Genomic DNA, 535,046 nt, shown 5'->3' with positions numbered 1-535,046 from the left:
CTTTGTTAAATCTTGTCTGAATTCTTTATACCTTATTCAATTCCAAGAGTTATTTGAAGCATTTTAAAGTTTTTATAAGGCGGCACTGTTCTTTTAAATATTGTCTATAGAGCTCCCATTCCCTTTTAAACTTTTGGGTCGATCGATTTCTTATCTTTTCCGTCATGTGTGCTACTTCTATATATTGAAGGATTTTTTCTTGCCACTCTTCTTCTGATGGAATTTTATCTCCTTTCTATCCCTTGGCAATCAGCATCCCCACTGCAGTTGTTGCATACAAAAAGACCCCTTCCCAAGAGCCCCCACCCATTTTCAAACACCTTTGGCAATTCCTTTCACCTGCCTGTCCCACCTCCCTTCCTAAGGCTGGCATGGTATGACATTAGTGGCCTGAGAGTAGATCCCTTTGAACTTAAGAGTTCATCTGCAAAGGACTGCTCTGAATACATGGGTGGCCCTTGCATGGAGAAGAAGGAAGCCCCTTGCTTGCATCAGGACCCCCTGGGAGAGGCGGGGGATCCGCCCACTGCTCCCTCTGCCCTCACTGCCTCCTCCTCTGTCCTCCTTCCCTGCAAACACCCTTTGCTCTTGTTGCTCAGGGGAGAGAGGCAGAAAGAGCCTTCAAACCCATCCCTTTCCTCCTCTGCAGCCCAGTGAGAGGGGAAGGAGCTGCAGTGCCTGGTTCACTTCAGATACACACATGGTTTACTGGGATTGTGAATGAACACATCCTCTGCCTTCCATGCGGTGGGAGTGGGGTGGCTTAAAAGTGGTGAGGAGACCAGTCCTTTTGGGAAACAGGAGCTTTGGTCAGGAGTAATCAATTTACAGTGGTACCTCGCAAGACGAACGCCTCGCGAGACGAAAAACTCGCAAAACGAAAGGTTTTTTCTCGTTTTCGAGTTGCCTCGCAAGACGAATTTCCCTATGGGCTTGCTTCGCAAGACGAAGCTTGCCCCGGGGACAGCGGGTCTTCTCTTTTGAAGCAAGGGGCGGCGGGGAGATCGCTATCTCCCCGCAGCCCCTTGCTTCAAAAGAGGTCCGGGGGCAGCGGGAAGCTAAGCGCTTCTTTCCCGCTGCCCCCCCCGACGTCTTTTGCAGCAAGGGGCTGCAGGGAGATCGCTATCTCCCCGCAGCCCCTTGCTTCAAAAGAGGTCCGGGGGCAGCGCGAAGCTAAGCGCTTCTTCCCTGCTGCCCCCCGACGTCTTTTGCAGCAAGGGGCTGCAGGGAGATCGCTATCTCCCCGCAGCCCCTTGCTTCAAAAGAGGTCCGGGGGCAGCGCGAAGCTAAGCGCTTCTTCCCCGCTGCCCCCGACGTCTTTTGCAGCAAGGGGCTGCAGGGAGATCGCTATCTCCCTGCAGCCCCTTGCTGCAAAAGACGTCCGGGGGAAGCGGGGAAGAAGCGCTTCTTCCCCGCTTCCCCCGGATGTCTTTTGCAGGGTTGCCGGCATGCCGAAGCCTGCGCGCGCTGACATCAGCGCCGCGAAGCCTGGGAGCGCTGATGTCAGCGCCCGCAGGCTTCGGCATGCCGGCAACCCTCCGCCAGCAGCGGCAGCGCTGCCGCTGCTGGCGGAGAGGTCCGCGAAGCCTGGGAGCGCTGATGTCAGCGCCCGCAGGCTTCGGCATGCCGGCAACCCTCCGCCAGCAGCGGCAGCGCTGCCGCTGCTGGCGGAGAGGTCCGCGAAGCCTTGGCCGGACAGCTTTTGAAGGCAGGCGGGGGGGGGAGCAAAGACTTTCGCCCCCGCCAGCCTTCAGAAGAGGAAGGCTGGCGGGGGGCAAAAGTCTTTGTCCCCCCTGCCTGCCTTCCCAGGGGCTTTTAAATCGCCCCGGACAGCGGAGAAGTCCTCCGCTGTCCGGGGCGATTTTAAAATGCCGCCCGCCAGCATTTTAAGATCGCCCCGACAGCGGAGAAGTCCTCCGCTGTCCCGGGGTTTTTTTAAAATGCTGGGGGTGGGAAGAAAAGCCCTTGTCCCCCCCCCCAGCCTTCAGAAGAGGTCCGGGGACAGACTGTCCCCGGACCTGGTCTGAAGGCGGTTTCCCTAGGAACGCATTAATTGATTTTCAATGCATTCCTATGGGAAACCGTGCATCGCAAGACGAAAAAACCGCAAGACGAAGAGAATTGCGGAACGAATTAATTTCGTCTTGCGAGGCACCACTGTAGATGGCAAGTTCACAAGAGAAGCACTTTGGAGCACTGCTTGCTCTTACTATGTGTTTGGACCTAGAGGACAACATACACGTTTACACCACGGGATTCCTTAAAGAGGGCATTTCTTTATATTTGAGGGCCATTTCTACAAAACGGAAGTCTTATGATGGCAGCCCTGTACAGGGATGTTTTCGATGTTTTAAATATTTTGGTGTTTTTGATGGAAATCGCCCAGTGGCTGAGGCAACACAGTCAGATGGGCAGGGGGCAAGCAATGAATTATTTATTTTTATTTTACTCTTATTCTTATTAGTATTATTCCCTCCTAAGCCCATCCTGTTATGCATGCTGATCAATGACTTTGTCCCACCCCCACCCCCCTTGGACGCAAGAGGGCTTTCTATTTTTACAGCTATTCTTCACATTTCTATACTGCCCTTCCTCCAAAGATCACAGGGCAGCTTACAAGAGAAAAACACAGAGATGCATAGCAGAGTAAGTTGTGAAGTCCATAGATTTTTAATGAGCCAAACGCCTGGGAGAAGAGCAAGACTTTCGCCTGTTGCCTAAAGATAAGGTCCTCCTCCAAGGGGTCTTCTGCTGGAGTATAGATATTAAGTTTAAATTAATACTATTAAGGCGATCCTGGCCAGCAATGCCCACCCCTCTCCCCTTGCCCGCCTCCTTCCCTGCAACTCCCTTTGCACCAGATCCCTGCAGGAGGAAACATCTCTCCCCCCCCTTCAAGGAAACAGCCCCCTTCCCTCCCTACTCTTCTCCCCGTCCCGGGGCTTCTCATCCTGGACCCCCTCGCAAAGCCCCTTCCCTCCTTCCCCGCCATTGTCTTTGCACTCACCCGAAATCCTGGGCAGCGGGGGCGCGAATGGGAGCCCCCGCGTGGGAGGCAGGGAGTGAGGGCGCTTAATTAGGAGGCTTGATTAGGAAGAAGCCCCCTCCTCCGCCTCCGCAGGATGCAGCCCCGCTTCCCGCCTCCTTCCCTCCCTCCTTTGCAAACTCCGATTTTGTCTCTGCTGGTGAAGCCGGAAGTGGAGGCAACTCTGAGGAGGAAGGAGAAATTTCTCCCCACGTTCAGCCTCATGTCTGTTATTTGATAACTGGGGGAAGGAAAACCTTGCAGCACCCAACCAATGGGGAGACGAGGGAGGGAACGTGTGCATAGGGAATATAAGCTCATTCTTTGCCCCAGCTGGACTGTGCCTGCTTTGGACCCCCGCTTTTGCAAGAACGTATTGTCCTCAATGAGGGACGCAGGTGGCGCTGTGGGTTAAACCACAGAGCCTAGGGCTTGCCGATCTGAAGGTTGGCAGTTCGAATTCCCGCGACGGGGTGAGCTCCCGTTGCTCTGTCTCTGCTCCTGTCAACCTAGCAATTCGAAAGCACAAAGTGCAAGAAGATAAAGAGGTACCTGTTGTAAACAAAATCTGTCCTTATTCCCTTATGGGGGAGACAAGAGCCTTTATAGAGTCCTTTGCAGGTTCTCCATCAGTGGGAGAAAATAACAGAGGCCAACCAGAGAATATTGAGAAGCAAAGCAGCTAGTAAGACTGATCTTTATTGAACTGTTGCAACAGGGTGCTCCCCTCACACCCCGAACAAAGGTGTGCCTGCCCTTATACAGATCATTTAAATTTCCCTGGAGCTCAAGACCACCCCTCCATACATCATACATACATCACGAAAGAGGTGTAACCCAAGACCACCCCCCACAAACATCATACGTACATCACAGAAAAGGCGATCTACAACAGAAATTTGAATGTTGTTTTTCCTGTGTGCCAGGTTATCAGATAATGCCTTATCTGATTGCCTTTCCTGGTAGTCTGGCCATTCCTTTGAGACGGTGATTACTCAATTCCTGAGACAATGGGAAGGTTCCCTCACCCCTCCCTCCTTGCAGGGAAAACATTGGGTCAGTTTGGGAGTCAAAATGGTTTCAGGACGGTCTTCCTGTGCTGCTCCAGACATGTGGTCCACATATGTATGCACGTGCATGGTTGGTGCATTTATGAACATTCATTATATATATATATATATATATATATATATATATATATATATATATATATGCAGGTTTTGGTGTCTTCGGGTGTCTTCCCGTGTAAGAGTTGGGGTGTCTAGGCAACGTTTCGACGAGGTCTCACTCGTCATCTTCAGGCTGGTGCTTTCGGCTTCTTGTTACTAGAACAGAGCAGGATCTCAGTGTTTGAGTTCCTAGGAAGTGTTTGAGTTCCTAGGTTTGAGATAGGAACTCAAACACTGAGATCCTGCTCTGTTCTAGTAACAAGAAGCCGAAAGCACCAGCCTGAAGATGACGAGTGAGACCTCGTCGAAACGTCGCCTAGACACCCCAACTCTTACACAGGAAGACACCCGAAGACACCAAAACCTGCATTCCTGTACCCGTGAAAATCTACGAAAGCATATATATATATATATATATATATATATATATATATATATATATATATATATAAACTTTAAAAAAATTTTAATACTTACTGCTACAGCAGGAAAGTAAACGGCGTTTCTGTGCACTGCTCTGGTTTGCCAGAAGCGGCTTAGTCATGCTGGCCACATGACCTGGAAGCTGTACGCCGGCTCCCTCGGCCGGTAAAGCGAGATGAGTGCCTCAACTCCAGAGTTGTCCGCGACTGGACCTAATGGTCAGGGGTCCCTTTACCTTTACATGTTGTCCTCAATAAACTCTTTACTGCTTCACCAATTTTGTTCAGATGGTATTTTAAGGAAGGGGATCAAGGGTCTCAGGACCCACTTCTTATAATGTATGAATTAGCTTACAACAAAAAAGCCTAATAACACTTCTATGTATCTGAATAAATTATTTTAATAAACATTTAAATGGAGAACATATTTTGCCTTCTCATGTTCATGTAAACATGGTTCTACTCCAACCTCACTTAGTATTAAATTGTGTGTGGACATAGCAGACAACACAGAGATTTCTCCAAGTGGTTCTTTATAGTAAGCTGGAACTGAACTGAACAGCAAACAGCTCAGCCGCCCTCCTTTTATTGTAGTAACAACAACAACAACAACAACAACAACAACAACAACCCAGGGTTTCCCACCTAAATTAACTGACGTGGACCTGAGTGAAAACTATAGACACAATACCTCTGGTGGCCAGGGTGAGAACTTCAATACATAACACTTAGTCCCCACTTCCACCTCAGCAAAGAATTTTTTATACAGAAATCTCCTGGACAGAAGTCTCCCTGTTTGCATTACAGGGTCTTTTGCAGTGTCCTGTATTCTCTTCAAAGAAACACTCCAGAGACACAGGAACAGTGACAGGCAGCAGCAGGAGCTAGACAGATTAGCTGGGGATTTTGATCCAGAAAAGGAGCAGACGGGGAAAGGTTAAGCAGAATCCCCCCCCCCCCGTGTCGCCCTTAGGTGTGGTCAGTCTCCACCTGCTTCATGACTCCACCTTGCATGAGAAAGAAGGAAGGAGCTCTAAGAAACAGGAAGTGGTCCTTCAACCGGCCAGGACATCTCACCATCACAGACAGATCCAGTCTCCTGCTGGGGAGTCAAGATTGGCCCTGGGATGGCAGAGAGAGGAGGGGAAGGGCCCATGACAGAAGGAATGGCAGGGCTCCAGATGCTCCCTTGGACCCCCCCCCCATCCCTTGACACCAAGGGGAGCTCCTCTTCTGGGGCTGAAAGCATTGGCGTGGAGGTTTGGTTTTTGTCAGGATTGCAAGGAAGGGGGGAAAGGAAACATAAAACACACCCACCCATGGACACACTAAGAACTGAATGAAAACAGGCCTGGCTGAAGGAATAGCTACTGGAGAGCATAATGTGGGGTGTAGCTATAATGCTCACCTGCCTCCCTGGACTGGTCTTTTCTTGGGGTCAGGGAGCTGGGGTGGTCGATCAACATGAAGTTCCCAGGTTACATTTCCTTCTGGTCAGCTATTCCAGCTCTTGTCTCCCCCCCATTTCTTTCTTTATGGAGGGGCAAAGGCTATGCACTTTGTATAGATGAAACTACAACCCACAACTGGAATCTTCTGGGTGCCCTGGGCTCCCCCCCCCCCAAGATAGAATAGATTCCTTCAGCATCTTGCCCCACCTCCCAGAAGACAAGTTTATCTGGTTAAAGTGTTTGTTTGGGACAGCATTATATTGTATGGAATATCACCTTATTTCTCTGAAGGATAGATTCTTTATATCAGCAGTAATAAATATATTAACTGGGTTATGAATAGCAGTTTTGATACTGTCAACATGAACTTTGTCTGAGGTTTCAGACATACCCATTTCGTTCAAGAGAGATGCAGAAAATACTCTTCCTTTTTGATTCTGGGCACTTGACTTCTCCCATCCTGCTACCATCCAGGCAAACGTTTGGGGCAGATATCCAGGGCCCCACTCATCAGAAGCAACAGGGGGAGGAGGAGGCCCCACAAACATTTCCCACATTTTGAAGTTAAATGATACAAAGCCCTTTCAAGAATCGACAGAAGCTTACCAGGGTACATTTCCTACTAGTCAGCTATTCAGGCTCCTTATTCCTCCCCATTTCTTTATGGAGGGTCAAAGGCTATGCACTTTGTATAGATGTAACTACAACCAACATCTGGTATCTTCTGGGTGCACCAAGGGGGCCTCCTTCTGCATTGTCAGCAAGTGACAACTGTCATGGAACAATCCCCAGTGTCTCTGCAGAAAATGTTACTGATGGGCTTGTAGGGCCAGGGGAGAGAGGCAGTCTGCTAGGTGGATAGGGTTGTGGGATAGAAATGTCAATAACCAAAGACTGAACTGGAATAAATTTGTAACCTGCCTCAAGATTCTTTGTGGTTCTTTTGTGCTTTCACATTAACTAAATCTGCTGCAAAACAACAACAGAAATGGAAGTGAGCTGGAAGAACTTGACGAAAAAATAGGATTTTTAAAAAATAAACAATAGACTGGCAAAAATAAGAGAAAGAATAGAAATACTTAAATGCCCCTATTAACATAAATGAAATAAAAGAAGGAATTGTGACTTCTAAGAATGGTAAAGTCCCTGGTCCAGATGGTATTTCTATAATGAATTACAACAAATTGGAAGAGACCATATTACCGGTGTTAGAAAAAAATAATGAACAAAATTTTAGAAGGAGGACAAGTGCCAGAATCATGGCAAGAGGCCCTAATTACATTGATACTGAAATATGGATCCAATTTAGAGTAAATTAAAAATTATAGACCAATCTCATTTCTAAATTCAGATTATAAATTATTTGCAAAAAAATTAGTCAATAAATTGAAAAAGATCCTGGCAAGATTAATAAAGAAAGATCAGTCAGGCTTCCTACGCAGAGGACAAATTTACAGCAATGTAAGATTGGTAGTAGATACAATAGAATACCTAGAAATGAGAGCAGATAAAAAGGCAGCCCTGATCTTGGTGGATGCGGAGAAAGCATTGGATCATGTTTCGGGGGCATTCATGCAAAAAACTTTGGAAATGATGAGTTTGGGTGAGAAAATATGTAGTGGTATAAAAGCAATTTATAATTCCCAAAAGGTCAGACTAATTATAAATGGTGAAACATCAGAAGCTTTTAATATCTCTAAGGTAACAAGACAGGGCTGCCCTCTTTCTCCTCTCCTCTTTATCACACTTTTGGAAGTATATTTGAAAGCAGTAAGAGAAGACCCTAGAATAGAAGGAATTAAAGTTGGACAAAGGGCCTATAAGGTCAGAGCCTTTTCAGACAATCTAATATTTACAACAAAAAACCCTTTAGAGCAGCGGTTCTCAACCTGTGGGTCCCCAGATGTTGTTGGACTACAACTCCCATCATCCCTGAGCTCTTGGAGTTGTAGTTCAGCAACATCTGGGGGCCCACAGGTTGAAAAAGGCTGCTCTGGAGTATTGTAGTAATATTGAAAAAAACAAGGCCAAGAATAAAATACAAAACTCAGACTTAGAAGAAAGGGGAGGCTTTTCCCTTCCAGATCTCAAAATTTACTATGAAGCAGCTTGTCTTACTCGGATTTGGGATTGGATTAAATTGGAGAAAGAAGAGGCAATAGAACTGGAAGGACATGACAGAATATTTGGTTGGCATGCATATTTGTGGTATGGGAAAACAAAAGTACACAAAGGACTCCACAATACTATAATAAGTTTTTAATAAAGGTATGGGGAAAATACAAAGAATTATTGGAACCCCAAACTCCGTGATGGCTATCACCCATTGAAGCACTATCACTTAACATGTCAACAATGAAAGGAATATGGCCAACATACAGAGAATTACTAATAGAACAAGAAGGAAAGTTAAAATTGAAAGACTATGATGAGATATAGGAAGATTTAGTGATGGTGATGGATATTTGTTGTAAGAAAGAAAATCAATAAAAATTATTATAATAAATGGGAAGGAAAGGAAAAAGAAAGGCGTATGGACAATTATCACGATTCAAAATTAATAAAGAAAAAACAAAACTCTGTAAAAAAATAGATACACAAGAAAAAGTAAAGTTAGAAATAGAAACAGGACTTAAAATTACTAACAGAGCAAAGTATTTAGGAATTTGTATAACCATGAAAAACATTCATTTATAGAAAGACATTTATATTAAGGTATGGAACAAAATTAGGAAACACTTAGAAATCTGGAGTATATTAAAACTCACGTGGGTAAAATTTCTACAATCAAGATGGTAGTTTTACCAAAAATGCTGTTCCCTTTTCAATCAATTCTGGTTCTTAATGGCTTAAATTGTTTTAAGGAATGGCACAGGTATTTGGCAAAATACATTTGGTAGGGCAAAAAAACCAGAATTAAATTTAAATTATTAACAGAAACCAAAAACAAAGAAGGGTTTTGAATGCCAGATTTTAGGATCTACTACGAAGCTGCCTGCTTGGTCTGGCTTAAGGAATGGATGATATTGAAGAATACTAAATCATTGGATATTGAGCGCTGGGATAATATAGTGGGGTGGCACAGCTACCTGGATTATAAGAAAACAAAAATCCACAATGGATTGTTAAATCACATTGTTAGGAAAGCCTTATATAAAGTTTGGGAAAGGAACAAAAAATTATTAGAACCAAAAACCACATGGTGGTTGTCACCAATGGAGGCAGAGGCAGTAAAAAGAAAAATATGGATTCAAATTGGTTGATGTATAAAGATCTTTTAGAGGAAGTAAATAATAGATTACAAATGAAAAAAAAATGAAACAATAAGACATACAGGAGTAGGCTGGTTTCAAAACCATCAATTAAATGCAATTTTTGAGGAAGACAAGAAAGTAAATGGATTTGATACAAAATTATTTGAAAAAGACAAGGAATTGATTATAAATGATGATAAAAATTTATCCAAATTTTATTTATCCAAAATGTATAAACTATTATTAAATTGGCACTTAAAAGACAAAGGGATTAAAGATGTCATGGTCAAATGGGCACAAAATTTCGGTCATACAATTGATTTAGAAAAATGGAAAAACTTACGGAAAAGAGACATAAGATTTACAGCATGCTATACAATAAAATATTTTTTTTTTAAAAAAAAAATGATGTACAGATGGTATCTTAAACCCTTGAAATTGGCTAAAATGTACCAAAACACCCGTGGAAAGTGTTGGAGGTGCAAACTTAAAGAAGGGAATTTCTCCCATATGTGGTGGAGGTGCCCTAAAATTAAATAAATTTGGGATACCGTTAATGAAGAATTAAATAAATTGTTACGACATACTTTCCCCAAAAAACCAGAAATGTTTTTTTGGGCCTATTAACAACAGACATCCCAAAAGAAAATTTTTGTATGCAGCAATGGACCTGTCCTTGCCACTGCTTGTCCACCAGGTTTCTCTTACGCACAGCAACCCAAGTCATGTGGGCAGGGAGGGGGTGGTGGTTTGCAGTGATTTGTAGGAAGTCATTAATTTGCAGCAGGTGTCCTATTGGGAAGACCCAGTTCTCCGAGTGCATATTCTTGAAGTTGAACAATAGGGGCAGTAACAGGATTCCTTTGTACTGATCTCCCCGCTGCACCAAGGATTCCCTGCCCGAACTGCTTCAGGTTGTGGCAGATGTTCTCCTGGAGACACCTAGTTTGGTTGTCCTGTGGAATCATAACATTCACACCGACACAACCTTACAAGGGGCCGATTGGGACTTTGTGGAAAGCATGGCCTCCTTGGGGCTGTCCCTGAGTAACTTTGGCCCAACTCATAGCCGCCGACATGACTTAGACCTGGTGTTCACCTGTTGGTGATCTGACACTAAGTAAAAGCAAATCTAAAGAAGTGCCATGGTCAGATCACTTCCTGGTGCAACTGGACTTCTCCACAACCCTTCCCCTCTGCAGGGACGTGGGTTCGATTTGGATGGTCCGCCCCTGCCACTTAATGGATCCAAATGGTTTCCAGAGAGTGGTAGGTGATGTTTTATCCCATGTTGATGGCCTTTCAGCTGATTCCCTGGTGGCCCGTTGGAATGTGGAGTTAACCAGGGCTATTGCCTGTCTGGTTCTGAAGCGCCCTCTCCGACTGCATGGAGCCCGGACAACCCCGTGGTTTTCCATGGATCTGAGGGCAACGAGACAGCCAGAGCACCAGTGGCAGAAACCTCATTCTGAATCTGACCAGACACTGGTTAGAGCTCAACGTTGAGCCTACCAAATGGCGATAGCGAAGGTGAAGAAAACCTTCTTCACCCCCTCTATTGCATCTGCAGAAAACAGCAGCAGGAGACTCATTCAGGTGGTTAGCAATTTAATGGAACCATCTCTCCAATGGAGTCCGGTACGGGCCACATGATCTCCTGCAATGATTTTGCAAAGCTTTTTTGCAGATAAAGTCACTCAGATTCAGAGAGGTAGACTCCCCCGTGGGAGCAGGGCGGGGGCTGGTGAGTGCTAGAGTCCTGTCTAGTAAAGTTGTGTGGGATCAATTCCAATCTGTCCAAGGATGTGGACAGGCTGCTTGGATGAGTGAAACCAACCACCTGTCTCCTTGATCCTTGCCCATCTTGGCTCATAAAAGCTAGCTGGGAAGGGCTGGGTGATGGGCTCCGTGGGGTGGTGAATGCTTCTCTCTGTGAGGGAGCCTTCCCAGACACACTGAAAGAGGCAGTTACAGTGGTACCTCTGGTTAAGAACTTAGTTCGTTCTGGAGGTCTGTTCTTAATGTGAAACTGTTCTTAACCTGAAGCACAACTTTAGTTAATCGGGCATCCTGCTGCCGCTGCACGATTTCTGTTCTCATCCTGAAGCAAAGTTCTTAACCCGAGATAATATTTCTGGGCACCGAGGCACCACTGTATTAAACTGCTTCTTAAAAAAATAATAATCTTTAGACCCAGCCAATACGGCCAACTATCGCCCAGTCTCAAATCTTCCATTCTTTGGCAAGGTGATTGAGTGGGTGGTTACTGAAGCCTGGAAGATGTGGACCATTTGGATCCCTTCCAGTTGGGATTCAGGCCTCATCATGCGACTGAAACAGACCTGGGCACGCTGGTCAATGATCTCCGCCGGGCTAGGGACAAAGGTGAGAGCTGTTTCCTAGTTCTGCTGGATCTTTCAGAGGCTTTTGACACCATCAGCCATAACATCCTTCTGGACCCACTAGAGGGGCTGGGAGCTAGATGCACTGTTATACACTGGGGCGTGTTCAGAAAGTCGTGTTGGGGGTTGAGTGTTCAGACCCCTGAGCTCTCACTTGTGGGGTGCCTCAGGGTTCTGTCCTCTCCCCATGCTTTTCAACATCTATATGAAGCCGCTGGGAGAGATCAGGGGGTTTGGGCTGGGTGTTCACCAGTATGCGGATACCCAGCTCAACCTCTCTTTCAAATCAGGACCAGTGAAGATGGTGGAAGTCCCGTGTGAGTGTCTGGAGGCGGTTGGAGGATGGATGGCGGCTAACATATTAAAGTTGAATGCTGACAAGGTAGATGTCCTGTTTTGGGGGGACAGGAGGCAGGCAGGTGTGGAAGACTCCCTGGTCCTGAATGGGGTAACTGTGCCCCTGAAGGACCAGGTGCGCAGACTGGGAGTCATTTTGGACTCATAGCTGTCCATGGAGGCACAGGTCAATTCTGTGTCCAGGGCAGCTGTTTACCAGCTCCATCTGGTAGGCAGGCTGAGACCCTATCTGCCCACAGTCTGTCTTCCCAGAGTAGTGCATGCTCCAGTTATCTCCCGCTTGGACTACTGCAATGTGCTCTACGTGGGGCTACCTTTGAAGGTGATCCAGAAACAACAACTAATCCAGAATGCGGCAGCTAGATTGGTGACGGGAGGAGAGAGCAAAGTTCTCACTGTGAGAAGCAAAGTTACAGGGAACCAGGCAGAGGGCCTTTTCGGTAGTGGTGCCCTCCCTGTGGAATACCTTCCCACCAGATGTCAAAGGAAAAAACAGCCACCAGACTTTAAAAGACATCTGAAGGCTGTCCTGTTTAGGGAAGCTTTTAATATCTGAAGGACTATTGTATTTCAATATTTTGTTGAAAGCCACCAAGATTGGCGGGGGAAATACAGCCAGATGGACGTGGTACAAATAAAAAATATTATTATTATTATTGAAATTCTTTTCTGTACATCCAGGGACTTGACAATCATCTTCACTTCCCAGGAAATCTGGGAAACCTCAGTGGAAAACTCCATACATTTATATGGTTTCCCGCCTGTGTGAATTATCTTATGAATATTAAGGTCTCCACTCCCTCTGAAGCTTCTTCCATGTTTCATAAATCTAGTTTTCCCTATGTGAGTTAGCGGATGTTTCCTAAGGTTCCATATTGACTTAAGCTTCTCCCCTGTGGGAGTTCGCCAGTGTAATGCAAGTTTATCCTCCCTGTTGAAGCTCTTCCCATATTCAATACGTTCCAATGGTTTCTCCCCTGTATGAGTTAGTTGGTGTATTCTAAGTGCTCTACTTTTGCTGCAGCTCCTTCCACATGCCATACATTAAAATGGTTTCTTCCCCATGTGTTAGTTGGTGTCTTATAAGGTGTCGATATGGACTGAAGCTCTTTCCACATTCTTTCCACATTCAGTACATTTAAATGGCTTCTCCCGTGTGAGTTCGTTGATGTTTCCTAAGGTGTCCATTTTGACTGAAGCTCCTTCCACATTCTATACATTTAAATGGTTTCTCTCCTGTGTGAGTTCGTTGGTGCATTCACAGAGGAGTCCAAGATGGCAACGGAGGTAGCAGCCTAAGTAGAGCATCCGACTTCAACTAAGTGTTTTTATTAGTTTTAGCCTCTTCAAGACCCCAAAACTGCACCTTAAGGACTTTAAAGACTATTGGTTGTCAGGCTTGTCGCCTTGTTTTAATTAGTCTATTGTTTTACCGTCGCACTGTTTACTGATACTGCCACACGGATTTACAGCCTTGGAGCTCCCGGACGACGGATTGATTTGAAATACACCCAAAGAAGAAGAGGAAACCGCTGAACTCCATTCAGCCTAACTTCGATAAGTCCAAGAACTCCCCCAGGAATACCCTCCCGCCCCAAGTTAAGGCTTAAAGAGGGAAAGGTTGGGAGGCTCCCTGAACCAACAGCCTGGATACCGGTTTTCCAAACTTTACTCTACCTTTATTTCTACAACAAAGAGCCCAATAAGGGAAGCTTTCAACCTAGAGAATGGTGCTCACAAGACAGAGCTATAAAGAGCTGGGAATCCCCCTCACCAAAGCCGCTGAACCCTCTACAAGAGGAAGGCAGGTGAAAATCTCACAATATTTTAAACCGAAAACAGACAAAATAAATAATGCTGACAAACGACACCCCCACGAATGGTCCATAGAGCGCACCAGGTACGGGGAGCTTATGGAAACAGACGAAGGGGTGGGAGTCAATCTGGCAACGGAAATAAAACAAGTTGCCATAGAAGATGAAACCTTAGTGAATCAACCGGGGCTGGAGCAGGAACAAGAGCCACAAGAGGAAAACCCAGTAATTAAGACAGATGAGCCCTCCCAAAGACCCAGGCCCGGGGACAAGATGGGGTTTCTCACTGTGACGAATGAGGACCTGGAGGACACAAGAGCCCACTATCTGGACTTGGAATGCCTCCCCTACATACTAACAGGACTATATAATGATCTGTTAAATGAACAGAAGTTGCAGATAGGCAGAGAACTGGGACACATCAAAGACTTCCTCTCAGAATGCTTGGGCCTACTTACCACCCTGACTGAAATAACTAGGAGAATAGACAACTTGCATTCATACAAAGTTCTCTCTAGCACACCAAACAATAACAACATCAAGGACAATAAAACCCGACATGATGTGGAAAAAAGGAAAACATCTAGGATTAAAGCAAACCAGAAGGGAAATTTAACTGACCCTAAGAAACCCCTCTTAAAGAGGAAGTGTCCCAGGAATAAAGAGAAGCCCAAGAACGTAAAAATGGGAAGGAAGACAAAGCCCCCATCTCGAACAAAGAAAGTGAACTTCACAAGACTATTTAAGCTATTAGAGAATTCAAATCCAACGAGCCCAGCTAACCCAGTTCTGCCACCCCTTGATAAAAGCCCAAGCCCAAGCCCAAATAAAAACCTCCATAAGGCTGGGCTATTCAATCCAACAGAGGAACTCCATAAGGCTAGGCTTCATAATTCAACAGAGTAACTAGTGCTCCAGAATGGAACCGCGGGAAAATCAAGGGAAAACCCGATCCCTAAGCAAGCAACTATTCCTAAAACAACACACTCTAGCAGAAATCTAATTCTAAATAAACAAAAACTTATCATCCTACCTGTACACATGCACAAAGATCTCCTTTCCCCAGCACAACAGAGAATCTATATTCTCAAGAAAACTGAATTAGCCGTTAGAGGGCTCGTCCCAGCAGAAAACATCATTAATGTTAAATTTCTGCCATCAGATAAGGACCTAAACAGAGTTGTGATAACATTCAGAGACTGGCACACAACCAAACTAGTCTCAGACAATAAGGACAAGATACAAAGGGTTGGATTGCAGGTGACTCGGCTATTCGAAGTGTCCGGTACTCCCACCCCTCTCATCGAAACAACCAAGACTGATAAGATAAAAATAAAGCCGACAATGTCTATGATGGACGAGAACTTCAAGATGCTTCAATTAGAGGCAGATAAAGCCTCGAACCAGCTGGCTAAAAGACCTAAAACCCTATCCCCAAATCACATACCAGACGAAAGCTCCAGCATAGAGAAGGAAAACCGCTTCATAGCAACTATTGAACAAATACATGAAGCTCAGGACGTACTAATTGAAAGACTAGCATCCATAAGGAAATCTATTACCCTCCTAGCCACACCTGTCACCAGGGAATTTAACTATGCAACTTATACCACAAAACCTTTATCCAACAGTGAGTGGATACTAAGGCTATTGCTATCGCCTGAGGAACTGGGACCTACGGAACCACCTATAACAAAGAAAACAATATTCCCCAGTTCTGCTCCCAGTTTTATACAGTCTGTATATGATGCTTGTTTGACAATGTGTGGTGTGTTATGCCTAATAAAGGATTTGAATTGAATTGAATGGTTTCTCCCCCATGTGAGTTTGTTGATGTTTTCTTAGTGATCCAATTTCACTGAAGCTCTGTCCACATTCAATACATTTAAATGGTTTCTCCCCTGTGTGAGTTCGTTGGTGTCTTCTAAGCTGTCCACTTTCACTGAAGCTCTTTCCACATTCAATACATTTAAATGGTTTCTCCCCCGTGTGAGTTCGTTGGTGTTTTCTTAGTGCTCCACTTTCACTGAAGCTCTTTCCACATTCAATACATTTAAATGGTTTCTCCCCCGTGTGAGTTCGTTGGTGTATTCTAAGGTGTTCACTTCTACTGAAGCTCTTTCCACATTCAATACATTTAAATGGTTTCTCCCCCGTGTGAGTTTGTTGATGTTGTCTAAGGTTTCCACTATTATTGAAGCTCTTTCCACATTCAATACATTTAAATGGTGTCTCCCCTGTGTGAGTTTGTTGGTGTATTCTAAGTGTTCGATATCGACTGAAGCACTTTCCACATTGAATACATTCAAATGGTTTCTCCCCCGTGTGAGTTTGTTGATGTCGTCTAAGGTTTCCACTATTATTGAAGCTCTTTCCACATTCAATACATTTAAATGGTGTCTCCCCTGTGTGAGTTTGTTGGTGTATTCTAAGTGTTCCATTTCGACTGAAGCTCTTTCCACATTCAATACATTCAAATGGTTTCTGCCCCGTGTGAGTTCGTTGGTGTCTTCTAAGGTCTCCACTTTCCCTGAAGCTCTTTCCACATTCAGTACATTTAAATGGTTTCTCCCCCGTGTGAGTTAGTTGATGGCTTCTAAGGTGTCCATTGTGACTGAAGCTCTTTCCACATTCAATACATTTAAATGGTTTCTCCCCCGTGTGAGTTCGTTGGTGTTTTCTTAGTGCTCCACTTTCACTGAAGCTCTTTCCACATTCAATACATTTAAATGGTTTCTCCCCCGTGTGAGTTCGTTGGTGTATTCTAAGGTGTTCACTTCTACTGAAGCTCTTTCCACATTCAATACATTTAAATGGTTTCTCCCCCGTGTGAGTTTGTTGATGTTGTCTAAGGTTTCCACTATTATTGAAGCTCTTTCCACATTCAATACATTTAAATGGTTTCTCCCCTGTGTGAGTTCGTTGGTGCATTCTAAGTGTTCCATATCGACTGAAGCACTTTCCACATTCAATACATTTAAATGGTTTCTCCCCCGTGTGAGTTAGTTGGTGTATTCTAAGTGTTCCATATCGACTGAAGCACTTTCCACATTGAATACATTCAAATGGTTTCTCCCCCGTGTGAGTTTGTTGATGTCGTCTAAGGTTTCCACTATTATTGAAGCTCTTTCCACATTCAATACATTTAAATGGTTTCTCCCCCGTGTGAGTTAGTTGGTGTATTCTAAGTATTCCATATCGACTGAAGCACTTTCCACATTGAATACATTCAAATGGTTTCTGCCCCGTGTGAGTTCGTTGGTGTCTTCTAAGGTCTCCACTTTCCCTGAAGCTCTTTCCACATTCAGTACATTTAAATGGTTTCTCCCCCGTGTGAGTTAGTTGATGGCTTCTAAGGTGTCCATTGTGACTGAAGCTCTTTCCACATTCAATACATTTAAATGGTTTCTCCCCCGTGTGAGTTCGTTGGTGTTTTCTTAGTGCTCCACTTTCACTGAAGCTCTTTCCACATTCAATACATTTAAATGGTTTCTCCCCCGTGTGAGTTCGTTGGTGTATTCTAAGGTGTTCACTTCTACTGAAGCTCTTTCCACATTCAATACATTTAAATGGTTTCTCCCCCGTGTGAGTTTGTTGATGTTGTCTAAGGTTTCCACTATTATTGAAGCTCTTTCCACATTCAATACATTTAAATGGTTTCTCCCCTGTGTGAGTTCGTTGGTGCATTCTAAGTGTTCCATATCGACTGAAGCACTTTCCACATTCAATACATTTAAATGGTTTCTCCCCCGTGTGAGTTCGTTGGTGTATTCTAAGTGTTCCATATCGACTGAAGCACTTTCCACATTGAATACATTCAAATGGTTTCTCCCCCGTGTGAGTTTGTTGATGTTGTCTAAGTTTTCCACTATTATTGAAGCTCTTTCCACATTCAATACATTTAAATGGTTTCTTCCCCGTGTGAGTTTGTTGATGTTTTCTTAGTGCTCCACTTTCACTGAAGCTCTTTCCACATTCAATACATTCAAATGGTTTCTCCCCTGTGTGAGTTTGTTGGTGTTGTCTAAGGTTTCCACTATTATTGAAGTTCTTTCCACATTCAATACATTCAAATGGTTTCTCCCCTGTGTGAATTCGTTGATGTGTCCTCAGTCTTCCACTGTGACTAAAGAACATCCCACATTCCATGCATTTAAACTGTTTCTTTGTTCTTCCCAATGAATTCACAGATGGTTCCATAGAATTCTGGCCATCATCTTCCTCACCTGTTTAGGAGGGGGGAGGGGGAAGAGAATCCTGTTAAGACTTACAATAAAGCCAAGAAAGGAACTGAACACATGTCAGTCCCAGTATGCCCCTTCTCTTATTTTAACACTGTCTCCTTTCTCCACTGTCCTTTCTTATGTTCCATACTTTAGGAATGCATGTGAGATAATGGCAAGAAAAACACATGATCACTCCATTCACACTTAATAAGCTGCATTATTTTATAATTTATGGTGGAACTGGCTTCTTAGACACATCTCTGTACAGTGGTACCTCGGGTTAAGTACTTAATTCATTCCGGAGGTCCGTTCTTAACCTGAAACTGTTTTTAACCTGAAGCAGCACTTTAGCTAATGGGGCCTCCTGCTGCTGCTGCGCCACCAGAGCACTATTTCTGTTCTCATCCTGAAGCAAAGTTCTTAACCTGAAGCACTATTTCTGGGTGAGCAGAGTCTGTAACCTGAAGTGTATGTAACCTGAAGCGTATGTAACCTGAGGTACCACAGTATTTCTCTTTTTCCAGGGAGGAAATGATCACAGGCTCAAATAGCAGTCTCTCCTATGACTAAGAAGTCAAACTTTTGTGTTACTTTGCCACATTTAACTGTAAGAATATTGCAATCTTAGAACAGGCACCCCCAAACTTGGCCCTCCAGATGTTTTGGGCCTACAAATCCCATCAGCCCTGACCACTGTTCCTATTAGCTAGGGATGATGAACGTTGTAGCCCCAAAACATCTGGAGGGCCAAGATTGGGGATGCCTGTATCAGAACATAAGAAGAGCCTGCTCGATTGGGCAAAAGCCCACCTAGTCCAGCATCCTGTTCTCACAGTGGCCAGATGCCTGTGGGAATCCAGCAAGCAGGATTTGAGTACAAGCACCCTCTGCCTTCCTGTGCTTTCCAGGAACTAGTATCAAGAAGCATAATTGCCTAGGACCGTGAGGGCAGAGCACAGACATCAGTCTAATCCTCTTTTTGAAGCTATCCAAGGGACAAAATCAAGAATTAAAAATAAATTATTAACAGATGTAAGAGAGAGAGGAGGTTTTGCCCTGCCGGGTTTGAAACTTTAATATGAAACATCCTGTATCTGCTAGAACCGGGAATGGATTACATTGGAAAACACAGATACTGTATTTCAGATCTGGAAGGACACAAATAATGGATAGCATGCATATTTATGGTAGGAAAAGGCCAAGGTGCATAGAGCTTTTCAGAATCATATAGTAAGAAAATCAATTTTTAGGGTATGGGAGAAGTATAAAAATTTGCTTGAGTAAAAAACACCATGGTGGCTTTCTCCCTTGGAAGCAATATCTCTGAAAAAAACTGAATATGAGAAGTAATCGGCTGACTTATACAGAGCTGTTAACTGAAGTTGAAAACCAACTGAAATTAAAAGATTTTGAAGAGATAAGGAAAGCTGTAACTGACTGGTTACAGTACCATCAACTAAATGATATCTTAAAGATAGACAAAAAGAAAGGTTTAATTATGAGACATCACAATTTCAAAAAGAACTCTTAGGAAGTAACATAAAGAGATCTCTCTAAAATGTGTAACTTGCTCCTAGAACGGTATACAAAGGATGAACAGGTCAAATCAGTTATGACTAAATGGGAAAGGGACATACAAATGGCAGATTGGGAGAGGCTTTGGAAAACAAATCTGAAATTCACAGCTTGCTGTTCATTGAAAGAAAACTACATGAAAATGATGTACTGATGGTATTTGACTCCTAGTAAGTTCAAATATCTAATAATAATAATAATAATAATAATAATAATAATAATAATAATAATAATAATGTATTATTTGTAACCCCGCCCATCTGGCTGGGTTTCCCCAGCCACTCTGGGCGGCTTCCAACAAAGATGAAAAATACACTAAAATGTCACATATTAAAAACTTCCCTGAACAGGGATGCCTTCAGATGTCTTCTGAATGTCAGGTAGTTGTTTATCGCTTTGACATCTGATGGGAGGGTGTTCCACAGGGCGGGCGCCACTACCGAGAAGGCCCTCTGCCTGGTTCCCTGTAACTTGGCCTCTCGCAGCGAGGGAACCGCTAGAAGGCCCTCGGAGCTGGACCTCAGTGTCCAGGCAGAAAGATGGGGGCGGAGACGCTCCTTCAGATATACTGGACTGAGGCCGTTTAGGGCTTTAAAGGTCAGCACCAACACTTTGAATTGTGCTCAGAAATGTACTGGGAGCCAATGTAGGTCTTTCAAGACCGGTGTTATATGGTCTCGGCGGCCGCTCCCAGTCACCAGTCTAGCTGCCGCGTTCTGGATTAGTTGTAGTTTCCGGGTCAACTTCAAAGGTAGCCCCACGTAGAGCGCATTGCAGTAGTCCAAGTGGGAAATAACCAGAGCATGCAGCACTCTGGCGAGGCAGTCTGCAGGCAGATAGGGTCTCAGCCTACGTACCAGATGGAGCTGGTAAACAGCTGCCCTGGATACAGATTTGACCTGTGCCTCCATGGACAGCTGTGAGTCCAAAATGACTCCCAGGCTGCGCACCTGGTCCTTCAGGGGCACAGTTACCCCATTTAGGACCAGGGAATCCTCCACACCTCCTCGCCTACTGTCCCCCCAAAACAGTACTTCTGTCTTGTCAGGATTCAACCTCGATCTGTTAGCCGCCATCCATCCTCTAACCGCCTCCAGACACTCACACAGGACCTTCACCGCCTTCCCTGGTTCTGATTTAAAAGAAAGGTAGAGCTGGGTATCATCCGCATACTGATGAACACCCAGCCCAAACCTCCTGATAATCTCTCCCAGTGGCTGCATGTAAATGTTGAAAAGCATGGGGGAGAGGACAGAACCCTGAGGCACCCCACAAGTGAGTGCCCAGGGGTCTGAACACTCATCCCCCACCGCCACTTTCTGAACACGGCCCAGGAGGAAGGAGCGGAACCACTGTATGACAATGCCCCCAGTTCCCTGCCCCTCAAGACGGTCGAGAAAGATGTTATGGTCGATGGTATCAAACGCCGCTGAGAGATCCAGCAGAACTAGGCAACAGCTCTCACTTTTGTCGCTAGCCCGCCGGAGATCATCAACCAGTGCGACCAAGGCAGTTTCAGTCCCATGATGAGGCCTGAATCCCGACTGGAAGGGATCCAAATGGTCCGCTTCTTCCAGGCATGCCTGGAGTTGTTCAGCAACCACTAGCTCAATCACCTTGCCCAAGAATGGAAGATTTGAGACTGGGCGATAATTGGCCATCGTGGCCGCATCTAAAGATGGTTTTTTAAGAAGCGGTTTAATAACCGCCTCTTTCAGCGGGTCTGGGAAGGCTCCCTCACGGAGGGAAGCATTCACCACCCCACAAAGCCCATCGCCCAGTCCTTCCCGGCTAGCTTTTATAAGCCAGGATTGGCAAGGATCCAGGAGACAGGTGGTTGGCTTCACTCGTCCAAGCAGCCTATCCACATCCTCAGAGGTAACAGACTGGAATTGATCCCACACAACTTGACTAGACAGGACTCTAGCACTCTCCCGCCCTGGCCCTGCTCCCACAGTGGAGTCTACTTCTTCCCGAATCTGAGTGATTTTATCTGCAAAAAACTTTGCAAAATCATTGCAGGAGATCATGTGGCCCGTACTGGGCCCCGATGTTGCAGGTGGTTCCGCTAAATTGTGAACCACCTGAAAAAGTCTCCTGCTGCTGTTTTCTGCAGATGCAATAGAGGCGGCGAAGAAAGTCTAAGGATGATTAGAAATGACTCTGTTAACAACTCACCAACTCAAACTATGGATGAAATGAGGTCCTGTCAAGTCTTGCAAACGAACCAGATAATGCTTGAGATTCACCGATATACTCATAGGTGGATGAACCGCAGACAAATTACTATGTCCTTGTCTCAGCTCCTGAATTACCATTACCGAAATGTAGATCTAGAAAATTTCCACTTCCTGCCTACCTTGAGAAACACCATGAGCCTTTAGGTCATCAACCCTCCCATCTCGACTCATGGACCCTATGGTGGTTCCATTCTCTCCGCCCAGTGAGGGTATTTAAGGACAAAAATAGGAGGCAATTGGTCCCTTGCATAGAGTCAAAGCTAATGCGGATAAAGGAAACCAAGCTCAACACTAGAAATACTAATTGCCCGAAGGAAGAAAAGAACTCTGTAAGCCTAGAATTACAAGACCTCAAGAAGAGGCTAATGAGTATAAAGACTGAGATTTCTACCCAAAATATAAGGACAGTAGAGCCTAGAGCACGATATTTAAAGACGTCCAACAGCTCTTTATTCCATAGAAAGACATCAGTGCAACTCCCTGTTCCCTTTTCAAACGACACCAAATTAGATGAGGAATTTGGCGCCTCCGACATTTCTATGGCAACAACACCAAAGAACTCTATGTTGCTGACAATCTGGAGATATCCAGCACCAACTCTACATCTGGACCTTTGCTTAATGTTCCAAAAACTTATCAGAATGATCAGCCTACTCTACTGTACTCCTGGCGAGACAGGATGGACAGATCTTCCGAATTCGAATCTGGCTCTTTGTTGGCCAGTGATCCACATTTTATAACACATACCTCATTAATACTTCCACAGCCACAGATAGAACCAACAAACCAACATCAGAGCTAGCACGAAAGCAGTTGAAGAAGGAGCAAAAAAGGGTTTTCTCTTGTGTGTTTGTGTTTCTTTGTGGCTGATTAGCAGTTTGATCCATCTTTTAGATTTAGGGGAGCTAGTTTCAAACGTTTGTTGGGGGAGACCTAGGTTTTTTGTGGGGGAAATTATTTGTCCTGTCTTCACGCTTTTTATGAAGGAGGACCGCTGCAGCCACCCCCAATGGCACATTCTCAAGATGGAGGGGGAGGGAACAGCTGCTGTCGCCTGCGGTTCCTGCGCAATGTTTGCCATCTTGCCAAAGGTTGCAGGCAGCTTTACCTGCAGCAATTGCATGTTGATTGCCCTCTTAAAAGACAAAGTCCAGCAACTGGAGGAACGTGTAGCTACGCTCCAAAGAATTAGAGAGCTGGAGCTCTTCTTGGAAGCATCAGACCACACCGTCTCCATAGAGGAGGAGACAGGGGACTCCCCTGAGAAGGAGGCTAGTTCACCAACACAGGAGCCAGATATATGGAGAAACGTGACTCAGAGAAGTAGGAGGCCCCGAGTTCGTTCTGATTGTTTAGAAATACACAATCGCTTCGAGGTCCTCTCCCCTAGCCTGGAAGACGAAGAGCAGACTCCATTTGAGGATGTCTCCCTCATTTCGGTCGATCAGGTAAATGAAGACGAGCAGCAAAGTCAGTCCTCAGGGAATGTGCAGGCAACCTTGGAACGGACAGCTCATGGAAGAACCCTGACCAAACCTAAGAGGAGGCGTGTAGTGGTGATAGGGGATTCCCTACTGAGGGGAACAGAAGCAGTGATCTGTGGGCCTGACAAGATGTCTCGGGAAGTGTGCTGTCTCCCCGGGGCTAAGATCCAAGATGTAACTGAACGTCTGCAAGGAATCATAAAACCCACTGACAAATACCCCTTCCTCTTGGTTCATGTGGGAACCAATGACACTGCAAGCAATAGCCTCCAGAAGATCAAAAGAGACTACGAGGCTCTGGGCAGGAAATTGAAGCAATTAAATGCACAAATTGTCATCTCATCTGTCCTCCCAGTTGAACGACGTGGCCCAGGGAGAGAAGGAAAAATAGTGGAAGTGAACAGCTGGCTTCGCAAATGGTGTAAACAGGAACGGTTTGGATTCTTAGATCACGGACTGCAGTTTCTTGAAGATGGACTTCTGGCAAGCGATGGGCTGCACCTCACAACGGTTGGGAGGAACGTTTTTGCCAAAAATCTCAGAAACCTCATCAGGAGGGCTTTAAACTGACTAATGTGGGGGAGGGAGACAGTGCTCCTGAAGGTAGGAGTCTATCAACTGATGAAGATGATCATCCAAATGTCATAGACCAAATGGAGCAAACAGCACACAGACCTAGTGTTGGGAGGAAAAAATCCTTAAATAAGAGACATGGGGGAATGATTAATGGACTTCAATGTCTGTACACTAATGCGCAAAGCATGGGAAATAAACAAGATGAGCTTGAGCTCTTGGTACAGCAAACTAAATATGACATAATAGGCATCACTGAAACCTGGTGGGATAAGTCCCACGATTGGAATGTAATAATGGGGGGATACAATCTATTTCAGAGAAACAGACCAGACAAGAAAGGAGGAGGAGTGGCGTTATATGTCAGGGATGTGTATACCTGTGAAGAGATCCAAGATTTAGAACCTCAAAGCCAAAGTGAGAGCATTTGGGTCAAAATTAAGGGAGAGAAGAATAACAGAGACCTCATTGTGGGAGTTTGCTATAGATCCCCAAGCCAAACGGAGGACATAGATGATGCCTTCCTGGAACAGATGGCCAAGTATGCAAAAGGAAGGGAGATAGTAGTAATGGGGGACTTCAATTACCCGGACATTTGTTGGATGTCAAACTCAGCCAAGAGCATAAGGTCAAACAGATTCCTCACTGGCCTTGCAGACAACTTCATTGTTCAGAAAGTGGGAGAAGCAACAAGAGGAACAGCCATTTTAGATCTGGTCCTAACCAATGTTGATGACCTGATTAGTGGGGTAGAAGTGGAAGGATCATTAGGCGCGAGTGATCATGCTCTTCTGAAGTTTACTATACAGCGGAAAGGAGCAGCCAAGCATACTAGGACTCAATTTCTTGACTTTAAGAAAGCCGACTTCATAAAACTTAGGGAAGTGCTGGGTGAGATCCCATGGACAGTAATACTAAAAGGAAAGGGAGTTCATGATGGCTGGGAGTTTGTTAAGAGGGAGATAGTAAAAGCACAACTTCAGGCAATACCAATGAGACGGAAACATGGAAGGTGCCTAAAGAAGCCAGGGTGGCTATCTAAAGAACTTTTAACTGAGTTAAGATTAAAAAAGGATGTGTACAAAAAATGGAAAAGGGGGGAAACCACCAAAGAGGAATTCAAACAAATAGCCAGCACATGTAGACACAAAGTCAGAAGAGCTAAAGCACAGAATGAACTCAGGCTTGCTAGAGAGGTTAAAAGCAACAAAAAAGGCTTCTATGGGTATGTTCGTAGCAAAAGGAAGAACAAAGAAACAGTGGGGTCACTCAGAGGAGAAGATGGCGAAATGCAAACAGGGGACACAGAAAGGGCTGAACTCCTCAATGCCTTCTTTGCCTCAGTCTTCTCCGATAAGGAAAACAATGCCCGACCTGAAGAATTTGGAGCAAATGATTCAGCAAAGGAAACACAGCCCAGAATAACTAAGGAGATAGTACAAGAATACTTGGCCAGTTTAGATGTATTCAAGTCTCCAGGGCCAGATGAACTGCATCCAAGAGTATTAAAAGAACTGGCAGATGTGATCTCAGAACCACTGGCAGTCATCTTTGAGAATTCCTGGAGAACAGGCGAAGTCCCAGCAGACTGGAGGAGGGCAAATGTTGTCCCTATTTTCAAAAAGGGGGAAAGAGAGGACCTAAATAATTACCGCCCAGTCAGTCTGACATCAATACCAGGGAAGATTCTGGAGCAGATCATTAAGCAAACAGTCTGTGCGCACCTAGAAAGGAATGCTGTGATCACCAATAGTCAGCATGGATTTCTGAAAAATAAGTCATGTCAGACTAACCTGATCTCGTTTTTTGACAGAATTACAAGCCTGGTAGATGAAGGGAACGCAGTGGATGTAGCCTACCTTGATTTCAGCAAGGCATTTGACAAGGTGCCCCATGATATTCTTGTAAAGAAGCTGGTAAAATGCGGTCTTGACTATGCTACCACTCAGTGGATTTGTAACTGGCTGACTGACCGAACCCAAAGGGTGCTCATCAATGGTTCCTCTTCATCCTGGAGAAGAGTGACTAGTGGGGTGCCACAGGGTTCTGTCTTGGGCCCGGTCTTATTCAACATCTTTATCAACGACTTGGATGATGGACTCAAGGGCATCCTGATCAAATTTGCAGATGACACCAAACTGGGAGGGGTGGCTAACACCCCAGAGGACAGGATCACACTTCAAAACGACCTTGACAGATTAGAGAACTGGGCCAAAACAAACAAGATGAATTTTAACAGGGAGAAATGTAAAGTATTGCACTTGGGCAAAAAAAATGAGAGGCACAAATACAAGATGGGTGACACCTGGCTTGAGAGCAGTACATGTGAAAAGGATCTAGGAGTCTTGGTTGACCACAAACTTGACATGAGCCAACAGTGTGACGCGGCAGCTAAAAAAGCCAATGCAATTCTGGTCTGCATCAATAGGAGCATAGCATCTAGATCAAGGGAAGTAATAGTGCCACTGTATTCTGCTCTGGTCAGACCTCACCTGGAGTACTGTGTCCAGTTCTGGGCACCACAATTCAAGAAGGACACTGACAAACTGGAACGTGTCCAGAGGAGGGCAACCAAAATGGTCAAAGGCCTGGAAACGATGCCTTATGAGGAACTGCTAAGGGAGCTGGGCATGTTTAGCCTGGAGAAGAGGAGGTTAAGGGGTGATATGATAGCCATGTTCAAATATATAAAAGGATGTCACATAGAGGAGGGAGGAAGGTTGTTTTCTGCTGCTCCAGAGAAGCGGACACGGAGCAATGGATCCAAACTACAAGAAAGAAGATTCCACCTAAACATTAGGAAGAACTTCCTGACAGTAAGAGCTGTTCGGCAGTGGAATTTGCTGCCAAGGAGTGTGGTGGAGTCTCCTTCTTTGGAGGTCTTTAAGCAGAGGCTTGACAACCATATGTCAGGAGTGCTCTGATGGTGTTTCCTGCTTGGCAGGGGGTTGGACTCAATGGCCCTTGTGGTCTCTTCCAACTCTATGATTCTATGATTCTATGATTCTATGATCCTCCAATTAACCCAGGAGGGAGAGGGGGATTGACAGTTAATGAAACACCATGGGACTGTCCCCCCCCCCCCGCTTGGGGTGCGGTTGGTTGGGTTTTATCTTCTAGGGATACTTACCCTATCAGACCTCCACCTCTTTCCCATACCATTTTGACCCAGGAGTCCTAGCCCAAGGATGACTTGTTATTGAGGGGATGTTACCCATCTATTGGGGAGGCTAGTATGGGATCTGGGATTTCCACAATTGAAGGGCTAGGGAGGAATGGCGGTGGGGCTAGATATCTCTATCGGCGAAGGGTTTCGAGATGCAGTGATCCTCGAACCCCTTCCAATCTACGCCCCATCCCAAGGGATAAGGGTAGGGAGAGCAAGGATTACACACCTCCGTCATTGGTGCTGTGAAATGCCAGGTCCATAGGCAACAAAACCTCCACCATGTGTGACTTTTTTGTCTCGCAGGGGATTGACCTGGCTTGCGTGACGGAGACCTGGGTACGGGAAGGCGAAGTAGTCTCCCTACATGAGATAACACCCCCAGGTTTCTCTGTCCTCCATCAATCGCGGACTGTGGGTCGGGTGGGAAGAGTAGCGTTGTTATTCCGGGAGGATTGCTCTTTCAGAGCTCTGCCATCACCAGCGATCTCCGGCATTGAATGTATTGGTCTCGTGTGGGGCACCAAGGAGAGCTTGGCTGTCTGGCTGGTGTACCGACCACCCAGCACATCTGCAGCCACCCTGTCAGATCTGCTGGAGGTGGTGGCGGGCTGGGCCTTGGAGTTCCCAAACCTACTGGTTTTGGGAGACTTCAACGTCCATGCCGATGCCGCTCCCTCCTCAAAGGCTCTGGACCTAGTGACTTCCATGGCAACACTAGGGCTCTCCCAGTTTGTTTTGGGCCCCACTCATCAAGCAGGCCACACGCTGGATCTGATCTTTGGGGCTGGCATAGATGTGATCATGCTCCCCGCTGTGGAAGTGCCATGGTCTGATCACTATGCTTTGAAAGCCAAGATTGACTTCCCGCTCCTCCCCAGCTCGGGTGGCGAACCTATTTGGGCTTGTCCGCGAAAACTGATGGATCCTGATAGATTCCAACAAGCCTTGCGGAATCCTGCTCCTCCTGGCGACTCATTAGATGACCTTGTTGAGGACTGGAATAACCGGCTCTTGGCAGCCATTGATGAGATCGCGCCTAAGCGCCCTCTGCGACCCCGTCGAAACCGGGCCCCTTGGTTTACTGAGGAGCTCCGGAAAATGAAGCGGGATCTCAGACGGCTAGAGCGAGTATGGCGACGGACTCGTGACAGAGCCTCAAGAACATCTTATAGGACGCCTATGAAAGCCTATGAGATGGCTATAAAAGCTGCTAAGAAATCTTACTTTGCAGTTCCATTGCATCCGCTAGCTCTCGCCCGGCACAACTTTTTAGAATAATTAGGTCAATAACGTCCTTAGGAGGACAACCAAATTTAAGCACAAATTCGACCCACAGCTGTGAGGCATTCGCGAGCTTTTTTGTGGAGAAAGTCCTGTTGCTCCGCCGTGACCTCCCTGCCAATTTAGATACAGTGACTGAACTGGAGGCCCCTCGACTGACTTCAGGTCCAGTGTTGGACCATTTCGATCGGATACTACCTACTGATGTGGATAGATTCCTTCAAGTTGGTAGGCCCACCACCTGCCTCCTTGATCCGTGCCCGTCTTGGCTGATTAGGGAGTGTCCAGATGTTGCGCGGACCCCCCTGATTGAAATTATCAATTTGTCCCTTGACACGGGGACATTCCCAGGGGAACTGATTCCTTAGACCTATGTAATTACCGCCCAGTTTCAAATCTTCCATACCTGGGTAAGGTAATTGAGAGAGCGGTTGCTGAACAGCTTGGTAGGTTTCTGGAGGAAACATCGGCATTAGATCCATTTCAGTCCGGTTTCCGTCCTGGTTTTGGGACGGAGACGGCTCTGGTTGCCCTAACAGATGATATCTGTAGACAACTGGATCGAGGCGGGTCAGGACAGCTGAGCCTTTTATATTTGTCAGCAGCCTTTGACATGGTCGATCATGATCTTCTGGACCATCACCTCGCAGACGTGGGGATACAGGGCATAGCCCATAACTGGCTGTGCTCTTTTATCTCTGGTCGGGGACAGAGGGAGGCAATAGGAAGGGAAATGTCATCGCGCCACTCCATGGTGTGTGGAGTGCCGCAGGGCGCAATTCTCTCCCCAATGCTTTTTAACATCTTTATGCGCCCCCTTGCCCAGATTATCCAGAGCTTTGGGCTGGGCTGTCATCAATATGCTGATGACACTCAGCTCTATCTGCTGATGGATGGCCACACCGACTCGGCCCCAAACACACTGACCAGATGCTTGGAAGCTGTGGCTGGATGGTTTCGTGGGAGCCGATTGAAACTAAATCCTTCGAAGACAGAGGTCCTATGGCTGGGTCGGGATGGCATGGGGATGAGGGACCAACTCCCTTCTCTTGTGGGGGCCCAATTAGTGCCATTGCCTTCCGTTAAGAGTTTGGGTATAATCCTTGACGCCTCCATGGAGGCGCAGGTTACAGCAACAGCCAAGGCGACATTTTTCCACCTTCGCCGCATCAAGCAGTTGGTCCCTGACCTTTCCCACCCTGACCTGGCCACAGTGATCCATGCGACGGTCATCTCCAGGCTTGACTACTGTAATTCGCTCTACGCGGGGCTGCCCTTGAAACTGTCCCAGAAACTCCAGCGGGTACAGAATGCTGCAGCGAGGCTCCTCACGGGGTCTTTGCCATGGGAGCATATTCACCCAGTGCTTTTCAAGCTGCACTGGCTCCCGGTGGAGTACAGGGTCAGATTTAAGGTGCTGCTTTTGACCTTTAAAGCCCTTCACGCCTAGGACCCTCGTACCTACGGGACCGCCTCTCCTGGTATACCCCACGGAGAGCGTCAAGGTCCATAAATAACAACACCCTAGTGGTCCCAGGCCCTAAGGAAGTTAGATTGGGCCTTTTCAACTCTGGCTCTGGCCTGGCTCTGCCTCACGAAACCAGGGCCCTGCAGGATCTGATTTCTTTTCACAGGGCCTGTAAGACAGAGTTGTTCCACCTGGCCTTTGGCTTGGAGACAATTTGATTCCCTCCCTCCCTCTCTTTCTTTTTTCTTTTCCTTCTCCTCCTGCAATGAGGCTACATTTTAATATTTTAATGTTCCATTATTTTAATGTTGTATTTTATTTTTGTTTTTAAGTTGTAATCATTCATCGTTTTTATTATTGCTTGTAAGCCGCTCTGAGCCCAGCCTTGGCTGGGGAGGGCGGGGTATAAATAAATAAATAAATAAATAAATTATTATTATTATTATTATTATTATTATTATTATTACACTTGGTAGGCTTGACGTTGAGCTCTAACCTGTGTCCAGTCAGATTCGGAATGAGTTATTCGCCACCGGCGCTCTAGCCGTCTCAATGATTATTTCATTGCCCTCAGATCCGTGGAAAACCATGCAATCGGAGAGGGCGCTTCGGAGCCAAACAGTCAATAGCCCTGGTTAACTCCACATTCCAGCGGGCCACCAGGGAATTGGCTGAAAGGCCATCAACATGGGATAAAGCATCCCCTACCACTCTCTGGAAACCATTTGGATCCATTAAGTGGCAGGGGCGGACCATCCGAATTGGTCCCACCTCCCTGCAGGAAATGTAAAGAATGCTGGTGGTATTTGACTCCTAGTAAGTTATCTAAAACGTATAGAGTAAGTTCAAATATCTGCTGGAAATGTACAGAACAAGTGGGTATCTTTTGCTATATTTTGCAGCATATTTAAGTGCCCCCCACCCTAATTAATGCTTTTTTTCATTCCGTTTTACCCTTGAGCAGCTAATTTAAGTCGTCTCCATCGTAATCAAGGCTTTTTTCATCCCATTTGTGCCCTTGCACAACTAATTTATGCTCCCCCCCCCCATCAATATTCAAGCCGTTTCTGGTTGCAGTGTTCTGAGGTGACATTTGGTGCTATAGTTTTTTCCTATTTTTGTGTTTTTGTTTTTGTGGCTTTTTCATTTTTGACTGAAGCTTGTTTTTTGTTTTATGATTGATTTATTGATTGATTGCTTGACTGTGGAAAGGGATAAAAGCTCCCCATTCAAACAACGACTATCATCAATGTAGGTACGAAAAGAAAATAATTTTAATTTTTATCATCTACAATACTGTCTTAGTTATTTTATGGTACAGAACATTGATTATTGCTTTCATTTTATGGATCAATGGTCTTGTTAGATAGTAAAATTCATGTTAAATTGCTGTTTTAGGGGTTGTTTTTAAAAGTCTGGAATGGATTAATCCATTTTGCATTACTTTCTACGGGACAGCATGCCTTGGTTTTGGAACGCTTTGGTTTTGGAAGACTTCTGGAACCGATTGAGACCCGAGGTACCACTGTAACTCCTAAGATTTAAAATCATGGAGGGAGAAAATCTGCCCCCACTACTTTATGAAAGGGATTCAAGAAACAAAGAGCTTCTTTGGAGAAGGCCTCACAACTTCCTTCTTCCTGTCAGGAACTTCCTTCCATTTGTCTCCTCTCCATCTTTTCCTCTTTCTCCCTCCACCATCCATCTATCCCTGTCCCCATCTCCTCTCCCCTGGAACTCACCAGATTTCTCCAAGGGTCCTGGGAGGGAATGCTCAGAGGTTGTGGGGAGGGATGTGGGAGACATCCTGACCAGGTCAACCGTCCATCTTCCTCCTTCCATCCTGGCCAGGGTTGCAGGTTCAGTCTCAGCTAGGTTTGCAGCTTCAGCTTCCTGAAGAGCGCAGAAGCCAGAGCCAGTTGCAGCTTCCTGGGAGGGAGGGAAGAAAAAGCCAAGGGAGTCTGAGAGCCCCTGCAGGGATTCTCCTGCCCAAGACATTCTGCTGCCCCTGAAGAAGCCCCAATTGGGCACCCCCTTCCCAAGAGCCCCCACGCTTTTTCAAACACCTTTGGCAATTCCTTTCATCACCTCCTTTCCTTTTTTATTTTATTTTATTTTGTTTATTCAATCTTTATTGGTTTCAAATCAACACACACACACACACCAAAAGAAACAAAACAAAAAAGCACAATACATTTCTTACAAAAAGAAATAGAACAATACATCACGAATGCACAAAATTATTCCAGCCATCAACTTCTGACTTCCTTGATATAGGTTATTTATTTTCTTAATTAGGTAAAGGTACCCTTGACCATTAGGTCCAGTCACACATGATTTTTGGGGTTGCAATGCTCATCTCGCTTTACTGGCTGAGGGAGCTGGCGTTTGTCCGCACTCAGCTTCCGGGTCATGTGACCAGCATGACTAAGCCACTTCTGGCGAACTAGAGCAGCGCACGGAAACACCGTTTACCTTCCCGCCGGAGCAGTACCTATTTACCTACTTGCACTTTTGACGTGCTTTCGAACTGCTAGGTTGGCAATTTTCTTAATTACTTGCCTCTGTTTTTCAATAAACTTTATCTTTGTTAAATCTTGTCTGAATTCTTTGTACCTTATTCAATTCCGAGTTATTCAAAGCATTTTAAAGTTTTTATAAGGGGACACTTTTTATAAGGGGACACTGTTCTTTTAAATATTGTCTATAGAGCTCCCAGTTCCTTTTAAACTTTTGGGTCGATCGATTTCTTATCTTTTCCGTCATCTGTGCTACTTTTATAAATTGAAGGATTTTTACTTGCCACTCCTCTTCTGATGGAATTTTATCTCCTTTCTATCCCATGGCAATCAGCATCCCCATTTTCAAACACCTTTGGCAAGTCCTTTCACCTGCCTGTCCCACCTCCCTTCCCAAGGCTGGCACGGTATGCACATTAGTGGCCTGAGAGTAGATCCCATGGAACTTAAGAGTTCATCTGCAAAGGACTGCTCTGAATACATGGGTGGCCCTTGCATGGAGAAGAAGGAAGCCGCTTGCTTGCATCTGGACCCCCTGGGAGAGGCGGGGGATCCGCCCACTGCTCCCTCTGCCCACGCTGCCTCCTCCTCTGCCCTCCTGCCCTGCAAACACCCTTTGCTCTTGTTCCTCAGGGGAGAGAGGCGGCTGGTGGAAAGAGCCTTCAAACCCACCCCTTTCCTCCTCTGCTGCCCAGTGAGAGGGGAAGGAGCTGCAGCGCCTGGTTCACTTCATGGTTTACTGGGATTGTGAATGAACACGTCCTCTGCCTTCCATGCGGTGGGAGTGGGGGGGTTAAAAGTGGTGAGGAGACCCCCCCCTCCAGTTCTTTTGGGAAACAGGAGTTTTGTTCAGGAGTAAACAACTTAGATGGCAAGTTCACAAGAGAAGCACTTTGGAGCACTGCTTGCTCTTACTATGTGTTTGGACCTAGAGGACAACATACACGTTTACACCACAGGATTCCTTAAAGAGGGCTTTTTTTAAAATTCAAAGGCCATTTCTACAAAATGGAAGTATTCTGCTGGCAGTCCTGTACAGGAAAGTTTTCAATGCTTTAAATTTTTTGGTGTTTTTTGTTGGAAGCCGCCCAGAGTGGCTGAGGCAACACAGTCAGATGGGCAGGGTGCAAGTAATGAATTCTTTATTCTTATTCTTATTCTTCCCTTCTAAGCCCATCCTACTATGCATGCTGGTCAGAGACTCTGTCCCAACCTCCCCCTTGAACACAACAGGGTTTTCCTAGTTCTACTGCTATTCTTTACATTCCTATACTGCCCTTCCTCCAAAGATCACAGGGCAGCTTACAAGAGAAAAACACAGAGATGCATAGCAGAGTAAGAAATAAAAACAACCCCCCCCCCAATTAAGTTGTGAAGTCCATAGATTTTTAATGAGCCAAACGCCTGGGAGAAGAGCAAGACTTTCGCCTGTTGCCTAAAGATAAGGTCCTCCTCCAAGGGGTCTTCTGCTGGAGTATAGATATTAAATTTAAATTAATACTATTAAGACGATCCTGGCCAGCAATGCCCACCCCTCTCCCCTTGCCCGCCTCCTTCCCTGCAACTCCCTTTGCACCAGATCCCTGCAGGAGGAAGCTTCTCCCCCACCCTCCCCTTCAAGGCTCCCTTTAAGAAAACAGCTCCCTTTCCTCCCTTCTCTTCTCCCCGCCCGGATCTTGTGCAGGGCCCGCCTCTCCCCGTCCCGGGGCTTCTCATCCTGGACCCCCTCGCAAAGCCCCTTCCCTCCTTCCCCGCCACTGGCTTTGCACTCACCCGACATCCTGGGCAGCGGGGGCGCGAATGGGAGCCCCCGCGTGGGAGGCAGGGAGTGAGGGCGCTTAATTAGGAGGCTTAATTAGGAAGAAGCCCCCTCCTCCGCCTCCGCAGGATGCAGCCCCGCTTCCCGCCTCCTTCCCTCCCTCCTTTGCAAACTCCGATTTTGTCTCTGCTGGTGAAGCCGGAAGTGGAGGCAACTCTGAGGAGGAAGGAGAAATTTCTCCCCACGTTCAGCCTCATGTCTGTTATTTGATAACTGGGGGAAGGAAAACCTTGCAGCACCCAACCAATGGGGAGAGGAGGGAGGGAATGTATGCATAGGGAAAATAAGTTCATACATTGCCCCAGCTGAACTGTGCTTGCTTTGGACCCCCGCTTTTGCAAGAACGTATTGTCTTCAATAAGGGAGGCGGGTGGCGCTGTGGGTTAAACCTCAGAGCCTAGGGCTTGCCGATCAGAAGGTTGGCAGTTCAAATCCCCATAAAGTGGTGTGCTCCTGTTGCTCTGTTTCTGCTCCTGCCAACATAGCAGTTTGAAAGCACATCAAACTGCAAGTAAATAAATAGGTACCTGTTGTAGACAAAATCTGCCCTTATTCCCTTATGGGGGACACAAGAGCCCTTATAGAGTCCTTTGCAGGTTCTCCATCAGTAGGAGAAAATAACAAGAGACCAACCAGAGAATATTGAGAAGCAAAGCAGCTAGTAAGACTGATCTTTATTGAACTGTTGCAACAGGGTGCTCCCCACACATGCAGGAGGATGGAGGATGGAGGAGGACCCCGAACAAAGGTGTGCCTGCCCTTTCATTGACCTTTTAAATTCCCTAACTTGGAGCTCAAGACCACCCCTCCATACATCATACCTACATCACAGAAGGTGTGTAACCCAAGACCACCCACAAACATCATACCTACATCACAGAAAAGGCGATCTACAACAGAAATTTGAATGTTGTTGTTTTTCCTGTCTGCCTGGTTATCTGATAGCCTTTCCTCATAGTCTGGCCATCCCTTTGAGATGGGAATTACCCAATTCCTGAGACAATGAGAAGGTTCCCTCACCCCCTCCCTCCTTGCAGGGAAAACATTTCTTCAGTTTGGGAGTCAAAATGGTTTCAGGACAGTCTTCCTGTGCTGCTTCAGACTTGTGGTCCACATATCTATGTACGTGCTTGGTTGGTACATTTATGAACATTTATTATATATATAAGACCTTAAATTTTTTTTACTACATACCGCACCAGCGGGAAGATAAATGGCGTTTCCGTGCACTGCTCTGGTTCGCCAGAGGCGGCTTAGTCACGCTGGCCACATGAACCAGAAGCTGTATGCTGGCTCCCTCGGCCAGTAAAGCGAGATGAGCACCGCAACCCCAGAGTCAGTCATGACTGGACCTCACGGTCAGGGGTCCCTTTACCTTTACCTATTGTCCTCAAAAAACTCTTTACTGCTTCTCCAATTTTGTTCAGATGGTATTTTAAGGAAGGGGATCAAGGGTCTCAGGACCCACTTCTTACAATGTATGAAGTAGCTGATGGCAAAAGAGCCTAATAACTCTTCTGGGTAACTGAATAAATTATTTTAATAAATATTTAAATGGAGAACATATTTTGCCTTCTCATGTTCATGCAAACATGCTTCCACTCCAACCTCACTTAGCATCAAATTGTGGGTGGACATAGCAGATGCCACAGAGATTTCTCCAAGTGGTTCTTTATAGTAAGCTGGAACTGAACTGAACAGCAAACAGCTCAGCCGCCCTCCTTTTATAGGCAGCCGGCTGTCAACAACAACCCAGGGTTTCCCGCCTAAATTGTCTGATGTGGACCCGAGTGAAAACTATATACACAATACCCCTGGTGGCCAGGGTGAGAACTTCAATACATAACACTTAGTCCCCACTTCCACCTCAGCAAATATTTTTTTATACAGAAATCTCCTGACAGAAGTCTCCCTGTTTGCATTACAGGGAGGGCTCAGCCTCTGTCTACCTTATTGCACACTCAATACACACAATGTCTTTTGCCATGTCCTGTATTCTCCTCAAAGAAACACTCCAGAGACATAGGAACAGTGACAGGCAGCAGCAGCAGCAGTTTGACAGATTAGCTGGGGATTTTGATCCAGAAACGGAGCAGACGGGGAAAGGTTAAGCAGAATTATCCCCCCCCCCGGGTCACCCTTAGGTGTGCTCAGTCTCCACCTGCTTCATGACTCCACCTTGCATGAGAAAGAAGGAAGGAGCTCCAGGAAACAGGAAGTGTTCCTTAAACCAGCCAGGACATCTCACCATCACAGACAGATCCAGTCTCATGCTGGGGAGTCAGAAGTGGCCCTGAGATGGCAGAGAGAGGAGGGGAAGGGGCCAGGGACAGAAGGAATGGCAGGGCTCCAGATGCTCCCTTGAACCCCCCTCCCTTGACACCAAGGGGAGCTCCTCTTCTGGGGCTGAAAGCATTGGCGTGGAGGTTAGTTTTTGTTAGGACTGCAAGGAAGGGGGGATAGGAAACGTAAAACGCACACACCCATGGACACACTAAGAACTGAATGAAAATAGGCCTGTCTGAAGGAATAGCTACTGGAGAGCATAATGTGGGGTGTAGATGTAATGCTCACCTGCCTCCCTGGACTGGTCTTTTCTTGGGGTCAGGGAGCTGGGGTGGTTGATCAACATGAACTTCCCAGGTTACCTTTCCTTCGGATCAGCTATTCCAGTTCTTGTCTCCTCCCCATTTCTTTCTTTATGGAGGGGCAAATGTAGATGCAACTACAACCCACAACTGGAATCTTCTGGGTGCACTGTGCTCCCCCCCCCCCGATAGAATAGATTCCCTCAGCATCTTGCCCCACCTCCCAGAAGGCAAGTTTATCTGGTTAAAGTGTTTGTTTTGGACAGCATTATATGGTATTTCTCTGAAGGATAGACTCTTTATATCAGCAGTAATAAATATATTAATTGGGTTATGAATAACGGTTTAGATACTGTCAACATGAACTTTGTCTGAGGTTTCAGACATACCCATTTTGTTCAAGAAAAGATGCAGAAAATACTTTTCCTTTTTTATTCTGGGCATTTGACTTCTCCCATCCTGCTATCATCCAGGCAAACGTTTGGGGCAGATATCCAGGGCCCCACTCAGCAGCAGCAACAGGGGGAGGCCCCACAAACATTTCCCACATTTTGAAGTTAAATGATACAAAGCCCCTTCAAGAATTGACAGAAGCTTACCAGGGTACATTTCCTACTAGTCAGCTATTCAGGCTCCTTATTCCTCCCCATTTCTTTATGGAGGGTCAAAGGCTATGCACTTTGTATAGACGTAACTACAACCAACATCTGGTATCGTCTGGGTGTACCAAGGTGGCCTCCTTCTGCATTGTCAGCAAGTGACAAGTGAGATCTGGATGGAGCCCGGACAGCCCCATGGTTTTCCATAGATCTGAGGGCAACGAGATGGCTAGAGCACCAGTGGCAGAAACCTCATTCTGAATCTGACCAGACACGGGTTAGAGCTCAACGTTGAGCCTACCAAATGGCGATAGCGAAGGTGAAGAAAACCTTCTTCACCCCCTCTATTGCATCTGCAGAAAACAGCAGCAGGAGACTCTTTCAGGTGGTTAGCAATTTAATGGAACCATCTCTCCAATGGAGTCCGGTACGGGCCACATGATCTCCTGCAATGATTTTGCAAAGTTTTTTTGCAGATAAAGTCACTCAGATTCAGAGAGGTAGACTCCTCCGTGGGAGCAGGGCGGGGGCTGGTGAGTGCTAGAGTCCTGTCTAGTCAAGTTGTATGGGATCAATTCCAATCTGTCCAAGGATGTGGACAGGCTGCTTGGACGAGTGAAACCAACCACCTGTCTCCTTGATCCTTGCCCATCTTGGCTCATAAAAGCTAGCTGGGAAGGGCTGGGTGATGGGCTCCGTGGGGTGGTGAATGCTTCTCTCTGTGAGGGAGCCTTCCCAGACATACTGAAAGAGGCAGTTACAGTGGTACCTCTGGTTAAGAACTTAATTCGTTCTGGAGGTCTGTTCTTAATGTGAAACTGTTCTTAACCTGAAGCACAACTTTAGCTAATCGGGCATCCTGTTGCCGCTGCACGATTTTTTTCCCCCATGCATAATTTTTATTAATTTGCGTAGTACAAAATACAAAATACAAAAAAAAAAAAAAATCAATTCTCATTTTCACAGGCTTTTGGTATGACTTCCTTCAACCTTTCCACAAATCATCCGTTATAATCTTTATGAGGGTTCGCATTTCCTGTTTTATATTGCCATTATTCATCACAAGCTGCTGCACGATTTCTGTTCTCATTCTGAAGCAAAGTTCTTAACTCGAGATAATATTTCTGGGTTAGCGGAGTATGTAACCTGAAGCGTATGGCACCGAGGCACCACTGTATTAAACTGCTTCTTAAAAAAATAATAATCTTTAGACCCAGCCAATACGGCCAACTATCGCCCAGTCTCAAATCTTCCATTCTTTGGCAAAGTGAATGAGTGGGTGGTTGCTGAACAACTCCAGGGAAGACTGGAAGATGTGGACCATTTGGATCCCTTCCAGTTGGGATTCAGGCCTCATCATGCGACTGAAACAGACCTGGGCACGCTGGTCGATGATCTCCGGCGGGCTAGGGACAAAGGTGAGAGCTGTTTCCTTGTTCTGCTGGATCTTTCAGAGGCTTTTGACATCATCAGGCATTAACATTCTTCTGGACCGTCTAGAGGGGCTGGGGGCTAGAGGCACTATTATACACTGGGGCGTGTTCAGAAAGTGGTGTTGGGGGATGAGTGTTCAGACCCCTGGGCTCTCACTTGTGGGGTGCCTCAGGGTTCCGTCCTCTCCCCATGCTTTTCAACATCTATATGAAGCTGCTGGGAGAGATGAGGGGGTTTGGGCTGGGTGTTCATCAGTATGCGGATACCCAGCTCAACCTCTCTTTCAAATCAGAACCAGTCAAGATGGTGGAAGTTCTGTGTGAGTGTTTGGAGGCGGTTGGAAGATGGATGGCGGCTAACATATTAAAGTTGAATGCTGATAAGGCAAATGTCCTGTTTTGGGGGGACAGGAGGCAGGCAGGTGCGGAGGACTCCCTGGTCCTGAATGGGGTAACTGTGCCCCTGAAGGACCAGGTGCGCAGACTGGGAGTCATTTTGGACTTATAGCTGTCCATGGAGGCACAGGTCAATTCTGTGTCTAAGGCAGCTGTATACCAGCTCCATCTGGTACGCAGGCTGAGACCTTATCTGCCCGCACACTGTCTTGCCAGAGTAGTGCATGCTCCAGTTATTTCCCGCTTGGACTACTTCAATGTGCTCTACGTGGGGCTACCTTTGAAGGTGATCCGGAAACAACTAATCCAGAATGCGGCAGCTAGACTGGTGACGGGAGGAGAGAGCAAAGTTTTCACTCTGAGAAGCAAACTTACAGGGAACCAGGCAGAGGGCCTTCTCGGTAGTGGTGCCCTCCCTGTGGAATACCTTCCCACCAGATGTCAAAGGAAAAAACAGCCACCAGACTTTAAAAGACATGTGAAGGCTGTCCTGTTTAGGGAAGCTTTTAATATCTGAAGGGCTATTGTATTTCAATATTTTGTTGGAAGCCACCAAGATTGGCGGGGGAAATCCAGCCAGATGTACGTGGTACAAATAAAAATTATTATTATTATTATTGAAATTCTTTTCTGTACATCCAGAGACTTGACAATCATCTTCACTTCCCAGGAAATCTGGGAAACCTGAGCGGAAAACTCCATACATTTATATGGTTTCCCGCCTGTGTGAATTATCTTATGAATATTAAGGTCTCCACTCCCTCTGAAGCTTTTTCCAAGTTTCATAAATCTAGTTTTCCCTATGTGAGTTAGCGGATGTTTCCTAAGGTTCCATATTGACTTAAGCTACTCCCGTTTGGGAGTTCACCAGTGTAATGCAAGTTTATCCTCCCTGTTGAAGCTCTTCCCACATTCAATACGTTCCAATGGTTTCTCCCCTGTATGAGTTAGTTGGTGTATTCTAAGTGCTCTACTTTTGCTGCAGCTCCTTCCACATGCCATACATTAAAATGGTTTCTTCCCCATGAGTTAGTTGGTGTCTTATAAGGTGTCGATATGGACTGAAGCTCTTTCCACATTCAGTACATTTAAATGGCTTCTCCCCCCGTGTGAGTTCGTTGGTGTATTCTAAGGTGTTCACTTCTACTGAAGCTCTTTCCACATTCCATACATTTAAGTGGTTTCTCCCCTGTGTGAGTTCGGTGGTGTACTCTAAGTGTTCCATTTTGACTGAAGCACTTTCCACATTCAGTACATTTAAATGGTTTCTCGCCTGTGTGAGTTCGTTGGTGTATTCTAAGTGTTCCATTGTGACGGAAGCACTTTCCACATTCAGTACATTTAAATGGTTTCTCCCCCGTGTGAGTTAGTTGATGGCTTCTAAGGTGTCCATTTTGACTGAAGTACTTTCCACATTCAATGCATTTAAATGGTTTCTCTCCTGTGTGAGTTCGTTGATGGCTTCTAAGGTGTCCATATTGACTGAAGCTCTTTCCACATTCAATACATTTAAATGGTGTCTCCCCTGTATGAGTTTGTTGGTGTATTCTAAGTGTTCTATTTCGACTGAAGCTCTTTCCACATTCAGTACATTCAAATGGCTTCTGCCCCGTGTGATTTCGTTGGTGTACTCTAAGTGTTCCACTTTCACTGAAGCTCTTTCCACATTCAGTACATTCAAATGGTTTCTCCCCCGTGTGAGTTCGGTGGTGTATTTTAAGTGTTCCATATCGACTGAAGCACTTTCCACATTCAATACATTTAAATGGTTTCTCCCCCGTGTGAGTTTGTTGATGTTGTCTAAGGTTTCCACTATTATTGAAGCTCTTTCCACATTCAATACATTTAAATGGTTTCTCCCCCGTGTGAGTTTGTTGATGTTTTCTTAGTGCTCCACTTTCACTGAAGCTCTTTCCACATTCAATACATTTAAATGGTTTCTCCCCTGTGTGAGTTCGTTGGTGTATTCTAAGTGTTCCATATTGACTGAAGCACTTTCCACATTCAATACATTTAAATGGTTTCTCCCCCGTGTGAGTTAGTTGGTGTCTTCTAAGGTGTCCATATTGGCTGAAGCACTTTCCACATTCAATACATTCAAATGGTTTCTCCCCCGTGTGAGTTCGTTGATGTTTTCTTAGTGCTCCACTTTCACTGAAGCTCTTTCCACATTCAATACATTTAAATAGTTTCTCCCCCGTGTGAGTTCGTTGGTGTATTCTAAGCTTTCCATTTCGACTGAAGCACTTTGCACATTCAATACATTCAAATAGTTTATCCACTGTGTGAGTTCCTTGATGTTTCTTTTGATAGTCAGTACATTTAAATGGTTTCTCCTCTATGTGAATTTGTTGATGTGTCCTCAGTCTTCCACTGTGACTAAAACACACCCCACATTCCAGGCATTTAAACTGTTTCTTTGCTTTTCCCAATGAATTCACAGATGGCTCTATAGAATTCTGGCCATCATCTTCCTCACCTGTTTGAGAGTGGGGGAGGGGGAAGAGAATCTTGTTAAGACTTTCAAGAAAGACAAGAAAGGAACTGAACACATGTCAGTCCCAGTATGTACCTTCTCTTATTTTAACACTGTCTCCTTTCTCCACTGTCCTCTCTATGTTCCAAACTTTTAGGAATGCAGGTGAGATAATGGCAAGAACAACACATGATCACTCCATTCACACTTAATAAACTGCATTATTTTATAATTTATGGTGGAACTGGCTGCTTAGACACATCTCTGTACAGTGGTACCTCAGGTTAAGTCCTTAATTTGTTCCGGAGGTCCGTTCTTAACCTGAAACTGTTCTTAACCTGAAGCAGCACTTTAGCTAATGGGGCCTCCTGCTGCTGCTGCACCACCGGAGCACTATTTCTGTTCTCATCCTGAAGCAAAGTTCTTAACCTGAAGCTCTATTTCTGGGTGAGCAGAGTCTGTAACCTGAAGTGTACGTAACCTGAAGTGAATGTAACCTGAGGTACCATAGTATTTCTCTTTTTCCAGGGAGGAAATGATCACAGGCTCGAATAGCAGTCTCTCCTATGACTAAGAAGTAAAACTTTCGTGTTACTATGGCTTGAACAATACTTGAGACGTATCCAACCTGCTTGGACACTCTGACATACATTCTGGAAACGTATGTCCAAATGCTTGGTTCTGGACTTTAACTGTCCAGATTCTGCCAACCTAAGACAAGGTTGATTTTCTCCCCAAACAGTTATGGGCAAGTAACAATCCCCACAGGTTCAAATAGCAGTCTCTCCTGTGACTAAGAAGTCAAACTTTTGTGTTACTCTGCCACAAGAAACTGTAAAAATATTGCAATATCTTAGAACAGGCATCCCCAAACTTGGCCCTCCAGATGTTTTGGGACTACAATTCCCCTCAGCCCTGACCACTGTTCCTGTTAGCTAGGGATGATGGACGTTGTAGTCCCAAAACATCTGGAGGGCCAAGTTTGGGGATGCCTGTATCAGAAAATAAGAAGAGCCTGCTCGATTGGGCAGTTAATTGTTTATCGCTTTGACATCTGATGGGAGGGTGTTCCATAGGGTGGGCGCCATTACCGAGAAGGCCCTCTGCCTGGTTCCCTGTAACTTGGCCTCTCGCAGTGAGGGAACCGCCAGAAGGCCCTCGGAACTGGACCTCAATGTCTGGGCAGAAAGATGGGGGAGGAGGCGCTCCTTCAGATATACTGGACCGAGGCTGTTTAGGGCTTTAAAGGTCAGCACCAACACTTTGAATTGTGCTCGGAAATGTACTGGCAGCCAATGTAGGTCTTTCAAGACCGGGGTTATGTGGTCTCAGTGGCCGCTCCCAGTCACCAGTCTAGCTACCACGTTCTGGGTTAGTTGTAGTTTCCGGGTCACCTTCAAAGGTAGCCCCACGTAGAGCGCATTGCAGTAGTCCAAGCGGGAGATAACCAGAGCATGCATGAGACAGTCAGCAGGCAGATAGGGTCTCAGCCTACCTACCAGATGGAGCTGGTAAACAGCTGCCCTGGATACAGATTTGACCTGTGCCTCCATGGACAGCTGTGAGTCCAAAATGACTCCCAGGCTGCGCACCTGGTCCTTCAGGGGCACAGTTACCCCATTTAGGACCAGGGAATCCTCCACACCTGCCCGCCTCCTGTCCCCCCAAAACAGTACTTCTGTCTTGTCAGGATTCAACCTCAATCTGTTAGCCGCCATCCATCCTCCAACCGCCTCCAGACACAGGACTCACACAGGACCTTCACTGCCTTCACTGGTTCTGATTTAAAAGAGAGGTAGAGCTGGGTATCATCCGCATACTGATGAACACCCAGCCCAAACCTCCTGATGATCTCTCCCAGTGGCTGCATGTAAATGTTGAAAAGCATGGGGGAGAGGACAGAACCCTGAGGCACCCCACAAGTGAGAGCCCAGGGGTCTGAACACTCATCCCCCACCGCCACTTTCTGAACACGGCCCAGGAGGAAGGAGCGGAAACACTGTATGACAGTGCCCCCAGCTCCCAGCCCCTCAAGAGGGTCCAGAAGGATGTTATGGTCGATGGTATCAAATGCCGCTGAGAGATCCAGCAGAACTAGGAAACAGCTCTCACTTTTGTCCCTAGCCCGCCGGAGATCATCAACCAGTGCGACCAAGGCAGTTTCAGTCCCATGATGAGGCCTGAATCCTGACTGTAAGGGATCCAAATGGTCCACTTCTTCCAGGCGTGCCTGGAGTTGTTCAGCAACCACTCGCTCAATCACCTTGCCCAAGAATGGAAGATTTGAGACTGGGCGATAATTGGCCATTGTGGCCGCATCTAAAGATGGTTTTTTTAAGAAGCGGTTTAATAACCGCCTCTTTCAGCGGGTCTGGGAAGGCTCCCTCACAGAGGGAGCATTCACCACCCCACGAAGCCCATCGCCCAGTCCTTCCCGGCTAGCTTTTATAAGCCAGGATTGGCAAGGATCAAGGAGACAGGTGGTTGGTTTCACTCGTCCAAGCAGCCTGTCCACATCCTCAGAGGTAACAGATTGGAATTGATCCCACACAACTTGACTAGACAGGACTCTAGCACTCTCCCGCCCTGGCCCTGCTCCCACGGTGGAGTCTACTTCTTCCCGAATCTGAGCGATTTTATCTGCAAAAAACTTTGCGAAATCATTGCAGGAGATCATGTGGCCCGTACTGGGCCCTGATGTCGCAGGTGGTTCTGCTAAATTGTGAACCACCTGCTCTTTTCTGCAGATGCAATAGAGGCGGCGAAGAAAGTCTTCTTCGCTGTCGCTATCGCCACTTGGTAGGCTCGACGCTGAGCTCTAACCTGTGTCCGGTCAGATTCGGAATGAGTTATCCGCCACCGGCGCTTTAGCCGTCTCAATGATTGTTTCATTGCCCTCAGATCCATGGAAAACCACGGGGCTGCCCGGGCTCCATGCAATCGGAGAGGGCGCTTCGGAGCCAAACAGTCAATAGCCCTGGTTAACTCCACATTCCACATTCCAGTATCATTTGGGTAAATGGTATATAATGAATTTAAAAAAAATGTTTAAAATAAAATTTGTTAAGAACCTAGAAGCTTATTTATTTGGAATTACAGGTACTGAGATCCCAAAAGACCAGGAAAGACTATGTATGCGACAACAGCTGCACAGATGTTATTATCCCAACGATGGAAAGGTGCAATAATCCCAACTAGGGAAGACTGGCAAGCCAAACTGCTGGACTCTGCCGAAATGGCAAAATTCACCGCGAGACTCAGGAATCAAGAAAAAAAAAAGATTTGGAAATTTTTTAAATTTACCTATGAGATTATTGCACGCAAATCAAAACGTTAGCTGGACTTTAGGAATCACTTGTAAATAAGTTTATGGGCAATTTAGATAAATGAAAATTGTGGAGAATGTATGTATACAGTGGTGACTCGTGTTACGTAACCCTCTGGAACTTCCATTTTTACTGTTGCGCAGCAAATTTAAGTGCCCCCCACCCTCATTAAGGCTTTTTTTCATTCCGTTTTACCCTTGAACAGCTAATTTAAGTTGTTTCCATCGTAATCAAGGTTTTTTTCATCCCATTCGTTCCCTTGCACAGCTAATTTAAGCTCCCCCGCCCCCCATCAATATTCAAGCTGTTTCTGGTTGCAGTGTTCTGAGGTGACATTTGCAGCTTTAGTTTTTTCCTATTTTTTGCATTTTTGTTTGTGTGGCTTTTTCATTTTTGACTGAGGCTTAGCTTTTTGTTTTATGATTGATTGATTGATTGATTGACTGTGGAAAGGGATAAAAGCTCCCCATTCAATCAATGACTATCATCAATGCAGGTACAAAAAAAATAAATTAATTTTTATCATCTACAATACTGTCTTATTTATTCTATGGTACAGAACATTGATTATTGCTTTCATTTTATGGATCAATGGTCTTGTTAGATAGTAAAATTCATGTTAAATTGCTGTTTTAGGGGTTGTTTTTAAAAGTCTGGAATGGATTAATTCATTTTGCATTACTTTCTACGGGACAGCACGCCTTGGTTTTGGAACGCTTAGGTTTTGGAAGACTTCTGGAACCAATTAAGTTTGAGACCCGAGGTACCACTGTAACTCCTAAGATTTAAAATCCTGGAGGGAGAAAATCTGCCCCCACTACTTTATGAAAGGGATTCAAAAAACAAAGAGCTGCTTTGGAGAAGGCCTCACCCCTTCCTTCTTCCTGTCAGGAACTTCCTTCCACTTGTCTCCTCTCCATCTTTTCCTCTTTCTCCCTCCACCATCCATCTATCCCTGTCCCCATCTCCTCTCCCCTGGAACTCACCAGATTTCTCCAAGGGTCCTGGGAGGGAATGCTCAGAGGTTGTGGGGAGGGATGCGGGAGAGAGCCTGACCAGGTCACCCGTCCATCTTCCTCCTTCCATCCTGGCCAGGGTTGCAGGTTCAGTCTCAGCTAGGTTTGCAGGTTCAGCTTCCTGAGGAGCGCAGAATCCAGAGCAAGTTGCAGCTTCCTGGGAGGGAGGGAAGAAGAAGCCAAGGGAGTCTGAGAGCCCCTGCAGGGATTCTCCTGCCCAAGACATTCCGCTGCCCCTGGAGAAGCCCCAATTGGGCACCCCCTTCCCAAGAGCCCCCACCCATTTTCAAACACCTTTGGCAATTCCTTTCATCACCTCCTTTCCTTTTTTATTTATTTTATTTTGTTTATTCACTCTTTATTGGTTTAAAATCAACACACACACACCAAAAGCTTATAAATAGGAAAAGAAACAAAACAAAAAAGCACAACACATTTCTTACAAAAAGAAATAGAACAATACATCACAAATGCACAAAATTATTCCAGCCATCAACTTCCGACTTTCTTGATATAGGTTATTTATTTTCTTAATTAGGTAAAGGTACCCTTGACCATTAGGTCCAGTCACACATGATTCTCATCTCGCTTTACTGGCCGAGGGAGCCGGCATTTGTCTGCACTAAGCTTCCGGGTCATGTGACAGCATGACTAAGCCGCTTCTGGCGAACTAGAGCAGCGCACGGAAACGCCATTTACCCTCCTGCCAGAGCGGTACCTATTTATCTACTTTTGATGTGCTTTCGAACTGCTAGGTTGGCAATTTTCTTAATTACTTGCCTCTATTTTTCCATAAACTTTATCTTTGTTAAATCTTGTCTGAATTCTTTGTACCTTATTCAATTCTGAGAGTTATTCAAAGCATTTTAAAGTTCATATAAGGGGACACTGTTCTTTTAAATATTGTCTATAGAGCTCCCATTCCCTTTTAAACTTTTGGGTCGATCGATTTCTTATCTTTTCCGTCATGTGTGCTACTTCTATATATTGAAGGATTTTTACTTGCCACTCCTCTTCTGATGGAATTTTATCTCCTTTCTATCCCTTGGCAATCAGCATCCCCACTGCAGTTGTTGCATACAAAAAGACCTCTTCCCAAGAGCCCCCACCCATTTTCAAACACCTCTGGCAATTCCTTTCACCTGCCTGTCCCACCTCCCTTCCTAAGGCTGGCATGGTATGACATTAGTGGCCTGAGAGTAGATCCCATGGAACTTAAGAGTTAATCTGCAAAGGACTGCTCTGAATACATGGGTGGCCCTTGCATGGAGAAGAAGGAAGCCCCTTGCTTGCATCTGGACCCCCTGGGAGAGGCGGGGGATCGGCCCACTGCTCCCTCTGCCCTCGCTGCCTCCTCCTCTGCCCTCCTGCCCTGCAAACACCCTTTGCTCTTGTTGCTCAGGGGAGAATGGCAGGAAGAGCCTTCAAACCCACCCCTTTCCTCCTCTGCTGTCTTTTCTTGCAGCAGCCCAGTGAGAGGGGAAGGAGCTGCAGCACGTGGTTCACTTCAGATACACACATGGTTTACTGGGATTGTAAATGAACACATCCTCCGCCTTCCATGCGGTGGGAGTGGGGGGGTTAAAAGTGGTGAGGAGCCCCCCTCCAGTCCTTTTGGGAAACAGGAGCTTTGGTCAGGAGTAAACAACTTAGATGGCAAGTTCACAAGAGAAGCACTTTGGAGCACTGCTTGCTTTTACTATGTGTTTGGACCTAGAGGACAACATACACGTTTACACCACGGGACTCCTTAAAGAGGGCGTTTCTTTAAATTCAAAGGCCATTTCTACAAAACGGAAGTCTTCTGCTGGCAGCCCTATGTAGGAAAGTTTTTCATGTTTTAATTTTTTTGGTGTTTTTGTTGGAAGCCGCCCAGAGTGGCTGAGGCAACGGAATCAGATGGGCAGGCTGCAAGTATTTATTTATTTATTTATTTATTTAATCATTATCATTATCATTATCATTATCATTCCCTCCTAAGCCCATCCTGTTATGCATGCTGATCAATGACTTTGTCCCAACCCCCCCCCCCCAACGCAAGAAGGCTTCCTATTTTTACAGCTATTCTTCACATTTCTATACTGCCCTTCCTCCAAAGATCACAGGGCAGCTTACAAGAGAAAAACACAGAGATGCATAACAGAGTAAGAAATAAAAACGAAAACCCTCGCCCCCCCCCCATGCAGGTGTGCAGTCCATAGATTGTTTAATGAGCCAAACCCCTGGGAGAAGAGAAAGGCTTTCGCCTGTTGCCTAAAGATAAGGTCCTCCTCCGAGGGGTCTTCTGCTGGGGTATAAATATTAAATTTAATTAATACTATTAAGGCGGTCCTGGCCAGCAATGCCCACCCCTCTCCCCTTGCCCGCCTCCTTCCCTGCAACTCCCTTTGTACTAGATCCATGCAGGAGGAAGCTTCTCTCCCCCCCTCCCCTTCAAGGCTCCCTTTAAGAAAACAGCTCCCTTTCCTCCCTTCTCTTCTCCCCGCCCGGATCTTGTGCAGGGCCCGCCTCTCCCCGTCCCGGGGCTTCTCATCCTGGACCCCCTCGCAAAGCCCCTTCCCTCCTTCCCCGCCACTGGCTTTGCACTCACCCGAAATCCTGGGCAGCGGGGGCGCGAATGGGAGCCCCCGCGTGGGAGGCAGGGAGTGAGGGCGCTTAATTAGGAGGCTTAATTAGGAAGAAGCCCCCTCCTCAGCCTCCGCACGACGCAGCCCCGCTTCCCGCCTCCTCCCCTCTTTCCTTTGCAAGCCCGGAGATGATCTCTGCTGGTGAAGCCGGAAGTGGAGGCAACTCAGAGGAGGAAGGAGACGTTTCTCTCCACGCTCAGCCTCTTGTCTGTTATTTGATCATTGGGGGAAGGAAAACCTTGTAGCACCCAACCAATGGGAAGAGGAGGGAGGGAACGTGTGCATAGGGAATATACCGTAAGCTCATTCTTTGCTGGACTGTGCCTGCTTTGGACCCCCACTTTTGCAAGAACGTATTGTCCTCAATAAGGGACGCGGCTGGAGCTGTGGGTTAAACCCCAGAGCCTAGGGCTTGCCAATCAGAAGGTTGGCAGTTTGAATCCCCGTGAAGGAGTGAGCTCCCGTTGCTCTGTTTCTTCTCCTGCCATCCTAGCAATTCGAAAGCACGAAGTGCAAGAAGATAAATAGGTACCTGTTGTAAACAAAAACTGCCCTTATGCTTTTAAGGGGGCCACAAGAGCCTTTATAGAGTCCTTTGCCGGTTCTCCATCTGTAGGAGAAAATAGCAGAGAATACTGAGAAGCAAAGCAGCTAGTAAGCCTGATCTTTATTGAAATGTTGCAACAGGTTGCTCCCCTCACATGGAGGAGAACGGAGGAGGACCCAGAACAAAGGTGTGCCTGCCCTTATATAGCCCTTTTAAATTCCCTGCCCTGGAGCTCAAGACCACCCCTCCATACATCATACATACATCACAGAAAAGGCGGTCTACAACAGAAATTTGAATGTTGTTGCTTTTCCTGTGCTGCTCCAGACATGTGGTCCACATATCTATGTATGTGTTTGGTTGGTACATTTATGAACATTTATTATATATATAAGACCTTAATTTTTTTTATTACATACCGCTCCAGCAGGAAGGTAAATGGCGTTCCCGTGCACTGCTCTGGTTTGCCAGAAGCGGCTTAGTCATGCTGGCTCCCTCGGTGTTACGGAAAAATCTGGGTGCGGGGTTACTCTGCCACCCAGCTCGTCCGACTAAGTCCGCGGGTCCCTGCGGAGGAAAATGAGCTCAGCCGGACGCAGGAGCAAACTACAGAAGATCCAAGTTTATTGCTCAACAGGTTCAAGGCGAGATTGAACCCCGAGAAAGGGGTGACAGGAGTTTTTGAAACTTCCCTCCATGTCCCAGAATACAGTGCAAAATACATCATTATTGCGTCATGAATACATTAGAAATAGGTTGGGTTACACAGGTGACATCATGAATACATTAGAGAGGGGTTGAGTTACACAGATTAACATATACAGTGGGGGGGGGAATATGCAGAGTCAGAGATATGTGCAGATAAGCGCTTCCTGACTACCGGTGATGAGAAGACAATAGTCCAAGTATGCAGAGTCAATAGTCCAAGTATGCAAGGTCTAGCACCTGGCATTGCCCGGAGGAAAGGTTGGGCAAAGCGACTTGGCCGGATTAGGGTCTTCCTGAGTACGTGACTCCTCGCTCAAGGGATTATGGAGGCCGAGGAGGTGTCATGGAGTCCTGAATAAACTGAGTCGATTGGCACCAAAACCAAGGAAATCAGAGCTGTGGTTGAATTAATATGAATTTTAGAAGTTTTAGTCCGTTCTGTTCCAGTCTTATGTCAGTGATTGAAGTCAGAAACGAAATGGATACATTGTAACAGGATTTGACACTTTTATGAGTCCACGAGTTTCGATTCCATTGTTCCCCCAGCAGGGAGCCGCCAGTAGCTTGTCAAGAGGTTAAATGAGGCGTGTAGGGGCTCGCTGAGCTGAATCTGCAGAGCGGATGCATGGTTCTGATTGGCTGGGACGCGGCCATTGAAACGAATGGGAACACGGTTTCCATTGAAACAAATGGGAGCGCAGTTTGATACGGTCAACCCATGATAGAGATAGAGCGGGAGGGAGGCTTAGGGAAAGATGGTGGGCTTATTTCGCCCATATAGAGAGGGATAGGCATTTTATTTAAGAGGCCAGGGGTATAGTGTGGTGCTTGTGTAACGGTGTGGGGGCTGAGGGGTCAGGGCAAAGCTGGGCGCCGTTGAGGTCATCGCCTCGGACCCTTTGGTGGCCGGCGGAGGGGTGCGGGAAGGTACCCCCCCTCCGTATCACTCGGCCAGTAAAGTGAGATGAGCACCGCAGCCCCATTGTCATCCTCAACAGGACCTCACGGTCAGGGGTCCCTTTACCTTTACCTATTGTCCTCAATAAACTCTTTATTTGCTTCTCCAATATTCTTCAGATGGTATTTTAAGGAAGGGGATCAAGGGTCTCAGGACCCACTTCTTACAATGTATGAAGTAGCTTACAGCAAAAAAGCCTAATAACTCTTCTGGGTAACTGAATAAATTATTTTAATAAATATTTAACTGGAGAACATATTTTGCCTTCTCATGTTCATGCAAACATGGTTCTACTCCAATCTCACTTAGTATTAAATTGTGGGTGGACATAGCAGACGCCACAGAGATTTCACCAAGTGGTTCTTTATAGTAAGCTGGAACTGAACTAAACAGCAAACAGCTCAGCCGGCCTGCTTTTATAGGCAGCCAGCTGTCAACAATGTAACAACCACCCAGGGTTTCCCGCCTAAATTGACTGATATGGACCCGAGTGAAAACTATATACACAATACCCCTGGTGGCCAGGATGAGAACTTCAATACATAACACTTAGTCCCCACTTCCACCTTAGGAAAGAATTTTTTATACAAAAATCTCCTGGACAGAAGTCTCCCTGTTTGCATTATAGGGAGGGCTCAGCCTCTGTCTACCTTATTGCACACTCAATACACACAATGTCTTTTACCGTGTCCTGTATTCTCCTCAAAGAAACACTCCAGAGACACAGGAACAGTGACAGGCAGCAGCAGCAGCAGTTTGACAGATTAGCTGGGGATTTTGATCCAGAAACGGAGCAGATGGGGAAAGGTTAAGCAGAATCCCCCCCCCGGGGTCACCCTTAGGTGTGCTCAGTCTCTACCTGCTTCATGACTCCACCTTGCATGAGAAAGAAGGATGGAGCTCCAGGAAACAGGAAGTGGTCCTTCAACCAGCCAGGACATCTCACCATCACAGACAGATCCAGTCTCATGCTGGGGAGTCAAGAGTGGCCCTGGGATGGCAGAGAGAGGAGGGGAAGGGGCCAGGGACAGAAGGAATTGTTAGGATATTTCCGTTCCACCTTAAAAGGGAGCAGGATGTTTGTGTCACAGCCTGTGTATTTCCTGTTCACAGGATGTTTTTGTTCTGCTGATATTCCTTTCGTTTTTGCCAGTCGGACAGAGATGCTGACACAGAACGGTCACGTTTTCTTTTGTTCTGTTAAACGCTAAATAAAGTCTGTAAATTATGCTCTTCTGTGATGCAAGCTTTTGGCTGCGTTTCTGCTGAAAGAGGGTGCACCAAGCCCTGGAATGTGGCTAGGAATTTCTAAGGCTTTGTGCCCCTAACTGTTGGATCTGCGTGACTACGGGAGGCCGATGGATGTCCAGAACTCCGGCTTGGGGGCTCAGACGGATGTTATCTCCCTGGCAGTTTCCCGACAACAAGGTTTCGGGCCCAGATTCACAGCACCTACAGGAGAGTAAAGCTGCAACAGACTGCGTTTGAGGTATGTGGGGAAAGCGAAAAGAAAAGAGGGACGTTTTCCTGTTTTACCTCGGCAAAGAGTCTTTGATCTCCGGCAGATTAATTGGCCTGGGAGCCGAGCCAGAAAGGCTTCGGAATTAATGGCTGCCAAGATAACGAGTCTTTGAAGGCATAAATAGACTCACAGCTAATGCCAAAAGCTGGAATGGAGTTTTTCCAAGCTGATGGGGATACTCAGTGTCCTAAGTTGGATGGGCAGAATTATGAAACCTGGGCAAAATGGTGTGAATCTTTGCTGCGTCAGTTTGGGGTGTGGCATGTTGTTTCTGAAGCCCCCCCAGTTCCTCTGACAGAGAGATGGAAATCGCATGATTCGAGAGCGATGGACGTAATAGTCCTATCTGTATCTCTTGAGGAAATAAAGACGCTGGCTGGCAACACCACTGCACGTGCAATGTGGACTGCTTTGAAAAAAGCTCACAAGCCAATAATCCCAGCCCAGAGTTTGACTGCATCGGAGGTCCTAGCTGTTTCCCAGAATGCGGGTGATTGCAGGGATGCTGAGGGCACCGGTTGCAAGCTGCAGGGGGAGCTGACCGTCACGTCATCCCAGGCAGCATTCCAGCCTCCAGGGGGAGCCAAGGAGTCGGCAGCTGAGAGCTCTGTTTCTCGTGAGAACCAAGGCCATCGCCTTTGCAGAGGCCGGAAAGGCAAAGGTAAACAGAGCCAGACGCAGACGTCTGCAGATGGCCAGGAGCAGAGGGAGGGTGAAGAGCCCGCGCAATGGAAAAACAAAGCGTTGTTTGCTGGCACAGCTTCACCAAAGGCTAAAGGCACGTCTGCTGACCAGAAGCAGGGGGGCAAGTTGCAAAAGCCCACGCCAGTGGAAAGCAAGGTTTTGCTTGCTGGCACAGCTTCACCAAAGGCTAAAGGCACGTCTGCTGGCCAGGAGCAGCAGGGGGGCAAGCTGCAAAAGCCCACACCGCTGGAAAACAAGGGTTTGCTTGCTGTAAAGACTGCTCCAACAGCCAAAGGCAGGTTTATTGTGGATTCAGGTGCCACCCGCCACGTTTCCAAGGACAGGCATCTCTTTATCTCCTTCAAGCCTCAGGAAGGTGAGATCCACCTGGCTGATGGAAGGACGTTGCAAATTGCAGGAGAAGGGACTGTGAAACTTGCAAGTCTGCACACTACCATCAGTAATGTACTTTATGTTCCAGGAGCGGCGAGCAACTTGTTGAGCGTCCCACAGCTCACTGGACGTGGTTTTCAGATTTCCTTCAGGAGGAGCGTCTGTGTCATCAATAAAGGCAAAGAGGACTATTTGCATGCAAAGTTTATGGATGGTTTGTTCCATATAACTTATGATGACACTGCTGTTGTGAATAATGCTGATTCTTGTTGTGTTGCACAAACTAACAAAGTTCTTCATGCAGGTTGCATTCATGATGCGCACCGAAGATTTGGTCACCTCTCTTGGAAGGCACTGGCCAAGATGCCAGAGGTGGTTGAGGGTTTGAACATCAAACCCTGTAAATTTCACATGAAATGTGTATCTTGTGCAGAGAACAAGGTGAAGGTTGCTCCAAAAGGCAAGGAGTCTAGCAGGCAGGCTTCCAAACCCTACCAGCTAGTGCATGCGGACCTGGTTGGTCCACTTGCGCCCTCTATAGGAGGAGCAAGGTACTTCATGATTCTGATTGATTCTTTTTCGAGGTTCATTCATGTGTTTTTGCTCGAACAGAAATCGCAAGCGTTTCCAAAGTTTAGGGAATTCTGTGCTTGGTTGGAGAATGTGCACGGTAAACGCATTTCTTCTTTATTTACTGATCGGGGCGGGGAGTTCACTTCTCAGCAGTTTGAAGCTTTCCTGAGAAAGGAATCCAGCATGACATGTCAACGCCCAGATCGCCATGGATGAATGGTCTTGCGGAGAGAGCAAATCAAACATTGCTGCAAGGAATCAAAACCTTGTTGCATGATGCCAATCTCCCTGATAAGTTTTGGGGGGAGGCTTTGGGGAATTTGGTTTACAGTTATAATCGCAGATTGTCATCACCCATTGGTTGTACCCCCTATGAGAAGATGTTTGGCAAGAAACCCAACACCAAACACATGAGAATTTTTGGTTCGGACATGTGGGTACGCACACAACAAACCAACAAGCTTGGGAAGCGTGGGGCACATGGTTTGTTCATGGGGTACGAAAAAGGTGCATACAGGGTATGGATGACTGACTCTAAGTCCATTAAGTTCACAAGGAGTGTTGAGTACAATCCTAAGTGGGGGGAAAATGTGGGAATTTTCCAGAGTTACCCAGAGGAGGATGAAGGTGATGTCAAGCAAGCAGCTAAAGATGAGAAAGCTGCTGCTGCTGATGATGATGATGATGAGGATGATGATGATGATGATCAGAGTTCGGATTCCAGTTCAGTGGGCGGTGCTGCTGCTGCTGCTGCTGCTGGTGTCAGTGACAGTGATGACACAGCAGACTACCAGAGCGCAAAAGCCTCAGTCAGACCATCTGATGCGTCTGACAATGAACTGGAAGAACCACTGTTCACCATTGGTCATTTTTCTCCTAAGAAAGAGGAGATGAGTCCAGAAGACTTGCGTCTAGTACGCAGATCTGAAAGGGCGACCAAGGGCAGACCTCCAAAGAGGTATGCTGATGAGTTTGCTAAGACAGCAACTGCTGTTCTTAGTAGCTCAGAGAAGGTGTGGGAACCTTCAAGCTTCAAAGAGGTTCAGGAGTTAACCTCTAAAGATGCTGAGCCTTGGCTTAATGCCATGAAGGCTGAAGTTGATTCCTTGAACAGGAACCAAACTTGGGAATTGGTACCGGTAGTCCCAGGAATGAGACTGGTTGGCAGCAAATGGGTCTTCAAGGCCAAGACAGACCAGAATGGCAAGGTAGTCAGACACAAAGCCAGATTGGTTGCCAGAGGTTTTTCACAGGTACCAGGACAGGATTACCACGAGACCTACTCACCCACAGTCAAATATGAGAGCATTTGGCTGATGCTCAAGATCGCTGTGGAGGAGAAACTGCATGTTTCCCACCATGACATTAATACAGCTTTTTTGTACGGGGTTTTGGGGGAGGAGCTGTACATGCTTCCACCTGATGGGATGCAGATACAGAAAGGAATGGTCTGTAAACTGCGGAAATCCTTATATGGTCTCAAGCAGAGTGCCAGGTGTTGGAACACAAAACTCACTGAGACATTGCTTTCTCTAGGTTTTCACCAGGGCAAAGCTGATCCATGTGTGTTTGTCAAGGAGGAGGGGCAAAACAAACTGTATTGTTTATGTTTTGTTGATGATCTTCTGATGTTTTGGAAGAATCAGGCTTTTTATCAAAGCACCCTAGCTCAGCTGAAGGAGCACTTTGACATGAAGGATCTTGGTGAGGTATCCAACTATCTTTCTCTGCAGGTGGAGAAAGACCAAGCAGGTAATTTTCTGGTACACCAAACACAGAAAATTGCTGATGTATTAACCAGGTTGAATTTGGTTGATGCAAACCCAGCAGACACACCAATGGTGACAGGTTACCAGGTAGACAGTACTGCTGAAGCGTTTTCTGACACAACGCTGTACAGATGCATTCTAGGCAAACTGAATTTCATTGCCAGATGTTCAAGACCTGACATAGCTGTAAGCTGTAATCTGCTTAGCAGACATGCCAACAATCCTACGGTTCAGGATTGGAAAGCTCTGAAGCGCATAGCCCGCTATTTGAAAGGGACTATGCACTACAGGCTAAGGTTCACCAGTCAGAAGACTGGAGGTCTTGAAATCTTTGCAGATGCTAGTTTTGGAAGTGACACCACGGATGGTACAAGCACTTCTGGAGTATGCTACATGTACAACCACTGCCTGTTTGACTGGTTGTGCAAGAAGCAGACAACAGTGAGCCTAAGTTCCTGTGAAGCAGAACTCAATGCTCTGTCATTTTCACTCATGGATTGTGAATGGTTGATGCAACTGTTTAAGGACATCGGGGTTTCTGTGAAATGTCCTATACAAGTGTATCAAGACAATAGATCGTGTTTGGCTTTGCTGAACTCCGAGAGTTGCAAGCAGAGAACCAAGTACTTGCAGATTAAGCTACATCGTGCAAGAGAGTGTATTCAGAAAGGACTGATTCGGGTGTCCTACATGCCAGGAAATGAAATTCCTGCTGATCTGTTGTCTAAGGTTGTTAACAGAGAACAACATAAGGTTTATGTACAAAGGTTGCAATTGGGTGAACCACAGGTACAACAGGTTACATGGAAAGGGGGAGGATGTTAGGATATTTCCGTTCCACCTTAAAAGGGAGCAGGATGTTTGTGTCACAGCCTGCGTATTTCCTGTTCACAGGATGTTTTTGTTCTGCTGATATTCCTTTCGTTTTTGCCAGTCGGACAGAGATGCTGACACAGAACGGTCACGTTTTCTTTTGTTCTGTTAAACGCTAAATAAAGTCTGTAAATTATGCTCTTCTGTGATGCAAGCTTTTGGCTGCGTTTCTGCTGAAAGAGGGTGCACCAAGCCCTGGAATGTGGCTAGGAATTTCTAAGGCTTTGTGCCCCTAACTGTTGGATCTGCGTGACTACGGGAGGCCGATGGATGTCCAGAACTCCGGCTTGGGGGCTCAGACGGATGTTATCTCCCTGGCAGTTTCCCAACAGGAATGGCAGGGCTCCAGATGCTCCCTTGGACCCCCCCTCCCTTGACACCAAGGGGAGCTCCTCTTCTGGGGCTGAAAGCATTGGCGTGGAGGTTAGTTTTTGTTAGGACTGCAAGGAAGGGGGGAAAGGAAACGTAAAACACACCCACCCATGGACACACTAAGAACTGAATGAAAATAGGCCTGGCTGAAGGAATAGCTACTGGAGAGCATAATGTGGGGTGTAGCTGTAATGCTCACCTGCCTCCCTGGAATGGTCTTTTCTTGGGGTCAGGGAGCTGAGGTGGTCGATCAACATGAAGTTCCCAGGTCACCTTTCCTTCTGGTCAGCTATTCCAGCTCTTGTCTCCTCCCCATTTCTTTCTTTATGGAGGGGCAAAGGCTATGCACTTTGTATAGATGCAACTACAACCCACAACTGAAATCTTCTGGGTGCACTGAGCTCCCCCCCCCCACAGATAGAATAGATTCCCTCAGCATCTTGCCCCACCTCCCAGAAGGCAAGATCATCTGGTTAAAGTGCTTGTTTCGGAGAACATTATATTGCATTTATCTTTGTATCAGCAGTAATAAATATATTAATTGGGTTATGAATAACAGTTTAGATACTGTCAACATGAACTATGTCTGAGGTTTCAGACATACCCATTTTGTTCAAGAAAAGATGCAGAAAATACTTTTCCTTTTTTATTCTGGGCATTTGACTTCTCCCATCCTGCTACCATCCAGGCAAACGTTTGGGGCAGATATCCAGGGCCCCACTCAGCAGCAGCAACAGGGGGAGGCCCCACAAACATTTCCCACATTTTGAAGTTAAATGATACAAAGCCCCTTCAAGAATTGACAGAAGCTTACCAGGGTACATTTCCTACTAGTCAGCTATTCAGGCTCCTCATTCCTCCCCATTTCTCTATGGAGGGGCAAAGGCTATGCACTTTGTATAGACGTAACTACAACCAACATCTGGTATCTTCTGGGTGTACCAAGGGGGCCTCCTTCTGCATTGTCAGCAAGTGACAAGTGTCCTGGAACAATCCCCGGTGTCTCTACAGAAAATGTTACTGATGGGCTTGTAGGGCCAGGGGACATAGGCAGTCTGCTAGGTGGATAGGGTTGTGGGATAGAAATGTCAATAACCAAAGACTGAACTGGAATAAATGTGTAACCTGCCTCAAGATTCTTTGTGGTTGACTGCCACAAAAATAAGAGAAGGAATAGAAATACTTAAATGCCCCTATTAATATTAATGAAATAAAAGAAGGAATTGTGACTTCTAAGAATGGTAAAGTCCCCGGTGCGGATGGCATTTCTTTAATGAATTACAAAAAATTGGAAGAGATCATATTACCAATGTTAGAAAAAATAATGAACAAAATTTTAGAAGGAGGACAAGTGCCAGAATAATGACAAGAGGCCCTAATTACATTGATACTAAAATATGGACCCAATTTAGAGTAAATTAAGATTTATAGACCAAGACAAATTTACAGCAACGTAAGATTGGTAGTAGATACAATAGTATACCTAGAAATGAGAGCAGATAAAAAGGCAGCCCTGATCTTGGTGGATGCGGAGAAAGCATTGGATCATGTTTAGGGGGCATTCATGCAAAACACTTTGGAAATGATGAGTATGGGTGAGAAAATATGTAGTGGTATAAAAGCGATTTATAATTCCCAACAGGTCAGACTAATTATAAATGGTGAAACATCAGAAGCTTTTAATATCTCTAAGGGAACAAGACAGGGCTGCCCTCTTTCTCCTCTCCTCTTTATCACACTTCTGGAAGTGTATTTGAAAGCAATAAGAGAAGACCCTAGAATAGAGGGAATTAAAGTTTGACAAAGGGCCTATAAGGTCGGAGCCTTCGCAGACAATCTACTAATTACAACAGAAAACCTTCTAGAGCAGCGGTTCTCAACTTGTGGGTCCCCAGATGTTGTTGGACTACAACGCCCATCATCCCTGAGCTCTGGCCTTGCTAGCTAGGGGTGTTGAGAGTTGCAGTTCAGCAACATCTGGGGTCGCACAGGTTGAGAAACTGCTCTAGAAAGTACTATACACTGGTACCTCAGGTTACATATGCTTCAGGTTACATAAGCTTCAGGTTACAGACAGTGCTAACCCAGAAATAGTACCTCGGGTTAAGAACTTTGTTTCAGGATAAGAATGAAAATCGTGTGGTGGTGGCGTGGCGGCAGCAGGAGGCCCGAATAGCTAAAGTGGTGCTTCAGGTTAAGAATAGTTTCAGGTTAAGAATACACCTCTGGAACAAATTAAGTACGTAACCCGAGGTACCACTGTATTAAGACCTCCCCATGTAAATTAGTGGATATCTCCTAAGGTTCCATATTGACTAAAGTTTCTCCGCTGTGTGAGTTTGCCAATGTAATGTAAGTTTATCCTTCCTGTTGAAGCTTTTTCCACATTCAGTACATTTAAATGGTTTCTCCCCCATGTGAGTTCGCTGGTGTATTCTAAGGTGTCCACTTTTACTGAAGCTCTTTTCACATTCAATACATTTAAATGGTTTCTCCTCTATGTGAGTTTGTAGATGTCTTCTAAGTATTACATTTTGACTGAAGCTCTTTCCACATTCAATACATTCAAATGGTTTCTCCCCCGTGTGAGTTCGTTGATGTATTCTAAGGTGTCCACTTCTACTGAAGCTCTTTCCACATTCAATACATTTAAATGGTTTCTCCCCCGTGTGAGTTCGTTGATGTATTCTAAGGTATTCATTTTGACTGAAGCTGTTTCCACATTCAATACATGCAAATGGTTTCTCCCCCGTGTGAGTTTGTTGGTGTCTTCTAAGGTTTCCACTGTGACTGAAGCTCTTTCCACATTCAACACATTTAAATGGTTTCTCCCCCGTGTGAGTTCGTTGATGTAGTCTAAGGTATCTATTTTGACTGAAGCTGTTTCCACATTCAATACATGCAAATGGTTTCTCCCCCGTGTGAGTTCGTTGGTGTACTCTAAGGTGTCCACTTCTACTGAAGCTCTTTCCACATTCAAAACATTTAAATGGTTTCTCCTCCGTGTGAGTTCGTTGGTGTATTCTAAGTGCTCCACATTGACTGAAGCTGTTTCCACATTCAATACATTTAAAAGGTTTCTCCCCCGTGTGAGTTAGTTGATGTCTTCTAAGGTGTTCACTTCTACTGAAGCTCTTTCCACATTCAATACATTTAAATTGTTTCTCCTCTGTGTGAGTTCGTTGATGTCTTCTAAGCGTCCCACTTCTACAGAAGCTCTTTCCACATTCAATACATTTAAATGGTTTCTCCCCCATGTGAGTTCCTTGGTGTATTCTAAGGTCTCCACTCTTACTGAAGCCCTTTCCACATGCAATACATTTAAAAGGTTTCTCTTCTATGTGAGTTTGTAGATGTCTTCTAAGTGCTCCACTTTCACTGAAGCCCTTTCCACATTCAATACATTTCAATGGTTTCTCCCCCGTGTGAGTTCGTTGGTGTATTTTAAGTGTTCCATATTGACTGAAGCTCTTTCCACATTCAATACATGCAAATGGTTTCTCCCCCATGTGAGTTCGTTGGTGTATTATAAGTGTTCCATATCGACTGAAGCACTTTCCACATTCAGTACATTCAAATGGTTTTTCCCCTGTGTGAGTTCGTTGATGTATTCTAAGGTTTCCATTTTGACTGAAGCTGTTTCCACATTCAATACATTTAAATGGTTTCTCCTCTGTGTGAGTTCGTTCGTGTATTCTAAGTGTTCCATATCGACTGAAGCACTTTCCACATTCAGTACATTCAAATGGTTTTTCCCCTGTGTGAGTTCGTTGATGTATTCTAAGGTTTCCATTTTTACCGAAGCTCTTTCCACATTCAATACATTCAAATGGTTTCTCCCCTGTGTGAGTTCCTTGATGTTTTCTAAGAGTTCCATTGTCCCTGAAGCTCTTTCGATAGTCAGTACATTTAAATGGTTTCTCCTCTATGTGGATTCGTTGATGTGTCCTCAGTCTTCCACTGTGACTAAAGCACATCCCACATTCCAGGCATTTAAACAGTTTCTTTGTTCTTCCCAATGAATTCACAGATGGCTCCATAGAATTCTGGCCATCATGTTCCTCACCTGTTTGGGAGTGGGGAGGAAGGGGAAGAGAATCCTGTTAAGACTTACAAGAAAGGAACTGAACACACGTCAATCGCAATATGCACCTTCTCCTATTTGAACACTGTCTCCTTTCTCCACTGTCCTATCTATGTTCCAAACTTTTAGGAATGCAGATAAGATAATGGCAAAAACAACACATGGTCATTCCATTCACACTTAATAAACTGCATTATTTTATAATCTATGGTGGAATTGGCTTCTTAGACACATCTCTGTATTTCTCTTTTTCCAGGGAGGAAATGATCACAGGTTCGAGTAGCAGTCTCTCCTATGACTAAGAAAACTGAAGTGTTACTTTGCCACATGTAACTGTAAAAATATTTCAATATATTAGTATCCCCAAACATCCTCCAGATGTTTTGGGACTACAATTCCCATCAGCCCTGACCACTGGTCCTGTTAGCTAGGGATGATGGGAGTTGTAGTCCTTAACATCTGGAGGGCCAAGTTTGGGGATGCCTGTATTAGAACATAAGAAGAGCTTGCTTGATTGGGAAAAGGCCCACCCAGTCCAGCATCCTGTTCTCACAGTGGCCAGCTAGATACCTGTGGGGAACCAGCAAGCCGGATTTGAGTACAAGAGCCCTCTGCCTTCCTGTGCTTTCCAGGAACTAGTATTAAGAAGCATTATTGCCTAGGACCACGAGGGCAGAGCAGAGACATCAGTCCAATCCTCTTTTTCAAGCTATCCAAGTTGCTGGCCATCACTGTCTCCTGTAGGATGGAAGTCCATAGATTAAAAAAGCAAAAATACAACCAAGAACGCTTTCGGACCACAAATCAATAATTCTTGAACTAAAAGGCGAGAAAAATACTCCATTTAGAGTATTGCTCATATTTTGGGCAATAGAATGAAAGGTGTTTTAGCAGAAAAAATTCAGCACAATCAGGCCTGCTTTCTACCAGGACGTCAGATGAAGGAAAATATTGTTACGATATAGAAGCAATGCAGCTGTGAGCTGCTAGCTTGAAAACATCACATGATGTTGGGACTGTCCGTGGGAAACAGAGGGACAGTCAATTCAGTGTGAAGCACCGGAATTAGCTCAGAGTGTAATATGAGCTGTACAGGAAGTACAGTGTTTGTCAGTCGACTGCTGGAGCTTGAAGAGAGCAGTCATGTTTTTTGTAATGCTGCAAAGAAAGAAATAAAGGCATGTAAATACGTTTCTGTCTATCTCTTTCCCCTGCTGGGGGGGCAAGAAAGAGGGGGGGGGTTCTTCTCACGCTGAGAAGGATCGCCTATCGCGACCTCTGCCTGGATCTCGCTGAGGAATGCAGACAGGGAGGTTAACAGGAGATCAAGCCGGGTGCCTGGAGAGTTGCCAGTTACTACTCATATAGGCTTGAATCCCGACAAATATAAGGAATATAATTGATATTATTCAATACTTGGAAGTAAAAATTGAGAAAAAAGCGGGCTTAATGTTTATAGATGCTGAAAAGGCTTTTGATAATGTTTCATGGGCTTTTATGAAAAAGATAAAAGAAAAAATGAATTTTGAGGAAGCATTTGGGAGAGGAATTGATGCAATTTATTTCAACCAACAGTCTATGCTGATTGTTAATATGGTGATAACAGAAAAGTGTAAAATAAGGAAGGGGACAAGACAAGGATATCCCCTATCACCATTATTATTTATTTTGGTATTAGAGGCCCTGGCGAGGGAGACAAAGTGGAGAAATTAATTACAGGAATAACAGTAGAAAATAAAGCATATAAATTAAAAGCTTTCACAGTTCACCTTGTAATTACAGTGAAGGATTCCATAAATACTCCACCGAAGGTGGTAGAAAAGATACAGGACTTCGGGCAGGCCGGGGGCTTTAAACTAAACAAGAATAAGACTCCTCAATGCCTTGTTTGCCTCAGTCTTCTCCGATAAAGAAAACAATGCCCGACCTGAAGAATTTGGAGCAAATGATTCAGCAGAGGAAACACAGCCCAGAATAACTAAGGAGATAGTACAAGAATACTTGGCTAGTTTAGATGTATTCAAGTCTCCAGGGCCAGATGAACTGCATCCAAGAGTATTAAAAGAACTGGCAGATGTGATCTCAGAACTACTGGCAGTCATCTTTGAGAATTCCTGGAGAACAGGCGAAGTCCCGGCAGACTGGAGGAGGGCAAATGTTGTCCCTATTTTCAAAAAGGGGAAAAGAGAGGACCCAAATAATTATCGCCCAGTCAGTCTGACATCAATACCAGGGAAGATTCTGGAGCAGATCATTAAGCAAACAGTCTGTGAGCACCTAGAAAGGAATGCTGTGATCACCAATAGTCAGCATGGATTTCTGAAAAATAAGGCATGTCAGACTAACCTGATCTCGTTTTTTGACAGAATTACAAGCCTGGTAAATGAAGGGAACACAGCGGATGTAGCCTACCTTGATTTCAGCAAGGCATTCGACAAGGTGCCCCATAATATTCTTGTAAAGAAGCTGGTAAAATGCGGTCTTGACTATGCTACCACTCAGTGGATTTGTAACTGGCTGACTGACCAAACCCAAAGGGTGCTCATCAATGGTTCCTCTTCATCCTGGAGAAGAGTGACTAGTGGGGTGCCACAGGGTTCTGTCTTGGACCTGGTCTTATTCAACATCTTTATCAACGACTTGGATGATGGACTCAAGGGCATCCTGATCAAATTTGCAGATGACACCAAACTGGGAGGGGTGGCTAACACCCCAGAGGACAGGATCACACTTCAAAACGACCTTGACAGATTAGAGAACTGGGCCAAAACAAACAAGATGAGCTTTAACAGGGAGAAATGTAAAGTATTGCACTTGGGCAAAAAAATTGAGAGGCACAAATACAAGATACACCTGGCTTGAGAGCAGTACATGTGAAAAGGATCTAGGAGTCTTGGTTGACCACAAACTTGACATGAGCCAACAGTGTGACGTGGCAGCTAAAAAAGCCAATGCAATTCTGGGCTGCATCAATAGTATAGCATCTAGATCAAGGGAAGTAATAGTGCCACTGTATTCTGCTCTGGTCAGACCTCACCTGGAGTACGGTGTCCAGTTCTGGGCACCACAGTTCAAGAAGGACACTGACAAACTGGAACGTGTCCAGAGGAGGGCAACCAAAATGGTCAAAGGCCTGGAAATGGTGCCTTATGAGGAAGGGCTAAGGGAGCTGGGCATGTTTAGCCTGGAGAAAAGGAGGTTAAGGGGTGATATGATAGCCATGTTCAAATATATAAAAGAATGTCATATAGAGGAGGGAGAAAGGTTGTTTTCTGCTGCTCCAGAGAAGCAGACACGGAGCAATGGATCCAAACTACAAGAAAGAAGATTCCACCTAAACATTAGGAAGAACTTCCTGACAGTAAGAGCTGTTCGACAGTGAAATTTGCTGCCAAGGAGTGTGGTGGAGTCTCCTACTTTGGAGGTCTTTAAGCAGAGGCTTGACAACCATATGTCAGGAGTGCTTTGATGGTGTTTCCTGCTTGGCAGGGGGTTGGACTCGATGGCCCTTGTGGTCTATTCCACCTCTATGATTCTAAGTTTTTGGTAAAAAACACAATGGAGCGAGACCAAAAGAAATTACAACAGAAAACAGAGTTAGTTATACATAACAAAGTCAAATACTGGGATATCTGTTTGACAGCTAAGAATATTAATATTTTTAAGGACAATTACAAGAATGAGTGGAAAGAAATAAAAAGAGCTTTAGAGATATGGGGAAGAATGAATTTATCATTTTGGGGAGGAATATCAGTAATAAAAATGAATGTATTGCCAAAAATGTTATTTTTATTCTAAGCAGTCCAGGCAATAGGCAACACAGGATGCTTTGAAAAATGGCAAGAAGATATATCTAGGTTTATCAGACAAGGGACGAAACCAAGTATAAAAAATAAATTATTAACAGATGTAAGAGAGAGAGGAGGTTTCACCCTGCCGGATTTGAAACTTTATTATGAGGCACTCTGTATCTGCTAGAACCGGGAATGGATTACATTAGAAAACACAGGTACTGTATTTTAGATCTGGAAGGACACAAATAATGTATAGCATGCATATTTATGGTAGGAAAAGGCCAAGGTGCATAGAGCTTTTCAGAATCATATAGTAAGAAAACCAATGTTTAGGGTATGGGAGAAGTATAAAAAAATGCTTGAGTAAAAAACACCCTGGTGGCTTTCCCCCTTGGAAGCAATATCTCTGAAAAAAATTGAATATGAGAAGTAATTGGCCGACTTACAGAGAGGTGTTAACTGAAGTTGAAAACCAACTGGAATTAAACAATTTTGAAGAGATAAGGGAAGCTGTACCTGACTGGTTACAGTACCATCAACTAAACGATATCTTTAAGATAGACAAAAAGAAAGGTTTTAGTTATGAGACATCACAATTTCAAAAAGAACTCTTAGTTCTTGGGAAAGGGACTTAGGACATAACATACAAATGGTAGATTGGGAGAGGATTTGGAAAACAGATCTGAAATTCACAGCTTGCTGTACATTGAAAGAAAACTACATAAAAATGATGTGCTGGTGGTATTTGACTCCTAGTAAGTTATCTAAAACGTATAGAGTAAGTTCAAATATCTGCTGGAAAAGTACAGAACAAGTGGGTATCTTTTGCTATATGTGGTGGTCATGTAAGATAACAGTATCATTTTGGGAAATGGTATATAATGAAAAAGTAGAGACATCACCTTGCCAACAAAGGTCCGTACAGTAAAAGCTATGGTTTTCCCAGTAGTGATGTATGGAAGTGAAAGCTGGACCATAAAGAAAGCTGATCGCCGAATAATTGATGCTTTTGAATTATGGTGCTGGAGGAGACTCTTGAGAGTCCCATGGACTGCAAGGAGATCAAACCTCTCCATTTTTAAGGAAATCAGCCCTGAGTGCTCACTGGAAGGACAGATCCTGAAGCTGAGGCTCCAATAGTTTGGCTACCTCATGAGAAGAGAAGACTCCCTGGAAAAGACCCTAATGTTGAGAAAGATGGAGGGCACAAGGAGAAGGGGACGACAGAGGACGAGATGGTTGGATATTGTTCGCGAAACTACCAGCATGAGTTTGACGAGTCCAAACTGCTGGACTCTGCCAAAATGGCAAAATTAGCCATGAGACTCAGGAATCAAGAAAACAAGTACTTTAAAAAAGAATGGGGAAAATTTATTATTTACCTATGAGATTACTGCACGCAAATCAAAACGTTAGCTGGACTTTAGGAATCACTTGTAAATAAGTTTATGGACAATTTAGATAAATGAGAACTGTGGAGAATGTATCCATACAGTGGTACCTCGTGTTACATAACCCTCTGGTATTTTTCCGGGTTTTGCCGCTCGCACGCGTAGAAGCACTCTATTGCGCCGTGTGCGTGTGCAGAAGCGGTCCTCTGGTTTGCAAAAACCTCGGGATCTGTCGAGCTCCAGAAGGGATCCCGTTTGCAACTGGAGGTACCACTGTATGTAGTTTGGACAAATTACCGTATTTTTCGCTCCATAGGACGCACTTTTTTCCTTCTAAAAAGAAAGGGAAAATGCCTGTGCGTCTTACGGAGCGAATGCACTGGACCGGAGCCATGGCTCCCGTCAGTCAAGCAAAGCGGGATCCGCTTACAGGGCTTCTGTCCCGCTTTGCGCTGCTCTAGCTTCACTTGCTTTACAGCGAGCCTCAGCTAGCAAAGGTCCGCGTGCTCCCTAAATGGAGCGATGAGGCTGCACAGGGACTGCTGGGCACAGGAGGGGTTGGATCGGGAAGGATAAAATTTAAGCAAAAAAACCCCAACCTCGAGCTCTGAGCCACGAGCGCAGTGAAAACCAGGAAGTAAAAAAAAGGCTGGGGAGGGCACGGGATGAGGGGCAGGGGAGCGGGAGCGGGCTTTTTACTTTTGCAGCTTGTTTTGAGGCAGGGTAGATTTGAGCATTGTCTGGGTCCCAGTGCCCCTACTCCTTTTTATACTCCATTCTGTTGCTGCCAGGGGCTGCTTATTACTCAAACTGAACCTGATACCAGTAGCTCCTTGAGCCTGCACACTAAACAAACAAACAGTTCCTGTCCCTCTTAGTCTCACTCTGATATACCAGTAGTTTATTAAATACCGTATTTTTCGCACCATTGGACGCACCGGACCATAGGACGCACGGGACCATAGGAGGGGGAGAACAGGGAAAAAAAATATTTTCTTGTTCTCCCCCTCTAAAACAAGGTGCGTTCAAGGTACATTTACCAGAGCTTGTGGGGCTGGCGGTGGGGGGAAGCGCTGCTTTCCCCCACTGCCAGCCTCAAAGATCCCTGAAGCCTTTGGAGCACAGCGCCCCGCTGCCCTGCAGAGGTTTGCGCACAGCCGTCCCCAAGCTAGAACAGCGAGACGGAGCCCGCTGCCCTGCAGAGGTTTGCGTGCAGCGGTCCCCAAGCTAGAGCAGCGAGACAGAGCCCTCCGTCTCGCTGTTCTGGCTTGGGAACAGCCTTGCTAGCTTCTGCAGGACAGTGGGGTGAAGGCACCCCGCTGCCCTACAGAGGTTTGCGCGCAGCCGTCCCCAAGCTAGAGCAGCGAGACGGAGCCCTCCGTCTCGCTGTTCTGGCTTGGGAACAGCCTTGCTAGCTTCTGCAGGACAGCGGAGTGAAGGCACCCCGCTGCCCTGCAGAGGTTTGCGCGCAGCCGTCCCCAAGCTAGAGCAGCGAGACGGAGCCCTCCGTCTCACTGTTCTGGCTTGGGAACAGCCTTGCTAGCTTCTGCAGGACAGTGGGGTGAAGGCACCCCGCTGCCCTACAGAGGTTTGCGTGCAGCAATCCCCAAGCTAGATCCCCAAGCTAGAGCAGCGAGACGGAGCCCTCCGTCTCGCTGTTCTGGCTTGGGAACAGCCTTGCTAGCTTCTGCAGGACAGCGGAGTGAAGGCACCCCGCTGCCCTACAGAGGTTTGCGCGCAGCAATCCCCAAGCTAGAGCAGTGAGACGGAGCGCTCTGCAGTGCTCCGTCTTCCTGTTCTGGCTTTGGGCTTAGCGGCGCAGCCTGCATTCGCTCTATAGGACGCACACACATTCCCCCTTAATTTTTGGAGGCGGAAATGTGCGTCCTATAGAACGAAAAATACGGTAGTTTAGTACAACATTTGATTCAGAATATTTCCCCCCTGTTTTCCTCCTCTGAAAACTAGGTGCGTCTTACGGTCCGGTGCGCCTTATGGAGCGAAGAATACGGTAATATAAGGACCCATGAAAGGGATGGAGCGAAGTCATGTGATTCAGAGAATCCCATGAAATGATTATATAAATGTCTTTGATAGAAACTTGCATTTGTAAAAAACAATAAAAATATTTCAAAAAAAGGGAAGTCCATAGATTGTTCTATGCTTCTGTTGATTCATCATTTGCAAACCCAGAAATACGTGTTCCTGTTTTTGACCTTTGCCTCGGAAACCGAACGTGCTCCTGAGCTTCCATTTTGACTGTTGCACAGCAAATTTAATTCCCCCCCCCATCCTAATTAAGGCTTTTTTTCATTCTGTTTTACCCTTGAGCAGCTAATTTAAGTCCTCTCCATCGTAATCAAGGCTTTTTTCATCCCATTTGTTCCATTACACAGTTAATTTAAGCCCCCCCCCCATCAATATTAAAGCTGTTTCTGGTTGCAGTGTTCTGAGGTGACATTTGGTGCTTTAGTTGTTTCCTATTTTTTTGTTTTTTTGTTTGTGTGGCTTTTTCATTTTTGACTGTGGCTTGTTTTTTTGTTTTAATTTTAGTTTTTATCATCTACAATACTGTCTTATTTATTTTATGGTACAGAACATTGATTATTGCTTTCATTTTATGGATCAATGGTCTTGTTAGATAGTAAAATTCATGTTAAATTGCTGTTTTAGGGGTTGTTTTTAAAAGTCTGGAATGGATTAATCAATTTTGCATTACTTTCTATAGGAAAGTATGCCTTGGTTTTGGAAGACTTATATTTGAGAACCAAGGTACCACTGTAACTCCTAAGATTTAAAATTCTTGAGGAAGAATATCTGCCCCCACTACCTTATGAAAGGGATTCAAGAAACAAAGAGCTGCTTTGGAGAAGGCCTCACCCCTTCCTTCTTACGTTAAGGAACCTCCTTCCATTTGTCTCCTCTCCATCTTTTCCTCTTTCTCCCTCCACCATCCATCTATCCCTGTCCCCATCCTCCTCTCCCCTGGAACTCACCGGATTTCTCCAAGGGTGCTGGGAGGGAATGCTCAGAGGTTGTGGGGAGGGATGCGGGAGACAGCCTGACCAGGTCAACCGTCCATCTTCCTCCTTCCATCCTGGCCAGGGTTGCAGGTTCAGTCTCAGCGAGGTTTGCAGGTTCAGCTTCCTGAGGAGCGCAGAAGCCAGAGCAAGTTGCAGCTTCCTGGGAGGGATGGAAGAAGAAGAAGCCAAGGGAGTCTGAGAGCCCCTGCAGGGATTCTCCTGCCCAAGACATTCTGCTGCCCCTGGAGAAGCCCCAATTGGGCACCCCCTTCCCAAGAGCCCCCACCCATTTTCAAACACCTTTGGCAATTCCTTTCACCTGCCTGTCCCACCTCCCTTCCTAAGGCTGGCACAGTATGCACATTAGTGGCCTGAGAGTAGATCCCATGGAACTTAAGAGTTAATCTGCAAAGGACTGCTCTGAATACATGGGTGGCCCTTGCATGGAGAAGAAGGAAGCCCCTTGCTTGCATCTGGACCCCCTGGGAGAGGTGGGGGATCCGCCCATTGCTCCCTCTGTCCTCCCTGACTCCTCCTCTGTCGTTCTGCCCTACAAACACCCTTTGCTCTTGTTGCTCAGGGGAGAGAGATGGCTTGTGGAAGGAGCCTTCAAACCCATCCCTTTCCTCCTCTGCTGTCTTTTCTTGCAGCAGCCCAGTGAGAGGGGAAGGAGCTGCAGCACGTGGTTCACTTCAGATACACACATGGTTTACTAGGATTGTGAATGAACACGTCCTCTGCCTTCCATGCGGTGGGAGTGGGGTGGTTAAAAGTGGTTGAGAGACCTCCCCCTCCAGTCCTTTTGGGAAGCAGGAGCTTTGGTCAGGAGTAAACAACTTAGATGGCAAGTTCACAAGAGAAGCACTATGTGTTTGGACCTAGAGGACAACATACACGTTTACACCACGGGATTCCTTAAAGAGAGCATTTCTTTAAATTCAAAGGCCATTTCTACAAAACGGAAGTCTTCTGAAGGCAGCCCAGCACAGGGAGGTTTTCAATGTCTTCAATTTTGGGGTTGTTGTTTTTTTTGGAAGCCACCCTGAGTTGCTGAGGCAACGGAGTCGGATGGGCAGGCTACAAGTAATGAATTATTGTTATTGTTATTCCCTCCTAAGCCCATCCTGTTATGCTGGTCAGAGACTTTGTCCGAATCCCCCCCCCCCTTGAACGCAAGAGGCCTTCCTATTTTTACAGCTATTCTTCACATTTCTATACTGCCCTTCCTCCAAAGATCACAGGGCAGCTTACAAGAGAAAAAACACAGAGATGCATAGCAGAGTAAAAAATAAAAACACCCCCCCCCCAATTCAGTTGTGAAGTCCATAGATTGTTTTTAATGTGCGAAACGCCTGGGAGAAGAGCAATGCTTTCGACTGTTGCCTAAAGAGAAGGTCCTCCTCCGAGGGGTCTTCTGCTGGAGTATAGATACTAAATTTAAATTACAGTGGTACCTTGGGTTAAATACTTAATTCGTTCTGGAGGTCCGTTCTTAACGTGAAACTGTTCTTAACCTGCAGCACCACTTTAGCTAATGGGACCACCCGCCGCCGCGCCACTGCTGCGTGATTTCTGTTCTCATCCTGAAGCAAAGTTCTTAACCCAAGGTACTATTTCTGAGTTAGCAGAGTCTGTAACCTGAAGCGTATGTAACCCGAGGTAGCACTGTAATACTATTAAACGATCCTGGCCAGCAATGCCCATCCCTCTCCCCTTGCCCGCCTCCTTCCCTGCAACTCCCTTTGCACCAGATCCCTGCAGGAGGAAACATCTCTCCCCCCCCCCCTTCAAGGAAACAGCCCCCTTTCCTCCCTTCTCTTTTCCCGTCCGGGGGCTTCTCATCCTGGACCCCCTCGCAAAGCCCCTTCCCCCCTTCCCCGCCATTGGATTTGCACTCACCCCACATCCCAGGCAGCGGGGGCGGGAATGGGAGCCCCCGCGTGGGAGGCAGGGAGTGAGGGCGCTTAATTAGGAGGCTTGATTAGGAAGAAGCCCCCTCCTCCGCACGACGCAGCCCCGCTTCCCGCCTCTTCCACTCCCTCCTTTGCAAACACCGATTTTATCTCTGCTGGTGAAGCCGGAACTGGAAGCAACTCTGAGGAGGAAGGAGAAGTTTCTCTCCACGCTCAGCCTCTTGTCTGTTATTTGATAATTGGGGGAAGGAAAACCTTGTAGCACCCAAGCAATGGGGAGACGAGGGCGGGAACGTGTGCATGGGGAATATAAGCTCATTCCTTGCCCCAGCTGGACTGTGCCTGCTTTGGACCCCCACTTTTGCAAGAACGTATTGTCCTCAATAAAGGACGCGGGTGGCGCTGTGGGTTAAACCACAGAGCCTAGGGCTTGCCAATCAGAAGAATCGGCGGTTCGAATCCCTGCGACGGGGTGGGAAGGCGAGGGAGGGAACGTGTGCATAGGGAATATAAACTTGTACTTTGCCCCAGCTGGACTGTGCCTGCTTTGGCTCCCAGCTCTTGCAAGAATATATTGTCCTCACTAAGGGCTTGCCGATCAGAAGATTGGCAGTTCGAATCCCCGCGAAGGGGTGAGCTCCCATTGCTCTGCCTCTGCTCCTGCCAACCTAGCAGTTCGAAAGCACATCAAATTGCAAGAAGATAAAGAGGTACCTGTTGTAGACAAAATCTGCCCTTATTTCCTTATGGGGGACACAAGAGCCTTTATAGAGTCCTTTGCCAGTTCTCCATCAGTTGAAGAAAATCAAAGAAGCCAACCAGAGAATATTGAGAAGCAAAGCAGCTAGTAAGACTGATCTTTATTGAACTGTTGCAACAGGTTGCTCCCCTCACACGCAGAAGGAGGACCACCCCGAACCAAGGTGTGCCTGCCCTTATATAGACCTTTTAAATTCCCTTCCCTTCAAGACCACTACATCATACATCAATCACAGAAGGAGTGGTAACCTAAGACAAACAAACATCATCACAAACATCATACCTACATCACAGAAAAGGCAGTCTACAACAGAAATTTGACTGTTGTTGTTCCCAGGTTATTTGATAATGCCTTATCTGATTGCCTTTCCTGGTAGTCTGGCCATTCCTTTGAGATGGTGATTACCCAATTCCTGAGACAATGGGAAGGTTCCCTCACCCCTCCCTCCTTTCAGGGAAAACATTTGGTCGGTTTGGGAGTCAAAATGGTTTCAGGACGGTCTTCCTGTGCTGCTCCAGACATGTGGTCCACATATCTATGTATGTGTTTGGTTGGTACATTTATGAACATTTATTATATATAAAAGACCTTAATTTTTTTTATTACATAACGCTCCAGCGGGAAGGTAAACAGCCTTTCTGTGCGCTGCTCTGGTTCGCCAGAAGCGGCTTAGTCATGCTGGCCACATGACCTGGAAACTGTACGCCGGCTCCCTCGGCCAATAAAGCGAGATGAGCACCTCAACCCGAGTCGGCCACGACTTGACCTAATAGTCAGGGGTCCCTTTACCTTTATGCTTGGTAGTAGATATAATAAAATATCTAGAAATGAGACCAGATAAAAAGGCATCAATGATCTTGGTGGATGCGGAGAAAGCATTTGATGTTTCAGGGGCATTCATGCAAAAAACTTTGGAAATGATGAGTTTGGGTGAGAAAATATGTAGTGGTATAAAAGTGATTTATAATTCCCAACAGGTCAGACTAATTATAAATGGTGAAACATCAGAAGCTTTTAACATCTCTAAGGGAACAAGACAGGGCTGCCCTCTTTCTCCTCTCCTCTTTATCACACTTCTGGAAGTGTATTTGAAAGTAATAAAAGAAGACCCTAGACTAGAAGGAATTAAAGTTGGACAAAGGGCCTAGAAGGTCAGAGCCTAAGCAGACAATCTAATAATTACAACGGAAAACCCTCTACAGCAGCAGTTCTCAACCTGTGGGTCCCCAGATGTTGTTGGACTACAACTCCCATCATCCCTGAGCTCTGGCCTTGCTAATAACATCTGGGGGCCCACAGGTTGAAAAAGGCTGCTTTAGAGTAATATTGGAAAAAACAAGGTGAAGAATAAAATACAAAATACAGACTTAAAAGAAAGGGGAGGCTTTTCCCTTAAAGATCTCAAAATTTACTATGAAGCAGCTTGTCTTACTCGGATTCGGGATTGGATTAAATTGGAGAAAGAAGAGGCAATAGAACTGGAAGGACATGACAACAGATTTGGTTGGCATGCATATTTGTGGTATGGGAAAACAAAAGTACACAAAGGACTCCACAATACTATAATACGTTTTTAATAAAGGTATGGGGAAAATACAAAGAATTATTGGAACCCCAAACTCCATGGTGGCTATCACCCATTGAAGCACTATCACTTAATACATCAGCAATGAAAGGAATATGGCCAACATACAGAGAATTACTAATAGAACAAGAAGGAAAGTTAAAATTGAAAGACTATGATGAGATAAAGGAATTTTGAGTGATGGTGATGGATATTTGTTGTAAGAAATCAATAAAAATTATTATAATAAAAGGAAAGGAAAGGAAAGAAGAAAGGTGTTTGGACAATTATCACGATTCAAAATTAATAAAGAAAAAACAAAACTGGTAAAAAAATTAGATATACAAGAAAAAGTAAAGTTAGAAATAGAAACAGGACTTAAAATTACTAACAGAGCAAAGTATTTAGGAATTTGGATAACCATGAAAAACATTAATTTATAGAAATACATTTATATTAAGGTATGGAACGATATTAGGAAAGACATAGAAATCTGGAGTAAATTAAAACTCACGTTGTGGGGAAAATTTCTACAATCAAGATGGTAGTTTTACCAAAAATGCTGTTCCTTTTTCAATCAATTCTGGTTCTTAATGGCTTAAATTGTTTTAAAGAATGGCACAGGTATTTGGCAAAATACATTTGTCAGGGCAAAAAAACCAGAATTAAATTTAAATTATTAACAGAAACCAAAAACAAAGGAGGGTTTGGAATGCCAGATCTTAGGATCTACTACGAAGCTGCCTGCCTGGTCTGGCTCAAGGAATGATCTTGAAGAATACTAAATTACTGGATATTGAGGGCTGGGATAATATGGTGGGGTGGCACAGCTACCTGGGTTATAATAAAACAAAAATCCACAATGGATTTCTAAATCACATTATTAGGAAAGCCTTATATGAAATTTGGGAAAGGAACAAAAAAATATTAGAACCAAAAACCCCATGGTGGTTGTCACCAATGGAGGCAGAGGCAGTAAAAAGAAAAAATATGGATTCAAATTGGTTGACGTATAAAGATCTTTTAGAGGAAGTAAATAATAGATTACAAATGGGGGAAAAAATGAAACAATAAGACATACAGGAATAGGCTGGTTTCAATACCATCAATTAAATGCAATTTTTGAGGAAGACAAGAAAGTAAATGGATTTGATATAAAATTATCTGAAATAGACAAAGAATTGATTATAAATGATGATAAAAATTTATCCAAAATGTATAAACCATTATTAAATTGGCATTTAAGAGACAAAGAGGTTAAAGATGTCATGGTCAAATGGGCACAATATTTCAGTCATACAATTGATTTAGAAAAATAGGAAAACTTATGGAAAAGAGACATAAGATTTACAGCATGTTATACAATAAAATAATTATTTTTTAAAAATGATGTACAGATGGTATCTTAAACCCTCAAAATTGGCTAAAATGTACCAAAACACCAGTGGAAAGTGTTGGAGGTGCAAACTTAAAGAAGGGAATTTCTCCCATATGTGGTGGACGTGCCCTAAAATTAAATAATTTTGGGATACCATTAATGAAGAATTAAATAAAATGTTACGACATACTTTCCCCAAAAAACCAGAAATGTTTTTTTGGGCCTATTAACAACAGACATCCCAAAAGAAACAAAAGAAAATTTTTGTATGCAGTAATGGACCTGTCCTTGCCGCTGTTTGTCCACCAGGTTTCTCTTACGCACAGCAACCCAAGTCATGTGGGCAGGGAGGGGGTGTGGTTTGCAGTGATTTGTAGGAAGTCATTAATTTGCACCAGGTGTCCTATTGGGAAGACCCAGTTCTCTGAGTGCATGTTCTTGAAGTTGAACAATAGGGGCAGTACAGGATTCCTTTGTACCGATCTCCCCCTGCACCAAGGATTCCCTGCCTGAACAGCTTCAGGTTGTGGCAGATTTCACCTGGAGACACCTAGTTTGGTTGTCCTGGGGGATTTTAACATTCACACCGACACAACCTTACAAGGGGCCGATTGGGACTTTGTGGAAAGCATGGCCTCCATGGGGCTGTCCCTGAATAAGTTTGGCCCAACTCAAAGCCGCGAACATGCCTTAGACCTGGTGTTCACCTCTATGGATGTTGGTGATCTGACATTAAGTAAAAGTGAATCTAAAGAAGCGCCATGGTCAGATCACTTCCTGATGCAATTGGACTTCTCCACAACCCTGTGGAGTTTGGAACTGACAGGGTTAAAACTCCGTGGTGTCCTGTATCTGGGAGGAGCTTGACGCAGAGAAGTGCGTCACAGTCTGTATCACTGTTCAGACTTGCTTTCGATTCTGCCTAAGACGCAGCTCAGCTGCAGAGAGGCAGTGTGTGCTTTAGGAGCACGGGAAAGATGCCGGAAAGCTCCAATGGAATGTGACTGATTTCCTGCTTTGTAAATAAACGCTTCTAGAGATAAGAACCGAACTGTCTTTGGACTTGATTTATCCCTCATCTCACACGGACGCAGGACCGCTGCTACTCTGCATTTTCTGCCAGGTCAGACTCAAGCCCCAAAGCACAGCTGCACAGGGGAAGCGCTGACTGGACGCAGGAATTAATGTCCTCAAAGGTTCTGGAAGGTCCATGTTTCCTGCCATGTGTGAGGAGGGAAGAAGGCTGCCAGCTTTGAGCTGCTTTGAACTCCTGCCAGGAAGGGCAGTGGGAGACGCTGGTGGAGAGCGGAGCCAAGAGGAGGCTGCTGCTTCGGAGGACCAGCTAGCTGGCAAACGTGTGAGTACGCTTAAAGCCCTGGGGGGAGGAAGATGGCTGCTGCTCAGCCACAGCATGGCCATGAGAGCTACCCCGGTGAAAGACTGCATGGGGCCAATTGGGAAGCCTGGAGTAAGCGCATGTACTACTGGCTAGAAGGAAGATTTGGGATTGCACGCAAGCCGATCCAGTTTTTGCCCAGCCCAGTGAGAGGTCTGCAGGAGCAGTGGAAGCTTGTGAGGCAGACGTGGTTGTTGCTCTGGAAAGAGAGCAAAGGGTGCTAGCCATTTTAAGGGCCAGCGTTGAAGCTTGGCTGTTGCCAAACCTCCAAGGGAAGAAGCCCTGGGTCGCGTGGCAGGCACTGAAGACGGCATGTCAAGCCTCAGTGGGAGCCAGACCAGAGGGGGCTGGAGGATGCCCAGAGAAAGCACCAAGTCCAGAGGGGGCTGGGACTGTTTTGGGAAGCTGTTTCTATGCTTCAACACATCTGTGTGATGGACTGTGTGCTGGAGAGAGGCTGAGAGCTGGGAAGAGGAAGGCAGTTGCAGTCCGTTCCTCAGGCAGCTGGGCACCCAACAGTGGGGGTGCAGGCCGTTCCAAGAGCTCTGGGAAAGCCAAAGTCTCCAAGAGTCATTTGTGCTCTGAGGCGATGTCCAACAGGGAAGGGCATTGTTCTGCAGAGGCCCAGGAAGGCAAGGACACCGGCCGGAGAGGAATGTCAACAAAGTAGATAAGTGGCGGTTCCAGGGCTGGTTCCTAGCAGAGACGTGGGAAAGCAGCAGGCCAGGAGAAAAACAAAGACAAGGCGTCTTATCACCTCACAGCTGCGATGGTGTCTCTGGGAAGATGGATGGCAGCTAACATATTAAAGTTGAATGCTGATAAGGCAGATGTCCTGTTTTTGGGGGCCAGGAGGCAGGCAGGTGTGGAGGACTCCTTGGTCCTGGTTGGGGTAACTGTGCCCCTAAAGGACCAGGTGCGCAGACTGGGAGTCATTTTGGACTCACAGCTGTCCATGGAAGCACAGGTCAATTCTGTGTCCAGGGCAGCTGTTTACCAGCTCCATCTGGTATGCAGGCTGAGACCCTATCTGCCCGCAGACTGTCTTGCCAGAGTAGTGCATGCTCCAGTTATTTCCCGCTTGGACTACTGCAATGCGCTCTACGTGGGGCTACCTTTGAAGGTGATCCAGAAACAACAACTAATCCAGAATGCGGCAGCTAGACTGGTGACGGGAGGAGAGTCTCCACCTCCACTGATCTGCCTGGACATGGAGGTCCAGTACCAAGAGCCTTCTGGTGGTTCCCTCACTGTGAGAAGCGAAGTTACAGGGAACCAGGCAGAGGGCCTTAGCGGTAGTGGTGCCCTCCCTGTGGAATACCTTCCCAAAAGATGTCAACGGAAAAAACAGCCACCAGACTTTAAAAGACATCTGAAGGCTGTCCTGTTTAGGGAAGCTTTTAATATCTGAAGGACTATTGTATTTCAATATTTTGTTGGAAGCCACCAAGATTGGTGGGGGAAATCCAGCCAGATGGGCGTGGTGCAGAGACTTGAAAATCATCTTCACTTCCCAGGAAATCTGGGAAAACTGAGTGGAAAACTCCATACATTTATATGGTTTCCCGCCTGTGTGAATTATCTTATGAATATTAAGGTCTCCACTCCCTCTGAAGCTTTTTCCACGTTTCATAAATCTAGTTTTCCCCTTGTGAGTTAGCGGGTGTTTCCTAAGGTTCCATATTGACTTAAGCTACTCCCCTTTGGGAGTTCGCCAGTGTAATGTAAGTTTATCCTCCCTGTTGAAGCTCTTCCCACATTCAATAGGATCCAATGGTTTCTCCCCTGTATGAGTTAGTTGGTGTATTCTAAGTGCTCTACTTTTGCTGAAGCTCCTTCCACATGCCATACATTAAAATGGTTTCTTCCCCATGTGTTAGTTGGTGTCTTATAAGGTGTCGATATGGACTGAAGCTCTTTCCACATTCAGTACATTTACCATATTTTTCGCCTTATAGGACGCACCGTCCCATAGGACGCACCTAGTTATTTTGGGGGGAAATAAAGAAAAAAAATTATTCCCCCCCAGCCGCGGGGGAAGCCCAAGCTTTTAAAAACGCACCTACCATAGTTTTTAGAGGAGAAAAGGATATTTGCCTGAAGCGCAGAGGATATCTGCCCGAAGTTTTTAGAGAAGAAAAGGATATCCACCTGAACAGCAACCTCAGGACAGCAGTAGAGAAAATACAGATAGGGGTCTTGGCGGCAGCTTACCTTCGCACCCCCTCAAGAACCCCCAATTTGTCCTGTGCCACCTAAATGGCTGCCCTGAGCTGATCCCTAAAAAACCCACCCCACTCGCACTCACCCCAAAGCCAAGGCTTTGTATTACCCCTCCCCCCCAAAACCCAATTCAAAACACCCTACATGTAACCCCCCCAAAACCTTGCCTCTGATCTCTCATTTCCCCCCAAACCCCCTTGCCCAAAAAAAGAGGGTTCAGACCCCCCTCCTCATCTGGAGGCAGTACCTTCCTTCCTCCACACCCCCTCTATTTAGATCCCTAAACTTACCTACCTCCCCCCTCCCGCCAGAAGATAAAAAAATGCCCCTTTCCAGGAGGAGGAGGAGCAAGAGGTGCTCCCCACCCTGAAAGAGCCCCCTCCCCTAATCAAGCCCCCTCCCGCCCTGTCCTCCCCCTCCCCCCGGGGATTATCTCACCCCTCCTTCGCCTCCTTCCCCGATGCAGCTCTGAGGGGGGGGAGTCCGAGGGAGGGGGGAGGAGGAAAAGGGGGGAAGAAGAGGAAAACGGGGGAGGGAGAAGGGGAGGCAGCGCCTGTGGAGGAGGCCGGTCTCCGCGCTGCGCCACAGCAGCAGCAGCAACTGTAGTAGCCGCCTTCCCGCTCGCCTTCCCTCCTCACCTGTCAGCGCCGCCTCCTCCTTCCCGTCCTCTTCTCCGCCCTCCTTCCACTCAGTGCCCCAGTGCTTCGCCCGCCCCTGGTGCCTCAGCCACCTCCTTCTCCCGTCCTCCTTGTGGCGGCGGTGGCGTCTTCCCCTCAGGCAGCAACATGGAGGTGGGAAGCAGAGCGGGCGCCTTGCGCTGGGTGGGGGGGGTTGAACTGTGCTCGCCCGCCCGACCCGTTTCTCCCTCCCTGCCTGCCTGAGCGATAAACAAAGGGGCGTGGCATGCAGGCAACTCTCCGCAAGTTGCGGGAGCCCAGCGCCGGGCTCCCGCGCCTTGCGGAGAGCTGCCCGAAGCCTGGAGAGCCAGAGGGGTCGGTGCGCACCGACCCCTCTAGCTCTCCAGGCTTCAGCAAAAGCCTGCATTCGCCCCATAGGACGCACACACATTTCTCCTTCATTTTTGGAGGGGGAAAAGTGCGTCCTATGGGGCAAAAAATGGCTTCTCCCATGTGAGTTCGTTGATGTTTCCTAAGGTGTTCATTTTGACTGAAGCTCTTTCCACATTCAATACATTTAAATGGTTTCTCCCCTGTGTGAGTTCGTTGATGGCTTCTAAGTGTTCCATTTTGACTGAAGCACTTTCCACATTCAATACATTCAAATGGTTTCTCCCCTGTGTGAGTTCATTGATGGCTTCTAAGTGTTCCATTTTGACTGAAGCACTTTCCACATTAAATACATTCAAATGATGTCTCCCCGGTGTGAGTTCGTTGGTGTCTTCTAAGTGTTCCATTTTGACTAAAGCACTTTCCACATTCAATACATTTAAATGGTTTCTCCCCGTGTGAATTTTTTGGTGTTTTCTATGGTGTCCACTTTCACTGAAGCTCTTTCCACATTCAATACATTTAAATTGTTTCTCCCCCATGTGAGTTCGTTGGTGCATTCTAAGTGTTCCATATAGACTGAAGCTCTTTCCACATTCAATACATTTAAATGATTTCTCCTGAGTGTGAGCTCGTTGGTGCATTCTAAATGTTCTATTTTGACTGAAGCACTTTCCACATTCAATACATTCAAATGGTTTCTCCCCCGTGTGAGTTCGTTGATGGCTTCTAAGGTGTCCATTTTGACTGAAGCTCTTTCCACATTCAATACATTTAAATGGTTTCTCTCCTGTGTGAGTTCGTTGGTGTATTCTAAGATGTCCATATTGACTGAAGCTCTTTCCACATTCAATACATTTAAATGGTGTCTCCCCTGTATGAGTTTGTTGGTGTATTCTAAGTGTTCCATTTTGACTGAAGCTCTTTCCACATTCAATACATTCAAATGGTTTCTCCCCCGTGTGAGTTCGTTGGTGTCTTCTAAGGTTTCCACTTTCACTGAAGCTCTTTCCACATTCAATACATTCAAATGGTTTCTCTCCCGTGTGAGTTCGGTGGTGTACTCTAAGGTCTCCACTTTCACTGAAGCTCTTTCCACATTCAGTACATTTAATTGGTTTCTCCCCCGTGTGAGTTAGTTGATGGCTTCTAAGGTGTCCCTTGTGATTGAAGCTCTTTCCACATTCAGTACATTTAAATGGTTTCTCCCCTGTGTGAGTTCGTTGGTGTATTCTTAGTGCTCCATTTTCCCTGAAGCTCTTTCCACATTCAAGACATTTAAATGGTTTCTCCCCCGTGTGAGTTTGTTGATGCTTTCTTAGTGCTCCACTTTCACTGAAGCTCTTTCCACATTCAATACATTTAAATGGTTTCTCCCCTGTGTGAGTTCGTTGGTGCATCCTAAGTGTTCCATATCGACTGAAGCACTTTCCACATTCAATACATTTAAAAGGTTTCTCCCCCGTGTGAGTTAGTTGGTGTATTCTAAGTGTTCCATATCGACTGAAGCACTTTCCACATTCAATACATTCAAATGGTTTCTCCCCCGTGTGAGTTCGTTGATGATTTCTAAGGTTTCCAATTACACTGAAGCTCTTTCCACATTCGATACATTCAAATGGTTTCTCCCCCGTGTGAGTTCGTTGGTGTATTCTAAGGTGTTCACTTCTACTGAAGCTCTTTCCACATTCTATACATTTAAATGGTTTCTCCCCCGTGTGAGTTCGTTGATGTTTTCTTAGTGCTCTACTTTCACTGAAGCTCTTTCCACATTCAATACATTTAAATGGTTTCTCCCCCGTGTGAGTTCGTTGGTGTATTCTAAGCTTTCCATTTTGACTGAAGCACTTTCCACATTCAATACATTGAAATTGTTTATCCACTGTGTTAGTTCCTTGATGTTTCTTTCGATAGTCAGTACATTTAAATGGTTTCTCCTCTATGTGGATTCGTTGATGTGTCCTCAGTCTTCCACTGTGACTAAAGCACATCCCACATTCCAGGCATTTAAACTGTTTCTTTGTTCTTCCCAATGAATTCACAGATGGCTCCATAGAATTCTGGCCATCATGTTCCTCACCTGTTTGGGAGTGGGGAGGAAGGGGAAGAGAATCCTGTTAAGACTTACAAGAAAGGAACTGAACACACGTCAATCGCAATATGCACCTTCTTCTATTTTAACACTGTCTCCTTTCTCCACTGTCCTATCTATGTTCCAAACTTTTAGGAATGCAGATAAGATAATGGCAAAAACAACACATGGTCATTCCATTCACACTTAATAAACTGCATTATTTTATAATCTATGGTGGAATTGGCTTCTTAGACACATCTCTGTATTTCTTTTTCCAGGGAGGAAATGATCACAGGTTCGAGTAGCAGTCTCTCCTATGACTAAGAAAACTGAAGTGTTACTTTGCCACAAGTAACTGTAAAAATATTGCAATATCTTAGAACAGGCATCCCCAAACTTGGCCCTCCAGATGTTTTGGGACTACAATTCCCATCAGCCCTGACCATTGGTCCTGTTAGCCAGGGATGATGGGAGTTGTAGTCCTTAACATCTGGAGAGCCAAGTTAGGGGATGCCTGTATCAGAACATAAGAAGAGCCTGCTCGATTGGGCAAAGGACGACCTAGTCCAGCATCCTCTTCTCACAGTGGCCAACTAAATGCCTGTGGGAAATCAGCAAGCAGGATTGGAGTACAAGAGCCCTCTGCCTTCCTGTGCTTTCCAGGAACTAGTATCAAGAAGCATTATTGCCTAGGACCACAAGGGAAGAGCACAGACATCAGTCTAATCCTCTTTTTCAAGCTATCCAAGTGACAAAATCAAGGATTAAAAATAAATTATTAACAGATGTAAGAGAGAGAGGAGGTTTTGCCCTGCCGGGCTTGAAACTTTATTATGAAACATCCTGTATCTACTAGAACTGGGAATGGATTACATTGGAAAACACAGATACTGTATTTTAGATCTGGAAGGACACAAATAATGAATAGAATGCATATTTATGGTAGGAAAAGGCCAAGGTGCATAGAGCTTTTCAGACTCATATAGTAAGAAAATCAATTTGTAGGGTATGGGAGAAGTATAAAAATTTGCTTGAGTAAAAAACATCCTGGTGGCTTTCCCCCTTGGAAGCAATATCTCTGAAAAAAATTGAATATAAGAAGTAATTGGCCGACTTACAGAGAGGTGTTAACTGAAGTTGAAAACCAACTGGAATTAAAAGATTTTGAAGAGATAAGGGAAGCTGTAACTGACTGGTTACAGTACCATCAACTAAACGATATCTTTAAGATAGACAAATAGAAAGGTTTTAGTTATGAGACATCACAATTTTAAAAAGAACTCTTAGGAAGTAACATAAAAAGATCTCTCTAAAATGTATAACTTGTTCCTAGAACGGTATACAAAGGATGAACAGGTCAAATCAGTTATGACGAAATGGGAAAGGGACTTAGGACATAACATACAAATGGCAGATTGGGAGAGGCTTTGGAAAACTGATCTGAAATTCACAGCTTGTGGTACATTGAAAGAAAACTACATTAAAATGATGTGCTGGTGGTATTTGACTCCTAGTAAGTTATCTAAAACATATAGAGTAAGTTCAAATATCTGCTGGAAATGTAAAGAAGCGGGTACCTTTTGCTATATGTGGTGGTCATGTAAGATAACAGTATCATTTTGGGAAATGGTATATAATGAAAAAGTAGAGACATCACTTTGCTAACGAGTGCAGTGAAAACCAGGAAGGAAAAAAAAAAGGCTGGGGAAGGCACGGGATGAGGGGCAGGGGAGCGGGAGCGGGCTTTTTACTTCTGCAGCTTCTTTTGAGGCAGGATAGATTTGAGCATTGTCTGGGTCCCAGTGCCCCTACTCCTTTTTTAGGCTCCATTCTATTGCTGCCAGTGGCTGCTTATTACTCAAACTGAACCTGATACCAGTAGCCACGTGTACAAACAACGTAGAAGGCTTCAAGTAGGAGCACTTTTACACAGCTAATGGCGAATCCCCTGCAATCCAATTCCTGATCACTTGCTCAAATCTATCCTGCCTCAAAACAAGCAACGGAAGGAAAAGGCTGCAAACTGTTAAATGGAAAAAAAAACCCAGGCACAGGGCAAATACCTTGAGTAAAATAGTAAAGGGAGGCAGGTGATTCAAAGCCAGCAGGCACTTTTAAAAGTGGTGCGCAGCCAGCAACAGCTGCAGAAGGTTCACCCACTCCCTAAACGGAGCAATGAGGCTGCAAAGGGACGGCAGGACACAGGAGGGGTTGGATCGGGAAGGATAAAATTTAAGCAACCAGCAGCAAAACAAAAAACAAAAACCAACCTCGAGCTCTGAGCCACAAGCGCAGTGAAAATCAGGAGGTAAAAAAGGAAGGCTGCTGGGGACTGGAGGGCAGAGGATGAGGGAGAGGGGGAAATTACACAAATCCGCCGCGTCTCAGCTGATCCGCTGGCTCCTTGAGCCTGCACACTAAAGAAACATACAGCTCCTGTCCCTCTTAGTCTCACTCTGATATACCAGTAGTTTATTAAATAGTTTAGTACAACATTTGATTCAGAATATTTCCCCCGTTTTCCTCCTCTGAAAACTAGGTGCGTCTTATGGTCCGGTGCGCCTTATGGCGCAAAAAATACGGTACTATCAGGACCCATGAAAGGGATGGAGCGAAGTCATGTGATTCAGAGAATCTCAGGAATTGATTATATAAATGTATTTGATATAAACTTGCAGTTGTAAAAAGCAATAAAAATATTTCAAAAAAAGGGAAGTCCACAGATTGACTATGCTTCTGTTGATTCATCATTTGCAAACCCAGAAATAGGGGCTCCTGTTTTTGAACTTTTCCTCGGAAGCCGAACGTGCTCCTGAGCTTCCATTTTTATTGTTGCACAGCAAATTTAATTCCCCCCCATCGTAATTAAGGTTTTTTTTATCCCACTTGTATCCTTGAGCAGCTAATTTAAGTCTCCCCTCCCATTGTAATTCAAGCTTTTTTCATCCCATTTGTTCCCTTGCACAGCTGATTTAAGCCCCCAGCCCATCAATATTAAAGCCATTTCTGGTTGCAGTGTTCTGAGGTGACATTTGGTGCTTTAGTTTTTTCCTATTTTTTGCATTTTTGATTGTGGCTTCTTTTTTTAATTTTACCGTATTTTTTGCACCATAACACTCACTTTTTTCCTCCTAGAAAGTAAGGGGAAATGTCTGTGTGTGTTAAGGAGCGAATGCCTACGGATGGCGGGGTATCTGCTGCAGTCGTGAGCAGAGGATCCATGGTTCCCCTTCCTTCCCTCCTCCGTGGCTTGCTTTGAAACAACAAAGCGGGAGAAGAGCCCCTGCAGAGGTGCAAAAACATGCTTACAAAGCATGGATCCACATGGATCCTCAGGATTTTTGCATTGAGCTACCCCAAACTCACCGTCAGATCACATGTCTGTGCCCACAGCATGAACCACAAAAATCATACATCCATTGTTTCGTTTAGAATATTTTTAGAATATTTTTTTTCTTGTTTTCCTCCTCTAAAAACTATGTGCGTGTTATGGTCGGGTGCGTGTTATAGAGCGAAAAATACAGTAATTTTTATCATCAACAATACTGTCTTCTTTATTTTAATGCTACAGAACATTGATTACTGCTTTCATTTTATGGATCAATGGTCTTGTTAGATAGTAAAATTCATGTTAAATTGCTGTTTTAGGGGTTGTTTTTAAAAGTCTGGAACGGATTACCGTATCTTTCGCCCTATAGGACTCACTTTCCCCCCTCCAAAAATGAAGGGGAAATCTGGGTGCGTCCTATGGGGCGAATGCATGCTTTCGCTGAAGCTTGGAGAGCGAGAGGGGTTGGTGCGCACCGACCCCTCTCGCTCTCCAGGCTTCAGGAAGACATCCACAGCCTAGGCAGCCCTGTCTAGGCTGCGGATAGCAGCCTGCTTCCCGGAGCGTCGGGCCCCCTAAAGCAGAGCGCCCCGCGCACCAGACAGACATCCGCAGCGTGGGGAGCCCTGCAGGAGTTCCCCGCAGGGCTCCCCACGCTGCGCATAGCAGCCTGCCGCCCAGCGCGAGGGGCCCCCTAAAGCAGAGTGCCCCTCTCACCGGACAGACATCGGCCAGCCCCACAAGCTCGGGGGACAGCAGGGAGGCACAGCGCCGCCATCCCGCTGTTCCTGGACCTGGTTCGGTTTCCCCGACCTGCTTTTGGGGGGGAAATAAAGGGGGGGGGAATTTCCTTTATTTCCCCGCCAAAAAACTAGGTGCGTCCTGTGGGACGGAAAACACGGTACTCCATTTTGCCTTACTTTCTTTAAAAATATATATATATATATTTATTGAGATTTTACAAACATTAAAAAGTTTCAAAGTTTAGACTTAACAAATAAGAACAAAGAATAACCTTAAAAAAGAAAAAAACTACAAAAATACAAAAACAGAACACATGAAAAATACAAAATAGAAAACAGTTAACAAAAAGAAAAAAAAGAAAAGGAAAAAAATCAATAATTTCATATCTTATACTTCATTTACTAGCTTCCTGACCTACTCACGCCTCCCTTTTTGTATTCCAGTTCATATATTTAATTCAGCAAATCCTTACCCTCTGTCATTTATCTTTACTCAATATCTTAACCTATTATAACCATATGTTTATAACCATTATCAAACCATATTTACATATTCTTGATAATCTTTTTACCAATACCACTTATTTTCCATCCAACATCATTTTAACATTCCTTAATTTAACAGTATTTCTGCAAGTAGTCTCTAAATTTACTCCAGTCTTCTTCCACCAACTCTTCTCCCTGGTCACGGATTCTGCCAGTCATTTCTGCCAATTCCATGTAGTCCATCACTTTCATCTGCCATTCTTCCAGTGTGGGCAAATCCTGTGTCTTCCACTACTTTGCAATCAGAATTCTTGCTGCTGTTGTTGCATACATAAAAAAGGTTCTATCCTTCTTTGGTACCAATTGGCCGACTATGCCCAGGAGAAAGGCCTCTGGTTTCTTCAGAAAGGTATATTTAAATACCTTTTTCATTTCATTATAGATCATCTCCCAGAAAGCCTTAATCTTTGGGCACGTCCACCAAAGGTGAAAGAATGTACCTTCAGTTTCTTTACATTTCCAGCATTTATTATCGGGCAATTGATAGATTTTTGCAAGCTTGACTGGTGTTATGTACCACCTGTATATCATTTTCATAATATTCTCTCTTAAGGCATTACATGCCGTAAATTTCATACCTGTGGTCCACAACTGTTCCCAGTCAGCAAACATAATGTTATGTCCAACATCCTGTGCCCATTTAATCATGGCAGATTTAACCGTTTCATCCTGAGTGTTCCATTTTAACAGCAAGTTATACATTCTTGAAAGTATCTTTGTATTGGGATCTAGCAATTCTGTTTCCAACTTTGATTTTTCCACCTGGAAGCCATTTTTTTGGTCCAAATTATATACCTCTCTTATTTGATAATAATGAAGCCAATCTCGCACTCTATCTTTTAATTTCTCAAAACTCTGCAATTTCAATTTATCTCCTTCTTGCTCCAAGATCTTCCAATATTTTGGCCACTTGGCATTTTGCATTACTTTCTATGGGAAAGCATGCCTTGGTTTTGAAACACTTTGGTTTTGGAAGACTTCCGGAACCTATTATGTTTGAGAACCAAGGTACCACTGTAACTCCTAAGATTTAAAACCCTGGAGGAAGAAAATCTGCCCCCCACTACAGTGGTACCTCAGGTTAAGTACTTAATTCGTTCCAGAGGTCTGTTCTTAACATGAAACTGTTCTTAACCTGAAGCACCACTTTAGCTAATGCGGCCTCCTGCTACTACTGCACGTTTTTTGTTCTCACCCTGAAGCAAAGTTCTTAACCAGAGGTACTATTTCTGGGTTAGCGGAGTCTGTAACCTGAAGCGTATGTAACCCGAGGTACCACTGTACTTTATGAAAGGGATTCAAGAAACAAAGAGCTGCTTTGGAGAAGGCCTCACCCCTTCCTTCTTACGTTCAGGAACCTCCTTCCATTTGTCTCCTCTCCATCTTTTCCTCTTTCTCCCTCCACCATCCATCTGTCCCTGTCCTCATCTCCTCTCCCCTGGAACTCACCAGATTTCTCCAAGGGTCCTGGGAGGGAATGCTCAGAGGTTGTGGGGAGGGATGCGGGAGAGAGCCTGACCAGGTCAACCGTCCATCTTCCTCCTTCCATCCTGGCCAGGGTTGCAGGTTCAGTCTCAGCGAGGTTTTCAGGTTCAGCTTCCTGAGGAGCGCAGAAGCCAGAGCAAGTTGCAGCTTCCTGGGAGGGAGGGAAGAAGAAGAAGCCAAGGGAGTCTGAGAGCCCCTGCAGGGATTCTCCTGCCCAAGACATTCTGCTGCCCCTGGAGAAGCACCAACTGGGCACCCCCCCAAGAGCCCCCTCCTATTTTCAAACACCTTTGGCAATTCCTTTCACCTGCCTGTCCCACCTCCCTTCCTAAGGCTGGCATGGTATGCACATTAGTGGCCTGAGAGTAGATCCCATGGAACTTAAGAGTTAAGGACTGCTCTGAATACATGGGTGGCCCTTGCATGGAGAAGAAGGAAGCCCCTTGCTTGCATCAGCACCCCCTGGGAGAGGCGGGGGATCCGCCCACTGCTCCCTCTGCCCTCACTGCCTCCTCCTCTGCCCTCCTGCCCTGCAAACACCCTTTGCTCTTGTTCCTCAGGGGAGAGAGGCAGGAAGAGCCTTCAAACCCATCCCTTTCCTCCTCTGCTGCCTTTTCTTGCAGCAGCCCAGTGAGAGGGGAAGGAGCTGCAGCACGTGGTTCACTTCAGATACACACATGGTTTACTAGGATTGTGAATGAACACGTCCTCTGCCTTCCATGCGGTGGGAGTGGGGGGGTTAAAAGTGGTGAGGAGCCCCCCTCCAGTCCTTTTGGGAAGCAGGAGCTTTGGTCAGGAGTAAACAACTTAGATGGCAAGTTCACAAGAGAAGCACTTTGGAGCACTGCTTGCTCTTACTATGTGTTTGGACCTAGAGGACAACATACTCGTTTACACCACCTGGTTCCTTAAAGAGGACACTTCTTTAAATTCAAAGGCCATTTCTACAAAATGGAAGTCTTCTGATGGCAGCCCTATATAGGGAAGTTTTCGATGTTTTAAAATTTTTGGTGTTTTTGTTGGAAGCCGCCCAGAGTGGCTGAGGCAACACAGTTTTTATTATTATTATTATTATTATTATTATTATTATTATTATTATTATTATTATTATTATTATTATTCCCTCCTAAGCCCATCCTGCTATGCATGCTGGTCAGAGACTTTGTCCCAACCCCCCCCTTGAACGCAGGAGGGCTTCCTATTTTTACTGCTGTTCTTTAAATTTCTATACTGCCCTTCCTCCAAAGATCACAGGGCAGCTTCCAATAATAATAATAATAATAATAATAATAATAATAATAATAATAATAATAATAATTATTATTATTATTATTATTATTATTATTATTATTATTATTATTATTATTTTATACCCCGCCCTCCCCAGCCAAGGCCGGGCTCAGAGCGGCTTACAAGCAATAATAAAAACAAGTTGAATGATTACAACTTAAAAACAAAATTAAAATACAACATTAAAATATTGAAACATTAAAATATTAAAATGTAGCCTCCTCGCATGAGAAGGAAAAAAAAGAGAGGGAGGGAATCAAATTGGCACCAAGCCAAAGGCCAGGCGGAACAACTCTGTCTTACAGGCCCTGCGGAAATATATCAGATCCTGCAGGGCCCTGGTCCAATGAGGCAGAGCATTCCACCAGGCCGGAGCCAGAGGTGAAAAGACCCTGGCTCTGGTTGAAGCCAATCTAACTTCCTTAGGGCCCGGGACCACTAGGGTGTTGCTATTTATGGACCTTGAGGCTCTCCATGGGGCATACCGGGAGAGGCGGTCCCATAGGTACGAGGGTCCTAGGCCGTGAAGGGGTTTAAAGGTAAATACCAGAACCTTAAATCTGACCCTGTACTCCACTGGGAGCTAGTGCAGCTTGAAAAGCACTGGGTGAATATGCTCCCATGGCAGAGACCCCATGAGGAACCTCGCTGCAGCATTCTGCACCCGCTGGAGTTTCTGGGACAGTTTCAAGGGCAGCCCCGCGTAGAGCGAATTACAGTAGTCAAGCCTGGAGATGACCGTCGCATGGATCACTGTGGCCAGGTCGGGGCGGGAAAGGTAAGGGACCAACTGCTTGATGTGGCGAAGGTGGAAAAATGTCACCTTGGCTGTTGCTGTAACCTGCGCCTCCTTGGAAAGGGAGGCGTCAAGGATTACACCCAAACTCTTAACGGAAGGCAATGGCACTTATTGGGCCCCCACAAGAGAAGGGAGTTGGTCCCTCATCCCCATGCCATCCCGACCCAGCCAGAGGACCTCTGTCTTCGAAGAATTTAGTTTCAATCGGCTCCCACGAAACCATGCAGCCACAGCTTCCAAGCATCTGGTCAGTGTGTTCGGGGCGGAGTTGGTGTGGCCATCCATCAGCAGATAGAGCTGAGTGTCATCAGCATATTGGTGACAGCCCAGCCCAAAGCTCCGGATAATCTGGGCAAGGGGGCGCATAAAGATGTTTAAAAGCATCGGGGAGAGAATTGTGCCCTGTGGCACTCCACACACCAAGGAGTGGTGCGACGACATTTCCCTCCCTAGTGCCACCCTCTGTCCCCGACCAGAGATAAAAGAGCACAGCCAGTTACGGGCTATGCCCTGTATCCCCACGTCTGCGAGGCAGTGGTCCAGAAGATCATGATCGACCATGTCAAAGGCAAAGATAATGATCGACCATGACAAATCTAGAAGGATCACCAGTCCTGACCCGCCTCGATCCAGTTGTCTACGGAGATCATCTGTTAGGGCAACCAGAGCCGTCTCGGTCCCAAAACCAGGATGGAAACCGGACTGAAATGGATCTAAAGCCGATGTTTCCTCCAGAAACCAACCAAGCTGTTCGGCAACAGCTCTCTCAATTACCTTACCAAAGAGAAAAACACAGAGATGCATAGCAGAGTAAGAAATAAAAACAACACCCCCCAACTCAGTTGTGAAGTCCATAGATTGTTTAATAAGCCAGACCCCTGGGAGAAGAGCAAGGCTTTTGCCTGTTGCCTAAAGATAAGGTCCTCCTCCGAGGGGTCTTCTGCTGGGGTATAGATACTAAATTTAAATTACAGTGGTACCTTGGGTTAAATACTTAATTCGTTCTGGAGGTCCGTTCTTAACGTGAAACTGTTCTTAACCTGAAACACCACTTTAGCTAATGGTGCCTCCTGCTGCTGGAGCACGATTTCTGTTCTCATCCTGAAGGAAAGTTCTTAACCCGAGGTACTATTTCTGAGTTAGCAGAGTCTGTAACCTGAAGCGTATGTAACCCGAGGTAGCACTGTAATACTATTAAGGCGATCCTGGCCAGCAATGCCCACCCCTCTCCCCCCTCCTTCCCTGCAACTCCCTTTGTACCAGATCCATGCAGGAGGAAACATCTCTCTCCCCACCCCCTTCAAGGCCCCCTTTAAGAAAACAGCTGCCTTCCCTCCTTCCCCGCCCTTTGCTTTGCACTCACCCGAAATCCCAGGCAGCGGGGGCGGGAATGGGAGCCCCCGCGTGGGAGGCAGGGCGTGAGGGCGCTTAATTAGGAGGCTTAATTAGGAAGAAGCCCCCTCCTCCGCACAATGCAGCCCCCCTTCCCGCCTCCTCCCCTCCCTCCTTTGCCAGCTCCAATTTTATCTCTGCTGGTGAAGCCGGAAGTGGAGGCAACTCAGAGGAGGAAGGAGAAGCTTCTCCCCACGATTAGCCTCTTGTCTGCTTTTTGATAACTGGGGGAAGGAAAACCTTGTAGCACCCAACCAATGGGAAGGCGAGGGAGGGAACGTGTGCATAGGGAATAAAAGCTCATTCTCTGCTCCCGCTGGACTGTGCCTGCTTTGGCTCCCAGCTCCTTCAAGAATATATTGCCCTCACTAAGGGCTTGCCAATCAGAAGGTTGGCTGTTCGAATCCCCGCGAAGGGGTGAGCTCCCATTGCTCTGTCTCTGCTCCTGCCAACCTAGCAGTTTGAAAGCACATCAAACTGCAAGTAGATAAATAAGTACCTGTTGTAAACAAAATCTGCCCTTATTCCCTTATGGGGGACACAAGAGCCCTTATAGAGTCCTCTGCCGGTTCTCCATCAGTTGGAGAAAATCAAAGAAGCCAACCAGAGAATATTGAGAAGCAAAGCAGCTAGTAAGCCTGATCTTTATTGAACTGTTGCAACAGGTTGCTCCCCTCACACGCAGGAGAAAGGAGGAGGACCCCGGACAAAGGTGTGCCTGCCATTATATAGAACTTTTAAATTCCCTGCCCTGGAGCTCAAGACCACCCCTTCATACATCATACATACATCACAGAAGGGGTGTAACCCAAGACCACCCCCCACAAACATCATAGTTACACCACAGAAAAGGTGGTCTACAACAGAACTTTGAATGTTGTTGTTTTTCCTGTCTGCCAGGTTATGTGATAATGTCTTATCTGATTGCCTTTCCTGGTAGTCTGGCCATTCCTTTGAGACGGTGATTACCCAATTCCTGAGACAATGGGAAGGCCCCTCCCCCCTCCCTCCTTGCACGGAATACATTTCGTCAGTTTGGGAGTCAAAATGCTTTCAGGACGGTCTTCCTGTGCTGCTCCAGAGACGTGCTCCACGTATCTATGTACGTGTTTCATTGGTACATTTATGAACATCTATTATATATAAAAGGGACGCGGGTGGCGCTGTGGGTAAAACCTCAGCGCCTAGGACTTGCCGATCACAGGGTCGGCAGTTCGAATCCCCGCGGCGGGCTGAGCTCCCGTCGTTCGGTCCCAGCTCCTGCCCACCTAGCAGTTTGAAAGCACCCTTAAGTGCAAGTAGATAAATAGGTACCACTTTCTAGTGGGAAGGTAAACGGTGTACTGTTTGCTGCTCTGGTGCCGGTTCGCCACAGCAGCTTCGTCACGCTGGCCACGTGACCCGGAAGTGTCTGCAGACAGCATAGGCTCCCGGCCTCTAGAGAGAGATGAGCGCACAACCCTAGAGTCTGTCAAGACTGGCCTGTATGGGCAAGGGTACCTTTACCTTTACCTATTATATATAAAAGGCCTTAAATTTTTTTGTTACATAACGCTCCAGCGGGAAGGTGAACGGCGTTTCCGTGCACTGCTCCGGATCGCCAGAAGCGGCTTAGTCATGCTGGCCACATGACCTGGAAACTGTAAGCCGGCTCCCTCGGCCAGTAAAGTGAGATGAGCACCGCAACCCTAGAGTTGTCCGCGACTGGACCTAATGGTCAGGGGTCCCTTTACCTTTGATTCTTAGTAGATACAATAAAATACCTAGAAATGAGACCAGATAAAAAGGCAGCCCTGCTCTTGGTGGATGCGGAGAAAGCATTTGATGTTTCAGGGGCATTCATGCAAAAAACTTTGGAAATGATGAGTTTGAGTGAGAAAATATGCAGTGGTATAAAAGCGATTTATAATTCCCAAAAGGTCAGACTAATTATAAATGGTGAAATATCAGAAGCTTTTAATATCTCTAAGGGAACAAGACAGGGCTGCCCTCTTTCTCCTCTCCTCTTTATCACACTTCTGGAAGTATATTTGAAAGCAGTAACAGAAGACCCTAGACTAGAAGGAATTAAAGTTGGACAAAGGGCCTATAAGGTCGGAGCCTAAGCAGACAATCTAATAATTACAACAGAAAACCCTCTAGAGCAGCAGTTCTCAACCTGTGGGTCCCCAGATGTTGTTGGACTACAACTCCCATCATCCCTGAGCTCTGGCCTTGCTAGCTAGGGGTGATGGGAGTTGTAGTTCAGCAACATCTGGGGACCCACAGGTTGAAAAAGGCTGCTCTAGAGTATTGTAGTAATGTTGGAAAAAACAAGGCCAAGAATAAAATACAAAACTCAGACTTAAAAGAAAGGGGAGGCTTTTCCCTTCCAGATCTCAAAATTTACTATGAAGCAGCTTGTCTTACTCGGATTCGAGATTGGTTAAATTGGAGAAAGAAGAGGCAATAGAACTGGAAGGACATGACAACAGATTTGGTTGGCATGCATATTTGTGGTATGGGAAAACAAAAGTACACAAAGGACTCCACAATACTATAATAAGTTTTTAATAAAGGTATGCGGAAAATACAAAAAATTATTGGAACCCCAAACTCCATGGTGGCTATCACCCATTGAAGCGCTATCACTTAACATGTCAACAATGAAAGGAATATGGCCAACATACAGAGAATTACTAATAGAACAAGAAGGAAAGTTAAAATTGAAAGACTATGATGAGATATAGGAATATTTAGTGATGGTGATGGATATTTGTTGTAAGAAAGAAAATCAATAAAAATTATTATAATAAAAGGAAAGGAAAAGAAAGGCGTTTGGACAGTTATCACGATTCAAAATTAATAAAGAAAAAAAAACTCCTGGTAAAAAAATTAGATATACAAGAAAAAGTAAAGTTAGAAATAGACTTAAAATTACAGAGCAAAGTATTTAGGAATTTGGATAACCATGAAAAACATTAATTTATAGAAAGACAATTATATTAAGGTATGGAGCAAAATTAGGAAAGACTTAGAAATCTGGTGTAAATTAAAACTCACGTTGTGGGGAAGAATTTCTACAATCAAGATGGTAGTTTTACCAAAAATGCAGTTCCTTTTTCAATCAATTCCGGTTCTTAATGGCTTAAATTGTTTTTAAAAATGGCACAGGTATTTGGCAAAATACATTTGGCCGGGCAAAAAAACCAGAATTAAATTTAAACTATTAACAAAAACCAAAAGCAAAGGAGGGTTTGGAATGCCAGATTTTAGGATCTACTATGAAGTTGCCTGCCTGGTCTAGCTCAAGGAATGGATGATCTTGAAGAATACTAAATTATTGGATATTGAGGGCTGGGATAATATAGTGGGGTGGCACGGCTACCTGGGTTATAATAAAGCAAAAATCCACAAGGGATTCCTAAATCACATTATTAGGAAAGCCTTATATGAAGTTTGGGAAAGGAACAAAAAATTATTAGAACCAAAAACCCCATGGTGGTTGTCACCAATGGAGGCAGAGGCAGTAAAAAGAAAAAATGTGGATTCAAATTGGTTGACATATAAAGATCTTTTAGAGGAAGTAAATAATAGATTACAAATGAAAAAAATATGAAAAAATAAGGCATACAGAAATAGGCTGGTTTCAATACCATCAATTAAATGCAATTTTTGAGGAAGACAAGAATGTAAATGGATTTGATACAAAATTATCTGAAATAGACAAAAAATTGATTATAAATGATGATAAAAATTTATCCAAATGTATAAACTATTATTAAACTGGCACTTAAGAGACAAAGAGTTTAAAGATGTCATGGTCAAATGGGCACAAGATATCGGTCATTCAATTGATTTAGAAAACTGGGGAAACTTATGGAAAAGAGACATAAGATTTACAGCATGTTATACAATTAAAGGGAAGTCTTCTTTCTACACATAACTGTTAGTCTCTTTCTGCATAAAACTGCTCCATTTTGGGGAAGTTTTGCTCCTCTTTTTTCTTGCTTTTTAAGAAGTCTTGCTCATAGGTTTTTCCCTGCTTTTGCACACACTGTTACGAACCTGCTCTTCACGCCTAGCTGACCACATCCACAGAACTTGATTGTTACATTGTCTCATGCTATGATCAATCATTGAGTAACAGACATCCCAAGCTCACGGAAAACAAACTGTACTTGCTCTCCATGCCTAGCTGACGATATCTACAGAACCTGATTGTTATATTGTTTGTGCCAATTAATCCCTAGTTACAATTCAATTAGGAGGCTTCATGCCTGTCTAGTTCTGGCTCCGATTCTCAGCCTTCTCTCCATCAATGATAAATGATCACATGTAATCCCCACCTTTCAGATGTAATTCCCGCCTTAGTACTTATGTTAACCAATTACAAGTTTCTGTGTGTATGTATCAACCAATCAACCACAGGCCCACCTGGGGCAATGCTTGCAATATTCAATAAAATAGGCTCTCAGGGCCCGCCCTGAGAGACGCCTAGCTACACCTGCCTCTCTCATCTCCCATGATTTTTCATTTCTACATCTGGTGACCCACGACGTGCCAGATCCCTTGCGCAGCCGAAGCAGTCAGCCAGCCTCATACTTCACTCGACTGGAGAAGTCTTAGCCGGCTACACCGTGAGTATGGGGGGGGGGGAGCTTACAAAGTCCCAGAAAGTGCATGCTACTGAACTGTTTCATTTAGTCAGACAGAGAGGTGCAGGTGCTCATGTTTCTTTAAAGGAAATTGAACGTCTGCTATGTGAGATTGCATTCCAATGCCCCTGGTACCCTGAGGCAGGTTCCTTGGGGGTAGAGGCCTGGCAAAAGATTGGAAAAACCTTTTTTGAAGAACCCAGGGCTCCTATCCAATGTCTGCTGACTTGGCAGAGGTGTGCAGATGCCGTGGCAAAATTTGGACCCCTGGCCTCTCAGGCGTCTCCCACGGCTCCTGCAGTTCTAACTATTGGAGACAACCCCCCTCCTTATCCTAAGCTTTTGCCTCCTGCACAATCCTGCCAATCCCTCCCTCCTTTGCCTGCTTCCACCCAATCCACCCCCCTTCCCCCCCTCCTGCATCCGCTCATACAGGACCTATGCCTCAGCCCACACCCATTCCCCATTCCCTCCCTCCTATGTCTCCTTTGCCTGTGTCTCAGCCAACATCCACTTCCCCCCCTCTTTCTTCCCCCCCACTTTCTTCCCTCCCTCCTTCCACCCCTCCCTTGCCTGCCTCAGCTCCTGCCTGTTTCACAGGAGCTGTTCATGTTACACTTTCTCAAGCCAGGCAAAAAGGTCTCCTTTCCTTAGAGGAAGAATCTGAGTGGGCTGGTGAAATGCCATCAGCTTTCCCTGTCTCCAGCTCAACCCCATCAGCTTTCCCTATTTCTTATGCAAACCCAGGCACAGCACAACAACAGGTGCTATATGAAACCCTTCCTTATTCTGTAATGCGAGAATTAAGAAGGGCCATTGTTGATTCTGGTCTCAAATCCTCCTATGTAACAGAAATGCTGGAGGGAATAGCAACTGCTTCAACTGCAATCGCCCAGGTCATTTTGCTAAACAATGCAGAGCCCCTGGCGGGGGTCCAAACAGGAATGGTGATGCCAATAAGGCTAAACCTTCCAAGAAATGCCCAAAGTGCAGTAAAGGCTATCATTGGGCAAATCAGTGCAGGAGTTCGGGAAACTCCTTAGGGGCCCCACTCCCGGGCCAGGACAAATAGGGAGCCCCCCCCCCCCCCCCGCCGTTAGTCTCCACTATTAAAACCATCTCAAAGGATACACGCTCTGATTTTACCATCGACTTAATTAATCAAAAAACCAAAGACACTGTTTTACCTGGTGAAATTGTGCTTATGACCACCCAATTACCTCCTAAAGTCGCATGCTTAATTTTACCCAAATTTTCTGCGGCCAAAGAAGGAATCCAGGTTTTTCCTGGTGTTCTGGATCCTTTATCCCACTCTTGATATTGCCGCTCTGTGAAATTGACTAACGATTGTGATGCTTTTGTCTCCTTTTTCAGTAGGTCTGAATATATCTCTTTAGCTGTTTTTCTCTTAGGAGCCCCTGGATTGGCTGTATGGAATCGTATGAACATTAATTCTTTAGCTTGTTCTGCAGAAGAAGCCCTGAATTTTACTTCAGAAGCTCTTCACCTTTTGAATAAAGAACAGAGTGGACTACATAATGGACTTTTACAAAATTGTGCTATTGATTATCTATTGATGATTCATCATTATGGATGTGAACAAGTTGACAACATGTGTCGTTTTAATATTACTGATAATTCCAAAGCCATCCAAAAGCAGATCTCTCATTTGCAAAATCTTACAACCACATTAATATGCCCTTGTCATTATATGCATCTTAATTTTGTTATGTTGCTTCCTTCAATGCGTTCCTGGCCTCATAAGCCTTTTCTCTCGGCTTCTCTCTCCCCCTCAACCACCTAATAAACTTCTCGCCGCCTACTTTGCGAAATGGCAACACCAACAGTAAACCTAAGGTGAGATGTGGACGGGCTTATTTTGGGCATGCGTTGGCAAACCACGTATCCCGAAGTATTCTTGTCCCATCGACCCTGGCGAACTTATTTTGGGCATTTGTTGGCACACCACTAATCCTGAAATATTTTTGCCTTATCTACCCAGAATGCCTCGCAAACAAGAAAAGAAAGGGGGAGATAAAGGGAAGTCTTCTTTCTACACATAACTGTTAGTCTCTTTCTGCATAAAACTGCTCCATTTTGGGGAAGTTTTGCTCCTCTTTTTTCTTGCTTTTTAAGAAGTCTTGCTCATAGGTTTTTCCCTGCTTTTGCACACACTGTTACGAACCTGCTCTTCACGCCTAGCTGACCACATCCACAGAACTTGATTGTTACATTGTCTCATGCTATGATCAATCATTAAGTAACAGACATCCCAAGCTCACGGAAAACAAACTGTACTTGCTCTCCATGCCTAGCTGACCATATCTACAGAACCTGATTGTTATATTGTTTGTGCCAATTAATCCCTAGTTACAATTCAATTAGGAGGCTTCATGCCTGTCTAGTTCTGGCTCCGATTCTCAGCCTTCTCTCCATCAATGATAAATGATCACATGTAATCCCCACCTTTCAGATGTAATTCCCGCCTTAGTACTTATGTTAACCAATTACAAGTTTCTGTGTGTATGTATCAACCAATCAACCACAGGCCCACCTGGGGCAATGCTTGCAATATTCAATAAAATAGGCTCTCAGGGCCCGCCCTGAGAGACGCCTAGCTACACCTGCCTCTCTCGTCTCCCATGATTTTTCATTTCTACATACAATAAAATATTTTTTTAAAAAAATGATGTACAGATGGTATCTTAAACCCTCGAAATTGGCTAAAATGTACCAAAACACCAGTGGAAAGTGTTGGAGGTGCAAACTTAAAGAAATGTTTTTTGGGGCCTATTAACAGTTTGATGACACCAAACTGGGAGGGGTGGCTAACACCCCAGAGGACAGGATCACACTTCAAAACGACCTTGACAGACTAGAGAACTGGGCCAAAACAAACAAGATGAATTTTAACAGGGAGAAATGTAAAGTATTGCACTTGGGCAAAAAAAATGAGAGGCACAAATACAAGATGGGTGACACCTGGCTTGAGAGCAGTACATGTGAAAAGGATCTAGGAGTCTTGGTTGACCACAAACTTGACATGAGCCAACAGTGTGACGCGGCAGCTAAAAAAGCCAATGCAATTCTGGGCTGCATCAATAGGAGTATAGCATCTAGATCAAGGGAAGTAATAGTGCCACTGTCTTCTGCTCTGGTCAGACCACACCTGGAGTACTGTGTCCAGTTCTGGGCACCACAATTCAAGAAGGACACTGACAAACTGGAACGTGTCCAGAGGAGGGCAACCAAAATGGTCAAAGGCCTGGAAACGATGCCTTATGAGGAACGGCTAAGGGAGCTGGGCATGTTTAGCCTGGAGAAGAGGAGGTTAAGGGGTGATATGATAGCCATGTTCAAATATATAAAAGGATGTCACATAGAGGAGGGAGAAAGGTTGTTTTCTGCTGCTCCAGAGAAGCGGACACGGAGCAATGGATCCAAACTACAAGAAAGAAGATTCCACCTAAACATTAGGAAGAACTTCCTGACAGTAAGAGCTGTTCGACAGTGGAATTTGCTGCCAAGGAGTGTGGTGGAGTCTCCTTCTTTGGAGGTCTTTAAGCAGAGGCTTGACAACCATATGTCAGGAGTGCTCTGATGGTGTTTCCTGCTTGGCAGGGGGTTGGACTCGATGGCCCTTGTGGTCTCTTCCAACTCTATGATTCTATGATTCTATGAACAACAGACATCCCAAAAGAAGCCAAAAGAATATTATTGTATGCCGTAATGGCGGCCAGGATAGTAATGGCTAAAAATTGGAGAAGTAACATAACACCAACAAAAGAAGGAAGAGTTCTTAAATTGTAAGGATATCGTGAATTAGCCAGACTTACAGGTTTAATAAGAAGTTATTCTAATGAGAAAATAAGGAGAGAGTGGGAAGTCTTTATAAATTATACGAAGAGAACCGATTTCCAGATTCATACTTGGCTTAGTTTAGAATAAAAATCTCACAGGTAATTAGAATAATTCTCCAAAAAATTAATCATTACAGTCAACTAGTGATATGAAGAATAAAGAGCCACATGGAGTTAGTAAGAAGTCATTCCCCCCCTTTCTTCTTTTTTGGTGTTTTTTCCCCATTCTTTTTCCTTTTTTGGAGAGAATATAATGTTTTGCATTTTTGATTGCATATTATGTTTAGATCCTTGTAATTTAGTTTTTGCATTTTCTTCTGTTTTCTATTGTTTGTTCGTTTTATTCAATGCTTGTTTGTGTGATGTCGAAGTATAAATTAAGAAAAAAAGAGGGTCATCAAATAGTATTGCCCCCCATCTTAGTTTGAGGACTATCCCTGCCTCCGGGTCTGGTGTCATTTGGATGGATACTGGAATCAGCAAGGGAGACCCACATGACCCGAAGGTGCTGCTATGGAATGCCAGGTCAATGATTCATAAGACCACTGCCATCCATGACTTGATCGTGGATGGAGAACTTGACCTGGCATGTGTAACAGAGACTTGGTGGGATGAAGCAGGTGGACCTGTCCTTGCCACTGCTTGTCCACCAGGTTTCTCTTACGCACAGCAACCCAAGTCATGTGGGCAAAGGGGTGGGTGGTTTGCAGTGATTTGTAGGAAGTCAGTAATTTGCACCAGGCGTCCTATTGGGAAGACACAGTTCTCTGAGTGCATATTCTTGAAGTTGGACAATAGGGGCAGTACAGGATTCCTTTTGGTGTACCGACCACCCCGCTGCACCAAGGATTCCCTGCCCAAGCTGCTTCATGTTGTGGCAGATGTTCTCCTGGAGACTCCTAATTTGGTTGTCCTGGGGGATTTTAACATTCACGCCGACACAACCTTACAAGGGGCCGATTGGGACTTTGTGGAAAGCATGGCCTCCATGGGCTGTCCCTAAATAAGTTTGGCCCAACTTATAGTCGCAGAAATGCCTTAGACCTGGTTTTTCTCCTCTATGGATGTTGATGATCTGACACTAAGTAAAAGCGAAACTAAATAAGTGCCATGTTCAGATCACTTCCTGGTGCAACTGGACTTCTCCACAACCCTTCCCCTCTGCAGGGAGGTGGGTTCGATTTGGATGGTCCGCCAACGCCACTTAATGGATCCAAATGGTTTCCAGAGAGTGGCAGGGGATGTTTTATCCCATGTTGATGGCCTTTCAGCTGATTCCCTAGTGGCCTGTTGTAATGTGGAGTTAACCAGGGCTATTGAGTATCTGGCTCCAAAAAGCCCACTCCGATTGCATGGAGACCAGACAGCCCCATGGTTTTCCAAGGATCTGAGGGCAACGAGATGGCTAGAGCGCCAGTGGCAGAAACCTCATTCTGAATCTGACCGGACACGGGTTAGAGCTCAACGTTGAGCCTACCAAATGGCGATAGTGAAGGTGAAGAGAACCTTCTTCACCCCCTCTACTGCATCTGCAGAAAACAGCAGCAGGAGACTCTTTCAGGTGGTTTGCAATTTAATGGAACCATCTCTCCAATGGTGCCCGGTACAGGCCACATGATCTCCTGCAATGATTTTGCAAAGTTTTTTTGCAAATAAAGTCACTCAGATTAAGAGAGGTAGACTCCCCCGTGGGAGCAGGGCGGGGGCTGGTGAGTGCTAGAGTCCTGTCTAGTAAAGTTGCGTGGGATCGATTCCAATCTGTTATGTCCGAGGATGTGGACAGGCTGCTTAGATGAGTCAAACCAACCACCTGTCTCCGTGATCCTTGCCCATCCTGGCTCATAAAAGCTAGCCGGGAAGGGCTGGGCGATGGGCTCCGTGGGGTGGTGAATGCTTCTCTCTGTGAGGGAGCCTTCCCAGACACACTGAAAGAGGCAGTTACAGTGGTACCTCAGGTTAAGAACTTAATTCGTTCTGGAGATCTGTTCTTAACGTGAAACTGTTCTTAACCTGAAGCACCACTTTAGCTAATCGGGCCTCCTGCTGCTGCTGTACAATTTCTGTTCTCATCCTGAAGCAAAGTTCTTAACCCAAGGTAATATTTCTGGGTTAGCGAAGTCTGTAACCTGAAGCGTATGTAATCCGAGGCACCACTGTATTAAAGTGCTTCTTTAAAAAAAAATCTTTAGACCCAGCCAATATGGCCAACTATCGCCCAGTCTCAAATCTTCCATTCTTTGGCAAGGTGATTGACTGGGTGGTTGCTGAACAACTCCAGGGACGCCTGGAAGATGTGGACCATTTGGATCCCTTCCAGTTGGGATTCAGGCCTCACCATGGGACTGAAACTGACCTGGACACGATGATTTCCGGCGGGCTAGGGACAAAAGTGAGAGCTGTTTCCTAGTTCTGCTGGATCATTCAGAGGCTTTTGACACCATCGGCCATAACAACCTTTCGGACCGTCTAGAGGGGCTGGGAGCTGGAGGAACTGTTATACAGTGGTTCCACTCCTTCCTCCTGGGCCGTGTTCAGAAAGTGGTGTTGGGAGATGAGTGTTCAGACCCCTGAGCTCTCACTTGTGGGGTGCCTCAGGGTTCCGTCCTCTCCCCATGCTTTTCAGATTTCTACATGAAGCCGCTGGGAGAGATCAGGGGGTTTGGGCTGGATGTTCATCAGTATGCGGATACCCAGCTCTACTTCTCTTTCAAATCAGAACCAGTGAAGATGATGAAGGTCCTGTGTGAGTGTCTGGAGGTGGTTGGAGGATGGATGGCAGCTAACATATTAAAGTTGAATGCTGACAAGGTAGAGGTCCTTTTTTCGGAGACAGGAGGCAGGCAGGTGTGGAGAACTCCCTGGTCCTGAATGGGGTAACTGTGCCCCTAAAGGACCAGGTGCACAGTCATTTTGGATTTGCAGCTGTCAATAGAAGCGCAGGTCAATTCTGTGTCCAGGGCAGCTGTTTACCAGCTCAATCTGGTACGCAGGCTAAGACCCTATCTGCCCTCAGACTGTCTTGCCAGAGTAGTGTATGCTCCAGTTATCTCCTGTTTGGACTACTGCAATGCGCTCTACGTGGGGCTACCTTTGTAAGTGGTCCGGAAACTGCAACTAATCCAGAATGCAGCAGCTAGACTGGTGACGGGGTGCAGCCGCCAAGACCACATAACACTGGTATTGAAAAACCAACATAGGCTCCCATTGCATTTCTGAGCACAAATCAAAGCGTTGGTGCTGACCTTTAAAGCGCTAAACGGCCTCAATCCAGTATACCTGAAGTAGAGTCTCCACCCCCATCGTTCTGCCTGGACATGGAGGTCCAGCACCAAGAGCCTTCTGGCGGTTGCCTCACTGCGAGAAGTGAACTTACAGGGAACCAGTCAGAAGGCCTTCTCGGTAGTGGTGCCCTCCCTGTGGAATACCCTCCCACCAGATGTCAAAGGAAAAAACAGCCACCAGACTTTAAAAGACATCTGAAGGCTGCCCTGTTTAGGGAAGCTTTTAATATCTGAAGGACTATTGTATTTCAATATTTTGTTGGAAGCCACCAAGTGGCTGTGCCGCAGGGGAAAGCCAGCCAGATGGGTGTGGCATAAATTATATTATTGTTATTATTGTTGCTGTTGCTATTATTATTATTGAAAACAAACACTGCCAAATTCTTTTCTGTACATCCAGAGACTTGACAATAATCTTCACTTCCCAGGAAATCAGGTTTTTTGTTGGAAGCCACCAAGATTGGCGGGGGAAATCCAGCCAGGTGGGCGTGGTACAAATAAAAATATTATTATTATTATTGAAGTTCTTTTCTGTACATCCAGAGACTTGACAATCATCTTCACTTCCCAGGAAATCTGGGAAACCTGAGTGGAAAACTCCATACATTTATATGGTTTCCTGCCTGTGTGAATTTTCTTATGGATAGTAAGGTCTTCACTCCCTCTGAAGCTCTTTCCACGTTTCATAAATCTGGTTTTCCCCATGTGAGTCAGCGGATGTTTCCTAAGCTTCCATATTGACTTAAGCTTCTCCCCTGTGGGAGTTCGCCAATGTAATGTAAGTTTATCCTTCCTGTTGAAGCTCTTTCCACATTCAATACATTCCAATGGTTTCTCCCCTGTATGGGTTAGTTGGTGTATTCTAAGTGCTCTACTTTTGCTGCAGCTCCTTCCACATGCCATACATTAAAATGGTTTCTTCCCCATGTGTTAGTTGGTGTCTTATAAGGTGTCTATATGGATGGAAGCTCTTTCCCATATTCAGTACATTTAAATGGTTTCTCCCGTGTGAGTTCGTTGGTGCGTTCTAAGGTCTCCACTTCCACTGAAGCTCTTTCCACATTCAATACATTTAAATGGTTTCTCCCCTGTGTGAGTTCGCTGATGTATTCTAAGGTATCCATTTCGACTGAAGCTCTTTCCACATTCTATACATTCAAATGGTTTCTCCCCCGTGTGAGTTCGTTGGTGTCTTCTAAGGTCTCCACTTCCACTGAAGCTCTTTCCACATTCAATACATTTAAATGGTTTCTCCCCCGTGTGAGTTCGTTGGTGTACTCTAAGGTTTCCACTTCCACTGAAGCTCTTTCCACATTCTATACATTCAAATAGTTTCTCCCCCGTGTGAGTTCGTTGGTGTACTCTAAGGTTTCCACTTCCACTGAAGCTCTTTCCACATTCAATACATTTAAATGGTTTCTCCCCCGTGTGAGTTAGTTGATGGCTTCTAAGGTGTCCATTTTGACTGAAGCTCTTTCGACATTCAATACAGTTAAATGGTTTCTCCCCTGTGTGAGTTCGTTGGTGTATTCTAAGGTTTCCACTTCTACTGAAGCTCTTTCCACATTCAATACACTCAAATGGTGTCTCCCCCGTGTGAGTTTGTTGATGTTGTCTAAGGTTTCCACTATCATTGAAGCTCTTTCCACATTCAATACATTCAAATGGTTTCTCCCCTGTGTGAGTTCGTTGGTGTATTCTAAGCTTTCCATTTCGACTGAAGCACTTTCCACATTCAATACATTCAAATGGTGTCTCCCCCGTGTGAGTTTGTTGATGTTGTCTAAGGTTTCCACTATCATTGAAGCTCTTTCCACATTCAATACATTCAAATGGTTTCTCCCCTGTGTGAGTTCGTTGATGTTTTCTAAGTGTTCCATTGTCCCTGAAGCTCTTTCGATAGTCAGTACATTTAAATGGTTTCTCCCCTGTGTGAATTCGTTGATGTGTCCTCAGTCTTCCACTGTGACTAAAGAACATCCCACATTCCATGCATTTAAACCTTTTCTTTGTTCTTCCCAATGAATTCACAGATGGCTCCATAGAATTCTGGCCATCATCTTCCTCACCTGTTTGGGAGTGGGGGAGGGGGAAGAGAATCCTGTTAAGACTTTCAAGACAAGAAAGGAACTGAACACATGCCAGTCCAAGTATGCACCTTCTCCTATTTTAATACTGTCACTTTTTTCCACTGTTCTATTTTCCAATCTTTTAGGAATGCAGATGAGATAATGGCAACAACACATGATCACTCCATTCACACTTAATAAACTGCATTATTTTATAATCTGTGGTGGAATAGGCTTCTTAGAGACATCTATATATTTCTCTTTGTCCAGGGAGGAAAGGATCACAGGTTCAAGTAGCAGTCTCTCCTATGACTAAGAAGTCAAACTTTCGTGTTACTATGCCACATGTAACTGTTAAAATATTGCAATATATTAGGATCCCCAAACTTGGCCCTCCAGATGTTTTGGGAGTACAATTCCCATTACCCCTGACCACTGGTCCTGTTAGCTAGGGATGATGGGAGTTGTAGTCCCAAAGCATCTGGAGGGCCAAGTTTGGGGATGCCTGTATTAGAAGATTCTGCTCGATTGGGCAAAGGCCCACCTAGTCCAGCATCCTGTTCTCACAGTGGCCAGCTAGATGCCTGTGGGAAACCAGCAAGCAGGATTGGAGTACAAGAGCCTTCTCTGACTTCCTGTGCTTTCCAGGAACTAGTATTAAGAAACATTTTTGCCTAGGACCGTGAGGGCAGAGCACAGACATCAGTCTAATCCTCTTTTTCAAGCTATCCAAGTTGTTGGCCATCACTGTCTCCTGTAGGATGGAAGTCCATAGCAGTCTCTCCTATGACTAAGAAGTCAAACTCTCATGTTACTGTGCCACAAGTCACTGTAAAAATATTGCAATATCTTAGAACAGGCATCCCCAAACTTGGCCCTCCAGATGTTTTGGGACTACAATTCCCATCAGCCCTGACCATTGGTCCTGTTAGCCAGGGATGATGGGAGTTGTAGTCCCAAAACATCTTGAGGGCCAAGTATGGGGATGCCTGTATCAGAACATAAGAAGAGCCTGCTCATTTGGGCAAAGGCCCACGTAGTCCAGCATCCTGTTCTCACAGTTGTCAACTAAATGCCTGCGGGAAACCAGCAAGCAGGATTTGAGTACAAGAGCCCCCTGCCTTCCTCTGCTTTCAGTCTAATCCTCTTTTTCAAGCTATCCACGTTGTTGGCCATCACTCCTGTAGGATGGAAGTCCATAGAAGTCCATTTAGAGTATTGCTCATATCTTGGGCAATAGAATGAAAGGTGTTTTAGCAGAAAAAATTCATGACAAGCAGGCCGGCTTTCTACGAGGACGTCAGATGAAGGAGAATATAAGGAATATAATTGATATTATTGAATATTTGGAAGTAAGAAATGAGAAAAAAGCGGTCTTAATGTTTATTGATGCCGAAATGGCTTTTGATAATGTTTCATGGGCTTTTATGAAAAAGATAAAAGAAAAAATGAATTTTGGGGAAGCATTTGGGAGAGTAATTGATGCAATTTATTTTTACCAACAGTCTATGCTGATTGTTAATAAGGTTATAAAAGAAAAGTGTAAAATAACGAAGGGGACAAGACAAGGATATCCCCTATCACCATTATTATTTATTTTGGTATTAGAGGCCCTGGTGAGAGAGAAAAAGTGGAGAAATTAATTACAGGAATAACAGTAGAAAATAAAGCATATAAATTAAAAGCTTCTGCAGTTCACCTTGTAATTACAGTAAAGGATCCCATAAATACTCCACCAAAGGTAGTAAAAAAAGATACAGGACTTCGGGCAGGCCGGAGGCTTTAAACTAAACAAGAATAAGACTATGTTTTTGGTAAAAAGCACAATGGAGCAAGGCCAAAAGGAATTACAACAGAAAACAGAGTTAGTTATACATAACAAAGTCAAATACTGAGGTATTTGTTTGACAGCTAAGAATATTAATATTTTTAAAGACAATTACAAGAATGAGTGGAAAGAAATAAAAAGAGCTTTAGAGATATGGGGAAGAATGGATTTATCATTTTGGGGAAGAATATCAGTAATAAAAATGAATGTATTGCCAAAAATGTTATTTTTATTCCAATCAGTCCCGGCAATAGGCAACGCAGGATGCTTTGAAAAATGGCAAGGAGATATATCTAGGTTTATCTGGAAAGGGAAGAAACCAAGGATAAAAAATAGATTATTAACAGATGTAAGAGAGAGAGGTGGTTTCACCCTGCCGGATTTGAATCTTTATTATGAAGCATCCTGTATCTGCTAGAACCAGGAATGGATTACATTGGAAAACACAGATACTGTATTTTAGACCTGGAAGGACATGAATTATGGATAGCATGGATATTTATGGTAGGAAAAGGCCTAGGTGCATAGAGCTTCTCAGAATCATACAGTAAGAAAATCAATTTTTAGGGTATGGGAGAAGTATAAAAATTTGTTTGAGTAAAAAACACACTGGTGGCTTTCCCCCTTGGAAGCAATATCTCTGAAAAAAATTGAATATGAGAAGTAATTGGCCGACTTATAGAGAGCTCTTAACTGAAGTTGAAAACCAACTGAAATAAAAAGATTTTGAAGAGATAAGGGAAGCTGTAACTGACTGGTTACAGTACCATCAACTAAACAATATCTTTAAGATAGACATGAAAAAACTATTAAAAGAGTTGTGTCTAGGTGAAAAATTCCAAAAAGGTATAAATGCAATATATGACCAACAGAAAGCAAAAATTATTATTAATGGAGAGTTTGGAGAAGAAATCAACATCTTTAAAGGCACAAGACAAGGATGCCCCTATCCCCAATGCTATTTACAATAGTATTAGAGGTTCTATTACAGAAAATAAGGCAGGACAACCAAATAAGAGGAATAGCAGTTGGTGAAAAAAGATACAAGAGCCTTTGCAGATGATGTTATGATCACAACAGAAAATCCCCTACAATGTACACCTAGAATATTGGAATGCATAAACGAATATGGCAGATTAACAGGATACAAATTAAACTTTGGGAAAGCAAAATACTAGTGAAAAATATGGAAGAAAAAAAATAAATTTAACAACACTATAGACTTAAGTAATGAGAACTATGGGAAAACATGGAGTGAAATTACAATAAATTACAGGATTGGAAATTAAAAAGAAAATAAGGTATCTTGGAATAAATTTAACAACAAACACTATAGAGAACTATGGGAAAACATGGAATGAAATAAAAAATGACTTGCAAGTATGGGGGAAATTAAATCTTTCCTTACTAGGGAAAATATCGGTAATAAAGATGAACATATTACCAAGGATGATGTTTTTATTTCAAAGTATCTCAATACTAGGAGGAGATAAATGTTTTAATAACTGGAAAAGAGATTTGGCTAAATTTGTATGGTCAGGGAAAAAGCCAAGAATAAAACACAAAATAATGATAGATAAGAAGGAGAGAGGAGGATTTGGTCTCCCAGACATGGAGTTATATCATGATGCGGTGGGTCTGACCTGGCTAAAAGAATGGATCAAATTAGATGACTCTGATGTATTGAATTTAGACAGAGTAGAGACAAGATTTGGATGGCATGCCTATCTAATAGATGAAAAAGTCAAAGTACATAAAGGCTTCCTAGGGCATATAGTCAGAAAGTCTATATATAAAATATGGGAGAAATATAAAAGACTCCTAGATCCGAAAACTCCCTGGTGGGCATCGCCAGCAGAAATTGTCGCAGTGAAAAAATTAAATATGAAATAAAATTGGGTTACCTATAAAACTGTATTAAAGGAAGAAAATCTGTTAACCTATGGAAAGAAACGCAATAAAAAATTTCTATAAAAAAAAATTAAAGGATTATACAGAAATTAAAGCTCATATTAGTGATTGGTTCCAATATATTCAAATTAAGTATAGATTAGCGAAAGACAAAAAGCTAGGATTTGAAAAAGAAATATCAAAATTTGATAAATATTTAATACAAGAAAAATCAAATAATATATCTAAATTGTATAATCTGACCTTAGAGTGGGAAACAAAGGATGAATTGGTTAAAGCATCAATGATTAAATGGGCGCAAGATATTGGGAAAAATATTATGTTTAAACAATGGGAAAAATTGTGGAAAGAAGATATGAAATTCACGATGTGTTATATACTGAAAGAAAATTACCTCAAAGTACAACATAGATGGTATTTAACACCTGAAAGAATAACAAAAACGAATAAAAATTATAGCGATGTCTGTTGGCGATGCAACACTGGAAAAGGTACTATGATACATATATAGTTGTGATGGGATGATGAGCTGCTTGTGCGTAAAATAGTAGTCCCTCAGAGTTTGTTCAAGCCCACAAACTTCTGTCTGTGACAGAGCCCCTCAGACATGGCTGCTCTAGTCGCTTGCAGATTCCGACAGTGGTTGCTTTCGGAATCGTTTCCAGCATAAAACCTCCTTAACGGAAACATGTCTTCTGGACTCACGGCGTGACAGTTTCCGGCGAGGAGTGGGTCTCCCTATGGGAGGTTCTGATACCTCCCCACTGTTCTCGCTGGACGTGTCCCTGAGCCCTCCCTCTTGCTCACTTTCCCTCAGAGATCCACCTCTCCCTCTGCTGGTTCCTGCTTCAGCTGCTGACTCTCTCCCAGCCTCCGTGAGCCCTTCCACCAGCGACCCATCTCTCCCCCTGCTGGTGCCTGCCTCTGCTGCCGAGTCTCTCCCAGCCTCCGTGAGCCCTTCCACCAGCGACCCATCTCTCCCCCTGCTGGTGCCTGCCTCCGCTGCCGAGTCTCTCCCAGCCTCCGTGAGCCCTTTCACCACCTGTTCCTCCGATGGCAGTTCCCTGACATCCACCTCCCCTCCAGGGCCCCCTTCACCCCCTCCCGTTCCCTCTCCTCTGGGCGGTGAGGAGGTAAAACCCCGAAACGAATCCTCTTCATCTTCAGACGTTTCGAACATTTCCCTCCATCGGTCGCCGTTTCCGGCTCGCTGAATCCTCCTCCTCCTCGGAATCTGTGAACCCCTCCAACTCCTCTTCTTCGTCGGTGGTGGCAAAGTATTCCCTCCGGAACCTCACTACAGGCTGAGGTTTACGTGGGAACCTCTGATGAAAAGTTTCTATTAAAACCTCGTCATTGACATCCTCTGCCATGACCCAGGTGTTTTCCGACTCCGGTTCCCCTTCCCACATTACCAAATACTTTACTTGATCTCCCTTCCACCTGGAATCGAGGATCTCCGCTACATGGTAGCTGTGTTCCCTTTCCTCCATTGCTGGTCCTCGATTGACCCTCCCTTCTCTGTCCCCTTTATACGGTGACAGCAACGACCTGTGGAAAACTGGGTGCAGCTTCATGTGGTTCGGTAACCGGAGTCTGAAAGCCACTGGGTTGACCTGCTGCGTGACTTCAAATGGGCCCAGCCTTTTGGGTGTTAACTTCTTACAACCCCCTTTGAATGGTAACCCTTGGGTTGACAGCCACACCTGATCCCCCACCCTAATGGTTTCACCTTCTCTTCTGTTTTTGTCTGCCTGCCTCTTATATTCCTCCTTGGCCCTGTCTAAGTTCAGTTGGAGCTGACGATGGATCGCTTCCATTTCTTCTACGAACTGTTCGGCAGCTGGAACGCTCCATCTCTCCCCTTCCCCCCCTGGGAAAGCCCTGGGATGGCACCCGTAATTAGCCAAAAAGGGGCTCATCCCTGTGGACACATTCTCCGCATTGTTGTAGGCAAATTCTGCCAACGCCAGCTTCTCCACCCAATCATTCTCCCTGTCATTGACATAACACCTCAAATATTGCTGGAGGATGCCATTGGCTCTTTCCGCCTGCCCGTTGGTTTCAGGATGCCGGGCAGTTGAAAAATTGACCTCTACATGCAGCAAGCTCATGAGCTTCCTCCAGAACCTGGAAGTAAATTGTTTCCCTCGGTCTGAGACCACCCTCAAGGGGGCGCCATGCAACCTAAACACATTTTCTACAAACAATTTAGCTGTTTCTTCTGCCGTGACAGCATGTGAGCAGGCTATGAAGTGGGCCATTTTGGTTAACAGGTCTACCACAACCATGATGGCTGTTTTCCCTCTGGCCTTTGGCAGATCAGTCATGAAATCTATTGCCACTGCTTCCCATGGTCTTTCAGGTGTGGGTAGCGGTTCTAATAACCCTGCCGGTGCCCGCCTCTCCCCTTTGGCTCGCTGGCATTGGTCACAACCTCTCACATACTCCCGCACATCTTCCCTGACCTTGGGCCACCAAAATTCCCTGGTAACCAGCCACATGGTTTTGTGTTGCCCAAAATGCCCTGCTGTGGGGCTATCGTGCAGCTGCTTGAGTACCTTTCCCCTCAACTCTCCTTCAGGTATATATAACGCTCCCTTGTAATACAACGCCCCGTTTCTCTCCTCAAAACCTCTGGGTCTATCTCCCTCCCTCCTGAGACCCCGAGTTTGTCCTGGGCGTATTCATCATTCTCCGTTCCCTCTACCAGTTCTCTTTGCCCCACCAATGCCGCTCCACACACCCAGCGGTCCTCTGGAATGACATGTCTTTCTTCGGGTGCTCCCTCCCCCTCCAAATATTCAGGTTTGCGTGAGAGAGCGTCCGCCCTAATGTTCTCTGGGCCTGGCACGTAACAAATCTCAAAGTTAAATTTGGAGAACTCCTGAGCCCATCTCAACTGCCGTTGGTTAAGCACTCGTGCCGTTCTCCAATACTCTAGGTTCTTGTGGTCAGTGCACATTTGCACCTTATGTTGTGCGCCAATTAGCAGGTGCCTCCATCTCCGGAAAGCCTCATGAATGGCAAGTAGTTCTCGGTCATACACCGTGTCGTTCCTCTCGGATTTGTTCAGCTTTCGCGAAAAAAAGGCACACGGTCTCCACTCTGACTCCTCCTTTCCTGGCTGCAGAAGAAGCACCGCCCCTATGGCTCTGGCTGATGCGTCTGTTTCGACTCTCATCTTTTTTTGTAAATCCACATGCAGAAGTTGTTCTTCAGAGGCGAAGGCCCTTTTTAGTTCCTCAAAAGCTCGCTCCGCCTCCTCAGTCCAAACGAATTTCTTCTTACTGCTGAGACAGTCCGTAATGGGCGCCGTCAGGTGGGCAAAGTTTCGGATGAACTTACGATAAAAGTTCCCAAACCCTAGGAACCTCTGCACATCCTTCTTGGTTTTGGGTGTTTTCCATTCCAGCACTGCCTGGACCTTGCCTGGATCCATGGCCAATCCCTTGTCTGACAGGCGGTACCCCAGGAACTCCACCTCCTTGGTATGAAACTGACATTTCTCCAGTTTCACCCACAGCCGGTTGGCTTGCAGCCTGCTCAACACTTCTCTGACGTCTCTCACATGCTGCTCCTCATTTTCAGAATACACCAACACGTCATCTAGGAAGGCCACACAATTCTTGTAAAGCAAAGGCCCCAGTACGTGGTTCATAAACGATTGAAAGCACGCCGAGCCTGCTTGTAAGCCAAAAGGCATAACGAGATATTCAAATGCCCCCAAAGGGGTGAACATGGTGGTTTTCCATTCATCCCCTTTCCTTATACGTATCAGGTTGTATGCCCCCCTTAGGTCCAGCTTTGTAAAAATCTTTCCCTTCCGCACCCTGGTCAAAATGTCGTCAATCCTGGGCATAGGGAAGGCCAATGGTTCAGACACTGCGTTTAACCCCCTAAAGTCACACACAAGTCTAGGCTTGTCCGTGTTTTTTTTATCCACAAAAAACACTGGGCTACCTCCCACCGCTCTGGACTCTCTGATGAAACCTCTCTTCAGGTTCTTGTCAATGAACTCTCTTAGCTCCTGCATTTCTCTGTCTGACATGGCGTACAACTTGCCTACAGGAAGCTGTGCCCCAGGGAGTAAATTGATTTGACAGTCAAAGGGTCTATGCGGGGGTAGTTGGTCAGCTTCCTTCTCGCTGAACACGTTGCTGAGATCTGCGTATTGTGGTGGTACCTTCACTTTCTCCATTACTTCCGTCCCTGCGAGGGTGGCTTGGGCCCCTGCTGAGCCCTTTCCCCCTTTGCAGTGTTCTAAGCAATGTGCTGAACCAAAGGAAACCACTCTCTGATGCCAGCCCACCAGCGGATCATGTAACGCTAGCCAGCTCATCCCCAAAATAATAGGAGCTCCTCCTAAGGTGGCCACATTAAACGCTATCAGTTCTGTGTGCCTTGCCACCTTCATTATCATTGGGACGGTCTGCAAGCTAACTTCTCCTCTCAACAACTCCCTGCCATCGATGGTGGTCACCTGCAGGGGGTTGCTTAAAGGGATAGTCTGTATCTGGTGTTCAGCTGCAAACTCTTTGCTCATGAAATTGCAGGAGCTGCCTGAGTCCAACAGCGCCTTTATCTTTAGGGGGTGTCCATTTTGCAGCTCTAGCGACACTTCTATCACTAGGGCAGGTTTAGGAGGTTCTGGCATGGGCACTTTCACTGCTCTTTGGCCTGGCTGCTGTGCCTCAACGGTGGCAACCAGGCGTTGGCTTTTACTTGCTCCGGTTTTTCCTCCTCTCTTCCCTCAACAGCTCCCACCATCCCTTGCCATTCCTTCCTCTGGGGGCAGACTCTGGCAAAGTGACCTGGCTGTTGGCAGAGATAGCATTTCCGGGCGCCTTTTCCCTCCTTCTTTTCCCCCTCCCTAGGCTTTGAAACTGCGCGCGCGCGCTGTTCCGATTTCCATCGGCTCTGCCGGCGGGAAAGTTGTCTCTGGAATGTCTGGAATGCGGAACTCCTTCAAACGTTCCCCCTTCCTTCCCTTCCCGCCTCTCCAAAGCTCTCACCTCCTGGCGCGCTCCTATGGTCAGCGCTGATTTGGTCAGCTGATCCATAGAATCCGCCCTGGGACCCCGGGAGAGTTCGTCTTTCACAGCCGAAGCTAGGCCTTCTTCAAATAGCATTTGAATGGGTTGCGCCGATAAGTCCCACCCCAATCTGTGAACCAGCATGGTGAACTCAGTCCAGTACTCACGGACAGATCGGCTCCCCTGCTTGCAAGCCATTAGCTGTCTGCGCACCACTCCCTGCTCAATATCGCTGGAAAACATGAGATCCATTGCACGAAAGAACTTCATGGTGTCCTTTAGGACGTCATTATGCGTTGCCATCAGGGGTCTAACCCAGTCCCTCGCCCCTCTTTCAAGATGCCCAATCACGAAAGCCACTCGCGATTCCTCGTCAGGGAATTCATCAAACTGCACATTGAGGGCATATTGCATCTCTGTTCTAAAGGCATGGTAGTCCTTGGGGTCCCCCCCAAACTTCTGCACCAATCCGGGTACCTTTCTGGTGAACTGGGTGGCTCTCCCCTTCTTGTCTGCATCCTGAGCCCTTCTCTCCTCAAGCCTCGCCGTCTGCAGCGCCAGTTGGATCTCCAACGCTCGGTACCTTTCTTCCAAGCTTGGACCAGCTCCAACCCCTGCTCCTTCGGTTCCGGCTGGGTCACTCATGATGCCTTCTCCTGCACAAACAGCTTACAAAGACTGTCGGAATGCTGTGATGGGATGATGAGCTGCTTGTGCGTAAAATAGTAGTCCCTCAGAGTTTGTTCAAGCCCACAAACTTCTGTCTGTGACAGAGCCCCTCAGACATGGCTGCTCTAGTCACTTGCAGATTCCGACAGTGGTTGCTTTCGGAATCGTTTCCAGCATAAAAGCTCCTTAATGGAAACACGTCTTCTGGACTCACGGCGTGACAGTTTCCGGCGAGGAGTGGGTCTCCCTATGGGAGGTTCTGATACCTCCCCACTGTTCTCGCTGGACGTGTCCCTGAGCCCTCCCTCTTGCTCACTTTCCCTCAGAGATCCACCTCTCCCTCTGCTGGTTCCTGCTTCAGCTGCTGACTCTCTCCCAGCCTCCGTGAGCCCTTCCACCAGCGACCCATCTCTCCCCCTGCTGGTGCCTGCCTCCGCTGCCGAGTCTCTCCCAGCCTCCGTGAGCCCTTTCACCACCTGTTCCTCCGATGGCAGTTCCCTGACAATAGTGGAATTGTTTAAACATCAAACAATTTTGGGAAATAATATATACTGAAATGAAAAAAAATGTTTAGATATTCATTTAGGAAAACACCAGAAGATTTTCTATTGGGAATAGTACCAGGAAGCCTAAAGGAAGAAGACAAGACCTTATATTTATACGCAACAGTAGCCGCAAGGCTATTGAGTGCGAAAAACTGGAAAAGTGGTATTGTACTGACAAAAATAGAGTGGCTTGCCAAATTATTGGAGTCCTACAATATATCCAAAACAATGGGAGAAATTGGAAGGATCTCAAAAGAGTAGATAGATAGGGACTGGAAGGTGTTTAAAAGATACTTGCAAAACCATATCGAAAAATCAGAACTCCTATTGGAATAAACAAGTTCAGTTTCAAACACTGAAATACTAAATAAGATGGATAACAATGTGTAATAGAAAAAGAAGTTCCTGCGCAATGTTTGCCATCTTGCCAAAGGTTGCAGGCAGCTTTACCTGCAGCAATTGTATGTTGATTGCCCTCTTAGAAGACAAAGTCCAGCAACTGGAGGAACGTGTAGCTACGCTCCAAAGAATTAGAGAGCTGGAGCCCTTCTTGGAAGCAACAGAGAACACCGTCTCCACCAAGGAGGAGACAGGGGACACCCCTGAGAAGGAGGCTAGTTCACCAACACAGGAGCCAGATATATGGAGAAACATGACTCAAAGAAGTAGGAGGCCCAGGGTTCGCTCTGATTGTTTAGAAATACACAATCGCTTTGAAGTCCTCTCCCCTAGCATGGAAGACGAAGAACAGACTCCATTTGAGGATCTCTCCCTCATTACAGTCAATCAGGTATATGAAGACGAGCAGCAAAGTCAGTCCTCAGGGAATGTGCAGGCGACCTTGGAATGGACAGCTCACGGAAGAACCCCGACCAAACCTAAGAGGAGGCGTGTAGTGGTGATAGGGGATTCCCTACTGAGGGGAAAAGAAGCAGTGATCTGTGGGCCTGACAAGATGTCTCGGGAGGTGTGCTGTCTCCCCGGGGCTAAGATCCAAGATGTAACTGAACGACTGCAAGGAATCATAAAACCCACTGACAAATACCCCTTCCTCTTGGTTCATGTGGGAACCAATGACACTGCAAGCAATAGCCTCCAGAAGATCAAAAGAGACTACAAGGCTCTGGGCAGGAAATTGAAGCAATTAAATGTACAAATTGTCATCTCATCTGTCCTCCCAGTTGAACGACGTGGCCCAGGGAGAGAGGGAAAAATAGTGGAAGTGAACAGCTGTCTTCGCAAATGGTGTAAACAGCAACGGTTTGGATTCTTAGATCACGGACTGCAGTTTCTTGAAGATGGACTTCTGGCAAGCGATGGGCTGCACCTCACAACGGTTGGGAGGAATGTTTTTGCCAAAAATCTCAGAAACCTCATCAGGAGGGCTTTAAACTGACTAATGTGGGGGAGGGAGACAGTGCTCCTGAAGGTGGGAGTCTATCAATTGATGAAGATGATCATCCAAATGTCATAGACCAAATGGAGCAAACAGCACGCAGACCTAGTGGTGGGAGGAAAAAATCCTTAAAGACACGGGGGAATGATTAATGGACTTCAATGTCTGTACACTAATGCGCAAAGCATGGGAAATAAACAAGATGAGCTTGAGCTCTTGGTACAGCAAGCTAAATATTGACATAATAGGCATCACTGAAACCTGGTGGGATAAGTTCCACGATTGGAATGTAATAATGGAGGGATACAATCTATTTCAGAGAAACAGACCAGACAAGAAAGGAAGTGGAGTGGCGTTATATGTCCGGGATGTGTATACCTGTGAAGAGATCCAAGATTTAGAACCTCAAAGCTAAAGTCTTTAAGCAGAGGCTTGACAACCATATGTCAGGAGTGCTCTGATGGTGTTTCCTGCTTGGCAGGGGGTTGGACTCGATGGCCCTTGTGGTCTATTCCAACTGTATGATTCTATTCTATGATTCTATGAAATTAGGCTAAAGGTGTGTGAAAGAAAGTAATAGAAGTGGAAAGAAATTGCAATTGAGTAGATTGGAAGTCTAACACAAAGGTGGGGTGAGGGGTGGTGGATGGTGATGGGAAAAGGAATTATTTGTGGGATTGAGTGTAAGTATGTTTGAACACTTTTAAGGATTGTATGAAATGTATGTTTGTATGCTTGTATATCTGTAATATATGTGGATTAATGACGACCCATTTTAACAATAATTTTAAAAATAAAATAAAAAAGGTTTTAGTTATGAGACATCACAATTTCAAAAAGAACTCTTAGGAAGTAACATAAAAAAAATCTGTCTAAAATGTATAACTTGCTCCTAGAATGGCATACAAAGGATGAACAGGTCACTTCAAAGAAGAAGTGGGTACCTTTTGCTATATGTGGTGGTTATGTAAAATAACAGTATCATTTTGGGAAATGGTATATAATGAATTGGAAAAAAATGTTTAAAATAAATTTTGTTAAGAAACCAGAAGTTTATTTATTTGGAATTACAGGTACTGAGATCCCAAAAGACCAGGAAAGACTATGTATGCAACAACAGCTGCACAGATGTTATTATCTCAAAGATGGGAAGATGCAATAATCCGAACTAGGGAAGAATGGTGAGCTAAACTGCTGGACTCTGCCGAAATGGCAAAATTAGCCATGAGACTCAGGAATCAAGAAAACAAGGACTTTAAAAAAGAATGGGGAAATTTTATAATTTACCTATGAGATTGCTGCACGCAAATCAAAACGTTAGCTGGACTTTAGGAATCACTTGTAAATAAGTTTATGGACACTTTAGATAAATGAGAACTGTGGAGAATGTATCTATACAGTGGTACCTCATGTTACGTAACCCTCTGGTATTTTTCCGGGTTTCGCCACTCGCACGCGTAGAAGCACTCTATTGCGCCGTGTGCGTGTGCAGAAGCGATCCTCTGGTTTGCAAAAACCTCGGGATCTGTCATTTAAAATGCTATAAAAACATTATATCAAATGTTTTTGATGTAAACTTGTATTTGTAAAAACCAATAAAAATATTTCAAAAAAAGGGGAAGCCCATAGATTGACTATGCTTCTATTGATTCATCATTTGCAAACCCAGAAATAGGTGTTCCTGTTTTTGAAGTTTGCCGCGGAAACCGAACGTGCTCCTGAGCTCCATTTTTACTGTTGCGCAGCAAATTTAAGTGCCCCCCATCCTAATTAAGGCTTTTTTTCATTCCGTTTTAGCCTTGAGCAGCTAATTTAAGTCGTCTCCATCGTAATCAAGGTTTTTTTCATCCCATTCGTTCCCTTGGACAGCTAATTTAAGGCCCCCCCCCCCAATCAATATTCAAGCCGTTTCTGGTTGCAGTGTTCTGAGGTGACATTTGCAGCTTTAGTTTTTCCTATTTTTTGCATTTTTGTTTGTGTGGCTTTTTCATTTTTGACTGAGGCTTAGTTTTTTGTTTTATGCTTGATTGATTGACTGTGGAAAGGGATAAAAGCTCCCCATTCAAACAATGGCTATCAATGCAGGTATGAAAAAATATATAATTTTAATTTTTATCATCTACAATACTGTCTTATTTATTTTATGGTACAGAACATTGATTATTGCTTTCTTGTTAGATAGTAAAATTCATGTAAAATTGCTGTTTTAGGGGTTGTTTTTAAAAGTCTGGAATGGATTAATCCATTTTGCATTACTTTCTACGGGACAGCACGCCTTGGTTTTGGAACGCTTTGGTTTTGGAAGACTTCCAGAACAGATTAAATTTGAGAACCGAGGTACCACTGTAACTCCTAAGATTTAAAATCCTGGAAGGAGAAAATCTGCCCCCACTACTTTATGAAAGGGATTCAAGAAACAAAGAGCTGCTTTGGAGAAGGCCTCACCCCTTCCTTCTTCCTGTCAGGAACTTCCTTCCATTTGTCTCCTCTCCATCTTTTCCTCTTTCTCCCTCCACCATCCATCTATCCCTGTCCCCATCTCCTCTCCCTTGGAACTCACCAGATTTCTCCAAGGGTCCTGGGAGGGAATGCTCAGAGGTTGTGGGGAGGGATGCGGGAGACAGCCTGACCAGGTCAACCGTCCATCTTCCTCCTTCCATCCTGGCCAGGCTTGCAGGTTCAGTCTCAGCTAGGTTTGCAGCTTCAGTTTCCTGAGGAGCGCAGAAGCCAGAGCAAGTTGCAGCTTCCTGGGAGGGAGGGAAGAAGAAGCCAAGGGAGTCTGAGAGCCCCTGCAGGGATTCTCCTGCCGAAGACATTCTGTTGCCCCTGGAGAAGCCCCAATTGGGCACCCCCTTCCCAAAAGCCCCCACCCATTTTCAAACACCTTTGGCAATTCCTTTCACCTGCCTGCCCCACCTCCCTTCCCAAGGCTGGCACGGTATGCACATTAGTGGCCTGAGAGTAGGTCCCATGGAACTTAAGAGTTCATCTGCAAAGGACTGTTCTGAATGGCCCTTGCATGGAGAAGAAGGAAGCCCCTTGCTTGCATCAGGACCCCTGGGAGAGGCGGTGGATCTGCCCACTGCTCCCTCTGCCTTCGCTGCCTCCTGCTCTGCCCTCCTGCCCTGCAAACACCCTTTGCTCTTGTTGCTCAGGGGAGAGAGGCAGGAAGAGCCTTCAAACCCATCCCTTTCCTCCTCTGCTGCCCAGTGAGAGGGGAAGGAGCTGCAGCGCCTGGTTCACTTCATGGTTTACTGGGATTGTGAATGAACACGTCCTCTGCCTTCCATGCGGTGGGAGTGGGGGGGTTAAAAGTGGTGAGGAGACCCCCCCTCCAGTTCTTTTGGGAAACAGGAGTTTTGTTCAGGAGTAAACAACTTAGATGGCAAGTTCACAAGAGAAGCACTTTGGAGCACTGCTTGCTCTTACTATGTGTTTGGACCTAGAGGACAACATACACGTTTACACCACAGGATTCCTTAAAGAGGGCTTTTTTTAAAATTCAAAGGCCATTTCTACAAAATGGAAGTATTCTGCTGGCAGTCCTGTACAGGAAAGTTTTCAATGCTTTAAATTTTTTGGTGTTTTTTGTTGGAAGCCGCCCAGAGTGGCTGAGGCAACACAGTCAGATGGGCAGGGTGCAAGTAATGAATTCTTTATTCTTATTCTTATTCTTCCCTTCTAAGCCCATCCTACTATGCATGCTGGTCAGAGACTCTGTCCCAACCTCCCCCTTGAACACAACAGGGTTTTCCTAGTTCTACTGCTATTCTTTACATTCCTATACTGCCCTTCCTCCGAAGATCACTGGGCAGCTTACAAGAGAAAAACACAGAGATGCATAGCAGAGTAAGAAATAAAAACACCCCCCCCCCAATTCAGTTGTGAAGTCCATAGATTTTTAATGAGCCAAACGCCTGGGAGAAGAGCAAGACTTTCGCCTGTTGCCTAAAGATAAGGTCCTCCTCCAAGGGGTCTTCTGCTGGAGTATAGATATTAAATTTAAATTAATACTATTAAGGCGATCCTGGCCAGCAATGCCCACCCCTCTCCCCTTGCCCGCCTCCTTCCCTGCAACTCCCTTTGCACCAGATCCCTGCAGGAGGAAGCTTCTCTCCCCCCCCCCCCTTCAAGGCTCCCTTTAAGAAAACAGCTCCCTTTCCTCCCTTCTCTTCTCCCCGCCCGGATCTTGTGCAGGGCCCGCCTCTCCCCGTCCCGGGGCTTCTCATCCTGGACCCCCTCGCAAAGCCCCTTCCCTCCTTCCCCGCCACTGGCTTTGCACTCACCCGAAATCCTGGGCAGCGGGGGCGCGAATGGGAGCCCCTTGTGAGAGGCAGACAGTGATGGCGCTTAATTAGGCGACTTGATTAGGAAGAAGCCCCCTCCTCCGCCTCCGCAGGATGCAGCCCCGCTTCCCGCCTCCTTCCCTCCCTCCTTTGCAAACTCCGATTTTGTCTCTGCTGGTGAAGCCGGAAGTGGAGGCAACTCTGAGGAGGAAGGAGAAATTTCTCCCCACGTTCAGCCTCATGTCTGTTATTTGATAACTGGGGGAAGGAAAACCTTGCAGCACCCAACCAATGGGGAGAGGAGGGAGGGAATGTATGCATAGGGAAAATAAGTTCATACATTGCCCCAGCTGAACTGTGCTTGCTTTGGACCCCCGCTTTTGCAAGAACGTATTGTCTTCAATAAGGGAGGCGGGTGGCGCTGTGGGTTAAACCTCAGAGCCTAGGGCTTGCCGATCAGAAGGTTGGCAGTTCAAATCCCCATAAAGTGGTGTGCTCCTGTTGCTCTGTTTCTGCTCCTGCCAACATAGCAGTTTGAAAGCACATCAAACTGCAAGTAAATAAATAGGTACCTGTTGTAGACAAAATCTGCCCTTATTCCCTTATGGGGGACACAAGAGCCCTTATAGAGTCCTTTGCAGGTTCTCCATCAGTAGGAGAAAATAACAAGAGACCAACCAGAGAATATTGAGAAGCAAAGCAGCTAGTAAGACTGATCTTTATTGAACTGCTGCAACAGGGTGCTCCCCACACATGCAGGAGGATGGAGGATGGAGGAGGACCCCGAACAAAGGTGTGCCTGCCCTTTCATTGACCTTTTAAATTCCCTAACTTGGAGCTCAAGACCACCCCTCCATACATCATACCTACATCACAGAAGGGGTGTAACCCAAGACCACCCACAAACATCATACCTACATCACAGAAAAGGCGGTCTACAACAGAAATTTGAATGTTGTTGTTTTTCCTGTCTGCCTGGTTATCTGATAGCCTTTCCTCATAGTCTGGCCATCCCTTTGAGATGGGAATTACCCAATTCCTGAGACAATGAGAAGGTTCCCTCACCCCCTCCCTCCTTGCAGGGAAAACATTTCTTCAGTTTGGGAGTCAAAATGGTTTCAGGACAGTCTTCCTGTGCTGCTTCAGACTTGTGGTCCACATATCTATGTACGTGCTTGGTTGGTACATTTATGAACATTTATTATATATATAAGACCTTAATTTTTTTTTACTACATACCGCACCAGCGGGAAGATAAATGGCGTTTCCGTGCACTGCTCTGGTTCGCCAGAGGCGGCTTAGTCACGCTGGCCACATGAACCAGAAGCTGTATGCCGGCTCCCTCGGCCAGTAAAGCGAGATGAGCACCGCAACCCCAGAGTCAGTCATGACTGGACCTCACGGTCAGGGGTCCCTTTAAGTTTACCTATTGTCCTCAAAAAACTCTTTACTGCTTCTCCAATTTTGTTCAGATGGTATTTTAAGGAAGGGGATCAAGGGTCTCAGGACCCACTTCTTACAATGTATGAAGTAGCTAATGCAAAAGAGCCTAATAACTCTTTTGGGTAACTGAATAAATTATTTTAATAAATATTTAAATGGAGAACATATTTTGCCTTCTCATGTTCATGCAAACATGCTTCCACTCCAACCTCACTTAGCATTAAATTGTGGGTGGACATAGCAGATGCCACAGAGATTTCTCCAAGTGGTTCTTTATAGTAAGCTGGAACTGAACTGAACAGCAAACAGCTCAGCCGCCCTCCTTTTATAGGCAGCCGGCTGTCAACAACAACCCAGGGTTTCCCGCCTAAATTGACTGATGTGGACCCGAGTGAAAACTATATACACAATACCCCTGGTGGCCAGGGTGAGAACTTCAATACATAACACTTAGTCCCCACTTCCACCTCAGCAAATATTTTTTTATACAGAAATCTCCTGACAGAAGTCTCCCTGTTTGCATTACAGGGAGGGCTCAGCCTCTTGTCTACCTTATTGCACACTCAATACACACAATGTCTTTTGCCATGTCCTGTATTCTCCTCAAAGAAACACTCCAGAGACATAGGAACAGTGACAGGCAGCAGCAGCAGCAGTTTGACAGATTAGCTGGGGATTTTGATCCAGAAACGGAGCAGACGGGGAAAGGTTAAGCAGAATTCCCCCCCCCCCGGGTCACCCTTAGGTGTGCTCAGTCTCCACCTGCTTCATGACTCCACCTTGCATGAGAAAGAAGGAAGGAGCTCCAGGAAACAGGAAGTGTTCCTTAAACCAGCCAGGACATCTCACCATCACAGACAGATCCAGTCTCATGCTGGGGAGTCAGAAGTGGCCCTGGGATGGCAGAGAGAGGAGGGGAAGGGGCCAGGGACAGAAGGAATGGCAGGGCTCCAGATGCTCCCTTGAACCCCCCTCCCTTGACACCAAGGGGAGCTCCTCTTCTGGGGCTGAAAGCATTGGCGTGGAGGTTAGTTTTTGTTAGGACTGCAAGGAAGGGGGGATAGGAAACGTAAAACGCACACACCCATGGACACACTAAGAACTGAATGAAAATAGGCCTGTCTGAAGGAATAGCTACTGGAGAGCATAATGTGGGGTGTAGCTGTAATGCTCACCTGCCTCCCTGGACTGGTCTTTTCTTGGGGTCAGGGAGCTGGGGTGGTTGATCAACATGAACTTCCCAGGTTACCTTTCCTTCGGATCAGCTATTCCAGCTCTTGTCTCCTCCCCATTTCTTTCTTTATGGAGGGGCAAATGTAGATGCAACTACAACCCACAACTGGAATCTTCTGGGTGCACTGTGCTCCCCCCCCCCTGATAGAATAGATTCCCTCAGCATCTTGCCCCACCTCCCAGAAGGCAAGTTTATCTGGTTAAAGTGTTTGTTTTGGACAGCATTATATGGTATTTCTCTGAAGGATAGACTCTTTATATCAGCAGTAATAAATATATTAATTGGGTTATGAATAACGGTTTAGATACTGTCAACATGAACTTTGTCTGAGGTTTCAGACATACCCATTTTGTTCAAGAAAGATGCAGAAAATACTTTTCCTTTTTGACTCTGGGCACTTGACTTCTCCCATCCTGCTACCATCCAGGCAAACGTTTGGGGCAGATATCCAGGGCCCCACTCAGCAGCAGCAACAGGGGGAGGAGGAGGCCCCACAAACATTTCCCACATTTTGAAGTTAAATGATACAAAGCCCCTTCAAGAATTGACAGAAGCTTACCAGGGTACATTTCCTACTAGTCAGCTATTCAGGCTCCTCATTCCTCCCCATTTCTTTATGGAGGGTCAAAGGCTATGCACTTTGTATAGACGTAACTACAACCAACATCTGGTATCGTCTGGGTGTACCAAGGTGGCCTCCTTCTGCATTGTCAGCAAGTGACAAGTGAGATCTGGATGGAGCCCGGACAGCCCCGTGGTTTTCCATAGATCTGAGGGCAACGAGATGGCTAGAGCACCAGTGGCAGAAACCTCATTCTGAATCTGACCAGACACGGGTTAGAGCTCAACGTTGAGCCTACCAAATGGCGATAGCGAAGGTGAAGAAAACCTTCTTCACCCCCTCTATTGCATCTGCAGAAAACAGCAGCAGGAGACTCTTTCAGGTGGTTAGCAATTTAATGGAACCATCTCTCCAATGGAGTCCGGTACGGGCCACATGATCTCCTGCAATGATTTTGCAAAGTTTTTTTGCAGATAAAGTCACTCAGATTCAGAGAGGTAGACTCCTCCGTGGGAGCAGGGCGGGGGCTGGTGAGTGCTAGAGTCCTGTCTAGTCAAGTTGTGTGGGATCAATTCCAATCTGTCCAAGGATGTGGACAGGCTGCTTGGACGAGTGAAACCAACCACCTGTCTCCTTGATCCTTGCCCATCTTGGCTCATAAAAGCTAGCTGGGAAGGGCTGGGTGATGGGCTCCGTGGGGTGGTGAATGCTTCTCTCTGTGAGGGAGCCTTCCCAGACATACTGAAAGAGGCAGTTACAGTGGTACCTCTGGTTAAGAACTTAATTCGTTCTGGAGGTCTGTTCTTAATGTGAAACTGTTCTTAACCTGAAGCACAACTTTAGCTAATCGGGCATCCTGTTGCCGCTGCACGATTTTTTTCCCCCATGCATAATTTTTATTAATTTGCGTAGTACAAAATACAAAATACAAAAAAAAAAAAAATCAATTCTCATTTTCACAGGCTTTTGGTATGACTTCCTTCAACCTTTCCACAAATCATCCGTTATAATCTTTATGAGGGTTCGCATTTCCTGTTTTATATTGCCATTATTCATCACAAGCTGCTGCACGATTTCTGTTCTCATTCTGAAGCAAAGTTCTTAACTCGAGATAATATTTCTGGGTTAGCGGAGTATGTAACCTGAAGCGTATGGCACCGAGGCACCACTGTATTAAACTGCTTCTTAAAAAAATAATAATCTTTAGACCCAGCCAATACGGCCAACTATCGCCCAGTCTCAAATCTTCCATTCTTTGGCAAAGTGAATGAGTGGGTGGTTGCTGAACAACTCCAGGGAAGACTGGAAGATGTGGACCATTTGGATCCCTTCCAGTTGGGATTCAGGCCTCATCATGCGACTGAAACAGACCTGGGCACGCTGGTCGATGATCTCCGGCAGGCTAGGGACAAAGGTGAGAGCTGTTTCCTTGTTCTGCTGGATCTTTCAGAGGCTTTTGACATCATCAGGCATTAACATTCTTCTGGACCGTCTAGAGGGGCTGGGGGCTAGAGGCACTATTATACACTGGGGCGTGTTCAGAAAGTGGTGTTGGGGGATGAGTGTTCAGACCCCTGGGCTCTCACTTGTGGGGTGCCTCAGGGTTCCGTCCTCTCCCCATGCTTTTCAACATCTATATGAAGCTGCTGGGAGAGATGAGGGGGTTTGGGCTGGGTGTTCATCAGTATGCGGATACCCAGCTCAACCTCTCTTTCAAATCAGAACCAGTCAAGATGGTGGAAGTTCTGTGTGAGTGTTTGGAGGCGGTTGGAAGATGGATGGCGGCTAACATATTAAAGTTGAATGCTGATAAGGCAAATGTCCTGTTTTGGGGGGACAGGAGGCAGGCATGTGTGGAGGACTCCCTGGTCCTGAATGGGGTAACTGTGCCCCTGAAGGACCAGGTGCGCAGACTGGGAGTCATTTTGGACTTATAGCTGTCCATGGAGGCACAGGTCAATTCTGTGTCTAAGGCAGCTGTATACCAGCTCCATCTGGTACGCAGGCTGAGACCTTATCTGCCCGCACACTGTCTTGCCAGAGTAGTGCATGCTCCAGTTATTTCCCGCTTGGACTACTTCAATGTGCTCTACGTGGGGCTACCTTTGAAGGTGATCCGGAAACAACTAATCCAGAATGCGGCAGCTAGACTGGTGACGGGAGGAGAGAGCAAAGTTTTCACTCTGAGAAGCAAACTTACAGGGAACCAGGCAGAGGGCCTTCTCGGTAGTGGTGCCCTCCCTGTGGAATACCTTCCCACCAGATGTCAAAGGAAAAAACAGCCACCAGACTTTAAAAGACATGTGAAGGCTGTCCTGTTTAGGGAAGCTTTTAATATCTGAAGGGCTATTGTATTTCAATATTTTGTTGGAAGCCACCAAGATTGGCGGGGGAAATCCAGCCAGATGTACGTGGTACAAATAAAAATTATTATTATTATTATTGAAATTCTTTTCTGTACATCCAGAGACTTGACAATCATCTTCACTTCCCAGGAAATCTGGGAAACCTGAGCGGAAAACTCCATACATTTATATGGTTTCCCGCCTGTGTGAATTATCTTATGAATATTAAGGTCTCCACTCCCTCTGAAGCTTTTTCCAAGTTTCATAAATCTAGTTTTCCCTATGTGAGTTAGCGGATGTTTCCTAAGGTTCCATATTGACTTAAGCTACTCCCGTTTGGGAGTTCACCAGTGTAATGCAAGTTTATCCTCCCTGTTGAAGCTCTTCCCACATTCAATACGTTCCAATGGTTTCTCCCCTGTATGAGTTAGTTGGTGTATTCTAAGTGCTCTACTTTTGCTGCAGCTCCTTCCACATGCCATACATTAAAATGGTTTCTTCCCCATGAGTTAGTTGGTGTCTTATAAGGTGTCGATATGGACTGAAGCTCTTTCCACATTCAGTACATTTAAATGGCTTCTCCCCCCGTGTGAGTTCGTTGGTGTATTCTAAGGTGTTCACTTCTACTGAAGCTCTTTCCACATTCCATACATTTAAGTGGTTTCTCCCCTGTGTGAGTTCGGTGGTGTACTCTAAGTGTTCCATTTTGACTGAAGCACTTTCCACATTCAGTACATTTAAATGGTTTCTCGCCTGTGTGAGTTCGTTGGTGTATTCTAAGTGTTCCATTGTGACGGAAGCACTTTCCACATTCAGTACATTTAAATGGTTTCTCCCCCGTGTGAGTTAGTTGATGGCTTCTAAGGTGTCCATTTTGACTGAAGTACTTTCCACATTCAATACATTTAAATGGTTTCTCTCCTGTGTGAGTTCGTTGATGGCTTCTAAGGTGTCCATATTGACTGAAGCTCTTTCCACATTCAATACATTTAAATGGTGTCTCCCCTGTATGAGTTTGTTGGTGTATTCTAAGTGTTCTATTTCGACTGAAGCTCTTTCCACATTCAGTACATTCAAATGGCTTCTGCCCCGTGTGATTTCGTTGGTGTACTCTAAGTGTTCCACTTTCACTGAAGCTCTTTCCACATTCAGTACATTCAAATGGTTTCTCCCCCGTGTGAGTTCGGTGGTGTATTCTAAGTGTTCCATATCGACTGAAGCACTTTCCACATTCAATACATTTAAATGGTTTCTCCCCCGTGTGAGTTTGTTGATGTTGTCTAAGGTTTCCACTATTATTGAAGCTCTTTCCACATTCAATACATTTAAATGGTTTCTCCCCCGTGTGAGTTTGTTGATGTTTTCTTAGTGCTCCACTTTCACTGAAGCTCTTTCCACATTCAATACATTTAAATGGTTTCTCCCCTGTGTGAGTTCGTTGGTGTATTCTAAGTGTTCCATATTGACTGAAGCACTTTCCACATTCAATACATTTAAATGGTTTCTCCCCCGTGTGAGTTAGTTGGTGTCTTCTAAGGTGTCCATATTGGCTGAAGCACTTTCCACATTCAATACATTCAAATGGTTTCTCCCCCGTGTGAGTTCGTTGATGTTTTCTTAGTGCTCCACTTTCACTGAAGCTCTTTCCACATTCAATACATTTAAATAGTTTCTCCCCCGTGTGAGTTCGTTGGTGTATTCTAAGCTTTCCATTTCGACTGAAGCACTTTGCACATTCAATACATTCAAATAGTTTATCCACTGTGTGAGTTCCTTGATGTTTCTTTTGATAGTCAGTACATTTAAATGGTTTCTCCTCTATGTGAATTTGTTGATGTGTCCTCAGTCTTCCACTGTGACTAAAACACACCCCACATTCCAGGCATTTAAACTGTTTCTTTGCTTTTCCCAATGAATTCACAGATGGCTCTATAGAATTCTGGCCATCATCTTCCTCACCTGTTTGAGAGTGGGGGAGGGGGAAGAGAATCTTGTTAAGACTTTCAAGAAAGACAAGAAAGGAACTGAACACATGTCAGTCCCAGTATGTACCTTCTCTTATTTTAACACTGTCTCCTTTCTCCACTGTCCTCTCTATGTTCCAAACTTTTAGGAATGCAGGTGAGATAATGGCAAGAACAACACATGATCACTCCATTCACACTTAATAAACTGCATTATTTTATAATTTATGGTGGAACTGGCTGCTTAGACACATCTCTGTACAGTGGTACCTCAGGTTAAGTACTTAATTTGTTCCGGAGGTCCGTTCTTAACCTGAAACTGTTCTTAACCTGAAGCAGCACTTTAGCTAATGGGGCCTCCTGCTGCTGCTGCACCACCGGAGCACTATTTCTGTTCTCATCCTGAAGCAAAGTTCTTAACCTGAAGCTCTATTTCTGGGTGAGCAGAGTCTGTAACCTGAAGTGTACGTAACCTGAAGTGAATGTAACCTGAGGTACCATAGTATTTCTCTTTTTCCAGGGAGGAAATGATCACAGGCTCGAATAGCAGTCTCTCCTATGACTAAGAAGTAAAACTTTCGTGTTACTATGGCTTGAACAATACTTGAGACGTATCCAACCTGCTTGGACACTCTGACATACATTCTGGAAACGTATGTCCAAATGCTTGGTTCTGGACTTTAACTGTCCAGATTCTGCCAACCTAAGACAAGGTTGATTTTCTCCCCAAACAGTTATGGGCAAGTAACAATCCCCACAGGTTCAAATAGCAGTCTCTCCTGTGACTAAGAAGTCAAACTTTTGTGTTACTCTGCCACAAGAAACTGTAAAAATATTGCAATATCTTAGAACAGGCATCCCCAAACTTGGCCCTCCAGATGTTTTGGGACTACAATTCCCCTCAGCCCTGACCACTGTTCCTGTTAGCTAGGGATGATGGACGTTGTAGTCCCAAAACATCTGGAGGGCCAAGTTTGGGGATGCCTGTATCAGAAAATAAGAAGAGCCTGCTCGATTGGGCAGTTAATTGTTTATCGCTTTGACATCTGATGGGAGGGTGTTCCATAGGGTGGGCGCCATTACCGAGAAGGCCCTCTGCCTGGTTCCCTGTAACTTGGCCTCTCGCAGTGAGGGAACCGCCAGAAGGCCCTCGGAACTGGACCTCAATGTCTGGGCAGAAAGATGGGGGAGGAGGCGCTCCTTCAGATATACTGGACCGAGGCTGTTTAGGGCTTTAAAGGTCAGCACCAACACTTTGAATTGTGCTCGGAAATGTACTGGCAGCCAATGTAGGTCTTTCAAGACCGGGGTTATGTGGTCTCAGTGGCCGCTCCCAGTCACCAGTCTAGCTACCACGTTCTGGGTTAGTTGTAGTTTCCGGGTCACCTTCAAAGGTAGCCCCACGTAGAGCGCATTGCAGTAGTCCAAGCGGGAGATAACCAGAGCATGCATGAGACAGTCAGCAGGCAGATAGGGTCTCAGCCTACCTACCAGATGGAGCTGGTAAACAGCTGCCCTGGATACAGATTTGACCTGTGCCTCCATGGACAGCTGTGAGTCCAAAATGACTCCCAGGCTGCGCACCTGGTCCTTCAGGGGCACAGTTACCCCATTTAGGACCAGGGAATCCTCCACACCTGCCCGCCTCCTGTCCCCCCAAAACAGTACTTCTGTCTTGTCAGGATTCAACCTCAATCTGTTAGCCGCCATCCATCCTCCAACCGCCTCCAGACACAGGACTCACACAGGACCTTCACTGCCTTCACTGGTTCTGATTTAAAAGAGAGGTAGAGCTGGGTATCACCCGCATACTGATGAACACCCAGCCCAAACCTCCTGATGATCTCTCCCAGTGGCTGCATGTAAATGTTGAAAAGCATGGGGGAGAGGACAGAACCCTGAGGCACCCCACAAGTGAGAGCCCAGGGGTCTGAACACTCATCCCCCACCGCCACTTTCTGAACACGGCCCAGGAGGAAGGAGCGGAAACACTGTATGACAGTGCCCCCAGCTCCCAGCCCCTCAAGAGGGTCCAGAAGGATGTTATGGTCGATGGTATCAAACGCCGCTGAGAGATCCAGCAGAACTAGGAAACAGCTCTCACTTTTGTCCCTAGCCCGCCGGAGATCATCAACCAGTGCGACCAAGGCAGTTTCAGTCCCATGATGAGGCCTGAATCCTGACTGTAAGGGATCCAAATGGTCCACTTCTTCCAGGCGTGCCTGGAGTTGTTCAGCAACCACTCGCTCAATCACCTTGCCCAAGAATGGAAGATTTGAGACTGGGCGATAATTGGCCATTGTGGCCGCATCTAAAGATGGTTTTTTTAAGAAGCGGTTTAATAACCGCCTCTTTCAGCGGGTCTGGGAAGGCTCCCTCACAGAGGGAGCATTCACCACCCCACGAAGCCCATCGCCCAGTCCTTCCCGGCTAGCTTTTATAAGCCAGGATTGGCAAGGATCAAGGAGACAGGTGGTTGGTTTCACTCGTCCAAGCAGCCTGTCCACATCCTCAGAGGTAACAGATTGGAATTGATCCCACGCAACTTGACTAGACAGGACTCTAGCACTCTCCCGCCCTGGCCCTGCTCCCACGGTGGAGTCTACTTCTTCCCGAATCTGAGCGATTTTATCTGCAAAAAACTTTGCGAAATCATTGCAGGAGATCATGTGGCCCGTACTGGGCCCTGATGTCGCAGGTGGTTCTGCTAAATTGTGAACCACCTGCTCTTTTCTGCAGATGCAATAGAGGCGGCGAAGAAAGTCTTCTTCGCTGTCGCTATCGCCACTTGGTAGGCTCGACGCTGAGCTCTAACCTGTGTCCGGTCAGATTCGGAATGAGTTATCCGCCACCGGTGCTTTAGCCGTCTCAATGATTGTTTCATTCCCCTCAGATCCGTGGAAAACCATGGGGCTGCCCGGGCTCCATGCAATCGGAGAGGGCGCTTCGGAGCCAAACAGTCAATAGCCCTGGTTAACTCCACAGTCCACAGTCCAGTATCATTTGGGTAAATGGTATATAATGAATTAAAAAAAAAATGTTTAAAATAAAATTTGTTAAGAACCTAGAAGCTTATTTATTTGGAATTACAGGTACTGAGATCCCAAAAGACCAGGAAAGACTATGTATGCGACAACAGCTGCACAGATGTTATTATCCCAACGATGGAAAGGTGCAATAATCCCAACTAGGGAAGATTGGCAAGCCAAACTGCTGGACTCTGCCGAAATGGCAAAATTAGCCGCGAGACTCAGGAATCAAGAAAAAAAAAGATTTGGAAATTTTTTAAATTTACCTATGAGATTATTGCACGCAAATCAAAACGTTAGCTGGACTTTAGGAATCACTTGTAAATAAGTTTATGGGCAATTTAGATAAATGAAAATTGTGGAGAATGTATGTATACAGTGGTGACTCATGTTACGTAACCCTCTGGAACTTCCATTTTTACTGTTGCGCAGCAAATTTAAGTGCCCCCCACCCTCATTAAGGCTTTTTTTCATTCCGTTTTACCCTTGAACAGCTAATTTAAGTTGTTTCCATCGTAATCAAGGTTTTTTTCATCCCATTCGTTCCCTTGCACAGCTAATTTAAGCTCCCCCGCCCCCAATCAATATTCAAGCTGTTTCTGGTTGCAGTGTTCTGAGGTGACATTTGCAGCTTTAGTTTTTTCCTATTTTTTGCATTTTTGTTTGTGTGGCTTTTTCATTTTTGACTGAGGCTTAGCTTTTTGTTTTATGATTGATTGATTGATTGATTGATTGATTGACTGTGGAAAGGGATAAAAGCTCCCCATTCAATCAATGACTATCATCAATGCAGGTACAAAAAAAATAAATTAATTTTTATCATCTACAATACTGTCTTATTTATTCTATGGTACAGAACATTGATTATTGCTTTCATTTTATGGATCAATGGTCTTGTTAGATAGTAAAATTCATGTTAAATTGCTGTTTTAGGGGTTGTTTTTAAAAGTCTGGAATGGATTAATTCATTTTGCATTACTTTCTACGGGACAGCACGCCTTGGTTTTGGAACGCTTTGGTTTTGGAAGACTTCTGGAACCAATTAAGTTTGAGACCCGAGGTACCACTGTAACTCCTAAGATTTAAAATCCTGGAGGGAGAAAATCTGCCCCCACTACTTTATGAAAGGGATTCAAAAAACAAAGAGCTGCTTTGGAGAAGGCCTCACCCCTTCCTTCTTCCTGTCAGGAACTTCCTTCCACTTGTCTCCTCTCCATCTTTTCCTCTTTCTCCCTCCACCATCCATCTATCCCTGTCCCCATCTCCTCTCCCCTGGAACTCACCAGATTTCTCCAAGGGTCCTGGGAGGGAATGCTCAGAGGTTGTGGGGAGGGATGCGGGACACAGCCTGACCAGGTCAACCGTCCATCTTCCTCCTTCCATCCTGGCCAGGGTTGCAGGTTCAGTCTCAGCTAGGTTTGCAGGTTCAGCTTCCTGAGGAGCGCAGAATCCAGAGCAAGTTGCAGCTTCCTGGCAGGGAGGGAAGAAGAAGAAGAAGCCAAGGGAGTCTGAGAGCCCCTGCAGGGATTCTCCTGCCCAAGACATTCCGCTGCCCCTGGAGAAGCCCCAATTGGGCACCCCCTTCCCAAGAGCCCCCACCCATTTTCAAACACCTTTGGCAATTCCTTTCATCACCTCCTTTCCTTTTTTATTTATTTTATTTTGTTTATTCACTCTTTATTGGTTTAAAATCAACACACACACACCAAAAGCTTATAAATAGGAAAAGAAACAAAACAAAAAAGCACAACACATTTCTTACAAAAAGAAATAGAACAATACATCACAAATGCACAAAATTATTCCAGCCATCAACTTCCGACTTTCTTGATATAGGTTATTTATTTTCTTAATTAGGTAAAGGTACCCTTGACCATTAGGTCCAGTCACACATGATTCTCATCTCGCTTTACTGGCCGAGGGAGCCGGCATTTGTCTGCACTAAGCTTCCGGGTCATGTGACCAGCATGACTAAGCCGCTTCTGGCGAACTAGAGCAGTGCACGGAAACGCCATTTACCCTCCTGCCAGAGCGGTACCTATTTATCTACTTTTGATGTGCTTTCGAACTGCTAGGTTGGCAATTTTCTTAATTACTTGCCTCTATTTTTCCATAAACTTTATCTTTGTTAAATCTTGTCTGAATTCTTTGTACCTTATTCAATTCTGAGAGTTATTCAAAGCATTTTAAAGTTCATATAAGGGGACACTGTTCTTTTAAATATTGTCTATAGAGCTCCCATTCCCTTTTAAACTTTTGGGTCGATCGATTTCTTATCTTTTCCGTCATGTGTGCTACTTCTATATATTGAAGGATTTTTACTTGCCACTCCTCTTCTGATGGAATTTTATCTCCTTTCTATCCCTTGGCAATCAGCATCCCTACTGCAGTTGTTGCATACAAAAAGACCTCTTCCCAAGAGCCCCCACCCATTTTCAAACACCTCTGGCAATTCCTTTCACCTGCCTGTCCCACCTCCCTTCCTAAGGCTGGCATGGTATGACATTAGTGGCCTGAGAGTAGATCCCATGGAACTTAAGAGTTAATCTGCAAAGGACTGCTCTGAATACATGGGTGGCCCTTGCATGGAGAAGAAGGAAGCCCCTTGCTTGCATCTGGACCCCCTGGGAGAGGCGGGGGATCCGCCCACTGCTCCCTCTGCCCTCGCTGCCTCCTCCTCTGCCCTCCTGCCCTGCAAACACCCTTTGCTCTTGTTGCTCAGGGGAGAATGGCAGGAAGAGCCTTCAAACCCATCCCTTTCCTCCTCTGCTGCCTTTTCTTGCAGCAGCCCAGTGAGAGGGGAAGGAGCTGCAGCACGTGGTTCACTTCAGATACACACATGGTTTACTGGGATTGTGAATGAACACATCCTCCGCCTTCCATGCGGTGGGAGTGGGGGGGTTAAAAGTGGTGAGGAGCCCCCCTCCAGTCCTTTTGGGAAACAGGAGCTTTGGTCAGGAGTAAACAACTTAGATGGCAAGTTCACAAGAGAAGCACTTTGGAGCACTGCTTGCTCTTACTATGTGTTTGGACCTAGAGGACAACATACACGTTTACACCACGGGACTCCTTAAAGAGGGCGTTTCTTTAAATTCAAAGGCCATTTCTACAAAATGGAAGTCTTCTGCTGGCAGCCCTATGTAGGAAAGTTTTTCATGTTTTAATTTTTTTGGTGTTTTTGTTGGAAGCCACCCAGAGTGGCTGAGGCAACGGAATCAGATGGGCAGGCTGCAAGTAATTATTTATTTATTTTATTTATTTTTATTATTATCATTATCATTCCCTCCTAAGCCCATCCTGTTATGCATGCTGATCAATGACTTTGTCCCACCCCCCCCCAACGCAAGAGGGCTTCCTATTTTTACAGCTATTCTTCACATTTCTATACTGCCCTTCCTCCAAAGATCACAGGGCAGCTTACAAGAGAAAAACACAGAGATGCATAACAGAGTAAGAAATAAAAACGACAACCCTCGCCGCCGCCCCCCCATGCAGGTGTGCAGTCCATAGATTTTTAATGAGCCAAACACCTGGGAGAAGAGAAAGGCTTTCGCCTGTTGCCTAAAGATAAGGTCCTCCTCCGAGGGGTCTTCTGCTGGTGTACAAATATTAAATTTAATTAATACTATTAAGGCGATCCTGGCCAGCAATGCCCACCCCTCTCCCCTTGCCCGCCTCCTTCCCTGCAACTCCCTTTGTACTAGATCCATGCAGGAGCAAGCTTCTCCCCCCCCCTCCACTTCAAGGCCACCCGTTTCAGAAAACAGCTCCCTTTCCTCCCTTCTCTTCTCCCCGTCCCGGGGCTTCTCATCCTGGACCCCCTCGCAAAGCCCCTTCCCTTCTTTCCCGCCATTGGCGAAATTACCCGAAATCCTGGGAAGCGGGGGCGGGAATGGGAGCCCCGCGTGGGAGGCAGGGAGTGAGGGCGCTTAATTAGGAGGCTTGATTAGGAAGCAGCCCCTCCTCCGCCTCCGCACAATGCAGCCCCGCTTCCCGCCTCCTCCCCTCCCTCCTTTGCCAGCTCCAATTTTGTCTCTGCTGGTGAAGCCGGAAGTGGAGGCAACTCAGAGGAGGAAGGAGACGTTTCTCTCCACGCTCAGCCTCTTGTCTGTTATTTGATAATGGGGGAAGGAAAACCTTGTAGCACCCAACCAATGGGGGAGACGGGGGAGGCAACGTGTGCATAGGGAATATACCGTAAGATCATTCTTTGCTGGACTGTGCCTGCTTTGGACCCCCACTTTTGCAAGAACGTATTGTCCTCAATAAGGGACGCGGCTGGAGCTGTGGGTTAAACCCCAGAGCCTAGGGCTTGCCGATCAGAAGGTTGGCAGTTTGAATCCCCGTGAAGGAGTGAGCTCCCGTTGCTCTGTTTCTTCTCCTGCCATCCTAGCAATTCGAAAGCACGAAGTGCAAGAAGATAAATAGGTACCTGTTGTAAACAAAAACTGCCCTTATGCTTTCAAGGGGGCCACAAGAGCCTTTATAGAGTCCTTTGCCGGTTCTCCATCTGTAGGAGAAAATAGCAGAGAATATTGAGAAGCAAAGCAGCTAGTAAGCCTGATCTTTATTGAAATGTTGCAACAGGTTGCTCCCCTCACATGGAGGAGAACGGAGGAGGACCCAGAACAAAGGTGTGCCTGCCCTTATATAGCCCTTTTAAATTCCCTGCCCATACATCATACATACATCACAGAAAAGGCGGTCTACAACAGAAATTTGAATGTTGTTGCTTTTCCTGTGCTGCTCCAGACATGTGGTCCACATATCTATGTATGTGTTTGGTTGGTACATTTATGAACATTTATTATATATATAAGACCTTAATTTTTTTTATTACATACCGCTCCAGCAGGAAGGTAAATGGCGTTCCCGTGCACTGCTCTGGTTTGCCAGAAGCGGCTTAGTCATGCTGGCTCCCTCGGTGTTACGGAAAAATCTGGGTGCGGGGTTACTCTGCCACCCAGCTCGTCGGACTAAGTCCGCGGGTCCCTGCGGAGGAAAATGAGCTCAGCCGGACGCAGGAGCAAACTACAGAAGATCCAAGTTTATTGCGCAACAGGTTCAAGGCGAGATTGAACCCCGAGAAAGGGGTGACAGGAGTTTTTGAAACTTCCCTCCATGTCCCAGAATACAGTGCAAAATACATCATTATTGCGTCATGAATACATTAGAAATAGGTTGGGTTACACAGGTGACATCATGAATACATTAGAGAGGGGTTGAGTTACACAGATTAACATATACAGTGGGGGGGGGAATATGCAGAGTCAGAGATATGTGCAGATAAGCGCTTCCTGACTACCGGTGATGAGAAGACAATAGTCCAAGTATGCAGAGTCAATAGTCCAAGTATGCAAGGTCTAGCACCTGGCGTTGCCCGGAGGAAAGGTTGGGCAAAGCGACTTGGCCGGATTAGGGTCTTCCTGAGTACGTGACTCCTCGCTCGAGGGATTATGGAGGCCGAGGAGGTGTCATGGAGTCCTGAATAAACTGAGTCGATTGGCACCAAAACCAAGGAAATCAGAGCTGTGGTTGAATTAATATGAATTTTAGAAGTTTTAGTCCGTTCTGTTCCAGTCTTATGTCAGTGATTGAAGTCGGAAACGAAATGGATACATTGTAACAGGATTTGACACTTTTATGAGTCCACGAGTTTCGATTCCATTGTTCCCCCAGCAGGGAGCCGCCAGTAGCTTGTCAAGAGGTTAAATGAGGCGTGTAGGGGCTCGCTGAGCTGAATCTGCAGAGCGGATGCATGGTTCTGATTGGCTGGGACGCGGCCATTGAAACGAATGGGAACACGGTTTCCATTGAAACAAATGGGAGCGCAGTTTGATACGGTCAACCCATGATAGAGATAGAGCGGGAGGGAGGCTTAGGGAAAGATGGTGGGCTTATTTCGCCCATATAGAGAGGGATAGGCATTTTATTTAAGAGGCCAGGGGCATAGTGTGGTGCTTGTGTAACGGTGTGGGGGCTGAGGGGTCAGGGCAAAGCTGGGCGCCGTTGAGGTCATCGCCTCGGACCCTTTGGTGGCCGGCGGAGGGGTGCGGGAAGGTACCCCCCCTCCGTATCACTCGGCCAGTAAAGTGAGATGAGCACCGCAGCCCCATTGTCATCCTCAACAGGACCTCACGGTCAGGGGTCCCTTTACCTTTACCTATTGTCCTCAATAAACTCTTTATTTGCTTCTCCAATATTCTTCAGATGGTATTTTAAGGAAGGGGATCAAGGGTCTCAGGACCCACTTCTTACAATGTATGAAGTAGCTTACAGCAAAAAAGCCTAATAACTCTTCTGGGTAACTGAATAAATTATTTTAATAAATATTTAACTGGAGAACATATTTTGCCTTCTCATGTTCATGCAAACATGGTTCTACTCCAATCTCACTTAGTATTAACTTGTGGGTGGACATAGCAGACGCCACAGAGATTTCACCAAGTGGTTCTTTATAGTAAGCTGGAACTGAACTAAACAGCAAACAGCTCAGCCGGCCTGCTTTTATAGGCAGCCAGCTGTCAACACTGTAACAACCACCCAGGGTTTCCCGCCTAAATTGACTGATATGGACCCGAGTGAAAACTATATACACAATACCCCTGGTGGCCAGGATGAGAACTTCAATACATAACACTTAGTCCCCACTTCCACCTTAGGAAAGAATTTTTTATACAAAAATCTCCTGGACAGAAGTCTCCCTGTTTGCATTATAGGGAGGGCTCAGCCTCTGTCTACCTTATTGCACACTCAATACACACAATGTCTTTTACCGTGTCCTGTATTCTCCTCAAAGAAACACTCCAGAGACACAGGAACAGTGACAGGCAGCAGCAGCAGCAGTTTGACAGATTAGCTGGGGATTTTGATCCAGAAACGGAGCAGACGGGGAAAGGTTAAGCAGAATCCCCCCCCCCCCCGGGGTCACCCTTAGGTGTGCTCAGTCTCTACCTGCTTCATGACTCCACCTTGCATGAGAAAGAAGGATGGAGCTCCAGGAAACAGGAAGTGGTCCTTCAACCAGCCAGGACATCTCACCATCACAGACAGATCCAGTCTCATGCTGGGGAGTCAAGAGTGGCCCTGGGATGGCAGAGAGAGGAGGGGAAGGGGCCAGGGACAGAAGGAATTGTTAGGATATTTCCGTTCCACCTTAAAAGGGAGCAGGATGTTTGTGTCACAGCCTGTGTATTTCCTCTTCACAGGATGTTTTTGTTCTGCTGATATTCCTTTCGTTTTTGCCAGTCGGACAGAGATGCTGACACAGAACGGTCACGTTTTCTTTTGTTCTGTTAAACGCTAAATAAAGTCTGTAAATTATGCTCTTCTGTGATGCAAGCTTTTGGCTGCGTTTCTGCTGAAAGAGGGTGCACCAAGCCCTGGAATGTGGCTAGGAATTTCTAAGGCTTTGTGCCCCTAACTGTTGGATCTGCGTGACTACGGGAGGCCGATGGATGTCCAGAACTCCGGCTTGGGGGCTCAGACGGATGTTATCTCCCTGGCAGTTTCCCGACAACAAGGTTTCGGGCCCAGATTCACAGCACCTACAGGAGAGTAAAGCTGCAACAGACTGCGTTTGAGGTATGTGGGGAAAGCGAAAAGAAAAGAGGGACGTTTTCCTGTTTTACCTCGGCAAAGAGTCTTTGATCTCCGGCAGATTAATTGGCCTGGGAGCCGAGCCAGAAAGGCTTCGGAATTAATGGCTGCCAAGATAACGAGTCTTTGAAGGCATAAATAGACTCACAGCTAATGCCAAAAGCTGGAATGGAGTTTTTCCAAGCTGATGGGGATACTCAGTGTCCTAAGTTGGATGGGCAGAATTATGAAACCTGGGCAAAATGGTGTGAATCTTTGCTGCGTCAGTTTGGGGTGTGGCATGTTGTTTCTGAAGCCCCCCCAGTTCCTCTGACAGAGAGATGGAAATCGCATGATTCGAGAGCGATGGACGTAATAGTCCTATCTGTATCTCTTGAGGAAATAAAGACGCTGGCTGGCAACACCACTGCACGTGCAATGTGGACTGCTTTGAAAAAAGCTCACAAGCCAATAATCCCAGCCCAGAGTTTGACTGCATCGGAGGTCCTAGCTGTTTCCCAGAATGCGGGTGATTGCAGGGATGCTGAGGGCACCGGTTGCAAGCTGCAGGGGGAGCTGGCCGTCACGTCATCCCAGGCAGCATTCCAGCCTCCAGGGGGAGCCAAGGAGTCGGCAGCTGAGAGCTCTGTTTCTCGTGAGAACCAAGGCCATCACCTTTGCAGAGGCCGGAAAGGCAAAGGTAAACAGAGCCAGACGCAGACGTCTGCAGATGGCCAGGAGCAGAGGGAGGGTGAAGAGCCCGCGCAAGGGAAAAACAAAGCGTTGTTTGCTGGCACAGCTTCACCAAAGGCTAAAGGCACGTCTGCTGACCAGAAGCAGGGGGGCAAGCTGCAAAAGCCCACGCCAGTGGAAAGCAAGGTTTTGCTTGCTGGCACAGCTTCACCAAAGGCTAAAGGCACGTCTGCTGGCCAGGAGCAGCAGGGGGGCAAGCTGCAAAAGCCCACACCGCTGGAAAACAAGGGTTTGCTTGCTGTAAAGACTGCTCCAACAGCCAAAGGCAGGTTTATTGTGGATTCAGGTGCCACCCGCCACGTTTCCAAGGACAGGCATCTCTTTATCTCCTTCAAGCCTCAGGAAGGTGAGATCCACCTGGCTGATGGAAGGACGTTGCAAATTGCAGGAGAAGGGACTGTGAAACTTGCAAGTCTGCACACTACCATCAGTAATGTACTTTATGTTCCAGGAGCGGCGAGCAACTTGTTGAGCGTCCCACAGCTCACTGGACGTGGTTTTCAGATTTCCTTCAGGAGGAGCGTCTGTGTCATCAATAAAGGCAAAGAGGACTATTTGCATGCAAAGTTTATGGATGGTTTGTTCCATATAACTTATGATGACACTGCTGTTGTGAATAATGCTGATTCTTGTTGTGTTGCACAAACTAACAAAGTTCTTCATGCAGGTTGCATTCATGATGCGCACCGAAGATTTGGTCACCTCTCTTGGAAGGCACTGGCCAAGATGCCAGAGGTGGTTGAGGGTTTGAACATCAAACCCTGTAAATTTCACATGAAATGTGTATCTTGTGCAGAGAACAAGGTGAAGGTTGCTCCAAAAGGCAAGGAGTCTAGCAGGCAGGCTTCCAAACCCTACCAGCTAGTGCATGCGGACCTGGTTGGTCCACTTGCGCCCTCTATAGGAGGAGCAAGGTACTTCATGATTCTGATTGATTCTTTTTCGAGGTTCATTCATGTGTTTTTGCTCGAACAGAAATCGCAAGCGTTTCCGAAGTTTAGGGAATTCTGTGCTTGGTTGGAGAATGTGCACGGTAAACGCATTTCTTCTTTATTTACTGATCGGGGCGGGGAGTTCACTTCTCAGCAGTTTGAAGCTTTCCTGAGAAAGGAATCCAGCATGACATGTCAACGCCCAGATCGCCATGGATGAATGGTCTTGCGGAGAGAGCAAATCAAACATTGCTGCAAGGAATCAAAACCTTGTTGCATGATGCCAATCTCCCTGATAAGTTTTGGGGGGAGGCTTTGGGGAATTTGGTTTACAGTTATAATCGCAGATTGTCATCACCCATTGGTTGTACCCCCTATGAGAAGATGTTTGGCAAGAAACCCAACACCAAACACATGAGAATTTTTGGTTCGGACATGTGGGTACGCACACAACAAACCAACAAGCTTGGGAAGCGTGGGGCACATGGTTTGTTCATGGGGTACGAAAAAGGTGCATACAGGGTATGGATGACTGACTCTAAGTCCATTAAGTTCACAAGGAGTGTTGAGTACAATCCTAAGTGGGGGGAAAATGTGGGAATTTTCCAGAGTTACCCAGAGGAGGATGAAGGTGATGTCAAGCAAGCAGCTAAAGATGAGAAAGCTGCTGCTGCTGCTGCTGATGATGAGGAGGATGATGATGATGATGATCAGAGTTCGGATTCCAGTTCAGTGGGCGGTGCTGCTGCTGCTGCTGCTGGTGTCAGTGACAGTGATGACACAGCAGACTACCAGAGCGCAAAAGCCTCAGTCAGACCATCTGATGCGTCTGACAATGAACTGGAAGAACCACTGTTCACCATTGGTCATTTTTCTCCTAAGAAAGAGGAGATGAGTCCAGAAGACTTGCGTCTAGTACGCAGATCTGAAAGGGCGACCAAGGGCAGACCTCCAAAGAGGTATGCTGATGAGTTTGCTAAGACAGCAACTGCTGTTCTTAGTAGCTCAGAGAAGGTGTGGGAACCTTCAAGCTTCAAAGAGGTTCAGGAGTTAACCTCTAAAGATGCTGAGCCTTGGCTTAATGCCATGAAGGCTGAAGTTGATTCCTTGAACAGGAACCAAACTTGGGAATTGGTACCGGTAGTCCCAGGAATGAGACTGGTTGGCAGCAAATGGGTCTTCAAGGCCAAGACAGACCAGAATGGCAAGGTAGTCAGACACAAAGCCAGATTGGTTGCCAGAGGTTTTTCACAGGTACCAGGACAGGATTACCACGAGACCTACTCACCCACAGTCAAATATGAGAGCATTTGGCTGATGCTCAAGATCGCTGTGGAGGAAAAACTGCATGTTTCCCACCATGACATTAATACAGCTTTTTTGTACGGGGTTTTGGGGGAGGAGCTGTACATGCTTCCACCTGATGGGATGCAGATACAGAAAGGAATGGTCTGTAAACTGCGGAAATCCTTATATGGTCTCAAGCAGAGTGCCAGGTGTTGGAACACAAAACTCACTGAGACATTGCTTTCTCTAGGTTTTCACCAGGGCAAAGCTGATCCATGTGTGTTTGTCAAGGAGGAGGGGCAAAACAAACTGTATTGTTTATGTTTTGTTGATGATCTTCTGATGTTTTGGAAGAATCAGGCTTTTTATCAAAGCACCCTAGCTCAGCTGAAGGAGCACTTTGACATGAAGGATCTTGGTGAGGTATCCAACTATCTTTCTCTGCAGGTGGAGAAAGACCAAGCAGGTAATTTTCTGGTACACCAAACACAGAAAATTGCTGATGTATTAACCAGGTTGAATTTGGTTGATGCAAACCCAGCAGACACACCAATGGTGACAGGTTACCAGGTAGACAGTACTGCTGAAGCGTTTTCTGACACAACGCTGTACAGATGCATTCTAGGCAAACTGAATTTCATTGCCAGATGTTCAAGACCTGACATAGCTGTAAGCTGTAATCTGCTTAGCAGACATGCCAACAATCCTACGGTTCAGGATTGGAAAGCTCTGAAGCGCATAGCCCGCTATTTGAAAGGGACTATGCACTACAGGCTAAGGTTCACCAGTCAGAAGACTGAAGGTCTTGAAATCTTTGCAGATGCTAGTTTTGGAAGTGACACCACGGATGGTACAAGCACTTCTGGAGTATGCTACATGTACAACCACTGCCTGTTTGACTGGTTGTGCAAGAAGCAGACAACAGTGAGCCTAAGTTCCTGTGAAGCAGAACTCAATGCTCTGTCATTTTCACTCATGGATTGTGAATGGTTGATGCAACTGTTTAAGGACATCGGGGTTTCTGTGAAATGTCCTATACAAGTGTATCAAGACAATAGATCGTGTTTGGCTTTGCTGAACTCCGAGAGTTGCAAGCAGAGAACCAAGTACTTGCAGATTAAGCTACATCGTGCAAGAGAGTGTATTCAGAAAGGACTGATTCGGGTGTCCTACATGCCAGGAAATGAAATTCCTGCTGATCTGTTGTCTAAGGTTGTTAACAGAGAACAACATAAGGTTTATGTACAAAGGTTGCAATTGGGTGAACCACAGGTACAACAGGTTACACGGAAAGGGGGAGGATGTTAGGATATTTCCGTTCCACCTTAAAAGGGAGCAGGATGTTTGTGTCACAGCCTGCGTATTTCCTGTTCACAGGATGTTTTTGTTCTGCTGATATTCCTTTCGTTTTTGCCAGTCGGACAGAGATGCTGACACAGAACGGTCACGTTTTCTTTTGTTCTGTTAAACGCTAAATAAAGTCTGTAAATTATGCTCTTCTGTGATGCAAGCTTTTGGCTGCGTTTCTGCTGAAAGAGGGTGCACCAAGCCCTGGAATGTGGCTAGGAATTTCTAAGGCTTTGTGCCCCTAACTGTTGGATCTGCGTGACTACGGGAGGCCGATGGATGTCCAGAACTCCGGCTTGGGGGCTCAGACGGATGTTATCTCCCTGGCAGTTTCCCAACAGGAATGGCAGGGCTCCAGATGCTCCCTTGGACCCCCCCTCCCTTGACACCAAGGGGAGCTCCTCTTCTGGGGCTGAAAGCATTGGCGTGGAGGTTAGTTTTTGTTAGGACTGCAAGGAAGGGGGGAAAGGAAACGTAAAACACACCCACCCATGGACACACTAAGAACTGAATGAAAATAGGCCTGGCTGAAGGAATAGCTACTGGAGAGCATAATGTGGGGTGTAGCTGTAATGCTCACCTGCCTCCCTGGAATGGTCTTTTCTTGGGGTCAGGGAGCTGAGGTGGTCGATCAACATGAAGTTCCCAGGTCACCTTTCCTTCTGGTCAGCTATTCCAGCTCTTGTCTCCTCCCCATTTCTTTCTTTATGGAGGGGCAAAGGCTATGCACTTTGTATAGATGCAACTACAACCCACAACTGAAATCTTCTGGGTGCACTGAGCTCCCCCCCCCCACAGATAGAATAGATTCCCTCAGCATCTTGCCCCACCTCCCAGAAGGCAAGATCATCTGGTTAAAGTGCTTGTTTCGGAGAACATTATATTGCATTTATCTTTGTATCAGCAGTAATAAATATATTAATTGGGTTATGAATAACAGTTTAGATACTGTCAACATGAACTATGTCTGAGGTTTCAGACATACCCATTTTGTTCAAGAAAAGATGCAGAAAATACTTTTCCTTTTTTATTCTGGGCATTTGACTTCTCCCATCCTGCTACCATCCAGGCAAACGTTTGGGGCAGATATCCAGGGCCCCACTCAGCAGCAGCAACAGGGGGAGGCCCCACAAACATTTCCCACATTTTGAAGTTAAATGATACAAAGCCCCTTCAAGAATTGACAGAAGCTTACCAGGGTACATTTCCTACTAGTCAGCTATTCAGGCTCCTCATTCCTCCCCATTTCTCTATGGAGGGGCAAAGGCTATGCACTTTGTATAGACGTAACTACAACCAACATCTGGTATCTTCTGGGTGTACCAAGGGGGCCTCCTTCTGCATTGTCAGCAAGTGACAAGTGTCCTGGAACAATCCCCGGTGTCTCTACAGAAAATGTTACTGATGGGCTTGTAGGGCCAGGGGACATAGGCAGTCTGCTAGGTGGATAGGGTTGTGGGATAGAAATGTCAATAACCAAAGACTGAACTGGAATAAATGTGTAACCTGCCTCAAGATTCTTTGTGGTTGACTGCCACAAAAATAAGAGAAGGAATAGAAATACTTAAATGCCCCTATTAATATTAATGAAATAAAAGAAGGAATTGTGACTTCTAAGAATGGTAAAGTCCCCGGTGCGGATGGCATTTCTTTAATGAATTACAAAAAATTGGAAGAGATCATATTACCAATGTTAGAAAAAATAATGAACAAAATTTTAGAAGGAGGACAAGTGCCAGAATAATGACAAGAGGCCCTAATTACATTGATACTAAAATATGGACCCAATTTAGAGTAAATTAAGATTTATAGACCAAGACAAATTTACAGCAACGTAAGATTGGTAGTAGATACAATAGTATACCTAGAAATGAGAGCAGATAAAAAGGCAGCCCTGATCTTGGTGGATGCGGAGAAAGCATTGGATCATGTTTAGGGGGCATTCATGCAAAACACTTTGGAAATGATGAGTATGGGTGAGAAAATATGTAGTGGTATAAAAGCGATTTATAATTCCCAACAGGTCAGACTAATTATAAATGGTGAAACATCAGAAGCTTTTAATATCTCTAAGGGAACAAGACAGGGCTGCCCTCTTTCTCCTCTCCTCTTTATCACACTTCTGGAAGTGTATTTGAAAGCAATAAGAGAAGACCCTAGAATAGAGGGAATTAAAGTTTGACAAAGGGCCTATAAGGTCGGAGCCTTCGCAGACAATCTACTAATTACAACAGAAAACCTTCTAGAGCAGCGGTTCTCAACTTGTGGGTCCCCAGATGTTGTTGGACTACAACGCCCATCATCCCTGAGCTCTGGCCTTGCTAGCTAGGGGTGTTGAGAGTTGCAGTTCAGCAACATCTGGGGTCGCACAGGTTGAGAAACTGCTCTAGAAAGTACTATACACTGGTACCTCAGGTTACATATGCTTCAGGTTACATAAGCTTCAGGTTACAGACAGTGCTAACCCAGAAATAGTACCTCGGGTTAAGAATGAAAATCGTGTGGTGGTGGCGTGGCGGCAGCAGGAGGCCCGAATAGCTAAAGTGGTGCTTCAGGTTAAGAATAGTTTCAGGTTAAGAATACACCTCTGGAACAAATTAAGTACGTAACCCGAGGTACCACTGTATTAAGACCTCCCCATGTAAATTAGTGGATATCTCCTAAGGTTCCATATTGACTAAAGTTTCTCCGCTGTGTGAGTTTGCCAATGTAATGTAAGTTTATCCTTCCTGTTGAAGCTTTTTCCACATTCAGTACATTTAAATGGTTTCTCCCCCATGTGAGTTCGCTGGTGTATTCTAAGGTGTCCACTTTTACTGAAGCTCTTTTCACATTCAATACATTTAAATGGTTTCTCCTCTATGTGAGTTTGTAGATGTCTTCTAAGTATTACATTTTGACTGAAGCTCTTTCCACATTCAATACATTCAAATGGTTTCTCCCCTGTGTGAGTTCGTTGATGTATTCTAAGGTGTCCACTTCTACTGAAGCTCTTTCCACATTCAATACATTTAAATGGTTTCTCCCCCGTGTGAGTTCGTTGATGTATTCTAAGGTATTCATTTTGACTGAAGCTGTTTCCACATTCAATACATGCAAATGGTTTCTCCCCCGTGTGAGTTAGTTGATGTCTTCTAAGGTGTTCACTTCTACTGAAGCTCTTTCCACATTCAATACATTTAAATTGTTTCTCCTCTGTGTGAGTTCGTTGATGTCTTCTAAGCGTCCCACTTCTACAGAAGCTCTTTCCACATTCAATACATTTAAATGGTTTCTCCCCCATGTGAGTTCCTTGGTGTATTCTAAGGTCTCCACTCTTACTGAAGCCCTTTCCACATGCAATACATTTAAAAGGTTTCTCTTCTATGTGAGTTTGTAGATGTCTTCTAAGTGCTCCACTTTCACTGAAGCCCTTTCCACATTCAATACATTTCAATGGTTTCTCCCCCGTGTGAGTTCGTTGGTGTATTTTAAGTGTTCCATATTGACTGAAGCTCTTTCCACATTCAATACATGCAAATGGTTTCTCCCCCATGTGAGTTCGTTGGTGTATTATAAGTGTTCCATATCGACTGAAGCACTTTCCACATTCAGTACATTCAAATGGTTTTTCCCCTGTGTGAGTTCGTTGATGTATTCTAAGGTTTCCATTTTGACTGAAGCTGTTTCCACATTCAATACATTTAAATGGTTTCTCCTCTGTGTGAGTTCGTTCGTGTATTCTAAGTGTTCCATATCGACTGAAGCACTTTCCACATTCAGTACATTCAAATGGTTTTTCCCCTGTGTGAGTTCGTTGATGTATTCTAAGGTTTCCATTTTTACCGAAGCTCTTTCCACATTCAATACATTCAAATGGTTTCTCCCCTGTGTGAGTTCCTTGATGTTTTCTAAGAGTTCCATTGTCCCTGAAGCTCTTTCGATAGTCAGTACATTTAAATGGTTTCTCCTCTATGTGGATTCGTTGATGTGTCCTCAGTCTTCCACTGTGACTAAAGCACATCCCACATTCCAGGCATTTAAACAGTTTCTTTGTTCTTCCCAATGAATTCACAGATGGCTCCATAGAATTCTGGCCATCATGTTCCTCACCTGTTTGGGAGTGGGGAGGAAGGGGAAGAGAATCCTGTTAAGACTTACAAGAAAGGAACTGAACACACGTCAATCGCAATATGCACCTTCTCCTATTTGAACACTGTCTCCTTTCTCCACTGTCCTATCTATGTTCCAAACTTTTAGGAATGCAGATAAGATAATGGCAAAAACAACACATGGTCATTCCATTCACACTTAATAAACTGCATTATTTTATAATCTATGGTGGAATTGGCTTCTTAGACACATCTCTGTATTTCTCTTTTTCCAGGGAGGAAATGATCACAGGTTCGAGTAGCAGTCTCTCCTATGACTAAGAAAACTGAAGTGTTACTTTGCCACATGTAACTGTAAAAATATTTCAATATATTAGTATCCCCAAACATCCTCCAGATGTTTTGGGACTACAATTCCCATCAGCCCTGACCACTGGTCCTGTTAGCTAGGGATGATGGGAGTTGTAGTCCTTAACATCTGGAGGGCCAAGTTTGGGGATGCCTGTATTAGAACATAAGAAGAGCTTGCTTGATTGGGAAAAGGCCCACCCAGTCCAGCATCCTGTTCTCACAGTGGCCAGCTAGATACCTGTGGGGAACCAGCAAGCCGGATTTGAGTACAAGAGCCCTCTGCCTTCCTGTGCTTTCCAGGAACTAGTATTAAGAAGCATTATTGCCTAGGACCACGAGGGCAGAGCAGAGACATCAGTCCAATCCTCTTTTTCAAGCTATCCAAGTTGCTGGCCATCACTGTCTCCTGTAGGATGGAAGTCCATAGATTAAAAAAGCAAAAATACAACCAAGAACGCTTTCGGACCACAAATCAATAATTCTTGAACTAAAAGGCGAGAAAAATACTCCATTTAGAGTATTGCTCATATTTTGGGCAATAGAATGAAAGGTGTTTTAGCAGAAAAAATTCAGCACAATCAGGCCTGCTTTCTACCAGGACGTCAGATGAAGGAAAATATTGTTACGATATAGAAGCAATGCAGCTGTGAGCTGCTAGCTTGAAAACATCACATGATGTTGGGACTGTCCGTGGGAAACAGAGGGACAGTCAATTCAGTGTGAAGCACCGGAATTAGCTCAGAGTGTAATATGAGCTGTACAGGAAGTACAGTGTTTGTCAGTCGACTGCTGGAGCTTGAAGAGAGCAGTCATGTTTTTTGTAATGCTGCAAAGAAAGAAATAAAGGCATGTAAATACGTTTCTGTCTATCTCTTTCCCCTGCTGGGGGGGGCAAGAAAGAGGGGGGGGTTCTTCTCACGCTGAGAAGGATCGCCTATCGCGACCTCTGCCTGGATCTCGCTGAGGAATGCAGACAGGGAGGTTAACAGGAGATCAAGCCGGGTGCCTGGAGAGTTGCCAGTTACTACTCATATAGGCTTGAATCCCGACAAATATAAGGAATATAATTGATATTATTCAATACTTGGAAGTAAAAATTGAGAAAAAAGCGGGCTTAATGTTTATAGATGCTGAAAAGGCTTTTGATAATGTTTCATGGGCTTTTATGAAAAAGATAAAAGAAAAAATGAATTTTGAGGAAGCATTTGGGAGAGGAATTGATGCAATTTATTTCAACCAACAGTCTATGCTGATTGTTAATATGGTGATAACAGAAAAGTGTAAAATAAGGAAGGGGACAAGACAAGGATATCCCCTATCACCATTATTATTTATTTTGGTATTAGAGGCCCTGGCGAGGGAGACAAAGTGGAGAAATTAATTACAGGAATAACAGTAGAAAATAAAGCATATAAATTAAAAGCTTTCACAGTTCACCTTGTAATTACAGTGAAGGATTCCATAAATACTCCACCGAAGGTGGTAGAAAAGATACAGGACTTCGGGCAGGCCGGGGGCTTTAAACTAAACAAGAATAAGACTCCTCAATGCCTTGTTTGCCTCAGTCTTCTCCGATAAAGAAAACAATGCCCGACCTGAAGAATTTGGAGCAAATGATTCAGCAGAGGAAACACAGCCCAGAATAACTAAGGAGATAGTACAAGAATACTTGGCTAGTTTAGATGTATTCAAGTCTCCAGGGCCAGATGAACTGCATCCAAGAGTATTAAAAGAACTGGCAGATGTGATCTCAGAACTACTGGCAGTCATCTTTGAGAATTCCTGGAGAACAGGCGAAGTCCCGGCAGACTGGAGGAGGGCAAATGTTGTCCCTATTTTCAAAAAGGGGAAAAGAGAGGACCCAAATAATTATCGCCCAGTCAGTCTGACATCAATACCAGGGAAGATTCTGGAGCAGATCATTAAGCAAACAGTCTGTGAGCACCTAGAAAGGAATGCTGTGATCACCAATAGTCAGCATGGATTTCTGAAAAATAAGGCATGTCAGACTAACCTGATCTCGTTTTTTGACAGAATTACAAGCCTGGTAAATGAAGGGAACACAGTGGATGTAGCCTACCTTGATTTCAGCAAGGCATTCGACAAGGTGCCCCATAATATTCTTGTAAAGAAGCTGGTAAAATGCGGTCTTGACTATGCTACCACTCAGTGGATTTGTAACTGGCTGACTGACCAAACCCAAAGGGTGCTCATCAATGGTTCCTCTTCATCCTGGAGAAGAGTGACTAGTGGGGTGCCACAGGGTTCTGTCTTGGACCTGGTCTTATTCAACATCTTTATCAACGACTTGGATGATGGACTCAAGGGCATCCTGATCAAATTTGCAGATGACACCAAACTGGGAGGGGTGGTTAACACCCCAGAGGACAGGATCACACTTCAAAACGACCTTGACAGATTAGAGAACTGGGCCAAAACAAACAAGATGAGCTTTAACAGGGAGAAATGTAAAGTATTGCACTTGGGCAAAAAAATTGAGAGGCACAAATACAAGATACACCTGGCTTGAGAGCAGTACATGTGAAAAGGATCTAGGAGTCTTGGTTGACCACAAACTTGACATGAGCCAACAGTGTGACGTGGCAGCTAAAAAAGCCAATGCAATTCTGGGCTGCATCAATAGTATAGCATCTAGATCAAGGGAAGTAATAGTGCCACTGTATTCTGCTCTGGTCAGACCTCACCTGGAGTACGGTGTCCAGTTCTGGGCACCACAGTTCAAGAAGGACACTGACAAACTGGAACGTGTCCAGAGGAGGGCAACCAAAATGGTCAAAGGCCTGGAAATGGTGCCTTATGAGGAAGGGCTAAGGGAGCTGGGCATGTTTAGCCTGGAGAAAAGGAGGTTAAGGGGTGATATGATAGCCATGTTCAAATATATAAAAGAATGTCATATAGAGGAGGGAGAAATGTTGTTTTCTGCTGCTCCAGAGAAGCAGACACGGAGCAATGGATCCAAACTACAAGAAAGAAGATTCCACCTAAACATTAGGAAGAACTTCCTGACAGTAAGAGCTGTTCGACAGTGAAATTTGCTGCCAAGGAGTGTGGTGGAGTCTCCTACTTTGGAGGTCTTTAAGCAGAGGCTTGACAACCATATGTCAGGAGTGCTTTGATGGTGTTTCCTGCTTGGCAGGGGGTTGGACTCGATGGCCCTTGTGGTCTATTCCACCTCTATGATTCTAAGTTTTTGGTAAAAAACACAATGGAGCGAGACCAAAAGAAATTACAACAGAAAACAGAGTTAGTTATACATAACAAAGTCAAATACTGGGATATCTGTTTGACAGCTAAGAATATTAATATTTTTAAGGACAATTACAAGAATGAGTAGAAAGAAATAAAAAGAGCTTTAGAGATATGGGGAAGAATGAATTTATCATTTTGGGGAGGAATATCAGTAATAAAAATGAATGTATTGCCAAAAATGTTATTTTTATTCTAAGCAGTCCAGGCAATAGGCAACACAGGATGCTTTGAAAAATGGCAAGAAGATATATCTAGGTTTATCAGACAAGGGACGAAACCAAGTATAAAAAATAAATTATTAACAGATGTAAGAGAGAGAGGAGGTTTCACCCTGCCGGATTTGAAACTTTATTATGAGGCACTCTGTATCTGCTAGAACCGGGAATGGATTACATTAGAAAACACAGGTACTGTATTTTAGATCTGGAAGGACACAAATAATGTATAGCATGCATATTTATGGAAGGAAAAGGCCAAGGTGCATAGAGCTTTTCAGAATCATATAGTAAGAAAACCAATGTTTAGGGTATGGGAGAAGTATAAAAAAATGCTTGAGTAAAAAACACCCTGGTGGCTTTCCCCCTTGGAAGCAATATCTCTGAAAAAAATTGAATATGAGAAGTAATTGGCCGACTTACAGAGAGGTGTTAACTGAAGTTGAAAACCAACTGGAATTAAACAATTTTGAAGAGATAAAGGAAGCTGTACCTGACTGGTTACAGTACCATCAACTAAACGATATCTTTAAGATAGACAAATAGAAAGGTTTTAGTTATGAGACATCACAATTTCAAAAAGAACTCTTAGTTCTTGGGAAAGGGACTTAGGACATAACATACAAATGGTAGATTGGGAGAGGATTTGGAAAACAGATCTGAAATTCACAGCTTGCTGTACATTGAAAGAAAACTACATAAAAATGATGTGCTGGTGGTATTTGACTCCTAGTAAGTTATCTAAAACGTATAGAGTAAGTTCAAATATCTGCTGGAAAAGTACAGAACAAGTGGGTATCTTTTGCTATATGTGGTGGTCATGTAAGATAACAGTATCATTTTGGGAAATGGTATATAATGAAAAAGTAGAGACATCACCTTGCCAACAAAGGTCCGTACAGTAAAAGCTATGGTTTTCCCAGTAGTGATGTATGGAAGTGAAAGCTGGACCATAAAGAAAGCTGATCGCCGAATAATTGATGCTTTTGAATTATGGTGCTGGAGGAGACTCTTGAGAGTCCCATGGACTGCAAGGAGATCAAACCTCTCCATTTTTAAGGAAATCAGCCCTGAGTGCTCACTGGAAGGACAGATCCTGAAGCTGAGGCTCCAATAGTTTGGCTACCTCATGAGAAGAGAAGACTCCCTGGAAAAGACCCTAATGTTGAGAAAGATGGAGGGCACAAGGAGAAGGGGACGACAGAGGACGAGATGGTTGGATATTGTTCGCGAAACTACCAGCATGAGTTTGACGAGTCCAAACTGCTGGACTCTGCCAAAATGGCAAAATTAGCCATGAGACTCAGGAATCAAGAAAACAAGTACTTTAAAAAAGAATGGGGAAAATTTATTATTTACCTATGAGATTACTGCACGCAAATCAAAACGTTAGCTGGACTTTAGGAATCACTTGTAAATAAGTTTATGGACAATTTAGATAAATGAGAACTGTGGAGAATGTATCCATACAGTGGTACCTCGTGTTACATAACCCTCTGGTATTTTTCCGGGTTTTGCCGCTCGCACGCGTAGAAGCACTCTATTGCGCCGTGTGCGTGTGCAGAAGCGGTCCTCTGGTTTGCAAAAACCTCGGGATCTGTCGAGCTCCAGAAGGGATCCCGTTTGCAACTGGAGGTACCACTGTATGTAGTTTGGACAAATTACCGTATTTTTCGCTCCATAGGACGCACTTTTTTCCTTCTAAAAAGAAAGGGAAAATGCCTGTGCGTCTTACGGAGCGAATGCACTGGACCGGAGCCATGGCTCCCGTCAGTCAAGCAAAGCGGGATCCGCTTACAGGGCTTCTGTCCCGCTTTGCGCTGCTCTAGCTTCACTTGCTTCACAGCGAGCCTCAGCTAGCAAAGGTCCGCGTGCTCCCTAAATGGAGCGATGAGGCTGCACAGGGACTGCTGGGCACAGGAGGGGTTGGATCGGGAAGGATAAAATTTAAGCAAAAAACCCCCAACCTCGAGCTCTGAGCCACGAGCGCAGTGAAAACCAGGAAGTAAAAAAAAGGCTGGGGAGGGCACGGGATGAGGGGCAGGGGAGCGGGAGCGGGCTTTTTACTTTTGCAGCTTGTTTTGAGGCAGGGTAGATTTGAGCATTGTCTGGGTCCCAGTGCCCCTACTCCTTTTTATACTCCATTCTGTTGCTGCCAGGGGCTGCCTATTACTCAAACTGAACCTGATACCAGTAGCTCCTTGAGCCTGCACACTAAACAAACAAACAGTTCCTGTCCCTCTTAGTCTCACTCTGATATACCAGTAGTTTATTAAATACCGTATTTTTCGCACCATTGGACGCACCGGACCATAGGACGCACGGGACCATAGGAGGGGGAGAACAGGGAAAAAAAATATTTTCTTGTTCTCCCCCTCTAAAACAAGGTGCGTTCAAGGTACATTTACCAGAGCTTGTGGGGCTGGCGGTGGGGGGAAGCGCTGCTTTCCCCCACTGCCAGCCTCAAAGATCCCTGAAGCCTTTGGAGCACAGCGCCCCGCTGCCCTGCAGAGGTTTGCGCACAGCCGTCCCCAAGCTAGAACAGCGAGACGGAGCCCGCTGCCCTGCAGAGGTTTGCGTGCAGCGGTCCCCAAGCTAGAGCAGCGAGACAGAGCCCTCCGTCTCGCTGTTCTGGCTTGGGAACAGCCTTGCTAGCTTCTGCAGGACAGTGGGGTGAAGGCACCCCGCTGCCCTACAGAGGTTTGCGCGCAGCCGTCCCCAAGCTAGAGCAGCGAGACGGAGCCCTCCGTCTCGCTGTTCTGGCTTGGGAACAGCCTTGCTAGCTTCTGCAGGACAGCGGAGTGAAGGCACCCCGCTGCCCTGCAGAGGTTTGCGCACAGCAATCCCCAAGCTAGAGCAGCGAGACAGAGCCCTCCGTCTCGCTGTTCTGGCTTGGGAACAGCTTTGCTAGCTTCTGCAGGACAGTGGGGTGAAGGCACCCCGCTGCCCTGCAGAGGTTTGCGCGCAGCCGTCCCCAAGCTAGAGCAGCGAGACGGAGCCCTCCGTCTCACTGTTCTGGCTTGGGAACAGCCTTGCTAGCTTCTGCAGGACAGTGGGGTGAAGGCACCCCGCTGCCCTACAGAGGTTTGCGTGCAGCAATCCCCAAGCTAGATCCCCAAGCTAGAGCAGCGAGACGGAGCCCTCCGTCTCGCTGTTCTGGCTTGGGAACAGCCTTGCTAGCTTCTGCAGGACAGCGGAGTGAAGGCACCCCGCTGCCCTACAGAGGTTTGCGCGCAGCAATCCCCAAGCTAGAGCAGCGAGACGGAGCGCTCTGCAGTGCTCCGTCTTCCTGTTCTGGCTTTGGGCTTAGCGGCGCAGCCTGCATTCGCTCTATAGGACGCACACACATTCCCCCTTAATTTTTGGAGGCGGAAATGTGCGTCCTATAGAACGAAAAATACGGTAGTTTAGTACAACATTTGATTCAGAATATTTCCCCCCTGTTTTCCTCCTCTGAAAACTAGGTGCGTCTTACGGTCCGGTGCGCCTTATGGAGCGAAGAATACGGTAATATAAGGACCCATGAAAGGGATGGAGCGAAGTCATGTGATTCAGAGAATCCCATGAAATGATTATATAAATGTCTTTGATAGAAACTTGCATTTGTAAAAAACAATAAAAATATTTCAAAAAAAGGGAAGTCCATAGATTGTTCTATGCTTCTGTTGATTCATCATTTGCAAACCCAGAAATACGTGTTCCTGTTTTTGACCTTTGCCTCGGAAACCGAACGTCCTCCTGAGCTTCCATTTTGACTGTTGCACAGCAAATTTAATTCCCCCCCCCATCCTAATTAAGGCTTTTTTTCATTCTGTTTTACCCTTGAGCAGCTAATTTAAGTCCTCTCCATCGTAATCAAGGCTTTTTTCATCCCATTTGTTCCATTACACAGTTAATTTAAGCCCCCCCCCCCCATCAATATTAAAGCTGTTTCTGGTTGCAGTGTTCTGAGGTGACATTTGGTGCTTTAGTTGTTTCCTATTTTTTTGTTTTTTTGTTTGTGTGGCTTTTTCATTTTTGACTGTGGCTTGTTTTTTTGTTTTAATTTTAATTTTTATCATCTACAATACTGTCTTATTTATTTTATGGTACAGAACATTGATTATTGCTTTCATTTTATGGATCAATGGTCTTGTTAGATAGTAAAATTCATGTTAAATTGCTGTTTTAGGGGTTGTTTTTAAAAGTCTGGAATGGATTAATCAATTTTGCATTACTCTCTATAGGAAAGTATGCCTTGGTTTTGGAAGACTTATATTTGAGAACCAAGGTACCACTGTAACTCCTAAGATTTAAAATTCTTGAGGAAGAATATCTGCCCCCACTACCTTATGAAAGGGATTCAAGAAACAAAGAGCTGCTTTGGAGAAGGCCTCACCCCTTCCTTCTTACGTTAAGGAACCTCCTTCCATTTGTCTCCTCTCCATCTTTTCCTCTTTCTCCCTCCACCATCCATCTATCCCTGTCCCCATCCTCCTCTCCCCTGGAACTCACCGGATTTCTCCAAGGGTGCTGGGAGGGAATGCTCAGAGGTTGTGGGGAGGGATGCGGGAGACAGCCTGACCAGGTCAACCGTCCATCTTCCTCCTTCCATCCTGGCCAGGGTTGCAGGTTCAGTCTCAGCGAGGTTTGCAGGTTCAGCTTCCTGAGGAGCGCAGAAGCCAGAGCAAGTTGCAGCTTCCTGGGAGGGATGGAAGAAGAAGAAGCCAAGGGAGTCTGAGAGCCCCTGCAGGGATTCTCCTGCCCAAGACATTCTGCTGCCCCTGGAGAAGCCCCAATTGGGCACCCCCTTCCCAAGAGCCCCCACCCATTTTCAAACACCTTTGGCAATTCCTTTCACCTGCCTGTCCCACCTCCCTTCCTAAGGCTGGCACAGTATGCACATTAGTGGCCTGAGAGTAGATCCCATGGAACTTAAGAGTTAATCTGCAAAGGACTGCTCTGAATACATGGGTGGCCCTTGCATGGAGAAGAAGGAAGCCCCTTGCTTGCATCTGGACCCCCTGGGAGAGGCGGGGGATCCGCCCATTGCTCCCTCTGTCCTCCCTGACTCCTCCTCTGTCGTTCTGCCCTACAAACACCCTTTGCTCTTGTTGCTCAGGGGAGAGAGATGGCTTGTGGAAGGAGCCTTCAAACCCATCCCTTTCCTCCTCTGCTGTCTTTTCTTGCAGCAGCCCAGTGAGAGGGGAAGGAGCTGCAGCACGTGGTTCACTTCAGATACACACATGGTTTACTAGGATTGTGAATGAACACGTCCTCTGCCTTCCATGCGGTGGGAGTGGGGTGGTTAAAAGTGGTTGAGAGACCTCCCCCTCCAGTCCTTTTGGGAAGCAGGAGCTTTGGTCAGGAGTAAACAACTTAGATGGCAAGTTCACAAGAGAAGCACTATGTGTTTGGACCTAGAGGACAACATACACGTTTACACCACGGGATTCCTTAAAGAGAGCATTTCTTTAAATTCAAAGGCCATTTCTACAAAACGGAAGTCTTCTGAAGGCAGCCCAGCACAGGGAGGTTTTCAATGTCTTCAATTTTGGGGTTGTTGTTTTTTTTGGAAGCCACCTTGAGTTGCTGAGGCAACGGAGTCGGATGGGCAGGCTACAAGTAATGAATTATTGTTATTGTTATTCCCTCCTAAGCCCATCCTGTTATGCTGGTCAGAGACTTTGTCCGAATCCCCCCCCCCCTTGAACGCAAGAGGCCTTCCTATTTTTACAGCTATTCTTCACATTTCTATACTGCCCTTCCTCCAAAGATCACAGGGCAGCTTACAAGAGAAAAAACACAGAGATGCATAGCAGAGTAAAAAATAAAAACACCCCCCCCCAATTCAGTTGTGAAGTCCATAGATTGTTTTTAATGTGCGAAACGCCTGGGAGAAGAGCAATGCTTTCGACTGTTGCCTAAAGAGAAGGTCCTCCTCCGAGGGGTCTTCTGCTGGAGTATAGATACTAAATTTAAATTACAGTGGTACCTTGGGTTAAATACTTAATTCGTTCTGGAGGTCCGTTCTTAACGTGAAACTGTTCTTAACCTGAAGCACCACTTTAGGTAATGGGACCACCAGCCACCGCGCTGCTGCTGCGTGATGGCAGCCCAGCACAGGGAGGTTTTCAATGTTGGGGTTGTTTTTTTTTGGAAGCCGCCCTGAGTTGCTGAGGCAACGGAGTCAGATGGGCAGGCTGCAAGTAATTATTAATTATTATTATTATCATTATCATTCCCTCCTAAGCCCATCCTGTTATGCATGCTGATCAGAGACTTTGTCCCCAACCCCCCCCCTTGAACACAAGAGGGCTTCCTATTTTTACAGCTATTCTTCACATTTCTATACTGCCCTTCCTCCAAAGATCACAGGGCAGCTTACAAGAGAAAAACACAGAGATGCATAGCAGAGTAAGAAATAAAAACGACAACCCTCGCCCCCCCCCCATGCAGGTGTGCAGTCCATAGATTGTTTAATAAGCCAGACCCCTGGGAGAAGAGCAATGCTTTCGCCTGTTGCCTAAAGATAAGGTCCTCCTCCGAGGGGTCTTCTGCTGGGGTATAGATACTAAATTTAAATTACAGTGGTACCTTGGGTTAAGTAATTAATTCATTCCGGAGGTCCGTTCTTAACCTGAAACTGTTCTTAACCTGCAGCACCACTTTAGCTAATGGGACCACCCGCCGCCGCGCCACTGCTGCGTGATTTCTGTTCTCATCCTGAAGCAAAGTTCTTAACCCAAGGTACTATTTCTGAGTTAGCAGAGTCTGTAACCTGAAGCGTATGTAACCCGAGGTAGCACTGTAATACTATTAAGACGATCCTGGCCAGCAATGCCCATCCCTCTCCCCTTGCCCGCCTCCTTCTCTGCAACTCCCTTTGCACCAGATCCCTGCAGGAGGAAACATCTCTCCCCCCCCTTCAAGGAAACAGCCCCCTTCCCTCCCTACTCTTCTCCCCGTCCCGGGGCTTCTCATCCTGGACCCCCTCGCAAAGCCCCTTCCCTCCTTCCCCGCCATTGGCTTTGCACTCACCCGAAATCCCGGGCAGCGGGGGCGGGAATGGGAGCCCCCGCGTGGGAGGCAGGGAGTGAGGGCGCTTAATTAGGAGGCTTGATTAGGAAGCAGCCCCCTCCTCCGCCTCCGCAGGATGCAGCCCCGCTTCCCGCCTCCTCCCCTCCCTCCTTTGCAAGCCCGGAGATTATCTCTGCTGGTGAAGCCGGAAGTGGAGGCAACTCAGAGGAGGAAGGAGACGTTTCTCTCCACGCTCAGCCTCTTGTCTGTTACTTGATAATTGGGGGAAGGAAAACCTTGTAGCACCCAACCAATGGGAAGGCGAGGGAGGGAACGTGTGCATGGGGAATATAAGCTCATTCCTTGCCCCAGCTGGACTGTGCCTGCTTTGGACCCCCACTTTTGCAAGAACGTATTGTCCTCAATAAAGGACGCGGGTGGCGCTGTGGGTTAAACCACAGAGCCTAGGGCTTGCCAATCAGAAGATCGGCGGTTCGAATCCCTGCGACGGGGTGGGAAGGCGAGGGAGGGAACGTGTGCATAGGGAATATAAACTTATACTTTGCCTCATCTGGACTGTGCCTGCTTTGGCTCCCAGCTCCTGCAAGAATATATTGTCCTCACTAAGGGCTTGCCGATCAGAAGGTTGGCTGTTCGAATCCCGGCGAAGGGGTGAGCTCCCGTTGCTCTGCCTCTGCTCCTGCCAACCTAGCAGTTCGAAAGCACATCAAATTGCAAGAAGATAAAGAGGTACCTGTTGTAAACAAAATCTGCCCTTATTTCCTTATGGGGGACACAAGAGCCTTTATAGAGTCCTTTGCCAGTTCTCCATCAGTTGAAGAAAATCAAAGAAGCCAACCAGAGAATATTGAGAAGCAAAGCAGCTAGTAAGACTGATCTTTATTGAACTGTTGCAACAGGTTGCTCCCCTCACAGGCAGGAGAAAGGAGGAGGACCCCGAACCAAGGTGTGCCTGCCCTTATATAGACCTTTTAAATTCCCTTCCCTTCAAGACCACTACATCATACATCAATCACAGGAGGAGTGGTAACCTAAGACAAACAAACATCATCACAAACATCATACCTACATCACAGAAAAGGCAGTCTACAACAGAAATTTGACTGTTGTTGTTCCCAGGTTATTTGATAATGCCTTATCTGATTGCCTTTCCTGGTAGTCTGGCCATTCCTTTGAGATGGTGATTACCCAATTCCTGAGACAATGGGAAGGTTCCCTCACCCCTCCCTCCTTTCAGGGAAAACATTTGGTCGGTTTGGGAGTCAAAATGGTTTCAGGACGGTCTTCCTGTGCTGCTCCAGACATGTGGTCCACATATCTATGTATGTGTTTGGTTGGTACATTTATGAACATTTATTATATATAAAAGACCTTAATTTTTTTTATTACATAACGCTCCAGCGGGAAGGTAAACAGCCTTTCTGTGCGCTGCTCTGGTTCGCCAGAAGCGGCTTAGTCATGCTGGCCACATGACCTGGAAACTGTACGCCGGATCCCTCGGCCAATAAAGCGAGATGAGCACCTCAACCCGAGTCGGCCACGACTTGACCTAATAGTCAGGGGTCCCTTTACCTTTATGCTTGGTAGTAGATATAATAAAATATCTAGAAATGAGACCAGATAAAAAGGCATCAATGATCTTGGTGGATGCGGAGAAAGCATTTGATGTTTCAGGGGCATTCATGCAAAAAACTTTGGAAATGATGAGTTTGGGTGAGAAAATATGTAGTGGTATAAAAGTGATTTATAATTCCCAACAGGTCAGACTAATTATAAATGGTGAAACATCAGAAGCTTTTAACATCTCTAAGGGAACAAGACAGGGCTGCCCTCTTTCTCCTCTCCTCTTTATCACACTTCTGGAAGTGTATTTGAAAGTAATAAAAGAAGACCCTAGACTAGAAGGAATTAAAGTTGGACAAAGGGCCTAGAAGGTCAGAGCCTAAGCAGACAATCTAATAATTACAACGGAAAACCCTCTACAGCAGCAGTTCTCAACCTGTGGGTCCCCAGATGTTGTTGGACTACAACTCCCATCATCCCTGAGCTCTGGCCTTGCTAATAACATCTGGGGGCCCACAGGTTGAAAAAGGCTGCTTTAGAGTAATATTGGAAAAAACAAGGTGAAGAATAAAATACAAAATACAGACTTAAAAGAAAGGGGAGGCTTTTCCCTTAAAGATCTCAAAATTTACTATGAAGCAGCTTGTCTTACTCGGATTCGGGATTGGATTAAATTGGAGAAAGAAGAGACAATAGAACTGGAAGGACATGACAACAGATTTGGTTGGCATGCATATTTGTGGTATGGGAAAACAAAAGTACACAAAGGACTCCACAATACTATAATACGTTTTTAATAAAGGTATGGGGAAAATACAAAGAATTATTGGAACCCCAAACTCCATGGTGGCTATCACCCATTGAAGCACTATCACTTAATACATCAGCAATGAAAGGAATATGGCCAACATACAGAGAATTACTAATAGAACAAGAAGGAAAGTTAAAATTGAAAGACTATGATGAGATAAAGGAATTTTGAGTGATGGTGATGGATATTTGTTGTAAGAAATCAATAAAAATTATTATAATAAAAGGAAAGGAAAGGAAAGAAGAAAGGTGTTTGGACAATTATCACGATTCAAAATTAATAAAGAAAAAACAAAACTGGTAAAAAAATTAGATATACAAGAAAAAGTAAAGTTAGAAATAGAAACAGGACTTAAAATTACTAACAGAGCAAAGTATTTAGGAATTTGGATAACCATGAAAAACATTAATTTATAGAAATACATTTATATTAAGGTATGGAACGATATTAGGAAAGACATAGAAATCTGGAGTAAATTAAAACTCACGTTGTGGGGAAAATTTCTACAATCAAGATGGTAGTTTTACCAAAAATGCTGTTCCTTTTTCAATCAATTCTGGTTCTTAATGGCTTAAATTGTTTTAAAGAATGGCACAGGTATTTGGCAAAATACATTTGTCAGGGCAAAAAAACCAGAATTAAATTTAAATTATTAACAGAAACCAAAAACAAAGGAGGGTTTGGAATGCCAGATCTTAGGATCTACTACGAAGCTGCCTGCCTGGTCTGGCTCAAGGAATGATCTTGAAGAATACTAAATTACTGGATATTGAGGGCTGGGATAATATGGTGGGGTGGCACAGCTACCTGGGTTATAATAAAACAAAAATCCACAATGGATTTCTAAATCACATTATTAGGAAAGCCTTATATGAAATTTGGGAAAGGAACAAAAAAATATTAGAACCAAAAACCCGATGGTGGTTGTCACCAATGGAGGCAGAGGCAGTAAAAAGAAAAAATATGGATTCAAATTGGTTGACGTATAAAGATCTTTTAGAGGAAGTAAATAATAGATTACAAATGGGGGAAAAAATGAAACAATAAGACATACAGGAATAGGCTGGTTTCAATACCATCAATTAAATGCAATTTTTGAGGAAGACAAGAAAGTAAATGGATTTGATATAAAATTATCTGAAATAGACAAAGAATTGATTATAAATGATGATAAAAATTTATCCAAAATGTATAAACCATTATTAAATTGGCATTTAAGAGACAAAGAGGTTAAAGATGTCATGGTCAAATGGGCACAATATTTCAGTCATACAATTGATTTAGAAAAATAGGAAAACTTATGGAAAAGAGACATAAGATTTACAGCATGTTATACAATAAAATAATTATTTTTTAAAAATGATGTACAGATGGTATCTTAAACCCTCAAAATTGGCTAAAATGTACCAAAACACCAGTGGAAAGTGTTGGAGGTGCAAACTTAAAGAAGGGAATTTCTCCCATATGTGGTGGACGTGCCCTAAAATTAAATAATTTTGGGATACCATTAATGAAGAATTAAATAAAATGTTACGACATACTTTCCCCAAAAAACCAGAAATGTTTTTTTGGGCCTATTAACAACAGACATCCCAAAAGAAACAAAAGAAAATTTTTGTATGCAGTAATGGACCTGTCCTTGCCGCTGTTTGTCCACCAGGTTTCTCTTACGCACAGCAACCCAAGTCATGTGGGCAGGGAGGGGGTGTGGTTTGCAGTGATTTGTAGGAAGTCATTAATTTGCACCAGGTGTCCTATTGGGAAGACCCAGTTCTCTGAGTGCATGTTCTTGAAGTTGAACAATAGGGGCAGTACAGGATTCCTTTGTACCGATCTCCCCCTGCACCAAGGATTCCCTGCCTGAACAGCTTCAGGTTGTGGCAGATTTCACCTGGAGACACCTAGTTTGGTTGTCCTGGGGGATTTTAACATTCACACCGACACAACCTTACAAGGGGCCGATTGGGACTTTGTGGAAAGCATGGCCTCCATGGGGCTGTCCCTGAATAAGTTTGGCCCAACTCAAAGCCGCGAACATGCCTTAGACCTGGTGTTCACCTCTATGGATGTTGGTGATCTGACATTAAGTAAAAGTGAATCTAAAGAAGCGCCATGGTCAGATCACTTCCTGATGCAATTGGACTTCTCCACAACCCTGTGGAGTTTGGAACTGACAGGGTTAAAACTCCGTGGTGTCCTGTATCTGGGAGGAGCTTGACGCAGAGAAGTGCGTCACAGTCTGTATCACTGTTCAGATTTGCTTTCGATTCTGCCTAAGACGCAGCTCAGCTGCAGAGAGGCAGTGTGTGCTTTAGGAGCACGGGAAAGATGCCGGAAAGCTCCAATGGAATGTGACTGATTTCCTGCTTTGTAAATAAACGCTTCTAGAGATAAGAACCGAACTGTCTTTGGACTTGATTTATCCCTCATCTCACACGGACGCAGGACCGCTGCTACTCTGCATTTTCTGCCAGGTCAGACTCAAGCCCCAAAGCACAGCTGCACAGGGGAAGCGCTGACTGGATGCAGGAATTAATGTCCTCAAAGGTTCTGGAAGGTCCATGTTTCCTGCCATGTGTGAGGAGGGAAGAAGGCTGCCAGCTTTGAGCTGCTTTGAACTCCTGCCAGGAAGGGCAGTGGGAGACGCTGGTGGAGAGCGGAGCCAAGAGGAGGCTGCTGCTTCGGAGGACCAGCTAGCTGGCAAACGTGTGAGTACGCTTAAAGCCCTGGGGGGAGGAAGATGGCTGCTGCTCAGCCACAGCATGGCCATGAGAGCTACCCCGGTGAAAGACTGCATGGGGCCAATTGGGAAGCCTGGAGTAAGCGCATGTACTACTGGCTAGAAGGAAGATTTGGGATTGCACGCAAGCCGATCCAGTTTTTGCCCAGCCCAGTGAGAGGTCTGCAGGAGCAGTGGAAGCTTGTGAGGCAGACGTGGTTGTTGCTCTGGAAAGAGAGCAAAGGGTGCTAGCCATTTTAAGGGCCAGCGTTGAAGCTTGGCTGTTGCCAAACCTCCAAGGGAAGAAGCCCTGGGTCGCGTGGCAGGCACTGAAGACGGCATGTCAAGCCTCAGTGGGAGCCAGACCAGAGGGGGCTGGAGGATGCCCAGAGAAAGCACCAAGTCCAGAGGGGGCTGGGACTGTTTTGGGAAGCTGTTTCTATGCTTCAACACATCTGTGTGATGGACTGTGTGCTGGAGAGAGGCTGAGAGCTGGGAAGAGGAAGGCAGTTGCAGTCCGTTCCTCAGGCAGCTGGGCACCCAACAGTGGGGGTGCAGGCCGTTCCAAGAGCTCTGGGAAAGCCAAAGTCTCCAAGAGTCATTTGTGCTCTGAGGCGATGTCCAACAGGGAAGGGCATTGTTCTGCAGAGGCCCAGGAAGGCAAGGACACCGGCCGGAGAGGAATGTCAACAAAGTAGATAAGTGGCGGTTCCAGGGCTGGTTCCTAGCAGAGACGTGGGAAAGCAGCAGGCCAGGAGAAAAACAAAGACAAGGCGTCTTATCACCTCACAGCTGCGATGGTGTCTCTGGGAAGATGGATGGCAGCTAACATATTAAAGTTGAATGCTGATAAGGCAGATGTCCTGTTTTTGGGGGCCAGGAGGCAGGCAGGTGTGGAGGACTCCTTGGTCCTGGTTGGGGTAACTGTGCCCCTAAAGGACCAGGTGCGCAGACTGGGAGTCATTTTGGACTCACAGCTGTCCATGGAAGCACAGGTCAATTCTGTGTCCAGGGCAGCTGTTTACCAGCTCCATCTGGTATGCAGGCTGAGACCCTATCTGCCCGCAGACTGTCTTGCCAGAGTAGTGCATGCTCCAGTTATTTCCCGCTTGGACTACTGCAATGCGCTCTACGTGGGGCTACCTTTGAAGGTGATCCAGAAACAACAACTAATCCAGAATGCGGCAGCTAGACTGGTGACGGGAGGAGAGTCTCCACCTCCACTGATCTGCCTGGACATGGAGGTCCAGTACCAAGAGCCTTCTGGTGGTTCCCTCACTGTGAGAAGCGAAGTTACAGGGAACCAGGCAGAGGGCCTTAGCGGTAGTGGTGCCCTCCCTGTGGAATACCTTCCCAAAAGATGTCAACGGAAAAAACAGCCACCAGACTTTAAAAGACATCTGAAGGCTGTCCTGTTTAGGGAAGCTTTTAATATCTGAAGGACTATTGTATTTCAATATTTTGTTGGAAGCCACCAAGATTGGTGGGGGAAATCCAGCCAGATGGGCGTGGTGCAGAGACTTGAAAATCATCTTCACTTCCCAGGAAATCTGGGAAAACTGAGTGGAAAACTCCATACATTTATATGGTTTCCCGCCTGTGTGAATTATCTTATGAATATTAAGGTCTCCACTCCCTCTGAAGCTTTTTCCACGTTTCATAAATCTAGTTTTCCCCTTGTGAGTTAGCGGGTGTTTCCTAAGGTTCCATATTGACTTAAGCTACTCCCCTTTGGGAGTTCGCCAGTGTAATGTAAGTTTATCCTCCCTGTTGAAGCTCTTCCCACATTCAATAGGATCCAATGGTTTCTCCCCTGTATGAGTTAGTTGGTGTATTCTAAGTGCTCTACTTTTGCTGAAGCTCCTTCCACATGCCATACATTAAAATGGTTTCTTCCCCATGTGTTAGTTGGTGTCTTATAAGGTGTCGATATGGACTGAAGCTCTTTCCACATTCAGTACATTTACCATATTTTTCGCCTTATAGGACGCACCGTCCCATAGGACGCACCTAGTTATTTTGGGGGGAAATAAAGAAAAAAAATTATTCCCACCCCAGCCGCGGGGGAAGCCCAAGCTTTTAAAAACGCACCTACCATAGTTTTTAGAGGAGAAAAGGATATTTGCCTGAAGAGCAGAGGATATCTGCCCGAAGTTTTTAGAGAAGAAAAGGATATCCACCTGAACAGCAACCTCAGGACAGCAGTAGAGAAAATACAGATAGGGGTCTTGGCGGCAGCTTACCTTCGCACCCCCTCAAGAACCCCCAATTTGTCCTGTGCCACCTAAATGGCTGCCCTGAGCTGATCCCTAAAAAACCCACCCCACTCGCACTCACCCCAAAGCCAAGGCTTTGTATTACCCCTCCCCCCCAAAACCCAATTCAAAACACCCTACATGTAACCCCCCCAAAACCTTGCCTCTGATCTCTCATTTCCCCCCAAACCCCCTTGCCCAAAAAAAGAGGGTTCAGACCCCCCTCCTCATCTGGAGGCAGTACCTTCCTTCCTCCACACCCCCTCTATTTAGATCCCTAAACTTACCTACCTCCCCCCTCCCGCCAGAAGATAAAAAAATGCCCCTTTCCAGGAGGAGGAGGAGCAAGAGGTGCTCCCCACCCTGAAAGAGCCCCCTCCCCTAATCAAGCCCCCTCCCGCCCTGTCCTCCCCCTCCCCCCGGGGATTATCTCACCCCTCCTTCGCCTCCTTCCCCGATGCAGCTCTGAGGGGGGGAGTCCGAGGGAGGGGGGAGGAGGAAAAGGGGGGAAGAAGAGGAAAACGGGGGAGGGAGAAGGGGAGGCAGCGCCTGTGGAGGAGGCCGGTCTCCGCGCTGCACCACAGCAGCAGCAGCAACTGTAGTAGCCGCCTTCCCGCTCGCCTTCCCTCCTCACCTGTCAGCGCCGCCTCCTCCTTCCCGTCCTCTTCTCCGCCCTCCTTCCACTCAGTGCCCCAGTGCTTCGCCCGCCCCTGGTGCCTCAGCCACCTCCTTCTCCCGTCCTCCTTGTGGCGGCGGTGGCGTCTTCCCCTCAGGCAGCAACATGGAGGTGGGAAGCAGAGCGGGCGCCTTGCGCTGGGTGGGGGGGGTTGAACTGTGCTCGCCCGCCTGACCCGTTTCTCCCTCCCTGCCTGCCTGAGCGATAAACAAAGGGGCGTGGCATGCAGGCAACTCTCCGCAAGTTGCGGGAGCCCAACGCCGGGCTCCCGCGCCTTGCGGAGAGCTGCCCGAAGCCTGGAGAGCCAGAGGGGTCGGTGCGCACCGACCCCTCTAGCTCTCCAGGCTTCAGCAAAAGCCTGCATTCGCCCCATAGGACGCACACACATTTCTCCTTCATTTTTGGAGGGGGAAAAGTGCGTCCTATGGGGCAAAAAATGGCTTCTCCCATGTGAGTTCGTTGATGTTTCCTAAGGTGTTCATTTTGACTGAAGCTCTTTCCACATTCAATACATTTAAATGGTTTCTCCCCTGTGTGAGTTCGTTGATGGCTTCTAAGTGTTCCATTTTGACTGAAGCACTTTCCACATTCAATACATTCAAATGGTTTCTCCCCTGTGTGAGTTCATTGATGGCTTCTAAGTGTTCCATTTTGACTGAAGCACTTTCCACATTAAATACATTCAAATGATGTCTCCCCTGTGTGAGTTCGTTGGTGTCTTCTAAGTGTTCCATTTTGACTAAAGCACTTTCCACATTCAATACATTTAAATGGTTTCTCCCCGTGTGAATTTTTTGGTGTTTTCTATGGTGTCCACTTTCACTGAAGCTCTTTCCACATTCAATACATTTAAATTGTTTCTCCCCCATGTGAGTTCGTTGGTGCATTCTAAGTGTTCCATATAGACTGAAGCTCTTTCCACATTCAATACATTTAAATGATTTCTCCTGAGTGTGAGCTCGTTGGTGCATTCTAAATGTTCTATTTTGACTGAAGCACTTTCCACATTCAATACATTCAAATGGTTTCTCCCCCGTGTGAGTTCGTTGATGGCTTCTAAGGTGTCCATTTTGACTGAAGCTCTTTCCACATTCAATACATTTAAATGGTTTCTCTCCTGTGTGAGTTCGTTGGTGTATTCTAAGATGTCCATATTGACTGAAGCTCTTTCCACATTCAATACATTTAAATGGTGTCTCCCCTGTATGAGTTTGTTGGTGTATTCTAAGTGTTCCATTTTGACTGAAGCTCTTTCCACATTCAATACATTCAAATGGTTTCTCCCCCGTGTGAGTTCGTTGGTGTCTTCTAAGGTTTCCACTTTCACTGAAGCTCTTTCCACATTCAATACATTCAAATGGTTTCTCTCCCGTGTGAGTTCGGTGGTGTACTCTAAGGTCTCCACTTTCACTGAAGCTCTTTCCACATTCAGTACATTTAAATGGTTTCTCCCCCGTGTGAGTTAGTTGATGGCTTCTAAGGTGTCCCTTGTGATTGAAGCTCTTTCCACATTCAGTACATTTAAATGGTTTCTCCCCTGTGTGAGTTCGTTGGTGTATTCTTAGTGCTCCATTTTCCCTGAAGCTCTTTCCACATTCAAGACATTTAAATGGTTTCTCCCCCGTGTGAGTTTGTTGATGCTTTCTTAGTGCTCCACTTTCACTGAAGCTCTTTCCACATTCAATACATTTAAATGGTTTCTCCCCTGTGTGAGTTCGTTGGTGCATCCTAAGTGTTCCATATCGACTGAAGCACTTTCCACATTCAATACATTTAAAAGGTTTCTCCCCCGTGTGAGTTAGTTGGTGTATTCTAAGTGTTCCATATCGACTGAAGCACTTTCCACATTCAATACATTCAAATGGTTTCTCCCCCGTGTGAGTTCGTTGATGATTTCTAAGGTTTCCAATTACACTGAAGCTCTTTCCACATTCGATACATTCAAATGGTTTCTCCCCCGTGTGAGTTCGTTGGTGTATTCTAAGGTGTTCACTTCTACTGAAGCTCTTTCCACATTCTATACATTTAAATGGTTTCTCCCCCGTGTGAGTTCGTTGATGTTTTCTTAGTGCTCTACTTTCACTGAAGCTCTTTCCACATTCAATACATTTAAATGGTTTCTCCCCCGTGTGAGTTCGTTGGTGTATTCTAAGCTTTCCATTTTGACTGAAGCACTTTCCACATTCAATACATTCAAATTGTTTATCCACTGTGTTAGTTCCTTGATGTTTCTTTCGATAGTCAGTACATTTAAATGGTTTCTCCTCTATGTGGATTCGTTGATGTGTCCTCAGTCTTCCACTGTGACTAAAGCACATCCCACATTCCAGGCATTTAAACTGTTTCTTTGTTCTTCCCAATGAATTCACAGATGGCTCCATAGAATTCTGGCCATCATGTTCCTCACCTGTTTGGGAGTGGGGAGGAAGGGGAAGAGAATCCTGTTAAGACTTACAAGAAAGGAACTGAACACACGTCAATCGCAATATGCACCTTCTCCTATTTTAACACTGTCTCCTTTCTCCACTGTCCTATCTATGTTCCAAACTTTTAGGAATGCAGATAAGATAATGGCAAAAACAACACATGGTCATTCCATTCACACTTAATAAACTGCATTATTTTATAATCTATGGTGGAATTGGCTTCTTAGACACATCTCTGTATTTCTTTTTCCAGGGAGGAAATGATCACAGGTTCGAGTAGCAGTCTCTCCTATGACTAAGAAAACTGAAGTGTTACTTTGCCACAAGTAACTGTAAAAATATTGCAATATCTTAGAACAGGCATCCCCAAACTTGGCCCTCCAGATGTTTTGGGACTACAATTCCCATCAGCCCTGACCATTAGTCCTGTTAGCCAGGGATGATGGGAGTTGTAGTCCTTAACATCTGGAGAGCCAAGTTAGGGGATGCCTGTATCAGAACATAAGAAGAGCCTGCTCGATTGGGCAAAGGACGACCTAGTCCAGCATCCTCTTCTCACAGTGGCCAACTAAATGCCTGTGGGAAATCAGCAAGCAGGATTGGAGTACAAGAGCCCTCTGCCTTCCTGTGCTTTCCAGGAACTAGTATCAAGAAGCATTATTGCCTAGGACCACAAGGGAAGAGCACAGACATCAGTCTAATCCTCTTTTTCAAGCTATCCAAGTGACAAAATCAAGGATTAAAAATAAATTATTAACAGATGTAAGAGAGAGAGGAGGTTTTGCCCTGCCGGGCTTGAAACTTTATTATGAAACATCCTGTATCTACTAGAACTGGGAATGGATTACATTGGAAAACACAGATACTGTATTTTAGATCTGGAAGGACACAAATAATGAATAGAATGCATATTTATGGTAGGAAAAGGCCAAGGTGCATAGAGCTTTTCAGACTCATATAGTAAGAAAATCAATTTGTAGGGTATGGGAGAAGTATAAAAATTTGCTTGAGTAAAAAACATCCTGGTGGCTTTCCCCCTTGGAAGCAATATCTCTGAAAAAAATTGAATATAAGAAGTAATTGGCCGACTTACAGAGAGGTGTTAACTGAAGTTGAAAACCAACTGGAATTAAAAGATTTTGAAGAGATAAGGGAAGCTGTAACTGACTGGTTACAGTACCATCAACTAAACGATATCTTTAAGATAGACAAATAGAAAGGTTTTAGTTATGAGACATCACAATTTTAAAAATAACTCTTAGGAAGTAACATAACTTGCTCCTAGAACGGTATACAAAGGATGAACAGGTCAAATCAGTTATGACGAAATGGGAAAGGGACTTAGGACATAACATACAAATGGGAGATTGGGAGAGGCTTTGGAAAACAGATCTGAAATTCACAGCTTGCTGTTCATTGAAAGAAAACTACATTAAAATGATGTGCTGGTGGTATTTGACTCCTAGTAAGTTATCTAAAACATATAGAGTAAGTTCAAATATCTGCTGGAAATGTAAAGAAGCGGGTACCTTTTGCTATATGTGGTGGCCATGTAAGATAACAGTATCATTTTGGGAAATGGTATATAATGAAAAAGTAGAAACATCACCTTGCCAACGAGCGCAGTGAAAACCAGGAAGGAAAAAAAAAAAAGGCTGGGGAAGGCACGGGATGAGGGGCAGGGGAGCGGGAGCGTGCTTTTTACTTCTGCAGCTTGTTTTGAGGCAGGATAGATTTGAGCATTGTCTGGGTCCCAGTGCCCCTACTCCTTTTTTAGGCTCCATTCTATTGCTGCCAGTGGCTGCTTATTACTCAAACTGAACCTGATACCAGTAGCCACGTGTACAAACAACGTAGAAGGCTTCAAGTAGGAGCGCTTTTACACAGCTAATGGCGAATCCCCTGCAATCCAATTCCTGATCACTTGCTCAAATCTATCCTGCCTCAAAACAAGCAACGGAAGGAAAAGGCTGCAAACTGTTAAATGGAAAAAAAAAACCCAGGCACAGGGCAAATACCTTGAGTAAAATAGTAAAGGGAGGCAGGTGATTCAAAGCCAGCAGGCACTTTTAAAAGTGGTGCGCAGCCAGCAACAGCTGCAGAAGGTTCGCCCGCTCCCTAAACGGAGAAATGAGGCTGCAAAGGGACGGCAGGACACAGGAGGGGTTGGATCGGGAAGGATAAAATTTAAGCAACCAGCAGCAAAAAAAAAAAAAAAAAAAAAAACAACCTCGAGCTCTGAGCCACGAGCGCAGTGAAAATCAGGAGGTAAAAAAGGAAGGCTGCTGGGGACTGGAGGGCAGAGGATGAGGGAGAGGGGGAAATTACACAAATCCGCCGCGTCTCAGCTGATCCGCTGGCTCCTTGAGCCTGCACACTAAACAAACATACAGCTCCTGTCCCTCTTAGTCTGACTCTGATATACCAAAATAATGTATCTGAAGAAGTGTGCATGCACACGAAAGCTCATACCAAGAACTAACTTTGTTGGTCTTTAAGGTGCTACTGGAAGGAATTTTTTTATTTTGACTATGGCAGACCAACACGGCTACCTATCTGTATCTGATATACCAGTAGTTTATTAAATATTTTAGTACAACATTTGATTCAGAATATTTTCCCCCTGTTTTCCTCCTCTGAAAACTAGGTGCGTCTTATGGTCCGGTGCGCCTTATGGGGCAAAAAATACGGTACTATCAGGACCCATGAAATGGATGGAGCGAAGTCATGTGATTCAGAGAATCTCGGGAATTGATTATATAAATGTATTTGATATAAACTTGCAGTTGTAAAAACCAATAAAAATATTTCAAAAAAAGGGAAGTCCATAGATTGACTATGCTTCTGTTGATTCATCATTTGCAAACCCAGAAATAGGGGCTCCTGTTTTTGAACTTTTCCTCGGAAACCGAAGAGCTTCCATTTTTACTTCCATCATAATTAAGGTTTTTTTCCATCCCACTTGTATCCTTGAGCAGCTATTTTAAGTCCCCCCTCCCATTGTAATTAAAGCTTTTTTCATCCCATTTGTTCCCTTGCACAGCTGATTTAAGCCCCCAGCCCATCAATATTCAAGCTGTTTCTGGTTGTAGTGTTCTGAGGTGACATTTGGTGCTTTAGTTTTTTCCTACTTTTTGCATTTTTGTTTGTGTGGCTTTTTCATTTTTGATTGTGGCTTCTTTTTTAATTTTAATTTTTATCATCAACAATACTGTCTTCTTTATTTTATGGTACAGAACATTGATTACTGCTTTCATTTCATGGATCAATGGTCTTGTTAGATAGTAAAATTCATGTTAAATTGCTGTTTTAGGGGTTGTTTTTAAAAGTCTGGAATGGATTACCGTATTTTTTGCCCTATAGGACCCACTTTTTCCCCTCCAAAAATGAAGGGGAAATCTGGGTGTGTCCTATGGGGCGAATGCATGCTTTCGCTGAAGCTTGGAGAGCGAGAGGGGTTGGTGCGCACCGACCCCTCTCGCTCTCCAGGCTTCAGGAAGACATCCGCAGCATGGGGAGCCCTGCGGGAGGTCCGCATTGATGTCTAGGCTGAGGATAGCAGCCTGCCGCCCAGCGCGAGGGACGCCCTAAGGCAGAGCGCCCTTCACGCTGGACAGACATTGGCCAGCCCCACAAGCTCGGGGGACAGCAGGGAGGCGCAGCGCCGCCATCCCGCTGTTCCTGGACCTGGTTTGGTTTCCCCGACCTGCTTTGGGGGGGGGGGAAATAAAGGGGAAAAAAATTTCCTTTATTTCCCCCCAAAAAAACTAGGTGCGTCGTATGGGACGAAAAATACGGTAATCCATTTTGCATTACTTTCTATGGGAAAGCACGCCTTGGTTTAGAAACGCTTTGGTTTTGGAAGTCTTCCGGAACCTATTATGTTTGAGTACCAAGGTACCACTGTAACTCCTAAGATTTAAAATCCTGGAGGAAGAAAATCTGCCCCCCACTACAGTGGTACCTCAGGTTAAGTACTTAATTCGTTCCGGAGGTCTGTTCTTAACATGAAACTGTTCTTAACCTGAAGCACCACTTTAGCTAATGCGGCCTCCTGCTACTGCCGCACGTTTTTTGTTCTCATCCTGAAGCAAAGTTCTTAACCAGAGGTACTATTTCTGGGTTAGCGGAGTCTGTAACCTGAAGCGTATGTAACCCGAGGTACCACTGTACTTTATGAAAGGGATTCAAGAAACAAAGAGCTGCTTTGGAGAAGGCCTCACACCTTCCTTCTTATGTTCAGGAACCTCCTTCCATTTGTCTCCTCTCCATCTTTTCCTCTTTCTCCCTCCACCATCCATCTATCCCTCTCCCCATCTCCTCTCCCCTGGAACTCACCAGATTTCTCCAAGGGTCCTGGGAGGGAATGCTCAGAGGTTGTGGGGAGGGATGCGGGAGACAGCCTGACCAGGTCAACTGTCCATCTTCCTCCTTCCATCCTGGCCAGGGTTGCAGGTTCAGTCTCAGCTAGGTTTGCAGGTTCAGCTTCCTGAGGAGTGCAGAATCCAGAGCAAGTTGCAGCTTCCTGGGAGGGAGGGAAGAAGAAGCCAAGGGAGTCTGAGAGCCCCTGCAGGGATTCTCCTGCCCAAGACATTCTGCTGCCCCTGGAGAAGCCCCAATTGGGCACCCCCTTCCCAAGAGCCCCCACCCCTTTTCAAACACCTTTGGCAATTCCTTTCACCTGCCTGTCCCACCTCCCTTCCTAAGGCTGGCATGGTACGCACATTTGTGGCCTGAGAGTAGATCCCATGGAACTTAAGAGTTAATCTGCAAAGGACTGCTCTGAATACATGGGTGGCCCTTGCATGGAGAAGAAGGAAGCCCCTTGCTTGCATCTGGACCCCCTGGGAGAGGCGGGGGATCCGCCCACTGCTCCCTCCGCCCTCGCTGCCCCCTCCTCTGCCCTCCTGCCCTGCAAACACCCTTTGCTCCTGTTGCTTCAGGGGAGAGAGGCAGGAAGAGCCTTCAAACCCATCCCTCCTCTGCAGCCCAGTGAGAGGGGAAGGAGCTGCAGTTCACTTCAGATACACACATGGTTTACTGGGATTGTGAATAAACACGTCCTCTGCCTTCCATGCGGTGGGAGTGGGGGGGTTAAAAGTGGTGAGGAGCCCCCCTCCAGTCCTTTTGGGAAACAGGAGCTTTGGTCAGGAGTAAACAACTTATATGGCAAGTTCACAAGAGAAGCACTTTGGAGCACTGCTTGCTCTTACTATGTGTTTGGACCTAGAGGACAACATACACGTTTACACCACGGGATTCCTTAAAGAGGGCATTTCTTTATATTTGAGGGCCATTTCTACAAAACAGTAGTCTTATGATGGCAGCCCTATATAGGGAAGTTTTCGATGTTTTAAAATTTTTGGTGTTTTTGTTGGAAGCCGCCCAGAGTGGCTGAGGCAACACAGTTTTTATTTATTTATATTATTATTATTATTATTATTATTATTATTATTATTATTATTATTCTTCCCTCCTAAGCGCATCTTGCTATGCATGCTGGTCAGAGACTTTGTCCCAACCCCCCCCTTGACCGCAAGAGGGCTTCCTATTTTTACTGCTGTTCTTTAAATTTCTATACTGCCCTTCCTCCAAAGATCACAGGGCAGCTTCCAATAATAATAATAATAATAATAATAATTTTTTATACCCCGCCCTCCCCAGCCAAGTCCGGGCTCAGAGCGGCTTACAAGCAATAATAAAAACAAGTTGAATGATTACAACTTAAAAACAAAATTAAAATACAACATTAAAATATTGAAACATTAAAATATTAAAATGTAGCCTCCTCGCAGGAGGAGAAGGAAAGAAAAAAGAGAGGGAGGGAATCAAACTGGCACCAAGCCAAAGGCCAGGCGGAACAACTCTGTCTTACAGGCCCTGCGGAAATATATCAGATCCTGCAGGGCCCTGGTCTAATGAGGCAGAGCATTCCACCAGGCCGGAGCCAGAGTTGAAAAGACCCTGGCTCTGGTTGAAGCCAATCTAACTTCCTTAGGGCCCGGGACCACTAGGGTGTTGCTATTTATGGACCTTGAGGCTCTCCGTGGGGCATACCGGGAGAGGCGGTCCCATAGGTATGAGGGTCCTAGGCCGTGAAGGGCTTTAAAGGTCAAAAGCAGCACCTTAAATCTGACCCTGTACTCCACCGGGAGCCAGTGCAGCTTGAAAAGCACTGGATGAATATGTTCCCATGGCAGAGACCGCATGAGGAGCCTCGCTGCAGCATTCTGCACCTGCTGGAGTTTCTGGGACAGTTTCAAGGGCAGCCCTGCGTAGAGCGAATTACAGTAGTCAAGCCTGGAGATGACTGTCGCATGGATCACTGTGGCCAGGTCGGGGCGGGAAAGGTAAGGGACCAACTGCTTGATGCGGCGAAGGTGGAAAAATGTCGCCTTGGCTGTTGCTGTAATTTGCGCCTCCCTGAAAAGGGAGGCGTCAAGGATTATACCCAAACTCTTTAACGGAAGGCAATGGCACTAATTGGGCCCCCACAAGAGAAGGGAGTTGGTCTCTCATCCCCATGCCATCCCGACCCAGCCATAGGACCTCTGTCTTCAAAGAATTTAGTTTCAATCGGCTCCCACGAAACCATCCAGCTGCCAAGCATCTGGTCAGTGTGTCGGTGTGGCCGAGTCGGTGTGGCCATCCATCAGCAGATAGAGCTGAGTGTCATCAGCATATTGGTGACAGCCCAGCCCAAAGCTCCGGATAATCTGGGCAAGGGGGCGCATAAAGATGTTTAAAAGCATCGGGGAGAGAATTGTGCCCTGTGGCACTCCACACACCAAGGAGTGGTGCGAAGACATTTCCCTCCCTAGTGCCACCCTCTGTCCCCGACCAGAGATAAAAGAGCACAGCCAGTTACGGGCTATGCCCTGTATCCCCACGTCTGCGAGGCGGTGGTCCAGAAGATCATGATCGACCATGTCAAAGGCAAAGATAATGATCGACCATGACAAATCTAGAAGGATCACCAGTCCTGACCCGCCTCGATCCAGTTGTCTACGGAGATCATCTGTTAGGGCAACCAGAGCCGTCTCGGTCCCAAAACCAGGACGGAAACCGGACTGAAATGGATCTAAAGCCGATGTTTCCTCCAGAAACCAACCAAGCTGTTCGGCAACCGCTCTCTCAATTACCTTACCCAAGAGAAAAACACAGAGATGCATAGCAGAGTAAGAAATAAAAACAACACCCCCCCAACTCAGTTGTGAAGTCCATAGATTGTTTAATAAGCCAAACCCCTGGGAGAAGAGCAAGGCTCTCGCCTGTTGCCTAAAGATAAGGTCCTCCTCCGAGGGGTCTTCTGCTGGGGTATAGATACTAAAATTAAAGTGGTACCTTGGGTTAAATACTTAATTCGTTCTGGAGGTCCGTTCTTAACGTGAAACTGTTCTTAACCTGAAGCACCACTTTAGCTAATGGGACCACCCGCCACCGCGCTGCTGCTGCGTGATTTCTGTTCTCATCCTGAAGCAAAGTTCTTAACCCGAGGTACTATTTCTGAGTTAGCAAAGTCTGTAACCTGAAGCGTATGTAACCCGAGGTAGCACTGTAATACTATTAAGGCGATCCTGGCCAGCAATGCCCACCCCTCTCCCCTCTCCCCCCTCCTTCCCTGCAACTCCCTTTCCATCAGATCCCTGCAGGAGGAAGCTTCTCCCCCCCCCCCAGGCCCCCTTCAAGAAAACAGCTCCCTTTCCTCCCTTCTCTTCTCCCCGTCCGGGGGCTTCTCATCCTGGACCCCCTCGCAAAGCCCCTTCCCTCCTTCCCCGCCACTGGCTTTGCACTCACCCGAAATCCTGGGCAGCGGGGGCGGGAATGGAAGCCCCTGAGTGGGAGGCAGGGCGTGAGGGCGCTTAATTAGGAGGCTTGATTTGGAAGCAGCCCCCTCCTCCGCCTCCGCACGACGCAGCCCCGCTTCCCGCCTCCTCCCCTCCCTCCTTTGCCAGCTCCAATTTTATCTCTGCTGGTGAAGCCGGAAGTGGAGGCAACTCTGAGGAGGAAGGAGAAGTTCTCCCCACGTTCAGCCTCTTGTCTGTTATTTGATAATTGGGGGAAGGAAAACCTTGTAGCACCCAACCAATGGGAAGAGGAGGGAGGGAACGTGTGCATAGGGAATATAAACTTGTACTTTGCTCCAGCTGGACTGTGCCTGCTTTGGCTCCCAGCTCCTGCAAGAATATATTGTCCTCACTAAGGGCTTGCCGATCAGAAGGTTGGCAGTTCGAATCCCCGCGAAGGGGTGAGCTCCCATTGCTCTGTCTCTGCTCCTGCCAACCTAGCAATTCGAAATCACATCAAACTGCAAGTAGATAAAGAGGTACCTGTTGTAAACAAAATCTGCCCTTATTCCCTTATGGAGGACACAAGAGCCTTTATAGAGTCCTTTGCAGGTTCTCCATCAGTGGGAGAAAATAACAGAGGCCAACCAGAGACTATTGAGAAGCAAAGCAGCTAGTAAGCCTGATCTTTATTGAACTGTTGCAACAGGTTGCTCTCCTTACATGCAGGAGAAAGGAGGAGGACCCCGGACAAAGGTGTGCCTGCCATTATATAGAACTTTTAAATTCCCTGCCCTGGAGTTCAAGACCACCCCTCCATACATCATACATACATCACAGAAGGGGTGTAACCCAAGACCACCACCCCACCAACATCATACTTACACCACAGAAAAGGTGGTCTACAACAGAACTTTGTTGTTGTTTTTCCTGTCTGCCAGGTTATGTGATAATGTCTTATCTGATTGCCTTTCCTGGTAGTCTGGCCATTCCTTTGAGACGGTGATTACCCAATTCCTGAGACAATGGGAAGGCCCCTCCCCCCTCCCTCCTTGCACGGAATACATTTCGTCAGTTTGGGAGTCAAAATGCTTTCAGGACGGTCTTCCTGTGCTGCTCCAGAGACGTGCTCCACGTATCTATGTACGTGTTTCATTGGTACATTTATGAACATCTATTATATATAAAAGGGACGCGGGTGGCGCTGTGGGTAAAACCTCAGCACCTAGGACTTGCCGATCACAGGGTCGGCAGTTCGAATCCCCGCGGCGGGCTGAGCTCCCGTCGTTCGGTCCCAGCTCCTGCCCACCTAGCAGTTTGAAAGCACCGTTAAGTGCAAGTAGATAAATAGGTACCACTTTCTAGTGGGAAGGTAAACGGTGTCCTGTTTGCTGCTCTGGTGCCGGTTCGCCACAGCAGCTTCGTCACGCTGGCCACGTGACCCGGAAGTGTCTGCGGACAGCATAGGCTCCCGGCCTCTAGAGTGAGATGAGCGCACAACCCTAGAGTCTGTCAAGACTGGCCTGTATGGGCAAGGGTACCTTTACCTTTACCTATTATATATAAAAGGCCTTAAATTTTTTTGTTACATAACGCTCCAGCGGGAAGGTGAACGGCGTTTCCGTGCACTGCTCCGGATCGCCAGAAGCGGCTTAGTCATGCTGGCCACATGACCTGGAAACTGTAAGCCGGCTCCCTCGGCCAATAAAGCGAGATGAGCACCGCAACCCTAGAGTTGTCCGCGACTGGACCTAATGGTCAGGGGTCCCTTTACCTTTGATTCTTAGTAGATACAATAAAATACCTAGAATGAGACCAGATAAAAAGGCAGCCCTGCTCTTGGTGGATGCGGAGAAAGCATTTGATGTTTCAGGGGCATTCATGCAAAAAACTTTGGAAATGATGAGTTTGAGTGAGAAAATATGCAGTGGTATAAAAGCGATTTATAATTCCCAAAAGGTCAGACTAATTATAAATGGTGAAACATCAGAAGCTTTTAATATCTCTAAGGGAACAAGACAGGGCTGCCCTCTTTCTCCTCTCCTCTTTATCACACTTCTGGAAGTATATTTGAAAGCAGTAACAGAAGACCCTAGACTAGAAGGAATTAAAGTTGGACAAAGGGCCTATAAGGTCAGAGCCTAACCAGACAATCTAATAATTACAACAGAAAACCCTCTAGAGCAGCAGTTCTCAACCTGTGGGTCCCCAGATGTTGTTGGACTACAACTCCCATCATCCCTGAGCTCTGGCCTTGCTAGCTAGGGGTGATGGGAGTTGTAGTTCAGCAACATCTGGGGACCCACAGGTTGAAAAAGGCTGCTCTAGAGTATTGTAGTAATGTTGGAAAAAGCAAGGCCAAGAATAAAATACAAAACTCAGACTTAAAAGAAAGGGGAGGCTTTTCCCTTCCAGATCTCAAAATTTACTATGAAGCAGCTTGTCTTACTCGGATTCGAGATTGGTTAAATTGGAGAAAGAAGAGGCAATAGAACTGGAAGGACATGACAACAGATTTGGTTGGCATGCATATTTGTGGTATGGGAAAACAAAAGTACACAAAGGACTCCACAATACTATAATAAGTTTTTAATAAAGGTATGCGGAAAATACAAAGAATTATTGGAACCCCAAACTCCATGGTGGCTATCACCCATTGAAGCGCTATCACTTAACATGTCAACAATGAAAGGAATATGGCCAACATACAGAGAATTACTAATAGAACAAGAAGGAAAGTTAAAATTGAAAGACTATGATGAGATATAGGAATATTTAGTGATGGTGATGGATATTTGTTGTAAGAAAGAAAATCAATAAAAATTATTATAATAAAAGGAAAGGAAAAGAAAGGCGTTTGGACAGTTATCACGATTCAAAATTAATAAAGAAAAAAAAAAACTCCTGGTAAAAAAATTAGATATACAAGAAAAAGTAAAGTTAGAAATAGACTTAAAATTACAGAGCAAAGTATTTAGGAATTTGGATAACCATGAAAAACATTAATTTATAGAAAGACAATTATATTAAGGTATGGAGCAAAATTAGGAAAGACTTAGAAATCTGGTGTAAATTAAAACTCACGTTGTGGGGAAGAATTTCTACAATCAAGATGGTAGTTTTACCAAAAATGCAGTTCCTTTTTCAATCAATTCCGGTTCTTAATGGCTTAAATTGTTTTTAAAAATGGCACAGGTATTTGGCAAAATACATTTGGCCGGGCAAAAAAACCAGAATTAAATTTAAACTATTAACAAAAACCAAAAGCAAAGGAGGGTTTGGAATGCCAGATTTTAGGATCTACTATGAAGTTGCCTGCCTGGTCTAGCTCAAGGAATGGATGATCTTGAAGAATACTAAATTATTGGATATTGAGGGCTGGGATAATATAGTGGGGTGGCACGGCTACCTGGGTTATAATAAAGCAAAAATCCACAAGGGATTCCTAAATCACATTATTAGGAAAGCCTTATATGAAGTTTGGGAAAGGAACAAAAAAATATTAGAACCAAAAACCCCATGGTGGTTGTCACCAATGGAGGCAGAGGCAGTAAAAAGAAAAAATATGGATTCAAATTGGTTGACATATAAAGATCTTTTAGAGGAAGTAAATAATAGATTACAAATGAAAAAAATATGAAAAAATAAGGCATACAGAAATAGGCTGGTTTCAATACCATCAATTAAATGCAATTTTTGAGGAAGACAAGAATGTAAATGGATTTGATACAAAATTATCTGAAATAGACAAAAAATTGATTATAAATGATGATAAAAATTTATCCAAATGTATAAACTATTATTAAACTGGCACTTAAGAGACAAAGAGTTTAAAGATGTCATGGTCAAATGGGCACAAGATATCGGTCATTCAATTGATTTAGAAAACTGGGGAAACTTATGGAAAAGAGACATAAGATTTACAGCATGTTATACAATAAAATATTTTTTAAAAAAAATGATGTACAGATGGTATCTTAAACCCTCGAAATTGGCTAAAATGTACCAAAACACCAGTGGAAAGTGTTGGAGGTGCAAACTTAAAGAAATGTTTTTTGGGGCCTATTAACAGTTTGATGACACCAAACTGGGAGGGGTGGCTAACACCCCAGAGGACAGGATCACACTTCAAAACGACCTTGACAGACTAGAGAACTGGGCCAAAACAAACAAGATGAATTTTAACAGGGAGAAATGTAAAGTATTGCACTTGGGCAAAAAAAATGAGAGGCACAAATACAAGATGGGTGACACCTGGCTTGAGAGCAGTACATGTGAAAAGGATCTAGGAGTCTTGGTTGACCACAAACTTGACATGAGCCAACAGTGTGACGCAGCAGCTAAAAAAGCCAATGCAATTCTGGGCTGCATCAATAGGAGTATAGCATCTAGATCAAGGGAAGTAATAGTGCCACTGTCTTCTGCTCTGGTCAGACCTCACCTGGAGTACTGTGTCCAGTTCTGGGCACCACAATTCAAGAAGGACACTGACAAACTGGAACGTGTCCAGAGGAGGGCAACCAAAATGGTCAAAGGCCTGGAAACGATGCCTTATGAGGAACGGCTAAGGGAGCTGGGCATGTTTAGCCTGGAGAAGAGGAGGTTAAGGGGTGATATGATAGCCATGTTCAAATATATAAAAGGATGTCACATAGAGGAGGGAGAAAGGTTGTTTTCTGCTGCTCCAGAGAAGCGGACACGGAGCAATGGATCCAAACTACAAGAAAGAAGATTCCACCTAAACATTAGGAAGAACTTCCTGACAGTAAGAGCTGTTCGGCAGTGGAATTTGCTGCCAAGGAGTGTGGTGGAGTCTCCTTCTTTGGAGGTCTTTAAGCAGAGGCTTGACAACCATATGTCAGGAGTGCTCTGATGGTGTTTCCTGCTTGGCAGGGGGTTGGACTCGATGGCCCTTGTGGTCTCTTCCAACTCTATGATTCTATGATTCTATGAACAACAGACATCCCAAAAGAAGCCAAAAGAATATTATTGTATGCCGTAATGGCGGCCAGGATAGTAATGGCTAAAAATTGGAGAAGTAACATAACACCAACAAAAGAAGGAAGAGTTCTTAAATTGTAAGGATATCGTGAATTAGCCAGACTTACAGGTTTAATAAGAAGTTATTCTAATGAGAAAATAAGGAGAGAGTGGGAAGTCTTTATAAATTATACGAAGAGAACCGATTTCCAGATTCATACTTGGCTTAATTTAGAATAAAAATCTCACAGGTAATTAGAATAATTCTCCAAAAAATTAATCATTACAGTCAACTAGTGATATGAAGAATAAAGAGCCACATGGAGTTAGTAAGAAGTCATCCCCCCCCCTTTCTTCTTTTTTGGTGTTTTTTCCCCGTTCTTTTTCCTTTTTTGGAGAGAATATAATGTTTTGCATTTTTGATTGCATATTATGTTTAGATCCTTGTAATTTAGTTTTTGCATTTTCTTCTGTTTTCTATTGTTTGTTCGTTTTATTCAATGCTTGTTTGTGTGATGTCGAAGTATAAATTAAGAAAAAAAGAGGGTCATCAAATAGTATTGCCACCCATCTTAGTTTGAGGACTATCCCTGCCTCCGGGTCTGGTGTCATTTGGATGGATACTGGAATCAGCAAGGGAGACCCACATGACCCGAAGGTGCTGCTATGGAATGCCAGGTCAATGATTCATAAGACCACTGCCATCCATGACTTGATCGTGGATGGAGAACTTGACCTGGCATGTGTAACAGAGACTTGGTGGGATGAAGCAGGTGGACCTGTCCTTGCCACTGCTTGTCCACCAGGTTTCTCTTACGCACAGCAACCCAAGTCATGTGGGCAAAGGGGTGGGTGGTTTGCAGTGATTTGTAGGAAGTCAGTAATTTGCACCAGGCGTCCTATTGGGAAGACACAGTTCTCTGAGTGCATATTCTTGAAGTTGGACAATAGGGGCAGTACAGGATTCCTTTTGGTGTACCGACCACCCCGCTGCACCAAGGATTCCCTGCCCAAGCTGCTTCATGTTGTGGCAGATGTTCTCCTGGAGACTCCTAATTTGGTTGTCCTGGGGGGTTTTAACATTCACGCCGACACAACCTTACAAGGGGCCGATTGGGACTTTGTGGAAAGCATGGCCTCCATGGGCTGTCCCTAAATAAGTTTGGCCCAACTTATAGTCGCAGAAATGCCTTAGACCTGGTTTTTCTCCTCTATGGATGTTGATGATCTGACACTAAGTAAAAGCGAAACTAAATAAGTGCCATGTTCAGATCACTTCCTGGTGCAACTGGACTTCTCCACAACCCTTCCCCTCTGCAGGGAGGTGGGTTCGATTTGGATGGTCCGCCAACGCCACTTAATGGATCCAAATGGTTTCCAGAGAGTGGCAGGGGATGTTTTATCCCATGTTGATGGCCTTTCAGCTGATTCCCTAGTGGCCTGTTGTAATGTGGAGTTAACCAGGGCTATTAAGTATCTGGCTCCAAAAAGCCCACTCCGATTGCATGGAGACCAGACAGCCCCATGGTTTTCCAAGGATCTGAGGGCAACGAGATGGCTAGAGCGCCAGTGGCAGAAACCTCATTCTGAATCTGACCGGACACGGGTTAGAGCTCAACGTTGAGCCTACCAAATGGCGATAGTGAAGGTGAAGAGAACCTTCTTCACCCCCTCTACTGCATCTGCAGAAAACAGCAGCAGGAGACTCTTTCAGGTGGTTTGCAATTTAATGGAACCATCTCTCCAATGGCGCCCAGTACAGGCCACATGATCTCCTGCAATGATTTTGCAAAGTTTTTTTGCAAATAAAGTCACTCAGATTAAGAGAGGTAGACTCCCCCGTGGGAGCAGGGCGGGGGCTGGTGAGTGCTAGAGTCCTGTCTAGTAAAGTTGCGTGGGATCGATTCCAATCTGTTATGTCCGAGGATGTGGACAGGCTGCTTAGATGAGTCAAACCAACCACCTGTCTCCGTGATCCTTGCCCATCCTGGCTCATAAAAGCTAGCCGGGAAGGGCTGGGCGATGGGCTCCGTGGGGTGGTGAATGCTTCTCTCTGTGAGGGAGCCTTCCCAGACACACTGAAAGAGGCAGTTACAGTGGTACCTCAGGTTAAGAACTTAATTCGTTCTGGAGATCTGTTCTTAACGTGAAACTGTTCTTAACCTGAAGCACCACTTTAGCTAATCGGGCCTCCTGCTGCTGCTGTACAATTTCTGTTCTCATCCTGAAGCAAAGTTCTTAACCCAAGGTAATATTTCTGGGTTAGCGAAGTCTGTAACCTGAAGCGTATGTAATCCGAGGCACCACTGTATTAAAGTGCTTCTTTAAAAAAAAATCTTTAGACCCAGCCAATATGGCCAACTATCGCCCAGTCTCAAATCTTCCATTCTTTGGCAAGGTGATTGACTGGGTGGTTGCTGAACAACTCCAGGGACGCCTGGAAGATGTGGACCATTTGGATCCCTTCCAGTTGGGATTCAGGCCTCACCATGGGACTGAAACTGACCTGGACACGATGATTTCCGGCGGGCTAGGGACAAAAGTGAGAGCTGTTTCCTAGTTCTGCTGGATCATTCAGAGGCTTTTGACACCATCGGCCATAACAACCTTTTGGACCATCTAGAGGGGCTGGGAGCTGGAGGAACTGTTATACAGTGGTTCCACTCCTTCCTCCTGGGCCGTGTTCAGAAAGTGGTGTTGGGAGATGAGTGTTCAGACCCCTGAGCTCTCACTTGTGGGGTGCCTCAGGGTTCCGTCCTCTCCCCATGCTTTTCAGATTTCTACATGAAGCCGCTGGGAGAGATCAGGGGGTTTGGGCTGGATGTTCATCAGTATGCGGATACCCAGCTCTACTTCTCTTTCAAATCAGAACCAGTGAAGATGATGAAGGTCCTGTGTGAGTGTCTGGAGGTGGTTGGAGGATGGATGGCAGCTAACATATTAAAGTTGAATGCTGACAAGGTAGAGGTCCTTTTTTCGGAGACAGGAGGCAGGCAGGTGTGGAGAACTCCCTGGTCCTGAATGGGGTAACTGTGCCCCTAAAGGACCAGGTGCACAGTCATTTTGGATTTGCAGCTGTCAATAGAAGCGCAGGTCAATTCTGTGTCCAGGGCAGCTGTTTACCAGCTCAATCTGGTACGCAGGCTAAGACCCTATCTGCCCTCAGACTGTCTTGCCAGAGTAGTGTATGCTCCAGTTATCTCCTGTTTGGACTACTGCAATGCGCTCTACGTGGGGCTACCTTTGTAAGTGGTCCGGAAACTGCAACTAATCAAGAATGCAGCAGCTAGACTGGTGACGGGGTGCAGCCGCCAAGACCACATAACACTGGTATTGAAAAACCAACATAGGCTCCCATTGCATTTCTGAGCACAAATCAAAGCGTTGGTGCTGACCTTTAAAGCGCTAAACGGCCTCAATCCAGTATACCTGAAGTAGAGTCTCCACCCCCATCGTTCTGCCTGGACATGGAGGTCCAGCACCAAGAGCCTTCTGGCGGTTGCCTCACTGCGAGAAGTGAACTTACAGGGAACCAGTCAGAAGGCCTTCTCGGTAGTGGTGCCCTCCCTGTGGAATACCCTCCCACCAGATGTCAAAGGAAAAAACAGCCACCAGACTTTAAAAGACATCTGAAGGCTGCCCTGTTTAGGGAAGCTTTTAATATCTGAAGGACTATTGTATTCCAATATTTTGTTGGAAGCCACCAAGTGGCTGTGCCGCAGGGGAAAGCCAGCCAGATGGGTGTGGCATAAATTATATTATTGTTATTATTGTTGCTGTTGCTATTATTATTATTGAAAACAAACACTGCCAAATTCTTTTCTGTACATCCAGAGACTTGACAATAATCTTCACTTCCCAGGAAATCAGGTTTTTTGTTGGAAGCCACCAAGATTGGCGGGGGAAATCCAGCCAGGTGGGCGTGGTACAAATAAAAATATTATTATTATTATTGAAGTTCTTTTCTGTACATCCAGAGACTTGACAATCATCTTCACATCCCAGGAAATCTGGGAAACCTGAGTGGAAAACTCCATACATTTATATGGTTTCCTGCCTGTGTGAATTTTCTTATGGATAGTAAGGTCTTCACTCCCTCTGAAGCTCTTTCCACGTTTCATAAATCTGGTTTTCCCCATGTGAGTCAGCGGATGTTTCCTAAGCTTCCATATTGACTTAAGCTTCTCCCCTGTGGGAGTTCGCCAATGTAATGTAAGTTTATCCTTCCTGTTGAAGCTCTTTCCACATTCAATACATTCCAATGGTTTCTCCCCTGTATGAGTTAGTTGGTGTATTCTAAGTGCTCTACTTTTGCTGCAGCTCCTTCCACATGCCATACATTAAAATGGTTTCTTCCCCATGTGTTAGTTGGTGTCTTATAAGATGTCTATATGGATGGAAGCTCTTTCCCATATTCAGTACATTTAAATGGTTTCTCCCGTGTGAGTTCGTTGGTGCGTTCTAAGGTCTCCACTTCCACTGAAGCTCTTTCCACATTCAATACATTTAAATGATTTCTCCCCTGTGTGAGTTCGCTGATGTATTCTAAGGTATCCATGTTGACTGAAGCTCTTTCCACATTCAATACATGCACAGGGTTTCTCCCCCGTGTGAGTTCGTTGGTGTCTTCTAAGGTGTCCACTTCCACTGAAGCTCTTTCCACATTCAATACATTTAAATGGTTTCTCCCCCGTGTGAGTTCGTTGGTGTAATCTAAGGTGTTCACTTCTACTGAAGCTATTTCCACATTCAATACATTTAAATGGTTTCTCCCCCGTGTGAGTTCATTGGTGTATTCTAAGGTGTTCACTTCTACTGAAGCTATTTCCACATTCAATACATTTAAATGGTTTTTCCCCCGTGTGAGTTCGTTGGTGTAATCTAAGGTTTCCATTTCGACTGAAGCTCTTACCACATTCTATACATTCAAATGGTTTCTCCCCCGTGTGAGTTCGTTGGTGTCTTCTAAGGTCTCCACTTCCACTGAAGCTCTTTCCACATTCAATACATTTAAATGGTTTCTCCCCCGTGTGAGTTCGTTGGTGTACTCTAAGGTTTCCACTTCCACTGAAGCTCTTTCCACATTCTATACATTCAAATAGTTTCTCCCCCGTGTGAGTTCGTTGGTGTACTCTAAGGTTTCCACTTCCACTGAAGCTCTTTCCACATTCAATACATTTAAATGGTTTCTTCCCCGTGTGAGTTCGTTGATGTTTTTTAAGGTCTCCACTTCCACTGAAGCTCTTTCCACATTCTATACATTCAAATGGTTTCTCCCCCGTGTGAGTTCGTTGGTGTAATCTAAGGTGTTCACTTCTACTGAAGCTATTTCCACATTCAATACATTTAAATGGTTTCTCCCCCGTGTGAGTTCGTTGGTGTATTCTAAGGTGTTCACTTCTACTGAAGCTATTTCCACATTCAATACATTTAAATGGTTTTTCCCCCGTGTGAGTTCGTTGGTGTATTCTAAGGTGTTCACTTCTACTGAAGCTATTTCCACATTCTATACATTCAAATGGTTTCTCCCCCGTGTGAGTTCGTTGGTGTCTTCTAAGGTCTCCACTTCCACTGAAGCTCTTTCCACATTCAATACATTTAAATGGTTTCTCCCCCGTGTGAGTTCGTTGGTGTACTCTAAGGTTTCCACTTCCACTGAAGCTCTTTCCACATTCTATACATTCAAATAGTTTCTCCCCCGTGTGAGTTCGTTGGTGTACTCTAAGGTTTCCACTTCCACTGAAGCTCTTTCCACATTCAATACATTTAAATGGTTTCTCCCCCGTGTGAGTTAGTTGATGGCTTCTAAGGTGTCCATTTTGACTGAAGCTCTTTCCACATTCAATACAGTTAAATGGTTTCTCCCCTGTGTGAGTTCGTTGGTGTATTCTAAGGTGTTCACTTCTACTGAAGCTCTTTCCACATTCAATACATTCAAATGGTGTCTCCCCCGTGTGAGTTTGTTGATGTTGTCTAAGTGTTCCATTGTCCCTGAAGCTCTTTCGATAGTCAGTACATTTAAATGGTTTCTCCCCTGTGTGAATTCGTTGATGTGTCCTCAGTCTTCCACTGTGACTAAAGAACATCCCACATTCCATGCATTTAAACCTTTTCTTTGTTCTTCCCAATGAATTCACAGATGGCTCCATAGAATTCTGGCCATCATCTTCCTCACCTGTTTGGGAGTGGGGGAGGGGGAAGAGAATCCTGTTAAGACTTTCAAGACAAGAAAGGAACTGAACACACGCCAGTCCAAGTATGCACCTTCTCCTATTTTAATACTGTCACTTTTTTCCACTGTTCTATTTTCCAATCTTTTAGGAATGCAGATGAGATAATGGCAACAACACATGATCACTCCATTCACACTTAATAAACTGCATTATTTTATAATCTGTGGTGGAATAGGCTTCTTAGAGACATCTATGTATTTCTCTTTGTCCAGGGAGGAAAGGATCACAGGTTCAAGTAGCAGTCTCTCATATGACTAAGAAGTCAAACTTTCGTTTTACTATGCCACATGTAACTGTTAAAATATTGCAATATATTAGGATCCCCAAACTTGGCCCTCCAGATGTTTTGGGAGTACAATTCCCATTACCCCTGACCACTGGTCCTGTTAGCTAGGGATGATGGGAGTTGTAGTCCCAAAGCATCTGGAGGGCCAAGTTTGGGGATGCCTGTATTAGAAGATTCTGCTCGATTGGGCAAAGGCCCACCTAGTCCAGCATCCTGTTCTCACAGTGGCCAGCTAGATGCCTGTGGGAAACCAGCAAGCAGGATTGGAGTACAAGAGCCTTCTCTGACTTCCTGTGCTTTCCAGGAACTAGTATTAAGAAACATTTTTGCCTAGGACCGTGAGGGCAGAGCACAGACATCAGTCTAATCCTCTTTTTCAAGCTATCCAAGTTGTTGGCCATCACTGTCTCCTGTAGGATGGAAGTCCATAGCAGTCTCTCCTATGACTAAGAAGTCAAACTCTCATGTTACTGTGCCACAAGTAACTGTAAAAATATTGCAATATCTTAGAACAGGCATCCCCAAACTTGGCCCTCCAGATGTTTTGGGACTACAATTCCCATCAGCCCTGACCATTGGTCCTGTTAGCCAGGGATGATGGGAGTTGTAGTCCCAAAACATCTTGAGGGCCAAGTATGGGGATGCCTGTATCAGAACATAAGAAGAGCCTGCTCATTTGGGCAAAGGCCCACGTAGTCCAGCATCCTGTTCTCACAGTTGTCAACTAAATGCCTGCGGGAAACCAGCAAGCAGGATTTGAGTACAAGAGCCCCCTGCCTTCCTCTGCTTTCAGTCTAATCCTCTTTTTCAAGCTATCCACGTTGTTGGCCATCACTCCTGTAGGATGGAAGTCCATAGAAGTCCATTTAGAGTATTGCTCATATCTTGGGCAATAGAATGAAAGGTGTTTTAGCAGAAAAAATTCATGACAAGCAGGCCGGCTTTCTACGAGGACGTCAGATGAAGGAGAATATAAGGAATATAATTGATATTATTGAATATTTGGAAGTAAGAAATGAGAAAAAAGCGGTCTTAATGTTTATTGATGCCGAAATGGCTTTTGATAATGTTTCATGGGCTTTTATGAAAAAGATAAAAGAAAAAATGAATTTTGGGGAAGCATTTGGGAGAGTAATTGATGCAATTTATTTTTACCAACAGTCTATGCTGATTGTTAATAAGGTTATAAAAGAAAAGTGTAAAATAACGAAGGGGACAAGACAAGGATATCCCCTATCACCATTATTATTTATTTTGGTATTAGAGGCCCTGGTGAGAGAGAAAAAGTGGAGAAATTAATTACAGGAATAACAGTAGAAAATAAAGCATATAAATTAAAAGCTTCTGCAGTTCACCTTGTAATTACAGTAAAGGATCCCATAAATACTCCACCAAAGGTAGTAAAAAAAGATACAGGACTTCGGGCAGGCCGGAGGCTTTAAACTAAACAAGAATAAGACTATGTTTTTGGTAAAAAGCACAATGGAGCAAGGCCAAAAGGATTACAACAGAAAACAGAGTTAGTTATACATAACAAAGTCAAATACTGAGAGATTTGTTTGACAGCTAAGAATATTAATATTTTTAAAGACAATTACAAGAATGAGTGGAAAGAAATAAGAGCTTTAGAGATATGGGGAAGAATGGATTTATCATTTTGGGGAAGAATATCAGTAATAAAAATGAATGTAATGCCAAAAATGTTATTTTTATTCCAATCAGTCCCGGCAATAGGCAACGCAGGATGCTTTGAAAAATGGCAAGGAGATATATCTAGGTTTATTTGGAAAGGGAAGAAACCAAGGATAAAAAATAGATTATTAACAGATGTAAGAGAGAGAGGTGGTTTCACCCTGCCGGATTTGAATCTTTATTATGAAGCATCCTGTATCTGCTAGAACCAGGAATGGATTACATTGGAAAACACAGATACTGTATTTTAGACCTGGAAGGACATGAATTATGGATAGCATGGATATTTATGGTAGGAAAAGGCCTAGGTGCATAGAGCTTCTCAGAATCATACAGTAAGAAAATCAATTTTTAGGGTATGGGAGAAGTATAAAAATTTGTTTGAGTAAAAAACACACTGGTGGCTTTCCCCCTTGGAAGCAATATCTCTGAAAAAAATTGAATATGAGAAGTAATTGGCCGACTTATAGAGAGCTCTTAACTGAAGTTGAAAACCAACTGAAATAAAAAGATTTTGAAGAGATAAGGGAAGCTGTAACTGACTGGTTACAGTACCATCAACTAAACAATATCTTTAAGATAGACATGAAAAAACTATTAAAAGAGTTGTGTCTAGGTGAAAAATTCCAAAAAGGTATAAATGCAATATATGACCAACAGAAAGCAAAAATTATTATTAATGGAGAGTTTGGAGAAGAAATCAACATCTTTAAAGGCACAAGACAAGGATGCCCCTATCCCCAATGCTATTTACAATAGTATTAGAGGTTCTATTACAGAAAATAAGGCAGGACAACCAAATAAGAGGAATAGCAGTTGGTGAAAAAAGATACAAGAGCCTTTGCAGATGATGTTATGATCACAACAGAAAATCCCCTACAATGTACACCTAGAATATTGGAATGCATAAACGAATATGGCAGATTAGCAGGATACAAATTAAACTTTGGGAAAGCAAAATACTAGTGAAAAATATGGAAGAAAAAGATAAAGTGAAATTACAATAAATTACAGGATTGGAAATTAAAAAGAAAATAAGGTATCTTGGAATAAATTTAACAACAAACACTATAGAGAACTATGGGAAAACATGGAATGAAATAAAAAATGACTTGCAAGTATGGGGGAAATTAAATCTTTCCTTACTAGGGAAAATATCGGTAATAAAGATGAACATATTACCAAGGATGATGTTTTTATTTCAAAGTATCTCAATACTAGGAGGAGATAAATGTTTTAATAACTGGAAAAGAGATTTGGCTAAATTCGTATGGTCAGGGAAAAAGCCAAGAATAAAACACAAAATAATGATAGATAAGAAGGAGAGAGGAGGATTTGGTCTCCCAGACATGGAGTTATATCATGATGCGGTGGGTCTGACCTGGCTAAAAGAATGGATCAAATTAGATGACTCGGATGTATTGGATTTAGACAGAGTAGAGACGAGATTTGGATGGCATGCCTATCTAATAGATGAAAAAGTCAAAGTACATAAAGGCTTCCTAGGGCATATAGTCAGAAAGTCTATATATAAAATATGGGAGAAATATAAAAGACTCCTAGAACCGAAAACTCCCTGGTGGGCATCGCCAGCAGAAATTGTCTCAGTGAAAAAATTAAATATGAAATAAAATTGGGTTACCTATAAAACAGTATTAAAGGAAGAAAACGGAGAATTGGAATTAAAGGATTATACAGAAATTAAAGCTCATATTAGTGATTGGTTCCAATATATTCAAATTAAGTATAGATTAGCGAAAGACAAAAAGCTAGGATTTGAAAAAGAAATATCAAAATTTGATAAATATTTAATACAAGAAAAATCAAATAATATATCTAAATTGTATAATCTGACCTTAGAGTGGGAAACAAAGGATGAATTGGTTAAAGCATCAATGATTAAATGGGCGCAAGATATTGGGAAAAATATTATGTTTAAACAATGGGAAAAATTGTGGAAAGAAGATATGAAATTCACGATGTGTTATATACTGAAAGAAAATTACCTCAAAGTACAACATAGATGGTATTTAACACCTGAAAGAATAACAAAAACGAATAAAAATTATAGCGATGTCTGTTGGCGATGCAACACTGGAAAAGGTACTATGATACATATATAGTTGTGATGGGATGATGAGCTGCTTGTGCGTAAAATAGTAGTCCCTCAGAGTTTGTTCAAGCCCACAAACTTCTGTCTGTGACAGAGCCCCTCAGACATGGCTGCTCTAGTCGCTTGCAGATTCCGACAGTGGTTGCTTTCGGAATCGTTTCCAGCATAAAACCTCCTTAACAGAAACACGTCTTCTGGACTCACGGCGTGACAGTTTCCGGCGAGGAGTGGGTCTCCCTATGGGAGGTTCTGATACCTCCCCACTGTTCTCGCTGGACGTGTCCCTGAGCCCTCCCTCTTGCTCACTTTCCCTCAGAGATCCACCTCTCCCTCTGCTGGTTCCTGCTTCAGCTGCTGACTCTCTCCCAGCCTCCGTGAGCCCTTCCACCAGCGACCCATCTCTCCCCCTGCTGGTGCCTGCCTCTGCTGCCGAGTCTCTCCCAGCCTCCGTGAGCCCTTCCACCAGCGACCCATCTCTCCCCCTGCTGGTGCCTGCCTCCGCTGCCGAGTCTCTCCCAGCCTCCGTGAGCCCTTTCACCACCTGTTCCTCCGATGGCAGTTCCCTGACATCCACCTCCCCTCCAGGGCCCCCTTCAACCCCTCCCGTTCCCTCTCCTCTGGGCGGTGAGGAGGTAAAACCCCAAAACGAATCCTCTTCATCTTCAGACGTCTCGAACATTTCCCTCCATCGGTCGCCGTTTCCGGCTCGCTGAATCCTCCTCCTCCTCGGAATCTGTGAACCCCTCCAACTCCTCTTCTTCGTCGGTGGTGGCAAAGTATTCCCTCCGGAACCTCGCTACAGGCTGAGGTTTACGTGGGAACCTCTGATGAAAAGTTTCTATTAAAACCTCGTCATTGACATCCTCTGCCATGACCCAGGTGTTTTCCGACTCCGGTTCCCCTTCCCACATTACCAAATACTCTACTTGATCTCCCTTCCACCTGGAATCGAGGATCTCCGCTACATGGTAGCTGTGTTCCCTTTCCTCCATTGCTGGTCCTCGATTGACCCTCCCTTCTCTGTCCCCTTTATACGGTGACAGCAACGACCTGTGGAAAACTGGATGCAGCTTCATGTGGTTCGGTAACCGGAGTCTGAAAGCCACTGGGTTGACCTGTTGCGTGACTTCAAATGGACCCAATCTTTTGGGTCTTAACTTCTTACAACCCCCTTTGAATGGTAACCCTTGGGTTGACAGCCACACCTGATCCCCCACCCTAATGGTTTCACCTTCTCTTCTGTTTTTGTCTGCCTGCCTCTTATATTCCTCCTTGGCCCAGTCTAAGTTCAGTTGGAGCTGACGATGGATCGCTTCCATTTCTTCTACGAACTGTTCGGCAGCTGGAACGCTCCATCTCTCCCCTTCCCCCCCTGGGAAAGCCCTGGGATGGCACCCGTAATTAGCCAAAAAGGGGCTCATCCCTGTGGACACATTCTCCGCATTGTTGTAGGCAAATTCTGCCAACGCCAGCTTCTCCACCCAATCATTCTCCCTGTCATTGACATAACACCTCAAATATTGCTGGAGGATGCCATTGGCTCTTTCCGCCTGCCCGTTGGTTTCAGGATGCCGGGCAGTTGAAAAATTGACCTCTACATGCAGCAAGCTCATGAGCTTCCTCCAGAACCTGGAAGTAAATTGTTTCCCTCGGTCTGAGACCACCCTCAAGGGGGCGCCATGCAACCTAAACACATTTTCTACAAACAATTTAGCTGTTTCTTCTGCCGTGACAGCATGTGAGCAGGCTATGAAGTGGGCCATTTTGGTTAACAGGTCTACCACAACCATGATGGCTGTTTTCCCTCTGGCCTTTGGCAGATCAGTCATGAAATCTATTGCCACTGCTTCCCATGGTCTTTCAGGTGTGGGTAGCGGTTCTAATAACCCTGCCGGTGCCCGCCTCTCCCCTTTGGCTCGCTGGCATTGGTCACAACCTCTCACATACTCCCGCACATCTTCCCTGACCTTGGGCCACCAAAATTCCCTGGTAACCAGCCACATGGTTTTGTGTTGCCCAAAATGCCCTGCTGTGGGGCTATCGTGCAGCTGCTTGAGTACCTTTCCCCTCAACTCTCCTTCAGGTATATATAACGCTCCCTTGTAATACAACGCCCCGTTTCTCTCCTCAAAACCTCCGGGTCTATCTCCCTCCCTCCTGAGACCCCGAGTTTGTCCTGGGCGTATTCATCATTCTCCGTTCCCTCTACCAGTTCTCTTTGCCCCACCAATGCTGCTCCACACACCCAGCGGTCCTCTGGAATGACATGTCTTTCTTCGGGTGCTCCCTCCCCCTCCAAATATTCAGGTTTGCGTGAGAGAGCGTCCGCCCTAATGTTCTCTGGGCCTGGCACGTAACAAATCTCAAAGTTAAATTTGGAGAACTCCTGAGCCCATCTCAACTGCCGTTGGTTGAGCACTCGTGCCGTTCTCCAATACTCTAGGTTCTTGTGGTCAGTGCACATTTGCACCTTATGTTGTGCGCCAATTAGCAGGTGCCTCCATCTCCGGAAAGCCTCATGAATGGCAAGTAGTTCTCGGTCATACACCGTATAGTTCCTCTCGGATTTGTTCAGCTTTCGCGAAAAAAAGGCACACGGTCTCCACTCTGACTCCTCCTTTCCTGGCTGCAGAAGAAGCACCGCCCCTATGGCTCTGGCTGATGCGTCTGTTTCGACTCTCATCTTTTTTTGTAAATCCACATACAGAAGTTGTTCTTCAGAGGCGAAGGCCCTTTTTAGTTCCTCAAAAGCTCGCTCCGCCTCCTCAGTCCAAACGAATTTCTTCTTACTGCTGAGACAGTCCGTAATGGGCGCCGTCAGGTGGGCAAAGTTTCGGATGAACTTACGATAAAAGTTCCCAAACCCTAGGAACCTCTGCACATCCTTCTTGGTTTTGGGTGTTTTCCATTCCAGCACTGCCTGGACCTTGCCTGGATCCATGGCCAATCCCTTGTCTGACAGGCAGTACCTCAGGAACTCCACCTCCTTGGTATGAAACTGACACTTCTCCAGTTTCACTCACAGCCGGTTGGCTTGCAGCCTGCTCAACACTTCTCTGACGTCTCTCACATGCTGCTCCTCATTTTCAGAATACACCAACACGTCATCTAGGAAGGCCACACAATTCTTGTAAAGCAAAGGCCCCAGTACGTGGTTCATAAACGATTGAAAGCACGCCGAGCCTGCTTGTAAGCCAAAAGGCATAACGAGATATTCAAATGCCCCCAAAGGGGTGAACATGGTGGTTTTCCATTCATCCCCTTTCCTTATACGTATCAGGTTGTACGCCCCCCTTAGGTCCAGCTTTGTAAAAATCTTTCCCTTCCGCACCCTGGTCAAAATGTCGTCAATCCTGGGCATAGGGAAGGCCAATGGTTCAGACACTGCGTTTAACCCCCTAAAGTCACACACAAGTCTAGGCTTGTCCGTGTTTTTTTTATCCACAAAAAACACTGGGCTACCTCCCACCGCTCTGGACTCTCTGATGAAACCTCTCTTCAGGTTCTTGTCAATGAACTCTCTTAGCTCCTGCATTTCTCTGTGTGACATGGCGTACAACTTGCCTACAGGAAGCTGTGCCCCAGGGAGTAAATTGATTTGACAGTCAAAGGGTCTATGCGGGGGTAGTTGGTCAGCTTCCTTCTCGCTGAACACGTCGCTGAGATCTGCGTATTGTGGTGGTACCTTCACTTTCTCCATTACTTCCGTCCCTGCGAGGGTGGCTTGGGCCCCTGCTGAGCCCTTTCCCCCTTTGCAGTGTTCTAAGCAATGTGCTGAACCAAAGGAAACCACTCTCTGATGCCAGCCCACCAGCGGATCATGTAACGCTAGCCAGCTCATCCCCCAAATAATAGGAGCTCCTCCTAAGGTGGCCACATTAAACGCTATCAGTTCGGTGTGCCTTGCCACCTTCATTATCATTGGGACGGTCTGCAAGCTAACTTCTCCTCTCAACAACTCCCTGCCATCGATGGTGGTCACCTGCAGGGGGTTGCTTAAAGGGATAGTCTGTATCTGGTGTTCAGCTGCAAACTCTTTGCTCATGAAATTGCAGGAGCTGCCTGAGTCCAACAGTGCCTTTATCTTTAGGGGGTGTCCATTTTGCAGCTCTAGCGACACTTCTATCACTAGGGCAGGTTTAGGAGGTTCTGGCGTGGGCACTTTCACTGCTCTTTGGCCTGGCTGCTGTGCCTCAACGGTGGCAACCAGGCGTTGGCTTTTACTTGCTCCGGTTTTTCCTCCTCTCTTCCCTCAACAGCTCCCACCATCCCTTGCCATTCCTTCCTCTGGGGGCAGACTCTGGCAAAGTGACCTGGCTGTTGGCAGAGATAGCATTTCCGGGCGCCTTTTCCCTCCTTCTTTTCCCCCTCCCTGGGCTTTGAAACTGCGCGCGCGCGCGCTGTTCCGATTTCCATCGGCTCTGCCGGCGGGAAAGTTGTCTCTGGAATGTCTGGAATGCGGAACTCCTTCAAACGTTAACCCTTCCTTCCCTTCCCGCCTCTCCAAAGCTCTCACCTCCTGGCGCGCTCCTATGGTCAGCGCTGATTTGGTCAGCTGATCCATAGAATCTGCCCTGGGACCCCGGGAGGGTTCGTCTTTCACAGCGGAAGCTAGGCCTTCTTCAAATAGCATTTGAATGGGTTGCGCCGATAAGTCCCACCCCAATCTGTGAACCAGCATGGTGAACTCAGTCCAGTACTCACGGACAGATCGGCTCCCCTGCTTGCAAGCCATTAGCTGTCTGCGCACCACTCCCTGCTCAATATCGCTGGAAAACATGAGATCCATTGCACGAAAGAACTTCATGGTTTGCAAAAACCTCGGGATCTGTCATTTAAAATGCTATAAAAACATTATATCAAATGTTTTTGATGTAAACTTGTATTTGTAAAAACCAATAAAAATATTTCAAAAAAAGGGGAAGCCCATAGATTGACTATGCTTCTGTTGATTCATCATTTGCAAACCCAGAAATAGGTGTTCCTGTTTTTGAAGTTTGCCCCGGAAACCGAACGTGCTCCTGAGCTCCATTTTTACTGTTGCGCAGCAAATTTAAGTGCCCCCCATCCTAATTAAGGCTTTTTTTCATTCCGTTTTAGCCTTGAACAGCTAATTTAAGTCGTCTCCATCGTAATCAAGGTTTTTTTCATCCCATTCGTTCCCTTGGACAGCTAATTTAAGCCCCCCCCCCAATCAATATTCAAGCCATTTCTGGTTGCAGTGTTCTGAGGTGACATTTGCAGCTTTAGTTTTTCCTATTTTTTGCATTTTTGTTTGTGTGGCTTTTTCATTTTTGACTGAGGCTTAGTTTTTTGTTTTATGCTTGATTGATTGACTGTGGAAAGGGATAAAAGCTCCCCATACAAACAATGACTATCAATGCAGGTATGAAAAAATATATAATTTTAATTTTTATCATCTACAATACTGTCTTATTTATTTTATGGTACAGAACATTGATTATTGCTTTCTTGTTAGATAGTAAAATTCATGTAAAATTGCTGTTTTAGGGGTTGTTTTTAAAAGTCTGGAATGGATTAATCCATTTTGCATTACTTTCTACGGGACAGCACGCCTTGGTTTTGGAACGCTTTGGTTTTGGAAGACTTCCAGAACAGATTAAATTTGAGAACCGAGGTACCACTGTAACTCCTAAGATTTAAAATCCTGGAAGGAGAAAATCTGCCCCCACTACTTTATGAAAGGGATTCAAGAAACAAAGAGCTGCTTTGGAGAAGGCCTCACCCCTTCCTTCTTCCTGTCAGGAACTTCCTTCCATTTGTCTCCTCTCCATCTTTTCCTCTTTCTCCCTCCACCATCCATCTATCCCTGTCCCCATCTCCTCTCCCTTGGAACTCACCAGATTTCTCCAAGGGTCCTGGGAGGGAATGCTCAGAGGTTGTGGGGAGGGATGCAGGAGACAGCCTGACCAGGTCAACCGTCCATCTTCCTCCTTCCATCCTGGCCAGGGTTGCAGGTTCAGTCTCAGCTAGGTTTGCAGCTTCAGCTTCCTGAGGAGCGCAGAAGCCAGAGCAAGTTGCAGCTTCCTGGGAGGGAGGGAAGAAGAAGCCAAGGGAGTCTGAGAGCCCCTGCAGGGATTCTCCTGCCGAAGACATTCTGCTGCCCCTGGAGAAGCCCCAATTGGGCACCCCCTTCCCAAAAGCCCCCACCCATTTTCAAACACCTTTGGCAATTCCTTTCACCTGCCTGCCCCACCTCCCTTCCCAAGGCTGGCACGGTATGCACATTAGTGGCCTGAGAGTAGATCCCATGGAACTTAAGAGTTCATCTGCAAAGGACTGCTCTGAATACATGGGTGGCCCTTGCATGGAGAAGAAGGAAGCCCCTTGCTTGCATCAGGACCCCTGGGAGAGGCGGTGGATCTGCCCACTGCTCCCTCTGCCTTCGCTGCCTCCTGCTCTGCCCTCCTGCCCTGCAAACACCCTTTGCTCTTGTTGCTCAGGGGAGAGAGGCAGGAAGAGCCTTCAAACCCATCCCTTTCCTCCTCTGCTGCCCAGTGAGAGGGGAAGGAGCTGCAGCGCCTCGTTCACTTCATGGTTTACTGGGATTGTGAATGAACACGTCCTCCGCCTTCCATGCAGTGGGAGTGGGGGGGTTAAAAGTGGTGAGGAGACCCCCCCTCCAGTCCTTTTGGGAAACAGGAGCTTTGGTCAGGAGTAAACAACTTAGATGGCAAGTTCACAAGAGAAGCACTTTGGAGCACTGCTTGCTCTTACTATGTGTTTGAACCTAGAGGACAACATATACGTTTACACCACGCAATTCCTTAAAGAGGGCATTTCTTTATATTTGAGGGCCATTTCTACAAAACAGTAGTCTTATGATGGCAGCCCTGTACAGGAAATTTTTCGATGTTTTAAATTTTTTGGTGTTTTTGATGGAAATCGCCCAGTGGCTGAGGCAACACAGTCAGATGGGCAGGGGGCAAGCAATGAATTATTTATTTTTATTTTACTCTTATTCTTATTAGTATTATTCCCTCCTAAGCCCAACCTGTTATGCATGCTGATCAATGACTTTGTCCCAACCCCCCCCCTTGAACGCAAGAGGGCTTCCTATTTTTACAGCTATTCTTCACATTTCTATTCTGCCCTTCCTCCAAAGATCACAGGGCAGCTTACAAGAGAAAAACACAGAGATGCATAGCAGAGTAAGAAATAAAAACACCCCCCCCCCAATTCAGTTGTGAAGTCTATAGATTGTTTAATGAGCCAAACCCCTGGGAGAAGAGCAAGGCTTTCGCCTGTTGCCTAAAGATAAGGTCCTCCTCCGAGGGGCCTTCTGCTGGGGTATAGATATTAAAATTAAAGTTAATACTTTTATAAAGGCGATCCTGGCCAGCAATGCCCACCCCTCTCCCCTCTCCTTCCCTGCAACTCCCTTTGCACCAGATCCCTGCAGGAGGAAACATCTCTCTCCCTCCCCCGCCCCCTTCAAGGCCCCCTTTAAGGAAACAGCTCCCTTTCCTCCCTTCTCTTCTCCCCGTCCCGGGGCTTCTCATCCTGGACCCCCTCGCAAAGCCCATTCCCTCCTTCCCCGCCATTGGCTTTGCACTCACCCGAAATCCTGGGCAGTGGGGGCGGGAATGGGAGCCCCGCGTGGGAGGCAGGGAGTGAGGGCGCTTAATTAGGAGGCTTGATTAGGAAGCAGCCCCCTCCTCCGCCTCCGCACGACGCAGCCCCGCTTCCCGCCTCCTCTCCTCCCTCCTTTGCCAGCTCCAATTTTATCTCTGCTGGTGAAGCCGGAACTGGAAGCAACTCAGAGGAGGAAGGAGAAATTTCTCCCCACGTTCAGCCTCTTGTCTGTTATTTGATAATTGGGGGAAGGAAAACCTTGCAGCACCCAACCAATGGGAAGACGAGGGAGGGAACGTGTGCATAGGGAATAAAAGCTCATTCTTTGCTCCCGCTGGACTGTGCCTGCTTTGGACCCCCGCTTTTGCAAGGCCGTATTGTCCTCAATAGGGACGCGGGTGGCGCTGTGGGTTAAACCCCAGAGCCTAGGGCCTGCCAATCAGAAGGTTGGCTGTTCGAATCCCCGAGAAGGGGTGAGCTCCCATTGCTCTGTCCCTGCTCCTGCCAACCTAGCAGTTCGAAAGCACATCAAACTGCAAGTAGATATATAGGTACCTGTTGTAGACAAAATCTGCCCATATTCCCTTATGGGGGACACAAGAGCCTTTACAGAGTCCTTTGCAGGTTCTCCATCAGTTGGAGAAAATAACAGAGGCCAACCAGAGAATATTGAGAAGCAAAGCAGCCAGTAAGCCTGATCTTTATTGAACTGTTGCAACAGGGTGCTCCCCTCACACGCAGGAGAACGGAGGAGGACCCAGAACAAAAGTGTGCCTGCCCTTATATAGCCCTTTTAAATTCCCTGCCCTCAAGACCACCCCTCCATACATCATACATACATCACAGAAAAGGCGGTCTGCAACAGAAATTTGAATATTGTTGCTTTTCCTGTGCTGCTCCAGACATGTGGTCCACATATCTATGTATGTGCTTGGTTGGTACATTTATGAACATTTATTATATATAAGACCTTAAATTTTTTTATTACATACCGCTCCAGCGGGAAGGTAAATGGCGTTTCCGTGCACTGCGCTGGTTCAGAAGCGGCTTAGTCATGCTGGCCACATGACCCGGAAGCTGTACGCAGGCTCCCTCGGCCAGTAAAGTGAGATGAGCGCCGCAACCCCAGAGTCATCCGCGACTGGACCTTATGGTTAGGGGTCCCTTTACCTTTAGTCCTCAATAAACTCTTTACTGCTTCACCAATTTTGTTCAGATGGTGTTTTAAGGAAAGGGGATCAAGGGTCTCAGGACCCACTTCTTATAATGTATGAAGTAGCTTATAGCAAAAAAGCCTAATAACTCTTCTGGGTAACTGAATAAATTATTTTAATAAATATTTAAATGGAGAACATATTTTGCCTTCTCATGTTCATGCAAACATGGTTCTACTCCAATCTCACTTAGTATTAAATTGTGTGTGGACATAGCAGACGCCACAGAGATTTCTCCAAGTGGTTCTTTATAGTAAGCTGGAACTGAACTGAACAGCAAACATCTCAGCCGGCCTGCTTTTATAGGCAGCCGGCTGTCAACACTGTAACAACAACCACCTAGGGTTTCCCGCCTAAATTGACTGATGTGGACCCGAGTGAAAACTATATACACAATACCCCTGGTGGCCAGGATGAGAACCTCATAGTCCCCACTTCCACCTCAGCAAAGAATTTTTTATACAGAAATCTCCTGGACAGAAGTCTCCCTGTTTGCATTACAGGGAAGGCTCAGCCTCTGTCTACCTTATTGCACACTAATTACACACAATGTCTTTTGCCGTGTCCTGTATTCTCCTCAAAGAAACACTCCAGAGACACAGGAACAGTGACAGGCGGCAGCAGCAGCAGGAGCTAGACAGATTAGCTGGGGATTTTGATCCAGAAAAGGAGCAGACCGGGAAAGGTTAAGCAGAACCCCACCCCCCGGGGTCACCCTTAGGTGTGCTCAGTCTTCACCTGCTTCATGACTCCACCTTGCATGAGAAAGAAGGATGGAGCTCCAGGAAACAGGAAGTGGTCCTTCAACCAGCCAGGACATCTCACCATCACATACAGATCCAGTCTCCTGCTGGGGAGTCAAGATTGGCCCTGGGATGGCAGAGAGAGGAAGGGTAGGGACCAGCGCCAGAAGGAATGGCAGGGCTCCAGATGCTCCCTTGGACCCCCCCCTCCCTTGACACCAAGGGGAGCTCCTCTTCTGGGGCTGAAAGCATTCGCGTGGAGGTTAGTTTTTGTTAGGAGTGCAAGGAAGGGGGGAAAGGAAACGTAAAACACACCCACACACCAAGAACTGAATGAAAACAGGCCTGGCTGAAGGAATAGCTACTGGAGAGCATAATCTGGGGTGTAGATGTAATGCTCACCTGCCTCCCTGGACTGGTCTTTTCTTGGGGTCAGGGAGCTGAGGTGGTCGATCAACATGAAGTTCCCAGGTTACCTTTCCTTCTGGTCAGCTATTCCAGCTCTTGTCTCCTCCCCATTTCTTTCTTTATGGAGGGGCAAAGGCTATGCACTTTGTATAGATGCAACTACAACCCACAACTGGAATCTTCTGGGTGCACTGAGATCCCCCCCCCATAGAATAGATTCCCTCAGCATCTTGCCCCACCTCCCAGAAGGCAAGATCATCTGGTTAAAGTGTTTGTTTTGGACAACATTATATTGCATTTATCTTTATATCAGCAGTAATAAATATATTAACTGGGTTATGAATAACAGTTTAGATACTCCTTCCTCCTGGGCCGTGTTCAGAAAGTGGTGGTGGGAGATGAGTGTTCAGACCCCTGGGCTCTCACTTGTGTGGTGCCTCAGGGTTCTGTCCTCTCCCCCATGCTTTTTAACATCTACTGTACATGCAGCCGCTGGGAGAGATTATCAGGGGGTTTGGGCTGGGTGTTCATCAGTATGCAGATGATACCCAGCTCTACCTTTCTTTCAAATCAGAACCAGTGAAGGCGGTGACAGTCCTGTGTGAGTGTCTGTTGGCGGTTGGAGGATGGATGGTCGCAAACAGATTGGGATTGAATCCCGACAAGACAGAAGTACTGTTTCTGGGGGACAGGAGGCGGGCAGGTGTGGGGGAATTCCCTGGTCCTGAATGGGGTAACCGTGCCCCTGAAGGACCAGGTGCGCAGCCTGGGAGTCATTTTGGACTCACAGCTGTCCATGGAGGCACAGGTTAAATCCGTGTCCAGGGCAGCTGTGTACCAGCTCCATTTGGTACGTAGGCTGAGACCCTATCTGCCCGCGGACTGCCTCGCCAGAGTGGTGCATGCTCTGGTTATCTCCCGCTTGGACTACTGCAATGCGCTCTACGTGGGGCTACCTTTGAAGGTGACCCAGAAACTACAACTAATCCAGAATGCAGCAGCCAGACTGGTGACTGGGAACGGCCGCCAAGACCACATAACACCGGTCTTGAAAGACCTACATTGGCTCCCAGTACGTTTCCGAGCACAATTCAAAGTGTTGGTGCTGACCTTTAAAGCCCTAAACGGCCTCGGTCCAGTATACCTGAAGGAGCGTCTCCACCTCCATCGTTCTACCCGGACACTGAGGTCCAGCACTGAGGGCCTTCTGGCGGTTCCCTCACTGCGAGAAGCCAAATTACAGGGAACCAGGCAGAGGGCCTTCTCGGTAGTGGCGCCCTCCCTGTGGAACGCCCTCCCACCAGTTGTCAAAGAGAACAACAACTACCAGAGTTTTAGAAGACATCTGAAGGCAGCCCTGTTGAGGGAAGCTTTTAATGTTTGGTGTATCATAGTATTTTAATATTCTTTTGGAAGCCGCCCAGAGTGGCTGGGGAAACCCAGCCAGATGGGCGGGGTATAAATAATAAATTATTATTATTATTATTACTGTCAACATGAACTTTGTCTGAGGTTTCAGACATACCCATTTTGTTCAAGAAAGATGCAGAAAATACTTTTCCTTTTTTATTCTGGGCACTTGACTTCTCCCATCCTGCTACCATCCAGGCAAACGTTTGGGGCAGATATCCAGGGCCCCACTCAGCAGCAGCAACCGGGGGAGGAGGAGGCCCCACAAACATTTCCCACATTTTGAAGTTAAATGATACAAAGCCCCTTCAAGAATTGACAGAAGCTTACCAGGGTACATTTCCTACTAGTCAGCTATTCAGGCTCCTCATTCCTCCCCATTTCTTTTTGGAGGGTCAAAGGCTATGCACTTTGTATAGACGTAACTACAACCAACATCTGGTATATTCTGGGTGTACCAAGGGGGCCTCCTTCTGCATTGTCAGCAAGTGACAAGTGTCCTGGAACAATCCCCAGTGTCTCTACAGAAAATGTTACTGATGGGCTTGTAGGGCCAGGGGACAGAGGCAGTCTGCTAGGTGGATAGGGTTGTGGGATAGAAATGTCAATAACCAAAGACTGAACTGGAATAAATGTGTAACCTGCCTCAAGATTCTTTGTGGTTGACTGCCACAAAAATAAGAGAAAGAATAGAAATACTTAAATGCCCCTATTAATATTAATGAAATAAAAGAAGGAATTGTGACTTCTAAGAATGGTAAAGTCCCTGGTGCGGATGGCATTTCTTTAATGAATTACAAAAAATTGGAAGAGATCATATTACCAATGTTAGAAAAAATAATGAACAAAATTTTAGAAGGAGGACAAGTGCCAGAATAATGACAAGAGGCCCTAATTACATTGATACTGAAATATGGACCCAATTTAGAGTAAATTAAGATTTATAGACCAAGACAAATTTACAGCAACGTAAGATTGGTAGTAGATACAATAGTATACCTAGAAATGAGAGCAGATAAAAAGGCAGCCAAGATCTTGGTGGATGCGGAGAAAGCATTGGATCATGTTTTGGGGGCATTCATGCAAAAAACTTTGGAAATGATGAGTTTGGGTGAGAAAATATGTAGTGGTATAAAAGCGATTTATAATTCCCAACAGGTCAGACTAATTATAAATGGTGAAACATCAGAAGCTTTTAATATCTCTAAGGGAACAAGACAGGGCTGCCCTCTTTCTCCTCTGCTCTTTATCACACTTTTGGAAGTGTATTTGAAAGCAATAAGAGAAGACCCTAGAATAGAAGGAATTAAAGTTTGACAAAGGGCCTATAACAGGGGTCTGCAACCTGCGGCTCCGGAGCCGCATGTGGCTCTTTTACACCTTTGCCGCGGCTCCGGGGCGGATACTAGCGAGGGGAGGAGGCGCATTGTGCGCCCTGACACTCCCCACTGTGGCGCGCGCTGTACTGGCTGTGACGTCGCATGGGGGCGGTGCGTGCGTTAGTCACGCACCGTCCCAACGTCACCTTCCCGCCCACTGTCAGATCAGAGGGCAGCGGCGCGCATGCTTTAAATGTCGCAATGGTTTTGCGGCTCTCAGTTGTTGTTTTTCTTCGGAAACGGGTCCTAGTGGCTCTTTTTGTCTTAAAGGTTGCAGACCCCTGGCCTATAAGGTCGGAGCCTTCGCAGACAAGCTAATAATTACAACAGAAAACCTTCTAGAGCAGCGGTTCTCAACTTGTGGGTCCCCAGATGTTGTTGGACTACAACTCCCATCATCCCTGAGCTCTGGCCTTGCTAGCTAGGGGTGATGGGAGTTGCAGTTCAGCAACATCTGGGGGCCCACAGGTTGAGAAACTGCTCTAGAAAGTATTATACAGTGGTACCTCGGGTTACATATGCTTCAGGCTACATAAGCTTCAGGTTACAGACAGTGCTAACCCAGAAATAGTACCTCGGGTTAAGAACTTTGTTTCAGGATAAGAATGGAAATCGTGTGGTGGTGGCATGGCGGCAGCAGGAGGCCCGAATAGCTAAAGTGGTGCTTCAGGTTAAGAATAGTTTCAGGTTAAGAATACACCTCCAGAACAAATTAAGTACGTAACCCGAGGTACCACTGTATTAAGACCTCCCCATGTAAATTAGTGGATATTTCCTAAGGTTCCATATTGACTAAAGCTTCTCCGCTGTGTGAGTTTGCCAATGTAATGTAAGTTTATCCTTCCTGTTGAAGCTTTTTCCACATTCAGTACATTTAAATGGTTTCTCCCCCGTGTGAGTTCGCTGGTGTATTCTAAGGTGTCCACTTTTACTGAAGCTCTTTCCACATTCAATACATTTAAATGGTTTCTCCTCTATGTGAGTTTGTAGATGTCTTCTAAGTATTACATTTTGACTGAAGCTCTTTCCACATTCAATACATTCAAATGGTTTCTCCCCCATGTGAGTTCGTTGATGTATTCTAAGGTGTCCACTTCTACTGAAACTCTTTCCACATTCAATACATTTAAATGGTTTCTCCCCCGTGTGAGTTCGTTGATGTATTCTAAGGTATTCATTTTGACTGAAGCTGTTTCCACATTCAATACATGCAAATGGTTTCTCCCCCGTGTGAGTTCGTTGGTGTCTTCTAAGTGCTCCACTTTCACTGAAGCACTTTCCACATTCAAAACATTTAAATGGTTTCTCCCCCGTGTGAGTTCGTTGATGTATTCTAAGGTATCTATTTTGACTGAAGCTGTTTCCACATTCAATACATGCAAATGGTTTCTCCCCCGTGTGAGTTCGTTGGTGTACTCTAAGGTGTCCACTTCTACTGAAGCTCTTTCCACATTCAAAACATTTAAATGGTTTCTCCCCCGTGTGAGTTCGTTGGTGTATTCTAAGTGCTCCACTTTGACTGAAGCTATTTCCACATTCAATACATTTAAAAGGTTTCTCCCCCGTGTGAGTTAGTTGATGTCTTCTAAGGTGTTCACTTCTACTGAAGCTCTTTCCACATTCAATACATTTAAATTGTTTCTCCTCTGTGTGAGTTCGTTGATGTCTTCTAAGTGTCCCACTTCTACAGAAGCTCTTTCCACATTCAATACATTTAAATGGTTTCTCCCCCATGTGAGTTCCTTGGTGTATTCTAAGGTCTCCACTCTTACTGAAGCCCTTTCCACATGCAATACATTTAAAAGGTTTCTCTTCTATGTGAGTTTGTACATGTCTTCTAAGTGCTCCACTTTCACTGAAGCCCTTTCCACATTCAATACATTTCAATGGTTTCTCCCCCGTGTGAGTTCGTTGGTGTATTTTAAGTGTTCCATATTGACTGAAGCTCTTTCCACATTCAATACATGCAAATGGTTTCTCCCCCGTGTGAGTTCGTTGGTGTATTATAAGTGTTCCATATCGACTGAAGCACTTTCCACATTCAGTACATTCAAATGGTTTTTCCCCTGTGTGAGTTCGTTGATGTATTCTAAGGTTTCCATTTTGACTGAAGCTGTTTCCACATTCAATACATTTAAATGGTTTCTCCTCTGTGTGAGTTCGTTCGTGCATTCTAAGTGTTCCATATCGACTGAAGCACTTTCCACATTCAGTACATTCAAATGGTTTTTCCCCCGTGTGAGTTCGTTGGTGTGTTCTTAGTGCTCCATTTTTACCGAAGTTCTTTCCACATTCAATACATTCAAATGGTTTCTCCCCTGTGTGAGTTCCTTGATGTTTTCTAAGAGTTCCATTGTCCCTGAAGCTCTTTCGATAGTCAGTACATTTAAATGGTTTCTCCTCTATGTGGATTCGTTGATGTGTCCTCAGTCTTCCACTGTGACTAAAGCACATCCCACGTTCCAGGCATTTAAACTGTTTTTTTGTTCTTCCCAATGAATTCACAGATGGCTCCATAGAATTCTGGCCATCATGTTCCTCACCTGTTTGGGAATGCGGAGGAAGGGGAAGAGAATCCTGTTAAGACTTACAAGAAAGGAACTGAACACACGTCAATTGCAATATGCACCTTCTCCTATTTTAACACTGTCTCCTTTCTCCACTGTCCTATCTATGTTCCAAACTTTTAGGAATGCAGATAATGGCAAGAACAACACATGGTCATTCCATTCACACTTAATAAACTGCATTATTTTATAATCTATGGTGGAATTGGCTTCTTAGACACATCTCTGTATTTCTCTTTTTCCAGGGAGGAAATGATCACAGGTTCGAGTAGCAGTCTCTCCTATTACTAAGAAAACTGAAGTGTTACTTTGCCACATGTAACTGTAAAAATATTCCAATATATTAGTATCCCCAAACATCCCCCAGATGTTTTGGGACTACAATTCCCATCATCCCTGACCACTGGTCCTGTTAGCTAGGGATGATGGGAGTTGTAGTCCTTAACATCTGGAGGGCCAAGTTTGGGGATGCCTGTATTAGAACATAAGAAGAGCTTGCTTGATTGGGAAAAGGCCCACCTAGTCCAGGATCCTGTTCTCACAGTGGCCAGCTAGATGCCTGTGGGAAACCAGCAAGCTGGATTTGAGTACAAGAGCCCTCTGCCTTCCTGTGCTTTCCAGGAACTAGTATTAAGAAGCATAATTGCCTAGGACCACGAGGGCAGAGCAGAGACGTCAGTCTAATCCTCTTTTTTCAAGCTATCCAAATTGTTGGCCATCATTCCTGTAGGATGGAATTCCATAGATTAAAAATGCAGAAATACAACTAAGAACACTTTCGGACCACAAATCAATAATTCTTGAACTAAAAGGCGAGAAAAATACTCCATTTAGAGTGTTGCTCATATTTTGGGCAATAGAATGAAAGGTGTTTTAGCAGAAAAAAATTCAGCACAATCAGGCCTGCTTTCTACCAGGACGTCAGATGAAGGAAAATATTGTTACGATATAGAAGCAATGCAGCTGCGAGATGCTAGCTTGAAAACATCACATGATGTTGGGACTGTCCGTGGGAAACAGAGGGACAGTCAATTCAGTGTGAAGCACCGGAATTAGCTCAGAGTGTAATATGAGCTGTACAGGAAGTACAGGAAGTGTTTGTCATTCGACTGCTGGAGCTTGAAGAGAGCAGTCATGTTTTTTGTAATGCTGCAAAGACAGAAATAAAGGCATGTAAATACGTTTCTGTCTATCTCTTTTCCCTGCTGGGGGGGCAAGAAAGAGGGGGGGTGTTCTTCTCACACTGAGAAGGATCGCCTATCGCGACCTCTGCCTGGATCTCGCTGAGGAATGCAGACAGGGAGGTTAACAGGAGATCAAGCCGGGTGCCTGGAGAGTTGCCAGTTACTACTCATATAGGCTTGAATCCCGACAAATATAAGGAATATAATTGATATTATTCAATACTTGGAAGTAAAAATTGAGAAAAAAGCGGGCTTAATGTTTATAGATGCTGAAAAGGCTTTTGATAATGTTTCATGGGCTTTTATGAAAAAGATAAAAGAAAAAATGAATTTTGAGGAAGCATTTGGGAGAGGAATTGATGCAATTTATTTCTACCAACAGTCTATGCTGATTGTTAATATGGTGATAACAGAAAAGTGTAAAATAAGGAAGGGGACAAGACAAGGATATCCCCTATCACCATTATTATTTATTTTGGTATTAGAGGCCCTGGTGAGGAAGACAAAGTGGAGAAATTAATTACAGGAATAACAGTAGAAAATAAAGCATATAAATTAAAAGCTTTCACAGTTCACCTTGTAATTACAGTGAAGGATTCCATAAATACTCCACCGAAGGTGGTAGAAAAGATGCAGGACTTCGGGCAGGCCGGGGGCTTTAAACTAAACAAGAATAAGACTCCTCAATGCCTTGTTTGCCTCAGTCTTCTCCGATAAAGAAAACAATGCCCGACCTGAAGAATTTGGAGCAAATGATTCAGCAGAGGAAACACAGCCCAGAATAACTAAGGAGATAGTACAAGAATACTTGGCTAGTTTAGATGTATTCAAGTCTCCAGGGCCAGATGAACTGCATCCAAGAGTATTAAAAGAACTGGCAGATGTGATCTCAGAACTACTGGCAGTCATCTTTGAGAATTCCTGGAGAACAGGCGAAGTCCCGGCAGACTGGAGGAGGGCAAATGTTGTCCCTGTTTTCAAAAAGGGGAAAAGAGAGGACCCAAATAATTATCGCCCAGTCAGTCTGACATCAATACCAGGGAAGATTCTGGAGCAGATCATTAAGCGAACAGTCTGTGAGCACCTAGAAAGGAATGCTGTGATCACCAATAGTCAGCATGGATTTCTGAAAAATAAGTCATGTCAGACTAACCTGATCTCGTTTTTTGACAGAATTACAGTGGTACCCCGCAAGACGAACGCCTCGCAAGACGGAAAACCCGCTAGACGAAAGGGTTTTCCGTTTTGGAGGCGCTTCGCAAAACGAATTTCCCTATGGGCTTGCTTCGCAAGACGACAGCCCATAGGGAAATCTCAGGGACAGCGGGGAAGCGCAGCGCGTCTTCCCCACTGTCCTCGGACCTCCTCCCGCCGCCGGCTTCGGAACGAAGCTCTGATGCCGGGCGGCGGAGGGGGAACGCCTCCTCCCGCGGCGCGGCATCGGGACGAAGCTCCGATGCCGGGCGGCGGAGGGGGAACGTCTCCTCCCGCGGCGCGGCATCGGGACGAAGCTCCGATGCCGGGCGGCGGAGGGGGAACGTCTCCTCCCGCGGCGCGGCATCGGGACGAAGCTCCGATGCCGGGCGGCGGAGGGGGAACGTCTCCTCCCGCGGCGCGGCATCGGGACGAAGCTCCGATGCCGGGCGGCGGAGGGGGAACGTCTCCTCCCGCGGCGCGGCATCGGGACGAAGCTCCGATGCCGGGCGGCGGAGGGGGAACGTCTCCTCCCGCGGCGCGGCATCGGGACGAAGCTCCGATGCCGGGCGGCGGAGGGGGAAAGCCTCCTCCCGCGGCGCGGCATCGGGACGAAGCTCCGATGCCGGGCGGCGGAGGGGGAACGTCTCCTCCCGCGGCGCGGCATCGGGACGAAGCTCCGATGCCGGGCGGCGGAGGGGGAACGTCTCCTCCCGCGGCGCGGCATCGGGACGAAGCTCCGATGCCGGGCGGCGGAGGGGGAACGCCTCCTCCCGCGGCGCGGCATCGGGACGAAGCTCCGATGCCGGGCGGCGGAGGGGGAACGCCTCCTCCCGCGGCGCGGCATCGGGACGAAGCTCCGATGCCGGGCGGCGGAGGGGGAAAGCCTCCTCCCGCGGCGCGGCATCGGGACGAAGCTCCGATGCCGGGCGGCGGAGGGGGAACGTCTCCTCCCGCGGCGCGGCATCGGGACGAAGCTCCGATGCCGGGCGGCGGAGGGGGAACGTCTCCTCCCGCGGCGCGGCATCGGGACGAAGCTCCGATGCCGGGCGGCGGAGGGGGAAAGCCTCCTCCCGCCGCGCGGCATCGGGACGAAGCTCCGATGCCGGGCGGCGGAGGGGGAACGTCTCCTCCCGCCGCGCGGCATCGGGACGAAGCTCCGATGCCGGGCGGCGGAGGGGGAAAGCCTCCTCCCGCCGCGCGGCATCGGGACGAAGCTCCGATGCCGGGCGGCGGAGGGGGAACGTCTCCTCCCGCGGCGCGGCATCGGGACGAAGCTCCGATGCCGGGCGGCGGAGGGGGAAAGCCTCCTCCCGCCGCGCGGCATCGGGACGAAGCTCCGATGCCGGGCGGCGGAGGGGGAACGTCTCCTCCCGCCGCGCGGCATCGGGACGAAGCTCCGATGCCGGGCGGCGGAGGGGGAACGTCTCCTCCCGCCGCGCGGCATCGGGACGAAGCTCCGATGCCGGGCGGCGGAGGGGGAAAGCCTCCTCCCGCCGCGCGGCATCGGGACGAAGCTCCGATGCCGGGAGGGGGAGGGGGAAAGCCTTCTCCCGCCGCCCGGCATCGGATGGCTTTCCTGAAGACTTGGGGTGGGAGGAGGGTTTTCCTTCCCACCGCCAACATTCAGAATGCTGTTCTGAATGTTGGCGGTGGGGAGTAAAAACCCTCCTCCCACGCAAGCCCCGGGAACAGAGGGAAAGCGCTGCGCCCCTTCCCCTCTGTTCCCGTACCTGTCCTGAAGGCTTGCGGTGAGGAGAAAAGCCCTTCTCCGCACCGCCAGCCTGGCAAGCGGTTTCCCTAGGAACGCATTAATTGATTTTCAATGCATTCCTATGGGAAACCGTGCTTCGCAAGACGAAAAACCCGCAAGAAGAAAAAACTTGCGGAACGAATTAATTTCGTCTTGCGAGGCACCACTGTACAAGCCTGGTAGATGAAGGGAACACAGTGGATGTAGCCTACCTTGATTTCAGCAAGGCATTCGACAAGGTGCCCCATGATATTCTTGTAAAGAAGCTGGTAAAATGCGGTCTTGACTATGCTACCACTCAGTGGATTTGTAACTGGCTGACTGACCGAACCCAAAGGGTGCTCATCAATGGTTCCTCTTCATCCTGGAGAAGAGTGACTAGTGGGGTGCCACAGGGTTCTGTCTTGGACCCGGTCTTATTCAACATCTTTATCAACGACTTGGATGATGGACTCAAGGGCATCCTGATCAAATTTGCAGATGACACCAAACTGGGAGGGGTGGCTAACACCCCAGAGGACAGGATCACACTTCAAAACGACCTTGACAGATTAGAGAACTGGGCCAAAACAAACAAGATGAGCTTTAACAGGGAGAAATGTAAAGTATTGCACTTGGGCAAAAAAATTGAGAGGCACAAATACAAGATGGGTGACACCTTGCTTGAGAGCAGTACATGTGAAAAGGATCTAGGAGTCTTGGTTGACCACAAACTTGACATGAGCCAACAGTGTGACGCGGCAGCTAAAAAAGCCAATGCAATTCTGGGCTGCATCAATAGTATAGCATCTAGATCAAGGGAAGTAATAGTGCCACTGTATTCTGCTCTGGTCAGACCTCACCTGGAGTACTGTGTCCAGTTCTGGGCACCACAGTTCAAGAAAGACACTGACAAACTGGAACGTGTCCAGAGGAGGGCAACCAAAATGGTCAAAGGCCTGGAAACGATGCCTTGTGAGGAACGGCTAAGGGAGCTGGGCATGTTTAGCCTGGAGAAGAGGAGGTTAAGGGGTGATATGATAGCCATGTTCAAATATATAAAAGGATGTCATATAGAGGAGGGAGAAATGTTGTTTTCTGCTGCTCCAGAGAAGCAGACATGGAGCAATGGATCCAAACTACAAGAAAGAAGATTCCACCTAAACATTAGGAAGAACTTCCTGACAGTAAGAGCTGTTCGACAGTGGAATTTGCTGCCAAGGAGTGTGGTGGAGTCTCCTGTTTTGGAGGTCTTTAAGCAGAGGCTTGACAACCATATGTCAGGAGGGCTTTGATGGTGTTTCCTGCTTGGCAGGGGGTTGGACTCGATGGCCCTTGTGGTCTATTCCAACTCTATGATTCTATGATTCTAAGTTTTTGGTAAAAAACACAATGGAGCAAGACCAAAAGAAATTACAACAGAAAACAGAGTTAGTTATACATAACAAAGTCAAATACTGGGATATCTGTTTGACAGCTAAGAATATTAATATTTTTAAGGACAATTACAAGAATGAGTGGAAAGAAGTAAAAAGAGCTTTAGAGATATGGGGAAGAATGAATTTATCATTTTGGGGTGGAATATCAGTAATAAAAATGAATGTATTGCCAAAAATGTTATTTTTATTCTAAGCAGTCCAGGCAATAGGCAACACAGGATGCTTTGAAAAATGGCAAGAAGATATATCTAGGTTTATCAGACAAGGGACGAAACCAAGTATAAAAAATAAATTATTAACAGATGTAAGAGAGAGAGAGGAGGTTTCACCCTGCCGGATTTGAAACTTTATTATGAAGCATCCTGTATCTGCTAGAACCGGGAATGGATTACATTAGAAAACACAGATACTGTATTTTAGATCTGGAAGGACACAAATAATGTATAGCATGCATATTTATGGTAGGAAAAGGCCAAGGTGCATAGAGCTTTTCAGAATCATATAGTAAGAAAACCAATGTTTAGGGTATGGGAGAAGTATAAAAATTTGCTTCAGTAAAAAACACCCTGGTGGCTTTCCCCCTTGGAAGCAATATCTCTGAAAAAAATTGAATATGAGAAGTAATTGGCCGACTTACAGAGAGGTGTTAACTGCAGTTGAAAACCAACTGAAATTAAACGATTTTGAAGAGATAAGGGAAGCTGTACCTGACTGGTTACAGTACCATCAACTAAACGATATCTTTAAGATAGACAAAAAGAAAGGTTTTAGTTATGAGACATCACAATTTCAAAAAGAACTCTTAGTTCTTGGGAAAGGGACTTAGGACATAACATACAAATGGCAGATTGGGAGAGGCTTTGGAAAACAAATCTGAAATTCACAGCTTGCTGTTCATTGAAAGAAAACTACATGAAAATGATGTACTGGTGGTATTTGACTCCTAGTAAGTTATCTAAAACGTATAGAGTAAGTTCAAATATCTGCTGGAAATGTAAAGAAGCGGGCACCTTTTGCTATATGTGGTGGTCATGTAAGATAACAGTATCATTTTGGGAAATGGTATATAATGAAAAAGTAGAGACATCACTTTGCTAACGAGCGCAGTGAAAACCAGGAAGCAAAAAAAAAAAAAAGGCTGGGGAACGCACGGGATGAGGGGCAGGGGAGCGTGCTTTTTACTTCTGCAGCTTGTTTTGAGGCAGGATAGATTTGAGCATTGTCTGGGTCCCAGTGCCCCTACTCCTTTTTAATGCTCCATTCTATTGCTGCCAGTGGCTGTTCATTACTCAAACTGAACCTGATACCAGTAGCCACGTGTACAAACAAAGTAGAAGGCTGCAAGGAGGAGCGCTTTTACACAGCTAATAGCGAATCCCCTGCAATCCAAGTCCTGATCACTTGCTCAAATCTATCCTGCCTCAAAATAAGCAACAGAACGAAAAGGCTGCAAACTGTTAAATGGAAAAAAAACCCAGGCACAGGGCAAATACCTTAGGTAAAATAGTAAAGGGAGACAGGTGATTCAAAGCCAGCAGGCACTTTTAAAAGTGGTGCGCAGCCAGCAATAGCTGCAGAAGGTCCGCCCGCTCCCTAAACGGAGCAATGAGGCTGCAGAGGGACGGCAGGACACAGGAGGGGAAGGATCGGGAAGGATAAAATTTAAGCAACCAGCAGCAAAAACAAAACAAAACCAACCTCGAGCTCTGAGCCACCAGCGCAGTGAAAACCAGGAAGTAAAAAAGGAAGGCTGCTGGAGACTGCAGGGCAGAGGATGAGGGAGAGGGGGAAATTACGCAAATTCCCCGCGTCTCAGCTGATCCGCTGGCTCCTTGAGCCTGCACACTAAACAAACATACAGCTCCTGTCCCTCTTAGTCTGACTCTGATATACCAAAATAATGTATCTGAAGAAGTGTGCATGCACACGAAAGCTCATACCAAGAACTAACTTTGTTGGTCTTTAAGGTGCTACTGGAAGGAATTTTTTTATTTTGACTATGGCAGACCAACACGGCTACCTATCTGTATCTGATATACCAGTAGTTTATTAAATAGTTTAGTACAACATTTGATTCAGAATATTTTCCCCCCGTTTTCCTCCTCTGAAAACTAGGTGCGTCTTATGGTCCGGTGCACCTTATGGAGCAAAAAATACGGTACTATCAGGACCCATGAAATGGATGGAGCGAAGTCATGTGATTCAGAGAATCTCAGGAATTGATTATATAAATGTATTTGATATAAACTTGCAGTTGTAAAAACCAATAAAAATATTTCAAAAAAAGGGAAGTCCATAGATTGACTATGCTTCTGTTGATTCATCATTTGCAAACCCAGAAATAGGGGCTCCTGTTTTTGAACTTTTCCTCGGAAACCGAAGAGCTTCCATTTTTACTGTTGCACAGCAAATTTAAGTGTCCCCCCCCCATCGTAATTAAGGTTTTTTTCCATCCCACTTGTATCCTTGAGCAGCTATTTTAAGTCCCCCCTCCCATTGTAATTAAAGCTTTTTTCATCCCATTTGTTCCCTTGCACAGCTGATTTAAGCCCCCAGCCCATCAATATTCAAGCTGTTTCTGGTTGCAGTGTTCTGAGGTGACATTTGGTGCTTTAGTTTTTTCCTACTTTTTGCATTTTTGTTTGTGTGGCTTTTTCATTTTTGATTGTGGCTTCTTTTTTAATTTTAATTTTTATCATCAACAATACTGTCTTCTTTATTTTATGGTACAGAACATTGATTACTGCTTTCATTTCATGGATCAATGGTCTTGTTAGATAGTAAAATTCATGTTAAATTGCTGTTTTAGGGGTTGTTTTTAAAAGTCTGGAATGGATTACCGTATTTTTTGCCCTATAGGACCCACTTTTTCCCCTCCAAAAATGAAGGGGAAATCTGGGTGTGTCCTATGGGGCGAATGCATGCTTTCGCTGAAGCTTGGAGAGCGAGAGGGGTTGGTGCGCACCGACCCCTCTCGCTCTCCAGGCTTCAGGAAGACATCCGCAGCCTAGGCAGCCCTGCGGGAGGTCCGCATTGATGTCTAGGCTGAGGATAGCAGCCTGCCGCCCAGCGCGAGGGACGCCCTAAGGCAGAGCGCCCCTCACGCTGGACAGACATTGGCCAGCCCCACAAGCTCGGGGGACAGCAGGGAGGCGCAGCGCCGCCATCCCGCTGTTCCTGGACCTGGTTCGGTTTCCCCGACCTGCTTTGGGGGGGGGGAATAAAGGGGGAAAAAATTTCCTTTATTTCCCCCCCAAAAAAACTAGGTGCGTCGTATGGGACGAAAAATACGGTAATCTATTTTGCATTACTTTCTATGGGAAAGCACGCCTTGGTTTTGAAACGCTTTGGTTTTGGAAGTCTTCCGGAACCTATTATGTTTGAGTACCAAGGTACCACTGTAACTCCTAAGATTTAAAATCCTGGAGGAAGAAAATCTGCCCCCCACTACAGTGGTACCTCAGGTTAAGTACTTAATTCGTTCCGGAGGTCTGTTCTTAACATGAAACTGTTCTTAACCTGAAGCACCACTTTAGCTAATGCGGCCTCCTGCTACTGCCGCACGTTTTTTGTTCTCATCCTGAAGCAAAGTTCTTAACCAGAGGTACTATTTCTGGGTTAGCGGAGTCTGTAACCTGAAGCGTATGTAACCCGAGGTACCACTGTACTTTATGAAAGGGATTCAAGAAACAAAGAGCTGCTTTGGAGAAGGCCTCACACCTTCCTTCTTATGTTCAGGAACCTCCTTCCATTTGTCTCCTCTCCATCCTTTCCTCTTTCTCCCTCCACCATCCATCTATCCCTCTCCCCATCTCCTCTCCCCTGGAACTCACCAGATTTCTCCAAGGGTCCTGGGAGGGAATGCTCAGAGGTTGTGGGGAGGGATGCGGGAGACAGCCTGACCAGGTCAACCGTCCATCTTCCTCCTTCCATCCTGGCCAGGGTTGCAGGTTCAGTCTCAGCTAGGTTTGCAGGTTGAGCTTCCTGAGGAGTGCAGAATCCAGAGCAAGTTGCAGCTTCCTGGGAGGGAGAGAAGAAGCAGCCAAGGGAGTCTGAGAGCCCCTGCAGGGATTCTCCTGCCCAAGACATTCTGCTGCCCCTGGAGAAGCCCCAACTGGGCACCCCCTTCCCAAGAGCCCCCACCCATTTTCAAACACCTTTGGCAATTCCTTTCACCTGCCTGTCCCACCTCCCTTCCTAAGGCTGGATGGTACGCACATTTGTGGCCTGAGAGTAGATCCCATGGAACTTAAGAGTTAATCTGCAAAGGACTGCTCTGAATACATGGGTGGCCCTTGCATGGAGAAGAAGGAAGCCCTTTGCTTGCATCTGGACCCCCTGGGAGAGGCGGGGGATCCGCCCACTGCTCCCTCCGCCCTCGCTGCCCCCTCCTCTGCCCTCCTGCCCTGCAAACACCCTTTGCTCCTGTTGCTTCAGGGGAGAGAGGCAGGAAGAGCCTTCAAACCCATCCCTTAACTCCTCCGCAGCCAAGTGAGAGGGGAAGGAGCTGCAGTTCACTTCAGATACACACATGGTTTACTGGGATTGTGAATAAACACGTCCTCTGCCTTCCATGCGGTGGGAGTGGGGGGGTTAAAAGTGGTGAGGAGCCCCCCTCCAGTCCTTTTGGGAAACAGGAGCTTTGGTCAGGAGTAAACAACTTATATGGCAAGTTCACAAGAGAAGCAATTTGGAGCACTGCTTGCTCTTACTATGTGTTTGGACCTAGAGGACAACATACACGTTTACACCACGGGATTCCTTAAAGAGGGCATTTCTTTATATTTGAGGGCCATTTCTACAAAACTGTAGTCTTATGATGGCAGCCCTATATAGGGAAGTTTTCGATGTTTTAAAATTTTTGGTGTTTTTGTTGGAAGCCGCCCAGAGTGGCTGAGGCAACACAGTTTTTATTTATTTATATTATTATTATTATTATTATTCCCTCCTAAGCGCATCTTGCTATGCATGCTGGTCAGAGACTTTGTCCCAACCCCCCCCTTGACCGCAAGAGGGCTTCCTATTTTTACTGCTGTTCTTTAAATTTCTATACTGCCCTTCCTCCAAAGATCACAGGGCAGCTTCCAATAATAATAATAATAATAATAATAATAATAATAATAATAATAATTTTTTATACCCCGCCCTCCCCAGCCAAGTCCGGGCTCAGAGCGGCTTACAAGCAATAATAAAAACAAGTTGAATGATTACAACTTAAAAACAAAATTAAAATACAACATTAAAATATTGAAACATTAAAATATTAAAATGTAGCCTCCTCGCAGGAGGAGAAGGAAAGAAAAAAGAGAGGGAGGGAATCAAACTGGCACCAAGCCAAAGGCCAGGCGGAAGAACTCTGTCTTACAGACCCTGCGGAAATATATCAGATCCTGCAGGGCCCTGGTCTAATGAGGCAGAGCATTCCACCAGGCCGGAGCCAGAGTTGAAAAGACCCTGGCTCTGGTTGAAGCCAATCTAACTTCCTTAGGGCCCGGGACCACTAGGGTGTTGCTATTTATGGACCTTGAGGCTCTCCGTGGGGCATACCGGGAGAGGCGGTCCCATAGGTATGAGGGTCCTAGGCCGTGAAGGGCTTTAAAGGTCAAAAGCAGCACCTTAAATCTGACCCTGTACTCCACCGGGAGCCAGTGCAGCTTGAAAAGCACTGGATGAATATGTTCCCATGGCAGAGACCGCATGAGGAGCCTCGCTGCAGCATTCTGCACCTGCTGGAGTTTCTGGGACAGTTTCAAGGGCAGCCCTGCGTAGAGCGAATTACAGTAGTCAAGCCTGGAGATGACTGTCGCATGGATCACTGTGGCCAGGTCGGGGCGGGAAAGGTAAGGGACCAACTGCTTGATGCGGCGAAGGTGGAAAAATGTCACCTTGGCTGTTGCTGTAATTTGCGCCTCCCTGAAAAGGGAGGCGTCAAGGATTATACCCAAACTCTTAACGGAAGGCAATGGCACTAATTGGGCCCCCACAAGAGAAGGGAGTTGGTCTCTCATCCCCATGCCATCCCGACCCAGCCATAGGACCTCTGTCTTCAAAGAATTTAGTTTCAATCGGCTCCCACGAAACCATCCAGCTGCCAAGCATCTGGTCAGTGTGTCGGTGTGGCCGAGTCGGTGTGGCCATCCATCAGCAGATAGAGCTGAGTGTCATCAGCATATTGGTGACAGCCCAGCCCAAAGCTCCGGATAATCTGGGCAAGGGGGCGCATAAAGATGTTTAAAAGCATCGGGGAGAGAATTGTGCCCTGTGGCACTCCACACACCAAGGAGTGGTGCGAAGACATTTCCCTCCCTAGTGCCACCCTCTGTCCCCGACCAGAGATAAAAGAGCACAGCCAGTTACGGGCTATGCCCTGTATCCCCACGTCTGCGAGGCGGTGGTCCAGAAGATCATGATCGACCATGTCAAAGGCAAAGATAATGATCGACCATGACAAATCTAGAAGGATCACCAGTCCTGACCCGCCTCGATCCAGTTGTCTACGGAGATCGTCTGTTAGGGCAACCAGAGCCGTCTCGGTCCCAAAACCAGGACGGAAACCGGACTGAAATGGATCTAAAGCCGATGTTTCCTCCAGAAACCAACCAAGCTGTTCGGCAACCGCTCTCTCAATTACCTTACCCAAGAGAAAAACAGAGATGCATAGCAGAGTAAGAAATAAAAACAACACCCCCCAACTCAGTTGTAAAGTCCATAGATTGTTTAATAAGCCAAACCCCTGGGAGAAGAGCAAGGCTTTCGCCTGTTGCCTAAAGATAAGGTCCTCCTCCGAGGGGGTCTTCTGCTGGGGTATAGATACTAAATTTAAAGTGGTACCTTGGGTTAAATACTTAATTCGTTCTGGAGGTCCGTTCTTAACGTGAAACTGTTCTTAACCTGAAGCACCACTTTAGCTAATGGGACCACCCGCCACCGCGCTGCTGCTGCGTGATTTCTGTTCTCATCCTGAAGCAAAGTTCTTAACCCGAGGTACTATTTCTGAGTTAGCAGAGTCTGTAACCTGAAGCGTATGTAACCCGAGGTAGCACTGTAATACTATTAAGGCGATCCTGGCCAGCAATGCCCACCCCTCTCCCCTCTCCCCCCTCCTTCCCTGCAACTCCCTTTCCACCAGATCCATGCAGGAGGAAGCTTCTCCCCCCCCCTTCAAGCCCCCTTTAAGGAAACAGCTCCCTTCCCTCCCTTCTCCCCCTCCCCGTCCCGGGGCTTCTCATCCTGGACCCCCTCGAAAAGCCCCTTCCCTCCTTCCCCGCCACTGGCTTTGCACTCACCCGAAATCCCAGGCAGCGGGGGCGGGAATGGGAGCCCCCGCGTGGGAGGCAGGGCGTGAGGGCGCTTAATTAGGAGGCTTAATTAGGAAGAAGCCCCCTCCTCCGCCTCCGCAGGATGCAGCCCCCCTTCCCGCCTCCTCCCCTCCCTCCTTTGCCAGCTCCAATTTTATCTCTGCTGGTGAAGCCGGAAGTGGAAGCAACTCAGAGGAGGAAGGAGACGTTTCTCCCCATGTTCAGCCTCTTGTCTGTTATTTGATAACTGGGGGAAGGAAAGCCTTGTAGCCCCCAACCAATGGGAAGAGGAGGGAGGGAACGTGTGCATAGGGAATAAAAGCTCATTTTTCACTCCAGCTGGACTGTGCCTGCTTTGGCTCCCAGCTCCTTCAAGAATATATTGTCCTCACTAAGGGCTTGCCGATCAGAAGATTGGCAGTTCGAATCCCCGCGAAGGGGTGAGCTCCCATTGCTCTGTCTCTGCTCCTGCCAAACTAGCAGTTCGAAAGCACATCAAACTGCAAGTAGATAAAGAGGTACCTGTTGTAAACAAAATCTGCCCTTATTCCCTTATGGGGGTCACAAGAGCCCTTATAGAGTCCTTTGCAGGTTCTCCATCGGTTGGAGAAAATAAGAGGCCAACCAGAAACTATTGAGAAGCAAAGCAGCTAGTAAGCCTGATCTTTATTGAACTGTTGCAACAGGTTGCTCCCCTCACAGTCAGGAGAAAGGAGGACGACCCCGGACAAAGGTGTGCCTGCCATTATATAGAACTTTTAAATTCCCTGCCCTGGAGTTCAAGACCACCCCTCCATACATCATACATACATCACAGAAGGGGTGTAACCCAAGACCACCCCCCACCAACATCATACTTACACCACAGAAAAGGTGGTCTACAACAGAACTTTGAATGTTGTTGTTTTTCCTGTCTGCCAGGTTATGTCATAATGTCTTATCTGATTGCCTTTCCTGGTAGTCTGGCCATTCCTTTGAGACGGTGATTACCCAATTCCTGAGACAATGGGAAGGCCCCTCCCCCTCCCTCCTTGCACGGAATACATTTCGTCAGTTTGGGAGTCAAAATGGTTTCAGGACGGTCTTCCTGTGCTGCTCCAGAGACGTGCTCCACGTATCTATGTACGTGTTTCATTGGTACATTTATGAACATCTATTATATATAAAAGGGACGCGGGTGGCGCTGTGGGTAAAACCTCAGCGCCTAGGACTTGCCGATCACAAGGTCGGCAGTTCGAATCCCCGCGGCGGGCTGAGCTCCCGTCGTTCGGTCCCAGCTCCTGCCCACCTAGCAGTTTGAAAGCACCCTTAAGTACAAGTAGATAAATAGGTACCACTTTCTAGTGGGAAGGTAAACGGTGTCCTGTTTGCTGCTCTGGTGCCGGTTCGCCACAGCAGCTTCGTCACGCTGGCCACGTGACCCGGAAGTGTCTGTGGACAGCGCTGGCTCCCGGCCTCTAGAGTGAGATGAGCGCACAACCCTAGAGTCTGTCAAGACTGGCCTGTATGGGCAAGGGTACCTTTACCTTTACCTATTATATATAAAAGGCCTTAAATTTTTTTGTTACATAACGCTCCAGCGGGAAGGTGAACGGCGTTTCCGTGCACTGCTCCGGATCGCCAGAAGCGGCTTAGTCATGCTGGCCAAATGACCTGGAAGCTGTAAGCCGGCTCCCTCGGCCAGTAAAGTGAGATGAGCACCGCAACCCTAGAGTTGTCAGCGACTGGACCTAATGGTCAGGGGTCCCTTTACCTTTGATTCTTAGTAGATACAATAAAATACCTAGAAATGAGACCAGATAAAAAGGCAGCCCTGCTCTTGGTGGATGCGGAGAAAGCATTTGATGTTTCAGGGGCATTCATGCAAAAAACTTTGGAAATGATGAGTTTGAGTGAGAAAATATGCAGTGGTATAAAAGCGATTTATAATTCCCAAAAGGTCAGACTAATTATAAATGGTGAAATATCAGAAGCTTTTAATATCTCTAAGGGAACAAGACAGGGCTGCCCTCTTTCTCCTCTCCTCTTTATCACACTTCTGGAAGTATATTTGAAAGCAGTAACAGAAGACCCTAGACTAGAAGGAATTAAAGTTGGACAAAGGGCCTATAAGGTCAGAGCCTAAGCAGACAATCTAATAATTACAACAGAAAAGCCTCTAGAGCAGCAGTTCTCAACCTGTGGGTCCCCAGATGTTGTTGGACTACAACTCCCATCATCCCTGAGCTCTGGCCTTGCTAGCTAGGGGTGATGGGAGTTGTAGTTCAGCAACATCTGGGGACCCACAGGTTGAAAAAGGCTGCTCTAGAGTATTGTAGTAATGTTGGAAAAAACAAGGCCAAGAATAAAATACAAAACTCAGACTTAAAAGAAAGGGGAGGCTTTTCCCTTCCAGATCTCAAAATTTACTATGAAGCAGCTTGTCTTACTCGGATTCGAGATTGGTTAAATTGGAGAAAGAAGAGGCAATAGAACTGGAAGGACATGACAACAGATTTGGTTGGCATGCATATTTGTGGTATGGGAAAACAAAAGTACACAAAGGACTCCACAATACTATAATAAGTTTTTAATAAAGGTATGCGGAAAATACAAAGAATTATTGGAACCCCAAACTCCATGGTGGCTATCACCCATTGAAGCGCTATCACTTAACATGTCAACAATGAAAGGAATATGGCCAACATACAGAGAATTACTAATAGAACAAGAAGGAAAGTTAAAATTGAAAGACTATGATGAGATATAGGAATATTTAGTGATGGTGATGGATATTTGTTGTAAGAAAGAAAATCAATAAAAATTATTATAATAAAAGGAAAGGAAAAGAAAGGCGTTTGGACAGTTATCACGATTCAAAATTAATAAAGAAAAAAAAAACTCCTGGTAAAAAAATTAGATATACAAGAAAAAGTAAAGTTAGAAATAGACTTAAAATTACAGAGCAAAGTATTTAGGAATTTGGATAACCATGAAAAACATTAATTTATAGAAAGACAATTATATTAAGGTATGGAGCAAAATTAGGAAAGACTTAGAAATCTGGTGTAAATTAAAACTCACGTTGTGGGGAAGAATTTCTACAATCAAGATGGTAGTTTTACCAAAAATGCAGTTCCTTTTTCAATCAATTCCGGTTCTTAATGGCTTAAATTGTTTTTAAAAATGGCACAGGTATTTGGCAAAATACATTTGGCCGGGCAAAAAAACCAGAATTAACTTTAAACTATTAACAAAAACCAAAAGCAAAGGAGGGTTTGGAATGCCAGATTTTAGGATCTACTATGAAGTTGCCTGCCTGGTCTAGCTCAAGGAATGGATGATCTTGAAGAATACTAAATTATTGGATATTGAGGGCTGGGATAATATAGTGGGGTGGCACGGCTACCTGGGTTATAATAAAGCAAAAATCCACAAGGGATTCCTAAATCACATTATTAGGAAAGCCTTATATGAAGTTTGGGAAAGGAACAAAAAATTATTAGAACCAAAAACCCCATGGTGGTTGTCACCAATGGAGGCAGAGGCAGTAAAAAGAAAAAATATGGATTCAAATTGGTTGACATATAAAGATCTTTTAGAGGAAGTAAATAATAGATTACAAATGAAAAAAATATGAAAAAATAAGGCATACAGAAATAGGCTGGTTTCAATACCATCAATTAAATGCAATTTTTGAGGAAGACAAGAATGTAAATGGATTTGATACAAAATTATCTGAAATAGACAAAAAATTGATTATAAATGATGATAAAAATTTATCCAAATGTATAAACTATTATTAAACTGGCACTTAAGAGACAAAGAGTTTAAAGATGTCATGGTCAAATGGGCACAAGATATCGGTCATTCAATTGATTTAGAAAACTGGGGAAACTTATGGAAAAGAGACATAAGATTTACAGCATGTTATACAATAAAATATTTTTTTAAAAAAATGATGTACAGATGGTATCTTAAACCCTCGAAATTGGCTAAAATGTACCAAAACACCAGTGGAAAGTGTTGGAGGTGCAAACTTAAAGAAATGTTTTTTGGGGCCTATTAACAGTTTGATGACACCAAACTGGGAGGGGTGGCTAACACCCCAGAGGACAGGATCACACTTCAAAACGACCTTGACAGACTAGAGAACTGGGCCAAAACAAACAAGATGAATTTTAACAGGGAGAAATGTAAAGTATTGCACTTGGGCAAAAAAAATGAGAGGCACAAATACAAGATGGGTGACACCTGGCTTGAGAGCAGTACATGTGAAAAGGATCTAGGAGTCTTGGTTGACCACAAACTTGACATGAGCCAACAGTGTGACGCGGCAGCTAAAAAAGCCAATGCAATTCTGGGCTGCATCAATAGGAGTATAGCATCTAGATCAAGGGAAGTAATAGTGCCACTGTCTTCTGCTCTGGTCAGACCTCACCTGGAGTACTGTGTCCAGTTCTGGGCACCACAATTCAAGAAGGACACTGACAAACTGGAACGTGTCCAGAGGAGGGCAACCAAAATGGTCAAAGGCCTGGAAACGATGCCTTATGAGGAACGGCTAAGGGAGCTGGGCATGTTTAGCCTGGAGAAGAGGAGGTTAAGGGGTGATATGATAGCCATGTTCAAATATATAAAAGGATGTCACATAGAGGAGGGAGAAAGGTTGTTTTCTGCTGCTCCAGAGAAGCGGACACGGAGCAATGGATCCAAACTACAAGAAAGAAGATTCCACCTAAACATTAGGAAGAACTTCCTGACAGTAAGAGCTGTTCGGCAGTGGAATTTGCTGCCAAGGAGTGTGGTGGAGTCTCCTACTTTGGAGGTCTTTAAGCAGAGGCTTGACAACCATATGTCAGGAGTGCTCTGATGGTGTTTCCTGCTTGGCAGGGGGTTGGACTCGATGGCCCTTGTGGTCTCTTCCAACTCTATGATTCTATGATTCTATGAACAACAGACATCCCAAAAGAAGCCAAAAGAATATTATTGTATGCCGTAATGGCGGCCAGGATAGTAATGGCTAAAAATTGGAGAAGTAACATAACACCAACAAAAGAAGGAAGAGTTCTTAAATTGTAAGGATATCGTGAATTAGCCAGACTTACAGGTTTAATAAGAAGTTATTCTAATGAGAAAATAAGGAGAGAGTGGGAAGTCTTTATAAATTATACGAAGAGAACCGATTTCCAGATTCATACTTGGCTTAATTTAGAATAAAAATCTCACAGGTAATTAGAATAATTCTCCAAAAAATTAATCATTACAGTCAACTAGTGATATGAAGAATAAAGAGCCACATGGAGTTAGTAAGAAGTCATCCCCCCCCTTTCTTCTTTTTTGGTGTTTTTCCCCCGTTCTTTTTCCTTTTTTGGAGAGAATATAATGTTTTGCATTTTTGATTGCATATTATGTTTAGATCCTTGTAATTTAGTTTTTGCATTTTCTTCTGTTTTCTATTGTTTGTTCGTTTTATTCAATGCTTGTTTGTGTGATGTCGAAGTATAAATTAAGAAAAAAAGAGGGTCATCAAATAGTATTGCCACCCATCTTAGTTTGAGGACTATCCCTGCCTCCGGGTCTGGTGTCATTTGGATGGATACTGGAATCAGCAAGGGAGACCCACATGACCCGAAGGTGCTGCTATGGAATGCCAGGTCAATGATTCATAAGACCACTGCCATCCATGACTTGATCGTGGATGGAGAACTTGACCTGGCATGTGTAACAGAGACTTGGTGGGATGAAGCAGGTGGACCTGTCCTTGCCACTGCTTGTCCACCAGGTTTCTCTTACGCACAGCAACCCAAGTCATGTGGGCAAAGGGGTGGGTGGTTTGCAGTGATTTGTAGGAAGTCAGTAATTTGCACCAGGCGTCCTATTGGGAAGACACAGTTCTCTGAGTGCATATTCTTGAAGTTGGACAATAGGGGCAGTACAGGATTCCTTTTGGTGTACCGACCACCCCGCTGCACCAAGGATTCCCTGCCCAAGCTGCTTCATGTTGTGGCAGATGTTCTCCTGGAGACTCCTAATTTGGTTGTCCTGGGGGATTTTAACATTCACGCCGACACAACCTTACAAGGGGCCGATTGGGACTTTGTGGAAAGCATGGCCTCCATGGGCTGTCTCTAAATAAGTTTGGCCCAACTTATAGTCGCAGAAATGCCTTAGACCTGGTTTTTCTCCTCTATGGATGTTGATGATCTGACACTAAGTAAAAGCGAAACTAAATAAGTGCCATGTTCAGATCACTTCCTGGTGCAACTGGACTTCTCCACAACCCTTCCCCTCTGCAGGGAGGTGGGTTCGATTTGGATGGTCCGCCAACGCCACTTAATGGATCCAAATGGTTTCCAGAGAGTGGCAGGGGATGTTTTATCCCATGTTGATGGCCTTTCAGCTGATTCCCTAGTGGCCTGTTGTAATGTGGAGTTAACCAGGGCTATTGAGTATCTGGCTCCAAAAAGCCCACTCCGATTGCATGGAGACCAGACAGCCCCATGGTTTTCCAAGGATCTGAGGGCAACGAGATGGCTAGAGCGCCAGTGGCAGAAACCTCATTCTGAATCTGACCGGACACGGGTTAGAGCTCAACGTTGAGCCTACCAAATGGCGATAGTGAAGGTGAAGAGAACCTTCTTCACCCCCTCTACTGCATCTGCAGAAAACAGCAGCAGGAGACTCTTTCAGGTGGTTTGCAATTTAATGGAACCATCTCTCCAATGGCGCCCGGTACAGGCCACATGATCTCCTGCAATGATTTTGCAAAGTTTTTTTGCAAATAAAGTCACTCAGATTAAGAGAGGTAGACTCCCCCGTGGGAGCAGGGCGGGGGCTGGTGAGTGCTAGAGTCCTGTCTAGTAAAGTTGCGTGGGATCGATTCCAATCTGTTATGTCCGAGGATGTGGACAGGCTGCTTAGATGAGTCAAACCAACCACCTGTCTCCGTGATCCTTGCCCATCCTGGCTCATAAAAGCTAGCCGGGAAGGGCTGGGCGATGGGCTCCGTGGGGTGGTGAATGCTTCTCTCTGTGAGGGAGCCTTCCCAGACACACTGAAAGAGGCAGTTACAGTGGTACCTCAGGTTAAGAACTTAATTCGTTCTGGAGATCTGTTCTTAACGTGAAACTGTTCTTAACCTGAAGCACCACTTTAGCTAATCGGGCCTCCTGCTGCTGCTGTACAATTTCTGTTCTCATCCTGAAGCAAAGTTCTTAACCCAAGGTAATATTTCTGGGTTAGCGAAGTCTGTAACCTGAAGCGTATGTAATCCGAGACACCACTGTATTAAAGTGCTTCTTTAAAAAAAAATCTTTAGACCCAGCCAATATGGCCAACTATCGCCCAGTCTCAAATCTTCCATTCTTTGGCAAGGTGATTGACTGGGTGGTTGCTGAACAACTCCAGGGACGCCTGGAAGATGTGGACCATTTGGATCCCTTCCAGTTGGGATTCAGGCCTCACCATGGGACTGAAACTGACCTGGACACGATGATTTCCGGCGGGCTAGGGACAAAAGTGAGAGCTGTTTCCTAGTTCTGCTGGATCATTCAGAGGCTTTTGACACCATCGGCCATAACAACCTTTTGGACCGTCTAGAGGGGCTGGGAGCTGGAGGAACTGTTATACAGTGGTTCCACTCCTTCCTCCTGGGCCGTGTTCAGAAAGTGGTGTTGGGAGATGAGTGTTCAGACCCCTGAGCTCTCACTTGTGGGGTGCCTCAGGGTTCCGTCCTCTCCCCATGCTTTTCAGATTTCTACATGAAGCCGCTGGGAGAGATCAGGGGGTTTGGGCTGGATGTTCATCAGTATGCGGATACCCAGCTCTACTTCTCTTTCAAATCAGAACCAGTGAAGATGATGAAGGTCCTGTGTGAGTGTCTGGAGGTGGTTGGAGGATGGATGGCAGCTAACATATTAAAGTTGAATGCTGACAAGGTAGAGGTCCTTTTTTCGGAGACAGGAGGCAGGCAGGTGTGGAGAACTCCCTGGTCCTGAATGGGGTAACTGTGCCCCTAAAGGACCAGGTGCACAGTCATTTTGGATTTGCAGCTGTCAATAGAAGCGCAGGTCAATTCTGTGTCCAGGGCAGCTGTTTACCAGCTCAATCTGGTACGCAGGCTAAGACCCTATCTGCCCTCAGACTGTCTTGCCAGAGTAGTGTATGCTCCAGTTATCTCCTGTTTGGACTACTGCAATGCGCTCTACGTGGGGCTACCTTTGTAAGTGGTCCGGAAACTGCAACTAATCAAGAATGCAGCAGCTAGACTGGTGACGGGGTGCAGCCGCCAAGACCACATAACACTGGTATTGAAAAACCAACATAGGCTCCCATTGCATTTCTGAGCACAAATCAAAGCGTTGGTGCTGACCTTTAAAGCGCTAAACGGCCTCAATCCAGTATACCTGAAGTAGAGTCTCCACCCCCATCGTTCTGCCTGGACATGGAGGTCCAGCACCAAGAGCCTTCTGGCGGTTGCCTCACTGCGAGAAGTGAACTTACAGGGAACCAGTCAGAAGGCCTTCTCGGTAGTGGTGCCCTCCCTGTGGAATACCCTCCCACCAGATGTCAAAGGAAAAAACAGCCAGCAGACTTTAAAAGACATCTGAAGGCTGCCCTGTTTAGGGAAGCTTTTAATATCTGAAGGACTATTGTATTCCAATATTTTGTTGGAAGCCACCAAGTGGCTGTGCCGCAGGGGAAAGCCAGCCAGATGGGTGTGGCATAAATTATATTATTGTTATTATTGTTGCTGTTGCTATTATTATTATTGAAAACAAACACTGCCAAATTCTTTTCTGTACATCCAGAGACTTGACAATAATCTTCACTTCCCAGGAAATCAGGTTTTTTGTTGGAAGCCACCAAGATTGGCGGGGGAAATCCAGCCAGGTGGGCGTGGTACAAATAAAAATATTATTATTATTATTGAAGTTCTTTTCTGTACATCCAGAGACTTGACAATCATCTTCACTTCCCAGGAAATCTGGGAAACCTGAGTGGAAAACTCCATACATTTATATGGTTTCCTGCCTGTGTGAATTTTCTTATGGATAGTAAGGTCTTCACTCCCTCTGAAGCTCTTTCCACGTTTCATAAATCTGGTTTTCCCCATGTGAGTCAGCGGATGTTTCCTAAGCTTCCATATTGACTTAAGCTTCTCCCCTGTGGGAGTTCGCCAATGTAATGTAAGTTTATCCTTCCTGTTGAAGCTCTTTCCACATTCAATACATTCCAATGGTTTCTCCCCTGTATGAGTTAGTTGGTGTATTCTAAGTGCTCTACTTTTGCTGCAGCTCCTTCCACATGCCATACATTAAAATGGTTTCTTCCCCATGTGTTAGTTGGTGTCTTATAAGATGTCTATATGGATGGAAGCTCTTTCCCATATTCAGTACATTTAAATGGTTTCTCCCGTGTGAGTTCGTTGGTGCGTTCTAAGGTCTCCACTTCCACTGAAGCTCTTTCCACATTCAATACATTTAAATGGTTTCTCCCCCGTGTGAGTTCGTTGGTGTAATCTAAGGTGTTCACTTCTACTGAAGCTATTTCCACATTCAATACATTTAAATGGTTTCTCCCCCGTGTGAGTTCATTGGTGTATTCTAAGGTGTTCACTTCTACTGAAGCTATTTCCACATTCAATACATTTAAATGGTTTTTCCCCCGTGTGAGTTCGTTGGTGTAATCTAAGGTTTCCATTTCGACTGAAGCTCTTACCACATTCTATACATTCAAATGGTTTCTCCCCCGTGTGAGTTCGTTGGTGTCTTCTAAGGTCTCCACTTCCACTGAAGCTCTTTCCACATTCAATACATTTAAATGGTTTCTCCCCCGTGTGAGTTCGTTGGTGTACTCTAAGGTTTCCACTTCCACTGAAGCTCTTTACACATTCTATACATTCAAATAGTTTCTCCCCCGTGTGAGTTCGTTGGTGTACTCTAAGGTTTCCACTTCCACTGAAGCTCTTTCCACATTCAATACATTTAAATGGTTTCTTCCCCGTGTGAGTTCGTTGATGTTTTTTAAGGTCTCCACTTCCACTGAAGCTCTTTCCACATTCTATACATTCAAATGGTTTCTCCCCCGTGTGAGTTCGTTGGTGTAATCTAAGGTGTTCACTTCTACTGAAGCTATTTCCACATTCAATACATTTAAATGGTTTCTCCCCCGTGTGAGTTCGTTGGTGTATTCTAAGGTGTTCACTTCTACTGAAGCTATTTCCACATTCAATACATTTAAATGGTTTTCCCCCCGTGTGAGTTCGTTGGTGTATTCTAAGGTGTTCACTTCTACTGAAGCTATTTCCACATTCTATACATTCAAATGGTTTCTCCCCCGTGTGAGTTCGTTGGTGTCTTCTAAGTTCTCCACTTCCACTGAAGCTCTTTCCACATTCAATACATTTAAATGGTTTCTCCCCCGTGTGAGTTCGTTGGTGTACTCTAAGGTTTCCACTTCCACTGAAGCTCTTTCCACATTCTATACATTCAAATAGTTTCTCCCCCGTGTGAGTTCGTTGGTGTACTCTAAGGTTTCCACTTCCACTGAAGCTCTTTCCACATTCAATACATTTAAATGGTTTCTCCCCCGTGTGAGTTAGTTGATGGCTTCTAAGGTGTCCATTTTGACTGAAGCTCTTTCCACATTCAATACAGTTAAATGGTTTCTCCCCTGTGTGAGTTCGTTGGTGTATTCTAAGGTGTTCACTTCTACTGAAGCTCTTTCCACATTCAATACATTCAAATGGTGTCTCCCCCGTGTGAGTTTGTTGATGTTGTCTAAGTGTTCCATTGTCCCTGAAGCTCTTTCGATAGTCAGTACATTTAAATGGTTTCTCCCCTGTGTGAATTCGTTGATGTGTCCTCAGTCTTCCACTGTGACTAAAGAACATCCCACATTCCATGCATTTAAACCTTTTCTTTGTTCTTCCCAATGAATTCACAGATGGCTCCATAGAATTCTGGCCATCATCTTCCTCACCTGTTTGGGAGTGGGGGAGGGGGAAGGGAATCCTGTTAAGACTTTCAAGACAAGAAAGGAACTGAACACACGCCAGTCCAAGTATGCACCTTCTCCTATTTTAATACTGTCACTTTTTTCCACTGTTCTATTTTCCAATCTTTTAGGAATGCAGATGAGATAATGGCAACAACACATGATCACTCCATTCACACTTAATAAACTGCATTATTTTATAATCTGTGGTGGAATAGGCTTCTTAGAGACATCTATGTATTTCTCTTTGTCCAGGGAGGAAAGGATCACAGGTTCAAGTAGCAGTCTCTCCTATGACTAAGAAGTCAAACTTTCGTGTTACTATGCCACATGTAACTGTTAAAATATTGCAATATATTAGGATCCCCAAACTTGGCCCTCCAGATGTTTTGGTAGTACAATTCCCATTACCCCTGACCACTGGTCCTGTTAGCTAGGGATGATGGGAGTTGTAGTCCCAAAGCATCTGGAGGGCCAAGTTTGGGGATGCCTGTATTAGAAGATTCTGCTCGATTGGGCAAAGGCCCACCTAGTCCAGCATCCTGTTCTCACAGTGGCCAGCTAGATGCCTGTGGGAAACCAGCAAGCAGGATTGGAGTACAAGAGCCTTCTCTGACTTCCTGTGCTTTCCAGGAACTAGTATTAAGAAACATTTTTGCCTAGGACCGTGAGGGCAGAGCACAGACATCAGTCTAATCCTCTTTTTCAAGCTATCCAAGTTGTTGGCCATCACTGTCTCCTGTAGGATGGAAGTCCATAGCAGTCTCTCCTATGACTAAGAAGTCAAACTCTCATGTTACTGTGCCACATGTAACTGTAAAAATATTGCAATATCTTAGAACAGGCATCCCCAAACTTGGCCCTCCAGATGTTTTGGGACTACAATTCCCATCAGCCCTGACCATTGGTCCTGTTAGCCAGGGATGATGGGAGTTGTAGTCCCAAAACATCTTGAGGGCCAAGTATGGGGATGCCTGTATCAGAACATAAGAAGAGCCTGCTCATTTGGGCAAAGGCCCACGTAGTCCAGCATCCTGTTCTCACAGTTGTCAACTAAATGCCTGCGGGAAACCAGCAAGCAGGATTTGAGTACAAGAGCCCCCTTTCTTCCTCTGCTTTCAGTCTAATCCTCTTTTTCAAGCTATCCACGTTGTTGGCCATCACTCCTGTAGGATGGAAGTCCATAGAAGTCCATTTAGAGTATTGCTCATATCTTGGGCAATAGAATGAAAGGTGTTTTAGCAGAAAAAATTCATGACAAGCAGGCCGGCTTTCTACGAGGACGTCAGATGAAGGAGAATATAAGGAATATAATTGATATTATTGAATATTTGGAAGTAAGAAATGAGAAAAAAGCGGTCTTAATGTTTATTGATGCCGAAATGGCTTTTGATAATGTTTCATGGGCTTTTATGAAAAAGATAAAAGAAAAAATGAATTTTGGGGAAGCATTTGGGAGAGTAATTGATGCAATTTATTTTTACCAACAGTCTATGCTGATTGTTAATAAGGTTATAAAAGAAAAGTGTAAAATAACGAAGGGGACAAGACAAGGATATCCCCTATCACCATTATTATTTATTTTGGTATTAGAGGCCCTGGTGAGAGAGAAAAAGTGGAGAAATTAATTACAGGAATAACAGTAGAAAATAAAGCATATAAATTAAAAGCTTCTGCAGTTCACCTTGTAATTACAGTAAAGGATCCCATAAATACTCCACCAAAGGTAGTAAAAAAAGATACAGGACTTCGGGCAGGCCGGAGGCTTTAAACTAAACAAGAATAAGACTATGTTTTTGGTAAAAAGCACAATGGAGCAAGGCCAAAAGGATTACAACAGAAAACAGAGTTAGTTATACATAACAAAGTCAAATACTGAGAGATTTGTTTGACAGCTAAGAATATTAATATTTTTAAAGACAATTACAAGAATGAGTGGAAAGAAATAAAAAGAGCTTTAGAGATATGGGGAAGAATGGATTTATCATTTTGGGGAAGAATATCAGTAATAAAAATGAATGTATTGCCAAAAATGTTATTTTTATTCCAATCAGTCCCGGCAATAGGCAACGCAGGATGCTTTGAAAAATGGCAAGGAGATATATCTAGGTTTATTTGGAAAGGGAAGAAACCAAGGATAAAAAATAGATTATTAACAGATGTAAGAGAGAGAGGTGGTTTCACCCTGCCGGATTTGAATCTTTATTATGAAGCATCCTGTATCTGCTAGAACCAGGAATGGATTACATTGGAAAACACAGATACTGTATTTTAGACCTGGAAGGACATGAATTATGGATAGCATGGATATTTATGGTAGGAAAAGGCCTAGGTGCATAGAGCTTCTCAGAATCATACAGTAAGAAAATCAATTTTTAGGGTATGGGAGAAGTATAAAAATTTGTTTGAGTAAAAAACACACTGGTGGCTTTCCCCCTTGGAAGCAATATCTCTGAAAAAAATTGAATATGAGAAGTAATTGGCCGACTTATAGAGAGCTCTTAACTGAAGTTGAAAACCAACTGAAATAAAAAGATTTTGAAGAGATAAGGGAAGCTGTAACTGACTGGTTACAGTACCATCAACTAAACAATATCTTTAAGATAGACATGAAAAAACTATTAAAAGAGTTGTGTCTAGGTGAAAAATTCCAAAAAGGTATAAATGCAATATATGACCAACAGAAAGCAAAAATTATTATTAATGGAGAGTTTGGAGAAGAAATCAACATCTTTAAAGGCACAAGACAAGGATGCCCCTATCCCCAATGCTATTTACAATAGTATTAGAGGTTCTATTACAGAAAATAAGGCAGGACAACCAAATAAGAGGAATAGCAGTTGGTGAAAAAAGATACAAGAGCCTTTGCAGATGATGTTATGATCACAACAGAAAATCCCCTACAATGTACACCTAGAATATTGGAATGCATAAACGAATATGGCAGATTAGCAGGATACAAATTAAACTTTGGGAAAGCAAAATACTAGTGAAAAATATGGAAGAAAAAGATAAAGTGAAATTACAATAAATTACAGGATTGGAAATTAAAAAGAAAATAAGGTATCTTGGAATAAATTTAACAACAAACACTATAGAGAACTATGGGAAAACATGGAATGAAATAAAAAATGACTTGCAAGTATGGGGGAAATTAAATCTTTCCTTACTAGGGAAAATATCGGTAATAAAGATGAACATATTACCAAGGATGATGTTTTTATTTCAAAGTATCTCAATACTAGGAGGAGATAAATGTTTTAATAACTGGAAAAGAGATTTGGCTAAATTCGTATGGTCAGGGAAAAAGCCAAGAATAAAACACAAAATAATGATAGATAAGAAGGAGAGAGGAGGATTTGGTCTCCCAGACATGGAGTTATATCATGATGCGGTGGGTCTGACCTGGCTAAAAGAATGGATCAAATTAGATGACTCGGATGTATTGGATTTAGACAGAGTAGAGACGAGATTTGGATGGCATGCCTATCTAATAGATGAAAAAGTCAAAGTACATAAAGGCTTCCTAGGGCATATAGTCAGAAAGTCTATATATAAAATATGGGAGAAATATAAAAGACTCCTAGAACCGAAAACTCCCTGGTGGGCATCGCCAGCAGAAATTGTCTCAGTGAAAAAATTAAATATGAAATAAAATTGGGTTACCTATAAAACAGTATTAAAGGAAGAAAACGGAGAATTGGAATTAAAGGATTATACAGAAATTAAAGCTCATATTAGTGATTGGTTCCAATATATTCAAATTAAGTATAGATTAGCGAAAGACAAAAAGCTAGGATTTGAAAAAGAAATATCAAAATTTGATAAATATTTAATACAAGAAAAATCAAATAATATATCTAAATTGTATAATCTGACCTTAGAGTGGGAAACAAAGGATGAATTGGTTAAAGCATCAATGATTAAATGGGCGCAAGATATTGGGAAAAATATTATGTTTAAACAATGGGAAAAATTGTGGAAAGAAGATATGAAATTCACGATGTGTTATATACTGAAAGAAAATTACCTCAAAGTACAACATAGATGGTATTTAACACCTGAAAGAATAACAAAAACGAATAAAAATTATAGCGATGTCTGTTGGCGATGCAACACTGGAAAAGGTACTATGATACATATATAGTTGTGATGGGATGATGAGCTGCTTGTGCGTAAAATAGTAGTCCCTCAGAGTTTGTTCAAGCCCACAAACTTCTGTCTGTGACAGAGCCCCTCAGACATGGCTGCTCTAGTCGCTTGCAGATTCCGACAGTGGTTGCTTTCGGAATCGTTTCCAGCATAAAACCTCCTTAACGGAAACACGTCTTCTGGACTCACGGCGTGACAGTTTCCGGCGAGGAGTGGGTCTCCCTATGGGAGGTTCTGATACCTCCCCACTGTTCTCGCTGGACGTGTCCCTGAGCCCTCCCTCTTGCTCACTTTCCCTCAGAGATCCACCTCTCCCTCTGCTGGTTCCTGCTTCAGCTGCTGACTCTCTCCCAGCCTCCGTGAGCCCTTCCACCAGCGACCCATCTCTCCCCCTGCTGGTGCCTGCCTCTGCTGCCGAGTCTCTCCCAGCCTCCGTGAGCCCTTCCACCAGCGACCCATCTCTCCCCCTGCTGGTGCCTGCCTCCGCTGCCGAGTCTCTCCCAGCCTCCGTGAGCCCTTTCACCACCTGTTCCTCCGATGGCAGTTCCCTGACATCCACCTCCCCTCCAGGGCCCCCTTCACCCCCTCCCGTTCCCTCTCCTCTGGGCGGTGAGGAGGTAAAACCCCGAAACGAATCCTCTTCATCTTCAGACGTCTCGAACATTTCCCTCCATCGGTCGCCGTTTCCGGCTCGCTGAATCCTCCTCCTCCTCGGAATCTGTGAACCCCTCCAACTCCTCTTCTTCGTCGGTGGTGGCAAAGTATTCCCTCCGGAACCTCGCTACAGGCTGAGGTTTACGTGGGAACCTCTGATGAAAAGTTTCTATTAAAACCTCGTCATTGACATCCTCTGCCATGACCCAGGTGTTTTCCGACTCCGGTTCCCCTTCCCACATTACCAAATACTCTACTTGATCTCCCTTCCACCTGGAATCGAGGATCTCCGCTACATGGTAGCTGTGTTCCCTTTCCTCCATTGCTGGTCCTCGATTGACCCTCCCTTCTCTGTCCCCTTTATACGGTGACAGCAACGACCTGTGGAAAACTGGATGCAGCTTCATGTGGTTCGGTAACCGGAGTCTGAAAGCCACTGGGTTGACCTGTTGCGTGACTTCAAATGGACCCAATCTTTTGGGTCTTAACTTCTTACAACCCCCTTTGAATGGTAACCCTTGGGTTGACAGCCACACCTGATCCCCCACCCTAATGGTTTCACCTTCTCTTCTGTTTTTGTCTGCCTGCCTCTTATATTCCTCCTTGGCCCTGTCTAAGTTCAGTTGGAGCTGACGATGGATCGCTTCCATTTCTTCTACGAACTGTTCGGCAGCTGGAACGCTCCATCTCTCCCCTTCCCCCCCTGGGAAAGCCCTGGGATGGCACCCGTAATTAGCCAAAAAGGGGCTCATCCCTGTGGACACATTCTCCGCATTGTTGTAGGCAAATTCTGCCAACGCCAGCTTCTCCACCCAATCATTCTCCCTGTCATTGACATAACACCTCAAATATTGCTGGAGGATGCCATTGGCTCTTTCCGCCTGCCCGTTGGTTTCAGGATGCCGGGCAGTTGAAAAATTGACCTCTACATGCAGCAAGCTCATGAGCTTCCTCCAGAACCTGGAAGTAAATTGTTTCCCTCGGTCTGAGACCACCCTCAAGGGGGCGCCATGCAACCTAAACACATTTTCTACAAACAATTTAGCTGTTTCTTCTGCCGTGACAGCATGTGAGCAGGCTATGAAGTGGGCCATTTTGGTTAACAGGTCTACCACAACCATGATGGCTGTTTTCCCTCTGGCCTTTGGCAGATCAGTCATGAAATCTATTGCCACTGCTTCCCATGGTCTTTCAGGTGTGGGTAGCGGTTCTAATAACCCTGCCGGTGCCCGCCTCTCCCCTTTGGCTCGCTGGCATTGGTCACAACCTCTCACATACTCCCGCACATCTTCCCTGACCTTGGGCCACCAAAATTCCCTGGTAACCAGCCACATGGTTTTGTGTTGCCCAAAATGCCCTGCTGTGGGGCTATCGTGCAGCTGCTTGAGTACCTTTCCCCTCAACTCTCCTTCAGGTATATATAACGCTCCCTTGTAATACAACGCCCCGTTTCTCTCCTCAAAACCTCCGGGTCTATCTCCCTCCCTCCTGAGACCCCGAGTTTGTCCTGGGCGTATTCATCATTCTCCGTTCCCTCTACCAGTTCTCTTTGCCCCACCAATGCTGCTCCACACACCCAGCGGTCCTCTGGAATGACATGTCTTTCTTCGGGTGCTCCCTCCCCCTCCAAATATTCAGGTTTGCGTGAGAGAGCGTCCGCCCTAATGTTCTCTGGGCCTGGCACGTAACAAATCTCAAAGTTAAATTTGGAGAACTCCTGAGCCCATCTCAACTGCCGTTGGTTGAGCACTCGTGCCGTTCTCCAATACTCTAGGTTCTTGTGGTCAGTGCACATTTGCACCTTATGTTGTGCGCCAATTAGCAGGTGCCTCCATCTCCGGAAAGCCTCATGAATGGCAAGTAGTTCTCGGTCATACACCGTATAGTTCCTCTCGGATTTGTTCAGCTTTCGCGAAAAAAAGGCACACGGTCTCCACTCTGACTCCTCCTTTCCTGGCTGCAGAAGAAGCACCGCCCCTATGGCTCTGGCTGATGCGTCTGTTTCGACTCTCATCTTTTTTTGTAAATCCACATACAGAAGTTGTTCTTCAGAGGCGAAGGCCCTTTTTAGTTCCTCAAAAGCTCGCTCCGCCTCCTCAGTCCAAACGAATTTCTTCTTACTGCTGAGACAGTCCGTAATGGGCGCCGTCAGGTGGGCAAAGTTTCGGATGAACTTACGATAAAAGTTCCCAAACCCTAGGAACCTCTGCACATCCTTCTTGGTTTTGGGTGTTTTCCATTCCAGCACTGCCTGGACCTTGCCTGGATCCATGGCCAATCCCTTGTCTGACAGGCGGTACCCCAGGAACTCCACCTCCTTGGTATGAAACTGACACTTCTCCAGTTTCACCCACAGCCGGTTGGCTTGCAGCCTGCTCAACACTTCTCTGACGTCTCTCACATGCTGCTCCTCATTTTCAGAATACACCAACACGTCATCTAGGAAGGCCACACAATTCTTGTAAAGCAAAGGCCCCAGTACGTGGTTCATAAACGATTGAAAGCACGCCGAGCCTGCTTGTAAGCCAAAAGGCATAACGAGATATTCAAATGCCCCCAAAGGGGTGAACATGGTGGTTTTCCATTCATCCCCTTTCCTTATACGTATCAGGTTGTATGCCCCCCTTAGGTCCAGCTTTGTAAAAATCTTTCCCTTCCGCACCCTGGTCAAAATGTCGTCAATCCTGGGCATAGGGAAGGCCAATGGTTCAGACACTGCGTTTAACCCCCTAAAGTCACACACAAGTCTAGGCTTGTCCGTGTTTTTTTTATCCACAAAAAACACTGGGCTACCTCCCACCGCTCTGGACTCTCTGATGAAACCTCTCTTCAGGTTCTTGTCAATGAACTCTCTTAGCTCCTGCATTTCTCTGTCTGACATGGCGTACAACTTGCCTACAGGAAGCTGTGCCCCAGGGAGTAAATTGATTTGACAGTCAAAGGGTCTATGCGGGGGTAGTTGGTCAGCTTCCTTCTCGCTGAACACGTCGCTGAGATCTGCGTATTGTGGTGGTACCTTCACTTTCTCCATTACTTCCGTCCCTGCGAGGGTGGCTTGGGCCCCTGCTGAGCCCTTTCCCCCTTTGCAGTGTTCTAAGCAATGTGCTGAACAAAAGGAAACCACTCTCTGATGCCAGCCCACCAGCGGATCATGTAACGCTAGCCAGCTCATCCCCCAAATAATAGGAGCTCCTCCTAAGGTGGCCACATTAAACGCTATCAGTTCGGTGTGCCTTGCCACCTTCATTATCATTGGGACGGTCTGCAAGCTAACTTCTCCTCTCAACAACTCCCTGCCATCGATGGTGGTCACCTGCAGGGGGTTGCTTAAAGGGATAGTCTGTATCTGGTGTTCAGCTGCAAACTCTTTGCTCATGAAATTGCAGGAGCTGCCTGAGTCCAACAGTGCCTTTATCTTTAGGGGGTGTCCATTTTGCAGCTCTAGCGACACTTCTATCACTAGGGCAGGTTTAGGAGGTTCTGGCGTGGGCACTTTCACTGCTCTTTGGCCTGGCTGCTGTGCCTCAACGGTGGCAACCAGGCGTTGGCTTTTACTTGCTCCGGTTTTTCCTCCTCTCTTCCCTCAACAGCTCCCACCATCCCTTGCCATTCCTTCCTCTGGGGGCAGACTCTGGCAAAGTGACCTGGCTGTTGGCAGAGATAGCATTTCCGGGCGCCTTTTCCCTCCTTCTTTTCCCCCTCCCTAGGCTTTGAAACTGCGCGCGCGCGCTGTTCCGATTTCCATCGGCTCTGCCGGCGGGAAAGTTGTCTCTGGAATGTCTGGAATGCAGAACTCCTTCAAACGTTCCCCCTTCCTTCCCTTCCCGCCTCTCCAAAGCTCTCACCTCCTGGCGCGCTCCTATGGTCAGCGCTGATTTGGTCAGCTGATCCATAGAATCTGCCCTGGGACCCCGGGAGAGTTCGTCTTTCACAGCGGAAGCTAGGCCTTCTTCAAATAGCATTTGAATGGGTTGCGCCGATAAGTCCCACCCCAATCTGTGAACCAGCATGGTGAACTCAGTCCAGTACTCACGGACAGATCGGCTCCCCTGCTTGCAAGCCATTAGCTGTCTGCGCACCACTCCCTGCTCAATATCGCTGGAAAACATGAGATCCATTGCACGAAAGAACTTCATGGTTTGCAAAAACCTCGGGATCTGTCATTTAAAATGCTATAAAAACATTATATCAAATGTTTTTGATGTAAACTTGTATTTGTAAAAACCAATAAAAATATTTCAAAAAAAGGGGAAGCCCATAGATTGACTATGCTTCTGTTGATTCATCATTTGCAAACCCAGAAATAGGTGTTCCTGTTTTTGAAGTTTGCCCCGGAAACCGAACGTGCTCCTGAGCTCCATTTTTACTGTTGCGCAGCAAATTTAAGTGCCCCCCATCCTAATTAAGGCTTTTTTTCATTCCGTTTTAGCCTTGAGCAGCTAATTTAAGTCGTCTCCATCGTAATCAAGGTTTTTTTCATCCCATTCGTTCCCTTGGACAGCTAATTTAAGCCCCCCCCCCCAATCAATATTCAAGCCGTTTCTGGTTGCAGTGTTCTGAGGTGACATTTGCAGCTTTAGTTTTTCCTATTTTTTGCATTTTTGTTTGTGTGGCTTTTTCATTTTTGACTGAGGCTTAGTTTTTTGTTTTATGCTTGATTGATTGACTGTGGAAAGGGATAAAAGCTCCCCATTCAAACAATGACTATCAATGCAGGTATGAAAAAATATAAAATTTTAATTTTTATCATCTACAATACTGTCTTATTTATTTTATGGTACAGAACATTGATTATTGCTTTCTTGTTAGATAGTAAAATTCATGTAAAATTGCTGTTTTAGGGGTTGTTTTTAAAAGTCTGGAATGGATTAATCCATTTTGCATTACTTTCTACGGGACAGCACGCCTTGGTTTTGGAACGCTTTGGTTTTGGAAGACTTCCAGAACAGATTAAATTTGAGAACCGAGGTACCACTGTAACTCCTAAGATTTAAAATCCTGGAAGGAGAAAATCTGCCCCCACTACTTTATGAAAGGGATTCAAGAAACAAAGAGCTGCTTTGGAGAAGGCCTCACCCCTTCCTTCTTCCTGTCAGGAACTTCCTTCCATTTGTCTCCTCTCCATCTTTTCCTCTTTCTCCCTCCACCATCCATCTATCCCTGTCCCCATCTCCTCTCCCCTGGAACTCACCAGATTTCTCCAAGGGTCCTGGGAGGGAATGCTCAGAGGTTGTGGGGAGGGATGCAGGAGACAGCCTGACCAGGTCAACCGTCCATCTTCCTCCTTCCATCCTGGCCAGGGTTGCAGGTTCAGTCTCAGCTAGGTTTGCAGGTTGAGCTTCCTGAGGAGTGCAGAAGCCAGAGCAAGTTGCAGCTTCCTGGGAGGGAGAGAAGAAGCAGCCAAGGGAGTCTGAGAGCCCCTGCAGGGATTCTCCTGCCCAAGACATTCTGCTGCCCCTGGAGAAGCCCCAACTGGGCACCCCCTTCCCAAGAGCCCCCACCCATTTTCAAACACCTTTGGCAATTCCTTTCACCTGCCTGTCCCACCTCCCTTCCTAAGGCTGGCATGGTACACACATTTGTGGCCTGAGAGTAGATCCCATGGAACTTAAGAGTTAATCTGCAAAGGACTGCTCTGAATACATGGGTGGCCCTTGCATGGAGAAGAAGGAAGCCCCTTGCTTGCATCTGGACCCCCTGGGAGAGGCCGTGAATCCGCCCACTGCTCCCTCCGCCCTCGCTGCCCCCTCCTCTGCCCTCCTGCCCTGGAAACACCCTTTGCTCATGTTGCTCAGGGCAGAGAGGCAGGAAGAGCCTTCAAACCCATCCCTCCTCTGCTGCCCAGTGAGAGGGGAAGGAGATGCAGCGCCTGGTTCACTTCATGGTTTACTGGGATTGTGAATGAACACGTCCTCCGCCTTCCATGCAGTGGGAGTGGGGGGGGGTAAAAGTGGTGAGGAGACCCCCCCTCCAGTCCTTTTGGGAAACAGGAGCTTTGGTCAGGAGTAAACAACTTAGATGGCAAGTTCACAAGAGAAGCACTTTGGAGCACTGCTTGCTCTTACTATGTGTTTGAACCTAGAGGACAACATATACGTTTACACCACGCAATTCCTTAAAGAGGGCATTTCTTTATATTTGAGGGCCATTTCTACAAAACAGTAGTCTTATGATGGCAGCCCTGTACAGGAAATTTTTCGATGTTTTAAATTTTTTGGTGTTTTTGATGGAAATCGCCCAGTGGCTGAGGCAACACAGTCAGATGGGCAGGGGGCAAGCAATGAATTATTTATTTTTATTTTACTCTTATTCTTATTAGTATTATTCCCTCCTAAGCCCAACCTGTTATGCATGCTGATCAATGACTTTGTCCCAACCCCCCCCCTTGAACGCAAGAGGGCTTCCTATTTTTACAGCTATTCTTCACATTTCTATACTGCCCTTCCTCCAAAGATCACAGGGCAGCTTACAAGAGAAAAACACAGAGATGCATAGCAGAGTAAAAAACAAAAACACCCCCCCCCCAATTCAGTTGTGAAGTCCATAGATTGTTTAATGAGCCAAACCCCTGGGAGAAGAGCAAGGCTTTCGCCTGTTGCCTAAAGATAAGGTCCTCCTCCGAGGGGCCTTCTGCTGGAGTATAGATATTAAAATTAAAGTTAATACTTTTATAAAGGCGATCCTGGCCAGCAATGCCCACCCCTCTCCCCTCTCCTTCCCTGCAACTCCCTTTGCACCAGATCCATGCAGGAGGAAGCTTCTCCCACCCCCCCTCCACTTCAAGGCCACCCGTTTCAGAAAACAGCTCTCTTTCCTCCCTTCTTTCCTCCCCGTCCCGGGGCTTCTCATCCTGGACCCCCTCGCAAAGCCCCTTCCCTCCTTCCCCGCCATTGGCTTTGCACTCACCCGAAATCCTGGGCAGCGGGGGCGGGAATGGGAGCCCCCGCGTGGGAGGCAGGGCGTGAGGGCGCTTAATTAGGAGGCTTGATTAGGAAGAAGCCCCCTCCTCCGCCTCCGCAGGATGCAGCCCCGCTTCCCGCCTCCTTCCCTCCTTCCTTTGCAAGCCCCGATTTTATCTCTGCTGGTGAAGCCGGAAGTGGAAGCAACTCAGAGGAGGAAGGAGACGTTTCTCCCCATGTTCAGCCTCTTGTCTGTTATTTGATAATTGGGGGAAGGAAAACCTTGCAGCACCCAAGCAATGGGGAGACGGGGAGGGAACGTGTGCATAGGGAATAAAAGCTCATTCTTTGCTCCCGCTGGACTGTGCCTGCTTTGGACCCCCGCTTTTGCAAGGCCGTATTGTCCTCAATAGGGACGCGGGTGGCGCTGTGGGTTAAACCCCAGAGCCTAGGGCCTGCCAATCAGAAGGTTGGCTGTTCGAATCCCCGAGAAGGGGTGAGCTCCCATTGCTCTGTCCCTGCTCCTGCCAACCTAGCAGTTCGAAAGCACATCAAACTGCAAGTAGATATATAGGTACCTGTTGTAGACAAAATCTGCCCTTATTCCCTTATGGGGGACACAAGAGCCGTTGTAGAGTCCTTTGCAGGTTCTCCATCAGTTGGAGAAAATAACAGAGGCCAACCAGAGAATATTGAGAAGCAAAGCAGCCAGTAAGCCTGATCTTTATTGAACTGTTGCAACAGGGTGCTCCCCTCACACGCAGGAGAACGGAGGAGGACCCAGAACAAAAGTGTGCCTGCCCTTATATAGCCCTTTTAAATTCCCTGCCCTCAAGACCACCCCTCCATACATCATACATACATCACAGAAAAGGCAGTCTGCAACAGAAATTTGAATATTGTTGCTTTTCCTGTGCTGCTCCAGACATGTGGTCCACATATCTATGTATGTGCTTGGTTGGTACATTTATGAACATTTATTATATATAAGACCTTAAATTTTTTTATTACATACCGCTCCAGCGGGAAGGTAAATGGCGTTTCCGTGCACTGCGCTGGTTCAGAAGCGGCTTAGTCATGCTGGCCACATGACCCGGAAGCTGTACGCAGGCTCCCTCGGCCAGTAAAGTGAGATGAGCGCCGCAACCCCAGAGTCATCCGCAACTGGACCTTATGGTTAGGGGTCCCTTTACCTTTAGTCCTCAATAAACTCTTTACTGCTTCACCAATTTTGTTCAGATGGTGTTTTAAGGAAAGGGGATCAAGGGTCTCAGGACCCACTTCTTATAATGTATGAAGTAGCTTATAGCAAAAAAGCCTAATAACTCTTCTGGGTAACTGAATAAATTATTTTAATAAATATTTAAATGGAGAACATATTTTGCCTTCTCATGTTCATGCAAACATGGTTCTACTCCAATCTCACTTAGTATTAAATTGTGTGTGGACATAGCAGACGCCACAGAGATTTCTCCAAGTGGTTCTTTATAGTAAGCTGGAACTGAACTGAACAGCAAACATCTCAGCCGGCCTGCTTTTATAGGCAGCCGGCTGTCAACACTGTAACAACCACCACCTAGGGTTTCCCGCCTAAATTGACTGATGTGGACCCGAGTGAAAACTATATACACAATACCCCTGGTGGCCAGGATGAGAACCTCATAGTCCCCACTTCCACCTCAGCAAAGAATTTTTTATACAGAAATCTCCTGGACAGAAGTCTCCCTGTTTGCATTACAGGGAAGGCTCAGCCTCTGTCTACCTTATTGCACTCTCAATACACACAATGTCTTTTGCAGTGTCCTGTATTCTCCTCAAAGAAACACTCCAGAGACACAGGAACAGTGACAGGCGGCAGCAGCAGCAGGAGCTAGACAGATTAGCTGGGGATTTTGATCCAGAAAAGGAGCAGACCGGGAAAGGTTAAGCAGAACCCCACCCCCCGGGGTCACCCTTAGGTGTGCTCAGTCTCCACCTGCTTCATGACTCCACCTTGCATGAGAAAGAAGGATGGAGCTCCAGGAAACAGGAAGTGGTCCTTCAACCAGCCAGGACATCTCACCATCACATACAGATCCCGTCTCCTGCTGGGGAGTCAAGATTGGCCCTGGGATGGCAGAGAGAGGAGGGGAAGGGGTCAGGGAGAGAAGGAATGGCAGGGCTCCAGATGCTCCCTTGGACCCCCCCCCCAATCCCTTGACACCAAGGGAGCTCCTCTTCTGGGGCTGAAAGCATTCGCGTGGAGGTTAGTTTTTGTTAGGAGTGCAAGGAAGGGGGGAAAGGAAACGTAAAACACACCCACCCATGGACACACTAAGAACTGAATGAAAATAGGCCTGTCTGAAGGAATAGGTACTGGAGAACATAATGTGGGGTGTAGCTGCAATGCTCACCTGCTTCCCTGGACTGGTCTTTTCTTGGGGTCAGGGAGCTGAGGTAGTCGATCAACATGAAGTTCCCAGGTTACCTTTCCTTCTGGTCAGCTATTCCAGCTCTTGTCTCCCCCCCATTTCTGTCTTCATGGAGGGTCAAAGGCTATGCACTTTGTATAGACGTAACAACAACCAACATCTGGTATCTCCTGGGTGCACTAAGGTGGCCTCCTTCTGCATTGTCAGCAAGTGACAACTGTCATGGAACAATCCCCAGTGTCTCTGCAGAAAATGTTACTGATGGGCTTGTAGGGGCAGGGGAGAAAGGCAGTCTGCTAGGTGGATAGGGTTGTGGGATAGAAATGTCAATAACCAAAGACTGAACTGGAATAAATGTGTAACCTCCCTCAAGATTCTTTGTGGTTGTTTTGTGCTTTCACATTAACTAAATCTGCTGCAAAACAACAACAGAAATGGAAGTGAGCTGGAAGAACCTGAAGAAAAAATAGGATTTTTTAAAAATAAACAATAGACTGGCAAAAATAAGAGAAAGTATAGAAATGCTTAAATGCCCCTATTAATATAAATGAAATAAAAGAAGGAATTGTGACTTCTAAGAATGGTAAAGTCCCTGGTCCAGATGGTATTTCTATAAAGAATTACAAAAAATTGGAAGAGACCATATTACCGATGTTAGAAAAAATAATGAACAAAATTTTAGAAGGAGGACAAGTGCCAGAATCATGGCAAGAGGCCCTAATTACATTGATACTGAAATATGGATACAATTTAGAGTAAATTAAAAATTATAGACCAATCTCATTTCTAAATTCAGATTATAAATTATTTGCAAAAAAATTAGCCAATAAATTGAAAAAGATCCTGGCAAGATTAATAAAGAAAGATCAGTCAGGCTTCCTACGCAGAAGACAAATTTACAGCAACGTAAGGTTGGTAGTAGATACAACAGAATACCTAGAAATGAGACCAGATAAAAAGGCAGCCCTGATCTTGGTGGGTGCGGAGAAAGCATTGGATAATGCTTCAGGGGCATTCATGCAAAAAACTTTGGAAATGATGAGTTTGGGTGAGAAAATATGTAGTGGTATAAAAGCGATTTATAATTCCCAAAAGGTCAGACTAATTATAAATGGTGAAACATCAGAAGCTTTTAATATCTCTAAGGGAACAAGACAGGGCTGCCCTCTTTCTCCTCTCCTCTTTATCACACTTCCGGAAGTGATTCTGAAAGCAACCAGAGAAGACCCTAAAATAGAAGGAATTAAAGTTGGACAAAGGGCCTATAAGGTCAGAGCCTTTTCAGACAATCTAATATTTACAACAGAAAACCCTCTAGAGCAGCGGTTCTCAACCTGTGAGTCCCCAGATGTTGTTGGACTACAACTCCCATCATCCTTGAGCTCTGGCCTTGCTAGCTAGGGGTGAAGGGAGTTGTAGTTCAGCAACATCTGGGGGCCCACAGGTTGAAAAAGGCTGCTAGTAGGATTGTAGTAAGATTGGAAAAAACAAGGCCAAGAATAAAATACAAAACTCAGACTTAAAAGAAAGGGGAGGCTTTTCCCTTCCAGATCTCAAAATTTACTATGAATTAGCTTGTCATACTCGGATTTGGGATTGGATTAAATTGGAGAAAGAAGAGGCAATAGAACTGGAAGGACATGACAGCATATTTGGTTGGCATGCATATTTGTGGAATGGGGGGGGGGAAAGTACACAAAGGACTCAACAATACTATAATAAGTTTTTAATAAAGGTATGGGGAAAATACAAAGAATAATTGGAACCCCAAACTCCATGGTGGCTATCACCCATTGAAGCACTATCACTTAACATGTCAACAATGAAAGGAATATGGCCAACATACAGAGAATTACTAACAGAACAAGAAGGAAAGTTAAAATTGAAAGACTATGATGAGATATAGGAAGATTTAGTGATGGTGATGGATATTTGTTGTGAGAAAGAAAATCAATAAAAATAATTATAATAAATGGGAAGGAAAGGAAAAAGAAAGGCGTTTGGACAATTATCACGATTCAAAATTAATAAAGAAAAAACAAAACTCCTGGTAAAATAATTAGATATACAAGAAAAAGTAAAGTTAGAAATAGAAACAGGACTTAAAATTACTAACAGAGCAAAGTATTCAGCCATCATGACTGCGTCCCAGCAACCCTGATACCTGGTTTCCATCTCTTTCATGTCCTGATGGAATCTCTCCCCCTGCTCGTCACTCATTGAACCCAGGTTCTCAGGAAACCGGTCCATATGTGAAAATAGGTAGTGCATCTTGATGCTCATGTTGCAGCCCAGGTTCCTGAAAGCAGTCAGCATGTTGTTGACAAGTTCTGCATAGTTTCTGGCCTTATTGTTGCCAAGAAAGTTCTTCACTGCCAGAACAAATGCCTTCCACGCTTCCAGTTCCACTTCGTTCATTGAGTTTCCGAACTCTGGATCTCTGATGAGCTGATGGATCTGAGTACCGTCAAAGATGCCAACTTTCAACTTCTCCATGGTCAATCCTGGAAAAGCCTGGCACAAGTAAGTGAAGCAGTCACCATCCTTGTCCAGAGCCTTGGTGAACTGCTTGATTAAGCTGAGCTTGATGTGCAGCGGTGGGAAGTGTATTCTGTCTCTGTCCACCAGAGGGTCATTGATGACATTCCTTTCTTTGCAAGGCACCAATTCCTCCCGCACAGGCCAGTCCTTCTTCGTGTAATGCTGAGCACGGTCCCTACTATCCCACATGCACAGAAAACATGGGTACTTGGTGAAGCCAGACTGTTGTCCCAACAAAAAGTTAACCATCTTCAGGTCAACACAAATAAACCACTTATGCTGATCATAACCAATTTTCTACAGCACATACTTCACCGCTTCATAGTTCTCCTTCAGTGTACTCGAGTGAGCCAGGGGTATAGAGGCAAACTGGTTGCTGTTGTGTAGCAGAACAAATTTCAGTGATCACTTGCTGCTGTCAATGAACAGTCTCCAATCTTTGGGTTTGTACTGTGGCACTCCAAGCTTGAGCAGAAGCTGTGCAATATCTGCACAGTACACCAAGTCCTTCTCTTCCGAGAAAAAAAACGGAGGCACTCTTGATGCCTGTTGCGGAAGAAGCTGATGCGAGCACTGTCAGAGAGGAGGTTTTTTCCCTTCAATCTGGATGCCAACAGTTCGGCAGAGTCCTTTGACAAGCTGAGGTTGTGAACTAGATCATTCAACTCCTTTTGGGAAAATGGATGTGGAGCATCATCTTCAAGAACCACTTCTTCTTCATGTCCTTCAACACTGGAGGCATCTTTGTCACTAATGTCAGGAAGTTCTCCAAAGATAGGCACTGGAATTTCATGACAATGAGCTACAGGACGACGTGCTGATTGAAGACCAGGATTAACTTAGTTTTGATCCCTCAACTTTATGCTTTGCTGCACCAAGATTTCAAGGTTTTATGACTTCAAACTGATCCCTTTTCGACATAATCACCCAGAACTATCGGACCTGAATACTTCTTGTCATTAAAATAATCATTTCCAATCAAAACAATTATTTGACATGGCATTTTACCCCCACCAACTTCTTCTAAAATGCTCCACACAAGCGTACATGTGAACAAAAACGTAAAAAAATGACATGTGGCCATAGCTCAAAAACTTGACCTGGTTCAGCAAAACCAATGTGATTTTTGGATTCAGCGCATCAGATTCGTCCTAAATCAACTGAAAAAATACAGACAACAAATTTGTTGTTGACCAGTGTAATAGATTACAGATGGGAAAAAAATAAAACAATAAGACATACAGGAATAGGCTGGTTTCAATACACTCAATTAAATGCAATTTTTGAGGAAGACAAAAAAGTAAATGGATTTGATACAAAATTATTTGAAATAGACAAAGAATTGATTATAAATGATGATAAAATTTTATCCAAATTGTATTTATCCAAAATGTATAAACTATTATTAAATTGGCACTTAAAAGACAAAGGGGTTAAAGATGTCATGGTCAAATGGGCACAAGATTTCGGTCATACAATTGATTTAGAATAATGGGAAAACTTATGGAAAAGAGACATAAGATTTACAGCATGTTATACAATAAAATATTTTTTTTAAAAAAAAATGATGTACAGATGGTATCTTAAACCCTCGAAATTGGCTAAAATGTACCAAAACACCAGTGGAAAGTGTTGGAGGTGCAAACTTAAAGAAGGGAATTTCTCCCATATGTGGTGGACGTGCCCTTAAATAAATTTGGGGTACCATTAATGAAGAATTAAATAAAATGTTACGACATACTTTCCCCAATAAACCAGAAATGTTTTTTTGGGCCTATTAACAACAGACATCCCAAAAGAAACAAAAGAATATTTTTGTATGCAGTAATGGACCTGTCCTTGCCGCTGCTTGTCCACCAGGTTTCTCTTACGCACAGCAACTCAAGTCATGTGGGCAGGGAGGGGGGGGTGGTTTGCAGTGATTTGTAGGAAGTCATTAATTTGCACCAGGCGTCCTATTGGGAAGACCCAGTTCTCTGAGTGCATGTTCTTGAAGTTGGACAATAGGGGCAGTACAGGATTCCTTTTGGTGTACCGATCTCCCCCGCACCAAGAATTCCCTGCCTGAACTGCTTCAGGTTGTGGCAGATGTTCTCCTGGAGACACCTAGTTTGATTGTCCTGGGGAATTATAACATTCACGCCGACACAACCTTACAAGGGGCTGATTGGATGTGGAAAGCATGGCCTCCATGGGGCTGTCCCTGAGTAAGTTTGGCCCAACTCATAGCCGCGGACATGCCTTAGACCTGGTGTTCACCTCTATGGATGTTGGTGATCTGACACTAAGTAAAAGCGAATGTAAAGAAGTGTCATGGTCAGATCACTTCCCGATGCAACTGGACTTCTCCACAACCCTTCCCCTCTGCAGGGACGTGGGACCGATTTGGGTGGAAAGCCCCTGCAACTTAATGGATCCAAATGGTTTCCAGAGAGTGGCAGGGGATGTTTTATCCCATGCTGATGGCCTTTCAGCTGATTCCCTGGTGGCCCGTTGGAATGTGGAGTTAACCAGGGCTATTGACTGTCTGGCAATGAAGAGCCCACTCCGATTGCATGGAGCCCGGACAGCCCCATGGTTTTCCATGGATCTGAGGGTAACAAGACGGCTAGAGCGCCAGTGGCAGAAACCTCATTCTAAATCTGACTGGACACGGGTTAGAGCTCAACATCAAGCCTACCAAATAGCGATAGCGAAGGTGAAGAAAAGCTTCTTCACCCCCTATATTGCATCTGCAGAAAACAGCAGCAGGAGACTCTTTCAGGTGGTTAGCAATTTAATGGAACCATCTCTCCAATGGAGCCTGGTACAGGCCACATGATCTCCTGCAATGATTTTGCAAAGTTTTTTTGCAGATAAAGTCACTCAGATTCAGAGAGGTAGACTCCCCCGTGGGAGCAGGGCGGGGGTTGGCGAGTGCTAGAGTCCTGTCTAGTAAAGATGCATGGGATCAATTCCAATCTGTTACATCCGAGGATGTGGACAGGCTGCTTGGACGAGCGAAACCAACCACCTGTCTCCTTGATCCTTGCCCATCCTGGCTCATAAAAGCTAGCCGGGAAGGGCTGGGCGATGGGCTCCATGGGGTGGTGAATGCTTCTCTCTGTGAGGGAGCCTTCCCAGACACACTGAAAGAGGCAGTTACAGTGGTACCTCTGGTTAAGAACTTGATTCGTTCTGGAGATCTGTTCGTAACCTGAAGCACTGCTTTAGCTAATCGGGCCTCCTGCTGCCGCTGTACGATTTCTGTTCTCATCCTGAAGCAAAGTTCTTAACCCGAGGTAATATTTCTGGGTTAAAAAAAATTTCTTTAGACCCAACCAATACGGCCAACTATCGCCCAGTCTCAAATCTTCCATTCTTTGGCAAGGTGATTGAGTGGGTGGTTACTGAACAACTCCAGGGAAGCCTGGAAGATGTGGACCATTTGGATCCCTTCCAGTTGGGATTCAGGCCTCATCATGGGACTGAAACTGACCTGGACACGATGATTTCCGGCGGGCTAGGGACAAAGGTAAGAGCTGTTTCCTAGTTCTGCTGGATCATTCAGAGGCTTTTGACACCATCGGCCATAACAACCTACTGGACCATCTAGAGGGGCTAGGGGCTGGGAGCTGGAGGAACTGTTATACAGTGGTTCTGCTCCTTCCTCCTGGGCCGTGTTCAGAAAGTGGTGTTGGGGAATGAGTGTTCAGACCCCTGAGCTCTCACTTGTGGAGTGCCTCAGGGTTCCGTCCTCTCCCCATGCTTTTCAACATCTACATGAAGCCGCTGGGAGAGATCAGGGGGTTTGGGCTGGATGTTCATCAGTATGTGGATACCCAGCTCTACCTCTCTTTCAAATCAGAACCAGTGAAGATGGTGAAGGTCCTGTGTGAGTTCCTGGAGGCGGTTGGAGGATGGATGGCGGCTTACATATTAAAGTTGAATCCCGACAAGGCAGATGTCCTGTTTTTGAGAGACGGGAGGCAGGCAGGTGTGGAGGACTCCCTGGTCCTGAATGGGGTAACTGTGCCCCTAAAGGACCAGGTGCACAGACTGGGAGTCATTTGGGACTTGCAGCTGTCAATGGAAGCGCAGGTCAATTCTGTTTACCAGCTTCATCTGGTACGCAGGCTGAGACCTTATCTGCCCGCAGACTGTCTTGCCAGAGTAGTGCAGGCTCCAGTTATCTGCCACTTGGACTACTACAATACGCTCTACGTGGGGCTACCGTTGAAGGTGATCCAGAAACTGCAATTAATCCAGAATGTGGCAGCTAGACTGGTGACTGGGAGTGGCCGCCGGGACCACATAACACTGCTATTGAAAGACCAACATAGGCTCCCATTGCATTTCTGAGCACAAATCAAAGCGTTGGTGCTGACCTTTAAAGCGCTAAACAGCCTCGATCCAGTATACCTGAAGGAGAGTCTCCACCCCCAACGTTCTGCCTGGACACGGAGGTCCAGCACCAAGAGCCTTCTGGCAGGTCCCTCACTGTGAGAAGTGAAGTTACAGGGAACCAGGCAGAGGGCCTTCTCAGAAGTGGTGCCCTCCCTGTGGAATTCCTTTCCCCCCAGATGTCAAAGGAAAAAACAGCCACCAGACTTTAAAATGCATCTGAAGGCTGCCCTGTTTAGGGAAGCTTTTAATATCTGAAGGACTATTGTATTTCAATATTTTGTTGGAAGCCACCTAGAGTGGCTGGGGAAATCCAGCCAGATGGGCGTGGTACAAATAAAAATTATTATTATTGAAAACACTGCCAATTTTTCATACATTTATATAGTTTCCCGCCTGTGTGAATTATCTTCTGAATATTAAGGTCTCCATTCCCTCTGAAGCTTTTTCCACATTTCATAAATCTGGTTTTCCCCATGTGAGTTAGCGGATGTTTCCTAAGGTTCCATATTGACTTAAGCTTTTCCCCTGTGGGACTTCGCCAATGTAATGTAAGTTTATCCTCTCTGTTGAAGCTCTTCCCACATTCAATACGCTCCAAAGGTTTCTCCCCCGTATGAGTTTGTTGGTGATTTCTAAGTGCTCTACTTTTGCTGAAGCTCCTTCCACATGCCATACATTAAAATGGTTTCTTCCCCGTGTGTTCGTTGGTGTCTTATAAGGTGTCTATATCGAACCAAGCTTTTTCCAAATTCTGTACATTTAAATGGTTTCTCCCGTGTGAGTTTGTTGGTGTCTTCTAAGGCATGCATATCGACTGAAGCTCTTTCCACATTTAATACATTCAAATGGTTTCTCCCCTGTGTGAGTTCGTTGATGTTTTCTAAAGTTTCCACTATCACTGAAGCACTTTCCACATTCAATACATTTAAATGGTTTCTCCCCCGTGTGAGTTCGTTGGTGTATTCTAAGGTGTTCGCTTCTACTGAAGCTATTTCCACATTCAATACATTTAAATGGTTTCTCCCCCGTGTGAGTTTGTTGATGTATTCTAAGTGTTCCACTTTCACTGAAGCTCCTTCCACATTCAATACATTTAAATGGTTTCTCCCCCGTGTGAGTTCGTTGGTGTATTCTAAGGTGTCCACTTTCACTGAAGCCCTTTCCACATTCAATACATTTAAATGGTTTCTCCCCCGTGTGAGTTCGTTGGTGTATTTTAAGTGTTCCATATCGACTGAAGCACTTTCCACATTCAATACATTCAAATGGTTTCTCCCCCGTGTGAGTTCGTTGGTGTCTTCTAAGTGTTCCATATCGACTGAAGCACTTTCCACATTCAATACATTTAAATGGTTTCTCCCCCGTGTGAGTTCGTTGGTGTCTTCTAAGTGTTCCACTTTCACTGAAGCTCCTTCCACATTCAATACATTTAAATGGTTTCTCCCCCGTGTGAGTTCGTTGGTGTATTCTAAGGTGTCCACTTTTACTGAAGCTTTTTCCACATTCAATACATTGAAATGGTTTCTCCCCCGTGTGAGTTCGTTGATGTTTTCTAAGGTTTCCACTTTCACTGAAGCTCATTCCACATTCAATACATTTAAATGGTTTCTCCCCCGTGTGAGTTCGTTGGTGTATTCTAAGTGTTCCACTTTCACTGAAGCTCCTTCCACATTCAGTACATTTAAATGGTTTCTCCCCCGTGTGAGTTCGTTGGTGTATTCTAAGGTGTCCACTTTCACTGAAGCCCTTTCCACATTCAATACATTTAAATGGTTTCTCCCCCGTGTGAGTTCGTTGGTGTATTTTAAGTGTTCCATATCGACTGAAGCACTTTCCACATTCAATACATTCAAATGGTTTCTCCCCCGTGTGAGTTCGTTGGTGTCTTCTAAGTGTTCCATATCGACTGAAGCACTTTCCACATTCAATACATTCAAATGGTTTCTCCCCCGTGTGAGTTCGTTGGTGTCTTCTAAGTGTTCCACTTTCACTGAAGCTCCTTCCACATTCAATACATTTAAATGGTTTCTCCCCCGTGTGAATTCGTTGGTGTATTCTAAGGTGTCCACTTTTACTGAAGCTTTTTCCACATTCAATACATTCAAATGGTTTCTCCCCCGTGTGAGTTCGTTGATGTTTTCTAAGGTTTCCACTTTCACTGAAGCTTTTTCCACATTCAATACATTCAAATGGTTTCTCCCCCGTGTGAGTTCGTTGATGTTTTCTAAGTTGCCCATTTCGACTGAAGCTCTTTTGATAGTCCTTACATTTAAATGGTTTCTCCTCTATGTGAATTTGTTGATGTGTCCTCAGTTTTCCACTGTGACTAAAGCACACCCCACATTCCATGCATTGAAACTGTTTCTTTGTTCTTCTCAATGAATTCAAAGATGGCTCCATAGAATTCTGGCCATCATCTTCCTCACCTGTTTGGGAGTGGGGGAGGGGGAAGAGAATCCTGTTAAGAATTTCAGGGAAAACAAGAAAGGAACTGAACACATGTCAGTCCCAGTATCCTTTCTCCACTGTCTCCTTTCTCCACTGTCCTCTCTATGTTCCAAACTTTTAGGAATGCAGGTGAGATAATGGCAAGAAAAACACATGATCACTCCATTCACACTTAATAAACTGCATTATTTTATAATCTGAGGTGGAATTGGCTTCTTAGACACATCTCGGTATTTCTCTTTTCCCAGGTAGGAAACGATCACAGGCTTGAGTAGCAGTCTCTCCTATGACTAAGAAGTAAAACTTTAGTGTTACTATGCCACATGTAACTGTAAAAATATTGCAGTATATTAGAACAGGCATCTCCAAACTTGGCCCTCCAGATGTTTTGGTACTACAAAACCCATCATCCCTGACCACTGGTCCTGTTAGCTAGGGACGTTGGGAGTTGTAGTCCCAAAACATCTGGAGAGCCAAGTTAGGGGATGCCTGTATCAGAACATAAGAAGAGCCTGCTCGATTGGGCAAAGGCCCACCTAGTCCAGCATCCTCTTCTCACAGTGGCCTGCTAGATGCCTGTGGGAAACCAGCAAGCAGGATTTGTGTATAAGAGTTTTTTTGCTGCTGATTGCTTAAATTTTATCCTTCCCGATTGCTGCACAGCAAATTTAAGTCCCCCCCCCCCAATCGTAATTAAGGCTTTTTTCATCCCACTTGCATACTTGAGCAGCAAATTTAAGCCCCCCACCTTATCAATATTAAAGCCGTTACTGGTTGCAGTGTTCTGAGGTGACATTTGGTGCTTTAGTTTTTTCCCATTTGTCAGGGGTTCAGGAGCAGAGACGAGGGCAAGGGAGGAAACAGAGAGTGAAGGGGAGGAGTCCGAAGGAAAGATGAGCGATGACGACGACCCGAGATCTCCGAGTCTTTCCAGTGAATCGGAAGATTCACAGAAAGGAGCGCCAGTGACCAGAGCAAGGGGGGAGCTTAGGGGGACACCCCAGGAAGAAGGGACAAAAGGGGGTTCAGAGAGCAGCAGTGGGAAATCAGGGCCAACATCCCCAACAGAGCGCAGTGGGGAGGAAGGGCGCAAGGCATCGGGATCAGGCGGCTCGCCGCAGGGGGGAGGACATGAGTCAGGAGTGGCCACACCTCCATCGGAGAGAGAAGAAACGGTCAAACGGAAAGTGGGAGGTTGGGCGCGCGCGCCAAGTTCAAATGCACAGGAAGGCAGCACAGTAAGCAGCCCGGAAAGGGAGCCAGGTCCTAAAGCCCGCCGCAAGGAGACAGAAGGGTCCGGGGGGTCAGCGTCAGAAGAGTCCCGGAAGGAAGAGACCACGGGGGGCAGAGGGACCCAGAGAAGAACAGTCAGGCGGAAAAGGTGGAGTAAGGCTAGGGTATTAAGTTGGTGTACAGGGGGCGGAGACTCAGACGGAGCTTCGCCGGTCTAGCTTATAAGACGTAGAGTTGCGCGCTGCAGCTTGGAAATGGAAACTGTAAATCAATAAAGACTTTTATACAGTGAATGCTGGCTAGCGTGATCCTCTGTGAGCTCGGATCTGGAAGCAGCTCTGACAGTAAGCTCCGTCTCCAAAAATCTTGGCACCTAAAACCTAGCAGAAAGGGGTGAAGACTGGTGCCTACTCACGAGCTCACGAACGGCAGACATGATGACTGCTGAACAGCAGATAGCGGATCTGCAAGAAGCAGTGAGGCAACTGAATGCCGAGGTACTCGCATCCAGGAAGAGAGAGGGAGAAGCAGCCGCCACTTACCAGGATCTCCAGGTCAGGTTGGAAATGCTTACGAAGCAAGGGCAACTGACACCCAAACCGGAGGGAATTGGGTTGGGGAGAAGAGCAGGCGGTCTAGTATCTCACTTCGATGGGAATTTACAACAGTACCCCAACTTCCGAGCAGATGTACAGTGTGCGCTGCAACTGCTGGACAAGGACTTTAGAGATGAGCAAGAGAAGGTGGGGTTTATCATGTCCCATTTGCATGGAGATGCTAAAGCATGGCTGCGCAATTTGTGGAGAGATAAGGATCCGGCGCTCCAAAGTGCGGATGCCTTCCTTAAAGCGATGGATGCGTGCTTTTTATCAAGCATAGACGTGGATCTTGCCCGGAAAGAGGTGCACGGACTGAAGCAGGGGAGGGCCAGTGTAAGGCAGTATCATGCCCACTTTTTTGCACTGGTCAGTGCCCTGGAATGGGACAGAGATTCGGCTCCAGTCAGAGACCTGTTTTGGGAAGGCTTGAGCGGAGCGGTTAAAGACGAAATTGCAAGGGGGGAGAGACCCCGGACCACGCAGGTCGTTCAGAGGGCGCTGACGGTTGGGGTGCGGCTGGAGGAACGTCCATGGAGCAGGGACGAAGGGCGTGGAGGGCGCGAACCAGCGAGAGGGTTCTCCTTCGTTCCCAGAGAAGCAGCGCGTGCGCAATCCACGCCTCCGCCAGGAGCGGGAGCGGAACCTATGGAGGTTGGCGGTGCCAGGGCTCAGTCAGCAACCAGAGCCCTAGCGCCAGGAGCAGTCAAAGCGAAGCCTCCTAGAGGGAACAGGAAATGTTACATCTGCGAAAGTCCTCAACACATGGTGAAAGAGTGTCCCCAGAGGATCCACAAGCTCAATGCAGCCTCTGCAACGGTGACTGCAGCTACTCAGCACGGAGACTCACAGCAGGGAAATGACGGAGTCTGGCTGGAGACAGAGGCACTGGGGCCCAGCCAGATGAGTCAGTGAAGCAGTCCCCAGAGATTTTGCAGCCCACAGACCCCCTCCCGCCCAAACCAGTAGTGCAGCTCACTGCATCGCTTCAGCTACCCAATGGCCTCACTCTGGACGTGCCAATCACCGTTGACTCAGGAAGCAATGCGGATTTTATAGGGCAGGACTTTGTCGATAAACACGCTATACAGCTGCTGCCTGCCACGCTGCCCCTGCAGGTCGTCACAGTGGATGGCAGGGAGCTGCTAGGGGGGCAGGTGGTGAAGCAAACGCCACCAATGGTGATGCGACTTGGAAATCACAGGGAAGTCATCAGTTTTAATGTCACCAGACTGTCGGACACGCCTATTGTCTTGGGCATGAGTTGGCTGGACAGACACAGTCCGACGTTGGCTTGGTACCAGCGGCAGCTGGTCTTCGGCTCATCATATTGCGCTGAACACTGCATTCTGCCCCGGCAGGAGGGAGAGGAGGAGGAGGCACAGCTGCAGCTGGGGACGCTGCAAGCAATCCCCCACAAATACGCAGGATTTTTGGAGGTTTTCTGCGAGAAGGAGGCGGACAGGCTACCCCCCCACAGACCATATGACTGCAAAATTGACCTACTGCCAGGGGCAGCGCTACCAAAAGGGAAGCTGTATTCCATGTCTGAGGACGAACTACAGGAACTCAAAGAGTTCATAGATCATAATTTGGAGCGCGGCTTCATCCGTGAGTCCAAGGCAGTGGGGGGCAGTCCTGTATTCTTTGTTAAGAAGGACACGCCCCCAAAAAGGCTCGTGGTGGACTATCAGACCTTGAACAGCATGACCAAGCCATCGGACTTCCCCATGCCCAGGATCGACGACCTCCTCGCAACGGTACGCAAGGGCCGCGTGTTCACCAAGTTGGACCTGCGAGGGGCGTACAACCTCATTCGCATGTGGGAAGGAGATGAGTGGAAGACAGCCATGTTCACGCCCCTAGGCACCTACGAATACAGAGTTATGCCTTTTGGACTACAAAATGGCTCCCACTGTTTTCAAGCTTTCATGCATCACGTGTTAGCGGGGCTCCTCTACAAGACGTGTGTCTGCTTCTTGGATGACATCCTGATATTTTCTGAATCGCAGCAGGATCACGACAGAGATGTCAAGGAAGTGCTGAGCAGGCTACAGCAGCATAGGCTGTACGCCAAGCTGGAAAAGTGCCAGTTCGACGTGACGGAGGTGGATTTCCTGGGCTACAAGTTGTCAGACAAGGGGCTCGCCATGGACAGCGCCAAGGTTCGCGCGGTGTTGGATTGGAAAAGCCCGCGCAACTGGAAGGAGGTCCAGCGGTTTGTCAGCTTTGCGAACTTCTATCGCAAGTTTATCAGGGGGTTTGCTATGCAAACGGCGGCCATCACAGACACGCTCAGCTCCAAGAAGAAGAAGTTCATCTGGACGGAACAGGCGGAGCAGTCCTTTCAGGCACTCAAGCGTCTCTTCGCGTCGGAAGAGCGGCTGCTGCATGTCAACCCCAGCAGGCCGATGAGGGTGGAGACGGACGCTTCAGACAGAGCCGTGGGAGCAGTCTTGTTGCAGCAAGACCCGCAGGGGGCTTGGAGGCCAGGAGCGTTTTACTCCAAGAAGCTCAGCAAATCTTAACAGAACTACACCATCTGCGACAGGGAGTTGCTTGCCATTCATGCAGCATTCAAGGCGTGGAGGCACTTCCTGATCGGCGCCAAACACACGGTGCAGGTCTGCACGGACCACAAGAATCTAGAGCACTGGCGCACGGCGCAGTTCCTGAACCAGAGGCAGATACGTTGGGCTGAGTTCTTTGCGAACTTCGACTTCCGCATAGAGTATGTCCCGGGAGACACCAACGTCATGGCGGATGCCCTATCCTGTAAACCGCAGTACCTGGAGGAGGCGACGCCAGCGGCGGCCATGCACATCTTCACACCGACAGTGTGGGCGTGCGCTTCGGCAACAGTGGACCTGGATGCGGTACGGCGAGCGTTGCAGGATGACTCCTTTGCGCAAGCTAAGATGGCAGAGGTGCACAGGGGCACGGTGGCGACCGACGAGTTCCAGGTGCGCGATGGATTGCTCATCCGTAAGGGGGCCATCTACGTACCGGGAGACGACCTTCGCGCCAAGGTGCTGCAGCAGCTGCACGACGCGCCCACTGCCGGGCACTTTGGCACGGAGAAGACGATGGAATTAGTCGCTAGAGACTTCTGGTGGCCCAGAATGCGAGGGGAAGTCGCGGACTACGTGGCGAGGTGCGACACCTGCCAGAGGGTCAAACCAGTGCACAGACCGCCGGCCGGACTGCTGGAACCGCTGCAAACCCCGTTCGAACCGTGGGAGAGAGTGGCCCTGGACTTTGTCACGGATCTACCCAGCTCGAGGGGCAAGACAGCGGTGCTCGTGGTGGTGGACTTGTTCACCAAGATGGCGCATTTCATTCCGTGTGCGAAGGTGGCCACGGCGGAACAAACCGCTAAACTGTTCATAGATCACGTGTTCAAGGTTCACGGTCTGCCGCGGTCTATACTGTCCGACCGGGGGCGCCAGTTCATCTCGAACTTCTGGCAGAAGCTGATGGGCTTCCTGAACGTCAAGATCAACCTGGCGTTGGCGAGACACCCGCAGACCAACGGCCAAGCGGAGCGAGTCAATGCCATCATGCAGCAGCACCTGAGATGTTATGCAAACCAACAACCTGCAACGTGGGTGGATTACCTGCCACTCGCCGAGTTCGCCTACAACAACATGAAGCACGTGTCCACAGGGGTGATGCCGTTCTTCGCCAACAATGGAAGGCACCCCAGAACCTTCCCGGGACTGGAAAGAATGGGGGAGGGGGAGCCGCAGGCAGCAGACGCGTTCGCGTCGGAGTTGCAGGAGGTCCACGATCAGCTCAGGCGGCAGCTGGAGCTAGCTAAGCATGCATACAAGGTGCAAGCGGACAAACACAGGTGGGTCGGCGAAGAGATCCAAGTGGGAGACTGGGTCTGGTTGGCAGCCCACGCAGTGCCGGCCAGATCGTTGGCAAAGAAGAAGCTAGGGCATAAGCAACTGGGGCCCTACCTAGTCGAGGCACAGGTCAACCCGGTGGCCTTCCGGCTGACACTTCCGGAGGGATCCAGGATGCATCCGGTGTTTCACAGATCAGTGCTCACTCCCTACAAGGCTCCTCAGATTTCAGGAGCCAGGAACAGCACCGAGTCCGCTCCGGAGGGGGACCGAGCAGGGTGGAGTATCACAGGAGGAGCCCCTCAACGAGGTCACAGAGATTTTGGACTCTAGATGGGGGGAAGAGGGGGTAGAATACCTTCTCGCCAGAGAGGGCACCCCAGCCAGTGCCAACAGCTGGGTGCCAGGCTACGCTTTGGAGGAACCTCTGCTCAAAGAAGAGTTTCATGCCCTCTTCCCGCACAGGCCCATGCCCGCCGAGTTTTTCGACGACTGGCTTTTCACACCCACGCTTTCCGCCAGCACGTTCCTGGGGTTCGACTCGGACGAGGAACCGACACTGGAAACGCATTCCCCGGAGGGGTCACCCTCGGGATCTGCCTCAGAACCCTCGTATTGGTGGAATGATCGACCAGAGGAGCAGTGGTGCAGGAAGTGGCTGGAGGGTCCAGTTCGAGCGACGGACCCGGGAGCGACCGACGCAGAGACGGACGTGGATGTGTTCGGGGAGGATCTTGGGTTCGAGCACGGCGGCACAGAGATGGAAGAGGAGGTGACCGCCGTCGACGAACGCAGGGAGGAAGAACCGGAAGTCTTCAGCTGGATGCCCGCCACAGGAAGCGAACTGTATCCGGCATTCGTCCCCAGGCCGATGGAGCACCCAGCACCCACACCTGAAGGAGGGGAGGGGGGAAGGGGGGGCTTCGAGGGGGGGATGGATGTCAGGGGTTCAGGAGCAGAGGCGAGGGCAAGGGAGGAAACAGAGAGTGAAGGGGAGGAGTCCGAAGGAAAGATGAGCGATGACGACGACCCGAGATCTCCGAGTCTTTCCAGTGAATCGGAAGATTCACAGAAAGGAGCGCCAGTGACCAGAGCAAGGGGGGAGCTTAGGGGGACACCCCAGGAAGAAGGGACAAAAGGGGGTTCAGAGAGCAGCAGTGGGAAATCGGGGCCAACATCCCCAACAGAGCGCAGTGGGGAGGAAGGGCGCAAGGCATCGGGATCAGGCGGCTCGCCGCAGGGGGGAGGACATGAGTCAGGAGTGGCCACACCTCCATCGGAGAGAGAAGAAACAGTCAAACGGAAAGTGGGAGGTTGGGCGCGCGCGCCAAGTTCAAATGCACAGGAAGGCGGCACAGTAAGCAGCCCGGAAAGGGAGCCAGGTCCTAAAGCCCGCCGCAAGGAGACAGAAGGGTCCGGGGAATCAGCGTCAGAAGAGTCCCGGAAGGAAGAGACCACGGGGGGGAGAGGGACCCAGAGAAGAACAGTCAGGCGGAAAAGGTGGAGTAAGGCTAGGGTATTAAGTTGGTGTACAGGGGGCGGAGACTCAGACGGAGCTTCGCCGGTCTAGCTTATAAGACGTAGAGTTGCGCGCTGCAGCTTGGAAATGGAAACTGTAAATCAATAAAGACTTTTATACAGTGAATGCTGGCTAGCGTGATCCTCTGTGAGCTCGGATCTGGAAGCAGCTCTGACACCATTATTTCATTTTTGTTTGTGTGGCCTTTTCATTTTTGACTGTGGCTTGTTTTTTGTTTTAATTTTAATTTTTATCATCTACAATGCTGTCTTATTTATTTTATGGTACAGAACATTGATTATTGTTTTCATTTTATGGATCAATGGTCTTGTTAGATAGTAAATTTCATGTTAAATTGCTGTTTTAGGGGTTGTTTTTAAAAGTCTGGAACGGATTCATCCATTTTGCATTACTTTCTATGGGAAAGCACGCCTTGGTTTTGGAATGCTTCGGTTTTGGAAGACCTCCGGAACCGATTATGTTTGAGAACCAAGGTACCACTGTAACTCCTAAGATTTAAAATCCTGGAGGAAGAAAATCTGCCCCCACTACAGGGATACCTCTGGTTACGTACTTAATTTGTTCCGGAGATCCGTTCTTAACCTGAAACTGTTCTTAACCTGAAGCACCACTTTAGCTAATGGGGTCTCCTGCTGCTGCTGCGCCACAGGAGCACGATTTTTGTTCTCATCCTGAAGCAAAGTTCTTAACCCGAGGTACTATTTCTGGGTTAGCGGAGTCTGTAACCTGAAGCGTATGTAACCCGAGGTACCACTATACTTTATGAAAGGGATTCAAGAAACAAAGAGCTGCTTTGGAGAAGGCCTCACCCCCCTCCTCCTTAATATCATGAACTTCGTTCCATTTGTCTCTTCTCCATCTTTTCCTCTTTCTCCCTCCACCATCCATCTATCCCTCTCCCCATCTCCTCTCCCTTGGAACTCACCAGATTTCTCCAAGGGTCCTGGGAGGGAATGCTCAGAGGTTGTGGGGAGGGATGCAGGAGACAGCCTGACCAGGTCAACCGTCCATCTTCCTCCTTCCATCCTGGCCAGGCTTGCAGGTTCAGTCTCAGCTAGGTTTGCAGGTTCAGCTTCCTGAGGAGCGCAGAATCTAGAGCAAGTTGCAGCTTCCTGGGAGGGAGGGAAGAAGAAGCCAAGGGAGTCTGAGAGCCCCTGCAGGGATTCTCCTGCCCAAGACATTCTGCTGCCCCTGGAGAAGCCCCAATTGGGCACCCCCTTCCCAAGAGCCCCACCCATTTTCAAACACCTTTGGCAATTCCTTTCACCTGCTTGTCCCATCTCCCTTCCTAAGGCTGGCACGGTATGCACATTAGTGGCCTGAGAGTAGATCCCATGGAACTTAAGAGTTCATCTGCAAAGGACTGCTCTGAATACATGGGTGGCCCTTTCATGGAGAAGAAGGAAGCCCCTTGCTTGCATCAGGACCCCCTGGGAGAGGCGGGGGATCCACCCATTGCTCCCTCTGTCCTCCCTGACTCCTCCTCTGTCGTTCTGCCCTACAAACACCCTTTGCTCTTGTTGCTCAGGGGAGAGAGGCAGGAAGAGCCTTCAAACCCATTCATTTCCTCTGCAGCCCAGTGAGAGGGGAAGGAGCTGCAGCGCCTGGTTCACTTCAGATACACACATGGTTTACTGGGTTTGTGAATGAACACGTCCTCTGCCTTCCATGCGGTGGGAGTGGGGTGGCTTAAAAGTGATGAGGTCAAGCTTGCAAAAATCTATCATTTGCCTGACAATAAATGTTGGAAATGTAAAGAAATTGAAGGAACTTTTTATCACCTTTGGTGGACGTGCCCAAGGATTAAGGCTTTCTGGGAAAAGATCTATAATGAAATTAAAAAGGTACTTAAGTACACGTTTACTAAAAAACCAGAGGCTTTTCTCCTGGGCATGGTCGGCCAATTGGTGTCCAAGAAGGATAGAACATTTTTTATGTATGCTACAACAGCAGCAAGAATACTCATCGCAAAGTACTGGAAGACACAAGATTTACCCACCGTGGAAGAATGGCAGATGAAGGTGATTGACTATATGGGTTTGGCTGAGATGACGAGCAGAATCCGAGACCAGGGAAGGGAAACAGCGGAAGAAGATTGGAGAAAATTTAAGGACTATTTAACGAAATATAGCAAAATCAATGAGTGTTAAAATGATGTTGGATTAGAAATGAAGGAGTTAATAGCAATAATGGTTAAATTAAGGAGAGTAAGCAATATTAAAAGTAAGTTAAAAAATAAGGGAAGGATTTGCTGAAAATAAATTTGAAATTGGAATACAGAAAGGGGAGGTAAGAGGAAGTCGGGAAAGTAAGCTACAAGAAATTAAGAATTGAACTTATATATGTTTTATGTTTTATTATGTTTTGTGTTGTGTTTTGTGTGTGTGTGTTTTGTTAAATTTGTTGAAACCTTAATAAAAAATATTTATTTTAAAAAAAAAGTGATGAGGAGACCTCCCCCCTCCATTCCTTTTGGGAAACAGGAGCTTTGGTCAGGAGTAAACAACTTAGATGGCAAGTTCACAAGAGAAGCACTTTGGAGCACTGCTTGCTCTTACTATGTGTTTGGACCTAGAGGACAACATACACGTTTACACCACAGGACTCCTTAAAGAGGGCATTTCTTTGAATTCAAAGGCCATTTCTACAAAACGGAAGTCTTCTGCTGGCAGCCCTATGTAGGAAAGTTTTCGATGTTTTAAATTTTGGGGTGTTTTTGTTGGAAGCCGCCCAGAGTGGCTGAGGCAACACAGTCAGATGGGCAGGGGGCAAGTAATGAATTATTCTTATTAGTATTATTCCCTTCTAAGCCCATCCTGTTATGCATGCTGATCAATGACTTTGTCCCATCCCCCCCCCCTTGAACGCAAGAGGGCTTCCTATTTTTACAGCTATTCTTCACATTTCTATACTGCCCTTCCTCCAAAGATCACAGGGCAGCTTACAAGAGAAAAACACAGAGATGCATAACAGAGTAAGAAATAAAAACACCCCCCCCCCATTATTCAGTTGTGAAGTCCATAGATTGTTTAATGAGCCAAACCCCTGGGAGAAGAGCAAGGCTTTCGCCTGTTGCCTAAAGATAAGGTCTTCCTCCGAGGGGCCTTCTGCTGGGGTATAGATATTAAAATTAAAATTAATACTTTTATTAAGGCGATCCTGGCCAGCAATGCCCACCCCTCTCCCCTTGCCCGTCTCCTTCCCTGCCAGTGGCGTAGCGTGGGGGGTGCAGGGGGGGCCGGCCGCACCGGGCGCAGCATCTGGGGGTTAGGGTTAGGGGGCGCAAATCCACGGGTTAGGGGGCGCAAATTACTTGCCTTGCCCCGGGTGCTGACAACCCACGCTACGCCACTGTTCCCTGCAACTCCCTTTGCACCAGATCCCTGCAGGAGGAAGCTTCTCCCCCCCCCTTCAAGGCCCCCTTTAAGAAAACAGCTCCCTTCCCTCCCTTCTCTTCTCCCCGCCCGGATCTTGTGCAGGGCCCGCCTCTCCCCGTCCCGGGGCTTCTCATCCTGGACCCCCTCGCAAAGCCCCTTCCCTCCTTCCCCGCCACTGGCTTTGCACTCACCCGAAATCCCAGGCAGCGGGGGCGGGAATGGGAGCCCCCGCGTGGGAGGCAGGGCGTGAGGGCGCTTAATTAGGAGGCTTGATTGGGAAGAAGCCCCCTCCTCCGCCTCCGCAGGATGCAGCCCCGCTTCCCGCCTCCTCTCCTCCCTCCTTCCTTTGCAAGCCCCAATATTATCTCTGCTGGTGAAGCCGGAAGTGGAAGCAACTCAGAGGAGGAAGGAGAAGTTTCTCCCCATGTTCAGCCTCTTGTCTGTTATTTGATAATTGGGGGAAGGAAAGCCTTGCAGCACCCAACCAATGGGAAGACGAGGGAGGGAACGTGTGCATAGGGAATAAAAGCTCATTCTTTGCTCCCGCTGGACTGTGCCTGCTTTGGACCCCCGCTTTTGCAAGGCCGTATTGTCCTCAATAAGGGACGCTGGTGGCGCTGTGGGTAAAACCCCAGAGCCTAGGGCTTGCCGATCAGAAGGTTGGCTGTTCAAATCCCCGAGAAGGGGTGAGTCTCGTTGCTCTATCTCTGCTCCTGCCAACCTAGTAGTTGGAAAGCACATCAAACTGCAAGTAGATAAAGAGGTACCTGTTGTAGACAAAATCTGCCCATATTCCCTTATGGGGGACACAAGAGCCGTTGTAGAGTCCTTTGCAGGTTCTCCATCAGTTGGAGAAAATAACAGAGGCCAACCAGAGAATATTGAGAAGCAAAGCAGCCAGTAAGCCTGATCTTTATTGAACTGTTGCAACAGGGTGCTCCCCTCACACGCAGGAGAACGGAGGAGGACCCAGAACAAAAGTGTGCCTGCCCTTATATAGCCCTTTTAAATTCCCTGCCCTCAAGACCACCCCTCCATACATCATACATACATCACAGAAAAGGCGGTCTGCAACAGAAATTTGAATATTGTTGCTTTTCCTGTGCTGCTCCAGACATGTGGTCCACATATCTATGTATGTGCTTGGTTGGTACATTTATGAACATTTATTATATATAAGACCTTAATTTTTTTTATTACATACCGCTCCAGCGGGAAGGTAAATGGCGTTTCCGTGCACTGCGCTGGTTCAGAAGCGGCTTAGTCATGCTGGCCACATGACCCGGAAGCTGTACGCAGGCTCCCTCGGCCAGTAAAGTGAGATGAGCGCCGCAACCCCAGAGTCATCCGCAACTGGACCTTATGGTTAGGGGTCCCTTTACCTTTAGTCCTCAATAAACTCTTTACTGCTTCACCAATTTTGTTCAGATGGTGTTTTAAGGAAAGGGGATCAAGGGTCTCAGGACCCACTTCTTATAATGTATGAAGTAGCTTATAGCAAAAAAGCCTAATAACTCTTCTGGGTAACTGAATAAATTATTTTAATAAATATTTAAATGGAGAACATATTTTGCCTTCTCATGTTCATGCAAACATGGTTCTACTCCAATCTCACTTAGTATTAAATTGTGTGTGGACATAGCAGACGCCACAGAGATTTCTCCAAGTGGTTCTTTATAGTAAGCTGGAACTGAACTGAACAGCAAACATCTCAGCCGGCCTGCTTTTATAGGCAGCCGGCTGTCAACACTGTAACAACAACCACCTAGGGTTTCCCGCCTAAATTGACTGATGTGGACCCGAGTGAAAACTATATACACAATACCCCTGGTGGCCAGGATGAGAACCTCATAGTCCCCACTTCCACCTCAGCAAAGAATTTTTTATACAGAAATCTCCTGGACAGAAGTCTCCCTGTTTGCATTACAGGGAAGGCTCAGCCTCTGTCTACCTTATTGCACTCTCAATACACACAATGTCTTTTGCAGTGTCCTGTATTCTCCTCAAAGAAACACTCCAGAGACACAGGAACAGTGACAGGCAGCAGCAGCAGCAGCAGCAGTTTGACAGATTAGCTGGGGATTTTGATCCAGAAAAGGAGCAGACGGGGAAAGGTTAAGCAGAACCCCACCCCCCGGGGTCACCCTTAGGTGTGCTCAGTCTTCACCTGCTTCATGACTCCACCTTGCATGAGAAAGAAGGATGGAGCTCCAGGAAACAGGAAGTGGTCCTTCAACCAGCCAGGACATCTCACCATCACATACAGATCCAGTCTCCTGCTGGGGAGTCAAGAGTGGCCCTGGGATGGCAGAGAGAGGAAGGGTAGGGACCAGCGCCAGAAGGAATGGCAGGGCTCCAGATGCTCCCTTCTTTATATCAGAAGTAATAAATATATTAACTGGGTTATGAATAGCAGTTTTGTTACTGTCAACATGAACTTCATCTGAGCTTTCAGACATACCCATTTCAATCAAGAAAGATGCAGAAAATACTCTTTTATTCTGGGCACTTGACTTCTCCCATCCTGCTACCATCAAGGCAAACGTTTGGGGCAGATATCCAGGGCCCCACTCATCAGAAGCAACAGGGGGAGGGGGAGGCCCCACAAACATTTTCCACATTTTGAAGTTAAATGATACAAAGCCCCCTCAAGAATCGACAGAAGCTTACCAGGGTACCTTTCCTTCTAGTCAGCTATTCAGGCTCCTCATTCCTCCCCATTTCTCTATGGAGGGTCAAAGGCTATGCACTTTGTATAGATGTAACTACAACCAACATCTGGTATCTTCTGGGTGCACCAAGGGGGCCTCCTTCTGCATTGTCAGCAAGTGACAACTGTCATGGAACAATCCCCAGTGTCTCTGCAGAAAATGTTACTGATGGGCTTGTAGGGCCAGGGGAGAGAGGCAGTCTGCTAGGTGGATAGGGTTGTGGGATAGAAATGTCAATAACCAAAGACTGAACTGGAATAAATTTGTAACCTGCCTCAAGATTCTTTGTGGTTCTTTTGTGCTTTCACAAAGCACAACTAAATCTGCTGCAAAACAACAACAGAAATGGAAGTGAGCTGGAAGAACTTGACGAAAAAATAGGATTTTTAAAAAATAAACAATAGACTGGCAAAAATAAGAGAAAGAATAGAAATACTTAAATGCCCCTATTAACATAAATGAAATAAAAGAAGGAATTGTGACTTCTAAGAATGGTAAAGTCCCTGGTCCAGATGGTATTTCTATAATGAATTACAAAAAATTGGAAGAGACCATATTACCGGTGTTAGAAAAAAATAATGAACAAAATTTTAGAAGGAGGACAAGTGCCAGAATCATGGCAAGAGGCCCTAATTACATTGATACTGAAATATGGATCCAATTTAGAGTAAATTAAAAATTATAGACCAATCTCATTTCTAAATTCAGATTATAAATTATTTGCAAAAAAATTAGTCAATAAATTGAAAAAGATCCTGGCAAGATTAATAAAGAAAGATCAGTCAGGCTTCCTACGCAGAGGACAAATTTACAGCAATGTAAGATTGGTAGTAGATACAATAGAATACCTAGAAATGAGACCAGATAAAAAGGCAGCCCTGATCTTGGTGGATGCGGAGAAAGCATTGGATAATGCTTCAGGGGCATTCATGCAAAAAACTTTGGAAATGATGAGTTTGGGTGAGAAAATATGTAGTGGTATAAAAGCAATTTATAATTCCCAAAAGGTCAGACTAATTATAAATGGTGAAACATCAGAAGCTTTTAATATCTCTAAGGTAACAAGACAGGGCTGCCCTCTTTCTCCTCTCCTCTTTATCACACTTCTAGAAGTATATTTGAAAGCAGTAAGAGAAGACCCTAGAATAGAAGGAATTAAAGTTGGACAAAGGGCCTATAAGGTCAGAGCCTTTTCAGACAATCTAATATTTACAACAAAAAACCCTTTAGAGCAGCGGTTCTCAACCTGTGGGTCCCCAGATGTTGTTGGACTACAACTCCCATCATCCCTGAGCTCTTGGAGTTGTAGTTCAGCAACATCTGGGGGCCCACAGGTTGAAAAAGGCTGCTCTGGAGTATTGTAGTAATATTGAAAAAAACAAGGCCAAGAATAAAATACAAAACTCAGACTTAAAAGAAAGGGGAGGCTTTTCCCTTCCAGATCTCAAAATTTACTATGAAGCAGCTTGTCTTACTCGGATTTGGGATTGGATTAAATTGGAGAAAGAAGAGGTAATAGAACTGGAAGGACATGACAGAATATTTGGTTGGCATGCATATTTGTGGTATGGGAAAACAAAAGTACACAAAGGACTCCACAATACTATAATAAGTTTTTAATAAAGGTATGGGGAAAATACAAAGAATTATTGGAACCCCAAACTCCGTGATGGCTATCACCCATTGAAGCACTATCACTTAACATGTCAACAATGAAAGGAATATGGCCAACATACAGAGAATTACTAATAGAACAAGAAGGAAAGTTAAAATTGAAAGACTATGATGAGATATAGGAAGATTTAGTGATGGTGATGGATATTTGTTGTAATAAAGAAAATCAATAAAAATTATTATAATAAATGGGAAGGAAAGGAAAAAGAAAGGCGTATGGACAATTATCACGATTCAAAATTAATAAAGAAAAAACAAAACTCTGTAAAAAAATAGATACACAAGAAAAAGTAAAGTTAGAAATAGAAACAGGACTTAAAATTACTAATAGAGCAAAGTATTTAGGAATTTGTATAACCATGAAAAACATTCATTTATAGAAAGACATTTATATTAAGGTATGGAACAAAATTAGGAAACACTTAGAAATCTGGAGTATATTAAAACTCACGTGGGTAAAATTTCTACAGTCAAGATGGTAGTTTTACCAAAAATGCTGTTCCCTTTTCAATCAATTCTGGTTCTTAATGGCTTAAATTGTTTTAAGGAATGGCACAGGTATTTGGCAAAATACATTTGGTAGGGCAAAAAAACCAGAATTAAATTTAAATTATTAACAGAAACCAAAAACAAAGAAGGGTTTGGAATGCCAGATTTTAGGATCTACTACGAAGCTGCCTGCCTGGTCTGGCTTAAGGAATGGATGATATTGAAGAATACTAAATTATTGGATATTGAGCGCTGGGATAATATAGTGGGGTGGCACAGCTACCTGGATTATAAGAAAACAAAAATCCACAATGGATTGCTAAATCACATTATTAGGAAAGCCTTATATAAAGTTTGGGAAAGGAACAAAAAATTATTAGAACCAAAAACCACATGGTGGTTGTCACCAATGGAGGCAGAGGCAGTAAAAAGAAAAAATATGGATTCAAATTGGTTGATGTATAAAGATCTTTTAGAGGAAGTAAATAATAGATTACAAATGAAAAAAATATGAAACAATAAGACATACAGGAGTAGGCTGGTTTCAATACCATCAATTAAATGCAATTTTTGAGGAAGACAAGAAAGTAAATGGATTTGATACAAAATTATTTGAAATAGACAAGGAATTGATTATAAATGATGATAAAAATTTATCCAAATTTTATTTATCCAAAATGTATAAACTATTATTAAATTGGCACATAAAAGACAAAGGGGTTAAAGATGTCATGGTCAAATGGGCACAAGATTTCGGTCATACAATTGATTTAGAATAATGGGAAAACTTACGGAAAAGAGACATAAGATTTACAGCATGCTATACAATAAATTTTTTTTTTTAAAAAAAAATGATGTACAGATGGTATCTTAAACCCTTGAAATTGGCTAAAATGTACCAAAACAACCGTGGAAAGTGTTGGAGGTGCAAACTTAAAGAAGGGAATTTCTCCCATATGTGGTGGAGGTGACCTAAAATTAAATAAATTTGGGATACCGTTAATGAAGAATTAAATAAATTGTTACGACATACTTTCCCCAAAAAACCAGAAATGTTTTTTTGGGCCTATTAACAACAGACATCCCAAAAGAAAATTTTTGTATGCAGCAATGGACCTGTTCTTGCCACTGCTTGTCCACCAGGTTTCTCTTACGCACAGCAACCCAAGTCATGTGGGCAGGGAGGGGGTGGTGGTTTGCAGTGATTTGTAGGAAGTCATTAATTTGCAGCAGGTGTCCTATTGGGAAGACCCAGTTCTCCGAGTGCATATTCTTGAAGTTGAACAATAGGGGCAGTACAGGATTCCTTTGTACTGATCTCCCCGCTGCACCAAGGATTCCCTGCCCGAACTGCTTCAGGTTGTGGCAGATGTTCTCCTGGAGACACCTAGTTTGGTTGTCCTGTGGAATTATAACATTCACACCGACACAACCTTACAAGGGGCCGATTGGGACTTTGTGGAAAGCATGGCCTCCTTGGGGCTGTCCCTGAGTAACTTTGGCCCAACTCATAGCCGCCGACATGACTTAGACCTGGTGTTCACCTGTTGGTGATCTGACACTAAGTAAAAGCAAATCTAAAGAAGTGCCATGGTCAGATCACTTCCTGGTGCAACTAGACTTCTCCACAACCCTTCCCCTCTGCAGGGACGTGGGTTCGATTTGGATAATAATAATAATAATAATAATAATAATAATAATAATAATAATAATAAATTTTATTTATATCCCACCCTCCCCAGCTAAGCCGGGCTCAGGGCGGCTAACAACAATCAAATAAACAATCAAATAATAACACATTCTAAAAATATTTCATTATAAAAATTAGTTAAAATCAAATTGATGGCAACCGATTAAACAAAATTCTGTGCAGGTTGCCAGAGGAGGGAGTCAGGCTGCGCCCTGACCAAAGGCCTGGCGGAACATCTCTGTCTTGCAGGCCCTGCGGAAAGATGTCAGGTCCCGCAGGGCCCTAGTCTCTTGTGACAGAGCATTCCACCAGGTTGGAGCCGCAGCCGAGAAGGCCCTGGCTCTAGTTGAGGCCAGCCTAACCTCTCTGAGGCCTGGGACCTTGAGGGTGTTATTATTTGCAGACCGTAGGTTTCTCTGTGGGGCATACCAGGAGAGGCGGTCCCGTAGGTACGAGGGTCCTAGGCCGTATAGAGCTTTAAAGGTTAAAACCAGCACCTTAAACCTGATCCTGTACTCCACCGGGAGCCAGTGCAGCTGGTATAGTACCGGATGAATGTGATCTCGCAGCGAAGACCCCATAAGGAGTCTCGCCGCGGCATTCTGCACCCGCTGGAGTTTCTGGGTCAGTCTCAAGGGCAGCCCCACGTAGAGCGAGTTACAATAATCCAGTCTGGAGGTGACCGTCGCATGGATCACAGTGGCTAGGTCAGGGCGAGAGAGATAAGGGGCCAACTGCTTAGCTTGGCGGAGATGGAAAAATGCCGCCTTTGTTATAGCTGTAATCTGCACCTCCATAGAGAGGGAGGTATCGAAGATTACACCCAAACTCTTAACGGACGGTGCTGGCACTAATTGCACCCTCGCAAGAGATGGGAGTTGCCCCCTCAATCCCATATCGTCCCGCCCCAGCCAGAGGACCTCTGTCTTCGAAGGATTTAACTTCAACCGGCTCCCACGTAACCATCCAGCCACAGCTTCCAGACATCTGGTCAGTGTGTCTGGGGCCGAGTTAGGATGGCCATCCATCAACAGATAGAGTTGGGTGTCATCAGCATACTGATGGCAACCCAGCCCAAAACTCCGGACAAGCTGGGCGAGGGGGCGCATAAAGATGTTAAAAAGCATCGGGGAGAGAATCGCACCCTGAGGCACTCCACACACCAAGGAGTGACGCGATGACAATTCCCCCCCAAGCGCCACCCTCTGTCCCCGATCAGAGAGAAACGAGCGCAGCCATTGAAGGACTGTGCCCTGGATCCCCACGTCGGCAAGGCGGTGGTCCAGGAGTTCGTGATCGACCATGTCAAAGGCTGCTGACAGATCTAGAAGAATCAGCAGCCCCGACCCGCCTCGATCCAGCTGTCTGCGGAGATCATCTGTTAGGGCGACCAGAGCCGTCTCGGTCCCATGGCCAGCACGGAAGCCAGACTGGAATGGATCCAAAGCAGATGTTTCATCCAGGAACCTACCAAGCTGTTCAGCAACCGCTCTCTCAATCACCTTACCCAGGAATGGAAGATTCGAGACCGGGCAGTAATTGGATAGATCTAAGGGATCTAATGATGTTTTCTTTAAGAGTGGACGCACCACCGCCTCCTTCAGTTCCCCTGGGAATATCCCGGTGCCAAGGGACAAATTGATGATATCCCCCAGGGGGGCCCGCACCTCGTCTGGACACGCTCTAATCAGCCATGACGGGCACGGGTCAAGAGGACAGGTGGTGGGCTTTCCAGCTTGGAGGAATCTGTCCACATCAGCTGGAGATATCCGGTCAAAGTGGTCCAATACTGGACCCGAGGACAGTCGAGGGGCCTCCAGTTCCTTTATTGTATCCAAATTGGCAGGGAGGTCATGGCGGAGCAACAGGACCTTCTCCACAAAAAAGCTCGCAAATGCCTCACAGCTGTGTGTCAGATTGTTGTTTAAATTTGGCTGTCCTTCAAGGGACGTTAAAGACCGAATTATACTAAATAATTGCGCCGGGCGAGAGCTAGCGGATGCAATGGAGGCCGAGAAGTAAGACTTCTTAGCGGCCTTCACTGCCATCTCATAGGTTTTCATAAAAACCCTATAAGATGTTCTTGAAGCTCCGCCACGGGCACCCCGCCATACTCGCTCTAGCCGTCTGAGGTCCCGCTTCATTTTCCGAAGCTCCTCGGTAAACCAGGGAGCCCGGTTTCTGCGGGGTCGCAGAGGGCGCTTAGGTGCGATCTCATCGATGGCTGCCAGGAGCTGGGTATTCCAGCCCTCAACAAGCTCAGTCAATGAGTCGCCAGGGGGAGCAAGGTCCCGCAAGGCCTGACGGAATCTATCAGGGTCCATCAGCCTCCGCGGGCGAGCCCAAATTGGCTCGCCACCTAAGCGGGGTGGGGGTGGAAAATCAATCCTGGCTTTCAGTGCGTAGTGATCAGACCATGGCACCTTCATCGAGGGAGACATGATCACATCTATACCGGCGCCAAAGATCAAATCCAGCGTGTGGCCTGCTTGATGTGTGGGGCCCGAAACAAACTGGGAGAGGCCTGGTGTCGCCATGGAAGACACCAGGTCCAGAGCCTGTGAGGAGGGAGTGGCATCAGCATGGATGTTGAAGTCCCCCAGTACCAATAGGTTGGGGAACTCCAAGGCCCAGCCGGCCACCGCCTCCAACAGGTCTGACAGGGTGGCTGCTGGTGCGCTAGGTGGCCGGTACACCAGCCAGACAGCCAAGCTCACCTCGGAGCCCCACACTAGGCCAACACATTCAATGCCGGGGATCGATGGCAATGGCAGAGCCCTGAAAGAACAGTCTTCTCGGATTAATAATGCCACCCCTCCCCCCCCGGCCCACAGTCCGCGACTGGTGGAGGACGGAGAAACCTGGGGGCGCCATCTCTCGTAAGGTAACAGTTTCCCCTTTGCGTACCCAGGTCTCCGTCACGCAAGCCAGGTCAACCCCCTGTGAGGTGAAGAAGTCTCGCAGGGTGGCGGTTTTTTTGCCTATAGACCTGGCATTGCACAACACCAGTGACGGAGGTGAGTAATTCTTGCTCACCCTACCTTCGTCCCTCGGGATGGGGCGCAGATTGGAAGGGGTACGAGCATATCCATATCTCGATCCCCTTCGCCTATGACATCTGCCCCCACCGCCATACCTCCCTCGTCCCACTACGGTAGCAATCCCAGGCCTCAAACCAACCTCCATTTACAGAATAGAAACAAGTCAAATCAAAAACAATTGTACCAACACAACAAATCCCCACCCCACTCAATAACCAACCCCAAACCAAACTAAAACAGAACAAAATAGAAATACATCAATAAAAACCACCGTTCACGGTGGGACAACAAAGTAAAAAATAAAAACCCCTATAAAACATTTTAAAATATATAAAAACATATTAAGCATTTGCCGCGGCAACATCAGTGTCCTTAAAACAGTAGCGGTGGCAAGTGTGGGCCCCGCCCCCTAGGCCTGGAAGAGTGTGCCTACAGGAGGGAGCGGCCTTCCTCAACCCCCACGGTGGAGCCGCAGCAATGGTGTCCCAGTGCCTCATGAGGCCTCTTAAGCTGTGGCAGTGGTGAGTCAGTCTAGGCCCCGCCCCCTGGGCCTGGTGGAATCAGCCTGAGGAGGGAGCGGCCTTCCCAACTCACAGTGCAGCAGCAGCAGTGGTGTTCCGGTGCCTCGTGCGGCCTCTTAAGCTGTGGCAGTGGTGAGTCAGTCTGGGCCCCGCCCCCTGGGCCTGGTGGAATCAGCCTGAGGAGGGAGCGGCCTTCCCAACTCACAGTGCAGCAGCAGCAGTGGTGTTCCGGTGCCTCGTGCGGCCTCTTAAGCTGTGGCAGTGGTGAGTCAGTCTGGGCCCCGCCCCCTGGGCCTGGCGGAATCAGCCTGAGGAGGGAGCGGCCTTCCCAACTCACAATGCAGCAGCAGCAGTGGTGTTCCGGTGCCTCGTGCGGCCTCTTAAGCTGTGGCAGTGGTGAGTCAGTCTAGGCCCCGCCCCCTGGGCCTGGTGGAATCAGCCTGAGGAGGGAGCGGCCTTCCCAACTCACAGTGCAGCAGCAGCAGTGGTGTTCCGGTGCCTCGTCCGCCCCTGCCACTTAATGGATCCAAATGGTTTCCAGAGAGTGGTAGGTGATGTTTTATCCCATGTTGATGGCCTTTCAGCTGATTCCCTGGTGGCCCGTTGGAATGTGGAGTTAACCAGGGCTATTGCCTGTCTGGTTCTGAAGCGCCCTCTCCGACTGCATGGAGCCCGGACAACCCCGTGGTTTTCCATGGATCTGAGGGCAACGAGACAGCCAGAGCACCAGTGGCAGAAACCTCATTCTGAATCTGACCAGACACGGGTTAGAGCTCAACGTTGAGCCTACCAAATGGCGATAGCGAAGGTGAAGAAAACCTTCTTCACCCCCTCTATTGCATCTGCAGAAAACAGCAGCAGGAGACTCATTCAGGTGGTTAGCAATTTAATGGAACCATCTCTCCAATGGAGTCCGGTACGGGCCACATGATCTCCTGCAATGATTTTGCAAAGTTTTTTTTGCAGATAAAGTCACTCAGATTCAGAGAGGTAGACTCCCCCGTGGGAGCAGGGCGGGGGCTGGTGAGTGCTAGAGTCCTGTCTAGTAAAGTTGTGTGGGATCAATTCCAATCTGTCCAAGGATGTGGACAGGCTGCTTGGACGAGTGAAACCAACCACCTGTCTCCTTGATCCTTGCCCATCTTGGCTCATAAAAGCTAGCTGGGAAGGGCTGGGCGATGGGCTCCGTGGGGTGGTGAATGCTTCTCTCTGTGAGGGAGCCTTCCCAGACACACTGAAAGAGGCAGTTACAGTGGTACCTCTGGTTAAGAACTTAGTTCGTTCTGGAGGTCTGTTCTTAATGTGAAACTGTTCTTAACCTGAAGCACAACTTTAGTTAATCGGGCATCCTGCTGCCGCTGCACGATTTCTGTTCTCATTCTGAAGCAAAGTTCTTAACCCAAGATAATATTTCTGGGCACCGAGGCACCACTGTATTAAACTGCTTCTTAAAAAAATAATAATCTTTAGACCCAGCCAATACGGCCAACTATCGCCCAGTCTCAAATCTTCCATTCTTTGGCAAGGTGATTGAGTGGGTGGTTACTGAACAACTCCAGGGAAGCCTGGAAGATGTGGACCATTTGGATCCCTTCCAGTTGGGATTCAGGCCTCATCATGCGACTGAAACAGACCTGGGCACGCTGGTCAATGATCTCCGCCGGGCTAGGGACAAAGGTGAGAGCTGTTTCCTAGTTCTGCTGGATCTTTCAGAGGCTTTTGACACCATTAGCCATAACATCCTTCTGGACCCACTAGAGGGGCTGGGAGCTAGATGCACTGTTATACACTGGGGCGTGTTCAGAAAGTCGTGTTGGGGGTTGAGTGTTCAGACCCCTGAGCTTTCACTTGTGGGGTGCCTCAGGGTTCCGTCCTCTCCTCATGCTTTTCAACATCTATATGAAGCCGCTGGGAGAGATCAGGGGGTTTGGGCTGGGTGTTCACCAGTATGCGGATACCCAGCTCAACCTCTCTTTCAAATCAGGACCAGTGAAGATGGTGGAAGTCCCGTGTGAGTGTCTGGAGGCGGTTGGAGGATGGATGGCGGCTAACATATTAAAGTTGAATGCTGACAAGGTAGATGTCCTGTTTTGGTGGGACAGGAGGCAGGCAGGTGTGGAAGACTCCCTGGTCCTGAATGGGGTAACTGTGCCCCTGAAGGACCAGGTGCGCAGACTGGGAGTCATTTTGGACTCATAGCTGTCCATGGAGGCACAGGTCAATTCTGTGTCCAGGGCAGCTGTTTACCAGCTCCATCTGGTAGGCAGGCTGAGACCCTATCTGCCCACAGTCTGTCTTCCCAGAGTAGTGCATGCTCCAGTTATCTCCCGCTTGGACTACTGCAATGTGCTCTACGTGGGGCTACCTTTGAAGGTGATCCAGAAACAACAACTAATCCAGAATGCGGCAGCTAGATTGGTGACGGGAGGAGAGAGCAAAGTTCTCACTGTGAGAAGCAAAGTTACAGGGAACCAGGCAGAGGGCCTTTTCGGTAGTGGTGCCCTCCCTGTGGAATACCTTCCCACCAGATGTCAAAGGAAAAAACAGCCACCAGACTTTAAAAGACATCTGAAGGCTGTCCTGTTTAGGGAAGCTTTTAATATCTGAAGGACTATTGTATTTCAATATTTTGTTGAAAGCCACCAAGATTGGCGGGGGAAATACAGCCAGATGGACGTGGTACAAATAAAAAATATTATTATTATTATTGAAATTCTTTTCTGTACATCCAGGGACTTGACAATCATCCTCACTTCCCAGGAAATCTGGGAAACCTCAGTGGAAAACTCCATACATTTATATGGTTTCCCGCCTGTGTGAATTATCTTATGAATATTAAGGTCTCCACTCCCTCTGAAGCTTCTTCCATGTTTCATAAATCTAGTTTTCCCTATGTGAGTTAGCGGATGTTTCCTAAGGTTCCATATTGACTTAAGCTTCTCCCCTGTGGGAGTTCGCCAGTGTAATGCAAGTTTATCCTCCCTGTTGAAGCTCTTCCCATATTCAATACGTTCCAATGGTTTCTCCCCTGTATGAGTTAGTTGGTGTATTCTAAGTGCTCTACTTTTGCTGCAGCTCCTTCCACATGCCATACATTAAAATGGTTTCTTCCCCACGTGTTAGTTGGTGTCTTATAAGGTGTCGATATGGACTGAAGCTCTTTCCACATTCTTTCCACATTCAGTACATTTAAATGGCTTCTCCCGTGTGAGTTCGTTGATGTTTCTTTTTTTTTCATTTAAATTTTTTATTAAGTTTTCCACAAAAAGAAACACACTCAACATCTCCGTTTACATATCACATTATTTGTCTTGTTTGGACCTCCCACAACTTTCCTGGCAATCATTCGTAGTTTAAACCTTATCCACACATTCCTTTATAACAATATTTCCATTATATTTTATGTTTTTAGTCTTCTTTACCTTCTGGTAATATTCCCTATTATTCACAAAGCTGTTTTAAAACATACTAGCGTTGTACCTTCCTCACATATGTTTTCCAAATACTCCGTAAATTTTCCCCAGTCCTCTAAGAATCTATGATCTTTCTGATACCTAATTTTCCCCGTTAATTTATCCAGTTCTGCGTACTCAATTAGTTTTGACCTCCATTCTTCCAGGTTCGGGACCTCTTCCTGTTTCCACCTTTGAGCTATCAGTGTCCTTGCTGCGGTAATCGCATATTGGAACAATTTGCAGTCTCCCTTACTTATATCCCTTCTTGTTATCCCCAGCAGGAAGGTTTCTGGTTTTTTACCAAAGCTATATTTTAGCATTTTCTTTAATTCCTTTTATATCATCTCCCAAAACCCCCTTACTTTTCTACAATCCCACCACATATGCATAAATGTGCCTTCTTTCTCCCTGCATCTCCAGCACTTGTTGCAAGTCTTGTACATTTTTGATAATTTTGTTGGTGTCATATACCACCTATAGACCATCTTCATTGTATTCTCTCTTAATGTGACACATGCGGTAAACTTCAAATTTTCATTCCAGATTTTTTGCCAATCATCCAAATCTATATTATAACCTAGATCTTTAGCCCACCGAATCATAACTCCCTTCGCCTCCTCATCCATTGTATGCCATTCCAGCAAGATTTTGTACATTTTAGAGATTATTTTACAGTCGTTGTTTACAATTTCTGTTTGAAATTTTGAGTCTTTTTCTTTATACCCTTTTTCTTTCTCTTCCTTTTTAAACATTTCGTTTACTTGGCGGTAGTGTAACCAATCGTAGACAAATTCTTTTACTTGTTCATATGGTTTAATCTTCCACTTATCCCCTTCCTTCCTCACCAGATCTGCATAGGTGGCCCAATCGCTTCTCATATTAATTTTCTTAACTCCCATAGCCTCTAACGGGGATCGCCAATGTGGGACCCCTGTTTCCAATATATTTTTGTATCTGTCCCAAACTTCCAGTAACGATTTGCGAAAGATGTGGTTTTCAAATGAGCTGTATCCTTTCTTCCTTTCTTTCCAAAGATGCGCATGCCATCCGGACCTGGCATCGAATCCTTCCAAATCTAGGAGCTTTGTATTCTTTAATTTAATCCATTCTTTTAGCCAGCAGAGGCAAGCTGCTTCGTAATATAGCTTTAGGTCGTTGATGTTTCCTAAGGTGTCCATTTTGACTGAAGCTCCTTCCACATTCTATACATTTAAATGGTTTCTCTCCTGTGTGAGTTCGTTGGTGCATTCACAGAGGAGTCCAAGATGGCAACGGAGGTAGCAGCCTAAGTAGAGCATCCGACTTCAACTAAGTGTTTCTATTAGTTTTAGCCTCTTCAAGACCCCAAAACTGTGTTACCATAAAGCACCAATGCTGCAGCAAGCAAAGGCTCCAGCAGCTCAGTCAGCTGCTTGTGGCTGGAAAGCCAGACAGGATGTTTGTGACTGTTGCCATGGAAACAAAGGGGCAGTCCATTCTGTACTGAGCACCGGATGGTAGCTCAGTGTGTGTGTCATATGACCCGTACTGGAAGTACATGGGAGGAGTTTCTTCTTGCTGTTGTCGAGTGCAGACGTGTTTCTCTGTACTGATATGAGAGACAGAAATAAAAGATGTAAATAGTTTTCTGTCTGCTTCTTTCCCCTCTCTGGGGGACACCAAAGGGGAGAGAGGGTGAACGGTGTGTTCCTCTCACACATCTGAGATGAATCGCCGGGACCTCGCCTGCTTATCAGCAGAGTGGAGACGCGGGGAGGTCGACAGGAATATCTGCCGGTGCCTACGCTGTGGCACATTCCTCTGACCCAGGCAGAATTCCAACAAACTGCACCTTAAGGACTTTAAAGACTATTGGTTGTCTGGCTTGTCGCCTTGTTTTAATTAGTCTATTGTTTTATTGTTTTACCGTCGCACTGTTTACTGATACTGCCACACGGATTTACAGCCTTGGAGCTCCCGGACGACGGATTGATTTGAAATACACCCAAAGAAGAAGAGGAAACCGCTGAACTCCATTCAGCCTAACTTCGATAAGTCCAAGAACTCCCCCATGAATACCCTCCCGCCCCAAGTTAATGTTGGGAAACTGCCAGGGAGATAACGTCCATCATGGCCCCCAAGCCGGAGTTCGGGGATTCCATCAGCCTCCCGTAGTCACGCAGATCCAACAGTTAGGGACACAAAGCCTTAGAAATTCCTAGCCAGCATTCCTAGGCTGGTGCACCCTCTTTCAGCAGAAACACAGCCAAAAGCTTGCATCACAGAAGAGCATAATTTACAGACTTTATTTAGCGTTTAACAGAACAAAAGAAAACACATCCATTCTCAGTCAGCGCCTCTGACCATCTGACAAAACGAAAAGAAAAAACAGCAGACATAAACATCCTGTGACTAGGACATGCGCAGACTCTGTTACTTACAAAAGCCTGCTCCCTTTTAAGGTGGAACGGAAATATCCTAACATCCTCCCCCTTTCCGTGTAACCTGTAGTACCTGTGGTTCACCCAATTGCAACCTTTGTACATAAACCTTAAGTTGTTCTTTGTTAACAACCTTAGACAACAGATCAGCAGGAATTTCATTTCCTGCCATGTAGGACACCTGAATCAGTCCTTTCTGAATACACTCTCTTGCACGATGTAGCTTAATCTGCAAGTACTTGGTTCTCTGCTTGCAACTCTCGGAGTTCAGCAAAGCCAAACAAGATCTATTGTCTTGATACACTTGTACAGGACATTTCACAGACACCCTGATGTCCTTAAACAGTTGCATCAACCATTCACAATCCATGAGTGAAAATGACAGAGCATTGAGTTCTGCTTCACAGGAACTTAGGCTCACTGTTGTCTGCTTCTTGCACAACCAGTCAAACAGGCAGTGGTTGTACATGTAGCATACTCCAGAAGTGCTTGTGCCATCCGTGGTGTCACTTCCAAAACTTGCATCAGCGAAGATTTCAAGACCTCCAGTCTTCTGACTGGTGAACCTCAGCCTGTAGTGCATAGTCCCTTTCAAATAGCGGGCTATGCGCTTCAGAGCTTTCCAATCCTGAATCGTAGGATTGTTGGCATGTCTGCTAAGCAGATTACAGCTTACAGCTATGTCAGGTCTTGAACATCTGGCAATGAAATTCAGCTTGCCTAGAATGCATCTGTACAGTGTTGTGTCAGAAAATGCTTCAGCAGTACTGTCTACCTGGTAACCTGTCACCATCGGTGTGTCTGCTGGGTTTGCATCAACCAAATTCAACCTGGTTAATACATCAGCAATTTTCTGTGTTTGGTGTACCAGAAAATTACCTGCTTGGTCCTTCTCCACCTGCAGAGAAAGATAGTTGGATACCTCACCAAGATCCTTCATGTCAAAGTGCTCCTTCAGCTGAGCTAGGGTGCTTTGATAAAAAGCCTGATTCTTCCAAAACATCAGAAGATCATCAACAAAACATAAACAATACAGTTTGTTTTGCCCCTCCTCTTTGACAAACACACATGGATCAGCTTTGCCCTGGTGAAAACCTAGAGAAAGCAATGTCTCAGTGAGTTTTGTGTTCCAACACCTGGCACTCTGCTTGAGACCATATAAGGATTTCCTCAGTTTACAGACCATTCCCTTCTGTATCTGCATCCCATCAGGTGGAAGCATGTACAGCTCCTCCCCCAAAATCCCGTACAAAAAAGCTGTATTAATGTCGTGGTGGGAAACATGCAGTTTCTCCTCCGCAGCGACCTTGAGCATCAGCCGAATGCTCTCATATTTGACCGTGGGAGAGTAGGTCTCATGGTAATCCTGTCCTGGTACCTGTGAAAAACCTCTGGCAACCAATCTGGCTTTGTGTCTGACTACCTTGCCATTCTGGTCTGTCTTGGCCTTGAAGACCCATTTGCTGCCAACCAGTCTCATTCCTGGGACTACCGGTACCAATTCCCAAGTTTGGTTCCTGTTCAAGGAATCAACTTCAGCCTTCATGGCATTAAGCCAAGGCTCAGCATCTTTAGAGGTTAACTCCTGAACCTCTTTGAAGCTTGAAGGTTCCCACACCTTCTCTGAGCTACTAAGAACAGCAGTTGCTGTCTTAGCAAACTCATCAGCATACCTCTTTGGAGGTCTGCCCTTGGTCGCCCTTTCAGATCTGCGTACTAGACGCAAGTCTTCTGGACTCATCTCCTCTTTCTTAGGAGAAAAGTGACCAATGGTGAACAGTGGTTCTTCCAGTTCATTGTCAGACGCATCAGATGGTCTGACTGAGGCCTGTGCGCTCTTGTAGTCTGCTGTGTCATCACTGTCACTGACAGCAGCAGCAGCGCCGCCCACTGAACTGGAATCCGAACTCTGATCATCATCCTCATCATCCTCATCCTCATCCTCATCAGCAGCAGCAGCAGCTTCCTCAGCTTTAGCTGCTTGCTTGACATCACCTTCATCCTCCTCTGGGTAACTCTGGAAAATTCCCACATTTTCCCCCCACTTAGGATTGTACTCAACACTCCTTGTGAACTTAATGGACTTAGAGTCAGTCATCCATACCCTGTATGCACCTTTTTCGTACCCCATGAACAAACCATGTGCCCCACGCTTCCCAAGCTTGTTGGTTTGTTGTGTGCGTACCCACATGTCCGAACCAAAGATTCTCATGTGCTTGGTGTTGGGTTTCTTGCCAAACATCTTCTCATAGGGGGTACAACCAATGGGTGATGACAATCTGCGATTATAACTGTAAACCAAATTCCCCAGAGCTTCCCCCCAAAACTTATCAGGGAGATTGGCATCATGCAACAAGGTTTTTATCCCTTGCAGCAATGTTTGATTTGCTCTCTCCGCAAGTCCATTCATCCATGGCGATCTGGGCGTTGACATGTCATGCTGGATTCCCTTCTCAGTCAGGAAAGCTTCAAACTGCTGAGAAGTGAACTCCCCGCCCCGATCAGTAAAAAAACAAGAAATACGTTTACCGTGCACATTTTCCAACCAAGCACAGAACTCCTTAAACTTCGGAAACGCTTGCGATTTCTGTTCGAGCAAATACACATGAATGTACCTGGTAAAAGAATCAATCAGAATCATGAAATACCTTGCTCCACCTAAAGAGGGCGCAAGTGGCCCAACCAGGTCTGCGTGTACTAGCTGGTAGGGTTTGGAAGCCTGCCTGCTAGACTCCTTGCCTTTTGGAGCAACCTTCACCTTGTTCTCTGCACAAGATACACATTTCATGTGAAATTTACAGGGTTTGATGTTCAAACCCTCAACCACCTCTGGCATCTTGGCCAGTGCCTTCCAAGAGAGGTGACCAAACCGTCGATGCGCATCGTGAATGCAACCTGCATGAAGAACTTTGTTAGTTTGTGCAACACAACAAGAATCAGCATTATTCACAACAACAGTGTCATCATAAGTTATATGGAATAAACCACCCATAAACTTTGCATGCAAATAGTCCTCTTTGCCTTTACTGATGACACAGACGCTCCTCTTGAAGGAAATCTGAAAACCACGCCCAGTAAGCTGTGGGACACTCAACAAGTTGCTCGCCGCTCCTGGAACATACAGTACACCGCTGATGGTTGTGTGCAAACTTGCAAGTTTCACAGTCCCTTCTCCTGCAATTTTCAACGTCCTCCCATCAGCCAGGTGGATCTCACCTTCCTGAGGCTTGAAGGAGATAAAGAGGTGCCTGTCCTTGGAAATGTGGCGCGTGGCACCTGAATCCACAATAAATCTGCCTTTGGCTGTTGGAGCAGTCCTTACAGCAAGCAAACCCTTGTTTTCCTGTGGCGTGGGCTTTTGCAGCTTGCCCCCCTGCTGCTCCTGGCCAGCAGACTTGCCTTTAGCCTTTGGTGAAGCTGTGCCAGCAAGCAACGCCTTGCTTTCCACTGGCGTGGGCTTTTGCAGCTTGCCCCCCTGCTTCTGGTCAGCAGACGTGCCTTTAGCCTTTGGTGAAGCAGTGCCAGCAAACAACGCTTTGTTTTTCCCTTGCGCGGGCTCTTCACCCTCCCTCTGCTCCTGGCCATCTGCAGATGCTTGCGTGTGTTTACCTTTGCCTTTCCGGCCTCTGCAAAGGCGATGGCCTTGGTTCCCATGAGAAACAGAGCTCTCAGCTGCCAACTCCTTGGCTCCCCCTGGAGGCTGGAATGCTGCCTGGGATGACGTGACGGTCAGCTCCCCCTGCAGCTTGCAACCGGTGCCCTCAGCATCCCTGCACTCATTCGCATTCTGGGAAACAGCTAGGACCTCCGATGCAGTCAAACTCTGGGCTGGGATTACTGGCTTGCGAGCTTTTTTCAAAGCAGTCCACATTGCACGTGCAGTGGTGTTGCCAGCCAGCGTCTTAATTTCCTCAAGAGATACGGATAAGACTATTATGTCAATCGCTTTCGAATTCTGCGATTTCCATCTCTCTGTCAGAGGAACTGGGGGGGCTTCAGAAACAACATGCCAGACCCCAAACTGATGCAGTAGACTCTCACACCATTTTGCCCAGGTGTCATAATTCTGCCCATGTAACTTAGGGGATTCAGCATCTCCAGAAGCTTGGAAAAATTCCATTCCAGCTTTTGCTTTGAGCCGTGAGCCCTATGCCTTCAAAGACTCCTTATCTCGGCAGCCCATTAATCACGAAGCCTCTTTGGCTGAGCTCCCAGGCCAATTTAGCCTTGCCGGAGATCAAAGGCTCTTTGCCGAGGTAAAACAGGAAAACGTCCCTTCCTTTCGCTTTCCCCACATACCTCAAACACAGTCTGTTGCAGCTTTACTCTCCTGTAGGTGCCGTGAATCTGGGCCCGAAACCTTGTTGTTGGGAAACTGCCAGGGAGATAACGTCCATCATGGCCCCCAAGCCGGAGTTCGGGGATTCCATCAGCCTCCCGTAGTCACGCAGATCCAACAGTTAGGGACACAAAGCCTTAGAAATTCCTAGCCAGCATTCCTAGGCTGGTGCACCCTCTTTCAGCAGAAACACAGCCAAAAGCTTGCATCACAGAAGAGCATAATTTACAGACTTTATTTAGCGTTTAACAGAACAAAAGAAAACACATCCATTCTCAGTCAGCGCCTCTGACCATCTGACAAAACGAAAAGAAAAAACAGCAGACATAAACATCCTGTGACTAGGACATGCGCAGACTCTGTTACTTACAAAAGCCTGCTCCCTTTTAAGGTGGAACGGAAATATCCTAACAGTTAAGGCTTAAAGAGGGAAAGGTTGGGAGGCTCCCTGAACCAACAGCCTGGATACCGGTTTTCCAAACTTTACTCTACCTTTATTTCTACAACAAAGTGCCCAATAAGGGAAGCTTTCAACCTAGAGAATGGTGCTCACAAGACAGAGCTATAAAGAGCTGGGAATCCCCCTCACCAAAGCGGCTGAACCCTCTACAAGAGGAAGGCAGGTGAAAATCTCACAATATTTTAAACCGAAAACAGACAAAATAAATAATGCTGACAAACGACACTCCCACGAATGGTCCATAGACCGCACCAGGTACGGGGAGCTTATGGAAACAGACGAAGGGGTGGGAGTCAATCTGGCAACGGAAATAAAACAAGTTGCCATAGAAGATGAAACCTTAGTGAATCAACCGGGGCTGGAGCAGGAACAAGAGCCACAAGAGGAAAACCCAGTAATTAAGACAGATGAGCCCTCCCAAAGACCCAGGCCCGGGGACAAGATGGGGTTTCTCACTGTGACAAATGAGGACCTGGAGGACACAAGAGCCCACTATCTGGACTTGGAATGCCTCCCCTACATACTAACAGGACTATATAATGATCTGTTAAATGAACAGAAGTTGCAGATAGGCAGAGAACTGGGACACATCAAAGACTTCCTCTCAGAATGCTTGGGCCTACTTACCACCCTGACTGAAATAACTAGGAGAATAGACAACTTGCATTCATACAAAGTTCTCTCTAGCACACCAAACAATAACAACATCAAGGACAATAAAACCCGACATGATGTGGAAAAAAGGAAAACATCTAGGATTAAAGCAAACCAGAAGGGAAATTTAACTGACCCTAAGAAACCCCTCTTAAAGAGGAAGTGTCCCAGGAATAAAGAGAAGCCCAAGAACGTAAAAATGGGAAGGAAGACAAAGCCCCCATCTCGAACAAAGAAAGCGAACTTCACAAGACTATTTAAGCTATTAGAGAATTCAAATCCAACGAGCCCAGCTAACCCAGTTCTGCCACCCCTTGATAAAAGCCCAAGCCCAAGCCCAAATAAAAACCTCCATAAGGCTGGGCTATTCAATCCAACAGAGGAACTCCATAAGGCTAGGCTTCATAATTCAACAGAGTAACTAGCGCTCCCGAATGGAACCGCGGGAAAATCAAGGGAAAACCCGATCCCTAAGCAAGCAACTATTCCTAAAACAACACACTCTAGCAGAAATCTAATTCTAAATAAACAAAAACTTATCATCCTACCTGTACACATGCACAAAGATCTCCTTTCCCCAGCACAACAGAGAATCTATATTCTCAAGAAAACTGAATTAGCCGTTAGAGGGCTCGTCCCAGCAGAAAACATCATTAATGTTAAATTTCTGCCATCAGATAAGGACCTAAACAGAGTTGTGATAACATTCAGAGACTGGCACACAACCAAACTAGTCTCAGACAATAAGGACAAGATACAAAGGGTTGGATTGCAGGTGACTCGGCTATTCGAAGTGTCCGGTACTCCCACCCCTCTCATCGAAACCAAGACTGATAAGATAAAAATAAAGCCGACAATGTCTATGATGGACGAGAACTTCAAGATGCTTCAATTAGAGGCAGATAAAGCCTCGAACCAGCTGGCTAAAAGACCTAAAACCCTATCCCCAAATCACGTACCAGACGAAAGCTCAAGCATAGAGAAGGAAAACCGCTTCATAGCAACTATTGAACAAATACATGAAGCTCAGGACGTACTAATTGAAAGACTAGCATCCATAAGGAAATCTATTACCCTCCTAGCCACACCTGTCACCAGGGAATTTAACTATGCAACTTATACCACAAAACCTTTATCCAACAGTGAGTGGATACTAAGGCTATTGCTATCGCCTGAGGAACTGGGACCTACGGAACCACCTATAACAAAGAAAACAATATTCCCCAGTTCTGCTCCCAGTTTCATACAGTCTGTATATGATGCTTGTTTGACAATGTGTGGTGTGTTATGCCTAATAAAGGATTTGAATTGAATTGAATGGTTTCTCCCCCATGTGAGTTTGTTGATGTTTTCTTAGTGATCCACTTTCACTGAAGCTGTCCACATTCAATACATTTAAATGGTTTCTCCCCTGTGTGAGTTCGTTGGTGTCTTCTAAGCTGTCCACTTTCACTGAAGCTCTTTCCACATTCAATACATTTAAATGGTTTCTCGCCCGTGTGAGTTCATTGGTGTATTCTAAGTGTTCCATTTTGACTGAAGCACTTTCCACATTAAATACATTGAAATGGTTTCTCTCCGTGTGAATTTTTTTGTGTTTTCTAAGTGTTCCATTTTGACTGAAGCTCTTTCCACATTCAATACATTCAAATGGTTTCTCCCCCGTGTGAGTTAGTTGATGGCTTCTAAGGTGTCCATTTTGACTGAAGCTCTTTCCACATTCAATGCATTTAAATGGTTTCTCTCCTGTGTGAGTTCGTTGGTGTCTTCTAAGCTGTCCACTTTCACTGAAGCTCTTTCCACATTCAATACATTTAAATGGTGTCTCCCCTGTGTGAGTTTGTTGGTGTATTCTAAGTGTTCCATTTCGACTGAAGCTCTTTCCACATTCAATACATTCAAATGGTTTCTGCCCCGTGTGAGTTCGTTGGTGTCTTCTAAGGTCTCCACTTTCCCTGAAGCTCTTTCCACATTCAGTACATTTAAATGGTTTCTCCCCCGTGTGAGTTAGTTGATGGCTTCTAAGGTGTCCATTGTGACTGAAGCTCTTTCCACATTCAATACATTTAAATGGTTTCTCCCCCGTGTGAGTTCGTTGGTGTTTTCTTAGTGCTCCACTTTCACTGAAGCTCTTTCCACATTCAATACATTTAAATGGTTTCTCCCCCGTGTGAGTTCGTTGGTGTATTCTAAGGTGTTCACTTCTACTGAAGCTCTTTCCACATTCAATACATTTAAATGGTTTCTCCCCCGTGTGAGTTCGTTGGTGTATTCTAAGGTGTTCACTTCTACTGAAGCTCTTTCCACATTCAATACATTCAAATGGTTTCTCCCCCGTGTGAGTTTGTTGATGTTGTCTAAGGTTTCCACTATTATTGAAGCTCTTTCCACATTCAATACATTTAAATGGTTTCTCCCCTGTGTGAGTTCGTTGGTGCATTCTAAGTGTTCCATATCGACTGAAGCACTTTCCACATTCAATACATTTAAATGGTTTCTCCCCCGTGTGAGTTAGTTGGTGTATTCTAAGTGTTCCATATTGACTGAAGCACTTTCCACATTGAATACATTCAAATGGTTTCTCCCTCGTGTGAGTTTGTTGATGTCGTCTAAGGTTTCCACTATTATTGAAGCTCTTTCCACATTTAATACATTTAAATGGTTTCTCCCCCGTGTGAGTTCGTTGATGTTTTCTTAGTGCTCCACTTTCACTGAAGCTCTTTCCACATTCAATACATTTAAATGGTTTCTCCCCTGTGTGAGTTCGTTGGTGCATTCTAAGTGTTCCATATCGACTGAAGCACTTTCCACATTCAATACATTTAAATGGTTTCTCCCCCGTGTGAGTTCGTTGGTGTATTCTAAGTGTTCCATATCGACTGAAGCACTTTCCACATTGAATACATTCAAATGGTTTCTCCCCCGTGTGAGTTTGTTGATGTTGTCTAAGGTTTCCACTATTATTGAAGCTCTTTCCACATTCAATACATTTAAATGGTTTCTCCCCCGTGTGAGTTCGTTGGTGCATTCTAAGTGTTCCATATCGGCTGAAGCACTTTCCACATTCAATACATTTAAATGGTTTCTCCCCCGTGTGAGTTAGTTGGTGTATTCTAAGTGTTCCATATCGACTGAAGCACTTTCCACATTCAATACATTTAAATGGTTTCTCCCCCGTGTGAGTTAGTTGGTGTATTCTAAGTGTTCCATATCGACTGAAGCACTTTCCACATTGAATACATTCAAATGGTTTCTCCCCTGTGTGAGTTTGTTGATGTTGTCTAAGGTTTCCACTATTATTGAAGCTCTTTCCACATTCAATACATTCAAATGGTTTCTCCCCTGTGTGAATTCGTTGATGTGTCCTCAGTCTTCCACTGTGACTAAAGAACATCCCACATTCCATGCATTTAAACTGTTTCTTTGTTCTTCCCAATGAATTCACAGATGGTTCCATAGAATTCTGGCCATCATCTTCCTCACCTGTTTAGGAGGGGGGAGGGGGAAGAGAATCCTGTTAAGACTTACAATAAAGCCAAGAAAGGAACTGAACACATGTCAGTCCCAGTATGCCCCTTCTCTTATTTTAACACTGTCTCCTTTCTCCACTGTCCTTTCTTATGTTCCATACTTTAGGAATGCATGTGAGATAATGGCAAGAAAAACACATGATCACTCCATTCACACTTAATAAGCTGCATTATTTTATAATTTATGGTGGAACTGGCTTCTTAGACACATCTCTGTACAGTGGTACCTCGGGTTAAGTACTTAATTCATTCCGGAGGTCCGTTCTTAACCTGAAACTGTTTTTAACCTGAAGCAGCACTTTAGCTAATGGGGCCTCCTGCTGCTGCTGCGCCACCAGAGCACTATTTCTGTTCTCATCCTGAAGCAAAGTTCTTAACCTGAAGCACTATTTCTGGGTGAGCAGAGTCTGTAACCTGAAGTGTATGTAACCTGAAGCGTATGTAACCTGAGGTACCACAGTATTTCTCTTTTTCCAGGGAGGAAATGATCACAGGCTGAAAAAGCAGTCTCTCCTATGACTAAGAAGTCAAACTTTTGTGTTACTTTGCCACATGTAACTGTAAGAATATTGCAATCTTAGAACAGGCACCCCCAAACTTGGCCCTCCAGATGTTTTGGGCCTACAAATCCCATCAGCCCTGACCACTGTTCCTATTAGCTAGGGATGATGGACGTTGTAGTCCCAAAACATCTGGAGGGCCAAGTTTGGGGATGCCTGTATCAGAACATAAGAAGAGCCTGCTCGATTGGGCAAAAGCCCACCTAGTCCAGCATCCTGTTCTCACAGTGGCCAGATGCCTGTGGGAATCCAGCAAGCAGGATTTGAGTACAAGCACCCTCTGCCTTCCTGTGCTTTCCAGGAACTAGTATCAAGAAGCATTATTGCCTAGGACCGTGAGGGCAGAGCACAGACATCAGTCTAATCCTCTTTTTGAAGCTATCCAAGGGACAAAATCAAGAATTAAAAATAAATTATTAACAGATGTAAGAGAGAGAGGAGGTTTTGCTCTGCCGGGTTTGAAACTTTATTATGAAACATCCTGTATCTGCTAGAACCGGGAATGGATTACATTGGAAAACACAGATACTGTATTTCAGATCTGGAAGGACACGAATAATGGATAGCATGCATATTTATGGTAGGAAAAGGCCAAGGTGCATAGAGCTTTTCAGAATCATATAGTAAGAAAATCAATTTTTAGGGTATGGGAGAAGTATAAAAATTTGCTTGAGTAAAAAACACCCTGGTGGCTTTCTCCCTTGGAAGCAATATCTCTGAAAAAAACTGAATATGAGAAGTAATCGGCTGACTTATACAGAGCTGTTAACTGAAGTTGAAAACCAACTGAAATTAAAAGATTTTGAAGAGATAAGGAAAGCTGTAACTGACTGGTTACAGTACCATCAACTAAATGATATCTTAAAGATAGACAAAGAGAAAGGTTTAATTATGAGACATCACAATTTCAAAAAGCTCTTAGGAAGTAACATAAAGAGATCTCTCTAAAATGTATAACTTGCTCCTAGAACGGTATACAAAGGATGAACAGGTCAAATCAGTTATGACTAAATGGGAAAGGGACATACAAATGGCAGATTGGGAGAGGCTTTGGAAAACAAATCTGAAATTCACAGCTTGCTGTTCATTGAAAGAAAACTACATGAAAATGATGTACTGATGGTATTTGACTCCTAGTAAGTTCAAATATCTAATAATAATAATAATAATAATAATAATAATAATAATAATAATAATGTATTATTTGTAACCGCGCCCATCTGGCTGGGTTTCCCCAGCCACTCTGGGCGGCTTCCAACAAAGATGAAAAATACACTAAAATGTCACATATTAAAAACTTCCCTGAACAGGGATGCCTTCAGATGTCTTCTGAATGTCAGGTAGTTGTTTATCGCTTTGACATCTGATGGGAGGGTGTTCCACAGGGCCGGCGCCACTACCGAGAAGGCCCTCTGCCTGGTTCCCTGTAACTTGGCCTCTCGCAGCGAGGGAACCGCTAGAAGGCCCTCGGAGCTGGACCTCAGTGTCCAGGCAGAAAGATGGGGGCGGAGACGCTCCTTCAGATATACTGGACTGAGGCCGTTTAGGGCTTTAAAGGTCAGCACCAACACTTTGAATTGTGCTCGGAAATGTACTGGGAGCCAATGTAGGTCTTTCAAGACCGGTGTTATATGGTCTCGGCGGCCGCTCCCAGTCACCAGTCTAGCTGCCGCGTTCTGGATTAGTTGTAGTTTCCGGGTCAACTTCAAAGGTAGCCCCACGTAGAGCGCATTGCAGTAGTCCAAGTGGGAAATAACCAGAGCATGCAGCACTCTGGCGAGGCCGTCTGCAGGCAGATAGGGTCTCAGCCTACGTACCAGATGGAGCTGGTAAACAGCTGCCCTGGATACAGATTTGACCTGTGCCTCCATGGACAGCTGTGAGTCCAAAATGACTCCCAGGCTGCGCACCTCGTCCTTCAGGGGCACAGTTACCCCATTTAGGACCAGGGAATCCTCCACACCTCCTCGCCTCCTGTCCCCCAAAAACAGTACTTCTGTCTTGTCAGGATTCAACCTCGATCTGTTAGCCGCCATCCATCCACCAACCGCCTCCAGACACTCACACAGGACCTTCACCGCCTTCCCTGGTTCTGATTTAAAAGAGAGGTAGAGCTGGGTATCATCCGCATACTGATGAACACCCAGCCCAAACCTCCTGATAATCTCTCCCAGTGGCTGCATGTAAATGTTGATAAGCATGGGGGAGAGGACAGAACCCTGAGGCACCCCACAAGTGAGTGCCCAGGGGTCTGAACACTCATCCCCCCCACCACTTTCTGAACATGGCCCAGGAGGAAGGAGCGGAACCACTGTATGACAATGCCCCCAGTTCCCTGCCCCTCAAGATGGTCGAGAAAGATGTTATGGTCGATGGTATCAAACGCCGCTGAGAGATCCAGCAGAACTAGGCAACAGCTCTCACTTTTGTCGCTAGCCCGCCGGAGATCATCAACCAGTGCGACCAAGGCAGTTTCAGTCCCATGATGAGGCCTGAATCCCGACTGGAAGGGATCCAAATGGTCCGCTTCTTCCAGGCATGCCTGGAGTTGTTCAGCAACCACTAGCTCAATCACCTTGCCCAAGAATGGAAGATTTGAGACTGGGCGATAATTGGCCATCGTGGCCGCATCTAAAGATGGTTTTTTAAGAAGCGGTTTAATAACCGCCTCTTTCAGCGGGTCTGGGAAGGCTCCCTCACGGAGGGAAGCATTCACCACCCCACAAAGCCCATTGCCCAGTCCTTCCCGGCTAGCTTTTATAAGCCAGGATTGGCAAGGATCCAGGAGACAGGTGGTTGGCTTCACTCGTCCAAGCAGCCTATCCACATCCTCAGAGGTAACAGACTGGAATTGATCCCACACAACTTGACTAGACAGGACTCTAGCACTCTCCCGCCCTGGCCCTGCTCCCACAGTGGAGTCTACTTCTTCCCGAATCTGAGTGATTTTATCTGCAAAAAACTTTGCAAAATCATTGCAGGAGATCATGTGGCCCGTACTGGGCCCCGATGTTGCAGGTGGTTCCGCTAAATTGCGAACCACCTGAAAAAGTCTCCTGCTGCTGTTTTCTGCAGATGCAATAGAGGCGGCGAAGAAAGTCTAAGGATGATTAGAAATGACTCTGTTAACAACTCACCAACTCAAACTATGGATGAAGTGAGGTCCTGTCAAGTCTTGCAAACGAACCAGATAATGCTTGAGATTCACCGATATACTCATAGGTGGATGAACCGCAGACAAATTACTATGTCCTTGTCTCAGCTCCTGAATTACCATTACCGAAATGTAGATCTAGAAAATTTCCACTTCCTGCCTACCTTGAGAAACACCATGAGCCTTTAGGTCATCAACCCTCCCATCTCGACTCATGGACCCTATGGTGGTTCCATTCTCTCCGCCCAGTGAGGGTATTTAAGGACAAAAATAGGAGGCAATTGGTCCCTTGCATAGAGTCAAAGCTAATGCGGATAAAGGAAACCAAGCTCAACACTAGAAATACTAATTGCCCGAAGGAAGAAAAGAACTCTGTAAGCCTAGAATTACAAGACCTGAAGAAGAGGCTAATGAGTATAAAGACTGAGATTTCTACCCAAAATATAAGGACAGTAGAGCCTAGAGCACGATATTTAAAGACGTCCAACAGCTCTTTATTCCATAGAAAGACATCAGTGCAACTCCCTGTTCCCTTTTCAAACGACACCAAATTAGATGAGGAATTTGGCGCCTCCGACATTTCTATGGCAACAACACCAAAGAACTCTATGTTGCTGACAATCTGGAGATATCCAGCACCAACTCTACATCTGGACCTTTGCTTAATGTTCCAAAAACTTATCAGAATGATCAGCCTACTCTACTGTATTCCTGGCGAGACAGGATGGACAGATCTTCCGAATTCGAATCTGGCTCTTTGTTGGCCAGTGATCCACATTTTATAACACATACCTCATTAATACTTCCACAGCCACAGATAGAACCAACAATCCTCCAATTAACCCAGGAGGGAGAGGGGGATTGACAGTTAATGAAACACCATGGGACTGTCCCCCCCCCCCGCTTGGGGTGCGGTTGGTTGGGTTTTATCTTCTAGGGATACTTACCCTATCAGACCTCCACCTCTTTCCCATACCATTTTGACCCAGGAGTCCTGGCCCAAGGATGACTTGTTATTGAGGGGATGTTACCCATCTATTGGGGAGGCTAGTATGGGATCTGGGATTTCCACAATTGAAGGGCTAGGGAGGAATGGCGGTGGGGCTAGATATCTCTATCGGCGAAGGGTTTCGAGATGCAGTGATCCTCGAACCCCTTCCAATCTACGCCCCATCCCAAGGGATAAGGGTAGGGAGAGCAAGGATTACACACCTCAGTCATTGGTGCTGTGAAATGCCAGGTCCATAGGCAACAAAACCTCCACCATGTGTGACTTTTTTGTCTCGCAGGGGATTGACCTGGCTTGCGTGACGGAGACCTGGGTACGGGAAGGCGAAGTAGTCTCCCTACATGAGATAACACCCCCAGGTTTCTCTGTCCTCCATCAATCGCGGACTGTGGGTCGGGGGGGAAGAGTAGCGTTGTTATTCCGGGAGGATTGCTCTTTCAGAGCTCTGCCATCACCAGCGATCTCCGGCATTGAATATATTGGTCTCGTGTGGGGCACCAAGGAGAGCTTGGCTGTCTGGCTGGTATACCGACCACCCAGCACACCTGCAGCCACCCTGTCAGATCTGCTGGAGGTGGTGGCGGGCTGGGCCTTGGAGTTCCCAAACCTACTGGTTTTGGGAGACTTCAACGTCCATGCCGATGCCGCTCCCTCCTCAAAGGCTCTGGACCTAGTGACTTCCATGGCAACACTAGGGCTCTCCCAGTTTGTTTTGGGCCCCACTCATCAAGCAGGCCACACGCTGGATCTGATCTTTGGGGCTGGCATAGATGTGATCATGCTCCCCGCTGTGGAAGTGCCATGGTCTGATCACTATGCTTTGAAAGCCAAGATTGACTTCCCGCTCCTCCCCAGCTCGGGTGGCGAACCTATTTGGGCTTGTCCGCGAAAACTGATGGATCCTGATAGATTCCAACAAGCCTTGCGGAACCCTGCTCCTCCTGGCGACTCATTAGATGACCTTGTTGAGGACTGGAATAACCGGCTCTTGGCAGCCATTGATGAGATCGCGCCTAAGCGCCCTCTGCGACCCCGTCGAAACCGGGCCCCTTGGTTTACTGAGGAGCTCCGGAAAATGAAGCGGGATCTCAGACGGCTAGAGCGAGTATGGCGACGGACTCGTGACAGCCTCAAGAACATCTTATAGGACGCCTATGAAAGCCTATGAGATGGCTATAAAAGCTGCTAATAAATCTGACTTTGCAGCTTCCATTGCATCCGCTAGCTCTCGCCCGGCACAACTTTTTAGAATAATTAGGTCAATAACGTCCTTAGGAGGACAACCAAATTTAAGCACAAATTCGACCCACCGCTGTGAGGCATTCGCGAGCTTTTTTGTGGAGAAAGTCCTGTTGCTCCGCCGTGACCTCCCTGCCAATTTAGATACAGTGACTGAACTGGAGGCCCCTCGACTGACTTCAGGTCCAGTGTTGGACCATTTCGATCGGATACTACCTACTGATGTGGATAGATTCCTTCAAGTTGGTAGGCCCACCACCTGCCTCCTTGATCCGTGCCCGTCTTGGCTGATTAGGGAGTGTCCAGATGTTGCGTGGACCCCCCTGATTGAAATTATCAATTTGTCCCTTGACACGGGGACATTCCCAGGGGAACTGATTCCTTAGACCTATGTAATTACCGCCCAGTTTCAAATCTTCCATACCTGGGTAAGGTAATTGAGAGAGCGGTTGATGAACAGCTTGGTAGGTTTCTGGAGGAAACATCGGCATTAGATCCATTTCAGTCCGGTTTCTGTCCTGGTTTTGGGACGGAGACGGCTCTGGTTGCCCTAACAGATGATATCTGTAGACAACTGGATCGAGGCGGGTCAGGACAGCTGAGCCTTTTATATTTGTCAGCAGCCTTTGACATGGTTGATCATGATCTTCTGGACCATCACCTCGCAGACGTGGGGATACAGGGCATAGCCCGTAACTGGTTGTGCTCTTTTATCTCTGGTCGGGGACAGAGGGAGGCAATAGGGAGGGAAATGTCATCGCGCCACTCCATGGTGTGTGGAGTGCCGCAGGGCGCAATTCTCTCCCCAATGCTTTTTAACATCTTTATGCGCCCCCTTGCCCAGATTATCCAGAGCTTTGGGCTGGGCTGTCATCAATATGCTGATGACACTCAGCTCTATCTGCTGATGGATGGCCACACCGACTCGGCCCCAAACACACTGACCAGATGCTTGGAAGCTGTGGCTGGATGGTTTCGTGGGAGCCGATTGAAACTAAATCCTTCGAAGACAGAGGTCCTATGGCTGGGTCGGGATGGCATGGGGATGAGGGACCAACTCCCTTCTCTTGTGGGGGCCCAATTAGTGCCATTGCCTTCCGTTAAGAGTTTGGGTATAATCCTTGACGCCTCCATGGAGGCGCAGGTTACAGCAACAGCCAAGGCGACATTTTTCCACCTTCGCCGCATCAAGCAGTTGGTCCCTGACCTTTCCCACCCTGACCTGGCCACAGTGATCCATGCGACGGTCATCTTCAGGCTTGACTACTGTAATTCGCTCTACGCGGGGCTGCCCTTGAAACTGTCCCAGAAACTCCAGCGGGTACAGAATGCTGCAGCCAGGCTCCTCACGGGGTCTCTGCCATGGGAGCATATTCACCCAGTGCTTTTCAAGCTGCACTGGCTCCCGGTGGAGTACAGGGTCAGATTTAAGGTGCTGCTTTTGACCTTTAAAGCCCTTCACGCCTAGGACCCTCGTACCTACGGGACCGCCTCTCCTGGTATACCCCACGGAGAGCCTCAAGGTCCATAAATAACAACACCCTAGTGGTCCCAGGCCCTAAGGAAGTTAGATTGGGCCTTTTCAACTCTGGATCTGGCCTGGCTCTGCCTCATGAGACCAGGGCCCTGCAGGATCTGATTTCTTTTCACAGGGCCTGTAAGACAGAGTTGTTCCACCTGGCCTTTGGCTTGGAGACTATTTGATTCCCTCCCTCCCTCTCTTTCTTTTTTCTTTTCCTTCTCCTCCTGCAATGAGGCTACATTTTAATATTTTAATGTTCCATTATTTTAATGTTGTATTTTATTTTTGTTTTTAAGTTGTAATCATTCATCGTTTTTATTATTGCTTGTAAGCCGCTCTGAGCCCAGCCTTGGCTGGGGAGGGCGGGGTATAAATAAATAAATAAATAAATAAATATTATTATTATTATTATTATTATTACCACTTGGTAGGCTTGACGTTGAGCTCTAACCAGTGTCCAGTCAGATTCGGAATGAGTTATTCGCCACCGGCGCTCTAGCCGTCTCAATGATTATTTCATTGCCCTCAGATCCGTGGAAAACCATGCAATCGGAGAGGGCGCTTCGGAGCCAAACAGTCAATAGCCGTGGTTAACTCCACATTCCAGCGGGCCACCAGGGAATTGGCTGAAAGGCCATCAACATGGGATAAAGCATCCCCTACCACTCTCTGGAAACCATTTGGATCCATTAAGTGGCAGGGGCGGACCATCCGAATTGGTCCCACCTCCCTGCAGGAAATGTAAAGAATGCTGGTGGTATTTGACTCCTAGTAAGTTATCTAAAACGTATAGAGTAAGTTCAAATATCTGCTGGAAATGTACAGAACAAGTGGGTATCTTTTGCTATATTTTGCAGCATATTTAAGTGCCCCCCACCCTAATTAATGCTTTTTTTCATTCCGTTTTACCCTTGAGCAGCTAATTTAAGTCGTCTCCATCGTAATCAAGGCTTTTTTCATCCCATTTGTTCCCTTGCACAACTAATTTATGCTCCCCCCCCCCCATCAATATTCAAGCCGTTTCTGGTTGCAGTGTTCTGAGGTGACATTTGGTGCTATAGTTTTTTCCTATTTTTGCGTTTTTGTTTTTGTGGCTTTTTCATTTTTGACTGAAGCTTGTTTTTTGTTTTATGATTGATTTATTGATTGATTGCTTGACTGTGGAAAGGGATAAAAGCTCCCCATTCAAACAATGACTATCATCAATGTAGGTACGAAAAGAAAATAATTTTAATTTTTATCATCTACAATACTGTCTTAGTTATTTTATGGTACAGAACATTGATTATTGCTTTCATTTTATGGATCAATGGTCTTGTTAGATAGTAAAATTCATGTTAAATTGCTGTTTTAGGGGTTGTTTTTAAAAGTCTGGAACGGATTAATGCATTACTTTCTATGGGGAAACATGCCTTGGTTTATGAACGCTTTGGTTTTGGAAGACTTCTGGAACAATTAAGTTTGAGAACCGAGGTACCACTGTAACTCCTAAGATTTAAAATCCTGGAGGAAGAAAATCTGTCCCCACTACTTGATGAAAGGGATTCAAGAAACAAAGTGCTGCTTTGGAGAAGGCCTCACCCCTTCCTTCTTATGTTCAGGAACTTCCTTCCATTTGTCTCCTCTCCATCTTTTCCTCTTTCTCCCTCCACCATCCATCTATCCCTGTCCCCATCTCCTCTCCCCTGGAACTCACCAGATTTCTCCAACGGTCCTGGGAGGGAATGCTCAGAGGTTGTGGGGAGGGATGCGGGAGAGAGCCTGACCAGGTCACCCGTCCATCTTCCTCCTTCCATCCTGGCCAGGGTTGCAGGTTCAGTCTCAGCTAGGTTTGCAGCTTCAGCTTCCTGAGGAGTGCAGAATCCAGAGCAAGTTGCAGCTTCCTGGGAGGGAGGGAAGAAAAAGCCAAGGGAGTCTGAGAGGCCCTGCAGGGATTCTCCTGCCCAAGACATTCTGCTGCCCCTGGAGAAGCCCCAACTGGGCACCCCCTTCCCAAGAGCCCCCACGCTTTTTCAAACACCTTTGGCAATTCCTTTCATCACCTCCTTTCCTTTTTTATTTTATTTTATTTTATTTTGTTTATTCAATCTTTATTGGTTTCAAATCAACACACACACACACACACCAAAAGAAACGAAACAAAAAAGCACAATAAATTTCTTACAAAAAGAAATAGAACAATACATCACGAATGCACAAAATTATTCCAGCCATCAACTTCTGACTTCCTTGATATAGGTTATTTATTTTCTTAATTAGGTAAAGGTACCCTTGACCATTAGGTCCAGTCACACATGATTTTTGGGGTTGCAATGCTCATCTCGCTTTACTGGCTGAGGGAGCTGGCGTTTGTCCGCACTCAGCTTCCGGGTCATGTGACCAGCATGACTAAGCCACTTCTGGCGAACTAGAGCAGCGCACGGAAACACCGTTTACCTTCCCGCCGGAGCAGTACCTATTTACCTACTTGCACTTTTGACGTGCTTTCGAACTGCTAGGTTGGCAATTTTCTTAATTACTTGCCTCTGTTTTTCAATAAACTTTATCTTTGTTAAATCTTGTCTGAATTCTTTGTACCTTATTCAATTCCGAGTTATTCAAAGCATTTTAAAGTTTTTATAAGGGGACACTTTTTATAAGGGGACACTGTTCTTTTAAATATTGTCTATAGAGCTCCCAGTTCCTTTTAAACTTTTGGGTCGATCGATTTCTTATCTTTTCCGTCATCTGTGCTACTTTTATAAATTGAAGGATTTTTACTTGCCACTCCTCTTCTGATGGAATTTTATCTCCTTTCTATCCCTTGGCAATCAGCATCCCCATTTTCAAACACCTTTGGCAAGTCCTTTCACCTGCCTGTCCCACCTCCCTTCGCAAGGCTGGCACTGTATGCACATTAGTGGCCTGAGAGTAGATCCCATGGAACTTAAGAGTTCATCTGCAAAGGACTGCTCTGAATACATGGGTGGCCCTTGCATGGAGAAGAAGGAAGCCGCTTGCTTGCATCTGGACCCCCTGGAAGAGGCGGGGGATCCGCCCACTGCTCCCTCTGCCCACGCTGCCTCCTCCTCTGCCCTCCTGCCCTGCAAACACCCTTTGCTCTTGTTCCTCAGGGGAGAGAGGCGGCTGGTGGAAAGAGCCTTCAAACCCACCCCTTTCCTCCTCTGCTGCCCAGTGAGAGGGGAAGGAGCTGCAGCGCCTGGTTCACTTCATGGTTTACTGGGATTGTGAATGAACATGTCCTCTGCCTTCCATGCGGTGGGAGTGGGGTGGGTTAAAAGTGGTGAGGAGACCCCCCCCTCCAGTCCTTTTGGGAAACAGGAGTTTTGTTCAGGAGTAAACAACTTAGATGGCAAGTTCACAAGAGAAGCACTTTGGAGCACTGCTTGCTCTTACTATGTGTTTGGACCTAGAGGACAACATACACGTTTACACCACAGGATTCCTTAAAGAGGGCTTTTTTTTAAAATTCAAAGGCCATTTCTACAAAATGGAAGTATTCTGCTGGCAGTCCTGTACAGGAAAGTTTTCAATGCTTTAAATTTTTTGGTGTTTTTGTTGGAAGCCGCCCAGAGTGGCTGAGGCAACACAGTCAGATGGGGCAGGGTGCAAGTAATGAATTCTTTATTCTTATTCTTATTCTTCCCTTCTAAGCCCATCCTACTATGCATGCTGGTCAGAGACTCTGTCCCAACCTCCCCCTTGAACGCAACAGGGTTTTCCTAGTTCTACTGCTATTCTTTACATTCCTATACTGCCCTTCCTCCAAAGATCACAGGGCAACTTACAAGAGAAAAACACAGAGATGCATAGCAGAGTAAGAAATAAAAACAACCCCCCCCCCAATTCAGTTGTGAAGTCCACAGATTTTTAATGAGCCAAACGCCTGGGAGAAGAGCAAGACTTTCGCCTGTTGCCTAAAGATAAGGTCCTCCTCCAAGGGGTCTTCTGCTGGAGTATAGATATTAAATTTAAATTAATACTATTAAGGCGATCCTGGCCAGCAATGCACACCCCTCTCCCCTTGCCCGCCTCCTTCCCTGCAACTCCCTTTGCACCAGATCCCTGCAGGAGGAAGCTTCTCCCCCCCCCCTCCCCTTCAAGCCCCCTTTAGGAAAACAGCTCCCTTTCCTCCCTTCTCCCCCTCCCCGTCCGGGGGCTTCTCATCCTGGACCCCCTCGCAAAGCCCCTTCCCTCCTTCCCCGCCACTGGCTTTGCACTCACCCGAAATCCTGGGCAGCGGGGGCGCGAATGGGAGCCCCCGCGTGGGAGGCAGGGAGTGAGGGCGCTTAATTAGGAGGCTTAATTAGGAAGAAGCCCCCTCCTCCGCCTCCGCAGGATGCAGCCCCGCTTCCCGCCTCCTTCCCTCCCTCCTTTGCAAACTCCGATTTTGTCTCTGCTGGTGAAGCCGGAAGTGGAGGCAACTCTGAGGAGGAAGGAGAAATTTCTCCCCACGTTCAGCCTCTTGTCTGTTATTTGATAACTGGGGGAAGGAAAACCTTGCAGCACCCAACCAATGGGGAGAGGAGGGAGGGAATGTATGCATAGGGAAAATAAGTTCATACATTGCCCCAGCTGAACAGTGCTTGCTTTGGACCCCCGCTTTTGCAAGAACGTATTGTCTTCAATAAGGGAGGCGGGTGGCGCTGTGGGTTAAACCTCAGAGCCTAGGGCTTGCCGATCAGAAGGTTGGCAGTTCAAATCCCCATAAAGTGGTGTGCTCCTGTTGCTCTGTTTCTGCTCCTGCCAACATAGCAGTTTGAAAGCACATCAAACTGCAAGTAAATAAATAGGTACCTGTTGTAGACAAAATCTGCCCTTATTCCCTTATGGGGGACACAAGAGCCCTTATAGAGTCCTTTGCAGGTTCTCCATCAGTAGGAGAAAATAACAAGAGACCAACCAGAGAATATTGAGAAGCAAAGCAGCTAGTAAGACTGATCTTTATTGAACTGTTGCAACACGGTGCTCCCCACACATGCAGGAGGATGGAGGATGGAGGAGGACCCCGAAGAAAGGTGTGCCTGCCCTTTCATTGACCTTTTAAATTCCCTAACTTGGAGCTCAAGACCACCCCTCCATACATCATACCTACATCACAGAAGGGGTGTAACCCAAGACCACCCACAAACATCATACCTACATCACAGAAAAGGCGATCTACAACAGAAATTTGAATGTTGTTGTTTTTCCTGTCTGCCTGGTTATCTGATAGCCTTTCCTCATAGTCTGGCCATCCCTTTGAGATGGGAATTACCCAATTCCTGAGACAATGAGAAGGTTCCCTCACCCCCTCCCTCCTTGCAGGGAAAACATTTCTTCAGTTTGGGAGTCAAAATGGTTTCAGGACAGTCTTCCTGTGCTGCTTCAGACTTGTGGTCCACATATCTATGTACGTGCTTGGTTGGTACATTTATGAACATTTATTATATATATAAGACCTTAATTTTTTTTTACTACATACCGCACCAGCGGGAAGATAAATGGCGTTTCCGTGCACTGCTCTGGTTCGCCAGAGGCGGCTTAGTCACGCTGGCCACATGAACCAGAAGCTGTATGCCGGCCAGTAAAGCGAGATGAGCGCCACAACCCCAGAGTCAGTCATGACTGGACCTCACAGTCAGGGGTCCCTTTACCTTTTGTCCTCAATAAACTCTTTACTGCTTCTCCAATTTTGTTCAGATGGTATTTTAAGGAAGGGGATCAAGGGTCTCAGGACCCACTTCTTACAATGTATGAAGTAGCTTATGGCAAAAGAGCCTAATAACTCTTTTGGGTAACTGAATAAATTATTTTAATAAATATTTAAATGGAGAACATATTTTGCCTTCTCATGTTCATGCAAACATGCTTCCACTCCAACCTCACTTAGCATTAAATTGTGGGTGGACATAGCAGATGCCACAGAGATTTCTCCAAGTGGTTCTTTATAGTAAGCTGGAACTGAACTGAACAGCAAACAGCTCAGCCGCCCTCCTTTTATAGGCAGCCGGCTGTCAACAACAACCCAGGGTTTCCCGCCTAAATTGTCTGATGTGGACCTGAGTGAAAACTATACACACAATACCCCTGGTGGCCAGGGTGAGAACTTCAATACATAACACTTAGTCCCCCCCTTCCACCTCAGCAAATAATTTTTTATACAGAAATCTCCTGGACAGAAGTCTCCCTGTTTGCATTACAGGGAGGGCTCAGCCTCTGTCTACCTTATTGCACACTAATTACACACAATGTCTTTTGCAGTGTCCTGTATTCTCCTCAAAGAAACACTCCAGAGACACAGGAACGGTGAGATGCAGCAGCAGCAGCTTGACAGATTAGCTGGGGATTTTGATCCAGAAAAGGAGCAGAGGGGGAAAGGTTAAGCAGAATCCCCCCCATGTTGTCCTTAGGTGTGCTCAGTCTTCACCTGCTTCATGACTCCACCTGGCATGAGAAAGAAGGAGCTCCAGGAAACAGGAAGTGGTCCTTCAACCAGCCAGGACATCTCACAATCACAGACAGATCCAGTCTCCTGCTGGGGAGTCAAGAGTGGCCCTGGGGTGGCAGAGAGAGGAGGGGAAGGGGCCAGGGACAGAAGGAATGGCAGGGCTCCAGATGCTCCCTTGAACCCCCCTCCCTTGACACCAAGGGGAGCTCCTCTTCTGGGGCTGAAAGCATTGGCGTGGAGGTTTGGTTTTTGTCAGGATTGCAAGGAAGGGGGGAAAGGAAACGTAAAACACACCCACCCATGGACACACTAAGAACTGAATGAAAACAGGCCTGGCTGAAGGAATAGCTACTGGAGAGCATAATGTGGGGTGTAGCTGTAATGCTCACCTGCCTCCCTGGACTGGTCTTTTATTGGGGTCAGGGAGCTGAGGTGGTCGATCAACATGAAGTTCCCAGGTTACCTTTCCTTCTGGTCAGCTATTCCAGCTCTTGTCTCCCCCCCCCATTTCTTTCTTTATGGAGGGGCAAATGCTATGCACTTTGTATAGATGCAACTACAACCCACAACTGGAATCTTCTGGGTGCACTGAGATCACCCCCCCCCATAGAATAGATTCCCTCAGCATCTTGCCCCACCTCCCAGAAGGCAAGATCATCTGGTCAAAGTGTTTGTTTCGGACAACATTATATTGCATTTATCTTTATATCAGCAATAATAAATATATTAACTGGGTTATGAATAACAGTTTAGATACTCCTTCCTCCTGGGCTGTGTTCAGAAAGTGGTGGGGGGGGATGAGTGTTCAGACCCCTGGGCTCTCACTTGTGGGGTGCCTCAGGGTTCTGTCCTCTCCCCCATGCTTTTTAACATCTACATGCAGCCGCTGGGAGAGATCATCAGGGGGTTTGGGCTGGGTGTTCATCAGTATGCAGATGATACCCAGCTCTACCTTTCTTTCAAATCAGAACCAGTGAAGGCGGTGACAGTCCTGTGTGAGTGTCTGGAGGCGGTTGGAGGATGGATGGCGGCAAACAGATTGGGATTGAATCCCGACAAGACAGAAGTACTGTTTCTGGGGGACAGGAGGCGGGCAGGTGTGGGGGATTCCCTGGTCCTGAATGGGGTAACCGTGCCCCTGAAGGACCAGGTGCGCAGCCTGGGAGTCATTTTGGACTCACAGCTGTCCATGGAGGCACAGGTTAAATCCGTGTCCAGGGCAGCTGTGTACCAGCTCCATTTGGTACGTAGGCTGAGACCCTATCTGCCTGCGGACTGCCTCGCCAGAGTGGTGCATGCTCTGGTTATCTCCTGCTTGGACTACTGCAATGCGCTCTACGTGGGGCTACCTTTGAAGGTGACCCGGAAACTACAACTAATCCAGAATGCAGCAGCCAGACTGGTGACTGGGAACGGCCGGCGAGATCATATAACACCGGTCTTGAAAGACCTACATTGGTTCCCAGTACGTTTCCGAGCACAATTCAAAGTGTTGGTGCTGACCTTTAAAGCCCTAAACGGTCTTGGTCCAGTATACCTGAAGGAGCGTCTCCACCTCCATCGTTCTACCCGGACACTGAGGTCCAGCACCGAGGGCCTTCTGGCGGTTCCCTCACTGCGAGAAGCCAAATTACAGGGAACCAGGCAGAGGGCCTTCTTGGTAGTGGCGCCCTCCCTGTGGAACACCCTCCCATCAGATGTCAAAGCGATAAACAACTACCAGAGTTTTAGAAGACATCTGAAGGCAGCCCTGTTTAGGGAAGCTTTTAATGTTTGATGTATCATAGTATTTTAATATTCTTTTGGAAGCCGACCAGAGTGGCTGGGGAAACCCAGCCAGATGGGCGGGGTATAAATAATAAATTATTATTATTATTATTATTATTATTATTATTATTATTATTATTATTATTACTGTCAACATGAACTTTGTCTGAAGTTTCAGACATACCCATTTTGTTCAAGAAAAGATGCAGAAAATACTTTTCCTTTTTGATTCTGGGCACTTGACTTCTTCCATCCTGCTACCATCAAGGCAAACGTTTGGGGCAGATATCCAGGGCCCCACTCAGCAGCAGCAACAGGGGGAGGAGGAGGCCCCACAAACATTTCCCACATTTTGAAGTTAAATGATACAAAGCCCCTTCAAGAATTGACAGAAGCTTACCAGGGTACATTTCCTACTAGTCAGCTATTCAGGCTCCTCATTCCTCCCCATTTCTTTATGGAGGGTCAAAGGCTATGCACTTTGTATAGACGTAACTACAACCAACATCTGGTATCTTCTGGGTGTACCAAGGTGGCCTCCTTCTGCATTGTCAGCAAGTGACAAGTGTCCTGGAACAATCCCCAGTGTCTCTACAGAAAATGTTACTGATGGGCTTGTAGGGCCAGGGGACATAGGCAGTCTGCTAGGTGGATAGGGTTGTGGGATAGAAATGTCAATAACCAAAGACTGAACTGGAATAAATTTGTAACCTGCCTCAAGATTCTTTGTGGTTGACTGCCACAAAAATAAGAGAAAGAATAGAAATACTTAAATTCCCCTATTAATATTAATGAAATAAAAGAAGGAATTGTGACTTCTAAGAATGGTAAAGTCCCTGGTGCGGATGGCATTTCTTTAATGAATTACAAAAAAATTGGAAGAGATCATATTACCAATGTTAGAAAAAATAATGAACAAAATTTTAGAAGGAGGACAAGTGCCAGAATAATGACAAGAGGCCCTAATTACATTGATACTGAAATATGGACCCAATTTAGAGTAAATTAAGATTTATAGACCAAGACAAATTTACAGCAACGTAAGATTGGTAGTAGATACAATAGTATACCTAGAAATGAGAGCAGATAAAAAGGCAGCCAAGATCTTGGTGGATGCGGAGAAAGCATTGGATCATGTTTTGGGGGCATTCATGCAAAACACTTTGGAAATGATGAGTTTGGGTGAGAAAATATGTAGTGGTATAAAAGCGATTTATAATTCCCAACAGGTCAGACTAATTATAAATGGTGAAACATCAGAAGCTTTTAATATCTCTAAGGGAACAAGACAGGGCTGCCCTCTTTCTCCTCTCCTCTTTATCACACTTCTGGAAGTGTATTTGAAAGCAATAAGAGAAGACCCTAGAATAGAAGGAATTAAAGTTTGACAAAGGGCCTATAACAGGGGTCTGCAACCTGCGGCTCCGGAGCCGCATGTGGCTCTTTTACACCTTTGCCGCGGCTCCGGGGCGGATACTAGCGAGGGGAGGAGGCGCATTGTGCGCCCCGACACTCCCCACTGTGGCGGGCGCTGTACTGGCTGTGACGTCGCATGGGGGCGGTGCGTGCGTTAGTCACGCACCGTCCCAACGTCACCTTCCCGCCCACTGTCAGATCAGAGGGCAGCGGCGCGCATGCTTTAAATGTCGCAATGGTTTTGCGGCTCTCAGTTGTTGTTTTTCTTCGGAAACGGGTCCTAGTGGCTCTTTTTGTCTTAAAGGTTGCAGACCCCTGGCCTATAAGGTCGGAGCCTTCACAGACAATCTAATAATTACAACAGAAAACCTTCTAGAGCAGCGGTTCTCAACTTGTGGGTCCCCAGATGTTGTTGGACTACAACTCCCATCATCCCTGAGCTCTGGCCTTGCTAGCTAGGGGTGATGGGAGTTGCAGTTCAGCAACATCTGGGGGCCCACAGGTTGAGAAACTGCTCTAGAAAGTACTATACAGTGGTACCTCGGGTTACATATGCTTCAGGCTACATAAGCTTCAGGTTACAGACAGTGCTAACCCAGAAATAGTACCTCGGGTTAAGAACTTTGTTTCAGGATAAGAATGGAAATCGTGTGGTGGTGGCGTGGCGGCAGCAGGAGGCCCGAATAGCTAAAGTGGTGCTTCAGGTTAAGAATAGTTTCAGGTTAAGAATACACCTCTGGAACAAATTAAGTACGTAACCCGAGGTACCACTGTATTAAGACCTCCCCATGTAAATTAGTGGATATTTCCTAAGGTTCCATATTGACTAAAGCTTCTCCGCTGTGTGAGTTTGCCAATGTAATGTAAGTTTATCCTTCCTGTTGAAGCTTTTTCCACATTCAGTACATTTAAATGGTTTCTCCCCCGTGTGAGTTCGCTGGTGTATTCTAAGGTGTCCACTTTTACTGAAGCTCTTTCCACATTCAATACATTTAAATGGTTTCTCCTCTATGTGAGTTTGTAGATGTCTTCTAAGTATTACATTTTGACTGAAGCTCTTTCCACATTCAATACATTCAAATGGTTTCTCCCCCGTGTGAGTTCGTTGATGTATTCTAAGGTGTCCACTTCTACTGAAACTCTTTCCACATTCAATACATTTAAATGGTTTCTCCCCCGTGTGAGTTCGTTGATGTATTCTAAGGTATTCATTTTGACTGAAGCTGTTTCCACATTCAATACATGCAAATGGTTTCTCCCCCGTGTGAGTTCGTTGGTGTCTTCTAAGTGCTCCACTTTCACTGAAGCACTTTCCACATTCAAAACATTTAAATGGTTTCTCCCCCGTGTGAGTTCGTTGGTGTACTCTAAGGTGTCCACTTCTACTGAAGCTCTTTCCACATTCAAAACATTTAAATGGTTTCTCCCGCGTGTGAGTTCGTTGGTGTATTCTAAGTGCTCCACTTTGACTGAAGCTATTTCCACATTCAATACATTTAAAAGGTTTCTCCCCCGTGTGAGTTCGTTGATGTCTTCTAAGTGTCCCACTTCTACAGAAGCTCTTTCCACATTCAATACATTTAAATGGTTTCTCCCCCATGTGAGTTCCTTGGTGTATTCTAAGGTCTCCACTCTTACTGAAGCCCTTTCCACATGCAATACATTTAAAAGGTTTCTCTTCTATGTGAGTTTGTACATGTCTTCTAAGTGCTCCACTTTCACTGAAGCCCTTTCCACATTCAATACATTTCAATGGTTTCTCCCCCGTGTGAGTTCGTTGGTGTATTTTAAGTGTTCCATATTGACTGAAGCTCTTTCCACATTCAATACATGCAAATGGTTTCTCCCCCGTGTGAGTTCGTTGGTGTATTATAAGTGTTCCATATCGACTGAAGCACTTTCCACATTCAGTACATTCAAATGGTTTTTCCCCTGTGTGAGTTCGTTGATGTATTCTAAGGTTTCCATTTTGACTGAAGCTGTTTCCACATTCAATACATTTAAATGGTTTCTCCTCTGTGTGAGTTCGTTCGTGCATTCTAAGTGTTCCATATCGACTGAAGCACTTTCCACATTCAGTACATTCAAATGGTTTTTCCCCCGTGTGAGTTCGTTGGTGTGTTCTTAGTGCTCCATTTTTACCGAAGCTCTTTCCACATTCAATACATTCAAATGGTTTCTCCCCTGTGTGAGTTCCTTGATGTTTTCTAAGAGTTCCATTGTCCCTGAAGCTCTTTCGATAGTCAGTACATTGAAATGGTTTCTCCTCTATGTGGATTCGTTGATGTGTCCTCAGTCTTCCACTGTGACTAAAGCACATCCCACGTTCCAGGCATTTAAACTGTTTTTTTGTTCTTCCCAATGAATTCACAGATGGCTCCATAGAATTCTGGCCATCATGTTCCTCACCTGTTTGGGAATGGGGAGGAAGGGGAAGAGAATCCTGTTAAGACTTACAAGAAAGGAACTGAACACACGTCAATTGCAATATGCACCTTCTCCTATTTTAACACTGTCTCCTTTCTCCACTGTCCTATCTATGTTCCAAACTTTTAGGAATGCAGATAATGGCAAGAACAACACATGGTCATTCCATTCACACTTAATAAACTGCATTATTTTATAATCTATGGTGGAATTGGCTTCTTAGACACATCTCTGTATTTCTCTTTTTCCAGGGAGGAAATGATCACAAGTTCGAGTAGCAGTCTCTCCTATGACTAAGAAAACTGAAGTGTTACTTTGCCACATGTAACTGTAAAAATATTCCAATATATTAGTATCCCCAAACATCCCCCAGATGTTTTGGGACTACAATTCCCATCATCCCTGACCACTGGTCCTGTTAGCTAGGGATGATGGGAGTTGTAGTCCTTAACATCTGGAGGGCCAAGTTTGGGGATGCCTGTATTAGAACATAAGAAGAGCTTGCTTGATTGGGAAAAGGCCCACCTAGTCCAGGATCCTGTTCTCACAGTGGCCAGCTAGATGCCTGTGGGAAACCAGCAAGCCGGATTTGAGTACAAGAGCCCTCTGCCTTCCTGTGCTTTCCAGGAACTAGTATTAAGAAGCATAATTGCCTAGGACCACGAGGGCAGAGCAGAGACGTCAGTCTAATCCTCTTTTTTCAAGCTATCCAAATTGTTGGCCATCATTCCTGTAGGATGGAATTCCATAGATTAAAAATGCAGAAATACAACTAAGAACACTTTCGGACCACAAATCAATAATTATTGAACTAAAAGGCGAGAAAAATACTCCATTTAGAGTATTGCTCATATTTTGGGCAATAGAATGAAAGGTGTTTTAGCAGAAAAAATTCAGCACAATCAGGCCTGCTTTCTACCAGGACGTCAGATGAAGGAAAATATTGTTACGATATAGAAGCAATGCAGCTGCGAGATGCTAGCTTGAAAACATCACATGATGTTGGGACTGTCCGTGGGAAACAGAGGGACAGTCAATTCAGTGTGAAGCACCGGAATTAGCTCAGAGTGTAATATGAGCTGTACAGGAAGTACAGGAAGTGTTTGTCATTCGACTGCTGGAGCTTGAAGAGAGCAGTCATGTTTTTTGTAATGCTGCAAAGACAGAAATAAAGGCATGTAAATACGTTTCTGTCTATCTCTTTTCCCTGCTGGGGGGGCAAGAAAGAGGGGGGGGTGTTCTTCTCACACTGAGAAGGATCGCCTATCGCGACCTCTGCCTGGATCTCGCTGAGGAATGCAGACAGGGAGGTTAACAGGAGATCAAGTCGGGTGCCTGGAGAGTTGCCAGTTACTACTCATATAGGCTTGAATCCCGACAAATATAAGGAATATAATTGATATTATTCAATACTTGGAAGTAAAAATTGAGAAAAAAGCGGGCTTAATGTTTATAGATGCTGAAAAGGCTTTTGATAATGTTTCATGGGCTTTTATGAAAAAGATAAAAGAAAAAATGAATTTTGAGGAAGCATTTGGGAGAGGAATTGATGCAATTTATTTCTACCAACAGTCTATGCTGATTGTTAATATGGTGATAACAGAAAAGTGTAAAATAAGGAAGGGGACAAGACAAGGATATCCCCTATCACCATTATTATTTATTTTGGTATTAGAGGCCCTGGTGAGGGAGACAAAGTGGAGAAATTAATTACAGGAATAACAGTAGAAAATAAAGCATATAAATTAAAAGCTTTCACAGTTCACCTTGTAATTACAGTGAAGGATTCCATAAATACTCCACCGAAGGTGGTAGAAAAGATGCAGGACTTCGGGCAGGCCGGGGGCTTTAAACTAAACAAGAATAAGACTCCTCAATGCCTTGTTTGCCTCAGTCTTCTCCGATAAAGAAAACAATGCCCGACCTGAAGAATTTGGAGCAAATGATTCAGCAGAGGAAACACAGCCCAGAATAACTAAGGAGATAGTACAAGAATACTTGGCTAGTTTAGATGTATTCAAGTCTCCAGGGCCAGATGAACTGCATCCAAGAGTATTAAAAGAACTGGCAGATGTGATCTCAGAACCACTGGCAGTCATCTTTGAGAATTCCTGGAGAACAGGCGAAGTCCCGGCAGACTGGAGGAGGGCAAATGTTGTCCCTGTTTTCAAAAAGGGGAAAAGAGAGGACCCAAATAATTATCGCCCAGTCAGTCTGACATCAATACCAGGGAAGATTCTGGAGCAGATCATTAAGCGAACAGTCTGTGAGCACCTAGAAAGGAATGCTGTGATCACCAATAGTCAGCATGGATTTCTGAAAAATAAGTCATGTCAGACTAACCTGATCTCATTTTTTGACAGAATTACAAGCCTGGTAGATGAAGGGAACACAGTGGATGTAGCCTACCTTGATTTCAGCAAGGCATTCGACAAGGTGCCCCATGATATTCTTGTAAAGAAGCTGGTAAAATGCGGTCTTGACTATGCTACCACTCAGTGGATTTGTAACTGGCTGACTGACCGAACCCAAAGGGTGCTCATCAATGGTTCCTCTTCATCCTGGAGAAGAGTGACTAGTGGGGTGCCACAGGGTTCTGTCTTGGACCCGGTCTTATTCAACATCTTTATCAACGACTTGGATGATGGACTCAAGGGCATCCTGATCAAATTTGCAGATGACACCAAACTGGGAGGGGTGGCTAACACCCCAGAGGACAGGATCACACTTCAAAACGACCTTGACAGATTAGAGAACTGGGCCAAAACAAACAAGATGAGCTTTAACAGGGAGAAATGTAAAGTATTGCACTTGGGCAAAAAAAATGAGAGGCACAAATACAAGATGGGTGACACCTTGCTTGAGAGCAGTACATGTGAAAAGGATCTAGGAGTCTTGGTTGACCACAAACTTGACATGAGCCAACAGTGTGACGCGGCAGCTAAAAAAGCCAATGCAATTCTGGGCTGCATCAATAGTATAGCATCTAGATCAAGGGAAGTAATAGTGCCACTGTATTCTGCTCTGGTCAGACCTCACCTGGAGTACTGTGTCCAGTTCTGGGCACTACAGTTCAAGAAAGACACTGACAAACTGGAACGTGTCCAGAGGAGGGCAACCAAAATGGTCAAAGGCCTGGAAACGATGCCTTGTGAGGAACGGCTAAGGGAGCTGGGCATGTTTAGCCTGGAGAAGAGGAGGTTAAGGGGTGATATGATAGCCATGTTCAAATATATAAAAGGATGTCATATAGAGGAGGGAGAAATGTTGTTTTCTGCTGCTCCAGAGAAGCAGACATGGAGCAATGGATCCAAACTACAAGAAAGAAGATTCCACCTAAACATTAGGAAGAACTTCCTGACAGTAAGAGCTGTTCGACAGTGGAATTTGCTGCCAAGGAGTGTGGTGGAGTCTCCTGTTTTGGAGGTCTTTAAGCAGAGGCTTGACAACCATATGTCAGGAGTGCTTTGATGGTGTTTCCTGCTTGGCAGGGGGTTGGACTCGATGGCCCTTGTGGTCTATTCCAACTCTATGATTCTATGATTCTAAGTTTTTGGTAAAAAACACAATGGAGCAAGACCAAAAGAAATTACAACAGAAAACAGAGTTAGTTATACATAACAAAGTCAAATACTGGGATATCTGTTTGACAGCTAAGAATATTAATATTTTTAAGGACAATTACAAGAATGAGTGGAAAGAAATAAAAAGAGCTTTAGAGATATGGGGAAGAATGAATTTATCATTTTGGGGAGGAATATCAGTAATAAAAATGAATGTATTGCCAAAAATGTTATTTTTATTCTAAGCAGTCCAGGCAATAGGCAACACAGGATGCTTTGAAAAATGGCAAGAAGATATATCTAGGTTTATCAGACAAGGGACGAAACCAAGTATAAAAAATAAATTATTAACAGATGTAAGAGAGAGAGGAGGTTTCACCCTGCCGGATTTGAAACTTTATTATGAAGCATCCTGTATCTGCTAGAACCGGGAATGGATTACATTAGAAAACACAGATACTGTATTTTAGATCTGGAAGGACACAAATAATGTATAGCATGCATATTTATGGTAGGAAAAGGCCAAGGTGCATAGAGCTTTTCAGAATCATATAGTAAGAAAACCAATGTTTAGGGTATGGGAGAAGTATAAAAATTTGCTTCAGTAAAAAACACCCTGGTGGCTTTCCCCCTTGGAAGCAATATCTCTGAAAAAAATTGAATATGAGAAGTAATTGGCCGACTTACAGAGAGGTGTTAACTGCAGTTGAAAACCAACTGAAATTAAACGATTTTGAAGAGATAAGGGAAGCTGTACCTGACTGGTTACAGTACCATCAACTAAACGATATCTTTAAGATAGACAAAAAGACAGGTTTTAGTTATGAGACATCACAATTTCAAAAAGAACTCTTAGTTCTTGGGAAACGACTTAGGACATAACATACAAATGGCAGATTGGGAGAGGCTTTGGAAAACAAATCTGAAATTCACAGCTTGCTGTTCATTGAAAGAAAACTACATGAAAATGATGTACTGGTGGTATTTGACTCCTAGTAAGTTATCTAAAACGTATAGAGTAAGTTCAAATATCTGCTGGAAATGTAAAGAAGCGGGCACCTTTTGCTATATGTGGTGGTCATGTAAGATAACAGTATCATTTTGGGAAATGGTATATAATGAAAAAGTAGAGACATCACTTTGCTAACGAGCGCAGTGAAAACCAGGAAGCAAAAAAAAAAAAAAAAAAAAAAGGCTGGGGAACGCACGGGATGAGGGGCAGGGGAGTGTGCTTTTTACTTCTGCAGCTTGTTTTGAGGCAGGATAGATTTGAGCATTGTCTGGGTCCCAGTGCCCCTACTCCTTTTTTATGCTCCATTCTATTGCTGCCAGTGGCTGTTCATTACTCAAACTGAACCTGATACCAGTAGCCACGTGTACAAACAAAGTAGAAGGCTGCAAGGAGGAGCGCTTTTACACAGCTAATGGCGAATCCCCTGCAATCCAAGTCCTGATCACTTGCTCAAATCTATCCTGCCTCAAAATAAGCAACAGAACGAAAAGGCTGCAAACTGTTAAATGGAAAAAAAACCCAGGCACAGGGCAAATACCTTAGGTAAAATAGTAAAGGGAGACAGGTGATTCAAAGCCAGCAGGCACTTTTAAAAGTGGTGCGCAGCCAGCAATAGCTGCAGAAGGTCCGCCCGCTCCCTAAACGGAGCAATGAGGCTGCAGAGGGACGGCAGGACACAGGAGGGGAAGGATCGGGAAGGATAAAATTTAAGCAACCAGCAGCAAAAATAAAAAATAAAAAACCAACCTCGAGCTCTGAGCCACCAGCGCATTGAAAACCAGGAAGTAAAAAAGGAAGGCTGCTGGAGACTGAAGGGCAGAGGATGAGGGAGAGGGGGAAATTACGCAAATTCCCCGCGTCTCAGCTGATCCGCTGGCTCCTTGAGCCTGCACACTAAACAAACATACAGCTCCTGTCCCTCTTAGTCTGACTCTGATATACCAAAATAATGTATCTGAAGAAGTGTGCATGCACACGAAAGCTCATACCAAGAACTAACTTTGTTGGTCTTTAAGGTGCTACTGGAAGGAATTTTTTTATTTTGACTATGGCAGACCAACACGGCTACCTATCTGTATCTGATATACCAGTAGTTTATTAAATAGATTAGTACAACATTTGATTCAGAATATTTTCCCCCTGTTTTCCTCCTCTGAAAACTAGGTGCGTCTTATGGTCCGGTGCGCCTTATGGAGCAAAAAATACGGTACTATCAGGACCCATGAAATGGATGGAGCGAAGTCATGTGATTCAGAGAATCTCAGGAATTGATTATATAAATGTATTTGATATAAACTTGCAGTTGTAAAAACCAATAAAAATATTTCAAAAAAAGGGAAGTCCATAGATTGACTATGCTTCTGTTGATTCATCATTTGCAAACCCAGAAGTAGGGGCTCCTGTTTTTGAACTTTTCCTCGGAAACCGAAGAGCTTCCATTTTTACTGTTGCACAGCAAATTTAAGTGTCGTCCCCCCCATCGTAATTAAGGTTTTTTTCCATCCCACTTGTATCCTTGAGCAGCTATTTTAAGTCCCCCCTCCCATTGTAATTAAAGCTTTTTTCATCCCATTTGTTCCCTTGCACAGCTGATTTAAGCCCCCAGCCCATCAATATTCAAGCTGTTTCTGGTTGCAGTGTTCTGAGGTGACATTTGGTGCTTTAGTTTTTTCCTACTTTTTGCATTTTTGTTTGTGTGGCTTTTTCATTTTTGATTGTGGCTTCTTTTTTAATTTTAATTTTTATCATCAACAATACTGTCTTCTTTATTTTATGGTACAGAACATTGATTACTGCTTTCATTTCATGGATCAATGGTCTTGTTAGATAGTAAAATTCATGTTAAATTGTTGTTTTAGGGGTTGTTTTTAAAAGTCTGGAATGGATTACCGTATTTTTTGCCCTATAGGACCCACTTTTTCCCCTCCAAAAATGAAGGGGAAATCTGGGTGTGTCCTATGGGGCGAATGCATGCTTTCGCTGAAGCTTGGAGAGCGAGAGGGGTTGGTGCGCACCGACCCCTCTCGCTCTCCAGGCTTCAGGAAGACATCCGCAGCCTAGGCAGCCCTGCGGGAGGTCCGCATCGATGTCTAGGCTGAGGATAGCAGCCTGCCGCCCAGCGCGAGGGACGCCCTAAGGCAGAGCGCCCCTCACGCTGGACAGACATTGGCCAGCCCCACAAGCTCGGGGGACAGCAGGGAGGCGCAGCGCCGCCATCCCGCTGTTCCTGGACCTGGTTCGGTTTCCCCGACCTGCTTTGGGGGGGGAAATAAAGGGGGGAAAAAATTCCTTTATTTCCCCCCCAAAAAACTAGGTGCGTCGTATGGGACGAAAAATACGGTAATCCATTTTGCATTACTTTCTATGGGAAAGCACGCCTTGGTTTTGAAACGCTTTGGTTTTGGAAGTCTTCCGGAACCTATTATGTTTGAGTACCAAGGTACCACTGTAACTCCTAAGATTTAAAATCCTGGAGGAAGAAAATCTGCCCCCCACTACAGTGGTACCTCAGGTTAAGTACTTAATTCGTTCCAGAGGTCTGTTCTTAACATGAAACTGTTCTTAACCTGAAGCACCACTTTAGCTAATGCGGCCTCCTGCTACTGCCGCACGTTTTTTGTTCTCATCCTGAAGCAAAGTTCTTAACCAGAGGTACTATTTCTGGGTTAGCGGAGTCTGTAACCTGAAGCGTATGTAACCCGAGGTACCACTGTACTTTATGAAAGGGATTCAAGAAACAAAGAGCTGCTTTGGAGAAGGCCTCACACCTTCCTTCTTATGTTCAGGAACCTCCTTCCATTTGTCTCCTCTCCATCTTTTCCTCTTTCTCCCTCCACCATACGTCTATCCCTCTCCCCATCTCCTCTCCCCTGGAACTCACCAGATTTCTCCAAGGGTCCTGGGAGGGAATGCTCAGAGGTTGTGGGGAGGGATGCGGGAGACAGCCTGACCAGGTCAACCGTCCATCTTCCTCCTTCCATCCTGGCCAGGGTTGCAGGTTCAGTCTCAGCTAGGTTTGCAGGTTGAGCTTCCTGAGGAGTGCAGAAGCCAGAGCAAGTTGCAGCTTCCTGGGAGGGAGAGAAGAAGCAGCCAAGGGAGTCTGAGAGCCCCTGCAGGGATTCTCCTGCCCAAGACATTCTGCTGCCCCTGGAGAAGCCCCAACTGGGCACCCCCTTCCCAAGAGCCCCCACCCATTTTCAAACACCTTTGGCAATTCCTTTCACCTGCCTGTCCCACCTCCCTTCCTAAGGCTGGCATGGTACGCACATTTGTGGCCTGAGAGTAGATCCCATGGAACTTAAGAGTTAATCTGCAAAGGACTGCTCTGAATACATGGGTGGCCCTTGCATGGAGAAGAAGGAAGCCCCTTGCTTGCATCTGGACCCCCTGGGAGAGGCCGTGAATCCGCCCACTGCTCCCTCCGCCCTCGCTGCCCCCTCCTCTGCCCTCCTGCCCTGGAAACACCCTTTGCTCATGTTGCTCAGGGCAGAGAGGCAGGAAGAGCCTTCAAACCCATCCCTCCTCTGCTGCCCAGTGAGAGGGGAAGGAGCTGCAGTGCCTGGTTCACTTCATGGTTTACTGGGATTGTGGATGAACACGTCCTCTGCCTTCCATGCGGTGGGAGTGGGGTGGGTTAAAAGTGGTGAGGAGCCCCTCTCCAGTCCTTTTGGGAAACAGGAGCTTTGGTTAGGAGTAAACAACTTATATGGCAAGTTCACAAGAGAAGCACTTTGGAGCACTGCTTGCTCTTACTATGTGTTTGGACCTAGAGGACAACATACACGTTTACACCACGGGATTCCTTAAAGAGGGCATTTCTTTATATTTGAGGGCCATTTCTACAAAACAGTAGTCTTATGATGGCAGCCCTATATAGGGAAGTTTTCGATGTTTTAAAATTTTTGGTGTTTTTGTTGGAAGCCGCCCAGAGTGGCTGAGGCAACACAGTTTTTATTTATTTATATTATTATTATTATTATTATTATTATTATTATTATTATTATTCCCTCCTAAGCGCGTCTTGCTATGCATGCTGGTCAGAGACTTTGTCCCAACCCCCCCCTTGACCGCAAGAGGGCTTCCTATTTTTACTGCTGTTCTTTAAATTTCTATACTGCCCTTCCTCCAAAGATCACAGGGCAGCTTCCAATAATAATAATAATAATTTTTTATACCCCGCCCTCCCCAGCCAAGTCCGGGCTCAGAGCGGCTTACAAGCAATAATAAAAACAAGTTGAATGATTACAACTTAAAAACAAAATTAAAATACAACATTAAAATATTGAAACATTAAAATATTAAAATGTAGCCTCCTCGCAGGAGAAGGAAAGAAAAAAGAGAGGGAGGGAATCAAACTGGCACCAAGCCAAAGGCCAGGCGGAACAACTCTGTCTTACAGGCCCTGCGGAAATATATCAGATCCTGCAGGGCCCTGGTCTAATGAGGCAGAGCATTCCACCAGGCCGGAGCCAGAGTTGAAAAGACCCTGGCTCTGGTTGAAGCCAATCTAACTTCCTTAGGGCCTGGGACCACTAGGGTGTTGCTATTTATGGACCTTGAGGCTCTCCATGGGGCATACTGGGAGAGGCGGTCCCATAGGTATGAGGGTCCTAGGCCGTGAAGGGCTTTAAAGGTCAAAAGCAGCACCTTAAATCTGACCCTGTACTCCACCGGGAGCCAGTGCAGCTTGAAAAGCACTGGATGAATATGTTCCCATGGCAGAGACCCCATGAGGAGCCTCGCTGCAGCATTCTGCACCTGCTGGAGTTTCTGGGACAGTTTCAAGGGCAGCCCTGCATAGAGCGAATTACAGTAGTCAAGCCTGGAGATGACTGTCGCATGGATCACTGTGGCCAGGTCGGGGCGGGAAAGGTAAGGGACCAACTGCTTGATGCGGCGAAGGTGGAAAAATGTCACCTTGGCTGTTGCTGTAATTTGCGCCTCCCTGAAAAGGGAGGCGTCAAGGATTATACCCAAACTCTTAACGGAAGGCAATGGCACTAATTGGGCCCCCACAAGAGAAGGGAGTTGGTCTCTCATCCCCATGCCATCCTGACCCAGCCATAGGACCTCTGTCTTCAAAGAATTTAGTTTCAATCGGCTCCCACGAAACCATCCAGCTGCCAAGCATCTGGTCAGTGTGTCGGTGTGGCCGAGTCGGTGTGGCCATCCATCAGCAGATAGAGCTGAGTGTCATCAGCATATTGGTGACAGCCCAGCCCAAAGCTCCGGATAATCTGGGCAAGGGGGCGCATAAAGATGTTTAAAAGCATCGGGGAGAGAATTGTGCCCTGTGGCACTCCACACACCAAGGAGTGGTGCGAAGACATTTCCCTCCCTAGTGCCACCCTCTGTCCCCGACCAGAGATAAAAGAGCACAGCCAGTTACGGGCTATGCCCTGTATCCCCACGTCTGCGAGGCGGTGGTCCAGAAGATCATGATCGACCACGTCAAAGGCAAAGATAATGATCGACCATGACAAATCTAGAAGGATCACCAGTCCTGACCCGCCTCGATCCAGTTGTCTACGGAGATCGTCTGTTAGGGCAACCAGAGCCGTCTCGGTCCCAAAACCAGGACGGAAACCGGACTGAAATGGATCTAAAGCCGATGTTTCCTCCAGAAACCAACCAAGCTGTTCGGCAACCGCTCTCTCAATTACTTTACCCAAGAGAAAAACACAGAGATGCATAGCAGAGTAAGAAATAAAAACTCAGTTGTAAAGTCCAAAGATTGTTTAATAAGCCAAACCCCTGGGAGAAGAGCAATGCTTTCGCCTGTTGCCTAAAGATAAGGTCCTCCTCTGAGGGGTCTTCTGCTGGGGTATAGATACTAAATTTAAAGTGGTACCTTGGGTTAAATACTTAATTCGTTCTGGAGGTCCGTTCTTAACGTGAAACTGTTCTTAACCTGAAGCACCACTTTAGCTAATGGGACCACCCGCCACCGCGCTGCTCCTGCGTGATTTCTGTTCTCATCCTGAAGCAAAGTTCTTAACCCGAGGTACTATTTCTGAGTTAGCAGAGTCTGTAACCTGAAGCGTATGTAACCCGAGGTAGCACTGTAATACTATTAAGGCGATCCTGGCCAGCAATGCCCACCCCTCTCCCCTCTCCCCCCTCCTTCCCTGCAACTCCCTTTGCACCAGATCCATGCAGGAGGAAGCTTCTCCCCCCCCCCCCGCTTCAAGGCCCCCTTTAAGAGAACAGCTCCCTTTCTTCCCTTCTCTCCTCCCCGTCCCCGTCCGGGGGCTTCTCATCCTGGACCCCCTCGCAAAGCCCCTTCCCTCCTTCCCCGCCCTTTGCTTTGCACTCACCCGAAATCCCAGGCAGCGGGGGCGGGAATGGGAGCCCCCGCGTGGGAGGCAGGGAGTGAGGGCGCTTAATTAGGAGGCTTAATTAGGAAGAAGCCCCCTCCTCCGCACAATGCAGCCCCCCTTCCCGCCTACTCCCCTCCCTCCTTTGCCAGCTCCAATTTTGTCTCTGCTGGTGAAGCCGGAAGTGGAGGCAACTCAGAGGAGGAAGGAGAAGCTTCTCCCCATGTTCAGCCTCTTGTCTGTTATTTGATAACTGGGGGAAGGAAAACCTTGCAGACCCAACCAATGGGAAGAGGAGGGAGGGAACGTGTGCAGAGGGAATAAAAGCTCATTCTTTGCCTCAGCTGGACTGTGCCTGCTTTGGCTCCCAGCTCCTTCAAGAATATATTGTCCTCACTAATGGCTTGCCGATCAGAAGGTTGGCTGTTCAAATCCCCGCGAAGGGGTGAGCTCCCATTGCTCTCTCTCTGCTCCTGCCAAACTAGCAGTTCGAAAGCACATCAAACTGCAAGTAGATAAAGAGGTACCTGTTGTAAACAAAATCTGCCCTTATTCCCTTATGGAGTACACAAGAGCCCTTATAGAGTCCTTTGCAGGTTTTCCATCAGTGGGAGAAAATAACAGAGGCCAACCAGAGAATATTGAGAAGCAAAGCAGCTAGTAAGCCTGATCTTTATTGAACTGTTGCAACAGGGTGCTCCCCACACATGCAGGAGGATGGAGGATGGAAGAGGACACCGAACAAAGGTGTGCCTGCCCTTTCACTGACCTTTTAAATTCCCTAACTTGGAGCTCAAGACCACCCCTCCATACATCATACATACATCACAGAAGGGGTGTAACCCAAGACCACCCCCCACCAACATCATACTTACACCACAGAAAAGGTGGTCTACAACAGAACTTTGAATGTTGTTGTTTTTCCTGTCTGCCAGGTTATGTGATAATGTCTTATCTGATTGCCTTTCCTGGTGGTCTGGCCATTCCTTTGAGACGGTGATTACCCAATTCCTGAGACAATGGGAAGGCCCCTCCCCCCTCCCTCCTTGCAGAGAATACATTTCGTCAGTTTGGGAGTCAAAATGGTTTCAGGACGGTCTTCCTGTGCTGCTCTATACACGTGGTCCACGTATCTATGTACGTGTTTGGTTGGTACATTTATGAACATCTATTATATATAAAAGGGACGCGGGTGGCGCTGTGGGTAAAACCTCAGCGCCTAGGACATGCCAATCGCATGGTTGGCAGTTCGAATTCCCGCGGCGGGCTGAGCTCCCGTCGTTTGGTCCCAGCTCCTGCCCACCTAGCAGTTTGAAAGCACCCTTAAGTACAAGTAGATAAATAGGTACCGCTTTCTAGTGGGAAGGTAAATGGCGTTTCCGTGTGCTGCTCTGGTGCCAGTTCGCCACAGCAGCTTCGTCACGCTGGCCACGTGACCCGGAAGTGTCTGCGGACAGCGCTGGCTCCCGGCCTCTAGAGTGAGATGAGCGCACAACCCTAGAGTCTGTCAAGACTGGCCTGTATGGGCAAGGGTACCTTTACCTTTACCTATTATATATAAAAGGCCTTAAATTTTTTTGTTACATAACGCTCCAGCGGGAATGTGAACGGCGTTTCCGTGCACTGCTCCGGATCGCCAGAAGCGGCTTAGTCATGCTGGCCACATGACCTGGAAGCTGTAAGCCGGCTCCCTCGGCCAGTAAAGTGAGATGAGCACCGCAACCCTAGAGTTGTCCGCGACTGGACCTAATGGTCAGGGGTCCCTTTACCTTTATGATTCTTAGTAGATACAATAAAATACCTAGAAATGAGACCAGATAAAAAGGCAGCCCTGCTCTTGGTGGATGCGGAGAAAGCATTTGATGTTTCAGGGGCATTCATGCAAAAAACTTTGGAAATGATGAGTTTGAGTGAGAAAATATGCAGTGGTATAAAAGCGATTTATAATTCCCAAAAGGTCAGACTAATTATAAATGGTGAAATATCAGAAGCTTTTAATATCTCTAAGGGAACAAGACAGGGCTGCCCTCTTTCTCCTCTCCTCTTTATCACACTTCTGGAAGTATATTTTAAAGCAATAAGAGAAGACCCTAGAATACAAGGAATTAAAGTTGGACAAAGGGCCTATAAGGTCGGAGCGTTCGCAGACAATCTAATAATTCCAACAGAAAACCCTCTACAGCAGCAGTTCTCAACCTGTGTGTCCCCAGATGTTGTTGGACTACAACTCCCATCATCCCTGAGCTCTGGCCTTGCTAGCTAGGGGTGATGGGAGTAGTAGTTCAGCAACATCTGGGGACCCACAGGTTGAAAAAGGCTGCTCTGGGAAACCCAGGCAGATGGGCGGGGTACAAATAATAAATTATTATTATTATTATTATTATTATTATTATTATTATTATTATTATTATTATTATTATTATTATTATTGTATTATTGTAGTAATGTTGGAAAAAACAAGGCCAAGAATAAAATACAAAACTCAGACTTAAAAGAAAGGGGAGGCTTTTCCCTTCCAGATCTCAAAATTTACTATGAAGCAGCTTGTCTTACTCGGATTCGAGATTGGATTAAATTGGAGAAAGAAGAGGCAATAGAACTGGAAGGACATGACAACAGATTTGGTTGGCATGCATATTTGTGGTATGGGAAAACAAAAGTACACAAAGGACTCCACAATACAATAATAAGTTTTTAATAAAGGTATGAGGAAAATACAAAAAATTATTGGAACCCCAAACTCCATGGTGGCTATCACCCATTGAAGCACTATCACTTAACACATCAACAATGGAAGGAATACGGCCAACATACAGAGAATTACTAATAGAACAAGAAGGAAAGTTAAAATTGAAAGACTATGATGAGATATAGGAATATTTAGTGATGGTGATGAATATTTGTTGTAAGAAAGAAAATCAATAAAAATGATTATAATAAAAGGAAAGGAAAGGAAAAAGAAAGGCGTTTGGACAATTATCACGATTCAAAATTAATAAAGAAAAAACAAAACTCCTGGTAAAATAATTAGATATACAAGAAAAAATAAAGTTAGAAATAGACTTAAAATTACAGAGCAAAGTATTTAGGAATTTGGATAACCATGAAAAACATTAATTTATAGAAAGACAATTATATTAAAGTATGGAGCAAAATTAGGAAAGACTTAGAAATCTGGAGTAAATTAAAACTCACGTTGTGGGGAAGAATTTCTACAATCAAGATGGTAGTTTCACCAAAAATGCAGTTCCTTTTTCAGTCAATTGAGGTTCTTAATGGCTTAAATTGTTTTAAGGAATGGCACAGGTATTTGGCGAAATACATTTGGAAGGGCAAAACAAACAAACAAACAAAAACAGAATTAAATTTAAACTATTAACAGTAACCAAAAACAAAGGAGGGTTTGGAATGCCAGATTTTAGGATCTACTATGAAGTTGCCTGCCTGGGGGCCACCAGGTGGCGCGTTGGAAGATGGCCGACAATAACATCTCTCTGGCCCATACAAGGTAAATAAGGGGCTGCTATGGGAGGTATGCAGTCTTCCTACCCCCCCAGGAGACGGGGGGCACTGCCTTGCCAGTGGTGTTCACAGTGCACCCCCTGATCTGAGAGAAGGGGGTGCCGAACACTTGGCACGAGCCCTCGGTGAAGTGGTGCCAGTGTGGTGTAGTGGTTAAGAGCGGTAGTCACGTAATCTGGGAAACCGGGTTCGTGTCTCCGCTCCTCCACATGCAGCTGCTGGGTGACTTGGGCCAGTCACACTTCTGTGAAGTCTCTCAGCCCCACTCTCCTCACAGAGTGTTTGTTGTGGGGGAGGAAGGGAAAGGAGAATGTTAGCCGATTTGAGACTCCTGAAGGGGAGTGAAAGGCGGGATATCAAATCCAAACTCTTCTTCTTCTTCTTCAGATCTTCCTGACACCGATTCCAATGAGCGCGTGCTGGTTAGCTTCAGCTCGGAATTATAATTGGAAACATACGATTGGAATGAAGCTGAAGCACATATATCAAGTAATGTTCGAGAGATAAGAGTGCTGATTAATGGATCTCTGTGACCGGGAGTGACAGATGGATAAGTAAATCTTCTGATGAATCACCACTAGGAGACTGTATGTTTGGAATGAAGGGGGGGGGGTGGAGGAAAAAACTTTTTTTTTCTTTGCACGATGTGATATTAATAACCCTTCACCCCAGATAGAAATAAGATCGTTGCATTTTTATTAATCACAAGCAGGAATTCAAGAACTGTGTGGGATGGATAATAACAGGAGAGAGAATTGGTGAACAGTGAGAAAGAGGAAATTTTTTATGACGCAGTTAAAAAATGGCGTCTCGCCAAGACAGGCTTGCCGGAAAAGAAGGACAGGGGGAGGAGAATCAGGATTATTCGAAAGAGAAGGAATGTTGGAACGCAAACTTGACCTGACAGAGCCTCCTGACTCATTTGATTTATTTGGCAAACCTGAGAAAAGTAAAGGACAGACCGAAGATTAATTTTTTTATGGAAGCACTTAACAGAGGCTGTCCCTGAGTGATATGATCTTTGGACAGTACAAAACCCACACAAAGGATGCCTGTTTTCAATCTGCTTGTGAAAATTATCAGAGATCACAAAGAAAGGAATATACGATAACAACAAGAAGAGAAAGAAAGTAATTAAAGGACTATCTGGATTGAACTGGATAGAACTGTCTAATTAAAGCAGTAATATAAGTGATGTTTGGACTCGTTCAGAGTTTTGGACTCGTGCGGAGCTTGATGTATGGGTACCCCCAACAAAATTTAAAATTTGGCTGTATAATTTGAAACTAATATGATTTGGATAATGTGATGTCATTGGCCTGTTAATAATTTTTTTTTTTTTTTAAAGAGAAGTTGCTTGCCTGGTCTAGCTCAAGGAATGGATGATCTTGAGGAATACTAAATTATTGGATATTGAGGGCTGGGATAATATAGTGGGGTGGCACGGCTACCCGGGTTACAATAAAGCAAAAATCCACAAGGGATTCCTAAATCACATTATTAGGAAAGCTTTATATGAAGTTTGGGAAAGGAACAAAAAAATATTAGAACCAAAAACCCGATGGTGGTTGTCACCAATGGAGGCAGAGGCAGTAAAAAGAAAAAATATGGATTCAAATTGGTTGACATATAAAGATCTTTTAGAGGAAGTAAATAATAGATTACAAATGAAAAAAATATGAAAAAATAAGGCATACAGAAATAGGCTGGTTTCAATACCATCAATTAAATGCAATTTTTGAGGAAGACAAGAATGTAAATGGATTTGATACAAAATTATCCGAAATAGACAAAAATTGATTATAAATGATGATAAAAAATTATCCAAATGTATAAACTATTATTAAACTGGCACTTAAGAGACAAAGAGTTTAAAGATGTCATGGTCAAATGGGCACAAGATATCGGTCATTCAATTGATTTAGAAAACGGGAAACTTATGGAAAAGAGACATAAGATTTACAGCATGTTATACAATAAAATAATTATTTTTTAAAAAATGATGTACAGATGGTATCTTAAACCCTGGAAATTGGCTAAAATGTACCAAAACACCAGTGGAAAGTGTTGGAGGTGCAAACTTAAAGAAGAGAATTTCTTCCATATGTGGTGGATGAGCCCTAAAATTAAATAATTTTGAGATACCATTAATGAAGAATTAAATAAAATGTTAAGACATACTTTCCCCCCAAAACCAGAAATGTGTTTTGGGGCCTATTAACAACAGACATCCCAAAAGAAGCCAAAAGAATATTATTGTATGCAGTAATGGTGGCCAGGATAGTAATGGCTAAAAATTGGAGAAGTAACATAACACCAACAAAAGAGCCTTAAAGACCAACTAAGTTAGTTCTTGGTATGAGCTTTCGTGTGCAAGCACACTTCTTCAGATACCAAGTTGGTCTTTAAGGGTATCTGAAGAAATGTGCTTGCACACAAAAGCTCATACCAAGAACTAACTTAGTTGGTCTTTAAGGTGCTACTGGAAGGATTTTTTTTGTTTTGACTATGGCAGACCAACACGGCTACCTATCTGTAACCAACAAAAGAAGAAAGAGTTCTTAAATTGTCAGGATATCTTGAATTAGCCAGACTTACAGGTTTAATAAGAAGTTATTCTAATGAGAAAATAAGGAGAGAGTGGGAAGTCTTTATAAATTATACGAAGAGAACCGATTTCCAGATTCATACTTGGCTTAGTTTAGAATAAAAATCTCACAGGTAATTAGAATAATTCTCCAAAAAATTAATCATTACAGTCAACTAGTGACATGAAGAATAAAGAGCCACATGGAGTTAGTTAGAAGTCAATCCCCCCTTTCTTCTTCTTCTTTTTTGGTGTTTTTTTCCCGTTCTTTTTCATTTTTTGGAGAGAATATAATGTTTTGCATTTTTGATTGCATATTATGTTTAGATCCTTGTAATTTAGTTTTTGCATTTTCTTCTGTTTTCTATTGTTTGTTCGTTTTATTCAATGCTTGTTTGTGTGATGTAGAAGTATAAATTAAGAAAAAAAGAGGGTCATCAAATAGTATGGCCCCCCATTTTAGTTTGAGGACTATCCCTGCCTCCGGGTCTGGTGTCATTTGGGTGGATACTGGAATCAGCAAGGGAGACCCACATGACCCGAAGGTGCTGCTATGCAATGTCAGGTCAATGATTCATAAGACCACTGCCATCCATGACTTGATCGTGGATGGAGAACTTGACCTGGCATGTGTAACAGAGACTTGGTGGGATGAAGCAGGTGGACCTGTCCTTGCCACTGCTTGTCCACCAGGTTTCTCTTACGCACAGCAACCCAGGTCATGTGGGCAAGGGGGTGGGTGGTTTGCAGTGATTTGTAGGAAGTCAGTAATTTGCACCAGGCGTCCTATTGGGAAGACCCAGTTCTCTGAGTGCATATTCTTGAAGTTGGACAATAGGGGCAGTACAGGATTCCTTTTGGTGTACCGGTCTCTCCGCTGCACCAAGGATTCCCTGCCCGAACTGCTTCAGGTTGTGGCAAATGTTCTCCTGGAAACATCTAGTTTGGTTATGCTGGGGGATTTTAACATTCACGCCGACACAACCTTACAAGGGGCTGATTGGGACTTTGTGGAAAGCATGGCCTCCATGGGCTGCCCCTGAATAAGTTTGGCCCAACTTATAGTCGCAGAAATGCCTTAGACCTGGTTTTTCTCCTTTATGGATGTTGGTGATCTGACACTAAGTAAAAGCGAAACTAAATAAGTGCCATGTTCAGATCACTTCCTGGTGCAACTGGACTTCTCCACAACCCTTCCCTTCTGCAGGGAGGTGGGTTCGATTTGGATGGTCCGCCACCGCCACTTAATGGATCCAACTGGTTTCCAGAGAGTGGCAGGGGATGTTTTATCCCATGTTGATGGCCTTTCAGCTGATTCCTTGGTGGCCTGTTGTAATGTGGAGTTAACCAGGGCTATTGAGTATCTGGCTCCAAAAAGCCCACTCCGATTGCATGGAGACCAGACAGCCCCATGGTTTTCCAAGGATCTGAGGGCAACGAGATGGCTAGAGCGCCAGTGGCAGAAACATTCTGAATCTGACCGGACATGGGTTAGAGCTCAACGTTGAGCCTACCAAATGGCGATAGTGAAGGTGAAGAAAACCTTCTTCACCCCCTCTACTGCATCTGCAGAAAACAGCAGCAGGAGACTCTTTCAGGTGGTTTGCAATTTAATGGAAGCATCTCTCCAATTGCGCCCGGTACAGGCCACATGATCTCCTGCAATGATTTTGCAAAGTTTTTTGCAAATAAAGTCACTCAGATTAAGAGAGGTAGACTCCCCGGTGGGAGCAGGGCGGGGGCTGGTGAGTGCTAGAGTCCTGTCTAGTAAAGTTGCGTGGGATCAATTCCAATCTGTTATGTCCGAGGATGTGGACAGGCTGCTTAGATGAGTGAAACCAACCACCTGTCTCCTTGATCCTTGCCCATCCTGGCTCATAAAATCTAGCCAGGAAGGGCTGGGCGATGGGCTCCATGGGGTGGTGAATGCTTCTCTCTGTGAGGGAGCCTTCCCAGACACACTGAAAGAGGCAGTTACAGTGGTACCTCAGGTTAAGAACTTAATTCGTTCTGGAGATCTGTTCTTAACGTGAAACTGTTCTTAACCTGAAGCACCACTATAGCTAATAGGGCCTCCTGCTGCTGCTGTACAATTTCTGTTCTCATCCTGAAGCAAAGTTCTTAACCCAAGGTAATATTTCTGGGTTAGCGAAGTCTGTAACCTGAAGCGTATGTAATCCGAGGCACCACTGTATTAAACTGCTTCTTAAAAAAAAAATCTTTAGACCCAGCCAATACGGCCAACTATCGCCCAGTCTCAAATCTTCCATTCTTTGGCAAGGTGAATGAGTGGGTGGTTGTTGAACAACTCCAGGGACGCCTGGAATATGTGGACCATTTGGATCCATTCCAGTTGGGATTCAGGCCTCATCATGGGACTGAAACTGACCTGGACACGATAATTTCCGGCGGGCTAGGGACAAAAGTGAGAGCTGTTTCCTAGTTCTGCTGGATCATTCAGAGGCTTTTGACACCATCGGCCATAACAACCTTTTGGACCGTCTAGAGGGGCTGGGAGCTGGAGGAACTGTTATACAGTGGTTCCACTCCTTCCTCCTGGGCCGTGTTCAGAAAGTGGTGTTGGGGGATGAGTGTTCAGACCCCTGAGCTCTCACTTGTGGGGTGCCTCAGGGTTCCGTCCTCTCCCCATGCTTTTCAACATCTACATGAAGCCGCGGGGAGAGATCAGGGGGTTTGCGCTGGGTGTTCATCAGTATGCGGATACCCAGCTCTACCTCTCTTTCAAATCAGAACCAGTGAAGATGGTGAAGGTCCTGTGTGAGTTCCTGGAGGTGGTTGGAGGATGGATGGCGGCTAACATATTAAAGTTGAATCACGACAAGGCAGATGTCTTATTTTTGTGAGACAGGAGGCAGGCAGGTGTGGAGGACTCCCTGGTCCTGAATGGGGTAACTGTGCCCCTAAAGGACCAGGTGCGCAGACTGGGAGTCATTTGGGACTTGCAGCTGTCAATGGAAGCGCAGGTCAATTCTGTTTACCAGCTCCATCTGGTACGCAAGCTGAGACCCTATCTGTCCACAGACTGTCTTGCCAGAGTAGTGCATGCTCCAGTTATCTTCCGCTTGGACTACTGCAATGCGCTCTACGTGGGGCTACCTTTGAAGGTGATCCGGAAACTGCAATTAATCCAGAATGCGGCAGCTAGACTGGTGACTGGGAGTGGCCGCCGGGACCACATAACACTGGTATTGAAAGACCAACATAGGCTCCCATTGCATTTCTGAGCACAAATCAAAGCGTTGGTGCTGACCTTCAAAGCGCTAAACGGCCTCGATCCAGTATACCTGAAGTAGAGTCTCCACCCCCATCGTTCTGCCTGGACATGGAGGTCCAGCACCAAGAGCCTTCTGGCAGGTCCCTCACTGTGAGAAGCCAAGTTACAGGGAACCAAGCAGAGGGCCTTCTCAGTAGTGGTGCCCTCCCTGTGGAATGCCTTCCCACCAGATGTCAAAGTGTGGGAACCAATTGACGGAAGCCAGCCGTCATTTTGGGGTGCAAGGTAAAGAAAAACACACACAAAGGCAGCAATATTTCCATGGACGGAGGGTAAAAAGGCTCCTCTCTCTCCTCCAATTTTATTCTCTTTGTTCTCCCCAGCTGCATGGCTGCATTCCAATGTCTCACGTTACCTCATCCGGTCAAGCTTTAACCCACCCACAAACCATATAGGGTTACACTGCCCAGAGGGGGGAACATAACTCCTTATACGGTCAATACATTCTAATACATTGTAAGCTCAGAGTGCTGGTCACCGAGGTCAGCAAGGCACCAGGTGGCACTACAAGCCTTTCCCATGACTTCCTGGCTCCCACATGCCCTCTTTCTTTCTTTATTTAATCAGAGTCATATATGTCAGTACCAATACGGTTATATCGAGCGCGATAGGCGACTCTTGTGAGACCGGAAGCGGGCCGCGGACTGGAGAACCATGCAGTACATACAGAAATTAAAGAAGGAATACATTGTATACAGCAACACAAAATAATGCAAATAACTACTATAATGATCACTAAAATCAATAAATGTCGAAGCCAACTTCCATCCGAAAGCCAAGAATATAACCATGCCCATGGATCAACGGAAGGAGGGGGGGCAAACGGATTGTGGGCTACCATGGTTTCCATATGGTCAATCGTCGCAGATATGCTGACATTATTATCAGGAATAAACATGCAACAGTGAGAATGAACAAGTGCACAAACTCCTCCTTTTGAAGCTAAAATCACATCCAAAGTATAACGATTCTGTAAAACCACTTCTCTCATTGCAGACCCCTCCTGGTTGAGTTCCTTCAAAGCTTTTATGGTATCATTGAATAATCCTTCAGGCCAATTTGCTAGCCGATGGAGGTCCCTATAGTTCATTGCTGCACCCACTGAGGGCAGCAAGGCCCGAGAGACCTGGGTACTGATATATTGATTTATGGGTGAATTAACCTCCTGACGATTTCGTAGTCTAAGAGAAGATGGTAACTTATCAACCTTATACAACAACGGAACCACGAGACCCAATGTACATGTGCCTGTGAGGTTTCGAGGAATAGCTTTGTATGCTTTTTCGCCACAAAGTAACCATAACTCTCTTTGGAGTAAATAGCTACTTTGGAGTAAATATTACTACTCTGTTGGGACCAATTAAAGGCTGCAGTAAATAAGGAACCGATACGATACTGCTTTCTTTAAGGTACATTCTACTTTGTTCCTTTTCAGTTTACTGTTCAAACCATTAATATCCCAGGAAATACATTAAAAGGCCATACAGTTTTTGTCTATCTTAAAGATAGTGTTTAGTTGATGGTACTGTAACCAGTCAGTTACAGCTTCCCTTATCTCTTCAAAATCTTTTAATTTCAGTTGGTTTTCAGCTTCAGTTAACAGCTCTCTATAAGTTGGCCAATCACTTCTCATATTCAATTTTTTTCAGAGATATTGCTTCCAAGGGGGAAAGCCACCAGGGGGTTTTTTACTCAAGCAAATTTTTATACTTCTCCCATACCATAAAAATTGATTTTCTTCCTATATGATTCTGAAAAGCTCTATGCACCTTATCCTTTTCCTACCATAAATATGCATGCTATCCATAATTCACGTACTTTCAGATCTAAAGTACAGTTTCTGTGTTTTCCAATGTAATCCATTCCAGGTTCTAGCAGATACAGGATGCTTCATAATGAAGTTTCAAACCCGGCAGGGCGAAATCTCCTCCCTCTCTTACATCTGTTAATAATTTATTTTTAATCCTTGGTTTCTTCCCTTTGCAGAAAAACCTAGATATATCTTCTTGCCATTTTTCAAAGCATCCTGCGTTGCCTATTGCCTGGACTGATTGGAATAAAAATAACATTTTTGGCAATACATTCATTTTTATTACTGCTATTCTTCCCCAAAATGATAAATTCCTTCTTCCCTATATCTCTAAAGCTCTTTTTATTTCTTTCCACACATTCTCGTAATTGTCTTTAAAAATATTAATATTCTTAGCTGTCAAAAAGGAACCCCAGCGGGTGATCCTGCTGCGCTCCGGAGGCTTTGGATTCCTTTCGCTGAAGGGTAAGTGCCCCTTCAGCTAAGGCACAGCGCCCCTTTAGCTAAGAGGGAGGAGAAATGGAAGGGGCTCTGTTTCTCCTGCCGCTTCGCTGAAGGGGCGTTGCGTAGAGTGGGGGATAATTTTTTTCTCTTGTTCTCTCCTCTGATCCCAGAGGACAGGATCACACTTCAAAACGACCTTGACAGATTAGAAAACTGGGCTAAAACAAACAAGATGAATTTTAACAGGGAGAAATGTAAAGTATTGCACTTGGGCAAACAAAATGAGAGGCACAAATACAAGATGGGGGACACCTGGCTTGAAAGCAGTACATGTGCAAAGGATCTAGGAGTCTTGGTTGACCACAGCCTTGACATGAGCCAACAGTGTGACGCAGCAGCTAAAAAAGCCAATGCAATTCTGGGCTGCATCAATAGGAGTATAGCATCTAGATCAAGGGAAGTAATAGTGCCAATGTAATAGTGCCACTGTATTCTGCTCTGGTCAGACCTCACCTGGAGTACTGTGTCCAGTTCTGGGCACCACAGTTCAAGAAGGACACTGACAAACTGGAACGTGTCCAGAGGAGGGCAACCAAAATGGTCAAAGGCCTGGAAACGATGCCTTATGAGGAATGGCTAAGGGAGCTGGGCATGTTTAGCCTGGAGAAGAGGAGGTTAAGGGGTGATATGATCGCCATGTTCAAATATACAAAAGGATGTCACATAGAGGAGGGAGAAAGGTTGTTTTCTGCTGCTCCAGAGAAGCAGACACGGAGCAATGGATTCAAACTACAAGAAAGAAGATTCCACCTAAACATTAGGAAGAACTTCCTGACAGTAAGAGCTGTTCGACAGTGGAATTTGCTACCAAGGAGTGTGGTGGAGTCTCCTTCTTTGGAGGTCTTTAAGCAGAGGCTTGACAACCATATGTCAGGAGTGCTCTGATGGTGTTTCTTGCTTGGCAGGGGGTTGGACTTGATGGCCCTTGTGGTCTCTTCCAACTCTATGATTCTATGATCTGTGGCATTTGCTAAGCCAGGGATAGAAGAATTCAGACTCCAATTTGCATGGTAGGTTTCTTTCCTAGTTTTTAGCCATGCACTGGTATCGCTTCTATAGCATTGAGATTGGTCACTATACAGTGGTACCCCGCAAGACGGAAAACCCGCAAGACGAATTTCCCTATGGGCTTGCTTCGCAAGACGAAAGCCCATAGGGAAATCTCCGGGGACCTGTTTTAAATTGCTGGCGGTCGGGAGCAAAGACTTTCGCCCACAGCCGGCCTTCAGAAGAGGTCCTGGACCTCTTTGCTCCCCCCCCCGCCTGCCTTCCTGGGACAGCGGAGACTTCTCCGCTGCCCCGGGCGATCTTAAAATGCTGGCGGGCGGGAGCGAAGCGTTCGCTGCCGACCCCCAGCATTTTAAAATCTTTGGGCGAGTGTCTGCAAGCCTCGCGCGCCCGGCAGGAGGTCCCGCCGGGTGCGCGAGGCTTGGGGCGGCAGCCTGTCACCCGAAGCACGGGGAGCCCTTCGGAGAGCTCCCCTTGCTTTGGGCGAGTGTCTGCAAGCCTTGTGCGCCCGGCAGGAGGTCCCGCCGGGTGCGCGAGGCTTGGGGCGGCAGCCTGTCACCCGAAGCATGGGGAGCCCTTCGGAGAGCTCCCCTTGCTTTGGGCGAGTGTCTGCAAGCCTCACGCGCCCGGCAGGAGGTCCCGCCGGGTGCGCGAGGCTTGGGGCGGCAGCCTGTCACCCGAAGCACGGGGAGCCCTTCGGAGAGCTCCCCTTGCTTTGGGCGAGTGTCTGCAAGCCTCGCGCGCCCGGCAGGAGGTCCCGCCGGTTGCGCGAGGCTTGGGGCGGCAGCCTGTCACCCGAAGCACGGGGAGCCCTTCGGAGAGCTCCCCTTGCTTTGGGCGAGTGTCTGCAAGCCTCGCGCGCCCGGCAGCAGGTCCCGCCGGGTGCGCGAGGCTTGGGGCGGCAGCCTGTCACCTGAAGCACGGGGAGCCCTTCGGAGAGCTCCCCTTGCTTTGGGCGAGTGTCTGCAAGCCTCGTGCGCCCGGCAGGAGGTCCCGCCGGGTGCGCGAGGCTTGGGGCGGCAGCCTGTCACCCGAAGCACCGGGAGCCCTTCGGAGAGCTCCCCTTGCTTTGGGCGAGTGTCTGCAAGCCTCGCGCGCCCAGCAGGAGGTCCCGCCGGGTGCGTGAGGCTTGGGGCGGCAGCCTGTCACCCGAAGCACGGGGAGCCCTTCGGAGAGCTCCCCTTGCTTTGGGCGAGTGTCTGCAAGCCTCGCGCGCCCGGCAGGAGGTCCCGCCAGGTGCGCGAGGCTTGGGGCGGCAGCCTGTCACCCGAAGCACGGGGAGCCCTTCGGAGAGCTCCCCTTGCTTTGGGCGAGTGTCTGCAAGCCTCGCGCGCCCGGCAGGAGGTCCTGCTGGGTGCGCGAGGCTTGGGGCGGCAGCCTGTCGCCCGAAGCACGGGGAGCCCTTTGGAGAGCTCCCCTTGCTTTGGGCAAGAAGTCTCTGCTGCCCCGGGCGATCTTAAAATGCTGGCGGGCGGGAGCAAAGCGTTCGCTCCCGCCCCCCAGCATTTTAAAATCTCCCCGGGACAGCAGGGGCTTTTAAAATGCTGGCCGTCGGCAGCAAAGCCCTCCTGTCCCCGGAGCTTGCGGGGCGGGAGGTGGGAAGAAGGGCTTTTTTTCCCACCGCCAGCCTTCAGAACAGCCTTCTGAAGGCTGGCAGTGGGGAGAAAAGCCCTTGTCCCCCCCCCCAGCCTTCAGAAGAGGTCGGGGGACAGACTGTCCCCGCCTGGTCTGAAGGTGGTTTCCCTAGGAATGCATTAATTGATTTTCAATGCATTCCTATGGGAAACCGTGCATCGCAAGACGAAAAACTTGCAAGAAGAAAAAACTTGCGGAACGAATTAATTTCGTCTTGTGAGGCACCACTGTATGTTCCTGTAAGAGAACAAGAGCTATTAAACATGAATTTCAATGTATACTGACAGTTTGGATATATGCCCCATGATTCTTTCCCTTCTTTAATTTGAAAACAAATGGGGGCAGGCTCATGGAGGGTCAATTGTACTGGAGGCCAAAAAGTTTGCTTAGGGGATATAATATTAGTAAATTGAAAAGATCCATTGACAGGCACGCCATAAAGCATTATGCCTGAATGACTGGCAAAGGGCGGCATGTGCATACATAACCAACATTTAGAAGCATGCAATAAACTGGTAAACTTAATCATATCTTGTACAAAAATATTATTCCTCCATATCTTATGATAATTTTCACCCCTAAAAGTCTTATTCAACAACACTGTTCTTCTAGTTCGAGAGTGGCTGAGCCGTGGATACTGCCAGCCAGATTAGGATTCAGGCGACAGCTGCTTGCCAGCCGATAAGGTGAAATATGGTGGTTTCAACTGGACTGGGTCATCTGCTTCTCTTCCTTGTATAATGGTGCAGCAAGAGATGGCAAGGCAAATGGTTAGGAAGGCACTTCCACAGTTGAAGGGACTCGCCATGGCCGCACGCATCGAGCTGGAACCCACAAAGGCTTGTCCTCGACGTCCACTGCCGCGTACCCTCGTCCCCACGTGATCAGTGGGACAGGTCCATGCCACGCGGGATCAGGCAAGCGTCGGTACACCACCAAGGGGCGGGGGAGTGCCTCCTCCTTCCTAAAATGCAATTCCGCGGGAGTATGGGTCCTATTATGTGGATATAAAAGATGGTTAAGCACAAAAAGAACTTGGTGAACAGCCGAAGGGATATCTGCTGTTGGTATGCTTCGGCCGCCAAGCTGTTTAAGCAATAGTGTTTTGAACGTCAGGTGTGCTCTTTCCACTATAGCTTGACCTGTGGAGTTAAAGGGTATGCCATGAGTTAATTTCACATTCCACAACATACAAAATTCCGAAAATGTTTTAGAAATATATGCTGGACCATTATCAGTTTTGATACGCACAGGTTTACCCATGACTGAGAGACAGCGGATAGTGTGCTGAATGACATGCCGAGCTGTTTGCCCTCTCATGGGCGTAGCCCATATGAATCCAGAGTGGGTATCCACCGTGAGGTGAACCTTGGAGAGTGGAGCCAACACAGGTGTGTGTGTGACATCCATCTGCCAACACGCCAATGCAGACGTGCCCCTAGGATTGACAGCATCAAAAGGAATGGCCAGCTGAGATTTAGAACAAGAAGCACATTGGGAAACTATATCCCTTGCTTGGGCCAAGGGAATAGAAAACTGCTTTGCCAATGCTTTCGCAGGAAGGTGAAAGGTGTTATGACATAGTATAGGATCAGAAAAGACTGAAAAGGCAGAAATGTTCTTCAAGGCTGCATCTGCTCTTGCATTGCCCTCTGCTAAATACTCTGGGTGCGATGTGTGGGAGCGAAGATGTGCAACATAATAAGGGAACTCTGTGCTGAAGGAAGGCCTGCAGGGCAAGAAACAAGGAAAACAAGTCAGAATCCAAGGAAGGAGTTATATAAGATATTGGTAAAATAGCAAAAAGGCGATATACATACTGAGTATCCACAATAAGATTGAAAGGTTGAGTAGGAAAGGATTGAAAGGCAAGAATCACAGCTGCTAGCTCAGCTCGCTGAGCGGAAGACTGTGGTGGGGTAAATAAACATTTCCATTTTCCTCCCTCCTCCCATGTCACCACCCCCCTACTTTTCATTCCACCCGTGAAGAGGGTTAGTGCAGAGGGGAGAGGTGTGAGAGACAAGGGGGTAGCCAAAACATAGGTGACCTGTGTCAGAAATGTCAAACGGTCATCCTTTGGAGGATTAAAAATGATGACACCTATAAAATCGGCCAAAGCAATTTGCACGGCAGCATTTGTGATCAATAAATGCTGCTGTTCAGTCTGTGAAAAAGGCAAATAAATTGATGCAACATCAAAACTGCTCAAAGCTATAGCACATGAACGTCCTTTGATAACAATGTCTGATGTGGATTCAATTACTGAATAAATGTTCTTCGGAGGGGTATGAGGTAAATGTAACCATTCTATAATGCAGATAGTCTTCTTCTTGTCCGTCTGAGCATATAAAATTCCTGTTGGCAACAATGGTGTAGCAAATACGGCCAGGTGCAGCTCGTGTGCAGAGGCCTCTGTGATCCTGTCCACGAGAACAGATTGCAGGCGCTGATTAACAGTTTGTAATGCAGTGATCATTGCCGAAGTGACCTGGATTACATCTGCTGGATCCTTGTGTCCTGCGAGTGCTGAAAACAATGGTGATAATGTGCTGGTAGGTAATGCAAGGAAAGAGCGAGCCCAATTCAAATGCCCAAGAAGTTGTTGTAATTGCACAAGCTTCATGTTTGAAGGGATAGTCAGTTGGGGAACAATAGGCAGCGCTGCTTGTGCAGAGACTTTATGTCCCAAGTAGGTGGCAGGCAACGTCAATTGAATTTTTTCCGGCGCTATACAGAGTCCCGCTTCCGCTAATGTGGCAGAAAGTTCTTGAAAAATGCCAGGCGGGAGTTCCTTAGCAGCGATTAAAATGTCATCCATTAAATGATAGCACAAAAGATCTAGGTGGCGCCTGCGGAAAGGTTTCAATGCTTCACTCACAAAATGTTGACAAAGTGTAGGGGAGTTCCGCATGCCTTGAGGCAGGACAACCCACTGATATCTCTGGGTGGGTTGAGAATTGTTATATACTGGCAATGTAAAAGCAAACCGTTCCCTGTCTGCTGGATCCAGTGGGATAGAAAAAAAACAGTCCTTTAAATCAAGCACAGCCAACTGATATTCTGGTGGGAGCATATTTGGATTTGGCATGCCAGGCTGTAAAGTTCCCATTGGCTGTATCTGTTGATTAATTCTCCGCATATCCTGTAAAAGACGCCATTTGCCTGATTTTTTCTTAATAACGAAAATTGGGGAGTTCCAAGGAGATGAGGACGGTTCAATGTGGCCAAGGGTCAATTGTTCAGAAATAAGCTGGGCCTCCGCTGCTAATTTTTCTTTTGGTAGAGGCCATTGTTCCACCCATACTGGGGTAGAGGTGATCCATCGTAACGGCAGTGCGGTGCGTGGAAGTGCAGGGGCGGCCCTTAGAATAAATTTGACTCCAATTTGGTGTCTGCAATAGCCAAAATATCGCGCCCCCATAAGGAGACTGGAATGTCCATTATTAACGGATAGAGGGTGATCTGAGCCCCGCTATCGCTTTGGATGAGTATTGGGTGGAGACTGCGCCGTGCCTGTGATTCACCTCCCACACCAATAACTTGTGAGGCTGGACTGGTGGGCCAACTGGATGGCCAAGCAGATTTTGCCACGACTGTTACATCCGCCCCTGTGTCCAGAACTCCCACAATGCGTCGACCTCCCTCTGTCAGAGACACAGAAGGGTGTGAGGCTGTAATGTTCATGGCTGCTGCAATTAGGGGCAGTTGTTCGGATGGGGGGAAAATAATAATCTTCGCCACTGAAGTATTTGATTGTATTCTGCATGGACGATCCGCATATAGCGTGATCTCAGGGAAATTCACATATGGTCCGTGTATTAGCATCGGTACCGCATGAATTCCTGTTGCTTGTGCAGATAATAAAGGCAATACCAGACAAGTGGCATGATTGTCTAACCCTGCTTCAGTGAGAACATGAGTCTTTAAAGGGCAGAAAGGCAAATGGAATTCCACGTCCTGAGTCAGGCGAAGTTGTGGTGCCGTTTCCCTGGACTCCGGGGGGTCCCCTATTGATTTGTCTGGGCCTGGGGTGGGCCCTGCTGCCAGTTTCCCTGCTGTTGTCCTTGCTGAGTTCGGGCAGTGTGCTGACCCTGCTGTTGGTTTTGAGGAAGAGATCTGCATTGATTGGCCCAATGAAAGCCTTTTTTGCAGATTGGACATTTGGTAGAAGGACGCTTAGGCTGTTGCATGGCTCTACATTGCGCCTTAAAGTGTCCTGGTTTGCCACACTGGAAACAAGTTTTATCGATGGCGACAGGCTGGTTTTTATTTAGCGCTGCTGCCAGCAAATGGGCCTTGTGAGTGGCTGTACCAACAGACTGACAAATGCGAAGCATGGCTGCTGTGTCTGTGGCAGGATTGTGTATTATCGGTCTTAACGCAACCTTACAATCCTCATTGGCATTTTCAAAGGCCAATTGTTTGATAATAATTTGTTTGGCTTCAGGATTTTCAATTTGGCGGCTCACTGCTGTAATCAGCCTGTCCATGAAGGAAGAATATGATTCTCTAGGTTCTTGTCTGATTGAGCCCCACCTCGACTGGATACTGGTGGGTTCCGGGATTTTTCTCATTGCTTGTTGAGCAGCAAGAGCAGTATCCCTCAATAAGATCTGCAGCAGTGTGGCTTGTACTGAAGCCTGAGCAAAGGGCCCACGCCCCATCATAGCATCCATCACATCTGCGAGGGTAAGATTAGGATTATTCCCTCTTGCTTAAAATAAAAAAATTTCTTCCAGTAGCACCTTTTTTAATTTTGACTATGGCAGACCAACACGGCTACCTATCTATCCCTCTTGCTTGTTGCAGTAAAGCAGGAGCATAACCACGACAGGCGATTTCCCATTCATGAGCAAATAATACACCAGCTGATGGGGGTAAAACTGTACGTGCCAAAAGCTTGATGTCATCTGGCACCAACAGCTGGGCTAATGTGGCTTCCAAAAGAGCCTGTGTGAACGGGACTTGAAGTCCATTTGTCCTGACTGACAATTGGAGCTCTTTCAAGATTTTAAAGTCAAAAGGTTGCATCTCTGTCCTAAAGGCATGGTAGTCCTTGGGGTCCCCCCCAAACTTCTGCACCAATCCTGGTACCTTTCTGTTGAACTGGGTGGCTCTCCCCTTCTTGTCTGCATCCTGAGCCCTTCTCTCCTCAAGCCTCGCCGTCTGCAGCGCCAGTTGGATTTCCAACGCTCGGTACCTTTCTTCCAAGCTTGGACCCGCTCCAACTCCTGCCTCTCCGGTTCCGGCTGGGTCGCTCATGATGCCTTCTCCTGCACAGGCAGCTTACAGAGACTGTCAGAATGCTGTGATGGGATGATTAGCTGCTTGTGCGTAAAATCGTGGTCCCTCAGAGTTTGTGCAACTCCACAAACCTCTGTGTGTGACAGAGCTCCTCAAACATGTCTGCCCTAGTCACTTTCAGATTCCGACAGTGGTTGTTTTCGGAAGCGCTTCCAGCATAGAAGCTCCTTAACGGAAACACGTCTTCTGGACTCACGACGTGACAGCTTCCGGCAAGGAATGGGTCTCCCTATGGGAGCTTCTGACACCTCCCGGCTGTTCTCGCTGGACGTGTCCCTGAGCCCTCCCTCTTCCCTGCTAGTTCCTGCTTTAGCTGCTGCGTCTCTCTCCGCATTCATGAGACCTTCCTCCAGAGACCCATCTCTCCCCCTGCTGGTCCCTGCTTTCGCTGCTGAGTCCCTCCCAGCCTCTGTGAGCCCTCCCCCCACCTGTTCCTCCGATGGCAGTTCCCTGACAGAACCCATAGCATATCGAACCTTGCACCAAGCATTCAAAATTCGAACACCTATGGAGGGATGCCCATGAAAATGTGTCCCTATTTTGTCCCAAAGTTTCAGTTCCCATGTTCCGTCCAAAGGGAACCAGGAGCAATGTTCATGAATGCACAGAATAAGCTGTATCAAATCACCCTCTGGAACTTCCAATTTGTTGGAGGAGAGGAGAAATTTTAAGTCTTTTAAAAAGTTCTGTTGGGGAGTAGTCAAAGAGCTGCCCATTCTAAAATAAGATAAAAAGAAGAATCGAACTCACCGGGATCTTTTTTAAAGATGTAAAGCGCTTTGCAATCCTTGCCGATGATAACCACTGCTTGGATCGAAAATCCTCTCACAGTTTCTTTTAAAATCCTCTTAGTCTGCCTCAGACTGTTTGCTTCAAGTTGCTTCTTTTTTCTCTTTTAAAAACCTCAGCCGTATCCTTTTATTCTTCCTCAGAGAGGGCACCACTTGTGGGAACCAATTGATGGAAGCCAGCCGTCATTTTGGGGTGCAAGGTGAAGAAAAACACACACAAAGGCAGCAATATTTCCATGGACGGAGGGTAAAAAGGCTCCTCTCTCTCCTCCGATTTTATTCTCTTTGTTCTCCCCAGCCGCATGGCTGCATTCCAATGTCTCACGTTACCTCATCCGGTCAAGCTTTAACCCACCCACAAACCATATAGGGTTACACTGCCCAGAGGGGGGAACATAACTCCTTATAGGGTCAATACATTCTAATACATTGTAAGCTCAGAGTGCTGGTCACCGAGGTCAGCAAGGCACCAGGTGGCACTACAAGCCTTTTCCATGACTTCCTGGCTCCCACATGAAAGGAAAAAATAGCCACTAGACTATAAAAGACATCTGAAGGCTGCCCTGTTTAGGGAAGCTTTTAATATCTGGAGGACTATTGTATTTCAATATTTTGTTGGAAGCCACCCAGAGAGGCTGGGGAAATCCAGACAGATGGGCGTGGTACAAATAAAAATTATTATTATTATTGAAAACACTGCCAATTTTTCATACATTTATATGGCTTCCGACCTGTGTGAATTATCTTATGAATATCAAGGTCTCCACTCCCTCTGAAGATTGTTCCACGTTTCATGAATCTGGTTTTCCCCATGTGAGTTAGCGGGTGTTTCCTAAGGTTCCATATTGACTTAAGCTTCTCCCTTTCGGAGTTTGCCAGTGTAATGTAAGTTTATCCTCCCAGTTGAAGCTCTTCCCACACTGAATACGTTCCAATGGTTTCTCCCCTGTATGAGTTAGTTGGTGTATTCTAAGTGCTCTACTTTTGCTGAAGCTCCTTCCACATGCCATACATTAAAATGGTTTCTTCCCCGTGTGTTAGCTGGTGTCTTATAAGGTGTCTATATGGACTGAAGCTCTTTCCACATTCAGTACATTTAAATGGTTTCTCCCATATGAGTTCGTTGATGTTTCATAAGGTGTCCATTTTGACTGAAGCTCTTTCCACATTCAATACATTTAAATGGTTTCTTCCCCCATGTGAGTTCGTTGGTGTATTCGAAGTGTTCCATTTCGACTGAAGCATTTTCCACATTCAATACATTCAAATGGTTTCTCACCTGTGTGAGTTCGTTGGTGTCTTCTAAGTGTTCCATTTCGACTGAAGCTCTTTCCACATTCCATACATTCAAATGGTTTCTCCCCTGTGTGAGATTGTTGATGCCTTCTAAGATCTCCACTTCCACTGAAGCTCTTTCCACATTCCATACATTTAAATGGTTTCTCCCCTGTGTGAGTTCGTTGATGTATTCTAAGGTGTTCATGTTGAATGAAGCTCTTTCCACATTCAATACATTCAAACGGTTTCTCCCCTGTGTGAGTTCGTTGGTGTATTCCAAGTGTTCCATATCGACTGAAGCACTTTCCACATTCAATACATTTAAACGGTTTCTCCCCTGTGTGAGTTCGTTGATGTATTCTAAGGTGTTCATGTTGAATGAAGCTCTTTCCACATTCAATACATTCAAACGGTTTCTCCCCTGTGTGTGTTCGTTGATGTTTTCTAAGGTCTCCCGTTCCACAGAAGCTCTTTCCACATTCCGTACATTCAAATGGTTTCTCCCCTGTGTGAGTTCGTTGGTGTATTCTAAGAGCTCCACTTCCACTGAAGCTCTTTCCACATTCAATACATTCAAATGGTTTCTCCCCTGTGTGAGTTCGTTGGTGTATTCTAAGAGCTCCACTTCCACTGAAGCTCTTTCCACATTCAATACATTCAAATGGTTTCTCCCCTGTGTGAGTTCGTTGGTGTATTCTAAGAGCTCCCCTTCCACTGAAGCTCTTTCCACATTCAATACATTTAAATGGTTTCTCCCCCGTGTGAGTTCGTTGGTGTATTCTAAGGTGTTCACTTCTACTGAAGCTCTTTCCACATTCAATACATTTAAATGGTTTCTCCCCCGTGTGAGTTCGTTGATGTTTTCTAAGGTTTCCACTTTCACTGAAGCTACTTCCACATTCAATACATTTAAATGGTTTGTCCCCCGTGTGAGTTCGTTGATGTTTTCTAAGTGTTCCATATCGACTGAAGCACTTTCCACATTCAATACATTTAAATGGTTTCTCCCCTGTGTGTGTTCGTTGATGTTTTCTAAGGTTTCCCCTTCCACTGAAGCTCTTTCCACATTCCATACATTCAAATGGTTTCTCCCCTGTGTGAGATTGTTGATGTCTTCTAAGATCTACATTTCTACTGAAACTCTTTCCACATTCAATACATTCAAATGGTTTCTCCCCCGTGTGAGTTTGTTGGTGTCTTTTAAGGTCTCCTCTTTGACTGAAGCTCTTTCCACATTCTATACATTTAAATGGTTTCTCCCCCGTGTGAGTTTGTTGGTGTATTCTAAGTTTCCCACTTTCACTGAAGCTCTTTCCACATTCAATACATTTAAATGGTTTTTCCCCCGTGTGAGTTCGTTGGTGTCTTTTAAGGACACCTCTTTCACTGAAGCTCTTTCCACATTCAATACATTTAAATGGTTTCTCCCCCGTGTGAGTTCGTTGGTGTATTCTAAAGTGTTCACTTCTACTGAAGCACTTTCCACAATCAATACATTTAAATGGTTTCTCCCCCGTGTGAGTTCGTTGGTGTATTCTAAAGTGTTCACTTCTACTGAAGCTCTTTCCACATTCAATACATTTAAATGGTTTCTCCCCCGTGTGAGTTCGTTGGAGTTTTCTAAGAGTTCCATTTTCCATGAAGCTCTTTCGATAGTCCGTACATTTAAATGGTTTCTCCTCTATGTGAATTCGTTGATGTGTCCTCAGTCTTCCACTGTGACTAAAGCACATCCCACATTCCAGGCATTTAAACTGTTTCTTTGTTCTTCCCAATGAATTCAAAGATGGCTCCATAGAATTCTGGCCATCATCTTCCTCACCTGTTTGGGAGTGGGCAAGAATCCTGTTAAGACTTTCAGGAAAGACAAGAAAGGAACTGAACACATGTCAATCCCAGTATGCACCTTCTCTTATTTTAATACTGTCTCTTTTCTCCACTGTCCTCTCTATGTTCCAAACTTTTAGGAATGTAGATGAGATAATGGCAAGAACAACACATGATCACTCCATTCACACTTAATATACTGCATTATTTTATAATCTATGGTGGAATTGGCGTCTTAGACACATCTCTGTATTTCTCCTTTCCTAGGGAGGAAATGATCACTGGATCGAGTAGCAATCTCTCCTATGTCTAAAACTTTAGTGTTACTATGCCACATGTAACTGTAAAATTATTGCACTAGATTAGAACAGGCACCCCCAAACTTTGCTCTCCAGATGTTTTGGGACTACAATTCCCATCATCCCTGACCACTGATCCTGTTAGCTAGGGACGTTGGGAGTTGTAGTCCCAAAACATCTGGAGGGCCAAGTTTGGGGATGCCTGTATTAGAACATAAGAAGAGCTTGCTTGATTGGGCAAAGGCCCCCCTAGTCCAGCATCCTCTTCTCACAGAGGCCAACCAGATGCCTGTGGGAAACCAGCAAGCAGGACTGGAGCACAAGAGTCTTCTCTGCCTTCCGGTGCTTTCCGGGAACTAGTATCAAGAAGCATTATTGCCTAGGACCGCGAGGGCAGAGCACAGACATCAGTCCAATCCTCTTTTTCAAGCTATCCAAGTTGTTGGCCATCACTGTCTCCTGTAGGATGGAAGTCCATAGATTAAAAAAGCAGAAATACAACCAAGAACGCTTTCGGACCACAAACTAAAAGGCGAGACGAATACTCCATTTAGAGTATTGCTCATATTTTGGGCAGTAGAATGAAAGGTGTTTTAGCAGAAAAAAATTCATCACAAGCAGGCCTGCATTCTACCAGGACATCAGATGAAGGAGAATATAAGGAATATAATTGATATTATTGAATATTTGGAACTAAGAAATGAGAAAAAAGCGGCCTTAATGTTTATAGATGTGGAAACGGCTTTTGATGTTTCATGGGCTTTATGAAAAAGATAAAAGGAAAAAATGAATTGTGGGGAAGCATTTGGGAGAGGAATTGATGCAATTCATTCTGACCAACAGGCCATGCTGATTGTTAATAAGGTTATAACAGAAAAGTGTAAAGTGTAAAAGGGGACAAGAGAAGGATATCTCCTATCACCATTATTATTTATTTTGGTATTAGAGGCCTTGGCGAGAGAGAAAGAGTGGAGAAATTTATTAGAGGTATAACAGTAGGTTATAAAGCATATAAATTAAAAGCTTTTACAGTTGATCTTGTAATTACAGTGAAGGATCCCAGAAATACTACAGCAAAGGTGTTAGAAAAGATACAGGACTTCGGGCAGGCCGTAGGCTTTAAACTAAATAAGAATAAGATTACCGTATTTGCTCTATAGGACACACCTTGTTTTAGAGGGGGAGAACAAGAGAAAAAAATTATCCCCCACTCTGCGCAACGCCCCTTCAGCGAAGCGGCAGGAGAAACGGAGCCCCTTCCATTTCTCCTCCCTCTTAGCTAAAGGGGCGCTGTGCCTTAGCTGAAGGGGCACTTACCCTTCAGCGAAAGGAATCCAAAGCCTCCGGAGCGCAGCAGGATCACCCGCTTGGGTTCCTTTTTGACAGCTAAGAATATTAATATTTTTAAAGACAATTACGAGAATGTGTGGAAAGAAATAAAAAGAGCTTTAGAGATATAGGGAAGAATGAATTTATCATTTTGGGGAAGAATAGCAGTAATAAAAATGAATGTATTGCCAAAAATGTTATTTTTATTCCAATCAGTCCAGGCAATAGGCAACGCAGGATGCTTTGAATAATGGCAAGAAGATATATCTAGGTTTTTCTGCAAAGGGAAGAAACCAAGGATTAAAAATAAATTATTAACAGATGTAAGAGAGGGAGGAGATTTCGCCCTGCCGGGTTTGAAACTTCATTATGAAGCATCCTGTATCTGCTAGAACCTGGAATGGATTACATTGGAAAACACAGAAACTGTACTTTAGATCTGAAAGTACATGAATTATGGATAGCATGCATATTTATGGTAGGAAAAGGATAAGGTGCATAGAGCTTTTCAGAATCATATAGGAAGAAAATCAATTTTTAGGGTATGGGAGAAGTATAAAAATTTGCTTGAGTGAAAAACACCCTGGCGGCTTTTCCCCTTGGAAGCAGTATCTCTGAAAAAAATTGAATATGAGAAGTAGTTGGCCGACTTATAGAGAGCTGTTAACTGAAGCTGAAAACCAACTGAAATTAAAAGATTTTGAAGAGATAAGGGAAGCTGTAACTGACTGGTTACAGTACCATCAACTAAACATTATCTTTAAGATAGACAAAAACTGTATGGCCTTTTAGTGTATTTCCTGGAATATTAATGGTTTGAACAGTAAACTGAAAAGGAACAAAGTAGAATGTACCTTAAAGAAAGGAAAATGGGATATAATATGTCTATAAGAGACCCATGTATCTAAAGATCATATTCGGGTACTAAAAAACAAGAACTTGGGTCTGGAGTTTATAGCCGCAGCGGCAGAAAAGAAAAGAGGGGTGGTAATTTATGTAAAACCAGCGTTAAGTCCACAACTAATATTTCAAGATGAGGAAGGTAGAATAGTAGGTGTAGAAATACAAATAAATCAAGAAAAGACAATAGTGGTAGGAGTGTATGCTCGAAATAATAATAAATCCAAATTTTACAGAAAATTGGAAGAGAAGCTTTGGGAATATGAGAATGGAAAGATAATTATGATGGGAGATATGAATGGAGTTATATCTATTGAAATGGATAGAACTGAGAGGGGGGGGGAATCAAACTCAGGCAGACTACCATTATCGCTCTTCCAGTTGACTGATAATCTTAATTTATTTGATACCTGGAGATTCAAGCACCTCACTGAAAAGGATATTACCTATTTTTCCGAAAATAAAAAATCGGGAGGGAGAATAGACACAATTTGGGGCTCGAAAAAATTGACATTGAGCTTGGTAAAAGCAAAGATTCTGAATATATCTCTCTCAGACCATAATCCCGTTACTATAAACATAAGATTTAAAAAACATACGAGAGGGAGGTGGAGGATGAATGATGAGGTTTGGAGAGATGAGCAGAAGGTGATTAAAATGAGGGAATTGTTGAAGGAATTTTTCAAAATTAATGAGAGACATGGGACAGACAGGGAAATCATCTGGGATACCAGTAAAGCCTATTTGAGAGGAATTGGAATACAACAAATGGCAAGAATAAGGAAGGATAAAGCAAAGGATACTATGGAAATAAATAAACAGATAAGGGAGAAGGAAAAAGAACTGTTGAAAAATCCAAAACAAGAGAGCATAATCCAGAATATTAAAATTTTACAATCCCAATTAAACAATTTAATAAACAAAGAGGTAGAAAATAAGATTAAATGGACAAAACAAAGGTATTTTGAATCGGCAAATATACCCGGTAAAATGTTGTCCTGGCTAACAAAGGAGAAACAAGTGGATAGGGTTATAAATAAGATTATTGAACAAGGAAAAGAAATTACAGACCTGGACCAAATAAAAATGATGCTTAGGAATTTTTATAAAAAATTATATGAGTTGGAAGACAAAGATGAGAATAAAATTAAAGAGTATGTAAGAGAAAACAAAATCCCTGAAATAGATGGCAAGGAATTAAGTAATTTAAATTCGTGCATAAGCTCAGAAGAAATAAGAGAGGTGATAAGGAAAATGGAAACTGGGAAATCACCAGGCCCAGACGGAATACCAATTACAGTGGTACCCCGCAAGACGAACGCCTCGCGAGACGAAAAACTCGCAAAACGAAAGGTTTTTTCGTTTTCGAGTTGCCTCGCAAGACGAATTTCCCTATGGGCTTGCTTCGCAAAACGAAGCTTGCCCCGGGGACAGCGGATCTTCTCTTTGAAGCAAGGGGCCGCGGGGAGATAGCGATCTCCCTGCAGCCCCTTGCTGCAAAAGACCGGGGGAAGCGGGGAAGCGAAGCGCTTCGCTTCCCGCTTCCCCCGCACCTCTTCTAAAGCAAGGGGCTGGGGGGAGATAGCGATCTCCCCCCAGCCCCTTGCAGCGAAAGATGTCGGGGGAAGTGGGAAGCGAAGCGCTTCGCTTCCCGCTTCCCCCGCACCTCTTCTAAAGCAAGGGGCTGGGGGGAGATAGCGATCTCCCCCCAGCCCCTTGCAGCGAAAGATGTCGGGGGAAGCGGGAAGCGAAGCGCTTCGCTTCCCGCTTCCCCCGCACCTCTTCTAAAGCAAGGGGCTGGGGGGAGATAGCGATCTCCCCCCAGCCCCTTGCAGCGAAAGATGTCGGGGGAAGCGGGAAGCGAAGCGCTTCGCTTCCCGCTCCCCCCGCACCTCTTCTAAAGCAAGGGGCTGGGGGGAGATAGCGATCTCCCCCCAGCCCCTTGCAGCGAAAGATGTCGGGGGAAGCGGGAAGCGAAGCGCTTCGCTTCCCGCTTCCCCCGCACCTCTTCTAAAGCAAGGGGCTGGGGGGAGATAGCGATCTCCCCCCAGCCCCTTGCAGCGAAAGATGTCGGGGGAAGCGAAGCGCTTCGCATCCCGCTTCCCCCGACATCTTTTGCTGCAAGCGGCTGAAGGGAGATCGCTTCTCCCGGTGCTCCGAAGCCGGGCGGGGGGCATGGGACACCTCCCGCCGCAGCGGGGACACCTTCTGAAGGCTGGCGGGGGGGGGGGCAAAAGTCTTTGTCCCCCCTGCCTGCCTTCCCAGGGGCTTTTAAATCGCCCCGGACAGCGGAGAAGTCCTCCGCTGTCCGGGGCGATTTTAAAATGCCGCTCGCCAGCATTTTAAGATCGCCCCGCACAGCGGAGAAGTCCTCCGCTGTTCCGGGGTTTTTTAAAATGCTGGGGGTGGGAAGAAAAGCCCTTGTTCCCCCCCCCCCAGCCTTCAGACGAGGTCCGGGGACAGACTGTCCCCGGACCTGGTCTGAAGTCGGTTTCCCTAGGAACGCATTAATTGATTTTCAATGCATTCCTATGGGAAACCGTGCATCGCAAGACGAAAAAACCGCAAGACGAAGAGAATTGCGGAACGAATTAATTTCGTCTTGCGAGGCACCACTGTACATATTATAAGAAACTAGAAGATGTAATAATCCCTAGACTTAAAAAGATCATGAATGAGATAATGGAAGAAGGGAAAATTCCTGACTCTTGGCGCGAAGTGTGGATAACCTTATTACCAAAACAAGGAATGGACCCAAATATTATAAAGAACTACAGGCCAATTTCCCTACTGAATATTGATTACAAAATTTTTGCAGGTGTGTTAGCAAATAGATTGAAATAATGTTTGAACAGAGTAATAGGCAGGGACCAGAATGGCTTCTTACCGGGGAGACAGATAAAAAATAATACAAGAATAGTGATTGATCTTCTAGAATATATTGATATGAAACCTAGCAAGAAGGTGGCAATGTTATTGGTAGATGCGGAGAAAGCCTTCGAGAGTGTGGCCTGTAATTTTCTGGTCCGCACTGTGGAAAGTTTGAAACTTGGGAACAAAATTTTGAATGCTATTAAAGCGATATATGAAAACTAGAAAGCTAAGTTAATAATTAACTTTCCAAATTGAAAGAGGCACCAGACAAGGATGCCCTCTATCCCCACTTTTGTTTATTATGACGCTGGAAACACTCCTAATAGCGATAAGAAAGGACCCAAAAATCAAGGGGATTAGTCTAGGTAATAGACAATATAAAGTTAAAGCATTTGTGAACGATGTAATGTATACAGATAACCCAGAAGAAAGTATACCAGAAGCACTAAAGAAATTGTCTGAATATGGAAGAGTATCAGGCTTTAAGTTAAATAAAGAAAAATCTAAATTATTAACGAAAAATATGGGGGTAAACGAACAGGAAGAATTGGAAAGAGTAACAGGCCTTTAAATTACCACGAAAGTTAAGTATTTAGGGATCTGGATCACAAATTAAAAAATACCAATTTGTACAAGGATAACTATGTGAAGAAGTGGAAGGAAATAAAAGGACATCTAAATAAATGGAATAAATTGAACTTGTCCTTATGGGGAAGGATATCCTTGATAAAAATGTCAATTCTACCAAAAATGCTCTTCCGTTTCCAGACGATCCCAATAATTATCGGGACAAAATGTTTTAAAGGCTGGCAAAGGGATCTTTCTAATTTTATCTGGCAAGGTAAGAAGCCAAGAGTAAGGTTTAAAGTACTGATGGAGCCTAGAGAAAGGGGCGGGTTCGCAGTCCCAAACCTCAAGCTGTATTTTGAGGCTGCATGCATGACATGGCTGAAAGATTGGATGTTACTGACAGATACTGAAATCTTAGACCTGGAGGGCTGGGACAAAGTTTTCGGGTGGCATGGCTACCTGGGTCACGATAAAATAAAAGCACATAGAGGATTCACTAATCATTTGGTGAGAAAGGCCCTATTCGAAGTCTGGGAAAGAAATAAAACAATACTAACAGCCAAAACTCCCTGGTGGCTATCACCTATAGAGTCATTAGCCTTGCATAGAAGCAACATGAAAGATAGCTGGCTAACATATAGGGAACTCATAGAAGAGATAAAAGATTGCCCAACAGTAAAGAAATTTTAAGAATTAAAAGAGAGGGGGTGAATTGGTTAGAATATTTCCAATTAAAAACAATATTTGAGAAGGATAGTAAGCTTAATGGGTTTGATAAAAAAAATATTGGTATGGGAAAAAGAAATTTTATATAATAACCAACAGACTCTCTCAAAAATATATAAACTGTTACAAAATGGGAAAGTAGAAAAGGAGAAAAAAGGAGACGCTATTAAAAAATGGGAACTAAGATCAGGGCCACCCAATTGAATATAATGAATGAACTTGACCCTAGAATGGTATACAAAGGATGAACAGGCCAAATTAGTTATGACGAAATGGGAAAGGGACTTAGGACATTAACTATGCTTCTGTTGATTCATCATTTGCAAACCCAGAAGTAGGTGTTCCTGTTTTTGAACTTTGCCTTGGAAACCGAACATGCTCCTGAGCTGCCCTTTTTACTGTTGCGCAGCAAATTTAGGTCCCCTCCATTATAATTGAGGCTTTTTTCATCCCATTTGTTCCCTTGCACAGCTAATTTAAGGTTCCCCCCATGAATATTAAAGCTGTTTCTGGTTGGAGTGTTCTGAGGTGACATTTGGTGCTTTAGTGTTTTACTATTTTTTCCATTTTTGTTTGTGTGGCTTTTTCATTTTTGACTGTGACTTGTTTTTGGTTTTAATTTTAATTTTTATCATCTACAATACTGTCTTATATTATGGTACAGAACATTGATTATTGCTTTCATTTTATGGACCAATGGTCTTGTTAGATAGTAAAATTCATGTTAAATTGCTGTTGTTTTTAAAAGTCTGGAACGGATTAATCCATTTTGCATTACTTTCTATGGGAAAGCACGCCTTGGTTTTGGAACACTTTGGTTTTGGAAGACTGCCGGAACCGATTATGTTTGATAACCAAGGTACCACTGTAACTCCTGAGATTTAAAATCCTGGAGGAAGAAAATCTGCCCCCACTACCTTATGAAAGGGATTCAAGAAACAAAGAGCTGCTTTAGAGAAGGCCTCACCCCTTCCTTCTTCCTGTCAGGAACTTCCTTCCATTTGTCTCCTCTCCATATTTTCCTCTTTCTCCCTCCACCATCCATCTATCCCTGTCCCCATCTCCTCTCCCCTGGAACTCACCAGATTTCTCCAAGGGTCCTGGGAGGGAATGCTCAGAGGTTGTGGGGAGGGATGCGGGAGACAGCCTGACCAGGTCAACCGTCCATCTTCCTCCTTCCATCCTGGCCAGGGTTGCAGGTTCAGTCTCAGCTAGGTTTGCAGGTTCAGCTTCCTGAGGAGTGCAGAATCCAGAGCAAGTTGCAGCTTCCTGGGAGGGAGGGAAGAAACAGCCAAGGGAGTCATTCTGCTGCCCCTAAAGAAGCCCCAATTGGGCACCCCCTTCCCAAGAGCCCCCACCCATTTTCGATCACCTTTGGCAATTCCTTTCATCACCTCCCTTCCTTTTTTATTTATTTTATTTTGTTCATTCAATCTTTATTGGTTTAAAATCAACACACACACACACACACACACACACACACAACAAAAGCTTTTAAAAAGGAAAAGAAACAAAACAAAAAAGCACAATACATTTCTTACAAAAAGAAATAGAACCATACATCACGAATGCACAAAATTATTCCAGCCATCTACTTCCGACTTCCTTGATATAGGTTATTTATTTTCTTAATTAGGTAAAGGTACCCCCTGACCGTGAGGTCCAGTCACAGATGATTCTGGGGTTGCGGCGCTCATTTCGCTTTACTGGCTGAGGGAGCCGGCATTTATCCGCACTCAGCTTCCGGGTCATGTGGCCAGCATGACTAGCCACTTCTGGCGAACTAAAACAGCGAATGGAAACGCCGTTTACCTTCCCGCCGGAGCGGTACCTATTTATCTACTTGCACTTTGACGTGCTTTCAAACTGCTAGGTTGGCGGACTTCCGGGTTAGCGCCATCGGCGAATGGCAGAGTTCCTTCGATCAGAGGAACGGGCTCTGTGGAAACTGGGTCTTCCCGCCGCGGCGAAGGTGGGGACCCGCTAGAAATCCCAGGTGGAGGAGCCTGGGAATGTGGGGTTCGGCAGAGCACCAAGAGCGCCTCCCCTACTCGCAGGGAAACCCCTTTTTGGGGCTCCGGAGCGAAGTGGGGTGAGCAGCGCGGTGCAGCGAACCGACTGCTACTTTCACGGAGGGAAGCCGCATAGCCATCGCCGGAGAGCGCTGACTTTTTCCTGTTGTCATTCGGACTCTAAACAAGTACCCGTGAGTAAAAACGGAAAATTGGATCAAGAAATTCTTGAATTAGGCACTGAAGCGGGAAGGTTTAAACAGGAAGTCCGCCTTCCACTTTTTGTAAATAGACTGAAGCAAAAACCTTACAATCTAAGAGCCTGGAAAAGTTGTTTTAAAGATTGAATTTTCCTGCATCTACAACCAATAAAACCCCCTTGGAAAGCAGGAGAAAAGGGGGGGATTTGACTGTTTAAGCCTGCAGGAGAGAGAGTAAAGGAGTATAAGTTTCCCTCGTCTCAAACCTGGGAACGGGGTGTCAGGACAGAAACTGTTGGAGACGTCCATTTATTGAAAGTGGAGCACTTTGGCAGATAGTCAAAAAAAGAGAAACAAATGAACTTCAATGCTGCTTTCTGCATTTTAAAGAAACAAGTATTTGAAAATTGAAAATAATTTTCTTTTGTTGGATACATTTTAAAGATGGATACAAATAGAAATTGTGTCCCCTAGAGGGAGCTTGTCAGTTTGTTGCTGCAGTTTACTTGGAGACGTTACAGCTGCGAGATTGAGATCGTGGGACCAGTCGTTTGACCTTGAATAGAAATGTGTTGGAAGTTTTGGTGTCTGCCCTTGACAAGACAAATGCTTTGCTGGAGCATTTGCATGAGAGGATGAATTTGATGAATGAGAAGTTGGACTTGATGACTGCCGTAGCCAGTGAATATGTATTAACAGGAAACAAGGATAAAGAAATTATACAGCGACTAATTCAGGAAACTGGTTTGATTGGGCAAGTGCAAGGGCAGAGGAAGATGGAAGAGGTTGTGATCGCACCCCAAGCAACACAAATGGAGAGATCCAAAGTCCTGCAGGAGCAAAAGTTGTTGCATTGGAAGATTGAACTTGGAGTGTACTTGGAAGTGTTTGGAGTTAAAGAAGCTCTTAATTCTGGTGGGACTATGAAACATGTTGACAATTACTTTTTGGACAATCACTTTTTGGAATACAACGATGATGACAGGGAGTGGGACTGTGGGGAATGGGCTGGCTTGATGAAGGAAAATGGAGATTATTACCGGTTGGAATCCCCCGGAGACCCACTCCCCAAGGAGAAAGGGAAGAAATTAAGAAAGAAACCAACAAAAGACAAGGAAGAGTGCAACTACAAACAAGAACAAGAAAATCTGCAGAAGGGGCATAGAAGAGACTTAAGGGCCTCGGATATAAGAACACCAGATTGATGGACTGGATGGAATGTATAGAAAGGACTGACATAACCCGAAACCAGGAAAAAGGGACGTTGGACAATAACTAGGGAAAAATTTCTTCTTTTTATTTTTGGAATTAGTGTAATATTAATGAAATATCAGGGAAAATGCTGGAAAGGAACTAATTGGCTTTAGTAGAAAGGATTTAAGGAGTTATGTATAAATATGGTTTAAACTTTGAATTTTAAGGTTTTTAAGGTAAGATAAGGTTAAATACATTAAGGTAAATTGAATAACAGAATATGGTAAAAGATGGAAAGGATATGTTGAATTAATTAATAAGATAGATTGTTAAGACAAATTATTTAAATAAAAATTGAGAAATATGGGAAGAATTTGCTGAAACAACGAATTAAGTTAAATACAAAAAGGGAGGTGTGAGGAGGTCCAAGAAACAAGCAAATGAAAAGATGTAATATGGGATGTGTATTCTTCCTTTTTTAGTTAATTTTTTTAGTTTTTTCTTTTCTTTTTTCTGTTGTACTTTTCTGTTCTTCATTGTATTTATATATTTTTGAAATTTTGAATAAATATCATTTAAACAAAAAAACTGCTAGGTTGGCAATTTTCTTAATTACTTGCCTCTATTTTTCAATAAACTTTATCTTTCTTAAATATTGTCTGAATTCTTTGTACCTTATTCAATTATGAGTTATTTGAAACATTCTAAAGTTTTTATAAGAGGACACTGTTGTTTTAAATATTATCTATAGCTTTCTCATTCCCTTTTAAACTTTTGGGTCGATCAATTTCTTATCTTTTCCGTCATCTATGCTACTTCTATATATTGAAGGATTTTTACTTGCCACTCCTCTTCTGATGGAATTTTATCTCCTTTCTATCCCTTGGCAATCAGCATCCCCACTGCAGTTGTTGCAAACAAAAAGACCCCTTCCCAAGACCCCCCACCCATTTTCAAACACCTTTGGCAATTTCTTTCACCTGCCTGTCCCACCTCCCTTCCTAAGGCTGGCATGGTATGCACATTAGTGGCCTAAGAGTAGATCCCATGGAACATAAGTGTTAACCTGCAAAGGACTGCTCTGACTACATGGGTGGCCCTTGCAAGGAGAAGAAGGAAGCCCCTTGCTTGCATCTGGACCCCTGGGAGAGGTGGGGGATCCGCCCATTGCTCCCTCTGTCCTCCCTGACTCCTCCTCTGTCGTTCTGCCCTACAAACACCCTTTGCTTTTGTTGCTCAGGGGAGAGAGGCAGGAAGAGCCTTCAAACCCACCCCTTTCCTCCTCTGCTGCCTTTCCTCCTCTGCTGCAGCGCCTGGTTCACTTCAGATACACACATGGTTTACTAGGATTTTGAATGAACACGTCCTCTGCCTTCCATGCGGTGGGAGTGGGGGGGTTAAAAGTGGTGAGGAGACCCCCCCCCAGTCCTTTTGGAAAACAGGAGCTTTGGTCAGGAGTAAACAACTTAGATGGCAAGTTCACAAGAGAAGCACTTTGGAGCACTGCTTGCTCTTACTATGTGTTTGGACCTAGAGGACAACATACACGTTTACGCCACGGGATTCCTTAAAGAGGGCGTTTCTTTAAATTCAAAGGCCATTTCTACAAAACGGAAGTCTTCTGCTGGCAGCCCTATGTAGGAAAGTTTTCGATGTTTTAAATTTTGGGGTGTTTTTGTTGGAAGCCGCCCAGAGTGGCTGAGGCAACACAGTCAGATGGGCAGGGGGCAAGTAATGAATTATTCTTATTCTTATTAGTATTATTCCCTCCTAAGCCCATCCTGTTATGCATGCTGATCAGAGACTCTGTCCCAACCTCCCCCTTGACCGCAAGAGGGCTTCCTATTTTTACAGCTATTCTTCACATTTGTATACTGCCCTTCCTCCAAAGATCACAGGGCAGCTTACAAGAGAAAAACACAGAGATGTATAGCAGAGTAAGAAATAAAAACAACCCACCCACCCCCCATAATTCAGTTGTGAAGTCCATAGATTCTTTAATGAGCCAAACCCCTGGGAGAAGAGCAATGCTATCGCCTGTTGCCTAAAGATAAGGTCCTCCTCCGAGGGACCTTCTGCTGGGGTATAGATATTAAAATTAAAATTAATACTTTTATTAAGGCGATCCAGGCCAGCAATGCCCACCCCTCTCCCCTTGCCCGCCTCCTTCCCTGCAACTCCCTTTCCACCAGATCCCTGCAGGAGGAAGCTTCTCTCCCCCCCCCCTTCAAGCCCCCTTTAAGAGAACAGCTCCCTTTCCTCCCTTCTCTCCTCCCCGTCCGGGGGCTTCTCATCCTGGACCCCCTCGCAAAGCCCCTTCCCTCCTTCCCCGCCATTGGCTTTGCACTCACCCGAAATCCTGGGCAGCGAGGGCGGGAATGGGAGCCCCTCGTGAGAGGTAGGCAGTGATGGCGCTTAATTAGGAGGCTTGATTAGGAAGAAGCCCCCTCCTCCGCCTCCATATGACGCAGCCCCGCTTCCCGCCTCCTCCCCTCCTTCCTTTCCAAGCCCCAATTTTCTCTCTGCTGGTGAAGCCGGAAGTGGAGGCAACTCTGAGGAGGAAGGAGAAGCTTCTCTCCACGCTCAGCCTCTTGTCTGTTATTTGATAATTGGGGGAAGGAAAGCCTTGTAGCACCCAACCAATGGGAAGAGGAGGGAGGGAACGTGTGCAGAGGGAATATAAACTTATACTTTGCCCCAGCTGGACTGTGCCTGCTTTGGAGCCCCATATTGTCCTCAATAAGGGACGCTGGTGGCGCTGTGGGTTAAACCCCAGAGCCTAGGGCTTGCCAATCAGAAGGTTGGCTGTTCGAATCCCCGTGAAGGGATGAGTCCCGTTGCTCTGTCTCTGCTCCTGCCAACCTAGTAGTTGGAAAGCACATCAAACTGCAAGTAGATAAAGAGGTACCTGTTGTAGACAAAATCTTTTTTTTTTTTTAATAAAATTTTTATTGGTTTTACAAAATTTTTAACAACAAACAAACATTTAAAGCAAACAAACATACATGTATAGTTTCATCCCCTATTTTCATAAACCTTCTTTCTCCGACTTCCCCTTACCTCCCCTTTCTGCATCCCAATGTCCATATTTTAATAGCAACTCCCAATTGTTACTCTCCACCTCTGTCCTCTTAAACGTCTCTATAGTCTAATCTTGTGTCCCTGTATCCCTTCATTTCTGGAAACCAAAACATTTTAACATTCCTTAAGTTTGTAGTGGTCCTTAAGATAGCTTTTAAATTTTCTCCATTCTTCTGCCACCGTCTCCGGTCGTTGATCACGGATTCTGCTTGTCATCTCGGCCAATGTCATATAGTCCATCACTTTCATCTGCCAGTCTTCCAGAGTGGGTAGATCTTGTGTTTTCCAGTACTTCGCGATGAGTATTCTTGCTGCTGTAGTAGCATACATAAAGAAAGTTCTATCCCTTTTTGACACCAATTGGCCGACAATGCCCAAGAGAAAGGCCTCTGGTTTTTTAGGAAAAGTACATTTAAGTACCTTTTTCATTTCATTATAGATCATTTCCCAGAAAGTCTTAATCTTTGGGCATGTCCACCAAAGGTGGTAGAAGGTGCCTTCAGTCTCTTTACACTTCCAACATTTGTTATCGGGCAAGTGATAAATTTTTGCCAGCTTGACTGGGGTCATGTACCACCTGTATACCATTTTCATAATGTTTTCCTTTAGGGCATTACATGCCGTAAATTTGATACCGGTGTTCCATAACCATTCCCAGTCATCTGACATAATGTTATGTCCAACATCTTGTGCCCATTTAATCATAGCTGATTTAACTGTTTCATCCTGTGTATTCCATTTCAGCAACAAATTATACATTCTAGATAAATTCTTAGTACTGGGTTCTAGCAATTCAGTTTCTAATTTTGATTTTTCCATCTGGAAGCCAATTTTCCTGTCCTGTTTGAAGAATTCCATTATTTGATGGTATTGAAGCCAATTTTGTACCTTATGTTTCAATTTCTCATGACTTTGCAATTTAAATTTGTCTCCATCTTGTTCCAAGATCTCCCAATACTTCGGCCATCCGACCTCCATATTGAGTTTCTTCACTGCCTTGGCCTCCACTGGTGAAACCCATCTAGGGGTTTTGTTTTCCAACAGATCCTTATATCTTATCCAAACATTAAACAGTGCTTTTCTAACGATGTGGTTCTTAAAGGTACTGTTAACTTTATCATACCATAAATATGCATGCCAACCAAAAGCATTGTTAAAACCTTCCAGATCTAAGATATCTGTATTTTCTAGGAGCATCCATTCTTTCAGCCAGCAAAAAGCTGCTGCCTCATAATACAATTTTAAGTCCGGCAGGGCAAACCCCCCTCTTTCTTTAGCATCTGTCAGTATTTTAAATTTAATTCTGGGCTTTTTGCCCTGCCAGACAAATTTCGAGATATCTTTCTGCCACCTCTTAAAACATTCCATCTTATCAAGAATCTGCAAGGTCTGGAACAAAAATAACATTCTAGGCAATACATTCATTTTAATCACCGCGATTCGGCCTAACATTGACAATTTCAAATTTGACCATATTTCTAGATCTTTTTTAATTTCTGACCAGCATTTTTCATAGTTGTCTTTATACAAATTCAGGTTTTTAGATGTCAAGTAAACCCCTAGATATTTTACCTTCTTAACCACCATCAACCCTGTCTCCTCTTGGAATTTCTCCTTTTCCATATCTGTTAGATTTTTCCCTAAAACTTTAGTTTTTTGTTTATTCAATTTAAAGCCAGCTACCTGGCCAAACTGTTGTATTATTTCTAGAACCTTTTTCGTACTAGTGTTTGGCTCTTGCAAAGTCAATACTAGGTCATCTGCAAATGCTCTTAACTTGTAATGTTTAGCTCCGACCTGTACACCTTTAACCTGCTGGTCATTCCTTATCATATTCAGCAGCACCTCCAGGACTGAAATGAAAAGTAATGGGGAGAATGGGCACCCCTGACGTGTTCCTTTTTCTATCTTAAGTTCGTCAGTCACTACATTGTTCACAATCAATTTAGCTTTTTGTTCAGAATATATTGCAGCCATACCATTTTCAAAACCTTGACCTACCCCCATCCCATGAAGGTTCTTTATCATAAAACTCCAAGAGATATTGTCAAAGGCTTTCTCTGCATCAACAAAAATCAATACTGCTTTAGTGTTTATATTCACCTCTAGCTTTTCCAGAATGTCTATTACATTCCTTACATTGTCTGCCAGGTGTCTTTTAGGGAGAAAGCCTGCTTGGTCCTTATGAATCTTCTCCATCAGCACTCTTTTAAATCTTCTTGCCAAAATGTCTGCGAAGATTTTGTAATCCACATTAAGTAATGATATTGGGCGGTAGTTCTTCAGTTGAGTCTTTTCAGTCTCTGTCTTTGGTATGAGTGAAATATATGCTTCTTTCCACGATTCAGGTGCCTTTTTCCCCTCAAGGATCTCGTTACAAACTTCTTTCAATGGTTGAATCAACCAATCCTTCAACGATTTGTAGCATCTAGAAGTCAGTCCATCTGGTCCTGGAGATTTACCCAGTTGCATATTCTGAATGGCAGCCTCTATCTCTTGTTCTGAGATTCTCTGGTTCAAGTCCATCTTACTTTGATGAGAGATTTTTTGTAATCCATATTTGTCGAGGAATTTATCTATATCTTCTTCATTTTGCGGGCCTTGAGTGTAGAGTTTTTTAAAGTAACTCAAGAAGCAGTTTCTAATTTCATTAGGTTTAGTTATGTTTTTTCCGTCCACCTCTAGGCTTGTAACTGTATTTAGTTTCTGTCTTTTCTTCATTTGCCATGCCAGAAGTTTGCCACATTTATTTGCTGATTCAAAAGTCTTTTGCTTCATTTGTTTTATCTTCCATTCAATCTCTTGGTTCATCAATTCCATATATTGTGTTTGATATAACTTGATCTCTCTTAAAATCTCCTGGGACTTTGGTTTTGTTAGTTTTGTCTCACCTTCCTTTATCTTTTCCAGAATCTTTTCTTTTTTCTCATTTTGCTTTTTCCTCTTTATTGAGTTTTGCTGAATCAAGAATCCTCTCATCACCGCTTTGCTTGCGTCCCAGATCACTCTTTTCTCCACGTCGGCCCTCATATTTATTTCAAAATAGTCTTTTAAAGTCTTCTGGGCCTTCGTGAGGAATTCCTTATCTCGAAAGAGGGTGTCATTCATTCTCCATCTGAATTGACCAGTTGTTGTGAGTTTCATCTCCATCTTCACGGCGTTATGGTCGGAGCAAGTTTTTGGGCAGATTTCCACTTTCTTAATCTTTGGAGCCATACCACTAGTAATCCAAATTTGATCAATTCTAGTCCAGGTCATCATTGCTTGCGAGAAAAAGGTTCCCTCTCTCTCCAGAGGGTTCCTTGTTCTCCAAATATCTATCAAGTCCATGTTTTCAGTCATTTCGAAGAAAGTCTTAGGGAGTCTCCCTTCTTTAGTAACTGTTAGTCTTTGTGCCTTGTCCATATTGGTGGAGACCACGCCATTCATGTCTCCCATGATTATCATATTGTAATCCAAATAGTCCATCAAAGTTTCATGAAGTCTCTTAAAAAAGTCAGATTTACCTTCGTTTGGTGCATAGATTCCAACAACTAAGAATTTTTCTCCTTGTGCTTGTATCTCCACAGCCAAATATCTCCCTTGTTCATCTTTAAATATCATTTTTGGAGCCCATTTCTCTTTCACATATATTACAACTCCTCTCTTCTTAACTTTGTCTGATGAGATAAATTCTTGTCCTAGCCTTTTATTTATGAGTAGTCTCCTGTGGGCTCTAGTTATGTGAGTTTCTTGTAGGCATATCAAGTCCAGTTGTTCTCTATTCAATATATGAAATACTTGTCTTCTCTTCAAAGGCCCATTGAGCCCATTACAATTCCAGCTAAGGAATTGCAGAGCCATCTTGCTATTTTCCTGGTGCTCCTCCAACAGCTCCGAGTTGTTGCTCTTCTTCTGATGGTGGTGGTTTTTGTCCAATCGAGAGATTCAGAATATCTAGTGCTCTCCTCTGTTCTGCAAGTACGTCCACAGTCCCCTTCTGTAGGTCCTCCTGGTATCTTGCCAAAAATTTGTCTTTATCTTGAATTGTCTTTATTTTCACCTTCTTTGCCTTGAAGTCAAATGACAGTCCTTGTGGGAATTCCCACCTAAAGCGGATAGAGTTTTTCTTTAGCAAGAGAACCAGGTCCTTGTAGAAGTTTCTTAAATCCAGAATATATTTTGGGATGTCCTTGAATATCTGTACAGCTGAGTTGTCAATTTGGAGAGTCTTTTCAAAATGTAGTCCTAATATTTTGTCTCTTTCCTCCTTGGATCTGAGTGTAATCAGACAGTCCCTTGGGGTCTTTCTGTCCTGCTTTTTGCCCAGTCTAAAAGCTGTTGTGATTTTAAACTCGTCTTCCTCCAGGTCCCAGCAGGCCGCAAACTCCCGTGTCAAGTATTCCACAAGGTTATCTCTTTCGTTCTCCGGAATTGATCTTAATTTCAAATTTCTCTCTTTTCTCTGTAGCTCCCACAAGGCCAAAGTTGCATCATGTTCGTAAACCTTCTTGGCAATTGGCTCTAATTTCTCTTGCGTTTCTCCGACGGCAGCTTTGGCATCTTCGGCAATTTTACACGTGGTGGCATTTTCCTCTACAAGTTTATTTATAGATTCTGTGTTCTGGTTTAGTCTTAATGATATTTCTGATAACTTTTGTGTATTTTCTGAAGTCTGTTTTGTCAAAGACTCCAGAGTTTGATTTATCTTAAGCAGGGCATCTGTCACAGCTTCCATAGACGCAGCTGCTCCCTTTTCTTGTTCTGTTATTCCTCCTGCAGTAGCAGCTGAAATTGAGCCTCTTTTCTTTGTCTGTTGCTGTTGCAACTGTTGCTGTTGCTGTTGCTGTCTGATCTTGGCTCTTGTAACTATCTCTTCTTGTGAGCCACTCATGTCAAGGTCAATTCCCACGGGAACTGTTTCCCGTTGGAAAATTCCACTGTCTTAAGCCGTGCCGAATTTTACTTTTACCCTCTAGGGGGAGCAAATCAAAATGGCCATAAAACAAATTGTCCAAGTACAAGAACAAAGGAATATGTCCAAAGGTGTAAAAAAGAGAGATTGGTACAGTCAAAGTCAATATTATTAGAAACTATAACTGTAAATTGCCACAGTTTCCCAGTTTACACTGTTTCTTCTTGTAGCCAGTCACTGTGTAAACTTTGTATCACAGTGTCACTTTGCAGGAAAAAGTCAGCTCAGTGTCCTATTGTTCTGAAAAGACAGACCGTTCCGTTCTTTCAATAGATGAGACGGCAGAGGATTTTGCTTCAGATAAATCATGCAGTTATTAAAGTCTCATTCACCTCCCCTCTGCCCTGCCAGCTAGAGGGGAGATCTAAGGTTTCAATGTCCGGTTTAATTAGTTAAAAAGCGAGTTTCAACGGATGCAAGTTTAGAGTTCCGTTGCTTTCACTTTCATGCAGTGGGGGGGGAGGCAGACTTCCTTGATTTAATCCCCCGCTTTTAGCTCAATTTTTCAAAATTTAAAGAGTCCCAGTTGTTTTCCAAGTCTTACTCACGGGAAATCAGTTCAGATTTTCTTTTCAGGAAGGAATCGGCGCTCTCCGCTTATGGCGACGCGGCTTCACTTCGCAGGCTGGGTAGCGACTCTCAGCACCGCGCTCACTCCCGATGTCGATCCGTAGCCTTTAAAAAGGCTCTTTCACGGTACCGGGGGGCGCAAAGGTGCCCACCGAGTCTCCTTGTTCTCAGGCTTCAGCGCCTGGGATTTTAGGGGTCCCCCGCTTGCCGTAGCGGGTAAGACCCGAACTTGCGAAGCAGTCCTTCTCCGGAGCTCGGAGGTAGGACCGCCATTAAGCGCTGGCACCGACCGGAAGTCCCTGTTGTAGACAAAATCTGCCCTTATTCCCTTATGGGGGACACAAGAGCCGTTGTAGAGTCCTTTGCAGGTTTTCCATCAGTTGGAGAAAATAACAAGAGGCCAACCAGAGAATATTGAGAAGCAAAGCAGCTAGTAAGACTGATCTTTATTGAACTGTTGCAACAGGTTGCTCCCCTCGCATGGAGGAGAAAGGAGGAGGACCCAGAACAAAGGTGTGCCTGCCCTTATATAGACCTTTTAAATTCCCTGCCCTAGAGCTCAAGACCACCCCTCCATGCATCATACCTACATCACAGAAGGGGTGTAACCCAAGACCACCCCCCACAAACATCATACCTACATCACAGAAAAGGAGGTCTACAACAGAAATTTGAATTTTGTTGTTTTTCATGCTGCCAGGTTATGTGATAATGCCTTATCTGATTGCCTTTCCTGGTAGTCTGGCCATTCCTTTGAGACGGTGATTACTCAATTCCTGAGACAATGGGAAGGTTCCCTCACCGCTCCCTCCTTGCAGAGAAAACATTTGGTCAGTTTTGGAGTCAAAATGGTTTCAGGGTGGTCTTCCTGTGCTGATCCAGACACGTGGTCCACATATCTATGTATGTGATTGGTTTGTACACTTATGAACATTCATTATATATATAAGATTTTAATTTTTTTTAATACATACCACTCCAGCGGGCAGGTAAATGGCGTTTCCGTACGCTGCTCTTGTTCGCCAGAAGCGGCTTAGTCATGCTGGCCACATGACCCGGAAGCTGTACGCAGGGCCCCTCGGCCAATAAAGCGAGATGAGCGCCACAACCCCAGAGTCGTCCGCGACTGGACCTAATGGTCAGGGGTCTCTTCACCTTTACCTTACCCAGATACTTAGGAATTGGTAAGTAATTTTAATCTGGGTGGACATAGCAGACGACACAGAGATTTCTCCAAGTGGTTCTTTATAATAAGCTGGAACTGAACAGAGCAGCAAACAGCTCAGCCGGCCTGCTTTTATAGGCAGCCGGCTGTCAACATTGTAACAACAACCACCTAGAGTTTGCCGCCTAAATTAACTGACGTGGACCTGAGTGAAAACTATATACACAATACCTCTGGTGGCCAGGGTGAGAACTTCAATACATAACACTTAGTCCCCACTTTCAGCTCAGCAAAGAAATTTTTATACAGAAATCTCCTGGACAGAAGTCTCCCTGTTTGCATTACAGGGTCTTTTGCAGTGTCCTGTATTCTCTTCAAAGAAACACTCCAGAGACACAGGAACAGTGACAGGCAGCAGCAGCTAGACAGATTAGCTAGGGATTTTGATCCAGAAAAGGAGCAGACGGGGAAAGGTTAAGCAGACCCCCCCCCATGTTGCCCTTAGGTGTGCTGAGCCTTCATCTGCTTCATGACTCCACCTTGCATGAGAAAGAAGGAAGGAGCTCCAGGAAACAGAAAGAGGTCCTTCAACCAGCTAGGACATCTCACGTTCACATACAGATCCCGTCTCCTGCTGGGGAGTCAAGATTGGCCCTGGGATGGCAGAGAGAGGAGGGGAAGGGCCCATGACAGAAGGAATGGCAGGGCTCCAGATGCTCCCTTGGACCCCCCCCCCATCCCTTGACACCAAGGGGAGCTCCTCTTCTGGGGCTGAAAGCATTGGCGTGGAGGAAGGGGGGGAAAGGAAACGTAAAACACACCCACCCATGGACACACTAAGAACTGAATGAAAATAGGCCTGGCTGAAGGAATAGCTACTGGAGAGCATAATGTGGGGTGTAGCTATAATGATCACCTGCCTCCCTGGACTGGTCTTTTCTTGGGGTCAGGGAGCTGGGGTGGTCGATCAACATGAAGTTCCCAGGTTACCTTTCCTTCGGGTCAGCTATTCCAGCTCTTGTCTCCTCCCCATTTCTTTCTTCATGGAGGGGCAAAGGCACTTTGTATAGATTTAACTACAACCAATATCTGGTATCTTCTGGGTGCACTTGTTGCAACGTGCAAAGGGTACCAGTGATCAATTAAGAAAGTTCAAGAATTGACAGACGCAGCAATTGGAGAAAAAGAAGGTGAGGTTTATTGCTGAGCAATAATTTTCCCAGTTGGAATCTTTTCCAAAAGACTGGGCCCCGAGCTCTGTCGCTCTGGGGTTATATACCTGAGTGAATACATCACAGATCATGACATAATCAGATACATTTGCAGACAACAGCGAAAATTAAGCTAATGCACGCATCCCAGCCTTGCTCCTGACCAAAATAAAAAAATTCCTTCCAGTGGCACCTTAAAGACCAACTAAGTTAGTTCTTGGTATGAGCTTTCGTGTGCATGAACACTTCTTCAGACAAAAGCTCATACCAAGAACTAACTTAGTTGGTCTTTAAGGTGCCACTGGAAGGAATTTTTTTATTTTGACTATGGCAGACCAACACGGCTACCTATCTGTAACTTGCTCCTGACCGTACAAAGAGTTCTTCTCCCAACTTCTGCTTTTCTCAGTCTGTACGTCTGCCAACCTTTCCCACAGATTTTATCGGTGCAGAATAGAAACTTAAGGCAAGGAGGAACTCTGACTGCTACTCCCCAACGACCATCTGTTCATTTAAGGACATTTGCGGTTAGCACCTTCCTGTTTCATGTACAGACTTAGTCCTGGGGGTGGGGGGAGATGTACCAGCATCTCCTGATTTATCGCTTCCCCTCTCGTAGAGAGCAAGAAAGCACTGGGACAGAGTTCATCTAAACTTTGCAGATTTAGGCAATTTGCTGTTAAGCTAAGCAGAAGCTTTCATGATTCAAACATGGTTTATAAAATCACTGTAAAACTCTCTGGTTATATGTGAATATATTGATAACTGATTAACTGGATAACTGGTTATATGAAAAGCATAAGGGTAAAATTCCTCCAGAACCTGCTTCACACTGAGCTCCCCCCACCCCAGATAGTATAGATTCCTTCAGCATCTTGCCCCACCTCCCAGAAGGCAAGTTTTTCTGGTTAAAGTGTTTGTTTGGGACAGCATTATATTGTATGCAAAATCACCTTATTTCTCTGAAGGATAGACTCTTTATATCAGCAGTAATAAATATATTAACTGGGTTATGAATAACAGTTTTGATACTGTCAACATGAACTTAGTCTGAGGTTTCAAACATCCCATTTCGTTCAAGAAAAGATGCAGAAAATACTTTCCCTTTTTTTATTCTGGGCACTTGACTTCTCCCATCCTGCTACCATCAAGGCAAATGTTTGGGGCAGATATCCAGGGCCCCACTCATCAGAAGCAACAGGGGGAGGGGGAGGCCCCACAAACATTTCCCACATTTTGAAGTTAAATGATACAAAGCCCCCTCAAGAATCGACAGAAGCTTTACCAGGGTACCTTTCCTTCTGTTCAGCTATTCAGGCTCCTCATTCCTCCCCATTTCTCTATGGAGGGTCAAAGGCTATGCACTATGTATAGATGTAACTACAACCCCTTCATGGATCACTGCCTTGCCGTGGCAAAGGGGCTTGAATAACTCAGAGAAGCTATGAACTATGCCGAGCAGGGCACCCAAGATAGACAGGTCATAGTGGAGAGTTTTGACCAAACGTGTTCCACCTGGAGGAGAAACCGGCAAGCCACTCCAGTATCCCTGCCAAGAAAACTCCATGGACAAAGACAACAGGCATATAAAAGTTATGACACTGGAAGATGAGCCCCTCAGGTCGGAAGGTGTCCAACATGCTACTGGGGAAGAGCAGAGGACAAGTACAAGTAGATCCAGAGCTGATGAAGCAGAAGTTGGGAGAAGAACTCTTTGTACGGTCAGGAGCAAGGCTGGGATGCGCACATTAGCTTAATTTTCACGCTCAGTTGCGGATATGCCTGGAAGCAAAAGGAAAGCCCAATGCTGTAAAGAAAAATATTGCATAGGAACCTGGAATGTAAGAACCATGAACCTGGGTAAGTTGGATGTGGTCAAAAATGAGATGGCAAGAATAAATATTGACATCCTGGGCATCAGTGAACTAAAATGGACGGGAAAGGGCGAATTTAGTTCGGATGACTATCATATCTACTACTGTGGGCAAGAATCCTGTAAAAGAAATGGAGTGGCCCTCATAGTCAACAAAAGAGTAGCGAAAGCCGTACTGGGTGGAAGCATCGAAATCAGATTGATTATATTCTCTGCAGCCAAAGATGGAGAAGCTCTATACAAAAACAAAACCTGGAGCTGACTGTGGCTCAGATCATCAGCTTCAAATCCCTTATGAATACACAGTGGAAGTGAGGAACAGGTTTAAGGATTTAGATTTGCTGGACAGAGTGCCTGAAGAACTATGGGTGGAGGCTTGCAACATTATACAGGAGGCAGCAACGAAAACCATCCCAATGAAAAAGAAATGCAAGAAAGCAAAGTGGCTGTCCAACGAAGCCTTACAAATAGTGGGGGAGAGAAGGCAAGCAAAATGCGAGGGAGATAGTGAAAGATACAGGAAATTGAATGCAGATTTCCAAAAAATAGCAAGGAGCGACAAGAAAGCCTTCTTAAACGAGCAATGCAAAGAAATAGAGGAAAACAATAGAATGGGAAAAACTAGAGAGCTGTTCAAGAAAATTGGAGATATGAAAGGAACATTTTATTCAAAGATTACCATAATAAAGGACAAAAGTGGAAAAGACCTAACAGAAGCAGAAGACATCAAGAAGAGGTGGCAAGAATACACAGAGGAATTATACCAGAAAGATATGGATGGCTCATACACCCCAGGTAGTGTGGTTGCTGACCTTGAGCCAGACATCCTGGAGAGTGAAGTCAAATGGGCCTTAGAAAGCACTGTAAATAACAAGGCCAGTGGAAGTGATGGTATTCCAGCTGAACTATTTAAAATTTTAAAAGATGATGCTGTTAAGGTGCTACACTCAATATGCCAGCAAGTTTGGAAAACTCAGCAGTGGCCAGAGGATTGGAGAAGATCAGTCTACATCCCAATCCCAAAGAAGGTCACTGACAAAGAATGCTCCAACTACCGCACAATTGCACTCATTTCACACGCTAGCAAGGTTATGCTTAAAATTCTACAAGGTAGGCTCAAGCAGTATGTGGACCGAGAACTCCCAGAAGTGCAAGCTGGATTTAGAAGAGGCAGAGGAACCAGAGACCAAATTGCAAACATGCGCTGGATTATGGAGAAAGCTAGAGAGTTCCAGAAAGACATCTACTTCTGCTTCATTGACTATGCAAACACTTTGACTGTGTCGACCACAGAAAACTATGGCAAGTTCTTAAAGAAATGGGAGTGCCTGATCACCTCATCTGTCTCCTGAGAAATCTCTATGTGGGACAAGAAGCTACAGTTAGAACTGGATATGGAACAACTGATTGGTTCAAAAATGGGAAAGGAGTATGGCAAGGCTGTTTATTGTCTTCCTGCTTATTTAACTTATATGCAGAATTCATCAGGCGAAAGGCTGGACTGGATGAATCCCAAGCCGGAATTAAGATTGCCGGAAGAAATATCAACAACCTCAGATATGCAGATGACACAACCTTGATGGCAGAAAGTGAGGAGGAATTAACTTCTTACAACTCATTACCAAACTTAAAACCATGGAAAAACCTGGGCTGAACAAAGACATTGGATTCTTATCTCACTATACATGACTAAACCATTTCTCACCTCCTCACCCCTTGCCTTTTCCTGTAAGACCTATTACAGTCGTTAAGAGTCGTCAACAGGCTCTCCCAGCTATCTGCCTATCTCCCATTCCCACCACCCTTCTGAGTAACACCCCTCCCCACCTTCTCACTATATAGAAGGATCTGGCAACTTCTGTTTCAGTGTATCTGAAGAAGTGTGCATGCACACGAAAGCTCATACCAAGAACTAACTTAGTTGGTCTTTAAGGTGCTACTGGAAGGAATTTTTTTTATTTTGACTATGGCAGACCAACACGGCTACCTATCTACTTCTTAATGAGGGTGAGAGAGGAGAGCGCAAAATATGGTCTGAAGCTCAACATCAAAAAACGAAGATCATGGCCACTGGTCCCATCACCTCCTGGCAAATAGAAGGGGAAGAAATGGAGGCAGTGAGAGATTTTACTTTCTTGGGCTCCATGATCACTGCAGATGGTGACAGCAACTAAACGACTAAACAACAACAAACTACAACCAACATCTGGTCTCTCCTGGGTGCACCAAGGGGGGCTCCTTCTGCATTGTCAGCAAGTGAGAACTGTCATGGAACAATCCCCAGTGTCTCTGCAGAAAATTTTACTGATGGGCTTGTAGGGGCAGGGGAGAGAGGCAGTCTGCTAGGTGGATAGGGTTGTGGGATAGAAATGTCAATAACCAAAGACTGAACTGGAATAAATTTGTAACCTGCCTCAAGATTCTTTGTGGTTGACTGCCACAAAAATAAGAGAAAGAATAGAAATACTTAAATTCCCCTATTAATATTAATGAAATAAAAGAAGGAATTGTGACTTCTAAGAATGGTAAAGTCCCTGGTGCGGATGGCATTTCTTTAATGAATTACAAAAAATTGGAAGAGATCATATTACCAATGTTAGAAAAAATAATGAACAAAATTTTAGAAGGAGGACAAGTGCCAGAATAATGACAAGAGGCCCTAATTACATTGATACTGAAATATGGACCCAATTTAGAGTAAATTAAGATTTATAGACCAAGACAAATTTACAGCAACATAAGATTGGCAGTAGATACAATAGTATACCTAGAAATGAGAGCAGATAAAAAGGCAGCCAAGATCTTGGTGGATGCGGAGAAAGCATTGGATCATGTTTTGGGGGCATTCATGCAAAACACTTTGGAAATGATGAGTTTGGGTGAGAAAATATGTAGTGGTATAAAAGCGATTTATAATTCCCAACAGGTCAGACTAATTATAAATGGTGAAACATCAGAAGCTTTTAATATCTCTAAGGGAACAAGACAGGGCTGCCCTCTTTCTCCTCTCCTCTTTATCACACTTCTGGAAGTGTATTTGAAAGCAATAAGAGAAGACCCTAGAATAGAAGGAATTAAAGTTTGACAAAGGGCCTATAACAGGGGTCTGCAACCTGCGGCTCCGGAGCCGCATGTGGCTCTTTTACACCTTTGCCGCGGCTCCGGGGCGGATACTAGCGAGGGGAGGAGGCGCATTGTGCGCCCCGACACTCCCCACTGTGGCGGGCGCTGTACTGGCTGTGACGTCGCATGGGGGCGGTGCGTGCGTTAGTCACGCACCGTCCCAACGTCACCTTCCCGCCCACTGTCAGATCAGAGGGCAGCGGCGCGCATGCTTTAAATGTCGCAATGGTTTTGCGGCTCTCAGTTGTTGTTTTTCTTCGGAAACGGGTCCTAGTGGCTCTTTTTGTCTTAAAGGTTGCAGACCCCTGGCCTATAAGGTCGGAGCCTTCGCAGACAATCTAATAATTACAACAGAAAACCTTCTAGAGCAGCGGTTCTCAACTTGTGGGTCCCCAGATGTTGTTGGACTACAACTCCCATCATCCCTGAGCTCTGGCCTTGCTAGCTAGGGGTGATGGGAGTTGCAGTTCAGCAACATCTGGGGGCCCACAGGTTGAGAAACTGCTCTAGAAAGTACTATACAGTGGTACCTCGGGTTACATATGCTTCAGGCTACATAAGCTTCAGGTTACAGACAGTGCTAACCCAGAAATAGTACCTCGGGTTAAGAACTTTGTTTCAGGATAAGAATGGAAATCGTGTGGTCGTGGCGTGGTGGCAGCAGGAGGCCCGAATAGCTAAAGTGGTGCTTCAGGTTAAGAATAGTTTCAGGTTAAGAATACACCTCCAGAACAAATTAAGTACGTAACCCGAGGTACCACTGTATTAAAACCTCCCCATGTAAATTAGTGGATATTTCCTAAGGTTCCATATTGACTAAAGCTTCTCCGCTGTGTGAGTTTGACAATGTAATGTAAGTTTATCCTTCCTGTTGAAGCTTTTTCCACATTCAGTACATTTAAATGGTTTCTCCCCCGTGTGAGTTCGCTGGTGTATTCTAAGGTGTCCACTTTTACTGAAGCTCTTTCCACATTCAATACATTTAAATGGTTTCTCCTCTATGTGAGTTTGTAGATGTCTTCTAAGTATTACATTTTGACTGAAGCTCTTTCCACATTCAATACATTCAAATGGTTTCTCCCCCGTGTGAGTTCGTTGATGTATTCTAAGGTGTCCACTTCTACTGAAACTCTTTCCACATTCAATACATTTAAATGGTTTCTCCCCCGTGTGAGTTCGTTGATGTATTCTAAGGTATTCATTTTGACTGAAGCTGTTTCCACATTCAATACATGCAAATGGTTTCTCCCCCGTGTGAGTTTGTTGGTGTCTTCTAAGTGCTCCACTTTCACTGAAGCACTTTCCACATTCAAAACATTTAAATGGTTTCTCCCCCGTGTGAGTTCGTTGATGTATTCTAAGGTATCTATTTTGACTGAAGCTGTTTCCACATTCAATACATGCAAATGGTTTCTCCCCCGTGTGAGTTCGTTGGTGTACTCTAAGGTGTCCACTTCTACTGAAGCTCTTTCCACATTCAAAACATTTAAATGGTTTCTCCCCCGTGTGAGTTCGTTGGTGTATTCTAAGTGCTCCACTTTGACTGAAGCTATTTCCACATTCAATACATTTAAAAGGTTTCTCCCCCGTGTGAGTTAGTTGATGTCTTCTAAGGTGTTCACTTCTACTGAAGCTCTTTCCACATTCAATACATTTAAATTGTTTCTCCTCTGTGTGAGTTCGTTGATGTCTTCTAAGTGTCCCACTTCTACAGAAGCTCTTTCCACATTCAATACATTTAAATGGTTTCTCCCCCATGTGAGTTCCTTGGTGTATTCTAAGGTCTCCACTCTTACTGAAGCCCTTTCCACATGCAATACATTTAAAAGGTTTCTCTTCTATGTGAGTTTGTACATGTCTTCTAAGTGCTCCACTTTCACTGAAGCCCTTTCCACATTCAATACATTTCAATGGTTTCTCCCCCGTGTGAGTTCGTTGGTGTATTTTAAGTGCTCCATATTGACTGAAGCTCTTTCCACATTCAATACATGCAAATGGTTTCTCCCCCGTGTGAGTTCGTTGGTGTATTATAAGTGTTCCATATCGACTGAAGCACTTTCCACATTCAGTACATTCAAATGGTTTTTCCCCTGTGTGAGTTCGTTGATGTATTCTAAGGTTTCCATTTTGACTGAAGCTGTTTCCACATTCAATACATTTAAATGGTTTCTCCTCTGTGTGAGTTCGTTCGTGCATTCTAAGTGTTCCATATCGACTGAAGCACTTTCCACATTCAGTACATTCAAATGGTTTTCCCCCCGTGTGAGTTCGTTGGTGTGTTCTTAGTGCTCCATTTTTACCGAAGCTCTTTCCACATTCAATACATTCAAATGGTTTCTCCCCTGTGTGAGTTCCTTGATGTTTTCTAAGAGTTCCATTGTCCCTGAAGCTCTTTCGATAGTCAGTACATTTAAATGGTTTCTCCTCTATGTGGATTCGTTGATGTGTCCTCAGTCTTCCACTGTGACTAAAGCACATCCCACGTTCCAGGCATTTAAACTGTTTTTTTGTTCTTCCCAATGAATTCACAGATGGCTCCATAGAATTCTGGCCATCATCTTCCTCACCTGTTTGGGAATGGGGAGGAAGGGGAAGAGAATCCTGTTAAGACTTGCAAGAAAGGAACTGAACACACGTCAATCGCAATATGCACCTTCTCCTATTTTAACACTGTCTCCTTTCTCCACTGTCCTATCTATGTTCCAGACTTTTAGGAATGCAGATAATGGCAAGAACAACACATGGTCATTCCATTCACACTTAATAAACTGCATTATTTTATAATCTATGGTGGAATTGGCTTCTTAGACACATCTCTGTATTTCTCTTTTTCCAGGGAGGAAATGATCACAGGTTCGAGTAGCAGTCTCTCCTATGACTAAGAAAACTGAAGTGTTACTTTGCCACATGTAACTGTAAAAATATTCCAATATATTAGTATCCCCAAACATCCTCCAGATGTTTTGGGACTACAATTCCCATCATCCCTGACCACTGGTCCAGTTAGCTAGGGATGATGGGAGTTGTAGTCCCAAAACATCTGGAGGGCCAAGTTTTGGGATGCCTGTATTAGAACATAAGAAGAGCTTGCTTGATTGGGGAAAGGCCCACCTAGTCCAGGATCCTGTTCTCACAGTGGCCAGCTAGATGCCTGTGGGAAACCAGCAAGCCGGATTTGAGTACAAGAGCCCTCTGCCTTCCTGTGCTTTCCAGGAACTAGTATTAAGAAGCATAATTGCCTAGGACCACGAGGGCAGAGCAGAGACGTCAGTCTAATCCTCTTTTTTCAAGCTATCCAAATTGTTGGCCATCATTCCTGTAGGATGGAATTCCATAGATTAAAAATGCAGAAATACAACTAAGAACACTTTCGGGCCACAAATCAATAATTATTGAACTAAAAGGCGAGAAAAATACTCCATTTAGAGTATTGCTCATATTTTGGGCAATAGAATGAAAGGTGTTTTAGCAGAAAAAATTCAGCACAATCAGGCCTGCTTTCTACCAGGACGTCAGATGAAGGAAAATATTGTTACGATATAGAAGCAATGCAGCTGTGAGATGCTAGCTTGAAAACATCACATGATGTTGGGACTGTCCGTGGGAAACAGAGGGACAGTCAATTCAGTGTGAAGCACCGGAATTAGCTCAGAGTGTAATATGAGCTGTACAGGAAGTACAGGAAGTGTTTGTCATTCGACTGCTGGAGCTTGAAGAGAGCAGTCATGTTTTTTGTAATGCTGCAAAGACAGAAATAAAGGCATGTAAATACGTTTCTGTCTATCTCTTTTCCCTGCTGGGGGGGCAAGAAAGAGGGGGGGGTGTTCTTCTCACACTAAGAAGGATCGCCTATCGCGACCTCTGCCTGGATCTCGCTGAGGAATGCAGACAGGGAGGTTAACAGGAGATCAAGTCGGGTGCCTGGAGAGTTGCCAGTTACTACTCATATAGGCTTGAATCCCGACAAATATAAGGAATATAATTGATATTATTCAATACTTGGAAGTAAAAATTGAGAAAAAAGCGGGCTTAATGTTTATAGATGCTGAAAAGGCTTTTGATAATGTTTCATGGGCTTTTATGAAAAAGATAAAAGAAAAAATGAATTTTGAGGAAGCATTTGGGAGAGGAATTGATGCAATTTATTTCTACCAACAGTCTATGCTGATTGTTAATATGGTGATAACAGAAAAGTGTAAAATAAGGAAGGGGACAAGACAAGGATATCCCCTATGACCATTATTATTTATTTTGGTATTATAAGCCCTGGCAAGGGAGACAAAGTGGAGAAATTAATTACAGGAATAACAGTAGAAAATAAAGCATATAAATTAAAAGCTTTCACAGTTCACCTTGTAATTACAGTGAAGGATTCCATAAATACTCCACCGAAGGTGGTAGAAAAGATGCAGGACTTCGGGCAGGCCGGGGGCTTTAAACTAAACAAGAATAAGACTCCCCAATGCCTTGTTTGCCTCAGTCTTCTCCGATAAAGAAAACAATGCCCGACCTGAAGAATTTGGAGCAAATGATTCAGCAGAGGAAACACAGCCCAGAATAACTAAGGAGATAGTACAAGAATACTTGGCTAGTTTAGATGTATTCAAGTCTCCAGGGCCAGATGAACTGCATCCAAGAGTATTAAAAGAACTGGCAGATGTGATCTCAGAACCACTGGCAGTCATCTTTGAGAATTCCTGGAGAACAGGCGAAGTCCCGGCAGACTGGAGGAGGGCAAATGTTGTCCCTGTTTTCAAAAAGGGGGAAAGAGAGGACCCAAATAATTATCGCCCAGTCAGTCTGACATCAATACCAGGGAAGATTCTGGAGCAGATCATTAAGCAAACAGTCTGTGAGCACCTAGAAAGGAATGCTGTGATCACCAATAGTCAGCATGGATTTCTGAAAAATAAGTCATGTCAGACTAACCTGATCTCGTTTTTTGACAGAATTACAAGCCTGGTAGATGAAGGGAACACAGTGGATGTAGCCTACCTTGATTTCAGCAAGGCATTCGACAAGGTGCCCCATGATATTCTTGTAAAGAAGCTGGTAAAATGCGGTCTTGACTATGCTACCACTCAGTGGATTTGTAACTGGCTGACTGACCGAACCCAAAGGGTGCTCATCAATGGTTCCTCTTCATCCTGGAGAAGAGTGACTAGTGGGGTGCCACAGGGTTCTGTCTTGGACCCGGTCTTATTCAACATCTTTATCAACGACTTGGATGATGGACTCAAGGGCATCCTGATCAAATTTGCAGATGACACCAAACTGGGAGGGGTGGCTAACACCCCAGAGGACAGGATCACACTTCAAAACGACCTTGACAGATTAGAGAACTGGGCCAAAACAAACAAGATGAGCCTTAACAGGGAGAAATGTAAAGTTTTGCACTTGGGCAAAAAAATTGAGAGGCACAAATACAAGATGGGTGACACCTGGCTTGAGAGCAGTACATGTGAAAAGGATCTAGGAGTCTTGGTTGACCACAAACTTGACATGAGCCAACAGTGTGACGCGGCAGCTAAAAAAGCCAATGCAATTCTGGGCTGCATCAATAGTATAGCATCTAGATCAAAGGAAGTAATAGTGCCACTGTATTCTGCTCTGGTCAGACCTCACCTGGAGTACTGTGTCCAGTTCTGGGCACCACAGTTCAAGAAGGACACTGACAAACTGGAACGTGTCCAGAGGAGGGCAACCAAAATGGTCAAAGGCCTGGAAACGATGCCTTGTGAGGAACGGCTAAGGGAGCTGGGCATGTTTAGCCTGGAGAAGAGGAGGTTAAGGGGTGATATGATAGCCATGTTCAAATATATAAAAGGATGTCATATAGAGGAGGGAGAAATGTTGTTTTCTGCTGCTCCAGAGAAGCAGACATGGAGCAATGGATCCAAACTACAAGAAAGAAGATTCCACCTAAACATTAGGAAGAACTTCCTGACAGTAAGAACTGTACGACAGTGGAATTTGCTGCCAAGGAGTGTGGTGGAGTCTCCTGCTTTGGAGGTCTTTAAGCAGAGGCTTGACAACCATATGTCAGGAGTGCTTTGATGGTGTTTCCTGCTTGGCAGGGGGTTGGACTCGATGGCCCTTGTGGTCTATTCCAACTCTATGATTCTATGATTCTAAGTTTTTGGTAAAAAACACAATGGAGCAAGACCAAAAGAAATTACAACAGAAAACAGAGTTAGTTATACATAACAAAGTCAAATACTGGGATATCTGTTTGACAGCTAAGAATATTAATATTTTTAAGGACAATTACAAGAATGAGTGGAAAGAAATAAAAAGAGCTTTAGAGATATGGGGAAGAATGAATTTATCATTTTGGGGTGGAATATCAGTAATAAAAATGAATGTATTGCCAAAAATGTTATTTTTATTCTAAGCAGTCCAGGCAATAGGCAACACAGGATGCTTTGAAAAATGGCAAGAAGATATATCTAGGTTTATCAGACAAGGGACGAAACCAAGTATAAAAAATAAATTATTAACAGATGTAAGAGAGAGAGGAGGTTTCACCCTGCCGGATTTGAAACTTTATTATGAAGCATCCTGTATCTGCTAGAACCGGGAATGGATTACATTAGAAAACACAGATACTGTATTTTAGATCTGGAAGGACACAAATAATGTATAGCATGCATATTTATGGTAGGAAAAGGCCAAGGTGCATAGAGCTTTTCAGAATCATATAGTAAGAAAACCAATGTTTAGGGTATGGGAGAAGTATAAAAATTTGCTTCAGTAAAAAACACCCTGGTGGCTTTCCCCCTTGGAAGCAATATCTCTGAAAAAAATTGAATATGAGAAGTAATTGGCCGACTTACAGAGAGGTGTTAACTGCAGTTGAAAACCAACTGAAATTAAACGATTTTGAAGAGATAAGGGAAGCTGTACCTGACTGGTTACAGTACCATCAACTAAACGATATCTTTAAGATAGACAAAAAGAAAGGTTTTAGTTATGAGACATCACAATTTCAAAAAGAACTCTTAGTTCTTGGGAAAGGGACTTAGGACATAACATACAAATGGCAGATTGGGAGAGGCTTTGGAAAACAAATCTGAAATTCACAGCTTGCTGTTCATTGAAAGAAAACTACATGAAAATGATGTACTGGTGGTATTTGACTCCTAGTAAGTTATCTAAAACGTATAGAGTAAGTTCAAATATCTGCTGGAAATGTAAAGAAGCGGGCACCTTTTGCTATATGTGGTGGTCATGTAAGATAACAGTATCATTTTGGGAAATGGTATATAATGAAAAAGTAGAGACATCACTTTGCTAACGAGCGCAGTGAAAACCAGGAAGCAAAAAAAAAAAAAAAAAGGCTGGGGAACGCACGGGATGAGGGGCAGGGGAGCGTGCTTTTTACTTCTGCAGCTTGTTTTGAGGCAGGATAGATTTGAGCATTGTCTGGGTCCCAGTGCCCCTACTCCTTTTTTATGCTCCATTCTATCGCTGCCAGTGGCTGTTCATTACTCAAACTGTACCTGATACCAGTAGCCACGTGTACAAACAAAGTAGAAGGCTGCAAGGAGGAGCGCTTTTACACAGCTAATGGCGAATCCCCTGCAATCCAAGTCCTGATCACTTGCTCAAATCTATCCTGCCTCAAAATAAGCAACAGAACGAAAAGGCTGCAAACTGTTAAATGGAAAAAAACCCAGGCACAGGGCAAATACCTTAGGTAAAATAGTAAAGGGAGACAGGTGATTCAAAGCCAGCAGGCACTTTTAAAAGTGGTGCGCAGCCAGCAATAGCTGCAGAAGGTCCGCCCGCTCCCTAAACGGAGCAATGAGGCTGCAGAGGGACGGCAGGACACAGGAGGGGAAGGATCGGGAAGGATAAAATTTAAGCAACCAGCAGCAAAAACAAAACAAAACCAACCTCGAGCTCTGAGCCACCAGCGCAGTGAAAACCAGGAAGTAAAAAAGGAAGGCTGCTGGAGACTGCAGGGCAGAGGATGAGGGAGAGGGGGAAATTACGCAAATTCCCCGCGTCTCAGCTGATCCGCTGGCTCCTTGAGCCTGCACACTAAACAAACATACAGCTCCTGTCCCTCTTAGTCTGACTCTGATATACCAAAATCATGTATCTGAAGAAGTGTGCATGCACACGAAAGCTCATACCAAGAACTAACTTTGTTGGTCTTTAAGGTGCTACTGGAAGGAATTTTTTTATTTTGACTATGGCAGACCAACACGGCTACCTATCTGTATCTGATATACCAGTAGTTTATTAAATAGTTTAGTACAACATTTGATTCAGAATATTTTCCCCCTGTTTTCCTCCTCTGAAAACTAGGTGCGTCTTATGGTCCGGTGCGCCTTATGGAGCAAAAAATACGGTACTATCAGGACCCATGAAATGGATGGAGCGAAGTCATGTGATTCAGAGAATCTCAGGAATTGATTATATAAATGTATTTGATATAAACTTGCAGTTGTAAAAACCAATAAAAATATTTCAAAAAAAGGGAAGTCCATAGATTGACTACGCTTCTGTTGATTCATCATTTGCAAACCCAGAAATAGGGGCTCCTGTTTTTGAACTTTTCCTCGGAAACCGAAGAGCTTCCATTTTTACTGTTGCACAGCAAATTTAAGTGTCCCCCCCCCATCAAAATTAAGGTTTTTTTCCATCCCACTTGTATCCTTGAGCAGCTATTTTAAGTCCCCCCTCCCATTGTAATTAAAGCTTTTTTCATCCCATTTGTTCCCTTGCACAGCTGATTTAAGCCCCCAGCCCATCAATATTCAAGCTGTTTCTGGTTGTAGTGTTCTGAGGTGACATTTGGTGCTTTAGTTTTTTCCTACTTTTTGCATTTTTGTTTGTGTGGCTTTTTCATTTTTGATTGTGGCTTCTTTTTTAATTTTAATTTTTATCATCAACAATACTGTCTTCTTTATTTTATGGTACAGAACATTGATTACTGCTTTCATTTTATGGATCAATGGTCTTGTTAGATAGTAAAATTCATGTTAAATTGCTGTTTTAGGGGTTGTTTTTAAAAGTCTGGAACGGATTACCGTATTTTTTGCCCTATAGGACCCACTTTTTCCCCTCCAAAAATGAAGGGGAAATCTGGGTGTGTCCTATGGGGCGAATGCATGCTTTCGCTGAAGCTTGGAGAGCGAGAGGGGTTGGTGCGCACCGACCCCTCTCGCTCTCCAGGCTTCAGGAAGACATCCGCAGCATGGGGAGCCCTACGGGAGGTCCGGCAGGGATGTCTAGGCTGAGGATAGCAGCCTGCCGCCCAGCGCGAGGGACGCCCTAAGGCAGAGCGCCCCTCACGCTGGACAGACATCGGCCAGCCCCACAAGCTCGGGGGACAGCAGGGAGGCACAGCGCCGCCATCCCGCTGTTCCTGGACCTGGTTCGGTTTCCCCGACCTGCTTTGGGGGGGGAAATAAAGGGGGGAAATTTTCCTTTATTTCCCCCCCAAAAAACTAGGTGCGTCCTATGGGACGAAAAATACGGTAATCCATTTTGCATTACTTTCTATGGGAAAGCACGCCTTGGTTTTGAAACGCTTTGGTTTTGGAAGTCTTCCGGAACCTATTATGTTTGTGTACCAAGGTACCACTGTAACTCCTAAGATTTAAAATCCTGGAGGAAGAAAATCTGCCCCCCACTACAGTGGTACCTCAGGTTAAGTACTTAATTCGTTCCGGAGGTCTGTTCTTAACATGAAACTGTTCTTAACCTGAAGCACCACTTTAGCTAATGCAGCCTCCTGCTACTGCCGCACGTTTTTTGTTCTCATCCTGAAGCAAAGTTCTTAACCAGGGGTACTATTTCTGGGTTAGCGGAGTCTGTAACCTGAAGCGTATGTAACCCGAGGTACCACTGTACTTTATGAAAGGGATTCAAGAAACAAAGAGCTGCTTTGGAGAAGGCCTCACACCTTCCTTCTTATGTTCAGGAACCTCCTTCCATTTGTCTCCTCTCCATCTTTTCCTCTTTCTCCCTCCACCATCCATCTATCCCTCTCCCCATCTCCTCTCCCCTTGAACTCACCAGATTTCTCCAAGGGTCCTGGGAGGGAATGCTCAGAGGTTGTGGGGAGGGATGCGGGAGACAGCCTGACCAGGTCAACCGTCCATCTTCCTCCTTCCATCCTGGCCAGGGTTGCAGGTTCAGTCTCAGCGAGGTTTGCAGGTTCAGCTTCCTGAAGAGCGCAGAATCCAGAGAAAGTTGCAGCTTCCTGGGAGGGAGGGAAGAAGAAGCCAAGGGAGTCTGAGAGCCCCTGCAGGGATTCTCCTGCCCAAGACATTCCGCTGCCCCTGGAGAAGCCCCAACTGGGCACCCCCTTCCCAAGAGCCCCCACCCATTTTCAAACACCTTTGGCAATTCCTTTCACCTGCCTGTCCCGCCTCGCTTCCTAAGGCTGGCAAGGTACGCACATTTGTGGCCTGAGAGTAGATCCCATGGAACTTAAGAGTTAATCTGCAAAGGACTGCTCTGAATACATGGGTGGCCCTTGCATGGAGAAGAAGGAAGCCCCTTGCTTGCATCTGGACCCCCTGGGAGAGGCGGGGGATCCGCCCACTGCTCCCTCCGCCCTCGCTGCCCCCTCCTCTGCCCTCCTGCCCTGCAAACACCCTTTGCTCCTGTTGCTTCAGGGGAGAGAGGCAGGAAGAGCCTTCAAACCCATCCGTTTCCTCCTCTGCAGCCCAGTGAGAGGGGAAGGAGCTGCAGTTCACTTCAGATACACACATGGTTTACTGGGATTGTGAATAAACACGTCCTCTGCCTTCCATGCGGTGGGAGTGGGGGGGGGGTTAAAAGTGGTGAGGAGCCCCCCTCCAGTCCTTTTGGGAAACAGGAGCTTTGGTCAGGAGTAAACAACTTAGATGGCAAGTTCACAAGAGAAGCACTTTGGAGCACTGCTTGCTCTTACTATGTGTTTGGACCTAGAGGACAACATACACGTTTACGCCACGGGATTCCTTAAAGAGGGCATTTCTTTATATTTGAGGGCCATTTCTACAAAACAGTAGTCTTATGATGGCAGCCCTATATAGGGAAGTTTTCGATGTTTTAAAATTTTTGGTGTTTTTGTTGGAAGCCGCCCAGAGTGGCTGAGGCAACACAGTTTTTATTTATTTATATTATTATTATTATTATTATTATTATTATTATTATTATTATTATTCCCTCCTAAGCGCATCTTGCTATGCATGCTGGTCAGAGACTTTGTCCCAACCCCCCCCCTTGACCGCAAGAGGGCTTCCTATTTTTACTGCTGTTCTTTAAATTTCTATACTGCCCTTCTTCCAAAGATCACAGGGCAGCTTCCAACAACAACAACAACAACAACAATAATAATAATAATAATTTTTTATACCCCGCCCTCTCCAGCCAAGTCCGGGCTCAGAGCGGCTTACAAGCAATAATAAAAACAAGTTGAATGATTACAACTTAAAAACAAAATTAAAATACAACATTAAAATATTGAAACATTAAAATATTAAAATGTAGCCTCCTCGCAGGAGGAGAAGGAAAGAAAAAAGAGAGGGAGGGAATCAAACTGGCACCAAGCCAAAGGCCAGGCGGAACAACTCTGTCTTACAGACCCTGCGGAAATAAATCAGATCCTGCAGGGCCCTGGTTTCATGAGACAGAGCGTTCCACCAGGCAGGAGCCAGAGTTGAAAAGACCCTGGCTCTGGTTGAAGCCAATCTAACTTCCTTAGGGCCCGGGACCACTAGGGTGTTGCTATTTATGGACCTTGAGGCTCTCCATGGGGCATACTGGGAGAGGCGGTCCCATAGGTATGAGGGTCCTAGGCCGTGAAGGGCTTTAAAGGTCAAAAGCAGCACCTTAAATCTGACCCTGTACTCCACCGGGAGCCAGTGCAGCTTGAAAAGCACTGGATGAATATGTTCCCATGGCAGAGACCCCATGAGGAGCCTCGCTGCAGCATTCTGCACCTGCTGGAGTTTCTGGGACAGTTTCAAGGGCAGCCCTGCGTAGAGCGAATTACAGTAGTCAAGCCTGGAGATGACTGTCGCATGGATCACTGTGGCCAGGTCGGGGCGGGAAAGGTAAGGGACCAACTGCTTGATGCGGCGAAGGTGGAAAAATGTCACCTTGGCTGTTGCTGTAATTTGCGCCTCCCTGAAAAGGGAGGCGTCAAGGATTATACCCAAACTCTTAACGGAAGGCAATGGCACTAATTGGGCCCCCACAAGAGAAGGGAGTTGGTCTCTCATCCCCATGCCATCCCGACCCAGCCATAGGACCTCTGTCTTCAAAGAATTTAGTTTCAATCGGCTCCCACGAAACCATCTAGCTGCCAAGCATCTGGTCAGTGTGTCGGTGTGGCCGAGTCGGTGTGGCCATCCATTAGCAGATAGAGCTGAGTGTCATCAGCATATTGGTGACAGCCCAGCCCAAAGCTCCGGATAATCTGGGCAAGGGGGCGCATAAAGATGTTTAAAAGCATCGGGGAGAGAATTGTGCCCTGTGGCACTCCACACACCAAGGAGTGGTGCGAAGACATTTCCCTCCCTAGTGCCACCCTCTGTCCCCGACCAGAGATAAAAGAGCACAACCAGTTACGGGCTATGCCCTGTATCCCCACGTCTGCGAGGCGGTGGTCCAGAAGATCATGATCGACCATGTCAAAGGCAAAGATAATGATCGACCATGACAAATCTAGAAGGATCACCAGTCCTGACCCGCCTCGATCCAGTTGTCTACGGAGATCGTCTGTTAGGGCAACCAGAGCCGTCTCGGTCCCAAAACTAGGACGGCAACCGGACTGAAATGGATCTAAAGCCGATGTTTCCTCCAGAAACCAACCAAGCTGTTCGGCAACCGCTCTCTCAATTACCTTACCCAAGAGAAAAACACAGAGATGCATAGCAGAGTAAGAAATAAAAACAACACCCCCCCAACTCAGTTGTGAAGTCCATAGATTGTTTAATAAGCCAAACCCCTGGGAGAAGAGCAAGGCTCTCGCCTGTTGCCTAATGATAAGGTCCTCCTCCGAGGGGGTCTTCTGCTGGGGTATAGATACTAAATTTAAAGTGGTACCTTGGGTTAAATACTTAATTCGTTCTGGAGGTCCGTTCTTAACGTGAAACTGTTCTTAACCTGAAGCACCACTTTAGCTAATGGGACCACCCGCCACCGCGCTGCTGCTGCGTGATTTCTGTTCTCATCCTGAAGCAAAGTTCTTAACCCAAGGTACTATTTCTGAGTTAGCAGAGTCTGTAACCTGAAGCGTATGTAACCCGAGGTAGCACTGTAATACTATTAAGGCGATCCTGGCCAGCAATGCCCACCCCTCTCCCCTCTCCCCCCTCCTTCCCTGCAACTCCCTTTGCACCAGATCCCTGCAGGAGGAAGCTTCTCCCCCCCCCCTTCAAGGCCCCCTTTAAGAAAACAGCTCCCTTCCCTCCCTTCTCTCCTCCCCGTCCGGGGGCTTCTCATCCTGGACCCCCTCGCAAAGCCCCTTCCCTCCTTCCCCGCCATTGGCTTTGCACTCACCCGAAATCCCGGGCAGCGGGGGCGGGAATGGGAGCCCCCGCGTGGGAGGCAGGGCGTGAGGGTGCTTAATTAGGAGGCTTGATTAGGAAGCAGCCCCCTCCTCCGCACAATGCAGCCCCCCTTCCCGCCTCCTCCCCTCCCTCCTTTGCCAGCTCCAATTTTGTCTCTGCTGGTGAAGCCGGAAGTGGAGGCAACTCGGAGGAGGAAGGAGGTTCTCTCCACTTTCAGCCTCTTGTCTGTTATTTGATAACTGGGGGAAGGAAAACCTTGCAGCACCCAACCAATGGGAAGAGGAGGGAGGGAACGTGTGCATAGGGAATATAAACTTATACTTTGCCTCATCTGGACTGTGCCTGCTTTGGCTCCCAGCTCCTGCAAGAATATATTGTCCTCACTAAGGGCTTGCCAATCAGAAGGTCGGCGGTTCGAATCCCCGCGAAGGGTGAGCTCCCATTGCTCTGTCTCTGCTCCTGCCAACCTAGCAATTCGAAATCACATCAAACTGCAAGTAGATAAATAGGTACCTGTTGTAAACAAAATCTGCCCTTATTCCCTTATGGGGGTCACAAGAGCCTTTATAGAGTCCTTTGCAGGTTCTCCATCAGTTGGAGAAAATCAAAGAAGCCAACCAGAGACTATTGAGAAGCAAAGCAGCTAGTAAGCTTGATCTTTATTGAACTGTTGCAACAGGTTGCTCCCCTCACACGCAGGAGGATGGAAGAGGACCCCGAACAAAGGTGTGCCTGCCATTATATAGCCCTTTTAAATTCCCTGCCCTGGAGCTCAAGACCACCCCTCCATGCATCATACATACATCACAGAAGGGGTGTAACCCAAGACCACCCCCCACCAACATCATACTTACATCACAGAAAAGGAGGTCTACAACAGAACTTTGAATGTTGTTGTTTTTCCTGTCTGCCAGGTTATGTGATAATGTCTTATCTGATTGCCTTTCCTGGTAGTCTGGCCATTCCTTTGAGACGGTGATTACCCAATTCCTGAGACAATGGGAAGGCCCCTCCCCCCTCCCTCCTTGCAGAGAATACATTTCGTCAGTTTGGGAGTCAAAATGGTTTCAGGACGGTCTTCCTGTGCTGCTCCAGAGACGTGCTCCACGTATCTATGTACGTGTTTGGTTGGTACATTTATGAACATCTATTATATATAAAAGGGACGCGGGTGGCGCTGTGGGTAAAACCTCAGCGCCTAGGACTTGCCGATCACAGGGTCGGCAGTTCGAATCCCCGCGGCGGGCTGAGCTCCCGTCGTTCGGTCCCAGCTCCTGCCCACCTAGCAGTTTGAAAGCACCCTTAGGTGCAAGTAGATAAATAGGTACCACTTTCTAGTGGGAAGGTAAACGGCGTCCTGTTTGCTGCTCTGGTGCCGGTTCGCCACAGCAGCTTCGTCACGCTGGCCACGTGACCCGGAAGTGTCTGCAGACAGCATAGGCTCCCGGCCTCTAGAGTGAGATGAGCGCACAACCCTAGAGTCTGTCAAGACTGGCCTGTATGGGCAAGGGTACCTTTACCTTTTATATATAAAAGGCCTTAAATTTTTTTGTTACATAACGCTCCAGCGGGAAGGTGAACGGCGTTTCCGTGCACTGCTCCGGATCGCCAGAAGCGGCTTAGTCATGCTGGCCACATGACCTGGAAGCTGTAAGCCGGCTCCCTCGGCCAGTAAAGTGAGATGAGCACCGCAACCCTAGAGCTGTCCGCGACTGGACCTAATGGTCAGGGGTCCCTTTACCTTTATGATTCTTAGTAGATACAATAAAATACCTAGAAATGAGACCAGATAAAAAGGCAGCCCTGCTCTTGGTGGATGCGGAGAAAGCATTTGATGTTTCAGGGGCATTCATGCAAAAAACTTTGGAAATGATGAGTTTGAGTGAGAAAATATGCAGTGGTATAAAAGCGATTTATAATTCCCAAAAGGTCAGACTAATTATAAATGGTGAAATATCAGAAGCTTTTAATATCTCTAAGGGAACAAGACAGGGCTGCCCTCTTTCTCCTCTCCTCTTTATCACACTTCTGGAAGTATATTTGAAAGCAGTAACAGAAGACCCTAGATTAGAAGGAATTAAAGTTGGACAAAGGGCCTATAAGGTCAGAGCCTAAGCAGACAATCTAATAATTACAACAGAAAACCCTCTAGAGCAGCAGTTCTCAACCTGTGGGTCCCCAGATGTTGTTGGACTACAACTCCCATCATCCCTGAGCTCTGGCCTTGCTAGCTAGGGGTGATGGGAGTTGTAGTTCAGCAACATCTGGGGACCCACAGGTTGAAAAAGGCTGCTCTAGAGTATTGTAGTAATGTTGGAAAAAACAAGGCCAAGAATAAAATACAAAACTCAGACTTAAAAGAAAGGGGAGGCTTTTCCCTTCCAGATCTCAAAATTTACTATGAAGCAGCTTGTCTTACTCGGATTCGGGATTGGATTAAATTGGAGAAAGAAGAGGCAATAGAACTGGAAGGACATGACAACAGATTTGGTTGGCATGCATATTTGTGGTATGGGAAAACAAAAGTACACAAAGGACTCCACAATACTATAATAAGTTTTTAATAAAGTTATGCGGAAAATACAAAGAATTATTGGAACCCCAAACTCCATGGTGGCTATCACCCATTGAAGCGCTATCACTTAACATGTCAACAATGAAAGGAATATGGCCAACATACAGAGAATTACTAATAGAACAAGAAGGAAAGTTAAAATTGAAAGACTATGATGAGATATAGGAATATTTAGTGATGGTGATGGATATTTGTTGTAAGAAAGAAAATCAATAAAAATTATTATAATAAAAGGAAAGGAAAAGAAAGGCGTTTGGACAGTTATCACGATTCAAAATTAATAAAGAAAAAACAAAACTCCTGGTAAAAAAATTAGATATACAAGAAAAAGTAAAGTTAGAAATAGACTTAAAATTACAGAGCAAAGTATTTAGGAATTTGGATAACCATGAAAAACATTAATTTATAGAAAGACAATTATATTAAGGTATGGAGCAAAATTAGGAAAGACTTAGAAATCTGGTGTAAATTAAAACTCACGTTGTGGGGAAGAATTTCTACAATCAAGATGGTAGTTTTACCAAAAATGCAGTTCCTTTTTCAATCAATTCCGGTTCTTAATGGCTTAAATTGTTTTTAAAAATGGCACAGGTATTTGGCAAAATACATTTGGCCGGGCAAAAAAACCAGAATTAAATTTAAACTATTAACAAAAACCAAAAGCAAAGGAGGGTTTGGAATGCCAGATTTTAGGATCTACTATGAAGTTGCCTGCCTGGTCTAGCTCAAGGAATGGATGATCTTGAAGAATACTAAATTATTGGATATTGAGGGCTGGGATAATATAGTGGGGTGGCACGGCTACCCGGGTTATAATAAAGCAAAAATCCACAAGGGATTCCTAAATCACATTATTAGGAAAGCCTTATATGAAGTTTGGGAAAGGAACAAAAAATTATTAGAACCAAAAACCCCATGGTGGTTGTCACCAATGGAGGCAGAGGCAGTAAAAAGAAAAAATATGGATTCAAATTGGTTGACATATAAAGATCTTTTAGAGGAAGTAAATAATAGATTACAAATGAAAAAAATATGAAAAAATAAGGCATACAGAAATAGGCTGGTTTCAATACCATCAATTAAATGCAATTTTTGAGGAAGACAAGAATGTAAATGGATTTGATACAAAATTATCTGAAATAGACAAAAAATTGATTATAAATGATGATAAAAATTTATCCAAATGTATAAACTATTATTAAACTGGCACTTAAGAGACAAAGAGTTTAAAGATGTCATGGTCAAATGGGCACAAGATATCGGTCATTCAATTGATTTAGAAAACTGGGGAAACTTATGGAAAAGAGACATAAGATTTACAGCATGTTATACAATAAAATATTTTTTTTAAAAAAATGATATACAGATGGTATCTTAAACCCTCGAAATTGGCTAAAATGTACCAAAACACCAGTGGAAAGTGTTGGAGGTGCAAACTTAAAGAAATGTTTTTTGGGGCCTATTAACAGTTTGATGACACCAAACTGGGAGGGGTGGCTAACACCCCAGAGGACAGGATCACACTTCAAAACGACCTTGACAGACTAGAGAACTGGGCCAAAACAAACAAGATGAATTTTAACAGGGAGAAATGTAAAGTATTGCACTTGGGCAAAAAAAATGAGAGGCACAAATACAAGATGGGTGACACCTGGCTTGAGAGCAGTACATGTGAAAAGGATCTAGGAGTCTTGGTTGACCACAAACTTGACATGAGCCAACAGTGTGACGCGGCAGCTAAAAAAGCCAATGCAATTCTGGGCTGCATCAATAGGAGTATAGCATCTAGATCAAGGGAAGTAATAGTGCCACTGTCTTCCACACCTGGAGTAATGTGTCCAGTTGTGGGCACCACAATTCAAGAAGGACACTGACAAACTGGAACGTGTCCAGAGGAGGGCAACCAAAATGGTCAAAGGCCTGGAAACGATGCCTTATGAGGAACGGCTAAGGGAGCTGGGCATGTTTAGCCTGGAGAAGAGGAGGTTAAGGGGTGATATGATAGCCATGTTCAAATATATAAAAGGATGTCACATAGAGGAGGGAGAAAGGTTGTTTTCTGCTGCTCCAGAGAAGCGGACACGGAGCAATGGATCCAAACTACAAGAAAGAAGATTCCACCTAAACATTAGGAAGAACTTCCTGACAGTAAGAGCTGTTCGACAGTGGAATTTGCTGCCAAGGAGTGTGGTGGAGTCTCCTACTTTGGAGGTCTTTAAGCAGAGGCTTGACAACCATATGTCAGGAGTGCTCTGATGGTGTTTCCTGCTTGGCAGGTGGTTGGACTCGATGGCCCTTGTGGTCTCTTCCAACTCTATGATTCTATGATTCTATGAACAACAGACATCCCAAAAGAAGCCAAAAGAGTATTATTGTATGCCGTAATGGCGGCCAGGATAGTAATGGCTAAAAATTGGAGAAGTAACATAACACCAACAAAAGAAGGAAGAGTTCTTAAATTGTAAGGATATCGTGAATTAGCCAGACTTACAGGTTTAATAAGAAGTTATTCTAATGAGAAAATAAGGAGAGAGTGGGAAGTCTTTATAAATTATACGAAGAGAACCGATTTCCAGATTCATACTTGGCTTAGTTTAGAATAAAAATCTCACAGGTAATTAGAATAATTCTCCAAAAAATTAATCATTACAGTCAACTAGTGATATGAAGAATAAAGAGCCACATGGAGTTAGTAAGAAGTCATTCCCCCCCTTTCTTCTTTTTTGGTGTTTTTTCCCCGTTCTTTTTCCTTTTTTGGAGAGAATATAATGTTTTGCATTTTTGATTGCATATTATGTTTAGATCCTTGTAATTTAGTTTTTGCATTTTCTTCTGTTTTCTATTGTTTGTTCGTTTTATTCAATGCTTGTTTGTGTGATGTCGAAGTATAAATTAAGAAAAAAAGAGGGTCATCAAATAGTATTGCCCCCCATCTTAGTTTGAGGACTATCCCTGCCTCCGGGTCTGGTGTCATTTGGATGGATACTGGAATCAGCAAGGGAGACCCACATGACCCGAAGGTGCTGCTATGGAATGCCAGGTCAATGATTCATAAGACCACTGCCATCCATGACTTGATCGTGCATGGAGAACTTGACCTGGCATGTGTAACAGAGACTTGGTGGGATGAAGCAGGTGGACCTGTCCTTGCCACTGCTTGTCCACCAGGTTTCTCTTACGCACAGCAACCCAAGTCATGTGGGCAAGGGGGTGGGTGGTTTGCAGTGATTTGTAGGAAGTCAGTAATTTGCACCAGGCGTCCTATTGGGAAGACACAGTTCTCTGAGTGCATATTCTTGAAGTTGGACAATAGGGGCAGTACAGGATTCCTTTTGGTGTACCGACCACCAGGGACGCGGACTTAGAAAAAATATTGGGGGGGCCCGGGAAAGCTCATGAATAATAAATAAGCTCATGAATATGCAAATAAAGTGGCTCCGGCCCTAAATATGGCAAGCCACGCCCCCCCAGCCAGCCGATTGGCTGGCTGGGAGGTGTGGCCAGTCGGGATTCCCCTGTTCTCGCGGGATTTCCGGCCGGGGCTCTCCGATTAGGGCGCGCGGCTGGCTGGCTGGCGAAGGAGGAGGCGGGGGGCGGCGGCGGCGCTCTGCTGGAAGGGCGCCCGCCTGAGATTATTGGGGGGGCTGAGCCCCCCCAAAAAATTTTTTGAGGGGGCTCGAGCCCCCTCAAGCCCCATGGAGTCGGCGCCTATGCCGACCACCCCGCTGCACCAAGGATTCCCTGCCCAAGCTGCTTCATGTTGTGGCAGATGTTCTCCTGGAGACTCCTAATTTGGTTGTCCTGGGGGATTTTAACATTCACGCCGACACAACCTTACAAGGGGCCGATTGGGACTTTGTGGAAAGCATGGCCTCCATGGGCTGTCCCTAAATAAGTTTGGCCAACTTATAGTCGCAGAAATGCCTTAGACCTGGTTTTTCTCCTCTATGGATGTTGGTGATCTGACACTAAGTAAAAGCGAAACTAAATAAGTGCCATGTTCAGATCACTTCCTGGTGCAACTGGACTTCACAACCCTTCCCTTCTGCAGGGAGGTGGGTTCAATTTGGATGGTCCGCCACCGCCACTTAATGGATCCAAATGGTTTCCAGAGAGTGGCAGGGGATGTTTTATCCCATGTTGATGGCCTTTCAGCTGATTCCTTGGTGGCCTGTTGTAATGTGGAGTTAACCAGGGCTATTGAGTATCTGGCTCCAAAAAGCCCACTCCGATTGCATGGAGACCAGACAGCCCCATGGTTTTCCAAGGATCTGAGGGCAACGAGATGGCTAGAGCGCCAGTGGCAGAAACCTCATTCTGAATCTGACCGGACACGGGTTAGAGCTCAACGTTGAGCCTACCAAATGGCGATAGTGAAGGTGAAGAGAACCTTCTTCACCCCCTCTACTGCATCTGCAGAAAACAGCAGCAGGAGACTCTTTCAGGTGGTTTGCAATTTAATGGAACCATCTCTCCAATGGCGCCCGGTACAGGCCACATGATCTCCTGCAATGATTTTGCAAAGTTTTTTTGCAAATAAAGTCACTCAGATTAAGAGAGGTAGACTCCCCCGTGGGAGCAGGGCGGGGGCTGGTGAGTGCTAGAGTCCTGTCTAGTCAAGTTGCGTGGGATCAATTCCAATCTGTTATGTCCGAGGATGTGGACAGGCTGCTTAGATGAGTCAAACCAACCACCTGTCTCCGTGATCCTTGCCCATCCTGGCTCATAAAAGCTAGCCGGGAAGGGCTGGGCGATGGGCTCCGTGGGGTGGTGAATGCTTCTCTCTGTGAGGGAGCCTTCCCAGACACACTGAAAGAGGCAGTTACAGTGGTACCTCAGGTTAAAAACTTAATTCGTTCTGGAGATCTGTTCTTAACGTGAAACTGTTCTTAACCTGAAGCACCACTTTAGCTAATCGGGCCTCCTGCTGCTGCTGTACAATTTCTGTTCTCATCCTGAAGCAAAGTTCTTAACCCAAGGTAATATTTCTGGGTTAGCGAAGTCTGTAACCTGAAGCGTATGTAATCCGAGGCACCACTGTATTAAAGTGCTTCTTAAAAAAAAATCTTTAGACCCAGCCAATATGGCCAACTATCGCCCAGTCTCAAATCTTCCATTCTTTGGCAAGGTGATTGACTGGGTGGTTGCTGAACAACTCCAGGGACGCCTGGAAGATGTGGACCATTTGGATCCCTTCCAGTTGGGATTCAGGCCTCACCATGGGACTGAAACTGACCTGGACACGATGATTTCCGGCGGGCTAGGGACAAAAGTGAGAGCTGTTTCCTAGTTCTGCTGGATCATTCAGAGGCTTTTGACACCATCGGCCATAACAACCTTTTGGACCGTCTAGAGGGGCTGGGAGCTGGAGGAACTGTTATACAGTGGTTCCACTCCTTCCTCCTGGGCCGTGTTCAGAAAGTGGTGTTGGGAGATGAGTGTTCAGACCCCTGAGCTCTCACTTGTGGGGTGCCTCAGGGTTCCGTCCTCTCCCCATGCTTTTCAGATTTCTACATGAAGCCGCTGGGAGAGATCAGGGGGTTTGGGCTGGATGTTCATCAGTATGCGGATACCCAGCTCTACTTCTCTTTCAAATCAGAACCAGTGAAGATGATGAAGGTCCTGTGTGAGTGTCTGGAGGTGGTTGGAGGATGGATGGCAGCTAACATATTAAAGTTGAATGCTGACAAGGTAGAGGTCCTTTTTTCGGAGACAGGAGGCAGGCAGGTGTGGAGAACTCCCTGGTCCTGAATGGGGTAACTGTGCCCCTAAAGGACCAGGTGCACAGTCATTTTGGATTTGCAGCTGTCAATAGAAGCGCAGGTCAATTCTGTGTCCAGGGCAGCTGTTTACCAGCTCAATCTGGTACGCAGGCTAAGACCCTATCTGCCCTCAGACTGTCTTGCCAGAGTAGTGTATGCTCCAGTTATCTCCTGTTTGGACTATTGCAATGCGCTCTACGTGGGGCTACCTTTGTAAGTGGTCCGGAAACTGCAACTAATCCAGAATGCAGCAGCTAGACTGTTGACAGGGTGCAGCCGCCAAGACCACATAACACTGGTATTGAAAAACCAACATAGGCTCCCATTGCATTTCTGAGCACAAATCAAAGCGTTGGTGCTGACCTTTAAGGCGCTAAACGGCCTCAATCCAGTATACCTGAAGTAGAGTCTCCACCCCCATCGTTCTGCCTGGACATGGAGGTCCAGCACCAAGAGCCTTCTGGCGGTTGCCTCACTGCGAGAAGTGAACTTACAGGGAATCAGGCAGAAGGCCTTCTCGGTAGTGGTGCCCTCCCTGTGGAATACCCTCCCACCAGATGTCAAAGGAAAAAACAGCCACCAGACTTTAAAAGACATCTGAAGGCTGCCCTGTTTAGGGAAGCTTTTAATATCTGAAGGACTATTGTATTTCAATATTTTGTTGGAAGCCACCAAGTGGCTGTGCCGCAGGGGAAAGCCAGCCAGATGGGTGTGGCATAAATTATATTATTGTTATTATTGTTGCTGTTGCTATTATTATTATTGAAAACAAACACTGCCAAATTCTTTTCTGTACATCCAGAGACTTGACAATAATCTTCACTTCCCGGGAAATCAGGTTTTTTGTTGGAAGCCACCAAGATTGGCGGGGGAAATCCAGCCAGGTGGGCGTGGTACAAATAAAAATATTATTATTATTATTGAAGTTCTTTTCTGTACATCCAGAGACTTGACAATCATCTTCACTTCCCAGGAAATCTGGGAAACCTGAGTGGAAAACTCCATACATTTATATGGTTTCCTGCCTGTGTGAATTTTCTTATGGATAGTAAGGTCTTCACTCCGTCTGAAGCTCTTTCCACGTTTCATAAATCTGGTTTTCCCCATGTGAGTCAGCGGATGTTTCCTAAGCTTCCATATTGACTTAAGCTTCTCCCCTGTGGGAGTTCGCCAATGTAATGTAAGTTTATCCTTCCTGTTGAAGCTCTTTCCACATTCAATACATTCCAATGGTTTCTCCCCTGTATGAGTTAGTTGGTGTATTCTAAGTGCTCTACTTTTGCTGCAGCTCCTTCCACATGCCATACATTAAAATGGTTTATTCCCCATGTGTTAGTTGGTGTCTTATAAGGTGTCTATATGGATGGAAGCTCTTTCCCATATTCAGTACATTTAAATGGTTTCTCCCGTGTGAGTTCGTTGGTGCGTTCTAAGGTCTCCACTTCCACTGAAGCTCTTTCCACATTCAATACATTTAAATGGTTTCTCCCCTGTGTGAGTTCGCTGATGTATTCTAAGGTATCCATGTTGACTGAAGCTCTTTCCACATTCAATACATGCAAAGGGTTTCTCCCCCGTGTGAGTTCGTTGGTGTCTTCTTAGTGCTCCACTTCCACTGAAGCTCTTTCCACATTCAATACATTTAAATGGCTTCTCCCCTGTGTGAGTTCGTTGGTGCATTCTAAGTGTTCCATTTCGACTGAAGCACTTTCCACATTCAATACATTTAAATGGTTTCTCCCCCGTGTGAGTTAGTTGGTGTATTCTAAGTGTTCCATATCGACTGAAGCACTTTCCACATTGAATACATTCAAATGGTTTCTCCCCGTGTGAGTTTGTTGATGTCGTCTAAGGTTTCCACTATTATTGAAGCTCTTTCCACATTCAATACATTTAAATGGTTTCTCCCCCGTGTGAGTTAGTTGATGGCTTCTAAGGTTTCCATTTCGACTGAAGCTCTTTCCACATTCAATACATTTAAATGGTTTCTCCCCCATGTGAGTTTGTTGGTGTATTCTAAGTGTTCCATTTTGACTGAAGCTCTTTCCACATTGAGTACATTCAAATGGTTTCTCCCCCGTGTGAGTTTGTTGATGTCTTCTAAGCTGTCCACTTTCACCGAAGCTCTTTCCACATTCAATACATTTAAATGGTTTCTCCCCTGTGTGAGTTCGTTGGTGCATTCTAAGTGTTCCATATCGACTGAAGCACTTTCCACATTCAATACATTTAAATGGTTTCTCCCCCGTGTGAGTTTGTTGATGTCGTCTAAGGTTTCCACTATTATTGAAGCACTTTCCACATTCAGTACATTTAAATGGTTTCTCCCCCATGTGAGTTAGTTGGTGTATTCTAAGTGTTCCATATCGACTGAAGCACTTTCCACATTGAATACATTCAAATGGTTTCTCCCCTGTGTGAGTTTGTTGATGTTGTCTAAGGTTTCCACTATTATTGAAGCTCTTTCCACATTCAATACATTTAAATGGTTTCTGCCCCGTGTGAGTTGGTTGGTGTCTTCTAATGTCTCCACTTTCCCTGAAGCTCATTCCACATTCAATACATTTAAATGGTTTCTCCCCCGTGTGAGTTCGTTGGTGTTTTCTTAGTGCTCCACTTTCACTGAAGCTCTTTCCACATTCAATACATTTAAATGGTTTCTCCCCCGTGTGAGTTCGTTGGTGTATTCTGAGGTGTTCACTTCTACTGAAGCTCTTTCCACATTCAATACATTTAAATGGTTTCTGCCCCGTGTGAGTTGGTTGGTGTCTTCTAAGGTCTCCACTTTCCCTGAAGCTCATTCCACATTCAATACATTTAAATGGTTTCTCCCCCGTGTGAGTTCGTTGGTGTTTTCTTAGTGCTCCACTTTCACTGAAGCTCTTTCCACATTCAATACATTTAAATGGTTTCTCCCCCGTGTGAGTTCGTTGGTGTATTCTAAGGTGTTCACTTCTACTGAAGCTCTTTCCACATTCAATACATTTAAATGGTTTCTCCCCCGTGTGAGTTTGTTGGTGCATTCTAAGTGTTCCATATCGACTGAAGCACTTTCCACATTCAATACATTTAAATGGTTTCTCCCCCGTGTGAGTTCGTTGGTGCATTCTAAGTGTTCCATATCGACTGAAGCACTTTCCACATTCAATACATTTAAATGGTTTCTCCCCCGTGTGAGTTAGTTGGTGTATTCTAAGTGTTCCATATTGACTGAAGCACTTTCCACATTGAATACATTCAAATGGTTTCTCCCCCGTGTGAGTTTGTTGATGTCTTCTAAGGTCTCCACTTCCACTGAAGCTCTTTCCACATTCAATACATTTAAATGGTTTCTCCCCTGTGTGAGTTCGTTGATGCATCCTAAGTGTTCCATATCGACTGAAGCACTTTCCACATTCAATACATTTAAATGGTTTCTCCCCCGTGTGAGTTAGTTGGTGTATTCTAAGTGTTCCATATTGACTGAAGCACTTTCCACATTGAATACATTCAAATGGTTTCTCCCCCGTGTGAGTTTGTTGATGTCTTCTAAGGTCTCCACTTCCACTGAAGCTCTTTCCACATTCAATACATTTAAATGGTTTCTCCCCTGTGTGAGTTCGTTGGTGTATTCTAAGTGTTCCATATCGACTGAAGCACTTTCCACATTGAGTACATTCAAATAGTTTCTCCCCCGTGTGAGTTTGTTGATGTTGTCTAAGGTTTCCACTATTATTGAAGCTCTTTCCACATTCAATACATTCAAATGGTTTCTCCCCTGTGTGAATTCGTTGATGTGTCCTCAGTCTTCCACTGTGACTAAAGAACATCCCACATTCCATGCATTTAAACTGTTTCTTTGTTCTTCCCAATGAATTCACAGATGGTTCCATAGAATTCTGGCCATCGTCTTCCTCACCTGTTTAGGAGGGGGGAGGGGGAAGAGAATCCTGTTAAGACTTACAATAAAGCCAAGAAAGGAACTGAACACATGTCAGTCCCAGTATGCCCCTTCTCTTATTTTAACACTGTCTCCTTTCTCCACTGTCCTTTCTTATGTTCCATACTTTAGGAATGCATGTGAGATAATGGCAAGAAAAACACATGATCACTCCATTCACACTTAATAAGCTGCAATATTTTATAATTTATGGTGGAACTGGCTTCTTAGACACATCTCTGTACAGTGGTACCTCGGGTTAAGTACTTAATTCGTTCCGGAGGTCCGTTCTTAACCTGAAACTGTTTTTAACCTGAAGCAGCACTTTAGCGAATGGGGCCTCCTGCTGCTGCTGCGCCACAGGAGCACTATTTCTGTTCCCATCCTGAAGCAAAGTTCTTAACCTGAAGCACTATTTCTGGGTGAGCAGAGTCTGTAACCTGAAGTGTATGTAACCTGAAGCGTATGTAACCTGAGGTACCACAGTATTTCTCTTTTTCCAGGGAGGAAATGATCACAGGCTCAAATAGCAGTCTCTCCTATGACTAAGAAGTCAAACTTTTCTGTTACTTTGCCACATGTAACTGTAAGAATATTGCAATCTTAGAACAGGCATCCCCAAACTTGGCCCTCCAGATGTTTTGGGCCTACAAATCCCATCAGCCCTGACCACTGTTCCTATTAGCTAGGGATGATGGACGTTGTAGTCCCAAAACATCTGGAGGGCCAAGTTTGGGGATGCCTGTATCAGAACATAAGAAGAGCCTGCTCGATTGGGCAAAGGCCCACCTAGTCCAGCATCCTGCTCTCACAGTGGCCAGATGCCTGTGGGAATCCAGCAAGCAGGATTTGAGTACAAGCACCCTCTGCCTTCCTGTGCTTTCCAGGAACTAGTATCAAGAAGCATTATTGCCTAGGACCGTGAGGGCAGAGCACATACATCAGTCTAATCCTCTTTTTGAAGCTATCCAAGGGACAAAATCAAGAATTAAAAATAAATTATTAACAGATGTAAGAGAGAGAGGAGGTTTTGCCCTGCCGGGTTTGAAACTTTATTATGAAACATCCTGTATCTGCTAGAACCGCGAATAATGGATAGCATGCATATTTATGGTAGGAAAAGGCCAAGGTGCATAGAGCTTTTCAGAACCATATAGTAAGAAAATCAATTTTTAGGGTATGGGAGAAGTATAAAAATTTGCTTGAGTAAAAAACACCCTGGTGGCTTTCTCCCTTGAAAGCAATATCTCTGAAAAAAACTGAATATGAGAAGTAATCGGCTGACTTATACAGAGCTGTTAACTGAAGTTGAAAACCAACTGAAATTAAAAGATTTTGAAGAGATAAGGAAAGCTGTAACTGACTGGTTACAGTACCACCAACTAAATGATATCTTAAAGATAGACAAAAAGAAAGGTTTAATTATGAGACATCACAATTTCAAAAAGAACTCTTAGGAAGTAACATAAAGAGATCTCTCTAAAATGTATAACTTGCTCCTAGAACGGTATACAAAGGATGAACAGGTCAAATCAGTTATGACTAAATGGGAAAGGGACTTAGGATATAACATACAAATGGCAGATTGGGAGAGGCTTTGGAAAACAAATCTGAAATTCACAGCTTGCTGTTCATTGAAAGAAAACTACATGAAAATGATGTACTGATGGTATTTGACTCCTAGTAAGTTCAAATATCTAATAAATAATAATAATAATAATAATAATAATAATAATAATAATAATAATAATGTATTATTTGTACCCCGCCCATCTGGCTGGGTTTCCCCAGCCACTCTGGGCGGCTTCCAACAAAGATGAAAAATACACTAAAATGTCACATATTAAAAACTTCCCTGAACAGGGATGCCTTCAGATGTCTTCTGAATGTCAGGAAGTTGTTTATCGCTTTGACATCTGATGGGAGGGTGTTCCACAGGGCTGGCGCCACTACCGAGAAGGCCATCTGCCTGGTTCCCTGTAACTTGGCCTCTCGCAGCGAGGGAACCGCTCGAAGGCCCTCAGAGCTGGACCTCAGTGTCCAGGCAGAAAGATGGGGGCGGAGACGCTCCTTCAGATATACTGGACTGAGGCCGTTTAGGGCTTTAAAGGTCAGCACCAACACTTTGAATTGTGCTCGGAAATGTACTGGGAGCCAATGTAGGTCTTTCAAGACCGGTGTTATATGGTCTCGGCGGCCGCTCCCAGTCACCAGTCTAGCTGCCGCGTTCTGGATTAGTTGTAGTTTCCGGGTCAACTTCAAAGGTAGCCCCACGTAGAGCGCATTGCAGTAGTCCAAGTGGGAAATAACCAGAGCATGCAGCACTCTGGCGAGGCAGTCTGCAGGCAGATAGGGTCTCAGCCTACGTACCAGATGGAGCTGGTAAACAGCTGCCCTGGATACAGATTTGACCTGTGCCTCCATGGACAGCTGTGAGTCCAAAATGACTCCCAGGCTGCGCACCTGGTCCTTCAGGGGCACAGTTACCCCATTTAGGACCAGGGAATCCTCCACACCTCCTCGCCTCCTGTCCCCCAAAAACAGTACTTCTGTCTTGTCAGGATTCAACCTCGATCTGTTAGCCGCCATCCATCCTCCAACCGCCTCCAGACACTCACACAGGACCTTCACCACCTTCCCTGGTTCTGATTTAAAAGAGAGGTAGAGCTGGGTATCATCCGCATACTGATGAACACCCAGCCCAAACCTCCTGATAATCTCTCCCAGTGGCTGCATGTAAATGTTGAAAAGCATGGGGGAGAGGACAGAACCCTGAGGCACCCCACAAGTGAGTGCCCAGGGGTCTGAACACTCATCCCCCACCACCACTTTCTGAACATGGCCCAGGAGGAAGGAGCGGAACCACTGTATGACAATGCCCCCAGTTCCCTGCCCCTCAAGACGGTCGAGAAAGATGTTATGGTCGATGGTATCAAACGCCGCTGAGAGATCCAGCAGAACTAGGAAACTGCTCTCACTTTTGTCCCTAGCCCGCCGGAGATCATCAACCAGTGCGACCAAGGCAGTTTCAGTCCCATGATGAGGCCTGAAAGGGATCCAAATGGTCCGCTTCTTCCAGGCATGCCTGGAGTTGTTCAGCAACCACTAGCTCAATCACCTTGCCCAAGAATGGAAGATTTGAGACTGGGCGATAATTGGCCATCGTGGCCGCATCTAAAGATGGTTTTTTAAGAAGCGGTTTAATAACCGCCTCTTTCAGCGGGTCTGGGAAGGCTCCCTCACGGAGGGAAGCATTCACCACCCCACAAAGCCCATCGCCCAGTCCTTCCCGGCTAGCTTTTATAAGCCAGGATTGGCAAGGATCCAGGAGACAGGTGGTTGGCTTCACTCGTCCAAGCAGCCTATCCACATCCTCAGAGGTAACAGACTGGAATTGATCCCACACAACTTGACTAGACAGGACTCTAGCACTCTCCCGCCCTGGCCCTGCTCCCACAGTGGAGTCTACTTCTTCCCGAATCTGAGTGATTTTATCTGCAAAAAACTTTGCAAAATCATTGCAGGAGATCATGTGGCCCGTACTGGGCCCCGATGTTGCAGGTGGTTCCGCTAAATTGTGAACCACCTGAAAAAGTCTCCTGCTGCTGTTTTCTGCAGATGCAATAGAGGCGGCGAAGAAAGTCTAAGGATGATTAGAAATGACTCTGTTAACAACTCACCAACTCAAACTATGGATGAAGTGAGGTCCTGTCAAGTCTTGCAAACGAACCAGATAATGCTTGAGATTCACCAATATACTCATAGGTGGATGAACCGCAGACAAATTACCATGTCCTTGTCTCAGCTCCTGAATTACCATTACCGAAATGTAGATCTAGAAAATTTCCACTTCCTGCCTACCTTGAGATACACCATGAGCCTTTAGGTCATCAACCCTCCCATCTCGACTCATGGAGATAAAGGATACCCTATGGTGGTTCCATTCTCTCCGCCCAGTGAGGGTATTTAAGGACAAAAATAGGAGGCAATTTGTCCCTTGCATAGAGTCAAAGCTAATGCGGATAAAGGAAACCAAGCTCAACACTAGAAATACTAATTGCCCGAAGGAAGAAAAGAACTCTGTAAGCCTAGAATTACAAGACCTGAAGAAGAGGCTAATGAGTATAAAGACTGAGATTTCTACCCAAAATATAAGGACAGTAGAGCCTAGAGCACGATATTTAAAGACGTCCAACAGCTCTTTATTCCATAGAAAGACATCAGTGCAACTCCCTGTTCCCTTTTCAAACGACACCAAATTAGATGAGGAATTTGGCGCCTCCGACATTTCTATGGCAACAACACCAAAGAACTCTATGTTGCTGACAATCTGGAGATATCTAGCACCAACTCTACATCTGGACCTTTGCCTAATGTTCCAAAAACTTATCAGAATGATCAGCCTACTCTACTGTACTCCTGGCGAGACAGGATGGACAGATCTTCCGAATTTGAATCTGGCTCTTTGTTGGCCAGTGATCCACATTTTATAACACATACCTCATTAATACTTCCACAGCCACAGATAGAACCAACAATCCTCCAATTAACCCAGGAGGGAGAGAGGGATTGACAGTTAATGAAACACCATGGGACTGTCTCTCCCCCCCCCCCCCGCTTGGGGTGCAGTTGGTTGGGTTTTATCTTCTAGGGATACTTACCTTATCAGACCTCCACCTCTTTCCCATACCATTTTGACCCAGGAGTACTGGCCCAAGGATGACTTGTTATTGAGGGGATGTTACCCATCTATTGGGGAGGCTAGTATGGGATCTGGGATTTCCACAATTGAAGGGCTAGGGAGGAATGGCGGTGGGGCTAGATATCTCTATCGGCGAAGGGTTTCGAGATGCAGTGATCCTCGAACCCCTTCCAATCTACGCCCCATCCCAAGGGATGAGGGTAGGGAGAGCAAGGATTACACACCTCCGTCATTGGTGCTGTGCAATGCCAGGTCCATAGGCAACAAAACCGCCACCATGCGTGACTTTTTTGTCTCGCAGGGGATTGACCTGGCTTGCGTGATGGAGACCTGGGTACGGGAAGGCGAAGTAGTCTCCCTACATGAGATAACACCCCTAGGTTTCTCTGTCCTCCATCAATCGCGGACTGTGGGTCGGGGGGGAAGAGTAGCGTTATTCCGGGAGGATTGCTCTTTCAGAGCTCTGCCATCACCAGCGATCTCCGGCATTGAATGTATTGGTCTCGTGTGGGGCACCAAGGAGAGCTTGGCTGTCTGGTTGGTATACCGACCACCCAGCACACCTGCAGCCACCCTGTCAGATCTGCTGGAGGTGGTGGCGAGCTGGGCCTTGGAGTTCCCAAACCTACTGGTTTTGGGAGACTTCAACGTCCATGCCGATGCCGCTCCCTCCTCAAAGGCTCTGGACCTAGTGACTTCCATGGCAACACTAGGGCTCTCCCAGTTTGTTTTGGGCCCCACTCATCAAGCAGGCCACATGCTGGATCTGATCTTTGGGGCTGGCATAGATGTGATCATGCTCCCCGCTGTGGAAGTGCCATGGTCTGATCACTACGCTTTGAAAGCCAAGATTGACTTCCCGCTCCTCCCCGGCTCGGGTGGCTAACCTATTTGGGCTCGTCCGCGAAAACTGATGGATCCTGATAGATTCCGACAAGCCTTGCGGAACCCTGCTCCTCCTGGCGACTCATTAGATCAGTGTTTCCCAACCTTTTTTGGGCAAAGGCACACTTGTTTCATGAAAAAAATCTCGAGGCACACCACCATTAGAAAATGTTAAAAAATTTAACTCTGTGCCTATATTGACTATATAAAAAGTACAGTGGTGCCTCGCAAGACGAAATTAATTCGTTCCGCAAGTCTCTTCGTCTTGCGAGTTTTTCGTCTTGCGATGCACGGTTTCCCATAGGAATGCATTGAAAATCAATTAATGCGTTCCTAGGGAAACCGCCTTCAGACCAGGTCCGGGGACAGTCTGTCCCCCGACCTCTTCTGAAGGCTGGGGGGGAACAAGGGCTTTTCTTCCCACTGCCAGCCTTCAGAAGGCTGTTCTGAAGGCTGGCAGTGGGAAGAAAAGCCCTTCTTCCCACCTCCCGCTCCGCAAGCTCCGGGGACAGGAGGGCTTTGCTGCCGACCGCCAGCATTTTAAAAGCCCCTGCTGTCCCGGGGCGATTTTAAAATGCTGGCGGGCGGGAGCGAAGTCTCCGCTGCCCCGAGGAGATTTTAAAATGCTGGGGGTCGGCAGCGAACGCTTCGCTCCCGCCCGCCAGCATTTTAAGATCGCCCGGGGCAGCGGAGAAGTCTCAGCTGCCCCGGGAAGGCAGGCGGGGGGAGCAAAGACTTTTGCCCCCGCCTGCCTTCAGAAGAGGTCCAGGACCTCGTTCAGATGCCCGGCGGCGGGGTGCGAGGTTCCCGCCCCACCGCCCGGCATCAGGGCATTGTTCCGATGCCCGGCGGCGGGGTGCGAGGTTCCCGCCCCACCGCCCGGCATCGGGGCATCGTTCCGATGCCCGGCGGTGGGGTGCGAGGTTCCCGCCCCACCGCCCCGCTTCGGAGCATCGCTCCGAAGCGGGGCGGCTGGGGCAGGTGTTCCCGCCCCCCCGCCCCACTTCGGAGCACCGGGAGAAGCGATCTCCCCGCAGCCCCTTGCTTCAAAAGAGGTCCGGGGGCAGCGCGAAGCGCTTCCCGCTGTCCCCGGACCTCTTTTGAAGCAAGGGGCAGTGGGGAGAAGTGATCTCGGGCGCCGCGGCGCGCAGGCGCACTGCTCGCTCCTCTTTCCGCGCAGGCGCCTTCTCTCGCTCTTTCGCCTCCTTTTCTTTCTCTCTCGATGGTCCGCCTACAAAGGAGCGAGGGAGGCGCCCGCCATGTTTGGATTTGCATCCAGCAGGAGATGCCGCCGCCGCCCCACCTCTCGCCGCCCGCCTCCCTCCCACGGCACACCAGGTAAGGTCTCACGGCACACTAGTGTGCCGCGGAACACCGGTTGGGAAACACTGCATTATATGACCTTGTTGAGGACTGGAATAACCGGCTCTTGGCAGCCATTGATGAGATCGCGCCTAAGCGCCCTCTGCGACCCTGTCGAAACCGGGCCCCTTGGTTTACTGAGGAGCTCCGGAAAATGAAGCGGGATCTCAGACGGCTAGAGCGAGTATGGCGACGGACTCGTGACGGAGCCTCAAGAACATCTTATAGGACGCTTATGAAAGCCTATGAGATGGCTATAAAAGCTGCTAAGAAATCTTACTTTGCAGCTTCCATTGCATCCGCTAGCTCTCGCCCGGCACAACATTTTAAAATAATTAGGTCAATAACGTCCTTAGGAGGACAACCAAATTTAAGCACAAATTCGACCCACAGCTGTGAGGCATTCGCGAGCTTTTTTGTGGAGAAAGTCCTGTTGCTCCGCCGTGACCTCCCTGCCAATTTAGATACAGTGACTGAACTGGAGGCCCCTCGACTGACTTCAGGTCCAGTGTTGGACCATTTCGATCGGATACTACCTACTGATGTGGATAGATTCCTTCAAGTTGGTAGGCCCACCACCTGCCTCCTTGATCCGTGCCCGTATTGGCTGATTAGGGAGTGTCCAGATGTTGCGCGGACCCCCCTGGTTGAAAATATCAATTTGTCCCTTGACACGGGGACATTCCCAGGGGAACTGAAGGAAGCAGCGGTGTGTCCACTCTTAAAGAAAACTTCATTAGATTCCTTAGACCTATGTAATTACCGCCCAGTTTCAAATTTTCCATACCTGGGTAAGGTAATTGAGAGAGTGGTTGCTGAACAGCTTGGTAGGTTTCTGGAGGAAACATCGGCATTAGATCCATTTCAGTCCGGTTTCCGTCCTGGTTTTGGGACGGAGACGGCTCTGGTTGTCCTAACAGATGATATCCGTAGACAACTGGATCGAGGCGGGTCAGGCAGCTGATCCTTTTAGATTTGTCAGCAGCCTTTGACATGGTCGATCATGATCTTCTGGACCATCGCCTCGCAGACGTGGGGATACAGGGCATGGCCCGTAACTGGTTGTGCTCTTTTATCTCTGGTCGGGGACAGAGGGAGGCAATAGGGAGGGAAATGTCATCGCGCCACTCCGTGGTGTGTGGAGTGCTGCAGGGCACAATTCTCTCCCCGATGCTTTTTAACATCTTTATTCACCCCCTTGCCCAGATTATCCAGAGCTTTGGGCTGGGCTGTCATCAATATGCTGATGACACTCAGCTCTATCTGCTGATGGATGGCCACACCGACTCGGCCCCGGACACACTGACCAGATGCTTGGAAGCTGTGGCTGGATGGTTTCGTGGGAGCCGATTGAAACTAAATCCTTCGAAGACAGAGGTCCTATGGCTGGGTTGGGATGGCATGGGGATGAGGGACCAACTCCCTTCTCTTGCGGGGGCCCAATTAGTGCCATTGCCTTCCGTTAAGAGTTTGTGTATAATCCTTGACGCCTCCCTTTCCATGGAGGCGCAGGTTACAGCAACAGCCAAGGCGACATTTTTCCACCTTCGCCGCATCAAGCAATTGGTCCCTGACCTTTCCCGCCCCGACCTGGCCACAGTGATCCATGCGACGGTCATCTCCAGGCTTGACTACTGTAATTCGCTCTACGCGGGGCTGCCCTTGAAACTGTCCCAGAAACTCCAGCGGGTACAGAATGCTGCAGCGAGGCTCCTCACGGGGTCTTTGCCATGGGAGCATATTCACCCAGTGCTTTTCAAGCTGCACTGGCTCCCGGTGGAGTACAGGGTCAGATTTAAGGTGCTGCTTTTGACCTTTAAAGCCCTTCACGGCCTAGGACCCTCGTACCTACGGGACCGCCTCTCCTGGTATACCCCACGGAGAGCCTCAAGGTCTATAAATAACAACACCCTAGTGGTCCCAGGCCCTAAGGAAGTTAGATTGGGCCTTTTCAACTCTGGCTCCGGCCTGGTGGCACGCTCTGCCTCATGAGACCTGGGCCCTGCAGGATCTGATTTCTTTCCGCAGGGCCTGTAAGACAGAGTTGTTCCGCCTGGCCTTTGGCTTGGAGACAATTTGATTCCCTCCCTCCCTCTCTTTCTTTTTTCTTTTCCTTCTCCTCCTGCAATGAGGCTACATTTTAATATTTTAATGTTCCATTATTTTAATGTTGTATTTTATTTTTGTTTTTAAGTTGTAATCATTCATCGTTTTTATTATTGCTTGTAAGCCGCTCTGAGCCCGGCCTTGGCTGGGGAGGGCGGGGTATAAATAAAAAATTATTATTATTATTATTATTATTATTATTATTATTATTATCACCACTTGGTAGGCTCGACGTTGAACTCTAACCTGTGTCCAGTCAGATTCAAAATGAGTTATTCGCCACCAGCGCTCTAGCCGTCTCAATGATTGTTTCATTGCCCTCAGATCCGTGGAAAGCCATGGGGCTGCCCGGGCTCCATGCAATCGGAGAGGGCGCTTGGGAGCCAAACAGTCAATAGCCCTGGTTAACTCCACATTCCAGCGGGCCACCAGGGAATTGGCTGAAAGGCCATCAACATGGGATAAAGCAGTGTTTCCCAACCGGTGTTCCGCGGCACACTAGTGTGCCACGAGACGTTGCCTGGTGTGCCGTGGGAGGGAGGCGGGCGGCGAGAGGCGGGGCGGCGGCGGCGAGGAGAGGCCGCCCAGCGCGGGGCTCTCGCCGTCTGCCTGCCTGGCTGCCTGCGTGGCGCTGACGTCACGGGGCTGTAACGTGCCCCACATAGGCACACGCGGGGCGGCGAGCGAGCTCCCTCCCACATCCCATCGCCGGCTCTGCACCAGGCGGTAGAGCTCGGCGAAGTCGCCGTGCTGGAAGGCCAGCAGCGCGCGCGCCTTGGCCAGGCTCTCGCCCGCCTGCGCCTCCAGGCACGGCGCCTCGGCGTCGGGCGGCAGTGAGCCCAGGAAGCAGCCCAGCTGGCCGGGGTCGCCCGCCTGCAGCAGCGCCTCGCACCCGCACGAGACATGCTCCGCCGAGAAGCGCGGCGAGCGCGGAGGATCGGGCGCGGCGGAGGCCAGCCCCGCGCTTGGAGAGGACACAGCAGCCGTCGCCAAACCCGATCCTCCTCCTCCTCCTCCTGCTCCGCCGCCGTCCTCTGGCTCTCGGCCGGGAGGAGCCTGCGGCGACGGGGCGGGCGCCGAAGTTGGCAGAAGTTGGCGCGCCTCCTCGGCAGCGCCTTCGTCCTCCTCCTCCTGCCTCTGCTCTCCTCCGGCGGCGGGGGCGCGCCGCCCTCCCCGGCCGGAGGGCTCGGCGGGGCCCGCGGGGAAGGAGGCCATGTTCGCGGTGCGCGGGATCGCGGCCCCCCTCGCCCGCCTCCGGCCCGCTCCCCTCCCCCTGCGCGCTGCCCTAGCCGTGCGGGTCTCCTCCCCCTGCGCCGCCGTCCCCTTTCCACATCCTAGGAGCCGCAGTCCGCCTACCGCCCCCGGGCCGCGGCGCGGCTCCCAGCCCGGGTTGGCCTCCGCCTCCTGGGACGCGCGCCCACCCCCGCGGCCCCCCAAACTTCGGAGCAACTCTCCAGACGCTTCTCCCCCGCCTCGGTCTCCCTCCTTTCCACTTCTCTTCCCCCCTTCCTTCCCTCTTTCTTTCTCTTTCTCTCCCACCCGCCTTTCCTTCTATTAACTTTCCTTTCCCCTCCCTTCGTCCTTCCTACTTTTACTCCTGGGCTCCTCCCCCCTTTGCGCAGCCACAAATCAATCTCTCTCTCTTTTTTCCCCCTCTCTCTCTTCTTTGCTCAGACGCAAAAAAGCGCCGCTTTTTGGAAATTCGGACTGCTGTCCCCGCTGAAACGATACTTTAAAAAAGGAAGAACCCACTGGCTCTTATTTCTGTTTAAAGCAGTAGATCCCGAACTCTTTTGGCCCACTGCCCCCTTGGTTCCACATCCCCCAGTGTCCCCTATTCTTACTCTATAGAAAGCATTACAGGGGTTAACGCGGCTCGCTAAAGAAGATATTAATAGAATTCTGCATTTGGGGGGAGACCCTAACAGTCATCTACCATTACCTTCTATGCTGTTACTATTTTTTTATTTTTTTTTACATAAGTAAAAAGTGACCTTTCCCCATCTGGCATGGTGGTGTGCCTCGAGATTTTTTTCATGAAACAAGTGTGCCTTTGCCCAAAAAAGGTTGGGAAACACTGGGATAAAGCATCCCCTACCACTCTCTGGAAACCATTTGGATCCATTAAGTGGCAGGGGCGGACCATCCGAATTGGTCCCACCTCCCTGCAGGAAATGTAAAGAAGAAGTGGGTACCTTTTGCTATATGTGGTGGTCATGTAAGATAACAGTATCATTTGGGTAAATGGTATATAATGAATTTAAAAAAATGTTTAAAATAAAATTTGTTAAGAACCTAGAAGCTTATTTATTTGGAATTACAGGTACTGAGATCCCAAAAGACCAGGAAAGACTATGTATGCGACAACAGCTGCACAGATGTTATTATCCCAACGATGGAAAGATGCAATAATCCCAACTAGGGAAGATTGGCAAGCCAAACTGCTGGACTCTGCCGAAATGGCAAAATTAGCCGCGAGACTCGGGAATCAAGAAAACAAGGACTTTAAAAAAGATTTGGGAAATTTTATAATTTACTTATGAGATTATTGCACACAAATCAAAATGTTAGCTGGACTTTAGGAATCACTTGTAAAGAAGTTTATGGACAATTTAGATAAATGAAAACTGTGGAGAATGTATCTATACAGTGGTAACTCGTGTTACGTAACGCTCTGGAACTTTTACGGGTTTCGCCGCTCGCACGCATAGAAGAACTCTATTGCTCCGCGTGCGTGTGCAGAAGCGGTCCTCCGGTTTGCTAAAACCTAGGGATCCGTCTGGAGCTCCGGAACAGATCCTGTTTGCAACCGGAGCCACCACTGTATGTAGTTTTGGAAAAATTAATATAAGGACCCATCAAAGGGATGGAGCGAAGTCATGTGATTCAGAGAATCTCATGAAATGATTATATAAATGTCTTTGATATAAACTTGTATTTGTAAAAACCAATAAAAATATTTCAAAAAAAGGGAAGTCCATAGATTGACTATGCTTCTGTTGATTCATCATTTGCAAACCCAGAAATAGGTGTTCCTGTTTTTGAAGTTTGCCTCGGAAACCAAACATGCTCATGAGCTTCCATTTTTACTGTTGCGCAGCAAATTTAAGTGCCCCCCACCCTAATTAATGCTTTTTTTCATTCCGTTTTACCCTTGAGCAGCTAATTTAAGTCGTCTCCATCGTAATCAAGGTTTTTTTCATCCCATTTGTTCCCTTGCACAGCTAATTTAAGCCCCCCCCCATCAATATTCAAGCCGTTTCTGGTTGCAGTGTTCTGAGGTGACATTTGGTGCTTTAGTTTTTTCCTATGTTTTGTGTTTTTGTTTTTGTGGCTTTTTCATTTTTGACTGAAGCTTGTTTTTTGTTTTATGATTGATTGATTTATTGATTGACTGACTGTGGAAAGGGATAAAAGCTCCCCATTCAAACAATGACTATCATCAATGTAGGTACGAATTTTTTTTTTTAATTTTTATCATCTACAATACTGTCTTATTTATTTTATGGTACAGAACATTGATTATTGTTTTCATTTTATGGATCAATGGTCTTGTTAGATAGTAAAATTCATGTTAAATTGCTGTTTTAGGGTTGTTTTTAAAAGTCTGGAATGGATTAACCCATTTTGCATTACTTTCTACAGGACAGCACGCCTTGGTTTTGGAACGCTTTGGTTTTGGAAGACTTCTGGAACCGATTAAGTTTGAGACCCGAGGTACCACTGGAACTCCTAAGATTTAAAATCCTGGAGCGAGAAAATCTGCCCCCACTACTTTATGAAAGGGATTCAAAAAACAAAGAGCTGCTTTGGAGAAGGCCTCACCCCTTCCTTCTTCCTGTCAGGAACTTCCTTCCATTTGTCTCCTCTCCATCTTTTCCTCTTTCTCCCTCCGCCATCCATCTATCCCTGTCCCCATCTCCTCTCCCCTGGAACTCACCAGATTTCTCCAAGGGTCCTGGGAGGGAATGCTCAGAGGTTGTGGGGAGGGATGCGGGAGACAGCCTGACCAGGTCAACCGTCCATCTTCCTCCTTCCATCCTGGCCAGGGTTGCAGGTTCAGTCTCAGCTAGGTTTGCAGGTTCAGCTTCCTGAAGAGCGCAGAAGCCAGAGCAAGTTGCAGCTTCCTGGGAGGGAGGGAAGAAGAAGCCAAGGGAGTCTGAGAGCCCCTGTAGGGATTCTCCTGCCCAAGACATTCTGCTGCCCCTGAAGAAGCCCCAATTGGGCACCCCCTTCCCAAGAGCCCCCACGCTTTTTCAAACACCTTTGGCAATTCCTTTCATCACCTCCTTTCCTTTTTTATTTTATTTTATTTTGTTTATTCAATCTTTATTGGTTTCAAATCAACACACACACACACACCAAAAGAAACAAAACAAAAAAGCACAATACATTTCTTACAAAAAGAAATAGAACAATACATCACGAATGCACAAAATTATTCCAGCCATCAACTTCTGACTTCCTTGATATAGGTTATTTATTTTCTTAATTAGGTAAAGGTACCCCTGACCATTAGGTCCAGTCACGGATGACTCTGGGGTTGCGGCGCTCATCTCGCTTTACTGGCCGAGGGAGCTGGCGTTTGTCCGCACTCAGCTTCCGGGTCATGTGACCAGCATGACTAAGCCACTTCTGGCGAACTAGAGCAGCACACGGAAACACCGTTTACCTTCCCGCCGGAGCGGTACCTATTTACCTACTTGCACTTTTGACGTGCTTTCGAACTGCTAGGTTGGCAATTTTCTTAATTACTTGCCTCTGTTTTTCAATAAACTTTATCTTTGTTAAATCTTGTCTGAATTCTTTGTACCTTATTCAATTCCGAGTTATTCAAAGCATTTTAAAGTTTTTATAAGGGGACACTGTTCTTTTAAATATTGTCTATAGAGCTCCCATTTCCTTTTAAACTTTTGGGTCGATCGATTTCTTATCTTTTCCGTCATCTGTGCTACTTCTATATATTGAAGGATTTTTACTTGCCACTCCTCTTCTGATGGAATTTTATCTCCTTTCTATCCCTTGGCAATCAGCATCCTCACTGCAGTTGTTGCATACAAAAAGACCCCTTCCCAAGAGCCCCCGCCCATTTTCAAACACCTTTGGCAATTCCTTTCACCTGCCTGTCCCACCTCCTTCCTAAGGCTGGCATGGTATGCACATTAGTGGCCTGAGAGTAGATCCCATGGAATTTAAGAGTTCATCTGCAAAGGACTGCTCTGAATACATGGGTGGCCCTTGCATGGAGAAGAAGGAAGCCCCTTGCTTGCATCTGGACCCCCTGGGAGAGGCGGGGGATCCGCCCATTGCTCCCTCTGTCCTCCCTGACTCCTCCTCTGTCGTTCTGCCCTGCAAACACCCTTTGCTCTTGTTGCTCAGGGGAGAGAGGCAGGAAGAGCCTTCAAACCCATCCCTTTCCTCCTCTGCTGCCCAGTGAGAGGGGAAGGAGCGGCAGCGCCTGGTTCACTTCATGGTTTACTGGGATTGTGAATGAACATGTCCTCTGCCTTCCATGCGGTGGGAGTGGGGGGTTAAAAGTGGTGAGGAGACACCCCCCCCTCCAGTCCTTTTGGGAAACAGGAGCTTTGTTCAGGAGTAAACAACTTAGATGGCAAGTTCACAAGAGAAGAACTTTGGAGCACTGCTTGCTCTTACTATGTGTTTGAACCTAGAGGACAACATACACGTTTACACCACAGGATTCCTTAAAGAGGGCTTTTTTTAAAATTCAAAGGCCATTTCTACAAAATGGAAGTATTCTGCTGGCAGTCCTGTATAGGAAAGTTTTCAATGCTTTAAATTTTTTGGTGTTTTTGTTGGAAGCCACCCAGAGTGGCTGAGGCAACACAGTCAGATGGGCAGGGTGCAAGTAATGAATTCTTTATTCTTATTCTTATTCTTCCCAACTGTAGCAGGAACCCCCCCCAATCATTCTGCTTGTACAAACTTCATACACACACACACACACACACACTACATACGCCACATTTCTGTTATAAATTCATAGAAAATCAACCATACATCGGATTTGCACTGTTCCATTTTTATTTTACTCCATATGACAAGAACTAACAAAGGGGGTGACTTAGTCCTGGTCAGCCATAATCCCTCCACCATCTCAGCACATCTGCAGGAGCCCTGCCCAGATGATCCCAGACAGAAGGCAGTCAAGATCACAAAGAACTTGCATATGGGAGTGGATTCAGCATGGACTGAAACAAAGGACAATGATCAGATCTTCCCTCAGGGGGCAGGAAACTGCAAACTCCCCTTTGTCTCCTGGAAGTGACTCATGGGGAGGGGGGAAAGGAGGAACCAGCCAGGTGACAAGATACTCAGGTTACCACCAACTCCTCCCTCAACTCCTCCTTTCTGTAATATATGCATGATGTTTCTGGGGGGTGGGCTTGACCTAGAGGAGGGGAATTTCAAAAGTTTTTATAAGACCTGGAACACTATTTTTCTGGGTCTTTCCTCTCTCCTGCAAGTGAGGGGAACACCCTGATGCATCAGTTCAATAAAGGCCAAGCCTACAGGCTGCTGTTTTGCTCCAAGTTATCCTGGTTGGTGTCTTTGTTTTGTCCAAGGGAGCCCTCGGATTTTTCCGGTAACACTTCTAAGCCCATCCTACTATGCATGCTGGTCAGAGACTCTGTCCCAACCTCCCCCTTGAACACAACAGGGTTTTCCTAGTTCTACTGCTATTCTTTACATTCCTATACTGCCCTTCCTCCAAAGATCACAGGGCAGCTTACAAGAGAAAAACACAGAGATGCATAGCAGAGTAGGAAATAAAAACGACAACCCTCCCCCCCCCCCAATGCAGTTGTGAAGTCCATAGATTGTTTAATGAGCCAAACGCCTGTGAGAAGAGCAAGGCTTTCGCCTGTTGCCTAAAGATAAGGTCCTCCTCCGAGGGGTCTTCTGCTGGAGTATAGATATTAAATTTAAATTAATACTATTAAGGCGATCCTGGCCAGCAATGCCCACCCCTCTCCCCTCTCCTTCCCTGCAACTCCCTTTGTACCAGATCCCTGCAGGAGGAAGCTTCTCCCCCCCCCCTTCAAGCCCCCTTTAAGAGAACAGCTCCCTTTCCTCCCTTCTCTTCTCCCCGTCGAGGGCTTCTCATCCTGGACCCCCTCGCAAAGCCCCTTCCCTCCTTCCCCGCCATTGGCTTTGCACTCACCCGAAATCCCAGGCAGCGGGGGCGGGAATGGGAGCCCCCGCGTGGGAGGCAGGGAGTGACGCGCTTAATTAGGAGGCTTGATTAGGAAGAAGCCCCCTCCTCCGCCTCCGCCCTATGCAGCCCCGCTTCCCGCCTCCTTCCCTCCCTCCTTTGCAAGCCCGGATTTTATCTGTTGGTGAAGCCGGAAGTGGAGGCAACTCTGAGGAGGAAGGAGAAATTTCTCCCCACGTTCAGCCTCATGTCTGTTATTTGATAATTGGGGGAAGGAAAACCTTATAGCACCCAACCAATGGGAAGGCGAGGGAGGGAACGTGTGCATAGGGAAAATAAGTTCGTACATTGCCCCAGCTGGACTGTGGCTGCTTTGGACCCCCGCTTTTGCAAGAACGTATTGTCCTCAATAAGGGACAAGGCTGGAGTTGTGGTTTAAACCCCAGAGCCTAGGGCTTGTCAATCAGAAGGATGGCAGTTTGAATCCCTGCAATGGGGTGAGCTCCCGTTGCTCTGTTTCTGCTCCTGCCAACCTAGCAATTCGAAAGCACAAAGTGCAAGAAGATAAAGAGGTACCTGTTGTAAACAAAATCTGCCCTTATTCCCTTATGGGGGACACAAGAGCCTTTACAGAGTCCTTTGCCGGTTCTCCATCAGTAGGAGAAAATAACAGAGGCCAAACAGAGAATATTGAGAAGCAAAGCAGCTAGTAAGCCTGATCTTTATTGAACTGTTGCAACAGGGTGCTCCCCTCACATGCAGGAGGATGGAGGAGGACCCCGAACAAAGGTGTGCCTGCCCTTATATAGACCTTTTAAATTCCCTGCCTTGATCGTGGATGGATAACTTGACTTGGCATGTGTAACAGAGACTTGGTAGGATGAAGCAGATGGACCTGTCCTTGCCGCTGCTTGTCCACCAGGTTCTCTTCTCAACCCAGTCATGTGGGCGGGGAGGGGGGGTTGCAGTGATTTTTAGGAAATCATTAATTTCCACCAGGCGTCCTATTGGAAAGACCCAGTTCTCTGAGTGCATGTTCTTGAAATTGGACAATAGGGGCAGTACAGGATTCCTTTTGGTGTACCAACCACCCCGCTGCACCAAGGATTCCCTGCCCAAGCTGCTTCAGGTCGTGGCGGATGTTCTGGAGACACCTAATTTGGTTGTCCTGGGGGATTTTAACATTCACGCCAACACAACCTTACAAGGGGCTGATTGGGACTTTGTGGAAAGCATGGCCTCCATGGGGCTGTCCCTGAGTAAGTTTGGCCCAACTCAGTGTCGCAGACATTCCTTAGACCTGGTGTTCACCTCTATGGATGTTGGTGATATGACACTAAGTAAAAGCGAAACTAAAGAAGTACCATGGTCAGATCACTTTCTGGTGCACCTGGACTTCTCCACAACCCTTCCCATCTGCAGGGAGGTGGGACCAATTTGGATGGTCCCCCCCCCCGCCACTTAATGGATCCAAATGGTTTCCAGAGAGTGGTAGGGGATGTTTTATCCCATGTTGATGGCCTTTCAGCTGATTCCCTGGTGCCCCGTTGGAATGTGGAGTTAACCAGGGCTATTGACTGTCTAGCTCTGAAGCGCCCTCTCCGATTGCATGGAGCCTGGACAGCCCCATGGTTTTCCATGGATCTGAGGGCAACGAGACGGCTAGAGCACCAGTGGCAGAAACCTCATTCTGAATCTGACCAGACACGGGTTAGAGCGCAACGTCAAGCCTACCAAATGGCGATAGCAAAGGTGAATAAAACCTTCTTCACCCCCTCTCTTGCATCTGCAGAAAACAGCAGCAGGAGACTCTTTCAGGTGGTTTGCAATTTAATGCAACCAACTCTCCAATGGGGCCCCGTACGGGCCACATGATCTCCTGCAATGATTTTGCAAAGTTTTTTTGCAGATAAAGTCACTCAGATTCAGAGAGGTAGACTCCCCCGTGGGAGCAGGGCGGGGGCTGGTGAGTGCTAGAGTCCTGTCTAGTCAAGTTGCGTGGGATCAATTCCAACTGTTACCTCCGAGAATGTGGACAGGCTGCTTGGACGAGTGAAACCAGCCACCTGTCTCCGTGATCCTTGCCCATCCTGGCTCATAAAATCTAGCCGGGAAGGGCTGGGCGATGGGCTCCGTGGGGTGGTGAATGCTTCTCTCTGTGAGGGAGCCTTCCCAGACACACTGAAAGAGGCAGTTACAGTGGTACCTCTGGTTAAGAACTTAATTCGTTCTGGAGGTGTGTTCTTAACGTGAAACTGTTCTTAACCTGAAGCACCACTTTAGCTAATCGAGCCTCCTGCTGCCGCTGTACGATTTCTGTTCTCATCCTGAAGCAAAGTTCTTAACCTGAGGTAACACTCTGTGGCAAGGTGATTGATTGATTGATTGGGTGGTTGCTGAAGATGTGGACCATTTGGATCCCTTCCAGTTGGGATTCAGGCCTCATCATGGGACTGAAACTGACCTGGGCACGTCGGTCGATGATCTCCGGTGGGATAGGGACAAAGGTGAGAGCTGTTTCATAGTTCTGCTGGATCTTTCAGAGGCATTTGACACCATCAGCCATAACATCCTTCTGGACCGTCTAGAGGGGCTGGGAGCTAGAGGCACTGTTATACAGTGGTTCCGCTCCTTCCTCTTGGGCCGTGTTCAGAAAGTGGTGTTGGGGGATGAGTGTTCAGATCCCTGAGCTCTCACTTGTGGGGTGCCTCAGGGTTCCGTCCTCTCCCCATGCTTTTCAACATCTACATGAAGCCACTGGGAGAGATCAGGGGGTTTGGGCTGGGTGTTCATCAGTATGCGGAAACCCAGCTCCACCTCTCTTTCAAATCAGAACCAGTGAAGATGGTGAAGGTCCTGTGTGAGTGTCTGGAGGTGGTTTGAGGATGGATGGCAGCTAACATATTAAAGTTGAATGCTGACAAGGCAGGTGTCCTGATTTGAGGGGACAGGAGGCAGGCAGGTGTGGAGGACTCCCTGGTTCTGAATGGGGTAACTGTACCCCTAAAAGACCAGGTGCGCAGCCTGGGAGTCATTTTGGACTTGCAGCTGTCAATGGAAGCACAGGTCAATTCCATGTCCAGGGCAGCTGTTTACGAGCTCCATCTGGTACGCAGGCTGAGACCCTATCCGCCCGCAGACTGTCTTGCCAGACTAGTGCATGCACCAGTTATCTCCCACTTGCACTACTGCAATGCACTCTACGTGGGGCTACCTTTGAAGGTGATCTGGAAACAACAATTAATCCAGAATGTGGTAGCTAGACTGGTGATGGGGTGCAGCCGCCAAGACCACATTACACTGGTATTGAAAGACCAAGATAGGCTCCCATTGCATTTCTGAGCACAAATCAAAGCATTGGTGCTGACCTTTAAGGCGCTAAACGGCCTCGATCCAGTATACCTGAAGTAGAGTCTCCACCTCCATCGTTCTGCCTGGACATGGAGGTCCAGCACCAAGAGCCTTCTGGCAGGTCCCTCACTGTGAGAAGCAAAGTTACAGGGAACCAGATAGAGGGCCTTCTCAGTAGTGGTGCCCTCCCTGTGGAATAACTTCCCACCATATGTCAAAGGAAAAAACAGCCACCAGACTTTAAAAGACATCTGGTGGGCTGCCCTGTTTAGGGAAGCTTTTAATATCTGAAGGACTATTGTATATCAATATTTTGTTGGAAGCCACCCAGAGTGGCGGGGGAAATACAGCCAGATGGGCGTGGTAATAAATATTATTATTATTGAAAACCAACACAAATTATTTTCTGTACATCCAGAGACTTGACAATCATCTTACTTCCCAGGAAATCTGGGAAACCTGAGCGGAAAACTCCATACATTTATATGGTTTCCCACCTGTGTGAATTATCGTATGAATATTAAGGTCTCCACTCCCTCTGAAGCTTTTTCCACATTTCATAAATCTGTTTTTTCCCATTTGAGTTAGCAGAAGTTTCCTAAGGTTCCATATTGACTTAAGCTACTCCCCTTTGGGAGTTCGCCACTGTAATGTAAGTTTATCCTCCCTGTTGAAGCACGTCCCACATTCAATACGTTCCAATGGTTTCTCCCCCGTATAAGTTAGTTGGTGTATTCTAACACATGTGATAAGGCTACACAGGAAGGTATTGAGTAATAAAAGACTGGGCCATGAATTTATTTCATCAGACAAAGTTTAAAAAAGAGTAGTAATTTATGCCTATCACCAAAATTTATATTTAAAGATGACCAAGGAAGATTTGTTGCAATTGAAATTCAATCACAAGGAGAGAAATTTTTGATAGTAGGCATCTACGCACCAAACGAGGGGAAATCGGAATTTTTTAAGAAGTTACATGAGACTCTGATGGACCATATAGATTACAATATGATTTTGATGGGGGACATGGAGTGGTGACTACAAATATGGACAAGGCACAGAGACAGGTAGTTACTAAGTATGGTAGACTACCAAAAACTTGTTTTGACATGACTGACAATATGGATTTAGTTGACATTTGGAGAACGAAGAACCCCTTGGGAAGAGAGGGAACTTTCTTCTCTGAGGCCAAAATGACATGGACAAGAATTGACCAAATATGGGTAACTAGAGGGCTGGCTCCGAAGACTAGAAAAATGGAAATCTGCCCTAAAACTTGCTCCGACCACAATGCTGTGAAGATGGAAATGAAACTAACACCAATTGGTTCCTTTAGATGGAGGATGAATGACACTTTGTTTAGGAACGAAGATGTGACTAAGAAGGCCCAAAAAACCTTGAGGGACTACTTTGAGATAAATATGAACACCACTGTTGAAAAAGAGTAATCTGGGATGCAAGTAAAGCAGCTATGAGAGGATTTTTGATACAACAATATGGATTTAGTTGACATTTGGAGAACGAAGAACCCCTTGGGAAGAGAGGGAACTTTCTTCTCTGAGGCCAAAATGACATGGACAAGAATTGACCAAATATGGGTAACTAGAGGGCTGGCTCCGAAGACTAGAAAAATGGAAATCTGCCCTAAAACTTGCTCCGACCACAATGCTGTGAAGATGGAAATGAAACTAACACCAATTGGTTCCTTTAGATGGAGGATGAATGACACTTTGTTTAGGAACGAAGATGTGACTAAGAAGGCCCAAAAAACCTTGAGGGACTACTTTGAGATAAATATGAACACCACTGTTGAAAAAGAGTAATCTGGGATGCAAGTAAAGCAGCTATGAGAGGATTTTTGATACAACAGAATGCAATTAAGAAGAGAGCGCAAAATGAAAAATAAAGATAAGATTTTGGAGAAAATAAAGGAAGGAGAGAAGAAACTGAGAGTGAAACCAAAGTCACAGGAGATTCTGAAAGAGATAAAGTTATATCAAGTACAATATATGAAAATGATGAACCAGGAAATAGAATGGAAAATTAAACAGATGAGACAAAAACTCAATACCATTACGAATTTGGAAGTGGAGGGAAATAATATACAGAATCCAGTGGAGATCAGGAAGTGCTTTCAGAGGTACTTTAAACAACTATATACACAGGAGACGCAGAAAGAAATGGACATTGATCGTTTTTTGAAAATAAATGGACTACAAAAAAATCTCTCAAGAAAATAAGCTAATGTTGAATTACAAAATAACGGAGCAGGAGGTAGAAGGGGCCAATCAGAACATGCAATTAGGCAAATCTCCAGGGCCGGATGGTTTGACTTCAAGATATTATAGATCCTTGAAAGAATGGTTAGTACAACCTTTAAAGAAAGTTTGCAATGAAATATTGGAAGGGAAAAAGGCACCAGAGTTGTGGAAGGAAGCTTATATTACACTTATACCGAAAACAGAGTCTGAGAAGGCACAGCTTAAGAACTACCGCCACATATCTTTGCTCAATGTGGATTATAAAATTTTTGCAGATATCATAACTAAAAGACTAAAAAAGGTTTTAGTAGAAGAAATACATAAAGATCAAGCGGGCTTTCTCCCGGGCAGGCACTTGTCTGACAATACGAGGAATATAATTAACATTTTAGAAAAATTACAAGTGAATATTAACACCAAAGCAGTTTTGATATTTGTGGACGCGGAGAAAGCCTTTGACAATATTTCCTGGAGTTTTATGAAGAAGAATTTACAGGGGATGGGGGTTAGCCAAGGTTTTGGAAATGGTATAGGTGCAATCTATTCAGAACAAAAGGCTAAATTAATTGTCAACAATGTGGTGACGGAAGAATTTAAGTTAGAGAAAGGAACACGACAAGGTTGCCCAATTTCTCCTTTGCTTTTTATATCGGTCCTGGAGGTCCTTTTAAATATGATTAGAAGGGATCCATTGGTTAAAGGTATACAAGTTGGAGCTAAACAGTACAAATTGAAAGCATTTGCCAATGATCTGGTATTGACATTACAGGAACCAGAATCTAAAGTTCCAAAAGAGTATTGGAACTGATTCAAGAATTTGGTCAGGTAGCGGGATTTAAGTTGAATAAGATGAAAACAAGATTACCATAATAAAGGACAAAAGTGGTAAGGACCTAACAGAAGCAGAAGACATCAAGAAGAGGTGGCAAGAATACACAGAGGAATTATACCAGAAAGATATGGATGTCTCGTACACCCCAGGTAGTGTGGTTGCTGACCTTGAGCCAGACATCCTGGAAAGTGAAGTCAAACGGGCCTTAGAAAGCACTGCAAATAACAAGGCCAGTGGAAGTGATGGTATTCCAGCTGAACTATTTAAAATTTTAAAAGATGATGCTGTTAAGGTGCTACACTCAATATGCCAGCAAATTTGGAAAACTCAGCAGTGGCCAGAAGATTGGAGAAGATCAGTCTACATCCCAATCCCAAAGAAGGGCAGTGCCAAAGAATGCTCCAACTACCGCACAATTGCACTCATTTCACACGCTAGCAAGGTTATGCTTAAAATTCTACAAGGAAGGCTCAAGCAGTATGTGGATCGAGAACTCCCAGAAGTGCAAGCTGGATTTAGAAGAGGCGGAGGAACCAGAGACCAAATTGCAAACATGCGCTGGATTATGGAGAAAGCTAGAGAGTTCCAGAAAGACATCTACTTCTGCTTCATTGAGTATGCAAAAGCCTTTGACTGTGTCGACCACAGCAAACTATGGCAAGTTCTTAAAGAAATGGGAGTGCCTGATCACCTCATCTGTCTCCTGAGAAATCTCTATGTGGGACAAGAAGCTACAGTTAGAACTGGATATGGAACAACTGATTGGTTCAAAATTGGGATAGGAGTACGACAAGGCTGTATTTTGTCTCCCTGCTTATTTAATTTATATGCAGAATACATCATGCGAAAGGCTGGGCTGGATGAATCCCAAGCTGGAATTAAGATTGCCGGAAGAAATATCAACAACCTCAGATATGCAGATGACACAACCTTGATGGCAGAAAGTGAGGAGGAATTAAAGAACCTTTTAATGAGGGTGAAAGAGGAGAGCGCAAAATATGGTCTGAAGCTCAACATCAAAAAAACGAAGATCATGGCCACTGGTCCCATCACCTCCTGGCAAATAGAAGGGGAAGAAATGGAGGCAGTGAGAGATTTTACTTTCTTGGGCTCCATGATCACTGCAGATGGTGACAGCAGCCACGAAATTAAAAGACGCCTGCTTCATGGGAGAAGGGCAATGACAGGCCTAGACAGCATCTTGAGAAGTAGAGACGTCACCTTGCCAACAAAGGTCCGTATAGTTAAAGCCATGGTTTTCCAAGTAGTGATGTATGGAAGTGAGAGCTGGACCATAAAGAAGGCTGATCGCCGAAGAATTGATGCTTTTGAATTATGGTGCTGGAGAAGACTCTTGAGAGTCCCATGGACTGCAAGAAGATCAAACGCATCCATTCTTAAGGAAATCAGCCCTGAGTGCTCACTGGAAGGACAGATCGTGAAGCTGAGGCTCCAGTACTTTGGCCACCTCATGAGAAGAGAAGACTCCCTGGAGAAGACACTGATGCTGGGAAAGATGGGGGGCACAAGGAGAAGGGGGCGACAGAGGACGAGATGGTTGGATAGTGTTTTCGAGGTTACCAGCATGAGTTTGACCAAACTGCGGGAGGTAGTGGAGGACAGAGGTGCCTGGCGTGCTCTGGTCCATGGGGTCACGAAGGGTCGGACACGACTAAACGACTAAACAACAACAAAAGATGAAAACTAAGGTTTTTGAGGTTACCAGCATGAGTTTGACCAAACTGCGGGAGGTAGTGGAGGACAGAGGTGCCTGGCGTGTTCTGGTCCATGGGGTCACGAAGAGTCGGACACGACTAAACGACTAAACAACAACAAGGTTTTAGAGAAAAATCTAACAGTGATTGAGAGAGAGAGGTTTCAGAAGGAGACAGGATTAACACTGGTTAAGAAAGTGAAATACCTAGGGGTTAATATGACTGCCAAGAATAAATAAATAATAATAATAATAATAATAAATTTTATTTATATCCCGCCCTCCCCAGCCGAAGCCGGGCTCAGGGCGGCTAACAACAATCAAATAATCAAACAGTCAAATAATCACACATTCTAAAAATATTTCATTATAAAAATTAATTAAAATCAAATTGATGGCAACCGATTAAGCAAAATTCTGTGCGGGTTGCCAGAGGAGGGAGTCAGGCTGCGCCCTGACCAAAGGCCTGGTGGAACAGCTCTGTCTTGTAAATTTATTTAAAGACAATTATGAAAAATGCTGGATGGAAGTGAAAAAGGATTTAGAAATATGATCAAATTTGAAGTTATCATTGCTAGGCCGGATTGCTGTGATAAAAATGAATGTATTGCCAAGGATGCTGTTTTTGTTTCAAACATTGCAAATTGTGGATAAAATGGATTGTTTCAAGAAGTGGCAGAGAGATATTTCTAGATTTGTCTGGCAGGGCAAGAAGCCTCAAATAAAATTTAAGATATTAACTGATGCTAAAGAAACAGGTGGATTTGGACTTCCGGGTTAGCACCATCGGCGAATGGCGGAGTTCCTCCGACCGGAGGAATGGGCTCCGTGGAAACTGGGTCTTCCCACTGCGGCGAAGGTGGGGACCCGCTAGAAACCCCAGGTGGAGAAGCCTGGGGACGTGGGGTTCGGCAGAGCACCAAGAGCGCCTCCCCTACTCGCAAGGAAACCCCCTTTTGGGGCTCCGGAGCAAAGTGGGACGAGCAGCGCGGTGCAGCGGACCGATTGCTATTTTCACGGAGGAAAGCAGCACAGCCATCGCTGGAGAGCGCTGACTTTTTCCTGATGACATTTGGACTCTAAACAAGTACCCGTGAGTAAAAATGGAAGATTTGACTAAGGAAAAATCTTTGAATTAGGTAACGAAGCGGGAAGGTCTAAACAGGAAGTCCGCCTTCCGCTTTTTGTAAACAGACTGAAGCAAAGATCGTACAAGCTAAATAGCCTGGAATTTGATCTTAAGATTGAAATTTCCTGCACCCATGACCACCAAAACCCTCTTGACAACAGGAGGAAAGGGGGGGGGGAAGAACTTTGACCGTCTAACCCTGCAGAAAGAGAGTAAAGGAATATAAATTTCCAACGTCCCAAACCCGGGGACGGGACGTCAGGACAGTAATCTTTGAAGAAAACGGAATATTCTTGGACAGATAGAAATAAAAGAGAAACAAATTAACTTTAATGTTGCTCCCTGCTTTTTTGTATTGTAAGGAAACAAAGTACTAGAAAATTGAAAGTAAATTTTCCTTTGTTGGATACATTTTAAAGATGGGCGTTAAATAGAAACTGTGTCCCCTAGAGGGAGCTTGTCAATTTTTTTGCTGCAGTCCACAGGGAGACATAACAGCTGTGAGAATCAGCGTGGGACCAGATACTTGACCTTGAACAGAAATGAGCAGGGAGGAAATTCCACCTTCTGCCCTTGGCAAAGTGAATGCTTTGCTGCAGCAGCTGCATGAGGATATGAACTTGATGAATGAAAAGCTGGATTTTATGGCTGCTGTAGCCAGAAAGTATGAACTGACAGGAAAAGAAGAGAAAGAAACTTCACTACAACCAATTCAGGAAACTGACTCAAGGCAAGTCCAAGGGCAGTGGAAGATGGAAGAGGTTGCGATTGCACCTCAAAAGTTACAAAGGGAGAGATCTAAAGTCATCGAACTTGAAGAGTGTCTGCAAGTTTTTGGAGTTATGGAAATTCTTAGCTCTAGTGGGACTGTGAAACAAAATGATAAGTATCTCTGGAACAACTATTGCTTGGATTACAAAATCAGCATAGGGGAGTGGGACTGTGGGGAATGGAACAACCTGATGAAAGAAAATGGAGACTACGACTGCATGGAATTCCCCAGAGACCCACTCCCCAAGGAGAAAGGGAAGAAACTACGAAAGAATTCAACAAGGGACAAGGAAGTGTCTTATCATAAACAGGAACAAGAAAACCAGCAGAGGGGACATGGAAGTGACCTGAGAGCCTCAGACATCAGAACACCGGATTGATGGTTAAGACTTAAAGGGAAGAAAGGACTGACACAACCCGAAACCAGGAAGAAGGGACGACGGACAAAATTGGAAGAGAACCTCTTTTTATATATCTTTTTATTTCTGTGTAATATTAATGAAATAGCAGATTGTGCTGGAAAGGAACCAATTGGCTTTAGCAGAAAGGCTTGAAGGAGTTAAGTATAAATATGGTTTAAATTCTAATTTTTGAAGTCTATGGTCTTGAAGGTAAGATAAAGTTAAAGACAACAATGGTAAATTGAGAAAGATTGCTAAGATAAATTATTTAAATAAAAATTGAGAAGTATGGGAAGAATTTGCTGAAATAATGAACAAATTAGAATACAAAAAGGGAGGTGTGAGGAGGTCTAAGACACAAGCTAATGAGATGATGCAATTTGAATCTATACCTTTTTTGTTTTTTCTGTTTTATCTTTTTTCTTCTTTTATGTTATTTTGTTGATGTTTTTGATTTTTTGTATTTTTGAAAATTTGAATAAATATTACTTTTAATAAAATAAAATAAAATAAAATAAAGAAAGAGGTGGATTTGCCCTGCCAGACCTTAAGCTTTATTATGAATCAGCCGCATTTTGTTGGCTGAGAGAATGGCTGCTTCTTGAAAACACTGACATTCTGGACTTAGAAGGTTCTAATAATGTATTTGGGTGGCATGCATATTTGTGGTATGATAAGGTCAAAGCACATAAAGCGTTTAAAAACCATATTGTTAGGAAAGCACTGTTTAATGTCTGGATAAGATATAAGGACTTGCCTGAAAACAAAACTCCAAGGTGGCTGTCACCAATGGAAGCGAAGGCTCAGAAAAAGCTCAATATGGAGGCCAAATGACCGAAATATTGGGAAATTTTGGAACAAGAGGGAGATAGATTAAAACTACAGAGTTTTGAAAAACTAAAAAACAAAGTGCGAGATTGGCTTCATTATTACCAAATAATGGAGGCTTACAATTTAGACAAGAAAATTAGCTTCCAGGTGGAAAAATCAAAATTGGAAACAGAACTGTTAGATCCCAAAATTAAGAACTTGTCAAGAATGTATAACTTGCTGTTGAAATGGAACACTCAGGATGAAACGGTGAAATCTGCTATGATTAAATGGGCACAAGATGTTGGACACAACATTATGATGGCTGACTGGGAACAGTTATGGACCACAGGTATGAAATTTACGGCATGTAATGCCTTAAGAGAGAATTTAATGAAAATGATTTACAGGTGGTACATGACACCAGTCAAGCTTGCAAAAATCTACCATTTGCCCAATAATAAAAGTTGGAAATGTAAAGAGACGGAAGGTACACTCTTTCACCTTTGGTGGACATGCCCAAGGATTAAGACTTTCTGGGAGATTATCTATAATGAAATTAAAAAGGTATTTAAATATACCTTCCTGAAGAAACCAGAGGCCTTTCTCCTGGGCATGGTCGGCCAACTGGTGCCAAAGAAGGATAGAACTTTCTTTATGTATGCTACAACAGCAGCAAGAATACTTATTGCAAAGTACTGCAAGACACAAGATCTACCCACCCGGGAAGAATGGCAGACAAAGGTGATAGATTACATGGAACTGGCGGAAATGACTGGCAGAATCCGAGACCAGGGAGAAGAGTCGGTGGAAGAAGAATGGAAGAAATTTAAAGTTTACTTACAGAAACACTGTAAAATTAAGGAATGTTAGAAGGATGCTGGAATGAAGTTATGTGGTTTTAGCAGAAATGTTATAAAGGACTAAGTAAAAATGGATTGTTAATTGGTGAAAGAAGAGAATGTAAAATTGTTGTTGTTGTTTAGTCGTTTAGTCGTGTCCGACTCTTCGTGACCCCATGGACCAGAGCACACCAGGCACTCCTGGAAGTAGATGTCTTTCTGGAACTCTCTAGCTTTCTCCATAATCCAGCGCATGTTTGCAATTTGGTCTCTGGTTCCTCTGCCTCTTCTAAATCCAGCTTGCACTTCTGGGAGTTCTCGGTCCACACACTGCTTGAGCCTTCCTTGTAGAATTTTAAGCATAACCTTGCTAGCATGTGAAATGAGTGCAATTGTGCGGTAGTTGGAGCATTTTTTGGCACTGCCCTTCTTTGGGATTGGGATGTAGACTGATCTTCTCCAATCTTCTGGCCACTGCTGAGTTTTCCAAACTTGCTGGCATATTGAGTGTAGCACCTTAACAGCATCATCTTTTAAAATTTTAAATAGTTCAGCTGGAATACCATCACTTCCACTGGCCTTGTTATTTGCAGTGCTTTCTAAGGCCCATTTGACTTCACTTTCCAGGATGTCTGGCTCAAGGTCAGCAACCACACTACCTGGGCTATACGGGACATCCATTTCTTTCTGGTATAATTCCTCTGTGTATTCTTGCCACCTCTTCTTGATGTCTTCTGCTTCTGTTAGGTCCTTTCCACTTTTGTCCTTTATTATGGAAATGTTTGTACGAAATGTTCCTTTCATATCTCCAATTTTCTTGAACAGATCTCTGGTTCTTCCCATTCTATTGCTTTCCTCTATTTCTTTGCATTGCTCGTTTAAGAAGGTCTTCTTGTCTCTCCTTGCTATTCTTTGGAAATCTGCATTCAATTTCCTGTATCTTTCACCATCTCCCTCGCATTTTGCTTGCCTTCTCTCCCCTGCTATTTGTAAGGCCTCATTGGACAGCCACTTTGCTTTCTTGCATTTCCTTTTCATTGGGATGGTTTTCGTTGCTACCTCCTGTATAATGTTATGAGCCTCCATTCATAGTTTTTAAGGCACTCTGTCCACCAGATCTAAATCCTTAAACCTGTTCCTCACTTCTACTATGTATTCATAAGGGATTTGACTTAGATTGTATCTTACCGGACCAGTGGTTTTTCCTACTTTCTTCAGTTTAAGCTTGAATTTTGCTATAAGAAGCTGTTGATCTGAGCCACAGTCAGCTCCAGGTCTTGTTTTTGCTGACTGTATAGAACTTCTCCATCTTTGGCTGCAGAGAATATAATCAATCTGATTTCGATGCTGCCCATCTGGTGATGTCCATGTGTAGTCGTCTCTTGTGTTGTTGGAAAAGTGTGTTTGTGATGACCAGCTTGTTCTCTTGACAGAACTCTATTAGCCTTTGCCCTGCTTCGTTTTGATCTCCAAGGCCAAACTTGCCAGTTGTTCCTTTTATCTCTTGACTCCCTACTTTAGCATTCCAATCCCCTATGATGAGAAGAACATCCTTCTTTGGTGTCACTTCTATAAGGTGTTGTAAGTCTTCATAGAATTGGTCAATTTCAGTTTCTTCAGCACCAGTAGTTGGTGCATAAACTTGGATTACTGTGATGTTAAAAGGGCTGCCTTGGATTCGTATCGAGATCATTCTATCATTTTTGATACAGTACAGCCTTCGCCACTCTTTTGTTGACTATGAGGGCCACTCCATTTCTTTTACGGGTTTCTGGCCCACAGTAGTAGATATGATGGTCATCCAAACTGAATTCACCCATTCCCGTCCATTTTAGTTCACTGATGCCCAGGATGTCAATATTTATTCTTGCCATCTCACTTTTGACCACCTCCAACTTACCCAGGTTCATGGTTCTTACATTCCAGGTTCCTATGCAATATTTTTCTTTACAGCATTGGACTTTCCTTTCGCTTCCAGACATATCCTGGAAGAATGTAAAATTACAGTATATTAAGATAAATTATTAGGATAAAAACAAAGATGGAAAGGATTTGCTGAAATATCTAACTGAACTAGAATACAAAAAAGGGAGGTGTGAGGAGGTCAAGGAAACAAGCAAATGAAAGATAAGTAATGGGAAGGTTTGATTTGTTTTTTTTCTTTTTTCTTTTGTTTGTTTTTTTCTTTTTTCTTCTGTTTGTTTTTACTTGTTGTGATGTATTGTCTTGTTTTTTGCTTAATTTGGTGTTTTCTCTTTTTTCCTTTTGTAACCTTTAAAACTTTAATAAATATTATTTTTAAAAAAATAGTTGGTGTATTCTAAGTGCTCTACTGCAGCTGAAGTTGGTGTCTTATAAGGTGTCGATATGGACTGAAGCTTTCCACATTCTTTCCACATTCAGTACATTTAAATGGTTTCTCCTGTGTGAGTTCGTTGGTGTGTTCTAAGTGCTCCGTTTTGACTGTAGCTCTTTCCACATTCAATACATTTAAATGGTTTTTCCCCTGTGTGAGTTCGTTGATGTCTTCTAAGGTATCTATTTTGACTGAAGCTGTTTCCACATTCAATACATTTAAATGGTTTCTCCCCAATGTGAGTTAGTTGGTGCATTCTAAGTGTTTCATATCGACTGAAGATCTTTCCACATTCAATACATTTAAATGGTTTCTCCCCTGTGTGAGTTAGTTGGTGTATTCTAAGTGTTCCATTTAGACTGAAGCACTTTCCACATTCAATACATTTAAAGGGTGTCTCCCCTGTGTGAGTTCGTTGATGTCTTCTAAGGTATCTATTTTGACTGAAGCTGTTTCCACATTCAATACATTTAAATGGTTTCTCCCCCGTGTGAGTTCGTTGGTGCATTCTAAGTGTTCCACTTTCACTGAAGCTCTTTCCACATTCAATACATTTAAATGGTTTCTCCCCTGTGTGAGTTCGTTGGTGCATTCTAAGTGTTTCATATCGACTGAAGATCTTTCCACATTCAATACATTGAAATGGTTTCTCCCCCGTGTGAGTTTTTTGGTGTCTTCTAAGTGTTCCACTTTCACTGAAGCTCTTTCCACATTCAATACATGCAAATGGTTTATCCCCTGTGTGAGTTCGTTGGTGTTTTCTAAGTGCTCCGTTTTGACTGAAGCTCTTTCCACATTCAATACATTGAAATGGTTTCTCCCCCGTGTGAGTTTGTTGGTGTCTTCTAAGTGCTCCACTTTTAATGAAGCTCTTTCCACATTCAATACATTCAAATGGTTTCTCCCCCGTGTGTGTTTTTTGGTGTTTTCTAAGTGTTCCACTTTCACTGAAGCTCTTTCCACATTCAATACATTGAAATGGTTTCTCCCCTGTGTGAGTTCGTTGGTGTATTCTAAGTGCTCCGTTTTTACTGAAGATCTTTCCACATTCAATACATTTAAATGGTTTCTCCCCTGTGTGAGTTAGTTGGTGTATTCTAAGTGTTCCATTTAGACTGAAGCACTTTCCACATTCAATGCATTTAAATGGTTTCTCCCCCGTGTGAGTTCGTTGGTGCATTCTAAGTGTTTCATATCGACTGAAGATCTTTCCACATTCAATACATTGAAATGGTTTCTCCCCCGTGTGAGTTTGTTGGTGTCTTCTAAGTGTTCCACTTTCACTGAAGCTCTTTCCACATTCAATACATTTAAATGGTTTCTCCCCTGTGTGAGTTCGTTGGTGCATTCTAAGTGTTTCATATCGACTGAAGATCTTTCCACATTCAATACATTGAAATGGTTTCTCCCCCGTGTGAGTTTTTTGGTGTCTTCTAAGTGTTCCACTTTCACTGAAGCTCTTTCCACATTCAATACATTGAAATGGTTTCTCCCCCGTGTGAGTTCCTTGATGTGTTCTAAGAGTTCTATTTTCCCTGAAGGTCTTTCCACATTCAATACATGCAAATGGTTTCTCCCTTGTATGAGTTTGTTGGTGTCTTCTCAGTCTTCCACTGTGACTAAAGCACATCCCACACTCCAGGCATTTAAACTGTTTCTTTGTTCTTCCCAATGATTTCACAGATGACTCCATAGAATTCTGGCCATCATCTTCCTCACCTGTTTGGGAGTGGGGGGGCGGGGAGAATCCTGTTAAGACTTTCAAGAAAGAAAAGAAAGGAACTAAAAAACACGTCAATCCCAATATGCACCGTCTCTTATTTTAACAGTCTCCATTCTCCACTGTCCTCTCTTACGTTCCAAACTTCTAGGAATGTAGATGTGATAATGGCAAGAATGAGACATGATCACTCCATTCACTTAATAAAATGCATTTATGTTATAATTTATGGTGGAACTGGCTTCTTAGACACATCTCTGTACAGTGGTACCTCGGGTTAAGTACTTAATTCGTTCTGGAGGTCCGTACTTAACCTGAAACTGTTCTTATGCTGAAGCAGCATTTTAGCTAATGGGGCCTTCACCGCCGGAGCACGATTTCTGTTCTCATCCTGAAGCAAAGTTCTTAACCTGAAGCACTATTTCTGGGTGAGCAGAGTCTGTAACCTGAAGCATATGTAACCTGAAGCGTATGTAACCCGAGGTACCACAGTATTTCTCTTTTTCCAGGGAGGAAATGATCACAGGCTTGAATAGCAGTCTCTCCTATGACTAAGAAGTAAAACTTTTGTGTTACTATGCCACATGTAACTGTAAAAATATTGCAATATATTAGAACAGGCATCCCCAAACTTGGCCCTCCAGATGTTTTGGGACTACAATTCCCATCATCCCTGACCACTGATCCTGTTAGCTAGGGACATTGGGAGTTGTAGTCCCAAAACATCTGGAGGGCCAAGTTTGGGGATGCCTGTATTAGAACATAAGAAGAGCCTGTTCGATTGGGCAAAGGCCCCCCTAGTCCAGCATCCTGTTCTCACAGTGGCCAACTAAATGCCTGCGGGAAACCAGCAAGCAGGATTTGAGTACAAGAGCCCCCTGCCTTCCTGTGCTTTCAGTCTAATCCTCTTTTTCAAGCTATCCAAGTTGTTGGCCATCACTCCTGTAGGATGGAAGTCCATAGAAATCCATTTAGACTATTGCTCATATCTTGGGCAATAGAATAAAAGGTGTTTTAGCAGAAAAAATTCATCACAAGCAGGCCTGCTTTCTACCAGGACGTCAGATGAAGGAGAATATAAGGAATATAATTGATATTATTGAATATTTGAAAGTAAGAAATGAGAAAAATGTGGCCTTAATGTTTATAGATGCTGAAAAGGCTTTTGATAATGTTTCATGGGCTTTTATGAAAAATATAAAAGAAAAAATGAATTATGGGGAAGCAATTTATTTTTACCAACAGTCTATGCTGATTGTTAATAAGGTTATAACAGAAAAGTGTAAAATAATGAAGGGGACAAGACAAGGATACCCTATCACCATTATTATTTATTTTGGTATTAGAGGCCCTGGCGAGAGAGAAAAAGTGGAGAAATTAATTACAGGAATAACAGTAGAAAATAAAGCATATAAATTAAAAGCTTTTACAGTAATTGTAATTATAGTGGATCCTAAAAATACTCCACCGAAGGTGGTAGAAAAGATACAGGACTTCGGGCAGGCCGGAGGCTTTAAACTAAACAAGAATAAGACTAAGTTTTTGGTAAAAAACACAATGGAGGAAGATCAAAAGGAATTACAACAGAAAACAGAGTTATTTATACATAACAAAGTCAAATACTGAGGTATTTGTTTGACAGCTAAGAATATTAATATTTTTAAAGACAATTACAAGAATGAGTGGAAAGAAATAAAAAGAGCTTTAGAGATATGGGGAAGAATGAATTTATCATTTTGGGGAAGAATATCAGTAATAAAAATGAATGTAGTGCCAAAAATGTTATTTTTATTCCAATCAGTCCTGGCAATAGGCAACGCAGGATGCTTTGAAAAATGGCAAGAAGATATATCTAGGTTTATCTGACAAGGGACGAAATCAAGTATAAAAAATAAATTATTAACAGATGTAAGAGAGAGAGAGGAGGTTTCGCCCTGCTGGATTTGAAACTTGTCAGGGAACTGCCATTGGAGCTAGAGGCGGAGGCAAGGCTCCCAAGCGATGCTGGAGAAGGGCCCAGCAGGGAGAGAGGCAGCTCATTGGCTGGGGAAGGAAATCAGCGTAACACCAGGGATAAAGGGGGGCAGATGGGGGAATCGGCGAGGGGGCTCCAGGACTCCTCGCCAGAGACCAGCGGGAAGAAAACAGGTCCTCCGCTGCCCACACCCACCCTGCGCAGAAGACTTCCGTGCAGGGAGAGTAGGCGGAGACTTGGCGTCAAAGAACTTCTTTGCTGGAAGAGGTTCAAGAAACGCCCACTGATGGATTCTGCTAGCGACTGAAACAGCCATGAAGTGAAGGGCTGTCCAGACAGAAAAGGTTTAACCAGGCAACCTAGCCAGGAGTGGCGGCAACTAACGCACGAGCAACCCCTATAACCATTACAAAACTTTATTATGAAGCATCCTATATCTGCTAGAACCGGGAATGGAAAACACAGATACTGTATTTTAGATCTGGACGAACACAAATAATGGATAGCATGCATATTTATGGTAGGAAAAGGCCAAGGTTTTTAGAGCTTTTAAGAATCATATAGTAAGAAAACCAATTTGTAGGGTATGGGAGAAGTATAAAAATATGCTTGAGTAAAAAACACACTGGTAGCTTTCCCCCTTGGAAGTAATATCTCTGAAAAAAAATGAATATGAGAAGTAATCGGGTGACTTATAGAGAGCTGTTAACTGAAGTTGAAAACCAACTGAAATTAAAAGATTTTGAAGAGATAAGGGAAGCTTTAACTGACTGGTTACAGTACTATCAACTAAACAATATCTTTAAGATAGACAAAAAGAAAGGTTTTAGTTAAGAGACATCACATTTCAAAAAAAACTCTTAGGAAGTAACATAAAAAGATCTGTCTAAAATGTGTAACTTGCTCCTAGAACGGTATACAAAGGATGAACAGGTCAAATCAGTTATGACGAAATGGGAAAGGGACTTAGGACATAACATACAAATGGCAGATTGGGAGAGGCTTTGGAAAACAGATCTGAAATTCACAGCTTGCTGTACATTGAAAGAAAACTACATGAAAATGATGTACTGGTGGTATTTGACTCCTAGTAAGTTATCTAAAACGTATAGAGAAAGTTCAAATATCTGAGGGAAGTGTAAAGAGGAAGTGGGTACCGTTTGCTATATGTGGTGGTCATGTAAGATAACAGTATCATTTTGGGAAATGGTATATAATGAAAAAGTAGAGACATCACCTTGCCAACAAAGGTCCGTACAGTAAAAGCAATGGTTTTCCCAGTAGTGATGTATGGAAGTGAAAGGTGGACCATAAAGAAAGCTGATCGCCAAATAATTGATGCTTTTGAATTATGGTGCTGGAGGAGACTCTTGAGAGTCCCATGGACTGCAAGGAGATCAGACCTCTCCATTTTTAAGGAAATCAGCCCTGAGCGCTCACTGGAAGGACAGATCCTGAAGCTGAGGCTCCAATACTTTGGCTACCTCATGAGAAGAGATGACTCCCTGGAAAAGACCCTAATGTTGAGAAAGATGGAGGGCACAAGGAGAAGGGGACGACAGAGGACGAGATGGTTGGATAGTGTTCGCGAAACTACCAGCATGAGTTTGACGAGTCCAAACTGCTGGACTCTGCCAAAATGGCAAAATTAGCCATGAGACTCAGGAATCAAGAAAACAAGTACTTTAAAAAAGAATGGGGGAAATTTATAATTTACCTATGAGATTACTGCACGCAAATCAAAACGTTAGCTGGACTTTAGGAATCACTTGTAAATAAGTTTATGGACAATTTAGATAAATGAGAACTGTGGAGAATGTATCTATACAGTGGTACCTCGTGTTACGTAAGCCTCTGGTATTTTTCCGGGTTTTGCCACTCACACGCGTAGAAGCACTCTATTGCGCCACATGCATGTGTAGAAGCGGTCCTCCGGTTTGCAAAAACCTCGGGATTCGTCTGGAGCTCCAGAACGGATCCCGTTTGCAGCCGGAGATACCACTGTATGTAGTTTTGGAAAAATTAACGTATTTTTCGCTCCAGAGGACGCACTTTTTTCCTTCTAAAAAGAAAGGGAAAATGCCTGTGCGTCTTATGGAGTGAATGCACTGGACCGGAGCCATGGCTCCCGTCAGTCAAGCAAAGCGGGAGCCGCTTACAGGGCTTCTGTCCCGCTTTGCGCAGCTCTAGCTTTGCTTGCTTTACAGCGAGCCTCAGCTAGCAAAGGTCCGCGTGCTCCCTAAATGGAGCAATGAGGCTGCAGAGGGACAGCAGGGCACAAGAGGGGTTGGATCGGGGAGGATAAAATTTAAGCAACCAGAAGCAAAAAAACCCCAACCTCGAGCTCTGAGCCACGAGCGAAGTGAAAAGTAAAAAAAAGGCTCGGGAGGGCACGGGATGAGGGGCAGGGGAGCGGGAGCATGCTTTTTACTTCTGCAGCTTGTTTTCAAGCAGGATAGATTTGAGCATTGTCTGGGTCCCAGTGCCCCTAATCCTTTTTTATTCTCCATTCTATTGCTGCCAGGGGCTGCTTATTACTCAGACTGAACCTGATACCACTAGCCACGTGTACAAAGCTGAAGGCTGCAAGGAGGAGCGCGTTTACACAGCTAATGGCGAATCCCCTGCAATCCAAGTCCTGATCACTTGCTCAAATCTATCCTGCCTCAAAATAAGCAACAGAACGAAAAGGCTGCAAACTGTTAAATGGAAAAATCCCCCAGGCACAGGGCAAATACCTTGAGTAAAATAGCAAAGGGAGGCAGGTGATTCAAAGCCAGAAGGCACTTTTAAAAGTGGTGCGTAGCCAGCAACAGCTGCAGAAGGTCCACCCGCTCCCTGAACAGAGCAATGAGGCTGCAGAGGGACGGCAGGACACAGGAGGGGAAGGATAAAATTTAAGCAACCAGCAGCAAAAAAACCCCAACCTCAAGCTCTGAGCCACAAGTGCAGCGAAAACCAGGAAGTGAAAAAGGAAGGCTGCTGGGGACTGGAGGGCAGAGGATGAGGGAGAGGGGAAAATTACGCAAATCCCCCGCGTCTCAGCTGATCCGCTGGCTCCTTGAGCCTGCACACTAAACAAACATACAGCTCCTGTCCCTCTTAGTCTCACTCTGATATACCAGTAGTTTATTAAATAGCTTAGTACAACATTTGATTCAGAATATTTTTTCCCTGTTTTCCCCCTCTGAAAACTAGGTACGTCTTAAGGTCCGGTGTGCCTTATGGAGCGAAGAATACGGTAATATAAGGACCCATGAAAGGGATGGAGCGAAGTCATGTGATTCAGAGAATCCCATGAAATGATTATATAAATGTCTTTGATAGAAACTTGCATTTGTAAAAACCAATAAAAATATTTCCAAAAAAGGGAAGTCCATAGATTGTTCTATGCTTCTGTTGATTCATCATATGCAAAGCCAGAAATAGGTGTTCCTGTTTTTGACCTTTGCCCCGGAAACTGAACGTGCTCCTGAGCTTCCATTTTTACTGTTGCACAGCAAATTTAAGTCCCCCCCCCATCCTAATTAAGGCTTTTTTTCATTCTGTTTTACCCTTGAGCAGCTAATTAAAGTCCTCTCCATTGTAATCAAGGCTTTTTTCATCCCATTTGTTCCATTACACAGTTAATTTAAGCCCCCCCCCCATCAATATTAAAGCTGTTTCTGGTTGCAGTGTTCTGAGGTGACATTTGGTGCTTTAGTTTTTTTCCTATTTTTTGTTTTTTTGTTTGTGTGGCTTTTTCATTTTTGACTGTGGCTTGTTTTTTTTTGTTTTGATTTTAATTTTTATCATCTACAATACTGTCTTATTTATTTTATGGTACAGAACAATGATTATTGCTTTCATTTTATGGATCAGTGGTCTTGTTAGATAGTAACATTCATGTTAAATTGCTGTTTTAGGGGTTGTTTTTAAAAGTCTGGAACGGATTAATCAATTTTGCATTACTTTCTATAGGAAAGTATGCCTTGGTTTTGGAAGACTTATGTTTGAGAACCAAGGTACCACTGTAACTCCTAAGATTTAAAATTCTTGAGGAAGGATATCTGCCCCCACTACTTTATGAAAGGGATTCAAGAAACAAAGAGCTGCTTTGGAGAAGGCCTCACCCCTTCCTTATGGTTCAGGAACTTCCTTCCATTTGTCTCCTCTCCATCTTTTCCTCTTTCTCCCTCCACCATCCATCTATCCCTGTCCCCATCTCCTCTCCCCTGGAACTCACCAGATTTCTCCAAGGGTCCGGCGAGGGAATGCTCAGAGGTTGTGGGGAGGGATGCGGGAGACAGCCTGACCAGGTCAACCGTCCATCTTCCTCCTTCCATCCTGGCCAGGGTTGCAGGTTCAGTCTCAGCTAGGTTTGCAGGTTCAGCTTCCTGAGGAGCGCAGAATCCAGAGCAAGTTGCAGCTTCCTGGGAGGGAGGGAAGAAGAAGAAGAAGCCAAGGGAGTCTGAGAGCCCCTGCAGGGATTCTCCTGCCCAAGACATTCTGCTGCCCCTGGAGAAGCCCCAACTGGGGACCCCCTTACCAAGAGCCTCCACCCATTTTCAAACACCTTTGGCAATTCCTTTCACCTGCCTGTCCCATCTCCCTTCCTAAGGCTGGCATGGTATGCACATTAGTGGCCTGAGAGTAGACCCCATAGAACTTAAGAGTTCATCTGCAAAGGACTGCTCTGAATGGCCCTTGCATGGAGAAGAAGGAAGCCCCTTGTTTGCATCAGGACCCCCTGGGAGAGGCGGGGGATCCGCCCACTGCTCCCTCTGCCCTCGCTGCCTCCTGCTCTGCCCTCCTGCCCTGCAAACACCCTTTGCTTTTGTTGCTCAGGGGAGAGAGGCAGGAAGAGCCTTCAAACGCATCCCTTTCCTCCTCTGCTGCCTTTTCTTGTAGCAGCCCAGTGAGAGGGGAAGGAGCGGCAGCGCCTGGTTCACTTCATGGTTTACTGGGATTGTGAATGAACACGTCCTCTGCCTTCCATGCGGTGGGAGTGGGGGGTGGGTTAAAAGTGGTGAGGAGACCCCCCCCTCCAGTCCTTTTGGGAAACAGGAGTTTTGTTCAGGAGTAAACAACTTAGATGGCAAGTTCACAAGAGAAGCACTTTGGAGCACTGCTTGCTCTTACTATGTGTTTGGACCTAGAGGACAAGATACTTGTTTACACCACAGGACTCCTTAAAGAGGGCATTTCTTTATATTTGAGGGCCATTTCTACAAAACAGTAGTCTTATGATGGCAGCCCTGTACAGGTTTTCGATGTTTTAAATTTTTTGGTGTTTTTGATGGAAATCGCCCAGTGGCTGAGGCAACACAGTCAGGTGGGCAGGGGGCAAGCAATGAATTATTTATTTTTATTTTACTCTTATTCTTATTAGTATTATTCCCTCCTAAGCCCATCCTGTTATGCATGCTGATCAATGACTTTGTCCCAACCCCCCCCCCCCCTGAACGCAAGAGGGCTTCCTATTTTTACAGCTATTCTTCACGTTTCTATTCTGCCCTTCCTCCAAAGATCACAGGGCAGCTTACAAGAGAAAAACACAGAGATGCATAGCAGAGTAAGAAATAAAAACAACACACACACACCCCCAATTCAGTTGTGAAGTCCATAGATTGTTTAATGAGCCAAACGCCTGGGAGAAGAGCAAGGCTTTCGCCTGTTGCCTAAAGATAAGGTCCTCCGAGGGGTCTTCTGCTGGAGTATACATATTAAATTTAAATTAATACTATTAAGGCGATCCTGGCCAGCAATGCCCACCCCTCTCCCCTTGCCCGCCTCCTCGCCTGCAACTCCCTTTGCACCAGATCCCTGCAGGAGGAAACATCTCTCTCCCTCCCCCGCCCCCTTCAAGGCTCCCTTTAAGGAAACAGCTCCCTTCCCTCCCCCCCGTCCGGGGGCTCCTCATCCTGGACCCCCTCGCAAAGCCCCTTCCCTCCTTCCCCGCCATTGGCTTTGCACTCACCCGAAATCCTGGGCAGCGGGGGCGGGAATGGGAGCCCCCGCGTGGGAGGCAGGGCGTGAGGGCGCTTAATTAGGAGGCTTAATTAGGAAGAAGCCCCCTCCTCCGCAGGATGCAGCCCCCCTTCCCGCCTCCTCCCCTCCCTCCTTTGCAAGCCCCGATTTTATCTCTGCTGGTGAAGCCGGAAGTGGAGGCAACTCAGAGGAGGAAGGAGAAGTTTCTCTCCACGTTCAGCCTCTTGTCTGTTATTTGATAATTGGGGGAAGGAGATCCTTGCAGCACCCAACCAATGGGGAGACGAGGGAGGGAACGTGTGCATAGGGAATATACCGTAAGCTCATTCTTTGCTGGACTGTGCCTGCTTTGGACCCCCGCTTTTGCAAGAACGTATTGTCCTCAATAAGGGACAAGGCTGGAGTTGTGGTTTAAACCCCAGAGCCTAGGGCTTGTCAATCAGAAGGATGGCAGTTTGAATCCCTGCAATGGGGTGAGCTCCCGTTGCTCTGTTTCTGCTCCTGCCAACCTAGCAATTCGAAAGCACAAAGTGCAAGAAGATAAAGAGGTACCTGTTGTAAACAAAATCTGCCCTTATTCCCTTATGGGGGACACAAGAGCCTTTACAGAGTCCTTTGCCGGTTCTCCATCAGTAGGAGAAAATAACAGAGGCCAAACAGAGAATATTGAGAAGCAAAGCAGCTAGTAAGCCTGATCTTTATTGAACTGTTGCAACAGGGTGCTCCCCTCACACGCAGGAGGATGGAGGAGGACCCCGAACAAAGGTGTGCCTGCCCTTATATAGACCTTTTAAATTCCCTGCCTTGATCGTGGATGGAGAACTTGACTTGGCATGTGTAACAGAGACTTGGTAGGATGAAGCAGATGGACCTGTCCTTGCCGCTGCTTGTCCACCAGGTTCTCTTCTCAACCCAGTCATGTGGGCGAGCGGGTGGGTTGCAGTGATTTTTAGGAAATCATTAATTTCCACCAGGCGTCCTATTGGAAAGACCCAGTTCTCTGAGTGCATGTTCTTGAAGTTGGACAATAGGGGCAGTACAGGATTCCTTTTGGTGTACCAACCACCTCACTGCACCAAGGATTCCCTGCCCAAGCTGCTTCAGGTCGTGGCAGATGTTCTCCTGGAGACACCTAATTTGGTTGTCCTGGGGGATTTTAACATTCACGCCAACACAACCTTACAAGGGGCTGATTGGGACTTTGTGGAAAGCATGGCCTCCATGGGGCTGTCCCTGAGTAACTTTGGCCCAACTCAGTGTCGCAGACAGTCCTTAGACCTGGTGTTCACCTCTATGGATGTTGGTGATATGACACTAAGTAAAAGCGAAACTAAAGAAGTACCATGGTCAGATCACTTTCTGGTGCACCTGGACTTCTCCACAACCCTTCCCATCTGCAGGGAGGTGGGACCGATTTGGATGGTCCCCCCCCCCCGCCACTTAATGGATCCAAATGGTTTCCAGAGAGTGGTAGGGGATGTTTTATCCCATGCTGATGGCCTTTCAGCTGATTCCCTGGTGCCCCGTTAGAATGTGGAGTTAACCAGGGCTATTGAGTATCTGGCTCCAAAAAGCCCACTCCGATTGCATGGAGACCAGACAGCCCCATGGTTTTCCAAGGATCTGAGGGCAACAAGACGGCTAGAGCGCCAGTGGCAGAAACCTCATTCTGAATCTGACCAGACACGGGTTAGAGCGCAACGTCAAGCCTACCAAATGGCGATAGCAAAGGTGAATAAAACCTTCTTCACCCCCTCTCTTGCATCTGCAGAAAACAGCAGCAGGAGACTCTTTTAAGTGGTTTGAATTTAATGCAACCAACTCTCCAATGGAGCCTGGTACAGGCCACATGATCTCCTGCAATGATTTTGCAAAGTTTTTTTTGCAGATAAAGTCACTCAGATTCAGAGAGGTAGACTCCCCCGTGGGAGCAGGATGGGGGCTGGTGAGTGCTAGAGTCCTGTCTAGTCAAGTTGCGTGGGATCAATTCCAACTGTTACCTCCGAGAATGTGGACAGGCTGCTTGGACGAGTGAAACCAGCCACCTGTCTCCGTGATCCTTGCCCATCCTGGCTCATAAAATCTAGCCGGGAAGGGCTGGGCGATGGGCTCCGTGGGGTGGTGAATGCTTCTCTCTGTGAGGGAGCCTTCCCAGACACACTCAAAGAGGCAGTTACAGTGGTACCTCTGGTTAAGAACTTAATTCGTTCTGGAGGTCTGTTCTTAACGTGAAACTGTTCTTAACCTGAAGCACCACTTTAGCTAATCGAGCCTCCTGCTGCCGCTGTACGATTTCTGTTCTCATCCTGAAGCAAAGTTCTTAACCTGAGGTAACACTCTATGGCAAGGTGATTGATTGATTGATTGGGTGGTTGCTGAAGATGTGGATCATTTGGATCCCTTCCAGTTGGGATTCAGGCCTCATCATGGGACTGAAACTGACCTGGGCACATCAGTCGATTATCTCCGGCGGGCTAGGGACAAAGGTGAGAGCTGTTTCATAGTTCTGCTGGATCTTTCAGAGGCATTTGACACCATCAGCCATAACATCCTTCTGGACCGTCTAGAGGGGCTGGGAGCTAGAGGCACTGTTATACAGTGGTTCCGCTCCTTCCTCTTGGGCCGTGTTCAGAAAGTGGTGTTGGGGGATGAGTGTTCAGGTCCCTGAGCTCTCACTTGTGGGGTGCCTCAGGGTTCCGTCCTCTCCCCATGCTTTTCAACATCTACATGAAGCCACTGGGAGAGATCAGGGGGTTTGGGCTGGGTGTTCATCAGTATGCGGAAACCCAGCTCCACCTCTCTTTCAAATCAGAACCAGTGAAGATGGTGAAGGTCCTGTGTGAGTGTCTGGAGGCGGTTGGAGGATGGATGGCAGGTAACATATTAAAGTTGAATGCTGACAAGGCAGGTGTCCTGTTTTGAGGGGACAGGAGGCAGGCAGGTGTGGAGGACTCCCTGGTTCTGAATGGGGTAACTGTACCCCTAAAGGACCAGGTGCGCAGCCTGGGAGTCATTTTGGACTTGCAGCTGTCAATGGAAGCGCAGGTCAATTCCGTGTCCAGGGCAGCTGTTTACAAGCTCCATCTGGTACGCAGGCTGAGACCCTATCTGCCCGCAGACTGTCTTGCCAGACTAGTGCATGCACCAGTTATCTCCCACTTGCACTACTGCAATGCACTCTACGTGGGGCTACCTTTGAAGGTGATCTGGAAACAACAATTAATCCAGAATGTGGTAGCTATACTGGTGATGGGGTGCAGCCGCCAAGACCACATTACACTGGTATTGAAAGACCAAGATAGGCTCCCATTGCATTTCTGAGCACAAATCAAAGTGTTGGTGCTGACCTTTAAGGCGCTAAACGGCCTCGATCCAGTATACCTGAAGTAGAGTCTCCACCCCCATCGTTCTGCCTGGACATGGAGGTCCAGCACCAAGAGCCTTCTGGCAGGTCCCTCACTGTGAGAAGCAAAGTTACAGGGAACCAGATAGAGGGCCTTCTCAGTAGTGGTGCCCTCCCTGTGGAATAACTTCCCACCAGATGTCGAAGGAAAAAACAGCCACCAGACTTTAAAATACATCTGAAGGCTGTCCTGTTTAGGGAAACTTTTAATATCTGAAGGACTATTGTATTTCAATATTTTGTTGGAAGCCACCCAGAGTGGCAGGGGAAATCCAGCCAGATGGGCGTGGTACAAATAAGAAAGTATTATTATTATTGAAAACCAACACAAATTATTTTCTGTACATCCAGAGACTTGACAATCATCTTACTTCCCAGGAAATCTGGGAAACCTGAGCGGAAAACTCCATACATTTATATGGTTTCCCACCTGTGTGAATTATCTTATGAATATTAAGGTCTCCACTCCCTCTGAAGCTTTTTCCACATTTCATAAATCTGGTTTTTCCCATTTGAGTTAGCAGAAGTTTCCTAAGGTTCCATATTGACTTAAGCTACTCCCCTTTGGGAGTTCGCCAGTGTAATGTAAGTTTATCCTCCCTGTTGAAGCTCGTCCCACATTCAATACGTTCCAATGGTTTCTCCCCCGTATAAGTTAGTTGGTGTATTCTAACACATGTGATAAGGCTACACAGGAAGGTATTGAGTAATAAAAGACTGGGCCATGAATTTATTTCATCAGACAAAGTTAAAAAAAGAGGAGTAGTAATTTATGCAAAGGAGAGCCTATCACCGAAATTTATATTTAAAGATGACCAAGGAAGATTTGTTGTAATTGAAATTCAATCACAAGGAGAGAAATTTTGATAGTAGGCATCTATGCACCAAACGAGGGGAAATCGGAATTTTTTAAGAAGTTACATGAGACTCTGATGGACCATATGGATTACAATATGATTTTGATGGGGGACATGGAGTGGTGACTACAAATATGGACAAGGCACAGAGACAGGTAGTTACTAAGGATGGTAGACTACCAAAAACTTGTTTTGACATGACTGACAATATGGATTTAGTTGACATTTGGAGAACGAAGAACTCCTTGGGAAGAGAGGGAACTTTCTTCTCTGAGGCCAAAATGACATGGACAAGAATTGACCAAATTTGGGTAACTAGAGGGCTGGCTCCGAAGACTAGAGAAGTGGAAATCTGCCCTAAAACTTGCTCCGACCACAATGCTGTGAAGATGGAAATGAAACTAACACCAATTGGTTCCTTTAGATGGAGGATGAATGACACTTTGTTTAGGAACAAAGATGTGACTAAGAAGGCCCAAAAAACCTTGAGAGACTACTTTGAGATAAATATGAACACCACTGTTGAAAAAGAGTAATCTGGGACGCAAGTAAAGCAGCTATGAGAGGATTTTTGATACAACAGAATGCAATTAAGAAGAGATCGCAAAATGGAAAAAAATATAAGATTTTGGAGAAAATAAAGGAAGGAGAGAAGAAACTGAGAGTGAAACCAAAGTCACAGGAGATTCTGAAAGAGATAAAGTTATATCAAGTACAATATATGAAAATGATGAACCAGGAAATAGAATGGAAAATTAAACAGATGAGACAAAAGACATTTGAATCGGTAAATAAATGCGGGAAACTGCTGGCTTGGCAAATGAAAAAAAGACAAAAACTCAATACCATTACGAATTTGGAAGTGGAGGGAAATAATATACAGAATCCAGTGGAGATCAGGAAGTGCTTTCAGAGGTACTTTAAACAACTATATACACAGGAGACGCAGAAAGAAATGGACATTGATCGTTTTTTGAAAATAAATGGACTACAAAAAAATCTCTCAAGAAAATAAGCTAATGTTGAATTACAAAATAACAGAGCAGGAGGTAGAAGGGGCCAATCAGAACATGCAATTAGGCAAATCTCCAGGGCCGGATGGTTTGACTTCAAGATATTATAGATCCTTGAAAGAATGGTTAGTACAACCTTTAAAGAAAGTTTGCAATGAAATATTGGAAGGGAAAAAGGCACCAGAGTTGTGGAAGGAAGCATATATTACACTTATACCGAAAACAGAGTCTGAGAAGACATAGCTTAAGAACTACCGCCCCATATCTTTGCTCAACGTGGATTATAAAATTTTTGCAGATATCATGGCTAAAAGACTAAAAAAGGTTTTAGTAGAATAAATACATAAAGATCAAGCAGGCTTTCTCCCGGGCAGGCACTTGTCTAACAATATGAGGAATATAATTAACATTTTAGAAAAATTACAAGTGAATATTAACACCAAAGCAGTTTTGATATTTGTGGACGCGGAGAAAGCCTTTGACAATATTTCCTAGAGTTTTATGAAGAAGAATTTACAGGGGATGGGGGTTGGCCAAGGTTTTGGAAATGGTATAGGTGCAATCTATTCAGGCTAAATTAATTGTCAACAATGTGGTGACGGAAGAATTTAAGATAGAGAAAGGAACACGACAAGGTTGCCCAATTTTGCCTTTGCTTTTTATATCGGTCCTGGAGATCCTTTTAAATATGATTAGAAGGGATCCATTGGTTAAAGGTATACAAGTCGGAGCTAAACAGTACAAATTGAAAGCATTTACCAATGATCTGGTATTGACATTACAGGAGCCAGAATCTAAAGTTCCAAAAGAGTATTGGAACTGATTCAAGAATTTGGTCAGGTAGCGGGATTTAAGTTGAATAAGATGAAAACTAAGGTTTTAGAGAAAAATCTAACAGTGATTGAGAGAGAGAGGTTTCAGAAGGAGACAGGATTAACACTGGTTAAGAAAGTGAAATACCCAGGGGTTAATATGACTGCCAAGAATGTAAATTTATTTAAAGACAATTATGAAAAATGCTGGATGGAAGTGAAAAAGGATTTAGAAATATGATCAAATTTGAAGTTATCATTGCTAGGCCGAATTGCTGTGATAAAAATGAATGTATTGCCAAGGATGCTGTTTTTGTTTCAAACATTGCAAATTGTGGATAAAATGGATTGTTTCAAGAAGTGGCAGAGAGATATTTCTAGATTTGTCTGGCAGGGCAAGAAGCCTCAAATAAAATTTAAGATATTAACTGATGCTAAAGAAACAGGTGGATTTGGAGTTCCGGGTTAGCGCCATCGGCGAATGGCAGAGTTCCTCCAACCGGAGGAATGGGCTCCGTGGAAACTGGGTCTTCCCACTGCGGCGAAGGTGGGGACCCGCTAGAAACCCCAGGTGGAGAAGCCTGGGGACGTGGGGTTCGGCAGAGCACCAAGAGCGCCTCCCCTACTCGCGAGGAAACCCCCTTTTGGGGCTCCGGAGCGAAGTGGGGTGAGCAGCGCGGTGCAGTGGACCGATTGCTATTTTCATGGACGGAAGCCGCACAGCCATCGCCAGAGAGCGCTGACTTTTTCCTGATGACATTTGGACTCTAAACAAGTACCCATGAGTAAAAACGGAAGATTTGACTAAGGAAAAATCTTTGAATTAGGTAACGAAGCGGGAAGGTCTAAACAGGAAGTCCGCCTTCCGCTTTTTGTAAACAGACTGAAGCAAAGATACAAGCTAAATAGCCTGGAATTTGATCTTAAGATTGAAATTTCCTGCACCCATGACCACCAAAACCCTCTTGACAGCAGGAGGAAAGGGGGGGGGAGAACTTTGACCGTCTAACCCTGCAGAGAGAGTAAAGGAATATAAATTTCCAACGTCCCAAACCTGGGGACGGGACGTCAGGACAGTAATCTTTGAAGAAAACAGAATATTCTTGGACAGATAGAAATAAAAGAGAAACAAATTAACTTTAATGTTGCTCCCTGCTTTTTTGTATTGTAAGGAAACAAAGTACTAGAAAATTGAAAGTAAATTTTCCTTTGTTGGATACATATTAAAGATGGGCGTTAAATAGAAGCTGTGTCCCCTTGAGGGAGCTTGTCAGTTTTTTTTGCTGCAGTCCACAGGGAGACATAACAGCTGTGAGAATCAGCATGGGACCAGATACTTGACCTTGAACAGAAATGAGCAGGGAGGAAATTCCACCTTCTGCCCTTGGCAAAGTGAATGCTTTGCTGCAGCAGCTGCATGAGGATATGAACTTGATGAATGAAAAGCTGGATTTTATGGCTGCTGTAGCCAGAAAGTATGAACTGACAGGAAAAGAAGAGAAAGAAACTTCACTACAACCAATTCAGGAAACTGACTCAAGGCAAGTCCAAGGGCAGTGGAAGATGGAAGAGGTTGCGATTGCACCTCAAAAGTTACAAAGGGAGAGATCTAAAGTCATCGAACTTGAAGAGTGTCTGCAAGTTTTTGGAGTTATGGAAATTCTTAGCTCTAGTGGGACTGTGAAACAAAATGATAAGTATCTCTGGAACAACTATTGCTTGGATTACAAAATCAGCATAGGGGAGTGGGACTGTGGGGAATGGAACAACCTGATGAAAGAAAATGGAGACTACGACTGCATGGAATTCCCCAGAGACCCACTCCCCAAGGAGAAAGGGAAGAAACTACGAAAGAATTCAACAAGGGACAAGGAAGTGTCTTATCATAAACAGGAACAAGAAAGCCAGCAGAGGGGACATGGAAGTGACCTGAGAGCCTCAGACATCAGAACACCGGATTGATGGTTAAGACTTAAAGGGAAGAAAGGTCTGACACAACCCGAAACCAGGAAGAAGGGACGACGGACAAAATCAGAAGAGAACCTCTTTTTATATATCTTTTTATTTCTGTGTAATATTAATGAAATAGCAGATTGTGCTGGAAAGGCACCAATTGGCTTTAGCAGAAAGGCTTGAAGGAGTTAAGTATAAATATGGTTTAAATTCTAAATTTTAAAGTCTATGGTCTTGAAGGTAAGATAAAGTTAAAGACAACAATGGTAAATTGAGACAGATTGCTAAGATAAATTATTTAAATAAAAATTGAGAAGTATGGGGAGAATTTGCTGAAATAATGAACAAATTAGAATACAAAAAGGGAGGTGTGAGGAGGTCTAAGACACAAGCTAATGAGATAATGCAATTTGAATCTATACTTTTTTGTTTTTTCTGTTTTCTCTTTTTTCTTCTTTTATGTTATTTTGTTGATGTTTTTAATTTTTTGTATTTTTGAAAATCTGAATAAATATTACTTTAAAAAAAAAATAAAAAAAAAATAAAGAGGTGGATTTGCCCTGCCAGATCTTAAGCTTTATTATGAATCAGCTGCTTTTTGCTGGCTGAAAGAATGGCTGCTTCTTGAAAACACTGACATTCTGGACTTAGAAGGTTCTAATAATGTATTTGGGTGGCATGCATATTTGTGGTATGATAAGGTCAAAGCACATAAAGCGTTTAAAAACCATGTTGTTAGGAAAGCACTGTTTAATGTCTGGATAAGATATAAGGACTTGCCTGAAAACAAAACTCCAAGGTGGCTGTCACCAATGGAAGCGAAGGCTCAGAAAAAGCTCAATATGGAGGCCAAATGGCCGAAATATTGGGAAATTTTGGAACAAGAGGGAGATAGATTAAAACTGCAGAGTTTTGAAAAACTAAAAAAACAAAGTGCGAGATTGGCTTCATTATTGCCAAATAATGGAGGCTTACAATTTGGACAAGAAAATTAGCTTCCAGGTGGAAAAATCAAAATTGGAAACAGAACTGTTAGATCCCAAATTTAAGAACTTGTCAAGAATGTATAACTTGCTGTTGAAATGGAACACTCAGGATGAAACGGTGAAATCTGCTATGATTAAATGGGCACAAGATACTGGACACAACATTATGATGGCTGACTGGGAACAGTTATGGACCACAGGTATGAAATTTATGGCATGTAATGCCTTAAGAGAGAATTTAATGAAAATGATTTACAGGTGGTACATGACACCAGTTAGGCACGCAAAAATTTATCATTTGCCCGATAATAAATGTTCGAAATGTAAAGAGACTGAAGGTACATTCTTTCACCTTTGGTGGACGTGCCCAAGGATTAAGACTTTCTGTGAGATGATCTATAATGAAATGAAAAAGGTATTTAAATATACCTTCCTGAAGAAACCAGAGGCCTTTCTCCTGGGCATGGTCGGCTAATTGGTGCCTAAGAAGGATAGAACTTTCTTTATGTATGCTACAACAGCAGCAAGAATACTTATTGCAAAGTACTGCAAGACACAAGATCTACCCACCCAGGAAGAATGGCAGACAAAGGTGATGGATTACATGGAACTGGCGGAAATGACTGACAGAATCCGAGACCAGGGAGAAGAGTCGGTGGAAGAAGATTGGAAGAAATTTAAAGTTTACTTACAGAAACACTGTAAAATTAAGGAATGTTAGAAGGATGCTGGAATGAAGTTATGTGGTTTTAGCAGAAATGTTATAAAGGACTAAGTAAAAATGGATTGTTAATTGGTGAAAGAAGAGAATGTAAAATTGTTGTTGTTGTTTAGTCGTTTAGTTGTGTCTGACTCTTCGTGACCCCATGGACCAGAGAACGCCAGGCACCTCTGTCCTCCACTGCCTCCCGCAGTTTGGTCAAACTCATGCTGGTAGCCTCGAAAACACTATCCAACCATCTCGTCCTCTGTCGCCCCCTTCTCCTTGTGCCCTCCATCTTTCCCAACATCAGGGTCTTCTCCAGGGAGTCTTCTCTTCTCATGAGGTGGCCAAAGTACTGGAGCCTCAGCTTCACAATCTGTCCTTCCAATGAGCACTCAGGGTTGATTTCCTTCAGTATGGAGAGGTTTGATCTTCTTGCAGTCCATGGGACTCTCAAGAGTCTCCTCCAGCACCATAATTCAAAAGCATCAATTCTTCGGTGATCAGTCTTCTTTATGGTCCAGCTCTCACTTCCATACATCACTACTGGGAAAACCATGGCTTTAACTATACAGACCTTTGTTGGCAAGGTGATGTCTCTACTTCTCAAGATGCTGTCTAGGCCTGTCATTGCCCTTCTCCCAAGAAGCAGGCGTCTTTTAATTTCGTGGCTGCTGTCACCATCTGCAGTGATCATTGAGCCCAAGAAAGTAAAATCTCTCACTGCCTCCATTTCTTCCCCTTCTATTTGCCAGGAGGTGATGGGACCAGTGGCCATGATCTTCGTTTTTTTGATGTTGAGCTTCAGACCATATTTTGCGCTCTCCTCTCTCACCCTCATTAAGAAGTTAATTCCTCCTCACTTTCTGCCATCAAGGTTGTGTCATCTGCATATCTGAGGTTGTTGATATTTCTTCCGGCAATCTTAATTCCGGCCAGGGATTCATCCAGCCCAGCCTTTCGCATGAATTCTGCATATAAGTTAAATAAGCAGGGAGACAAAATACAGCCTTGTCGTACTCATTTCCCAATTTTGAACCAATCAGTTGTTCCATATCTAGTTCTAACTGTAGCTTCTTGTCCCACATAGAGATTTCTCAGGAGACAGATGAGGTGATCTGGCACTCCCATTCTTTAAGAACTTGCCATAGTTTGCTGTGGTCAACACAGTCAAAGGCTTTTGCATAGTCAATGAAGCAGAAGTAGATGTCTTTCTGGAACTCTCTAGCTTTCTCCATAATCCAGCGCATGTTTGCAATTTGGTCTCTGGTTCCTCTGCCTCTTCTAAATCCAGCTTGCACTTCTGGGAGTTCTTGGTCCACATACTGCTTGAGCCTTCCTTGTAGAATTTTAAGCATAACATTGCTAGCGTGTGAAATGAGTGCAATTGGGCGGTAGTTGGAGCATTCTTTGGCACTGCCCTTCTTTGGGATTGGGATGTAGACTGATCTTCTCCAATCTTCTGGCCACTGCTGAGTTTTCCAAACTTGCTGGCATATTGAGTGTAGCACCTTAACAGCATCATCTTTTAAAATTTTAAATAGTTCAGCTGGAATACCATCACTTCCACTGGCCTTCTTATTTGCAGTGCTTTCTAAGGCCCATTTGACTTCACTTTCCAGGATGTCTGGCTCAAGGTCAGCAACCACACTCCCTGGGGTGTACGGGACATCCATTTCTTTCTGGCATAATTCCTCTGTGTATTCTTGCCACCTCTTCTTGATGTCTTCTGCTTCTGTTAGGTCCTTACCACTTTTGTCCTTTATTATGGGAATCTTTGTACGAAATGTTCCTTTCATATCTCCAATTTTCTTGAACAGATCTCTGGTTCTTCCCATTCTATTGCTTTCCTCTATTTCTTTGCATTGCTCGTTTAAGAAGGTCTTCTTGTCTCTCCTTGCTATTCTTTGGAAATCTGCATTCAATTTCCTGTATCTTTCACCATCTCCCTCGCATTTTGCTTGCCTTCTCTCCCCCGCTATTTGTAAGGCCTCATTGGACAGCCACTTTGCTTTCTTGCATTTCTTTTTCCATTGGGATGGTTTTCGTTGCTGCCTCCTGTATAATGTTATGAGCCTCCATTCATAGTTTTTCAGGCACTCTGTCCACCAAATCTAAATCCTTAAACCTGTTCCTCACTTCCACTGTGTATTCATAAGGGATTTGACTTAGATTGTATCTTACCGGCCCAGTGGTTTTTCCTACTTTCTTCAGTTTAAGCTTGAATTTTGCTATAAGAAGATGATGATCTGAGCCACAGTCAGCTCCAGGTCTTGTTTTTGCTGACTGTATAGAGCTTCTCCATCTTTGGCTGCAGAGAATATAATCAATCTGATTTCAATGCTGCCCATCTGGTGATGTCCATGTGTAGAGTCGTCTCTTGTGTTTTTGGAAAAGCGTGTTTGTGATGACCAGCTTGTTCTCTTGACAGAACTCTATTAGCCTTTGCCCTGCTTCGTTTTGATCTCCAAGGCCAAACTTGCCAGTTGTTCCTTTTATCTCTTGACTCCCTACTTTAGCATTCCAATCCCCTATGATGAGAAGAACATGCTTCTTTGGTGTCACTTCTATAAGGTGTTGTAAGTCTTCATAGAATTGGTCAATTTCAGTTTCTTCAGCACCAGTAGTTGGTGCATAAACTTGGATTACTGTGATGTTAAAAGGTCTGCCTTGGATTTGTCGAGTTTGGAACTTAACAGGTTAAGTTGTTCCCATGATGCCACAACATTCTGACGTCAGCTTTCGAAGCTGGGAGGAGTTTGGGAGGAGTTTTCAGTTCTCTCTCTGTGCTGTGAGGGGAAAGGAAGCAGCTTTGTCATGGCTGCAAGTAGTCCTGGTTTTTCCGGAGATTTGTTGGAATAAACAACTGTAAATAGACAAACCTGTACTCTGTGTGTTTGTCAAAGGACGTGATAGCTTTTACCCGCTGTGTAACTCTGCTGGGCGTGACTGGACGACGGAGCTAAGTGGCGCAGCTGAGGGAAGCGTGCCGGATGGCAATAAAGAGCTAAAGCTAATTGTGGATCGTAAATCAATTAGCGAGGGTCACGCCAAAAACAATCAATCAATTTCACAGGATTCGTATCAAGATCATTCTATCATTTTTGAGATTGCATCCCAGTACAGCCTTCGCCACTCTTTTGTTGACTATGAGGGCCACTCCATTTCTTTTACGGGTTTCTTGCCCACAGTAGTAGATATGATGGTCATCCGAACTGAATTCACCCATTCCTGTCCATTTTAGTTCACTGATGCCCAGGATGTCAATATTTATTCTTGCCATCTCATTTTTGACCACCTCCAACTTACCCAGGTTCATGGTTCTTACATTCCAGGTTCCTATGCAATATTTTTCTTTACAGCATTGAACTTTCCTTTCGCTTCCAGGCATATCCTGGAAGAATGTAAAATTACAGTATATTAAGATAAATTATTAGGATAAAAACAAAGATGGAAAGGATTTGCTGAAATATCTAACTGAACTAGAATACAAAAAAGGGAGGTGTGAGGAGGTCAAGGAAACAAGCAAATGAAAGATAAGTAATGGGAAGGTTTGATTTGTTTTTTAATTGTATTTTTCTGTTTTTTTCTTTTTTCTTCTGTTTGTTTTTACTTGTTGTGATGTATTGTCTTGTTTTTTTGCTTAATTTGGTGTTTTCTCTTTTTTCCTTTTGTAACCTTTAAAACTTTAATAAATATTATTTTTTTAAAAATAGTTGGTGTATTCTAACTGCTCTACTGCAGCTGAAGTTGGTGTCTTATAAGGTGTCGATACGGACTGAAGCTTTCCACATTAAGTACATTTAAATGGTTTCTCCTGTGTGAGTTCGTTGGTGTCTTCTAAGTGCTTTGTTTTGACTGAAACACTCTCCACATTCAATACATTTAAATGGTTTATCCCCTGTGTGAGTTCGTTGGTGTCTTCTAAGGTGTCCACTTTCACTGAAGCTCTTTCCACATTCAATACATTTAAATGGTTTCTCCCCCGTGAGTTCGTTGATGTCTTTTAAGTTTTCCATTTTGACTGAAGCACTTTCCACATTCAGTACATTCAAATGGTTTATCCCCTGTGTGAGTTCGTTCGTGCATTCTAAGTGTTCCATATCGACTGAAGATCTTTCCACATTCAATACATTTAAATGGTTTCTCCCCTGTGTGAGTTAGTTGGTGTATTCTAAGTGTTCCATTTAGACTGAAGCACTTTCCACATTCAATGCATTTAAATGGTTTCTCCCCCGTGTGAGTTAGTTGGTGTCTTCTAAGTGTTCCACTTTCACTGAAGCTCTTTCCACATTCAATACATTCAAATGGTTTCTCCCCCGTGTGAGTTCGTTGATGTCTTTTAAGTTTTCCATTTTGACTGAAGCACTTTCCACATTCAGTACATTCAAATGGTTTATCCCCTGTGTGAGTTCGTTGGTGTCTTCTAAGGTCTCCACTTCCACTGAAGCTCTTTCCACATTCAATACATTTAAATGGTTTCTCCCCCGTGTGAGTTAGTTGGTGCCTTCTAAGTGTTCCACTTTCACTGAAGCTCTTTCCACATTCAATACATTCAAATGGTTTCTCCCCCGTGTGAGTTAGTTGGTGTCTTCTAAGTGTTCCACTTTCACTGAAGCTCTTTCCACATTCAATACATTCAAATGGTTTCTCCCCCGTGTGAGTTAGTTGGTGTTTTCTAAGTGTTCCACTTTCACTGAAGCTCTTTCCACATTCAATACATGCAAATGGTTTCTCCCCTGTGTGAGTTCGTTGGTGTATTCTAAGGTGTTCACTTCTACTGAAGCTCTTTCCACATTCAATACATTGAAATGGTTTCTCTCCTGTGTGAGTTCGTTGGTGTATTCTAAGGTGTCCATATTGACTGAAGCTCTTTCCACATTCAATACATTTAAATGGTTTATCCCCTGTGTGAGTTTGTTGGTGTCTTCTAAGGTGTCCACTTTCACTGAAGCTCTTTCCACATTCAGTACATTTAAATGGTTTCCCCCCTGTGTGAGTTCCTTGATGTTTTCTAAGAGTTCTATTTTCCCTGAAGGTCTTTCGATAGTCAGTACATCTAAATGGTTTCTCCCCCGTGTGAGTTCGTTGGTGTCTTCTCAGTCTTCCACTGTGACTAAAGCACATCCCACACTCCAGGCATTTAAACTGTTTCTTTGTTCTTCCCAATGATTTCACAGATGACTCCATAGAATTCTGGCCATCATCTTCCTCACCTGTTTGGGAGGGGGGGGGAGAATCCTGTTAAGACTTTCAAGAAAGACAAGCAAGGAACTAAAAAACACGTCAATCCCAATATGCACCATCTCTTATTCTAACAGTCTCCATTCTCCACTGTCCTCTCTTACGTTCCAAACTTCTAGGAATGTAGATGAGATAATGGCAAGAATGAGACATAATCACTCCATTCACTTAATAAAATGCATTTATGTTATAATTTATGGTGGAACTGGCTTCTTAGACACATCTCTGTACAGTGGTACCTCGGGTTAAGTACTTAATTTGTTCTGGAGGTCCGTACTTAACCTGAAACTGTTCTTAAGCTGAAGCAGCATTTTAGCTAATGGGGCCTTCACCGCCGGAGCACGATTTCTGTTCTCATCCTGAAGCAAAGTTCTTAACCTGAAGCACTATTTCTGGGTGAGCAGAGTCTGTAACCTGAAGCATATGTAACCTGAAGCGTATGTAACCCGAGGTACCACAGTATTTCTCTTTTCCAGGGAGGAAATGATCACAGGCTTGAATAGCAGTCTCTCCTATGACTAAGAAGTAAAACTTTTGTGTTACTATGCCACATGTAACTGTAAAAATATTGCAATATATTAGAACAGGCATCCCCAAACTTGGCCCTCCAGATGTTTTGGGACTACAATTCCCATCATCCCTGACCACTGATCCTGTTAGCTAGGGACATTGGGAGTTGTAGTCCCAAAACATCTGGAGGGCCAAGTTTGGGGATGCCTGTATTAGAACATAAGAAGAGCCTGTTCGATTGGGCAAAGGCCCCCCTAGTCCAGCATCCTGTTCTCACAGTGGCCAACTAAATGCCTGCGGGAAACCAGCAAGCAGGATTTGAGTACAAGAGCCCCCTGCCTTCCTGTGCTTTCAGTCTAATCCTCTTTTTCAAGCTATCCAAGTTGTTGGCCATCACTCCTGTAGGATGGAAGTCCATAGAAATCCATTTTGACTATTGCTCATATTTTGGGCAATAGAATAAAAGGTGTTTTAGCAGAAAAAATTCATCACAAGCAGGCCTGCTTTCTACCAGGATGTCGGATGAAGGAGAATAAAAGGAATATAATTGATATTATTGAATATTTGAAAGTAAGAAATGAGAAAAAAGTGGCCTTAATGTTTATAGATGCTGAAAAGGCTTTTGATAATGTTTCATGGGCTTTTATGAAAAATATAAAAGAAAAAATGAATTATGGGGAAGCAATTTATTTTTACCAACAGTCTATGCTGATTGTTAATAAGGTTATAACAGAAAAGTGTAAAATAATGAAGGGGACAAGACAAGGATATCCCCTATCACCATTATTATTTATTTTGGTATTAGAGGCCCTGGTGAGAGAGAAAAAGTGGAGAAATTAATTACAGGAATAACAGTAGAAAATAAAGCATATAAATTAAAAGCTTATACAGTAATTGTAATTATAGTGGATCCCAAAAATACTCCACCGAAGGTGGTAGAAAAGATACAGGACTTCGGGCAGGCCGGAGGCTTTAACTAAACAAGAATAAGACTAAGTTTTTGGTAAAAAACACAATGGAGCAAGATCAAAAGGAATTACAACAAAAAAACAGAGTTAGTTACAGTGGTACCTCGCAAGACGAACGCCTCGCAAGACGGAAAACCCGCTAGACGAAAGGTTTTTCCGTTTTGGAGGCGCTTCACATAACGAATTTCGTCCTTTGCAAGACGAAAGCCCATAGGGAAATCTCCAGGACAGCGGGGAAGCGCAGCGCGTCTTCCCCACCCTCCTCGGACCTCCTCCGAAGGCTGGCGGCGGGCGGAGAGACCTCCTCCCGCCGCCAGCCTTCGTTTCTCCGCTATCCCAGACGGCTTTTGAAGGCAGGCGGGGGGGGAGCAAAGACTTTCACCCCCCGCCCGCCTTCAGAAGAGGTCCAGGACCTCTTCTGAAGGCCGGCGGGGGCAAAAGTCTTTGCTCCCCCCTGCCTGCCTTCCCGGGAGAGCGGAGAAACGCAGCGCCTTTCTCCGCTGTCCCGGAGGGCTTTTGAAGGCAGGCGGGAGAGAGCATAGACTTTCGCCCCCCGTCCACCTTCAGAAGAGGTCCAGGAGCTCTTCTGAAGGCGGGCGGGGGGGGCGAAAGTCTTTGCTCCCCCCTCCCTGCCTTCTCGGGAGAGCGGAGAAACGCAGCGCCTTTCTCCGCTGTCCCGGAGGGCTTTTGAAGGCAGGCGGGAGAGAGCATAGACCTTCGCCCCCCGCCCGCCTTCAGAAGAGGTCCTGGACCTCTTCTGAAGGCCAGCGGGGGGCAAAAGTCTTTGTCCCCCCTGCCTGCCTTCCCGGGGGCTTTTAAATCGCCCCAGGACAGCAGAGAAGTCCCCCGCTGTCCCGGGGCTTTTTAAAATGCTGGCGGGCGGCAGCGGAGGCTTCGCTCCCGCCCGCCAGCATTTTAAGATCACCCCGGACAGCGGAGAAGTCCCCCGCTGTCCCGGGGCTTTTTAAAATGCTGGCGGGCGACAGCGGAGGCATCGCTCCCGCCCGCCAGCATTTTAAGATTGCCCCGGACAGCGGAGAAGTCCCCCGCTGTCCCGGGCCTTTTTAAAATGCTGGCGGGCGACAGCGGAGGCATCACTCCCGCCCTCCAGCATTTTAAGATCGCCCCGGACAGCGGAGAAGTCCCCCGCTGTCCCGGGGCTTTTTAAAATGCTGGCGGGCGACAGCGGAGGCATCGCTCCCGCCCGCCAGCATTTTAAGATCGCCCCGGACAGCGGAGAAGTCCCCTGCTGTCCCGGGGTTTTTTAAAATGCTGGCGGGCAACAGCGGAGGCTTCACTCCCGCCCGCCAGCATTTTAAGATCGCCCCGGACAGCGGAGAAGTCCCCCGCTGTCCCGGGTTTTTTTAAAATGCTGGGGGTGGGAAGAAAAGCCCTTGGTCCCCCCCCCCAGCCTTCAGAAGAGGTCGGGGGACAGACTGTCCCCGGACCTGGTCTGAAGTCGGTTTCCATAGGAACGCATTAATTGATTTTCAATGCATTCCTATGGGAAACCGTGCTTCGCAAGACGGAAAAATCGCAAGACGACAAAACTTGCGGAACGAATTAATTTCGTCTTGCGAGGCACCACTGTATACATAACAAAGTCAAATATTGAGGTATTTGTTTGACAGCTAAGAATATTAATATTTTTAAAGACAATTACAAGAATGAGTGGAAAGAAATAAAAAGAGCTTTAGAGATATGGGGAAGAATGAATTTATCATTTTGGGGAAGAATATCAGTAATAAAAATGAATGAATTGCCAAAAATGTTATTTTTATTCCAATCAGTCCTGGCAATAGGCAACGCAGGATGCTTTGAAAAATGGCAAGAAGATATATCTAGGTTTATCTGACAAGGGACGAAATCAAGTATAAAAAATAAATTATTAACAGATGTAAGAGAGAGAGGAGGTTTCGCCCTGCCGGATTTGAAACTTGTCAGGGAACTGCCATTGGAGCTAGAGGCGGAGGCAAGGCTCCCAAGCGATGCTGGAGAAGGGCCCAGCAGGGAGAGAGGCAGCTCATCGGCTGGGGAAGGAAATCAGCGTAACACCAGGGATAAAGGGGGGCAGATGGGGGAATCTGCGAGGGGGCTCCAGGACTCCTCGCCGGAGACCAGCGGGGAGAGAACGGGTCCTCTGCTGCCCACACCCACCCTGCGCAGAAGACTTCCGTGCAGGGAGAGTAGGCGGAGACTTGGTGTCAAAGAACTTCTTTGCTGGAAGAGGTTCAAGAAATGCCCACTGGCGGATTCTGCTAGCAACTGAAACAGCCACGAAGTGAAGGGCTGTTCAGACAGAAACGGTTTAACCAGGCAACCTAGCCAGGAGTGGCGGCAACTTACGCACGAGCAACCCCTATAACCATTACAAAACTTTATTATGAAGCATCCTATATCTGCTAGAACCGGGAATGGAAAACACAGATACTGTATTTTAGATCTGGAAGAACACAAATAATGGATAGCATGCATATTTATGGTAGGAAAAGGCCAAGGTGTTTAGAGCTTTTAAGAATCATATAGTAAGAAAACCAATTTGTAGGGTATGGGAGAAGTATAAAAATTTGCTTGAGTAAAAAATACCCTGGTGGCTTTCCCCCTTGGAAGTAATATCTCTGGGGGAAAAATGAATATGAGAAGTTATCATCCGACTTATAGAAAGCTGTTAACTGAAGTTGAAAACCAACTGAAATTAAAAGATTTTGAAGAGATAAGGGAAGCTTTAACTGACTGGTTACAGTACTATCAACTAAACAATATCTTTAAGATAGACAAAAAGAAAGGTTTTAGTTAAGAGACATCACATTTCAAAAAGAACTCTTAGGAAGTAACATAAAAAGATCTGTCTAAAATGTGTAACTTGCTCCTAGAACGGTATACAAAGGATGAACAGGTCAAATCAGTTATGACGAAATGGGAAAGGGACTTAGGACATAACATACAAATCGCAGATTGGGAGAGGCTTTGGAAAACAGATCTGAAAGTCACAGCTTGCTGTACATTGAAAGAAAACTACATGAAAATGATATACTGGTGGTATTTGACTCCTAGTAAGTTATCTAAAATGTATAGAGAAAGTTCAAATATCTGAGGGAAGTGTAAAGAGGAAGTGGGTACCGTTTGCTATATGTGGTGGTCATGTAAGATAACAGTATCATTTTGGGAAATGGTATATAATGAAAAAGTAGAGACATCACCTTGCCAACAAAGGCCCATACAGTAAAAGCTATGGTTTTCTCAGTAGTGATGTATGGAAGTGAAAGCTGGACCATAAAGAAAGCTGATCGCCGAAGAATTGATGCCTTTAAATTATGGTGCTGGAGGAGACTCTTGAGAGTCCCATGGACTGAAAGAAGATCAAACCTATCCATTCTTAAGGAAATCAGCCCTGAGTGCTCACTGGAAGGACAGATCCTGAAGCTGAGGCTCCAATACTTTGGCCACCTCATGAGAAGAGAAGACTCCCTGGAAAAGACCCTAATGTTGGGAAAGATGGGGGCCCAAGGAGAAGGGGACGACAGAGGATGAGATGGTTGGATAGTGTTCGCGAAACTACCAGCATGAGTTTGACGAAACTGCGGGAAGCAGTGGAAGACAGAAGTGCCTGGCGTGCTCTGGTCCATGGGGTCATGAAAAGTTGGACACGACTAAACGGCTAAACAACAACAACAAATATAATGAATTGGGAAAAAATGTTTAAAATAATGTTTGTTAAGAATGTAGAAGCATATTTATTTGGAATTACAGGTACTGAGATCGCAAAAGACCAGGAAAAACTATGTATGCGACAACAGCTGCACAGATGTTATTATCCCAACGATGGAAAGATGCAATAATCCCAACTAGGGAAGAATGGCAAGCCAAACTGCTGGACTCTGCCGAAATGGCAAAATTAGCCGCGAGACTCGGGAATCAAGAAAACAAGGACTTTAAAAAAGAATGGGGAAATTTTATAATTTACCTATGAGATTACTGCACGCAAATCAAAAAGTTAGCTGGACTTTAGGAATCACTTGTAAATAGGTTTATGGACAATTTAGATAAATGAAAACTGTGGAGAATGTATCTATACAATGGTACCTCGTGTTACGTAACCCTCTGGTATCTTTCCGGGTTTTGTTGCTCGCATGCGTAGAAACACTCTATTGCGCCGCGTGCGTGTACAGAAGCGGTCCTCCGGTTTGCAAAAAACTCGGGATCTGTCTGGGGCTCCTTAACGGATCCCGTCTGCAAACGGAGGTACCACTGTATGTAGTTTTGGAAAAATTAATATAAGGACCCATGAAAGGGATGGAGCGAAGTCATGTGATTCAGAGAATCTCATGAAATGATTAGAAAAATGTCTTTGATATAAACTTGTATTTGTAAAAAACAATAAAAATATTTCAAAAAAAGAGGGAAGTCTATAGATTGACTATGCTTCTGTTGATTCATCATTTGCAAACCCAGAAGTAGGTGTTCCTGTTTTTGAAGTTTGCCTCGGAACTCAAACGTGCTCCTGAGCTTCCATTTTTACTGTTGCGCAGCAAATTTAAGTGCCCCCCATCCGATTTAAGGCTTTTTTTCATTCCGTTTTACCCTTGAGCAGCTAATTTAAGTTGTCTCCATTGTAATCAAGGCCTATTTCATCCCATTTGTTCCCTTGCACAGCTAATTTAAGCTCCTCCGCCCCCATCAATATTCAAGCCATTCCTGGTTGCAGTGTTCTGAGGTGACATTTGCTGCTTTAGTTTTTTCCTATTTTTTGTGTTTTTGTGGCTTTTTCATTTTTGACTGAGGCTTGTTTATTTGTTTTATGATTGATTTACAGATTGACTGTGGAAAGGCATAAAAGCCCCCATTTAATCAATGACTATCATCAGTGCAGGTACAAAAAAAAATAATTTTAATTTTTTCATCTACAATGCTGTCTTATTTATTTTATGGTACAGAACATTGATTATTGCTTTCTTTTTATGGATCAATGGTCTTGTTAGATAGTAAAATTCATGTTACATTGCTGTTTTAGGGGTTGTTTTTAAAAGTCTGGAACGTATTAATGCATTACTTTCTATGGGGAAACATGCCTTGGTTTATGAACGCTTTGGTTTTGGAAGACTTCTGGAACAATTAAGTTTGAGAACCGAGGTACCACTGTAACTCCTAAGATTTAAAATCCTGGAGGAAGAAAATCTGTCCCCACTACTTGATGAAAGGGATTCAAGAAACAAAGTGCTGCTTTGGAGAAGGCCTCACCCCTTCCTTATGGTTCTGGAACTTCCTTCCATTTGTCTCCTCTCCATCTTTTCCTCTTTCTCCCTCCACCATCCATCTATCCCTGTCCCCATCTCCTCTCCCCTGGAACTCACCAGATTTCTCCAAGGGTCCTGGGAGGGAATGCTCAGAGGTTGTGGGGAGGGATGCGGGAGACAGCCTGACCAGGTCAACCGTCCATCTTCCTCCTTCCATCCTGGCCAGGGTTGCAGGTTCAGTCTCAGCTATGTTTGCAGGTTCAGCTTCCTGAGGAGCGCAGAATCCAGAGCAAGTTGCAGCTTCCTGGGAGGGATGGAAGAAGAAGAAGCCAAGGGAGTCTGAGAGCCCCTGCAGGGATTCTCCTGCCCAAGACATTCTGCTGCCCCTGGAGAAGCCCCAATTGGGCACCCCCTTCCCAAGAGCCCCCACCCATTTTCAAACACCTTTGGCAATTCCTTTCACCTGCTTGTCCCATCTCCCTTCCTAAGGTTGGCATGGTATGCACATTAGTGGCCTGAGAGTAGGTCCCTTGGAATTTAAGAGTTAATTTGCAAAGGACTGCTCTGAATACATGGGTGGCCCTTGCATGGAGAAGGAAGCCCCTTGCTTGCATCTGGACCCCCTGGGAGAGGCGGGGGATCTGCCCACTCGTCCCTCTTCCCTCACTGCCTCCTCCTCTGTCCCCCTGCCCTGCAAACACCCTTTGCTCTTGTTGCTCAGGGGAGAGAGATGGCTTGTGGAAGGAGCCTTCAAACCCATCCATTTCCTCCTCTGCTCCCCCTCCTGTCCTTTTGGGAAACAGGAGCTTTGGTCAGGAGTAAACAACTTAGACGGCAAGTTCGCAAGATAAGCACTTTGGAGCACTGCTCCTTAAAGAGCAGATTCCTTAAAGAGGGCATTTCTTGAAAAATCAAAGGCCAAACTGGAAGACCTCCGATGGCAGCCCTGTACAGTTGTACGTCAGGTTACATACGCTTCAGGTTACAGACTCCGCAAACCCAGAAATAGAGTTTTCAGGTTAAGAACTTTACTTCAGGATGAGAACAGAAATCATGCTCCAGCGGTGCGGCAGCAGCAGGAGGCCCAGTTAGTTAAAGTGGTGCTTCAGGTTAAGGAGAGTTTCAGGTTAAGTACGGACTAAGTACTTAAGGAATTAAGTACTTAACCTGAGGTACCACTGTACAGGGAAGTTTTTGATGTTTTAATGTTTTAATTTTGTTGGAAGCCGCCCAGAGGGGCTGAGGCAACACAGTCAGATAGACAGGGTGCAAGTAATGAATTAATAATAAAATAATAATAATAATATTCTATCCTAAGCATGTCCTGGTATACATTGCTGGTCGGAGACTCTGTCTCAACCTCCCCCTTGAACGCAAGAGGGCTTCCTATTTTTACTGCTGTTCTTTACATTTCTATACTGCCCTTCCTCCAAAGATCACAGGGCAGCTTACAAGAGAAAAACACAGAGATGCCTAGCAGAGTAAGAAATAAAAGCGACAACCCTCCCGCCACCCCCCCCATGCAGTTGTGAAGTCCATAGATTGTTTAATGAGCCAAACCCCTGGGAGAAGAGCAATGCTTTGGCCTGGTGCCTAAAGATAAGGAAGGAAGCCAGGACACTGAGGTCCTCCTACGAGGTTCTTCTGCCAGTTCTCTCACTGCGAGAAGTGAAGTTTCAGGACAGGCAGAGGGAGTTCTAGGTCAGTGTTTCCCAACCACTGTTCCGCGGCACACTAGTGTGCCGCGAGATGTTGCCTGGTGTGCCGCGAGATGTTGCCTGGAGGGAGGCGGGCGAGTCGGGCGGCGAGAGGCGGGGCGGCGAGGAGAGGCCGCCCAGCGCGGGGCTCTCGCCGTCTGCCTGGCTGGCTGCCTGCGAGCTCGGCGGGCAGCGCCTCCGTCCGCAGCGCCCGCCTCGCGGCTCTCATTCCCTGCCCCTGCCAAAGCTCATCCAGCCAAGCCGCGCTCTCCTTCCTGCCTCGCTTTGCTGCCTCCTCCCCCCCCACCCCCAAAGCTTGGAGGTTCCCCGGCAAGGGGGAGGGGGAAAAAATTGAAACTTACACTTTCGTGCGTCCCTCCCGGCGTGACGCTGCGCGCTGACGTCACAGGGCTGTAATGGTGGTGTGCCTCGAGATTTTTTCATCAAACAAGTGTGCCTTTGCCCAAAAAAGGTTGGGAAACACTGTTCTAGGTAATGGTGCCCTCACTTCCAGCGTCAAAGAGATAAAGAACTTCAGAACTTTTAGAAGACATATGGAGGCAGCCTTGTATTGGGAAGTTTTTAACATTTGACATTTTATAGATGTTGTTAGCTGCCCAGAGAGGCTGGTGAAACCTAGCCAGATGGTCGGGATATAAATATCAAAATTATTATTATTATTATTTTTATTGCAAGCCTGGCCAGCAATGCCCACCTCTCTCCCCTCTCCCCCCTCCTTCCCTGCAACTCCCTTTCCACCAGATCCCTGCAGGAGGAAGTTTCTCCCCTCCAGGCCCCCTTTAAGAAAAGAGCTCCCTTCCCTTCTCTTCTCCCCGTCCCGGGGCTTCTCATCCTGGACCCCCTCGCAAAGCCCCTTCCCTCCTTCCCCGCCATTGGCTTTGCACTCACCCGAAATCCCGGGCAGCGGGGGCGGGAATGGGAGCCCCCTCGTGAGAGGCAGGCAGTGAGGGCGCTTAATTAGGAGGCTTAATTAGGAAGCAGCCCCCTCCTCCGCCTCCGCACAATGCAGCCCCCCTTCCCGCCTCCTCCCCTCCCTCCTTTGCAAGCCCCGATTTTATCTCTGCTGGTGAAGCCGGAAGTGGAGGCAACTCAGAGGAGGAAGGAGAAATTTCTCTCCACGTTCAGCCTCTTGTCTGTTATTTGATAATTGGGGGAAGGAGATCCTTGCAGCACCCAACCAATGGGGAGACGAGGGAGGGAACGTGTGCATAGGGAATATAAACTCATTCTTTGCCCCAGCTGGACTGTGCCTGCTTTGGAGCCCCGCTTTTGCAAGAATGTATTGTCCTCGATAAACTCTTTACTGCTTCACCAATTTTGTTCAGATGATATTTTAAGGAACTGCACTGTAGAGAGATACTTAGGATGGATTGTGTTTTGGCTTGTGTTATTTTGTTTATATTTATTAATTGAATAAAATTTATTTTAAAAAACCTGCAGAGGGGTTTCCCAAAACAAACAAAAAGAACACCACAGCAAAGAAAAAACTAGAACCCTACTTTAAAACATACAAAAGCTAAAATATTAAAACAGATTAAAATTACTTCCACTTCCTAAGTATCTGGTAAAGGTAAAGGGACCCCTGACCATTGTGGCCGACTCTGGGGTTGCGGCGCTTATCTCGCTTTATTTTCCGAGGGAGCTGGCGTACAGCTTCCAGGTCATGTGCCCAGCATGACCAAGGCGCTTCTGGTGAACCAGAGCAGCGCACGGAAACGCCGTTTACCTTCCCGCTGGAGCAGTACCTATTTATCTACTTGCACTTTGACGTACTTTTCGGCAAGCCCTAGGCTCTGTGGTTTAACCCACAGCGCCACCCGTGTCCCTGGGTATGCTTGCCTAAACAAGAATGCTTTTAGCAGGTGCTTGGAAAGAGTCTAGCAAAGGCATGTGCTTTATTGTAATAGGCGGGGAGTTCCAAAGTGCAGGTGCTGCCACAGTAAACAATGCAGTGCAGATATGATGTGGAACCTGTAGTAGTGCTTGAAACTACTGAAGGGTAGATTTTATTTATTTTGATTTCACCATGCTCTGTATTATCTGAAAAGGAACATTTATTTAAAAAGCAGGACTGCACAGCAGCAGTCTATTCGCCTGCGAGGCTCATCATGATCAGTGGGACTTATTCCCAAGCCGACGGTGAATAAGATGGACTGCAATCCTATGCACCCCTTGCATCCAACTTGTACCTAAAAATCTGCACAAACCTGCACCAGAGAACTGTAGAGTTGGAAGGTGAGAGCTGTTTCATAGTTCTGCTGGATCTTTTAGAGGCATTTGACACCATCAGCCATAACATCCTTCTGGACCGTCTAGAGGGCCTGGGAGCTAGAGGCACTGTTATACAGTGGTTCCGCTCCTTCCTCTTGGGCCGTGTTCAGAAAATGTTGTTGGGGGTTGAGTGGTGTTGGGGGATGAGTGTTCAGATCCCTGAGCTCTCACTTGTGGGGTGCCTCAGGGTTCCGTCCTCTCCCCATGCTTTTCAACATCTACATGAAGCCGCTGGGAGAGATCAGGGGGTTTGGGCTGGGTGTTCATCAGTATGCGGAAACCCAGCTCCACCTCTCTTTCAAATCAGAACCAGTGAAGATGGTGAAGGTCCTGTGTGAGTGTCTGGAGGCGGTTTGAGGATGGATGGCAGCTAACATATTAAAGTTGAATGCTGACAAGGCAGGTGTCCTGTTTTGAGGGGACAGGAGGCAGGCAGGTGTGGAGGACTCCCTGGTTCTGAATGGGGTAACTGTACCCCTAAAAGACCAGGTGCGCAGCCTGGGAGTCATTTTGGACTTGCAGCTGTCAATGGAAGCACAGGTCAATTCCATGTCCAGGGCAGCTGTTTACAAGCTCCATCTGGTACGCAGGCTGAGACCCTATCCGCCCGCAGACTGTCTTGCCAGACTAGTGCATGCACCAGTTATCTCCCACTTGCACTACTGCAATGGACTCTACGTGGGGCTACCTTTGAAGGTGATCTGGAAACAACAATTAATCCAGAATGTGGCAGCTAGACTGGTGATGGGGTGCAGCCGCCAAGACCACATTACACTGGTATTGAAAGACCAACATAGGCTCCCATTGCATTTCTGAGCACAAATCAAAGCATTGGTGCTGACCTTTAAGGCGCTAAACGGCCTCGATCCAGTATACCTGAAGTAGAGTCTCCACCTCCATCGTTCTGCCTGGACATGGAGGTCCAGCACCAAGAGCCTTCTGGCAGGTCCCTCACTGTGAGAAGCAAAGTTACAGGGAACCAGATAGAGGGCCTTCTCAGTAGTGGTGCCCTCCCTGTGGAATAACTTCCCACCATATGTCAAAGGAAAAAACAGCCCACCAGACTTTAAAAGACATCTGGTGGGCTGCCCTGTTTAGGGAAGCTTTTAATATCTGAAGGACTATTGTATTTCAATATTTTGTTGGAAGCCACCCAGAGTGGCGGGGGAAATACAGCCAGATGGGCGTGGTAATAAATATTATTATTATTGAAAACCAACACAAATTTTTTTCTGTACATCCAGAGACTTGACAATCATCTTACTTCCCAGGAAATCTGGGAAACCTGAGCGGAAAACTCCATACATTTATATGGTTTCCCACCTGTGTGAATTATCTTATGAATATTAAGGTCTCCACTCCCTCTGAAGCTTTTTCCACATTTCATAAATCTGGTTTTTCCCATTTGAGTTAGCAGAAGTTTCCTAAGGTTCCATATTGACTTAAGCTACTCCCCTTTGGGAGTTCGCCAGTGTAATGTAAGTTTATCCTCCCTGTTGAAGCTCGTCCCACATTCAATACGTTCCAATGGTTTCTCCCCCGTATAAGTTAGTTGGTGTATTCTAACACATGTGATAAGGCTACACAGGAAGGTATTGAGTAATAAAAGACTGGGCCATGAATTTATTTCATCAGACAAAGTTTAAAAAAGAGGAGTAGTAATTTATGCCTATCACCAAAATTTATATTTAAAGATGACCAAGGAAGATTTGTTGCAATTGAAATTCAATCACAAGGAGAGAAATTTTTGATAGTAGGCATCTATGCACCAAACAAGGGGAAATCGGAATTTTTTAAGAAGTTACATGAGACTCTGATGGACCATATGGATTACAATATGATTTTGATGGGGGACATGGAGTGGTGACTACAAATATGGACAAGGCACAGAGACAGGTAGTTACTAAGTATGGTAGACTACCAAAAACTTGTTTTGACATGACTGACAATATGGATTTAGTTGACATTTGGAGAACGAAGAACCCCTTGGGAAGAGAGGGAACTTTCTTCTCTGAGGCCAAAATGACATGGACAAGAATTGACCAAATTTGGGTAACTAGAGGGCTGGCTCCGAAGACTAGAAAAGTGGAAATCTGCCCTAAAACTTGCTCCGACCACAATGCTGTGAAGATGGAAATGAAACTAACACCAATTGGTTCCTTTAGATGGAGGATGAATGACACTTTGTTTAGGAATGAAGATGTGACTAAGAAGGCCCAAAAAACCTTGAGGGACTACTTTGAGATAAATATGAACACCACTGTTGAAAAAGAGTAATCTGGGACGCAAGTAAAGCAGCTATGAGAGGATTTTTGATACAACAGAATGCAATTAAGAAGAGAGCGCAAAATGAAAAATAAAGATAAGATTTTGGAGAAAATAAAGGAAGGAGAGAAGAAACTGAGAGTGAAACCAAAGTCACAGGAGATTCTGAAAGAGATAAAGTTATATCAAGTACAATATATGAAAATGATGAACCAGGAAATAGAATGGAAAATTAAACAGATGAGACAAAAACTCAATACCATTACGAATTTGGAAGTGGAGGGAAATAGTATACAGAATCCAGTGGAGATCAGGAAGTGCTTTCAGAGGTACTTTAAACAACTATATACACAGGAGACGCAGAAAGAAATGGACATTGATCGTTTTTTGAAAATAAATGGACTACAAAAAAATCTCAAGAAAATAAGCTAATGTTGAATTACAAAATAACAGAGCAGGAGGTAGAAGGGGCCAATCAGAACATGCAATTAGGCAAATCTCCAGGGCCGGATGGTTTGACTTCAAGATATTATAGATCCTTGAAAGAATGGTTAGTACAACCTTTAAAGAAAGTTTGCAATGAAATATTGGAAGGGAAAAAGGCACCAGAGTTGTGGAAGGAAGCTTATATTACACTTATACCGAAAACAGAGTCTGAGAAGGCACAGCTTAAGAACTACCGCCCCATATCTTTGCTCAATGTGGATTATAAAATTTTTGCAGATATCATAACTAAAAGACTAAAAAAGGTTTTAGTAGAAGAAATACATAAAGATCAAGCGGGCTTTCTCCCGGGCAGGCACTTGTCTGACAATACGAGGAATATAATTAACATTTTAGAAAAATTACAAGTGAATATTAACACCAAAGCAGTTTTGATATTTGTGGACGCGGAGAAAGCCTTTGACAATATTTCCTGGAGTTTTATGAAGAAGAATTTACAGGGGATGGGGGTTGGCCAAGGTTTTGGAAATGGTATAGGTGCAATCTATTCAGAACAAAAGGCTAAATTAATTGTCAACAATGTGGTGACGGAAGAATTTAAGATAGAGAAAGGAACACGACAAGGTTGGCCAATTTCTCCTTTGCTTTTTATATCGGTCCTGGAGGTCCTTTTAAATATGATTAGAAGGATCCATTGGTTAAAGGTATACAAGTCGGACTTCCGGGTTGGCGCCATCGCCGAATGGCGGACTCCCTCCGAGCTCCGGAGGGAGCCTGCTCGGCAGGGGCTGGGTCCTACCGCACCGGCGATGCGGGGACCCTTAAAAACCACGGCCACGGAGGCCGTGGACATGGAGACTCGGCTGGCACCGTTAGCGCCCTCCCGACTCGTGAAGGAGCCTTTTTAAAGGCTACGGATCGGGTGCCGGGGAGAAGCGTGGTGCTTTGAGTCCTCTGCATGCCATCCGGCGGAGAGCGCTGACTTCTTCCATTGAAAATTCGGACTTCTTAACAACAACCCGTGAGTAATTTGGAAACCGGGTTCAAAAGGAGAAAAAAAAGAAAATTTTTTTCGGATTGGATATGAGCGGGGGGGGGGGATCCAAAAAGGAAGTCAGTCCCCTCCCTACTGTAAACCTTCCAAAACAAGGATGGGGAAACCAAGGTCCAAAAAGACTTGTATTGCTGATAAAAACTAAGAATTCCACGATGGGGAACTACAAGAACTGTGCTGGAGGAGGAATTGAGGGAGAAGGGAAACGTAACCCCCCCCCTGGGAACCGGGGTGATTGAAGAGAGAGACTGGTGAAAAGAGTCGGAGACTTTGACAGCTGTCAAAGTAGCTGTCAAAGTTGGAAAGCAGAGTGGATTTTACTATGAGAACTTTGCTGGTTAAATTTGTTACAATTTGCTACAACCCGCTAAAACTTGGATACAAAATGGCGAAAACATGGATAACAATCGGACTTTTGGACTAGAGAAAACAAAGTTACAACAATCCCCCTTGAGGAGTTTCGGGACATTACAAAGATGGTCGTAAGTGGAAAAATACCATTGGAATTTTACAGGACTGGTTATCTTCTGGGAAAGCTGCAAAACGGAAATAACATCTTGTCTACAGGGTGTTTATCTAAAGGAGACAATAGAATTTTCTATTGAAGAAAGGAAGGGACTGAACGCAAGTTTTTGCCCCTGAATAACAATAATCCCTGCAGAGTTACTAAACTTCTGAATTAGAACGTTTCAGCAGTGGAACAAGAGGAAATTGGACTACAACTTGGAAAGAACAATGGAGGGAGTTTTATTATAGTTTTATCAATGATTTGAAGTTAAATGTTTTAAAAAATAATTATAAAAAGAAAAAGCCAGCAAGGAGTTGGGGGAAATATGTGATTTATGGATTTTAAGAATTCCAGGCAGACACCATGGTTTGATGGTCGGGGGGAAATTAAACCGGGGACAGGGGGGGGGGGAGAACTAAAATCCAAAGGCTTGTCAACTTTTTTTTTCCGGAATTGGTTCTTTTTCATCTATTATATTCTTTATTTCTTATTTCTTATATTTCTATTGTGTGGGGTGTCTTTATCATTAAAAAAAGGGAAATTGTGGAATGAAATGGGGTGGGCCCTGGGGAGAGAACATTTGTCTTTTATTAAGGGTATTGATGAGGAGTGTATAAATTCTAAATTTGAATAATGGTCTAAACAAATTAAGTTTTAATTAGAATTGAGAGCTTGTGGAGCCAACAATATGAAAGGGGAATATGGTAGGGGTGGGGGAAGGGGGGAGTCCCGGAAAGTGGATGTACGAAAATAAGGCTTTGAATGTATTTTAATCTTTACTTTCTGTATTTTTGAAAATCTTAATAAATATTATTTAAAAAAATAAAATAAAGGTATACAAGTCGGAGCTAAACAGTACAAATTGAAAGCATTTGCCAATGATCTGGTATTGACATTACAGGAGCCAGAATCTAAAGTTCCAAAAGAGTATTGGAACTGATTCAAGAATTTGGTCAGGTAGCGGGATTTAAGTTGAATAAGATGAAAACAAGATTACCATAATAAAGGACAAAAGTGGTAAGGACCTAACAGAAGCAGAAGACATCAAGAAGAGGTGGCAAGAATACACAGAGGAATTATACCAGAAAGATATGGATGTCTCGTACACCCCAGGTAGTGTGGTTGCTGACCTTGAGCCAGACATCCTGGAAAGTGAAGTCAAACGGGCTTAGAAAGCACTGCAAATAACAAGGCCAGTGGAAGTGATGGTATTCCAGCTGAACTATTTAAAATTTTAAAAGATGATGCTGTTAAGGTGCTACACTCAATATGCCAGCAAATTTGGAAAACTCAGCAGTGGCCAGAAGATTGGAGAAGATCAGTCTACATCCCAATCCCAAAGAAGGGCAGTGCCAAAGAATGCTCCAACTACCGCACAATTGCACTCATTTCACACGCTAGCAAGGTTATGCTTAAAATTCTACAAGGAAGGCTCAAGCAGTATGTGGACCGAGAACTCCCAGAAGTGCAAGCTGGATTAAGAAGAGGCAGAGGAACCAGAGACCAAATTGCAAACATGCGCTGGATTATGGAGAAAGCTAGAGAGTTCCAGAAAGACATCTACTTCTGCTTCATTGACTATGCAAAAGCCTTTGACTGTGTCGACCACAGCAAACTATGGCAAATTCTTAAAGAAATGGGAGTGCCTCATCACCTCATCTGTCTCCTGAGAAATCTCTATGTGGGACAAGAAGCTACAGTTAGAACTGGATATGGAACAACTGATTGGTCCAAAATTGGGAAAGGAGTACAACTGATTGGTCCAAAATTGGGAAAGGAGTACGACAAGGCTGTATTTTGTCTCCCTGCTTATTTAATTTATATGCAGAATACATCATGCGAAAGGCTGGGCTGGATGAATCCCAAGCTGGAATTAAGATTGCCGGAAGAAATATCAACAACCTCAGATATGCAGATGACACAACCTTGATGGCAGAAAGTGAGGAGGAATTAAAGAACCTTTTAATGAGGGTGAAAGAGGAGAGCGCAAAATATGGTCTGAAGCTCAACATCAAAAAAACGAAGATCATGGCCACTGGTCCCATCACCTCCTGGCAAATAGAAGGGGAAGAAATGGAGGCAGTGAGAGATTTTACTTTCTTGGGCTCCATGATCACTGCAGATGGTGACAGCAGCCACAAAATTAAAAGACGCCTGCTTCTTGGGAGAAGGGCAATGACAGGCCTAGACAGCATCTTGAGAAGTAGAGACGACACCTTGCCAACAAAGGTCCGTATAGTTAAAGCCATGGTTTTCCCAGTAGTGATGTATGGAAGTGAGAGCTGGACCATAAAGAAGGCTGATCGCCGAAGAATTGATGCTTTTGAATTATGGTGCTGGAGAAGACTCTTGAGAGTCCCATGGACTGCAAGAAGATCAAACGCATCCATTCTTAAGGAAATCAGCCCTGAGTGCTCACTGGAAGGACAGATCGTGAAGCTGAGGCTCCAGTACTTTGGCCACCTCATGAGAAGAGAAGACTCCCTGGAGAAGACACTGATGCTGGGAAAGATGGGGGGCACAAGGAGAAGGGGGCGACAGAGGACGAGATGGTTGGATAGTGTTTTCGAGGTTACCAGCATGAGTTTGACCAAACTGCGGGAGGTAGTGGAGGACAGAGGTGCCTGGCGTGCTCTGGTCCATGGGGTCACGAAGAGTCGGACACGACTAAACGACTAAACAACAACAAAAGATGAAAACTAAGGTTTTTGAGGTTACCAGCATGAGTTTGACCAAACTGCGGGAGGTAGTGGAGGACAGAGGTGCCTGGCGTGTTCTGGTCCATGGGGTCACGAAGAGTCAGACACAACTAAATGACTAAACAACAACAAGGTTTTAGAGGAAAATCTAACAGTGATTGAGAGAGAGAGGTTTCAGAAGGAGACAGGATTAACACTGGTTAAGAAAGTGAAATACCTAGGGGTTAATGTGACTGCCAAGAATAAATAATAATAATAATAATAATAAATTTTATTTATATCCCGCCCTCCCCAGCCGAAGCCGGGCTCAGGGCGGCTAACAACAATCAAATAATCAAACAGTCAAATAATCACACATTCTAAAAATATTTCATTATAAAAATTAATTAAAATCAAATTGATGGCAACCGATTAAGCAAAATTCTGTGCGGGTTGCCAGAGGAGGGAGTCAGGCTGCGCCCTGACCAAAGGCCTGGTGGAACAGCTCTGTCTTGTAAATTTATTTAAAGACAATTATGAAAAATGCTGGATGGAAGTGAAAAAGGATTTAGAAATATGATCAAATTTGAAGTTATCATTGCTAGGCCGGATTGCTGTGATAAAAATGAATGTATTGCCAAGGATGCTGTTTTTGTTTCAAACATTGCAAATTGTGGATAAAATGGATTGTTTCAAGAAGTGGCAGAGAGATATTTCTAGATTTGTCTGGCAGGGCAAGAAGCCTCAAATAAAATTTAAGATATTAACTGATGCTAAAGAAACAGGTGGATTTGGACTTCCGGGTTAGCACCATCGGCGAATGGCGGAGTTCCTCCGACCGGAGGAATGGGCTCCGTGGAAACTGGGTCTTCCCACTGCGGCGAAGGTGGGGACCCGCTAGAAACCCCAGGTGGAGAAGCCTGGGGACGTGGGGTTCGGCAGAGCACCAAGAGCGCCTCCCCTACTCGCAAGGAAACCCCCTTTTGGGGCTCCGGAGCGAAGTGGGATGAGCAGCGTGGTGCAGCGGACCGATTGCTATTTTCACGGAGGGAAGCCGCACAGCCATCGCTGGAGAGCGCTGACTTTTTCCTGATGACATTTGGACTCTAAACAAGTACCCATGAGTAAAAACGGAAGATTTGACTAAGGAAAAATCTTTGAATTAGGTAACGAAGCGGGAAGGTCTAAACAGGAAGTCCGCCTTCCACTTTTTGTAAACAGACTGAAGCAAAGATCGTACAAGCTAAATGGCCTGGAATTTGATCTTAAGATTGAAATTTCCTGCACCCATGACCACCAAAACCCTCTTGACAACAGGAGGAAAGGGGGGGGGAAGAACTTTGACCGTCTAACCCTGCAGAAAGAGAGTAAAGGAATATAAATTTCCAACGTCCCAAACCCGGGGACGGGACGTCAGGACAGTAATCTTTGAAGAAAACGGAATATTCTTGGACAGATAGAAATAAAAGAGAAACAAATTAACTTTAATGTTGCTCTCTGCTTTTTTGTATTGTAAGGAAACAAAGTACTAGAAAATTGAAAGTAAATTTTCCTTTGTTGGATACATTTTAAAGATGGGCGTTAAATAGAAACTGTGTCCCCTAGAGGGAGCTTGTCAATTTTTTTGCTGCAGTCCACAGGGAGACATAACAGCTGTGAGAATCAGCGTGGGACCAGATACTTGACCTTGAACAGAAATGAGCAGAGAGGAAATTCCACCTTCTGCCCTTGGCAAAGTGAATGCTTTGCTGCAGCAGCTGCATGAGGATATGAACTTGATGAATGAAAAGCTGGATTTTATGGCTGCTGTAGCCAGAAAGTATGAACTGACAGGAAAAGAAGAGAAAGAAACTTCACTACAACCAATTCAGGAAACTGACTCAAGGCAAGTCCAAGGGCAGTGGAAGATGGAAGAGGTTGCGATTGCACCTCAAAAGTTACAAAGGGAGAGATCTAAAGTCATCGAACTTGAAGAGTGTCTGCAAGTTTTTGGAGTTATGGAAATTCTTAGCTCTAGTGGGACTGTGAAACAAAATGATAAGTATCTCTGGAACAACTATTGCTTGGATTACACAATCAGCATAGGGGAGTGGGACTGTGGGGAATGGAACAACTTGATGAAAGAAAATGGAGACTACGACTGCATGGAATTCCCCAGAGACCTACTCCCCAAGGAGAAAGGGAAGAAACTATGAAAGAATTCAACAAGGGACAAGGAAGTGTCTTATCATAAACAGGAACAAGAAAACCAGCAGAGGGGACATGGAAGTGACCTGAGAGCCTCAGACATCAGAACACCGGATTGATGGTTAAGACTTAAAGGGAAGAAAGGACTGACACAACCCGAAACCAGGAAGAAGGGACGACGGACAAAATTAGAAGAGAACCTCTTTTTATATATCTTTTTATTTCTGTGTAATATTAATGAAATAGCAGATTGTGCTGGAAAGGAACCAATTGGCTTTAGCAGAAAGGCTTGAAGGAGTTAAGTACCGTAGTTTTCGCTCCATAACACGCGTTTTTTTCCTCCTAGAAAGTAAGGGGAAATGTCTGTGCGTGTTAAGGAGCGAATGCTTCCCTCCGTGGGTGGTTTCCAGCGGGAGAAGAGCCGCTGAATGGGGAGGAGAGAGGGACAGAGTGCCTGCTTCTTTAAAGGAGCAAAGCGAGAGGGGAGAGGAGCCGCTTACACTCGTGTAAGCGGCTCCTGTCCGGTTGGCTCCTTTAAAGCAAGCAGGTTCTGCTTCTCTCCCTCCTCCCCACTCAGCGGCTCTTCTCCCCTCTCGCTCTTTCAGCTCGCTAAGGGGGGAGGGGAGGGAGAGAAGCAGAGCCTGCTTGCTTTAAAGGAGCAAAGTGAGAGAGGAGCCGCTTACAGGAGTGTAAGCGGCTCCTGTCCGGTTGGCTCCTTTAAAGCAAGCTGGTTCTCTGTATCTCTTTCCTCTCGCTTTGCTGGAAATAGCAGGCAAGATTTTCAGTGTCCTCCCGCTTTGCTTTTCAGCTCGCTAAGGGTGGGGGGGAGGGGGAGGAGGGAGAGAAGCAGAATCTGCTTGCTTTAAAGGAGCCTACTGGACAGGAGCCACTTACACTCGTGTAAGCAGCTCCTGTCCGGCAGGCTCCTTTAAAGCAAGCAGGCTCTCTGTCCCTCCAGCAAAGTTTTTCAGCTCGCTAAGGAGGGAGAGAAGCAGAACCTGCTTGCTTTAAAGGAGCCTACCGGACAGGAGCCACTTACACTCGTGTAAGCAGCTCCTGTCCGGCAGGCTCCTTTAAAGCAAGCAGGCTCACTGTCCCTTCAGCAAAGTTTTTCAGCTTGCTAAGGGGGGGGGGGAGAGAAGCAGAGCCTGCTCCATGCGTGCTCCTTGTCCCTTAAGTGCTTTTCCTTCCCTCCCCACTTAAAACGTGGTTACAAAGCACAGATCCACATGGATCCTCAGGATTTTTGCACTGGGTCAACCCAAATTCACCATCAGGTCACATAGCATGTCCATGGCTACAGTTTGTACCAAAAAAAATTACGCACCCACTGTTGCCTGGGGCTGCAGTGGTGCAAAAACATTGTTACAAACATGGATCCACATGGATCCTCAGGATTTTTGCATTGGGCTACCCCAAACTCACCGTCAGATCACATGTCTGTGGCCACAGTATGAAGCACAAAAATCATACATCCACTGTTTCGTTTAGAATTTTTTTTTTCTTGTTTTCCTCCTCTAAAAACTACATGCGTGTTATGGTCGGGTGCGTGTTATAGAGCGAAAAATACGGTATAAATATGGTTTAAATTCTAAATTTTGAAGTCTATGGTCTTGAAGGTAAGATAAAGTTAAAGACAACAATGGTAAATTGAGAAAGATTGCTAAGATAAATTATTTAAATAAAAATTGAGAAGTATGGGAAGAATTTGCTGAAATAATGAACAAATTAGAATACAAAAAGGGAGGTGTGAGGAGGTCGAGGACACAAGCTAATGAGATGATGCAATTTGAATCTATACCTTTTTTGTTTTTTTCTGTTTTATCTTTTTTCTTCTTTTATGTTATTTTGTTGATGTTTTTGATTTTTTGTATTTTTGAAAATTTGAATAAATATTACTTTTAATAAAATAAAATAAAATAAAGAAAGAGGTGGATTTGCCCTGCCAGACCTTAAGCTTTTTTTTTTTTTTTTGCCAAATTCTTTTTTATTGCGTGGTTCCATAAGAAAAAAAACAGACACACAAAACTTACACTAAATTAAACATATAGTACAGATACATACACACCCACATACGAAAAGAAACAAATACAAAAGAATACACAAATTTATAATTTTCACTTCAAACCAATCTCTTAGCTATCCCTTTTGGCACTTCCTTCAGCTTATCCGAAAATCATTCGAAGTAATCCATAAAGTTACGCATTCCCTAAGTTTTATTGTCATTATTCATATCTTTATCTCCTATTTACAATGTGCAATAGTTCATGTTTTGTCACAGCACATCTCTAAATCCCCTTAGCGTTGTTTGTCCCTCACTGATGTATTCCAGATAGTCTACATATTTTTCCCAATCCTTAATGAACTTTTGGTCTCTTGCATACCTGATTTTCCCTGTCATTTTATCTAGTTCCGCGTAGTCTAATAACTTTGATCTCCACTCTTGTATCGTTGGTATTTCCTGCTGCTTCCACCTCTGGGCTAAGACTACCCTTGCTGCTGTAAACGCATAGTATACTAATCTATGATCTTCTTAATCTCCTGTCCCAGCAGTCCTAATAGGAAAATCTCTGATTTCTTTGTGAACGTATATTTTAAAATCCTCTTTAATTCGGTGTAAATTTTTCCCCAAAACTGTTTCACTTTTCCACACTCCCACCACATGTGGTAGAAGGAGCCCTCTTTATCCTTGCATTTCCAGCACCTATTGTCCACTTTGTACATTTTTGACAATTTTGTAGGTGTTAAATACCACCTATAAAACATCTTCATGACATTTTCCTTTATCAATATAGAAGCTGTAAAGTTTAGCCCATCCTTCCAAAGTTTCTCCCAATCCTCAAATTGTATGGTATGGCCTATATCCCTTGCCCATCGAATCATCACCGGTTTGGTTACCTCGTCCCCCAAATTCCAGTTAAGCAACATCCTATACATCTTTGATATAATTTTCACTTCATTGTTTATCATCTCTATCTGGAATTTGGAGTCTTTATCTATGTAACCTCTTTCTCTAGTATCTCTTCTAAACATCTCATTTGCCTGATGATACTTTAGCCAGTCATATACATATTCCTTTACTTGCTCGTATGGTTTTAGTTTCCATTTCCCATCTTCTTTAATTACTAGTTGACTATACGTTACCCAATTACTTCTCATATTAATCGTCTTTATGCTCTCTGCTTCCAGAGGCGACAGCCAATGTGGTGTTTTCGGTTCTAGCAGGTTTTTATACCTTTCCCATATTTCAATTAGTGGCCCTCTAAAGATGTGGTTTTCAAACCCCTTATGTACTTTCCTTTTATTCCGCCATAAGTAGGCGTGCCAACCAAATCTATTTTCGAAGCCCTCCAAGTCGAGTAGCTCCTTATTTGCCAGCTTTATCCAGTCTTTTATCCAGCAAAGACATGTAGCTTCATAGTATAGCTTCAAATCTGGCAGGGCAAAACCTCCTCTTTCCTTTATGTCTGTTAATAATTTGAACTGAATTCTAGGTTTTTTGCCCTGCCAGATGTATCTTGAGAGTACTCTTTGCCATTCTTTAAAGATTCGGATTCCCTTAATTATAGGTATGGTTTGAAATAGGAACATCAACCTTGGTAGGACATTCATCTTAATTGTGTTGATTCTTCCCCAGAATGACAATTTCAACCTTCCCCATATTTCCAGGTCCTTTTTTATTCCCTTCCATGTCAGCTCATAATTGTTTTTGAACAAGTCTATGTTTTTAGGTGTTATCCAGATTCCTAAGTATTTGACTTTCTTAGTGACTTCTATCTGTGATTGTTGTTGTATTATTTCTATTACCCTTTGGTCCATGTTTTTACTTAAGATTTTTGTTTTTGTCTTATTTAATTTGAAGCCTGCTATCTCTCCGAACTGGTCAATTTCCTTTAATATATGTTCTATTGCGATTGTTGGCTCTTCTGACATTATTACTACATCATCCGCAAAGGCTTTGGTCTTATACACATTCTGTCCAATTAACACCCCCTTTATATTTCTGTTTTGTCTTATTGAGTCCAGAAGAACTTCTAGCACTGTTATAAATAATAACGGGGAGAGTGGGCAACCCTGCCTTGTTCCTTTTTTAATCTTTATCTCTTCTGTCACTATGTTGTTTATTATCAGTTTGGCTTTCTGCTCGGTATATATTGCTCTAACCCCGTTGAGGAAATCGTTTCCCACTTCCATATATTCCAAGTTTTTCAGCATGAAGTCCCAAGCCACATTATCGAAAGCCTTCTCGGCATCCACAAACATCATTATAACTTGTTTATCAATCCTCACCGATAAATATTCTAACATGTTAATTATATTTCTTGTATTATCTCTTATCTGCCGACCTGGTAGAAATCCCGCCTGGTCCTTATGAATAATTTCTGATAACAATTTCTTTAACCTCCTCGCAAGGATTCCTGCAAATATTTTATAATCTGTGTTTAATAGTGAAATTGGTCTGTAATTTTTGACTTGGGTTGTGTCTGCTTCTTGTTTTGGGATGAGTGTTCTGGACTTAGAAGGTTTTAATAATGTATTTGGGTGGCATGCATATTTGTGGTATGATAAGGTCAAAGCACATAAAGCGTTTAAAAACCATATTGTTAGGAAAGCACTGTTTAATGTCTGGATAAGATATAAGGACTTGCCTGAAAACAAAACTCCAAGGTGGCTGTCACCAATGGAAGCGAAGGCTCAGAAGAAGCTCAATATGGAGGCCAAATGACCGAAATATTGGGAAATTTTGGAACAAGAGGGAGATAGATTAAAACTGCAGAGTTTTGAAAAACTAAAAAACAAAGTGCGAGATTGGCTTCATTATTACCAAATAATGGAGGTTTACAATTTGGACAAGAAAATTAGCTTCCAGGTGGAAAAATCAAAATTGGAAACAGAACTGTTAGATCCCAAAATTAAGAACTTGTCAAGAATGTATAACTTGCTGTTGAAATGGAACACTCAGGATGAAACGGTGAAATCTGCTATGATTAAATGGGCACAAGATGTTGGACACAACATTATGATGGCTGACTGGGAACAGTTATGGACCACAGGTATGAAATTTACGGCATGTAATGCCTTAAGAGAGACCTTTGTTGGCAAGGTGATGTCTCTACTTCTCAAGATGCTGTCTAGGCCTGTCATTGCCCTTCTCCCAAGAAGCAGGCGTCTTTTAATTTCGTGGCTGCTGTCACCATCTGCAGTGATCATTGAGCCCAAGAAAGTAAAATCTCTCACTACCTCCATTTCTTCCCCTTCTATTTGCCAGGAGGTGATGGGACCAGTGGCCATGATCTTCGTTTTTTTGATGTTGAGCTTCAGACCATATTTTGCGCTCTCCTCTTTCACCCTCATTAAAAGGTTCTTTAATTCCTCCTCACTTTCTGCCATCAAGGTTGTGTCATCTGCATATCTGAGGTTGTTGATATTACTTCCGGCAATCTTAATTCCGGCTAGAGATTCATCCAGCCCAGCCTTTCGCATGATGAATTCTGCATATAAGTTAAATAAGCAGGGAGACAAAATACAGCCTTGTCGTACTCCTTTCCCAATTTTGGACCAATCAGTTGTTCCATATCCAGTTCTAACTGTAGCTTCTTGTCCCACATAGAGATTTCTCAGGAGACAGATGAGGTGATCTGGCACTCCCATTTCTTTAAGAACTTGCCATAGTTTGCCATGGTCGACACAGTCAAAGGCTTTTGCATAGTCAATGAAGCAGAAGTAGATGTCTTTCTGGAACTCTCTAGCTGTCTCCATAATCCAGCGCATGTTTGCAATTTGGTCTCTGGTTCCTCTGCCTCTTCTAAATCCAGCTTGCACTTCTGGGAGTTCTCGGTCCACACACTGCTTGAGCCTTCCTTGTAGAATTTTAAGCATAACCTTACTAGCATGAGAAATGAGTGCAATTGTGCGGTAGTTGGAGCATTCTTTGGCACTGCCCTTCTTTGGGATTGGGATGTAGACTGATCTTCTCCAATCTTCTGGCCACTGCTGAATTTTCCAAATTTGCTGGCATATTGAGTGTAGCACCTTAACAGCATCATCTTTTAAAATTTTAAATAGTTCAGCTGGAATACCATCACTTCCACTGGCCTTGTTATTTGCAGTGCTTTCTAAGGCCCATTTGACTTCACTTTCCAGGATGTCTGGCTCAAGGTCAGCAACCACACTACCTGGGCTATACGGGACATCCATTTATTTCTGGTATAATTCCTCTGTGTATTCTTGCCACCTCTTCTTGATGTCTTCTGCTTCTGTTAGGTCCTTTCCACTTTTGTCCTTTATTATGGAAATGTTTGTACGAAATGTTCCTTTCATATCTCCAATTTTCTTGAACAGATCTCTGGTTCTTCCCATTCTATTGCTTTCCTCTATTTCTTTGCATTGCTCGTTTAAGAAGGTCTTCTTGTCTCTCCTTGCTATTCTTTGGAAATCTGCATTCAATTTCCTGTATCTTTCACCATCTCCCTCGCATTTTGCTTGCCTTCTCTCCCCCACTATTTGTAAGGCCTCATTGGACAGCCACTTTGGTTTCTTGCATTTCCTTTTCATTGGGATGGTTTTCGTTGCTGCCTCCTGTATAATGTTATGAGCCTCCATTCATAGTTTTTCAGGCACTCTGTCCACCAGATCTAAATCCTTAAACCTGTTCCTCACTTCTACTATGTATTCATAAGGGATTTGACTTAGATTGTATCTTACCGGACCAGTGGTTTTTCCTACTTTCTTCAGTTTCAGCTTGAATTTTGCTATAAGAAGCTGTTGATCTGAGCCACAGTCAGCTCCAGGTCTTGTTTTTGCTGACTGTATAGAACTTCTCCATCTTTGGCTGCAGAGAATATAATCAATCTGATTTCGATGCTGCCCATCTGGTGATGTCCATGTGTAGAGTCGTCTCTTGTGTTGTTGGAAAAGCGTGTTTGTGATGACCAGCTTGTTCTCTTGACAGAACTCTATTAGCCTTTGCCCTGCTTCGTTTTGATCTCCAAGGCCAAACTTGCCAGTTGTTCCTTTTATCTCTTGACTCCCTACTTTAGCATTCCAATCCCCTATGATGAGAAGAACATCCTTCTTTGGTGTCACTTCTATAAGGTGTTGTAAGTCTTCATAGAATTGGTCAATTTCAGTTTCTTCAGCACCAGTAGTTGGTGCATAAACTTGGATTACTGTGATGTTAAAAGGTCTGCCTTGGATTCGTATCGAGATCATTCTATCATTTTTGATACAGTACAGCCTTCGCCACTCTTTTGTTGACTATGAGGGCCACTCCATTTCTTTTACGGGTTTCTTGCCCACAGTAGTAGATATGATGGTCATCCGAACTGAATTCACCCATTCCTGTCCATTTTAGTTCACTGATGCCCAGGATGTCAATATTTATTCTTGCCATCTCACTTTTGACCACCTCCAGCTTACCCAGATTCATGGTTCTTACATTCCAGGTTCCTATGCAATATTTTTCTTTACAGCATTGGACTTTCCTTTCGCTTCCAGGCATATCCTGGAAGAATGTAAAATTACAGTATATTAAGATAAATTATTAGGATAAAAACAAAGATGGAAAGGATTTGCTGAAATATCTAACTCAACTAGAATACAAAAAAGGGAGGTGCGAGGAGGTCAAGGAAACAAGCAAATGAAAGATAAGTAATGGGAAAGTTTGATTTGTTTTTTTTCTTTTTTCTTTTGTTTGTTTTTTTCTTTTTTCTTCTGTTTGTTTTTACTTGTTGTGATGTATTGTCTTGTTTTTTGCTTAATTTGGTGTTTTCTCTTTTTTCCTTTTGTAACCTTTAAAACTTTAATAAATATTATTTTTAAAATAATAGTTGGTGTATTCTAAGTGCTCTACTGCAGCTGAGGTTGGTGTCTTATAAGGTGTCGATATGGACTGAAGCTTTCCACATTCTTTCCACATTCAGTACATTTAAATGGTTTCTCCTGTGTGAGTTCGTTGGTGTCTTCTAAGTGTTCCATTTTGACTGAAGCTCTTTCCACATTCAATACATTTAAATGGTGTCTCCCCCGTGTGAGTTCGTTGATGTTTTCTAAGGCTTTCAGTTAGACTGAAGCACTTTCCACATTCAATACATTTAAATGGTGTCTCCCCCGTGTGAGTTCGTTGGTGTCTTCTAAGTGTTCCATTTTGACTGAAGCTCTTTCCACATTCAATACATTTAAATGGTTTCTCCCCAATGTGAGTTCGTTGGTGCATTCTAAGTGTTTCATATCGACTGAAGATCTTTCCACATTCAATACATTTAAATGGTTTCTCCCCTGTGTGAGTTAGTTGGTGTATTCTAAGTGCTCCCTTTTGACTGAAGCACTTTCCACATTCAATACATTCAAATGGTTTCTCCCCCGTGTGAGTTTGTAGGTGTCTTCTAAGGTGTCCACTTTCACCGAAGCTCTTTCCACATTCAATACATTCAAATGGTTTCTACCCCGTGTGAGTTTTTTGGTGTTTTCTAAGTGTTCCACTTTCACTGAAGCTCTTTCCACATTCAATACATTTAAATGGTTTCTCCCCTGTGTGAGTTCGTTGGTGTATTCTAAGTGCTCCGTTTAGACTGAAGCACTTTCCACATTCAATACATTCAAATGGTTTCTCCCCCATGTGAGTTTTTTGGTGTTTTCTAAGTGTTCCACTTTCACTGAAGCACTTTCCACATTCAATACATGCAAATGGTTTCTCCCCTGTGTGAGTTCGTTGGTGTATTCTAAGTGCTCCGTTTAGACTGAAGCACTTTCCACATTCAATACATTCAAATGGTTTCTCCCCCGTGTGAGTTTTTTGGTGTTTTCTAAGTGTTCCACTTTCACTGAAGAACTTTCCACATTCAATACATGCAAATGGTTTCTCCCCTGTGTGAGTTCGTTGGTGTATTCTAAGTGCTGCGTTTTGACTGAAGATCTTTCCACATTCAATACATTGAAATGGTTTCTCCCCCGTGTGAGTTTTTTGGTGTCTTCTAAGTGCTCCACTTTCACTGAAACTCTTTCCACATTCAATACATTTAAATGGTTTATCCCCTGTGTGAGTTCGTTGGTGTATTCTAAGTGCTCCGTTTTTACTGAAGCTCTTTCCACATTCAATACATTTAAATGGTTTTTCCCCTGTGTGAGTTCGTTGATGTCTTCTAAGGTATCTATTTTGACTGAAGCTGTTTCCACATTCAATACATTTAAATGGTTTCTCCCCAATGTGAGTTAGTTGGTGCATTCTAAGTGTTCCATTTTGACTGAAGCTCTTTCCACATTCAATACATTTAAATGGTGTCTCCCCCGTGTGAGTTCGTTGATGTTTTCTAAGGCTTTCAGTTAAACTGAAGCACTTTCCACATTCAATACATGCAAATGGTTTCTCCCCCGTGTGAGTTTTTTGGTGTTTTCTAAGTGTTCCGTTTAGACTGAAGCACTTTCCACATTCAATACATGCAAATGGTTTCTCCCCTGTGTGAGTTCGTTGGTGTATTCTAAGTGCTTGGTTTTGACTGAAGCTCTTTCCACATTCAATACATTGAAATGGTTTCTCCCCTGTGTGAGTTTGTTGGTGTCTTCTAAGTGCTCCACTTTTAATGAAGCTCTTTCCACATTCAATACATTCAAATGGTTTCTCCCCCGTGTGAGTTTTTTGGTGTTTTCTAAGGTTTCCACTTACACTGAAGCTCTTTCCACATTCAATACATTGAAATGGTTTCTCCCCTGTGTGAGTTCGTTGGTGTATTCTAAGTGCTCCGTTTTTACTGAAGCTCTTTCCACATTCAATACATTGAAATGGTTTCTCCCCCGTGTGAGTTCCTTGATGTTTTCTAAGAGTACTATTTTCCCTGAAGGTCTTTCCACATTCAATACATGCAAATGGTTTCTCCCCTGTATGAGTTTGTTGGTGTCTTCTCAGTCTTCCACTGTGACTAAAGCACATCCCACACTCCAGGCATTTAAACTGTTTCTTTGTTCTTCCCAATGATTTCACAGATGACTCCATAGAATTCTGGCCATCATCTTCCTCACCTGTTTGGGAGTGGGGGGGGGGGCGGGGAGAATCCTGTTAAGACTTTCAAGAAAGAAAAGAAAGGAACTAAAAAACACGTTAATCCCAATATGCACTGTCTCTTATTTTAACAGTCTCCATTCTCCACTGTCCTCTCTTACGTTCCAAACTTCTAGGAATGTAGATGTGATAATGGCAAGAATGAGACATGATCACTCCATTCACTTAATAAAATGCATTTATGTTATAATTTATGGTGGAACTGGCTTCTTAGACACATCTCTGTACAGTGGTACCTCGGGTTAAGTACTTAATTCGTTCTGGAGGTCCGTACTTAACCTGAAACTGTTCTTATGCTGAAGCAGCATTTTAGCTAATGGGGCCTTCACCGCCGGAGCACGATTTCTGTTCTCATCCTGAAGCAAAGTTCTTAACCTGAAGCACTATTTCTGGGTGAGCAGAGTCTGTAACCTGAAGCATATGTAACCTGAAGCGTATGTAACCCGAGGTACCACAGTATTTCTCTTTTTCCAGGGAGGAAATGATCACAGGCTTGAATAGCAGTCTCTCCTATGACTAAGAAGTAAAACTTTTGTTACCTATGCCACATGTAACTGTAAAAATATTGCAATATATTAGAACAGGCATCCCCAAACTTGGCCCTCCAGATGTTTTGGGACTACAATTCCCATCATCCCTGACCACTGATCCTGTTAGCTAGGGACATTGGGAGTTGTAGTCCCAAAACATCTGGAGGGCCAAGTTTGGGGATGCCTGTATTAGAACATAAGAAGAGCCTGTTCGATTGAGCAAAGGCCCCCCTAGTCCAGCATCCTGTTCTCACAGTGGTCAACTAAATGCCTGCAGTAAACCAGCAAGCAGGATTTGAGTACAAGAGCCCCCTGCCTTCCTGTGCTTTCAGTCTAATCCTCTTTTTCAAGCTATCCAAGTTGTTGGCCATCACTCCTGTAGGATGGAAGTCCATAGAAATCCATTTTGACTATTGCTCATATTTTGGGCAATAGAATAAAAGGTGTTTTAGCAGAAAAAATTCATCACAAGCAGGCCTGCTTTCTACCAGGATGTCGGATGAAGGAGAATAAAAGGAATATAATTGATATTATTGAATATTTGAAAGTAAGAAATGAAAAAAAAGTGGCCTTAATGTTTATAGGTGCTGAAAAGGCCTTTGATAATGTTTCATGGGCTTTTATGAAAAATATAAAAGAAAAAATGAATTATGGGGAAGCAATTTATTTTTACCAACAGTCTATGCTGATTGTTAATAAGGTTATAACAGAAAAGTGTAAAATAATGAAGGGGACAAGACAAGGATATCCCCTATCACCATTATTATTTATTTTGGTATTAGAGGCCCTGGCGAGAGAGAAAAAGTGGAGAAATTAATTACAGGAATAACAGTAGAAAATAAAGCATATAAATTAAAAGCTTATACAGTAATTGTAATTATAGTGGATCCCAAAAATACTCCACCGAAGGTGGTAGAAAAGATACAGGACTTCGGGCAGGCCGGAGGCTTTAACTAAACAAGAATAAGACTAAGTTTTTGGTAAAAAACACAATGGAGCAAGATCAAAAGGAATTACAACAAAAAAACAGAGTTAGTTACAGTGGTACCTCGCAAGACGAACGCCTCGCAAGACGGAAAACCCGCTAGACGAAAGGTTTTTCCGTTTTGGAGGCGCTTCACATAACGAATTTCGTCCTTTGCAAGACGAAAGCCCATAGGGAAATCTCCAGGACAGCGGGGAAGCGCAGCGCGTCTTCCCCACCCTCCTCGGACCTCCTCCGAAGGCTGGCGGCGGGCGGAGAGACCTCCTCCCGCCGCCAGCCTTCGTTTCTCCGCTATCCCAGACGGCTTTTGAAGGCAGGCGGGGGGGGAGCAAAGACTTTCACCCCCCGCCCGCCTTCAGAAGAGGTCCAGGACCTCTTCTGAAGGCCGGCGGGGGCAAAAGTCTTTGCTCCCCCCTGCCTGCCTTCCCGGGGGAGCGGAGAAACGCAGCGCCTTTCTCCGCTGTCCCGGAGGGCTTTTGAAGGCAGGCGGGAGAGAGCATAGACTTTCGCCCCCCGTCCACCTTCAGAAGAGGTCCAGGAGCTCTTCTGAAGGCGGGCGGGGGGGGCGAAAGTCTTTGCTCCCCCCTCCCTGCCTTCTCGGGAGAGCGGAGAAACGCAGCGCCTTTCTCCGCTGTCCCGGAGGGCTTTTGAAGGCAGGCGGGAGAGAGCATAGACCTTCGCCCCCCGCCCGCCTTCAGAAGAGGTCCTGGACCTCTTCTGAAGGCCAGCGGGGGGCAAAAGTCTTTGTCCCCCCTGCCTGCCTTCCCGGGGGCTTTTAAATCGCCCCAGGACAGCAGAGAAGTCCCCCGCTGTCCCGGGGCTTTTTAAAATGCTGGCGGGCGGCAGCGGAGGCTTCGCTCCCGCCCGCCAGCATTTTAAGATCACCCCGGACAGCGGAGAAGTCCCCCGCTGTCCCGGGGCTTTTTAAAATGCTGGCGGGCGACAGCGGAGGCATCGCTCCCGCCCGCCAGCATTTTAAGATTGCCCCGGACAGCGGAGAAGTCCCCCGCTGTCCCGGGCCTTTTTAAAATGCTGGCGGGCGACAGCGGAGGCATCACTCCCGCCCTCTGGACCATAAAGAAAGCTGATCGCCGAAGAATTGATGCCTTTAAATTATGGTGCTGGAGGAGACTCTTGAGAGTCCCATGGACTGAAAGAAGATCAAACCTATCCATTCTTAAGGAAATCAGCCCTGAGTGCTCACTGGAAGGACAGATCCTGAAGCTGAGGCTCCAATACTTTGGCCACCTCATGAGAAGAGAAGACTCCCTGGAAAAGACCCTAATGTTGGGAAAGATGGGGGCCCAAGGAGAAGGGGACGACAGAGGACGAGATGGTTGGATAGTGTTCACGAAACTACCAGCATGAGTTTGACGAATCTGCGGGAAGCAGTGGAAGACAGAAGTGCCTGGCGTGCTCTGGTCCATGGGGTCATGAAAAGTTGGACACGACTAAACGGCTAAACAACAACAACAAATATAATGAATTGGGAAAAATGTTTAAAATAATGTTTGTTAAGAATGTAGAAGCATATTTATTTGGAATTACAGGTACTGAGATCGCAAAAGACCAGGAAAGACTATGTATGCGACAACAGCTGCACAGATGTTATTATCCCAACGATGGAAAGATGCAATAATCCCAACTAGGGAAGAATGGCAAGCCAAACTGCTGGACTCTGCCGAAATGGCAAAATTAGCCGCGAGACTCGGGAATCAAGAAAACAAGGACTTTAAAAAAGAATGGGGAAATTTTATAATTTACCTATGAGATTACTGCACGCAAATCAAAAATTTAGCTGGACTTTAGGAATCACTTGTAAATAGGTTTATGCACAATTTAGATAAATGAAAACTGTGGAGAATGTATCTATACACTAGTATATTGTGTTACATAACCCTCTGGTATTTTTCCGGGTTTTGTTGCTCGCATGCGTAGAAACACTCTATTGCGCCGCGTGCGTGTACAGAAGCGGTCCTCCGGTTTGCAAAAAATTCGGGCTCTGTCTGGGGCTCCTTAACGGATCCCGTTTGCAAACGGAGGTACCACTGTATGTAGTTTTGAAAAAATTAATATAAGGACCCATGAAAGGGATGGAGCGAAGTCATGTGATTCAGAGAATCTCATGAAATGATTAGAAAAATGTCTTTGATATAAACTTGTATTTGTAAAAAACAATAAAAATATTTCAAAAAAAGAGGGAAGTCCATAGATTGACTATGCTTCTGTTGATTCATCATTTGCAAACCCAGAAGTAGGTGCTCCTGTTTTTGAAGTTTGCCTCGGAAACCGAACGTGCTCCTGAGCTTCCATTTGTACTGTTGCGCAGTAACTTTAGGTGCCCCCCATCCTATTTAAGGCTTTTTTTCATTCCGTTTTACCCTTGAGCAGCTAATTTAAGTTGTCTCCATCGTAATCAAGGCCATTTGTTCCCTTGCACAGCTAATTTAAGCTCCCCATCAATATTCAAGCCATTCCTGGCTGCAGTGTTCTGAGGTGACATTTGCTGCTTTAGTTTTTTCCTATTTTTTGTGTTTTTGTGGCTTTTTCATTTTTGACTGAGGCTTGTTTTTGTTTTATGATTGATTTATAGATTGACTGTGGAAAGGCATAAAAGCCCCCCATTTAATCAATGACTATAATCAGTGCAGGTACAAAAAAAATTAATTTTAATTTTTTTCATCTACAATGCCGTCTTATTTATTTTATGGTACAGAACATTGATTATTGCTTTCTTTTTATGGATCAATGGTCTTGTTAGATAGTAAAATTCATGTTACATTGCTGTTTTAGGGGTTGTTTTTAAAAGTCTGGAACGGATTAATGCATTACTTTCTATGGGGAAACATGCCTTGGTTTATGAACGCTTTGGTTTTGGAAGACTTCTGGAACAATTAAGTTTGAGAACCGAGGTACCACTGTAACTCCTAAGATTTAAAATCCTGGAGGAAGAAAATCTGTCCCCACTACTTGATGAAAGGGATTCAAGAAACAAAGTGCTGCTTTGGAGAAGGCCTCACCCCTTCCTTCTTCCTGTCAGGAACTTCCTTCCATTTGTCTCCTCTCCATCTTTTCCTCTTTCTCCCTCCACCATCCATCTATCCCTGTCCCCATCTCCTCTCCCCTGGAACTCACCAGATTTCTCCAAGGGTCCGGCGAGGGAATGCTCAGAGGTTGTGGGGAGGGATGCGGGAGACAGCCTGACCAGGTCAACCGTCCATCTTCCTCCTTCCATCCTGGCCAGGGTTGCAGGTTCAGTCTCAGCTAGGTTTGCAGGTTCAGCTTCCTGAGGAGCGCAGAAGCCAGAGCCAGTTGCAGCTTCCTGGGAGGGAGGGAAGAAGAAGAAGCCATGGGAGTCTGAGAGCCCCTGCAGGGATTCTCCTGCCCAAGACATTCTGCTGCCCCTGGAGAAGCCCCAATTGGGCACCCCCTTCCCAAGAGCCCCCACGCATTTTCAAACACCTTTGGCAATTCCTTTCACCTGCTTGTCCCATCTCCCTTCCTAAGGCTGGCATGGTATGCACATTTTAATTTAAGAGTTAATTTGCAAAGGACTGCTCTGAATACATGGGTGGCCCTTGCATGGAGAAGAAGGAAGCCCCTTGCTTGCATCTGGACCCCCTGGGAGAAGCGGGGGATCTGCCCACTCGTCCCTCTTCCCTCACTGCCTCCTCCTCTGTCCCCCTGCCCTGCAAACACCCTTTGCTCTTGTTGCTCAGGGGAGAGAGATGGCTTGTGGAAGGAGCCTTCAAACCCATCCGTTTCCTCCTCTGCTCCCCCTCCTGTCCTTTTGGGAAACAGGAGCTTTGGTCAGGAGTAAACAACTTAGACGGCAAGTTCGCAAGATAAGCACTTTGGAGCACTGCTCCTTAAAGAGCAGATTCCTTAAAGAGGGCATTTCTTGAAAAATCAAAGGCCAAACTGGAAGACCTCCGATGGCAGCCCTGTACAGTCGTACGTCAGGCTACATACGCTTCAGGTTACAGACTCCGCAAACCCAGAAATAGAGCTTCAGGTTAAGAACTTTACTTCAGGATGAGAACAGAAATCATGCTCCAGCGGCGCGGCAGCAGCAGGAGGCCCAGTTAGTTAAAGTGGTGCTTCAGGTTAAGGAGAGTTTCAGGTTAAGTACGGACTAAGTACTTAAGGAATTAAGTACTTAACCTGAGGTACCACTGTACAGGGAAGTTTTTGATGTTTTAATGTTTTTATTTTGTTGGAAGCCGCCCAGAGTGGCTGAGGCAACACAGTCAGATAGACAGGCTGCAAGTAATGAATTAATAATAAAATAATAATAATAATAATAATATTCCATTCTAAGCATGTCCTGCTATACATTGCTGGTCAGAGACTCTGTCTCAACCTCCCCCTTGAACGCAAGAGGGCTTCCTATTTTTACTGCTGTTCTTTACATTTCTATACTGCCCTTCCTCCAAAGATCACAGGGCAGCTTATAAGAAAAAAAAAACACAGAGATGCGTAGCAGAGTAAGAAATAAAAACGACAACCCTCCCGCCGCCCCCCATGCAGTTGTGAAGTCCATAGATTGTTTAATGCAGTGTTTCCCAAACGTTTTTGGGCAACGGCACACCTGCTTACCGGAAAAAAATCTCGCGGCACACCACCATTAAAGCCCCGCCCCGTGACGTCAGCGCGCAGCGTCACGCCGGGAGGGACGCACAAAAGGGGACGTTTTTTTCCTCCCCCTTGCCGGGGTGGGAGGAGGCAGCAGAGCGAGGGCAGCTGAGGCGGCGGCGGCAGCTGAGGCGGCGGCGGCTGCGATAGCGGGCGGAGGAGGAGCCGTCGCCGGGAGTTGCTGCTGCTGCTGTTGCTGCTGCTGCCCGGACATGCCGGCCTCCTCCTCCTCCGCTGTCTCGCGCGCCTCCCTTTTGCGCGCGCTGCCCCGCCGCTCGGCACGACCACCGCGGAGCCGCCCCGGCTCGACGCGGATCCTCGCCGCCGCCGCCTCTCGCCGCCGCCTCTCGCCCGCCTCCCTCCCACGGCACACCAGCCGGTGTCTCACGGCACAGTAGTGTGCCGCGGAACACCGGTTGGGAAACACTGGTTTAATGAGCCAAACCCCTGGGAGAAGAGCAATGCTTTGGCCTGGTGCCTAAAGATAAGGAAGGAAGCCAGGACACTGAGGTCCTCCTACGAGGTTCTTCTGCCAGTTCTCTCACTGCAAGAAGTGAAGTTTCAGGGCAGGCAAAGGGAGTTCTAGGTAATGGCGCCCTCACGTCCAGCGTCAAAGAGATAAAGAACTACAGAACTTTTAGAAGACAGATGGAGGCAGCCTTGTATTGGGAAGTTTTTAACATTTGACATTTTATAGATGTTGTTAGCTGCCCAGAGAGGCTGGTGAAACCTAGCCAGATGGTCGGGATATAAATATCAATATTATTATTATTACTATTATTATTATTATTGCAAACCTGGCCAGCAATGCCCACTCCTCTCCCCTCTCCTGCCTCCTTCCCTGCAACTCCCTTTGCACCAGATCCCTGCAGGAGGAAACATCTCCCCCCCCCCTTCAAGCCCCCTTCAAGAAAACAGCTCCCTTCCCTCCCTTCTCTCCTCCCCGTCCGGGGGCTTCTCATCCTGGACCCCCTCGCAAAGCCCCTTCCCTCCTTCCCCGCCACTGGCTTTGCACTCACCCGAAATCCTGGGCAGCGGGGGCGGGAATGGGAGCCCCCGCGTGGGAGGCAGGGAGTGAGGGCGCTTAATTAGGAGGCTTAATTAGGAAGAAGCCCCCTCCTCCGCCTCCGCACGACGCAGCCCCGCTTCCCGCCTCCTCCCCTCCCTCCCTCCTTTGCAAGCCCCGATTTTGTCTCTGCTGGTGAAGCCGGAAGTGGAGGCAACTCAGAGGAGGAAGGAGAAGTTCTCTCCACGCTCAGCCTCTTGTCTGTTATTTGATAATTGGGGGAAGGAAAACCTTGTAGCCCCCAACCAATGGGGAGACGAGGGAGGGGAACGTGTGCATAGGGAATAAAAGCTCATTCTTCACTCCAGCTGGACTGTGCCTGCTTTGGACCCCCGCTTTTGCAAGAACCTATTGTCCTCAATGAACTCTTTACTGCTTCACCAATTTTGTTCAGATGGTATTTTAAGGAACGGCACTGTGGAGAGATACTTAGGATGGATTGTGTTTTGGCTTGTGTTAATTTATTTATATTTCTTGTCCAAGCGATAAACAACTACCTGACATTCAGAAGACATCTGAAGGCAGCCCTGTTCAGGGAAGTTTTTAATATGTGACATTTTAGTGTATTTTTCATCTTTGTTGGAAGCCACCCAGAGTGGCTGGGGGAACCCAGCCAGATGGGCGGGGTACAAATAATAAATTATTATTATTATTATTATTATTTTATTGAATAAAATTTATTTTTAAAAACCTGAAGAGGGGTTTCCCCAAACAAACAAAAAGAACACCACAGCAGTAAAATCAAGAAAAATTTACAACCCTACTTTAAAACATACAAAAGCTAAAATATTAAAATTACTTCCACTTCCTAAGTATCTGGGTAAGGTAAAGGTAAAGGGACCCCTGACCGTTGTGGGCGACTCTGGGGTTGCTGTGCTCATCTCGCTTTATTGGCTGAGGGAGCCGGCGTACAGCTTCCGGGTCATGTGGCCAGCATGACTAAGCCGCTTCTGGCAAACCAGAGCAGCGCATGGAAACGCCGTTTACCTTTCCGCCTATTTATCTGCTTGCACTTTGACGTGCTTTTGAACTGCTAGGTTGGACCTCCGGAACGAATTAAGTACTTAACCCGAGGTACCACTGTATCCCCTTTGGGATGGTGGCGCTAGGGCTCTGGGACCACCCTCCCCAAAATATTTACTTGCCTTCAATGTATTGTTACCACTGTTATTTTATAGTACAGATCATTTTTAAATTAAGCACTTTCTCTAAAATTAAAACGGCAGAAGTAATCAGTAGCATAGATATCAAAGGAAAGGCAAGAGAATGGTCCCTAATAGATACAAGGGAGCCACAGGTACACAAGCACACAGAAGTAAATAACCCAAGAGTGGCTTCATTGAGTTGTTAAGTGTTATGTTGTTAAGTGAAGCTAAATCCCCACTGCAGCCTTGACAGAGTAAATGAGGCACATTCATTTTATGTTACACGGATGAGATCATGTGGTAGTCCCATCCTGAGAATTTCTGCGAAGGTTGGTGAAAAATTTCATTCCCCTGTATTACTGACATTTCCCCTGTATTACTGAAAGTGCACGCATGCGCATGCGCGCACACACACATACATATACATCCCCATTTTTTGTGCACAATTTGAATTACTTGAAGGCCATTCTGAGAATCTGTATAAATACTTGGTCATTAAAAATAACATAAAACAAATGCCAACACACCATGAAAACTGTGCACAAAAGCACGGTTTTATAAACTTTGTCACCAGCCTTGGGGAGAGGGGTGGGAATGTACAGTTTGCTGTGCTTAGCCTTGCAATGGGAGACTGAAAGGGTCTAGGAATATTTTTCTGCAAAAGCAACAGACTGGTTGTCAAAAGTGTGAACTTCGTTAATTGACCCTATTTAAAGGAATTGGGGACGCGGGTGGCGCTGTGGGTAAAAGCCTCAGCGCCTAGGGCTTGCCGATCGAAAGGTCAGCGGTTCGAATCCCCGCGGCGGGGTGCGCTCCCGTTGCTCGGTCCCAGTGCCTGCCAACCTAGCAGTTCGAAAGCACGTCAAAGTGCAAGTAGATAAATAGGGACCGCTTACCAGCGGGAAGGTAAACGGCGTTTCCGTGTGCGGCTCTGGTTCGCCAGAGCAGCGATGTCACGCTGGCCACGTGACCCAGAAGTGTCTCCGGACAGCGCTGGCCCTCGGCCTCTTGAGTGAGATGGGCGCACAACCCCAGAGTCTCTCAAGACTGGCCCGTATGGGCAGGGGTACCTTTACCTTTACCTTTAAAGGAATTGGTCAGTTAGTCAGAGAATTGCTTTTCTTTTCTTCTTCTTTTAATTACACAACTGCTTTGGGGGGTGGAAGTGTGGTCAAGCACACAGCATCCTGGAACTATGAACCAACCATCACCAGCCTCCTTTGAGTGTCTGTCAGCAAAAGCAATAAATGCAATAATATTAGCAAAGCTTTAAAACCCTATAGGTGAGAAGGCAGGTCCGAGAAAATCACGGAGGGTCACTTGTGTAGATCGGCATGAAGCAAGCCATGTGAGCTAAATATTAACTGTGCATATTGCATTGATCAGATGCATCAATCAAAATAAGCTCCCGCCCCCTCCTCCCCGCCCCCTTGCAGGAATCAAAATAATTCAAGGTTACGGCTTCTGTTTTTCCCTGGTTCTGCTCTGCTTCGCAGCAATCATGCATATTCAATATTGAGAAGCTTATGGCGCCCCCCGCCACTCCCAAGCGTACCCCGAGCCTCGGGGGAAGGGGGGAGAGCTGCACTCGTCCTCTCCCCTGCCTGCCTCCTCCAGCTCAGTGCGGGCTGCATGCCAAATGTCACCCCCGTCAGGATGGCACCCGGGGCAGGCCGAACCCACTGCACTCACCTCGGTACGCCTCTGACCCCTGGATGCGCACTCCATTGTCTCTTGAGACATGTGGATATCAAACAAGGGTAGTTTGTATACACGCTCACACACCCCTCTGTATCCAGGCAAGAAAGAGGCCTTATCGGAGTTCAAGGCCAGGCAAGAGCACTCAAGGAGAGCACAAAGCGTGGCCTGAGGAGAGTTCAGGGGGCCAGACGGAGAGACCTGGAGGGCCATATATGTTTCCCTATCCCTGCTCTACATCACCCAGGATGAATAGCGCCTTTGGGGAGAAGTCCATTTGGCTCCATCTCTCCCAAATCCCTTTTTGTGACTTTGGGCAAGTTGTGTGGCTTGGCAGGGTTACAAAGCCTAACAGTGTAGCAAGATTTCAATATATCCTAGTAGGTGCCCATTCTCTCCTCTCTCTCTCCCCATACTCCCTTGCCTTCCCATGCCTTTTTTAAAAAATGTGGTACTGTATTTGGTTCAACTCTGCTTTTCTTTGAAAGCAAACCTGGGGGGGGGGGAACCATACCACTTTCCTGGAAATGGTGTGAGACAGGGAGCTGAAAATCAGATGAATTGTACCTCTCAGGTGTAAATATTTATCAATCAATACATGAGAATAAAACATTTTGGGAACACAGAACTTGCACGGATTACAAAATCCTGGACAGTGTGGCGGTGGAGTTGACCCTTTCAAGCAAGGCTAGATAGATGGGGATAAAACCCCAGAGATCTGACCTCAACCTTGGCCATTGTTGAAATATCTGCTGGACCTTGATTAAAGGGATTTGTTGCTGTTGGCAGAAGCCTCGGCTTCATTTGGAACAAGCCTAAAAAGTGGATTTGGGTGGGGGGTGAGAGTTGGAGAAGGATCATACGGCATTTGTGCTTTCAGTGGGGTTGGCTTCCAAGTTTATGCACTCTTGGGGCTGCAGCCAGATAATCTTGATCGGAATGGGTCTGGGAGTAATCAGCAGCTGGTTTTGACTCATATCAGCTCCCGGTGGCTTTCTGAGGTCCTAGTCAAGGGGACTCTCTACCCATCACCGTGACCAGCTACTGGGGAGCTCATGGTGGTGTAGTGGTTAGAGTAGTGTCTCTCAAACTTGGGTCTCTGGCTGTTAAAAGGTAAAGGGATCCCTGACCATTAGGTCCAGTTGTGACCGACTCTGGGGTTGCGGCACTCATCTCGCTTTATTGGCCGAGGGAGCCGGCGTACAGCTTCTGGGTCATGTGGACTTCTCCGCAACCCTTCCCCTCTGCAGGGAGGTGGGACCGATTCGGATGGTCCGCCCCCGCCACTTAATGGATCCAATTGGCTTCCAGAGAGTGGTAGGGGATGCTTTATCCCAAGTTGATGGCCTTTCAGCTGATTCCCTGGTGGCACGCTGGAATGTGGAGTTAACCAGGGCTATTGACTGTCTGGCTCCGAAGCGCCCTCTCTGATTGCATGGAGCCCGGACAGCCCCGTGGTTTTCCCCGGAGCTGAGGGTGATGAAACAATTGTTGAGACGGCTAGAGCGCCGGTGGTGGAAAACTCATTCTGAATCAGACCGGACACGGGTTAGAGCTCAACGTCGAGCCTACCAAGTGGCAATGGCGACGGCGAAGAGGGCCTTCTTCGCCGCCTCCATTGCATCTGCAGAAAACAGCAGCAGGAGACTTTTTCAGGTGGTTCACAATCTATCGGAACCACCTATACCACCGGGGCCTGGTAGGGATCCCAAGATCTCCTGCAATGCTTTTGCAAAGTTTTTTGCAGATAAAATCGCTCAGATTCAGAAAGAGGTAGACTCCACCGTGGGAGCAGGGCCAGGGCGGGAGAGTGCTAGAGTTCTGTCTGGTCCTGTTACATGGGATCAATTCCAATCTGTTACCTCCGAGGATGTGGACAGGCTGCTTGGACGAGTGAAACCAACCACCTGTCTCCTGGATCCTTGCCCATCCTGGCTTATAAAAGCTAGCCGGGAAGGACTGGGTGATGGGCTCTGCGGGGTGGTGAATGCTTCCCTCTGTGAGGGAGCCTTCCCAGACCCGCTGAAAGAGGCGGTCATTAAACCGCTTCTTAAAAAAAAATCTTTAAACCCGGCCAATTTGGCCAACTATCGCCCAGTCTCAAATCTGCCATTCTTGGGCAAGGTGATTGAGCGGGTGGTTGCTGAACAACTCCAAGCACGCCTGGAGGAAATGGACAATTTGGATCCCTTCCAATCAGGATTCAGGCCTCACCTTGGGACTGAAACTGCCTTGGTCGCGCTGGTTGGTGATCTCCGGCGGGCTAGGGACAAAGGTGAGAGCTGTTTCCTAGTTCTGCTGGATCTCTCAGCGGCCTTTGACACCATCGACCATAACATCCTTCTGGACCGTCTAGAGGGGCTGGGAGCTGGGGGCACTGTCATACAGTGGTTCCGCTCCTTCCTCATGGGCCGTGTCCAGAAAGTGGTGGTTGGGGATGAGTGTTCAGACCCCTGGGCTCTCACTTGTGGGGTGCCTCAGGGTTCTGTCCTCTCCCCCATGCTTTTTAATATCTATATGAAGCCGCTGGGAGAGATCATCAGGGGGTTTGGACTGGGAATCAGTATGCATATGACACCCAGCTGTACCTCTCCTTTAAATCAGAACCAGTGAAGGCGGTGAAGGTCCTGTGTGAGTGCCTGGAGGCGGTTGGAGGATGGATGGCAGCTAACAGATTGAGGTTGAATCCTGACAAGACAGAAGTACTGTTTTTGGGGGACAGGGAGCGGGTTGGTGTGGGGGATTCCCTGGTCTTGAATGGGGTAACTGTGCCCCTGAAGGACCAGGTGCGCAGCCTGGGAGTCATTTTGGACTCACAGCTGTCCATGGAGGCGCAGGTTAACTCTGTATCCAGGGCAGCTGTCTACCAGCTCCATCTGGTACGTAGGCTGAGACCCTATCTGCCTGCGGACTGCCTTGCCAGAGTGGTGCATGCTCTAGTTATCTCACGCTTGGACTACTGCAACGCGCTCTATGTGGGGCTACCTTTGAAGGTGACCCGGAAACTGCAATTAATCCAGAATGCGGCAGCTAGACTGGTGACTGGGAGTGGCCGCCGGGACCACATAACACCGGTTCTGAGAGATCTGCATTGGCTCCCAGTACGTTTCCGAGCACAATTCAAAATGTTGGTGCTGACATTTAAAGCCCTAAACGGCCTCGGTCCTGTATACCTGAAGGAGCGTCTCCACCCCCATCGTTCAGCCCGGACACTGAGATCCAGCGCCGAGGGCCTTCTGGTGGTTCCCTCATTGCGAGAAGTGAGGCTACAGGGAACCAGACAGAGGGCCTTCTCAGTAGTGGTGCCCACCCTGTGGAACGCCCTCCCATCAGATGTCAAAGAGATAAATACCTGACATTCAGAAGACATCTTAAGGCAGCCCTGTTCAGGGAAGTTTTTAATATGTAACGCTGTACTGTTTTTAACACTGATTGGGAGCCGCCCAGAGTGGCTGGGGAAACTCAGCCAGATGGGCGGGGTATAAATAATAAATTATTATTATTATTATTATTATTATTATTATTATTATTATTATTATTATTATTATTATTATTTGGTCATCATGACTAAGCTGCTTCTGGCGAACCAGAGCAGCGCACGGAAATGCTGTTTACCTTCCTGCCAGAGCGGTACTTATTTATCTACTTGCACTTTGACAAACCTAGACAGCATCTTAAAAAGTAGAGACATCACCTTGCCAACAAAGGTCCGTATAGTAAAAGCTAAGGTTTTCCCAATAGCGATGTATGGAAGTGAAAGCTGGACCATAAAGAAGGCTGATCGCCAAATAATTGATGCTTTTGAATTATGGTGCTGGAGGAGACTCTTGAGAGTCCCATGGACTGCAAGAAGATCAAACCTCTCCATTCTGAAGGAAATCAGCCCTGAGTGCGCACTGGAAGGACAGATCGTGAAGCTGAGGCTCCAATACTTTGGCCACCTCATGAGAAGAGAAGACTCCCTGGAAAAGACCCTGATGTTGGGAAAGATGGAGGGCACAAGGAGAAGGGGGCGACAGAGGATGAGATGGTTGGACAGTGTTCTCGAAGCTACCAGCATGAGTTTGACCAAACTGCGGGAGGCAGTGGAAGATAGGAGTGCCTGGCGTGCTCTGGTCCAGGGGTCACGAAGAGTTGGACACGACTAAACGACTACACAACAACAAAGAATTCTGACTTTTCTCATAATGAATTCTCAGTGGAAACACTTCTTGCCAGTTATTATGATGGACCACTGCAGTTGCATCTTTCCCCCTCCTTTTGCCACCTCTCAACTTTGGAGAAGTGAAATGTTATCATTTGTCCACATGGTGGTGCTGTTGACTTTATCGGTCAACACAGAGGCTTTGTAAAGAATTATAGCCTGTCCTTGAAAAGCCTCATGATAAAATAAAATAGAAATGTCTTATGATCTTTGGTTGGTCGCTGATGGTTTGAACTTTGGCCTGAATCTTTCTCTCGTCCTCTCATCCTCTTTTGCTTCTGCGGCCGTGAATATTTCTAGAAAGTTTCACGTATTCCCAACTGTCCCTTTCTTCTTATCTTATTTTAAATGGAATGAATCTGTTTTTTTTCAATTTCTGCCTTCTTTGCAGGATCTGTTGGGAAGAGCAGTGTCTTCTGCTCCACAGAATGTCTTTGTAATTGGTATGTTAAAAAGCAGATCACTTAATCAATTTTTTTAAAAAGACATAACTTTTTTAAAAAAGAAAAATGTTGTTCATTTAACCAATGAGTGTGAGATGCAGAAAGACTCTCAACAGCCCTGTGAGGTAAGCTGAGACACGGTGAATTGGCCAACAGCAAACCACATAGCTGAGTGAGGATTCGGCATAATTTCACCACCATTCTCTCCATGATTCCAGTTCTCCTTTTCCCACAAGTTTCCTTTTCCTTTGCTGCTCTGATAAGTGTGTTGTGGGTGTCCATGTAACTGTTCCACTTTCCTCTGTCAGGAAAATCCTGTCAGAAACCTGCAAAGCAAATACACACAGGTCCTTTTCCAAATCAAACAGTGAATGCCAGGGCAGCAGAGCTGCGGTGGAGAGACGAGGAATGAGTGAACCTCTTTTTCTTTTTAAACAATGCAAGATGTTTTCTGACAAAGTTTTAATAAAGCGGGTTTGAACATTTGTACACCTTTTCTGTCCTTCCTGGGTGTGTAGGGGGGGTGAGGAGGGTGTAAGAACAGGAGGAGAGCCTTACTGGACCAGCCAAAGTCTGGGGAACCTGAGGGCCACATTGCCTTATAAGCAAACTTTCAAGGGCCATATGCCAACAGAGGCAAAAGTGGGAGGAGCAACAAATGCTTACCTTTGGACAGTAGACAAGTTTCTGAACACACACCTTTCTGATGTCCATCCAAGGGCATTGCCAGAGTTCAAAGTTATAGTCCAGTTGCAACCATTCCTAACAACGTGTGACGATCATCTGGGGCAACCCAGTCAGGTAGGTGGCATATAAATAATAACATTATTATTAATAATAATATGTACACAGTAGGAGTTTTTGCCTGCCACTTTTCCACTCGTTGAAATTCTCTGATATCCCTGGCCCTGCTCAGAGTAGACCTGCTGCAATTAACATGCACAACCAACAGGTTCATTCATTTCAATGTTTATACTCTGTGAAGAGGTAGCATTGAATAACACATTTTTATTATCTTCCTTCATGGATCACTGCCTTGCCGTGGCGAAGGGGCTTGGATAATTCAGAGAAGCTATGAACTATGCCAAGCAGGGCACCCAAGATGGACAGGTCATAGTGGACAGTTTTGACCAAATGTGATCCACCTGGAGCAGGAACCGGCAAGCCACTCCAGTATCCCTGCCAAGAAAACTCAATGGACAAAGACAACAGGCATATAAAAGTTATGACACTGGAAGATGAGCCCCTCAAGTCGGAAGGCGTCCAACATGCTACTGAGGAAGAGCGGAGGACAAGTATAAGTAGATTCAGAGCTGATGAAGCGGCTGGGCCAAAGCTGAAAGGTCACTCAGTTGTGGATATGCCTGGAAGCGAAAGGAAAGTCCAATGCTGTAAAGAAAAATATTGCATAGGAACCTGGAATGTAAGAACCATGAACCTTGGTAAGCTGATGTGGTCAAAAATGAGATGGCAATCATAAATATTGAGATCCTGGGCATCAGTGAACTAAAATCGATGGAAATGGGTGAATTCAGTTCAGATGACCATCATATCTACTACTGTGGACAAGAATCCTGGCATAGAAGAAATGGAGTGGCCCTCAAAGTCAACAAGAGAGTGGTGAAAGCTGTACTGGGATGCAATCTCAAAAATGATAGAATGATCTCGATACGAATCCAAGGCAGACCTTTTAACATCACAGGAATCCAGGTTTATGCACCAACTACCGGTGCTGAAGAAACTGAAACTGACCAATCTGACCAACTGTCAAAACTGTCATCTTTAAAGGGTGGTGGCTTTAGGCTTTCTCTGAATGACAGAGAATGTGACAACAAAAGGATGTGATAATGGCTCTTCAATGGAGGCTGAAATGAAGGCTGTCCGGGGGGGGGGGCAGTTTGAACTTTTAGACTTATCTTTTATTTCTAAGATGCTGAGCCTGCGCTGGACAGCACCAGATATTGTATGGATACATTTTTGGATGTATCATTTGATGTTTCTCTTTTGTTTTGAAGAGTTCTGCAAGTAAAAGTTTGAAGAAAAAATAAAAAAGAAATTGACCAATTCTATGAAGACTTACAACACCTTCTAGAAATGACACTAAAGAAGGATATTCTTCTCATTATATTGGACTGGAATGCTAAACTAGGGAGTCAAGAGATAAAAGGAACAACTGGCAAGTTTGGCCTTGGAGATCAAAATGAAGCAGGGCAAAGGCTAATAGAGTTCTGCCAAGAGAACAAGCTGGTCATCACAAACACTCTTTTCCAACAACACAAGAGACGACTCTACACATGGACATCACCAGATGGGCAGTACCGAAATCAGATTGATTATATTCTCTGCAGCCAAAGATGGAGAAGCTCTATAGAGTCAGCAAAAACAAGACCTGGAGCTGACTGTGGCTCAGATCATCATCTTCTTATAGCAAAATTCAAGCTTAAACTGAAGAAAGTAGGAAAAACCACTGGGCTGGTAAGATACAATCTAAATCAAATCCCTTATGAATACGCAGTGGAAATGAGGAACAGGTTTAAGGGTTTAGATTTGATGGACAGAGTGCCTGAAGAACTATGGGTGGAGGCTCGTAACATTATACAGGAGGCAGCAACGAAAACCATCCCAATGAAAAGGAAATGCAAGAAAGCAAAGTGGCTGTCCAACGAGGCCTTACAAATAGTGGAGGAGAGAAGGCAAGCAAAATGCGAGGAAGATAGTGAAGGATATAGGAAACTGAATACAGATTTCCAAAAAATAGCAAGGAGAGACAAGAAGGCCTGCTTAAATGAGCAATGCAAAGAAATAGAGGAAAACAATAGAATGGGAAAAACTAGAGAGCTGTTCAAGAAAATTGGAGATATGAAAAGAACATTTCGTACAAAGATTACCATAATAAAGGACAAAAGTGGTAAGGACCTAACAGAAGCAGAAGACATCAAGAAGAGGTGGCAAGAATACACAGAGGAATTATACCAGAAAGATATGGATGTCTCGTACACCCCAGCTAGTGTTGTTGCTGACCTTGAGCCAGACATCCTGGAGAGTGAAGTCAAATGGGCCTTAGAAAGCACTGCAAATAACAAGGCCAGTGGAAGTGATGGTATTCCAACTGAACTGTTTAAAATTTTAAAAGATGATGCTGTTAAGGTGCTACACTCAATATGCCAGCAAGTTTGGAAAACTCAGCAGCGGCCAGAGGATTGGAGAAGATCAGTCTATATCCCAATCTCAAAGAAGGGCAATACCAATTCATCTCGAGAGAGAACGGAGTGTACCTCCAGGGGTGAAGTCAAACCAGTGTGTTATCAGCACCAAAGTGACCTCCCTGGGGCTCAAGCCTGGGCAGCAGGCATGGAGGTCATGGGCTGCCCAGTTGACAAGACCCATCAGCTGCCCTCACCTGGTTAAGCTGGCCAATCAAAGCCATTTCCCGGAGTGTGGCCACTGTTGCATGCTAACAGCTTCTAGGAGCCACAGGTGAGAGAGCTGAGTGCAGGGTGGGGGTCAAAGGTGGGCAAACTATCCCAGAATAAAACTGCCAGGTGCCCAAAATGCCAGAAAGTGTTTGTTTTCTTTGACGAATGGCTGTCTGTGCTGAAGATAACGAATCGCTTCATCGTTTTTATCTGCTTTTTTGTTTGTTTGTTCTGAAAGAGAAATTGTATCATTCATCTGGTCACGATAACTCGAGAACAAATTGGTCAATCTGTACAGTACAAGTTTGGGACCGTACAGCACCGAGGAAGAGCTGATTAGATTGAGCTGATTTGGCGGGAAAGATAAGAAGGGAAGTCCAGGAGAGTGTGGGTAATGGGCAGATCAGCTGGTAAAGCCTGAGACCCTCAATCTCAGGGTTGTCGGTTTGAGCCCCATGTTGGGCAAAGGATTCTTGCTTTGCAGGGGGTTGGACTAGATGGTCCTTGTTATGTACTGAAGTTCTCACCCTGGGCCAGCAGGGGAATACTGTAGATAGTTATGCAAATGAAGGGTCGAAAGTGACGTTCAGTGATTGGATAGTTTGTATGCAAATGAAGGATCAAAAGTGACGTTCAGTGATTGGATAGTTTGTATGCAAATGAAGGATCGAAAATGATGTTCAGTGATTGGATAGTTTTAGAAAGTTGTTACAGTAACAAGGTACTGGAGCTCTATATAAGCAGGCTGACTGAGGCCTTCAGTTCAGTTCTGTTCCAGCTTACAAATAAAGAGCTGCTTTGAAGAATCGCTGTGTCGTCTGCTATGTTAACCCACAACTTAACACTGGCGACAAAGGTGGGATCGATGGACATCAGAGCACAGCCAGATGCAGCCACCCTCTGAACTGAGCTGAATCACTGAGTGAAATCACTGAACAGAACCAATTCAGAGCTGACTGTTCTGGCTAGAGCACTGTGTTCCATCCATCGCCCTTCACGCCAGCATCGGAATCATGGCTTCACTTGTGCCTCTACCGCCATTTGCGCCAGCCTCTGAATCATGGGACTCCTACCTTATTCGGTTCAATTGCTACCTCCAAGCCAACGAGCTGGCGCAAGTATCAAAGAAGCGGAAGCGGGGCCTATTCCTCAGCCTCTGTGGGCCTGAGGTGTTTGAGACGGTCCGAGCATTGGTTGCGCCTGAAGCAGTCCAGGCAACACCGTGGGACACGATCTAAGAGAAGCTCCACAACCACTATGCGCCAAAGCCATCCAAGATTGCTGCCCGCCATGCGTTCTACCACTGGAACCAGGCAGAGGGGGAGTCAATCAACAACTACACCACCGCCCACCAACAGGCTGCAATGCACTGCGAGTTCCAAGGCTTAGACGATGCCCTGATGGATCAAATCATCTGTGGGGTCCGGGACAGCCGTCTGCAACGGCGTCTCCTCGCCAGGCCAGACCTCATGCTGCAGAAAGCCATTGAGGAGGCTGTGGCCTCGGAAGCTGCTGAACGCTTCGCCCAGGAGATCCGCAAGGCCAGCAGCCCACCTCTTGCTAGGAAGCTAGTTCCAGTGCATCATGAAGAGGCCAGCAGTGATGAGGCATCCTCCAGTGAAGACGATGACGTGCAGCAGACAAAGCGGGAGCGCAGGAAGTTCCAACAGAAGACCAAGGGCCAATCGGAATGTGCCAGCTGCGGAGGCAACCATTCCCGTGCCAAGTGTCGATTCAGAGATGCCATCTGTCGGAAATGTTCCAGAAGGGGCCACATCGCTAAGGTCTGCCGATCGGCTCCATCTGACACCCCCCCTTCACCGACTCGCAAGTCCAAGTCTTCACTCCAGTTTGCCAAAGAAAGCTGTTTCGCTCTCACAAACTGCCGCTGCCCGTCTGGAACCACGATTGGCCAAACCGACTCCCCTACGCGACACAAGCTGAATGTCACGGTGCTCATTGAAGGAGCTCCATGTGTCATGGAGATCGACACCGGGTCTGCTCTGTCCATCGTGTCTTGGAGCACCATCAAAAGACTGGTACCCAGAGTGTCCAAAAGGCAACTCAACTCTCACCGCGTACACCTGAGAGACTACCAGGGAAACGACATTCCCGTGGTAGGCGTTGGCCAGTTCCAGATCGCCTTCAAGGATTTTTCGGGCCTGCTCCAACTGGTGATGGTCGAAGGTCAGTGGCCAAGCCTCCTAGGGCTAGACTGGTTTGATGCCCTCAGCCTGGAAGTCACCGGCATCAACTGCATCTCTAACGCAGAGACTGAGGGTCTGGTCAAAGACTTTGCCGAGGTTTTTGACGGCACTTTGGGGCAATATACAGGTATGCCCATCTCCTTTAGCCTTGATCCACAAGTCGCCCCCATCAAGCTAAAGCCACGCTGGGTTCCCTTTGCTCTCAAGGCTAAGGTGGACGAACAACTGGACAAGCTGATTGCCCAAGGAGTTTTGGAGCCGGTTGACCACGGCAAGTGGGAAACCCCCATTGTCACGCCTTTCAAGCCAAACGGGTCGGTGAGAATCTGCGCTGACTACAAGTGCACGATCAACAAGGCACTTCAGCAGCACACTTACCCGGTTCCTGTTGTTCAACACCTGCTGCATTCCTTGGGTGAGGGTAAGGTCTTTGCTAAGCTGGACCTTGCCCAAGCCTATCAACAACTGCCCGTCAATGATGCCACTGTCGAAGCCCAGACGATCGTCACCCACCGAGGGGCATTCCATTGCCGCCGTTTACAGTTCAGGGTGAGTGTGGCTCCTGGCATCTTCCAAAGCCTTATGGAGTGTCTCCTGCAAGGGCTTCCAGGTGTGGTACCATATTTTGATGACATTTTGGTGTCCGCAGACTCACACCAGCAGCTGTTCGAGCGCCTCCCAAAACTTTATGGGGGACATCCCTTGGGTGCCAGCCACAGCGCCGTGCTGACCAGGTTCCAGGAGGCCAGGCTCAAGGTAAAGAGGGAGAAGTGCCAGATTACCGTTCCACAGGTGGAGTTCCTGGGCTATCTTATCGATGCCTCCGGCTTTCACCCGACCACATCCAAGATCTGCGCTATCCAGCAGGCCCCCATCCCAAAGAACAAGACAGAGTTGCAGGCATTCCTGGGACGGCTGAACTTTTATAACATGTTCCTGCCCCACAAAGCCATGGTGGCTGAGCCTCTTCACCAACTCCTCAGCACGAAGATACCTTGGTCCTGTGGTCATCGGGAGACGGCGGCCTTCAACGCTATCTCTGACTGAACGGAATTACAGCCAGCTCGACAAGGAGGCATTGGCACTTGTGGCTGGAGTGAAAAGGTTCCATGAATACCTCTACGGCAGGACTTTCGACCTCATCACTGACCACAAGCTGCTTCTGGGCCTCCTCGCCGGTGATCGACCAACTCCACCGGTACTCTCGCTGTGCATGCTGCAATGGACTGTTTTCCTGGCTGCCTACCACTACCGGCTCATCCATCGCCCGGGGAAATCAATGGGCCATGCCGACGCCCTCAGCCGTTGCCCTCTTCCAGCATTTATGGAAGACCCGGCTCCCGCTTCATCGCTCCTCCTGATTGAGGATCTTCCGGCAGTGCCTGTATCGGCTGCCCACTGTGGCCTCCCCATCTGCCCAAGATCGCACCATCAGCCGTGTGCTCAGCTGGGTGTGGAGGGGGTGGCCACAAGGGCCTTTTGCATCGGAGTTCCAGGCCTTCGCAACTAGACAACACAAACTCTCGGCTCATCGCGGCTGTCTGCTGTGGGGAGACCACGTCATGATTCCCCAAAGACTCCATCAACGCGTCCTTGAGGCTCTGCACGTTGGCCACCCGGGAATCGTCAAAATGAAGGCGTTGGCTTCGTGTTACGTCTGGTGGCCTAACATGGACGATGCCATCACTGCCTGGGTTTCCGCCTGTCAAGCGTGTCAAGAATCGAGGCCTGCACCACCGGCAGCGACGGGACACACCTGGGAGACGCCCAAGACACCCTGGTCGAGGGTGCACATCGATCTGGCTGGCCCCTTTCACGGCCGGACCTTTATGGTAGTGGTGGACGCCTATTCCAAATGGCTGGAGGTGGCCCTGATGCCCTCCACCACTACCGAGGCCGTCATCCGGGTGCTGCGAGGCCTTTTTGCGACGCATGGGTGTCCTGATGTCCTTGTCTCCGAAAACGGACCGCAGTTCACGTCAGGCACTTTTGAGCGGTATCTTTTGGGACTGGGCATCCGCCATGCCCTAACGGCACTATTTCATCCATCCAGCAGTGGGCAAGCGGAGAGAATGGTGCACTTGGCAAAAGAGGCACTGGGGCGCCTGGACCGGGGAGACTGGGACGAGCGGGTCGCCGAATACTTGTTCGTGCAACACATCACCCCTCATGTGGCCACAGGGCGGAGTCCTGCTGAACTGCTTATGGGCCGCCGCCTCAGGTCCCCGCTCGACCGGCTGCACCCGGACTTTGCCATGGCCGAACCCCCAGGCTGTGCCAACGCGCCACGGTCATTTGTTCCAGGAAACCAGGTCTTTGCCCGGAACTTTGTGGGGGACATCCCTTGGGTGCCAGCCACAGTAGTGGGAGTCACTGGACCTCACTAGTACCAGGTGGCACTCGAAGACGGACGCTTGTGGCGCCGGCACATAGACCAGCTTAGGCACAGGGTTGGGGACTTGGACACTACTGTGGTGCCCCCAACTGCGCTCATGGCTCCGGAACAGACACTTACAGATGGTGAGGCTCCACCTACACCTCTCTCGCAGACTGCGGGCGTGGAACCAAACCAAGGCACTTCAGAGGGTCTGCCAGACTTCCCACAGACTCAGACCACTGCCATGCCTGACATTCCGCCAACTCCACTCGTGGAGGTTCCACCCACAGCAGCGGATCCAGGGGACTTGGTTTCAACACCACCTAGGGTCGCGCCACAGCCTCAGCAAGAATTGGGCAGCCCACCAGACCGGGGTACTGCTCCCCGGCAGTCTGGCAGAGTTTCCAAGTGCCCAACTTATTTAAAGGACTATGTTGTTGGACATGTATCACTGTTGGTCTAAGTATGTGAAATGTAACTGATATGCTTTTGTGCCTAATTGAACCATTACGTGTAGTGCTGTATATAAGGAAGCCATTACGATTGTAACTAACGCCTTATCTCAGAGGGGAGGGGGTGTTATGTACTGAAGTTCTCACCCTGGGCCAGCAGGGGGATACTGTAGATAGTTATGCAAATGAAGGATCGAAAGTGACGTTCAGTGATTGGATAGTTTTAGAAAGTTGTTACAGGAACAAGGTACTGGAGCTCTATATAAGCAGGCTGTCTGAGGCCTTCAGTTCAGTTCTGTTCCAGCTTACAAATAAAGAGCTGCTTTGGAGCTGCTGTGTCGTCTGCTATGTCAACCCACAACTTAACAGTCCTCGTGGTCCCTTCTACAATTCTGTGATGGTGCACAATCTGGAGTGGCACTTGTTAGGAGCAAGCATAGGAAGCAGCCTTATATGGAGTCAGACCCTGGGCCCACCTAGTTCACTGACTGGCATCAGCTCTCCAGGATTTCAGACGGGGATACCAACCCTGCCTGGAGAAAATGGTGATGGTTTCAACCCTGATGGTTGAAAATGAGACCTTCTGCATGCAAAGCGTTAAATTACTCTTGCCACTTTTGTTGTTGTTTAGTCGTTTAGTCATGTCCGACTCTTCATGACCCCATGGACCAGAGCACACCAGGCACTCCTGTCTTCCACTGCCTCCCGCAGTTTGATCAAACTCACGCTGGTAGCTTTGAGAACACAGTCCAACCATCTTGTCCTCTGTCGTCCCCTTCTCCTTGTGCCCTCCATCTTTCCCAACATCAGGGTCTTTTCCAGGGAGTCTTCTCTTCTCATGAGGTGGCCAATACCCCAGCAACCCAATACCCCCCCCCAAAAAAAACCACACAACACATTTTAAAAGGGCATAGGATAGAAATTGGATCAACCAAGGGCCTGGTTAAAAAGGAATGTTTTTGCCTGGTGCCTAAAGGTGTATAATGAAGGCGCCAGGTGAACTTCCCTGGGGAGAGCATTCCACAGACGGGGAGCCACTGCAGAGAAGGCCCTGTTCTCGTGCTGCCACCCTCCGGACCTCTCAAGGAGGAGGCACACGAAGGAGGGCCTCAGAAGATGATCTCAGGGTCTGGTGGGTTCATATGGAGAGAGGTAGTCCTTGAGGTACGGCGGTCCTGAGCCGTTTAAGGCTCTATAGGTCAAAACCAGCACTTTGAATTCGGTTTTATTTTTGTCAAGCTACAAAATGCTTTTAAACAACCCGCAACCAAAAAACAACAACCCCCGACCCCATTTCTCTTTTGAAAAGCCACAAAAAATATTCCTGCAGGGAAAACACAGTTATGATTCCCTGCGCACAGGACCAAAATTATGTACGTCACAACTCCCACTAAGTTACACAACCGCTCTCCTTGACTGCGTTTTCTCCTTGACCGAAAACGGGGGGAGGATGCTATTTGTGCATCTGGAGACAAACTGTGCCACCCGTGGACAGCAGAAGTTTCTCCTTGGTGGGTTTGAAGCCTTTGGGTGGAGAGTGTTGTTCTGGGAGGTGCTTGGCTTTGCTCTCCCTGCCTGCCCCACCTCCAACCATGAATGTTCCTGGCTATATATGCACCAGGATGGGGGCCCCTGAACCCATTTAAAAATGCTAACTGCTGCGCTCCTCGTTCTCCTCCTGTTGGTTCTAGCCCTGCTGACAAGGCGGCATGGGGGGTTCGGCTTTCCGAAGAACCCGGGGAGGCTGCCCGGGCCTCGGGCCTTGCCCTTCGTTGGCAATCTCTTCCACCTGTTCCATCCTGACCTTCCCATCCACTTCCATGACTTGGCTCGGCAATATGGCTCCATCTTCCGCCTTCGCCTTGGCAGCAAAGGTAAACCAGCGCAAAAACTTCATCACTAAGGCATTGGATAGCTTAGTCACAATTTTACATTGTCTTGCCATTTTATTGTCTTAGGACTCAGCCACGTTTGTTTGTTCCCTGAGTCTGAGAGGTGTTTTTTTTGTCCCAGGGGAAAAACACCCACCCACCCCGCTGTTTACTGCTGAATCAGAAGAAACTTCGGTTGGGTTTTCTGCAAATTGGCTTTTGTTCCGATTCAGTAGTAAACAGTTGGTTTTCTCAGGGAAAGTGGTGAGACAAATGACAAACAAAGGAAGTGTGAATGGTTCCTACTGTAGTTTGGGGTGTTTTTTTTGGTGTGTGTGTGGGGTATTCTTGTCTGCATTTTCATTTTTAGAAGAGGACTCCCCTCCTTGCTTCTATGGTTGCTAATTCTCTCTCTATAAAATTTACCAGCTAAAATGTTTATTTGTATACACAAATGAAGATTTTGCGCATAAAAGGGCATTGTTGTTGTTTAGTCATTTAGTCGTGTCCGACTCTTCGAGACCCCATGGACCAGAGCACGCCAGGCACTTCTGTCATTGTCTTTGTCCATTGAGTTTTCTTGGCAGGGATACTGGAGTGGCTTGCCGGTTCCTCCTCCAGGTGGATCACGTTTGGTCAAAACTCTCCACTATGACCTGTCCATCTTGGGTGGCCCTGCACGGCATAGCTCATAGCTTCTCTGAGTTATTCAAGCCCCTTCGCCACGGCAAGGCAGTGATCCATGAAGGGGAAAGGACATTACAATTGCTTAAAATAGCAATTTTTAAAAATATATGTGTGTATAATCGTTTGTCTGTTAGTATTTCAGTTATTGCCTTGCTTCTGCGTTTTAACTTTTTAGAATATCACATTTGTTTGCCCACTTTTATGGTTGTCAATTCTCTCTTTATAAAATTTACTAGGAAAAGTGTTTATTTATATGCACAAATGAAGATCTTGTGCACAAAAGGATATTGCAATGATTCAAAATAGTAATTCTTTTTTTAAAAAAAATATGCAATACTTTTTTTGTTAGTATTTGGTTATTTTCTTGCTCCTGCATTTTAACTTTTTAGAAGATCATGTTTCTTTTTCTACTGGTCACTGTTGCCTTTGATTTATTTTTTTAATAGCCAATACATTACACACAAATGTTATTACAATAATGCAAAAGTGTTAATTTTTTTTAAAATAAAAAGTAATAGTAATTAGAACATACATCAAAACTTGATTGGCGTTTGTTAAAATTCAACAGTGAACAGTGGGTTTTCCTGGGAAAAGTGACAGGACAAAAGGGGGGGGGGGAGACACCTCTTAGATGTCTGGAAATCACAGAACAAATGGAAGAACCTTAAGTGTCCTTTAGTGTATCAGGGTCTTTTGAAGTGCATTATTTTTTTTTTAAAAAAAACATTATTAAAGTCTTGGCTTTTTCATTCTTATTTTGCATGCTACCTTTTGAATAATACAGAGAAGTGGCATTTCAACTATTAAATTCTACAAAAATGAGGAACTATCCAATGTTTATTATTAATTTCCAAAGCTCTGCTTGAAGTGTGACCAATGTTGCATACCACCCAAAAATGTTTGCATTAGGGTCCTTTTTTTGAACAGAAAAAGCTAACTATTCCTCCCTCATTTCCCTGATATATAGAGACACAGCAAGCCCCCATAAGCCAAGTCACACTATTGGTCTCTCTTCCTCAGTATTGTCATCATCATCATCATCATCATCATCATCATCATTTGCACTGCCCATCTGTCTGGGTTTCCCCAGCCACTCTGGGTGGCTCCCAACATAATAATAATAATAATAATAATAATAATAATAATAATAATGTGATAAAATATCAAACATTTCAAACTTCCCTTTAGTTGTTGGCAGTGCCTGTCCTGGGTTTCTGGATAAGGAATCTTCTCAGCTCTGTCTAAAAATGCCAGAGCTTGAACCTGGAATCTTCTGCACACAAAAGAGATACTCTAGATCCCTCCTCTGGTTCACAGCTTCCTAATTACCCTGAACAGTAATTAAATCAACGAAGCTGCTTAGCCTAGAATTGGCTATATACATATATACAGTAATTATTTAAAATTCAGTGTCACACAAAAAAGTCAAAAAACACATCCTTTTTCTAAAAAATGTAAAGAAAACTGAACCATCTAAGGGTGTATAATCAATACCCATGTCTGAGATTCCTAGATCTCCTTTAAGTCACCAGACCACAAAATAACAAAGAGCCTTGTGGCACCATAAAGGACTGATTTATTATAGCATAAACTTTCATGGATGACTGTCTGCTTCGGCTGGTGAATCTGATGACAGACAGCTGCATCTTACGAAGTGGGTCTGAGTCAACAAAAGGTTATGGTGTCATGGATGTGTAAAGTCCTTCAAAGTGTCACAAAACCCTCTTCCTTGTTTGTTTTTTTAACCACATGCCCTTCAGAATCCAGCCGCCCCTCTGCCGTTATTTAAGGTGCCTGGGTACGTTTCTCCATTCCATAGCACGGCTGTTGATTCCAGCGATCCCAAATTGCTCCAATAATTCCCTATTTAGATCTCAGCCTTCCCATGTGCTGGCAAATAAAATCACGGCCAGTGTTTAAGCAGGTATAATTCCTGCGCTTGCATGTTTGTTTGGAAATGGGTGCTGTTTTTTAAAAACTAAAATAAAATATTAGCCTCATTAGCACAGCTTGAGAGATGCATCTTCTGACTGGCTAAATGATCTTGATGGCAAATTAAGTAATAATTCCTTGTTTTGTTTCGCTTTGAACTTTGGTGGAACTGTCCATTCTGCCTTAACAGTGGCTTCCCGCGGTTTCAGGCGAGGTGGGATCCTTTTATCAGAAGAGAAGGCAGGGATTTGATTTTTTGATCTACCACTTGCCTAGCCTAGTTTTTCAGTGGCTCTGCCGGTTGGGAATGCGGATCAGGCGCTAGATCCGGGACGGGAAAACTGCTGCTCTCCAAACGTTACAGGACTCCCACTCCCATCACCCCCTGTCCATTGACTGTTCAGGTGGGGACTGATGGGAAATGGAGTCCAACAAGAACCTGTCTGCGCTAGAGAAAGCGGGAGGGGTCTCCCCGGAGTTAAATCTGATGACGCAATAAAAACATAAGGGCATCCTATGCCCTAAACTGGCCAAGGCACCAACATTCATTGGATTCTAGTCGCGGTTAAGTTTTGATCATCATCAGCCCAGTGGAATAGGGAGTCAAGTTTACACAGGAGGGGGAAAAACCAAAACCAGACTTCTGATGGTTACTGAAACAAATCGCTTGGTTTCTTCATATGTAAAGTTTAAAAGTATTACTAAATGATCTGAAATGGAATTAGGAATGATCTAAAATGTCTGGGGTCCCTTTAAAATGTATATAAAAAATGGAAATCACTGATAGAGACTGTATATTGATGTTATGTAGAAAATGGAATTCATGGGACTTAATACAAGATAAGATAAAACATTTGAAAATGCAGCAACCTGAAGCAATTGGCTATTATTATTATTATTATTATTTCATTAAGTTTGTATGCTGCCCTATATCTGCAGGTCTCAGGGCGGTTCACAACGTAAAATCACAATATAAAAACACAAAATACATAATCAAAACAAAAACCAGTATAACCTAGTAATATCCCTCCCTTCCACAACACATTTTAAAAGGGCATCAGATGTCAATCCACATACAGGCTAACAAGCAACATTGACAAAGCAATCAATTGAAGTAACTAGCATAGCAGCCCACAAAGGTCCGTATAGTAAAAGCTATGGTTTTCCCAGTAGTGATGTATGAAGTGAGAGCTGGACCATAAAGAAGGCTGATCGCCGAAGAATGGATGCTTTTGAATTATGGTGCTGGAGGAGACTCTTGAGAGTCCCATGGACTGCAAGCAGATCAAACATATCCATTCTGAAGGAAATCAGCCCTGAGTGCTCACTGGAAGGACAGATCCTGAAGCTGAGGCTCCAAGACTTTGGCCACCTCAGGAGAAGAGAAGACTCCCTGGAAAAGACCCTGATGCTGGGAAAGATGGAGGGCACAAGGAGAAGGGGACGACAGAGGACGAGATGGTTGGACAGTGTTCTCGAAGCTACCAGCATGAGTTTGACCAAACTGCGGGAGGTAGTGGAAGACAGGAGTGCCTGGCGTGCTCTGGTCCATGGTGACATGAAGAGTCAGACACGACTAAATGACTAAACAACAACAACAACAACAACAATAATATATTATTTCTATTAAATAGTGGATGGACATAGCAGACGACACAGAGATTTCTCCAAGTAGTTCTTTATAAGCAACCTTGAACTGAACTGAACTGAACTGAACAGCTCAGCCGGCCTTTTATAGGCAACCGGCTGTCAACATTGTAACAAGAACAACGACCCAGGGTTTCCCGTCTAAATTAACTGACGTGGACCTGAGTGAAAACAATATACACAATACCCCTGGTGGCCAGGGTGAGAACTTCAATACATAACAATTTCTTTATTGCGTTTATATCCCAGTTGTATTTATATTTCATTTTTTTCCATGGAGCTTAATGTGGCATATATGGCTTTTCCTTTCCTCGTTTGAGCCTCACAACAACCCTGTGACAGATAGGTAGCCGTGTTGGTCTGCCATAGTCAAAATAAAAAAATCCTTCTAGTAGCACCTTAAAGACCAACTAAGTTAGTTCTTGGTATGAGCTTTCGTGTGCATTCACACTTCTTCAGATACCTTCAGATACGTATCTGAAGAAGTGTGCATGCACACGAAAGCTCATACCAAGAACTAACTTAGTTGGTCTTTAAGGTGCTACTAGAAGGATTTTTTTTATTTTAACAACCCTGTGAGGCAGTGAGTGGCCCAAGGTCACCCAGTGAGCTTCAGGGGCAAGTGGGGTCTTGAAGCCTGGTCTCCCGGGTCCTTGTCTGCAACTGCCACACCAAGACCAAAGCAGAAACCTTCCCCACACTCCCCTTTTCCCTTCTATGAAGAAACCCTTTCTGGGACCCCACATTTAAATTCTTCCCTGGTCTCCTTGCTGGCGCTAGTAGGACCAACGTGGCCAGTTAGCCCTGGTGATCATTTGATGTCTACTAACTGGGTCCCCCCAAAAAATGACCCCTGAATTTTTGAATTTTATTGATATTGATGCTGCATTTTATGTTGTATTTTATGCTGTTTTTAAGTCACATTTTAATCAATGTTTTATATTTGCTGTTAGCCGCCCTGAGGCCGGTTTTTAAACTGGGAAGGGTGGGGTATAAAATATTTTTTTAAAAAAATATATTATTATATAAGCAGCTTTTGAATTTCTTTTTCTTTTTCTTAGACATGGTGGTTCTGAATAGCACAGATCTGATTCGGGAGGCGCTGCTGCGGAAATGGTCTGATTTTGCAGGACGGCCTCACGGATTTGTTGGTAACTGTAACCTGGTTGAATGGGAAGACATACACATAGGCCTGGTTGAAACGTAACAACCAGCCATGACTGCTTAAGCAAACACGGATCAATCCTTGGTTCATTAGCCTAGTTTGCTCACTAATCACAGTCAGAAAAGAACTTAGTCCCCTCAGTTGGAGATAATGAGAAACTACAGTTTATTCAAAATTGCAAGCTTTCAATTCCCTTGTCTTGTATGGATAAGGGCAGAGGGAGAGATTTGGGCTCATGCTTGCAACAGCAAGCCATGGTTTATTGTTACATCTGAACCTGACCATAGAGTCAAGGAAGGCCTGGACTAGAGCAACACAAAGCCCTCACTTCCTGTTCCCATGTGAAAGCAGAACCGTGACCATAGGCGCCGACTCCATGGGGCTTGAGGGGGCCCGAGCCCCCTCAAAAATTCGTTTGGGGGGGCTCAGCCCCCCCAATAATCTCGGGCGGCGGTGGGCGCGTCCGCGGCTTTTATAGGGCGCCCGGCGCGCACCAGCTCGATAACGGGCACCGGCGCGGCGGGGGGCGCCGGGCCGGGGGAGGGGGGCGGCCGGCCTGTCTCCTTGGCAACCCCATTGAGCAGCGCCGGCTCCCCCGGGAGGGCCAACGCCCCGCGCCGCCGATCGCCAACACCGCCGACGCTGTGGCTGCCCGAGCCCGAGCCCTACCCGAAGCCTGAGCCCGAGCCCGTCAGTCAGTCAGTCAGTCAGGAAGGAAGGAAGGAGAAATGGGGAGGGAGACGAGGGAGGAAAATTGCGCACAGGGTGAAGAAAGGAGAAGGGCGAACGAGACGAGCTTCCAACCCAAAAAAGGGCTGGAAGACTGGGAGGATGCAGGATCGGGAAAGAAAGCGACGCCTTCCCCGCCCGCGACGTCGCCCGCTTGTCATTGGCAGCGCAGCGGGCGCCCAGAGGGGCTGGGCACCGGCGCAGGGCCGCTCCGCAGCCGCGGAAGACAGCTGCGCGGCTAGCAAGGTGCGCCGCGTAGAGCGCGGCCCTTGTGTGGCCCGGTGGCCAGGCAAGCTTGGGCGGGGACCCCCATGCGAATCTAAGACGGGAGAAGAGGGCAGAGCAAAGGGGGTCCCTTCCCCAACCTCCGGCTCTGAGACTTCCCTGAGCCCCAGAAAAGCGAAAGGATTTTCTCTTCTTCTTTTTTTATAAATATTTTATTAAGTTTTCAAATACAAAGTTAGAAACATACACTGAAGAAAAAAGTAAAAGAACAAGAAAAAGAAAAAAAGAAAAAGAAGAAAAGAAAACCAACCATTCAACACATTTTTTATATAACTAACTGGACTTCCTCGCATCTCCCTTACCCTGCATTCTTTATAATAAAGATATCAGCAAATTATTACCTTGTTTCGTACCTTATTTTGTACTTTTCAAATACTATACCTCTAAATTTAACATACTTTTCATCAGTTACTTATATCTTAAATTAAACATAGTATTACCTTAGATTTTGACCTTTTCTTACTTAAAATATAATTTCCTGTTTCCCAAATCTAATTGCTGAAGCTATAGTTTCTGAATCATGTAAATTTTTAACATTCATACAACTTATATTGTTTTTGTAAATAGTCCTTAAATTTTTTCCAGTCCTCTTCCGTTGTTTCTTCTCCCAAATCTCGGATTCTGCCAGTCATTTCAGCCAGTTCCATGTAGTCCATCAATTGCGTCTGCCACTCTTCCAGTGTGGGCAAATCTTGTGTCTTCCAATATTTTGCGATAAGTATTCTTGCTGCTGTAGTTGCATACATAAAGAAAGTTCTATCCTTCTTTAACACTTTCTGGCCAACAATGCCCAAGAGGAAGGCCTCTGGTTTCTTGAGAAAGGTATACTTAAATACCTTTTTTAACTCATTATAGATCATTTCCCAGAAGGCCTTCACTTTTGGAAAAGTCCACCAGAGGTGAAAGAATGTCCCTTCAGCCTCCTTACATTTCCAACATTTATTATCAGACAGGTGATATATTTTTGCAAGCTTGACTGGGGTCATGTACCACCTATAAATCATTTTCATAATATTTTCCTTCAAGGCATTACATGCCGTGAATTTCATTCCGGTGGTCCATAACCTTTCCCAGTCCTCAAACATGATGTTATACCCAATATCCTGAGCCCATTTTATCATGGCTGATTTGACTGTCTCATCCTGAGTGATTTTCTCTTCAACCTGCCCTCCATCCTCTTGCAGAAAACTCTTTGCCTGCCCTGCCCGTATCTCGTTTTTGCTTTTTAATTCCACACACGCACCCTTCGGACTTCGTGGCAATCGGGCGCGCGGGTGCGTTTCCTAAGAAAGTGAGGACCCCCGCCTCCTCCCCACCTGCTCCCTCGCCAGCCAGCCAGCCGTGCGCCCTAGCCGGAGAGCCCCGGCCGTCCCCGTCGCGCAATCGGCTGGATCTCCCTTCAGCAGGCCGTGCTCACAACTCGGCCCAGGGACCCCCAGCAGCGGATCTCCGGCTCAGCTGAAGAATCCGGCAACAAGCCCCCTCCTCCCCAATCGCTCCGCCGAAATACGCTCCAAAACCCCCCAGATAGGCCGCCGGCCGCCAAGTCTAGTGGCGCCCTGAGCGAGGGTCTCTCCCCAACACCGCCACCTCGAACTGCGTTCTCCCGGCTACCCGAGCGAACCAGCGGCAGGACCCCGGTATGGGCCCCCCCAATATTTTTTATAAGTCGGCGCCCCTGACCGTGACAAACATTGGCAAGGAAATCCCTCTACCGTACCCCCTCATGCACCTTCCTGGAGCCAGTTTTAGGTGCCTAGTAGTGGTGGCAAATCAAAATGGCTGCCTTCACTTGGAAACAGGAAGTGCCAATCAAACTGCATTTTGAGTGGGAAGCTTTTGTAAACTGTGGGCTTCGGGTTGACCCTAATGGCCTTGTTCTACATAGTGGTTACATTATGTTGATTCTCCCTCAATCAAATACCACTGAGGTAATTTTTTTTCATGCCTACCATGGCAGTGACTCCATTTCTGAATATGTGTTCTTCCTTCTCCCTGAATTGTTTTTGCCAACAGGCAGAGCAATTCCTCCCCTTTCTCTGGCACTATTTTGCCACCCTCCTTGCGTATTTTTGCTTGGGTGAATGAAAACATTTTAATATTACAGGTAGTTGTAAAATAGGGAGCTGGGAGAGAGGAGCAGCAGCAGCAGGAGAAGCAGCTCAGGGCCCGATTCCAAATAGGGGTGAAAACAGGATCCATATTCCATTCTGTTTTGTTCTTTGCTGCATGTAGACCTGTTTCCTTTCTGCCGCAGCTTGTCTTCTGCCAAAACCATTGTTATACGTCATGTATGTTAGTTTCTGTTTCTCACTGAGCAGCTGCTTGGAGTCACAGGACTCTGTTTACATTCCAGAGACCTTCCAGTCTCACAGGAAGGGAGACGGGATGTGACGTTAGTGGTTTCCTGTTTCCTTTGTTCCTTTGTTCAGTTGCTCTCTGCTTTCATAGAGAGAGGATGTATATTTCTTTGCTGTCTGCGTAGTAAGAAATAAAGCATAGCATGTAGCCCAAACCTCTCGTCTCTTCCCTGTGCTGGGAACTCTGCTGAATAGAATGTGCCTTGGAGCCTCATCAAAGGCTTGAGGTCGTTATACGCCGGGAGGCAATTCGAAGGCTCGGCCGAAGGAAGATGAGACTTTATCAGCTTGGCCGAGCGGAGATTCCAACAATGTATACAGTTCATCGTTGACGTTACATTGTTCCACCCCAATCATTTCAGTGCACAGGCAATGGAAATCGGGAGGGGAAACAAATAAATTCTGTATCATTTGCAGACTGTAAGCAACAACAGCAATTCCTGGCTTAATTGATTTCCCTTCTGGCAATGGGGCCAATGGACGAACTCTGGCAATTTCTGCTCTGGTTTCCATCGCAATTTGCTGGTGTGTGATTGCATTCCGCCCCCCACCCCCTGGAAACAGCAGCAGCCTGGAAGCATTCCTTCTCTCCCTCCTACTTCTCGCCCTGCAGCAAACCTTGTTTCATTGGGAGGCAAGGACCTCTCCTTGGGCAACTATACGCCGACCTGGCGACTGCAGAGAAAAATGGCCCACGTAGCTTTCCAGCGCTGCCTGCGAGGAAACATGGAGCAGATTGTCCAGAGCCAGGCTCGTCAGCTCTGCAAGGTGAGATGCTGCAAACACCACCGACTGAGCAGGGTGGGCGGCTTGTGCATCTTGCAAAGCCAGGACTTCCACTCATGCAACAGAACTTCCCTTCACATCCCCTCCCCTTTTAAAAAAACAAAAAAATGTGGAACCTCTAGCTTGGGCAATAAAACCCAGAACCATGTCGTTCTATTTTATGTCAGGGGTCACATTGCGTTATGCGGGGTGGGCGGAGCCAGTGGGAAACATGGGCGGAGCAACAGAGATGGTGGGCTGCGGTGGGCTGCGCTTGAGCCATCCAAGAGTCAGGGGTTTCTGGGTGCACCTTCAGGCAAGCGAAAAGCATCATCACTTTCTAAGGAGGGGGGAGAGTCCTGAGCAGGGGTCAGCAAACTTTTTCAGCAGGGGGCCAGTCCACTGTCCCTCCAACCTTGTGGTGGGACTGGACTATAAGCCACCCCCCCACGACTCTCTTCTCCCTTCTGCACAGCACCGGACGAGCCCTGGTGGCTGCTTACCTGTGTCTTGTGAGCGGCAGGGGCTGGTGGCGGAGGGACGATGAGCGGAGCATGAAAGGGCTCCAGAGAGGGGCTGCTTAAAATGGCGGCGCTGAAGCGCTGCTGCTGCTGGCACCAACAAAACCCAGCCCCCTTCCTCCTCTAGGCAGGGCGGGGAGAAGCCAGGAGGAGGGAGGGAGAAGGTTACTGTCGCGGCCGTCGTGTGAGGAAGAAGGAAAGAACGCACGCGCTGGCGATCCATGCGGCGATTCCTGGACTGCCCGTGGACCATAGTTTGCCACCCATGGTCCTGAGGGTCAGATAGCAAAGCTTGGAGGGCTGCATTCAACCTCCAGGCCTGAGATTCCCCTCTGTTCTTTCAAGTGAAGTGAGCTATTTTCAGAAGGCTTGAGTTCTGCACCCGGTTTGTACATTTGCATAGTTGAAAACAAGCTTCTCTTTAGTGCCTTCCGATGCTACACTTTTTTAAAAATAGGTTTTTATTCATACGTTTCAAATTTATACCTTTCCATTAGTTTTACAATCCATTTAACATTTCAAAAATTGACTTCCTTCCCCTCTTTCTGCGGTTCCTTAAATTTATTTTTTAATATCTTCTGCATATCCAAATTCATATAACTTGCTCATTTAATTATCTACTATAAATATATACTCCTATAAAAATGCAGGTTATTGCAATAACCCTGCCAATGTTTACAATTCATCTGTAACAACCTGTTTACAATTCATCTGTAAATATTCAGTAAACCATTTCCATTCTTTTATAAAAAGTTTGTTATCTTGATTTCTTATTCTTCTGGTCAGTTTTACCATTTCTGCATATTCCATTCTTCCTTTGCTGGGACTTCTGCTAGTTTCCATTTTTGGGCAAGTAGCATTCTTGCTGCTGTAGTAGCATGCATAAATAAGTTTCTATACAGTTTAGGTAGTTCTGTCCCTATAATTCCCCAGAGAAAAGCTTCTGTTTTTTAAAAAAATAAAAGTTACTTTGAACATCCTTTTCAATTCATTATATATCATTTCCCAGAGAGCTTTAACCTTACTACAAGACCACCACATATGATAAAAAGAACCTCCTTCCTCTTTACATTTCCAACGCTTGTTTGATTTAGATATATCCATTTTTGCCAGTTTACTTGGTGTTAGATACCAACGATATGTCATATTTGTATAATTTTCTCATAAACCGTAACATGCTGTAATTTTATATCCAAATTCCACAATCGTTCTCATGCTTCCATGTCTATATGATGACCAATATCTATTGCCCAGATGATGCTACACGTTCTAAGGGAAGCCTTTTCCTCTTCGGGTTTTGTCAGGTTTTCCATGGTTATGGGGGCAAACCTGTGGACTTGGCTCAGGATTTCTCCCTGCAAGCCTGTGGGATCATCAGCAGCGTCTTGTTTGGGCCTTTGGTGAGTAGGAACAGAGAAATTTGTCCACTTCAGTCCCCCTCAGTTTCTCCTTTTCCCATTCTTAAGCTCAGATCTCTGTAAATGCACAACAGTTTGCAATTTGTCTATCTTAAAATGTCCTCATTTGACCTCAAGAGGTTGGATAAATTCCATGCATCCCTTCTGAGGTCATTATTAGGACTTACAAACTCTGTAAAATATGAATCAATATGTTGTGAGTTGGGAATACTTCCTTTATCTGTAAGAGTATGGCTGAGAACCTTGAAATATTGGATCTTCCTGTGTGATAAGAGCCCTATCTCCTGATTCTCTCCTCTACGACCTCTTAAGTGATAGTGTAATTTACAATTTATCATTAATTTGTAGGAGAAAATTGAACTCGATAGGGCTTAATCTAATTGACATTGAAAATTCTGACCCCCAAAGATACTTGGGAAATTATCAGGAAGAATCTTACAGAAAAAGTGTTCTCTCCACTCTGGAGGTTGCAAAGCACAGCGCTTGCTCTCCTCTCTATTTAAATCTCCTTTTCTGTAGAGATTTTCAAAAGGGATACATGACAAATCTGAAGAATCATGAATTGTGCAGGCTGTTTATGTTAGCCAGATTTAATATGTTTTCCTAATTTACCCATTTTTGCAATGCATTTCGCCCTAATATAAAACATTTTTGTCTGTCATTTTCACCGATTCATGTATTTTATGCACATCTTATGCTAGCATGTGCATTCTTGCACATTACTTGCCCCAAGAACTGCAATGCAAAATCCAGAGAAGTCCCCAGGAGAATTCATAAGTATTTTAGTGGGTGATTCCCTAATACACTCACATTCCCTTAATTTCCTCTTAATATACACATACAAATGTAAGAAGAGCCTGGATCAGTGAGTGGCCCATCTAGTCCAGCTATCCTGTTCTCACAGTGTGCTATTTTCACAGATGTACATGGATGGGGGGGGGTATAAATAATAAATTGTTGTTGTTGTTTTTGTTGTTGTCATTGCTTTCCCACTAAACTGCATTTTTGTACACCTCATTTATCTGGAGAAACGCGCCACAAAATTTGGAAAGGGCATCTGAATTTCAGTTCATGTTTAGGGAACAAAGCAAATTAGGTCACTGCAGCAAAACGTGTACAATTCCAAATTTGTCCCTATCCCTATTGCTGAGTCATCAGGTGTACAGTCAAATCTCGGATCCTGAACGCCTCCGTTTTGTAACGTTTTGGATCCTGAACGTCGAAAACTCGGAAGTAAATGCTCTGGTTTTCGAATGCTTTTGGGAAGCCGTGCCTCGGTTGTTGAACTTCTTCCCAGAAGCTGAACGTTCTTCCAGAACAGATTATGTTCAACAGCTGAGGTTTGACTGTATTGGCAGGAAATACCACTGTTGTCATTAGACTCCTCTTCCTGTTAAATCACCTTTTCTCATGGCTATCTGCTCCGACTAGGGATGGAAGGAGTTGTCAGTTCTAGTCCTCTCAATTTCTCATTTCCCCCCCCTAATTTTAAATTCAGTTTTCTACATTTTGCAGCAATTTTCATTTTCTTTTTTCTTTTTTTTAAAAACCCCACGAAATTCAGGCAGCATTTTAGTGCAAATGTCACCTTCTTCTTCTTTGGCAATCCCTTGTAGCCGAGTAAGATTGTCTTCCATAAAAACGGTTTTAACAATGTAAGTGACTGTGGAGGCCAATTCTGGACCCACACGTGCTTTCACAGTGGGGACATTGGTTTCCAGGTGGGAGTTGATCACAGTGAGGGTTTGCCAAGCATGCCTTCCTCTTAGCACGTTTATCCCTTGCGTCCTGAGTTCGAGTGTCTTCAAAGCCCAGGACACCTTTGGTAAAGGCTGTTCTCCAACTGGAGCGCTCACAGGCCAGTGTTTCCCAGTTGTCAGTGTTTATACTATAAAGGGATCTGAACCACAGAGCCTAGGGCTTGCCAATCAGAAGGTTGGCGGTTCAAATCCCTGCGACGGGGTGAGTTCCCGTTGCTCAGTCCCTGCTCCTGCCAACCTAGCAGTTCGAAAGCACGTCAAAGTGCAGGTAGATAAATAGGTACCGCTCTGGCAGGAAGGTAAACAGTGTTTCCATGCGCTGCTCTGGTTCGCCAGAAGCAGCTTAGTCCTGCTGGCCACATGACCCGGAAGCTGTACGCCGGCTCCCTCGGCCAACAAAGCGAGATGAGCGCTGCAACCCCAGAGTCGTCCGTGACTGGACCTAATGGTCAGGAGTCCCTTTACCTTTTATACTACATTTTTTTTAGATTTGCCTTTAAACCTATTTATCTTTTCATACACAGTTTTTACTAATGTATGTACACAGTTCTACACAAGCAGTTTTCTCTAATTTGATGCTAGCAACTTTTGCACCCCCCCCATATTTGTATTTCTGCCAATCTTGTGTAGTCGGAGAACAGCCTCACAAGATTCGGGCAGGTGCGTACTTTGAAAGAAGGCTGTGTTTTGGGTCACATATTGTTTCAGAAAGTGTGAGTTTGATAAATTTGCCAGAAATGAAGAAGAAGAAGAAAAGAAGGAGTTTGGATTTCATATCCCGCTTTATCACTACCCGAAGGAGTCTCAAAGCGGCTAACATCCTCCTTTTCCTTCCTCCCCCACAACAAACACTCTGTGAGGTGAGTGGGGTTGAGAGACTTCAGAGAAGTGTGACTGGCCCAAGGTCACCCAGCAGCTGCATGTGGAGGAGCGGAGACGCAAACCCAGTTCCCCAGATTGCAAGACTACCGCTCTTAACCACTACACCACACTGGCTCTCATATGAATCGACTCTCCCAGCACCCCTCCTGCCATTTGTCTTCGTCTCCAGCCTGACTCTTCACTTTCCTCCACTTCAGGACAATTTCACCATTGAGAAACTGCATGACTGCATCTACAAGATAATGGAAAAGTGGGGTGCAATCTCTGTCCAGGTGGTGGATGCCTTGCCCTTCCTCAAGGTACAGGGACAGCAATGAGCTGGCTAACTAGGGGGGAAACACCACCACCACCTAAACTTGCCTTGCTTGGCCAGGGTCAATTTCACTTTCTTAAAGAGCATCTCCACCCCATTGTTCTGCCCAGATACTAAGGTCCAGCTCTGAGGGCCTTCTAGCAGTTCCCTCATTGCAAGAAGTGTGGTTATAGGGAACCAGGCAGAGGGCCTTCTTGGTAGTGGTGCCCGCCCTGTGGAACGCTGTTACGTACTGAGTTGAATAGGATTCAGAATGCAGCAGTCTGATTGGTCCTACAACAATAGGGTCCAGAATGCAGCAGTCTGATTGGTCCACAGGAGCCACCCAATCCAGCTTCAGGTGGAAGTGAATCCGCAACCTGATTGGCCTACAGGTGAATCCCAGAATTAGCCAATCACGTGGGGCCTGTTGTGTAAATAATGTATATAAAGCAGACATTCTGGGGGAACTTCCATTCCTCCTCACCACTATGAGCTGAATAAAGAGCATGAAATCCACTCTCAACTCCAAGTATATTTGAAACGCTCTCCCATCAGGTGTCAAGGAAATAGACAACTATCTGACTTTTAGAAGACATCTGAAGGCAGCCCTGTTTAGGGAAGTGTTTGATGTTTTATCATGTTTTTAATATTCTGTTGGGAGATGTCCAGAGTGGCTGGGAAAACCAAGCCAGATGGGCGGGGTATAAACAAACATTATTATTATTATTATTATTATTGTTGTTGTTGTTGTTGTTGTTGTTGTTGTTGTTGTTTTGTTGTTGTTGTTGTTGTTGTTGCAAGTTTATTGACTGGTTCTAGTCAAAGAGCTTTGCTGCACAGCTCAAGCAAGCAGGCTGCTTTGGACTTTGCTATGCTGAGATAGCCTGGTTCTCTGCAAAAGTGGGAGAAATAATTGGGTGGGTCTCTGGGTGTTTTGTGCTGAAAATCATCTACTTTCTGCTTCCCTGACACCCTAGGTCTTCCCCAATGCCAATTTGCGCCACCTGCTCTCCTGCATCAAAAGCCGGGATGCCTTGGTCCAGCACGTGATGAAGAAACACCAGGTGAGGATATGGAGGGTGAGCAGGTTGGGATCTTCTTGTGGGGATCTGCAGCAGGAGACCGGGACACTCATTGGCCCTTGATGCAGCAATGTGGAGAAGCAGCACTTCAAGGTACTATGGAAGATGACATCATGCATTTGTTGGGTAGAAATCCAACTGGTACAGTGGTGCTCAAGGAAGGCCTTTTTAAAAAAAAAATTATAATTAAAAGATCTTTATTGAAACTTAACATATATACATAATAACCAAAATTCCCAATGATTCCCTCACATAAAATATAATATCTACATTACAACAGTTGCATAATTATACACTTAATTATAAAACCCACCACCCATCTTGCCACCACCCATCTTTGCCATCTTGCCAAAGGTTGCAGGCAGCTTTACCTGCAGCAATTGCATGTTGATTGCCCTCTTAAAAGACAAAGTCCAGCAACTGGAGGAACGTGTAGCTACGCTCCAAAGAATTAGAGAGCTGGAGCTCTTCTTGGAAGCAACAGAGAACACCGTCTCCACCAAGGAGGAGACAGGGGACACCCCTGAGAAGGAGGCTAGTTCATCAACACAGGAGCCAGATATATGGAGAAACGTGACTCAAAGAAGTAGGAGGCCCAGGGTTCGTTCTGATTGTTTAGAAATACACAATCGCTTTGAGGTTCCTTTCCCCTAGCATGGAAGACGAAGAGCAGACTCCATCTGAGGATCTCTCCCTCATTTCAGCCGATCAGGTATATGAAGACGAGCAGCAAAGTCAGTCCTCAGGGAATGTGCAGGCGACCTTGGAACGGACAGCTCATGGAAGAACCCCGACCAAACCTAAGAGGAGGCGTGTAGTGGTGATAGGGGATTCCCTACTGAGGGGAACAGAAGCAGTGATCTGCCTGACAAGATGTCTCGGGAGGTGTGCTGTCTCCCCGGGGCTAAGATCCAAGATGTAACTGAACGACTGCAAGGAATCATAAAACCCACTGACAAATACCCCTTCCTCTTGGTTCATGTGGGAACCAATGACACTGCAAGCAATAGCCTCCAGAAGATCAAAGGAGACTACGAGGCTCTGGGCAGGAAATTGAAGCAATTAAATGCACAAATTGTCATCTCATCTGTCCTCCCAGTTGAACGACGTGGCCCAGGGAGAGAGGGAAAAATAGTGGAAGTGAACAGCTGGCTTCACAAATGGTGTAAACAGGAACGGTTTGGATTCTTAGATCACGGACTGCAGCTGTTCGACAGTGGAATTTGCTGCCAAGGAGTGTGGTGGAGTCTCCTACTTTGGAGGTCTTTAAGCAGAGGCTTGACAACCATATGTCAGGAGTGCTCTGATGGTGTTTCCTGCTTGGCAGGGGGTTGGACTCGATGGCCCTTGTGGTCTCTTCCAACTCTATGATTCTATGATTCACCCACCCCTCCACAGCAATTCGACTTCTGTATATTTCTTTCTACATTTTCCCCCTTGCATTCTATAATAAATTATTTTTGTTGAATTCTGATTTTTCTTTCTTTATTTGTTTTGTTATTGCTTACATTTTTATCCTAAGCCTATTAACATGTCATTTTTAGAACAATATTTTGACATATAATCTTCGAAATACTTCCACTCCATTCTTAACTTTTAATTTGATTGATATCTTATAATTGAAGTTAATTTTGCCAATTCTATATACTCACTTAATTTACAAATCCACTCTTCCTTTGTTGGTATGTCCTGAGATTTCCATTTAGTAGCAATCACTATCCTGGCAGCTGTTGTTGCATATAAAAAGATTGTTTTTTTTCATATGTGGTATGTGGCCTACCAACCCTAACAGATAAGCTTCGGGATTTTTTATCAAGGTTTTTTTTTAGCATTTTCTTAAGTTACTCGTGTATTATTCCCCAAAACTTCTTTATTTCTCAAGGAAGGCCTCTTGATCCAGCGGATGCTTCTGCTAATGGAAGGGGAGTGGCAAGTTAGGGGTTTGTTTTTGCCAGTTTCCCTCTCCCACCTACAACCCCCCTGAAAATTAACTCCAGAGAGCCGAGGGACCCTCCAAAACAGGGTGGACAATGGTGCAGAGGACTATTTGTTCATTTATTTGTTTATTACTTTTATATACTACCTTTATCTTCCAAGGAGTTCAAGGTGGGGCACATGGTTTCCCAGTTCCTTCCCACCACAACACTGTGAGGTAGGCTAGGCTAGGAGATCAAGACAGGCCCAAGGTCACCCAATGAGCTTCATGTCTGAGTGGGGAAGGGTGAATTGTCAAGATTCGTCAATTAGTAAAGGACTGGGGGGGGGAGACTTGTGGCCTTCCAGAGCTACATTGAATTCCCATCACATCAACTGTTACCTGGCCTCACTGAGACCAATTGGAGTTGAAGTCCAACATTACCTGAAAAGGGCCACAAGTTGTCCATTCCTGTGTCAGTGAATGCCTCTGTTGAATGAGAAGGTTTGAAATTCCTCCAGAATGTTCGTACTGAGGGAAACAAATACAAGTAGGCCATTCCTCAGATGGGGAGCCACCACCGAGAAGGCCCTGTCACATGAACAGACAAAACGGTGGGGCGATTTCAGTGATGGGGCGTGGGGTGGGCTTTTCATGACAGCTGGAGGTGAACATTAGATTCAGTCAGGGCTCTTAGTGTGATGGCCTGGGATTCGGACTCAGAGGCTGAACCTGAGGAATCCCACCCTGCACAGGATTCCCAACCTCTAGAACCAGCTGAGCCGGGGCTGGGGCTTGAGCCTGAAGGGTCCTCACCTGTGCTGGATCCTCAGGTACAGGCTCCAGCTGAGTGCTCTGGCTCCTGAGGTGATGGAGGACCCATTGCCTGCCGGTGCTCCACTCTTAGCCCCGTCAGGGGAAGCTGAGGTTGCCTCTGGGTCCGGTAACCCTCCAGCCTCTCCTGAGCTGCAGAGGCTCAGGGCAGAGAGGCGGAGGGAACTAAGTTCCCGCATGAGGAGTGCTCGCCTCCAGGCCAGGAGAGGTGAGTCACCTGTGGATCGGGGCTGCCCTTTGCCTCGGGGCAGAGAAAAACCAGCCAGCTCCAGTCCCAAGTTGCGGGAGCAGCATCATTGGTAGCCAGTTCCTGCTTGAACCCTGTCCTGCTTTCCTGCCGGAGCTCCTGACCTCACCCGACTCCCTGCCCTGCACCCAGCTGCAGCTTTGACGGACTGCCTTCATACTGGACCTTCAACCTCGGACTGGACTCGGACCTCGCCTCACGGATAACCCACGGGACCAGCACACTTAGATTCCCTTGGGGAGGAGTGGGCGGCGTCCTGGTTAAGCAGAAACTGAAGAGGTCATAGCATTGGGGTCTCTTTTGATTTTGGGAGAGCTGAAGAATATTAGAAGAGGCCTGGTGGAACAGGCCAGTGGCCCACCGCGTCCAGCACCCTGTTCTCATGGTGGCCTGAGGAAAACTGGCAAGCAGGACTGAAGCACGAGAACATTCTCCCCTTGTGTGGTTTCCAGCAACTGATACTTGGAAGCATTGCTGCCTTGAAGTTCTCCCTTGCTTGGGCACTAATCCACTTCTGTGCGCTCTCTCTCTCTCTCTCTCTCTCTCTCTCTCTCTCTCTCAGGAGCCCCACAGCACCTCAGAAGGACAGGACATGGTGGACCACATGCTGCAATTCCAGCATGACCATGAGGCTAGTGAGAGCAAGGGGATGGGCCTTGTGCCGGAACACGTCCACATGGCCATTGTTGACATGCTCATCGGAGGTACTGAGACCACAGCAACTTTACTCAACTGGGCTGTGGCCTTTTTGGTGCATCGCCCACAGGTAGGAAGCATTGGTGTGTGTGTCATCCCATGCTTGGTGGTTCGCTAGGCCGCAGTACCTCCCCCCTCTCTCCTTTCTTGGGGGTTTATTTTTTATAATTTATTATTATTATTAAATATTTCAACATAACAATTTATCAAAAACATATCAACCTCATCCCCCCCCCATAAATTCCCCACCCCTATCCCTGAAAAGAACCCACCTTCCCACCCCCTCCCGGACTTCCCTCAGCTCCTCTCTCTGGTTTTTGATCACATGTTACTCTCTGCATATTCAAAAATTGTATTGATCCTTAATTTATCTGTCTATATGTTACCAATGGGGACGCGGGTGGCACTGTGGGTTAAACCACAGAGCCTAGGGCTTGCCGATCAGAAGGTCGGCAGTTTGAATCCCCGCGACGGGGTGAGCTCCTGTTGCTCGGTCCCAGCTCCTGCCAACCTAGCAGTTCGAAAGCACGTCAAAGTGCAAGTAGATAAATAGGTACCGCTCCGGCAGGAAGGTAAACGCCGTTTCCGTGCGCTGCTCTGGTTCGCCAGAAGCGGCTTAGTCATGCTGGCCACATGACCCAGAAGCTCCCTTGGCCAATAAAGCGAGATGAGCGCCGCAACCCCAGAGTCGGTCACAACTGGACCTAATGGTCGGGGTACCTTTACCTTTACCTTTTATTTTACCAATAATAAATTTGTGTCTGTTTATTCAAAACCTGCTAAGGAGATCACTTCATTTTGTTGTTTCTTTAAGTACTTTGTAAAAGGTTCCCATTCTTCTTTAAAATCACAGTTGTCCTTGTCGCGTAATTTATGCGTCAGTTTTGCCAGTTCCACATAGTCCATAAATTTCCCTTGCCACTGCTCTTTTTTCAGGATTTCTTCATTCTTTCTTGGAGGTTTCTGAGCAGAGGTTGGATGCCCATCTGTCATGGGAGTTAGCCTAGATGACGCTTGGGGTCTCTTCCAACTCTACAATGCTGTTATTCAGCCTGTGTTTGTGCAGGGTGGGGTAGGGAGACTTTCTGTGCCTAAGGGTCGCGTCCTCTCATGTCAGCCTGGGTCTATAGCAAACTACAGGGATCCTAAATCTGCTGGAATGTTTTCTCCGCACTCCGATTTGTTCTTATCTCTACCACTCCAGATCCAGGAGCGAATCCATGAGGAGCTCATGGCTGTGGTGGGAACAAGCCGTGACCCCACCTATAGTGACCGGGAGCACCTGCCCTTCTTGAACGCCACCATCTTGGAGACCTTGCGCTTGCGCCCCTCGGCAGTCCTTGCTTTGCCCCACATGACCATCCGGGATACAAGGTACCCACTTTCTGCAAGGCCTATCCTGACATTCTCCATGTGTAGAAGGGAACCACGGGGGCTGTGCTGCTGGACCACCTCCGATAGCCACACGTTGGTGTTGAGACCTGTAGATTCTCATGTGCGAACATTCGCTGGGCTGACAGATATCCATGCCAATGCAGTGGACTTCTGAGCTGGTGTCAAGAAGGGGTTAACAGCGCAGCTCTTGCTCCCACTTTTATGCTGCTGCTGCTGCTGTTAATTTGATTAGTGAATTGCTTCCTATGAGCATAAGTTGTGGATGTTTAAAAACGTGTTCCCAAACAGATGCAGATACCTGGAGAACTGAGTTTGAGGTTGGAGATATGGGAAGCCAAATGTTATGGCTTGGTCTCTCCCACAAACGCGAGACAACTCTGGCTGTTAATTATTTCAGATTTATTGCTAAAACAACAAACTAGGACAGAGCTCCTCTACTCATTGTCCTCCCCAGAAGATGGAGTTGCCCGGACTGAGCTCCTCCCCCTTCCCCAGCTTCGAAAACCAAGGTGAGGCTTCTGATTGGCTGCAGGAGCTTCCTGCACTCAATCGGAAGCCGCGTCGGATGCTCGGCTTCCAAAAAACGTTTGCAAACCGGAACACTCACTTCCAGGTTTGCAGCATTTGGGAGCCGATTTGTTCGGGAGCCAAGCTGTTCAACTACCAAGGCACCACTGTATATACCGTATTTTTCGCTCTATAAGATGCACCTAGTTTTTGGAAGAGGAAAACAAGAAAAAGAAAATCTGAATCCCAGAAGCCAGGACAGCCAGTGGGATCGGTGCGCTGCGATCCCGCTGGCTGTCCTAGCTTCTTGCTTAGCCGCACGTAGCCTCTCCCGGGCAAGGGGAGCCTTCATCCCCTACCTGGGAGAAGCTGTGCACGGCTAAGGCTCCCCCAAGAGCCGTGCTCCCTTTAAAGAGTGTGCAGAGTTTGTGTGTGGCTCTTGGGGGCTTTTCCTCGAGGAGGAAAAGCCCCCAAGAGCCGCACACACGCTCCACGCGGCTCTTTAAAGGGAGTGCTGAGCAGAGCCTCCCGCCTGCATTTGCTCCATAAGACGCACACACATTTCCCCTTACTTTTTGGGAGGGGACAAGTGCGTCTTATAGAGCAAAAAATACAGTACATAAAACACCTGCAGTGCGGCATCAGAGCTCCATCTAATCCGACTTCTTACAACAGCCAAAAGGACACCCTTGAGGAGCTCAGAAGCAAGGTATAAAGGAAAAGATATTTCCCCGCTGTTCCTTAGCAGCAGTAAATTGGATTGGGAAGCATAGGAAACTCATAGATCCCATGCACCCCGGCAGGAAATGATGCTTGGTCAGTGCCCCGCGGGATGTTGGGGAGAGCCAGCAGTGTAATTTTCCCATGGCTCCCTTCTCAGGCCTGTTAAGGCTGATGTTTACAAGGCTTTTCCCTGTTTCTAGTGAGGCCTTGCTACCATTGACACCAATGCGGGAGGGAGGTTTTGAACCCAGACCTCATGTAAGAGAGAAGAGAAAGGAGAAGTGGGGTGGTTTGCAGAGGCTCAGAGGAGTTTGCACTATGCACTGTACCAGGAATATTGAATTCTTATGGGGGTCACATTCCCGCGTTTGTCAGAGCCAGAGGCAAAACAGGGTGAAGCTATGAATATATCTTTTTTTTAAACCTATTTGCAGTACTTTCTAGGCACATTGTCACAGCCCCCTCCATCCTCCATCCTCCATCTAGGGAAGCACAACCAGTGTTTGAGGACATATGCCAGGCATGCAAAAATATCTTTCAGAGCAGGGCAGATGAAAAGTTGAGGTGGGCGGCTGAAAGGGAACTGCAGCCCCAGGGAGACTTCCGGGGACCGGACAAGAGATATGTTTGTCCCCCAGGCCTCAGGTTCACCACCCAACCATCCCTGCTCTGTGTGCTCCATGGCTGTGTGCTCAGGACGGGAATCTTTGTGTTTGCAATAGATGCCAAGGCTGTCTCTGAGAAGGTGGTCCAATGGTCAGGGCAGAGAGGACAGGAAGCTGAGACCCTGTTGCCTGTGAGATGGCAGATGTTAACTCATTTTTTTTGTCTTCTCTCCACTCCAAGCTTGTCTGGTTTTTTCATTCCCAAGGGGACAACAGTCATCACTAATCTCTATGGGGCCCATCATGACGAGAGCAAGTGGCACCGCCCCCTGGAGTTCAGACCAGGTAATGCACTGTGTGTGAGAGAGAGATCTGTGTGTCATAATGAGAAAGCAAGGGCTCACCTGCACTTTCACCTGACACATATTTTGATTGAACTACATACCGATTAATTGCTAGGAGTGAATATCGGTATAAGGCAGCTTTCTATGTTCCCAATAAATTTAATTAAAGGTAAAGGGACCCCTGACTATTAGGTCCAGTCGTGGCCGACTCTGGGGTTGCAGCACTCATCTCGCTTTAATGGCTGAGGGAGCCGGCGTACAGCTTCCAGGTCATGTGGCCAGCATAACTAAGCCGCTTCTGGCGAACCAGAGCAGTGCTCGGAAATGCTGTTTACCTTCCCGCTGGAGGTATTTATCTACTTGCACTACCTATTTATCTACTTGCACTTTGACGTGCTTTCGAACTGCTAGGTTGGCAGGAGCAGGGAGCTCACCCCGTCACGGGGATTCGAACCGCCGACCTTCTGATCGGCAAGTCCTAGGCTCTGTGGTTTAACCCACAGCGCCACCCGCATCCCTTTAATTACCGGTACTTTGGCTTTAAATAGAGATAATTGAGGACAGCATGAACCGGAATGAGTTGAGGGGAATTGAGCATAAATGAATGGGAAACAAATGGTATTTGCAGATCAATGGAAGAAATTATATGGGGTGATCTGGGCGAAAACATGTTGCCTTGACATTTAAATCAGCATATGTAAATTCCATGCAAATAGTGCCCTGGGTACCTGTGCCCTGAATCTTTTGCTTCCATGGGTGGGCAATTCTCTTCCTAACAGAAGCTTTCTCTTCTTGCCTAGAGAGGTTCCTGGAGGAGGACCCCTCGGGGGAGGCCCAGAGGCAACTCATTCCATTCGGTTGTGGGGCACGGGTCTGCCTGGGGGAGACTCTGGGGCGCATGGAGGCTTTCCACGTCCTTGCACACACCCTGCGGGATTTCCAGATATTGCCCCCATCGCCTGGACACCTCCCTGACCTCAGAGGGTCCTATCGGTTTATTGTGCATTGCAAGCCCTTCAGTGTGAGGCTGGTTCCCTGGGCAGCGGTGTCTGAACTTGCAAAATGAGGCCTCCGCTGGCAGTCGGGACGACACTCAGTCCCTTCCGACTCTGCAATTCTACGATGCTGTTATCTTGGGACAGTCGCCGACTCTCAGTTGAGTCGTTGTGAGGATAATATAGAAGGGGGGGGGATGGGAGAATTATTTTATGCCACTTTGAGCTCCTCGGGAGATATACTCTGGCTATTTGTAGATAGATGTAATAAACGTTAATCAATTTAACCTTAGTGTACATTAGACTGGCTTTTTATAAAAGATTTTCTTTTGCTACAAAAGAAATGGCGAAAAATAAATATTTTGTCTTCACAAAGAGTCTTTTTCACAGTTCAGTTACATATAGGGAGAGACACTTGAGTCATGGGCATCTTGCGATTGGGGGAAAAGAGATCGGAGGGAGAGTGTTGTACTTTAGTTCTATTCCAGTGTGTTAGTGTAGGGCTTTGTGTCAGCATCACATGATAGATCCTGTGTATCACACAATAAATATTGCCGCAAACATTTCTGAGATCATGGTCTTTCTAACGAGTGGCTTTCTAACGAGGTTTGTTAATTGTCCTACTTTAAATGTTGTGAGGATCCTATGGCCTTTTAAAAAGTGTTTTTTGGGGGTGGGGGTTTATTGGGTTGTTCTTTTAATTTTGATTATGTATCTTGTGGTTTTATATTTTGATTTTATTCTGTGAACCGCCCTCAGACCTCTGGGTATAGGGCGGTATATACTGTAAATTCAATAAATAATTATAATTATGCACGTACACACACACACACACACACACACACACACACACACACACACACACACACTATCCTGAACTTTTAGATCATCCAGGTATTGGGTCTTATGTTTTAAAACAGGGGTGAGGACACATTTAGCCCTCAATATATTGCTTGACCCCAACTCCCAACATCCCTGGTGACGGGGTCATGCTGACTAGGAGCCAGTGAGAGTTGTAGCCCCATGACAACTGGATGGTACCAGGTTGGCAAAAGCCTGGGAGGCCAGGGTTCGAATCCCGACTCAGCCATGAAGCTCACTAGGTGACTCTGGTCCAGTCCACTACCTCTCAGCCTAGCTTACCTCACAGGGTTGTTGCAAGGCTAAAACAGGGAGGTGGCAAACCACCTCGAGCTCCTTGGAGAAAAAGGGTGGAGTGTAAATTAAATAAGTAATGCTTCTTCTTATCATGGGCACCCACTCATTCACAACCACTTTCCTTCCGGCCCATAGAGGAAAGCAAGTAGGCTGTGAGGAAGGTCTGCCCTCTGTCTGCTGCTGCTTGGCTCTGCCCCATCCTCCACTCCCTAAGATTCAAGAGACCCGTAATCAGTTCTCAAAATCAGTTCTCAAAAAGCTGAGCCAAGAACAGCCCTGCAGGATCAGGCCAATGGCCTACCTTGCCCATCAACCCAGTGATCAACCAGATGCGTACGGGAAAATCCCCGCAAGCAGAAACTAAGCACAGCAGCCCTACTCTCTTCCCACTTGCGATTCCTTGCAGTTTGTATTCACAGGCATTCACTGAGCCAAACACCCCTTTCGCGAATAAACCACCAGCAAAAGAAGGACGCGATTCCTTCTCTATCCTTTTTTCCAAAATTTATTTTTTATTTTAAACATTTTTCTCACAAGGATCTAAAAAATAACACCCCCCCCACCAAGCGCTTCGTATAAAGAAAATTTACCCTGATGCACCCCCCCCAAGTACCACTATACATCCTGCCCCTCCCACCCTGTGCAAAGATCCTGCCCCATCTCATGTCAGCGACAGTTTCTGCCCAGGAACAATGCGCTTGCGCTGCCCTCACAGGGGAGAAAAGCAAACCCTGTTTCCCCCAAAGTGCCGAGGACACGTGCTGCGATCCAGGGGCCTTGAGAGAAGCGCCAACTGCATGTGCGATTCTGTTTGCACCGTCTTTTATTCAGGGCTCTCGCTGGAGCCACCCAGGACGGCAGTTGGAAGGTGCTGAGTGCACAAGGTGCGTGCCGGGCTTCTGACACTTGCGGAGAAACGACAGCAAGAAATCAAGATCCTGCCAGGGAGATTGGAAACACCTCATTTCTTGCCACCCTAGTTCTCTCTCTCTCTCCACCCGCCTTTCATTTTTCCAGGCTTTGGATAAGACTTGAGTTTCCATCTTGGCCCAGTGTTAGAGCATCTGATTGGCATGTAAAAGGTCCCAGCCCACTCCAATGGCCTCTCCCGGAAGAGTTGGGAGAGATCCTGCCTGAAACGCTGCCAGTAGCTTGATGGACCAACGTTCTGGCTCTGTATAAAACAGCTTCCTAGGTTCCTTATAACTAAGATGGGCTCTCTATAGCTTCTGCCTTCTGGAGCAGGAGAGGCTGAGTTGCAATCTGAGGCCAGTGTTCAAATGGCAGGATCCTTTTGTGAAGAAGTCGCCTACCATTTTTAGAAGGCCACAGCGGAGGCACAATTTGGCTAAATGTGTTTATGTGTGTACCTGCATGTGAAATCAGGCAACACGGCTTGCAGATTTCAAACTCCCCTCTACCTTTCCTTATGCAATCAAAGCGACACTCTAGTTTGCTTAGAACTGTTGCGCATCTAACTTTTTAAACAAGCACTATTTGCTGTTTTGCTCTTCTCAGCTTCAACGCATTCATTGTTTATAATAAGAAATCAATTTGAGAACTGTTCTCCATCTGTCACTTCCTTCAGCACCTATCAACAGATTCTTTCATTCAGGGCCCTCCAGAAGTTTTGTTGGACTACAACTCCCATCATGCTGGCTGGGGCTTATGGGAGTTGGAGTCCGACAACATCTGAAGGGCCGAGGGTCTCCAGCAGCCTTAAGTCAACCCATCAGGTCATTTTTCTGGTGCCATTCCACATCTGGAGTGCTGCTTACATTTTTTCTTAAAGCAATTTTCCCCCGTATCCAGAGGAATAAGTTCAAGGAATGCACATGCATACTCCACTTTTGAATGAGACCTGGTAGTGTTCAGTGGCGCAGAGGAAGAGGCTGGAAGCAGAAATATAGAGCTCTCTCCTACTCTACCAAAAAAACCTGTAGCCTGTTTGCCTTCAGGTAAGGCTGTTCCTTTTATTCCGTTTTGTCCAGTTTACACTTCTCATCCATTAGAGGAGGCATGGCCAACTTGGATTGAATCTGGCCCTTAAAGAAATTACATTTCCGCTCCCCACCAATGGCCTGAATACATTTTCCCTCAAGGCGTGGTGGAAACTCCAGTCACAATTTCACTTGTATGGTAAAAGAGCTTCAAGTTGCAAGACACTGAGATATTTCCCACTTCACAGCTGCAGCTCTGTCTCTCTCTCTCTCACAAACAATTTGGTGGGTCAGGCTAAGTCAACAGCTGTGAAGCCCAAGGCGATAACAACACTTATTATTTGTAAAGCGCTCTGCTAGATGACCGCAACACTGGCCTCCTTCTCACTGAGCTTTCAAACCTGTGTCTGGGCTGTACCAATTCAGACAGCAGGTAGGGGTTCCCACGGCAGACCGTTTCAAATTTCTTCACGCATGTAGAAAACTAACTAAAATCTATCATTTGCCCGATAATAAATGTTGGAAATGCAATGAAACTGAAGGTACATTCTTTCACCTTTGGTGGACATGCCCAAAGATTAAGGCATTCTGGGAGATGATCTATAACGAAATGAAGAAGGTATATAAATATACCTTTCTGAAGAAACCAGAGGCCTTTCTCTTGGGCATGGCCGGCCAACTGGTGCTAAAGAAAGATAGAACTTTCTTTATGTACGCTACAACAGCAGCAAGAATACTCATTGCAAAGTATTGGAAGACACAAGATCTACCTACCAGGGAAGAATGGCAGATGAAGTTGATGGACTACATGGAACTGGCGGAAATGACTGGCAGAATTCGAGACCAGGGAGAAGAGTCGGTGGAAGAAGATTGGAAAAAATTTAAAGTATACTTACAGAAACATTGTAAAATTAATGAGTGTTAGAAGGATGCGGGAATGAAGTTACATGGTTTTAGTAGAAATGCAACAAAGAATGAAGTAAAAGTAGATTGATAATGGGTTAAATTGAAAAAATTCAAGGTTAGACCATTAAGATAAATTATAGAATAACAATTGAGAAAGATGGGAAGAATTTGCTGAAATAGTGAATTGAATTAGAATACAAAAAAAGGGAGGTGTGTGGAGGTCGATGAAACAAGCAAAGGAAAGGTAAAGATATGGAATATTGGATGTTTTAGTTTTTTGTTTGTTTTTCTTTTTTTGCTGTATTGCTGTATGGCTTTTGCATGTTTTATATGTTTTGTTATTGTTCGTTTTCTTTTTTATTGTTATTTTCTTTTTTCTTTCCCCCCCTCTTTTTTCTGTAATTTTTAAACTTTGAATAAATATCATTTAAAAAAAAGAAGAAAGAAAACTAACATGGCAGGAGCCTTCTCACTCACATGATAGTTTTCTACTTTCAGGGTTGAGACAGATAGGAGAATTCAGCCATTTGCACCCTCACCCGCAGCCTGAAGTGGTACATTCTGGACCCCAGGTGGAAGTGGGCCAGTCTTCCCTTACAAAGACAGACAGTAAAACCACCATTGCTTGCCAGCTTAAATCAATCGTACTGTTATCAATTTGCATCTCTCCCAGTTTTCATCTTGGGGGTCTTTTCAGCCCACATCATTCAACTCTCTTTTCGTTCTGTGATCTCTTAAGCTGCCAGCTCATTCCAGTTCACCTGTTCTTCTCTTTCTGTCTCTTCTTTGCAGCGGCGAGTTGTTTGGGGAGGGGGAACACGAGAGAGGCAAAAGCTTTTGCATGGATGGGGGGGCAGCTGGCTTCAGTTTATAAGATTCCCAGGTGGGGTAAAAGAAATGCCAAAAATAAAAAGTGCTTTTAATGTTAACCTGCTTTCAGCAACTTGTGTTTACGAGTTTACCTCCTTTCTGAAAAGGATTTGGGGGAGAGGGAGGAGGAGAACTGGGGGGGGGGGAGCTGAAGAAGGGGAAGCCTGACTGGAGACAGATCTGTGGGAGCAGGAAGCCATACAGAGGATAGGGCTAGGGGAGGGGTCAGCAACTACAAGATCGTGGGCCAAAACCCATCCCTTAAGAGGGGAGAAAGGCTTCTGTGGCAACAGT

At 45.5% G+C, this 535,046-nt stretch overlaps 17 protein-coding genes and 4 long non-coding RNA genes across 31 annotated transcripts; 5 read left to right on the top strand and 16 right to left on the bottom strand.

Annotated features, from left to right (window-relative positions):
- Nucleotides 1–7,076: 7,076 nt before the first annotated feature.
- LOC308580663 (uncharacterized protein) lies at nucleotides 7,077–61,223 on the bottom strand. Its single transcript, XM_081182642.1, has 2 exons — nucleotides 59,110–61,223; nucleotides 7,077–8,055 (listed from the first exon to the last, which is right to left on the bottom strand). The coding sequence occupies exon 1, from the start codon at nucleotides 61,146–61,148 to the stop codon at nucleotides 59,424–59,426; it is 1,725 nt and encodes a 574-aa protein (XP_081038768.1). The 5' UTR covers nucleotides 61,149–61,223; the 3' UTR covers nucleotides 7,077–8,055; nucleotides 59,110–59,423.
- LOC308581300 lies at nucleotides 8,133–77,899 on the top strand. The gene is made up of 2 exons (XR_014004946.1): nucleotides 8,133–8,598; nucleotides 73,909–77,899. It is a non-coding gene; the product is annotated as an uncharacterized lncRNA (long non-coding RNA).
- Nucleotides 39,849–48,814, bottom strand: LOC308580712 (uncharacterized protein). Of its 2 annotated transcripts, XM_081182772.1 has the most exons (3): nucleotides 48,673–48,814; nucleotides 46,053–46,239; nucleotides 39,849–41,743 (listed from the first exon to the last, which is right to left on the bottom strand). In XM_081182772.1, the coding sequence occupies exons 2-3, from the start codon at nucleotides 46,150–46,152 to the stop codon at nucleotides 40,353–40,355; spliced, it is 1,491 nt and encodes a 496-aa protein (XP_081038898.1). In that variant the 5' UTR covers nucleotides 46,153–46,239; nucleotides 48,673–48,814; the 3' UTR covers nucleotides 39,849–40,352. The 2 variants fall into 2 exon arrangements, with proteins under 2 accessions (XP_081038898.1, XP_081038897.1); XM_081182771.1 differs by lacking the exon at nucleotides 48,673–48,814 and having other exon boundaries at nucleotides 46,053–46,634.
- A 1,821-nt stretch (nucleotides 77,900–79,720) lies between the features above and the next one.
- On the bottom strand, nucleotides 79,721–87,881 carry LOC308580462 (uncharacterized protein; the record flags this gene model as incomplete). Its single annotated transcript, XM_081182142.1, has 2 exons — nucleotides 79,721–81,721; nucleotides 87,782–87,881. 2 exons carry the CDS (start codon nucleotides 87,879–87,881, stop codon nucleotides 79,737–79,739), a joined length of 2,085 nt encoding a protein of 694 aa, XP_081038268.1. The 3' UTR covers nucleotides 79,721–79,736.
- Nucleotides 87,882–103,259: 15,378 nt separating this feature from the next.
- On the bottom strand, nucleotides 103,260–158,725 carry LOC308580938 (uncharacterized protein). Of its 4 annotated transcripts, XM_081183272.1 has the most exons (4): nucleotides 158,513–158,725; nucleotides 120,817–121,090; nucleotides 119,091–119,277; nucleotides 103,260–105,145 (listed from the first exon to the last, which is right to left on the bottom strand). In XM_081183272.1, exons 3-4 carry the CDS (start codon nucleotides 119,188–119,190, stop codon nucleotides 104,067–104,069), a joined length of 1,179 nt encoding a protein of 392 aa, XP_081039398.1. In that variant the 5' UTR covers nucleotides 119,191–119,277; nucleotides 120,817–121,090; nucleotides 158,513–158,725; the 3' UTR covers nucleotides 103,260–104,066. The 4 variants fall into 4 exon arrangements, 2 of the variants coding, with proteins under 2 accessions (XP_081039398.1, XP_081039397.1); XM_081183271.1 differs by lacking the exon at nucleotides 120,817–121,090 and having other exon boundaries at nucleotides 158,238–158,725; XR_014004855.1 differs by lacking the exons at nucleotides 103,260–105,145; nucleotides 119,091–119,277; nucleotides 120,817–121,090 and adding an exon at nucleotides 132,697–132,863 and having other exon boundaries at nucleotides 158,238–158,725.
- Nucleotides 158,726–166,606: 7,881 nt separating this feature from the next.
- On the bottom strand, nucleotides 166,607–177,316 carry LOC308580475 (uncharacterized protein). Of its 2 annotated transcripts, XM_081182170.1 has the most exons (3): nucleotides 176,485–177,316; nucleotides 173,026–173,212; nucleotides 166,607–168,668 (listed from the first exon to the last, which is right to left on the bottom strand). In XM_081182170.1, exons 2-3 carry the CDS (start codon nucleotides 173,123–173,125, stop codon nucleotides 166,684–166,686), a joined length of 2,085 nt encoding a protein of 694 aa, XP_081038296.1. In that variant the 5' UTR covers nucleotides 173,126–173,212; nucleotides 176,485–177,316; the 3' UTR covers nucleotides 166,607–166,683. The 2 variants fall into 2 exon arrangements, with proteins under 2 accessions (XP_081038296.1, XP_081038295.1); XM_081182169.1 differs by lacking the exon at nucleotides 176,485–177,316 and having other exon boundaries at nucleotides 173,026–173,348.
- Nucleotides 177,317–181,831: 4,515 nt separating this feature from the next.
- On the bottom strand, nucleotides 181,832–241,010 carry LOC308580787 (uncharacterized protein). Its single transcript, XM_081182959.1, has 3 exons — nucleotides 240,920–241,010; nucleotides 197,640–197,826; nucleotides 181,832–187,629 (listed from the first exon to the last, which is right to left on the bottom strand). Exons 2-3 carry the CDS (start codon nucleotides 197,737–197,739, stop codon nucleotides 186,239–186,241), a joined length of 1,491 nt encoding a protein of 496 aa, XP_081039085.1. The 5' UTR covers nucleotides 197,740–197,826; nucleotides 240,920–241,010; the 3' UTR covers nucleotides 181,832–186,238.
- On the bottom strand, nucleotides 204,422–219,993 carry LOC308580848 (uncharacterized protein). Its single transcript, XM_081183075.1, has 3 exons — nucleotides 219,931–219,993; nucleotides 216,478–216,664; nucleotides 204,422–207,071 (listed from the first exon to the last, which is right to left on the bottom strand). The coding sequence occupies exons 2-3, from the start codon at nucleotides 216,575–216,577 to the stop codon at nucleotides 205,321–205,323; spliced, it is 1,851 nt and encodes a 616-aa protein (XP_081039201.1). The 5' UTR covers nucleotides 216,578–216,664; nucleotides 219,931–219,993; the 3' UTR covers nucleotides 204,422–205,320.
- A 5,739-nt stretch (nucleotides 241,011–246,749) lies between the features above and the next one.
- On the bottom strand, nucleotides 246,750–265,407 carry LOC308580640 (uncharacterized protein). The gene is made up of 3 exons (XM_081182591.1): nucleotides 265,202–265,407; nucleotides 262,559–262,745; nucleotides 246,750–254,391 (listed from the first exon to the last, which is right to left on the bottom strand). Exons 2-3 carry the CDS (start codon nucleotides 262,656–262,658, stop codon nucleotides 252,725–252,727), a joined length of 1,767 nt encoding a protein of 588 aa, XP_081038717.1. The 5' UTR covers nucleotides 262,659–262,745; nucleotides 265,202–265,407; the 3' UTR covers nucleotides 246,750–252,724.
- On the bottom strand, nucleotides 246,750–443,241 carry LOC308581287. Of its 2 annotated transcripts, XR_014004930.1 has the most exons (3): nucleotides 440,032–443,241; nucleotides 392,773–392,940; nucleotides 246,750–252,256 (listed from the first exon to the last, which is right to left on the bottom strand). It is a non-coding gene; the product is annotated as an uncharacterized lncRNA (long non-coding RNA). The 2 variants fall into 2 exon arrangements; XR_014004931.1 differs by lacking the exon at nucleotides 440,032–443,241 and having other exon boundaries at nucleotides 392,773–393,586.
- LOC308581407 lies at nucleotides 268,086–307,837 on the top strand. The gene is made up of 2 exons (XR_014005061.1): nucleotides 268,086–268,902; nucleotides 307,419–307,837. It is a non-coding gene; the product is annotated as an uncharacterized lncRNA (long non-coding RNA).
- Nucleotides 280,420–287,710, top strand: LOC308581010 (uncharacterized protein). The gene is made up of 2 exons (XM_081183432.1): nucleotides 280,420–280,668; nucleotides 285,770–287,710. The coding sequence occupies exon 2, from the start codon at nucleotides 285,893–285,895 to the stop codon at nucleotides 286,883–286,885; it is 993 nt and encodes a 330-aa protein (XP_081039558.1). The 5' UTR covers nucleotides 280,420–280,668; nucleotides 285,770–285,892; the 3' UTR covers nucleotides 286,886–287,710.
- LOC308580689 (uncharacterized protein) lies at nucleotides 305,849–356,595 on the bottom strand. Of its 2 annotated transcripts, none has more exons than XM_081182709.1 (3): nucleotides 356,430–356,595; nucleotides 316,975–317,161; nucleotides 305,849–309,500 (listed from the first exon to the last, which is right to left on the bottom strand). In XM_081182709.1, exons 2-3 carry the CDS (start codon nucleotides 317,072–317,074, stop codon nucleotides 307,918–307,920), a joined length of 1,683 nt encoding a protein of 560 aa, XP_081038835.1. In that variant the 5' UTR covers nucleotides 317,075–317,161; nucleotides 356,430–356,595; the 3' UTR covers nucleotides 305,849–307,917. The 2 variants fall into 2 exon arrangements, with proteins under 2 accessions (XP_081038835.1, XP_081038836.1); XM_081182710.1 differs by lacking the exon at nucleotides 356,430–356,595 and adding an exon at nucleotides 320,411–320,590.
- On the bottom strand, nucleotides 341,416–488,624 carry LOC308580547 (uncharacterized protein). Of its 3 annotated transcripts, XM_081182360.1 has the most exons (4): nucleotides 488,580–488,624; nucleotides 383,568–383,904; nucleotides 351,755–351,941; nucleotides 341,416–343,969 (listed from the first exon to the last, which is right to left on the bottom strand). In XM_081182360.1, the coding sequence occupies exons 3-4, from the start codon at nucleotides 351,852–351,854 to the stop codon at nucleotides 342,048–342,050; spliced, it is 2,022 nt and encodes a 673-aa protein (XP_081038486.1). In that variant the 5' UTR covers nucleotides 351,855–351,941; nucleotides 383,568–383,904; nucleotides 488,580–488,624; the 3' UTR covers nucleotides 341,416–342,047. The 3 variants fall into 3 exon arrangements, with proteins under 3 accessions (XP_081038486.1, XP_081038485.1, XP_081038487.1); XM_081182359.1 differs by lacking the exon at nucleotides 488,580–488,624 and having other exon boundaries at nucleotides 383,568–383,960; XM_081182361.1 differs by lacking the exons at nucleotides 351,755–351,941; nucleotides 488,580–488,624 and having other exon boundaries at nucleotides 383,568–383,959.
- On the bottom strand, nucleotides 369,454–380,394 carry LOC308580553 (uncharacterized protein). 2 transcript variants are annotated; one of them, XR_014004830.1, is made up of 3 exons: nucleotides 380,088–380,394; nucleotides 370,366–372,622; nucleotides 369,454–370,025 (listed from the first exon to the last, which is right to left on the bottom strand). XR_014004830.1 is itself a non-coding variant. In XM_081182370.1 (2 exons), the coding sequence occupies exons 1-2, from the start codon at nucleotides 380,341–380,343 to the stop codon at nucleotides 370,872–370,874; spliced, it is 2,007 nt and encodes a 668-aa protein (XP_081038496.1). In that variant the 5' UTR covers nucleotides 380,344–380,394; the 3' UTR covers nucleotides 369,454–370,871. The 2 variants fall into 2 exon arrangements, 1 of the variants encoding a protein (XP_081038496.1); XM_081182370.1 differs by having other exon boundaries at nucleotides 369,454–372,622.
- LOC308581312 lies at nucleotides 390,187–392,676 on the top strand. Its single transcript, XR_014004959.1, has 2 exons — nucleotides 390,187–392,176; nucleotides 392,308–392,676. It is a non-coding gene; the product is annotated as an uncharacterized lncRNA (long non-coding RNA).
- On the bottom strand, nucleotides 393,834–436,461 carry LOC308579635 (uncharacterized protein; the record flags this gene model as incomplete). The annotated part of the gene is made up of 4 exons (XM_081180588.1): nucleotides 436,188–436,461; nucleotides 408,830–409,016; nucleotides 394,143–395,813; nucleotides 393,834–393,844 (listed from the first exon to the last, which is right to left on the bottom strand). The coding sequence occupies exons 2-4, from the start codon at nucleotides 408,927–408,929 to the stop codon at nucleotides 393,834–393,836; spliced, it is 1,782 nt and encodes a 593-aa protein (XP_081036714.1). The 5' UTR covers nucleotides 408,930–409,016; nucleotides 436,188–436,461.
- LOC308580642 (uncharacterized protein) lies at nucleotides 420,472–492,781 on the bottom strand. Its single transcript, XM_081182595.1, has 4 exons — nucleotides 492,344–492,781; nucleotides 460,488–464,549; nucleotides 434,454–434,640; nucleotides 420,472–428,252 (listed from the first exon to the last, which is right to left on the bottom strand). Exons 3-4 carry the CDS (start codon nucleotides 434,551–434,553, stop codon nucleotides 426,586–426,588), a joined length of 1,767 nt encoding a protein of 588 aa, XP_081038721.1. The 5' UTR covers nucleotides 434,554–434,640; nucleotides 460,488–464,549; nucleotides 492,344–492,781; the 3' UTR covers nucleotides 420,472–426,585.
- On the bottom strand, nucleotides 449,802–458,432 carry LOC308580778 (uncharacterized protein). Its single transcript, XM_081182938.1, has 2 exons — nucleotides 457,999–458,432; nucleotides 449,802–451,141 (listed from the first exon to the last, which is right to left on the bottom strand). Exons 1-2 carry the CDS (start codon nucleotides 458,255–458,257, stop codon nucleotides 449,895–449,897), a joined length of 1,506 nt encoding a protein of 501 aa, XP_081039064.1. The 5' UTR covers nucleotides 458,258–458,432; the 3' UTR covers nucleotides 449,802–449,894.
- Nucleotides 475,608–488,447, bottom strand: LOC308580694 (uncharacterized protein). Its single transcript, XM_081182727.1, has 3 exons — nucleotides 488,230–488,447; nucleotides 485,711–485,897; nucleotides 475,608–481,020 (listed from the first exon to the last, which is right to left on the bottom strand). The coding sequence occupies exons 2-3, from the start codon at nucleotides 485,808–485,810 to the stop codon at nucleotides 479,447–479,449; spliced, it is 1,674 nt and encodes a 557-aa protein (XP_081038853.1). The 5' UTR covers nucleotides 485,811–485,897; nucleotides 488,230–488,447; the 3' UTR covers nucleotides 475,608–479,446.
- Nucleotides 492,782–505,851: 13,070 nt separating the features above from the next.
- CYP21A2 (cytochrome P450 family 21 subfamily A member 2) lies at nucleotides 505,852–530,441 on the top strand. Its single transcript, XM_081182940.1, has 10 exons — nucleotides 505,852–506,092; nucleotides 511,417–511,506; nucleotides 515,508–515,662; nucleotides 517,485–517,580; nucleotides 520,438–520,539; nucleotides 521,513–521,599; nucleotides 525,176–525,379; nucleotides 526,514–526,683; nucleotides 528,781–528,884; nucleotides 529,684–530,441. Exons 1-10 carry the CDS (start codon nucleotides 505,867–505,869, stop codon nucleotides 529,947–529,949), a joined length of 1,500 nt encoding a protein of 499 aa, XP_081039066.1. The 5' UTR covers nucleotides 505,852–505,866; the 3' UTR covers nucleotides 529,950–530,441.
- Nucleotides 530,442–535,046: the final 4,605 nt, after the last annotated feature.

Source organism: Podarcis bocagei, assembly GCF_964188305.1.
Source record: "Podarcis bocagei genome assembly, chromosome: 2".
Classification (NCBI taxonomy): Eukaryota; Metazoa; Chordata; class Lepidosauria; order Squamata; family Lacertidae; genus Podarcis; species Podarcis bocagei.
This window is presented reverse-complemented; position numbering and strand designations above follow the sequence as displayed.

Coding starts and splice junctions, on each gene's coding strand:
- LOC308580547 (XM_081182360.1), bottom strand. CDS start 351,854: ATGGAAGGAGGAAGATGGACGGTTGACCTGGTCAGGCTGTCTCCCGCA. Junction 343,970..351,754: donor AGGACCCTTGGAGAAATCTG/GTGAGTTCCAGG, acceptor ACTCCCAAACAG/GTGAGGAAGATGATGGCCAG.
- LOC308580938 (XM_081183271.1), bottom strand. CDS start 119,190: ATGGAAGGAGGAAGATGGACGGTTGACCTGGTCAGGCTGTCTCCCGCA. Junction 105,146..119,090: donor AGGACCCTTGGAGAAATCTG/GTGAGTTCCAAG, acceptor ACTCCCAAACAG/GTGAGGAAGATGATGGCCAG.
- LOC308581010 (XM_081183432.1), top strand. CDS start 285,893: ATGGTGCTCACAAGACAGAGCTATAAAGAGCTGGGAATCCCCCTCACC.
- LOC308580689 (XM_081182709.1), bottom strand. CDS start 317,074: ATGGAAGGAGGAAGATGGACGGTTGACCTGGTCAGGCTGTCTCCCGCA. Junction 309,501..316,974: donor AGGACCCTTGGAGAAATCTG/GTGAGTTCCAGG, acceptor ATTCCCAAACAG/GTGAGGAACATGATGGCCAG.
- LOC308580694 (XM_081182727.1), bottom strand. CDS start 485,810: ATGGAAGGAGGAAGATGGACGGTTGACCTGGTCAGGCTGTCTCCCGCA. Junction 481,021..485,710: donor CGGACCCTTGGAGAAATCTG/GTGAGTTCCAGG, acceptor ACTCCCAAACAG/GTGAGGAAGATGATGGCCAG.
- LOC308580787 (XM_081182959.1), bottom strand. CDS start 197,739: ATGGAAGGAGGAAGATGGACGGTTGACCTGGTCAGGCTGTCTCCTGCA. Junction 187,630..197,639: donor AGGACCCTTGGAGAAATCTG/GTGAGTTCCAAG, acceptor ACTCCCAAACAG/GTGAGGAAGATGATGGCCAG.
- LOC308580642 (XM_081182595.1), bottom strand. CDS start 434,553: ATGGAAGGAGGAAGATGGACGGTTGACCTGGTCAGGCTGTCTCCCGCA. Junction 428,253..434,453: donor CGGACCCTTGGAGAAATCTG/GTGAGTTCCAGG, acceptor ACTCCCAAACAG/GTGAGGAAGATGATGGCCAG.
- LOC308580640 (XM_081182591.1), bottom strand. CDS start 262,658: ATGGAAGGAGGAAGATGGACGGTTGACCTGGTCAGGCTGTCTCCTGCA. Junction 254,392..262,558: donor AGGACCCTTGGAGAAATCTG/GTGAGTTCCAAG, acceptor ACTCCCAAACAG/GTGAGGAAGATGATGGCCAG.
- LOC308580778 (XM_081182938.1), bottom strand. CDS start 458,257: ATGTCTTGGGCAGGAGAATCCCTGCAGGGGCTCTCAGACTCCCTTGGC. Junction 451,142..457,998: donor AGGACCCTTGGAGAAATCTG/GTGAGTTCCAGG, acceptor CCTCCCAAACAG/GTGAGGAAGATGATGGCCAG.
- LOC308580848 (XM_081183075.1), bottom strand. CDS start 216,577: ATGGAAGGAGGAAGATGGACGGTTGACCTGGTCAGGCTGTCTCCCGCA. Junction 207,072..216,477: donor AGGACCCTTGGAGAAATCTG/GTGAGTTCCAGG, acceptor ATTCCCAAACAG/GTGAGGAACATGATGGCCAG.
- CYP21A2 (XM_081182940.1), top strand. CDS start 505,867: ATGCTAACTGCTGCGCTCCTCGTTCTCCTCCTGTTGGTTCTAGCCCTG. Junction 525,380..526,513: donor TTTTGGTGCATCGCCCACAG/GTAGGAAGCATT, acceptor CTACCACTCCAG/ATCCAGGAGCGAATCCATGA. Junction 528,885..529,683: donor CCCCCTGGAGTTCAGACCAG/GTAATGCACTGT, acceptor CTTCTTGCCTAG/AGAGGTTCCTGGAGGAGGAC.
- LOC308580553 (XM_081182370.1), bottom strand. CDS start 380,343: ATGTCTTGGGCAGGAGAATCCCTGCAGGGGCTCTCAGACTCCCTTGGC. Junction 372,623..380,087: donor AGGACCCTTGGAGAAATCTG/GTGAGTTCAAGG, acceptor ATTCCCAAACAG/GTGAGGAAGATGATGGCCAG.
- LOC308580663 (XM_081182642.1), bottom strand. CDS start 61,148: ATGGAGCCATCTGTGAATTCATTGGGAAGAACAAAGAAACTGTTTAAA.
- LOC308580712 (XM_081182771.1), bottom strand. CDS start 46,308: ATGTCTTGGGCAGGAGAATCCCTGCAGGGGCTCTCAGACTCCCTTGGC. Junction 41,744..46,052: donor AGGACCCTTGGAGAAATCTG/GTGAGTTCCAGG, acceptor ACTCTCAAACAG/GTGAGGAAGATGATGGCCAG.
- LOC308580475 (XM_081182169.1), bottom strand. CDS start 173,281: ATGTCTTGGGCAGGAGAATCCCTGCAGGGGCTCTCAGACTCCCTTGGC. Junction 168,669..173,025: donor AGGACCCTTGGAGAAATCTG/GTGAGTTCCAGG, acceptor ACTCCCAAACAG/GTGAGGAACATGATGGCCAG.